General features: G+C 38.3%; 14 protein-coding genes across 32 annotated transcripts in view; 7 read left to right on the forward strand and 7 right to left on the reverse strand.

Annotated features, from left to right (window-relative positions):
- DIPK1A (divergent protein kinase domain 1A) overlaps nucleotides 1-11901 on the reverse strand; it is a 12522-nt gene extending 621 nt beyond the window's left edge. The window contains exons 1-5 of one of the 2 annotated variants that reach the window (XM_083867727.1): nucleotides 11819-11901; nucleotides 5387-5521; nucleotides 4989-5096; nucleotides 4098-4274; nucleotides 1-3147 (exon numbers count right to left, since the gene is read on the reverse strand). The exon at nucleotides 1-3147 is cut by the window's left edge and continues 621 nt beyond it. In XM_083867727.1, coding sequence (XP_083723853.1) covers nucleotides 2335-3147; nucleotides 4098-4274; nucleotides 4989-5096; nucleotides 5387-5521; nucleotides 11819-11872 — 1287 coding nt within the window. In that variant the 5' untranslated portion in view covers nucleotides 11873-11901 and the 3' untranslated portion in view covers nucleotides 1-2334. Of the gene's footprint in view, nucleotides 3148-4097; nucleotides 4275-4988; nucleotides 5097-5386; nucleotides 5522-11048; nucleotides 11149-11818 lie in introns of those variants that run through there. The other variant, XM_083867728.1, reaches the window with a different exon arrangement.
- An 18191-nt stretch (nucleotides 11902-30092) lies between these two features.
- On the forward strand, nucleotides 30093-56367 carry MTF2 (metal response element binding transcription factor 2). The gene is made up of 15 exons (XM_083867131.1): nucleotides 30093-30195; nucleotides 39504-39702; nucleotides 39847-39928; nucleotides 41485-41580; nucleotides 41953-42053; nucleotides 42380-42528; nucleotides 43749-43844; nucleotides 44985-45053; nucleotides 45870-45993; nucleotides 49229-49296; nucleotides 49653-49823; nucleotides 50463-50571; nucleotides 50728-50786; nucleotides 50934-51038; nucleotides 51839-56367. Exons 1-15 carry the CDS (start codon nucleotides 30191-30193, stop codon nucleotides 52191-52193), a joined length of 1788 nt encoding a protein of 595 aa, XP_083723257.1. The 5' UTR covers nucleotides 30093-30190; the 3' UTR covers nucleotides 52194-56367.
- A 2241-nt stretch (nucleotides 56368-58608) lies between these two features.
- On the reverse strand, nucleotides 58609-67312 carry TMED5 (transmembrane p24 trafficking protein 5; the record flags this gene model as incomplete). The annotated part of the gene is made up of 4 exons (XM_083867241.1): nucleotides 58609-61528; nucleotides 63858-64041; nucleotides 64736-64833; nucleotides 67133-67312. 4 exons carry the CDS (start codon nucleotides 67310-67312, stop codon nucleotides 61310-61312), a joined length of 681 nt encoding a protein of 226 aa, XP_083723367.1. The 3' UTR covers nucleotides 58609-61309.
- A 613-nt stretch (nucleotides 67313-67925) lies between these two features.
- On the forward strand, nucleotides 67926-90021 carry CCDC18 (coiled-coil domain containing 18). The gene is made up of 24 exons (XM_083868055.1): nucleotides 67926-68251; nucleotides 68427-68571; nucleotides 69144-69311; nucleotides 70241-70350; nucleotides 71127-71255; nucleotides 72907-73003; nucleotides 73713-73834; nucleotides 74557-74866; nucleotides 75058-75161; nucleotides 75271-75431; nucleotides 75958-76178; nucleotides 76951-77061; nucleotides 77680-77811; nucleotides 78540-78674; nucleotides 79266-79343; nucleotides 80843-80959; nucleotides 82261-82428; nucleotides 82882-83024; nucleotides 83497-83660; nucleotides 84438-84651; nucleotides 85203-85302; nucleotides 86266-86382; nucleotides 86814-86959; nucleotides 89827-90021. The coding sequence occupies exons 1-23, from the start codon at nucleotides 68112-68114 to the stop codon at nucleotides 86943-86945; spliced, it is 3318 nt and encodes a 1105-aa protein (XP_083724181.1). The 5' UTR covers nucleotides 67926-68111; the 3' UTR covers nucleotides 86946-86959; nucleotides 89827-90021.
- Nucleotides 90022-92732: 2711 nt separating this feature from the next.
- LOC310912858 (retinol dehydrogenase 8-like) lies at nucleotides 92733-99807 on the forward strand (the record flags this gene model as incomplete). The annotated part of the gene is made up of 6 exons (XM_083867809.1): nucleotides 92733-92829; nucleotides 93986-94147; nucleotides 95386-95565; nucleotides 96636-96729; nucleotides 98440-98623; nucleotides 99549-99807. The coding sequence occupies 6 exons, from the start codon at nucleotides 92733-92735 to the stop codon at nucleotides 99780-99782; spliced, it is 951 nt and encodes a 316-aa protein (XP_083723935.1). The 3' UTR covers nucleotides 99783-99807.
- A 2081-nt stretch (nucleotides 99808-101888) lies between these two features.
- DR1 (down-regulator of transcription 1) lies at nucleotides 101889-111886 on the forward strand. The gene is made up of 3 exons (XM_083867810.1): nucleotides 101889-102345; nucleotides 107698-107861; nucleotides 111085-111886. Exons 1-3 carry the CDS (start codon nucleotides 102126-102128, stop codon nucleotides 111229-111231), a joined length of 531 nt encoding a protein of 176 aa, XP_083723936.1. The 5' UTR covers nucleotides 101889-102125; the 3' UTR covers nucleotides 111232-111886.
- A 12351-nt stretch (nucleotides 111887-124237) lies between these two features.
- Nucleotides 124238-181870, forward strand: FNBP1L (formin binding protein 1 like). 4 transcript variants are annotated; one of them, XM_083867795.1, is made up of 16 exons: nucleotides 124238-124355; nucleotides 153025-153140; nucleotides 159526-159579; nucleotides 161055-161202; nucleotides 161596-161658; nucleotides 162906-163010; nucleotides 164245-164373; nucleotides 166413-166559; nucleotides 167123-167326; nucleotides 169591-169749; nucleotides 173237-173251; nucleotides 175309-175418; nucleotides 176036-176168; nucleotides 176612-176706; nucleotides 177200-177348; nucleotides 177727-181870. In XM_083867795.1, the coding sequence occupies exons 1-16, from the start codon at nucleotides 124332-124334 to the stop codon at nucleotides 177903-177905; spliced, it is 1830 nt and encodes a 609-aa protein (XP_083723921.1). In that variant the 5' UTR covers nucleotides 124238-124331; the 3' UTR covers nucleotides 177906-181870. The 4 variants fall into 4 exon arrangements, with proteins under 4 accessions (XP_083723921.1, XP_083723920.1, XP_083723919.1 ...); XM_083867793.1 differs by lacking the exons at nucleotides 124238-124355; nucleotides 169591-169749; nucleotides 173237-173251 and adding an exon at nucleotides 132976-133071 and having other exon boundaries at nucleotides 177727-177885; nucleotides 178926-181870; XM_083867794.1 differs by lacking the exons at nucleotides 169591-169749; nucleotides 173237-173251.
- Nucleotides 181871-182000: 130 nt separating this feature from the next.
- On the reverse strand, nucleotides 182001-271266 carry BCAR3 (BCAR3 adaptor protein, NSP family member). Of its 6 annotated transcripts, XM_083867787.1 has the most exons (16): nucleotides 271151-271266; nucleotides 267149-267272; nucleotides 263605-263777; nucleotides 245951-246065; nucleotides 244266-244380; nucleotides 228157-228481; nucleotides 215653-215692; nucleotides 193091-193219; nucleotides 191559-192001; nucleotides 190890-190990; nucleotides 188485-189119; nucleotides 185690-185805; nucleotides 184733-184904; nucleotides 184421-184544; nucleotides 183316-183528; nucleotides 182001-182552 (listed from the first exon to the last, which is right to left on the reverse strand). In XM_083867787.1, exons 4-16 carry the CDS (start codon nucleotides 246035-246037, stop codon nucleotides 182365-182367), a joined length of 2688 nt encoding a protein of 895 aa, XP_083723913.1. In that variant the 5' UTR covers nucleotides 246038-246065; nucleotides 263605-263777; nucleotides 267149-267272; nucleotides 271151-271266; the 3' UTR covers nucleotides 182001-182364. The 6 variants fall into 6 exon arrangements, with proteins under 6 accessions (XP_083723913.1, XP_083723916.1, XP_083723912.1 ...); XM_083867790.1 differs by lacking the exons at nucleotides 263605-263777; nucleotides 267149-267272; nucleotides 271151-271266 and adding exons at nucleotides 255075-255169; nucleotides 257702-257806 and having other exon boundaries at nucleotides 191559-191734; XM_083867786.1 differs by lacking the exons at nucleotides 263605-263777; nucleotides 267149-267272; nucleotides 271151-271266 and adding exons at nucleotides 255075-255169; nucleotides 257702-257806.
- A 4636-nt stretch (nucleotides 271267-275902) lies between these two features.
- On the reverse strand, nucleotides 275903-283648 carry DNTTIP2 (deoxynucleotidyltransferase terminal interacting protein 2; the record flags this gene model as incomplete). The annotated part of the gene is made up of 7 exons (XM_083868017.1): nucleotides 275903-276055; nucleotides 277383-277492; nucleotides 278184-278348; nucleotides 278713-278808; nucleotides 279479-279614; nucleotides 281121-282856; nucleotides 283532-283648. 7 exons carry the CDS (start codon nucleotides 283646-283648, stop codon nucleotides 275962-275964), a joined length of 2454 nt encoding a protein of 817 aa, XP_083724143.1. The 3' UTR covers nucleotides 275903-275961.
- A 373-nt stretch (nucleotides 283649-284021) lies between these two features.
- On the reverse strand, nucleotides 284022-296541 carry GCLM (glutamate-cysteine ligase modifier subunit). Of its 2 annotated transcripts, none has more exons than XM_083868112.1 (7): nucleotides 296360-296541; nucleotides 293711-293776; nucleotides 291671-291755; nucleotides 290882-290938; nucleotides 289409-289611; nucleotides 287808-287922; nucleotides 284022-286092 (listed from the first exon to the last, which is right to left on the reverse strand). In XM_083868112.1, the coding sequence occupies exons 1-7, from the start codon at nucleotides 296477-296479 to the stop codon at nucleotides 285923-285925; spliced, it is 816 nt and encodes a 271-aa protein (XP_083724238.1). In that variant the 5' UTR covers nucleotides 296480-296541; the 3' UTR covers nucleotides 284022-285922. The 2 variants fall into 2 exon arrangements, with proteins under 2 accessions (XP_083724238.1, XP_083724239.1); XM_083868113.1 differs by lacking the exon at nucleotides 296360-296541 and adding an exon at nucleotides 295920-295964.
- Nucleotides 296542-298733: 2192 nt separating this feature from the next.
- On the forward strand, nucleotides 298734-321731 carry LOC310912621 (very-long-chain enoyl-CoA reductase-like). 4 transcript variants are annotated; one of them, XM_083867327.1, is made up of 13 exons: nucleotides 298734-298788; nucleotides 308128-308178; nucleotides 308669-308720; nucleotides 309052-309096; nucleotides 310401-310504; nucleotides 312577-312692; nucleotides 312769-312907; nucleotides 317188-317260; nucleotides 317352-317395; nucleotides 318768-318825; nucleotides 319338-319426; nucleotides 320428-320473; nucleotides 320573-321731. In XM_083867327.1, exons 1-13 carry the CDS (start codon nucleotides 298762-298764, stop codon nucleotides 320698-320700), a joined length of 972 nt encoding a protein of 323 aa, XP_083723453.1. In that variant the 5' UTR covers nucleotides 298734-298761; the 3' UTR covers nucleotides 320701-321731. The 4 variants fall into 4 exon arrangements, with proteins under 4 accessions (XP_083723453.1, XP_083723454.1, XP_083723455.1 ...); XM_083867328.1 differs by having other exon boundaries at nucleotides 312802-312907; XM_083867329.1 differs by having other exon boundaries at nucleotides 320348-320473; nucleotides 320573-320680.
- Nucleotides 321732-321865: 134 nt separating this feature from the next.
- Nucleotides 321866-386853, reverse strand: ABCA4 (ATP binding cassette subfamily A member 4). Its single transcript, XM_083868018.1, has 50 exons — nucleotides 386771-386853; nucleotides 385682-385774; nucleotides 383160-383253; nucleotides 382504-382645; nucleotides 380522-380661; nucleotides 377686-377813; nucleotides 374147-374344; nucleotides 371496-371585; nucleotides 370885-371125; nucleotides 369332-369471; nucleotides 368134-368250; nucleotides 367171-367368; nucleotides 363882-364087; nucleotides 362912-363088; nucleotides 360348-360570; nucleotides 357861-358082; nucleotides 356284-356488; nucleotides 353946-354044; nucleotides 351798-352022; nucleotides 349148-349325; nucleotides 347717-347848; nucleotides 346917-347056; nucleotides 345842-345979; nucleotides 345408-345595; nucleotides 344362-344452; nucleotides 343565-343770; nucleotides 343069-343117; nucleotides 342305-342546; nucleotides 341753-341877; nucleotides 341007-341105; nucleotides 339788-339977; nucleotides 337418-337512; nucleotides 336470-336502; nucleotides 335200-335305; nucleotides 335008-335082; nucleotides 334365-334534; nucleotides 333268-333445; nucleotides 331784-331899; nucleotides 330944-331091; nucleotides 330241-330364; nucleotides 329391-329520; nucleotides 328349-328469; nucleotides 328125-328187; nucleotides 327907-328013; nucleotides 326800-326941; nucleotides 326094-326228; nucleotides 324821-324924; nucleotides 324641-324733; nucleotides 324061-324310; nucleotides 321866-323202 (listed from the first exon to the last, which is right to left on the reverse strand). The coding sequence occupies exons 2-50, from the start codon at nucleotides 385745-385747 to the stop codon at nucleotides 323080-323082; spliced, it is 7002 nt and encodes a 2333-aa protein (XP_083724144.1). The 5' UTR covers nucleotides 385748-385774; nucleotides 386771-386853; the 3' UTR covers nucleotides 321866-323079.
- Nucleotides 386854-393151: 6298 nt separating this feature from the next.
- Nucleotides 393152-443246, reverse strand: ARHGAP29 (Rho GTPase activating protein 29). 4 transcript variants are annotated; one of them, XM_083867389.1, is made up of 23 exons: nucleotides 443191-443246; nucleotides 440092-440436; nucleotides 419390-419533; nucleotides 412082-412178; nucleotides 411649-411721; nucleotides 407794-407854; nucleotides 407152-407289; nucleotides 406800-406864; nucleotides 406236-406346; nucleotides 406044-406124; nucleotides 405559-405747; nucleotides 405182-405319; nucleotides 403870-404060; nucleotides 401907-402073; nucleotides 401228-401356; nucleotides 400961-401056; nucleotides 399294-399457; nucleotides 398875-399063; nucleotides 398597-398734; nucleotides 397373-397605; nucleotides 396311-396614; nucleotides 396038-396143; nucleotides 393152-395081 (listed from the first exon to the last, which is right to left on the reverse strand). In XM_083867389.1, the coding sequence occupies exons 2-23, from the start codon at nucleotides 440351-440353 to the stop codon at nucleotides 394183-394185; spliced, it is 3975 nt and encodes a 1324-aa protein (XP_083723515.1). In that variant the 5' UTR covers nucleotides 440354-440436; nucleotides 443191-443246; the 3' UTR covers nucleotides 393152-394182. The 4 variants fall into 4 exon arrangements, with proteins under 4 accessions (XP_083723515.1, XP_083723516.1, XP_083723514.1 ...); XM_083867390.1 differs by having other exon boundaries at nucleotides 399294-399418; nucleotides 400958-401056; XM_083867388.1 differs by having other exon boundaries at nucleotides 400958-401056.
- Nucleotides 443247-468525: 25279 nt separating this feature from the next.
- Nucleotides 468526-496963, forward strand: ABCD3 (ATP binding cassette subfamily D member 3). 3 transcript variants are annotated; one of them, XM_083867558.1, is made up of 23 exons: nucleotides 468526-468653; nucleotides 478478-478514; nucleotides 480547-480648; nucleotides 482145-482233; nucleotides 482993-483062; nucleotides 483861-483958; nucleotides 484537-484660; nucleotides 485605-485661; nucleotides 486798-486940; nucleotides 487274-487343; nucleotides 487778-487847; nucleotides 487972-488069; nucleotides 488148-488239; nucleotides 488691-488779; nucleotides 488856-488928; nucleotides 489950-490013; nucleotides 490372-490449; nucleotides 490542-490607; nucleotides 490710-490799; nucleotides 491017-491136; nucleotides 491618-491722; nucleotides 493095-493151; nucleotides 493890-496963. In XM_083867558.1, exons 1-23 carry the CDS (start codon nucleotides 468541-468543, stop codon nucleotides 493965-493967), a joined length of 1983 nt encoding a protein of 660 aa, XP_083723684.1. In that variant the 5' UTR covers nucleotides 468526-468540; the 3' UTR covers nucleotides 493968-496963. The 3 variants fall into 3 exon arrangements, with proteins under 3 accessions (XP_083723684.1, XP_083723686.1, XP_083723685.1); XM_083867560.1 differs by lacking the exon at nucleotides 468526-468653 and adding an exon at nucleotides 469072-469112; XM_083867559.1 differs by lacking the exon at nucleotides 468526-468653 and adding an exon at nucleotides 470637-470719.
- Nucleotides 496964-505420: the final 8457 nt, after the last annotated feature.

Raw genomic sequence — 505420 nt, forward strand, 5'->3', positions numbered from 1 at the left:
CCATCTCCTGAGTGTTCTCCTGCCTCCCCTCTCCGTGTCTATCCACCTCACCAAGCACCAGCTTTCATCTCCTTATCCTAAAGGGTGCCACCCAGAGCCCAGTCTTTGTTTCCCTCTGCAGCTTACAGGCTGAGGCACCTGGAAGAGAAGTATTCCTCACCAGCCTTGTCCTTCTCTGCTCCTTTTCCTTCTCCCTCTCAGTTTCACAGGCACTTTTGTGTGCCAGTTGGTTTCCCATTAGACTCAGAGAAACTTTGCACAGTTTAAACATGAGTCAAGTAGGCTACCTGGAGGAAGATTTTGCTCTAAGGTACTGGTAGTTGGTGTAAATACTACCATTAAAAAAAAAAAAGAGGCCTGTGATTTATTGTAAACAAAAGTGTATTTTTTTTTTCCAATGAAATCTTCAACTTGATGCCACAGTAATAAAAATGAAGAATTTATACAACAAACTGCACTATTAAACATATTTTCCAGTTGTTAAGATACCCAGTGACGTTGGGTATTTTAAGTAATCTCTGCCCAAATAGCAGTCACTGTCAGATTTTTTTCACCAAGAACATGACCACTTTACACTTTTAGTGCATTGCTGGTTACAAATACATAATTAGTTCATAGTTGGAACACAGTAGCAAGTTCAAGACAATAATTACCATGAGCATAGTATTTCTTAAATTAAAAGGCTGATGTTCACAAAACAATCTTAACCCAAGCTGCATATTATTACATCTGGTAATGAGGAATTACTGCATTGTGGTCCTGTGCTTTGGTGTTGTCATTCTAGGAATGCATTTAAGACAGGATACCTACAGTTAACCTTTCAAATACTTAAAGCTTGTTCTTACCTCTGCTGAAAATGAATTAACGGGCCAGGATTCAGAAATACACAGATAACTGCCATTAAAATCATAAATACAGAACAACTTTATACCTAAAGCATTTATAAATTAAACATTCAAGAGGTAAGTATGGAGCATGTATTCAGGTGTATTGTAGGCATCCAATTCTTCATAATTACAAACACAGATGTAAATCTGAAAGATGTAAGGGTGCAGATTGAAGGTGGGAGAGTGGTCCTGCTTTGTGGAGTGCCAGGATCAGGTGATGTTTATTAACTCATGACTTGAGTCTTAACAGTGATTCATAGATGCTATTAGAAAAAAAAAAAATAGTAACACACTGCAGCTCACTTAGTAACAGCTAGGAATGAGCTGGAAAATATCTCATAGGCTCCCATCTGAGCAATATTGCACAATTCTGAACAATCCAGCTTCTGTCTTAAAATTCAGGTCTAGCTCTTGCTTATGTATTTCCTGCAGTAGTTAAGAAGACTGAAGGACAGGTCTGTAGCTAAATGTGGAGGGACAGTAAAGAGGCAAGATTATCCACAACGATTAATTGTTTCTCATACAGCAGATTCCTACACTACACAAACTTCCTTTTTAACTGCTTGGACATGTCTGCTATTCAGTATTTTAAAAAATTAACTTCAGTTTTCATACTATAGCTTACTCTGCAAAGTCCTTGCTTTTCACTATTTGCTACAGCTTAATTTGGGTTAAAGGTTTCCACTGAAGCTTTTGAAACAGATGCTGGTATTGCTGCTAAACCATATAGATGACTTTAAGAAATAATAGTCTAAAATTCTTGGCTCCCACAGGGCTCACCATTCAATGACTTAATTAAAAATGTTGAACTACTTAAACATTCAAGATGTAAGCATGAGGTAACAATGTGTAAACAGAATCTGATTTGTCTCATATTACAACCTATTCATTCTAGAATAAAATTTAATTTTCCACAGTTAAAAATTATTTAATGTGCAAATTCTGCCATGCCAAGGTATTAGTAAACTTCAATCTCACAGTTCAGTTTATTCATAACAGCAGCTTGGACTTGGACACATTACTTGCAGTAGTGGTGATTCTTCATGAAACTACTTAGGAAAAAAATCCTCTGCAGGTATTTCACAAGTGAGCAATGTTTTTCACAGAAATGGAAGATGTTCCCTCAGCTGATGTAGCACAGTGAACACTTTCATCCTGTTCAAGGTCTGACAAAGTGCACAGAACAGTCAAGCATGCAGAGTTCTTGTTTCCATAACACATCACTGAACACCAGAGGGACCTGTGGCCTCTGCCTCATCATTCAGTGGCATGTTAATTTTCTGAGAAGCCCTGTCATGAGTTGCTGACTGAAGGGCAGGACTAAAGGAACCATTAATAAAATCTGAGTAAAGAAATATCTTTTTAAAAAGGTGCAGAGTGTTTTTATCAAATATCTTGGGCCACCTCTAGTGGCAGGCATCAATATTTTCTTCTGCTGGTGGAGAAGCTACGAATCATTTGTATGAGAAATTTTCTTCCACAGTAAAGTTTTTAAGTTATTCAGTATTAAAGAATGCTCCATTTCCATCTGATTTGCTGTGACTTTAAGGGCAATGCACAAGTACAGTTGTTTCTCTAGTTCTTCATGGATATCAGAAGGAGCACCACGAAGCAGATAGTCTTTAAGGAGCTGACAAGCTTTTGCTAAGTTTGGCTGAATTACTTCAGTGGTACATCTCATTTTGCTTTGGTCACATAATGTTCTACAGTCTGTACCATAAATGCAGTCCAAATCTGAATCACACTGACGATCTTTAATTATTTCCTTCAAATTAATTTCTGACACTATTTTTCTCATGTCCATCATTTTCAAATCATATTTATCATTATATCCCAAGTTTTTGGCACTTGTATCACACATAAGAAAGTTTCCATAAGGTCCGTGGAAAATATCTTCCACAAATTCTAAAAGCCCTATAGCTATTTTTGCCTTTCTTGGCCATGATGGAGTGAACCACTGGTCCATGCTTCTTCTGAAGCCAGAGGGAATGAGAAGTTCTATGATCCATGGAAGGCTGATTCCATAGAGAGAGGTATATTCAACTCTTTCAGTCACGTAGAGATCGCCACAAAAACCCATCAGCTTGGGAGTATGCTCTTTATCCTGTAAGATCACCATTAACAGAAACTCTTCCAGCTGCAGCAGTGCCCATGCAGATTTTGCCTCTGGCAAAGAGACTTTTCCGTCTTTGTTTCCATCAGCGAAAGACAGGATGAGATTAACCAGTTCTGAAAGATTTCCTTGTTCACCCAGTTTTGCCTAAAAACAATGAACGAAAAAGATTAACTATGACTTCATTAACTACTCCAAATCCATCTGGCACCCTACCTCCTGTTACTCTCCTTCTATGAATAATACAAATAACTATTATATTCTGGTTTTCATTGGTTATGGATGTAACAGGACCTGCCATCAGGTGCCTGCAGAGGGTCCTTTTTGTTCTGTTTTCATAGGCACCGAGCATACAATCTTCTGAAAGTACTACCTTTCTCTGCACTTCAAAATGCAAATATTAAAATTCAATCATTGTTCTTGTTCAGATCAGTCTTCAGGAAGATTGTATCAAGTAGCTTGTTCAATATTCTCTAAGAAAAAGTATTCAAAAGTTTAAAACAATTCAAAAGTTAAGATCAGGTTTAGTTTTCAGCTAATTAGACCTTAGAAACATAGAGGAATAATGTCACCAACTACATTCTGTCCAATTATTAAGGGTACCAAGACAAAACTGAGTACAAATTCCATAATTACACACTGAAATGCCTGATTTTGTTATTTGATGTAACCACCTCCATTGCAGGACTACAGAGAAATAAGTCATTGCTGGAATTAGAACTGTTCCATTTTCAACTAGGCAGATCAACTTTTTCCAAATTTTCCTAATAACCACCCTAACACACCTGCTGCTCACCATTGTTAGACAAAGCTGCTGTAATGCATGTCAACTGACATCAGTCTTATATCGTGTTTTGTATACCAATACTAGCAAAATCTATTGACATACAAGACGAATGCCAGCTTCCATCAGTTGAAGAGTAAGGGAAACCCCTAGTAATTAGTTACTTCAAGATAAGCACCTCTGGAAAAAATTATTTTTGTGCTGATTATTTTTCTAGCATACACTTGAACAAAGCACATACAACAAGGTATTCCCTCCAGCTTCAAGAAAACAAGCCTTTCTGTCAAAATAGAATAAATAAGAATATACTTACTTTAAAAAGACCATATACCATTTCTTTGAATTTCTCAACAGTGGTTCCTCTTGTTGGTTTATCAAATAGGATTATTTCCTTCCTTGGTTCTGGGTCAGTACCAAAATCATGTTGAGCAGCTTCTTCCATCTGGCATTTTATAACACTTTGTAGATTTCCCCAGATTCCTAAATAGATCTATGCAGAAAGAGAGGTGAAAAGGTATAAAACACTGTAGAAGTCCATCTGATGACCACCTGTCCTCCAACCACTGCTTCAAGAGTCAAATAGCAACACAGATCAGAAACTGAATCCTGTGTGCAGACAATGAATATGGATATTTGAACAATGGCAGCTTCAAAGACAACCCACTGCTGCAGGCACTTCAGAGACACTGCACTGCCAAAACACAGACAGCTTCCCAAACAACAGACTGGCATCACTGCCACCTTTGCATGGCTTGCAATGAGGCTGCTGCTTCTACTGGTGATGCAGGATAGCAGAGCAGCAGGATGCTGTACAAAATATGAACATTTTGGCAAACTGTGGAAGGATTAATTAAATATTATATATGTTTTCAAAATATATGTTGTATAAAATAACCACCATATACCCCTCTACATACAGGACTAATTGATATTATTGTATATAGGTGTATATTATATATATTAATTTGTATTAGAGTATATCTTCACTGTATAGGTATGTATATGTATATATATGTGGTATGTATGTGTGTGTATATATATATATATACACTCACACACATGCACTGCCTGTCACAGCAAATAAAGTTCGAAATAATCTGTATTTAACAGGCTCAACTTGCTGACACTAAGGTCTACCTGATGTTCCAGACAGTGACATTTCAGTGGGAAATAATAAAACTAGGTTGGATGAGTAAAGCCTTACCTGGTTATTGGGCTTTGTTGACAAACATTTTCCAAAATATAGTGTTTCTTTAGCACAAAGACTACTACATGCTGACCCATCAATAACACCAGTCTTGTATTTATCACACTGAAACAAACAGGGAGAGAAATATTTAACAAATTGCCTAAGAAAGGAGGCAACAACTCTATCTCTTCCAACACCTGAGTCTTGAAAGAAAAACCTAAGAAAAATTTTTAATAACCCTATGCCAAAATAATGTTAAGAGACACAACTGGTTTTATCTGTAACTGAAGTTGTAATCTGCCTTTAATGTAATCTTCCATCTTACATGATGGAATATGAGAATTTGATTAAATCCCATGTGGCACTGACTGAATTAGTCAAACACTTCAAAAAGCTCTACTAAATATACTTACTATTATTTTCCTACATTCATGTCCTCTGCACAGTTCTGTGTAGGTGGAGTACTGGACATACATAATCCAGCTGCCAATAAACACCACCAGCCAGGAGATGAAGAGATACTTGATCCGCACATACGACAGACGGACCTGGGGCACACAAACAGAAAATATGGTTTGTAATTCACTGAGCATCATTTCCTATTTCATCTTTAAGGAATTTGACTTCCACAGTGATAAAATAAGCAGACTACATTATATGAACATTTGCTTCTTTCAGTGAGCAAAACTGACAGGGGACATAAGTGGAAGGAAAACTGGGGTATAAATAAATAGAAGAAAAGGTGTCAGACCCTCCCAGGGCAAGCCAGACTGCAGGAACCAATTTGATTGAAATTATAAACTCCTGGAGCTCGTTAAGTGTATTTTTCTCTAAGACCAGTTACCTATGTTCCACTCAATCCAACAGACCAGGAATTTGATCAAAAAAATAATCTGTGTTAATGTGTAAATATGTAAGGTAGAGATACAATGAGAAGGATGGCTATCGGGGTCAAGTTCCATGTGTTAAACTCTCCCACTCCTTCCTTGAAATTATGCAAATAAATTTCTGCCATTGATAATGCAAATAAAATTCTTCTGTACTAGCCTCACCTTGCCTTCCCACAATTGCTGCGGACTTTCCACAACAGAAAGCTGCACAACTTTCCTGTTGTTTCTGTGGCCTCACATACAGAGTTTTCACAGGGGCAGAAGCAAAAACTATTTATAAATTAAGAACTGATGGAGAGCTACATGTCTTACAAAGTAGGAGGGATGTTTTGATCTTTTCCTTCCTTTCTTTTCTCCTCCTCAGAGTCTGGTGTGCTAACAGGTTGATTTTCATACTCACATCAGGATCAGAAACTAATTAGAAGATCAGGATCAGCTTTACAGCAGAATATAAGGGAAGTGCATGAGAGCAGCTGTATTTGGTCAGTATAAGATCCACTTCTATCAGTATCCTGATCTTCACCAACAGCTATAAAAGATACTATCATAGACTAATTACATACCTTATATATACCAAGTGTGCTCCCAGTTTCCTCCAGAAGAACTTGCTAAGCCAGATGTGATATTCTATATTTAGTAAATCTCCAACCATTTATCTTTCACTAATATACCCAAATTCCCTTAAAATCCACACAAGCTTTTAGCATCCACAATAAACTTTAGCAATTAATTCACAGGTCTACTATCCACCACCTGGATAGGGACAGGTAGTGGATAGTAGACCTGGGAGGTCAGGGACTGGACTTTATTTTACTGAAATCTGATAGCTTTGTTTGAGATCCCCTAGTTCATGTATTGGAAGAGAAGAGTAAACAATCTCTGTCCACTCTGTCCCCACCTGACATGATTTTGCAGGCCTCTATAACATACCTCCCTGTGATGTCATCTCTTTTCCAAATTAACTGGCCCTAACTTGACTGTTCATCACAGAGAAATTATTCCATGTGTTTGGGAAAGGTTCCAAGAAGGGTAGTAATGATGAGCAGTTTTGCCATCACATACATACACAGAACTGCAGCAGATGCAAAGAAGCATTTTTTTTTTTAACCAGAAAGACTGCAGTAATTTATTAGTATTTATTAAAATATAACAAACAACCAGTATGCACTCAACTCTTTCTCTTGGAAACAAAAAAATTCAGAAAAAGTCAGTTCCAAAAGACCCAAAGGTGATTCCAATCCATAAAGCTTTGGTCCTGCCACATGCCTCAGCATGCACACATCTCTATTCCTTCACGCCTTCATACACACTCACTTGACAATCTTAAAACTACCTGGTTAAAAAAAGAGAGAGCTACAATTAACTTTTTATTCCAGTGATTTTTTTTTTTTTTTTTAGAGACAGGTTTTATAATTTTGGGTTTTTTTAAAGCTATTTCTAATAACCCTGTTATGTAGCAGAACATGAAGCACAGAAAACTACTGGCAAAACCTAGGGAAGATCAACAGAAATAAAATTGACAATTTTAGGGAAAGCTGTTTCACGTGTAAAAACTGCTTGGGAACCAAAGCTTCTGGGACAACAAACCCACTTCTTTCCTCAATGTTTCTTGCTGAATCCTTCCATGAATCTTTATAATACACTTTAAAACCAAAGTGCTGTTTAATGAAATTTTGTATTATTGTATACATTTAGTACAACCTCAGAGAGCAGCAGTGACCTGCAGGCCTCAGGACCACTGCAGAACATTGACCATCCTCATGGTACAGATACTGTAAATATTGTCCTCCTCCTTAGGCAGAAAGAGAATGTATTTGAGACCAAAAATCCTCCCCAAATGCCATCTGACTACCTCATGTATTTGGCAGGAAGTCCCAGAGCAGCCAGATTTATTTTGAGCTCAGCACTGTGCCAATGGAGTCATGCAGCTTTTGACTTGCAAAAGCTGCCCAGCCAGTTCAGAGCCTGGACAACAGCAGCCCTGTGCTTACAGACAACCAAGGTTCCACTCTCTGCTTCAAAGGGAATTACTTTTCTAATAAGGACTTCTTCACCACGTTCAACAAAAGGCCTGATCATTGTTCCATTTCTTCCCATATATTCCCCCACCAAATTCTCATTTTCTCCCCAGAATGGGTCTGTGAGCACAGACACACTTAGCTCACTTCACCTGGCACATGCACAGGCTGTCCTAATGCGGGGACAGGACCTTACTGAGCTGGTCTGGCCACACAGGTGATGCACCCTGAAGACAAGGACTTACACCAACTGTGCAGATCACTGGAACACAGTTCTGAGCAAGAAGTCCCAGACGGCATTTAGGGAACACATGTAGATGGACTCCATTTGAAACTGTGACAAACTGCCAGAAAACTTGTCATAAGAACATTTTTAGGGCAACAGAATGACTGAGAGTTTCAAAATTATTAAAAAAAAAAAAAAAAAAAAAAAGGAAGGAAGTATTCAAAACAAGGAAACAGTTTCTTTTTTCAACTCTTCCATCAAGACTTAAATATGAGCCAGGGAATGCAAGAATGAGGGAAGCACTGGCAATGTTTGATGTTACAGATTCTACTTCTTCCATCACTTGTATATTCTGCTAAGTCATGTGCACTGAATAATAATTAGACATTCATCCCCTGAAATAGAACTGGAAAACCACTTTTGGCAAAACTCAAGCCTGGATGCACTCCAAAGCATATGGAGAGTAGTGAATCAACATGCAACATAACTTGACAGATTTTTGGTGAGTGTACTTTTTATTTAAAGCACTTTTATGGTTAAAGAGTATGAAAGTGTTTCTTTGTTTAATAGTACAGAGAGCCTAATTCTGGAAAGCATTACACATAACCATAGTGTAGTAATCTTCTCCAAATCAGAGTTGCTCACTCCATTTGTCTTACATGCTTGCAATAGAAAAGGACAGATGAAAAAAGTAGGCCAATCATGTTAGCAATTCTGTTTTGCTCTCTGTTGAGGCTGATTTGTCTATCACAGGAGGCATTTCAGGTAGGCTGGCACGATGTCTGAGAGCATTAGCCCACACTGTTTTGGATATCACGAACAGGACACATTCACATCTTTAAAAGCAGACAGTGCGTGCTTATGATTATGCCAGTGTCGAATTATTTTGTATCCTGAGTAACCAAAGTGAGGGAACAGAGCTGAGGTATCTTTTGAAATAAAATAATGACCAAGATGGAAAATGGAACATCTCTCCTTAAATGTTAAACAAAGCAGAAGGGATTAAAATCTTAGAGCAAAGAGATCATTTAGGAAATTTCTGCTATATGGGGCTTTAAACTTGCTTATTCTTTGGCCCTTCAAAGACAGTCTCTTGTACATTACTGAAGTCCATGAGGTACCTTTAAAGAGTCTGTAAAATTGGTCCAGAATCTATAAAGTCAAACTTCCACACATGCAAGTGCTCTTTACATGATTATTGTCATAAGCAATCCTGCTGGTTAGCCCTCAGCCTCACAATACAATTGGTAACTACAGCTACCAGAAAGAACTTCAGGGCAATGTCCCTTAAATTTGGGACACTACCTCTCCTTGTCAAACAAAATCCCAATGTTAATCACCCAACTGTAAAATCCTATAAATACAATCAAATTATTTTTGTGGCTTAAAAGTTTGTCAGGTTTTGGGGTATTTTTGTTGTTTTGTTTACTATTATTACATGATTTGCAGTCTAAGCAATGGCAAAGCTTTGTACTTCAGAGTTACTATTTGTCATGGTGGCAGGACTTAAACATTTACTCAGGGAGGCCCTAACACTAAGTTTTGGGCTGAGCTAAGATAGGTAAGAGTGTGCCCAGCCCCTTTTACATTAGTTGACACATGGCAGGACATCCTTTTTAGGCTCAACTGATTACCTATGGGTCTTGCATTCTGCACAAAATTTAAAGCACGTGTAAAGTAAGAACATTTGCCATACAATAGCTGTTGCAACCCAGCTCGTAACATCCTGCTCCCATTAGGGCAGAAAAGTTGGAACAAGTATTGAGTTCTGTCTCACAGAACCTGATGTTCTGGCAATTCATTTCACAACATAATGTTCACAAAGTCTGGAACACCAGCCAGCAAAAGCTGGAATCCACTCAGTGATAAGGTTCCACTGCACAAACATCTCCCTGGTGTGCTACTTGAAATGCTACACAGAAACACCACACAAGTCTTTCCACCTTGCTCATAGCCCTCAGTGAGTTAAGTCTACCACTTACCTAGAGAGCATTGGCTTCTTTGGAGACAAATCTCACTAAAGCACTCAGCAACTAGTGTAGTTAAATCATGACTACATTTGTCATGTACCAACAGTAACAGGCAGTGACAAGAGAAGTCAATATATTGATAGTTGATGCCATTCTATGGATGCATCAAACATCAACATACATTCACTAACAGAAAAATGTTTATGTTCACAAAGCCACTATTAAATCTCCTAAAACAAGTCCATAGAATATGCAAAATCAGCTCTCAGTATAAGAAAGCACAATCCATTTTTTTTTAATTTGCAATAGAAACAAACATTTAACTTCTCCAGCTTTTCTAATAAATAATTTTGCAGTCTTCTTGTTTCTTAGCAGATTTTAAAGTAACATATTTTGGTTGGAAGGCCTTAAATTAAGTTTTGAGAAGAAGAATAGAGAAGAATGTTATCAGATATCACTATATGATGATAAGAAGGAGACTATCAAGGCAGAGGAGGCAAACAGTTTGGAGACTCCTAATTTGGAAGGTAGCATTCAGATTACTAATTCATTTCTATTTGTATTGAAGGCTTTATGCCATGGGAATCCAAATATTGTAGAAGTGTCTACTTCAGTAAATAGATCTAGAGTGATCTTTTTTGGTTTAAAACCCAAGGGACTTGGACCCAGAGTTGCAGATACATACCGTGAAACAAATACTAAAGAGGGTAAAATTATATCTGTATGCTTTTCGTTAATCATTACACCCCACTCCAGATACTTCCAGAAAAAAAGAACAAGATTTCTTCTCATCTGGAAAGGTTCCAGATGAGGAGAAATTTAAACATTCAAGGTTTTAAAACACACCAATATGAAGTTTAAATTTTTTTAATCCAATGATCACTAAGCATATCAACAGATGACAAACACATAAGCAGCATACATAAGAAAAGTAAACATTATTTATTTCCTCCAACTCAACAAATGCTCACCTTAGTTACAATCTAGTTAAAATACAATCCAGTTGATAAGGGAAAGCCCTGTGGATAAACAAGGGTTTCCATCAAGCCACCACAACATGACTGACTGACATTTCACCGCAGAACTGGCTGTGACACTTCCAACCAAAAACATCTAACTGAAGCAACGCAAACATGTACCTGCACATAGAAACACAGGAGTGTGTCTGCTGCGAACATATAAGGAAATGCGTGGAGCAGCGAAGTGCCCGACATTAATTCTTTAGAAGACACGCAAGAAAGGGCAGGAGTTACAGTTACAGCTCCGCGGGCCGTGGATGGATTCCTGCAGCAGGGATGTCCATGCTGCGGAGCGGGCTGTGTGAGTGTGCGTGTGTGTCTGTGTGTGTGTGTGTGTGTCTGTCTGTCTGCGTGTGTGTGTGTGCCGGGCCCGGCCGTGCCGTGCCGCAGGTGTCGCTGCCCCGCCGGGAGCCGGGCCGGGCCCGCCCGCGGTAACAGGTCCTGCGGGTCCTGCGCCGGGAGAGGCCCGGGCACACCGAGAGGCCCCGAGGCCGCCCCACCTGCTCCCGCGCCCCGACACCGCCCGGCGCCTCCCGCCGAGCGAGCCCAGCGCTGCCAGCCCAGCCCAGCCCAGCCCAGCCCAGCCCGGGCGGCGGGAGGGAAGGGCGGCCGCGCCGCGCCGGGCCGGGCCGGGGAAGGGCGGGAGCCCTGCGGGGGGCGCCGCTCCGGAGGGAACTGGGCGCGGAGGGACGGGCACCGGCCCCGGCCCCGGCCGGCCTTACCTGCGCCGAGTGCGGCTTCCTGAGCCAGGCCCCCGGGAAGAGCCGCCTCGCCATGGCAATCACACATCCCCGCAGAGGGCGGCGGGCGGGGGCGGGGCGGGGGAGCGCTCCCCGCCTGTCGCTGCAGCCGCTCGGCTCAGCCCCGCTCGGCTCAGCCCCGCTCGGCTCAGCCCCGCTCGGCTCGGCGGGAAGGGCCGCCCCGGGCACCGGCGGGAGACGGGGCTGTCTGTCCGCGGGCACGGCACGGCAGGGCAGGACGGGCCGCCCCGCAGCCCCGCTCCAGAGGGCTCAGGCGGCAGCTCCGGGAGCCGAGGCGGGGCTGGGGCGGCGAGGAGAGCCCAGCCCAGCCCAGCCCAGCCCGCCCCCAGCCCTGGCGCTGCCCCGCTCCCGGGTCCCGTTTCGGGGCCGCCCGGAGCCCCTGGAGCCAACACCACCACGAGTTCCCCCAGTGTCTGTCAGAAAGTGCTCGGGGCACTGTCCGGGGACAATTGTGGAGAAGGCAGTTGACAAATAACTCGTGCCGCTGATTGCGAACAGGCTCCTGTCGTTTACTGGGCAGGGGATTAAAAACAGCTGCAGGCTCCTTACAGTCTTTAAAAAAACCCCAACAACCAAACCCCCCCCCCACAAAACGCCAAAAAGGAGTAATTCCTCCAAAATAAGGAAGGAGCATTTGCCTGGATCCATATCAACACAGACGAGCAAACCTTTCACCGCGAGGCTGCTGAGGACACCTGACAGGTTGCCCAGAGCAGCCGTGGATGCCCCAGGTGAAGGCCGGGCTGGACAAGGCTTCGGGCAACCCGGTCTGTTGGGAGTTGTCCCCGCCCACGGCAGGAGGGTCGGAACAAGATGATCTTTAAGGTTCCTTCTAACACCAGCTATTCTGTAGTTCCACATTAGTGCCATAAAGTGGGGAAAAGTTACCTCTATCAGCCCTTCATGCATTGTGGGAAGCCTCAGTCCAATTGAAACTTGTGGGAACACTATTAAGTTCAAGTCACATCATCCTTTCTTATGCAAGGTTTGTTTTTTGTCCAGCCTTCTTGTGTTTATGACTTGATCGTGACTTATTTTAATGCAGTGTGTTAGCAGAGTCAAAGGCAGAAGCTGGAAGTGTCCAGTCCTGATGCTTTTTGCCTATGAAACTTCAGGCAAAAAGATCATGCCAAGGTGTTGGGATAAAAATGAGACAAACATAGCATGTTATGCTTTGGGTGTTCAGTGCACTCACCAAAGAACACTGCTTTGATGAAAAGACAAGTCACAAAACACTAATGTAAGGATAAGCTGCTACTCTTTGGCAGGGCTTACTCTAAAGGAAAGATGTATGTGTGGAAACCAAATGTTAGCAGCTCACAAAAAATTTAGAGATCTGTGCTTGAAGATTCAAGAACAGTCTATGACTGTTTTTTGAATAATATAATCACTGCCAGAGTCACCCTGAAGTATAAATCTGAAAATTAATTAGTAAGATTTGGCACTCCTGTAAAGGCAATCCTGGCTTCAGTAACAGCCAGTGACTCTCGCAGGGTTTTCTTTTCTTCCTATTCAGCAAGCCCAGATGGCTGTGCTTTCTGCATCACGTCCCTCTACAGTTCAGTGGTTTGCACAGGTTTAGCTGGGTTATGGGCATGCAACAGAACAGCAGCACAAGAGATGGCCACAGAGCAAAACATTTTAACATTTTGCTGAATAATCTCAAGCCCTTACTTCATCCAGTACTCTATGCCAACCCTTGGAATGGCAGGCTGGGAGTAAATGTGAAATGCTGGTGTCCCATATGGCTGGCAAGGATCTAAATGTTTCATTCCTGTTACTTCTAGATCCAAACAGTTCCTGGCATATGTTCATTAGGGGACATATTTTTCACTTAGAACATGAGATCTTCATAATCTGTGAGAGCAGGTGCTTTATTCCAGCACTGAAATGTTTAGTTCTTCTTCAAGTACTGTTTGTGCCCAAGCTTTGCTAAATGCTAAAATAATAAGGCCATTTCAGCCTTTTTCAGTTAGTTACCTGTTAAATTCCCAGTTAAGTCTCAGTAGAGGCAACTCCCATGAAAAGCTAGGCCACATAAGCCAGAACAGTAACAGGAATCATGTAACACACGCTGACTTGGTATTCACAGGATGTAGAAACCCAAGGGAATATTCTAAAGACTGGGGAGCAGATACAGAAAAACCACAAAAATAGAACATAAGTCATATTGATGTATTATTTACTGTACAGCTTTTCCATTCACATATTTCCATTCTGCAGTTCACACATCAGCCATTTTTGTAGGCCCACACCAAAGCTTTGGTGCATCTTAATGTCCAAGCAGTAGAAGTTATGCTGATTTATTGCTACCTATTAATTCTCAAGTTTCCTATCCAGCTGTAACAACACTACATGTTGTTATTCTAGTGATGCAGGGATTTTGTATAAGATAGAAATTGACTGCTAGTTGTACAATGCAGTGTTTATCACTCACAGTATCAGAAGGTAAATATGGATATATAATACCTTCTTACATTCAACTGCAGTTCCATGACAATTTGGAGCTTATTACATATTAAGCATAACTCAGAAAAAACAAAAATGGTTGCAAAGACTGAAGCATCCAGGAATTCTGGACCTATAAGGAATGAATGTGTGAGACAAATGAAAATACTGAAAAGCTACAGAGAAGAATCTGAATTCTTCAAGATAATCAGTGTTAACACGCACCTTTAAAATATAATAAATAATTTTATCCAATTTCTTTTGAAGGCAAGTCTCTATAACTTGAACAAGTAATACAGGTTTTAATGTCACATGAAAGCTAAACATTAACTTATTGCAGTGGTGCTGGACTTGCTTCTTTCAGTTATTTGAAGCAGCTGCACCCACATACTGATTTAACTCAAATGCTGTCCTAAGAGACTCTGTGGGAAATCCTCAGGGTTCACCCACTCTCCCCACCATCATATTATATGCAGGGAGCCTCTGGCTAATGTTAATTATCACAAGACTTCTCTTTCTCACAGCAGCTTTACCAACTTCCAATCTGCCTAGGATGGCTTCCTAGAATGCTCTTTTTCTCTGGATATGCCTAAGAAGTATTCTATGATCCTGAGCAGCTACTGCAGTTTTAAAGTATTACAGCACCAGTAGAATGTAATGCCCTAGCATTTGCCATTGCCCAAGACTGTAGCTAAATTTAGTAAGTGTATTTACACAATATATAATATGGTAATGATTTAAAATAAAATTACCTGCATTTCCTAACATAAAGTCTAGAAAAATCTAGAGGTTTCTCTCTTTTTGTGCTACTCAGCTATCTACTTGTGCACATACCTGTCTAGGAGTCTATTTTAAACAGACTCTACTTTCTTAGGCATGTCTTTGTGGATGAAAACATCTGGGGACCCATCTAACCTTCATATCTAAACTTGCCTTCATATTCCCTTCAGAGAGAGATACCGTTTCCTTCCCCTTTGCAAATTACTGCGAACTCTGACTTAATCAGTATGTTAGCTTTACTTTTATCCTAATAGATTATTTCCTATTATTTCCTATTCAGAGTCCTATAAATGCTAGTGCTTCTATTGCATGAGTAGGTGGAGCCATCTCTAACCCAGAAAGCAGGCACAGCCTGTTAAGGATTCCCTTGTGGCTTAACTTGGTGTAAACAAATCATTAATCTATTTGAGGAAACGCATCCTTCCAGCCAACAGGTTTCATTTCCAAGGCTCTATTTACATGGTCACTTTAATCTCACATAAATCCACCCTGCTGCTGAAGCAGATGGTGTCACCTTCTCTTGCTGTTGGTGCCTACCTTCTCCTCTGGGTTGGCACAAACATTTCTGTTGTTGTATAAAGGACTAGATCAATGATCTGAACTAAAAACTAATCTTGAATCATTTTTCTTCTGAGGTAGGTTAGAGGCACTCCAATTCCTTTCATCAGTGGCTTGAACTTACATGGGAGCAAAAAGCTGTTCATAACCACCAAAACCTTTATCTTATTTAAACACAAATACTTGTAAAAGATCACGTTTTACAGTCAGATAAATTATATAAATGTATGTGACACATTTGCAGCTCCTGACTGATACAGGATTAGATACAACCACTATTATTAAACATTCAGAGATATTGAATAATTTGACATACAAGTCTTTGCTTTGAGAGACACAACGTTTACTCTTTTATTCTGGTATTTTTTCAAAATTCAAAATGTACTAAAAACCAATACAGTAAATATGTCTTAATAACATAACATATCTAGAGTAAATAGGTCTTCAAAAGTCCAGAAGAGAAAGTTTTATATGTTACAGTCCTGTATACATTAGAGCACTAAGAAAAATCCAGAAATTTTGTGCTGAGAAGAAAAGCTTCAAAGATAGTCAATTGTAAGCAAATGCTAAACAACAGTTTGCATTTATGTTTGCATTGTTTCAAAGTCTACAAAGACAACACAGTTGAGATTCAATCAACCAATAAAATTAGGTTTCCTTTGTACATATTTGTGCTTTCCCTCTATTAATTGCTGGAGTTATGAGGTTCAAGAATTTTACCCAAGACTAATTGAGGTTATATGTTAAAGCGTATGGTCAGAGTACAGTTGCTGGCATTAATCTATTTCTGGTTTGGAAGATTTTTATAATTTTCAGATAACTTATTTTCAACATGGCTATTTTACTTAATTATCCAGGCTGTTTCCTTCTTCGAATTAGAGGCAAATAGAGTTATAATCTACTCTGAACTTCTGTTTGCAGTACTTGAAGTAAAAGAATTCTTTGTTCTGTTATTTTATGCTTGTGGTAGTCATCTCTTAAAAACCACAAACCTTTATATAATAGAAATGTTAGTCTTAATTCCTATTTATGGACTTTCCAATAAGCAGCCTAGCTGGCATTTTCTTCATGCCCTCATCCCACTTCCCAAAATTTCTCCCTCTGAATTAACACTTGCACCTTCCTGCTCACTTTATAAGGTATCTCAGAGAGCTAGGAAATCCAAGTCCTAACTCACACTCTTTGAAAAATCCTCTTAGGTTCTAAATAGTAGATTCCAGTACTGAAGCTGGTACATACTGATACAAGAAGGTCAAGATGAGAAGGAGATGAGCAGAATTCAATTCAGAAAGAAGATGCTAATTTTTAACTCCTAAGGAAGTACAGTATTGGAAGAAATCGCCGAGCAGGATAGTACATTTTTCAACACGTGGTGCACTTAGGAGAGCTCTGACCTAAGCACAAGGCAGAAAGCAGCTGCAATGGCTGGATACATTGCCACCCCCAGCTGTCCTGCCAACCCTCCACCCGAGGACGATTCCACAACAGAACTCTTCCAGTTCACAATTGAGCACATTTGCTTTAATTGCCTGAGAAGTCAGTTCATGCTAAAATGCTAGACTGTGAACCTCAGCCAGTGAGGTACAGCTCTGCCCTGCCTTCTGCCAACTATGGTAGAGAAGAGAAAAATGGGCAGAACAACTACAGATAGCAGAGCTGCTGTGTGAAGCTCTTTCCTCACTCATCCTCTACTACTTATACCTACTCCCATGCTGTTCTCTCACTTCTGCCATGCAGCTCTTTGTGTAGCTGAATGGTGAACTGTCTGCTGAACTCAAATTAAAAATAACACAGCAAAAGAAAAAAGCCATATAAGTTCTCCATTTTGATTCTGCATGCCACTGCAGAGTGCCATATTCAGAAACACAGGAATAGCCTGACATTTGGAAGTGGCAGAAACAGGAACTACTTAAAATGGGATATGATGAGAAACACTTCAAGTCTGCCCTAAAACTGATCTCTCTCTATAATGCATACTCCAACCCAGTGATTTGTTGAACAGAATGAATGAAACATTGTGTTATGTAGGAATTTGAACTGCTATTCATTGTGTCAGGCCTTAAATCATACACAAGTAAATCTGCTTCAGTTCACAGCCTTTAGAAATCTGGTCCCATACGCAAGAATTTGTACAGAGTAGTGGCATGCCTTATCAAACAGTATTCATGATATTGATAAAAATTAATCAAAACATAACACTTTGTCTTACTTTTTTTGGCTACATTCAAAACCTCTATACATGAAATCCAGAAATTTTGAACTGAATTGTTAGAGGATTCTGGCAGCACCCTTGAAAAAGCAGTGATGATTAGAAGAAATCTCTAGGAAAGAAGTATTTCATTTCAGGAAACCTCTAAGTGTAAGTTCTATTACATTTTTAGGTTAAAAAAAAAGTATTTTAGTAGTAGCTAATTGAAGTTGTTAATTTTGAGGTAATTTTTAATAGATGAACTTTCTTTAAAAGCTTATCACCACTTATGAAGGCAGCATCTTTATCACTAAAATTCCAACCTCTTAATAAATATATGTACAGTTAATCTATTTAAGTATTTATCGTTGGGGTTTTTTTCTAGATAAAATAGTTTTTACTTCCCTTTAAACAACAATCAGACATTCAAACATATTCCTGGCACAGAATCAGATGCCTTTTTCAACCCTGGAGTAGGCAATATATTGATTGTATATTAATTAATTCCTGGAGCCTACTTTATGGAAAGCGCTGTGGGGAAGTGTGTTGATCAAAAATGTCAGTAGGCATTACACAGTAATTGAATTATTTTAAATTTGTCAACATCTAAATTTCTACACTACTTAGCAGGACTTCCCACTGTAAATATAATTGCTAGAATGAAGTAAAACTATTTTATTTCCTTAGAAGGAAAAATGCTGTTTTAAGCAAAGTAGGGAGCTGCTTTCACACACAAATTTTCTTACATCACTAAAAATACGCAGGCAGAATAAATTCAGTAGTCTCAAACATATTCTTTGGGTTCTTTTCTGTGTAATAGTATATATTTTTGAACAACAGATTTTTTTATCCATCTATACAACTAAGTAAAAGAATGACAACACAATAAATACCAGGTTACAGCATTTCTAAAGGTGTTTTCCCTAAATGAATGACAAAAGGCAATTTGGGGCAGTAACAGTTTTAAATACTATAAAATAAAATTAAAAAAAAATAACCAAGCTTAGGCTATTATAGTATGCAGTTTTATTTTTAGCTCTATGCTTCATTAAACTTCGAGGTAAGTATCTCTTCGGTCATAGATTGACCATATGTCTTGGTTTAGATAGACAGGCATCTGCCAGGGAAGATTGGAGTCTCCCTTGGAATGTAAGCCCCCTCCCCCTTTTCCAAATTATTATAAATTTGGAATTAAAAGGCTGTCAGGCAAAGATTTTGGGAATAGGTATAGTAGTTCTTTACTAGGGATATTAAAAAAAATACAAATGTTGTAGTACAAAAGAATAAGCAAAACAAACAAACAAGAAATCCTAAGAAAAGCCTGACAGAGTCAGAAATACGACCTGATGCCCTGTTGGAAACAGTCCAAAGTCAGCCCTCCTGGAGTGGCAGGTGTGGTCCTGTTGGAGGCAGAGATGGTTCTGTGGAGCTACAGGTCCAGAGGTGGGTCCAGTCTTCCTTTGGGAGTCCCGTGGGAACACTGGAGTGCCTGGTGACACCTGTGGCTCCTTTTTATCTGGGTGGAAATGGTTTGGCTCCTTCTCCCCGAGTGGAGCATCTCACAATAGGATGATGAAACATGTCATGCCATTATTGAGCTTTAATGGTCCATTAACAGTAAATATTCCCATGGGGATAGTGGAAGAGTGAACAGAGATAAGAAACACTTCCATCCAGTCTTAATAGCTGGCTTGGGAGGCAGTGGAAGACTGAGCAGAGATAAGAAACAATACACCACCCAGTTTTTAACAGCTGGATTGTTATCAGAGAAGGCAGTTACCTCCTCCCTTCTGAAGTTATAACAGATAAAGAAAAAACTTCCCTAACCGAGCTTTGGCCACCTCTTTATTTTGGTCAAGTACTCTTTAAGTATCCAACATTTAGTCTCCTTGGTAACTTATGGGGAAAAATTCTTTAAAGTAAAAAAGAAACAAACCTAACCCCCAACACCATACTATATCAATACACTAAAAAATACCAAGTTAGGCTTATGCCCAGTTCTTACAAGGCTCTACAAGTCTGGTGTTACAGTTCTCATTGATCAGTTCTGCTACATGCTTTTATAGCAATGCTGAAGATCACGATAGAAGTTATTTTTGTACTGCCCCCTCACAGCTCATTTTATATCTGTGTCACAGACACACCATTCCACCCCTCCACCCATCAATATTATTCAATAGTTTTTAATTATAGGTTATTTTTAATCCGGATTATATCTATTATGAAATTTGCAGCACAGCTGAACAAAGTTTTTGCCTGCACTAAGGGAGAGCACCCAATAAGCATATTGTGGTCAGAACTTATTAAAGCAGCCCAACTGCTAAAGAAAATGCATCATGGAACTGCAACTAAGGTAACTTTGTTATTTGACAATGTGGTATCTGTGAGAATATAGGCCTTAAAGATGTATTTTAAGATTGCCCTGTATGAAACTACATCAGAAATCATGCTGATCCCTTATCTTTTGTTTAAAAGAAACCAAAGCTGCATTTTATATACAATCAAATGTATTAAAAAATTGCTATAATGTCTTAATATATAAGAAAAAAATCTTTTGCAGTTAATTAAATCTTTTATTATCTCATAGGAAACACACTGAACACATATCTTTTATGCTAAACTGAATATATTCAGTGTCATTATGATGAACAGTGCAACTGTTGTGCCTGCCCTGAGTTCTCATTGTACGTAGGTCCAGCACCCTCTTTCCAAACACAGCTTTCAAATGACAGCTCCATCACTCTCAGACAGAAGCTGCAGCAGATAAGGCATTTTCTTTAGATCCAGCAGCAATCAGACCCTTTCTAGATCTTTCATATTACAAAAGGAAACAATTCACAAAGCCACATTTCTAACCCACGCCACCAATATTGGTTTGGGATTTGGGAGTACATCTGAAAAAAAGTAGTGGGTGAGGTAAACTGAATGTTTCTCTGAAGACACAGAGAGTCTTTGTCAGACCTTTACATGGCTAAGAAGGGTTAAGTGGTAGCTGGTCAATGCAGTCATTGTAGTTGACACAAACAGTGTGATTTCTATGAAAATATTTCAAATTACTACAGAAACTTATTTTCTGTTTTGTCTAGATATGTATTAAATAATTTGTTGTAGTTTAGGCTGACCTTGATGTGAGATTTGCAGTTTTCAATCAGCTTATTTTGTGACTTCCTCTCTATACACAACCAAACAGACTTACTATGTCTTGACATGCCAGCTTTTACCTGTTTTATCCCAGCTTCTTGTTCTCATTGTACAACTGTGCACATAAAAAACCCTTCTGCACAGTACTGTTTGAACCTGGACATATTTACACAACTGAGGATAAAGATTTCTATCTTGTTTTACTTCCAATCAAGCTCTAACCCCAAAAATAATTTCCCATCAGGAATCAGTGGTTAGAATTTGTTTTAATTTAAAACTAGAACAGAGTGGTAACTATATAATTTTCATTTATTTTTTTCCCCAATCCATCTTCCCAGCCTACATGCGAGATTCAAAGTGCATTCTAAACAGAAGAAAATTACATTTTCAATAGATTTGCTGATTAAAAAAAAAAGTTTTAAAATAAGACCTGGATTTACAGGTCTAGCAAGTAAGGGTGCCCTTTTCACCACAGGCTATCCGTTGGTAATTAAATCACACCAGTAATCTGATACAGCATTAGATCTTTAGTAGCATGATAGCACTGTCACAGACATTTTACATCCTAGAACCTGCAGTAAATTAAAAAGTCCTTTGAGACCATCACTACTTGACCTCTTGGTCTGCTGAATTCCAAGCAAGGCAGAAAAAAAATCAGTTCTACTTTTAGCAACCTCTTGCACATTAGTGCCATGTCTTATCAATGCTTGCCTACATTTCCTCCTATCTTTGGCAAGTACAGCTTGATTGATCCTACCTGAGAAATTTGAGACAGCTGGTGAAGTTCCTGGGAGAGGCAAGCTGACAACAGTCTGTTGTAATTTGAAGGAGAATTATTCTGTAGCAAACTGACTTCTGATTTAGATAATCCTCACACATGCTTATTAGACCTTCCCTTTTGTGCATTGTCTTCTTTAATTTGTCTCAGCTTCTTAGGGTGTTTTCACATTGACAAGCCCTTTGAATGTGATCTTTCTTATCCTGAAGTTGTCTTCACCTCTGCTTATGACAGGTCTGGGCGTTCTCTTTTGCATCTCTCATGGGCAGGCGGATGGACCTTGGCTGGGTGTAACGGGGCACAACAAAGCCATCAGTTCCCCTCTGTGGCCATCGGTGCTGCCCAGGGCAGGTGGCACTTGGCCTGACTCAGTCAGGCTGAGCCCATCACATCACACCTCTCAGCAGCAGTGAATTCACAGGGCCAGTGTGCCTGCCTGGCAGTCCTGCTTGGCAAACTTCTGCTTTCCTGACTCAAGAAGCAGCTCATTTGTCCCATAATCAGAAATACTTCAATTGTTCACTTTCTAAGTGGAACATGGCCACAGAACACGCATTTGAAAGAGATGGCAGCCCACGGGATCAAACTGAAGGTCAGCTTATGTTTTCCTTCTGGCTTGTTGTAGGTGTTTCATCCTGTAACTTCAACACAGGAGGAAATAAGCCTTTTCTCTCTGCATTTCCATTTCGACATGAATATTTGTATCACTTCTTCTGCTACCTCTGTTCTGTACTCCCTCTTCAATATGTAAATGTTCTCAGCTCCTGGGCCCCTGAAATCTGCAAGCTGACCTGTCTGCAAACAAACCTATTTTTACACATATATGTATGTGTTATATATACATTAATGTTTTAGAGCAGGAACAGTTCACTGAGCTGCCATCTCTGCGTGGCTCCTGGCACAGGGGAAAGCCAGCATGTCCCTGAGCAGAAGTGAGTGCAACTTTAGATGGCAGCAGCTGTTGGACAAGTGTGGCTGAGTCAGGTAACTGTACCCTCAGCTCCAACTGCAGAGAAGAGATGGATTTAAAGCCCCTTGCTGGTGTTCTGCTCCCCACCCCCTTCTTCAGCTCAGGCCTCTCCTGCCTCTGGGAGGAATAGGCTCAGGGGACTGAACCAGCAGAAAACATTTTAACCACAGTTGTGGGCTTAGTTTATACTTTTGAGGGTACGGAGCAGGTCAGAGGAGCACCCACATGAACTTGGGAGCCATGGCAGCATACTGGCAGGAAAGCAGCAGGACTGCCAGCTCTTGACCTGCTGCTTTGTAAAATTTACATTTCCACCTCACTACAAAAGCTGGCAGAGTGGACGACTGGATATTTAACTAATATTTACAGACTCATCACAAAAGAATATAGCACAAGTTTAAAAAAAAAGAGGAAAATCTGTCACAACAGCCCAAAATTTTAGGGATAGAGTCAGGACTGTAGATACGGATGTGCCTCAGTGCTGGTATGAAACAAGCTAAAATAGTAAGTGACTGATGTCATAAGAACTGATTTTGATCCTGTTTCTGTATATTTTTTTTAGCTGAATGTAGATGAGCAAATCTGTATTAGAACAAAATTAGAACATGTTCTCTGGCTGAGAGAACATGTCATCAGTGTGGAGTGATCAAAATATGTATGTGACAACAGCTACTACATTTGGATTAGCTAAAACAATGACACTTAGATTGCACCTTTTAAGCATATCAAAGTTAACAAGTGTAACACTGTCATTATTTCATAAGCTTTGCAAGAACGAAGCATACAACTAGTGATTTGGCTGATGTGTCAGTCTGGGACCACTTACAGTTCTTTCTGTGCAGCCCCCTGGGGCTGGCAGCAGAAGGGGCCACTGCCTTTTCTCCAGCCCCCATAGCTGAATTTTCTGGGCTGCAAACAGCTCTTCAGCCCCTGCTAAGTGTTAGCAGGGTCCTGTCACACTGCACTATCCAAAAGTATTTTGTCTCCATCTTCATAAATAAAGAGATGGTATCAGGTAGGGAAAAAAAAAAAAAAAAAAAAAAAAAAAAAAAAAAAAAAAAAAAAAAAAAAAAAAGACAAGTGAGGGATTTGCCATCTGAGTGGGACTTGGCAGACCTGCTGGAAGCTTGTTTGAAGGGCTATACCACATTCCAGGTGGTGGGAGAACAGAAGGAATGCTGTACTAATTCTCTCTCCAGCCAGACTGATGTCCAGAACAGATTTTTCACCGCAGATGAAATGGCAATATTCTGCCATGTAACTGTGTCCTGAGGGGCTGTTAAGCATTTTTTAACTTCAGTTTAGAGTTAAGAGGTAAGTCTGGTCTGTACTGCTACAAAATTTAACCACAGAAGAGCTGGAAATTCTGCTCTAGCAGACATTTTTACAGTCCACAAAGGAGCACAGATGCTGACAGACAAAACCTTACCATAAAACAGTATGATGCTCCAGTCCTCAAGAAGTTATGATACAGCCCATCACAATGTAAAATATTTGAGACTGTAATTACTTTTGCAAATCTGCAGAGGAGAGCCCAAGTGAAAGAATAAAATGCTTGCTTAGGCTTTAACTCTGAAATGCTGACTCTGCATTTTAACTTTAGTCACTAGCTAGAGCTTCAGAAACTGCTTTCAAATCTGTGTGTAGAGAGGAGGGGAAGGAATGCATCACACTGGTGCATGACTGAATTCTCAGAGAGTTTGAGAACCGGAATCTCTTTCTGGTCCAAGCAATTAACCAAAATTTCAAGCCTTGGCAGCTGTTTGTTTTCTGAAAGGAGGCAATTATACGACCACAGCAGCAGAATGACAGTGCAGGCAGAGAGCAGAGAGTAAACGTTTCTTTAATTCCACCTCTGAATAATGAGCTCAGATTTTTATGAACTGGTCTCACAAGAAAAAAGAGAAAAAGATTACTTAGGACCACACTTGCATACCCTCACAAAATTCCCTCTAGTTGGAATAGCAATAAGTTGCAATTCTCCCACAGCTATTTTGTGGAGCTAAAATACTGCTACATTTGCTCATAAATCTTCAACTTCAGAAAAAACAGTATTAGCAATAAAACCACAGTAACTCATACATGAGCACTCTCAGCAAGGCCAAACTTAGTTCAAACAATTATCTTTTTTCTCCTTCAGACTCACTCACTGTCTTCAGGTATAAAAAAGTGTTAGTATAACTAAGACGGATGTGAGACAAAATCTCTTACAATAAAAGCCTTTCCTGCTCTTAACTAGCATAGCCAAAGATGTTGTAAATAATGTAGAAACACTGTGTCTCAAGCTCTTACTATTTCTGTCCTTGAGTATCTCAGTCTACAACAAGTTGGGGTTTTTTTTCTGCACTGTTACACATATGAGAACTGAGGGATTGCTTCTTGTTCAGCCACTTCCAGCAAACAGAATTCAGCCACGGCAGGAGATGAACTACGAAATAGGAATAACTAAGGGCTTATAGCAGAATGATGTGAGAATTTAATAGCTTGTAAGTGCCTTGAATTATTAACTGTAGAGCACTTGAAGAACTATCTATCCACCTACCAAAGATTATTCAGTCATACAAAATCTTGGCTTATGTTTTACAACGAATTTCAGCAAGGTTACACACCTGGAATAAAATTTTAAGTGAACGAAGCATTAAGGACCTTTAAAGCGTCAGCTTGTTTGACATTTTTTCAAGCATCTGAAGTGTCTGCTATTAGAGGCAGACCTAATAGGCTGAGTTGGTTTGGATTTTTCTTAAAGTAGCTGTGGTGACAGAGTGAGATTTAAAGAATAATTATAACATTGCTAAATGTTAATTTTTCGAAGGTAAACTCCCCTCTAATGATTTTCAAGTCCAAATGTAGCTTAGTTCAAAGGCTAATATGGATTGTGATACTAGATCATATACTAGCCCACACAGTAATTGCTGTTTAATGTATGTATTGCAAAAGGGCTTTAGAGACTTAATAATAAAAAATAGGACTGCAATACTCATAATATCCTATCTTCAAAAGTTAGCAGAGTTTTAAATATTAGGACTAGAAAAATAATTGCTTAGGATTAGTGGGGCAAATGTGTTGTTTTTCTATACATTGAATTGAACAGATATTTCCTGATCCTTGAGAAGATAAAAAAGGAAGAAATGGCAAAGTGCTTGTACTAGGAAAAACATGGGTTTGTGTGAAGACCAATGTAAAGGTACCTTACCACCAGTAATATTAATTTACTTTCTACTAATGTTACGTGAGGATGAAAAATTATTAATATTCTTGTCTATCTAGAAAAACATTTAAAGATGTTTATTTTTAAATGTTTTCAGTGCTATTTTTAAATCTTTCGCATAAAGAGAGAATAATTACTACAATTGTTAGCTAGTTGTAACACAATTAATACAAAATTCTTCATATCTTACAAGCTGCCTATCTTTTAAATTTTGAAATTGAAGATTATTTTCTGAGTTGAGCTCAAATAAATGCAGCATATGTGCATTGTCTTACTAATTAGTACGTTTATGTAAAAGTGGATGTACCATATTTATCTTGATTTAAGATAGGAAGATCCCAGATGAGCTTCCTTGCTGTTTCTGTGCTTAAACAATGCAGAGAAAATGTCCTGGGATCTAATTTTCCCTCCTAGCTGAATTGTGGTCATGACAACCATCTGTACAAAGATAAGCTTCACAGTATTGTCTTGTTCAAGGGTATCATTTTGATGTTATGTTGTGGGATACAATAAGGTAATGGCAAATAATACTGTGCAGCAGTTGGTGCTCTCATCCACACACACTCCTGACTTACACTTTTGGGTTTTGTCTATTTTGGTGTGCTTGTTTAATATTTATGTGGACATGGGGGCAACAAAAGTATAAAGACCAACACCAACTTGCAGAAAATACATTAATGTTTGAGAGAAGGGCTAAGGGAAATGCCATTGTTCTGACTCTTCAAATTCATCCATCTCTACTGGGTACCAGGGAATTTACATGTTGAACATGAAATCTAGTTTTTCTCTGCTGTGCCAGCAAGACACAATTTTTAAAATCCAACACTTTGCTTCTGCATCTTTATGGTAAGAGATTGCCCAACAGTATATGGCCAAATATAAACAGAGGTAATGACAGTGCTAGGTTATTATTTAGCTTCTTTCTAAAACACAGCTATTTATAAGATGATGTGGAATAAAGCTGAACATACCTATTATTAAGCAGAATATGACAGATAATAAAAGTCTTTTTTCTCTCCAAAACTTCCACACAAGAAAGCCCTCACTGACATTGCAGGTGAAGTAATTTTATTTGGCTTTGGTCACTCTGTGCCTCAAAGTACAGACATAATACATGTGGAATTGAAAACACACAAGGAAAGATTACTTAACTTGTATTTTGAAATACTTTCAAGATATTAGCAGAAGACAAAAAAGAAAGTAAGTCAAGAAAGCTTCTTCTAAAGGCATGACATACAGTCTTGTCAAATAAGAGCAGAAGAAATAACTGGTTGTTTTACTTACTACTAGCATTGACTACAAAACAAAGATTCTAACTTGCTCCAAATCAGGCTAATCATGCACATCTCATAGTACAGTAACAGGAATGCTAGAAAAAGTTGTTTAAACATTCTAAATTGCTGAACCCAGCATTTTTTTATTATTGCTGTTGATTTTTTTTGCCCCACATATGTCAGTCATTAACAAAGATCCTCCTCCTGCAAATATAAGTTTGCCAGTTTGAGCATTTTAAATTGAAAATCATTTGGAAAGGAGCATTTCCAACCAACATTTGGAAAGTAAGATTTCCAACCCTGTAATAATCTGGTCAGGCTGTCCAAAGGAATAATCAATGTAACACTTTCTGAGCATATTTCTTGTCCTGGAATACAAGTTACTGAACTGAAGTCACCTGTGTCTGTACCCCTTAGCCATTTGATTTACCTGATCTAGCTGATGGGTAGGAGTCACACACCTTCTGCTCTGGAAAGGGGCTTCCTGTCAGATGGAAATTCGGTGACTTGCTAAAGTGATCAAAAAGGATGTTATAGTATGAGTTACTAAATTAGGTTGGTGGGGGATGAGGTGTCTATGTGGGAGGTATAGAGCTTGGAATCTTTCTAGCTATCAGTAATAGCTGAATTTAGAGGAAACAGAGTTTAGATTTTTTTTGTTTGCTTGCTTGTTTTTGTGTGTGTTCGGCTATGAGCTCATATTGCTCTTCTGGGATATTACAGGAGAATTACATGGAATCGAGTTTGTGGTAAAATACTCATAGTCTGCTCCTTTTAGTAATAAGGTTAAAGGTAACAAGCTTTGGGGGTACATTCTGGCCTAACTAATGCAATCCATGTAATAGCAAACAAATCAATTTATCAAATCCTAATTATTCTTATATAATGTAGGGATTCTTAGTTTGGTTTTGTGCTTCTTATATAATGTAGGGATTCTTAGTTTGTTTTTCTGCTGTCCTCACATAATGCTATTTCAGCAGCAACTCCTAGCTTTGTGTAAAGTGGTGCTTTATGGGTAGGACGGGGCCATGCAGCTCTGCAACTCTGCAATGAAGTTCTGCAAACTCCTGCTGGAAACAATATTTTAAAGACAAGGAGAATAGAGATGGTGCATGTCTTCCTTGTCACAAGATTTTGTGTTGAGTTTGTGGGGTTTTTGGAGCTGGTGGTGAAACAATTTACATTCTAGGTGAGTGAGTCTATTCTGACAAATTTTGAATAAATAAATCTTAAAGATACAGCAGGACAACAGGCATGATACTAAAAAAGGAAGCTGTGATGTAGCCAATTATTGATGTTTATTCTGTTGCTGACCAGAAAGTTTGCTTTCTAACGTTCAACACTGGTTCTCACACAACCATCGTGATTTAAAAACAATAATTTGTATGCAGATATACTTCAGGTTGAGTCTAATTTTTTTTTTCTCCTGCTAGTGACCCTTTGCCTTCAGCACCAGCAGTACCTGACTGCTATTCACCCTACATGAAAATCTGTGAAGAGCAAACAGGGCCCTTTGTGTTGTCCAATCTGTTTTCAGACCATCATGACTCCTGAACAGTGTCTAGTTAGTGCATCCATGGGAGAATTATCCCCTCAAGCTTGTATTTAAAACAACTCTGAACAAGGGATTTTGATTATAAATACTACTTTATTCTGATGTAACTGGGAACTGGCCAGACTAAGTGTACTCCAGTGCTCTGCCCAGGCGTCCCTTCCTCTACCCCTTTGCAGGGATGGCAAACTGCTGTGGTACCTCAGTTTCAATGGCGTATCTCAAGAGGGAAGATGCCTTTGAGAACTTGGGCAGTTTGAGCAGGAGACTAGAATCCTAAATTCCCCATCCAGTCTTCTGAGTTCAGCCGTTCCTGAGAGTGACACCAGTTGGTGAAATTGTCTGGTGTTGCCCAGGGCTGAGCTGCACACAGCAAAGGCCCTACATGGTCAGGACAAGCTCTGTAGTGTTTATTGGTGCGGTATTGGGCAATGGCCACGATTAACCACACGGACCATAGAGACTGGCCCACTACTGGAGTCTGAACAACGGCAAAACACCATGATGGAAGACAAAAAGGTATTTCCCGAATCAGAGAATTGTGAGTGTTGGAAGGGACCTCTGGAGATATCTGCTCCAAGCCTCGCCAAGGCAGGGTCACCTAGAGCAGGTAACACAGAAATGCCTCCAGGTGGGTTTGGAATTCAGCTAGAGCAAGACTCCGTGACCTCCCTGCTCAGCCAGTTCCCTCAGCTTAGCTAACACAGCTGCTGCTAGCAACTGGCACTGAGGTTCGGTTCATCTCCTAAAATGGCAGCACCCCGCTGTCGGGGCAGAGCAGCACATTGTTCGCCCGCTGCCCACGGGCTGCCCGCCGCAGCCTCCGGTACCACCGGAAGTACCACGGCCTCGCCAACCACCGGGCCAGAAGGGGCCCCGGGGTCACTGCACACGGCAGGGCCGAGCCCCCAGGCCGGGGAGTTTCCCCCGAGGCCGGGCGGGAGCCCCGCGGAGCGAGGAGGCCCGAGCGCTCCCCCATCCCCTCAGGTGCGGCGGGAACAATGAGCGGCACGGCCGAAACGAGCCCCGGCGGCGCGCACAGATCCGGCTGGGGCGCGCACGCCGAAAATAGTCCCTCTTTGTTCGGCAGCGGCCGAGGGCCGGCTGCGCCCGTGTCCCTCCGCCGCGGCCGCCCCGCGCCCGCCCCCGGCGCTGCCGGCGCAGGCGGGGCGGCCGAGGCGGGGCCGCGGCCCTTTGTGCTCCCAGAATGCACCAGCGCCTCCTCCGCGGGAAACAAAAATGGCGAGGGGCTGCGCTGGGGCCGGGCTGCCCGTGAGGCGGGTCTGACCGTCCCCCGCCGCCTTCCGCCGCGGGTCCGCGCCCTCAGGACCCGCCGCGCACCGAGCGCCCGGCCGCACCGCGCCGCGCCGCCGGGGGAGGCTGCCGAGCTCGCCGATTTCCCTGTATGAGGCGGTTGGCACCACCGGAGAGACCGAATGAGGTGAGGGGTGGGGGGAGGGAGGGGCGCCGGGCCCGCGCGGTGGGGCGGGGGGCGATCCCCCAGCCCGGGCCGCATCCCGGAGCCGCATCCCGGGGCCGCGGGGGAGCCGCCAGGGGCCCGCTCCGCGCGGGGGGCCCGAGGCCTCGGGGGGAGGGAGGGAAGGAGGGGGAGGGAGGGAGGGAGCTCCCTCCGAGCGGCCGCTGGCAGGCGGGTGTGAGGGGTCAGCGGTGCTCCTCGGTGACCAAAACAAAGGGAGGGAGGCAGCGGGCCGGTCGGCGGGGCCGGGGGCTGCAGCCGTGAGGTGCCATCAGCCCCGCGCCAGCTGTATTTTCATCTTCTCCTTTAAGGATATTGTCCGAGTAGGCTGCGTTTGCTCGAGTGCGAAGAGAGCAGCACAAAGAGGTAGTGGTGCTCGTTGGTAACTTTGGTTTTGGGGGTTTTTTGTTTCTTTTTTTTGTTGTTGTTTCTTTGCCTTTTTTTTTTTTGTTTGTTTGCCTTTTTTTTTTTTTTTGTGGCTTTGTTTTCTTTTTTTTGGTTGCTTTTTTTTTTTTTTGGTTTGTTTGCAATGCCTCACCTCTTAATTTGTCGGGCTTGACGATTTGAATGTTACCACTTAAATGTGGTAACTGTTGCTGGCCGAAAGAATTTGCAGTAATGCATTTTTATTTTTTTATTTTTTTAAAATATTGATTTCTGTGGAAAGAATGGGCTGATACCTCTTTTGGTGAAAGAGAACAATATGGTTCTGTGCTGGATGCTCTGGACACTGATATTAGTGTTGAAATACGAGGGGTTGTCGTTCATCCATGAAGGATCAGGGTGCTATTAGAAGTAGGGGGCCTGCATAATTAAGTGAAAGGCTCTGCCAGGAAAGCAGAGTAGCATTGTGGTTGTTTCTGGAATTTGTGATAGGCCCAGCTTATCATAACTTAAAAAGGTCAAACATAGTAATGGATAATGACATGGTTTTCTCCTGACTTAGTGTAAGGGAATGTGATCAATGACACCTCAAACTGCCTAAAGTGTGGGATAGTAAAAAAAAAAGTTTCTTGGTTTTTTTTTTTTTTTTTTTTTTTTGATCCTTAGTCAGCTTGGCAAAAGTTAACATGGTAATGTTTGTCCCTTTTTTTTGAGAGCTCAAATTACATTTAATTTGAAAGCATTTGAGATTAAAAGAGGGGATGAAAATGTTTCTTTTCTGTATTGTTAGAATACAGGTTAATGAGTCCATAGCTTTTAATTTAAAGGAGAATAGGGGAAAACAAAGATTGAACATATGAAAGGAAATGCATAATATAGTGAAAATGAGAAGGATCTTTGCAAGGAGCTACAAGCTGTGAAATGTGGATCTGTACTGAGAGCATAATGGAGTAATGTTTTCCACAGTTAACCCTTATTTTGTCAACTACAGGTGTGTGGTTTCTCAACAACTTGTCTTTTCTATTCTGGAAAAAATTTAAAATCAGATGTAGATGCTTCTCATATATTCTTAATATGGCTAGTCAGCAGGGTGTATATATATATATATATATTTAATGGGTGAAGGAGACATGTGAGGTATTGGTAGTTGGTATGAAGTTATGTTTGTCCTTCCCTGCACTAGGAGATCAGGTAAAATTTATGAGAAGAGCAGCTGCAACAAATAAGTTCCAGTTAATTTCCCAGTAGACAGTGGACTTCTGTATTCCCTGGAGATGGATGTGAATGTAGGGGCAGTGAAGTGTGTTTTGTGCTCCTCATGTGAGTTGTGAGGAGGAAGCTTGGAGATGAGACTGGAAGCTCATGTGACCAGAAGCAAATATGAATGTTTTAGTTTGTGAATTGCATTTTTTGCCTGAGCGGCCTCTGGCCTTGCTGCAGAGTTGGTTTCACCTCCTTCACACGCCTTCCTTGCCGGAAATGGAGGGGAAGTGTGTCTGTGAGCAAAACACAGCAGGAGAAGAATTATGAAACCACAGGTATTGCTGGAGAGAAAACCTCCATAGGGGAGTGAAATCAAGATGCTTAACTTTCTCTGGGGAGGAGAGCTAATGATGAGAGCATTCCTGTTGGGTCTGGACATACTTCATTCACTAAGTATCTTCAAGGATAATACTACTCTACTTATGTTTTAGATCTATTTATTTTTTTAAATTCTGTGGAATGCTTATGGAGGTTGCTGTTCTTGCAGAGTAACCTTAAAGAAGAAAACTTATCATTATGGGATTTTGGTCGTGTCTGAAATCCTTTTTCTTCCCCACTTCTCCCAGAGCAAGGTAGCGTGTTGTCTGTTGTTTCTTCCATTGCTGGAGTGCTGCTCACACTCCCTCAGAAGGGTCTGTTGGTGCATGTACTGGATTTGGATACTGTAGAAATCCAAAGGGCAGTTGCTGTATTCACAGAGGTGCTGAGGATACAATTAAGGGGAATTTTGATCTGAAAAGGTGTCTTGTGACCCAGTACCATTGTTTTCTCCCTGTACCTTCTGCCTCTTCGTGTGCAAACACATGATCAATCCCAAACAAATGTCTCTGGCAGTACATGGCTGCCCTGTCCTACTTCCCTACTACATACTAAATGTTATTCTGTAATGATCTTTTAAACTCTAATACTTTCATTATTTATATCAAATAGATTTAAACCACTTCTAATTAAGATGTCTTGAGGGAGAATGTGAGCAAAAATAAAATCACAAATTATTGTAGTATTATTAACGTGGGGTACGCTTATCCTGGTGACCACATCTTTTTAACAATATGCATCAATCTTATTAAGGACAGTCATATTTCACAAGGTCAGAGAGCAAACCCACAGTATTCCATCTAGATGGTGTCTAACAAGTTTTCTGTCACAAACAGTCACTTCCCCTCAGTCCTCTGGCTAAACTCCTTTCTGATATGCAACAGATTCACAGACCTAACTGCTAATCAGTTTAATAGGCTGCGGGGCCTTACACAGTTTTTATTACCAGATTTTATTTCTTAGAAGCAAAATTTATTACTTTTGTCAGGTAATGTGGTGTATGTACTTTTGAAAGCATGGATCTACTTAAAAACTCACTAATGAAAGGATATTCTGTGATAACTAGAGAGTTCCCTAAAGAGTCTAACCAGACAGAAGAATCCAGAGAAAACAATGATAGCCAAAATATAAAGCCCTTTGAAAGAACTAAAACCCTCACTATTGGGATAGTAATGTATTATGTGAAATCACATTTGATCACCATGGGTACTATTAGGGGGGACTGGGTAAAGCTGAGAATAAGCAAGTTACAATTTCTCATCATACTGACAAGGGGTGGCTTATACAGAATGGTTACCCTGAAATCATTGGTAGGACAAAGTTGTTCTGCCTTATATTATATCCATGGTGGATTTGTTAAGCTTGGCTGGAGTGGCCTATGAATTCTCTTGCTGCACTTTTGAACAAATACAGGAACTTGACTTGTGTAGGCCCATGGGACCAGACTGCTTTCAAGAGAACTGTAATGTTCTGGTGAGGCTCTTCCTCACTGTTACAGGTTGTGAGGGACAGGGCCAGTCAATTTATGATTAGAGATTTGAACGTGTTACACCCATGTTTGGAAAGGGCCAGGAGTTCAGCCCAGGGAACCACAGGCTGGTTAGTTTCACTTGGTCATTAGGGAAGTCATGAAGTCTTCCTGGAGGATGTTTCTGGATGCATGGAAAGGTGATGGCTGGTAACAGTCACCGAAGATTTAAATCATGGCCTAAACAACCTGACCACTTTCTGTGTTAAAAATGGCAGGTTTTTTAACACCAGGAGAACCTCGTCCAAGCTCAGTTTCAGCAAGGGTGAAGGAAGAGATTGAACATGAACTTCATTAAATTCAACAGATAAAAAAGCAAAGTCCTGCATCTGAACAAGAAACTCCAGGCTAAGATTGGCTGGGGGTCAGCTTTGCAAGATTGGCTGGGGATCTGGCAGATAGAAAGCAGAATGAGCCAGCACTGTGTCCTGTGAGCTAAGGCAAGTGGTATCCTGGGCTATATTAACAGAAGACTGAGGGGAATGATTATTTCCTTCTACACAAAACTCACTGGACAGCATCTCAGTAGAATGCTGTGTTTTGGGGCTACCACTGCAAGAGGCATTAAACTAGAGGAGTTTGGTGTAGGGCCACCAGGACAGTCAGGGACTGGAACATTGCCCTATGAGTGGCTTTAGAGAACCAGGTTCAATCAGCTTCAGGGAGACACAACTGCAGCCTTCCAGCTCCTGTGAGAAAATTAGTGAGATGCAATTGGTGTCTTCACAGCAGTGCATGGCAGGACTAGAGGTGACATGCCTACATTGGGATAAGAGATTCTGATGGGGAGGGAGCATCCCCCCTCCCCAGGGTGGCAGCTCAGCAGTGAAACAGGGGCCCAGGGTGCTTGTGTGCCCACCTGGTTTGGCCTCATGGCTCATGCTATGCTATGCAGGACTAGAGAAATCCTGAGAACCTTTCTACCCTGAATTATTGTATTATCCTGAACAACACTTAAAACTGAAAGTAATTTTGATAATGTATTTCTTATCCCCCAGTCATTACTCTATACTTCTCTAGACTGAGAGATCCCTAGATTAGAGTCCCCCTGCTGTTCTTTGGTACAGTTGGTTTTTGATTGTACTGGCATGCAAAATATTGTAAAGATAAGGAGCTTCAAGTGTGTTTTGTAGATGTTGTATGATACAGTACATTGGAAAAGCAATATTCATTTCAGTCTGTGAAGTAGTGTAGAGGATAGACTATAATCTGGATTTATACTTGATCCTTTGCTTAATAGGAGTTAATTACAATGTAGTAATATAATAACCTGTTTACGTGTCATTGAAAAGTGACTGTTGCAATAATGTTGGTATTATGAAAAGCAAAGTGATTTTTTTTTTTTCTTTTTTTTTTTTTTTTTTACCAGTTGAATCAATCTGAGCTGAAGTTTGGACCTGCGTTGGGGTGGAGGACGTTAGCTTAAGTTTGACTTGTTATCCTGTTAATTTTGACTGTCTTCTTGCCCCAGCAGAATCTTTTTATTTGGGGAAGGAAAGTATGTTTGCCAAAGTGAACAGAGATAATGGTTGGTATGAGATCTCAGAAGTAGTGGAGAAGCTGAAAGGAAGAAATGTGGCCAGGATCCAACATCTCTTCAGCTGTAGGTACCAGATCCAAGTTACAGGCAATGTTGGAAACATGGCTTTAGCTTGGTTATGTGAAGTTGGATAAACAAGCTATGATTATTACTCTCGGATGAAATTAATTTTCCTTTTCTACTGTCTTCTGGCTGTGAGCACTTGTTGCTTACCTGGCTCGTTTGGTCACCAGATCTCTCTGTGAGGTACTTTAATTTGTTTTAAATATCAGTCAATGAATCCCATATTAAGGAAAAGAAAACTGAATAGGAAGCTAATGGAGAAGCCAGCTTGTCATTCCAGAGCTATTGGGAAGGGAGCAGGCTGCTCTATTGGGTAAGCCATGTGTGAAACTGCCATGAGTTTTGTGTGTTCTGAGCCCCTAGACCTCCACTCCCCTCATTCCGTGTGTATGTTAACACACCTGTTTTAAGGAGAGAAGAAGAGACTGCTGGTATTTTACAACATCTTACAACTTCTTCATAGTTCAGTTTTCTCTAATAAAGGGTAATAAAGGGCTAGTTTTCAACTTCAGAGAAAAAAAAAAGTGATTAATCAGCAGTAACATCATACTTTCAGAATCTGAAGTGATTATCTCTAGTTTATAAGTTCTTTCACTACATTTTACTTTCCTGTGAGATACCACACTTCCAGTTTTGAGATACAACCTAAACCTCTGTGGGCTGTCTTAGTAGGATGCTCTGTGTGTGATTTCTATTTGAGTTCCCTTTTGATAAATCTTCACAGTAGTCATCCCTTCACTGTGGATTGTATTTACTAGGAATAAATGAGCTATTTGTCCCACTTTGAGTTTTCTCAGTGGATGAAACTTTCCTCTTCCTGTTCTTTGGGTACTTTGTTGTTAAAACTTAGTATCTTTAATGCTTCCAAAAACTATCTGTGCTCATAGGGTAGCTCTCATCTGTTACTGTTGCAGCATTTGTGAATCAGGCAGCTCTTCTGGGAAAAGTTTCCTGAAATTGTATGGATTGTCAGTGAACCTGACTAATTCAGTCCTGCAGTGCCAGCTGAGGGGGTTTGTGTCCCAAGTTGCTTGTTTGCATTTATTCAGTTGTGTTTACAAACCATCCTGTGAAACTGATCAGTGAACTGAGACGTGCTTAGCACTGAGTAATGGATGTAAGGCCATACAGGCTGTATGACACACAGTGTACCTTGTTAAATGACATAGTGGAGATCTTTATACTGTGTAAGATTTTTTGAAAAACAATGCATCTGATGGGTATTGTGGGATTATAAGTTCTTGGAGAGAAGTGTTTAAGATGGTGGGGAAATAGTTATTTCAAGGTTACTAATTTTGTTGGTAACCATATTATTATATGTTAGGAAGGTGCTGTGAAGCTAACTTTAAGGAAGACTGGAAAGCAAGTAGCTGAAAAATGTGGAGCCTTTACCTTCTTGCCTGCCAATTTGGAAATTCAGTTTGCATTTTAACTTCCAACAGAAGTTTTATTTTAATGGTAGGTGTGACTTTTTGGTATTCCACTACAGCAGTTAGAGCTGTCACTAGACAGATGTGCAGGTTAGTAACATTTTATGCATGTAGCTTTTTTTTTTTTTACACTGGTCTGTGCTGTATTTCTTGTGCAGTGGTTCCAGAAGATACTTCAGAGACACCTACTTTAAGTAACTTATGTCCTGTTCATTAAAGTCAACTCGTTAAAACAGTTGACTTCCTACTTAATTGCAGTCAAAAACATTGAGGGAATGTTTCCCTGGAGAGAAACTTCCTATCCATGTGGAAAGCAACTGTTAAGTCACTGTCAGCCTATTGTAATAACTAACCCTATTTTCAGTGTCTGAGATAAACCATAAACTGCCACAGCAGGAGCTGCTTCATGAGCTGTTTAGTTGTCACTTGAGCACTGCCATCACTCACAAAGAGAGCAGTGTGGACAATGGAGAAGTGTCTGGTTTATTGGCTCACATCTTTACTGTGTATCGAGGTTCTTCAGGGTCTGAAGCTGCTATTGTGTATTTACATTGTTGTATAAGTGAATGTATAGATCCATTTAAGTGTTTTGTGTCAGAAAACGATGCACACTTATTTTTGGTTGTGATTTAACGGTGTTGTGAGACAAACTTTTGTACTGCATTATTTTGAATACTTTTGGATACTTTTTTTTTTTACATAAAAGTCACAGTTGTTTTTTAAGTAACAATCTGTACTGTTTATGATAAATTAATTTGTATCTTTTTGTGTATTTGGTACGAGATCTTTCACACATTTTTTCAAGTACTGGAAAAGAAGAAAAAACATTCCTGCCTTGTAGCAGGAATAGCAATCTATTTCTAGGTTAGCCTAATCTAGCTTTTTCTAGGGTCTTAAACCCCAGAAAAAATGTGGAAAGAAAGTCTTTGAATCTCTCTGGGAGTAGTTCTGTGAAACTACTTGTAAACCATGATAGTGCAGAGAAAGCAAAAAATAAGTGTCCTGGGCTGCCACACTTTTACTCTGTTATTGTAAACCTATTTTGAATGCTGCATATGTCCTATCTCATTTACCCGAGGTTACAGTAGAGCTGAGGAAAAGTAGCAGTAACTTGGATCAGCTTTTGTGTAAGAAGCAGCAGAATTGGTAAGATTCTTTATCTGAGAAATCTGGCTGGGTGGTGGGTCTGAACATTGTTACTTGCACTGTGAAGAGAGAAGATGGAAAATGACAGTTTAATTTTCTGATGCAGTGATGAGGGATGAAGTGACAAGGTGTCAGCTGTAAAACAAGCCAAAGGATGTTTTTGTTCCTCTGGTCCCCTCTAGTCACCCATCTGAATGCTTTTGTGTTTGGGGATTGGTGACCCAGTTGTGCATGAGAATGCCAGAGGCCCATTGTAGCTGCTCTTACTGTCATGTCATTGTTAAATGTCACATTGATTATAAATGTGCTTAAAGCAGCTGATTTTCTTGGGCCTAACTTTCTTGGTTTGAACTGTTTAATATGATATTTTAAGCCATTACCTTTCCAGTTTTATTGTCATATTAAATATGAGTAGTAAATTCTTTAGAGAGAAAATTCCTTTCTCTTTGAAGCTAGAGCAGCTGCTCGAATATCTGTAGAGCAATTCTCAAACTATATGAGACCTGACTAGTTTACTGCTTTTGTTGGTTCTTTGAGATTAATTCTGGTGCTGATAATGTCTTAATGTTTCTGGTGCTAATAATGGACTTAAGATGTCTTGAGTGAGGTGAAACTGCTCTTCAGTTGACTGTATCCTATTTAATTCCCTGATCCCTAATTGTGTTTGCGTCCTAGTTACACATATATTTAGTATCTAGAGAAAATACATTTGGATATACAAATGGTAACTTTGTTACATAATCTCAAATTCTGAGTATTACTTATGACATTCTTCCATGTGTACTTGCTGGTCCTGTTTTATAATTTTCTGTATTTTACTGCTTTAATTGAAGTGTAGTGTTTGACAGTTAGCTTGACATAAAAGTATATCCACACTTACATATGGATAAACTATGTATTGTGGAATATATGAGGAAAAATGCTTATTGATACAAATCACTTACAATTTTTTGGGGCTTTCATGTAGGAAGAAAGGTTGCAAGACCTGTTTGTTTTCCTTCCTCATTATTTTCCAATCTTACTCTAACAGAGAGGAAAATTAATTTTACGTAAGAAATTTTACGTGTAGAAGTTCTTCCTGTGCTGGAAAGCTCTACAGCTGTGCTTAGTGGCAATGCATGATTTTGTGTTGGAGGTATCTCAGTATTTACTTTGAGCCAAGATAATGCTCAAGCTATACTCTCCCAAACAAGGTAATGCAGTTAGAATTGGCTTAAGACCTTTTTAGCTTCCTTGGAATTTTAGAAAACTGGCAGTGATTTGAGTTTTGCATAAGTAATCCTCAATTGAATGTTTTTGATGTGTTTTTCAGTGCTTCTGGTGATTTTATGAAGAGTCTCTAAGCTGGGAAGTTTGTGTGTCCCCATCCTCATTTACATGAGTTGATTTCTTATAACATTCCTCTTTTATTGACTTGTCCCTTTTGGATTTTGTACACTTGTATAGTAGCAGAGGCACTGCTACTAAAGGTGTGTAAAGTCAGAAAAGAAGAGCAGGTGTTTTGTTACCTGAAGTTCTGGAGTTGCTCATGTTGGTATTTCCAGTCCATGTTCCTTTAACCCAGCTGTGGTTTCCTGTTCTCCTGCTTGCCTCCCCCTAGAGACTCCGCAGCGGTGGGTAATTCACTGGTCCAGAAGCGCTCTCCTGTACGCCGCAGCCATAAGAGCTCTGCGTCTCTGGCCAAGCTGCAGATACGTGATGGACAGAAAGCCAAAAAGCCGCTTTGTAAATTTGAGGAAGGTCAGGATGTCCTAGCTAGATGGTCAGATGGCTTGTTTTATCTTGGAACTATCAAAAAGGTAATCACGTTTTTTGACTTCACTGGAGTCTTAAAGTGTCACATACTGTTGAAAATTGCAGCGTTGTCTCACTTCTGTAGTATTAAATTCATTCTTCTGTTTGGTGCTTTTACTCATGGCTTCCTCTGTATTTCTGTCTTTCAGATAAACAAACTGAAACAGAACTGCTTCATTATATTTGAAGACAGTTCCAAATCCTGGGTTCTCTGGAAGGACATACAAACAGGCAAGAACTTCCATGAAGTAGTCATTGTTTGGTATTTTATTTGTTTAGATTACTGTTGTCTGTTAAAAAATATGATTATATTATATTATTTTATTCTAAAGAGTAATATAATCCAGGATTAATATTATCCAGGAACAAAAATTACCCAAATAAGAAAAAAGTATTTTCAAACAACTCTGTCATTGAAGTTACTGTTTTGTTTTGGGCTTTTTTTTGTTTGTTTGTTTTTCACATGTGTGAGGTGGAGAAGACTTCTAAAAATAATCACATTTGAGTTAGTTTGGGTGGGGGTAGATTATGTTCTCTGCCTTAAAAGAAAATCCCAGGCCCCAATTTACACCAGGTTTATATTCTTTGTACTGTTTTCAGTTGAAACATCATAATATGGAAAGAAACTAAAGCTTGGTGAATCTTATGTTTGAACAGAGATGTTAAAAGATGTTTTGGCATTTAAAAAGGGTCACCATAACTGTTGCACATAAGAAACCATTACAGGTTTTGGAGTATTCATGTGATATAAAGAAATGTGTAGTTATCAAATGAGGCACCTATTGTATAACACCTTTTTGGTTTCCAGACATTTTGATAGTGGTTCATGTTTTTATAACCTAATGCTAATGAAGCATGGGTGATAATTTCTTCTGAAAATCAGCTACAATTTCCTCATTGTACAAAAGGAACAGAAATCCGCTCTGGCTCTTGTTGATTCTTGATGTTCAAGCTAGACACTGTCTACCTAAATGAGGAGCTTTGTATTTGTAATAGTAAAAAATCAACTGCTTTGTTTCTTGAAGCTTGTAAAAAATGCTGTTCTGCTTCTGTATAGTACTAGTTTATGGTCTTTATTTATCTTAACTACCAGAATTTAATAAATGAATATAAGAAAATTTCAAGTTAATGATCATTATGGGTCCCTTCCAATTCAGAATATTCTGTAATTAAGAAACTTGTATTTTACTCAGCCGTTACATTGGCATGTGATATAAATGGAGCAAGATGCAGTTTTGTTTCCAGTTTGCAAACTTTCTGTTTTTTCTCCTTCCTCTACCCTAACTGTGCTTTTGTGTGCTTGCAGATATGTATAAGTAGTAATAACTGTAGTAATGTTGGAGTTTAAGGCAGCTTTGGCAGATCTGTGAAAAAGATATGCAAAGTGTGTCTGTGTTTACATGGAAAGAAATGCAAAGTAATATAAATACAAAAGATCTATTAGTTGTCTATATAGTATTTATTTATAGGTATTTTTAGCCTAAACTTGTGTTCTTTATTCAGTCACTGAATTTTTATTGTTGATGTTGAGGAACCATGGACTGCATAGTCAGTGGGCAATACAAAGCCTATAAATATCTGATAGCTTATTGTAAGTGATATAAATATTTATAACACAGTCTGTACAAAATGTCTGAATATGTTCTTATTAAGAAGTTTGGCACTGTAACAATGTGTTTCTACAATGCATGCATCTGTAAGAGAAATGATGAAGAAGGCTATACATGTTGTAACTGTTCCAACTACAGATATAATCTGAAAAAAATCACAATCTCATCTTTGTCTAGGAGCCACTGAGAGTGGGGAAATGGTCTGTACAATATGTCAGGAAGAGTATTCAGAAGCACCAAATGAAATGGTTATATGTGATAAATGTGGGCAAGGTAACTCGATTTTTTTCTATTTACTGCATTTTAAAAGATGTTTTGATTTGTTTCACAAAGGAGGATATTTGCCCAGCTGTGACTGACTGCTCAACTGATCTTAAATTTTGTAGCCCTTAGTGGCTATTAACAGCTCAGTGAAAGATGATAATCCATGTTAAAGTGACTAACACCTGTTCTGTAAGTCAAGATTATTTTATTCTACTAAGAAAATTTAAAAGACCATTTTGAATATTTTACCAATCTTTTTGTTTAGGTTTTTGACACTTAATGATGGATAATGCCTTAGAGTTGCATTAAAGTTATGTGTAGTTAATTTTGTGTAAGCTTTTGTCCTTTTAATAACGGTTTGGCTGATCATTTTTCATACAGGTTACCATCAGCTGTGTCACACACCAAATATTGATTCCAGTGTCATTGATTCAGATGATAAATGGCTCTGTCGACAGTGTGTCTTTGCAACAACAACAAAGGTGTGTTTCTAGAAAAAAAAAAGTTAATACATTTCATATTACATGCATTTTTCTTTTTGAAATTGAAACAAGAAAAAGTGATTTTTAGTGATTTCTTTTTTTATCTTGTATCTGAATGCAAATTTTGTATGTTGAGAAGTAGTACTACTTTTAGAAATTGCTGATATTTCACTTTTAAACAAACATGCTAGTATTAAAACATAAATGCACCTGAAAATATTTGACTTGAAAGTTATGAAAACTTTTTTACAATCAAATGAAAAGCTTTGAAAGTTTCAGAAATACATTACTGTTTTTTGTAAGCTACTGTGTCTGTTTTGGCCCAGAGAGGTGGTGCGCTTAAGAAAGGACCAAATGCCAAAGCACTGCAAGTCATGAAACAAACGTTACCATATAATGCAACAGACCTTGAGTGGGATGCAGGTCATAAAACCAATGTCCAGCAGTGTTACTGCTATTGTGGAGGACCTGGAGAGTAAGTAAATGGATAATGTGTAAGAACTTTTCTCTACTGCAGCTACAAACTTGGACTCCTTTCTTGTAGACTTCCTTGTGAACTTGTTAGTTTCTGTTTCTGTGCGTACATATCAGAAACTGGATGCAAAGTGGGATTTTGAATTATCTATACATTTTTGAAGTGTCTCATGGTGGGAAATAAGTTATTAATTTCTCCCACAAAATATTTTGGTTTGTTTTAATTTTGTCATGTGACCATCACAGATCATCACAGTACATCCTGTAATGAGCAAGAAATTTGTTTTGTGTCGCCACTGTTGATGTGTTGAGTTTGGATGGAGTTATTTTTTGATGATCTTGAAGTTCTATGCAGAATTTTTCTGATGTTAACTCAGCTCTGTCATAAGTCAGGAAAATAAGGGTAGCTAGAGATTAATTTATTAAATTTTGTTGGAATGGACAGCTGTCTGATTCTACCACAACGTCATATCCTGGTTTTCAGTCACTGAGAGGGGAAAGATTTTTTTTCCTCTTACGGCATTACAGAGTCCTCTGCTGGTTGTGTTACAAGAAAGGCAAGAAGAGGACTTTTTAAGCAGGTAGAGAGATGAGTACTCTGGTGTCTGCATGAATGAGTGAATGAATAGGATAGCATTGAAGATGTAGGTCAAGGCCAGTAAAGAGTCCCACAAAAAGCAAAGTTTGAGTGTATGTACACAGGACAGAGCTCTGGTTTGAGACTTTTGAGACTTGTACAAACATGGCTGTCAGTTTTGCATGGTTCCTTTTCTCAAGGGAGAAGCTGAAAAAGGAAAAGGTGTAAACTATGAAGTTCCTTTTGAGGATTTAAATAGTTGGCTCCTCAGAACAAATTTTTGTGACTTAATGCAGTTGTGTTGTGCTTTACAAAATAACAAGGAAGATAATCAAGTATGTCAGAAGGAGCTTGTATGGAGTTCCTAAACTCATACTGAGAATTAAAAGGTGGATGTCAGAGTAAATTAAGTGTTCTTAGTTTAATAACTTAATTAATTATTTTACTAGGCTATCTTTTATTATTCATAGTCTGTCCTTTCTAGTAATTCATTATGGAACTAAATGTTACTGAAATATCTGTTGAGATGACTTTTATAAACTGTGAAAATTAGTTTGGATCTCTTCCTATTTAATTGAAACATAATGAAACAATTTTCAGTAACTTTTTTAACGCATCTTGTGTCTCTTTTTCTGTTATTGAAGGTGGTATCTAAAGATGTTGCAGTGCTGCAAATGTAAACAGTGGTTTCATGAGGCTTGTGTGCAGTGCCTCCAAAAGCCAATGCTTTTTGGTGACAGGTAAGAAAATTAAACTGTACTTTGTGGTTGTAGTTATTTAAAATGTGAGGCAAGTCTCACATATGAGCTTTTATTAGGGCATCCATAAGACAACTCACAGGAGTTGTGTTTTGAGTAGAAGTTCATACACAGGACAGCCTGTGTTTGGGTGCCAGGAAAATGCAGTTCTTCATCTCAGTTGAATGGGGGATGCAGCGCTGTGTCGCCCTGATTCTTCAGCCTTCTGATCTTGTTTATGTACTTCCTGCTGGAGTCTCTCACACATGTAACACAAACAAAAGTAGATTGTTTTCATTCCTCTCTGTGATGGACTGCTGGTTTGACCACTGGGGGTCAGAGGGGTGTTCCTCTCATCCCCCAATCCTTGTTCCCATTCCAAATCGTATTTAAACCCCAAATCATAATAAACTGCCCTTCTTTTCCTCACTTCAACTTGACGGTGAGTGTGGTTCTTTCGTGTCGTGAACAGTGACAGTGGCGGGTGGTGGAGAGGTGACCAATGGAGAGTTGGATTCCAGCTGTTACTGCCTTCACTTTGTGTGGAAATCCTTTATACAATAGGTGCAACTCTACATCCTCTGTTCATGTATGAAGAGTTAGGATGAAAAGAAATGAAAGAGTGCTGCTCTGTGCTTTCATTTTAAGAGGAACTTGGAGCACTTGCAGCAGATGAAAGAGGAAAACTGGAGAAGAGAATCAAAGACCATTTCACTAATTATTTATTATCATTTTATGTGGGAATTTTTCTGGAATATTTGTATGAAGGAACTGAGTTAGGACCCAGGAATACATGGGCCCTGCATATTTACACTGGTGCACAGGTTTTTCATTTGAGAGATTGTGCTGGGGACGTTACAGAGCATCTTCATTTGTATGTGCTGAGGGGCTTTCTCAGGCAGAATGAAACAGTGGTAGCAGGATGTAATCGAAGAAGTACCTTGTATCTGGCCTGTGGGTATCAGCACAGATATAGAAGTTGCTAAATTAAGATAAAGAATAAAGCTACTCACAAATACCATATAGCTGAGTTTCAGTTTGCTTAATTTTAGTTTTGTAATCGAGTTGTTAAAACACTCTGTGTGTGTGTATGGACACCCACCACCCAGACACGTGTACATTTACATATGTATGTGTTTTTAGGTTTTATACATTCATTTGCTCAGTTTGCAGTTCTGGACCAGAATACCTCAAACGTTTACCCTTGAGATGGTAAGTATGAATTTAAAAAAAAAGGGTGAGTTGAATACATGCTCTGCTTTTGTTTTTGGTGTTTTGGTTCTCCTTGCTAAAAAGGAAATCTGCTTGTTAGTTTGAGCTGTTTCCTGAGTCATTCTTGCTGTGTGTATGATCAGGGATAAATTTCTTTCAAAGTTTGTCTTTAAGGGATACATTGTGATTGCATGCTCTTGGGATTCAATCCTTGGGATCATTCAGTGGAGTAATAAGCAACTACTCACTTGTGGTGTGAAGATTGAGATATCTAAGTTAAGTGTATTTTGAAGGTTTGAGATCCTGGTGTATTATGTAAGGCAAAAGTAGTGAGTACCAGAGCACACATCCTGATACATTTTATAATAGTTTACTTGAATAGTCATAATGGAAGTAGTCTGTAATGGAAATTGTATCCAATTTAGTGGATTTATACCTAGTGCTAACAAATACATGGTGGAAATTACCTTGTTAAATGTTAATTCACCAAAATACTTGCATGAATTCAGAACTGATAAATTCAAGTATGAGTTCAGACTTGCTTACATATCCCATGGTCCGGACCAGTTTTGGAGTTTAAAAAAATATCATGACAATGAGATGAGGCAGAAATGAAAGTGAGATGCAAACGAGAAGGAATCAGTTGAAGAGAAATTGCAGGAGGCTTCATAGTGTTGTCTGGATTGAGTGTCTTAAGTTGGGCTTTGTGTTCCTCCACCTGTATAATGCTAATATCTTTTCTACTGAATTGTTTCAAAGGAAAGCAATTGGAAGAAAAATACTTGTTTTCTCTGTTTTTTAATTCAAATATTCTAGGGTAGATATAGCACATCTATGCCTTTACAACCTAAGTGTTATTCATAAAAAGAAATATTTTGATTCGGAGCTTGAACTTATGGCCTACATTAATGAAAACTGGGATAGATTGCATCCTGGTGAGGTAAGTAAGTAGAATACCCTTTCTTGTTTTTAAATCACAGTGCATACATATGTCCTGAAAGTTGGCAACCTGTGAACTGTTTTATTCTGGATGTTAAATCCTTTAGGACCTTAAAATCTAGTAATCCCAAATAATGAAATAATTTTTTGATTTCCTTGCAGAAATAGAATGCTTTTTAAGTGGTGCATATTTTTATAAACTGTAAAATTTCTTCAAGTTACCTATGCAACTAATTACTTGCATGGTGACTTTTCATTACTTAATTTAGTTTATTCGGTTGCACATCTACATTCCCTTTTAGTTTCATAATTCTTTTATTACTTTGATGTTTTCATGTGCCCTTGACCCAAAAATCTAAATGTAGAATTGAAGGCAGAGTGTGTTGCATGTGAAGGCCACATTCATTGTCTCTAGGGTGTAACACATTGTTTATTTGTTAAATATTGTACTCAAAAATTTCCTCTTCCCTTTCTAACTCTTATAGTGGGGATGGTCAGTTTGTGTCAGGTTTGGTTTTGATCCTTTTCCAATTGGATTCAGCTACTTGTCAAGACATTTTGATATTAGTTCATTATTAAACTAGTTATTTTCCCAGCTATTTGATAACTGAGCGTTTATCTTGGCATTAAGGGAAATCCATTTACTCAAGGAGATTGACTTTATATTTAACTAAGAGGACCAATGTTGATCTTTGTTTCTGCATCTGAGATTAGATGGAAAAATTTATGGTTTCAGTACAAAGTGGCATACTGCTAGTAGAGCAAGTACTCTTTTTTTTTTTTTTGTGCAGGAAAGTCGGTTAGGGTTTTGAAGGATTTTTAATGCATGACATATAATGAGTTGAATTTTTCTAACTCAGTATATCCTCTTTTTATACTTCTCTTCAGTAAATTCATACAACTGTAGTCCATTTTTACTAGCACACACAATTTGAGAACCAAGCATATGTTCTTGGTTTTAAATAAGTAACTATCTTTAATAAATAATGGAAAATAGTCTAAACATATGTATTTTAAACTATCAGTGTCAATAGTTTGTTAAAAAGTCAAGCAAATACTAAAGCACTACTAAAAATTAGTAATGAATACATATCAGGTTTACTTTGGTATGTATGGCATCTTTTACCTAAGTCATATAAAATCAATAAGTCTGTCATACCAAGTCCTGAGCTTTGATTAAAAAAAAAGGCTGCACAAAATGTAATTCTCACACCGTTTTCTCCACAGAATGAATCTTATAGCTACCTTACTGTATAGCTTAACAAGCACATAAGCTGTATTTAATTGAGTTTTGTTTTTCTTAGTCTTGAGGGAAATGTAGAAGAAATTTGTTTGTTCATTTAACATAATAGTCCTTATATTTAACATAATTTCATGACAGACTGGCTGGTCAGAGCAGTGGCTGAGGAGAGTGGAGCTTTCGTTGATTTGGAGCACATAAACCATTTTGAAGCAGTTGAATGCCTGCAGTTCTCTGTGCTCTTCCCCTTTCTGCTTCCAATCCATCCATGCTCAATCTGTAAAAAACACATCACTAAGGGGGAGGAAGGAAAGGGCAGATCCAAAATGAGTAAATTAACTTCTCAAATTATTTTTTTCAATTCTTTAATATTTCTGTACCTTCAAGGAAACTACTAATTTGAAGTCTGAATGCTACATTTTTAAAGGGCTGGATTTTTAATAAATTCATACAAGCTCTATTGAGAAAATTTCAATACTTTATTCTAAAAAGATTTTAAATGTCTTTCATGAAGTTGGCAAAAATTGGCTTGAAAAATCTGATTAACCTTGGGTAATTAGGGAAATGAGGGAAACAGAAATTAGTCACAGACATAATTGACACGTACAATGTAATGATTTTAGGGGTTTTGTAATCTCCTCAAATTGCCACTGTTAAAAATAGCACTTTAGTTTCCTTCTCTACCTATTTATACTTGAGGAAAAGGATTTTAGCTGTAGGTAAGACAGTAGTAAATGGTGGAGTTATCAGAACTCTTAAGCCAGTAATTTTTAATTAATTGCTTTCTAAACAATAACATGTGGCAATTTTCTGTAGTTTAGTGCTGTGGAGTTGCAAGACCTTTAGATAGCAATGGATTGTATAGAATGCATGTGGGTGAAGATGGAAAACAAGTTGTTACTTTCTTTGGCTAAAACCACTTGAACACCTCCCTTCGCTCTGCTAGTCAGGCAGACTGTCAATCTTGCCCAAAATTATATTAAAAGGTTGGGGGTTATGAGTATATGTATTCACTTATTTTTAGCTGTTAGCATATTAAATTCTTTGACCTTTTCCTCTCTGTTTTGTTTGGTGAGAATTGTATTCTTTAGAAATTATCTGATCCTGGGGTTTTTTGGGGTTTCTTTGAGCTGCAAATGTTGTATAGTCTAGTCTTTAGTATTCATATTAGTAGTTAAACTTACAAACTGCTGTCAGCTCTATAATTAAAGATAAATCTACAAGTTTTGGCATGGCAACTGGAAATAACAGTAGCTTTGCTGGAATTGAAAAGTAGATATATAAATATAAATGTAAACAATCTAATTTTGCATTCTGGTAGATAAATGTTGTGCCCACATGATAGTCATCACCATACTTGTTCTGCTTTTCTCTGTGATTATTTATGCAATTTTTCAGAGAGATTTCATGTTTTGAAAGCTTGATAGGGGCTAGTTACTTCAGGCTTTGCTGAAAGGAGGGAGGTTAGACTGGGCTTTAGCTAAAGGGACATGAAAATAGATCTACTGGTTTGGATTTTTTTTAATTCTAATAATTTCTCTGGGTGTTTTCTTTTTTTGTATCAAGTTGAGTAATATTTAAAAAATGTAAATTGTGTCTTATGGCAGGATTCTGCCATAATTATCATAAATAATTAAGGTTTTTTGTCTATATAGTTATCCTCTGTTTGCAATCTCAGTTTGGGAGTACATACAGAAGATTTTTTGTTAGGAGTCTCGGGAGAGCAATCTAGTGTTACGTTCTCTCTTTCTACTAAATGTTTTTGAGGTATTTTTCTTGTACTAAAAAGTGAAACTCATTCTATGTCTTGGGCTTGATCCTGGCATTAATTCTGTGGATGTGTATCACAAAATATATAGGGTTAATATGTTACCACAGCTAATATTGTGTTAATGTACTTCACATTCAAATCTGTAGTTACAATGACTCACAGTAACTGGAGTATTTCTATTACTAAAGAATTTGAGAGGTTAAATGATTTCTTAATACTTTACAGCTGGCAGACACACCAAAATCTGAAAGATATGAGCATGTCCTGGAGGCATTAAATGATTACAAGACTATGTAAGTTATTGGTACTTTTGTTTTAAATGTTATTTTCCTGTTTAACGTGACTTAGGTTACAGTCTTCAGTCTATGTGATAATCGCTCTGGCTGTATGTAACATTTTAAGTTTTAAATAATGTTTCTGTTTTAAATTGTAACATTACATAACTATTTTGATTGTAACCCAGACCAAGAGAGAGAATTGTTTTAACTTCCACCCTCCTTCACATTCTGTTTTTGAGAAGGAGGACTGTGACGGGGTAAAGAGGGGAATAAAGTAGCATTTGAATAATTTTGTTTTGCATGTACCCTGCTATTTTAGAAGTTGTTTTCCCTGGGATCAGATTTTTAACAATTAATTTAACATCATCTAGGTTTATGTCTGGAAAAGAAATAAAGAAAAAGAAGCATTTGTTTGGCTTGAGAATTCGAGTTCCTCCTGTGCCACCGAATGCTGCTTTAAAGGCTGATAAAGAACCAGAAGGAACTTCACATGAGTTCAAAATTAAAGGCAGAAAGTCATCTAAACCAATCCCTGATGTGAGGTAAAATAACCCAGTCATTCGAGCAGTGTTGTGGTTAATTTGGGCTACTTTGGGTATTTTTTGGTGCCAACAAAAAAGGCCTTTTCTTTAAGAATTTAAAAAAAAATTGTAAAGGAAGATTGTTTGTGAGAGCAAGGTCTTAGAATAAATGTAGTTAACTTTCTATTAGGATTCTTCTAAAAAAATCAATGTGAAATTTAGCAGTTGAAACAATAGAAAATATCCCAACTTTGCTGTCATTTGAGAAACAAAACCTTTTGCCTTACTGGGTCTCTTAGGCAATAATCTAACTAGAATTCTCAATGGGAAGTACGTTGTGAAACAGTAACTTGTATTGGTAAATGTGCCATCTTTTTCGCCAAGGATGATCCTATGAATAAATTATATTTTACACTTGTTCATTCCTCTTCAACATTTGGGAATCAGTAATGTCCCTAGAAATACATTGAATCTGTTATGTTATTATGAAGTCAAAACCATGTAGCTTTGTACCTGCAAATTTTGATTTGCCAGAATCACTTCATTTAATACAATGTTTTAGAAATAAACATCTAATTGTATATTCATTGCCAAAGGAAAACATGTATTCAATGAAAATTATCATCAGTAATATAGAATAAAATACAAATTTTCTTCTAGGGAATTAAGTAATGGTATAGAAAGAAAGGGGAAAAAAAAATCAGTAGGTCGTCCACCTGGTCCCTATACAAGAAAAATGATTCACAAAACTCCAGAGTCATCTCCTCTGGTAAGGATATTTCTTCCCCCTTCCTCCCTTCTAACTGCACCATAAATGTTGAAGAAAAACATAACAAGTTAATATGAATTTATATTCCCCATTTGCTCTCAAATAAAATCAATAAAAAATTTAAGTTGAAGTACCTTTTCTTTTTCCTCCCCTTAGGATAATGAACCAGTTCCAGTGATAGAGAACCCAGCCTTGGAATTACCCTGCACTGTTGGGTAAATTAAAAAAAAAAAAACACCCAACCCTCCCATAAAACATTATAACACCATATAATTTGCCTGTTTGCTTCTGAAATGTCAGCTCAATTTATAATATAAGATTTTTTTTTTTTTACATGGCAAACCTGTTACCTTGCAAAACAGGAAATCTGATGGAACTGCACATTCATCCAATACCTCAGATGTGGAATCCACAGGTGCTGCCAGTATGAAAGAAACTACCTCATCTAACATTTCCAGACATTATAGGTAACTACTCAGTTATTCTGTCTGCTGTAAAGGGCACCATTTGCAGTGTATTCATTTAAATAATTTTTTCTCAGAGTAGAGCTATAAATAGCGTGGGAGAATACAAAGAAATAGGACGAGTGAAAATTTGTCTTTAATAATTCTGCTTACAACTCCAAGGGTGAGGATTTTTTGGTGCTCACTAACCATTGTTTTTGATGTAAAATATGTGGCTAAGTGACATTTACTGAAGAGAATTAAATTGCATAAGCAGTTTAATGCTGAGCTTAGCTTTCTACTAGTGGTCACAAAAGAGTTGATGTACTCTGAATTAATTTTAGCAGCTTTTGTTTTAGTAGGTTTGTGTATTCATGTTATAAAATACTAAGTATTCTGTGATTTTCTACAGTCAATAGAGCATGAAAAGATTTTGGCACAGAGTTTATAAATAAATTATTAACTACAATCAACCTTCCCGCAAGCAAATTGTTACTTGAACTTCTCCCTCTCTCAAACTGAGCAAATAGAAATTTCTCTTTTATTGACGTACATGGATTCTACTATTTTGTCTCCCCTTTCTGGTTTATACTATTGAGTGCTTTCATGAGCCATTTTTGTTGCATTATTGATATAAATAGTCAATTTTCAAAAAGATCATGTTTAATTTAGAGTTCTGAAATTGTCGCCTATCTGTAGGCAATAAGTATTTTTTGAGTGAAAAAACAAAAATTATTACATGAGTGGTATGGAGATACTTGATGATACAGGATACATTTTGAATTCTCTTGGAGTTAATGCTGTGGGGTTTTATTTTTCAATAGTTTATCTGACTCGAGAAAAAGGACTCGTACAGGAAGAACTTGGCCTGCTGCAATACCACATTTGAGGAGGAGAGGCCGCTTTCCACGAAAAGCACTCCAGACTCAAAATTCAGAAATTGTGAAAGATGATGAGAGCAAGGAAGATTACCAGTATGATGAACTCAATACAGAGATACTTAACAACTTAGCAGATCAGGAGTTACAGCTCAATCATCTGAAGAACTCCATCACTAGTTATTTTGGTGCAGCAGGTAGAATAGCTTGTGGGGAAAAATACCGTGTGTTGGCTCGTCGGGTGACACTTGATGGAAAGGTGCAGTATCTTGTGGAGTGGGAAGGAGCAACTGCATCCTGACTGTAGGACTGAACATTATGTTCACTGCACTGTCATCTGTAAGTACAGTTCATAATGCAGAGCCACGAGAGAAATGGTCTTTAAATGTGTTTCTAAAAAAAACAAAACACAAAAAACAAAACAAAACCAGTTTAGCCTTAACATGTAATTGTTATCATTACAGCTCTTGTGCTAAAGACTTATCTTTTAAAATCTGATCTGAGACTTAAATTTTTTAATCTGAACATTGTTAGATTGTTTTAGGTTGGGATATTTTGGGTTACAATTGCTTAAAAATGTGCATGGTGTTTAAAAAAAGATGACATTTTCTAGAGAACATTCCATGGATACAGTTATTGTGATTTAGAGAAAATTATTATGTAGATAGCACAAATATTTGAAAAATCTTGGTTTGTTTTCTTACCCAAATGTTTGCAGAAATGTATTTCTATTTCAATACTTTCTAGATTTCATAAGTGCAGTGTATATAATGCCTACTGAAGACTGTAAAATACTGAAGTTTTCTTTCAAGCAAAGTGTAAAAAAAAAAAAAAAAAAAAGAAAAAAAAAAAGAAAAAATATATTGAGCCTGTAAATTGCTCTGTGACCAGACTTCATTGTCTTCTTAATATATTCTCTGTGTGTGTGCGTGTGCGCGTGTGTGCGTATACACAGAGCTGTGTATGCACACACTGACCTGGGCGTGTATATAGATGTGTGATTGTGACCTATGCAATACTAATTATGGGATTGGTCAGCTTCTGAGAGTACATCCCATAATTCTTCTTTCAGGAATAGTTGCCAGTATTTACACAGCAGCATTTCTTCTCAGGCTTCTTGGGTGCTGTTGCTTTTTATGTACTAAGGAAAAGTGTCCAACCAGTGCAGCGTGTTCTGGCAGTGGGTGCAGTCATTGATGGTCATGTGCTCTACATTCCATTATTTTCCATTTGAATTAACCATTAAAAAATAATGCAGGATCTGAAGATTTTGAAATTAATTCTACTGGAAGTAACAATTTGAAAGCTCTTGTGGCACTCTGATTGTAAATTTCATGTCCCAGATATAAAGTAAGTTGACAGGAGTTGTGCAGGATTTCTACATACCTGTAGAAACAGTCATATTTTGATAAATGTAGTATGAACGAAGTGTATTATTGCACAGGGTCAACAAATGTTGCCATTTGAAGTAACTTTACTGATTTTATTACAACTTTACCTCTTTTATGTTTATAAAATGTACCAAGTTTTAAATTGATAAGAATATTTCACTTTTTAAAAAGTAAAGTCAAAAAGTCTCTTGCCAGTATTAGATGTTTTTTCTTTGTCTGCTACTTTTGAGGGGGTTTTAGCCAAAGAGTAAACAGAAGAGTATTTTTACTTTGGTGGTTATTCACTGTACCGTATAAGGTTAGTTTACTTACATGCTTACAGTTTACCACCAAAATAAAATTATGTAACATTAACAAATGACATAGTGGTTTAAAGTGTACTGCCTGAGTTAGTACTTACTTATTCCATTACTTACTTATTTGACTTTTTCTGCTTATCTTGAACATCTTGAAAAGGTGATTTTTTTTCTGATTTTTTTGTTTTGGTCACCTTATAGCCAAAGGAAGCAGAGAAAGCTTTTTATCCTGGTCTTGGCTTATGGCTGGCTAGGTTATATTAGCTTTATAAAAATGCTAATTAAAAACTCCCACTTCTGTTTACCTTCACTAAAATGTGTGGGTTTTTTTCTCACACCCTCAGCTATTAATTTAATGTTGCCTTGCCTATAGCTGCAATATTTTGATAACACAGCAACTTCATGTTAATTTTTTGAATGTTTATATCTTGAGATAATGCAAAATGTAAAGCCTTTGTAACCTTACTCACACCATCTGTATTTGTCTTTATTGTTTCACTTTATCCAAGTCCTTTAATTCTAACTGAACACCAGCAGTATTTTTCATAAAGATTCATTTAACGATAAATATTGGAATGTACTTGGGGACTTTAGTGGGGGAGGTGTGGGGAGAAAATACTTGTCAAACTTCAGCTGTCCATAGACCTAACTATTGTGAATGTCGTTTCATTTTATTATGGTGGTTGACTTAACTCTGATGTTCAGTTTGTATTTTTGGAATTGCTTTTCTCTTAGAATTAAAAGACCAACATTAAATGTGTGTATTTTTTGAGAGAGAAGAATGAGTTTTGATTCTGTACACTTGTGAAGCACATACTTGGTGGCATCCTCCCATCCATCATCTCCTAATCTCTAGCTTTCCTGTTCCTGTCCTGGAGACACTTGCCCTGCACATAGACACTAACTGGTGTTCCAGCTATGGTTGAGGGATGCTTTGTTACAAGGTGTCATGTACTGGAAAATGCTGCAATAGTGCTGCTGAAGATAGAGCTAGAGTAGTAATTAAAGCACACCTACAAATGCCTTTCTCATTTTATGTGAATTTCATTGTATGTAGTAGTGGTGTGTCTAAAGGAAAAAGACAAATGTTGCTGTATGTAATGATTTCATTTTGGTATAACTCGATCATTGTATGTATGCATGTGTGTAAATATATGTAATTCAACTTTGTTGTGGTCACTGATTTAAAACCATTTCTATGTGTATATTTAATATTTTTCCATTATGTTTTATTTGTATTACAGTAGTATTTAGGTAGAAGAAGTCTCTCGTGACCGTTCTAAAAATATAGATATCGCATGAACAAGACAGCAAAGAAGTAACGGCACAATACTGGTCAGAATTGTAAAATATGCACCATAGCAAACTATTTGTCAAATCATTGTTCTCAACAAAAACTTCAACAGGAATTTTGAATAAAACTATGGTTTTTCTATGCATAACAGGCATTTTGAGTGAGATTGCAAAGAAATTTTGAAAAAATCTCTTAAGCACAATACATCTAATGAAGGTCAATGTTTTGATTTAATGTGAAGACAAATAAACTTTAAAAGGCCTTTAAGGTGAAGACAAGCACTTTGTCTGGGGGGAGGGGGGAAGATAATGTAATAAACAGTAAAATGGTTTGTCTTTGGAACATCCTACTAAAGTGATCTTTAGTGTTATATTTTAAAAGGAAATTGGTGAATTGAGATGGAACATACCAAGGCTGACGATGGAGCAATAGTCAGAACAGAGTGATAAGGATAAACTGGACAGAAGCATCAGTTTGGTGCACAGAGGGAAGAGGATGAATCTTGCAAATGCTACCCAGGTAATATGTTCAGGCATGTCTCCAGCTGACTCATCTGTCCAAATGAAAATTAACACTCCAGTTAAGGGCATGATGGGGAAAAAACTACCTTTTATAGAGAATGGAGAAAAGGGTTTAGGATGCTGAGTTTTGTTCAGTCAATGTTGAACTTAAACTGATGATGAAATACCCATACGGAGGTGTCAGATCTACTGATATCCTAGTTTAGTTAGAAAAACATATTAATGCATGAACTAAACTTTGAAGTTAATGTTTGTAGAAAAGTTTGCTTTTTTTTTTTTTTTTGTAAATTGGATCATCTATAGGTGAGATGTAATGAAGAGAAAGACATGGGAAAAGAGTCACCTTTAGAGCACTGAGGGAAGTTGGAGTGGGAAACAACTGTCTTTTAGCAAAGGTAGTGCAGGACAATAGAAAGAAAAGCAAAAGACAAGTACCAGTACAAGCTGTGCAGTCTGAGAATCAGCTTGAAATTTGATGCTTTTGCTGTCTTTCAGTTTTATCATTCAGCAACAATGAAACAAGATTTTTGTATTGTCTTGGTGTTTTAGTGTTTGGCATTTTTAAATCCCTTAATGGTCTCAGCTAGCTCATCTCTGCTATTTTTTTAAATCAGGTTTGTACATATTTCAGCATTGAGATCCACACACACAATATCAACAGTTGTTCTGGTTTTCATTAGTACCAAAGTATTTGCCTGCAGATATTAATTTTTCAAACACAGCTGTAGTTCATAGCATTCTTTTAACATAATCTTTCTTCTAATCTGTTTACTGATACTATTTCACCAGTGTGTGTTTTCTAATTTATGTTTCTAGCTTCTCAATTTGACAATATTCAGCTTGCTTCCCATTGTTAGCTACTTAGTGTTTGGCACTGATCGAGTTCCATGTGGTTTTGGTTTCCCAGTCTTCTGCTTATTTAATGTTCAATACAGTACCTTCCAATCCTGACATCTGCAGTCTTACTCTTAACAAGCTCATTTACTTCAAAACCTGCTTTAAAGCAGAAAGCTAATTAATAGTTCTATCTTGCTCTAAATAAAGTTTTTCTGTAAGCACCATTTCCAAGTCCTTCATTTGTACTTTGCCATTCTCTAATGAATACTCACAAAACTTGGCACTTGTGTCACCATCCAGTGGGATTGTTACTGCTTTGCCATATACCTTTTTTTCTCATTCATGAACATTACTAAGGTTGCCTGCTTTGTGTTACTTGCTTGCTCTAATTTGGTATTCACAACTTCACGAATCAGTTGCATGATAGTAGAGACCAGAAAGCACTAAGGGTAAAATTCTAAAGATCATCAACAATAGTTGGAAATAGTGGGAAAGGGAATTAATGAACAACTGGAAAGGTTTTAACTCTATTAAATCCTTAAGCATAAAAGAAAATGACTTTTATTAGATGTTTAATTTCAGGTCCCTTAACATAAGGTTGAAGTGTAAGATACATGCTTCTAGAACTTTTCTTTTGGCAACTCTGTGCCGTCCTTATGCACCTGTGTTCCAATTTAGCAGGTAAGAGAGGGAAAGTGAGGATGATTATCATTTCCAGAAACTTGGTATGCACCAAGGAAAGAAAGGAGTTTATGAACAGTGTGGGTTCCAAGTCTCATTAACTGTCAACAGCACTAGATAGCATGAGAGATGTAATTCAGATGATTCTGGTGAAAGTCCAGCAGTGTAGGTGGGCTCACTACTACAGCTAAGTTGTTTTTCATTATTTTTATTAATATTTTATTATCTTTGCCTTTGATAAAAATCAACAGTTATGTTACGTGAATTGTTGATTTTGAAAACAAAATTATACAATAAGTTATGCAAATTTTGATTGCATTTTTAATTTCTATAGAGATTTGTGTAAATTGTACTTACTCAGCTCTGTATCTCACTATTGTACTCACTATTCATACAGCATTCCTCCTGTATGAAGAGTGAATTTTTGTGAGAGTACTGCTGGAGCCAGGGAAAGCATGGAAAAGGAAGGGCAATTTCTCAGCAGTTAACTAAGAGTTGTATGTGCCCTGTCTACACCACAAGTTGCTAAGTTCTCAGACAAAAGTCTTGAGGAGATTTGTTCTTGGAAACGCAGGAAAGGACCTGTTAGTTTTTAAAGACATCAGATACAGTTCAGTCTTAGTTTCAGGTTGTCTTAATTAAGTTTTGCAGATAATGAGTCTTTAGAACAGACTGCCATATAAATATTAAAAAACACCAAAAACTTCAGAAAGGAAAAAAAGTAATTGCTGTGACTAATGGAGTGAAATCTTTAAAAATGTGGTCTTAACACTGTACCATGTGGTCATGGAATGAGGATGGTGCTGCAACCTGACTAACAAGTGGAGTTAAACAATGCTGTTCTGCTCTGCTGAGCACGAGGAACAAATGCCAGTCTGAGCCACAAGACTGTGTTGTGTTGTACAGGAGAAGTGAAGGCAGAAGGTGTCATTTCTCATGGTGCACACTTGGAGAGATCAAGAAAGGGAACTTAAGCAAGTATTTCTCATGTCTGTGTCCAAAACTAGCTCTTGAGGGTTTTTACTGCTCCTGTACTTTTTCAAGTCAAATCACTGTTTCTTCTACTAATTGCCCAATCTGACAACAAAACATTGTAACTTAGCATTTTATGATCTATTTCATTGATTCAAAACACAGCACAGAGGAAGTTCCTGTTTCATTACTTGAACAATGTGGTTTGCAGGCTTCCGGACAAGCCCAGCTGTCTCAGGAGCCTTATGAAATGGTAAACAAGCTTGGATTTGTTGTGAATTACTCAATTACCCCAAAAAATGCTCCAATATTTTCAGCTTTATTCTTGGGATTTTGGGTATTATTTTATGAATAATGCAAAAATACTACATATTAATAATTAGTAGTAATTTACATTCTTAATGTAGTAATAGGATCTGTAATTGTGAACTTGAGATTGTGAAACTATTTCCTGTTGATGTTTGCTGCTGAAATAGACAGTTAAATATGTTAAATACTTTCTCTTAGAAAGACCAGAGGTTGGTGTCTTTCTGATCTGACGCCTGTGTGAATCTTGAAGTTGATATTTACAGTGAATAAGAACAGAATTTGAACACTGCATGAGGAAGAAATGAAAAAGCTGCATTACTAAAACCAAATTTCCTGTTAAAGTAGCATCCTTGATCTTTTGCAGCATTCATAGGTATTCATAGCATTCTTCCTTCATTAAAAAACAACACAAACACAGGTTTAAACTTGATTTATTGAAAATCTCAGTTTTGCATAATTATTCAACATGTGCAAGTCTTAAAACATTTAATTCTGATAAAAAGTCCATTAAGAAAAAAAAGTAATTTATATTCTCCTTTGTAAATTTTACACAGTCAAAAGCTATCTACTCTTCAATATCCAAGTACTATGTTATTTAACTGCGAGTTTGAATGCCTAATCCTTCACCTATGATAAACATATTCCAGCTGCCAAAGTCAATGAACCTTTCTAGTTATTCCCTCTTTCATTTTCTCTAGTGGACCTTGAATGAAGAGCAAATACAGTCAGAGCTCTTAGTTCCAAAACAAGAATTATTCCCAGATGAACTCTGCTGATAATTGTTGGATTTTCCTTCTCCTTCTCTTGCTGTTTGTAATGGGAGACACTGAACTACAGCAGTCCTGGTCTTTGATCAGAGCAGGCTGCAGCCAGTAGCAGGTTAAACTGGGACACCAAACGGTTTTGCCACTGATGTGGAACTACACAGAGGCACAGCAGAGCAGCTGGGGAACCCAATCCCTTAAGGTGCCCTTGAAAAACTTGGCAGAGCTTATCTGTTGGAATTCTAAGCTGAAATCTTGACTCTAGTAGCTTGGAGAGCAGAGGTAGACGTCTTAGTCACAGCTTCCCAGAGCTGGTTCAGCATTTTGCAGATGGTTTGGAGTATCACACATGGTGATGCAAGCAAAGATAACAACATGGTATAGTGCTACTGGGAGGGACAGAGAAATGGCAGGAAAGCATTATTTGCCACTCTAGCTGAAAAAAAATTTTTTTTTTTAGACATTGTTCTTGTCACAGAAATAAGCTTTCTACTTCCAGGCAGTTTAGAATAGAAAACATCGTATGGAAGTAAGATACACAAAACCCTAAGGGGTAGCATCTTATTTTGGACACAGCTTTGCAGAAAGATGAAGTAGCTCAACAGCCTTTGGAGCCCTCTATAACAAGTTCTGTAATAACAATACTTTTGCATATAAAAACTATTTAGAAATATTATTGCTAGGTCCTCTTGTCTGAAGTTGAAGCTGAAGTGCTGTTTCTGTGTTCTGTAGCCCTTGCTAGCATCTGTTTCATTTGAAAAATGTATTTCTTCAATGCACCTATTAACCCTGTTTTCATTCCTAAAAGAGTATTTAATCACAGAAAGTCTCAAAGATGCAACTCTGCCATTCATACAGATGACCCCACAACAGACACAACACTACTACATATACTTTTTTAAAACACTTTTTTAAAAAGTGTTTTTAATAAAGTTTTTAAAAAACTCTTATGATGAAATGTAGTTAACACATTTATACAAGAAATTCCAATGCCTTGGCACATTGTAAAAATTACTAACTTGAAACTACTAAAAAAATGTTAATTCTCACGCACCAGGGGTTTTGCAAAAACTCTATACCCTCACTACACTGTTAAAAGCCACTTCATCCAGATGAACTATAAATTTCTGATTTGGCATTAGCTTTGCACTTAGATAGTGATACTATATATTCAGTTGATCATAAAACTTGAAGCCTGTACTTACTGCTTCTGTGATTTGTGCCTTATTCAGATGAACAGCTAGGTACAGAAACATGGGTTATATGAAGAATGTACTTACACAGCTGAAAGACTTCTGAGGGTGAGCAAAAAGGGAAAGATTAGGTGAACAGCTTTGGTTTTATATGCCTATGTAAGTCACCTGACTGTTACATTAGTCAGAGTTGAAATAAAGTGGAAAATAAGAGGGATTTTGAAACGACAATGTTTGTTTTGGCATACCATGACACCCCCTGCCTTTATTAAAAGGAAAAAACCAGAGAAATTACTTTTTAAAAAGTTATCTATTACATGAGGTTACAGTAACTAAGAATTTGCAAATCATACTTCAAGGTATGCCTGTATTTGTTTGTATACCATGTAGTCACTTGTCTCATGTAACAGCCAAAGAGGAAAATAGGATTGTGCAGCTACAGAACAGGATTTATGAACAGGAATTGTACCTATTTTCTCCAATTGTTTTTCAAGACCGCCTCAATTTCACACTAAGGATGCTTTTTTTAAAGTGCTGATATTAGTCATCTGTTATAAAAAGAGATCTCATGTTTTTACATAGTTAGCCCAGTGTATTTCCATGATGCCAAAGAAAAAAACCCGAGGCTTTATAAAAAAAACGTAAATTTGAAGAAAAATAACAGTAACTTCTAATCTTGTAAACTTAGGCACATGTAAATTCACTCAGTATTTAACAGCAACTAAACCAATGTCTAAGTTACTACCTAAACTTTTATGTGAAAGATTAAGAAAATGACAGTTATAGTAACATTACTTTGCATACGCACCAAGTGTGCTATGCATAAGGTAGGCATTAACAGTCATTAACAAATCCTACAAGTACAAAAAAAGTTAGTAGCATTTGGAAAAATGGGAGAACTTGGGAGGAGGCATTATGTTCATGTTTAAAAAAAACCAAAACCAACACAAACCACCACAAAAAACAACAGAAAACCCCCAAACACAAACAAGACCAGCACTATCACATCCAAAAAGCCCAACATGAACTGAAAACTGGATTTTTACTGTCTGTTCACAAGAATCTGAAAGATCTTTATTTTCTTTACTGTACTTTATTGCTCCCCTTCTCCCCCATACCTGTTATATTGTTATGATCATAATATCAACACTAATGATTATTAAGTTCTGCTTTTCCTCTTATCTTCAAAGAGACTTTTCAACATGTAAACCTGAACAGCTGAAACCACCACCATGACTCCCAAGTTGACCATGGACCAGAAGTTCACTCTGTCAAAGTTGCTTTCTTGTATGTTTCGGTCACGGGCCTCAAATGCTCTGAGCAGGGTCTGAATCTGGACACTTTTGCTTAATCTGGCTTTGACACTGTTGATGGATTCCTGGTAAGTAAAAAAAGAGTATTTTTAGAAAAAAAGCCACCTGAATTAAACTTATAGCTTGCAGCACATACAAAATTATTAACACTGTACTACCACCTGTAATTTAATTTCTTGACAAGCGAAGAATTAATTTCATTTTAAAATATACACATCATCACAGTTTTCATTAATTTGTCCAGCCTGTTTATTGTGTATCACCTAAAAAGACTTAATTAATGTAGCATTAGTGTTCTGTAGTAATTTTGGGTTTTCTCTTTTAGAGGTAGGGAGGTAAGAGAGAAATCAAACCTATTTGGACAAATAAAAATAGTGAATTCTGCAAAACTAGTCTCAAAAGAAATTATGTAGTGGGAAGCAAATGTAAGAGTTTTTCTGCTGCATAATAAAATTAAGGAGTTTTTAAATGGAAACCACCATCAGGGCTATATCTGTAGCAAAGGAAAAGTACAATAAAGTTACATTCCTGTCTGCTTCTGGTGTTTCCACTGTAGTGGCTTTAAACTGCTGCTTCACCCTTGATACAAAAGCAGAATTTTGACAATAAATCTTGAATAAGACAACTGGAGGTCTTAGAAAGGACATAGAGTGTGACCCTGGAACTAGAGGAAATATCTGAACACTCCAGCCATGACAACAGCAGCTCAAGATTCACACCTTACTATGTTTACTAAGTAAACATCTGGTGCTATGATCTGTTGAAGTTTCATCTACCACATAATAGATACTGACAACATAAAAGCTGATCTCATGAAGTGCTGAATTATGTTCTTGATATAATTATAGATCCTGAAGTAACTTATAGTAAGAAGAGTAACATTTCCAGTATAAGAAGGCTAATAATTAAAAACAAAACAAAACAACACAAAAAACAAACCCAAAACAATAAGGTTAAACCCAGCAGTAACATTTTCTCTGTTTCATATGTAACAAAAATATTTCAAAATAGTTATTCTGGGGAGCCAAATAATTTTATGATGATAAAGTTCATTGTTACACAATAAGGAAAAGGAACACCACACAAGAGCTTTAAACATAAGACATAATTCCCTATTACTGCCAGAAAATGTGTTCTCATTAAGGAATTAATCTACTAAGTGTTTGTTAGTCCTCACAGGGAAAGTAATACTTGGCTAAGTAAACAGTGTGATCAAATACTAATCTTAACTCTAAAAAAATTACCTACTTTATAAGATTTTCAAGGCCATCAAAGATAAGTTCTACATTTCTTTTGAAGAGATACCAGTATGGAAACAAGTATCTATCAAATCCATTCAAGTATTATTTGTAGTAAGTGTGGGTAGGATTTTCTTCACAACTTCGCATATAAATTCTGCTTTTTTCTTGATTGCCAATTTTAAAGATCTGGTCAGATTTTCAGATTCTGAATTTAGTTTTATTATTTAAAAGTGTATCATGCACCTATAAAATATTTTAAACATTGTTTGGTTATTTAAAAATTTGCATTGTTTATGGCAATAAAAAATGTTATTTTCTACATGATGTATTAAGTAAGTGTGTGCAGATGTTGTGGTGGTTTTTATATCTATTGTCTGTAGCTATGATCAAACAAACAATAGCTCACTGCATCCTACCAAGCATTATGAGCAGTGGTACTGGAGCATTAAGCAATCCTTTGCTTCTAAAGTCATCTCAATATTTAATGATCATAAAGAGAATAACAGCTTTGACTCAGCAGTAGTCTAAATCCTACACCAAACAGGCTGAGCATACAGTTTGAGCAAACATAACCACTCAAACAATGTCTGCAAAGATGAACCTGTACGTTATGCAAACTAACTCAATCTGTTTATTAATTTGAGAAGATGTAATAAAATGTGGGGGCAGAAAACTTAACACAGTAATATTTAATTTACTGAAGACAGAAACAGTAATCCATACTTTGCAAAGATGTGATGAAGAGGCTAACACAGTACTTTATCTTTAAACATTGATAAAAATTATGCAGTAATTCCAACTACACGATTAGGACTCAATAATACTTTAATGCTCAAAGTATTCATTTCTTTGCTGCTACGGAAGAATGTCCCATTTTAGCAGTAGGGAGAAAGGAAGCTGATTTGGAAACCAAGTGACTGAGAGCTAGGCAGTTGCTTCTTGCTGATGCAGGAATCATTCTGAAAAAGATCTTCAAGCTTCTGTGTGTAAACAAGAGATGCATGGTGCTTGACTTCCTGTATTAGTAAAAGCAATATATGGAACTGGAATACATTCCAGGATGATACAACAGACCAAGGCAGAATGGCTACATGACATTGAGGTTTTTTCCAAATGCTCTTATATTGAACAGAATGAAAGACCAAATACTAACCAGAATATCTTCCAATTTCATGTCTAGGAGATCTGTGCCTGTAACGTACTTCTTCCAGTCTTCCTCATCTTGACCGTCTTCTCCCATATTGTCCAGGATCAATTCAAAGAAAATCACCTTTTCAGAAATGGTACTGAATGTGTTGTCAAAGCAAAACATGTAATCCCCATCTTCTGTTTCCACTCTGTGTATATAAGCAAAACATGATTAACTACAATTTCTGTGCTGGTTCTCAAAAAGTCAGTTTTTGGAAGCATACCTTTCCCTTTAAGGCTGACAATTGTGCACTTAGAAATAATGAAATCTTCTTTTTGTATAAAAATAACTCTAAAGACGCTTTACAGATTACACAGTCACAGCAAAACAATCCCACTGACTCCAAAGGCTCAAAATTATGAAGATGGCAGCCTGCTTTTATCTCTTTTCAGGGATTTTAAATCATTGCCGATCATTGCAAAAAAAAAAAAATACACAATAAGTGGAATTCTTATGCTGTATAGTAAAATTACAGGAAATATTACATATTTTGACAAAAGGACTGGAAAAACGGGGGACTTTTTAGCTTCTTCTTTGTATGACTCATGTGATCTTTTGATATTAGATAAGGGGACCTTTTTCAACTCCATAATAATTATTTTTATCCACTGAACATTAATAGCTATCATTAAAACAAAAGTACCCTTCACTTCATGGTACAACTCATGTAAAAAGCATTCACTGTTTATTAAAAAAAAAAAAAGGCATTCTCAAACTGCCTTATTAGAAAGTCTTTTGTAATACTAAGGAACAAAAAATATTCAACCTTCTTTAGTTATATTTGCTAAAGAAACCAGAAAAGTTCTTCATGTAGCACTTCAGTTTGAAGATTTTAAACTTACGTGTGAACTCCATCCGATTTTCTTTCATCAAAAACTAGAGTTTCACCTTTTGGGGACAGCAGATGAAAATCAACATCTAATCCTGCTCCATCTAGAACCTGTGAAACAAACAAAAATAACCGACCTCTGAGCAGTGGAATTCCTGTTTGCATTGTTGACAGCAACATTTTTAGGGAAGGTAAATGTTTTTAGGTAAGGGAACAGACAAATGAGGAATCTGAAAGATTACTATGTCTGGATTGAGCTGACACCAAATTAACTGGAAACAGATAAAAAAAAAGGATGAACCTAAAAGCATTTTAGCAATTTCAGGATCTTAAACTAAATGTAATCTAAACCTGCCAGGCTGAGATTATATTGAACCATTCCCTAATTGCTTTTAAGAATGTATGTAGTTTTATCAACAGGCAGGGTTAGACAACTTGTAAAAATACCAATAACAGATGGCTAAATCTGGTATTTCTATGGCAGATGTCATTGATTGCTAAGTACCTCCACTACTCCCATTTCAGTGGTAGAAATGTTCTAGCAAGTCACTTTCCTGTATGTACTTGTTACATATTTGTACACTGTGTGCTGTCACCCCTAAGATCTCTTGGGGGAATTAACAGTATCGAACCAAAGACCAAACCTCTTATGCCAATTAAAGCTGTACCCCAAGACCTTCTCACCTTTTGATGCACATTTAAAGTCTGAATTCTGCCAGGGCATTCTCTTTTCCCAAAGGTAGGAGGCATTCAATTCTGAAGGCATTTCGCTTCCTAAGTTCTCAGGGAGTGTCCACAGCATGACAAGGCTGTGCTTTAACTGTGTAACACAGCTACAGATGTATCACCACACCTACTGTGTTGCAGAAATTCTTTACAGGGAAGCTAGTAACTGCATGAGGGGGTGGAGAAGGATCATTTTTATAACATTACTTAAGTCCATGCTAGGGAATTTTTTTGTTTGCTTGTTTTCCAGGGAGCTTTTTGAATATAGCAGTCTGCTCCTGCTGAAAAGGAGGGCAAAGTTTACACTGACTCAAATTGACACTGAAGACTTACCAAAAAAACCCCAAAACCCAACATAAATAGTGACATACCTTCAGGGCTATGCTCCAGTCTAAACACTCAGAAAAGAACCTTTGTATTAGCATAGTGTTTACCTTCTGTTTCTGGAGAATGCCCTGTATCCTATGTTAAATATTCCTATGCTTTAGCCACTAAAATTAGGTACAAAAGAAATCTGTTTGCAATGATAAACAGAGCTCCTTTTCCACACATTCAAATAGGCAGACAAATCGTTACTGTTAACAGTAGTGCTAAGAAATTTATGCCTGAGAAGAAATAAGTTACATATATATGTTAGTCCTTATTAAAATAATGTTTTTATTTCACTTATGATCAAATTAGAATCCTACTCTGTGCAAAATAAATTTCTGTTTGGCTTAGCCAGGGCTTTAAACAAAGCTTGAACACCTCTCTTTCATTCTTGTTCAGCTCTGCATGTAACAGTATTAGAAATTAGAAAAAACACTAATTTCAGCTTTGTCTTTCAGTTGAGAAATGGAAAAAACAGATGGAGGAGAAAAGAGACAGATCCTGGCCCACTTTGAGGCACAGTAATAGGGTGGGAGAATATTCAGTGCAGCTTCCCTCACTATACCTATTTTACTGAAAAAAAGTCTTTGTTTTAAGGAGGAAGAATAGTCTGAGATCGAGATCTATCGCAGACATCTCTGGGAAACTCGACTCTTCTCGAGAAGGACATTAAAATCTTAATGACAGTCTGTTAAATTGGGCTGTTTCTGTAAAACTTCCATCATTGAGATTAAAGGCGTTTAATATCAGCACAAAGATAGGCAAGTACGGGCTCTGTGCATCAGCACAACGTTCCTTGTGCTTTAGACCTACAACACAAGGTCACAACCGTGAACTTTCCACATCCTGCCCTTTTACAGGATGGCGACTTGAGCTCTTCTAAAGTAGAAACAAAAACCTCCCCCAAACCACCAAAAGAACATGTTAGAAAAACTGAAAAGGCCGCTAAGTTAAAAATTAACTCCCGAAGGCAGAAGTTCTAACAGCGTACAACTCCAGTGGCTTTGCGGGCGCCGCCGAGGCGGGCCGGGCTGGGGCAGGGCTAGGCTGGGCTGGGCTGCCCCGCGCGGGTCGGTCAGGCCGGCGGAGCCCCCGCGCCGCTCGGGGCAGGCCCCGCGTCCCCGGCAGGCGCTGCCCCCAGGGCCGGGCTGCGGCCTCGGCACGGCAGGACCGGACTGCGGGCAGCGGGCCGGGCGGAGCCGCCGTACGGGGCACGGGCAGACAGACGGCCCGGAGGCGGCAGCGCCGCCGCCAGGGCGGGAAGCGGGACCCCGGCTCCCCCCGGGACAGCCCGCGGGAAACGCCCCCTCCCGACCTGGTACTCGAGCTCCAGCGAGGCCTCCTTGCGCATGGGCTGGTAGAAGCACTCCTTGCGGCCGGCGGGCAGCGTGAACGTGAAGTCGCTGTCCAGGGAGGGGCTGAACTCGGCGGCGCGGGGCGGCGGCAGCAGCAGCGCGAGGCACCCGAGCGGCACCAGCAGCAGCCGCGGCCCCATCGCGGCACCGCCCGGAGCGCGGAGCCCCCGCGCGCGCGTACCCAGCGGCACAGGAGCGCCCCGGAGGGGCGGGGCCGGCATCGCCCCGCCCCCTCCGCCCGCCGCGCCAATCGCTGCCCCGGAGCGCCGCGCCCCGCCCGCCCACACTGCACCGCGCGCCGCTCCCGCCCACGGCGCGCCGGAGGCGGGGCCGCGCCTGCGCCGTGAGGGCCCCGCGCGGTTCGAGCGTGGCGGGAGCGGCCCGGGTTCTGCTGTGGCGGCGCTGGCACCGGCCCGCTCCGAGCCCAGGGACGGCCGCCGCCCGCGCCCCGTGCCGCTGCTCCCCGCCAGCCGAGCCCCCGGCTCTCCCCGCGGCGCTCCCCCCTGGCTCTGGCGCCGCCCGGGGCCGGTTCGCTGTGGTGGCTCGTTGCGCTGGTGACGGGCAGCGAGGCAAGTTTTGCGCATTCGTGTGCGCCGTTCGCTCCTCGGGCTCCCCGCCAGTGCACAGCACTGCCAGGCCTCGGGGACACGCTGCCTGACGGAGTTTTGGCAAATAATGTATAGCAGGTTTTTCCAGTTTGCGTGTAAGACGAGTCAGGAAGCTTTTTGTGCTTCGTGAATGCATTCAGAAGTCTTCACTAAAGAGACACTTGTTTTTGTCTAGTGCACATAGGAAGGAGTAGTGTGTGAAATGAACGTCTACATTTGGAAATTAATTTTTTTCTTTATTGTTTTTTTTCCTTTTCTTTTTAAGTTTTGCAAATAGTTTTCATGCCCTTTTAATAGTGTTTTAATATTAAATATTACGTTAGCTTTATGCATGTTACCAATGGAATGTGATATGTGGAGTCGCTCTAAAAGCGGTGCTGACGACGACCTGCTGGCAAATGTACAGTCATTACAGATTCAGCTGAGGAGAACTGAAAAAAACCTTCAAACTGTAGAGAAAGAGCTTTCCAGGTATGAGCGTGCCTGGGAATGGGAACCTCCTGTCTCATGTGGTGTGACTGTTGTATTCTGTGTGATGGATTACTGTAATTACCTCCTTTTGTGCTTTTCGTTTGAATAGTCTTTTTGAGCAACCTAATAAAGAAAAAAAGGAGTAGTAACTTTTTGCTCTCCCTCCAAACACTAGTACAAGTTACAGCCACTGCTTCGATGAGGTGATAGACGTGCCTCTGCAGGACTTTGTCCAGCCCCAGTACAACTGTCAAGGCTTTTGCAGCTGTAAGAAGGATTCCGGTGGAGCATCTCACCAGGATTTTCAAAGAAAATCCAAAGTAAATATTTCACTCCATTACTTCTCTTTATTACTTCATCTTTCTATTCTTTGCTATGTTTTGGAGCATTTTTGGCTTCTGGGCTTGGAGTAGCTATACTGTAGCATCGGGCAGTGATATCAAGTGAGTATCTTAAACCTTGTATCACTTGAGTGCATTTCCTCGGTGAAGTTTCCGCTCCTGCCTCTCAGTACTGGGGGCTTGTAAGAAAGATGGGGCCAAAGTTTTTAGCAGGTCCTGTGGGATAGGACAAGGGGTAACGATTTCAACTGATTTAGACTAGATGTACCAAGTGTTTTACTCCTGAGGGTGGGGCACACAGGAACAGGCTGCCTGGAGCCCGGGTAGATCCCCCATCCAAGGAAATATTACAGGTCAGGTTGGCCAGGGCTCTGAGCTGATCTGCTTCAGGTTGTCCTTGCTCTTTGCAAGGTGATTGGAGTAAACGACCTTTAAAGTTCCTTTTCAACCCCAACTGTTTTTGGTTCTATGATGTATTTTTATGTGTATATATGTATGTGCATATATGTGTGTATATATGTATGTATAAACAAATGTATTTTTATGTCTAGTCTTACTCAGTATCCACAACTTTGGATAAAACTGTGGAAGAAGATGAACATCTTCAGGAGAAGTTGGATGCCCTTCATGAGCAAAATGCATCTTTGACTTCTCAAAACCAGTACCTAAAGAACAGAGTGGAAACAATGAACTTTGAATTGATGCAGTCAAAAACAAAAGTATGTATCTTTAGTGTATTCATTCAAAGAGAAACACAAACCCCAAGACACCCAGTGACCATGATTTTTGAGTTTAGAATTCCAAGCAGAATGTGCTGGGTTTTGTCTTAATCTGTGTAAATTTAATATTTAGTATATACTTAATAATCAATATGAATCTTGGACAGAAAAGTTTGTAATCTATTTCTTCGTTGGCAAAACAACTATATAAATGATGAATAACATCTACTTATATTCCAAAGTTTAGTCTAAAGACAGTAAGTGATAGAATGAAGAATACACTATGAAAGAAAATAGTTCAGTAATGCATTTAGTACTGTACATTCCCATGTCTGAGACATTAATAGGAATAATAATGCCACAGTAGTCATTTGTCTAGGAAATGAAAATAGTTCATCTCTCAGGTTGGATTAATATTACTATTTTGAAAAAAGTGAAGATGAGTTAGAAGAGAATATTGTAACTAATAAATCATTACTGATTTAGTGTACACTTGTCTGTACAGGTTTGTTTCAGGACAACTGTGTTTTTTTTATTTCGTTTATATATAATATTAATAAAACCTAGCTATGCTTAGTGGTGGGTTTTTTTGAGAAATGTTATCTCCAAAACAGTGCAAATAAATAGATAAACAAAATGTTTGACTGCCTGGCACTGAAAGAAGAAATAGTTGGATGTAATCTGGGGAAAAGTGAAAGACAGTGTCAGCCTATAAAGAAATCATTTTGCTAGACTGAATATCACACTGGAACTAGAAGAATGTTAAATGGAGTTAAGGTGGAGTAGATGAACAAACATAATTTACAGTAGGGTTAAGAGCACTGTCATTCAGTAAGCAGATTGTTCTGTTGTTTCTCACCTGCAAATGTTAATGCATGTTAATATTATATGCAAATATTAATGAAATCTCAAATATGTTTGTATTTCAGATTTCATATCTTGAGGCTGCTTTAGCTACACATTTATTCAGCATTCCAAAGTTGAAAGAACAGATTGTAAATTTGGAAGCAGAAGTTTCAGTTCAAGATAAAATCCTGAAGTAATGTGTACTTTTAAATCAATATTTTATTGTTGTCTTCCTGCTAGTCCAATCTGTTTTTAGGGATGACATAATTTCTGGTACTGTGTGGGTTATGTAATCTGGGGTCTGAAAATTTCATTTTAGAGCTATTTATAGGAGAAGGGTGGTGGTTTAGTTTGTGCTGAATGTACTTCAAGAAACTGAGAAAAAATAATAAAGACTGGTAAAAGAAACCAGTTTGTAATGTGGGCTGAATAGGAATGTGCCCTTACAAATCTATAGGGTGATTGCTACATGACCACATATATTCTCTTGTAACAAGCACACATATTTCTGAACACAACTGTGTTCTTTGTAACTTAAAGGATTCTTTCTTCATAAATACATTAATCAAGGCAAATGGCAAAATAGAGCTGGTGTAAATGCTGTTCAGAGGTGTCAGGAAGACAAAAAAAAAAGTAAAAATACTTATGTTAAATTTATATTTTAGTGTTCTTTCCCAGTCACACCTCTTGGCAGAGAAAATATGATTTCTATGATAAGAGCTCATGATACAAAGTCAGCTCTCTGGTCCTTGGCAGTTGTGACACCTGGTGCCTATTGATAAGTCTTAGACACCACTCCAGACTGCAGACATGCTCCTGGGGAGTCTGGAGACTATGGGTGTTCCTAGCTTAGTTTTGAGAGTTATAGCATGTTTGTCTAGCACTTCTGGAACATTGTGTGTACTAAAGAACAACAGAAATCTATTTTCTTTACAAAAAGTTATTTTTTTATTATGCTTTATTTGCTAGAGATGCAGAAGATAGACTGGACCAAAATCAGAAAACAGCAATGGAAAGAGAACACATGTTGCAAAGATATCAAAAGAGCTATAAAGATCTGAAAATTGAGTTAATTGAACAAAGCAAGCAAGGAAAGAGGTAATTAACTAATTTTAATAAATAGCACATAGAATAATAAAGCATGTTTATTTCCATTGGCATTTGTTTGCTTTGTGAAATCAAATTACTTTTCTGTTTTAAGGATGTTATTTTTAAAAAAAGGGGAAATAACTGTGGGAAGGTACTGATTATTTAAATGGTTTAAATGGGCACTTTTAAAATCTTGAAATCAGCTGGTAGTTGCAGGCTGGAAGCACACACTAGTACCCAGTTTATCAGCTGTTGTGTTTTTTTTTTTTTTTTTTTTTTTTTTTTTTTTTTTTTTGTTTTTGTTTTTGTTTTTGTTTTTTTTTTTTTTTTTTTTTTCCTTCAGAATGGATGTACTGCAGTGGAAAGTCTCAGTGTCCAGAATGTATTTTTCCCTGAATTATTTTTGTCTTTGTCTTCCAAGAACCCTCAGTGTATGCTCAGTAGCTGGTATTCAGCAGTATTCCTTGGTGTGAGGAAAATGACAAAAGAACAACATAACCAAGAGAACATTTTAATGTTATCCTTAATCTTGCCTGTCTGTATGATACTGTTGAAAAGGGTGCTGCAATTCCATCTCAGTCCCCATTTCCCTTTCCTATTGCCTCCTTTAGCCTGGTGGCTCTGTCACTACTGGGAGGGTTAGGGAATTTGACTGTTGGAAGTTGCTCGGAACACACCTATCAACTCCAAAATGTAGTTTTAAAGAAGGGAGTAGAATAAATATAAAGATCCCTACATTCCCTATTAATTTAACTGCATTACCTGGGGCAAAAAATTACCTGAATTAATGGCTTGGGAAAGCATTTCTCGAACCTTTTAAATGCAAACTCTTGGTTTGGCTTGTGCCTTTACCCATGAAATTACCTCTAATCTTCTTATAGCAAGAAAACCTGAAATACTGTGAGACTTGCACTGCTGGTTGAAGAAATGTTTTGCTTTATGAGTGCTGTTCCTTGAGAGCATGTGGGGTTGGAATAGCTGTACTTAGTTACTAGCTGTAAATGTAAATATTTTTGTACTTCAGAAAAGCTGAGCTTCTGCCAGGTGTTAAGTATGATGTTATGGTTAGTATCAACAATTATTATGGTTTACTTTTAATCAGTAATTGCAACAACTTACTATTCTTTACCCAGGCAAACTGAATTGCTTTACACTAATGCTATTTCATTGTTCTGAAATGTTTTTATCCCCTTCTCTGAATACTTTTGCCATCTCCAAATGGGCACTGGTCCTCAGACTGAGAGACACAGATCTGAGGGTGGGCTGTGCTTAGGTGAGGCACTGCTCCATCCCCAGCCCCCTTGGTGGGAGAGAGGAATGGTATTGAGCAGCAGCAATTCTTGTGTGCCTGTGTTGGCTGTCCTGAACAAACTGCGCACCTGAGCTCTGCTGAGGTTACTCTGCCAACTCCTGCCCTAATGACTAATGACAGAGGCAGGGGCAGGGAGTGATAGAGGGAAGCAGTGGGGAGTCTGGGTTGTTTCTTGGAACAGAATGTCATATCTGGGGCTTGGAAAGTTGGAAGAAGAAAAGAAGTACCTGGAGCAATTATTGTAGTAGCTGCTTTTAGTAACTGGAGAAGATGGTTACATTAATGTAACTAATGCAACTATCTGCAGTTTGTGGGTTTTAAAATTGTTTTGCATCTTTTACTTGGCAGAGCACAACAGCAAAGAAATGAAGCTTTGTTGAATGTGGAGGAGCTGACAAGAGCTTTCTCAAAGTATAAAGCAGAAATAACTGAAAAATTAGAAAAGGTGAGAGTTTTTTCTTCAGTTGTATTTGTAATGACGTTAAGATGTTTCTCCCAATAGGCCAGGCAGCTAACAGCAACAGGTTCATCAATGAGTCAGTTGTTTCCACTTGTTGGTGGCAAAGTCCTAAAAGAGGTGGGACAGGGTAAGCAACAGTTTGTAGTGATAAATTCAGTTATACAATTTTACACTGTCTTAGCACAGTCTATATCTTTGGAGTCTGCATCTTTGGAGTATCCTAATACTGTTGCTGTTTCTTAGGTCTCCTGCTTGCCAGCTGGGAAGTTTACATTTTAAAAATACAAGATCCTTTTAAAAGCTTTTTCCTCCATATGTATAAGCTGTTCAATGAAACGTGCTGAAGAAGACCTAAGATGAAAATAAAGTCACCTCCCAAAGTTCCAACAATCAGAATTGTTAATTGTTTCTGCCTAGTGTGAGGAGAATACCCAGTTAGCTCTTACAGAGATTTTTTTTGTTAGACTTCTTTCCTTGTGGAACAAGGTTGCCAACCACAAATATGCCCTAAAACATTATATTCATTTTTTCCTATAAAAGAAAACTTCTTTGTCTCTCTCCTTCTCTTCACAATAGTGAGCAATAGTATTATCTACTGAGCATAGCGTTCATAATATTCTTTTAAAAACTGCCTCTTGACCTCTGGAAGCTTAGTTTATTGCTGTACAGTAATGAAAAAAAGTTGCTTTTTAAGGCTAAAGTTGAAGAAAAAGTCTTGGGAGAACGTTTAATTAATTGTGAAAAAGAAAAAGAGAAGTTGAATGAAAAGTGTATCAGCTACAGAAAGGATCTAGACATCCTAGAAGAGCAACTAAGGTAACACAAAGGCTTTTAAAAATTCTCTGCACAATTATTTTACAAGAAATTGCATGTTGCAATTGTCGCTGTGAACATTCTGCTCAGTTCATGTAGTTCAAACCAATACATTTCTACTTATCTTCTGTGACTAATTTTTAAACATTTTAACCCCTCATGCTGCCCCCCATTCCCAGGAAGAAGCTGCCCCCAAGGCTTCTGGGGCACTGGTTCCCTGGGTGGCTGGCTGCTCCTGAGGGCCCTGGGCTGCTCTGGTTTACTGTGTACCTGTGCTCTGCCCTGGGGGTCCCCTTGCACTGCCAGCTGTGGCTCCCTGCCTGCAGCTGGAATGAGGGATACTCTGGGCATCTGACGGGGAGGCTGCTCTCAGGCCTCAGTGGAGGTCGTGATGCTGACTGCAACTTATGGAACAGTCAAACCTGGTTTTTACTGCTCTCTGTCCCAACTCCAACTGTTACAAGTTTTTATGTTTCTTGTATGTTTCATTTCAAGCTGAAGCCCCTTTTTTTCAGAAGTTCTTTGGTAATTTCTTCATTGATTTTATGAGGCACAGACATTTTGGGGTTATTCAATTCCCATGCTTTGTCCATACTCGCATTCCTGTTGTTCTTTAAGCCATTTTGACGAGAGTGGGCAGTGTATGAAAACCCTTACATTAGCTTGAGTCTCCTTAGTAAGTCTCTGCTTCTAGTAATGAGAATACCTCTTAAATGTCTTTTTAGACAATTAAATGAAGAGAATCACAACACAAAAGAAGAAATTAAAGCTCTAGAGGCAAAGAACACTGAAATTATATCAATGCTGTGTCAGTCTGATCAGAAGATCATCAAGCTTGAGAGTGAACTTTCTGAAAAAGAAATAGTGCTTGAAGAGAAAAATGATCTAATAAGTGAAAATGAAGACCTGAGAGCACTTACTGCACAGCAACATAACCACTTGAAACTATGTCGTCAAGAAATACAGGATTCAAGGGAAGAGCTCAACATACTAGAAACCATTATTTCTCAGTTGTCTTTAAATACTTCTGAAGAGGTGGAGTAACTGATGTAGTTTTAACAGTGTATTATGCTTTAAATAATTTTAGGGATTGAGTTATCCAAACTTTTAATATCCTGATATATGTGTCTTAAAATGTATATGCCAGTATAACACATGAATTAAGGATGCTGTGAAGCAATAAAAAATTGGTTTTTCATTGACCTTTGTTTTCTGTTAACTTTTAGTTTGACTGGCACCATTTCAAACACCAGCTATTGAAATCCTCAACAAAAGAAACTACCTCTGAATCTTGTGGTGAATCAAGTAAACCTTTGATTGCAGACCTAAGGTATAACTTTCTGGTTACTGAACTACGGCAAGAATAGGCAGATAATAAGGTGCTATTAGAACTAGCATGTAGAAAAAATGTTAAATAGCTGTTTCTTCCTTTATAATAGCATTAAACTGGCAATGAAAGAGGCAGAAATTAAAAAACCTGGTGCAAACGTTACTATCTGTACTGGAGCTGAGCATCTTTCTAGTGGTAATGAAGGACAAGAAAACAACAGATTATGTGATCTGGAAACAGAGCCTGTCAAACTGATCAGAAATCCAGGAGGTAAGTTTGCTGAAATAGCTGTGAAGTTCTGTCTAATTAATCCACAGAACAGAAATGTTCTGCATGGGTTCAAGCTGGTTTTCCAGCAGGTGTGCTTTGGTTGAACAGGGAACATTTTGCCACCTTGGAAACTGTCATGTTCTCCAGACACAATATATTTCTTTCTTTTGCTGCTTAGGTCACTCCTTCAGCAATAGCTGAGCTAGGAGTTAGGAGTTGTGTTGAAATGGAAACATTTTTTTTTCTTTATGCAGGTTGTGCTAAAGTCTCTGTATTTTTGTTGACTTTTTTTTCTCTATCCTGCTGTTACAGTGTTTGTCTGATTGCTTCTGTCATTACTCTTAGGACTGCTCCATGAAATTACGTCAGCAACCTATATGGTTATGCTGTTTTTATAATGTTTGTTTGTTTCTTGGTGATCTGCTGGGGTATTTGTTTGTTTTCATGAGTCACTGCTTTCAGTTACTTTATGGGTCTGCATGTTCTTTTATAAATTAATCTTAAATTTATTTTTTTCTACTTTGAGAGAGGAGAAAATGTCAACAGTTGGAACTTATAAGCAAACAATTTGAAAAAGTGAGGCAAAAATTCCAGAAAGAGATAGAGGAGCTACGCACTAAGCTGATAAAAGCAGATGATGAGAATTCTGCCTTGAGGACCAGCATGGCTCAAAGAACCAGTCAATTTCAAATCATACAGGAAGACCTATTGAAGAAGGCTTCAAAAACTAGTAGCTTAGAGAGAGAAGTAAGTTTTTAATAGCACTGAAAAGAATATGCCACTTTTTCTTCGGTTCAGTAATCAAAGATAGTGAAGACAATAGTTATGAAAGAAATGTAATTGCCGTAAAAATTTTAAAATCTGATTAACTTGAGAAATATTCAAACTAAACTTTTCAGCAAGCAGAAAGACTCAGCAGCCTTGATTTGTTAGTTGTCAGAAATACTGTTTTAAAGCTAGTGTAGTTAGTAGACTTTTCTGCTACAATTTGATTTGTTATGTGGAAAATACGCACAGTCTTGTTGCTTTGGTGTGGTTGAATTAATAGGCAATCCTAGGAAACAGCCTGAAGGAACAGTTGCATTTTTCCTCATTAAATGTTACTGTAGCTGCCAGAGATGAACATCATTATCAGGGAGTCACAAAAGAAAAAAATTAAGCTTCAGCTTTTGTCAGGGTGAATAAATTAGCAATTTAATTTATTATGTTTCCATTCTGGTGCTAATGTGTTTATAGAGTTCAGCATAATGGGCTTTGCAATTATTTCCTAATAATGAATGTAAATGTTATAAATATGTAAAGCTATTTCACTGATAATTAATTGAGTAATTTGTAGGTAAATTGTCCTGAATCTTTCTTTATAAGTAATAAAATATAATAGTTCAACAAAATCAACCAATTTATTAAAAATACTCTAGTAGTAGCTAAAATGGAGTTGATGATAAGAAAGTGCATACAAATATTTAAATAAAATGGAAACGGTTGTCTACATACTGTTTTGTGCCATATTTAATTTCAGATAAGAAAGAAATCATCTCAGCTTTCTGCACTTGAGAAACAGTTAGAAGAAAAGACTATTGCTTATTCCGCTGCTGCAGAAAGAAATGCTGAGTTGGAACACAAACTCATGGTAAAATATTCTCTGTGAAAAACCACACTTTTTTAAAAAGACATAAGTTTAACTTGACAGTAGTATTCCCTGTATTCAAAATGTGTGGACTTTCAGATTTGCTAAATAATGGGTGCCCATTTGAGGAACACAGGTTTTAAAAATAGAATCCTGTTTGAAATAAAACATCCTTTTTTCCCTGCCCTTGAATGTGGTAAGTTATTAATGAACATGTTACGTTTTCCTTCTGGTCACAGGTGCAATGAAGGTCTGGCCCTGTTGAATTGCCATTTGTTTCAGTGAAATACATGTAGCTTTGTAAATAAAAAAGTCTTCAAAATGATATTTTAAAGATTCCATCTATTCATATGAACACAGAATTTCTTTTTGTCTTTGTCAGGAGTTATCTGTGCCATAATCCATCTTGGCAGACACCTTGTCTCTGTAGTGGCTCTATTTACTGACATTCTGTACTTGTGGTATAAGTGTGACATCCTTTGAGATGACACATGCTCTGTGTAACTTCAGAATTTTGTTTGCTCTTCCTTTATGAAATCTGGAAACCAGATAATCAAGTAAAACTGTTTAATATCACAGCTAAACATTTTTATTAACACTTTTATTGTTGCAACTTCCCAGGGAAAAGACAGATGCATTCATGAGCTGGAAACAACTATCAGTGAAGAACATGAGAAAATAACTTCTGCTTTTGAAAATGAAAAGTTGTTTCACCTTGAACAGCATAAAGAAATGGAGAAACAGATTGACCTAGTAAGACCTTTATTGTGTGGTAGTATGTATGAGTGTTATACTCAGTAACTTTTTCCTGTATTAATTTGTCTTGTAATTTCAAGACAAATCCATTTAAAAACTTAAGTTAAAAAGCTCTTTCTTCCCCCTACATTCCCTGATTTTAGTACATTTTCCATCTAACCAGCTCTACAACTTTCCCTCTGAAATATTCACATCCTGTTCATCTGAAGAGAAATAAGGACTTTGGCGGAGTACTTTGGCGGAGTCCAAACATACAGAAAAAAGAAGTATAGCTTTAGTGCCTATTGGGCTTAAAGCATGACAACTTCTAAAAATGTTCTCGTTGGCTGAGCCTCTGCCAATCTGAGCCTTATGAGCATCTGTGTTCTGTGAGAACTGTTGGAGGTTTTTCAGTCTCTGGAGAAGAAGTCTGTTTCTCCATGTAATTAGAAATATAACTGTGATTATTTCTAACTGTTTAAAAGCTTCTCATCTTTCAGTAAAGAATGTATGCATGTCTTACTGTCTTGGCTGGTGATAGACAATTACACTCTGCCTCATTCTTCTCTGGATTTAAGATATTAAGTGCTTGGGATCTCTTGATCATTTTAAGACTGTGCAATACTGCTGATGGCAATAAGGTATTTAATTTTCATTATAAAAATGATGGGTGAATAAAACTGAATCACATATTTAGATTAACAAATTATTATTAAAATAATAAATTACTATTTATTTATGGACAGCTTCAGGCACAGCTGGAGAAGAAACATCAACAATTCAATGAACAAGAGAAAATAATATCTATTTTACAACAAGAGGTTATACATAAACAGCATCACATTGAATCATTGGATGGGCTGCTAAAAGGAAACAGACAGGTAAGGTTGGCTTGACTTCAAATGCAAATCAAACAAGTGACTAAAAATAACAAAAAGCATATCCATAAATACATGGAAAAATTGGGGGAAATGAAAAATGTTTATGTTTTTGCTTCTTAATTCTTGTTTGAGTAATTAACTGAATCTGTTGTAGTCACCAACTACTGCTATTATGTGTTGTACAAATTCTAATTACCTTTCAGTATTTTCTTTCTTGGCATTCTCTTTATGCCTCTGGATTGCCCCTTGGGCTTCTTTCTTTAATGAAAGGAAAGAGATCTGGATAAAGAATGATTGCATCAATCCTGCACTGGGTGGAAAACCAATTATGTTCTACTATGATAGTGTTTTATTTCTTTTAATAATGCCTGCTGCTGCAGAATATGAAGAGACATCTCTCAGCAACCAAATTCACTTCAGAGTATCATGTGCACAAATACATTATACAAGTAATTGTGTTTTAGATACACTGATCTGCATTTTTTTTCCTGATTCTGATTATGAGCTTTTATTAAAATACTTACAACATTAGATTAATGTTATGTGATATTTATATTTGATTCTCTTGAATAAATATATCTGTAAAAACAGGAAATGGAAAATCAAAATGTCAAGAAAGATCAAGGATTGAAGATGCTGGAAAGTCAGTTAACAGAAGAAAAAATCAAAGTTAGTAAGCTCTCTGTAATGTTCAAGTAATAGATTTAAAGTTTGTAGTAACAGTGTATTTCCTTTTATCTTCTATAGAAAAACTGTTTTATATAAATTTGTATTAAGTAAATATTCCTGAAATTGTCTATCTGAAGTATTTATTTTTTATCTGTTGTTTCATTTTGTTTTGTTTTCTTTTTTTTAATTAAAAGACGTATGATGAAACCTACAGTAAGAGATTATGCAATGCATAATTGCTTAATGCAGTTACTGTAGTTACAAATAGGGCAAACTTGTGCTTATTGTACTCTTAAAGTCCAACACTGTCTTATAGATCAAATGTTACAGATGTTTTTGGTCTATATATGGCATGTATTCTAGATACATGTGATACTATAATGTTGATCATGTTTTTAACCATCTCTAGCTCTTCCTAGTGCTTGCCTGATAAATATTTTCCAGGCAGCATTTGTAACAGGATATTAATAAACCAGTGCCCTGTGTGGATTTACCCCAGTCAGATTTCAAAGTATTAAATCTTCAGGATATCAGTGGGAGAAGATATTGGAGGCTTTGCTGTTTTCATGCTCTTTCTGAGCTTGTGTTGGACTAATTTTCTATCCAAGTGGCTTTGTAGTATTTGGGATGTTGTCTAGAGACTTAATTTTAAGATGCATAGTAATTTCTCTTCAAAAAGCTCTTAAATCAGCTGAGGACAGAGATAGAAAGTCCAGTATGGTTTAGAAAACTGGCAGTCTGATTGCAAAATTGAAAGAATTAGACATTCTGCAGCTAAATTCAGCACAATTCTCATGGATGAGAAATCCTAGCATTGAAACCAAATGGTTAAGAAAAGATTAATTACCATGTCTTAAGAGCTCTGGGGGTTTGTTTGTTATAATTTTTATCAGTTGAAGGTTATAAGGTATTTGTTAGAGATTACTCAATCCCAAATGAACATCAAAAGTGTAAAATAGCTTGACAATGTTGACAGTGCTCAAAGCTCTTCCTGTCCCTTCAGGTGAAACTCAGGCACTGTCTCCCAGTGCAGAAAGGGAAATCATGCTGCTTGCTAATTTTTGAAAAGAATTGTATTAAGATCTGAGTGGGTTTTTTTAAAAATGTGTGTCGACTCACCTATGATGATAATTCCAAATTTATTTATACAGTTCTATGTATAATAAAATGTGATGGATTAATGATTTAGTATTGAGCCTATGTTTGTTTTTAAATTCTAGCTACCAATAAATGCTGGTGCATCTTCTCATAACTGATAGTCTCATCTGATATAAACACAGTCTAAAGTATTATAATTTTGAATTTCACAAATAATTTTAATTTTGAAGACTATTTCAGTTTTAAAGTTTACTATAATCTTCTATGACTGTTTTAATACTCTTATGATAAAAGTGTAGCTTTTCTGATGTTTTACACAAAACTGTCTTTTAATACAATTTTTACACCAGTTAATACAAACCGTGCCATGCGATTTTCAATAATCTATTGCATTCACCTAGGTACGACAACTCGAGTCAGCACTAAATGTATGTAAGGAAGAAGTTGCACTGTATTTGACTCAGTCACAAGATAACAAGGAGATGTTTGAAAATCAGCTGAAAGAAAGATCTGAAGAGGTAACAGGTTGTTTTATAACTCTTCTGTATTGCAGAGAACACTTGTTATGATTGATTTAATCTAAAAGTTTGTGAAATGACAGCCAAAATTTTGCAACAGGACCTGTGAATGGGAAGTAAGCTGGGAAAAATGATACATTTTGTGAGGGTAAATTAAGGGAAAAGAAGCATTAAGATAAATGAATTATTGAAAGAACTAACAAAATCAGAATAATGTGAAACAAAGCATTGTCTTGGAAAAAATGGAGAGAGCACTATTGCAATATAAATTTAAATGCACAAAATTGATGTTTTTCAACTGTCTTAATGGGGAAGAAGTCCTGGGCATAAAAAAATGTTTACTTCTAGACCCTGAGTTTTGTCACACTTTCCACTACTACTTGAAAGCAAGGAAGAGTTAACTTTAAATATTAGAATGAATTTTTACTTGTGGGTGAACTAATTATACAGCAGGCTGATCATGTCAGTGCTGGCCTACCTGCTGAGAGAGGCTTTAGTCAAGTGGAGATTGCTGGACCCTGTCCAGGGTTGCTTGATGGAAGCTGTGTGGTCTGTGTCATACATAAACCTGTGATTTAGTGCTGCTTCCTAAACCCTCTTGTTCTTATCCTGCATATGAAAGGATGGGTGCTGTGTGAAACATCAGGTGTAGCAAGTGAGGCTTTATAATTGTGACGATTGTTTTCATAAATAAGTTCTAGTCACTATTTCTCCTTGGCGTGAGCAGTTAGTGATTTCTTGTTGATTTCTTTGTTTCAAGAACACTCTCCTCTTCTCTCTTTTTTTTTTTTTTTTTCATTCCCCAGAGCAGTTCCCTCTGGCATTCACCACTGAGAAATCAAATTATTCAACATAAAGCAAGTTAGGCACTCAATTTTTTTTTTTTTTAATTGGAATGACTATTGTCATATAGGCAAAAAGAAAAAAGGGGAGGACTGAGAAGAGAATCTCAAGGGGAAAACAAGGACTTTCTGAGCTATAAAGAAGACTGGCAGAAAGAAAAGTAGTTCTAACTAAAAATCTCATATGTGTGTTTTTAAAATACTGACAAGTTATATTTAGAAAGCAAGAATCAAAGCCTGGGACTGACTGAGAAGTTACTACTTTCCTCACTCTATAGAGCCTAACTCAATGATGAATTATGAGGTCTGTTACATACTATTGAAACTGTAATTAAACAAAATTCAGATCCAAAAGTTTTATTGAATCATAAGTGTGATTCTGTGTTCATTAAGTGAGAATAGCTGACACAATTGCAAATAAAAATGTTTTATTGTAATGGAAAATAAATGTCTTTTCAGCTTCATTATTTACGGAAAGAAATAAAAATAAAAGGTCAGAATATTCAGGACATGAGTGAACAAAATATTCTCCTGCAACAAACTTTACATCATCAGCAGCAAATGTTACAGCAAGAAACTATTAGAAATGGGGAGCTGGAGGATAATCAAATTAAACTTGAAAAACAGGTACAGTATGGTGAGACGTGTCTACATATATAAAGAAAATTAAATGCCTTATATGTTTTCATAATACCTATAAAATCTGAATATTTCTTTGATAATTGAGTTGATAATTATTATTTAGATATATCTAAAATAAAGAGTTCAGTGGCTTGTTTTAGCTTAATCCAGGTTCTGAGCTATCAAAAATTCTATTTAGCATTAGAGTGGCTGGGTACTTGGAAAATCAAGCCCTAGACTGCAGTTAAGAGGGGGTGCTTTTAAATTCAGAAAGTGCATCTTGTTATATTTACTAGAAACTATTTGTCTTTCAAATGTGCAGAGTTTTAGTTTTAAATTACACACAGACTATAAAGAAATCTGTTGTGTAAAAACTCTCCCTATGTGAGTCACAAGACAAGGATGTGTAATTCTTTGGTATGCAATTTGAAAGTACTCTTTAAATGATGTTTTAAATAGGTATCCAATTTGGAAAAAGAGCTTCAGAAGCAGAAAGCATGTGCAGAAGATGAATTGAGAAAGGTGGAGGAGAAACTGTGCCTAGCTGCTCGGGAAGCAGATTTAAACAGACAGAAGGTGGATGAACTTAATTGTACAATCAGGTAGGTTTAGTACAAGTCGAGGTATATTCTGCACATTGGCATATGGATCAGAACCCTTGCTGTCTGAAATGCTGCTCAGCTGTGGGCTTACACTTCAGTCTCTCTGTGACCATAGACGGGAAATCAGAAGGGAAATTTCTCACTAGCAGAGGTGTGACTTTCTGGAACAGTTTTCCAATGGAATTAATGCATGTCCTGGCAACCTATTTAGCCTTAAATAGCATTTCATTTAAGAAATGCTATTATGAAGATAGCACTTCATAAAGCAGTTCAAATCATAACCCTATCAGCTTACTTGTAATTGTAGACAGTACATTCTACAGGAGCTTGCTAGTCTTAAAGGATATAGTTTTGATTACAAGAAAAGCCTACTTAATATGACTTTTATTTCTATTTTATTCACAAACACTTGTCTTGGAGCATGTTGCTCTTGTTATTCCATGGTTCATTTTGGTCTGGTTGCTTCTATTAGACAGATTAAATTGGAGATGGATCAGTGCAAGAATGAACTTACTGGCATGGAAAAAGAAGTAGTGCAATTAAAACAAGATGGTGCAAACAAAGCACTGCAGATAAATCAGTTGGATATCGTTCTGGAAGAAGCAAGATCAGAGCTCAATAAAAAGGCAAATGAGGGTAATTTGGCTGTATTGTTTCTGAGCCTTCCTTTCATTAAACTATTCCTCTGTATGTATTAGACATTTTTCCTTCCCCCTTTTCATAATCATGACATGAGAGTCAAAAGATGATAATCTTTTTTTAAACCCAGACAAAACTAAATCCAAATGAGCAACACCCTCACAACCCAAAAAAATCACAAACATTTTTCACATACTTTTGCAAATTCTCACTTTTGTGGTATGTACCTTCAGCCCAGGTAAAATGTATAAGTAGTTTCCCTGTAAATTGGTAATGCAGATTCTTAATGTAATAGTCAAATGAGACATTTAGCTTTAATAAAGGCATATGCTATTCAAAAAATGCAGCTCTTTGAAAGAAACAGAAAACCCCACAAGTCTGTGGAAATAACTTTCCCATCCATCTTCTTCCATTTAGTTTAATTGCACCATTGTTTTAAGCCAGAGAAATACCAGCAATTCTGTTTGCATTTTTGCTAGCACTACATGTTCAGTCACTATACTGTGTCTGTACTGTCTCATTGGCCAGATGTTTCTAGATATATCCTTATGTTTCAGGTCAATTGTTGATTATGAACTGAATAAAACTAGCAAATACTTAGGTACCATAAATTTTTTTTGTGTGTAAGTAGTCACTGTTTTTCTAGATTGTCCTAAAAAATAGCGATACTGAAAATTTATTAAGACCACAAGTGCTACTGGGTAGTGGTGTTGCGTGAAGACCCTGATGTACTGATGATTAAACATTCTCTTTTGTGGTGTGTGTGTAAAATAGCAAATGATTTCAAAGATAAGCTGCTTCAAACTGAGACTTGCCACAGGAAAGCCTTACAGAAAATAGCAGAACTGGAATCTGCATTACAGAAGGCCTGTGGAGAATTAAAGGTCACTTTAACACAGCTTCAGGAGTTGCAAGATGCGTTGCAGAAGGCGCAGTCCTCTCTGGAGGAGAAGAACATTGCTATCAGGGATCTAACTACTGAGCTCAGGTGAGCTGGTATCTTTTCCATCATGAAAACTTAGTTATGTTGATTATTCCTTAAGAATAGCAAGTAGTTTGGATGGGGTTTTTTAATGTTCTTAGCAGCTCTCTATAATTTTTAGGTCATTTGTGGCCATCAGATAACTTGATACTTGAGATCCTTGGCTCATTTTTAATTTCCAGAAGTGGTGCTGAATTCTTTTTGGGGAATTCTGTTTTAAAATCTATTGAAATTATTTTCTGAGTCCTAAAGCTGTGAAGTAATCATTAGAATAGTCAAATTTTCTAGTTTCTTTTCTGACCACAAATTAATGATACTTTCTTTTTTAAAGAGTCCTGATATAGTAAAATAAGTAACTTGAATAATGAATTTATTAGGAATTCCTCATCTGGGATATAATTAAAAGAATTATTCTATTTGGGTTTGTTTCCTTGCAATCAATTCACCTTTAGGGTAATATGCTTTAAGTAAGTAATAGATCTCATGATTTCCAAGCTGGATATTTGAAACTAAGGAACTGAATGTGGATTAAGCAATTAAAAGTATGAGAATTTCAGGTATTGCAAGGATGAAATTGAAGACAAAAAGCAGGAAGTCCTTGACATGGACCAAGCACTGAAAGAAAGGAATTGGGAACTGAAACAAAGAGTAGCTCAGGTCAGATAATTTTTAATATTCCTGTTATAATAGTAGATAACTTATAAAAAGCCTGCTAGGTTTGGTTGCTTTGATATTGTCTCAAACTGTACTGGTTACTACAGCCACAGTGCCAGCCTCAAACCAGCTCTATGTTGCTGAAGCCTTATGTACCAGGAAAATCAGAAGCCTATGCCATAACCTGTCCCAAGAGTCTTCATTAGTGATAAAGTTATGGGACAACTGTTCTCATCTTGATGTTTGCTAAGAGGAAGGAAAATCTGTGCTGAAGGATGCTGGAAGATGATAGATTCCTTTCCTTGTTTGCACTGGAGCATATTTGATTCACATTAAAGCACCCTCTAAATATGAAATGCTATCTTAGTTTTGAATAATTTTCTGTAGCTCAATTGAAATATTTTCAGTCTTTTGGTCTGGCTTCAGGATTTGATGCCCATAATGGGAAAATTCTGCTTCTGTCACTTTATCAGCCTTTTCCTGAAGGAGCTACCAGTCTTTGTATTCAAGAATATTTGAGGTTCAGAGAGAAGGAGTGGGGATTTGAACAAATCTGTTTGAAGAATTGACACTGTAAGGAGGCCAGATCTTGCAATGTATTTTTGCCACAGTACCCTGTGAACTGCCTCAGGAAGTCATCAAAGCATTTGACAAATTGAATTTTTTGGTTTGGCAAAATTTGGCACTTCCTAACAAGGTAGATTTGTATAATAAACTACATAAATTTCTTTTAAAGGAGAACTAGGTTTGCATTACGTGTATATGAGGACCTAACAAATTCAGTCATGGACTTTTTCCCAATTTTCCCCTTTTCTTTTTACATTTGGCCACTATTTAAATGAAATAGCTAGGGCATAGCTTTATATTGACTATTCAGGAGAATACTCTTGAAGTTACAAAGGCTTCTTAAAATCTGCATATTAGTTCAAAATAAAATATTTCCTTTTCTTCCTTTTTTACCTCTAGATTACACAATTGGATATGACTGTTCGTGAGCATAAGGGAGAAATGGATCAACAAATAATTCAATTACAGTGCAATTTAGAGAAGTCAGAGTTGGAAATTATGGAATGCAATAAACAGGTAATTCTTCTTATCAAAAACACAGTTTCTCTAACAAAGGGCAACTAATTCTATGAGAAAATCTGGTCCTGGGACACAACAGCTAGCCAGATTTAATCTAGAAGATAAGAACTTTTTTATTGTAGCAAGAGGAAAGGAATGTATCAGTAAAAATAGATGTTTGTCAATTAATACTATAAATCTTGCAAGGCTATAACAGTGCAAAAATGAAAACCTATTTTTTACTTGATATGATACTTCTCCCAAGCTGCTCTTTTAGTAAAGGAAAATGTAGACAAAATAAAAATTTGACAGAGGAATCTAAAGTCAAGGTTACTGCTGACAATATTTGTGAGTTTTGTTTGGTTTGTGTGTGTTTTTGTTTGTGTTTAATAAAATTGTTCTGACTTTGGTAAAATATTGTTTCTGATTTAATTGTATTTTCTGTTCAGATTGAAAGCTTAGAGAAGAAACTCCAGCATTCTAAAGATGAGCTTCGTGAAAAAGAGTTTGAATTGCTCCAGAGAGATCAGGAAATAAACCAACTGAAGAAAAAAATAATGAAAGAAAAGAACATAGCCTAGAAGCTCTTGGAAAGGTAAAACATACCTGGATAGAAAACAAATTATCAATTTTTAATGCCATTACTGTACTGCCTAGAAGAAATCATATATGGTGTCTCTTTAGTGCAAGTGTCAATTCTTCTCCCAGAATCATTGTATTTTATGTCCTGGTGTTTGCTGAATCTTAATCCCCTAAAGTGAAACCAGTTTAATTATTTTAAAATTACAAATTTAATGGCACACCCTTAATTGTCTGCTTTCTGTGGAGAAATCTGATTACTGATTATCTTTAGGGACCTGATTTTTCTGGCTATGGATGATATGGTCCTCCTTGAAATGAAACAAAGCAATATGCTGTATGATGGGAGCTTCTTACCACTTAGGTACCTATCTGGTGAAAATTATTGCGTCAAAGACCACTGAGTGAGCTCTAGCATGCTTGGAGAACAGAAGTGAGGATTTTTTGGCAAGGTGAATGGGAGTGGAGGGACTCGAGAAGACAGCTCACTGTGAATGATACAAGTCTTGGGTTTGGTTCATGAATCTCTACAAATACAAATGGGATTGGAGATAGGCAGCTTTCTTGCAGAAATAAGCTCAGTCAAGGACCATTCCAAGCTCGAGCTAAACACCACAGCCAAGATGGCTTCTGCCACTTTGGTTATGGTACATTTCTGGGTTTGTTTTCCTCAGGGTGAGATATCAGAGAAGCCTCATTTCTGTGTGAACACCAAAGGCCTTTGGTCTGTATTTCAGATCATGAGGGCTTGGCTCTGTCACAGCTGAATATGAAGGTTGTTTCACTGCAAATTAAAGCAATGTCAGCTGTTTCATCTTGAATTCTGTTAGGTTATTCATCAGTAACCTCAAGAAGAGGACAGTGACTGCTGCTACCTTTCACACATATAATTAACAATTTCCAACTTTTCCTGAGGAATGATTCTGAAAGAAAGAATTTTCTAGCTAGCCCCTGTACAATTGCTGACATTTCTTTCCAGACAAACTGTCTTGTTTTTGCAGAGGAATACCAGGTAGGAAGAGGCCTAAGAGTGATATAAGAAAGGCTTTGAAAATAGACCTACTCCGGTCATGTTCCTTCCAAGACTTGGGATAAGGAAATGAAATTTTATTTTCATTGTAGTGAAGTAGATAAAAAAACACTGGATTTTGGAAGCATTTTCTGTAAAACATGAAATATGTTGCAGAGGGCTTCTGGCTCCACTTAGAATATTGTATGGTTCCCTCTCTGTTTAAAAACCGAGTATATTAACATAATGGAAGAAAATACTTTCTCCATTAGTAACACATTGCAGACTGATTGACCAGTCTTCCACAGAAATTTTCTGTCCTAGTTCTGAAAAATAAATTGCCTAATCTATCTAGGGCAAAGGGGTGGACAGGCAGTGTTTGTATCTTGCCCAGGGGTACAGTCTGTCTGATTCTTTTTCTTCTTAATACATTGCCTTCCTTGCTTACTACAAAAAATATATTAGTTCAGGGAAGGAATTGCTAGGAGGGTTGATTTGTGTTCTGGTCCATTCTGTCCCTTTGGGACTCATAAAATAACCAGCTCACAGAGTTTTCAGTTGAATCATTCTTTGTTCTTATTCTGCTTCAATCTGCAGTGAAGATTTTGTGACAATACGACTCTCAGCTACCCTTAGAAGTTGTAAATAGTCCAAATAAAGAAACTGAAAATATCTTGCTGAACATTAAGAATGGCTTTTTCATTTTTCTGAGAAAATTTTCTTTATTTAAAAAAAACCCGTCAGATTGGACTTACAGCAAACTAATTTTTTGTGACCCCATAGTTCCTTCTGAAATGAGAAGTAAAATAGTATTAAAATGGTAAATAAATTAAGAAAATATTAGTGTTTACAATGATTGACTTTTTTTAAAAGTGACTTTACAACATTTTTGAAAAATTGTGCAGAGCATAAAAGCAATTAGGAATGACTGTAATAGTCTTTCAGTCATTAGCTGTAAGCTGCTTATATGCTACTTCCAAGTGTTTCTGTACAGTATGTATAGCATTCCTCATAAAGAATAAGCACCTAGCTAAGCATGGATAGAAAAGAGAACCAACATAACCTCTCTTTAAGTTTATGATTAACAGGAACCTTAGTATAACATGATGTGAAATAGTACTGGCTGATTGAGTCTCTTGTGCTCCAGCACTAGCTAATGTAAACATGGCTGCTGTGTATCATAGAGTAAAGACATCTAAAACTCTGGTTTTTTCTGTAAATGAACTGTTGAATAATTAGATCCAGAATATATGCTTTTGTTTAAAAGGGAGGGTAGGAGTAGTAAAGCTCTAGAAACTAACAAAAACCTCCCTAACCTCAAACCTGCTGTGTTTGGCTGCATTTACTTCTATATACAGCTTACAGTCGTGTTGCTATTTTTCTTGCTCGATGTCAGTGGACATCATAGGCTTTTTTCCCCTTGATCCTTGATACTGTTTATGGGGTTTTTACAGACACTTCCTGAACTGTTAGCAACTTAAGAATAACAATGTAATCCAACGTGAAACCTTTAGCCTCATGCAGAGCAGTTATTTCAAAAGACAGTGCTCATTTAAACTACAGAATTTTACAGGGATTTGCATATGAAAATTTCTTCTCAAAAATATTCTGCATAATGTTTTCTTTCTTGTCTGCTGGAGCTTAATATGGTATGGAAAATTTGTAAGTTGCGCTGTTTGAGAAAGCAAATGCACTTCAGTTACAAGAACAGTGAACAAAAATGCATTAATAACATAAATCAGAATTTGAGATGGCAGCCAGGGACTTGAGATCTGCTGTTAGTTTTCTTGAATTTGTAAGGTAAAATTTAATAATGAAAAGTAGCATCTTGGTCCAAATTGATCTAGATGTGGTGATCAGATTTTTTGTTTCAGGGGCAGGAACTGTGAAGAAATGAAATGACTGCTGCTGCCCATTGGACAAGCAGCAACCCAGGAATGCTGTTGCCAGCATCGTAACTGTGAATTCAAAGAGGACACTTTGAAGTTGTATTTCTAAATAAGGAATGTAATTATTGGTACTAAAGCAGATGACAACCTTCTTGTTTTTCCAACTGAGATTATTGCCTTCATATAATAACATATTAATTTATCTTTTATACTTCAGAATAAAATTTATTTTAAGCTGTCATCTTTTTCTAAGGTTTTTAAATTGTGTACTTGTTTAATACCTCACTTCTAATTAAAAGCACAGTGGTACTATCTTATTAGCAATTTTTGTTTGGGAATATTTTATCTTTTTTTGTACATATGCAGTGTTGCAGACACAACATCTTATTAAAATTGACCTGTTTGTAAGATGTTTTGGGACACTGATTTGATCACAGACGCTGGTAAAACCTGCTTGCCTTACTCCAAGCAGTATCTTTAAGTGCACAGAGTTCTGGGACAGAGCCATAAAGCTCAAGCGTGTTTCTTTTGATGTTTTTAATCAAACAAAAATCCATACAAAAATTCCCATTGATTAAATTCACATCATAACTATGCATTCTAAAACATATTCATTTCCAGGTTTCCAAAAGTACTACACAATTTAGCTGGTATGGATGGCTAGTGGCCCCAGCTTTATATTTACATAAGCATCAGAAACTGCAAATACGCTTTTGAGGCCTCAATCTAAGTCTGATTAATGCACACATGATTTGTGTGCATTAAGACATGTGATTCATACCTCAGAAATCAAGTTACTAAAGTTATTTAATGTAAAGAAGAGGAAAAGAACAGAATATATTCCAGTTTAAATACCAGGCCTCAGTTAAGTGTTTTGCATATTAAAAGTGTATCTGAGGCACCAAACCTATCCAAGGTATTCCAGAAATTGCAAGTGGCAGTTTGCTAAACTCCTTGGGCAGTACTGGCTCTTTCACTTTATGTAAACGCGTTCCACGAATGCCACGTGTTCTACATTAAATGGTTCTACAAAACCAGCCACACATTCTGCTACCATTGACAAGTCAAGATACACTCATCTGAAGTATTTCTGCAGTTTTAGATAGTTTATTCTGCCATCATGAAAATTATGATGTGACAAAAACCACTGCTACTTATAGAAATAAATATATTGTGTGTTTTGAATCAAGCTATTTCTTTCTCTACATAACTGTAAAGGGAAAACCTTAGAATTAGGCTGACTAGTGCAATAATTGCAAATTAAACTACTTTTATTTTTTAACTCTTTATGCACATTACTTTGCCTTCAGCCTAGAAGTGTATGCATCAAATTTCAGACAGATATTTTTAAAGCAGTGGAATATATAAGCCCTTCAAACCAGGATTTCAAGTGGAAAAAAACCCCAATCTTTAATTACAGCTGCATCACAACACTAGTGGAATTCCACTAACTAGCATTATATAAAGCCTCATTTGCTCCTCCTACATGCACTAAATATAAATGTGCATGAGCAGCAAAAGCAATTTGCTAATCTCTGAATCAGCTAAATAGCATTTGCACTAAAATTTTGTCTGTATACTAACTTACCTGGTTAAACTGTGGGTCAAACCGGATAAATAAGTAGAATCATAATTATATTTTATCTTTAGATATTTTGCTATTTTGTTGCTTACCTGAGAAGTTCCTATTCCACCTATACTGTTCGAGCCAACTTATTTCTTCTGGAAAGGATGGACTTTTTAAAAAAATAATTTCAGTTAAATATTTTTGTAGTGTCCTACTTTTCTTGAGTTACTAACCAATTTACACCTACGCAAATACTGGAACACTAAGTTCATTCTTCTGAAGTGTGCTGCATTTACATGGGGTTGTTGAGTCTTGGAAAACATATTACTGTGTATAATGGTGTTGCAATTAGCTGAATGCTGCTCATAAGGCTAATTGCTTATTAATGTATTTCTTTTTCCTGTCACTCAGGACAGAAACAAGGGACTGATTTTCTTCCTGATTGTAGTATGCTTACAGTTACTGTATGTTAAACATGAATTGCACTGAAGTGCCAGCCCAAAAGACCCTCTCTTTAATCCACAGTTTATATGCAAAGTATTTTCTCCAAAACCTAGATATCAGGCTAGTTCTTATTTTTTAAAATTTCTGACGTGTCAATTTGCAGAATCAAAAGTGTTGAAAGAGATTTCAGTCTTAGCAGGAATGTAGTGAAGCTGGTCTGTTCAACATTGCCTGTCAGTTCTTCACTGCAGCATACTTGCTTACTTTCTCTGTTCTTGGTTGGGAGCACTGCCAAAAGGAAGTTGTCCAACAACTGGTCTCAGAATCTACATCCCATTTTGCAATTTAGGTGTTTTTCTTCTGTAATGCCTATTAGGAGTCTTACAACAGTAAGGCATTAGGGAAGATGCCATTCCTCACTCTGTTGCAAAAGAACCAGGAGGGTGCTGTAAGTGTAGGAATTCTGAATGCCTTTAGCAGAGGGATCCCAATCGAGGTGCAGTTTATTTTCCACAGATGTGAGTGGAGGACTTACCACTACAGACCAATTGTAATTGTGGCAAGGCTTTTCCTGCCAGTACTGTGCAAGCTGGTTATTCTATTTTTTAAAAGAATCCATGTAGTTTACAAGTGCCTCAGTTTATAGATTAATCAAATTTTGTATTAATCGGTTTTGATGATGCAGATTATAGGCACATGTAGGAGCATCTGCTTCTATTTTGTTTAGTTGGAGATTATCCCTTAATAATGCAAGGTCCAGGTGTGCATTTTTGGATTTGTTGACTCAGGGAAAGTGGAGATAATATTAAAGGCCAGTCCCATTATGCTGTAGTTACATTTATGTTGCTCCTCTGAAGAACTGAACCACTCAGTGAAGAGAATGGCAAGAAGAAATGTCCTCATTACAGGTTGCTCCTCAGGAATTGGACTGGCATTAGCTGTAAAAATGGCAAAAGATGAACAGAAAAGATTTAAAGGTAACAATCTATCTGTTCTTTATTTTTATAAAAACACCCTATTCAAGATGGTGCTGTTTTTTCTCTGTGATTTAACAGGTGGTTGTATTCAGTTTGGTGATTTTTTTCTGGTTCATTTTTCTCTTCTACTGTTAAGAAAATGCAGTGAAAATATACTGTTTTCTGTAAGCAGTTGATATTTCTGTACCTTTATTGAAATGGAACAACTATTGGGACTGAATAGTGTACACACACACAAAATGAAAAATGGCAGTAGTATAAAACAAATACCTGAAAATATCTGTAGTATTATGCTGCTCTGGGTATATCACAGCTGTGGTTAGCTTTACCTCTTGACTACTAAAATCTGTACATACACAGGCCCATGCCCATTTGAAGACCAAAGCAATGAATTTAAGTAAACAGTTTCTAAATTTGCAATTTTTTCCTGAAAGCACATTTCATTATTTCAAGCCTGTGTAGGCAGATGAGAAAGGGGCTGGGATTTGTCTTATTGCTGCAAAGCAGGATATTTGCTATGATTGAAAATGGATGGCAAGGTGAATGCAGCAATCTGTGGCAATTCAATCTCTTCAATCTCTCATACTTACAGTATTTTACTGCTGACTGACTAGCTGCAGATCTAGAGCTTTCTGAGCAATTAGGCTACAATAATAATTAATTTTCAATTTTGAGAAGTAGCTTACAAAACAAGATTTTTTTTCATCCTAAGGACTTGTGTCTTCCACTATTTAATAAAATGATGGTTGTCCTGATAAATATTGTAGTGGTGATTAAATAAATTTTAAAAAATAAAATAAATAAATAAATTAATTAAAGGGAAATCTGGAATCCAGAATTAGGTTTTGGGTACCTAAAAACAATCTAGTGGCATAATTTGATACCTGGTTTTTAATATTTTGGGGATAGTATTATCTTTATACACTGCATGTTCTTCATTATGCATAGATGTTTAATTCTTTTTTTGAATTTCTTGAAGGTTTCAGAACCCGGCCAGGAAATTACCAACAATATATGTTGAAAAAAGAATCTTTTAACTTTTAGTTTTTATCTGGTTTCTATCACTGCTATTTAAGACTTGGATGTAAAAGCACTGTTCTTTATCACTTCTCAGTCAGGCTGCCACAGTAAAGGTTTGATTCCTGGTGTGTTGCAGTGTACGCCACAATGCGGAACCTGGCCAAGAAACAGCCACTGGAGGAAGCTGCAGGTCACAGGCTGGGCAAAACCCTTGAGATTAAACAACTGGATGTCTGTGATGAACAGTCCATCAAAACCTGTGTGAACAGTATCCCTGACAGAAGGATTGATGTCCTAGGCAAGTACAGGATGTGTGTGCTATGAGCAGATACCAGGTTTCTATAAAACATTGTCTCAAATACCCTGGAGAAGTTTCATTAGTGAATGTTTTAAATTATCAGAGTAATAATAATTACATTGCTTATTTGGTTCAAGATTCTTAAGACTTTATGCAGACATAAGTGGATTAAATCTCACCCTGCTTCCATGAAGTAGGGAAGCTTGTGTTCTCTGTTTACAAAAGAGAAACTTGATCACATGAGGTCTTGGATAAAGCAATACTTTTTTTTTAGTAAATGTGAGAAATTTTGCCTAAACCTGCACCTTCATGAGCAGGACTGTCCACCCTGTTGATGAAGCACAGCCCTTTTTACAATGAACACCTTTCTGTACTGAGAAAGTAACAGCATTGGGAGTCAGCAAGTAAAAGAACAAATGCAAAAAGAAAAAAGAATATTTCCATTTTGTATTGAGAATTGAAATTGTTCTTTGCAAATCATTCAGCAAGAAGTGTTTTCATATTGTTTTGCTAAAAATAAATATTAGTATCTTAGTGGAAATGCTTACACCATCAGCTATTAAATCTTACCTAGTAGAAAATTATGTACTTGCCTTTTTACTGATTAATTATTAAAGCAGTGCTTAACAACTATTTCTGCAAAATTTATTATACTCTAATTTGATGTACTACTTCTAGAGCAGAATGCCAGTCCTATCATCATTCCGCACTTAGAAGTATCCAGGAGGCAAATAAAAATCAATGGAATTGTGTTTTGGTTGGTTTTTTTATTTTGTTGGGGGAGTTACTTCCTCTTGAAGATATATGAATGTTAATAAAACAAAAAACAGACCAAAATATGGCTTGGTCCATAACTTTTTGAAGATTTCTATTCATTCTTATGGGGATTGACTGTAGCTTCCAATTTTTAATACTGAATTATAAAAAACACAAGTAATTCTTGACTAATTTTCCTATAATCCCTTTATACTTTTTTAAAAAGGACTAATCAGAAATAAATTAGTTACAATGCAAAAAAGCACATAATTTAAATTTGATAAAAGCACAATTAAAAATAAGACATATGGAAATGTCAAATGAATTTGGAAAGCTCTAGTGACTAACATATTCTTTCTTTAAGGATAATTTAGGATTATTTAACCCTAAATCCTCACATTCCTTTCAAATGCTTTCCAGTAAAGATTACAAGTTTATGTTTATGGAGGTTTTTGCTTGCTTTTGTTTCCCATTTGGTGCAGTGAGCAATGCTGGAATGGGGCTCATTGGCCCTATTGAATGTCAGACCATCGAGGAAATGAAAACTGTGATGGACACCAACTTCTTTGGCCTGGTGCGACTCCTGAAGGAGATCCTGCCTGACATGAAGAGGAGAAAGAGTGGGCACATAGTTATTATAAGCAGTGTTATGGGAATACAAGGTAAAGTTGGTTTTTCTGTTTGCTTGAACTAAGAGTTCAGTGTTCAAAATCCAAAGTTCCTCTTTTTAGGGAAAAAAAAAAAGTGGGAGCTGGCATATCTGACTCTTGTGCTTTGTAATGCTGAAGCTCCAACTATAAAAAACACCTGCTGGGTTTTATGCTTTGTGTAGTAACAAACTCCAAGTAGTTTGTTACTACACAGCTACTTTCACAGCATTTTATCAACAAAACCCGAAGGGTAAATTTTTTAGAGTTTTAACTTCAACTCTATAATTTTTAAAAAATCTATTGTTGTATTTTTATTATCTAGAAAACAGGGCTTAGCATAACTTTCTCTTTCCATTTGGAAAAAATTATGGGAACATACAAACATGCTTACTATGGTCTGCACGATAATAATAGAATAAAATCCAAATCTGGACAACTGTACCACCTTTTTGTAAAGTTTCTCATCTCACAACATTCGAAGCCAAGTTTTAGTGACAGACCATGATATTCCTACTCTCACGTCCCCTCCTATCTAGCTGGGGTTTTTTCATTTATTACAATTGTGACATTGATCTTACCTGGATTATTCTGGTGAGCAAGGATCCTCCATCAAACTCCAAGAATTGTTTTTTAAATGCAACACTTACCCTCCACCTCAATGGCTTGATGTAGGGCTTTTTCTAAATCACTCAGATGCAAGCTGGATCTCTTCCATAATTGTACCTCCTGCATTATACTCAGCCTCTGTGTTCATCTAGAGCCTATTAAAGTCTTGCTGATAAATAATGCAGATGGTATTAAATGTACAGACTCTTTCACATCTTAGACTACAAAATAATATCATCCAAGGAGAGCACAGCATCAGCTAGGGGGAGGAAAAGCATTAGTCAAGCATCTTTGCTAGACTAAACAATTTTGAGAAGACAGGCAAACATTAGTATTTAGATTCACTGTGCACAAGGATTTTTCTTATGTTTTTGCAGCGAGACTGTAGAAATTTTGGTAAAACATGACTTTTTAAAATCAAACTATTAGTATGTTGGATAAAATTGCATTCTCAGGATGTTTTGTTTTACCATCAGGCATCTTATTTAATGATGTTTATGCTGCATCCAAGTTTGCTGTGGAAGGATTCTGCGAGAGTTTAGCTATACAAGCACTCAAGTTCAAACTGCAGTAAGTATTGATCCACTGGTGTAAATGGCATTGATCCACGGGTGTCAATTGTATTTTAGATAGCTTAAAATATATTCAGAAGTAGGAAAAAAATCTTTAAAGCTTGCTGCTAAACAGACTGAGAAGCCCTTGAAAACTACAAGAGGTATAGGAATGCCCACACTCTTCACAATATATAAGCAAGTTAAAAGGTCTCAATGTTCAAATAAACACATTCTCTTGAACAGTTGGAGGCTATTTACCTTTGGATAAAATACAGTTCATGTAACACTACTGGAAAAAAGATTCTTACATACAATACCACAGGAATAAAATTATAACATTAACCTGTGACCTTTCCCCTTAGAAAGGATGATGGCCTTTTTAGGCAATCCACAGATAAAAAAGTTCAAGGGCTCATCAGAGAGACTGAGCAAGTGCAAATCCATCAGAATGTTACACAGGTGAGATACCTGTAATGAAGGGAGGTAGGAGGAAAGTCAGGAGTGTGATGTACTATTCCTAACATTTAGACAGTATTTAAGAGACTGGTCCTGTTCATCATCTGTGGGACGTCAGGTTTGATTTGTCACACATATATTCACACCCATGTAATTATGCTACTATTCTTTGTGCAAACTCCAATAACTAGTAAATGTTCATTGCATCTCTGTTTGTCTAAGTATTTTAGGCCTTGTGTAAAAAAAAGACAGCTGCTGTTGTGAAATTTCAGAGATGGAACTGTGATTCTGCATATTGCTCTGCAAAGTTTGGAGGGATTTAAAATAAATGTAGTGATACACAGGATATAACAGAATTCATAATGAGATTTCAAGAGTATAAGACATAGCAAAGAGGAGGTTATAAAAGGAAGTATAATAGGAAAAATTCAAGGTCTAATGGGAAGAGTGATGCAAGAGAAAATGTTTTAATTCCAGCAGTAGCTGGAATTCAGCTGTGAATGTCAATAGCTTGATTTAGTTCTAAAGAAGAGCCTTTAGAACATTCCCTGAAGAACTCAAGTCTAATAAGAGGCCAAATCCCAAAGACTGTTTTGATAAACACAGCAGCTGGGAGTTATTACTGCCTGAGAAAAGAATCAGGAAAAATCTGACCAGTAACTGTATTTCACTGATTTCCTATAATATGCTACTGGGCAAAATAAAAAATTTCAGATCTGGCAGCAGCCAGAATCTGTCCACCCACAGTAAAAATCTCTATATTATATTTTATTGTTATATAGTGGTGGGATCTTAAATTATGTAACAGGTTGACAAAGAAAATCCATTTTTGGGCAATTCCCCCATCTTTTTCAGCTATTTCTAGTATTATCATGAGAAACAAAGAAACCTCCACAGGATGTGATCCAGAAAGTAATGAAACTTTTTACCATCCAATAATTATTTTTCTTAATATCTGGTAAGTCCTTGTGAATAAATCAACCTTTGATTCCACAGCTGCAAGATAACAAGTAACAATTGAACTTACCTATGTCACAAATTAAGTTACAGCACTTGTCTGACAATTAAACTATGCAAATTTCTGCTGCTGTATGTGGATGGGTAGGAGGAGCAGGACAGCAGTAATGCAGTATGGATTCCTTTACAGAAGGTACTGTTATACACTGTTTGCTAGTGCAACTCTTCAATGTTCCCTTTGGAGAAGGATTGAGGAGTGTATTTTCCATGGAGCATAGTCAACAATCAGTTAACCTTTTTTTTTTTTTAACAGGTTAAGTTTGATTGAACCAGGCCCAGTGGTTACAGAGTTTGAAAGGAAAGTGTTTGAAGATGGAATGAAAATGGATCTTTCAGCTGCAGATGAAGAAACAGCTGAGATGTTTACTAATATTTACCTTAAAAATTACAAACAAATATTCCAGAGCCTGGGACAAAGTGCTGAAGATGTTGCAGAGGTAACTCATGAAAAATTCACCTTTTTTTTTTTTTTTTTTTTTTTTTTTTTTTTTTTTTTTTTTAATGTATGAATGCAGTTGTTGATTGGTGGGTTTTTCTGGTAGAAGCATTTGATTTAATTAAATATAATAGACACAATTAAAAAGGTTTTTTTTTAATTTTAAAAGAATTTTTAGAGTTTTAAACAAACAAAAGGTCTGCAAAATACTAAAAGAATGTTCATTTTGAAGTATTGAAGACAACTATGAATTGTAACTTAAATACCACTGAGATATTAGATGCCCTTTACATCCTCTGGTGAAGTCTGAATATTCAGCATTGTTACCATACACCCACTAATACTGGTAAAGCTCTGTCCTTTCCATCTCACTCATAATCCCTCCACTAAGGGAAGTTCACTCAGCCACCCCAGGCCACCAAGGCACAATAAAAGAAACATGGATGTTTCTGGTGTTTGGAGCTTCCTGCAGGAAGACAATTCAGGCAAACTGTGGAGGGGGATGATGATTTCAGGTGTTTGCTGGTAAGGAACAGCTTCATTGTCAACTGAAGATTCCCAGATCTTGCTGCAAAAGGCACTGTCCTGATCCTTTCCCAGTGAACTGCAAAACAGAGGATCTACCTACTGTGGGCATATAAGCCCATGATAATTTGGAAGACTACTCAGGATTCTAAGGTGTCAAGTGCTATCACCATGGCATAGAGAAACCAAGATAGAACCAAGAATAAATGAGAAATACTTCTTATGGCCTTTAAATATTTCAAGAATAATTACTAATGATGTTCTAATAAAATTATGTACAGGGTTTTACATAATTCCAGCACTTTATTCTTCTACTTTTCCACAGTTTAACTGAAAATTGGGTTTTTACTTCACTATCTTGGTAAAGGTTCTTTAAAAATTCTATTTCTCCTTCTCTACAGCATACAGTAAAGATAATTCTTGCAGAAAATCCACCTTTTCGCCATCAGACCAACACCTTGTATACTCCAATGACAACTCTGAAGTATGCAGATCCAAATGGAGATCTACCCATTGACATATTCTACAAAATGGTTTTTCAGCATGACAAAATCTTCAGTGCAAGCCTCAACTTCATCAAATTGCTACGGTGGAGAAGCAGAAAGAGCTTTGACCTGGGAAAACCCTCACAATAAGTATGAGATTATACAGTGCAAATTGGAATTACTTCTTGTAGCTACTGATGACACAGTATGTTGCTATTCAAATGCCTTTGCTCTGTAATTAAGAAAAGGCATACAAGATGTTTGTTTGAGCTTATATTCATTTCGATGTGTATCTCTTGAATGTTACAGTTTGCAGAACCTTGCAATTAAAATCTTCTAACTATAGTTTTATTCTCTTTAGTGTTTGCTTTCTCCAGAGATGTTTTCTTGGGAACATGAACACTGACTGCTATTTGTGTATTCAATATTAACCTGACCTCCTTCACCTGAATATAATACACACTGAGAGGTGTACAGTATGCAAACTATTTAGATTCTTAATATCATAAAAATATGTTTTTACTTATATTAGGATAGAATCAGTATAGTAATTCCTCAATCACACTGGCATTCTCATTTCCAGAAGTCAGATCTATCTAGGAGCAACATAAGAGAAAGTCTCATCCATCTTAAAATGTAACAAGTAGAATATTTATTATTCATATGTATTTATAATAATAATTCTGAATGCTTCCTTTATATGCAATGGTTACTAATATATTGCACTTAGTGAACAATAAAAATTTTTAAAGCATCTTAAAAATCTTCTTACTGTCTGGGTACTACTTTTTGGAAACAAAGCATCGTCAGTAAAAAGAACTCTCAATCCACTAAATGCTGTCAGTACCTGCAGTATCTGACACAGAACCCTCTTGTTCCAAGCTATCCTAATAAGTATGCGTTAAACCAAAACTGTAGCAAGTAGAGCAGGTCTTTCCCCTTGCTTTTTCTCAGCCCAGTCCCTCAAGTGCTCTGAGGCCGAGCAGGGCTGCAGGGCTGTTCCCCCGGCACTGCTGCTCCCTGACCTCGGCCCCGCCGGCTGCTGCTGCCCCGGGCTGAGGCAAAGGCCGAGTGTCCCTGCGGCCTCGGGAACGAGCCCAGCACATTCCAGCGGCTGTCCTTGTTTCACCCGGAGCCCAGCTGGAGCGAGCTCGCCGTGCAGGAACTGTCTCTCCCTCCCTCAATACTGTCCCAGTAGCCAAAAATCTGATTCCGTGCTGGGACTTGCAGCAGCCCTGCCCTGCCCTGCCCTGCCCTGCCCCTCCCCAAAGGAGCCCAAAGCTCCTGCGGGTACCAAACACTGCAGCCCATGCAGGGCTTGCTCTGCAGTCCTGACCCTTTGGTGGGGCCCAAGGTGCAGGGGCACGCAGGGACTCCCTGGGACAGCAGGCCGCGGGCTGAGGGGACACGAGGGGACATCTGCAGCAGCCCCCGTGCACAGCTGGAGGCCCCAGGTACACTCCTAACTCACACCGCCTGCAAACACCGGTGGGGCTGAAGGGAGCCTGGCACATCGCCCCTCCGCAGCCCCAGAGCTCACGGCCACCTGCTGAGGGTCAGAACAGGGAACTGGACAGGGACAGACACACAAGGGCTGGGCCTGTCAGGAGCCCCGCAGTGTCCGCAGCTGTGCCTGTCTGTGGCCTGCATTCCCGGGCAGGTTTACCCTTTGCAGCACACAGTGAGGCAACAAGACTGGGTTTAACGGACCTTACACAAACACTAGCGTGGTCTGGCTAACTCTGTCTCATACAACCCTCACACTACTGGTTACGGAGTGAGCGAAAGCAGAAAACACAGTATACAGTAAAATACACAGATGGCTGCCGAGGAAAACTAGCCCTGCCTGCAAGTCGTGGATAAACAGCGCATGAAGCGCCGAGCCCGTCCTGCTGCGGGGGGGGCTGTCAGACCCCCCGCTACCGCCGGACCGAGGGGAGGGGAGGGGAGGGGACGGGAGGGGAGGGGGTGTCCGAGCGCGGCTCCCGGCGGCGGGGGGCGGCCAGAGAAGAACCCGCCGCCCGCACGTGGCGCCGCGGCCTTTCCGGCGCTCCCGGCGGCGGAAGCAGTTCCGGCTTCCGGCGGAAGCGCCGTCCCTCGCAGGCTGAGCCGGAGTCGGAGCGTTTCCGCCTCGCGGCCGCCGCACGGCCGGGGCCAGCCCAGCCCAGCCCAGCCCAGCCCGGCCCAGCCCAGCCCAGCCCGGCAGAGCTCAGCGAGCCGCTCGCCTCCCCTCGGGCTGGTCATAAGGCAGCGGCGCCGGCGGCCGAAGGATGTGGCGGAGGCGGCAGTGGCAGGCGCCGCGGCCGAAGGAGCCCTGAGCCCGAGCGGCGCTTTCCCGGCCCCGCGACCCCCGGCCCGGCAGCGACCCCCAGCCCGGCCCCGCCGCCCCCCGCCCCTCCTCGGCGTCGCCCCCGCGGCCCCGCCCGCCCCCGCCGGGTCCCCGCGCCCTGGAGCCCCGCGCTGAGCGCGGCCCGTGAGCCCGGCGCAGCCAGGATGGCCTCGTCGTCCGGCAACGACGACGACCTCACCATCCCCAGGGCTGCCATCAACAAGATGATCAAAGAGACGCTGCCCAACGTCCGCGTGGCCAACGACGCCCGGGAGCTGGTGGTCAACTGCTGCACTGAATTCATCCACCTCATCTCCTCCGAGGCCAACGAGATCTGCAACAAATCGGAGAAGAAAACTATCTCCCCGGAGCATGTCATACAAGGTGAGCTGCCGCCGGGCCGGGCACCTGTGAGCCGCTCCTGTCCCGCGTGTTCCCCTCCGCCTGTCGTGGCTACGTGGAGCACAAAAGGCAGGGGCCGGTGAGGGTGGAGGAGAAGCGTGTGCTGCCCGGCTTGCCAGTCGCACTGCCAGAGAGGCTGTCTTTGTGTGCCTGCAGCGGCTGCTGCCTGTGCTCGGGACCAGCGCTGCTTCTGTGCTTCAGAGAAGCTTGTGATGCTCTGAGGGAAGTCACCGAATCTCTTCCTTGTACCTGTGAAATGAGGTCTGCTTTTTCAGCGTGTTTGAAGATTCTGAATGTAGTAAATGTCTTTCTTGTTGGAGATTGATTATGTGGGGCCCAGGCTTTATTCCATGGTAGTCTTGTCTGAAATCTCTAAAGGGTATATTTCCTTTGGGCTGTCTTTACAGTCTCATTGTTTAAGGTTGGATCTTGGTATCTGTTGCAGAAAGCATTTAAACGTGACCTATGCCCTTGTGTCTTTCTGTGCTGTTGACTTGCACTTCTGCTTGCTTGAATAAAAGGCGAGTTCTCTGTCTCGTTTGTTTTTCTTTAAATTCTGTCGCAAATAAGGGGTTTTCTTGCCTCATCCTGAAGTCTGCATTAGGCGTCTTTTGTCAGAACTCATTTGCTTTGCTTGTTAGGCCAGGGTTGTTGAAACCAGTGTCTGCTGCAAAGAAATTTATAGCAGCAGTAGTGAAAGAGTACTTTACCCGGCTGCCTAGTGAAGATATTAACAGCAGCATTTATAGTAGAGCTTTTTGCAGGGCTGTGATGGTATCAAGTTAGTTTAAAAGAGGTTGTTGTTGTTGTATGATTTTTTCAAAGCAATGTTTGCATTTGAAACAACAAAAAAATGGTTCTCTTGAAATTTATTAGCTTGCTTACCAGAAGAGGTTCAAGTACTTGACTGGGTCATGAACGGCAAAAGAAAATATGTAGCGTGTATGAGCTTTAATGTTAAATTAAATATATGTAAGCTTGAAAGTTTAGCAAAGTAGCTCCATCACAGAAGCCTAGGTTGTAAAACAAAACCTGTGCTTGCACATGGAATCATCCTTTAGGTGTGGTGCTCTTTAATGCATGGATAGTTTCTTCAAGTCACCACAAAAAACGTTTGAGGTTAGTTCTTAACATTGAATAGACATGATCTTTAAGGCTGAGGGCAATAAAGGGTTTATGTATGAAACTATTTTGTGCCCAGTAGTGATGGTCCATAGAAAAGATTTCACCTATCGCTGCCCTGGGCTTAGTCTGGGTTTTTTGGAAAAGAAATTGAAACTAAAGTGAGTGTGCATTACATCAGCAGATGGTCCAATGCCAAGTGTTTTCCTGGGTTCTGTGTCCTTGTGTTATCATATCTTAGAGTTAGGAAAAGTTACTTTCGAATTAAATCTATACTTTCTAGTAAAATATTGCAATGTATCCATTTTGGTACTGTTTTAGAGAGGGAATGGATTTTCTGCAGTGCTTGTGTTTAAGGAAGCTGTAATTGCTATAAGCTGCTTTCAGATGCTGGTCAGTTGGCAGATGACCCCTCTGTGAGGTTTGAGAGTTTGGGTTGCCAGTTTTGGAAGTAGTGATTGTGTGTGTGTGTGTAGATAGAGTATTTCAGCGTTTTCATCCAACTTAATACATTCTAGATACTTGCTATTTTGAATGCCTCTTACTGCAGCTTCCTGAAAATGACGCTAATAAATGAGGCAATTGAAATCCGTGTGTTGTGGCCATCCATGTGTCTTTTTCCTTCTGAATGCTTGGAAGTCAAATGAGGCTGATGGCCATCACATCGCACCTGGTCCAGCCTAAGCGCAAGGTGCTGCCAAGAGGAGTGTTCTTGTGCCCTCTGAGAGCTGGATCTGGCAATTGCAGATACAACTGACCCTGTGGCTTTTGAGAATTTGGGGCAGAGCAGGGTTTCCTCTCAGGTGAGTTTGCTGCCTGGGTGGGGCTGTAAACAGGAAGTTGCCAGCTTGGGAACAAGAAGCAGGAAGGGTATTTTGCTGGTCCAGGAGGAGGGGAAGAGGCACTCTGCAGAGGTGAGGTGAAGCTGTGCTTTGTCACTGTGCTGGGGTGTTTGGCACAGTGGTGCTTGAGCCTCCCCTTCCTCTGCTGCACTGTTGAAGTGCTTGTGTGGTTGTGTGCTGAGTGAGAACTCTCTCTCTGCCCTTGGGTTATGCTTCAGATGGATGAGGTCCTTGCTGTGTCTCATTGTGTGGTAGCACTGGCACAGTGCTGTCAACAGCATAGGGAAGGGAAAACAGAGGCTCCTTGCATCTCATTAGAGATCTGATTGGATAAATGTTCTCAGGCTATGCCAACACTCACTACTGGTAACAAAATGCAAGACAGCTTTCTTGGAGAGTACCCAAAAGCATCAAGGCCATGTAATAGTTGTAAGTGGAGATCTCTATGTTAATTGTTGAATTCCACCATCAGGAACCCATCTGTGAATCTGCAGCTCTAGGAAGCAAATGAATGTTCTTCCATCCTGGAACAGAAAATAGAATCATTTGAGTGTTATAGGACTTGTGACAAAGCAGGCTTTTAATGAGAAATTAATTTTTTTGTTGAATTCTGAAAATGATGGCTTGTAAAATCACCTTTTTTGTGGTGTTAGTTACTTTGATGACTTGGTCTGCATGGCACTGTCGTGCAGTAAGGTAGGCTCTGGGTTGATGTCAAATCTTGTTGCTTCTCTTTGTGGACTGTTAGGAAACTGACTGTGTGTATATTATCACTTAATTTAAAAAAAAATCCCACACAACTGTTCATGTTTGGGATTGTATTTTGGGAATTCTTGTTTTCTTTGAAAGGAGCATAACAGTTTAAAAGTCTGATATTGATGACTTGATTTTTTTAAATAAAAGTAGTACTAACTATGTGTCACTGATTACTCAGAGACCTGCACCTTCATGCAGCCATTAAGAGTAGGAGGAAACTGGAGAAAGGATAATTGTGATCTGGTGTTTGTAAATATAAGTTGTGTTATCCCCCCCAAATGCTACATTTTGGAATTCAGCTGTTTAAATTTGGTGGGATAATTCTAGCCTCAGGAAGATACTGAATTTTCACCAGTCTGGGTAGGATGGTATGTTTAAGACTGAAAAAATAGAAAGCCTTTGAGTTTTGATGAAATAGCAGCTCTGATAGAGTAGTAATCACTTGTCCCACATTTTAGCACCATGCTGGTGTAAAGGGGTTCATATTCCTTCCATTCATGTGTTCTGTAAGCCTTGATGTGATTCAAGAAGGTGGTAAACTTTGTAAATTGTTTCCCAGGCAGTAGAATTTTGATGCAGTAGATTCGTCATGCATATATGGTTCTTCATAGCTTTGTTATATTGAATAATTGTAAAAATCTGTCTTGATTGTATCACATGGGGGTTTTGAAATTTATTTTTTTGTGTGTCTCTGCTATATCCAATACACAATTGTAAGTTCTTTCCATTAATTTATTTTATTTTAAGGACTATGTAAAATTTCTGTAAAATTTTTTTTTACAGAAAAAATGTAACTTCAGACTCAGCAGTTGTTCATACTCTGATGCAGCAGATTGACGGCCCTGGTCTTTTGACAAACACCTCTGGTTTTGCCATGGTGGTTTTTGTCTTAGTGGTGTTAGACTTGAAGATTTCTTCAGTTTGGTTAAAAAGGAATGCCTAAAAATGTACTGTTTACATTTTAAAATTGAATGCGTTCTGAGATATCTGTGGAGTATTAAGATAACCAGTTCTGGACTATGAGATGTGGATTTACCTCCTCTCTGCTGAGGCTGGATGAAACAACTTTCTGAAGTTTCTTGGTAATTCTCTTAGAAACTGTGGGCTAATTGGAAGAAGTGTTTCCAGTGCCTGTGTGTGGGCTGAGGCTGAACTAGCATACTGTCTCTGAAGTAATTTGATTATCTCTAAATCAGTTTGTCTTTTAACTTCTTTTTTTTAAAAGAAATAAGTATTATGTAAATTCCTTTGCCAGGTGTTCTCTGTTAAAGGGAAAGTAGTAGTGACTGGGGAGCAGCACTCACAGCCCTGTTGAAGAAGACAGTGTGTGAGTTGTCTCCCTTAGTACAAGTTGGAAGCTGAAAACCTATGAGAGAAGAGGGAATGCCTTTGGGTTATTGTTTACATTAGGATACAATGACAAGCTGCTGTAATTATGGCTGGGGAAATGTTGCTTACAGAACTAGTGTTAGAATATTGTCCGAGTTACTGTAAGATCTTGTTTATAACAAGTTGTTGAATGCTGTTGTGCAGTTTAGTGCTATTTCTTAAATAGCTTGTCACAAAAGTTTGAAATTAAGATAAAGGTTAAAACAACTCTTGTACTGTAAACTCTGAATTGTGTAAGTGCTGGAAATTGACCATGATTTTTATTAAACTGATACTTGTTTCTAGTGTAATTGCTATTCATGTAATGTTTCCAGTATATTCTGTAATAGGTTCACTTTGGGTGTGTGTGGAGGCATGTCATGGTAAAGGGTGCATGAGGAAACTGTGCCTTTTGTCACATCTGCTACCTGGGCTTTTATAATCCTTTCTGCCACCTTTGCCTTCTTTAAGAAAACTGTTGTTGCAGGATGCAGCTGCTTTGCCGATTTCTTTGGGCAGGTAAAGGTGCAAGATTTTAGCTTCTGAATACATTTTAATGTGGAGATAAATAAAAGGGGTTCTGTTGAGAAATAAAACAATGAAGAGCTTATATGTAATTTTATATAGCTTTATATGTGTGAACTATGCATTTTATATATAGAAATTTAGATACTAAAAGACAAAAGTTAAAGTTCAGCAACACAACTTAATATTATTTATTTATGCCTTTTTGAAGGATCTGTGATCATTTTACATGCATCACTTCTGCTCTGTTTTAGGTTGCTAATTTACCTTCTACTGAAGACTTGCAAAAACTGGAAAGGTAGAATCTCTGAGAGAAAATTCAGATAAAAATCCAGATAGGAGGGACTTCTTAGCTGTATAAATTACGCCGATTCCGATATAGAAAAGAAGGGCAAAAGAGATCTTGTGGAGAATAATGCCTATCTAGCAGAGTGTATCTGAAAGCCCTGAATCCTCTGCAAATTCAAACTTCTCTGGTTGTACCTGATGAACCTTAATTCTTTTTAGGCCAAAAACGTGTATTCCTAAAGGGCATAGCAGAAGAGAGAGGGAAAATAAATGTCAGATCTTTTTAAGAATAGAGATTTTTGTCACCAGATGATAGGAAAGTTACCAAATGTTTTACTTTTCTATTTTCTTTTAGGGAAACAAATCAATATCTATTATCAGAAGCATTGTAAGAGGTAAACAATGTCTTTTCTCGTTTTTTGTTTCTTTCTAGCACTAGAAAGTTTGGGGTTTGGCTCCTATATCAGTGAAGTAAAAGAAGTCTTACAAGAATGCAAAACAGTAGCACTAAAGAGAAGAAAGGCCAGTTCACGCTTGGAGAACCTCGGCATTCCGGAAGAAGAGCTACTAAGGCAGCAACAGGAATTATTTGCACAAGTAAGTGAAGCAATACTTGTCCTGATGAGGTTGGAATAATTAATGCTGCAGGTCTAGGGCCACACAAACATGCACACCTCAAGAAATATCCCCTTCCTTGTGAGTTGATGTGGCATCTACAATGCTATTGACCTTGGCCTGTTTGAATTGGGGAATGTGAAGTCAACAGGTAAAAGGCTGCTACTTGATACTTCTGTGATTTGACCTATAGGACTCTGTATGTGAACATATTTCATATTCTAGCTTTTAAAAAGCATGGGGTTTTGCTGCTAGTTGGGTATTTCCAGTCTATCATGGATAATACATTAAGAATTAGTTGAGGAAGTAAAAGAATAACAGCTGGTTTCTAGGAAATTACCCATTTTGAAGGATTAAAGAATGAAAATAGCTTTTCTGTTTCTGACCATCAGTGCACAAATGTTATTTCTTATACTTGGAAAGAAACTTTATTCTTGGCAAGACTATAATTGAGTGAATTCATGCATAAATTTTTAAAGAGGCCATTGAGGCATAGAAAAAGCGTTTGCCTGCAAACAGTGTATTAATACACACACACATTCTCCTCCATCCAGCCTTATCCCCTTCCAGCTTTCCCAGATAGTTCATCATCTCCCAGTTTGACTAAAACCCGATTTTATTTATTTATTTATCTTTCCTACGCCATCTTTTTCTCCTCTACTCTCTTAGTTTGGCAAGACCATTCTCTAAACTAAGAGATGGGAAAGTTATCTGGTATTTCTCTTTTCTCTTAACCAAGGCCAGAATCTTACTTTGTCACTGTGCTTACTTTGATTTGCTCTGATGAGAACGCTTATTCAGTAAAGTCTGATTACTGTGACCTTCTCTCCCCTTTGTATCTTGCTGAAACTGTTGTTTTTAATCTTATAACTGCCAACTACTTTAATCTTTATTGCCTGATGAATTTTAAGGCATTTAAAGTTTCAGTATACCATGTAGTTATTGCAGTGAACTAGTTATGACCAAGTCACATGTACCTAACTCTTGTTTGACTGTACTAAATTAGAAAGACCAATATGACTGCTTCTGGATTTTGGGTAGGATTTACAAATGGGCAGTTTGATACCTGTCTTGCTTTCTATTTTGTGCAAGTAACTCAGTGTGATACACAAAATAAAAAATCACCGAAACCTAGGTGTATTAAGAGAGTACTAGCTCTAGAGTATCACTGAAAAAAGGAAATAAAAAAAAAATTGCTGAAACCTCTTTATGCAAGCCACACTTTACCTAAGGAATGACAACCTGAAGAATATTCTTCTAAAATTATGTTACTGTGCCTTAACTTCTAATTTAAGACAACTCATGCCAGTTTGACAAGACTATATGAATGCTTTTTAAAAATAGTGTTTGGTAATATGGAAAATGTTTGCTTAGATTCAAGGATGACAGTCTCATTTTTCAAAAATAGTAGCTGTGATGTGCTGTTGGAGGTACTGTAATTAGTCTTAAAAATAGTTACTCAAGTGCATGCTTATTTATTTGTGTTAATCTTTTTAACATTCTAGAGCATGACATTAATGCTGACTTCTTGCTCTATTTTTAAAATGCCTGCCTGTTAATGTTATGACTATTTGACACCTCTGACTTGGATGATTGGAAGTATTCGAAGTCAGGGGAATGTCCTATCCCAATATTCATGTCGCAGTTTTTATGCAAGACCAGAGTCTTCATAGATTTGGGGTTTTTTTTGAGGCTTCCTCACTGGAGTGGTGCAGTAAATGAGTTAAGTTTACCAGATGCTTATAGAGCTTCTTGATCAATCCAGCTCAATGGAGTCTTTCAGTGCGTGGAGTTTTTTCTCTTCCCATTTCTGCGATGGTGAAGTGTTATCATTGCAAATGTGGCAGCGAGGGTGGGCACTGACACAGTGATGCATCCTGTGTGAGGTGCTGAGCCCCTGTTTCCTGGAGCCCTCTATGTGCAGTAAACTTCACTGGCCAGGGTCAGTAGGGAGCCCTGCTGTTAACTCCTGTCTGATAAATATTTGTGCCTTCCTATATGGGCAGATGATGCTGCCTTTCTTTTAGAACTCTACAACATCTTAAATTGTTTTCCAGCCCTGGTAATTGTGCTACCACTTGAAGTTTGAAATACTGAAAAATTTTCATTGAGAAGAGATTTCTACTTCTGAAAAGTATTTTTTTTTACTGCTAGAACAGGGGAAAATGTGACACTTTGTAATAATAAGGGAACACTCCCCTTTTTTTTCACATTGCTAAGTTGAAAAACAGGGTTTGATTATTCTCCAAACATTATTTTTTGACATCTTATAGTTTGCAAAACTGAAAAAAAAATTTATGCTTTGGAAAAAAAGAGGAAAATTCAATGAGTACAAGGAAAATTCAATGGGTACAATAGGATTAGAAAGGAAATTTTAATAGTCTTAGTGATGACTTGTAAAAGTAGAAGAGTAAAAAAGACTGAAAATTTTTAATTTTGAGAATTTTTTCTTAATGTTCACTCAAAATAGAAATTGAAGTTGTAACTTTAACACAATCAATTAGTATATTGCTGAAATCAACAGGAGTTGCCAAAAAGAAAAAGTGAAAACTCTGGACAGAAAAATGAAGATTCATCAGCTGAACTATTTGAAATATTGTGGTAGAATCTCTTTTTCTGTAGAAGTTCTTTCTGTAGCAAAGCCATCCTCGGTTGCCGTACCTGAATTTGAGAAGACCTTGCCTTGCTCTGTTTTGCAAAGATTGCTTAGCAAAGTAAGATAATGGCTTGCTTTGTTTTTGTGAGAATGTGTGCCTCTGTGGTTCAGTTGGATGATTTCATAATTGGAAGTTTTGTTATTTGTAATCAACAAAGCAATGCTGTTCTCATTTCTGAACTGTGATTAAACGTTAAGATCCCTTGAAACTGATGTCTAAAGTTTCCTTTGCTTTGCCTCAGTTAAATTTTTCATTAGTTAGTGGTTCAGCACAGTCCTTACAGTGGAAATTAAGTATACTAGTTTCTGTGTGTTGTTTTTGTAAATGTAAGGCCTCCAAACGGTGGTGTCTTCAGAAGAAGAGAGAATATAGCTAAACTTCCTGGTACAAAACATTAAGGTACTTCTCAATGTGGTTTTGCATATGCAATTAATAAAAATGTGCAAAAGGAATCTACAGGTACAGATAAAAATGTGTTTAAAGAGAATGTGTTCTAGAGATTCTTCACAAGCTATGTATGGCCTTAACAATTAAATTCATGTCTCTAGGCTAGACAACAGCAAGCAGAACTGGCACAGCAGGAATGGCTACAGATGCAACAAGCAGCTCAACAGGCACAGCTCGCTGCTGCCTCAGCCAGTGCATCCAATCAGGCAGGATCTTCTCAGGATGAAGATGATGAAGATGATATCTGAAAATCACCAGCTGAGATGTCTTACTAAGAAATACTTTTCCTGCACAATGAAAACAGTGAAATGAATGCTTACCTGTAAGTTTGTATGCATCGTGGACTGGCAGTTGGTATTCTAGGGGTGTCTGCTGTTGTGTGCTGTACATGTATAAACTGTCTTTTTTGAACTCTTGAAGATTTAAGGTTCAGTATCATATCAACTTTGGATTTTTAATGGTGTATATGGAAATTTTAGATAGCAGTGCGTCATTTATTTGATCAATAAACAGTGTTACAATAAACAACATGTTTATAAAATATAGTGAGATTTATACAAAAAGCTCTAAATCCACATTTGCATTTCTTCCCTTTTAACTAAACTATAAAATCTTACTTAGAATTTTTAATTGTTTTTTTGGGGGAGTGGTACAGTAGACATAATCTGTTAACAGGAAAAAAAGTAGAGTTCAGCATAGAAGAGTCTGAATTCTTAGTTCTTTTTAAAGTGAGGATGTATATGGCAATAAATATTATATATGCTCGAATATCACACTTGTTAAAATTTGAAAATGAAACATTTTCACCAAGCTAGGAAAAGGTATGTTTAATAGGAGTTGTACAAATTCAGTCTTTTTTTGTATAGGGGTGAAAAAAAATAAACCCATGATTTTATTATGACATCCTTTTGACAGTCCTAACTGAATATTTAACTTCAAAGACTGCCTGGTTTGAAGAACTAGCTCTTCTATTACTTCACTCCAGTTCAATGTTAACTGTTGTTGATGGTATTTTGTAGTCCAGATTTATTCATATTGTTGAAATATAAAGCTGGAACTTAAAGAAACAAAATTGCTTGTTCTGCTGATGTGACAGGGAGTGATTAAGTATTCAAGCCCAAGAAGGCAAAAGCTGACCCTAACAGCATGTTTGTCATAAAAGAGAATTTATTTAACCTTGATTAGTCATTGTCAGCATAATGCTAACATTCTCCAGACTAGATTGCCACTGGATTACTAAGATACCTTGTTGAAAGACAACATTTTCTTCACTCAAATTGGTTTGTATGTTTCTGATAAACTGTTCCCCAAGAGTGATCAGCAGCAATACATGAAACAGAAATGATGTACTTGTCCTTTGGATAGTTCTGTTGATTTAACGGATGAGCAGCTGTCCTTTGTGTTGAAATAAAGCACAGTAGTGTCCATTGCTGAGTTTTAATGTGTTACTTGAAGTAATACTGGCATATCTTCTGGTACACTAATCTGAGCAGACTAGAAAAGCCACTTGAATGCTGCCGTAGATGACCCCATAGCTCTCTAACAACGTGGATGGTTTTATCAACTTATGTCCTCAGTGGGTTGCTCTAGTTGGAATTCTTGAGGAGGGCTGCAGCAGTCTGTTTACTTAAGGATGGAAACAGCAAATGGTGGGCCCATTTCTACATAAATATCTGAAAAAGATACAATTGGCATATATTCAGATCTCAGTCACATACTGACTTTTGATTTAAATTTGACATGTGTTAAGTTGCATATTGAATAAATGTGAACATGTCTTTAAAAGCAGTAATGCAGTGAAAACTCAGAAGAGTATTTGTTTGAATTTTAAGTTTAAAAAAAGAAAAAAAAAACCTAAACAACTTTCCTGGATACTACATAAAATATGTTAGGCAAGGTTTGACTGAGGAAGTGGTTTTCTGTAAAGGTTTAAGTACCAAAGGTAGAAAATCTAGTCTAGTGATACAATGTTAATGTGCAGTGTTGGCTTTTCTAATTTGTACTGTAACACCTTCACACTTTCTATTTTAAATGAGTCTTTTCCTTCTAAATAATACTAGGTATATTTTCACACCTTTCTTTTCTGATGCAGAAATCAGGTTAACATTTTACTGCATCTGGTATGTATGATGTAATGTTTGAATTTTTGTGACCTTTCTTTTTGGACATTCTTGTGCTTTTTCATATGCTGTATTCTTCAAGCAATAAAATTCTGATGTGTTTTTATAAAATTGCTTTTATATTTAATGAACAGTCTGTCTTCTTCATTTCCTTTATAAACAAAAAGGCTACTTAAACCCAGGTTTTATTTTGGCTTGCTGAACACTTCTTGTGACCTGAAGTCTTTACAGTCTGAGTGCTGTTGGCATTGCTGTGCACTGTGGTTGTTACTGCTTGCAAACAATATTTCTGGGCTTGACCTGCTGCTCTCTTTCCTCTTGGGAATTGCATTTAGTATGTATATATTCTTATAACCTGACATTCTGCACCCGGGGAGTTGCACAAAAGCCCTGTAGATAGTGTACCAGCTGCTGAAATACTTTCATAAAGTAAAAGGCCACAGGCAGAGGCTGTGATAGTAAGACTTTAATTTCATGTAGATAGTCGTGATTAGAGATTACTTTTCCAGCCATTCTTCACCAAGAATGAAAATAAACTCTGGCACTTTCAGGGAGAATCTTCACTGATCTTTCAACAAACAAATTTTGTTCTACTTTGCTGTTGTGCTTCCATGCAGGAGCTGCCCAGTGAAGACAGATTTCTGAATTTATGGTACCCATCATGGTTTTGGTATACCAGGTACATAGAGCATAAAGTTTGGTTAGTGAACTGTATGGTTGCTTTGTCTCACAAGAAACATGTAAGGATGTGTCTGTTTCTCAAATATTAAGTTGATGAGATTATCTGTGGGTTTTCCATAATTACTCTGACAGTCTGTTTCAGAGTGCTCAAGTAACTTCCTTATGAAATCTTTCTATTATATTACTTTAATAAGATTCACATCTGCATGACATTGTGGATAATGAATATAGTTGTACTTACTACACTGAGGTACTTTTAAAGGAGTGTATTAAGGATTCTAAACATCAAATACCTAAAATGGTGTTTCAATTTCAGTATTTGTGTGTGGCTAATTGAGCTATGTTTTGAAAGACTGGACTTTCTGCCACAATGGAAAATGTCCCTGAAAGCCACAAATATAAATTATGTTCCTTAAATTTTTTAAAGTACCTCCACAAAGGAAGGGTGTGTGTAATAATACTTGGTTGATCATTTTGTATGGGAAGATTGTTTTCATTTGAAACAAAGCCAAGTAAAGGTGACTTGGCATTTGAAACAATGCCAAATAAAGTGACCTAATGATCATTGTGGAACAAGCCAAACCCTTACTCTGAAATGTTTACCTCATTTTAGTTTCCTAGGGCTGGATTGTGAGTTTGTGTAAGCCATGCACACAACAATGTGGAAGGAAGAGGAGGGGAAGTGTAGTATGAAAGATAAAGTATGCCATGGTTAAATTTACTTTTGACATTACACTATTTACATGTCTGACATGGAAAAGTTTTACTCTGGATCTTTACAGTGAGAGCACATCAGTGGGATGCTGGCCAGTGTTCAGATGGATTTCACTTACAGTCAGTACTAGGTCTTTGAGCCCTCAGATTTGTTAAAAGGACACTGGATAAATGTGCCATCTGGGACTAAAGGATGCTGTATGGGTGCCACTCAGTGATGAAAAGGAGTGTCTGTGAGCCTTGCTGTTGGCCCATTAAGGTTTGCTGGCAATCAGGACCAATGGATGAGTTCCTTTTCAAAATATGTTTGTGCTTAGTTTGAAATTTTTTTCCTGATTTAAATGAGTGCTTTTTGTTTGGATTCCATACCACCATTGCTACAGAAATCAGTAACTCTGAGAATTTAATAATGGCTTTGGAAGTACTCACTCCAGTTCTTGGGTATATGGGGCAACAAATGTGCTTGAGCTGTGCATTTCTGGAAAGAAACAGATTGAGTGAAAATGTTCTGTTCTGTGGTACTATGCTGTAATAGAACTGAAGCCAGCACCTGGGGAGTGGAGGTTTTGCAACAAAATAATTAGTCAGTGAATCCAGCTGGATACACCTAATCCCATACATCAGTCATGGATAAATCCAATAAACGTAGGTTTTGCTCTGGGATGAGCCTAGCAGAAATTTCAGTAATCTGGAAATCTGTAATAGATGATGCTCCTGCATATGTTGGGGAAATACATGAAGGAATACACGAAGACTTCTATCTCACAGCTTGAACCCAAAGTTCAGGTAAGGATGGACCATACTTGGTATAACCAGTTAGGGTTTTTTTCCTGCATTTTAAATGGGAACAGCTACTATGCTTTACATACCTGGGTTTATAAGAGGCATATTAAACTATGTAAAGATTGCACTTAATTTTAAGGCTGAATGTTCATGTGGTTTATGTTTGTAATACTTCAGAGATTGTTTTTGTCTTGTTTCAAGGGAAATGATTTCTCCCTCAGCCCCCACCCAGAGTGACTAACATTGGAGTAGTAATCTTACATGGTGTAACTTTGATTTCCACACTCATTTCAGTAGTATTAATCCACTTTTGGTATTAGTTCAAAAGTTACTAGTCAGTAAGCATAAACTTCTACATCTTCAAAGCATGACACAAGTATTAATTAGGTGTGTGCAATGTTACACTGTGCTTTGAAGTTAACACTTTCACATACTACAGAACTAAAAGGTGGTGCACTATGCAGACAAAAAAGATGTTATCTTCATGGTAGGGTGAATCATCTAGAGAGCAAACAATTGGGCAAACAGACTTGTAAAAGTCATTGTCAGAGATAAAAGCATTTATTTGTAATAGCATAGTGCTTGGGTTTGCTGGTTATGGACTAGGACTTGATCTCATTAATGTGTTCAAGTTTCATTCTATCAGCTCAGAGTGAAAAACCACAGCTGAATTGGAAATCAAATTCAGTGTTGTTTTAGTTTCAGGTAGTTTGTTTTCTCAGGCAGCAGTGTAATCCATTGAACAGAAGTGAATTTGTCAGGGCAGTGGCAGTATTAGTAAAGCAAAATCCGACAGTCTTCACCATCTCAGGCTGCAATAAAGGAAACATCAGTTTGTAAAAGTGTTAGAAAATATGTATGGAGTAATGTGGCCAATAAATATTTTTTTATTATTCTACTGTAATGTAAACACCTAACTGGTGCCATTTTCACACACAGATAATTAATATTTAAGCAGGTAAAAATCAGAATTTAAATACAGTTGCTTCTTAAGTATGTACTTAGATATATCTTTCATATTATCTGATGGATTAGCTATTTTATTCATTACCTTTAAATCATTAATAACTTGGTTTTGTTTTCAATATGTTCTAGTGTTGGAAAAACAATATTTTCATTTTACAGTTTTTTAAGATGCCTTTGTTTAAAAAATATAGTTCTAAAAATGTAAACAAAACATTATGGACAAAAATACTAGTTTATCTTGATACATTATATCATTAAAATGAAGGGATAGTTTTTGAGTGAATAGGAAAAGGTATTTTTCGTGTCTGCAGGATGTGAAAATGGGTCTAAACTCAATATCACTTCTGTTAGCGGCTTATCTTTTCCAAAATGTGTAAAAAAATACTAAGTATTATTTTACCTTTCCTTCAGACTTTGCTGTCAGGAAGATGATGGGCTGGCAGGCATCCCTTCCAGAGGTGAAGGATCTGGGGCATAAATCACCCAGTCCTGTGGGAAGAACTATAGGAGCAGGCAAGCCTGGAGGGAGGACATTTCACTGATTGCTTGAACTGTGGTTTTGATTTACTCATGTGCAAAAGGGATTGAGAATTGCCTGTTTCCCTAAAATGAAATCTCTAGTATTGACTGTGTTACAATAGCATAATTAAAATTTTCTCCTTTATGGACACAGGATAAAGCTTCTGAATGCTGACAGTTTTCAAACATATCTGTGTTGGGATGTTTTTTTATAACCTGCCTCAGTGGTCTCTATATTCCAAGCCAGAGGGGCAATTTATTCCTCAAATTGAGTCAATTTTTTTATTTGGTGCTGAAAATAGTGCATTTTTTAATGTGAAAAAAGGGCATAGGGAATAGTGACATGATAATTTCTTTTTGTGGGTTAGGTATTAAGGACACAAAGTAGCAACACAACTCAGTCCTTATTTTCTGTGTATTTAATTTTTGGAAATTTATCAGCTGATGAGATCTGAACATAAGGAGAGTTCTCAAGATAGTGGTAAATCCAAAGGGAAACACCTTGGCTACTAGAAGATGAGTGTGTTAGGGAGGGAAAAGAACAGTCTTAGTAAGTTGTGTATATTCTTCTCTTTGCACATAACCTCATCTCAAAGGGAAAAACGTACAAAGACAAAGGGATGTGGAGGAAAAGTCTCTTACTAGAATGCAACTGGTTACCTGTTGGTTTTGATCTGCCTTTGAGATCTAAAGAGCAAGCATTGCACTTTGAATTTAGTTAAATAGAGCTTCAAAAGTGTAATGTCACAAAACCAAAATTCTTTCATAATTAAGTGATTTATTTTTGGTTTTGTTTCTCTTGGATTATTTGAAAATTTCTGCAGTTAGTCTCTGATCAGAATCTCACCTGGAAGAAATAAAAATGATAAACTGAGTTGTAGCTGTCTGTATTAATGTGAGATGGAGACATAAAAAGGTAAATTATTTGCTTAGTGGGATATCTATTCTATGCACAGCACACTGTTCTCATTCACATTGTTGATTTATTTCCCGATTCCTATTCTTTTAATGGGATTAATAGTGGGAAGGAAAGAGTTTTCTTTGACATATGAATAACTTTTGACTTTCCCTACTGATTGTGATCCTTTGGATTTTTTTCCATGCATCAATTAAATGTGGTATTATGCAATGGCCACCAACTTTCTCGTGAAAGAAGGAAGAACCACCCCCAGACATAAAATAAGGGAAGGACACGTGAAATTAAATCCCTGGTCACTGAAATGAAGTCCTTTAAGGGAGAGAAGTGACGACCTGCAGTTACATGGAAGGCAGGACAACCAAGGGATCGTTTGCCTTCTCGGTTTCCCATTTATGTAGCTTGCACGGCGTTCAGTGGGACGGGACCGGCTGGTGCAGCAGCAGCAGAGCAGCACAGCAGAGCTCAGCAGTGCAGCAGCAGCAGAGCACAGCACACATAGCAGCGCAGCAGCGCAGCAGTAGCAGCAGAGCACAGCAGCACAGGGGCACAGCACAGCTCAGCACAGCGCAGCAGCAGCAGGCGGTGCCGTGTCCGTGCCCTGCCGGGGCTGGCCCTGCCGGCAGGCGGCTGTCGAGCCCAGGAAATGGCTTTGGGCTGCGTGTGCCCAAACTAAGAGTGACCTGAGCCGCTCTGTGCTGCTAATGTGTGAACCAGTTCTCCATTAAACTCGCTGGGGAGATTAAACAGTAACCTAGGATACCGAGCGTGTTCAAATGTAAGGCAGATTTTGCACAACTGCACATACATTTGTTTCTGATTGTAATTCAAAGTCAGATGATAGTAAAATATTGCTTAGCAAGTCTTAAAATGGGTGGTGCTAATCCTGTGCTACACATTCATTCACTACTCATTTTTGTACAGCTTGAATTAGTACCATGACAGAGTCTCCATCTTTCATTATTGATACATATGTCAATCCATACGCTCTGCTTGTATGTGCCAAAGATGTCATTGATGCCAAGAGCAGTGACTATTCAAGTTTTTGGTTATTATCTAACAGCTAATAACCTTTATACCTGTGGATAATATGGTAATAAAAAATATCGAATATCAGAATTCACCATGGCCATACTTAACTCTGCATGTTAGATACAGCTTGATGTTCTTTTAATTTAAAGTGACATGCATGGAAGGGGTTGATTGGAGAATGGGTTAGGTGAACTGGAGGTAACAGAAATTAAAGTAGCAAAGCCACTTATGGTTATGTTTTGATATAATTCTGAAGTGATGTACAGTGGAAGCAAATGAATTTATTGTATTCAAGCAGGCAATGCAAGTATTAGAGATTTGAAAATTGTATTTTAAAGTAACAATTTTCGTGTGTTCCCTGACATTTTGTAATTGTCTGGCCTCCAGGTTGGGATACAGTTTATATTATCAAAAGGAAATGCTGAATTATCGTATGATAGTCTTGTTTCACTGGGAAAAAAGTAATTCCTGTGAAATAAGGCTGTTTGTACTTATAATATTGCTAGTTGATGCTGATTGACAACACATTCTCTCTGCTACATATGGCATGGAAAGATGTGCTCTTGGCTATAGTGCGGGCAAAAAAAGTGAGCACAGGATATTTTGTAAAAGCAGATGGAAGTTCTCATTTTCTTTCTATTTATAGCTGGTGTTTGTAGTGTCCTTTCAGTTCTGTTATCCAATCACTGTTAATGTATTTCTGTTTGCTGCAATGAGAGGGAGGAGAAAATGAAACAAGCCTTTCTTTTGCTATGTAAAATTCATTTCAGTACAAGAACTGGACTGGAACTAGAAAAGATAGTAAAAGTACAGTTCTTCCCACAAAAACTCAGAGATAGGAGAAAAAATAGAATTAGGTCATTCCAACCAGTGGCTGAGTTTGCACTAATAAATGAAGTTTTCCTTCTGCCTTGAAGCAGGAGTGGTGTGGTCTAACTAATACAGTTTGCTGGTAATTTTCTGCTTTAAATCAAAATGAATCAGTACTCAGAGTAAAACCATAAGTTTGTTTTGCCTGAGAGTTGAAATAGGAACCAAGTGGAAGTAAGTCTTTAGGCAGACACAGAGCTCCCAACGCTTTGCACGCTGCTGGTTATGGTTAACCAGCCTTGGCGAGACACAGGAAGGCTGTGGGCAGCTCGGCACAAGCTGAAGTGTCAGGACACTATTCTTTTGTCTCAAAGTATTTCCTGAGCTGTGAAGTAATGATTACCCACTCACCACATGGAAGTGTTATGAACACCAATATTTTTTAAAATTAGAGCACTTAGAGTGCTCTAATGGAGGAAATACATGTGTAAAGGAAGGAGGGAGCTAAATTCTTCCGGTTTTGAAGATGAGCTGAAATAAATAATAGGGTTTTTGCAACCTTTTTTTTTTTTTTAATAAAAAATCCAATATTAATATGACAAAGAGACTGCTGGCTAGCAGAGAAAAGGATTAGTGGCATCTCACACTGAGACAGAGATATTTGGAAGTAATTTGTTTGGTCCTGCTGAGTTTTGTGGCAATGGAAAGCTAAGCTGCTTCTGTCTTCAGAAAGTGTGCCCACAGGGAGTGCCAGACAGCTTTTCCGCCACTCCAAATTAATGATTCAGATTGTTTTTCTGCCAAGATAATATCCTTAGGTACACTTGGAAACTCAAGTAGATTCTGTTGAAAAGTGAACAGAATTAACAAAATACACAACTACTGTAATAATTAGAATTGTGTGGGTTCAATCCAAAAGCAGAATTGGGCAGTTTTCTTTTAAAGTCTGCATTAAAGAATCAATGATGGGGAAACAGCTAAATATAAAAGTAAATTTTCTATGCTAAAAATAATTTGTCATTATCTGCCAGAAGAAGCTAGTGGTTTACAAGGATACTAGAACAATGCAATCTATCATGAAGCCTTTGCTGCATGTAAAATTACTTGAATATGTCTTTAATATGTCCTTGAGTCCCTTTAGTTGCATTCCCTCCTCCAACTGATGATTTCAAGGATGTGACTAGAAGAATAAAAATCTTACGGTAATATTTGTTTAATTATTTCTAGGCTAGGGCCAGTTGCATTCCCTGATAATGGAAACAATGTCAAAATTGTAAGTGATTAATTTTAACATATCCGGCAATATCCTGCAGAGATGTGGTAGACTCTTCCTCTTGTCCTACAGTTTGGTCATTTCACATCCTCAGCTGCTAAACTGGAGGAGAGCACAGCTCAGGATTTATATGGAATCTCCTAAAGCAAGAGTGTGTTTAAGTAGGAAAAGGGGGTGACAGTGACTGATGTCAGATTTCTCACTAAGCTGAAGTGGTAAGTATAATGCTGCCAAGACTTCTGCTTTATTTTTAATGAATTATAATTTGTTTCAGTCACATGGTCTTAATATACAGTTCATTAATTCCAAATTTTGCAATAATTTGTCTAAATGTTTTTTGTCTCTTGACTTTAAATCAATTACCTGTGTGGCTTATTGTGATCTATGATCTTTATTGATTGGCTTTTAGTTGAGTAAAGGTGTACATAGAGATCTCTATGTATGCACATCTCTATGTATGTACCTGATACATATTTTTGCTTCTGTTTTTGGAAGAACTATGGGTTAAAAGCAAACTAAAAATCAGAAAGCAATCTTGAAAATAGTTGTGCCCATATTTCAATTCAAGCACTAATAAAACTACTGAAATATGTTGAAAGAAATAGGCTTTGCACTTGACTTTTTGGAATCTTCTTCATCCTTTGAGGCAGATTTTGTGCTAATTCTCTACAAAATGAGAATCACAATGCCTGCAGGAACACTAGGTTGGGTCCCAGAAACAGTATGTTAGTGTGTACAATTTCTAATCAGCCTGACTTCCCAAGTCTAACTGTTAACTTCCAAAGATGAATAATTAGACAGACTGCAGCAGTGCTCTGGTGCAATGATGGTGTCCTATTCTGTTATTCTGTGCTAGCTCGTTCAGAGGCTGCTCAGTAATATCTTTTCTTTGCTCCTCTTGATCGTGTATGTGTGCTCTTAAAAGGCAGGTATAGCCCAGAGCTGCTGTGCTAACACCTGTCCTATTTTACACAGTATTTCAGAGCAGCCTCTCAATCTGTTCTGGAGGCTGTGAAGTTACTCAGAATCTCTGGAACATCCTCCAGCCCCTGATGCTTGCTTTACCTTAGGGTTTCTAAAGGTGTTTTTTGGAAGAGTTACCTGGAAAGAAGGAATCCTGTTTGTCCTGGGAAAACCTCTCACTGATAGAATTAGGCTTTTTAAACATTACTGAGTAGCTAAATATTGTGTTAATGTATCCATGATACAGGCTGCAGTTTCCTTCTCCTAAAATGTCCACAAATCACCAGAAGACATTTGATTTTGTTACATTGCTCTAAAAGGAAAACAAATCTGATGTGTTGAGAATGTTGGCATTGCACATTTTGCAGAAATAGAAGTAATTAGTTAATTCTTAAATTAGAGTTAAGTAAAGGAAGGTTCATGTATCAATCAACCAACCACAAATATAAATATAAATAAACACATATTTATTTATTTATTTAATGCAATGAAAGGCCAGTATTTGAACGCAAATTAAGTGCCTGATTTCAAAGCTTCTGACTCCATAGATTTAGAACTTAGGATCAAATTTCAAGTAGATTAATTTTCAATACTTTATTGGGGGTTCTAAAGTTGAAAATTTTAGCTCTAAAGTTGTTTTTCTAGGGTTCATTTTTAGATGTCTAAACTGAAATAATTGCAAATCTGAATTTTCCTGAAATAATCAGGAAGTGAAAAATCCTGGTAACAAATTTTAAATTCATATCAGGACTCTTACCTCTAGTGTCTATTAAAGGTTCAGTGTTCATTTGTTTCTCAAAGTGACCCTTTTTTAAAAAAATGAAGTCGCATACCAGGCATGGAAGACCAAAGCTACCCAAATTGTTGCAAGCATTTATAAACCTTGGTTGGGACATAGTGCAGTTGGATTACTGTGTGATTAAAAATGTAAAAATGCCTCTTTCTAAAATTATTACATGTACAGTAAGTTATAGGTATTAATTTACAAGAGATACGTTAAAACCATAAAAAACAAACAAAATCTTTTCTTCCTTATTTGTGTTTTGAACATGTTATTTCATTATATCATCTGATTATACATTTTTAAGAATCGTGTAAAGATATGTGACAAGCTGGTAAGTAAGCAAAAGGCTGATTGATCTTTACAGCATTTAATGGACATTGTTTTATCAATGTTCATTTTCTCCCAATCCTGAAAACCATGTAAGTTGAGTGAATTCAGACATTTAAGTAAACTATGAAAATTATTAATAAATATTTCTGCTTCATTACCTGAAGCCTCAATATACGTTCTGGTTGCTGAATATTTTCAGTAATTAATACAATCTACCAGCTGAGCTAATGTACCACACTTTAACTGAACTGTGCCCACATGTGGAATTTCATCTTCAGAATCTAAAATGTGGATGTTCATGACCATTCCTTGCTAAAAGCACACAGAGGTCACCCCAGCGTGTGGCACATTGACTCATTCTGTGCATGGCCCCAAATGCATTTCTGGTGTAATGCGAGTACCTTTAACATTTTGCTCCAGAAGTTACATTCACTTGTGAGATCCACTACTTATTTTGATATTCTGATATTAATATTATTGTAGTACAATAATTTAACATCAATCTGAAAAAAATTTGCATGTTCTTTTCCTAAAGAAAATAGAACTAAACCTAAACTGTGATGCAAAGGAACATTACCTGAAAGGTGACTTGGCAATAATAAAACGATTGGATTTCAGTAATTTTTGTTTCATGATATAGAGACTTACCAGTATTTATTATTTTATTATTATATTGAGTTTTTATCCCACCCTATAAAATTATTTCTAAGCAAAAAAAAAAAAAAAAAAAAAAAAAAAAAAGGAAAATAAAAAAAAAAAAACATACCCTCAGAAGGGAATTTAATTCAGGTGGCTTTCAAAACATTTGCTTTCTATTAGTTGCTTTGTAACACTTTGGCGGAAAAATAATCTTTGACAGGGATTTAACACCGGTCCTTTTCTAGTTGCTGAGGAAACTCCCTGTTAGTCAATGATATGGCTCATCCAGGTACGCCATCAAAACCGGGATTTTTCCCCTCATGTTGTCTACCCCACCGTCCCTCAGCCCTCAGTCTGTGGTGTACACACAGGGCCGCGGTGTGAACGGCACACGGCCCGCTGTTCACGGCTGTGCCGGTGAGGGGGGCCGGGCCGTGACTCAGCGCCCTGGGGAGGCCTCGCAGCGCCGGGACAGGAGCCCCGGGGCCCCGCCGTGGCTCGTTAATCAGTAACACGGCGGCGGCCGCGGGGCGCTCCGGGCGCGGCACCTTCGCCCCGCGGCCGCTCCCGGCCCGTCCCGGCCCCGCCGCCCCCGCCGGGCCCGCCCCTCTCCTCCCCGCTCCTCTCCCAGTCTCCTCCGCGGCTCCCCCTCCCGAGCCAGGCGGGGCCGGAGCCGGAGCGACGTCGTTCCTCGCCGCCGCCGCCTCTCCCCAGTGACCGAGGGCACCGGCGCTGCCTGGGGGGCCCCGTTCTCCCGCCGCCGCCGCCCGCCGCCTCATCCCCGCCTCTGCCGGAGCCCGACCGCCCGCGGAGCAGCCATGAGCTGGGGCACGGAGCTGTGGGTGAGTCCCGGCTCGCCTCTCATTGTGTCTGGGATTCGCCGCCTTCCCTTGTCTGCTCGGGCGGCCGCCCGGGGAGGCGCGGAGCGGCCGGGGCCGAGGGGCCGCGCTTTGTTCGGCCTGTGGCGGCGGGCAGGGGCAGGCCCCGGGCGGGGCGGGGGTCCGGCGGGGGGCGGCGGGCCGGGCCGGGGGCCATGGGGGGCGGGAGTGCCCGGGGTGCGGTGAGCGGGCCATGGCGCTCCCGGGGCGGCCCCTCGCCCCCCGCCCGCCCGGCGGGACCGGCGCTTTGTGCGCGGCCGGGGAGGGGAGTGCCCGCCGGGGCCCTCAGCGTGCTCCCGGCACGGCCCGGGCGGGGTCCGGCGGGGCTCGGGCGGCCTCGGGGCGGCGGCAGAGCTGCCGCTCCCTCGAAAACCGCCGGGCCGCTCCGCCGAGCAAAGCGTTTTCAGCTGCCGGCTCTAATTAGAAGCAGCTACTATATAGCTTTGTCTCTAGAAGTACCGCAGAACATTGGCTAACGCTGCGTTGCATTTGTTTTAAATACGAAGCATTGGCAGCAGCGAGACGGGCAGTGTCTGTGTGGCGTTGGGTCTCTCATTCAAGCTCCCCGCTCCCTCCGAGGGCTCTCGGCTGTGCCCAGCACGGCGGGGAAGGAGCACGGCCGTGTCCGCTCGCAGGGCTCGGTGCTGGGGCTGCTCTGGCGGGGCTCCTGCTGCTGCCGCTCCTGCTGGAGCCAGCCCTGATCGGGGGAACGCTTAGCCATGAAAAAGAGTAGTACCAAGGAAGGTTTAACGTCCTCGCTTTAAATGCCGCCCGCCTTCCATTAATCTGCTTTTAAAGACTGTGAAACAGAGACTTTTATGCTAAGAAAAAAACAAAACAAAACAAAATGCTAAACGTCGCAGCTTGAAGTGTGGTCCAGGAACTCTTAATGCGGCTAGACCTAGCACTGTAGGTAGTTTAATCAGTGTTTCGTGGCGCGGGGCTGTCAGTCCCTGGAGGAGCAGAGCTCTGCTCCCCGCCGGGACCAGGGGCTGCCCCAGGGGCCGGGCCGGGCTCCTGCAGCGCCTCAATTACCTCGTGTCTGCTCATGCAAAATGAAGGTGTAATGGCATCACGTGTGCTACGTGGAGAAGCCTGATGTAAAGGTGCTTAGGGGCTACTGTAGTGTTTTGCATAGTACTTGTTACTTTACTAGGATTTGTAGGCGTGGTGAGAATTCAGGCAAAATGTGCTTTTTAAGTACTGATAGCACTGCCGTAGCAGGCCTGAAATCTGAAACTGTTGTATGTTGGCAGTAAGGAGTAAGTAAAAGCTGTGATTTATATTGGCCACACAAGAGAGTGAGTGCATAGCTCATGCCTGTGTGTAGCTCAGGTGAGACGTGAGTGTCCCTTGAGGAGGGTGGGGGCTGGCATTTGGGAGAGCACTGGCTGTAAGCACTCAGATATGTATTGCTTTAGAAAACAGAGTTTTAGCTTACTTATATCTGCTCATTTCTGTAGCCTCTTAATTGTATATTTTTTGTTCAGCTTGTAAATGGCAGTTGAAGGTTCTATACTCAGTCTTGTGTTCGATTTTGTATGAAAGTCCTTGTCTTTGTTGTGTATTTAAGAAGCATCTTCAAAAAGATGGGTTTTACCTCAGACTTCCTTTTAATGATAGACATTTGATTCACAGTGTTGTGAAACTAGCTGGAATTTATTTTGACCTATTATATTTCTTTCCTCATAAGTCCCTAATTCTTAGGCATTAGTTGGAAGAAATAATGCCAGAATTTTAAGCTAAAAATTTCACTGCAATACTTTTATTTTAGTAAATTTAATGTATTTTTTACTTGATATCTGGAGATGACCTGTAACTCTACACTGAGGTAACTTCATGTGTAAAATGGCCTGTTTGTAACTATATATCTAGACTTTGACAAGGCAAGTTTTTACATTACAAGGTGCCTTTTAAATTCTTTTTTTAATTGAATCAAATCATACTTTAAAAAAATCTACTGTGTTTATAAATCGAGCTGCTTTCTTAGTTGGAAGAATATTCAGTGCTTCACTACTGTGAAAAGTATTAAACTTTAATTGTTTTAGCAACTGTGCTGGGCAAGTAAAGATTCCTTTTTGAAGATCTGGCACAAAATCAAATTCATAAAGAATTATCTTGAATCTAGGTTAAAAACACAAGGAAAAAGTACTGTGAGTCTTCAAAGACACGGCTCTGAACAAGATAAAAATAAACTCTTAGACATGTTTGTGTTCTGGTGTAGCAGTTCCTCCATCATTGCCAGTTGTTGGCATTAGTGGAGCTTCAGGAGGCAGCCCGAGCTGCTCTGGGTGTGCTGGTGGCAGCAGGGGCGAGAGAACTCGCCCTGTTCAGTCCCCAACTGCAGAGAACTCTTCTGCTCAGGTTTTCTGGACACCCACTGGGCCTAAGGCTCTCCTTCAGCAGTGCTTTCACCTCATAAAGTGGATTTTTTCAGGGTTGATACTGGTGTCTAGATCATAGGTTTTCAAAACATCTGCACTTAGGTATGTATACTTTGCTAATTCGTTGAAGCAAATTTGATGGTTCTGTGTCAGGCTTTTTTAGTATCTCAACTCTGCCTTCTGGAGTTCTATCTCCTCATGGTGTTTTTTGATATTTTATGCCGATTCACAGTTTTGAGGTATTTTTTAAATTGTTCTGGAGTTTTATACTGTATGCTCTTTTGGATGAAGTGAAAAACTGAGCTTAGATGACTATAGAAACAAATAAGGAGCCAAAAGAAAAACTAGGGGATAAGTAAAGCAACTCGTGTTTGGTATTTATGTGGTAATTATTAAATTATTAATTATAGCAGTTCTGTTATTTACAATATACATATGCTAATTAAATGTCTACATCAGGGACTGGACAAAGGAAATATTTTCTTTGGTTGGCCAGTATTTTCTAATTATTTAAATTTGGTAGCTGTTTGTTTTTCAAGCAAGTTTTTTTTAATAAGTACACCACCATTCCCTGAAGTGAGTGTGTGTTGTACAAGATGTGTATGTATTCATTAGACTGAAACACTTGGTGTTTTTCAGTGTGTCTTGACCAAAAAGTGTACTCCTTGTCGTGCTTCTTTTGATAGCATTATATGAAATAATATAAATTAATAATAAAAAAATGTCAAGTCATATAGGCCATCCTGTGATTAGAACTGTTTCATTCCACAGTATTTTCTGTGCTGTGGGAAATATGCTCCCCTTTTCTGCTTTCTTATTACAATAGAAAATTTTGATTATGCTTCAAAATTAGTATTTAACAGTTTTATTCTCATTTTGCTGTGTGTATCTTTGTGGTCACTCTGCAGCATGTTCCTTATGGTATGGCCACACAGGACCTAAGATGCTTTGGTGAACTGCTTTGCATAATGTTCTCTTAAGGGTTAGAATAGAGTAGTGAGAACTGGCAAGTCTTGTCTAATTCAGTTGAAATACATTTTCTGAGAATTTGGTTGTTGGGTGCAAATTTTCCTATCTTTAATATATAATTTCTTTGTAGGTAACATTTGTAAAGCAGTAATCATCTGAAGAAAGGCGGCACATAATTGCAAAGTAGCACTTAATTAGTAATAGAAAATTGCTGCTGTTTATTTAGATACAGATACTTTTCAGAATTAACTTTTTGGAGATTGTCATGCTTTTTTCAAATATTGCACACTTATGTTCACCTCATGAGCAGTAGGAGGGTTTATGCATTGAAGTTGTGGTTAGACTTGCATTTTTGCTTTATAAAGTGCCCCTGACTTTTATCAAACTGTGCTGCAATATCCAAGGCAAGAATAGATAGATGGGACTAAAATTGGGGTGGGGTTTAGTAACTTTAAATATTTGGAAATAAAAATGATAGATGTTTAAGAATCTTCTGAGCATGAGCATCTGTTCAGTGTGTATATTTCTGTACATCTGGAGTTCTTTTTGTGGTGGGCGTAAAGTGTACAAATAGCATTAACATTGAATGTTTAAAAAATACGTCTGGTTATTGTCATTTTGGGTTATTGTGCTGTTAAATTGAATATGTAATGTATTTGCTTTGATGCTAAAGGCTTACCAAGCTTTGGAGACTGCAGTGTAGCTGATAATGAAGTTGTTGGTGTAATGAGAGGAGACAGTGTGATTGGCACTCTGAAGTGGCTTCTTTGGAAATTAATTAAAGAGTTTGTGCTGTCTCTTTAAAAAAAAAACAAACCACCAAACAACCAGGAAGGATGTTTTTTGACTTTGGATGCATGTTCTGTTGTTCCAACCCCTGTGAACCCCTTAATAGCAGTTGGCAGAAAAAGAGTTTGAATACCATGTCAGAACATTTTCAGTCTGTAGAACCAGTCTAGCCATCTGTTTCTCACCTCTTGATAAATATTTAAAACAGAAATTTTGCTGAGGGCTTTTTGTGCTGAGATTTCTTGATTAAAAAGAAACGGCTATAGAAGATTTAATGATACTATTGTTGCGAGCTCCTTAGGGCCAGAAGCACACCATCTTTTGTAATTAAGAAACCACTGGCACTGTAGAGTAGTATTTTAGAAATTAGTTATGTTGGACCAAAGAAAGATCAAAGAATATTTGGTGATGTGCTCTTTTTAATCTTTCCTTAAACAAAATTCATTCTGTGCCTAAACCCAAGTTCTATTTTTAAAAATATTAAATAACTTGCATCAGTAGTTTTTCAAAAGCTGTTAAAAATTTTCTTATGCTTTCAGTCCCACTTTCAGACATTATTTCTGTCTTGCTTTACAATCTTAGTCTTTTTTGTAGAAGAATCATGTGGTGATGTTATCTAATCTTAAAAGTTGTCAAGTGTAATTATATGTTGAAAACATCCACAGAATGTAAATATGACAGAGTTAGATTAAGAAAGTGGTTAACTATTATATAGCATACTTCTATTGTAGCAATTTATTGTATTTTTGTTCACTAGATCTGAAAATTTATTTTTTAGCTAAATAAAAGGGCTTTTTTCCAAGCAAAAAGAAGTTTTTTTCTCTTGAAAGTGAGAAACCTTTCTTGACTGTTAATGTGAATGTGGTTATGTAGTTACTAGCATTGTTAATACAGATAAAAAAACCATTGTAAATAATTATAAATATCAAGTCATATCCCATATGGAAGTTCTATGCTTTTGAATCTTAGCATTTTGTAAACTTATTTTCCACTGCTAACATATACTCTGTTAAAGACAATACTCTGTTTCACAGGGGGATGTTTGAGAGACGGAACATGAATATTCTTTTTTTCATCCTCAGATTTCTTTGTCACCCCAAAGATTGCAAACAGTACCCTGTATAGATTCACTCTTCAATCAGTACTCTGGCTGTTGTGTGCAAATGTACTCTGCAAATGTGTGCAAGGAATGTGTCTTGTGGCTAAAGTATAAGATTACAGTGTTTTCCAGATGCATGGGATGGTTACACATTCCCCTTGTCTTGGGTGACATGCTGCATAAAATGCCTAATCACTGTGAGGTTCCAGTCTTTCGCAAACAGCTTTGTGTGGCTTACCTCATCCTTGTGAAGACCTTTGAGGTTTCCAACGAGAAAGTTATGTAAGGATCAAGTACTTGGTTACTGAAAGTGTAGTTACTTTAGGCTTTGGTGTGAAAACAATTCTACGGCGTTTCAGTGGGAAATGTTTGTCCGTATTTTTCCAGCAATTGTCTGGTTCATAAACATCTGACCTTTTTACTGGTTTTTCCGGGAAGGGGTGTGTCACTGTCATGAGACTTTATCAGTTTGGGTTTGATGTTAAACATGATTTAATTTAAGAATGTGTACGTGTGTCTTTGACTATTTATTTAGAAAGTGTCTTTTTTTTTTTTTGAGGTTTGAAAACTTTATCATCTGATAGCTATTAAAAAGGCATCTGTTTTTATTTATGGCCCCACTTGTTTATGTGCTTGGAAGTGTGTATGCTTTTCAATGAAGTTTGTACAAACATACACATGACTTTACTCTGGAAATTCTGAACACTGGAAGAGTATTGCTGTCTTATAAAAATTGTATGCAGTCTCCTTGTTCATAGTACTAAATCTGAGAGTTGTCTGTATCGAGATTCTAAATGCTGCAGCTGTCAATTGATTTCCTGAGTGAGAATACTAAAAAGGCTGTTGGAGACTGCAGGATCTTTTATCTCAGGCAAGCTGAGGATTTCTTTAAAGTGTGTATCTGTCAAAATAATGATCCTCTGAAATGGCAAATCCCTCCGAATCTGGGATGAAGAAAAGCAAGGGAAAAGTCTATTGGCAATGTGCTCATGAGCTGAGGCTTGCCCAAGTTGGTATGATTTGTGCTTTCAGATGTTTGCAGGTAATACTGGAAGACAGAAGGTTTGTTGTTACTGCTTGTGTAGAATAGTCACGGATGCTGTAGACCTACTGAAATAAGTCTAATATCTAGAACTTAATTAGTATTGTATTTAAATTAGTTCTTATACTGGATTGATCTGGATGAACCCCTCATTTGTTAATATAGTATCTTTAAATACTTCAGTCCTTACATTTGCAGAGCACTTTTTAGTGTTCTTAAAGCCAGTAATTGAGTAACAGAAGGTATTTTATTTTTTTGTGGAGGGGAAGTTATTTAACACAACGCAGATTAAGTTTTCATTGTTCGTGCAACACGTGTGCATACTTTTTGAAGAACTTGAATTCTTTTTGGTAGAGAAGAATTCCCTGAAGTCCAGATATGTTCAGCTTTTTCCTTGTAGTGGTGAACAAACTGTTCAGTGAAAGCTGAAATTCCAGTCAGATTGTTTCATTTTGCCCCTAGTGAGTTTACGTACCCCAGTCCCAATGCTCTTTTGGCAGAAGGTTTAGAGGTTTGTCTTCAGATGTATGTCAGTGCTTCAGCTGGATGGGAAAAGAAGGAAAAAGAAGTATTATACTAATAAAAGCCTTCTGGTTTTCATTAAAATGCAGACCCTCTACACTGACTTTGTTTATGGAATTATCTGCAATAAATTTTTGCGTTGCTGGGTTTTTTTTCAGCTACAAGTTCTAGTCTAAGAGGAGAGTGGCAGGAGTATTACATTTCCTGCTAGGTGACTAGAAGAGGAAAGGACTTAATTTTAGGTGTACTAAATTTTATGAAAATTTCTACTGTATGGAAATTTGAAATAGAGTATTTATGATTCTTGCATATAACTTTCTTTGATTTTTTTTTTAAAGTCAGAACTCTGCTTCTGCTATGTCATTTACAATGAACAGAGCATTAGACCAATGAAACTGCTTTCTGGCATTGTGCTTTGTACATTTTCCTGTAGTTTGATTACCGTTTACATCTTTTGAAGGAGAAGTGCAGTCTTAACTGTGAGCTAAAAAGCTAATATTGCAGGACCTGAATTTTTCTTCGCCTTTAATGTAGAACTCTTGTGTCATCTTGGGCAAGTAAACTCACTTTTTGTCCCTGTTAGTTGGGTTGTAAAATTGGAATACACTTTGTTCTAATCAAATTAATATTGTAGGAATAGTTGTAGAATACTTTAATATTTTTTCATGTGTAAGGGAACAGTAATACGGTCTTTAAAATGTTGAAACACTTTGAAACTCTTGCATTTTTTTGTCTTGGTTTTGGATGGGATAGAGTTAATTTACTACTTAGTAGCTGGTACAGTTGTTGTGATTTGGGTACTCAGAAATGTTCCAGAGGCAAGTACCCTTTGCATGGCTTCTCCTTGGCTGGTACGCAGGAAATAGTACAACATGCTTTTTTGTAGTTCCATATTAAGTAAAATATACTTTTTCAGCATTGTGCAATGAAATGACATCCACTAGATTAGCATTTGGGGTGATTTAAATACTAAAGAACTTCTGAAATATGACAGCAATTGCACTGGAGAGTTGAGAGGCAGCCTTAACTTTTGGCATACTTGAAGTAACCAGATGTGAGTGCAGGTGATGAAGATGGGTGTGCCTTTTGGATCTCCATCTGCATTGTAAATCCTTTATAAAGAGAGCATTTGCTTGCTGAATTCTTTCTCATGATGGATGCCCAATTTGAGTGGGTGTGAAAACATCACTTTGTGTGTTCTGGTTGGTAGAGTAATTGGAGGGCGTTTTCTTTGATTATGGGTATGCTTGTATACTTTGTGTTTACCCCAGATGCCTCATTTCCTTCAGAGGTCAGTCTACTTACTTTACTTTTCTAATATATTCAAATGAGCATTTGGTCTAGGTGGCATGGGGTTTTCTTGTGGCAGTGAATGGGAACATAATTGATATGTGTGAACCTCAGAGAACTCCTGTGCTTCAATGTTGGAGCTGTCTCTACAGCTGGGGAGTACTCTGGAAGAGGAAATTGTAATATTTATAATATCTAACACTTTTTAATCCTTACAATAAATGGATAAATTGTTCCTCTTTCAACTATCTGTTATAGCATCTAAGTGTCCTGCAATTTTTTTCCCATATTTATATGATATCAGTCACAATTAGGGGAATATTTAGGGTATTTGACATTTGTAATCAATTGTGGGCATGTACTTTGTTTGTAATCATGTAGGACCTAGTTCCATTAGTCACATATTGTCCTTGTGTTGTGTTGCATTCTACACAAACTCAGTATAAAGAGCATCCTCAATCCAGTTAACTTTGTGTTCCAGCAGGGCCGGGTGGTGTAGTGGGGATGCCAAATGAGTTGTGCAGACCCCAGTATTGTTCAGCACAGTGGTCAGGATCTGAACTGCAGCCTCCTGACTTCCTTTTGGTAAGCCTTGCAAGCAGAGGGTAGCAGTGGGTGGACCTTTGTCGTGTTTGCAGGGATGAGCACCCAAACAACCTAAGAGAACACAGGAAATACTTGCTGAAAAGTACGAGGGAGTGTTGGTGTCTCCAGCGAAGCAAACAGTAATCCTTTGGTATGATGAAGTAATAAGCTGAAATCAGCCAGCAATGCCCTTGAAAGTGAGCTTAAGAAGCTAATGTTTGATGTGATAGAGAAGGAAGAGATAATGCTGGGTGGAAAACATGTGGGTGAAAGGATAATCTCTCAATACCAGAGAACAGGATGTGGTGCGGTTGAGAAATGGGATGGTTAGAGAATGCCTGATGATTGCAGATATTGGAATGGTTAAAAAGAGACTAATTTAAAAAAGTGGAGAAATTGTTAACAAGTTTTAGGGTGGACATAGATTTGAGACTCAGGAAAGAAGTTAATCAGGTGAAACAAGTTAAAGTTTGGGACTTTAGTGTAAAAGGCATAAAACCAGTAAAGTAGCTGCAAAGATATGATGCACATTATATGCTTTAAAATGAAATGATTTATCTTAGTTTTTCTCTGATTAGTAAATGGAAAATTGTTTGAAGGTCCACTAAGGACTACTGATAAAACAATTTTGTTCTGTAGAGTCAAAGATGGGTTCCCTCATGCCCCTAATATCTACTTTATTTAGATCCTAATAGTGCAGGTACTCATTTACATATTTAATTTTACCAATACTTGTTCATTTTATGAGCAAAGATCTCACAGGATGAGTGAGACTCATTAATGTGCTTGAGACTAAATACTGTATTGCTAGGAAATTTTCAAAGCCATTTTTTTGAGAAAGGGAATATTTGCAAACTAGCTCTGCCTGTAGCTTGTGGTTGATGCACAGCATTAATTAAATCAGCAACAATTACTGATGTTACTTTCTTTAATTTAATGGATCTCTTTTCAGCCTTATAAGTTTTGACTATGGACTGTGAGTTAGAAGAACAAGAATATTTACTTGGATTTATGATTGGTGAAAATTTTATTTTCAGAGTTTTTATAATTTGATTAATTAAAAGCTTTATCTCAGTAACTATGGTTATTATCTGGGAAACTGGCTAAACAACAGATGATGACCCTCCAGGTCTGTGCAATATGGTCAAGGTGTTACAAATTAGTTTGGAAGAGGGCAAGAAAAGGATGAACTTGTCTTGGAAGGTTCTCCAGCATGTTGTAATAAAATGGTAAAAACCAGACTGGAATATCTGGTTAGGTTTCATATCTAAGAAGATGGCATGTTTAAAGAGAAAAAAATAATTTCTTGAAAATAATAGTAACTTAACAGGAAAATCCAAATGTTTGGGATTTTTCTACATTGTAGTAATGTGAGGAGAATGTAGACTGTACAGTTCTATGAAACTTAAATAGAAATGTCACCATGTGAGGCAAGCTGAGCAGTTTTGTCAAGTATCCTGGCTCTGCATGATACTCAAATATTTACTCCTGCAGTAAGAGGTGTGGTGGTCTGATTAAGTGTTTAGGTTGAGTCTGAGGAAACAGGGGTTGTGGGTTATTTGTTTTGGTTTATCTTGATTGCTTCTTTGTTTTGTAAAAGTTGTGAGGTCTTTTGTGTTATTCTGCTGAAGTTTTGCAATCACATAAACTAGATCTTTTAACTTACCTCCCCAAGTCTGAGACCCTGTTAATATTAAGACCTCTCTCTAATAACAGGGATAACTTCTTTCCAAAGTAGCTTTTTAAGAAACCTGTTCACTTTGGTATTGATGCTAGGGAGAATAATAATCTTTCCAGGAGCAGCGTGTCAGTTCCTCCTGCGCTAGCCTAGCGCTTGGGAGATTGGAGTGGACTCCCCCAAGTTCCAGCTTTATGTTCTGCATTCCTGAGAGAGAAGCAGTGAGGTAGGAGTAGTTGAGTGCAACAGGAGGTTTTTAGTGGAAGAAACATCCTCTTAGTGGATTGGAATTGGAGTTTTACAAAAGTCCAGGGATTGGCTCTGTATATTAAAACTGTAGTAAGTGCAAACAACCCCCGTGTTAGACAGAGTGTGGTCCCTCCTCTGCTTGGATGTCTTAGCACCCAGTGACTTCCAATTATTTTGGTTCTGCAGGGTTGTTGTTCAGTTTCACTGAAATTTCAATAGTTAAACTGAAATAATTTTCTTAAAAGAGTTAAAATAGTCTTAAAGATGAGATGCCAGTAGTTATTTAAGGTTAGTGATTCTTAGATAAAATGTTTTTCCATGTTCTGTCTGCTTTATACTTCAAGGCTGTAATTGTGGGCTGTGTAATGAATACATCTTGACATCATTTATATAAAATCTCTTGCAGTTTTTGAGAAAGCATGTAATTGTCTTAAGGTGGTTGTGCTGAATGACCAGGATTCATACTTTTTACAATAACGAGGTACTGTGGAATATGAGTGTTCCAAACTCAAGTTTCAACCTTGAGTTTCAATTCTGAAAGGAGAGCTTCTACAGACCTTTATGCACACATTAGGTGGGAATAGTGCTGTTAGTTTATATGTACTGGATGCTGGGTAACGTGAATTTTAAGACCTTATATGTAAATGTTTCTTATGATCTTGATAGACTATTTGTAATACTTTGTACTTAACATTTCAACTTCTAATCATGTAAGCATAATCAGACTGTAAGTCAAACCTGAAACTTGTGGCTTTCCTGACTGCTTTTCTTCATTATGTCATTGGAAAAGAGGTTTGATTTTTTGCTGACTTGTGTTCATTTGTGGGAAGAGGATCATGCTCCCATATCTCCCTAGTTAATCTAATGGTTGTTTGGCTGTTGCTGGTTATCCTTTCAGGACTGTTACCAGTTACTCTGTTATGAAGACAGCATAACTTTCCATAATTATGGTTCTTCCCATCCTTTCTTAGTCAAGTAAAACAATGTTACATGCGGTGTAAAGGGATTTTTATTTTTTAAGGAAGGTGGTGAATTTTAAACCATTTCTCAAGAGCACTTTGCAGATTTTTCATTTATTTTCAAATGATTTACATTATCTCAAAGTAGCACAGTATGTGGTTTAACCTCATTGCAAGAAATATTTTTTTAAAATGTCTCTGTATTTTGCAAAAAGCTGATAACAGCACTCGAAAAATATAACTAAAATCTATGTATTCCTGCTGTAGTAAAGGGGTTTGAGGCTTTGCTTGTAGTTAGTTGGGTCCTTTATCTTTCAATAGTCTCTGCCACTAAAGGTAATCCAATAGTAAGTTTATAGCAGGAAATGGCATCCTAACATCTTAAACAGCTTTTTTTTTTACCATCAGATTCTGCTTGTCTTTGTTCTGAAAACAGTTTCTTCTGATCCTAATTTGCTAGAAGTTCCTAACTATTTACTTGTTCCATTTTTAGTTTGTTTAGACTATCTTATGTTATTTTTATTAATATTTTTTTTCCTTTGGTGTTACAGTACATTCGGTTACTTCAGCAGGATTAGTTTCTGTATTCTACTTAGTATTCTATTTTCTGAGGAAAAGAGATGGATAAAGAGGATGGCAAGTTTACAGTGAGGAAGTACAAGTTACACAAAGTTATTTGTAGAGTCGTCTTCTGGGATACAGCATGCTTTCTGATGTGTGCAGTTTTCTTCTGGACTTTGTATGATCTGTGTTTGTCATGTCTATAACATGGTATAAAACATCTGCAACACCTGTAGAGGTGTCGCTGAAGGCTTTCATGTTAGTATTTCAGAAGCCTTTCATAATCAGTATTTGAAGAACCCTTATGAAGAACCCTTTTCAGTAGCTGTCATTGCTTTAACTTTTTTGAGTGGAAACACAATGGTAAATATGTTTTAGATAATCTCATAAACTGCACATTTAAGTACTGTCTTTTGACTATAAGGACAGTATATTAAAAGACATTAGCTTTTAAGTATAGACAAAGCTGTATTTAATACCAGGTGACACAAAAGGTAGTATTTCTTATCCAGTTACATTCATCTGGCTGTTTCCTGTTTCAGCCGCAAGTAGTTTATTTGAATTACATTTGGTGTGCTGTTGCCCTACATTAATATTAGGAATCCTGTGTTACATCTTAGAGAAACACCTTTATTCAGTATTTTTTCCACAATTTCATGTGTCTGATTTCATGTCAGTATTTCCTACTAGCTGTGTATTTACTGATGTTGTGACCTGGTTTAATTAGTACTCAGTTTTCTGCTGTATTTTCTGGGAATCTACTTGTTTCTGTAAGAGTTCTTTACCTCTTACACCTATTTATTGCAAAAAGCTATCACTAGTTTATATATTAGAGCTGTAAAAATTAAAAGAAGTGTTTCCAAGATACACAGATTCAGAAATCAAAGATGACGGTGCAGATGTTGTGATAAGTGTATTGTGTAGTCTTTCCAGTTCTTTGTTGAAGTGGGGGAAACTATTTTGTGGCATGGGTGAAAAACATTTTAATTTGCGTTTTAGTTGATTGTTGAGTTTGGAATCCTTTATGTGAAATGTTTGCAATAACCTTGAGCAACAAAATTCTGTGTCAGTCAGATACATGGCTTAGTTAAAAGTAACGTTGTTAAGATATTAGTACACGTTATCTCAGCATGATTTTAGCATGGAGATAACAAGTGACATTGATGTTGGTGACAACCATTTAAGGTGGGTGCTGAGAACCACAACAGTTTAGAGAGCATTATATTATTTCCGAATTGCTCTCATGTTACTGTTGATTGTTTCTGTGAAATAACTAATTGATACATTTGTTTGTACGAATGAGCTGGTTTGTTGAGTACTAGAAATTCAAGTATTTATTTTGTGCTACTATGTATTCTTGAGGGGCATAAAAGTTTTTTATTGTTTGTATGTAACCAGAAAAAAAAGAAACTTCAATTTTATTATCAGGAGTGTGCTCTAATTGCAGCAGGTTGATAGCAAATGAGTATTTCCAGCCTAATGGACTAATGCCAAATGTGTGCTAGCCTGATGGCCTAATGCCACTAGTGCAGGGCACATCTCATGTGGGTCAATTAATGCTTATGTGTATAAAATCTAATTTGAAAACTGAATTTTTAACAACTGCAGCAAAACCACATCCAACAGAACTTTGGGAACTGAAAAGAAAATATATTAGTATAGGCTTTCTTTTTTGCAATTTAAGAAATACCAAGAATTAACCCATCTTCCGTGATATTAACATCAGGGTCACATTCATTTAAGCAATTTGGGCTCAAGTCTAGTTCTCCAGATGATTCAGAAGGGAATGTCAAATTGTAAGCAGTAATCATTCTCTTCTGTATTTTTCTCCTTACAGAAGCCCTTCTAGACTGTACAAGGTTATTTTCAATTCATAGAAGAGTGAGGTTGCTTCAGAGTTAAGAAACAGAAGAAATTTAGCATTCTGAAAAACTGCATTGAGAATGTATTTGCTAAAGTGCTGTTTCAGGATACTGCTGACAAGTTAATATATTCTCAGCTTTTACTTTATCCAGTTTTACTGCCTTAGTATCAGTTTACTAATTTGCTTTGTAACTGGGTAGTGGATATACTTAATCTTGGTGCAAAACACTTAATGTATTTCAGTTTATCAGTTAAGTATTTTGTTTATGCTTTTTTATGATACAGAACCAAATATTGTTTTCACAATTAACCTTGTGATTTTCTTAATGCAAATTGTGCATTCTGGTCCCATAAAAGTGTAATAATTTTGCATATTCTTAGAAAGCATTTTAAAGCATCTGGGAAGTGAATCCTTCTTGTGACTGTTTCGTGATATGGCATGTGATACCATAAGAAGAACACTCAAAATTTAGTCAAATATATTTTGATAAATGATCTTTTGAATGTTTTAAATATTTAGTATTTCTCTGAGGCTGATGGGGCAACAGTATCAAATAGTTTCCTTTCCAAATCATTCTCTTCAGAAAAAAAAGCAGTTGACTGGTGAGTGTCTTTAATTTTCCATTATACGCTAAAGATGCACTGAATTCAGAATAATGGAACAGGTTAATTAAATTAATTACATTTAATTTTAATTCTGTTAATTTTCTTTCTAAAAGATATGCATGGTTATACACGATATGTATTGACAGAAAAATGAAAAAAAGAGATACTTGGGGAAATGGCACTTGCTTTAATTTTTTCTACCACAAAATCATGGTGTGTTTTTGCTTACAAGTTGGCATGCTTTCGTCACTGATTTTGAAATGTTTTTGCTAAGATATAAAGTGCTAAGGCTCCCCAGATATGAAACATCAATTTTCAATATTTTTTTAATCAAGCTAGTATTGTTAAAAACAAAGTTGAAACTCCCATGTGCAATTAGACGGTTTCAGCTTTATAGTCAGTGTAATAAAAGATATAACAGTTTTATTCAGTATGAAAGAAAGGGGTTTTGGTTTTTTCATTATGTCATGTTTTATTCAGTATTTGAGACTGTCAGAATTTCTTTAGTGTTTCTTTGACTGTTCCTAGACCATTGATTATTTACAGAAATTTATCCCTTATTGGTTAATATTTTGCTATTTTAATTCCATGCAGACTTAGTGAAATGAGTGCTTAGTAAAGACTTGAGTAGCACTTCATGTTGAAGAATGAAATCACAAATAATTAGGTTTTCCATAAAGGACATAATGTGGTATGGCAATGAAAAAAAATACAGGAAAGGTTATATCTTTAGGTGACAGAAGGGTTGCCACTTCCCTCTACTTCCAGGTCAATGTGTAACAAGGAGTGTTAGGTTTCACCGGGTTCTTTGGCTAGAACTGTTTTTTTAAAGGAAAGTACAAGTCCAAAGGTCTGGAGGTGTTCAAGGCCAGGCTGGGTGAGGCTCTGAGTGACCTGGTCTAGTGGGAGGTATCCCTGCCTATGGCAGGGGGTCTGGAACAAGGTGGCCTTTAAGGTCTTCTCCAACCCAAGCCATTCTGTGATTCTACATAGTGAATTTGTAGCAAATTACTGTTCTGATCTACAGTACTTGCTGCGGTTGCATTTTGAACTACACCTGCAGTATATCATTGAGAACTTTTTTACTGTTTTGCTCTTTACTGTTTCTGATCTGGTAATACTAAAAAGTAATTAGGAAAGAAACCTAGTAATTATTAACTACAGTAGTAGTACTTCTGTGTCTGTGATCAGTGGAACAAGATGCCTCACACAGAATAGAATTAACACAGTGTTTAAAATGCTGCTGTTGAATTGGATTCCCACATAATTTCTTTATTAAGGCAGGAAGGATGTTCTCAGTAACTGCTTTTGGAGTAAACAGTGAAGTTATATCAGAAGGGTAGGCAATGCAAAAGAGGCTTAAAGGAGGAATTAGAAGGAAAGTAGTGGATGAACAAGAGTTGAAAAAAATTAGATTAGAATAAAAAATCCTGAGAAATTGTGAGAGGGAGAAGCTGGCAAAGATGGTTCTGTTTCAGTCACAGAATCACAGAATGGATAAGGTTGGAAGGGACCACAGTGGGTCACTTGGCGCAACCTCCCTGCTCAGGCAGGTCATCCCAGAGCACACTGCACAGGATTGCATCCAGAGCCTCTGGAATATCTCCAGTGAGAGAGACTCCACAGCCTCTGGGCAATCTGTTGCAGTGCACAGTCACCCTCACAGTAAAGAAGTTCTTCCGCGTGTTCAGGTGGAGCTTCCTGTGCATCAGTTTCTATCTGTTGCCTCTTGTCCTGTTGCTTGGCACCACCCAGCAGAGCCTGGATCCACCCTCGGACACCTCCCTTCAACACTTACAGACCCTGATGAGGGGCCCTCTCAGTCATCCCTGGGCTGAGCAGCTCCAGCTCCCTCAGTCTTCCTTCATGGGATGCTCCATCATCTCTATTGCCCTCTGCCAGACCAGCTGCAAGAGCTTCCTGTCTGTCTTGTATTGAGAAGCCCAGAACAGGGCACAGCACTCCAGATGTGCCTCCCTGGGGCTGAGTAGAGGGGCAGGGTCACCTTCCTGGACCCACCCACAATGTTCCTCCTAACATTGTCCTTCTCAGCACTGCTGGCTCGAGGACAGCTTGTTGTCTGCCAGGAGCCCAGGTCCTTCTCTGCAGAGCTGCTCCAGCAGGTCAGCCCCAGCCTGTGCTGCTGCCTGGGGTTGTTCCTCCCCAGGAGCAGGGCCCTGCATTTGCCTGTGTGAAATTCAGGTGGATCTTCCCTGCTCCTCTCTCCAGCCCCTGGAGGTCCTTCTGAAGGGCTGCACAGCCCTGGGGTGTTCCCTCTCCTCCCAGCTCTGTGTCCTCAGCAAACCTGCTGAGGAGGCACCTGCCCCTTCATCAAAGTCCTTGATAATAAACTGAAAATACTGGGCCCAGTGTTGAACCTTGAGGTCCAGTCACAGATAAGTACTGAGATTTGGTGCTTGTTCATCTATGCTCTTCAGGTCTCCACTGGATTTTAGTGTGAATACCCTTCTATTTTTATCAGTTTAGTCAGGAAGGAAATAACTGAAGAAGGTAGGCTTCTGCTGAAGTACTTTTATTTCTACATTGGCTGTTCATTTGACTTTCAAAAAGAAATTGTCTCTCAAAAAAGAAATTGATGTGGTCTGGTGTCACTATTGCCAGTGTGACCCTGTCATTCGTGTTTATTTCTGTCCTGAATGCAAGTACTATTTCTCTTGCTTCAGACAAGTATTAGCACTGATTGTGCTATAAATTTGCTTGGTTTCAGTATGGAGCTCCTGAAGTGGTGCAGAATGTATTTATGGACCCTACTGTCCTTTCAAGATGCTAGATTACAGAAACAGTATGAAAAATGAGCTGTTATGAGTTTGGACTTTGTACATGTTTTGGAAAGAATGGGGAACCAAGCTATGGCAGTTCAGAAGTGTGGGTTTTCAGAACACTGAGGTTTGTGCTCATCTTTTGTGTATGCAACTTCAGTGTCCAAATATGCTGTAATAGGGTTGTTTTACCTTTTTGAAATTGTAGCTTTTTAAATGGAAGTGTATATGCTTATGGTTAAATTACATCATTCTTGTTTTCTTTGTAATTTAAGGAAAAATACCTTGTTAACCAAGGGCTACAGTATGTGGCTTTGTACGATTTGATTTATCATAGAAAGTACATTACTACTAGAAATAAAGGGTATATGAATAATGTTATTCTTACAATACAGGTTATGATTCTGAAGTCTGTGGTGAAATATAGGAGGACCTTACTGTATCTTTCTAGGCTCATATCTTAAAAACTCTGTGAGAAACTGATACATGGCACAATTGCGTTACATTTTAATTTTATATGAATCAAAAAACCTTGAAAAATTCCACTGTTTTGAAGGTGCCAGTAATAACATCTGGTTTTAGTTTAAATTCTTTATTCAGTTATGTTAATGTTACTAAGAATTTTGCTTCAAAAACGATGAATACGGTAGATTCCATTGCAAATAAAGCATGTGGGGGGTGGTGTTGGTTTTCATTTTGTTTTGAGTTTTTGGATTTGGGTGTTGTTTTGTTGTTTCTGGGGTTTGTGTGTGTGTTTGGTTTGTTTTCTGTCTGGGTATTTATCTGTGTCTGAAATAATGTTCCCAAGAATAGAGGAAGTCTCTAACTTACTGCCGTGTTAATTTTGTATTAAGTGTATGGATCTGCTTTTATAATCAAGTTTGGAAAGTGTTTACTATTGTTAGCAAGATATCTGTGAAGGGAAAAAGATGTGGCTACTGTAGTCTTTCTGTTGAACACTGAAGTGTAGTCACAGGTGATACTGAAAAGGGAAGTTCACTTTATGGTAGGACTTGTTACAGAAAACTCCTCTTGTTCATTGGGTTCACAAAACAAACAGCATATGGCAAATCAGTTAACAGCCTTCCAGTTCTGTAACTATTTATGTAACTGGTCCCGTGAACTCTGGTTTTCTGCAGTACTGAACAGTGCCTGCTCCCTTTCAGTGGGGAGTGTGCTCAGAACAGTCCATGGTGATTAACTCTGTTAGGATTTGCAGCCTTTTCTACACCATAAGAGGCTAAAGATTTAATTCAATAAAATTAAAGGGCTGATCAAAACACCTATGTATAGGTATCTTACTCTGAGTGGTTTAGAAGAGCAAATATTTATTTACAAGCTATGTAGGTATAGTTGTGTCTTTTGAATATCAATAGCAACAAATGTAAGGTTTATGCCTTTGTCTTAAATCTGTCTGATAGGAGCTGATAATAACACTAGGAAATACCTTCTCGTATTCCAGCTGCATTCACTATAGCTTCCTTCATATAGGAGGAGAGAGTAGTTGAAACAATTTATCAGAACTATGCTGAATGAGGAGGTTTTGTCTGGGTCTCTGTGCTGAGAGCTGAAAGATTAATGTTACAAGAAGAATCACTATATTTTATTCTTGTACCAGGTTCTTGTAGGTTTACTGGGTATTGTAATTACACCTATTGTGAGACATTAACTAAAGAGCAGGATGTGTTTGTTATGTTCTTGTGCCGTAAGTTTTATGAGTTCATTGTTCACTCCAGTTGCTGTGTAGAAATAGTGCCACAAAATGTGTGTTTTTATAGAACTGGTGATGGGAGTTTAAGATTCTAAATAATGTGCACCTTAATTAAATTCATATGAGGAAAGTTATAAGGAATATACCACGCATATACTTGCTATGAAGTTCTACTGATGATACTCAAAGCCTGGATTCTGTATAGATGTTTTTATGTTATATTTATCCTAATTCTCAGAATCATAAACAATATGATTCAACCCATACCAGATAGATTCTTTTCTTTCTGACTATTCTATTGAGACAAAGCCTAAAGCTGCATCTTTTAAGTGTGAAACACACTAAATTGCCTTGTCTGCCTGGGATTTCTCCGTCATACTTGTTAAACAGTTTATAATTCTTAAGTCAGTTGAAAATGGTATCCTACAGTCTACTTAATAGCTGAGCAGATAAATACAAGGAAGTGATATTTGGATGAGAGGGAAGTTGCCACTCTCCCTTCTTTTTCACCTCCCCCATCTGGCAGAAAGTACTTCCTTGTTTTAAATTTGTATCAGGCATCTTGGCTTTTTGATGAGTTCAGAGCTGTGACCCTGTTATAGTTCTAAACTGTAGCAAAGTCTATAGAATAGCCTCTAAGTCATATGCAAGCTAAGTTATTTTAAATGTCATATTTCAGTTCAGTAAAACTCAGTAAATAGTGTGGTGTAAGCTGGGTCTCATGGTATTGCAGCTGGACATGTTGTAATACAATTTCAGAGTTGTGTGTGCACATGCAAAGCTGGTGGATCTTGTTTTCTGAATTTGTGATGTAGTGCAGATGTTCTATAATATTCCATGTGCAAACCTTTTTCCCTATTGCCTTGCTTTGTAAAATTGAGACAAATGCTGTCTTGAGCACGCTGTTCACTCCCTTAGTGTACGGAGAGGGGAAAAACTCAGTGCATACTCTGCTTGTTAGATGTTATGCCAGACTGGCCAGAGCAGGAATTTAACCCTTCACTGAAGAAGTCAGTAGGTAACATCTCTTTCTTGTGTCTACAAGTTTTGAAAAGACAGATCCTCCCGAATGCAAAAATAGATTAAGTCACATGTGCAAGAACTGGGGAGTATTAGAGTTGCTTGCTCAGTCAGTCTCCTGTGCATGCATTTTTAATAATACTGTGGAATATCTGTAGTTGTTGGAGAGGCATTTAAAAGTTTTGAAAGGTTTCAGTAGTTTCAGCAAGGCTTCTTTAGTCATACACTAAAACATTCACCACCATGTACATTACATGTCAAGTCATGTAGTAATATTTTGTAACTGAAGAACTAAATGATTGTTTACAAATTTCTTCAAAAATAAAAGTCTTGCATCAGTGCTTTCCAAGCCAGATAATTTGTTCTTGCAGATTTTCTGTAGGCTACCATTAATCATGCAGTAAATGTGCTGGTTTTGCAGAGAACTTCTGCTCCACGTGGGGCCTCACGTGGCTGTTGGTCATACAGAAAATTCAGTATTTTGCTGCTTTGTTGATATATCACCTCTCTGCTTTATAATCGGTTATTCTAGTGTTACTGGAAAGATAGGATTTCCTCCAGATATTTCTTAAAATGAGCAACAGCATCTCTATGCATTGTACAAACAGTAGTAGCATTTTTTTACTGTGATGCATGATATCGCACTTACTTCATTTAGGGTTAAATATAGTCTTCCTGTCTCCTGTTTCAAGTGACATAACTAGGACTAAAATGTACTTATGCTTCGCCCTGTTTATTAGCAACCTTCAGCCATTCCCAGAAGACTCAGGAAGTGCCTGTTTTCTGGCTTGGCTATGGTGAAAATAAGATTTCTTGGTGTTTAGGGGAATGGACATAATTATATCCTTTGTATATACAAGGCAAGTGTAATACTGCCCCTGTCTTAAGATGGCAACTATTTTGATGAAATAATGCTCAAAAATACGTGGTTTGTGATCTGCTATTGTCTTGGATATAGATGTTTGAAAATGGTCTGGTTTAAGTTATTGTGGGAATTAAGCTTAAAATAGAACATGTTTCAGAATTAAGCTTTGGTTCAAATGCAGATAAGACTCAAGTATTCTAGCAATCTCTATTAAGAACATGTGGAAAAAAAAGCCTGGCTAAGTTTCTATAAAAAAATTCTTCCCAATTAAAAGTTGAATGAAATTAGTTGAAAGCTAAGTGAGTGGGTTCTGATCCAGTTTACAAAGTAGGGTTTCCTGATCTAAGTTTTACATATGCTTGTATTCTAGTGATACTTACTCCATATGAGTGTGTCTATGTGTGTGTTAGTATTTTTCTCAAGTGGTGGTCGTAAGGGAGTCCATTCTGACTGCTAGGGACACAATACTCACCTCTTTCCTGGCTTGTAGGTAAAGGTGTTAAAGCTGGTGCACACCACAGTGGAGAAGGTGTTCATTGACAAGCGCAATGTGAAGTGGCTGTGATGGGCAGCAGAGAGGAAGGAGACCTGGAACTGTGTGCTGGCTACTGCACACTGTGTTGGTAGAACTTCCTGAGGAGGAAGTAATGGTGACTTTAGGGAATAGCCCTCCCTAGAGTGCATGGCAGGCTGTGAGCCTGCTGTGGGACTACATAGCAGGGTCACCTGAGAGAAGGAGAGAGACCTGTAGGTACCGAAAGTGAGGTTTTCCTTACTTAAGTTTGCATCCTGATGCAGTGAGGTAAATATACTGTTCTTATAAATGTGATCATCTGTTAACCGAAGAATTCTGGAGATTATAAATTAACAGGGCAAGTAGGAGTGGTTGTTGAGATACCTTCTGTGGCAGTGTGTTCCTTTCCTCTCTTGTCTTAACATTGGTGTTCAGTGTCCCAGTTGTGGTTGTGAACCTTTTCAATCAGTTTGCTCTGCTGGTGGGAAACTATTGCTGGTAAAGTCTAGTGATTAGTCCAGCTGATCCACTCAGTGGCACGGGTGAACTGGAGTGCACAGCTGTAGTCTCTAATGTTTTTCAGCTGATCTGCTAATCTCTAGAAACAGAACTTGATTCTTTTGTAATTATGGCTGCTCATTTCAAAAGCAGTCACAAATGTTTCCACACATATTCTGTCTGTGGCAGATTCCTGCTCTTTCCTGGAGACTCAATGTGTCACACCTGTGAAGTTGTTCAGGCCCAAACGTTTAAGACACCCCTCCTGCCAGACCTGGCTTTGATCTAGTTTCCAAAGCAGTTCCTTTGCTGCTGGTCTGGGGCATCTTTATGGAGAAAAACAGTCTTAGTGTTTCTCTTCCTCAATTGCATCTCTCCATTTTTAGCTTTGCTTTAGAAAGCTGGCTTGCTGTGTACATTATCTTACAGCGTGGCTGGATCTCCAGTGGTTCAGTATTTTTTTGAACTTCTTGCTCACTTTATCATGCAAATGTTTCTCTAATCATAGAAATTGATGTTTTAAAATTAAAGTTGACAGTGATACTTTTTAAAAATATATGCTAAAGCTTAACAGGCAAATAGATTTTTCATACTGTGTTGATACTATGAATTTATTAATTCTTCCTCAGAGCAAAGTAGTCTTTTGTCCAGCTGAAGGTGATTTTTTTTTTAATTCCTGTTGTTTTCCTTTTGCATATTAAACACTGTGCACTTCTAGCAGAGTTTCTTACTTAAATATTTTCAAGCTACAATATAGTGTGCTGTTAATACCAGTGTCTTAATTTTGGCAAACAAAGTAGCTCCGTGTCCTCAAGGTCAACCTACCAACTGTTTTCAGAAATTCTTTTTGGGAATTATTCTTCTTTTCATTTCTCAAGAAGACTAGTAGATTTTCTTCATAGTATGCCTGAATAATCCATAGTGAACTTTTAATATGAAATTAAAATGTGAAGTACTGTTTAATTTATGTATATGAACATGTTACTTTTTCTCATCTTAATCTAAGTGCCTCTGCTTTATTTCCAGTGTCACTGTGGCTTTTGATGTTGCTGCCCTGAACCTTCTAATTGGTATTAGTCTTTTAGTCTATAAAATACCTAGCCTTTAAGTTTGCTCACAGCACATTTTTTCCTCTCTCTTGACTGTAATACCCAGATTATTTTCAGAGAGGAATGAGGTATAATTTGCAGATTAGTCTGGAGCTACAGTCCAGAACTCGTAGAAAGCAGAAAGGCAAAACACTTTCTTTTTTGTTCGTGATATAGAAACAGCTCTTTGTTAGTTTTTAGATGTGAAGCTAACAGGGTGTTTTGAAAAGATAAAGTACTGTTTAGCTGGAAGCAGCTTTTGTCTGCCTGTTAGGAAGAAGCACATTGCAATTGCAAGGAAAAAAGAAAGACCCAACCAAATTGATAATTATGAAAACAAACAGGCAGGAATACAGAGAAATGATAATCAGTTCAGACAGTAAAATAAAGGAGCTATTATCCTAAGATAGAAAAGGAAGCAGGAATGCATAAAGATAGAGACAAAAGTAGAAACCAGACAGTGAAGAGGTATCCACAAAGACAAACTGAAATGTATTGTCAGAAGTAGATTAGTGTAACATGCTCTAATTAAAATACAATTTTATCATTAACTTGTCCTGAAGACAAATAGAGAAAGGTACAGTATATTATACTGCAAACTTCTCATTAATATATTAATGGATGGTTATGGTTCCCATAACTTTTGATGTAGTGCATCAGGTAGTTTTTTGTACAAACACTGCACGATTTTTTTGGGTTTGTTTCCTTTTTTGAAATAAAGAAATTTACTTGGAGATACCTCCAAGTAAAACAGTGAATCATTTGAAGGCCTTGATCATTATCTAAATATAAAAAAAATAAAACCCAAGCTGCATGTTTCATAATTCAGCTTCAGCTTTTTATTTCATAAGAGTTTTATGAAATCTTAATATGTTAAATAGCACTTTATAATGTTTTAAACTTTAAATATTTAACTTCTTGAATAGAGTTAGGTGTTATGAAGCAGTCTTTTTTTCTTCTGCAATGCTGCTCATGCAGGAAAGAAAAGACATTATGCAGAATTTAACCTATCATTTAAATTTATCCATAACTCAGGTTCATGTGATAAATCCTCATGGGCATTAATTGAGTAAACAAGAAGTGCCAAGATTGGTATTAAGTATCTAATCACCCACATTTTCTCACTTGGCTTTTTGTGTATTTGTGTGGTTAAGTCATGGCTTTTCATAAGGTGATAATAAAATACAGCATTTATATCCACAAATGCACTGGGGCTTTTTTGATGCAAAATGTCTTGATTTTTTTTTTTTTTTTCCTCCAACCAAGACCTGATTCTGCTTTTCCATGCTCTGAACACTGGCATAGTACATAGTTCATTATACCAGCCTGCATAAGGGTTAAGAATTTAGCGAGCAAAAGACAGGGTTGAGTTTTTAATCTCCCAGTCACTGACTTGGAAGTTTAGACTGGCTGTGCAGCCTGGAGAACAAAGAACTGGGAAAAATCCTCATCTTGAGCCAGTGCTTCAAAAGTGCAAATAAGATCACTTGGATAACTGCAGACTAAAATTGTGATCAGATAAAAGTGTGGAAGTAATGATGTACAGTTGAGTCAATAGAGAATGAAATGATGGTAGAATAATTAATGCAAATTATCCTCATTTCAAATAAAATGTTTTATTAAGTAGATATTTCAGGTGTAATTAATTGCGATAGGTTTCTGAAACTTGTAAGTCAATGTATTTCAATGTTTAATGTGATTCTTAAAACTTTCAGCTGTATTGTCTGGAGGTCAGTGAAATGGGAGACTAATTTGAAAGCAATTCAATGTTAATGCAGTTAGCTAGTTTGCATATTGTAAAGGAATAAATTAGTGAAACAGAAGGATTTTTTTACAGAACGATACCACAATCCTGGCTTTAAATGCAAGTAGAATTGTTTTCTGAAGTTGATGAAAGCTGGGAACATTAACCCTTAAAAAAATCTCAATCTTGTTTACTGCCTTTTATTTGAAACTCCCACACTAGTCCAGTGTCTGGACTGGTAGCTTTGGGAAGACTAAACGTCCAGTATTTATGCTGTAGCATGTGCTCTCTGAAGAGTACTCCCGTGTTTTTCTTTTTATTGGTTCTCGAGGCTTGTTTGGAGAAAAAACAAGTGTCAGTAAGAGGAGGAGAGCAAATCTTGAGTTTAACCAGGAGAGTCTGTTTTGTCTTGGGCGCGGGTTTGAGTCAGGTTCACTCTTGGCTTTGATGCTTCAGCTGCTGTGTTTGTAAAGCTTCTTGATATCTACAAACACATTGATAAGTTTAGAACTACAAACCCAGAGTGTTTATAACACTGATCTGTGTTTCCAGTAAATAATCTGGAAGTAGAATTTAGGTGGGTGACATTTGTTTTGGAATAGTCTGTTTTGACCTACTGCAAACTTCTTGTCAAGTGTCAGATTTGTTTGTTTGTAATGGGAGATGCTTTGGACTACATTCCATTTTTGAGTGGGCAGTTTCTACTACGGCCACCATCTATTAGGTGGCCTTAATCACTTTAATAATAGTCAGCTGCAGTTTTAATCAAGTTTTTTACAAAAATTGTCTGCTCAGCTGCCAAGGGGTGTGGGCAGTTACTACACAAATAGCAATATATATTTGCTTGGAAACACTGTTGAGAACATACTTCATTATCAAGGTGCAGATAGCCAGATATTGTAGGATGTGTTGTTTTGTTTTTTTTTTTAATAACCCACTGATTGCTAGTTAGTGCAGTTTTCATATTTCTTATAAAGGACCTAGCCAAATTAATACATTGATATATTTATTTTGAAATTACAGACCTAAATTTCATTGGATCTATTTGATCTGTTTTCTTGTCTGTACAGCATTGCCTGATTTTTAACCAGTTTTTTTTTCCATTGAAGACATCACTCCTATCTCAGTGCATTAATTTGATTTCCTTTATAGTAGTCTGGAAGATTTGTTGTTTGTGTTCTGGTACAAAAAGGAAGGTTTTTGCTTAATTGAGGCCCAGAGCTCAAACGTGAGTTTCTGGAGAGAGATTGAAAGTGAATGAGTAAATTTGTGACTCCCTCTGGAAGCCTTTCTGAAAAGTCCAGTCCTTTTTGCCTATTCGTTGATGTTGCCTTTATCTTTTGCTCATTTATCTCAGTGGCTTTACGGAACAGTGTAAGGTGATTCTTGTGACTGCAGACTTTCATTCACTGGTTTAGTGTTCACAGAGAATTTGAAAACTTGTGAAGCTTGTGGGATAATCCAGCAAAGCTGTCTTTGCACAGAACATACTGTTTCTAGAATCAGATTAAGAACAGGAATTAAGGGGGGAAAAAGAGGTTTTGTTATGTGATAAGTGATGAAATCCTTATAGTAAAGTGTGATAGCTTGTCAAATGTAATTTTCATATTAATAGCAGATCTTGAAGGAAGTCTGAGCAGTGGAGTCCTTTTTTTTGTTTCAACAAAATATTTGGAAAGCCACTGTCTCTGGTTGCATGTTTGGAAACATGAGTAATGTGGTGTTCCCTAATGCTAATGAAACCTTAGCAACAAATGAGAGCTTTGTGGTCTAAAGAGCCTAAGTAGGACAGCAAAGGCTTTGTTCTGCTGTGTGCTGAAGGAAGTCAGTTCCTTTTAATGGTATTAGGTATTGACTTCATGCCAAAAGCATCTTTTACAAACTACTTTTGGATGCTAGGTTAATTTTGTAAGAGTAATTACACAAATGAGTGGAGTATAAAAAAGAAAGGCTTCTTGAGATTGATATATATTTATGCATATTTGCAAGTGTGGTTTGATGCCACAGCCTGGTAACTGTCCCCCTATTCCCACACTCAAGCAATGCATGTGCAGCTTCTCTAAAAGCAGTAGCAGAATGTAATTTTATTTGACATAAGATATTTTGAGTGGAAATGTCCAGTTGGTGTAAAATGCACATATCAGAATAGTGCGAGATACAGCCCATGGCTTCCCAAATATGTTGAAATCTGGTCTTCAGTCCTTTCCCATCTATTGGCTGTTCCCTCTGGTTCTGTGGTGAAACATCAGGGAAAGTAGTTGTGATTTTGGTGAGAGTGGTGCAGAGGCTGGTGGTAGAACAGGATGGATGCTTTTGGTTGGCAGTACTTGCATGCCTTTGGACTGAAGTGTTCAAGGCACTAATGGCCGTGATTGTTAGTCTGTGCTGTAGGGTACTGGGGTCTGCAAGGCAACGTTTGAGAGCAACCCTGATCTTGTTAGGTTATTTTTATTTTCGTTGGTTATATAGCTGTGTTCACCTGGTATCTCTTTAAGTGAATGTGTGTTCCTTGAGTCTTAGGCCTTGCAGGATTTTATAGCATTTTTTGATTCAGCTGTAGATCATCCTACTGCAAGTTGAAATTGAACTTAAATTGCTAATGCTAGAAGTCTACATCATTCATTAGGTTCAGGCCAGCTACTGAGCCTGCCAGAGCTAGCCTCTGATAAACAGCCTTCAGAGCTTTTTTTTTGTAAGTTAATTAACCTTCGAACTTAATTGATTCCTTAGCTTTTTTTCTTTTTCTGCTTTTTTAAAGTTTACTGTGAAGTGTATTTGGATTCAGCCTCTACAGGACACAAGCTTTGATGTTTCAGTTACTTGTCTTTTTGGATTTCTAAATAACTGCTAATTTTAAATGTTACTGTAATCCTTGATTTTTTTACTGTGGTAGATACTTGTGGCATAAAATGCAAGTATGTGTTAGACTAAAAATGTTTGCGAGGTGGTATTTTGTACCTTCATTTTCTCCTGCCTAATTCTGAACTCCCACCCGTATTTCCACTTGGTTTTTGACTTTTCAAATTGTCCTAATTAGTGTGTCCTCCACCTGTTGATCAGCACTGAGTGCAGTGAAGTTTGGTTTCGAAGGTGGTTTAATGTATTAAAAATTCTTTAACTCTTTTTTTGAAATGTAGTTTATTTTTGACTGTTTCTCTTTTTTGTGTTGTGCTTTACTTTGCTGTATTTTTCTTAATTACTAAGGACAGGTTTGCTTTCTTTGGAATCTCCTGTTAGAGCTGGTCATGAGCTGTGTATATAGTTTTGATTTAATAAATTTTTGATATGCAGACTACACCCAACTTAGTCATGCTGCTAAAATTTATATTCTTTTTCTTTCAGTGGGTAATCCTAAGAGTGAAAGTAATTTTTTGTGTCCAGTGAAATTATAACTTCTTGTTTTTCAAATCTGCCAGACATCTCTTCTGTGAGCTGTCTCTTATTTATCTAATAGTGATCTTTGGTTATGTCTGTTATCTTGGTGGAAAAGATTTGCTTTTGAAATAAAGGGGGTTGAGAGGAAAGAAAGACAGATTTGCATTGTGAAAGTGAAGAAAGACTGCCTACAGCTTAACACGCAAGTATTTAGAGGTGTTTTTATAAAGAGAGGTAGATCTGTTCCTGCACATGAAACCTACTGTTCTGCTGTGTGGCTGATACGTATACGCACACTTCACTGATTTATAACTTGAATGACTTCTACCCAAATAGCAAGTATTCCCTCAGAGCACAGCTTATTTATAAATGATGTGCAAATCTGATGCTGCTGTGATTTTTAACTAATTCTGAGTAATTTTGTTTCCTTTTGTTTTTAAAGGATCAGTTTGATAACTTGGACAAGCATACACAGTGGGGCATTGACTTCTTGGAGAAATACGCCAAATTTGTAAAAGAGAGGATAGAAATTGAGCAAAACTATGCAAAACAACTAAGGTAAGGTTTTTTTCTTTGCAAGAGGATCTTAAAAGTTACTTAAAATCACTGTATCACTTGGTGGGGAAGTATGAAATGTTGTGATTAATGACTGTTTTTCATTTACAGAGTGAATTAGATCACTAGCTGTTTTCACGACAGACCGGTCCAAAGCAGAAAATTATCTTTGGGTGTGCACTTGCTTACTTGTTTTTGCCTTTTTTCCCACTCTTCTCTCCCACCCACCCTTCAGATCTTTGAACTAAAAAGATTTAAGGCTTAAAAATTAAAGATTCAGAACAAGGAAAACCATAGTGATTTTTTGCACTGACTGTTAGCATGTTGTTTGCCGTTAAGTGCATTATCTGTATCTACACTTGAATGTATGCGTGCTTCTGCGACTAATTAATTTCTCATGTTTAATTGGCAAGGGCTACGCTACATTGTGTTAAGAAATCTGATTAAAATAATTGAGTAGAACTTGAGAAAACAGCAAGACCTTCCTGTGCTTAAAGCACTCCCTTTCCATAGCAGGTCTTGTCCTTTTGGGTGAGACTGTAACCCAGCCACCCTTTGTCTTACTCTGTTCTGTAGCTGCCAAGTGAAACATCTTTTAGGTCCAATAGGAATTTCCCTTCAGGGATCATACAAGGAGACTAGCAACCATGAAATGGCTGCTTCAAAGTAAGTTATTTCTTTAGAATAAAGTAGGTTGATTTTTACCACCAGTGCACTCAGTGCTTGAAGAATAAAATTTTTAAGTAAGACACTCCTGTGAACTTCACTGCCATCTTTGCCTTCACCGTCATCTTTACTGTCTTGAGTTCCTTTGGGGATTTGACTGAAGCTGCTGCCTACCCTTGGCAGACTGAAACTGATAGCAACTTCTCTCCTGTGGTTTCTTCCATCATCTCATCATTTGCAAACCAGATTGTCACTAGATAGAGAGCTGAGAAATCCTTCCTCATTAATGCAGTAATGAGGTTCATAGCTGAGGATATGGATGTTCTCTATCTGGGCTGCTCATTTCCTTTTTGATTTCTTTATCAGTTTCTTTTCACCCAGTTGTATGTATTCACCTAACATAATAACCCATTGTTTTACTGAAGGAATTTTTTTCTTAGAAGGAAGAAAAGAAGCACCACTTTTCCAAAACTGGTATATGAGAACTTGAGGGAGTAAAGGAAAGTTGGAAGCATGCACAGCACAGTCTGCAGCTCTGTTTTGATTTGTTTTCAGTTGTCTGTTAAAAAATAGAAATATGTTTTATTACCACAGATCTCTATCAAGATCTTTTCCATAAATAGTATTAACAAATGCCATTTTCCTTAATTGTATTTAAGGATTCATTCCACAGCTAGCAAGATGAGACAACATATTACTTCAGGATTTGACTAAAAATAGGAAATTTTCTCTGTTCAGCATTTTACTCTGGGTAAAACTATTGGTTTTTTTTGAAGTGTCTTTCAAAAATGAAAGAGTTTTGTCGAGTATCCCTTCTGTCAGATGACTGGAGTGACTGTCCCTGTGCAGTAAGTATGACAGTTCTGGGAAGCACAGGTCTTGCTGCACACACGTTATACAGTGCATGAATGCACTTCCTGCCTGCTTCCCACAAGGGTCTGGACAGCACACACATCAGAGGGTGACTGATTTTCTGCCAGTAGACCAGTTCATGAAGCTACTCTTTGATACTCCTGCATATGTGTTCTTTGGAGGAGACTTGATTGTTTAGTAGTGAGCTGTCTTGTGATAACAACTTGATTTCAGCCATCATTCCCCCTGAGGACACTCACTGGTTTTAATTATGTAAAATAGTTACAAGGCACAGGGGAACTGAGATCAAGCAAAATTGTCACCTTCAGAAGAGTTAGCCATCCTGCATCTTGCTCCTGGAAGTTCTGAGAGAGAAGATCTTGTGGGATCAAGTGTGATTCTGGTGAATTTTAATATTGGCAGCATGTGGCCTGTGAGATAGATATTAATATCCCTACTGGAAATTTCTAGTATATCAATGTTTCTTCCTTTTGTAATGGAAAACAATCAGAAAAAGAGTGTTGAGACTCTTTTCATAATGAACTTTGTAACTGAGGTTAATACTGCTCTTGGTTAATAGAGTATGAGCAGTACAGCACGTAGACACCTCCATGGCCCTCTTAGTGCTTGGATGGGAGACCAGGGAAAGGTGATAAAGCTAGTGATGTATGGTGGTGGTTTTTTTCAGTCTTGGTTTCAGTGTGGACCATGAACGTCCTATTGAGATCATTGATGGATATTTTTCTCATAGACTTTATAACCCAAGGATGAAAACCTGAGTGAACTTTTCATAACAGTTTTCACAAATCAGAGTCCGTCTCCTGGCAGAAATTCACATTCCCTTTGTGTATACCTTTGCATTTTGAAAACTTTATTTTTCTTTATGCTGTTACAACTTAGTGATGAGCCTTTCCCAGGTGCAACAGCCCTTCCAGGTCTTCTAGGAGAGGGCAAGTGATGCATGTGCAGCATATGTGGAGCTGTTTGAGCAAACTCACTATATGCTTACTGTATGCAGGTGTTGCAGCTAATGTTTGCCAAGTAATTCCAGAAGTGATAACTTTTCCAAATGCTGGTTTTAGGTTACAAGTCATTCCTTGCTATTCTTCTTTGATACTGAAAAAATTACAAGAAAAATTGGGGAATCCTGAATTGTCTGTGGGGGAAAAAAACACCTTAGACAGCTTGTCTTATCTTTGTCTACAACATAATATGTTCTGAAACCAAAAAAGGAAGTGTAATTTGATTTTGTTTGAGCTAACTTAAAGGAAAATCTACAGTTTTATATGGTGTACGTCTCAACTTGGGGTATTGTATTACCCCAAGGTTTACAAAGGTTGTTAGAGGCTGTTACTGAGTTACAGGGATATGAAGCAGGACAAAGATATTGCAGAGTACATTGTACATTAACACATTCTATTTTAATGATATAACTTTGTTTTTATTTTGTAATTTGAAAAAAAATAGATTTAGTATGAGCCAAACTACTGGGCTCTTGACGGAATTTTTAAATTGAATTCTCAGATACCGTGTTTGATCAGCATTGTTTCTTAAAAGGAGCAAGATGAGGGTCTGTTGTTCCACATCATTACACACAAAATGTAATGATGTTCACTCCCTTTTTGTCCTGTCTAAAGCATTATGATACTCGAGCAGACAGAGGAGTTCCACTTTCTGTGATGTTAAGCACTAATGCAACTTACACCTGGAGATGAAACTGCCATGGAATAAAATTTTTGAATATGGTCAGCTTCTCTATTGTTGGTTTAAAGGAAGTAGCTGTGATTGTTCTTGAGCTGTTTGTTGCCCATTAAAATTGTGCGTTATGATCTCTGGAGATATCTAGTTACTCTGATCAAATCTATTTTTCATGTTCCTTCTGCATACTGTTGTGTTTAAGTGATATTTTTATAAATGCAATAATAATATATGCATATGGGTAGTCAAACTGAGACTGTTTCCACATTTTTATCCGCATAATCTTGGAAACATTTTTGAAAATGGGTGTAAGTTCAAATGTAAAGCTGGGAACACAGATTATCACCACCTGTAATCGTTTCTCAAAACTCTCTTCCTTTGATTTGAGCTGAGATTTTACACTGCTCATTACTATTCAAATATAATTGTGGCAGGTTTTTTTATAGTCCTGTTGCCATAAACTTAAACATGTGTTTTCTTAATGGTTCCAAGGATATTCAGCTTTGTAAACTAGAAGTCCAGTTAATTGTTATTGTTTTCACCCAGTCCATAATAGTGATGTGCAGTCACTGAAGGCATCAGAATTGTATTGAAACTAGTACTTTACATATAAATAGGAAATGCTTTTAAGTACTTACTGCAATTTTAGCTGCTTGTGAAAGCAAAAAAGTTTGTGACCAGGTTCATTTGTAATATGATCTAGAGGCTGTAGTGGCTTAGTATAAGCAGATACCACAGGATCTGTGCTACTACTGTAATAGAAATTGTACCATGCTTCTGTTCTTTATGTTCTTTACACATCTGTAAGATTTTGTATAGATGTTCTATGTACCTGGCTGTAAGTAATTTTTATTGACTGAAGTGCTTTTTGAAACTTCTGCTTAGGTGACTAAGGTAGTACTTTTAAAAATCAGGTTCCTGTCTCATTGGTGTTGACCTGAGACCAATTTATACCAGGAAGTGAGGTTAATAAAATTACAGGAGAAGCACAATTGGATGTGGTTAATCCTGTATAAAATCTGCTTCCAAATGCCTGGCTGTAAGACAGTGTGATAGAAGCCATCAGAATTTTATTTCCAAAGAGGATTCAAGTGTCATCAGCTGCAACTTTCTTAGGAAGCAAATACATTAATCTTGTAGATATATTTCTGTTCTGATGATCAGCAATTGCTTGTACAATTTTCTTGTAAACTAGTCCAGATCCATATCTGAATTCTGAGAATTAGGCATGGATTTAGAATGAAATATCAGAGAATGTTATGCCCCCTTAGAAGTGTCAGCTGGCTCCTCTTTGAAAGAATGCTTCACTTCAAATCCATGCTCACACTGGCTCCTTGTCAACCTGTGCTTTTTCAAAGATTTAAATTTAAGATCTGTTTTGATTAGGTATTGGTATTCACTTACTGGAAAAGCCATCTATGCATAATTATTTGCATGAACACTGGATTTTTCTTTGATCTTTAAAACCTGCATTTCCTTGTCATTTCATATTTATTGCCTTTGATTACTGTACCTTGTGCAGTTAAATCCTGATCATAGTGTCTCAAACCTGTGTGTTCCTTTGATCCAAAGTTAGATGGGATTGACTAATGAAACTGGCTGTTCTTAGGAGAAGTGATTATATCATATTTTTGTCTTTCTAGAAATAGTAAACAATTTCATTAAAGAGTGAAACCAGAACAGAAATCAGCATGCTAGTAAATAATCTCCATTTATGACCCTTGTCTCCTGCCATTTTAAACTGTATGGCTTTAGTAAGTCATTTCGTTTCTCATTTTTAACAACTCTGAAAATATTCCCTTGAAAAGACTAGTGCATGGTTGCTTAGCTACAGCATTGTATGTGTGTTATGCATTTCACCTTCTGAATAAAAATAAGATGAATTTTAGGAATTTCCTATTCATTAATAAGCACTGAGGATCAAAGCAGAAATGTAAGGAAAAATGGAACACAAGAAAGTTACTTAGTGATTTTTTTTTTTCTATTGTATTTATGCATTTTCCTATTGAAATGTCTGCATTTAATCCCTACCAACAGGCAGTGGGTTCTGGCGATAGCAAGAAGAGATTCTTACTTGAACTTCAGTAAGGAGGTTACTTTAAGATGCGTAGATAATTTTTTGAAAAGTCAGTGTTTATTCTGTTTCTTTGTGCATCTTGATATAAAAAGGACCTGACTTTCTTATCATAGCTGGGTGTTTTGGTTGTAGTCTCAGAGGGTGTAGAAACAGGAAAAAGATCCAAGCTTACTGCTTCCACACCAACTCCCTGCTCATATTCTGGTGTATACTTTGTGACTGGACATAATCTCACTATGTGGGCTATTGTACCATAGAGATGACTTCCAGATAAATGGATTTGAGAAATTGTACAGGGTTGTTTTAGATGAAAGCAGAATTAGCACCTGTGTTTTAATGGTAAGGTAGTTCGTAACTGTAACAACTGAAGTTACAGAGAGACGCTGGGGTGAAATATACAACATGCAAACCAGATTTGTTTCTCCTAGGATCTCCTCTTAACTGCTCCATTCCTTTTTTCCCTGCATTCTGTGATAAGCAGATTATTTCATATCAATGCTCTCAAAAATTGGACCGTGGTACTGTGTTAAGTGCTGCTCTTGTGGATTGTCTTCTATAGATATGTTTGATTTCTAAAATTTGGGTGTTTGCAATGCTGATGGTGGGACAAACTGTAAACTCTTTTTTCTGTTCTGGGCATGTCCTTATTGAAGATTTGGAAATACTGTGGTTAAAATCTTTGCCCTGAATCTATACTCAAAGCTTACTTCAGGCATGGAGTTCTGTGCTCATGGCACAGCACACAGTGTGCACTGTCTGTGTTACACGGTGGTCAGGGATTGGCCTTGTCCTTGTCTGCTGCTGCCTTCTGCATGCAGGGAAAGGATGTTAAATAACAAGTTCTTAATTTCATGTCTAGTCACTGCAGTAGAAGTTTTAAAGTATTTGCAAATTGTTCTAGGTCAGAGTGGTGTAAAACTTGGATAATACCATAGATTTCAGCCTTGTGTTATCTAAAGGACCCTTATAAGCTGACAGAGGGAATAGATTTGTTCATAGAACATTAAACAGAAACAATCTGTGCATGCAGTTTTCTGTGTGTGTCTTCTCAGAAGAGACTCTAAAATATGATCCTTTTTTGTTCTTCTTTAATAGAAATCTGGTTAAGAAGTACTGTCCTAAACGCTCACCAAAAGATGAGGAACCCAGGTAAAAATGTCCATTTCAAGTTCTACGTGTAAAAAGTGAGAATTAACAGTATATGCTGTCCTTTTATGGATTTATTTTTAAGATGAAATATTTAATTGGTGATGACAACAAAATAATTGTGCTTGGCTTCTTACAGTTCTGCTGTAATTCTTAAGCATGAAACCTTTGTTTACTCCTGTTGGTATTTTAATGCAGTAAACATGGCAGGTTGTACTCGTTTCCTTCCAAATTAATCTTTAGGTAACTGAAATTTTGAAAGCAGAAGTTTAGCTTGCTATGTACAGTCTAGTATTATTTTTTAAAGAAAAGCATGTGTGTGCCCTTAGGCTTTGGTTTTCTGCTTAGTAATAGAGATTTTTCAGTGCATTTTTATGGCAATACAAACGTAGCTATGCATCTCTATACTCAGACCTGAGTGTACACAGATTGTCATGTTATGGGCAAGAGGAGCTCTTAAAATGCTGACTTGCTTTGACTCCGGAGACAAAATAAGTGGATGTCTAATGGTGGAGGAACAATTTGTGCTAAACAACTTTATTTATGAGAAATGTGCTTGTTTTGCTGTCCATTCCATAGCCATTTTAAAAATTTATCTGAAAAAGCACAATGCTTTTTTTTCTTTAGGGGTAAGTCTTAAGAAATAAAAAAAGTTTCAGGTTGCAGCCAGAGCACATGCTGTGTGAAGTGCCTGAGAATTCACAGTAGGATTTCCTCTAGCTCTTCCATGTAAAGATCCTGGACATGAGGGAATAGGCTTTCCAGTGCTAGAGTGGCATTTGAAATTCCCAAAAGCCAAGCCTATGGAGATGGCAGTATTCCACAGTTAAAAGAGAGAGAAAGATGTATATTTTAATGTGGTGCCTGTTTTTTTTCCCCTTCCTTCCCTTCCACACACACTTTCTACCCTTTGCCCCTCCTCTTCCCCCTTTTTTAGTGCCAGCCATAGTGGCACCTTACTTCCAGCCAAGAGGTGGGCAGGCAAACAGGCAGCTGTCTCCAGAGCTGATAGCAAACTTGTTCTGTAGAATCCATCGGGATGCATAGGAGTGGTATGATTGGCATGTTCCACCCTCAAGACTACCAAGCACATCATCTCTGCAGCAAGCTCAGCCTGCGAGCCTAGGGACGTATGTATCCGTCCCCAAGCTCAGGCCTCTCCCTGGGCAGCTTAGGAGATACCACTATACTACAGGGCTTGCCAGGTAGTATTCTTCTTCTTTCTTTTCCATCCACAAACCCCATGTTCTTGTAAAATGTGTTTGAAGAGACATTGCAACATGTAGTACCTGCGAGGCTTAACATAGGCTTTCCCAGCTTGTGTTTCTATTCTAATTCAATTAGCATTAAGATAAGGTTTATTGTAAAATGTCTGTGATTTTTAAAATTTAATCAGGAGTACAGACTATACTAAAATAAGTGTATTTTAAAAAGCTGTCTAACTTCTTGTGTATGTTTGTGTGTGTGCTTTCTGCCAGGTTTACTTCGTGTATTGCTTTTTTTAACATCCTCAATGAGTTGAATGACTATGCAGGACAACGAGAAGTAGTTGCAGAAGAAATGGGACACAGAGTGTATGGAGAATTGATGAGATACTCTCATGATCTAAAAACTGAGAGAAAAATGGTAATTTCTGTGATTTTGAGTTTGAAAATAGGATATCAAGATGCATGTCTTAATGAACTAATTTTGTTTACCCATTTTGATGAACATGGCATTACATAGGTTTTATAATACATTTATAAAACACATTTAAGGTTTTTCTATAATACATAATGTTATATACTATAGTACAGTTATTAAACCTAAAAATTATTATCTGGGGAAGACAGTGCTTACTAGTAACCTTTTTTGCCAGTGTACCACAGTATCTGTGATTCTATTCTTGCATGTTAAGTGATGTCTTCTAAAGAGTACAGGTAGCTGGTGGAACATACTGCAGATCATAGGCTGTCAGCTAGAGCAGGGACTGATTAATGGTAATAATACTAAAATTTAATTTATTTATGGTGTTTTTAGCATCTTCAGGAAGGGCGAAAGGCTCAGCAGTATCTGGACATGTGCTGGAAACAGATGGATAATGTGAGTTTGTGTTTGGATTTTATTCCTGTTGAACTTATATAAGATATACAGGCTGTAAGTGGAGTTGTTTTCATCTGTCTTGCTTAGATTTAATATTTATGTATATTACTGAATGTCCAAGTAACCTAGAAACATAATGCAGTTCAATGTATTTATAGTTCCCTGGTTAAAAAAATCTCCTGTAAACAGCTTCTGTGTTTGTTTGAGAGAAGCCTTGGCTTTTATCCAGCATAAAGGAAGTAGATTTTACCATGGGTACAGACTTCAGTTGCTTCTCCTTGGGCTACTAAAAATGACAATTTATTTATATGAAGATGAAATCTGAAGTCACTGAATTTGACTTGAGGGCTTGTTCCAAGGTATATTCAAGAACACCACTATAGACTATTCTACCTTTCAGGAGGTAGAATTACTGTTTAATGGAGAAATGCAAGGAGTGAATGTCTCTAGGACAGACTAAGCTTCTTTTTCTTGAAACAAATGCTTTTAAAGATAAGAAAATATGAGATTCAGCCAAGTCTGTTCAAGATGTATTCTGATGTTCTGGTTTTCTGTCTTAAAAATTTATTATATCTTTGATCCAGATTATTGTGAAGCAGTACTGGAGAAGTGAACGTGTATTTTGTTGTTGTGGTCCCAGATGAGCAGGGTCTTGCTTCACTGTCATGTCAAAGAGTTTAATTCATCATCAGAGGATCAGAATAGAAGCAGATGTGGTATTTTTAGATATTATTACTCTTCACCAAGATAGTTTCCACAGTTCAGCTCAAACAATACAGTGCCTTGTATTTACCTGAGTGCAAAGTCAGTCTTTTAAATACATTTAAATGCCTTTAAGGGACACACTAATCTCACTTGCTGACTTTACTGTGAAGCAAGAGCTTAGAATCTCAGTTGCAGTTTCTCTCTAGAGATGTGAACTTCTGCAACAATTTTCCTACAGCAGTTGTCTTGACAACAGCTGCATATATGGAACATCAAGTATATTGAATACTATTGTCTGTGCTACCTACAGCTGTGCCACTTGACATGAATACTGATGATGATTGTAGTATGGATACATCTTTCAGATTGCCTTCAAAATAATTCAGTTGACCCAGTTGCTGTGCTAACAATGTGCTCCTTTAAAGGGACTTTCTGAATTTAAGATACTTAAATGGAAGCTTTGATATGTAGAATTCAGAATTAATGTACGAAACCAAATGGGAATAGTGGCTGTTGGAGCAGTAAATTTGTGCCTTTTGTAGAGCAAAAAGAAATTTGAGAGAGAATGCAGAGAGGCAGAGAAGGCACAGCAAAGCTATGAACGACTGGACAATGATACTAATGCGACAAAGGCTGATGTTGAGAAGGTAAGGGTAGTGACTTATCTTTACTTTATTATAAATGATATTTCATTTACACGTTAATTGTCAGTATTGAAACAATATTCATCAAATGTATAAAACTGTGTATAAAATATGTGTAAAATAAAATATGCTTGTTATGTGCAAAATCAAAGTTCCAGTGACGTGTAAGACAGCACAGGAAAGGAGTGTGCTTCGGAATCAGAATGGGTTGGGTTGGAAGGGACCTTGAAGACTCCGCTGGACAGCTTCCACTAGACCAGGTTGCTCAAAGCCCCATCCAGCCTGGCCTTGAACACTGCCAGGGTTTGGGCATCCACAGCTTCTCTGGGCAACCTGTTCCAGTGCCTCACCACCCTCATAGTGAAGAATTTTTTCCTAATATCTAATCTAAACCTGCCCTCTGTGAGTTTAAAATAATTCCCCCTTGCCCTCTCACTACCTGCCCTTGTGAAAAGTCCCTCTTCAGCTCTCTTGTAGACCCTTCTTAGGAACTGGAAGCAGCTCTAAGGTGTCCCCAAAGCCTTTGCTTCTCCAGGCTGAAAATCTCCAAATCTCTCAGCCTGTCCTTATAGGAGGGATGCTCCAGTCCTCTGGTGATCTTTATGTTCTCCTTTGGACTCTTCCTAGCAGGTCCATTTCCTTCCTGTGTCGAGGGCACTCCAGCTGGGGTCTCAGGAGGGCTGAGAGAGGGGCAGAGGCAGCTCCTGTGACTCCTGGCCCCGCTGTTTTTGGTGGAGCCCAGGATAGGGTTGGCTTTTTTGGCTGTGAGTGGACATTGCAAGGACCCCCAGGTTCTTCTCCTCAGGGCTGCTCCCAGCCCATCCTCTCCCAGCCTGTGTTAGTGCTTAGGATCATTCCCATGCAGGGCCTTGCACTAGGCCTTGTTATAGTTCACCAGAGTCCCTCTGGATGGCTGTGCTGTGTTCCCTAAGCTGACAGCTGTCTGCTATTTGGTACCTCCTGGTTTATCTGTTCAGTCACTTCTGTGGGTTTTAGGATGTGCATTTAAATGGTCTGGCTTATTGAGCTACAGTAATCATTGCTTTTTCTGTATGTAACAAAGGAGGTTCAGGAGTGTCAGTACATGTGAAGTCTCACATTCTTCATATTTCAGTTATAAGGATGTTGGTTTTGATGACTTGTGAGTATTGTTCTTGCATAGTTGATAAAATAAAATAGTGCTGTGTGTCACTGAAAAGTGCAAGACATGTTTAACCTGAAAACACTTTCCTACTAGGCTAAGCAACAGTTAAACCTGCGCACACATATGGCTGATGAAAACAAAAATGAATATGCTGCACAACTACAGAATTTTAATGGAGAACAGCACAAACACTACTACATTGTCATTCCTCAGATTTACAAGGTAAAATAATTCACAGATAAAGTATTTCTGATCCTTTTGTAAAGAAGTAGACTTTAAAATTAAAAACTCTCTTTTTTTGGTGGATCATTTTATCAAGAAATTACCATAATCTTGAGACAACTTGTGTTTTTTCATGAGACTGCTTATCATACTAATTTAGATTTCCAATAAAAATGCTTGGTTGCATTTTCTGTAAGATTTTATATTTTATAGACTCTTTGTTTAAATATTTCTGAAAGGGTCTGGCAGAATAAACATTTGAGATGTCTGGGTGACAGCAGACATTTAAAACAATCCTTCTAATAAGGGTTGAGCAGTAGTTCTCAGGATCATTGTGTGTGTGTGAATGCTCTGCTGAGGTGAAGGAGAGCAGGTATCTGGCAGTGGCTGTGCTTTAATGGATCTCATGCATGGGGGAAAAATGGCTGCATTGGAAGCAGAAGTTCCAGCTCCTCCTCAGTCCCCAGTCTGTCCTTTCTCCATCAGTGTTAGTTACTAACAATCCACAGATGTATCTCTAAACCAAGTAAAATGTTAAAGTTCAATACTTTGCATCTAAAGCATCTTGAAATGCTTTTGTAACTATTAAGATTTTTTTAAACATTCTTTCAAAAACATGGACGTGGCAAAACTGGAAAGCCAGTCTGAAGTAGCTGGGAGTGTCAGGTGAGGAGAGTTCAGAAGTGTGTTGGTATGTACCTTCAGCCATTTGGGAAATATGGTGGGAACTGATACTGAGACAGAGAGTGAGGAAATGGGAGTTGAAACACTGGGTTTATTTGAAGATATTCAACTTCAATATGCTCGATATTTTCCTGAAGCACAAGTCAGTTAATATTTAAAAAAAAAAAAAATCCTTTCTAGGAGGTCTGGGATTCACAGGAGAAAATTGCCTTGGCTTATTAAAGAATTTTCTAATATTTTAACTGTTAAGCAGCACGATAGTAGGTCTGACTCTACACACTGATCCAAGAGCTGCAGTCAACTCCCAGGAGAAACAGGTTGATCATCTTTGTGGCTTGCACCAGATTTTTGCTTTACAACCTTTATTTCTCCAGGGTTAAAATCCATTGCCATTGTAAGATATTACTCACATTTTTAGAACTCTGCAGTAAGAGCAGAAAGGCCTAGTCCTGCTTTCTCTTGGGACTACACTTTTATTACTGCATTGCAAGTATTTGGTAACATTCTATGGGAAAACCTTGGAGAGGGGTTTAGCACATCTAGGTGGTGGTTTTGTCTTGGAGAGGTGAAGTTGAATATTGTGTGAGACATCTGCCTCAGTGTATATATAGGAAACCGAGACAGTTTTTGACAACCTATTGGTTTATGTTTTACTGATTTTTGATTATGTTTGGGATGTTTTCCACATTCGGGTGAAAAGTCTAGGGCTATTATCTTAATAGTATTTCTCTTTAATTTACTCTTTTTTGTTCTGTTCGAGTAAACTTTTATTGCAAATCTTACGTAATGGTATTCTTCTCTTTATTTTCTTGCACACTGCTAAAGGAAATGGTTTGTATTTCAAATCAGAGTGTCTAAACTGCAGATAATTTTAATTTTTCTTATTTTTCCTATGCTTTAAATAATTGTATTGCTTGGAAGGTATAATAATAAAAGTAAGATGGAGATATTTATCATCAGAGGGGAATTACTTGGAACTAGAAGGAGAGAGTGAGGAGATGTAAACATCAGTAAAATTTCTTCACTGTGATTTTCATTTTTGTATGAAATAAATACTTTAAACAGTTGCTTGTAAACACTGTACATGCGCTTTATAGAAGAAAAAGGTAAATAAAATCTTTACATGATTTTTAGTAATCAAAGGGCATAAAATCTTCATACCAATTGTACTGGGCATCCTAAGTCTATGTCTGAAAGGACTTTTAAGTTCTATTTTGTTAAACAAATAAAAATACTGGGAAAACATAGAAATTCTGTCCCACACTGTGGTAACCACAGTAACTGCAAATGTCAGGATTGAGGATGAAAAAAATCAGCAAATGACAGCTTTATTTTTTCTTTCTTTGCCCTTGCAGCAACTTCAAGAAATGGATGAAAGGAGGACTATCAAACTTAGTGAATGTTACAAAGGCTTTGCTGACTCTGAGCGCAAGGTTATCCCAATTATCTCAAAATGCTTAGAAGGGATGATTCTTGCAGCAAAATCAGTTGATGAACATAGAGTAAGTAGAACTCAGTAACTTTAAATGTGTGTGGGCAATTTAACTGCTCCAGAAGTTGTGGAAAGGGGAAAGACTGACTTACCCTGGACAGTTTTCTTTCTGTGATCAAATATTTGCTTCAAAAGTGTTGTGACTTTGATTTCAGCAGATGGAACCACTTCTGCTTTTCTTGTCTGCTCTCTTCCTGGTTTATTAATTTGTGTAATCTGAATATCTTTGACATGTTCTCACTGGGTGTGACTTCGGATATTCTGGAATACTGTAGCCAGTATTTTCCCCTGTATGTGACATTAAAACATATAAAGCATCTTTAGTTAACATAACTTCATTCAATTAAGTATTTGCTGGAATATTCTGAATAGCAGAGTATGCTTTGCTATATACTCATGAACACTTCTGAGATAAAAGCATGTCTGCCCAAAAGTGTGTGTTCTGAGCTCACTCTTACTTTCTGTAAGATGCACTTTCTGTGCATCTCTACTATTAAATGAAAATTTTGTCTCGGTTTTTTCTCTGCTTCTTGATTGGTTTGCTTTTTCAACTCCTTAATGTCCTATGTTTAGGACTCTCAACTAGTGATAGACTGCTTCAAATCTGGTTTTGAACCTCCTGGAGATTTTCCATTTGAAGACTACAGTCAGAATATTTACAGAACTATCTCTGATGGGACCATAAGTACACCAAAGCAAGAGGGAATGAGAATTGATACAAAAACTACAGTTGGCAAGGCTAAAGGAAAGCTGTGGCTATTTGGAAAGAAACCAAAGGTAACAATTAAGAAATTACTATTATATTTGGAAAATTAAAATTTGAACATTTAGAGTGCATGGAAGCAGCAATTCATGTATTTTTAAAAAATCTTCCCCTTGCCTTCCAATTTACTTTTAAAGTATGTGTAAGGAGATCAGAAGGTTTGAGTACTTACCATGTTAAAAATGAGGTTGTCACTGGGGAAGCTTTTCAGTTTTTCTTCTAGTAATTTGTGTCTGGGAGCATTTTTAATAGTTACTTGATAAAAGTATCTTCCCAATGCCATAATGTTTCTGAGATTCTGTAAAGACTTTCTGTAGTTGCATAGGAAAGGTGTTAATTGTGTAAAAATAAGGGGAGGGGAGAGTATGCTTTGGAATTGGGCAGACTTCAGATCTGTCTGTTACGGCACAAAAAGCAACCCCCTTCTAAATGTCACATTTATATATAAAAGTGTTAATACAGATTTTTATTACACCTGCTGCAAGTTTTGAAAATTCTTGAGGTTTCTCTGAAAACCTTAAAGTTTATAATATGTCACTGGTAAAACATACTGTAGAAGCTCCATGAAGGGAAATGTCCTCGCTCTATGCTCAAGAAAAAATTGAAAACATAGAAGTTACTACTTTGTTTTGTTATGAGTTACAATTAACACTTTCTGTGTGAGATGCCTTCATGGATCAACAAAAGATTGTCAATACGTGCATTAGCTATATAAATGAATACCTAAATTTTATGCTTTATTTAATATTGGAGCATATCAGTGAGCCATTTTCATGATTCCTGCAAATTTCTATGAGGTTATTTTAATGCTCCAAGCCAGTTTCTGTCACTTATTACAGGAAACTGTTCTTAGGGCTTCTTAATGGTAGAATTTATTTTCCACTTTATGGTATTCTGAGAAAGTAAGTCTTTGCAGAAAGGAAGGGTAGAGATGATTCTTTATTCCGTCCTCAGTATATTATATAACTCTAGCTGAGTGTTAAAATTGATTGTTTACTTCTCATGCAATATAATTAATGATTCATAGCAGTTCACATGCATTAATACATGGGCATATATATTGCATTTGTCTCCAGAGGTGGGTGAGATTTCGCCTGCTCTGTAATTAGATCACAGTTGCCAGTTTCACCACAGGACATCTTTCTGATAGTTTGGAGAGTATGTAAATGTACACTGGTTTCAGTCTGGACCTTGGCATTTACTGTAGTTATAAGAAATCCCGTAGTGTGATAACAGCTGAAATAAGCTGACAAGACTTGCCCTACTCTTTCTTCTCCCCAGTTCACTGTGTGTAGCATTCAGGGAGTCAGCCTTACTGTTTTCTCTGTGGAGCCACAGGTGTGACATGTGTGTACATACTACATGCATCTCTTCCCTAAGGACCTACATGAAATAAAAGATGTTGTCCCTGTTTTTCACCTGTTTTTGGGGAGGATGGAGGAGAGCTCTACAAAACAGCAGCTGGAAGCAAAATATTTACTGGAAGATACATATTTAATTCCAAATACTATTCGCGGGTTTTAAAATATGTTCTTAAATTATCTATTATAAAATTAGCTGATTTGCTACAGCTGGGGTATTCATGGGGAGCTTTGGACCTTCATTTAGCTGAAACTATGGCTGGTCTTGACTTCAGGTATTCATTTACCTATTTTTAAAGTTGTCAAAGACATAAGAGCCTTTACAAAGGGAATGAGTTGTACAGCAGTGGAAATAGTAGAGGAAAATTGAACTGAGAAAGAATAGCTGATGTATGAGAGACAAAAAATGAGAGAAGCAATTTGAAAAAAACGGAGGAGGTTCTTGGGGTTATATTAATAATGCCATGCAGCCTTTGTGTCCAGCTTGACTACAGAGTTTGAGAATACTTTTTTGAGAATTCTCCATAGATGTACCATTGGCTAACCTGGTAGGGTACCTCAGTGTCTAGGAGGGAAGTAGTGAGCAGGAATGCTTGAGCTTCCAGGATGATTGTAACTAAATTGGCAATAGCAGAGCTGTTTTAAGAAAAGAGACAGGGAGCTTTGGGATCTTGTTAGGGTCTTGTGGTACTGTTGAGTCTAAAGCTTCCTTCCTTCTCTGCAGCAACCTGTAACTCTGAACAGTAATTCATGATAGAAACCTTTTAAACCTAATACAGTTACAGTATAAATGTGTCTGGAACATTACAGCCTGTTTCTGTGTTGGATGGAAATTTTATTTTTGTAAGACAGAATTTTCATTTTAAAATCACTTTGAACATTTGGCTTATTTATTGCTTTCTTTATTTCCACATTAGCCACAATCCCCACCCCTAACCCCTACTAGTCTATACACATCCAGTACTCCTAATGGGTCCCAGTATCCCATATTCTCCATTGAACCAGTGCATTATTGCATGAGTGACATAAAAACAGGGAAGCCCAGAATTCCTTCTTTCAGAAGCCTCAAAAGAGGGGTAAGTTTGATAACAAGTTGAAATGCATGATGGGCTATGAGCAGTGTGTTTGTGATGTGGCTTTTCCAATGCTCTTCACCCTCATTATAAGGCTTACTTAGTTAAAAATAACACTTCAGCTATAAGGTCACTCCTAGGATACTTTATGCTATACAGAAGTTAGCAACAGTTTAAAAATAAAATAAAATAGAAAAGTCCTTTATCACATTTGAAATGCTCGTGCCTAAAAAAAAGGTGTTATAAAGAGGGTGCTCAGCATGTGTTTGATACCTTTCTTCATTGTTCTTCACATTCACAAATGTTTTCCTACCATCATGTAACATATTTTTGCAGTAATTTATCATTGGATACACAGTCACCACAAAAATCATCTGACAGAGCAGATGTCTTATGTGCTGACTTTGAAAATAGTAAAAGTTGATTATGAGACACAGAACTAAGAAGTGAGAATTTAATTTCTTTTGTACATAAAATGCTGTAGCTTATGGTGATGGCAGATTTTTGAAATACTGATTTTTTTAAAACATTACAGTTTTAATGTGCTTTCTGATTAATTAGTCGCTCTTGTTTGTCCTAGTTTCTTTTGGGTAAAATTATTGAAAAAATTACTACCAAATGCCACTAAGACTTATCAATTTATTTACTAATATAGTGGCATGTTCTGCAGATTTGTCTGGAAGCCCATAGAAGGGAAATACGAAGTGGTTTCCTAGCAACATTTATGGTGCTAGTGATAAATGTACTGGCACTTCCCTGTTATGTCAGAAAAGGATAGGCTGCCCAGTTTATGTATGTTTAGTGATACTTATTGATCAAAATAAAAAGGTAATTGGATGCATTTGGCTATATATAATTAATAATTTTTTGGTGTTTCAAGACAATATTGACTTGCTATCTCATGTGCATCAAGAATGGTTGACACCTATTGACATAATGTGGAGATCAAGGTACAGCAATGTTTTATTGCAGTAAAGTTACAATTTAGAGGCTCCCTTGTCATTCTGAAGCAGAATGAGTTACAGTTAAAACTTATTTTAAGTTATGTTGTGGCATCTGATTTCAGGCCCCCAGATACCTTGGAAAGAGCCTTTCTAGCACTGCCATTTTTTAGAAATACTTGTGTTCCTCTAAGTCTGTATGGAGGGCAGCGTCTCCTTTCCCTTCTGGGTCATGACATCTTAATTAAGTGAAGGTGATGCCTCTTCTTCAGCACTCAGTGAGGAGCTGGACTAGGATTAGGTGGTTGTTGGAATGGCACAGGCCTTGATTACACCTTGATTTTGCTGATCACTAAATGTATTGACTCTTGCCTTACAAATCATCACCCTGTTCTACCAGTAGTTCTAGAACCTCTTTTGAAGGGAAAGATCATCTCCTAACAACTAGAGAATGCTAATGGAAAATGAAACCATATTTTTATTTGATTTTTAAATACATTCTTCATGTTCTAAAATTGCATTAATTTAATACATTTAAAAAATATTTTAAATATAATAATTCTTTAACATTAGGAAGCTAGTATCCTACAGATACTACATCACTAGTATCCTACACATCTCAACTCAGTCAAATGTGCCATAATATTAAAGACTTCATCTCTGTAAAATCTTCAAGAAGAAGCATTTAATTTATATATATTCTGAATTTCTTTCCAAGCATTTTAACGGACACCACATTATTGCATATTTTTAAAGTCTTTTCCACTTAAATGTATACTGGACTAGTAATAGGGGTTTTTTTTAATCTCATTGATGAGTCTTATCTTTATAATATACCTTGATTAAATGCTTAATAGTTGCTAGTATGTGATGCTGTTTCCCATATGTTTTGTTCCTGGAAAATTATTTCCAAGTGGTACTAACATGCAGAACTACTGAACCATGGAATCACAGGTTTGGTCTGGAAGGGACCTCAAAGATCATCTCATTCCACCCCCTGCCACGGGCAGGACCCCCTTCCACTAGACCGGGCTGCTCAGAGCCCCATCCAACCTGGCCTTGAATCTCCAGGGATGTGGCATCCACAGCTGCTCTGGACAACCTGTCCCAGTGCCTCACCACCCTCTGAGGACAGAATTTCTTCCTAACATCTAATCTAAATCTATCTTCTTTCAGTTAAAAGATGTTCCTCTTTATCCTGCCACCATCTGCCTATGTAAAATGGTCCTCAGTTTGCTTCTGCTGAGCTTTATCTGTGAGTTGGCATCTCTCAGCCAGTGAAGCACACTGGTCGTTTTGTTTAACATGCCCTGTACAAGATTTCACTCAGGGCACTGGAGATCACAAACCCAATCTCCCTCCACTCTGTGCTTCATGCAGTACATTTTCCTGTCATGATGTGGAACAAGAGCAGCAAATAGTAGCTGTAGAACAGGTTATTGAAAGAAGGTGTAAGCAAGTGTAGCTTACTGTGTTAGCTGCTGTTACCTGCTGCTGCTTCTCCTTTGGAATCTTAACAACTCCAGACAGTGTTAGTGCTTATGAGAGGTCTGTGCTTGTTGCCCCATGGTACATAAAATATCTGCATTATCAGCAGTCATCTGTAAGCCGTAACAGAGTTTTCTTGGAAGACTCTTTCTGAAGGGTACAGGAAGTTTGTTTATGTCATTTTGCATCTCCAGACTTTGAGATTCCTACCAAAGTATCTTTTGTGAAGGTGTTTTACTTCCCTCATTGCTAGAAATTCTAATGTTGTGTGTGTGCCCCAAGCAACAGCCTTAAAAATTGCTTGGAGTCAAAAGTGATGTTGAGATATCTGTCTTCATGTTTCTCAGGAAAGGGTTGTCCAAATCATTAAAAGCATGGTAGATCTTCAGAATGCTGTGAATGTTAAAGCCAAGATTCAGCTCCTGGCACCCATGTTTTATTTGCTTCTTCTAAGGATAAAGTCTTTACTCTTTATAAGATTTTATTTTTATCTGGACTAAAAAAATTTTTGATAACAACAATGACCCAAATGCTCTTTTCAGAAAGTAAACTTAATTACTTCTAGACTTGAAAAATAGCTCTGTTTATTCTAGATCTACTGTGATAATAAAACAAATACGTAGCAAAAACTACATTTGTAAGAGTGATTGTAGTGGATTTTGAGCTGTGATTAACAATTTTTTTGTATATGGCTGCTCAGTCCATCATCATCAAATTCTGCTATTTTGTGTAATGTTGGCTGTGTGTGTGTGTTTCTTTTCCTACAACAGAAGGCTCATCCCTTTATTGAAAACACTAAAATTCAAAAGTAGTTTAATGAAAGTTGTGTGTTAAAATTTTATAAGTTAAAAGTACCCATTTTCACCTAGTATTTTTTAAATCAGTAATTCTTAAAGCAATTATTCTCTTGTGCTTATAGTAAAATGTATTTTTTATAAATAAAAATGTCAGTCCTTAAGTGGTATTTTAAAAATACATTTTTAGGCATTAGTCACTTTTGTAACTGGTCATTGCATGTAAATAATTTCCCGTTTCTTTCTGTTTTCAAATGAACTGTGCAGTGGTCGGTGAAGATGGTAAGCCCGTGTGCTGATCTGTCTGCTGTACTTCTGCTAAGATAGCATGAAAATAATCTTCTGAAAGTGTTTCCATACCATAACTGCTTTAAGTCAGGTGCTGAAATACATCTTCAGATTTTCCACTCATATGCACAGTCTTCTTAATCATCCATGCTTAATGTAAGGCAATTAGACTTGTGATCTGGCTGCAACTAAATCTGCAATTTTGGAATTTTAGAGTTGACCAGTATTCACAAGTTGGTCATGATGGAAATACTTGGTGATTTTTCTTTGTCAGGAAAATTGTTTAAGCAGCATAAAATATGTATATGAAAAGATTGTAAAATTTGTGTAGAGAAGAAATACTGAATACTGCACTCCTTTGAATTTGGAAGAAAAAATTGCAGCAGAGAACCTTTATGAGTAGAAATACAGGAAGCATTAAATAAAACCACACCTTAATCCAATATTATATTGCAGAGTAAACCAGTGAAAATTCACAAAAATATCTCTGTTCTTCTGATTCATCTTTTAGGATACTCTGGTTTAAACTGACCTGTAAGGAAGAATGATAGAGAGGGACATGATTGTATTTTTGTTTCTTTGTAGTGTATTTTTGTAGTTTCTTTGTAGTGTAGAGTTTTCTTGGAAGACTTTCTGAAGGGAACAGGAATTTTGTTTGTCATTTTGCATCTCTGGACTTTGAGACTATACACAGTGTGTGTTCTTCTTCCTCCAGAAAGAAACACTTGTTTTATTTTGGAAACATCATATCTTGATTTCCCTTCTTTTTTCTTGTATTCCCTTCTTAAAAAGCAATGCGATTGATTTTACAAGTGCAGAAGAGTTGAGGGGGTGAGAAGATTTTAAGGGGGGAGTGTTGGAAACTTGGCACCTGAGCCCAAGACTTGTGTCAAAATCTCAAAGTCAAGTTTCTGTGAACTTTGTTCTTGACAAAAGAAATGCTGGCCAGTTTGGTTTGCCTCCATGGAGGGTTACTGGAATGGCAAGTGGGTTTCTTGGGTTAAAACCAACTTCCTTAAGCAAATGGGATCACAAAAAACCCCCAAAACAAAACCCAAAAAAACCCCACAAACCCAAACCTTTGGTGATTAAGACATGTACCGTATTTCCTTTTTAACACTCAGTATCTGTCACCCTGAGGAGAAGAGTTTTCACAGCAAACTTGCAAGATACATAAAAATCTCTTTCCATGTATTTCATACCAAGGCCCTTCTTCTGTCCTGCTTATTATTATAAACTTGGCCAAGTTTGCAATCAAGTTTGCAGGTTTGGGTTCATAACAATAGGTGGTCTTAAATTGGCTAGTTTATGATTTATTTTAAAGTTTGGGAAGTAAGAGGGCTTCTTCCCTCCCTGAAGTTTTTTAGTTGTTGGTTTTTTGGGGTTGTTCTTTTGTAAAAAAAAGGTGACTTGGAGTATTTGAGCAAGTTTTGAGTCAAATAAATTTAAGTAAGAATTTTGATATTACAAAGGGTTTTTCTGTGCTGCATGAACTAGTTTTACTTGAGGTAAAATCCATGAGAACTTTGTAAGTTTCAATGTGTTTTCTAGGATTGCTAAAGTTCTGGAGGAGAACTATAATAGGGATTTGGAGTGAAGATCCAAAATACAGTATTTTTCTTTTGATACCATCTAAATGACCACAGAACACACTCCAGAGAAAGAAACAATTTATGTATATAGGTATATAATTATTATATACACATCTTAGATTTTTGTTCTGACTCAGATTATTCTATACTTTCTAAATCTTTAAGTGCAGTGGATGTAAGAGAAGGTACATGACTTCAGAAAAATAAAATCTAGAAATTTGGAGTTATCCCTGTGAGCCAACTGCTAGAGAAGGCAGAAAGCCCCTTGACTGAGTGCCTCCCCTCTGGCAGCAGGAACATGCATTTATTCTGTGCGGTCTTTTGTAGAGCTGTCTGTCAAATAGAATTTTTAAGAAGGTCCATCTGCTTCCAGTGAGCACTGTCCATGTGTGGGTATGTCAGTTCAGCTGCCCAGACCTGTGCATGCAGCAGCTTGTTTCACAGTATTTCTGCTTGCAGGGCCCTGCACAGGAAGATTTCAGCCATCTCCCTCCAGAACAAAGGCGCAAGAAACTGCAGCAGAGAATTGATGAACTTAACAGAGAGCTACAGAAGGAAACAGACCAAAAGTGCGTGTTTCCTTTTCAGGGGTTCTCTCATGGTTCTCTCTGGTTTTTTTGACATCCTCTACCTAAGCCAACAGTGTTCAAAAGCTAGGAGACAAGATGCTAGGCCAGGCTATTAAAAAAACTTTTTAAGTTCACAGTTTGTTGTATGTAGGTTCTCTTAATATTGCTTCCTTCTGCTTTACTGTAATACTCATTTTGATTGTAATACTGCATAGAGGGAGCATTGGCACTAAAACTGTGCATTAAAAAATGCGTGGGTCTGTTGAGCAAGACACCTTCAATTTTGTGTTTTAAGGACAGAACATGACTAATATTTAGGAAATTGTATATAACAAACAGTATGGGAAACAGTACTGAGACTGGAGATAGGTAAGAGTCAACAGTTGGAGTCCTTGTGTGCCTGTGCACAACACAAGAAAGGAAGGCAGAGGGCTAAGATGGCAGAATGGGAGAAGGATTTACGCGTGGTGTGAAGACCAGTAGTTCCTTGTTGCTGTGCTTGGTATCTAATCACAGTTCAGGATCTCATACACATTTTATGTGTATTATTATATTATTTTAGCTTTAATGAATGAATACTGGTATATTCATTATTGTCATGTTTTGTATGTTTTTAGAGATGCCCTCATCAAGATGAAGGATGTTTATGAAAAGAATCCCCAGATGGGTGATCCAAGCAGTTTGCAACCAAAATTAACTGAGACTATGAGCAATATGGACCGCCTTCGGATGGAAATACACAAGAATGAGGTTAGATTCTAAAAGTTTCTTGGAAAATGTAAATGATTGGTACAATTGTACTTTGCATTACAGATTTTAAATATGGCACCCAGAAAAACTACTTAAGAGTAGAGCTCCTGATACAATTTTTTTGGGGTGCCGTATTTTCAAGTATGTTCGTCTAGCTAGAATAAGGATGTACATTATTAAAGATGTAAACTGTTCAGAAGAATATATTATTCACTTCTTCTGAAATTCACATGTAATTAAAGATTTTCCTTACACTAGTATGGGGTGTAGGCTAAGTAAGCATAAAGGATAGGTTCATGCTTTGTGTGAAGTAATTATGGGACTTGACATTTGCAGCAGTCTCTGTGTGCCTGTGAACTGTCTGCAGTTCAATGCATTTGTTAAATGTGTTGGTTTAGAATGAATTTTTCTTTGACACCAATATTTGCTTTTTTCCTTCCAAGGCCTGGCTCTCTGAAGTTGAAGGTAAAGTAGCAGCCAGAAGTGACAGGCGGCACAGCAGCGACATCAACCACCTTGTCACCCAGGGCCGAGAGAGGTCACTATTCTGTCTCCTCTGCTTTAGATCCTGTGCTAGAGTCTGTACAGCTCTCTGGTGATTTCAGGGGTGATGGGTGTTATTTATCTTCCCAAAGTGTATGTCCTTCTAAAGGAAAATATTAACAGGCCCTGACTTCTAGAGGTCACTTCATGCCATTCTGGTAACATATAAAAATAGTCTAATTGAAACACCTGCTCATTAAATAGCAGTGCCTTTTAAATGTCTTATTCCATTGCACAAGGCTCACTAGTTTTCCATGTTCTGTGGAGACAGGTATGTCAAATTTATGTTTCTTTTTCTAGCAGAATTCAGTCTAAGCTTTTGCTAGATGAGTTTTTTTCAGTAAATCACCTCTGACAGTAATATAAAAACTGCTAACGGGAATTACAAAACAATATCCATGACCTGTCCTTTCTGTGATGCATGGATGTTGTGAGTTTTAGAGCCAAGAGCTCCTCCGAGTCCTCATGCTCCAATCACTGCATTACAGCCCTGAAGGGAGTTACACGGATGATGCCAACCAGGAAGTTCGTGGCCCTCCACAGCAACACGCTCATCCCAATGAGTTTGATGATGAGTTTGAAGATGATGATCCATTGCCAGCTATAGGACATTGCAAGGCAATATATCCCTTTGATGGTAAGGTTAACAACATACACTGAGATTCTCTGACTGTAAGGCATGGATGATTGGTTATAAGGAAGACAGGTAAAATGATTTAAAGTAAATTACCTGTAAGAGTAACTAATTGCTTAAAAGATTGGTGAAGATACTTTATAAATTGCTTTAATTCATGAGCAGTACTTGTGCTGTTTTAAGATAAATATTAGCACAGCTATTGGAAAATATTCAGCTTTACAAATTGGGACTGTTTTTTGTCTGTTTTGGCCATATGTTGTCTTGCACAGATTTTTCATTCTTCCTGTTTGTATATAGTTTGGGAACTATGCCTTGGGAAAAAGACGACTTGAAATTCTGTCTGAACAGTGACACTTCTTTGCCTCTTGTTTTTCCCAGGTCATAATGAAGGCACTCTAGCAATGAAAGAAGGGGAAATTTTGTACATTATTGAGGAAGACAAAGGAGATGGGTGGACAAGAGCTCGAAGACATAATGGAGAGGAAGGCTATGTGCCAACATCATATATAGATGTAACGCTAGAGAAAAACAGCAAAGGTGCAGTAACCTATATCTAACAGTAAAACTGGCAGCTCTCAGTTGTACCTTCCCCAGGGAAAATAGTGGAAAAATTGTAAGTGACACAGGCTCATGGAAAGAATTACAGAATCAGAAGTCAGCAATGATCTGTTGTTTGCATGAGGAGTTAGCTGTAATTCTTTTCAGAGATGACCACATTAAATTATGCATCTTACACTGGTCTGTAATTTTGACCAACGTCTTCTGCTTTCCTGCTTTACAAAGCACTAAACCTAATTCAGCTATTGAACTGAAAAAGACCAAGATTCCTGCTTGTTCTGTGGAATACTTAGTTTTTATAGAGAACTGAAAAAATACTTACGTTTTAAAGATCTCTAAGATTTACTGTTCCCACTTTTATGACTTAAACTATATTCTTAAAACAGTGATCTTTTTCCTCTAATAACTAACTGAACTCCGTTACTGAAAATTATTAATTTCCTTCCTTAGCAAATACTTGGCAGCTTTCACTTCTTAAACAGGAAAATGTTTTCTGATTCTGAAAGTTCAACAAAAATACTCAGGAAAAAACATTATGATTAAGGACAGAAAGTCCACTGACCTCTATCTCCTTCCTTTTCAGTACTTGTAATGTAGAATGTTCTGTATTGGACATGACATCATTGTTTTAACTCTAGATACCTTGAACAAACAAAAAAGATCACGTGTAATCCTTGATGTCTTGCTGAAAACTCTCAGTTCCTGATAAGGGAATGATTTTATCTTCCTAATCTGTGCCTGTAAATGAAGTCTTTGAATGGTATTGTGTTTAGTCTGAAGAGTGTCTTAAATGTGCAGTAGTTCTCCTCATTGTTAAATCACTGAGGATTGGAAACTGCATTGCACAACTTGATGACTGGGGGAAAAAAAGCTGATTTTGTATTTCTAATGAGAGTTTGTGGAATTATACAAGGCTAATGTATAGCCACTGAGAATGGCCTGTTAGAACTGAGCACGCTTCTCTGTCTTCTAAAGGCCTTCAGTAACTTTGTTCTTTTCTTTTTCCTCTTGGACTGCAGGTTCCTGAAGCGGGTTTCTGAGAAAATGGGCGAGATCTTGAAGGAGGTTACATGCAGCTGCTGGGGGGGTGGGGGTGGGGAGGGGAGGGGTACTAGACTGGGAGGCCCAAGGGAAAAGCTAGTTGCATGAATGCATGCAGACATACATTTAGTAGTCACTAACATCTTAGCATCTCCATATATAGGTAAGGATGTATTACAAAATCTTCAATTTGTGCAGGAAAATAGAGTTCCATTACCAGAGTAAAAAGGCTACTGCTCCTAAAATTGCTTTATTTTCATTGTCCTAGGTTGTCCCAGGTGCACAAACTATATTTTAGTTTGTGCTATATTTTGATTTTCTCAATTATGCTCTTTTCCAACTCACTTTTATTGGCAGTCATTTAGAGCCCTGTGTCAGTTATCAGTCTGCCTGTGCCACCTCCATGCTCGCCGTTAACCTCCTCCTGCATGCCTAGGACAGTCAGGCATGTTCTGTGTAATACTTTGGCATCATTGCTCCTCTTACTTTATAACAAATCATTTTCTTTAAATATCTTCAGCACTAGAGTTTCATCCCAGTATCCATGTATGCTGCTATAACAATACCACTGCAACCATCATTACATTCCAGATGTCTGGCATAACTGATAAGCAACTGTAAGGTATTTTGTTGATTTGGGGAAATAATGCATCTCAGCTCTAGCCTACACTGCAATCAAGAGAAACTCCTAGAACTGTGGTCCATCTTCAGCCCTTCAGTAACCTGTTGTGAGCACTGACAGCCTGGAGCACAAACAGAGGATTCACCACTGCAAGCTAATGACTGTTTTCAGAAGTCAACCACTTGCCATTCAACTGCTGCCTTAAACTAGAGTGCCTAAATCTGTTGTTTGCCAACACTACCACTTACAGTATCCCACAAAGGGCTTTGTGTCTCAGCTCTTTTCTCAGTGCTGCAGCTGCTGAGGTAGCCACGGTAGGTGTTTTCTAGAGCTCTACTTTACTGGATACATGGTGCATCCATGAATTTTATACATTGAAACGTGTATCTCTTCATTTGACTTTAATATTTTTTTAAAAGATTTTTATGGAAACTGTCTTTTAGTTTTTCACTATGATGTTCCAATTTCAATTACTGCAGTGCTAGTCCATTCCCAGGTGATGCTTCATTGTATGGACCAGGTGACATTTGAGTGATACTTCGTAATGATCTTTGTGCACTTTTAATTGTAAACAATTGAAATTTGGATATGTTTATACGTGTAAATATAGTTGTCTGCAGTGCCCCTATTGCTTATGTTGTCTTGCCTCCCATTTGTGGTTCTATTAATAAATACATCATATCTGATTGATTAGGGTGATAAGAATTAGACTAGAGATGTTGGGGGGAGGGATACTTACATCAACACAAGCTTGTCAACCCAGCCACCTGCTGTTTGGCAGTGTATTATGGAATAATAATTAAAACATCCTGTTTTTTGGGGGGTCTGAAGCAATACATGGATGCAGCAGTGCTGGATTCTTTTTCATTTCAGTGTTATTAGGAACTGTACTACCAGTAAAACTGAATTTGAGTGACTTGTGTAGAGGTTTATTCCTTTCGTTATGTATACCACTATTACATGGCTTGACCTAGTGTACTTTGGGGCCTATTAAACTCTAAAGTTTAGATTTTTGGAGCTTGTATACAGGGTTATTTATATAATAATGTGACATTACTCAATACTGACAAAACTACTTAGGTAGTTTTCTGGGTTTGGGGGTTTTAGGGGGGTTTGTTGGGATTGGGTTTTTGGGTTTTTTTTCATTTTTTAAAATCTAGTGCTTTTTTATTTTGGAGAAAACTCAGTGATCCTTGTGGGTCCCTTCCAACCCAGAATATTCTGTGATTCTATAATTCTGTGAAGAGGAAGAAATGTGATCTGTGTATTTTCTGGTTAAGGGCCTGTGGTCTGCCTGGCTAACAGCCTCAGAGGTCAGTAACAAAACTTCCTGGTAAAAGACTAAATGTTCTTTTCACACTACTGTTTGTTTTTCTGAATCCAGGATTTGCTTCCTTTGGAGGCAGGTTGCTTTCAAGAGGGATAGTGCAACTTGTATGAGGGTTATTAAACATAGGAAAAAACATTTGTACTTGCACAGCTTACAAATCACTTATTCTAAAATTCTGAACGTGAGTTGTCTTAAAGAATCAGACATTTTCCAGTAATTTTTTAATCCTTTTTTGTGCACATGTTGATTTCCTAAATGTTAAAAATGCTTTGTTTAAAAATAATGTTCTCTGTTGAGAATATTTTCATGGAATAAAAAAATCTTTCATGGTCTAAGTAATAACTTCCCCCTTTGTCTTCTGTTAAGATCGACAGATAGACTCTCAGTATGAGGTCTGTAAACTCTTGTTCTGGTGGTAAAAACCTCTGCTGTGATTATAGAGAGGAGGAACAGAGTCTGCTGTTGGTTTTGTTACCCTACTCCAATACATTCAGTAGTCTAAGTAAAATCTCACTCCAGATACAGGCTTCTGACAACAAGCACATGCAGCTCTGACTGTAGTTCTTAAATATTTGTACAAAGTCTGAGGACAACCCTTATTCACCAATTCTGTATATGACAAAGTGGGATTTGCTGCTAAGACTCTGTATAATAAACTCTGTGCATGCTGATTTCCTATAAAAAGTGGTAACACCTTATGCTTTGCCTTCATCCAAGGAAAAAAATACTTACCAAAGTGATTCACCTCAGTAAATGAAGCAAGTTTAATACATACATACACCCACGTTTACTCATGTCTGAAAGCATTTTAATTATCTGGATTGTTTGTTCTTGCCATTTCATCATTCATTCCTGGCAGAGTAGCTGTTGTCCAGTCTCCAGCAAAAGCTGAAGTACTACAGCTGCTGTCTTAAAAAAAAAAAACGGGGGAAGTAGTCCCAACACATACACAGACTAATTTTCTAGTTTCATGGGCACAGTGATGTTTGAGCCTTCAGGTTACAGATAAAAGATCATCTCTGCAATTTGTAGTGGTTTTGTGATTTGTAAATATGCAAATTATTTTGCAAAAGATACACTTCACAATTCTATCTACAGTGGTTTTTTATATTCGTTAAAGGAATACTATACAACAAATTTTCTGCCATGTCAGATAATTAATCTATCATTTTATTTACACTATTTGCTTCATCTTAATATTTAAGATGCCAGTGCCCTTATTCCTTGGCATCATTAAAACATTGCAACTTTGGGGAATTAAAGGGATAACCTAAATCAGTAAATGACTTGGTGACACAGTAAATAAATAATTTGTTTAGAAATCAGTAGTTTTGAAACAAGTGTGCATTGTGCAGTTAAAAGTTCTAAACATCTTCTGAAATACAAGATGTTTGTGCAGTATCAAATTGCCAGAAGAATGCTAAGGTTATTTCAAGTATATCACTTAAATAGTGTTTCCAGGGTCTTATATACTTAATTGTTCCACCAGCTTCACTGGAGGAGGTTCCAGTTTTCGGGATAGTGCAGTTAAGATCCGGCTGAATTTCTCGTATCTTTCACTTTGATTAACTTGTGCTCCTTTGCTGCCCCAGAGCAATCTCATTTGAAATTCTGTCTTGAAGATTTCGCTCAGCTCTTCATCTGGCTGGAAACCTAGTAAGTAAAAAGAATCCCACAGTATCAGCACCAGGCAAATTTTTTTATTCTGTAGAAAAGTCTTTTAAACTGTCTTCTCTCCAAATAAGCTGTAGTGCACTGGGTTCTGTTTGCACAATGATTTTAACAAGCTCATAAAACAATGAAAATCCTTTCCAGCTTTGACATTCTAGTAACACTGAAGACTTTAGGGACACTGGGAGAGGCTAGCCTTGCTCAGTTCAAATCTCTGGAACTGTCATTGTAGTTAGGCTCTAAAGAGATTTATTGTTGTATACATGCTGCCTGCAGAAATTACTGTATTTCTCTCCACTCTCTTTAATTTTAAACTTGCAGTGGAAAAGTTAAGTCACATTGTTAACATGTTGCTGCTTTCTGGCAGTAAGTGGTCACAATCTCGGTGCTGCAACTTGCACTGTTGTGAAGAATCTTAGGGTGGTATTTTAGTTGTAATAATCAGAGTATGAATTTTATATTGTACAGAAGACAGGAAGTTATCCTCAGTCTGTACTGTACTTCTGTTCAGTTGCCAGAAGGGTCAGCATGTTGAGTCATGACGACTTAGAGTATGTTTAGCAAAAATGCTTGCTGGAGAGCTGTAGTTATGAGTCATTTACTGTCTGCTTTTAAACAATATTAACGTTGTCCTCAGACTGAGTTTCCTGCAGGACATTTGCTACTCTGTCAGCTCCTGCCAAAGAGGAGAAGGATTTCTCTCTGCCAGGCAGGGGCACTGGGGCAGGCACAGGGCCTCTCCTACCTTGCAGCAGCCGCTCTGCCGTCAGGCCAAAGGTCTCGGCGTGCTGGGCGATCAGGCGAGCTGTGCCCAGGTGCCTGAGCATGATTTCACCACTTTGGTCACTGCTTTCCCACAGTTCCAAGCTTTCAAAAACAACAGCTTGGCGCTCCATCAAGGTAACAAGAGGCATCAGCAGTGGCACTGTTATGTTGTTCTGTGGAGCATTGATAGTTTCTGGAATAGAGTAATGATCATATATCTCATCATCAGACATTATTGTTAATTGAAGAAGGTATTATAACTGCAGTGTTCTATTTTAAGGTTGGAAACTATTTGTCTTCCATCTTTCAAATGGAGGACAAATAGCCTTCAAAAATCTTACCTTAAATATACCTGTCCTACCAGTTTCCAGTGAACTGGCTGGGGAAGAAGACCAACACAAATCAGTGTTGGAAAGCTGCATTTGCTACAGAGGAAAGCTCTGCTGCATTGCTACACAGTGGAACACAGATTTTAAACACTTTTTTTTTTCTTTTAAACACAGAGATTTTAAACATTTTCAAAATTGGTCATTCCAGTAAAAATATCCATGAAGCTAAAAATTTTTCACTGTTTACCTGTTCTCTTGGAGAGATGTTCTGAGAAATTATTTTCTCTGCCTTGCATCCCTTTTGAAACTAGAGCTGCAGTGAATCTGGCACAGAGGCACCTAATGTGACCAGAATTACCTAACCCATTCTTTTTGAGGATTCATCCTCTGATCTAATAGACAAAGCAAATAAGCAAAATCTGCCAAAATTCATTCTCCAGTCAGGAGAGGGATTTTTTTTTTTTCCCTGTATTTGTGGCAAGATGATGCAATGTGTCAGTTTCTGCTCAACACACAGGAAGTAGGGATGTGGGAAGAATGTTATATTCTGCAGGGATACAGACACACAAACACATACTGATGTTTGGTTGGCAGACTGCTTCCATTCATAATCATATGGCATTATACAAGTTTATGTAATAATTTTAACATACAATGCACAGCTATGGAAAGAGCAGCTGCCTCATCTCCCCACACAGGAAATCAGTAGGGGGAGGGTTAAAATGCCAAATAGGAATCAGTGTCACTCATACTCACTAGTCCACTCATCTTGTCCTTCATGCAAAGCTTTGCAAGATGGTTTCAGCTGTTTTTCATACATAATGGCAGTCTGGGTATAACAGTGTCTTAGAGCCGTCCAGGTTTGTTCTAATCTACTGATCTGTTCACGCAAAAGAGAGAATAGCCATTATTGACTCCACAGCAGGAACAGTACACTGCTAGTCACACAGTCATAGAATAGTCATGAGGACTATTCTGACGTTCTCTCTAGTCTTGAAGAAATTGCTCAAATTAAATTAAGTAAGCCATCAAACAACTTCACATTTTGGAACATAAACAGATTTTTACCTGTGGCATTTCCAATGCTTTCATAATAGCAGAAAATCCATATAAATCCCCTAGTGACTCCTTCAACTCCACAGCAACTTGGATGATCCTGTTTAATGTTGCTGCTCGATCTTCTACATTTCCTGTGCAACCCAAGATATCAACAGCTATTCCTATTGCCATGGTATTGTGCCTGTAAGTGAAAAAATTCATGCAACAAATCACAAATTATTAAATCTACATGTGTTCAAAGATCAGTTCAAAGGTGTATTTTTATCTTTGCATGCCCAGCAAAGTTAGTCTTACCAACATCTTTGCACCAAAACAAGTAATGACATATGGAATAAATACAGGCTTAAAATTAATGTTTTAATAAAATTTCCTGAGATACTACTAACTATACAATATTCTGCTCAAGCAATGAATGAATGAACACTTTGGGGAAAATTGGCCGAATTCCCTTTGTCTTCCACATTCAAATCCTGTGACCTGCCCCAAATATCTCAACAATCAAACGACTGAAATATGAAGCAGAAAATGTTAATCAGAACATCCTGTTTCCCCTCAACTTGTGCAGAGGTTTTTGAAAGCTTTGCTGATAATTTTTTTACTTTATTAGATTCTCTTGCCACATGCAGAAGGGTACTACCTTTCAGTCTCCTCCACACACTTACATGCTCAGATAGATTATAGCTCTCCTGAATTTTACTTTACTTGAGCTTGTAAAGGAGAGCTGATGGCATTCAGCTGTTCCAAGGAACAGCTTTCAACACCTTTCCCTGTAATGCATGTGAAAGTTGCCTTCAACCTTACGGAATCTTCTATTCAAAAGGAATTTACATACCATGTCAGTAAATAATCTGTATGTGTGAATTCAGGGAACATGCAAGAGAGCATTCTTGAAGGAAATGAGGACAGTGCAGCCATGCTTTGAGCTTCTGGCCATCTGGCCTGGCAATGAGGAACAGGAATATTTACCTTTCAATCAGGTCAAGGCGCAGCTGATGTCCATAAGGCAAAGTGATCAATTCAAGACCAGAGTTCCCTCCCATATTCCTCCTCATCTCTTCAGAAACTTCTACTATCCTTGCCACCTGTGAAGTGCAAAAAACGCTGCGTGAATTTTGAAACTAACATTTTTCAAAAAAAACCAACCAAACAAACCTCCAGCTACAGAGAAGTCCTCCAGGTAAGTGCATGGCATACAGAGCTAAGTGCACAGTATGCAACGCTGTAATAAAGGCATCAAAGAAAACTTTAAGCTATGCATGTTCAGTAACTTACACAGAAAAGCCAAGGAAATATTTTTTAAATGATGCAGCCACCAGGAAACATAATAGGTGTGCCCAAAATGCTTTATCAAACTCCATCCTCAGCTTCCAGAAAGGGATTACTATGCAGGTTCCAGGAAATGTAGTGCACTCTCAGCCTGATCCTTGTCAGAGAGGCTCTGCTCTTTGCCTGAAGGACATACACACTTGCTTTTTTTCATTTCCAAAAAACTATTGCTCAGAATGTTTTTGGTTACACCACAAGGTCCTAAAGATGAATTAGGTTCATAAAAGTTCATAAAGATGAACTAAAAAAAGGACCAAGGAGGACACAATATTGAGTACATAATGAAATCAGTATGTGAAAGCTGACACCCATACCAATTTGTCTTTGCTTTTTAAACACTGTATTAGCTACTGGTTATCTCAATAACAATTATCATTGTTAATAATAAGCAAAACCACATTAATATGATGGTGTAAGATTATCTGCTGGTTTAAGGCCTGTATGTTGACATATTCACAAACCAATCTGCCTGCAGTTTTCTGATATACCCATCAGCAGGCTTTTTTGGCTATGAAACAATGAAAGCAATCTGAGCTGCACAAGCCTCACCAGTACAAAACAGCACTGTAGAAAAACCTGTTTCACTCCTAGAGAAGCAGGAGTGATATGAAGCCCCATGAGACACTGATTGCTATTCCATCACAGGTATGCAAGTGGCAAACACTCACCTCATCACTTACCATAAGGGTGATTCTTTATTTGAAATGACATTATTTAAAAGGCAAACTGAACTACTGGTGACACACAGGACATATGAACTTTAGTCTGGGATTTCAGTACAAAGCATTCACTGGCCCAATTCACAGGCCAATCTCATTGCATCATGCAGTTCTTATCAGTGCAGTCTATGCAACAAGTTGCCAGCAAATGACAGGAATTGGCTCAGCACTTAGAGATGAACATCAAACAGACTTCTCTACCTGTCCCAGCTAGTTCCTGTTCCTGCTCCAAAATGCAAAAATCTGTTTCTGCAAAGCCCTCCGACAACTCTTAACTAATTCCACCAGGCTAGCTGGTGCCTTAGCTCCCTTGCAAAGTTTACAGTATTTAAAGAGTCTAATAATGAGCGAATTGAATATTATATACATACATACATATATAAAAACTCACTAGTTCTCTAAGGCATGCATACCCCATGCCTTCAAGCAACATACTCTTTAACCATATATTAAAGATAATGTAGTGATTAAGTTGAAGGAAGGAAGGAAAAAGTGAATTTTGGAACTAATGTTAGAGAATGCTGTTAACACTCTTGGAATCATAGTAAAGAAACCTCAATCTAACACTTCTGAGAAGAGTGAGCAGTTGTGGAGCTGAGTTTTTCTGAGTCACCCTGTCTGCATGAAGCCTCACTTAGCAGCAGCCAACAGTGCTACTGAGGACAGAAAAAGCTGTATTTGCTGTTGGCAGCCCCCAGCAGCTGGCAGGACTCATACACTGACCCCTCCTCAGACCTTCACTGTCCATCAGCACAGCAGTGCCAGCAGAGTGCTACTGATGTGCTGCTTCTGGAGCATCACTCCCACTTCCCTTCCTGTCTGCAGTAGAGTTGCTCAGTAAGTAGCCATGTGTTTCACTTCTCAAACTCTTCTTAAAAAGACTAAAACCACCAAAGCCCAACAAAGTCTTGGGGGGTCAGATACCCACCATAACATTTGGTTCGTGTAGCTGCTCTGCAGCAGGTACAACACTCAGTCACGCCAGCAAAGTCATGCAGATTTAACTGCAGTTACATTTCTTTCATTACAAGTCATCATCTCATTATGAGATGATTCTCCAGTCTTTCTGATCCATTAGCTGATCTCCAAGCCTTGGCAGCTGACCAAAATCTACAATGTGAAAAATAGTTCTTTGTGGTTTTTACATCTTTCTAAGCAATTCCACTAGCATGGTTCTCTCACAGGAGAGAAGAGCACAAGTCCTGGTAGCTATTTTCCCACAGCACCAGCTGTAAGAGAGGAACTCAGACAAAGATTAGAAGAGCAGCTGGTTTTAGGAGTTTAAATATATCTCGTTCCATTGAACATTTTACATATTGGCCATGTGGCAGCCAGGTAATGTCTGCCTGCTCTTTGCCCTAAGGAGCTATTTCCTGTCGTGAGCAGTTCTCCCCACAGTACTTTACAGCTGACAGCTCTTCCTGCAATACAGGAGAAAGGCTGAATCACAGTAATGCAGCAACTGATAGGAGATTTAAAAGACATATGGAACTTTGAGAATTCGAATCTAAAGTCAAGCATTATGAGAGACCTTTAGTACAAAGAGTTTGTGAACACTCTTATTCTTCAAATGGAAAACAAACACCCTAAAAATTCCTGCAGGCAATACAAAGCATTACATTAGCTGCAAATCTACCAATTATTCTTTTCAAATCAGTTATTTAAAAAGTCTAAACTGGCATAATATAAAATAAAAGGCATTATTTTTTTTTTTACCTTGCAGTCCATTCTAAGAATATGCTGTGCAATAATCTTTGGGTCATTGTTGGTGAAAAGCTCCTTAACTCTTCTTAACATGGATGTTTCCAATGGCTTGTTTTCAGAAGGAAGTAGTTTGGATTCAAAATCATTCGGTTTAAAACTAGACTCTGTCTCATAAACGGGTGCAGAAAAGATGCTGTCTTCTTCAGCCACCTGAGTTGAAGCTTCTAAAGGATCTGCAGGGTTCACTGTAGGATCATCATCAAGGATCAAATAGCTTGTTTCAGAGTTCCTGAATGTTGCCTTCTCCTTTTGTGTCAGACGTTCCACATAGCTGTTTTTCTGAGACAAAGGTTGTTTTGCTGCTATAGGATGTCTGGCAGGATTTAGTTCACAATAGTGTCCTTCAGAGCTGTGGGGAGCCAAAGGAGAATCTGGGAGCTTCATCGGGGGTGCTTTGCTGGGTTTAGGTGGAGGCTTTGGACAGAGCTGACTGTCTGATCCTCTAAGAGCTTCCCCTAGCTGTGACTCTGAGGTAACTTTCTGAACAACTGTGGGGCTTAGAGATGGTTCACTGCCTGTTCTAAAGGCAGGTGAGCTTGGACAGGAGTTTGCATCTCCTTCAGGTAATCGGGATGGATGTCTTGAACCTGCAGGGGAAAACAGTGTTTTAGAAGGCCAAAATACATACAGTTCCTGTGCCAGGGTTCATCTCCTAATGCTATTTCCTAAAGTTAATATTGTCAGATCATGTAAATTATTTGCTGGCAAAATTGTGTATTTTCAGGAATGACCTAGCCAGAAAATTCCATTCACTTGCTGATCCTCCCAAAACCCCAAATACATGGAACAGCTGCACCATAGTATTATTCTGTGGTAATGCTGACAATACTTCCAGTCCCTGCTGCATACATAGGCTATCCTGTCAGAGCTGGATGGCCTCCATGGCTTGGAATAGGAGGTTTCTTTGTAACCTGATCTAGGCTATAAAAACAGCGACTTCCAGCTGCATCACATAAAAGATTAGTCATTTCTGAGAAGGACAAGTTTGAGATGAAAGCAAAACTTCCCAAAGTCATGCCTGAACCTGCACTAAGGTATGGAAGGAATGAACTTCAAAAATGCTAATCTTTCTGTGAAACAGCTCCATACAGGATCCATATACTTCTGTGTATTTATGCCTCATCCTGTACCCACTGCATATGCAAACTTTGACATCCAATATGGGATTGAGTCCTGTGTCTGACATTCCCAATCTGCAACTCTTGGTGCATTTGCTGGTATCTACAGCAAAGTGGCCAGTTGCATTGTGTGGGTGTTACTGCTTGATTACAGATAGAAAACAAAAACTCCAAATCACAGGCTGTCACCATCCTTAAGCAGTATGATAACAAGACCTGCTCAAAGGATCTTATGACAAAATGCACAGCAGAACTCTTCAGGCTGTTGTAGTACCAAAATAAAAGTATCTGCAGCCATGGATTGGAATAATCAATTCAACTACAGAGGGACAGAAACATGCTTTTCAAATGTCTATCCATCCCACTGTTAAAACACAGGAGCACACTCTTTCTATCCAAATACAGTCTCACTGTACAAATAATTAATATTCTCTTTGTCATGAGACCTCTTCCTACAATAGGCATGAAGAATTTTAATAGTACTGTATTCAAAATGAGCAGCCTTGGATGTCAATACTTGTTTGTCCACATGGGAAGAGATGCATTATTGCAAGTTTCTATACACAAGTGTGTTGGTATGGAAACAATTACTTAAACCTTTGAAGAATATGAGAAATAAAATGCTCCAATCAACAATTGATCCAAGTGTTGTCACACCCTGAATCCCTTGCTTAGGATGATGGTGGCCATGGAACCAGACAGCAGCAAAAGGAATGAAAAGCAAAAGGGGTGGAGGGTAGAGAGATTGATGGAGATGGAAGAACAGAACTGAGTACAAAAGCCATGGTAGCGTTTTTCTCCTAGTGAGGAACATTACCTCATCTGCATAGTTTTCCCTGAGAAAATGCAATTACCAGAATTTCCATGAAACACCACTTCTACTTAATAAAGTTTTGTCAGAAAGACAGGAGTGAAACAAGTCAGTTCTTGTCAAGCACAAGTGAGGAAAAGTAACACCATCAAAAAAGGTATTAATACCAACCACAGCTGTCATTTTTTTGGTGTGGAAGCTTCCTGAGTTGTGTGCTAAGGTTCTCAACTAGCTGGTGCATTGTTAATAAAAATCCTGTTCCAGTGACTTGAAGAGAAGCAGTGTGTTAAAACAGCTTACAGTGGCCATTAAATATAATGTATTTACAGTACTCAGAACATTCAGTAGTCTCACTTTAGTCTGAAGAGTAACAGATCACCTGGACACACACCGATTCTAATAATGAAACTTCTAATTACAAAACATACCTATTAGCAGATAGCTCTCTGACTGGTGAGCCTTTAAAGGGAATCTTTTCTCCAGAACATGATCCAAACTAGCTGGCTGGCTACCACTTTTTTCTTTGTTTCTAGGGTAAACAAAAATGCAAACAAAAACATATCAGTATATGCAGCACTTAAAATACATATCTAATTGCCATAATATATAATAACCATTGCAAAGATCTTTAGCTTTCCACTTGGGCAGCTTATGATAATAAAAGGTACTTCATTCATTCATAAATTGCTGTCATAGTGGCAGTGAAATAGGCTATACTGTGTGTCAGCCTGCAGCATTTAGGAAGATATTTCCTTTCTAATGGAACATTTGATTTGGACACTGAAATTAGGATCCATTATCCCACACTTGGAGTTTTTATTTCAGGAGTCAGCTATGGAAAAACAGACTTCTCTGGAGCAGCAGCAAGATGTTATTTTAATCCTTTGTTTTACATGGTGAAGATTTGCCAAGTCACTGCATTGCTGTTGTGCTTCCAGAGTCTGCATTTGCTCTCACTTTGTGGATTTACTGATCCTTTGCTAAAACCCTCATGCCTAGTCTTCCACCTCAAATCAGAGTGAAAACTCACATCACCTCCACCAGGAGCTGATACGTTTACTTCATTTCCTTCCATAAGGACAGCAAAATTAAGGTACCTCAAAAGATTTCCTCTGGGTATGCTCTGCTCCAGGGATTGCATGCTGGGTGTACCAAGACTCAGCCTTTTTGCAGTTTCTGTTTTTCCTTCAGGGGTGCTTGGCTCTTTTTGTTGGACTGGAGTCATACCGTATTTTTCTTCTAGACACCTGAGAGGCACAGTCCTGTTGATAGGCTGAAAAATAATTGCTCCGCTCTGCTTTGATATTGGTGTGCGATTCCCAACGTAGTATCTAACTAAGCCAGGAATAGTGTCAAAACTTTCCAGTTCAAACTGATACTGAACACGACAGTAGGCTTCATTGAGTCTTAGAACTGTTTTGTTGATTTTAAAATGCTGAGGGGTATTTTTCCACTGACAGGTAAGAACAAAGTTCCCAGGACTGGAGAGAGAATCCCTAATCAGAAAATCTCCATCTCTCTGAACTAGGCCTTCTGCCACCTTTAAGGAAAAAGAATTATACAAAAAAATATTTTCAGAATCAGAAAACAATACATTACAACAAAATATTCTTAAACACAGGAATTAATTTGGCTACTCTGGATGGATACACAAAGCCACAAATACAAAGCAGAGCATGAAGTGTAGTAGAAGAATGATGTCCCCAATTCTTAATTAAAAGGTCATTCCACAACAGAGATTTGAAAGGGCTTCTTGGAAGGAGCCAGCAGCCAGAAGCTGAGCCACTTTTGCATGTGTATTTCTTCTAGTTTGCTAATAGAAAATAAGACATGAAGGGAAAGCAGTGACCCAGGATTTTAAGTTTAAAGCATCTGAATAGTCACACTAAAGTTTAGAAGCAATTAATACAAGATCCTGGATTCTGCCTTTTCATTGTTACATGACAGAAGCTTTCATTTTCTTTATTCTTTATGAATGCTGCATGTAAAAATACGACTGACTAGGAAGAGTCAGAGACACCTTGTTTTTCTGTTTTGAGTTGGTCCTTTCACGTGAAAAAAAGGACGCCAAGAGCCAAGTGCCGAGTGTGTGGCAGCTGAGGCAGCCCTGCCCCAGGGCGGAGGGAGGCCCGCAGGGGGAGCTCCAGCGGCTCTGGAAGCTCCGATCCAACCTCAGCCTCACCATGGCTGTAACTGCGTTTGTACGGATCAAAATCTAAGTGAAATTATTTTGTTGCTTTTTTTTTTTTTTTTTTTAAATTTCCTCTTCTCCAAGATTCAAGTGCAAGAAAGAAAATAAACAACATTTTAACTTTCATTAAGAATACTGAACCAAATTAATGTCAGTGTTCTCTAAACAATATGTAATCCTAGTATTCTTACACAAAGCTTAAATTCCAATTCCAGATTTGTTCAGTGCACAAAAATCTACCTATGAAATGTATCTGTTTTCCACCAGGGTCTCTCCTGAATCCTTCCTTGGCCTCGCTTTATGCCTCAGCTTTCATACAAATAGGCATTATGTTCCTACTAAATTAATTCAGGTATCAGAGATGTGTAGAGAACATCAGTGAAATTTTGCCTGTCTGTAAAAGCTCAAAGCACACTTGGCAATGCAAAGACCACGTACCTGCCGAGGAATACGTCCGTGGTACCAGGCATGGCTACGCAAGTCTTCACTACTCAGCTGCAGTTCTTCCTCTAACTCCTTCTTCAGTTTTTCCGGGCTGTTGTCCATAACTTGCCTCTCCCTAGAAAACTGCAATAAAAGATTAAAAGCTTCAACTGTGCCAAGTTTAGTGATTAACATTTTACCTGGGTTATAACTTCCATCATATGACTGCACTGGAATGCAGGTGCTGCTTGCAGCAGGCTGGCTTGGCTGTGCCCTCTGGATTGTATTTGCAAACCCCGGCATTGTGTGAGATAACATGTGATTGTTCTACACCGCACGGAACGGAGCAAAGTGTTCTGCCTGTGCACCAAACTAATAATGACACACCTACAAAGACACTTCTCCTACTTCCTCTTTCCAATAAGAATTCTAACTATATATATATATATATATAAAAAAAATGAGCTGGACCCAAATGCCCTGCTCCACTACTCTTCCTCTTAAACTTTCATTTTAAATTTAGATTCTTTCCCAGCAGCCTCCTTTGAACCCATCTAGTTAAGAACATTCCAAATGCATTAAGACAGGCTAAGCTGGACACACTTAGATGTTCAATATTTCTGTTGCCAAAGTATCAATTTGCCAAAGTAAAATTTCAACCTTAAAGGGCTTACTCTTAATGGTCATTAAATGTGCACATCCAAGACGTTTCATTCCTAAAGGACAAAAGCTCTGGTTGCCCCTTAGCACAAAATCATGAGCTTTGCTTGAAGATACCTCCATCACCACTATACAACTACTATATGGTTTTCTGGAAGATCTGTGTCTTCCCTTTTTGGAGCACAGCTTTCATGCTGGTCCACTCTGGCTCACTAGTCCTTATGGATGCAGTGTTGCTAACACTGTGGTGCAGGATCTTGTCTGGAGTAGACACGTTCTCTTTCATAAACACTCAGAGGAGGGGAGTACTTTGGACTTCCTTTCATTCTCCAACGGCTGGGACTCCAGCCCATCTTTGTTGTGCTGCAAAGTTTCAAAAGCCTGAGAACATGTTCTACACTGATCAAAGAATCAGAGTATACCCTCTCTCTTCAGAGAAAGACCAAAAAAAAACCCCAAAACCAGAGACAGCTAAGGAGTGAGAGGGGGGCCTCCAGCAAAATGCAACATTTTGCTCCCATGCATTATGGATTTTTTTCTTAAGTCTGGATGTGAGCCAAAGCTCACGGGTTCCTTTAACTGACACACTGATGCAAATAAGGAACACATGCATTATTTTAAAAAGAACTAGGAAGGCCTGCCCACCAGTTCCAACAGTGTTTCCATGAACACTGCTCTCTATAGCTTTTTCTTCTTCACAGTGAATACTCACAGCACCTAACCGTGGGAGCAGGTGGCACACATTTAACACTTCTTTCAACAATCCTCCCTGCAATTTCAGGCAGACTGAATTACAACAGATTACCAGACAGCAGATTTTTGGTGGAATAATGCCAGAGGAGGCATCCTGCTGCCAAGATAATTTAAACACGCTGGGAGCCCAGAGAAATTCTGAGATAAATTCTCCCCTCTGCTTTTCTCAGAGAAAACTAAGGCTTCTCTTAGACAGACACTAGTAGCTCACATAGAAAGGCAGAAGATAAAAACAACCTGGTAAAGAATTGCTTTTCACCCTAGTTTCCCTTCTGTGAACCAAAATAGGGTGTTATTTAGCCATACAAATCTGGTTCAAAACGGACAAGCATTTTCATCAAACTAGCAAATTCTTTGTGCTTTTGTACATTAAGGTTTTGCATCAACTCCTTCCAAGCTTTATGAGAAGACTGTGCAGAAAGAAATCATCCCACAAAAAAAAGATGACCTTCACTGAAAGGGCTCATTCATAAACCCAGGTACAACATGAAGAGGTGAAGCTACTGGATGTACAAGGAGTCACAGAAGAGGCTTGGTGATGACTGAAGTCCAAAAGCATATTGAAGTGCATATTGAATATACTCAGGGAAGGCCAAAAATGCCACCTCCACTCCAGATCTTCTTGGCCTACCAGACCTGCACGGGTGAAGGACCTCAGGCACACACCTACCACTTGTATTTCCCAACTCAAATGGCTGGGAACGCACTTAAAGCTGGCTGGCAAGGATTCTAAAATTAACAGCCCTTTCACTGCCACATCTTAGAGAATGATAGCAAGTATTATAGCATCTACACAAGCTGAAGGCAGTGAAGAGCACACGAACTGAGTTGAGGTTTTTCAAAAGCACCTTTTCTCCTGACTGCACAAGGAAGTGTCTGGAAAACTTTTAAAATATTCCCTCCAGGGTAAACAAAAACATCCAGCTGCAATGGTATAACAAGATCTTAAAGTCATAGCTGTGTGTTTTGCTGATCTTCTGAGAGGAACTACTACTCTCAAGTGAATTGAATTTAAGGTTTCAAAAGATGCTTTTGACAATAGAAATTGCCACCATCTTTCCAAAATCTTCTCACTGTATCTCAGTGCAGGCAGCTATTGAAAATCGACTATAGGATACCATGGCAATAACTGAATTTGCTTAGCAGAGTTATATTTTTAGACAACAAAAAGAACTATAGGTCTCCACCAAAGACCTGTATAGGTTGAAATGGAGTAGTTACATCCATGGTACTGACATGAATTATCTTAAAAATACCAGGATGATCCACTTAGAGATACACATTAATTACAAATACAGCATAGAAACCTAGAATTTCTTCTGGTGGTTGAATGGATTTTTCATTACTCAAATGAAGTTAATGAGACACATACTGAACTTGAACTACATCTAACAACACAACAAGAAAAACATTTAAGGAATCTGAATCAACTAAATTGCTAACATTAGTAATTTTTGTTTTTTAAAAAATCCTCTCAACCATGGTCTACCACATGGAATACACTCTGACTGCCAGAGAGGTTGGACATCTCCTGAGATGAAGCAAACATGTTTAAATAACCTTTATACAACTCAGAACTCCAGTGGCTAGTACAAACCCCAGGATACACAACGGGAAAGCTGTCTAGGTGAGCAAGTTTAGTAATAGCATGTCTTCCTGGACAGTTTTTTGTTCACTGAAACTGACTTCTTATAGAACCTACTAAAGACGAATCGTGACGGATGAACTGTCTGTGATCTCACCAGCCAGTACCTTTCCCTGCTAAACACTACACCCAAGGTCTCTGCTCTGCAAGAATCTTTGCATGCACTGAACTTCACATCACGCAAGGCTCAAAAATCACTCCAGGCACAGCCTGTGCAAGCATGTAAGCCTGTAAATAAAGAAGAGGGTAGGCTTACAACAATTATTAGCTATGCCAGTGGGCTTTCTTTCAAAAGAAAGGTGACTTATTTCACACAGCATGATGCTTTAGCCTCATTTCCCAATAGCACCCAAAAGTTAAAGGGCAGCAGTGGCAGGTTGTAAATTTGCACTAACTTCATAGCGACAAACCTTCATTTAGTAGTATCTCCTTGGTTTATTTTTTTGTCTAAGACTTTTCTGGCTCCTACTCAATGACAGAAAGAAAGCTGAATTTACATTTGTAGATAGTGGAATGGATGGTAAAAATTATTTATTATTAAAATAATCTAGGGAAAAAATGAAAGACTTCCATGTATTTTGCAACAAAACATGGTTGAAGCAACACAGGGAAGCTTCCAGTTTAAATATTTGGAGATCTTCAATAGTAATAACCCTGTCAGATATCCCTGGAATAAAAAAAGCAAATCAAGTCAGCAGAACTGTTTTCAAATACAGATGCTTTTCCTGGCCTACAAAGAACTCCCTGTAAGTGTGTGCTTTCCAGAACTGTTTGTTCACATCATAGTTGCATTGTTTCCAGTCTTGGTGCTATTTTAAGATATTTCTGCCATGCTGAGTTTTTGTGAACAGGTCCTTAAAATAAAAATACATAACTACCTAGCAATACAATATTATCACCCAGCAGCAAAAGCCCTCAATCCTACTTACAAACACTGTGGAAAACCTGGAGAGTCAAGACTTTAGAAGGAAGGAAAAAACTTCAGTCAATAGTTATAAACTAAGAAACTCCTTGGCAGTTCATATAATTCACAAAGGATTTCTACTTCAGGGCCATTAATCTAATAGCAAACTGTGCTTACAGATATAACAAACTATCCTTAATGTTACATATTATTCTACTCTTTTTTCCCAGGCAAATGTTAATCTAGGATACCAAAACCTGGAAAATATCAAAGTTTAAGGAAATAAAACATCAACGTATGATCTCATTAAGGGCAAATTTGAAGAGGACTTGACTTACTTACAAGAATATGCTGTGTCTCTGAAATTTGTGAATGTATTTTAAGAGGAATTTCTCACAATAATCTGCTGCTTTATGCATCCAAGGGATTACTTACATGTGAGTGTTTGGCACTCTCCAAAGGAAACTTGCTATATCAAGCTCTTGTGTCAACCATCCTAAAGGAATTTATCACATTAGATCGTGCTGAATAATTTACTGTATGGAGTTGGTAATAAACAAAAGAGAACTCCCACAGTTATTTCTGTATTGTTATTAATTAACTCCTCTCTAAGGTGATGATGTGTTTGGTTTATTGTTTTGGGTTTTTGTTTGGTTGCCTTTTTTTATTTTTCTTATATTTTTTTTATTTTTCCCAAAACAATTTCAATTATGAGGGAAAGGCTTTTAATTTTAGACACTGTTTGGAAGTGGTCCAAAATCTGTCATGCTAGATCCCCTCATTTGATTCAGACAAAGCCAAAATTCACATCATCTCTCTTTGTAACCTTCTGGCAAAGTATTATTTATGCAAAGCACAGCCAAGGACTGTTATGGGTACCAGACTAAAGTGGGCCACATTTCCATCCAATCTCAATTACTTCCTGGTGCTTTGCACAGCTCTGCCAGGTGACAGTTAAATGAGCCCAACAGGCAGCCTTGGAACCACCTGATTTCCTGTGGCCTTGAAGGTTTCAGGAAAAAAGGAAAAATAGAAGAGATAGTTATTAGGGAAAAATGAGAACAGCTTTGTGAAAACTGAAGTGTGATCTAACTGAGGAAGAAAGTCAAGTCCATACCTTTCCTAAAATTTTAGAACTTTGTTTAAAGTTTTATTAAATGTCCTGAATACATCTAAACCAAACCTATTTCAGATCTCTCACAAATCCATCTTTTATCCAGCACTGGAGGCCTGCTATTCTTGCTTAAGTACACCATGAATGCTGAACTGTGACTTTCTGACTGGGTAACAGAAAGACCAATCGACAGAAAATATGGAGGGGACACTGGGGAAAGCACAGGAAATGCCAAGAGGGAAGACAAAGATACAAAACAAGAAAGAAGGGAGAGGACACACAGACACCAGACATCAAAAACATCTGGAAAAGTGAAAAATAATGAAATTCCTCTGATTCCAAGCCACTAGAGAGCAATCAGCTTGTTCATACAGAAAATGAATATTTTATTGTCAAAGTTCCAATTCTGGATCAATAGATAATTCACTGGCTGCAGAGATCCTTTCAGTCTTTAATCCTGTGCCCTTGTGATCCTAATCAGAGTTTCTATCTGCTACTATGAATACAAGCATTTAAAAATACACAGTTATGTGAATTTATAAGGTTTTTATGAGTACAGTGTATATAATTTCACTTATAACTCTAGTAACTGGCCACCACACACAACACACTTGCATTGAGCATCTACATGTAGAACCAAATGCTCCAATATTGCTCAAAAACATTCCTGTCAGTCTTGTTTTCTCCCTTACAGAAAAGCAGCATCACTGGCCAAGGCCTTACAAAACAAAAACATGGACAGTGATCTCCGAATAGGTTTTCTGGTTTTTTTTTTTTTTTTTTTTTTTTTTTTGTTTTTTTTTTTTTTGTTTTTTTTTTTTTTTTTGAGAAAGAACTAACTGGAAAAAGGGAGTTTCCAAACACAGGAATCCATTTTCTGATTAAGTTGGAAATTGAACCATGGCTGGTGCAACATTCTTCACAGAGGCAGCTTTCTCTAACCTTCCAGAGGGCACAAAATTCACACAGGACTATAGCAAATGCTGTGTTAAGTAAGAGGAGGTACAGAATGGGTGATTACAGAATGGGTGATTTACTCAGAGAGATGAATTTATACAGGAAAATGGCAATTTGGAAGCCACAAGATTTCTGCATGCTTCTTTAGGTAACTGGTGACAACTTTTGAGGTTACTGATGAAAAGATAGGAAGTGATAATGAAAACTTTCCCTATGACTGCAATGGCTCTTTAAAAATCAAATAAACTCCATCATGTGCATGTTCTCACTCTGCTACTATGATCAACAGAAGTTCCCTGGCATTCACAGAAAAGTGACCATTTTTTTCTGGTTTTGGCTGTCTTCCAGTTAAATTTCTTCTCAGTAGCTGGTACAGTGCAGTGTTTTGGATTCAATGTTGATAACACACTGATGTTTTGATTGTTGCTAAGTCATGTTTATCCTAAGTCAAGGACTTTCTTTGTGTCTCGTGTTTTTGTGTCTCAGTGAGGAGGTGCACAAAAAGCTGGGAGGGAGCACAGCCATGACAGGTGACCTGAATTGGGCAGAGGAATATTCCACACCACAGAACATCATGCCCAGTACGTAAAATGGGGAATTGCCTTGAAGCAGGGCTGATAAGAGTTCAGGGACAGGCTCTGACATCAGTCAGTGGATGGTGAACAACTGTATTGGGCATCGCTTTGGTTTTTTTCCTCTTTGTTGCCATTATTATTATTATTTACTAGTATTATTATATTTTACTTCATTTCAATTAGTAAACTGTTCTTTTGTCAACCTAGAAGTTTTAATTTTGATTCTCCTCTATATTCCCCCAGGGTGTGGGATGGGTTGGGGTGCATGATTGGCTGTGTGGTGTGTAGCTGCCAGCTGGGCTCAAACCATGACAACTAATAAGCAAGATACTTGTTTAGAATGGGGGAGCCAAAAAAAAAGGCTTCTAGTACAAAGATCAGTTTAATGTTAAGTGAAGGTAATGGGAAAACTTAATTCTAGGGGATTCAACAACCATTTTCCACTACACCACCACACTTACAACAAATCCTTGCATTTCTACATAACCACATTCAGAGCTAGGAGAGCTTCATTTCTGAAATACAGATCCTGAGAAATCCTGAGTTGAGTGTTAGTTAAATCACAATCTCCCACTCAGTGACCCTAGAGATCTGCATTTCCAAATGTAAATGATGTTAGCCGTTATGAAGAGGGTTTTTTTTGTTTGTTTGTTTTAATCTGAGACATATCTAAATAATAGGTACTACTGAGAAGTTAAATGCTTTAAATACCTATTGAAGAATATTCCCATTCCCATCAAGGAGAAGTCACTTACAGAACACCAGTGGACCCTGTACTATCTACATATTTATGACAGAAGATAATCAAACTTTTACTGCAGTGTAACTATAAAATTACCATGGGAAATTCAAAAGAATTTTTAAGACTCATCAAAACTCAAACTCAGCAACAAGACAATGGGAAATCAAAGTTTGGGGAGCTATGCAAAATTTCACATTATTTTGAGCAGCCAGTCTTTTCACATCTGCCCCTCTGCAACAATAACAAATCTAACATTGAAAAGGCAGGCCCATAATGCTGAGTGGTGATTACATGTAACTCGTGTATTATCAAATCCAACTGCCTCCACGTATGTGCTGAAACTGGATATATGAAGCCTGAGGATGCCAGAGAACAGATTTAGATCATCGCACACTGAAGAAATATTAAGATCTACTATCTATAAAAAGTGTTAGCAATTCACCCAAGATAAGAGATGGCACTTGCAGCAAGTAGCTGCTTATAAAAGGCTTCTTATGCACGTCACATTCACAGCATTAGTACATTACTCACTAATGTGCTACATCAACGTGCTGGGAAGTTATAAAACTTGGCAGTCCTGATAATTGGAGTGGCTTTCCCCTTTTGCACAGCTTCAGCTGAGGGTGAATCATAGCAGAGAATTAAGAATGAAAATATTTGAACTTCAAAGCCCTTTCCTCTCTCATCATGACAACTATACCGACTAGTACTAAAAAATCCCTGTCTTGTGGCAAAGTTGTTTCATTAATTTAGACCTCTACATTTTTAAGTCACTCTTTATCACTGATTTAGTCTTAACTTTTCTCTTCCAAAAAATGCAAATTTAAAGAAAAATATTTTGGCTTGGAAGTGGCACAAGTCACAATTTAGTATTCTCTTCACTTTCTTCCTTTTTAAACACAACAGGAGCCCCCTTGCCTGGGAGTTTCTCTATTTCCCTCAATGTAAAGCTGACCTTGACAGTAAACAGCTACAAAAACCTGATGGGATCATCATGACACATCATGACTGAAGAATGAGTTGATCCAAGTTCAGATGTTCTGCACTGATCATTACCTTTTCTATTAATGCATGGGAAATAAACCAAATATCTGCTGTTGAGACCTCAGTTTCACATGCTAAAGTTAAATGCTGCAAAAGGTGAGTGCTCAACTGCTGTACTGCTTCCTGTCCTTTGGTGGGACAAAATAAGGCATCTCAGAGCTTGCCCTCATATTGCTTTCAATTAAACTGGATAACATAATGAATTTATCAGAATGTAGAAAACAATCTGAACCTCTCAGGGGTAGCTGAGAACTTCAGCATGATTATTTATGGATCAATCTGGTATTTAATTACATGTATAATTACTATTAAAACCAAGAATTAACTTCATCTAATTACACAAACTGATTTTGCTTGATTTAAAAAAAAAAATTAGTAATAATAATAATAATACCTAATGACCTCATTTCATACCATCTTATTGTTCATACCATCCTAGCACTTCACAGAATCCATACCATTGGCCCCCAAGCTTCAGACCTAACTTGATTTGACCACCAGCTGTTTCTATACCTACAGCCACTTTCTCTTCAGCAAATGCATCCCAGTTCCCTACCATCCAAACTTCTCCAAATAGCAGTTCATCAGATTTAACTATTGCTAAATCTGCATACTGGAACACATTGCATTCAAATCTATTTTAAATGCTGCAAATCTCTTTAAATAGAACATTATTTTTGAAAGATCCCAACTGTAATTCGTTTCTGCATAAAAGGTTTTATTTTTTACCCTCCATAGAGCAAACACTATTAATGTTTCAGTTTAGAGAGAGACTATATGGATTAGACTAAATGGAAAGTTGCCATGACAACACCACCGTTATTTTAGGTATTGGAAATTCATGCCAAGTTAAACAAAGGGCAAATGCATGGTCAAGAACAAGTCTTCTAACTGTTCTGACAGCCAACAATAAACCCCAATGTAATTTAAAAAGTTCTAGAAGTGGAGAATTAAGCCTTAAAACAAGAATGAAAATAAATTACAACACAATAGAGCATCTTTAGCACTCTATTGTGATGGTAATTGCTGACATGTGTCCCAGTCAGAAGAAGTCAATCTGATCAGAATCACTTTTTCAGAGTGCCCAAAAGACTGAGCCCCACACCCCACCTTCAGAAATGGACAGTTACAAGGCTAAATCACTGAAGGTGAGAGAAGGGGATGGCTGTTCCCAACTTTTAAATGCCTCCATCTAAGTTAGAAAGCCATGGCCAGAAGATAGCAACCTTCTCATCCTTCTTCATTGCAAGTGGTCCATGGTCTTAAAGAACAATTCTCATGTTAATCTTGAATAAAAAGATTTAAAAGTTTTAAGTATGACTTACAGATTGTCAAAAATAGTTAGATGCCCCACATAACTACAATTCCCAAGTCACCTAGACACTTCTGTAAGTGTGACTCAAAATTATTATGAAGGCTGTTTCTATACTTACAGTGCATATGAAGCATTTTTGCATAAAGTAAATTATGTCCGTGCCCATGGCAGGAGGTTTGGACTAGATGACCTTTAAAGAATCCTTCTGACCCAAACCTTCCTAGGAGTATATGATTTTGTGCATCTTGCAATTAAAACATATCTAAAATATAAGGACAAATCTAAAATTGTCTGAAGCATTTAAAAAACACCTGTGCTCCTGAGCATAATTGCCTGTGTTTTCCTTAAATAGGTGAAAAAAATTAGGGAATCAAATGGTCTGATCAGTTAAATTCTGAAAACTTGAAAATTTGCTAAAATTCTCCTCAGCAAGCCCTAAGCCAGGGCATTTTTACCTGTCCCTAAACATAAAGACAGCCAGCTTCAGGCTCATAAAACTGCAAGTTGTTTAAGCTTCTTTCTGAGACAATAGTGAATTGAAAGGTGTTCTTCAAAAGAGAAACACTCTGTACCCAACCATGGTATAAAAACAAACGCTTCTAAACAAAAACTGAAAGCATTACTGACTAGCACACTGTAGCTGAAAAAGAGCACCTACCTTGACTCTGATAATAGACTTACGATGATAAAAGCAGCAAAGTGCTGCAATCAGCATTTGAAAAACATTATAATCCTTCGGCATTTTCAGTTCTGCTGTCTGTGGCTCCTCAAGACTGCAGACAAACTGCCACTACCAGCAGTGCTCTGAGGTTCAGCAAACTCTTCAGTGTCACTGCTGCCCACCAGTGCTGCTACACCCCCCTACTCACGTATCAGTCTGGGACACTTTCCACAGCTGAAGCTGATACCATCAATTCAGTGACCGCTGGCACGCTGGCCCCAGCACGCCATACAGAGAGTGCCAGAATCCTCATGTGATCTGTTTCACTCACCAGTGAAATCCTAGCTCCTCTATCTTGGTATCCCCCTGGCTCAGAGATGCGTTTAAGGCATCAGCACAAGCCAAACTTCTCTTCCTGATGAGTTACAATACCTGACTGTCTCCCAGCGCTGATAAAGGCTTAATCAGTTGCTCCAGCTCAACCATGCAACATCTCTGCCTGCATCCTCAATTATACACACATAAAAGAAAAAAAAAAGGAAAAGCAGTTGATTACTGTTTGACAACTGTAAGAACTGAGCTTAAGTAACTAAGGAAAATGATAAATCTGTTTATTTTTAATTAGGAAGCTTCTGGCAGACGGTCCTTGGAAAAAATAGCAAGAAACCAACCCTGTAAACATTGTCAGTGTCACTGCCAGGTAACCAAGGTACCTTCAGCATTTAAAACTCTCAGTGGACAGCTTTATCTTGGTGATAGTCCTATGGGATTGTGCAAATCACTTGAGAAAGAAAGAACTGAATTAATGAACATGTCTGATTCAGCAGAGTAAAACTAAGCACTACAACAAAATAAAAAGCAGCAGTTTTATTTATGCCTGTGATTCCATTCCCTTGGACAGCACAGTCCATAGCTTACTGACCTGTCAGCAAACTGCTCATCAGCAAAGAATCTGCCTGACATTTCTGAAAGCTCTCTCAAGAACCAGGGCAAAAAAGAGGCAAACAACTTGGGTAATTACAGTAACTGTAAGAGACACGAGATCACCTCCATAGCAGCCTAACAGATTTGGTCTAAGGAGAGCAAATGGACTGGATTGTGGGGTACAAGACAACCTGTAACACTTAAGAACAAGAAACTCTGAAGAGATCAATCAACTATTATTTGGGTGGTACCAAAAAATACAGAAGTCACAGGTATTTCAGATCTTGGATTAGGAATAAATTAAACCCAAAGGGTGGTTGAAATGAATAGTTATTTGTCTTTTTCATCAGCAGCAATTATATTACATAATTAGGAGGACACATATTAAATACTTATTTATATCCTCAGGTATTACTTACAAGGTGCCTCTCACCTAATAACAGAGTACTTCTTTCCCACACTGACTGAACAACGGGAAGTGCCCTCAGAGCCTGCATCCAGCAATAGGAATTATTAATAGCAGCAGCACTGAGAAAAGACATAAAATGTGCACTGCCTTTCAGGGAAAACGGGATGGACTGCCTATCTGAAAAGAAGAAGAAAGCTCAGTGTTGATAACAAGGAAGTGGAAGAGTGATGTGTAAGGTTCTCTTACCTATCTGGCCACAGAATGTTTGCAGGTATCTACCACCAGGTTAAGCACCAAACCCAGAATGCTCATAAAGGCAGCCAGACTACTTGGCCCTGTGGAGGAGATGTTATGCCAGAGATTCTTCTGAGAAAAGGAAAACAATGTAGGAATAAAAGAACAGAACATTAAATGGACTGTAAAGTAATAAACCTGGCAAGAAAAAAGACATAAGACTGGCCAGAAAAGAAGCTGAAAATACTGACTTTGAAAATGAAGTCCTGCTGAAGAGTACTTTATGACAAACTCAAACAATGAATGAGTAGATAATATGATAGGAATGTGAAAGTACCCTCCTTTTCTCTTTGCACTGTGCTGCAGCACATTTTAATTTACTTTGAGTTATTTTTCCACTTTGAGAACTCCACAGGATTGCTTTAGCAGGTAGCAAGAGAAGAGAAGGTTAAAAGATACCCTGCAAAACTTCAAACAAAGAGCCTCAACTGTGATGCTTGTTTCTTGACCATCTCACTAAGGACTGCATTTTTAAAGAATATTAATCAAAAGTTCTCATAATATCATCCTAATCCAATTTTAAAACTGAAGGGCAGGAGGGACGGATGATAAAAAGGAAAATGAAATTGAAGACTGCATTAGTCAAGGTGTTTTTGCTTTACAGTGCTGGCAAGACTTCATATTAATATGCTGGCAAGTATTAATATCACACACTAAGGATTCCCTTGTAATACCATAAACAGAAACTATCAAGACAAGCAACACAAACTACAGTAGGTGACAAGAAGAGCTATTAGGATGACTTAGCTATTTTGGCAGCAGAAACAACTGATTTAGCAGTGTGGTGGACCACTTCCGCCCTGAAAAGAATTAGAAGTTCCAAATAGGAGTTCTTTATGGGGTTGGAAAAAAAAAGGACAAGAATACTATGACCTATCAATGTGTAAACCTACACTGAAATTTAAACAAAGGTTCCCATCCATCATCAAGAATAAAACTCCCTTTTTCTTTAAAGAAAAGAAAAGGAGAATTGGAGTGGCAGGTCTAATATAAATGGTAACTGCCAGATCCTTATTTCCTGTCTGTAATGAAGTAAAGAATCAAAAATTACGTATGTTGAGAGAATGCCAGAAATAATGAATCTTAAAAACTAATACTATACAATTTCATACAGCAGCTGCCAATGGTTTTTATCAACAGTATAACTGATAGGAAAAAGGATATTTTATTTAAATAATAAATTTTAAATGTTTTAAAAATTAAACTAATGGGATTTTCCTTTTTATTAAGTTAGTATAATTTCAGCCTAGATAGCTCAATTAATAGATGACAACCTTTGCAAGACACTGTGATACAGTAGTTTGAAAATTAATATTACTGGAAGGAATCCCAAAGAGTATGTGAGAAACCTCTGGGTGACAGGAAGGTATGTCCTGCACTGATGGCTATCATGATTGAGGACAGCCTTCAAGATGCTCCAGTTATGCTTCATACATAGGTAAGATTTACATTTTAAAATATTGACTCAGAGAAACAAAAGATGGCTTAGTCATATTTTCACACTCATGGTCTTCAATTTTTTGCTGGTATTTTGGGTTCTTGGACTCTGCACATGAGAAACAAACCTGTTTAATATACCTTAGAAACATCAAATATAATCCTTTTTCTAAGTCATCTATTGCTGTATTTTAAATTAAAAATACATCAATAGATGTATTGATTCCAGCACCAAAATATCAACCATCAATTTAATTCCTTTGTTTTCAAAGATTCTGCCTAGAACCTTAAATTACCTGATAATCCCTTCATCTGTTTCTGTGGATGGCTGGTTAGATTATTTTTGATAACTTTGATAACTAAGCTTAATAAGAAAGGATTTTTAAGTTCATAGAATCCATGGCCACACGAGTTCACACTTGAACATATATCCTGTGTTGAGCTCCTAATAGCCCATTAGGAAGAGAAATTAAGCAGTCTCTGCTAACCCCATCTGTTATTACAAAGCCTTTAGAGTTATTTAGGATATTTTCATGGTCTAATTTAAATTACCCACTGTTTCCTTGACACACCTAAACTCTGTCCAGCTCACTTACAGCACATTGCATATGCAGGAGTTTGAGGTGTTCACACAGGATAGTGTGAACCTGCTCACGGGGAATCTTCTTAGGCTGCTTTAATTGTACAGGTCAACAAGAAAAAAACGTGGGGATAATTTATTTAGTAGAGGTCGGTTTCTTTTTCTTTCGTCACAAAAAAACCCAACAAAACAAAACCCAAACAAAAAAAGTGGCTTCAAGATTTTAAGTGGCTTAAGTAAAGCAACCACACTCCTTGAAAGTATAAATGCTTGAAAACTCACAAGCAATCTGAAGTTATCAAAACAGTATCCAGAGCTACAAGAGGGTATTTTGAGAAGAAGTACTTAGAATTCACACACAGAATTATTATGATTTACGATTTCAGATTAGAAAAAGAGAGGTAATTTCTGACTAAATTAGATGAGGGAATTGTTGGCTTGCCACTTTGCTTTGCACTATTCTACTCATTTAAGCAGACAAATCAGCCTAAAAATATTCAGTAAAACACATGTAATGCTTTACATTTCACTGCACTAAATGGAAGTAAACAATGCAGGCAGGAAGCCAGCTGTAAATGAAAGAAGGCACGGTGCACTGTACAAGGGTCAAGAGCACAAATCTGATTAGATCCAGCCCTGAGCACGGCTGCTGAGCGAGTGGCGTCACACAGACACATCCCCATTACACGGGGCATGACCCAACTATGGTCTGAGTGCCTATGGCTACAAAATGGCAACTCTGGGGTTCTAGTAAAGTACAATAGGAATAACATTTGACAGAAAAAACCCCAAAGAAAATCAAATAACTTAAGTCTTCAGTTGAAACATATTTCTTTTAATACATAAGAGTTTTTGCCATAACTAGTTATTTGTTCTTTTTAATATAAGAAAAAGCCAGGAAACAGGGGACAACTGATAAATAATTTATCCGTGCAAACAACACCTTCACAATGCCCACTTGTAGTTAGTTTTAGTAGTAAGTCCTGCAGGTAGGGCATATCACCTCTAACAAAGCTCTGGGGGCAGATGCCTCCAAATACAGGCAGTGCCCAACTTCACAGCTGAACACTTGTTAAAGTGCAGAATAAGTGGAAGAAAAGGGATGACAACACTGTCAGAAGGCTTACTTTTATCTGTTCCTAACTCAAATGTCTACAGGCATATAAAATCCCATCTCCCAGCTCATGTCCTGCCATTCCTGTCTCAATTTTTTAAAGAACTGACTCTTTCATGTTCTTTCAGATAACCTGACTTCCTGCATGCTGTTGTTGGTGCAGTTTCTGATCATAAACCAACAGACAGAGCTGCAGCTGTAATTACCCTTGTTTGCATTGCAAGGTGTGGTGTGGGAGAGGTCAGCATAATTCCTTTCTGTCGTGGTGCTGTGAGGCAGTCTGAGAAACATGCTTCAGTTGTACAAGAATAATGAGAAAACAGAATTTGCATCTATTTAGTTTACATTGCTGCTTGAATAAATCTCTTTGAAATTCTGCCTCATATAAAAACCCATGTTGGCAGGCACAAGAAATAAATGCCAAACCTGCTTATCAGCTTCCTACTAGGTCCTAATTTGCACTTTAAGACATCCAAATACCTTTGAGATTTATATGTTTTAGTTATAAAAGATCAAATTTTTTCAAAGTCATCCAGCAGTAGGTCTGACTTTTTACCAGACACCTTATTGTGAAGCCACCAGCAGGTTTAATAGATCCTACCAAAAACTAGCATAAGTATTCTTGAGCTCCACCTACTGTCTACCAACCCATGTACAAACATGAAATAATTTTGTAATGTCCCATCTATTTTTCCTTCAATTCATTCCTTGGATTGGGAAAAAAAAAAAAAGAAAAAAAAGAAAAAAAAAAGAAAAAAGAAAAAAAAAAAAAAAGTGTGAATTTCCTTTTTTCAGAATTAGTTCACAGTTCATGGGTAATGTCTTCGTCTCTTTCCTGCTGACTTAGCTCTCATTAGTCTAACTAATGGTCAGCATACCAGAGTTGTCTTGCATAGAGAAATAAGGCATTAAGACAATTGTTAACTTCAGACTTCTGTTTTTGAAAATCTCCTCAGCCATGTCAGAGTAAAGTGCTTGTTTGTGTGAGATTTAAACCAATTCTAAAAATAATGGAAAGATGAAAAAAAAAAAAAGTGTTACTTCTCCAGGGTAGTTGGACACCTTTAAAATATCAGCTAATTACCTAAAACTCCTGAATACCCTAAAATATTTCCCTTTTATAGAAAGGATGTAAATTTTGGACGTGCAGAACTCCAAAAGAAAACTTAGGAGTGACTTAGGCTCTGCCAGAGCTTGGCTCTTCAAAAGTCTTTCAATGTTTTACCAACAAAAGGATTAGAGGGCATGGAAGCAAATGACCTGTAGGTATTCTAGACAGCCAACATAGCACTATGCTCCATTATTTGTGTAGATGCTTATTTCTATAAATATCCAACATACAAAAATGTCAGGCCAAGCTGCTCCTTTGACAGCACCTATCAGTAGATGACATCCCAACTGAAACATCCCAATGCTCCTTCTGCTGCCCTCTCTGCAGGCTAAACTGTATCTCAGTGTGTCTCCAAAAAGAGGCAAGACAGACACACACGATGTACCAGCCTTATTCTAATTATTATCTGTAAACACAGCTCTGAGAGATTGGGAGCTTTACCTCCCTAGACTTTATCAGTAAGAGGACCCAAAATGCTTTAAAAAAACCATCATCTGCTCTCCACACATTATATACTCACTCCCCCTTGTGGCTCATGAGCTTACAGACAGTGAAAATCAACAGTAAGGTGTTCCATGGAGTTAAATATAAACATTTACATGTCCCTGACAGCTTTTGCTATTAGTCCATTGCCAAAACCATGAAAACCAAAAAACAGACCCGCCCCCGCCCCCCCCCCCCCTTTCTTTTTTCCTTGAAATATAAATGCACATTACCATGCACCCATATTTGATTTCACTGACACAGGTATTTTGACTTGGGTATATGATCAAAAGGCCAGGTTGCATGGGCCCCTGAGGAACTTGGTCTAATCAAAGGTGCCCCTGCACAAGGCAGAGGATTCTAACTAGATATTTTTTGAGGTCCCTGCCAACCCAAACCATTTTGTGATAACTGTCAGCACTTGAGAACCACTGGGATTAATATTTTGGAGAAAACAGGTCATTAGTTTAAATCCAAGTTTCGCAATATCACTAGAGATAAAATAAAACCTGTTTTTTGTACCCCAGGACTTCTACCCCCTGTTACAGATTCAGATCTTTCCAGCTTATGTTTCTCATTGGTAAATAAGACCTGATAGTAGTTACTGATCCTCTAACAAATCTATTGGAAAGGTCAACTAAGAAGCTACTGCTACTAGTGTTACTATGGGTGCCAAGGAAATTGGACCAAAGTAATTTTATAGTTTTCAACCCAAAAATCACTGCATGTAGTGGTTTTTGAGGACTCTAGACCAGACCATCACTAGAGAGTTAATGAGTAATAACAGGAGAAATAGAATACAGACATTAACTGGGTCAAATCCATGGTAGGATACCATGTAAGATTAACCATTAACATGCAAAGAGAGGATGCTTGCTGCTCTAAGAATTATCAGCATTTTATATTTACTAAAGCACCCTCAGCATTACAGAAGATGCTTCCATAAGCAAAGTACCCTGAACTCCATTTCAGCATTAGGCGAGGGGAATGCACTCCAAGAATGCATCAGGAGATGGGAATGCACTGCTAAAAGACTTCACAATGAAGGCCAGAATAATTAGAAAGCCACTATCCACTTGACTTAATTAATATAAGGATTATCATTCACAAAGAATAAATATTTCTCCTCACAGTACACTAACTGCCCTTACCCCTGACCCACAAAACCCCAACCAAACACAAGATCTCACAAACGCCAGCAACCACAGAAAAACCAAGAGCTAACCAAGCCATTCAGGAATTGGGGGCTGGGAAAGAGCAAATAGCTCCTAACAGGAACAGGCTAACTTGGTGTTCACTAGAGAAACATAAACTAGGACAGTAGACTGAAAGTGCATTGTCTTGCAGAGCTGTAAAATCATACTTCCTGCATAATTTACTGCAAACAACAGCTCACATTTTATTCATCACTTTGCAGCCAACACATTACAGAACTGCTGACTCAACCTTATTTCCAGACATCAGCCTGTTGGCCAAACAAAATTCAACATAAGAAAATACTGAAACTTGGGTGTTATATTCCACCACTAATTATGAATAACTGCATTGTATCAAATATGATAAAATTTCTTTAACTCCAAATGAACAGGGCAAGATTCTCACCATGATTTCAGAGGAATTAAATACTTGAGAGCTGCTGAATTTTAATAATATATGTAACTCCTTAAGCCTTTTTTTTAATTTTTTCCTGGGCTGATGAAAGCTTTTAGGAACAATTATCATACATAAAGGAATAGTTGCCCCTTTTAAGTAGGGAAAGGGCAGACATTGTAAGAAACAAGCCTAGTATAAGGCTGAAAAAAAATAATATTCTACTACCAGAAATTTTACTATCACCAGAACAGGACTAAAAGACAAGATGCTTTGTCCAACTTATTGTAACAGAGCAAACTTATCCCACTAGAAAATTAAATATAGGTTATGAATAGAAGACAGAGGGACAAAACCAACCAAATAAACTCACAAACCAACCAACAAAAAAAATCCCAACAAACCCTCTCTAACCAACAAAACCCCAAAAACTTCCAAACCCAAACTTCTACATAAAAAATATCACAATTTGGGAAAATTTTCTCACAGTAACAACTAAAAGACAATTAGACTAATCTATCTGGGGAAGTAGAGCAGATTATTTTGGGGTCATAAGGAGTCTCTTTTGTTGGAAGTTTTGGACAAATCAGAACATCTATTCTAACAATCTCAGGGACATCCTGACAAAAAAAAATTCTCAAGTTCCCCCTAGGAACTACTTCTATAACCTAATGACAGGGAGGAGGGGAAAAATCCCCCCCATTCTGTGTCTCTTGATAAAAAGCAACCAAGTTTCAACAGTCAGGCTCCTACCAGAGTTACAAAGAAATCATTATGAAACGTGATTCGAATAACCATGACTCGATTAAAAATATCCAGTCAAGTGTTTCTTTTCCAGCAGAGGGCAGTGCACAACCAGCAACTATCCATCGAGAGTCAAACCTAAGGTTTCATTGAGACCGAAAATTACATTCATTTAACATTAGACTGGATCTCACAGGATCTTACATGTCTGTTTTACACAGTTTACATGCAAGAGGCAACTGCTGTGGAATAATGTTTGTGAAGATTCTGTTCCTGCTAAGCAGAGAAACATAAAAAAAGAGGAAATGTCTCTGTCTGAAGCCTTACTGACATCACTGATGATCTTTGAGTTGGATGACAAATCCCTAGTGACAGAGATGTGTAAAGTCCAGGTTGGCCACATGGGCATCCTGCTTCTCTCCTCAAAAAACACATTCCATCTGATAATTCCACCTTCTCTGATACTGTTGTCCTTGCAGCAGTTGCAAAATGTGTGGAAAAGAAGTCCCTAAACCACCCCAGAGAAATCAGAAAGAACCTCCTGATCATGTGGTGACTTAGTGTCAGGCATTCCTCCCAGCTCTGCTACTTAATGCTGTCAGACAAGGCAGAAACCCAACAAACGTTCTGCTCACAAGTCCCAGCTCGCGTCTGAACAGGCAAGTCTCTGCAGGAGTGTGATACACAGCATGAGCAGGAATACACTGGACTTGGCGAGTTTTCCAGTGAGGTGGGGATTTCTCTAATATATTTCCATGTCTAAAAAAGGCTGCTTGTAAGGAAATTTCACTGTCATCAGGAAAAACTGTTTCCCAAACTGTGGCTACTTGTCATTCTGACACTGATTCTTTTCTAAATTTTCCTAAACTTACATAGACACATATAAACTTTACTTTTGATCACCCTTCTATTGATAGTATCTTCAGCCAGTGGGATGGTGAGAGTCAAACACTCATGCCTATAATTGGATTGGCATCCACAATTTTATGATTTTGTGCATTTAACTACATAAACTGCATCAATAAATCTCATAGCCTGATCTAAGTTCCCTGAAGTTGAACTAAACCCACAAAATATTGTCTTACATTGCAAAGCTATAGATAATCAACACACTGGAATGTCATCAGGATTTTATTTTCAGCTGCACTAACCAAATCCATGATGAATAACTGTAATTTTTATGACAGTTTGCTTTCAAACAAAATCAAGGAAGAGTAAAAATAGGGAGAAAAATTAACACTGTGGGGCTGAGATGAACAAGAATCCTTCAGCAGAACTTCACAAGAAACTCTTTTCTGCAGCTGTAACTTCCTTAAACCAGCAACAGTTTTTTCAAATCTGAATCTAAATATAAACTTCCCTCATGACCATGCTGAGTAGACAGTCATAAATTTTGCAATTTTTCCACTAATGGAATAAAACTCCAAAACTTCAGGCCATAGTAATATTTATCAACTCACTGCTGATATATATTTCTGTAATTATTAAGCACTATTTCCATAGGAAATGCTTGAAAGGTTTCCATGAAAAGAGGACAGAAATCTTTTTTTTTCTCTTTTCACCCTGATATAGCTTCAATGATTACAGCACAGATTTCAATAAAAAGATCCTGAAGTATTTATAGTGAATAGGAATGGGACTGAAAGCTATCTTTAGTTCACATGAATTTGATCAAAATGACTCACAAAAAGTTCTCTGATACACTCTAATCTTCAGCACTTGATTCTTTCTCCCTTGCTGCAGGAATCTGTTGTGTGGATGTGCAGACTTAGGGTGTGGGAAGAACCTGCAGAGGCTACCAATGGATCTATTATTTGGTTCATAAAACTTGTAAAAATCTCACAGAATGTACAACGTGCTATTGTGTCCCTGAATCTCTTTCATGACTTGGGTAGCAGCCTGACTCAAAGCAGTCTGGCCTGTTTTCACTTCTACCATAAAAGGTTTTTTTCTGAAAGAGCCATTTAACTGTGACCATGGTTTCAGCAGCACTGTGAATACAAAAGAAGAGCTGAAGCCATATGGACACTTCAGTATACTCAGACTTCAGCAAATCAGTACATTTTTTCCTCCCCTTAGAACTTGCTTTTGCATAATTAGCTCTCTTTATATACTGAATTAATTAATACATCAATATTCAAGATGTAGTAAACTGCAACTTGTGAGCAATGTAATTTAAAGAATTAGAAACCACAGTTCATCTACAGAGAAGAATTCTCTTAAAAAACCCCACTATAATCAGTATTTTGTGTCTTGCATCTTGAGTGGAATAAAACAGCAGAAAAAATCAACTTATTTTGCCTTTCCTCTGTTCAGAGTATTTCTGAATACAAGAATTTATTTATATTAGTTTCAGTCACCAGATTTCAGCAGGGAAAGGTTTGTTAACAAAAGTGAAATTTACCAAGAATGGTACCCTACATCTTTACAGACAAAAATGCTTTGGGGAGTTATATTTATTAGAAAGCAATTTCTGCATATTTTTCAACTTGTAGTTTGAGATTTCTTGTCTAGAATTCCTGTTATAACACCATTGAAATAGAATCCAAACTGGCATTTCACTAAAGGTAGGGATATAAACAGGAAAAACTGAAAAGGAAGGGGAAGAGAAGGGATTGGTAACCCTTGTATTCTTCCTCATAAGTCTCCTTTCCCCAGGCTTTCCTCCTCAACATCAAAGTTTTAATAACTAAGCTGAGCACCACTGCTATTGACAAGAGTCCAAGACAAGCTTCTACTAGAAAAGTTGAAAGGACCAGAAACCACATTTATAATACAGAACTTGCTGTAACAAGACAAGACACACATATTGATGAACTGGCACATGATACCTCTGCCTTCTACTTAGTCACATTATTAAAGCTGTAACAGCACACTCGGTACAGCACAGTGCGAGACTCACAGTAAATTCAATTAAATGCAGCAATTAACTGTCCACCACTTTGTTGCCTCTGGCATCTCCTCTTCCACAGTGCTCTTGAGAAGGCTTTCGACCTTCTCTTCCCTACCATATCCCAACTTCAGGCTGGGATTGAGGGCAGGCACCTTGCAACACTGAACCACCTGTTTGGAGCAGAAATGCAGCAGCAATTCTGAGAGTCTTCTGTGGCAGCCACTTTCACAGCCACTTTTTGGACCAGAAGTGAATTTTTATCTGCAATTTTAGTAAGTACAGTGCTAGAACTGCAAACCTAAATTTGACATTTTTATGGTATTTTCAGATGTGTTTCTTTACTTCTCCAGAAATCCATAAGCAAAAAAATACATCTTTTAATCTGCTAACCAAAGCAAGAATTTAGGCAGTCACCATGTAACTGTACAGAAGCCCCACATAAAAATGAAACCTACACCCAAAGTACAAGTATTGCACTGAAGCTTTAAGACAACAGTCTGACATGTATATTTAGTTTCTCTGTACCAAAAGACAGAGCTGCACCATTTGCCTACAAATGACTGGAAATGCTGTCAGTGCTGGGTATAGACCAAAGAAAGTATTTTGAGGGTAAGAAACAGTACCTTACCTTAACATATTCCAGTGTAGGATCCAGAATATTCTGATCTCTGTAAGAAAATGGAGAGAAGGACAGACAGACAGAAAAACAAACAAAAAAAAAAGGTAAGTTCTAATATAACTTCATACTGAAGAGATGCATTCATATGAGCAATATGCTACTAGGTCACATTAAAATCCTTGTTAAAAGTTGTATGTCAAAGCTTGATAGCCTATGCTATCTAATTTTTAACAAATATATAAATCACAGATTTCTTCTAGAAGGACAGGTAGTGGAGCCAATAGTACTTAATTTGAGAAATAAAGTTAATTATACCATTTTAAACAAAAAACCAAATAAACTTGAAATTTCAACAGATAGCTGAAATACTTGCCATCTAAAATACTCAAGATAAATGTAAAAGAGAGCTCTCTCAATGGCTTTTGAATTTAGTTCTTCCCTTTTATGTTTTCCCATTTAAGCTACTGCCTCTGATAGCACCATGAGGTCACTGCTTACAGGAAATAGAACATGCTACATAAATTTTCTATAAATACAAAGCAAAAATTCTCAAAATAATCCTAATTTCAGCATCACAATTATTTGAACACCAGATAATCAAGTTATCGTCCTAATCTAAAAATAAAAATCTCATAATAGGTTTTCTATACAGACAGATGGCAAAGGGCACAGAAGCCTAACTGAAGAGCCTTGCACTGTTTCAACTCTTTCCATAAAATATATGTTTATTTTTATTTATATTTCAAAGCATTTTCTACATTTGTTTTTATTTGAGAACTAGCAGGTTAACAGAATTTGAGTACATGATTGGATGTTTTCTACAGAACCTACAGAACAAGGATGACACACATGGTACTGCCCTTAACTACAAATGTGTATCAGGCACAATGAAAACTGTGCAAACTTAAGAGAGGGATTGGGCACTTGTTACAGCAATCAAGTTTGCCACATGGACAACAGATCTCTATAAATTTAGAAACAAGATCATTTTTGGTGGAAGCTGTTGCAACGATGTAACACTAGAAACCTAATAAGCAGCCTCAGAAATACAGAATTCGGGTTACACTGGAATTAATCATTCCAGAAAACAGTCTGAATCTCTGAATTCCCTGTGTTGTTTTGAATGTAACTGCATACCATCTGAAACTATTTTATTATTTTATACTCAATTTTCAGTCTGGTTCCCTAACGGCTTTTAATCCAGAATATCAGAACACTGAGCCTTCCCCATAAAATGATGGTGCTCAACTGTTCAGGCTGTATAACGTGTTGCTGTTTCACCTTATCTCAGTATTTATCAAAGGTCAAATTACATTCCCAACTGATATTTAAAAGAATAAAAAGCTGGAAAACTCAATGGAAATAGAATTTGGACCATTTGAAACTTTTTCCTATGCAATATACCAAGAAGGGTTAGCTTGATACTGTATGAGCATAAAGCATGTACAAGCATCACAGAGAACACAGGGGTGAAGCACAGAGGAAAAAGAAAAGAAAGCTTCTAAACAGAAGGCATGTTTTCCTTCTCAACACTTTGCAATTTGACTGGGAAAAAAAAAAACAAAACATTTCTAATCAGTTCAGCAAAGTCATTAAGCATGCCTGAATTCTTTTCACATTCAAATTATCTGTGGGAAGTTGTTCCAGTACCAATGTTCCCGAAAAACTTTGCAGTTTAGTTCTTCAGTTGCCTGTGGAATCTTCCAGGACAAAGAGTCTGCCAGCAATGCATGTGCATCATGCTCTGAAAGAATGAACCTGCTTACTTGGGCAGTGAGCGAGTCTTGTTATGGTCTGCACTGACAACCTGCACTCCTGCAGAGCAGCCTTCCTACAGACTCCACTCTTCCCACCTTCTGCTACAAGGCAAATGATCTTTAGGACAGATCAAGCCAAAGCAAAATGAAAGAGGTAGAAAAGCTTTAAGATAAAACAGTTTATTTACTGGTATATAAAGCAGGACATCCAGAAGAGAGCAGAGGAAGAAGTGACCTGCATTCCTTTCAGGATCCAAAGTGGTTTGAAAATGTTTGGCTTTGGGAAATGGATGGTGTAACAAATATCTTCACAAGTACTGTATGTGGTAAGCTGACCCACAACAAAATGTACAAAACCCTGCAATTCGCCTTGAGTCATACAGAAAGATGTTGATGTTGGAGCACTATTCATCTCAGATACCTGTCTCCAAGCTGATCTACTCCTCTCTCTGAACATCTTCCCTTGTTTTTTACTCATAGGAACAAAAAAGAAGAAAAACAGCACCTGACTTGCTACATGTAATTAAGGATTCTCCTGAGCAGTGTAAATCCTCAGTTGCCTCCTCCACATGCACAAAGTCTGTGTAAGCGTAGACACTCCTCCAGTAATATCTGACCACTAAAAGAAAACATCGTGCTCTTAGCCCTCATGAGGCTTTTCCTAGCCAGAAAGACATACTCTCTAGAGACTGACATCTGACAACCCCTTTTTTTCAATGCTGGCTGATCTTGCAGACATACAACCCCTTAATCTCTCCCTCGTAGCCCTTGGAAATTATCTCAATTTCTTTTCACTCCAGTTTCAAGATTCTTATCAAGATTCTTATGTGCTTTTTTTTCATGTATGGGTTTCTTGCTGATACAGCCAAGAAATACACAGAGCTTGCATACAAGTGTGGAGCTTCAGCAACTCCAGAAAAAGATGAAGGCAAGGAAACAAAAAAAGTGAAGTTGCTCTTTTGCTTCCCTGTTCTTCTCCCCATAGCAACATTTGTTGCAACAATCAAGAGTTAGGTGTCACACTGGTTGGCATTGACTATCTATGAGCAAGTAATGATACATTTGACCACTATGAGAAACAACATAACTTCTCAGAAAATAGGAATTATCATTGTATGAGGTCTTCTTCAAAATGTAACTAGAGCTGACTGAGATGAGAAAAGGGGATGGAATTCAGCTGTTACTGGATGGTATTTCCATACTTCCCAACACCTCTAAACAACAGTCAAATGTGTGGGGAGAATTAAAAGATTTAAAAAAAAAAACAAAAACAAAAACAAAAAAAACCCCACGCCCTTTTGAAGTTGTCACTGTGAACAGTGACTTCCTGAAATGAAGGAAAAAAAAAATCACTATAAGCAACTTGAATCATACTTCTGGTATGACAAACTAAATACTGTCATACTGCCAATTTAAAATCCTGCATGAGTTTGAAAACAATGAGCAACCAAACATGAAAATTGGGTAAAGAATACTTTAACATCCTGGTAATTACTCACTCTCCTAAAACATTTGATAAAATTCTTACATACTCACAATCAGTGATGGAATTGAAAAGCTGAATCCTGGCAATCAATGCCAACATCCATTGTTTTGTTCAGTGGGTGCTGGAGAATAGCCAGAATCTCAGTAAACTCACACATCATCTGTTTTTCAGACTCTGAGGTTTGCCTAATAATTCTCTATAGGACTGCTTCAATAAAAAAGTCTTTAAGCAGATATGCTGTAATCTTTAGCTTTTTGATTCCATGAAAACTTCCACCTTTCTAACATTGCACATTACCTCCTCTCATCATTGGTGCTATAAAAAATCCTGCAGACCTGCACACACTAAGCCATGTGAAGTACCTGCATTTTCCAGGCCCTTGGCATTCTCACAGAACAATCAGTTACAATTACAAATTAGCTGTGATAACTTTAACAAAATTTAAATGTAGACAGAACAGTATCATCAAGTTGCCCAAATCCTCCCTATCATTCAACTCCCATATAAATATTCTTACAGTGGTGGAAACTGCCGAGTGGCCCTGAGTCAGCTTTGTGCTACTTCACACTTTTATAACTGTGCCTGTGGGAAAAACACTGGGACACATTGCCAGTATTTGATGTATGAAAATATAGTTGTCTGTTTATTTTAAAGTGACTTTTCCTGGGGACGTTTTCAAAAACATCTCCTTTCTACCCCATCGACAGAGAAATCATGAGAACTATCTCCTGAATAGTTCCAACACCAATGGTGCCAATGCCAAATCTGAGTAAAGACAATTGAGGCTCAAAGTGAGCTGGAGACCCTGAAAATGTCCAAGCTGTTGCATGGCTGCTAACACAGACAGAACTGCTGTAAAACTACCAGATGGGATCACATGCCTTCCTCAGTTTGTGTCTTTGAAATCTCTCCATCTTTGTAGATTTTTGAAATACACACTACTTAAGTATGAAGGTGCAAGTTGCAGCATGCTGGACATGGTATGTCTCAGTATACGTAGACTGATTTTATTTGTACTGCAAACTAGAGTAAAAGATCCACTGATTTTGTTCCCCATCAGCTTCTGCTTCACACACATACTTCTGCTACATTCCTAAGGGCATTCCACCCTTCTGCCTACAGCAGCACAAGCACCATGGACATGACTCATTCAAACACCAGTGGAAAGAAGTGCCAACTGCTATGACTAACTGTGCGATGACCTACAGTGCACACAAGAACAGCAGGGACAATAATTAAAATTCAAAAAATGCAATGTACTTTTCCTTGAATTAAATGAAATCTCAACTTACTCCTATTTGTTTAGAATGCCCCAGCAGAGATAATGTTTCAGCAATTTACTTTTGCCACTTCAACCTGCATCCCTCCAATTTGCTCCAGTTTACCTATTGCAGCAGAAAAATCTACACCATTTTTTCTACCTTTTCCAGAAAAATTTTTGTTTCTGTACCACACACAATACCAGTCTCTAGAACCTGTTCAAAAGCTCAGACTACACACCTCCATTTTTTTTCCTCTATTTTTCTTAACATTTAGACCTACCAAAGCCAAAACTCTATCCTTCAAAGCCCTTCTTCAATCTTTTATCCCAAGACCTATTTTATGAAAGTAGTGGCTGGGCAGCAAGACTATTGCTTATCCAAAACAGACACTGTTACTACAAACTTGTTTATATACGGGCTGTTGCCTGTTGACTTATATCTTCAGCTGACAACTCTTTACAGTGAGTGTTTTAGTTGCTGTGCAGTTTTCCTGAATCCAGTGCTACAAAATTTTAAGTGTTCAAAATCAAAACAACCTTATGAAATGAATATGCATATTCCAAAAGGACACTGACAAATGTTCAGTAAAATCACAATCTCCATTAACTAATCTGAGATGCATCTAATTCTAGGTACACTTTATTCACAAAGTATGGTTTTTCACCTGGCTAATATGTCTTTCAGGAATGTGTATTTGGACTGAGGCACAGGAATGCTAATACTTGGCTTTAGTACTGAAGAAGATCATAGTGGGAGGAAGATTTGTCCTCCCTGTCTATTCTCTTAGCCTACTTTAAAAAGCTTGTCACATCAGATCCCTCTCTGCATTGGATACGGCAGGTAAGCATTAGGAATATACTCACCTAACATTTAACTACTATTTAGAGCATAAAAGGGACAGAAAGGAAAACAAATGCTCACATATGAATAGGAGGCAGGATAAGGAAGCAATATAGCACTTGGTACAACTGAAAAGGGCACTTCATAACACTTTCAAAAGAGACCAGAAAACAACAGAGCAATGAAGGAACTTTGGGTGTGATGGGAGGAGTAATTCAAGAAACTTTCCACTACATACAGTGTCCTCTGATCAAAGAAGAAACAGCCAGAAAAAACAGAATTTTTCAGGAAGTTTTTGAAAAATAACAGTGGCTAATTTTGATACAGGCTTTGAGGGATTTGGGCTCAAGTTTACCTGACAAGTTGTTCATTAACAATAAGGTCATGATCCCACAATTAATTTCAAGCAATGATATAACTGTGTCATCCCATAACGAACTTCATTTCCTCTGCTCAGAAACTAAAAGACTGTAGTTTAATTCATCTCTCTTTTTGAAACATGTCATCCTGTTTTCCTCATTTCCCTCTCTGAAGATCCCACATGGGCAGATTTCCAAAATTCCCATAAAAATCAAGAAGTGGAGCATTGTTTCTGCTGGTCAGAAGAATCTCAGCCGAACAATGGACAGAGGTGCTAAAAAGAAAAGGTAGACAAGCCAAAACAGAAAGAACTCCTAGAGTAAAAGGATAAGAGGATTTGATATTGGATGTAAGCAGATAACATTAGCTTATCCAACACAGCATTCCTTCTACCACAAATCTACCAGCTTTAGTGAGTAGCTCTGCTCCAGCTCCGAGACAGCAGAGATCTGCTGGTGCACATGTGAACAGGACACATCAAGAGAAAGAATGTGAAAATCTGTGGCAAAAAGCATGAAGTATTGGCAACATCCAAGGGCGGTTTCCATTTGAAAAACCTGTGTGTGGAAGAAGTCAGAGAGATATTCAGTAGCCCCAAATTCAACACACTTGTGTTACTCTCATTAAGGAAACACAACCATGTACAAACAGTTTGGTTCAGTTTTTTTAAAAAACAAAACTCACATTAAGGTAGTTTCAGGCATTACACCAAAACCATGACAATTCTTACTTTCAAAATTTTGTGCATTTATAAAAATTTCTCCCCACCTTATCCTAAAATTTAAAAGAGAACCAAGGTATTGGTCTTCCTGGTAATCTTGCAAATATTTTCATCCTTGAAAAACTACGCTGCATTTTACAAACCAAAAAAACCCCAGTATTACACACTTTACTCCCCACTAGAAACATATAAAATATTTATTTTACTTGATATATTAAAATCTTGATAAAAATTATTTTTAGTTTTCAAAGTACACCTCATCATACAAGTGTACACACAGTGTACTGTAATGTAAAATGGTAGCACAAATTCAAATTTAAATTATCCAATAATCATGTTTTCAAAATCACTAGTTAGAAAAAAATAAATGCTGTCTAAATACCTGATCCACTCCATTCTCCAAATCCAAAGAAAAGCAGAATTTGCAGCATGTGGAGAAGCAAAACAGGCTGCAAATTCTGACATGGATATAGCAAATCCCTGAATAGTGTTCTCCTCACAAAGTACAGCCTTGACAGCTCTTTTCCTTCATAATTCAACTGTCAATTCAAGGACTTCGGCAGATCTGATCTATCGTGGTAATAGCACTAAGAGAAAAGGAAAAGTTTTGGGAACCCAGAATTCAGTCATTAATAGCTTTATACTTCAAGACTAACACCTGGTCAGCTTCCAAATGTTCTGCCCTCCAGGGACAAGGACAAGCACTGTAGAGAACAGCGAGCCTGCTTAGCTTTATGCTGATGAAGTTCCCCTGTTAATGTCAGAGGTATTAGTCAAGGTTAAAATTGAACATATTTTTATTTTTTCCTGGACAGTTATATGAGACAAGTATGTGAGGATCATCCAGCCAAACATGCAGAGCCTTGAAGATCAGAAATTCAGAAGAGAACAGAACATCCCAAACAACCAGATAAACTAATCTACTCTACTCTCTGCTGCAGCAGTACAAAGTCCAGTGCTGGATGAGAGCACTTCATGTGAAACAGCTGACGTAGAAAAACAAGAGGGAAAAAGTCTGCTGACCAGTACTCAAAATAAGAGACTGAAGTCTACCTCAACATGCAGTCACACACTTTCAGAACTACAGAAAATAAGTGTATTCCTTCCACCTGTGTGTAGAGAATTAGGGCCTGTCTATAAAATGCACTTTAGTTTACAGGCTATTTATCACATTTTGATCTTTTGTAATAAGGTTCAATGAGCACTGGAAGACGTTGAGAGCTACTGGACTGCCCATTTCCTTAGTGAAAAAATTAAGCTAATAAAAATCTTTTCTTCCATAGCCCCCACACCTATCAGATTCAATTTTTCTTTTTTAACATGCTTGAAACCATGTAAAAAAAACCACCGGACATGTACAGTTCATGCTTGAGATCTTGGCAGTTAAAAAAAACAAACAACAACTGCTATGTTTTGTTTACCTACAAAAATGTATTGTTTGTAGCCACATCAATAAAAGCAGTAGTGTTGTAAGTATAATCACAATCAGGACTTACAGCACAGCAAGGAATTTAGAGAATTGGGCTTGAGAATAGAAAATTAAAACAGAAGAAAAGAAGAAAATATTAAAATTATAGTTCTGTAGTTACAACCCTACACTTCAAATTCATACACAGTTGAAACCAAAGCTTCAAAAACAGAGGGAAAAAAATCGAATTCTGACCAGCTGGTAGGTCAGAACCTCTCATGAATAGTGATAAAACAAAGCACCCAGGGCATTATACATTATTTAGAGCAATGCTCAAAGTATTTTGATTCCAAGCCAGTTTGAACAATACAACCCTACTGTTTATCAGTGACTCCATTTTTAAAATGTCTGTATAGACAAAGAATGGAATTTGAACAAAAAATTGTCTCTACAAGTCCAAGCAAATGAATTGGCTACTGCAAAGAGAGCTAGTAAACAGAAATTAATCCAGCACATACTCACAAATGTCCTGCATAATGTGAAACAGCCAGTGTAAATTAACGTCAACTTTGTTTTAAGGCTTTAATTAGCATGAAAAGTTAGAGTGATCATTTCTGGCAGATGGTGTGCTTCAACACTTCCTAGGGATAGGTTCAGCAGAGGGAAGACAGTGATTAAATGCAAATGTGTGACTGCACTGTTTCTCCCAAAATATCCAAAGCTCTATTCTACAGAGTCCTATACTACATATACAGGACAAAACCAAAATTAACTCCTTTTTCTTTCTTTCAAATACTGAATTTCTCATACATGTACAATTCAGTATCTTTTCGAAAAAGTCTGAAGTGAACACCAAGGCTTTTGAAACACTAAGGGCTTAAAAAAAGGCATGTAACACTACAAACTGCACAAAAATTTAATAAACTTACTTCTAAGAAATTGTGTCTAGCTTCGATTGTATTTCTGTGCTAGACTGTCCATCCTAAAATTGCCATTAATTTCTTTCAAAACATCATGCCCACCAACATCAACTTTGTGAAAATTCAGATCCTATTTTTGATCTCTTAACCATTTACAATTTCACTTAATTTTGTTACAAATCCTGTTTATTTCCATAGGAATACAGGCTATTTGCAGGCAACAGAGGAATTACCAGTACTGAGAAAGGAGTATCTTTTCTCCCATTCACTGTTTTTTAACTGACTGTGAAGATCACATCTTTATTAGCCTGACTCACTGACAACACAATGTTGAAACCGTCATACCACTTGCATTACTTCTCTTCCCACAAAACAACCGTGGAACCTGTTTGACAGTGGGGTATCAAAAATACATTTCTTTCTCACAGTATTCTGTGATTCTTGTATCTTCCAGCAGTACTAACTTCAACTCAAACCTCAGCTGAAGAAAAAAACTTCAGAATATGCCTTATGCTCCTCTCTCTTTTTCTTTCCCTGGTGTGTGGTTTGGCTTACCAATAAAGGAACAATGTCAGCATGAGAGGATAAGAGGAGATGGTCTCAAGTTGCACCAAGGGAGCTTTAGATGATTAGGAACACATTTATTAGGAGGGTTTTTTTTTTTTTTTTTTTGGTTTGTGGTTTTTTTTGTTGGTTTGTTTTTTTTTTTTTTGCCACCAAAAGGGTCGTAAAGCATTGTAAGAGATTGCCCAGAGAAGGGTGGAGTTACCATCCCTGAAAGTGATCAAAAAACATTTGCATATGGCACTTGAGGACATCATTTAGTGGTGAATGTGGCGGTGATAAGTTTAGGAACAGAAAATACTACAGCTGACAGACAGTCCAAGAAGCAATGATTGCTCTCTCTTGCAATCACACTGCCCCATGAAACGGAGAGTACAGTATCAATACTGGAATCTAGTTTTGCTTTGGGACATTTGCAAATGTCTCTGTTCTATCCCATGTTCTTAACAACGTCTCAGAAGAAATTCCTTGCATCTCTACAATGAGATAACATTCAAGTACATTTATATCAGAGCCAGTACCAGACCCACAGAGATAACTACTGGGTTAACCTGAAACTACCTGAGTACTGTTGACATCCAGCTGAAATGGTATAGATTGTCAAAACAGGCCTTTGACTGTCTTTATCACCACACAAACTTACTGTGATAGTGACAATTCTGCATTGCTTTTAGGTCCTGTTTATTTGAGGGACATTTGGCTGCATTAATGAAAAAGCATGAAAATGCTGCAAGTCTGCTCCACTGTAATGTCACTCATTAAGGACCAAATGCACCCAACTGCAGTGGAAATTCTGGGTTTACTGATGGCATCCACTAGACACAGGCCAAAAAGAAAAAGCTACAGGTTCTAGCAATGGATGGGAATTTGAACAATATTCCTTTAAAAGAGGTATCATAATACAAGGCAGAGCTATATAAATAAAGATAAACCATGGACTATATCAAAGGAAAATTACAATTAAGTTTTATTTGGGTTTAATTATCAACGTCAGATAATAACGAGTATAATAAATAATTCTACTCACATGTTGTGTATTTATATATTAAAGAGAGTATTAGTCACTTTGAATTATTAAAATGTTATCATAGGTATGTTTTTTAAGTTAGAATTAATAAACAATGACATGACTGAGCCACAATTCAAAATACTCATATCCATGTTGCACATGAACATTGCAATTCTAATGACTTAGTTCTGGCCCACTGGCATCAAACACAGCACTTGGTTTAAATAGTGCAGCATGAAAATGTTTCATTAAAATGTGCATGCACATGTTCAGTTTTTGTAAACAGCATTATAGCAATGAAAGACGAATACACTCCTGAGTGAAGAATATTCCTGTAATGGTACACTATCTCACAAATTCCTACACTGAAGTAAAAGGGCCTTTTAAAAAACCCACTAATAAGTAAACATGGACTCCCCTTCACCATTAGGTTCAGATAATTTCAATGTGAGTGTAAGCATTAGAACACATACCTTAGCACACATGGCAAACTGCTCACCACAGGAAAATCAGACTCTCTCTGTCAATTTTCCTTTAAAGTAAACTAATGAAAAGTGCAGTGTCATTGCAAGAAGATTCAAGAAGTGATATATTTGCTGACTGCCAAGTTGGTATTGTCTTCTGCTCTAACACAACTGTGCAGTCAGGTCATAGAGCAGAACATATAATGATTTGTTGTAAAAATTAAAGAAACTAATTGTTAGAAGTTGTTACCATAGCATTCAGAGTGTGCTTTAGCAAAGTAATTGAAAGATCAAACAGGAACAGCATTTGGTGCTATGACTCAATAGACAAATTCTATTCACAGACTGCACTAACAACATCCTTTGAATCTCTTTATTATTCAAAAGAATTATGTTTTAATTCCAACCAGGCAGACCTTCCTGACATTTTCTTCTCAAGCATTCTGTTCGTACCCTTATTGGTTGTGCACCAAAGTGTTCTTTATAAGACAAAGTTATATTCATAAGACATGTTATCAATAGGATTTAGTCTCTCAAGAAAATAATGTTTAGTAACTGCTCTTGAAAAAGAAGAAATAAAACAGAACTTCAGTGTGTATCACCACATTCTTTTCATGGCAACACCCCAGGCTGCCAGCATTCTCTAAAAGTATGTAAATAAAAGAAGGAAATTATGTTTAAAAGCCAGTTCATGTAAGCAGGTACATATCACAGATCAGTGGCAGAGGAGTACTAAATTTACTTAGGTACTTTCTTCCTTTAAAATGAATGGGGTATAGAGAAGAAAGTCTTCTTTTTAGGTGAGAAGAAAGCTTGATCTCATAAAGCAAAAGAAAACCACTCTACATGCACAACCTTACCTAATTAGAACTCTTCTTCACTATCAAGACTTGAAAATCAAAAAATTGTAGTGATGGACACAGCCAGGCTGTAACTCCTAATTCAGAACTTATAATTTGGATATCTTTTCTCAGCCTTTAACTCCATCAGCCAAACAACCAAACATTCTCTCATTTCTATGTCTTTAATGGATCTACTGCATTACACTGAATTTTCCTTTTGTTAGCTGGTAATTTTTTTCCAATTTTATAGAACTCAATACCAAAACAAAACAAAGACATTTACAAAATTATTTTTTGTAAGCAATGAAATATCAGTGATGATAACAGGTCCCCAAAAGAAAGGCTAGCTTTAAGAATATAAATCTTTCTCAAGAGTTATGCTTATGTTAACCATAAAGTCAGGCAGGAAAAATAAATACAGATAATTTGTCATTAGCTCAGTATACATTGGGTTCCACTAAGTTTTCATGAAGAAGGCTTACACATAGTATGAGATTTGAGGCAGCTGGAACACCACTCCCCTTTTTCTCAGCCCTCCATCCATATTGCATTGAATACAAATCAAAACCAAATTTGAACAGTTATGACTTCTTCTTTAAAATTGCTCTGTTACAACAGTGCAAAGCAATTTAGTAATGTAAAAAAAAATCCTCCATGGAAATAGTACACACAATGTTATATCTTTTAAACATCCAGAGGAAAGACACAGTCATTAAAAATTATTTAGGTCTTCCATCAAGACCTAAATAGAATATTAGGGAGAAAATCTAACTTAGTTACAGTAATCAGCTGTACCTATGACTGGGCCTTTAGAGGCCTAGAGGAATATGTAATAATCCCTATGCAACTACCATAAGTAAACTACGGTTTTACAACGTACCTGGCATGGAGTTGGCTGCTCTTTCCATTTTCTGGAGGGTACTCTTCTATAACATCCTGTACAAAAGGCAGCTGCTGCCGTCCTCTGGTGTAAGGCAACGTTCCCATGTGGCTAAACATATCACAAGACCTAGGGGGAACTGTCCCCCTCTTCTTCCTGGGGAGAGTGCCATGGATAGAGATGCCTTGGAAGGAGTTTGAGTGATGCTCAACTGGTGAAGGTTTTGTGGTCAAAAGGTCCATGGAAGAAGCTAAGGAGAACTGGTGGTTCACTGGGCTGTTTCTAGGAAGACTTGAAAATTTTCCTGCAGCTATCATTTTTGGTTCTGAAAAGACAAAATCAAGATTTGTTACTGTATATCAATCATCAAAGCTCTTACTTAAAGGAAGCTAAGTAGCATGACTAACAAAGGTATCTGAAACTGAACTTTTGCTTTGCTTTGAGGCAGGCAGATACCTCAAGACCACACGCTGCTCCCAATGCACATCAAGCACATGTATATAACTTTAAGTGTGTTAAAAGTCACAACCAAAAACAACCAGTCTGGACAAACATACAAGAGCAGGCCCTGAACAATTTTCCATTTTTATCCATAAAGTTCCTCTTTTTTTCTTTTTCACATCCTTTGTAGTCTCAGACATCAACTTTCAATCACTGACAACAAGTAAAGTTTTAAAAACATTTTGTCAAAAAATAAAGGACACTACACCTTGGTTTGGAAGAATGATGTTTTTAAACCCAATAGTTGGCACAATGTGAGGAAAAACCTGTTGCTGAGGAGTCATGCTCAAGTAATAAATCTAACAGATAACTGGTCACATATTTCTAACAGGCTGTAAACTAAACGGCTCTACTCAAGAGATAAGGGCAGGAGCAGATTACTGGAATTCTCTTCTTCAGCATGCCCAGCCTGCTGGCTCAAATCGCTGTTGACACAGACATTTGCATGGCTGTCAGTCTCTGGTACAATCAACTGCAGTCTGCCATACAGTACAGGTTTTTCTGTTAGTGTGAGCAGAAGTGAGACAAACACTTCAGGCTCATTAACAAATTACAGTTCTGCTCCTTAAAAAATGCTGCCCTGTGCTCAGTTTATAGAGTTGTACTGCAGAAGACAGGCTGCCTTATCCTATGCAGTTGTATTAGCCTGCAAAAGCCACTGTATGGAACATACCACCAGACCTAAAGGGCAACCAGTCCTGTATTATATAACCCAGGTGTCAGCAAGGTGCTTCCCATAGAAACTGGAACAGCCACAGATGCTGCAGAGATTGATATGAACTCAGAAAGCAGAAGTGTTTTTAGAAATAACAGTTATGGACAGGGGGAATCTGTTCTGACCCCGGTCAAGTTCCATGATGAAAAATAAGATGAGCACCCTGAAGGCCCATAGCAGCCAAAAGTCAGCTGCTTACAGCTGCACCAGAATTCTTCCTGTTTTGAGGAATGCACAGGTGTTGCAAGGAAAGCAGAGGTGCCTCTATAGTCCTCCTGCTCCCTTCTCCAACCTTAGCATCACAGCTACCATCAAAATGTTTCTGCACTGAAGCTACTGTTGATTCTACTCAGAGGTTATGATAACAGGCTTACTTTTACAGTAATGCTAAAGTTGATCTCAAAAGTATGTAAGAATTCTGCTTTTTCCTGTCAGCTGCACTGCAGAGATTCACGAGTTGGATAAGGTTTTCAGACTTCAACAAAAAAATCCCTTCCCAATTCTCCTGTATTGGAAGTCCTACAATAAATACTCAGTAATTTATTTTTTTTTTTACTCTTAAATTTGCCAAGCCTCTGCCAGAGCACAGGTACTATGCACTACAGTAGAAAAGTCTCTGGAAATAGCACTTCTGCCTAGGGAGAATCTGTTTGATTCTGGTCACATCTCTTGATGAAAAGAGTAGAAAAGATCTGGGGTGTTAGCAAAGAACTGACATTTTTTTTGTCATGTGGGTCCAAATAAAATACAAAATCCTAAAGAAACTCAAACCCATTCTCACAAAAATTCTGCCTTCAATTATCCCATTGATGTGATCTGTAATACTAAATCATCTCTCCACTTATGATGTGGTTGAAGGACACAGTTTCTGCTAGTCTTGGAAAGTGTTAAAAATATCACACACAATTATTTTCACAATAATTGCTGTAAAGTCAGTTTTGCATTACAACTGTTCCAAGCAAAAGAACTGGTCCACAGATAGGAAGATCTAGAATGCAAATGCTTACTACAAACCTGCAACCTCCTCTGGCTAAAGCAAACTGACTAAGCTTGTTTCTTGTAAATTCAGCTTTGTTATTAGAACAAAATATATAAATTACCTCCAACAATTTGGGGAACAAAAGGCTTCTTATAATTCATGCCATCATTTGAAACTCAACTTTGTGTATTCCCTGTAGAAAAGCAAGAAGCACTGTTTATGGAGTCTGAAAAACTGGAAGCTAGCTGGTTCATACTGTACAAATCCTGTTGTTCTCCTTTCAGGGCCTGCTGAGAGTCTGTACTTAATTATTGTACTTTCTTATTGCTTTATATAAAAACCACCCCCAAACCTCTGAATTCCAGCTGTTTTAGTTCAGGTTATCCAGTGAGAGAGTTTTCCTCAGCCTTTCCTGCAAGGCTCCCCCTGCTATGCTGAAATGGAACACAGACATTACCTCCAAGCAGGTATCAACCCCAAGCAGTTACAAATGTAACATAGAAAGCTTTGGTTTAATAGCTGATGAGTCCTCAATAGGCTTACTGTGATGTGAAATTGTCAATCACTTCATGTTTGAGGATCCACAAAGAAAGCTGAGAATTCACTCTCCTAACCCAATCACAAGGTAATTCTTACAGCAACCCAGCAGGTTTTCAATCCAACAGTCTGAGAGTTTGCAACAAATTAACTCCCTGATGTACAGCATTTTCCATTTCACCTCTACTTCTAAGAAGCCCTTAAGAATCAAAACCAAACTCCCAGAGTTGACCTAATCATCACTTCTTTTAAGTAGTACTCACATGACTTACAAATTCAATACCTAATCTCATACCTGAGAACTGTTTTTAAGAACCAAGGTAGAGCTCCACACTTAGTATAAAAACACCTACCTTCAAGAACTTGCAATACACTTAGCCACAATGTGTGCGCAGCTTTGATATTTCTAACAATCCTCCCTGTGAAACCTCTTTAAAAAACCCTCAAAAAATCCTAAACAAACAAAAAACCCCACAAAACAAAACCCAAACAAATAAAAAGCCCAACCCAAACAAAACTGAGAACAATAGATCTGTTAGCTTCCACCACACAATTACCTGCTTGCCTTGTGCTGCTGTACTATGTACTCTTCATAAATGTTAACAGAGAACTACAACAGTCAGCTCAGTAAGGAAAGTCCTGCCAAACTATCCATTCAATTTTCTTGCATTGAATGTAAACACTGGAAAGTGGGAGCCTCTTCAGTTAAAGATACTGGAATGTCTCAAATACCTCAGTATATGATTCAAAGAATGTTTGATTTTCTACATGTAAAAACCCTGAAAATTTTACTCCCTAAGAGATAGTGTGCTTTGAGCATTGGCCATCATGCAATCAACAACAGAAACGATAGAAATTGTAACAGAACAATGGCTCAAAAGGAACTGAAATTTAATTGTACATGTTCCTATTTGTCAAAATGCAGCAACTAACAAAACAGAACACTTTGGTAGTCTTGCAAATTTCTCCTGACTAGGTGCAAACAAGATTCTTCTGGCTCAGCTTGTCCTTGTGAAACCTTTCTGATAGTCACACAGTCTGAGGAAGTGTTCTGATGGTTCATTCAAAACGAAACAGGTATAGGATTAAGTGCCCCTTCCATACCACAGCATAACACAACCAATGGCAGTGGCTTCTACTTTCTTGTTTCAATATATTGGAGGAAGAGAAGCGAGAGAAAGGGAAGTCTTCAGTTCAGCCTCAGAGATGCATGAATGGCACAGCAAAGAGTCCAAGGTTGCATATGCTCATGGAAACTTCATAAAAGGAAACAGAAAAAAAAAATTCAAGAATTCCAACTCAAACTCTCAAGATATTTCAAAACTCAGAATTCTACCTAAATCTGTTTTGGACATTAAAAGACAGACACATTTCTCTCACAGCCTTATTGACCTGGCATTTGGGTGATTCTCAGCTCAGAATCCCTGGAGTTTATACCTGGTGTTACAGTACCACCAATCTTTACCATTACATATGCTGTGAAGCTAAGAGGGCTTGAACATGCTTTAAGATATTCAGCTGAGGGTTCTCAGGTATTTAAAAGACAGAGTCATCTTTTGTGAAAACTCTACTTACTTCTGCCACATCAAATCTCTCCACAAATTTCTCCCACCAATCTCCCCTCCCTCCCTTGCAATCAGCAACAATAAATTTCAACAAGTGGAAGATCCATTACTCTCCTCTCCCTGCGAAGTTACTTGGCATATTTGCATGCACTATGCAGATGTGCACAGAAAAAAAAAAAAAAAAAGAAAGTGAACATCCTTAATGGTAAAGAAAGTCAAGGTCAGAACATAAAGGCAGATGAATTTCCCCAGATTTTTTCGTGTGTAATAAGACAATAAGGGAAAAAGAAAAAGCATGACTTAAAAGCCTCTAAAGTTATCATAGAAATAAATACAATCTAAACTGTAGTCATTATAAATTCAATGTAGGTTTCAGGTTGTGTCCCTAGAAGCAGTGTAGTATTCTTCCTTATTGTAATAAAAAAGAAAGGATTTCTACTCCCCCAAATGGCTTAGAAGCAGCTTTCTGCAACCTCTATTTCTGCTTTTGTTATGAAAAACTGATGCAGCAGCTTCTATAGCAAACACGTCACAGGACTTTGAGAATATTAAGGTTCAATAACCTATGTCTCTGCTATGATACAGAGACATAGATTGAGAAAGCATATGCACTAGTTCAAAGGCTTTAAGCTACTATCAGAAAAAAACATGAGTCTGTCAAACATCAAACATCCCCACAAGATTAGTCAGGTCAGTGCTTCCAAAGGGTCTTGAAGTGCTGTCACAATGTTCATTCTCTCCTTCTCTCTCTTTATATAAGCCACACAATTTCCACCCTTCCCCCACACATCCTTGTGGTGTAATTGGTCAGCCTATTTAAAATTTTATTTTTAACTATTATTCTCACACAACAGAAAACACATGGGCCAGGATAAATTATCTTTAAATGTTCTTTGGTTTTTTTTCAAGAGAAACAGATAAGCCTCATACTTCTCTTTGTGAATTTGCACATGTAGAATGCCTTCATATCTATAAAAAATGCCAAGAAAAAGTGATCATTGAAGATGATTCAATAATAAGTACAGCTTTCTTCATTTGGCCATGACATTATCTCTGAAATGTAAGTGCCCAGTCAGTTAGCTCAGTAATCCTGAACAATTTAAAGCCTTGACTTGAAATAAACCTCCTCTCCCCATTTTGCTGGCAGAAACAGAAAACTTTACCAAGGTTACAGTCAAATCTAAGTGTTTTTAAGCCAGTGCTTCAAAAACACAACCTTTTGTTCCTACTCTGGTAAAGGAAGCAATTTATTTTCACTGGTCCTCTGTTCCCAAAAAAAAAAAAAAAAAAAAAAAAAAAAAAAAAAAAGAACAACCCACTTTAACTGAAAAACCTTTTCAGCACTATTATTTTGAACTAACACCGCCTTTCAGAAATCTCAAATTCGGACAGAATGAAGTGCTTTTGCGTTCTCTCCTCTTCAAAAGACAAAGATTTAAAAAAGGACAGAGGGTCTTTTCTCTCCGGTCGGAGAAGTATCTCGCTATCTCGAGTACACACCAGTGTTTTATACTTAAACAGATTTCCGTGGGATCAATTCCCACAATCCGTAAGCACTGGGATACAAGGTCTCGGTCCGTCACTGCCACAGCCAAGGCACTTTTAGCAGCCCTGGGGCCAGCCCGGGCAGGGGCAGAGCTCGCCCTGCTCCCGCCCCTGCCCCGACAGCGCTGCGGGGACACAGGACACCCGCACACCCCCCACAAACCCAACTCAGCCTTCTGTGCCCGAGAGCCCGACGCCGTCCCCGCAGTTACCGGCTCTGATCGCTGCCGCCTCTCCCCAGGCTCTGTGCCGAGCGTGTCCCGGCGCGGCGAGCTCCCGGCGGCGAGGCCCGCCCGGCCCCTCCCTCGGGCCGCCGGGAGGGGTGGCCGGAGGCCGGACCCAACAACAGCGGTGCGGAGCGCTGCCAGAAAGCGAGCCGGGACGTTCCCGGGGAGCCCGAGGTCCGGCCGTGCCGCGGTAGCACCGGCGGGTAGCCAGCGCCAGCCCGCCCAAAGGAGCGCAGCTGGCGATCGCCGAAGGGTGACTCAACCAGAGCCTCCTACGGGCGCCTTATGGCCCGGCCCCGGCTCCGCGGCTCTCCCGCCACACCGGCCCCTCGGGGCCGCCCTCACCTGGGCCGGGAGGCAGCTCCGGCAGCCCCGGGCCCGCGTTACGGCTCCGGCACCACCCCCGGGCTGCTCGGGGTGAGTCCCACCGAGCCCCGCAGGCCCTGACCTCCCCACGCCCTTTCCCAGAGATTTGGCAACTTGGCCTCTGTAATGTCGCGTCTCGAATTAGCGCTACAGGAAAAATGAAGTTTGCTAAACCCACCCTGCTCACGGGCCATTCAGAGCCTGTAACGCACTTTACACACACAATTGACTTGTGCTGGTAGACGCCCCTCGCGTCCCGCCAAGTCCTGTGAAGTTATTTGTGCAACACGTTGGTGGGATAAAAGGCATTTTCTTCAACAAAGGGTCAAATAGCTGTACAGAATCAGGAGCTACTAACAGAACAGATGGTCACTTATCCTCCCTTTGTAAAGGATACCTTCAAAACAATGAGATAATTATTGTCAGAAACTTCATTTTCAACTGATTACCTCAAGCACCTTCAGCTGTACCATTGACTCAGACACAGGGCTGTTGCTTTAATAGAAATCACGGCACACTCCGTTGACTTTTAAAGCACTATCTCGATCAGTTTAACTCGGTATTTGTCTCTTTCCCATTGGCTCAGTCTTTCAGGCTACCTGGCCAACATTTCTCTGGTTTTACCACAGTTATTCCAGTTTTTTCAATTTCAATTGCATCAGAATTAATAAGATTTCATTTTCCAAGCCTATTCACTGTTATCCTAGTTGCATTAGCTTCCCAGAGGCAAATGCTTTTCTGCCTAACCAAATATTTAATTGATTTTGACATTAAATATTTGATCCCTGCTAGTCGCATGGTGATTCTCTTTTGGGAGATCCTCTTCATGCACTATTTTCATTTCACTCTAATGTTCAGTCCTTGCACTCCCTTTCTCCATTTTTACCAGGACTAGCTTTAATAGATTGCTTCTGATGTATCTACTTCAGAGCCTGACTACGTAATGTTGCTGAGTTGTGGTCCTAAGATATCTAAATTATAAATGCAATTAAGGATCAGATTTTTTATGTGCCAGGACCTCTGCATATTATCAAGCCAATAAAAAAAGGATTTTTGGTGTTCTTATACTAAGCAAGTTAAGCATCCAGTAGTGACAAGCATCAGGATTAAAATTCCACATAATGTCTTACCACAGTGACATCGCAGGGTACTGGGTAGAATTAAGACATTTACCTCTCTATAGTTTGGCATTTTATGCATTGTCCATAAATCTGAATTTTGCAATCTCAGCTATCTGAAATATCTCACAGCAACTGATTTTTTTTTTTTTTTAATGAAGCAATTCAAACCAGAAAAAACACTGGACCTTCATTTGAAGTGTAGCTAGAGTTTAAGAAACATTTAGCTGATCAAGACAAGATTCTTTAACCATCACATAAATTGCTGAAGTAGGTATGTGGAGATGAAAATTCTTGGGAAAGTTTAGGAATTTTCATAGATATGAGTAGAAGCTTTGCATAAGGAAGCTCAAAAAAGATGAAGTTTATTGTAAAATAAGAGAAAGGAAAATAAAGGCAGAGAGTAGTGCTCCAATATTCAGTCAAGGATGGAGACAGAAGATTAGAAAATTCAGTTTATCAAGTACACTAAGGTAAAGGAAGCTCAGAGTAGCATTTCTAACTGGTGTTCCCCTTCCCATAGCAACATCAGTTCCTTAAGGCAGGCATGAGCAGGAGGGAAGCATTATCAGTGTTGGTGTTACCACACACCTTTTACAACAACTTCCAAAACAGAAAAGTTGAGGTGAATATGAAAGAAAACAGCCTTCAAAACGATCTATTCACTGGTGCTGAAATATAAGTCACTACTTGTGGCATGCTGACAGACTTCTAAATTTTTCTCTCCACAAATTACAAAAAATTATAGCATCTTACTGACACTGAGCAAAGCCTTTAAGTTAAGATCTAAATTCAAACCAATTTCACATAAAACAAAGCTTAAATGCACACCAAAACCTCACTCTGTTCTTTTGTCAATTGTTTTTCCCCAAATGCTTTGTCATTTGAGTTACTTGACTGGTTGATGGCACCCTGCATTTGTCTTGCTGGTTGTGAAAAGTATTGAGGATGGAGAGGTACCAGAAACATTTCAGGCACAGTGACAGATTCCAGAACTTCACCACATGAGTAACAATCTGTAGAGATTTCCCATAGAATATTCCACTCATAATCTTTCTTCAAAATATACTTGAGAGAGAGAGGGAGGGAAGGAGCAGAGGGAGAGGGAAGGAACCAAAGAACACCAGTCTGTGATCTCACGTTGGACACCAAAATGCCTCACCAATAGGTCCAGTGGAAGAAAAATGGCATTAGGGTGCGAATACAGAAAGAGGAGTTGAGATACCTGGTTTCCACATTCCGTTCTAGTATTCTGAGCCACCTACTTCCTGTATGACATACACTAACATTTTTGTAACATACATCACAGCAGCAGTTATTTTTCACAAGGAGGACCATTGTACTCTATCAGCTTATCAAGTGGAAGATGTTGCAGAAGTGCAAACTATTGTTTTCCTCATTGCATAAAGGAAAATGTCTCGCTTCTCTTCCTCTATCTAAATCACAGTTCAAGTAAAAGACATTTCAAACCATGCCAAAACCTCTGATCTGTTAGCACATAAGATGGTCTCTACTGGCTGATTCTAATCACTCAGGAAATTTTTAGGCACTGTAGTTACATAGGAAGTAGTGTCATACTTGTCATTTTTTAATGACTAAGAACCAGAAAAGGGGCTGTAACTTACTTAGTAGTATGACTACGTGCTAAGTAATGGAATTGTAGCTGGGCAGCCCTGCCTAAACTGTGATTATTCTTACTTGCATGAGTCATTACATTATTTTCCTAAAGTTTTATTTTGTCTTCAGGTGAAATTGAAAATTGGTCTTTGTCTTCATGTTTGACAGTTTACACAACCCATCCTTGCCCATAATTGATGCAAAGCTGTCAAAGAGAATTTGCCTACAGGATGCAAGAAGGAAAAATTCACATGACTGCCAACAGTAGCTCCACTGGTTGTGAGTTACTCCAGATTACACTAGAATAGATTCCTCATTGCTAAGCTTTTGTTGGTTTCATACTTTCTATCTACTTTGGAAATGAGTTCACTGAGCTGTGGGGATGAAGTCTGGAAACATCAATGTCCTGAAGTGCTTTCTAATGTCCCCCCTGGCTGCCAATGGAAACAGGCAAGTCTAGTCAGCACCTATCCAGACCTCTATAATAAAACTACCAACATCATCTCTTGCTATTTGATCTGTCTTAGGTCTGGAGACATAAGGTCCTTCAGAAACTCCCGAAGAATTACCTATTATGACTTGGTGTTCAGAAACCTTGCAATCCCCAGCCTCAAAAAAGCTTGCAAGCAGACACGTCCTATAGCTATCATTCTGCAAATAGTGTTGTAATACAGCAAGAGAGTTTGAAGTCCGTCATTGTCAGATATAAGAAAACTTGTCATCTTGAACAAAAAATAATTAGTAATTTTAAAAATTATTTAAAATAAATCACAGTGGCAATAATATGTTGTGTCTCTTTCCCCCTCTTTCAATTTGGTATTGAAAATCATGTGAATCAATGTGCTGGCATTGATTAGACAGACCTATTTCAAAAGTTCAAAATAAAATGGCACTAAATCCAGTTTTCTTTTATTGACTAGTTTTGGTAAATGATACCTTAAACTGGAAAGAAGCTGGACAAGGTTTTATGGGTCCCCTTTTACCAGAGGGTCTGTTTTCCTCTCTTTGCTTTTAGTAGTGGTAGAATTGTTAACTGGGGATCTAAGACTTCTTGCAAGTTTCTGTTTCTCCATGTTTCTGTAAAAAGTCTCAAATACAGGGGGAATTACCAGCCTCTCTTTCCCTGTGACAGATGTTTTTCATTTCAAACATAACTGATGTAGAGGCAAGGATAAACAGAGGGCCAGAAAGCACCAGTAAGCAAATTTGTAACTTTCAGTAGATGAAATGGTACTGTCAGAGGTGTTTGTTAACAACTCAGTAACAGCATTTACATTGTTGACTTTCTCAGACAAAGAAAGCAAAAACTTCCAAATCCTTGTGTCTCAGTGAGAGCAAAACAGACCACACAGGTAGCAATGCCACCTCTATCATGCAGATTAAAGTGTTCAAAGCAGTTTCCCTCTGTTGGCAAAGCTATGAGCATACTTTAGCATGAGGTTGGAATCTGACAGGTTGACACTACATACCACTGCCCCAAAGCACTCTGGCTACATTTGTAATGTTTCAAAGAGCAAAAGCACCAGAATCTGTGGAAGGACTTTATCTGAGAGTGACAAAGGCAAGATATTTGTGGTTGACAATGCCCAACCAGTCATGGCTCTATGCTAACTATATCAGTAATCTAATAAAATCACAGAAGAGAGTGCCTCAGTTATTTTACGCCTTTTTTGAAGATGGAATTCTCTATTTATATTATCCCAAGAACAATTCAGGCTCTGTAGTGCTTGCCCAGGTTACTTCTTAATACCACACAAGTTAGGTCTTCCATATAATGACAAGAAATCCCTTTACAGCAGCATAACAAGAAATACAACATAGGTAGAAACAGTTATCTAAGGATTTAAATGAAAAAATCTAAAAGCAGAATGTTATAGAATATTAATTGCATTCAATCTAATTCAGGTTTTGTGTATTATTTTATGTTTACCAACAATTAATTATGTCAATGCATGTATTTCATTTAAATGCAGTAAGGCTGGCCTTCTTTGTATGATAAGAGAAAATCAAAATTGATCTAAACCTATGTCCTATTAAAAGTCTCTGTATAAGAAAACCTGTACAAGACAAAAAGGAAATTTCCTTTGTACTTTTTGCCTCTCAGAGAAAAGCACTTCAAGATGTTAATGAAATCATATGAGGCCATAAAATGCTAGTATTTGGAATTCATCTTATTAAAAGAAGTTACTGTAAAAACAAAGTTCTAGGTTTGAGAACACCTCCTTAAAAATACTTAGCTCTTAGCTTTCTTTATTTCTTTCCATTCATAACTCAACTAATGAAATATAGAAACATACATCATGAATACCTGCAAATGTATACAAATATTTTAACACTCAAATGATTCTAAATTTTCAAATATAGTGCTGTATTTAAATTCATGTCTCTAAAGAGAAAAAAGAAATATCCTCCATGTCTGGCAATACCCAAGGCCTTTTTTTCATTGTATCAAAATAGACATTTTCATTTATGTGTTTCCATTTCCCTCTCAATAGGTACCATTTCTACTGGACTGAAAGAATTGGTCACATCATGGTGGGTTTCCTCAACACATTTGAAGCATGATTTACTTGTTTACAATAGATCATAAGAAATCAATAGAATCACACACTCCTACAGACTGTAGCACACTATGGTAAATGAGATTAAATACAACAAACATAAAACAATATGATTAAATAACACTCTAGTCCAATCCCACATAGCATAGATCCTGCTTTAGTTGTATTAGAGGATCCTGAGAAAACCACAGTTCCTTCCAGAGCACTACAAGTACCCTACCCTACCACTACCCTACTACAAGTACTGGGCTGTGGCTTTCAGGATGTGTCTTGAACTGCTGATTGTTGCAATGCCTCATGCTCAGGGAAGGAAGACCTTTTGAGTAATGCAGGAGTCAGATTACACCTGATTGGTCACCAGTTTTTGTCATACCACAAGAAACTTTTTACAGAAGAGGATATGTAATTTCCTGTTTTTTCTAAGATGCCACACAAGTATTTCCAAAAGGTGCTAGATAGCCACTGAGAACACTCCTGGAAGCATAGCCCATATTTTTTGCTTTTCTTAGAAGTGCTAGTACCCAATTTTTGGATGCATCTTGATTCCACATTGTGACAAGCCCAGGCATTTTGCAGGCCTCACCCCTAGAATTTCCCTGGAACAGGAAACAAAAAGTACATCCCAAGGGAGTCATAGCACACGATGAGTACATGAATGGAAACTGGTGTAGATGGCAGGATATCAAGATCTGGAATATGCTACAGTGCACATCAAAAGGTAAGTCAAGATATAGGCAAAAAAACTGTGGAATGAATATTTATGTCTCTTCCCATTCCTACCTTCTTGAAACATTTTGTTTTGTTAAATGCTTAGAGGCTGAGAAAGTATTCTAGGAAAGTATCACTATGGACTGCTGTGTTCTTTCATGTTTTCACTCAACATCTACTTCGCCTCCAGATAATCCTGGAAGAACTATTAGTTAGACTCTACATGGCCACAAGGTCCTCTGTGCATGGGATATGGAAGGAAGTATGTTTAGAACTACTAACCATTTTGCCCTTAGGAAGAAAATCTTCAGAAATTGGAAACACTTTTCCACTTGTATATTTTGATTTGCAAAGAAATGAAAGGTAGTGATAAATCCTAAGCAATCATTGGAGATCATCAATATTTGGAGAAAAAACCAACTGCTTTCTTGAAATTTATAAGGCTGTACACAAAAGAAGAGATTAGATATTCCAGAACAACCACAGTTTTAGCTTTTAGGTCTAAATTAATTCCACTAGCTGTCAGTGTTTGCTAAGAGATCTGTCAGGAAGTCAGCCATCCTGGTATATCTCTACAATCCACAAAAAATATAAACACCTAAAAAGGTAGCGAACTGAATTATCTGCTGAATTCATCTATCTCTCCAATAGTAGAGGGAGCTGAGAGTGACTTGCCTCCCACTTAACACCTTCAGCTTTGGTTTCAGTTTGACAGCAGGGCTGTTTCAGCCACCAGGACTCAGCTCTGCTGTGTCTTCCACAGCTATTCAGGCTCTTGGAAGCGTTTGTGCAGCTGAACAGTGAATTGGCTTGGGGACTTGATGTGGATAGAGAGGGGAGGAAAGAAAGGTTGTTTTTCAGCTGGACATATTTCCCAATGGGTTCACCATGCAGCTGCAGGACAGCTTTACAGATAACTAAAGGAATGATAGAGAGATGGGGAAAAGCAGCTAAGGGAAGAAGAAAAGGACCCAGAGTGCTTAGGGTGACATTTTGGAAACTCAGCTTCGATTAAGGTCAAGAGTCAACAGTACAGCAGCCTTTAAGTTTTCTGATACAGATCAAAAATATCAGAGCCCCATTATTCAAATCACTGATCCACTATTAAATTTCTTCTGCTGGGCTGAAGTGGAGTAACAATTTTGAATATTTATTTTCCTACTGATTAGCTAATGTCATTCAAAAATCGGTTGTCCTACTCACTTCCCTATCACTGGCTGCCATAAAGATGGTTAAAAGCATCAAGCCAGTGAACTTCGTATTGTGTACTCTGCCTAATTCAACAGATATGTGACCATTTGCACATGTTTCATTCAGCTCTAATGTGTTGCTGGGCATTATGTCAAAGCACAGATCTTGGTTATAATGACTGTGCAAACACAGCCCAAGTAGCTAGTGCTAGACAGGATGAATCCAAATCTAATCCAAATGTACAGAGACATGTCCTGTTCAAAGTAGTTTCAGAATCAAGGTAATATTTTAGAAAACAGAAAATGTTTTCACAAATACTCCCAAAACTTAATGTCACTTTTAACCCTGTGCAAATGCTTACTTATTAATGTGACTTATCACTTAAAGCACTCTCTCAAAACTGTTGAACCAGCACCAAATACAATGCCATTGTTTAAAGCTCTTAATAACAGCAGAGTAAGATAGCCTATGCTCTGATACAGTAAGTACATTAGTAGGACATTAGCATTTATTTAACATAATAGAAAATTTTAGAAGCTTTCTCTAATGTCTGACTACAGTGAAGTTCACTGCTGGAAAACAAGCATTTCAGTGTAACTGATTAGGCACTTTGCTCCTAGACACAGCATTCTGTCAAAGACAGACACAAAACAAAACCGTGTCATAATAGGCTGGAGACCAGATAACAGCCATTAGTCCCTACTGTGAAAACAAACCAGTCTGCACCCATGTATGACTGACTGAACTGATCTGTTTTCAACCTTCCCAGAAATCCTTAACACCACAGGCAAAGCTATTGAGGATATAAATATCCTAGTGTAAACAGAACTTGGAGATCAATGTGTCTGTATTGTTTTCAAGCACGTAATTCAATTATACATTTAATTATCATTAGCCAAAATCCAACAGTGAGTGGAAACACTGCTCAAGATAAATGCCCATAAAAATATGAACCAGCACTATTTTTACCAGAATTTAGCTTAAATAATCTCAGCAATTAACTGTCAAAAAGGAAAATCAAAACCCAAATGGCATCATGCTGTCACTTTGCAAAATTTGTGTCTGGAGGACAAAAAAACCCCCCAAGAAACAAAAAAAAAAAACCCAACAAAAAACCCACACACACCATTTTAGAAAGAAAATTTTTGACTCAAATTTGTATTCACAGAAGTCATCAGCAATACATCAAGATTTTATGTAGGCTCAACATATCTGAAGCTGAGTTGGAACATTCTGGTGAGTTAAATGAAATGTTGCATAACTATCTACAAATCAATTTACCATGCAATGACATGGTTGAAAAGTGTCGTTTTCCTCTGATAAACAGTGCCACATTCACAACTGTAATACACTCCACACTTCAGTAGCTGAAAAGATTACAAAGCACAGTCCCAATGCACATGAAAACAGATACCAATTGAAACACATCCAGTTTCATTGCAATCATCAACTGAATTTCCTAATCTGTTCACAGTAGCAGTTACAAAAACGTCATAGTTACATCCATATTTTAAGAAAGTAAAATCTATGAGCCATGGAAGTTATGTAATTGTTAAATTAATACCGAACTTGTCAGAAAACATTGAGGAGATACAGTGACCTACTTGTCCAAAATCAGTTCAGTACCCTAAACACATTTTATGAATGATCAATTTCTACACCTGGTGCAAAAGTCTTACCTTGTCCAAGAGAATGTAGAAGCAGGACTGACAGCCAAGTAACTAACTGCTACACATTAAATTTGTAAAAGCCTTTGGCAGGGATCTGAAGAATTACTGGACAGACTACATAATACTTGTACCTCAGTATCTTTTGAACAATTCTCAAAATACCCACTACAGTCATAGTTGAATAACTTCTCACTATATCCTTCCATTCAGACTAGAATGACTTACAGAGCTTGTCCCAACTCATGAATTTGAGTTGAATTTTGGTACTAAGCTGACAAAAGCAACAAGTGATGCAGTGATCAAGTCTTAACTCACGGCAAAGTCCCTAATGGAAAAGAATGGTCAGAACTGGGCAAACACTCATCCTCTCCTCAGCAGAGATGGGGTGGGATGTACACAAATTAGCTTGGTTTAGACCTTCTGATACCATCTTTCCAAATGAGGAAGATATTTGTGACACAGACTTCCGTCAATTATGGTATGTTAACATTAAAGTGTTCTGTTAAGATAAAGACTGTGAGAGCAATAGAAACTGATATAAAAGTGAAGCCTTTTCTAAATGACAACTTTTATAAAAAATACAGAGTGTATTACTTTGTAAATCTGTTCCAAAATATGAATGTTTGATTATTGTTAAACTGATGTTTCACAATTCCTCTTATTGACTGTGTAAAGTCCCCCAGTGATCTGCATTCAGAGCAGTATGTCAGGCTGAATCAGAGTATTTGTTTATTATCCTTTGTGACAGACAAGCTCAGGTTGCCTTAGCTCATTCCTTAAGTCTTTAGGAGACAACATGGAAATCTTACCTCTCTTTTGTTTTACCTCCTGAAGCAGCAGGATATTGGAAATGAGGTGTGTTCGGTGGCCTTGATTTTTAATTCCCAGTTTTCTAAGATCAACTTCTGTAAGATGGAATAAGTCCTGTAGCAAATGCCAGAATAGGGAAAATATTATACTTTTAGTATAATTAGTACAGGAGAATGAAGGTGTCTTTCAGATATGTTTGGTGTTTCTGGTACCATAAGTTCCATAAAAGCAAATGTAAGTATATTTTATTTTATATGAAGCCCCTTTGTCATGATAAGGTATGCCATTGAAGGAATGAGGTATTTTTCTTTTAAAACATTAATTCCTTGTCTCTCATTTTTTTTCTCAAAACAAATCTGGTCAGCTTAGCTGGAGAGTTCCTAAAAACTATCACTCCTTTGAGTTTAAATAAATAAATAAATAAATAAATCCCCAAAATTGCTAGTATGCCAATTGCAGTTAATGAAGGAAGATAAATATCAGCATGAACCGAGAGGAATAATGGTTTTAGAAAGGAAGGTTTTGTATGATGAAGAGGATATTCACTATAAAACTAGATAACATGAGTTATGACGCTGTTTCAAAGAACAAGAATTTCCATCTAATGCATTTGAGTAATCAAATCTGAACTGTTGTCTTTTAATCCACCTTCTCTCTGAAAACTCATTACTATTTTACTCTCAAAATAAGCTGCTGAATAACTCCAGACATTATTTATAAGGCAGTACAGAATTTCAATTCAATGTTGATTTATAAGTAGGTACAAAACTTCATTTGATGATGAAGACTTTCAGAGCAAATAGAAAATATATCAAAATATATTTCTGTATATTTTTACTATTCTATATTTTCACTGTAAATAAGATAAAGAGAGGTACATAGAATGTACAGTATTTTGTTACTAGCAAGTCATGTTCCTGAAAGTGGCTTTTTCTAATGGAGATTTGCAATTCAGACCCCAAAACACAAAATGAGATTGATTCAATGGGTAAATAGTAAGACAATTTCTAGTGTGAACCACTATTTCTGAAACTGTAATTTTAAAATCCTTCTTTCAAACAAAAACCACTTCGAAAGCCTGACATTATTTGCTTTAGAGTATACAGTGTTCAAATTACTGAAAGCCTCAATTCCTTAAGTCACTAGCTAACACTGTTTTAAAATAATTTAAAGTTCTCACTGTTGGAGAACTTCAGCCATGCCTGAGAATGTAATATTCTTTCTCAAATGGTAACTTCATATGTAACTAATGACATGAAAGTAGAGAGTTGCATAATTCTTACTTCTAATTTATTCCTTTCTAGGTTTGCCCAAATGCAAAAGTTGGTACTAATGTTGAATTCACATTTCAGTAGAAAGGATTTTTCAGCTTTGGCAACAGTGACAGAGGGTCCCATTGCTTTTCTCAGAGACCCAAAATACTTTTTCTCCCAAGTTCCAAAATCATCCTAATAAAAACCACAAAGGAGTACAAATACAATATGCTTGCTCTTCAAACTTCAGCAAAACTTTTGTGAAAAGGAATACAACTAAGATCGTTGTTAACTCCAGTACTGAACAGCAGATGCTCAGAGTAACACAATGGAAACTTTTATAGACATATTTTGATCGGGTTTTTTTAGTTGCTTTAAAGATGTTACTTGACATTTTCTCAAGAATTTTATTGCAAAAGGACAATTCTCACCTCTATACCATCATATTGTTCAAAGAGTGTGCAATATTCTGCAAGACCAAGCTGGGTCAGCCAGTTAGAAATGGGTAGATACTTCATTATCTATTCCTTCCCAATGCCTAGGACTCTGAAAAACAAAACCAAATTACAAATAACATTGCTTAGGAATGTTAAACTGAACTCAGAAAGCACTTCATAAATGCAAGTTTCACTGTTATGGCCAAAGAGATTAATGCTTTTTTGGCTGCATGGTAAGAGGTAGCTATCTGTGCATTAAGATTTTTACCTTTAATTCACTGTTTCATTATAATCCTCATACAAGCAGGGAATGTTGAATACTATAATTTGTTTAGCTATTGCAGCTGAATGAATCTTTTAGAAGATGAATCAACAGAGTCACTTGACACTGCAGTATATGAAGGGTGTGAATGAAACTGCATCCTGTAAGACAGTCAAAATGACTAAGATTCTGTAGTGGGTGTTTGTCCAAGGTGGGAACATAGCTGAAGTCAACCTGTAACAGAATTATTTCTATGGAAAAAAGCAACTGAAAGATTTTTACAGTTTGTTCTCATCAAGTCATCTGATGTTTGAATTACCTGTAAATTAAAATATTTTTCATTACTTTTTTCCCCAGTTGCTAAGATGAAATAAAAGATAGACATTAAGATGAACATATGATGGACATCAGAAGATAAAAATAAAATACTCTCCCACTATCACTGTTCCATGTAAGCAGTTGTGCAAGATCTGCACAAATACTTAAGCTTCCAAGAATTGCTGCATTTCTGAAGACACATCTATGTGCAAGTTTGAGCACAGCCTAAATCAATTCAAGGATGCCCAGTTCTGAATCTGTAACTTGTAGTCTGAATATTTTTTGTCAGAACACTGATGCCAGAAGCAGGAAATGCTCATGTTCAGATACCTAGTGCATTTAATTGTATTTTTTTTTATTTTTAGTTGAAGATCTTTCTCTCATCTATACTTCAGAAGTAGTTGCTCATTAGCTCAGCATAAACCAACTGTAATTATGACTTTTCTGCTACAAACCACATGTTCTAATACATCTGCCTACTCTGAACACACAAGAAACTGTCCCAAAGGCTGACATGTTATGGTCAGCAAAGAGTCAGTGTTGCTTTCTGTGAGATGGGGAAAGTCATTTAGCATTTTCATAATTCTTGGAACACTAGAAAAGCTTTGATTTTTATTTATTTAATAAAAATTGCAGGCCAAAAAATACTGTTCTGCAGAAAGGTAGGCCATGGTAGGAGTATTATTTTTGTCAGGGGACAATACATTCCTAGAAATGGAAGCCTCTGTGAATTTTGCCTCAGTGCTTAACGTTGGAAAAGAATCAAAATGGTTGCACTTCAGAGACACATACACAGTTACACTGTGGAAGTTGTAATTCTGAAATTTGTCACTTCATCGTCTGTTAAAGAACAAACCTGCTAATTTGAAGGTCACATTGTGAAATCCCTCTGTTGTCCATTAGAATACTCTGCTACATACCTTATTGCAGATTTCTCCATTATTGTGAAAATATTGCAGGCTATGGATGATGAGTATACATCTAAAGAACTGTGGCATTCCACTAACTGAGAGTATCTTGTGGAGTAACATTGACCAGAAAATCTCCACATCTAATTGACACACCACAAAAGAATTTCCTTGAGGAATGTTAAAGCAACAGAGAACATTCTTATGGGAGGTGAGGACAAGCACTGACATCCCTCATTTATGGCTTGCTTTAAACAGGTACTTTCAGATTGCAAGATGGTCAGCGCGAAGGGCATGTGATTCTCAGAGAGATAAAAGGAAAAACACAGCTAGTTGGCTAAAACATAAATAAACCCATCAACAAATACCTCTTTACTGGGTCATACATTTTAAAGTAAGAGGCCTCCAATTTGTTGTCATAAAGGAGCTTGTTTGCAAAACTGTTTAACAACTTCACTAGGAATATATTTTTAAGACTACAAATTTTATATTTAATTGTGAATACTTAGGTTTACATATTGTTACGTGACAAGTAAAAAAAAATCTACAGCAATCGCTAGAAAGTCATCACACTTATCATCCCAGAACAAAGAGAAATTCTGCACTAAGCATGAAAGGAATCCCAGAATTTCCACAGATCAACATTCTCTTTAACAATACAGTGATAAACAGTGATAATCTTGCTTGGCCAGCTGCATTTGCTCTGTTATTAATTTATACCAAAAAACCCCAAGCCAACAAATAAATGCAAACCAAAAGACCAATACCCCCTCTTGTCCAAACCCCCATACAAAACAAAATTCAAGCACAAAATGTTGTTATCCTTGTATGACAACAAGAAATACAAGATGCATTGCTTTCAAATATACTGCAAATACACGTTTGAATGGGATTATTTATGGCACACTTTTACATTAAGTCTTTGGTAGCACGTTGGTAGACTTATCCTTTTGTTTTAATGAAAAATTTGTTGCTATAGCTGAAGGAGAAAAAAAATGCCCTTTTTCCTCACAAGGTAACTAATTGCCTTTCTGATCTTTCTGCTAATGGTAGTTTTGGTGAATAAACTCACACAACTCTTATTTAACCAATATTACACTGTTCATTGGATGCAGGGTACAGCCTAGTGGTCAGGACTCAAGATATATTCATAGCCTGATCAAGGTTAAGAATAAAATGGAATTGCAAAGCAAATTGTAAAACCCACTAAACATATGAGATGTGGTTGTAGGCAGAGGGAGTTTCCTATAATTCTACTTTCACACTAATTTTTCTCTCTGAAAACAGGATTAACTTTTCCTTAAGGCAGGCAGTGCCAACATTTTTTAAGATGCAAAATACGATTATGAACACACTGGCAAAGTGTATGGCAGATTTTGGGCACATATTTTTTCCCTACTAAGAAATTTAATATCCTTCCTTTCCAGGGAAAGGAAAGGAAGAAAAATAAAAATGACAGCATATATTGCAGAGAAATACGAGATCTCTGTTTTATCTATTCTAAACACTGTCAGTTCCTGTACATCTAAGGATCTGCAAAAAAAGATCATAAAGGTTTAGTCAGGTCACCGGATTTTTGGAACAGAACCACTAAGGCTACATGACTTGCTTGTATTTATTCAGTTAGACTTCTGTTATTACCTAACAAGCTCAAGAGTGAAGTTATTCTGGACTCCTTACATGGGAGGTTTCGCAGAACCATCCACACAATTTATACCATTTCAGGGGTTTTCATATAAAAAACCAACAATTTAAATCCCACCTAGATTTGTATCAATCTGTTTCTGAACACCATCTGTTCAGAGGCTTTTATGAAATCAAGTTACTGCAAAAAAGTCATGAAATGAGTAATAATGGGAGATTCCTAGCTCGGCTCTCTGATCTACTGAGCTGAACTTTTACTTTCAGAGTGCTTTCCTGCATTCTCTTTCACAGTTGCAGTCACACATATTGGGGCACACATGATGCAAACACAAAGACAAAGGTGTTTTATATGCAGCTTTTAAATCCAATTGTTCACACTACAGTGCTTTACTAGACTGATAAGTTATTGCTTCTTTCCTCTATCACAGTATCCCGGAACCATTAAAAGATGCTGCTGCTGCTGTTGGCTTGTTATACTGCAAACACAAGGTAAGTAATATGTAATGTTGGATTCTTACTTCAGTTATGGCTTTATCAAATTAGCATCACTGTAATTTTTAAAAAGTGTGTATGTGTGTATGACAGAGGCACCACGATTGAGTAACTCCAAATCACTGTGTGATTATAGTCAGTATTTCAGGCACAGTAATTCATGCTCCTTTTTCAGTCTCCCTTTGGGATTGAGGCAGTAATATGACAAGGATCAAGCCACATATCATGGTATAATCCTGTTCCCAGCAAAATTACTCATGTGAGTCAGCAGAGCCAGCAATTTCATCTCATCTGGAAAGTAATTTCCCTTATTGTGCCTTTTCTATTTCAGCAAAATTGACTTGGATTGTACTTCCAAATTAAAACTAGCCTCCTGCTGTGACAAAATAATTTATTAGTATAAATTGATTTACTGGACACTTGCCCAACTGAGTTTTCTTAAGGTTTTTAATCACTTGAACTTGGCATGCTTTCCTAACTTGAAGGAAAGGCCCATCAGTTTTGTTTTCACACAGATTCAGATAGACTTCCACTTCAGATGTACCTTTATCTTTTTCTGTCATAATGAAATCAACAAATCTTCTAAATTACAGCCTCAGTAAATCTGACCTTTCCATGCAACATCATGTACACCTCAGGTCCTGTGTTGTGGCAGTGAGTAATAACACTGACCAAAGGTCTGCCCCCTTTGCTGATCACAACTATTTGTGCTTAACAAAGCAACTCATTCAGGAATGTTGTATTATAATGCATGTTCAAGTGGCAGAAAGTTTCTGTCATTTGAGTGCTAACTTCTGAATGCTGTAGAATGAAAAACTAAAAAATTTGGAAGTGGTCATGAAGCTTGTGATACCAAATCTCAGAGATCTTACCACCATAATAAGAAAAAAACCCCCTACCACTCTCTTCTTTGAACAATTTGCCAAGTGTAAGACATGTTGTAAGTAGTACAGTTAATTTTTGAAAATACACAGATTTATGATTTAAAACAGCAAATCTGTGTATTTTGGAAAAATCTCAAAAGATAACTGTTTTGTAAAAGGAATACTAAAGGCAGAGTGGGAAAGCCAGAAGGTATCAGTCAATGACCCCAATGCTTGCTTCATCTCCAGAGAAGTGTTAATATTTTAGTGAGAAAAGTAACCTTCACTGAGATTTGCTTCTATGGTAATGGTAGTTCCCCATAATTTCCATGACACTTGTTCTAGCCTACTGCCTTAAATAAATTTTGCAGTTAAGAATTCGACAAGGTTCTCCTAACCTAATAAAGCTGTAGGCCAGTAATGCACTTACTAAAGTCTATTATAAAGCCAAGTCCATCTTTCCTGCTAGCAAAAAGGGAAGGGCACCTGCAAGATCGGGCAAGAGACAGAAGCAGCAGAAATACCTGAAAAGCAATCCACCAGCAGAGTCAGTGTCAGACACTGATCGAACAAATGCTGGTACTGTGCACTAGTCACTTATTGGGCCAAGGACTGTGGCTAAAAGAAGTTAGAAACTAGAACCAAAAATCCCTTCCTCTCTGTATTCACAGGAACAGAGCTTGGTACATTGCACATAAACTGGATGACATGACAAGTAAATGATCTCCATTCTTTTTTTTCAGACAGACACAATATTCAAAATCTTGATGTTTTGGTTAACTCTGCATGAAAAGCAATAAAAGTGACAATTACTTGTGTAATAATTAGTACAATCAGATTCCAATTCTAGACTTATATGAAAAAACATCTTAAAACTACTTAAGTAAGAAAGTTTCACAGATGGGAATGTGACCTATGTAGAAACCTCGTGCACAGGGCATCAAGGGTGAAGAGGGAAAAAGCACAAAAACATAATGTAAAGAAAAGAGTTATGTTATTACAAGGATGATGGTTTAACCAAAGGAAACAAAGAAAATTATCAAAGTAGTACCTCTGAGAAACCCTTGTTATAACATCTAGAAAATACACAAGGAAGTAATGAAAAAAGATGTGAGAGACACTTGACCTGGTAGAGAAAATTACCCAGAAAAAGGGACTGTTATTTCAAGTCAACTCAGGTGTCTTCTTTCCTTCACTGTACACCCACAAAAAAGCTTGTGCTGCCACAAAGCAAGCAATGACAAGGAGCTGCTTATACAGCAAAAGTGAAAATTTGAGACATTGAGCATCCAGTCAAATCCTGCTACAGGTTATGGACTCCTCTGCCATCCAGAAAAGGGTCTGCAGGCAAACATAAACCCTTTAATGTATCATGGACTGCAAAATAAAGCAAGTGAGGCACAGACTTCCTTACTTTGGCCAACTGTGTTCTGGGAACAACTACAGTAAAAAGACTGCTAACTCTCTAGGGAGTGGCAGCACTCTAAGTCACTGCAGCTTTTTGATTCAGTGCAAAAATCAGGGCCCTTGAACAGGAGAAATGATAAAGCTGCATGGAAAATTTTCAGTTCTTAATACCTAAGTTATTCAGTTTTTAATACCTAAGAGGTTTAAAATCTGGGGTTTTTTTGCTCTAGAACAATCTGAAAATCTTTAAAGCATACCAAGTTGATGTATTCTTAAACAGTCCCTTTCTCTCTTAATGAAAGGACAGGCTTGATTAAGGTATCTATCTCTTAATCCCATGGGAGTCTATGCAGAAATATAATTGAAAAGTGACACACACATTTTACTAGAATCATATTTCACAATTTGTTGAAAAGAGATGAGTACAGGAAAACAGTAGCAAAACCAAGGCAAAACTGTGGACCACCAAATATACCACTATATTGCAACACTTCATTTGCAAACAGGCCAAAACAAGCCCTCAAATTCAAGCAGTGACTCTATAACATTGAGTTTAAAATACAAATTAAAGAATGTCCCACAAAAACTTCTAAACCACCATATTGTAAAGTCATAATCAGTATTTGGAATGTAAGTGCTAAACAAAAAAGATATTTAAGAAATCCTGACTATGTAGATATGAGATCTAATTTCTACTCTTCTTTCCTCATTTTTTGAATTTCTAGGCATTTAATTTCAAGCTTTTCCCCTAACTGTGACTATTAAAAATTAACTTAAAACTTTGAAATTCTCAAAATTCTATGGAAAACTTGAAATTGAAAATTAATTGTAATCTCTAAGAAATACATTTAATTTTTGCCATAATGCAAGTTAAATTTGCCTGTAGGATACCATAAGATGCAAGCTTCTTTTCATATTTATATTGCTACCAATTAGCAGTTTGTGTACTACAAGCTAGGTAGACATAGGTGAAATTTATAGATTGCTTATAGTTACATTGTGAACTATCACATTTTCATCAAATGAATTAAATTAAAGCACAAGTCTGATAATTTTATAGGGTAAGAATATGATGACAACTTCTCCTAGTGGAAGCACGTCTGACATGACAAAATTCAGAAAAATACATATTTCCTAGGTATCATGCTAGGTTTTTGCTGGTACTAGCTAGCTCTGCACTTTTTCTACCCTTTACTGAATTAAACTAGTCTCATCCAACTTTTCAGTATTATAGAAAAACTTCTATAGGTTTTTAAGGAAGGTGAAAATCATTTTACTTTAAAGCTTGCTGTTAACACTGGTATAACGTGGTTTCTACACATAGCTGAGAATCAAGTTTCAAATTAATCCAAAGCAATCTTTTACTGTAGGACTGTGTGTCACCAGCATTTCTTAAAACTGTGGGTGAGACTGATGTGATGTAAAGTAACTTACATTTATCGTGAACAATGAAGCTCTGCTGATTTACTGGTGCTGGGAGTGCAGCTCGCTGTGGCTCCTTTTTGTTTCCTCTTTCACTCATACTTTGTTTCAACTGTGCCAGGAATGATTTCCATGTGAATGAATCCCCTACACTTATGTGAATAGACTACTCTGTTCACCCAATTCCATCTCCGAGGCTCAGACTGTCACAGACATTACACATGCTGTTCAGCCTGAGCCTAGAGGAGTGGCTTGACCAGAATAGCTCAGAGCAGACAGAGCTATTAGGAATATGCAGTATCACGTAATATGCCGAACAGGCTATCAATACTCTAATTCATTTATTTTAGTCCCTGATTTGCTTCATGTTTCCTTCTTGAAACTGTTTTAAGTCCAAAATATTTTTGGTAAAATTTCGAGAAATTGTTGTGAAGGATATAAAGATATTGGAATGTTTGAAAAGAAACTATTAGCATAAATATTTTTGGCAGTCTAGGCACTGAAGGGATACTTCTAACATGGATTTTTATGTCAATCCAACCTTTAACAAATCTGTTGCAGACAACAGAGTAACAAATACAAAACATTGCTCAACTTGTATATGCTGTTCTGGCCAATGTTTGTGTAAAGATAAATAGTCTCCAAAGTACCAATCAGGAGTTAAATACATTCTGACTCAGTAACTCAGCAACCACACAGCAGATTTTCATGCCAGACATCTCACAAAACATGCCACAGACATCAAGCTACTTTATGTCAGACTTCAAATCAAGTATTTTCAGTTGGTGGGATGTCAATACTTGTCATCAGTAGCTTACAAGAAACAACTAAGACAGTGGTTCGTCATTCTTTATGTACTGCTTATGGAAGGCATAGACTAACCACCCTTCATTAATTTTCCTTACATACAGGAGTATCACTTTCTCCATTCCATAAGATCAACATATTTTTAATTATTGAGCCAAAGTTCTGAAACAGAAGCAGCAGTTTTTCACACAATCTTATTCAATGGGGAACATAATGCCTCTCATGTCCTGGGTAGCAAAAGGATAAATGAATTTAAAAGATGTCTATGCAGATAAAACAACGACAAATAAAAAACGCTTTAACACAAAGACAGACACAACCAAGATCTCTGAAAATTCTTACGGGATGAATTATTAACACCTGTGGTGAAAAGCTGGGGTAGTAAATATGCCTGTATATCTTACAACACCTGTATAAGCAAAAGTTTGTCCTAGGAAGAGACTTTTGGTCCAATTCATGCAAATGTTCTTGCATTGCACATGGAATGCAGATGTGGCACAAAGATGCTCCACTCGCACATATTAGTTCAAAGAATTTTGAAAGTGTCACTGCTCTTGCAGATTTTAACAGTACTTGACCCAGTGTATGGGCAATTCCCTAACTCTATCTCTACAGCCAGATTAGTCATTGTACATTCTCCTGCCACTGGTCTAAAGTTAAAATGAATGTGCTGTGTATGTTTATGATTCCCAGAAATGGCAAATGTTTGTGCTTAATGCAGGTGATATGACAGCAATCACATGATGAAGTATTAATGAACCTAGCACACCACCGGAAAATACTAGTACAAATCTCCAAATACATTTAGTACAAGCAACTTAGCAGATCTTTTGAAGGTGAGAGCTAATTGTAACAGTATTTATGTGACCAGACTCAAACAGAACTGAGATAATCAAACACTTAAACAGAAAGTGTTGGTCACTACAGTCTAGTAAATCTTTCCTCTTTCTGTATGTCTGTGTGGTCTTTTGTAGCTAGATGGGAGTTCATCCTACCTGCACAAGCAGTGTGTTAGTTCAGTGCTGAAATGGAGCCAGCATTCACTGTTGAAAAGACTCCACAGCTGCTTCTCAGCTTGAACAGTCAGAGCCTATAATGCACCCAACAGTAACAGACTGTAAATACATATGCCATATAATCAGAAATCTGATTAATGCTAGCATGCTAAGCTCTCTGTGGGGAGAGGGGATGAAGAAAAAAGGAGTTTACATCTGTGATTCTATGCTAAAATTTTACTGTGCACTGATCCAACTTCAACATTCTAATCTTGCCCCTTTCAATTCCTCAGCCATATCAGCCCAGAAGTTCCTCACCTCCATTGCACCGAGTCTACCATTTGTGTGGCCAGATGCTAAACTGGATACATGAAATGGTCCTATTTTACTGAAAACACAAAAATGTGTCCCTGCACGGAGTGTGTGTTTTTTTTAAAAATATACAGAGCTAGGACCACGGCTTGTCTCAAGTTCTATAACTACAGTTACTGCAATGGGTTTCTGAAATGTTTTATCATTTAATACATTCCTCTTCAGTTCTTCTGCCCTCCAGAATAGAAAGGAAATAGTAGGACTGCCATGTTTTTTTTAATAAGGCTGCTCAGAGACACAGAACTTCTGAAAAAGCTCCACTTTTTTTTTTCTTTTATTTTATTTTATTTTTTTATTTGCCTTCTGTTGTTTGAAACTTTATGGCTAACTTTAGCCTTTCTTTCAAGAAATTCTACAAATTTGTGTTTTACAAATAACACAAGGTTTTTTTTAAGGCTGAGATACTGACATAACTAACTAACTCCAGGATCTGAGTGCTGCCTAATCTACCAAAATTGACTTGTGATAAGAATCAAACTGGCCGCAGAAATAACAACAAAATACATCACTGGTGCATTTGCTAAGTCACGACCAACAGACAAATGTGCTCTCAAGTTGTGCTTCATTCTGCACCCACATGGCAGGTTTTGCAGTGTTACAAAAGGAAGGACTATGATGGCACTTCTCACACACCTCAGTGTTAAATCAATCTTCTTAGCTTAATAAACTGATAAATGTGGTTTGAGCAAACCAAATTGATTTTGCTTTGAAATGGATTAGAACAAAAAGTTTAGTTTATCTGAGCTTAGTTTCTCCCTTTCAACAAGAGCTTAGTAGTCCTGAGCCTTTTTACTCTGCAACCTACCTTTGCTCTTGTGTATATATATTCTTACTGCTCAGCTGCTCTAAGCTCCTGAACTGTGTAGTTAACAACAGGATTTGTCCTCTCCTTCCTACTCTTTGCCTCTAACTCTTCCTCATTAGTCTGGTACTCCAAGCCCCAAAGTCATGCCTGGTACATCTTCCTATCTATGAACTCATTTTTGTTGACTTTTATTTTACAACAAAGGGATAAGAACTGCTTAGTGGTTAGGAGCAGAAAATAACATGCGAGTTGCTACCTCTGGATTCAAAAAGCTGCATGATAAGCAATAAAAAAAACCACCACAAAGCCCCCAAAAAACCCCACCAACCTTGAAATTAAAAATAATTTACTTGTAAATTCAACACCCTCAGAAAGTAAAATCACTTGCTGATTTGTTTCTTTTTAATCAACCCACAATTTAAAAGGAAAAGAAAAATAGCACATTTCTTGAAGATGATCAACAACCATAGAATCATTTGGTTGAAAAAGACCTTTAAGAAGGTCAAGATCAAATAAACAGGTTTATTAAAATAAACTATTTTATTCAATGGGAATGATTTTGTAAGGCACTGGGCACAAAGCTAGAACAAATGAAGTTTTAATATAAATTCTATTTTCATTTCAGATTGATGTTTTCTCTGTTTTCTAAATGGAATGTCCGTATAGATGGCTGTCAGGGCTGGAACTCATGGTACTACGTAACTTGCACTGAGACAGCCAGCAATAAAAAAATGGCTGAGTATCACTAAAAGTTGGGCTAAAAATTGTAACACATAAGAAGCTGCTTTATGGAGAGCTCAGCCATAAAGGGTAAGATGGGTCATAACCTCAACTTTCTTAGCAAGTCAATCTGTCTCTAAGAGTCAGACAGATCCTTTACATGTGATTGTATATGCAAAAAGCAATAACTTGGTATGTAGTACACCTTTGGACCCAAACAGCTAACAAGTTTAAATGTTAAAACACTTGGATCCAGTTGGAGAAAACATTAGTAGTAAGTTAGGAATTTGTTTGAATCATCTGAGCTTATATGCAAAAATACTACCAGTCATATTTCTTTAAATGCAGTGAAAGTCTCATAAACAAAGAACTACTTCCTTTCCCTTTGAAGACATGGTAAAGGCAGTGCCAGGAGTACCAGAGACAGATAAAAGGCACCACAGGTAGATGAAACAAAATGCTGAGCCAGTCTAAACTTGCCATGCCAATCCAAATTTGTTCAGAGTATTTTTGATTAATTTTGTGGTAGCAAGCTTAATTCTTTAGCAAATCTCTCCACATCCCATTTTTATTAATATTTCTGCAGATAGCACAAAGGATTTCTTTCCACACCCTTCCTGTTTCCCTCCTACTCTGTGATGCAGAGGTACAGCATTCAAGCCATCAACCATCCTTAAATGGAGGCTGGATTCTATTGATTTCTCAGTCATGATCACTGAGCTTTCCTTACCTGCTGACTTCTGTTCTGCAGCATTCCTACTGACACTGTGCTGTGCACTGACCCTCTTCCTCAAGCTCTCCAGCCTTGCCTCACCATATTTTGTAGCAGTCTGGCCTATAACAGCATGAACACAGAGGCAGGATGATCCATACTGCTGCAGTGTAGGACACCTTCCAGTAGAATTTTGGTACTCAAGTGTAACTTAGAGGATCTCAGCTGAGGTTCAGAGCAAAGCTGATTGCTTCAGCCAAGCCCTTACTTTGCAGTAATATCTGAACACCTGTTCAGTGACACAGGTGAATCTTAGTTTGGGTTAAAATCCTAATGCATTGCAGCTGAAGCACTGGGCTTCTACCTGTAGTATTACTTTGGCTTTGGTTGTGTTGGCTGTAATCTTGCAATTACCAGATAAACTCATGAAAATTTTTATAGGGTATCATGTGCAAACTGAAAGGAGAGCTTCAGTGCTTTTAAGCATTGGAGTTTAAATTATTAAACATTTCCTCTGCCATCTGTCTGAAGCTTTATGTATTATATTAGAATAGCAAAAGACAAAGAGTTACAATTCTCTGCAGTGGTAACAGCAGCTCTGCCTTGATATATTTTCCTTCATTTAATACCTCATCTATTTCAAAGATATACAAGACAAAAGTATATCTGCATGCAAAGTGACCCAGACTTGCACATCAGCAGCAGTGTTCCACACAATGGAACTAAAACCAGAAGCAGCTCATCTCCTGCCCTGGAGGGCACAGCTCAATAGAAGGCTTTCCAAGCGTTAGGCCTGCTGCAGGAAGAGGATCTGATCTCTGCTGGAACAGGAGGGAGAGTTTCAAAACTGACAGCATTGCACTGTAAAACCTGCAGTGTATTAGCCCAAGTACCTATGTTAGTTTTAAAAGTCACACTGATAAATCTAGAAATTTGATGAAGGAAATGTACCAATCTGTAACACAGTAGTCATTGTGCTAAAGTGTATAGTTGAGAGAACTGTATTAAAGTCTCTCAAGTACTGTAAGCTATAATATAAAGCAATATTTCCATATGATACTTAACATTATATGGAAATGTTCTGCTCTCAGTTCTAATGACATGGCTGGGCATGAGTGTACAGAACTTGTACATGGAAAACAGTGGAACACCTGTCAAGATGGTCCCCAAACTTCATGAGCAAAGTAATATGATTAGTTTCCTAGACCATTTTTGCTAATTCTGATGTTTTAAAATTTTATTGCAGTTTTTTTGAAGTTGTTCTCTCTCTTGGTATAACTAAACAACTTTACTTTGTCCTGCTCCTCAAGCTATCTTGTACTTTAACTTTTCACTATTCCTCTTCCAGTTTCATGGACTCCACTTCTAGAGAATCCTTCTAATAGTATTTTCAAAAATTAAGAAATAAACCAGGTATTAATAAGAAAGACACAGATAAATGTGAGATGCAGTAAAGAGAAAGAAAAGCAGTAGCTAAAACCAGTCAGATGAAAAGACATCAAGAAAAGTTTAAGCTCAAGTAAGGAGAGTAGAGAATAAAGAACAGGAGTCTAACACAGACCAAAATAAATAGCTGAAAGCCTGCAGTAAAACACGATTAGAGAAAAGGCTGACACATGAGAATGACTAAAATTTTCCTTGTTTGTTTTTTTTCCCCCTGCTGTTACATGAGCAATAGTGCAGTTTCACTAGTGGAAGAATCTGTAAACATGTTAATAGCTCTAGAAGTAGATCAAGAGTTGCCTAGATAATAGGTTTCTATTTTCTAAATACATAATTTTCCCCCATTAATTAAAAAAAATTCCATAGTTGAATTGCATCAGTTGGTATGTTGTCTTCTGACTGAATTCCTGTAAAGTAATGCAGTCCTCAAGGCATTTTTTTAAAATAGCTTTATTTTGGCAAGTTTTAAGGGAAAGTTAACAGCAGAAGTATGCAATTTGGAAAAAAAAAGTTAATATTCTGAGAAGTTGTGATGTAGAGCAAGAAAAAACCACTAATGTTGGGGAATTGTAATGAAAAAATCCCAAATTACCTTATAGTAAGTAATAATTTCCTTAACGTGAATATCAAGACAGATATATGTAATAATAGTAATTTTCTTCTTAAATGGTATCTGCCTGAATAGAAAGTGAGGGGTTTTGTTTTGGTTTTTTTTTTTTGTAAAAACAAAACTAAACAACAAACTCCCCACCCCCAATAAACCCAACCAAAACAATCTACAGTGCTTTTCAGTCTACTACAGCTTTTATGTCAGTGTTATGACAAGGTTTCAGCTGGCCGTAATTTCAACTGTTTGAGACAAGGACAATACAAAAAGAGACAAACCAAACTGAAAAAAGAAGGTGTATGGAGGAAATGAAATAAAATTACTCAAAATAGAGGTATTTTTTGTCATTCTAAGATATAACATGTTTATGATGGAGAGCTGCAATAGCACAAACATACAATATCCTGTAAATGTCAGCTACTCCTCAAAACCATCACTGGGCTCTATAGCTGAGAAAATAGTTATGCAACAAGGAACTGCTACAGCAAGCTTAATGATGGGGGATTAGAGTTGAAAGTGAGAGCACTAGACATTCTTTTTTAGCAAAATAGTTCAAATCCCAAGTGAGACAGTAGGATAAATGAGCCAGAGGGCCCCCATTCATTCTCCAGCAAACAACACACCACAAAAGATCCATACATTATGCCAGGGAAATACTCAGCAAGAATGAGAAGCCTTGGAAATAGCAATTCTTGACTGAGAGTCTGGTTGAAGGTCACTGCTCTAACACTGCACAGTTCATGTATTTGCATTTGATATATTGATATGTAAAGGAATTTCTGAGTTGTTTATGCTCTTTTAGTTCTTGCAAATGATCCAATGATGGAGACAAATATTAATCTTTTCAACTTCAGAGGTTAATGAAAGAGGACTAAAAGAAATGCTTCACACTATTGAAGGATCTACTAAAACTATATCGACAAACTGTTTTGTAATTTCTGTATAAAGGAAAACAGAGTCAGATTTAAACTTTTCAGTTTCCACACCAGAACTTCACTATAAATTAATAAGCCTACATCCAATTTGTTTGTTAAGATCCTGTTTAATGGTTTCAGAAAATTCCTGTTAGCTAATTAAACATGATGAACTGATGTTTACTGATTTGCTAACCCCCTTGATTTCAAAACAAATCTATGCTACATTGATTTTTTTTTCATTATTCCATGATGCTTAAATCAAATGAGATTAGACACAGTTAAGAAAGCAGCACTAATCTGAAGACACTACTTCATCAAATAAAATGACAGGCCTTTCATTAAAAATATACAGAAAAGACTCCAACAGTGACTAGATTATTTTCCTTTTTTTTTTTTTTTTTTTTCCTCCAGAAACCCTTTTATATGACAAAAAGAGTACTTAGCCTGGCATCTGATTATAATTCAAATGATATAATCCACTGCAAAGGATTACGCAATCCTTGCACAATTTGAGTGCTATTTACTGCAGGAACCAGTAATGCACTGAGATGTGGAACTTCAATGCAACAAATCAGATACATGGGTGTCCAAACACTGGCATTGATGATTGCAACCAGCTGCTGGGACCATAGAGAAAGTTATAGACATTAAATTAATGGCTGTTTTCAAGACGTTTAGACTTAGCAGTTTGCTGTTTGAACTCAGTTTATTACTGCATGTGACCAAAGAGGAAAACAGAAAGAACACATTTGCTCTTTTACAAACACTTGACTGACTGCACATGCACATATCAGACACTCACTAATGTGATCCACCATTACAATGATTTGAAACTGCTGAGTGATTTTCCTGGACTCCAATCTGACAAATACTGTCTGAGAGTATTCTTTAGCCAGATAGAGGGCTCTTTCTCTAGCTGGTTGATGAACTACCCCCAACTCTAGAAATATAGTGTGGTGACTCAGCAGTAGGGACAGTAAGGTAGGGCATGCTTTATCTTTTGAAAGCAAAACCCACCTAAAAATATGTAATTCAGAGTATCTTATAATTTTGCCATCCAAGCATCAGAGACATGCCATCTCATTTCTTGAAATCAAATTTCTAAGCTCATAAAGTGCAAATGTCTTTATCAATAGTACTTGCACTTGGGCTCTTCTTGTGTTGCAGCACACTGGCTGGCAAGACTTTGAGGAAATGAGCTTGAAGAGCAGGCCACACGTGGATCCTTCAAGCTGCAGCCCAGAAAATAAGGGAATGGTTAAATGAATTGCACCATGAGGGTCCATGGGCAAGAGAATGATTAATGCATTTCAAAGTTTTTACTATCTTCCTCCTTTGTTGACAGCATGGCATATAGAAATAGAAACCAGTCTCTGACCCCTGCACAGAGAACTAAAGCCAGCACAAGCAAGACAAGAACATGACATGAATTACATAAATTCCTGTTGTAGCTAAGTTTATTTGCATACTGAAAAATCTTTCTTTGATGGTGCCAGCTGCTGGTGAGATGAATGTGTTTGGTGTCATTATAAGAACACCTAGAAAGAGGCGTATTCTGATATTACAGTATCACAGAGGTGAATGTGCAAACAAGAAAAGGCAGGGAGAGATCAAACCAACCATATTTAGAAAAAGTATATTATGTATATAACACTATTTTACCAGCATTTCGGCACCCTCTTGTGTTGACTGGTGCTCAGAGTTAAAATTCTGAGAAAAAATCCACTCTACCTTACTAACTGTGAAGACACTACTCATGTACATAAACAAAGAATCTTACTATTCTAAAGCACAAAACTGTAAAGCACAAAATCTTTTATAACCAAGAAATATGCTGGAGTACTAGAACCCAATCCATCTAATTCAAGAGCAAGAAACTTCTGTCTGAATATCTACAAAACCCTTGTGGTTTTGATAGTTTGGTGAAAGAGTTACTTCTTAAATATCTCTTTGAATAATTTATCCTTAAAAGGTTCTTTGTTTTCAGTTATGTATTATCCTAAAATTGTTTTTTTACAAATGTAATATTAAAATGAAACTCTCTTCTTATTATGTATCATCCCTCACAAAGAAGTTGGTGCTTGTGCCATGACTGCAACATTTTTCCAAGAGCTGAAACAAGTACAGTCATGTGCACTGAGCTCTGAGCAGCGCTGCTGTGAGGGAGGAGAGCAGACATTACACTGCTGGGTGTTACAGCTGCTGTTTTCCTAAGCCTTTTCTGCCATCCTCCAACAGTGTTAGATCACAGACATGCAAACTTGTCTATGTAGCACGTTTCAAATCTTTTCAATCCCTGTGATTGCATCTTTTTATTTGATAGTAAAACTGACAACCTAACAATTACAAGGCAAAAATATTTCTAATATGTCCCTGTATTTTTCCTCAGGATTCTCCCTTATATTTTCAAGTCAGCTGAAAAGATATGTGAAAATCAGATTAATTTTATTTTCCAAATAATTTAGATTGATAAATTCACAAAAAAAAAAAAAAAAAAAAAAAGCAAATTAATAACTCTGGAAAAATGAAATTGCCCTGAACATAATGCAACATGAGAAGAAAGTTTCCTTGCATTACTTAACTTGTAAATAGTTGACACATACAATTTTTATAAAAAATATAGACCATCTAAAATCTTATAAACATTTCTCTCTCAAAGTATTACAACATTACAAGAAATATTTTAATCTAATTCTCTTTGGATTTGACAGTATCCCTCGCTATTATATATTCACAGTTATTTTAATTCAGAATTTTAAAAATCACTACTAGCATACTGAGCAAGAGCTGTCACAGTTAAGATCCAAAATTAAAATCTTCCCAGATTTTAAACCCACAAAAAGTTCATTTGGAAACATCTGCTAATACACATAATTATTTGTTACTAACCCCCAAGCACTGTTTCTAACAGTCAGACTGTACAGGTTAATAAACAGACATGCAACAGTTCTTACCATAGCAGGAGGCAAACATGGTCTACTGTGAGCTCTTAAAATGCAAAAGCTCCTTGACAAAAGACACACCTTGAGAAGTTCTGTGCCCAATCAGCAGTCAGACCTGCCCAGGAGACAGCAGCTGATGAATCACAGTGAAGATAACTGAGCAGTAAGGTTGGATTTTTCTTCCCCTAAATCAAGGAGAAGTTGAATACTGTGTTGAGTAAACTTTTTCACACTTTAATTATTATTTTTACTTTTCTACTAGGTGAAAAATGTGCCATCATTTGCCAGTGAGCCATTATGAAATACAGAAGTTCCTACTTTCAGCTGAGAGTTTCGCAGGCTACTTCTTAAAAAAAATATTTCTTATTAAAAATTATTTTTAAAAAGTTTACTTATAAATTGGAAGAAAGAAGAAAATCCAAACATCATCACCCCCCTGCCCCCAACAAAATGAATTAATTAATGCCAATGTAAAACTATGCACAACTCAAAACACCCTCCATCAGTCCAGAGTTCAACAGACTAACAGGGAGAGGTAAACTTGCCTATTCTGGGTATCACATTGTACTACTACAACTATTACTACTACTACTACTACTACTGCTATTATTATTATTATTACTATTACTATTGACAATGATGATAATGATATGGCAGTTACTTAAAAGTTCCAGTTAGGCTCCCTCCTCACCCACCCAGGCTGTGTATCTGTCCTGAAAACACTGGTGCTCTCAAAACCTGGCTGTGTAACTGCATCAGTCTGCAGCTCTTTATCCCAGGATTGTTTCCCCCAGGGGTACTGATGGTGGGCAGATCCCAGTGCTGAGGGATGGCCGTGAGAGCCCCAGGCCGGCGCTGTTGCAGAGCCTGGTGGTCAGGCCCATGCTGTGTGACACATCTGTGGCTGCAGGACAGGAGCCCACAGGCAGCTCTCACTCAGTACTGCCCATTGCACTGCCTGTGTGTCCTTGTCTTCATCTAAAAGTGCAACAAACACTGAAGTGAATTGAATTTCTGTTTGACACTAGACATGAGAAATAGAATTGTTTTTAGAAAATCCAGCAAGAGCTCGAAGAACCAAAATGTCAGATGCCCTTTCCTGGACAGGATCTGCCCAGTGTGCTGAGCTCTGATTTGAGACCTGTTCAATACCACACAACTCGGCATCTGGAAGGAAATAAAACCACCTACACTATCCTTTTCCTTTACAGTGTTAGCCACAACAAAAGGTATTTTAAGCAATACTTTATAGTCTGTCTTCCTTACTGGGACCATAACAAACCCATATCTCATTATGCAAATCAACAGATCACTAATTTGCTTTTAGATACAACCCAAAGGAAGAGAGGTATCACATCAGAAGTGTTAAAATTCATGAAAATGAATGATTCTGCTATTTATGTAAGTATATTACAGTTAGACTGTATATGGCTTGCAGGTGAAAATTTCCATGTCAGATGTATGTCATACAAGCTTTGCCAGCACAGAGAGAGTGAAACGATTTCTGATTTCTGAATTTCTGATTCTATGAAGAAAGAAATTAATACAGCCTGAGGAACTGATTTAATCGCGTTCTGCCATGCTTTAGCTGCACACTCACTCTAAACCCATTCTGCACTGCAGAAATAAAGAAGTGAAGACCCTGAAAAAACAATCTCAACCCAAAGCTAACCCCTTCACAAAGTTTTGTTAGCATCATCAACACTACTCTCATTCTCCATAATCCATAAGGTTGTGGCAAAAAATAAGGGGTTTTGTCAGCAGTGATTCCTATGATTTCCAGGTATCACTGACTGTGGAAGCTGCTTGTTTCACTTCACTTGACTGCAGGAATGACTGGTACCTATTACTAATTTGACTAAACCAAGATACACCTCTATAAAAGTATATCACAATTCTGAACACAGGAAATTACCTATTTGTGTTGTTAGGTCAATGCTTACTGCCTGCCAGCAGTTTGGAAATGAAAGTAAACCCCCTACAAGAACAAAGGACATTCTTTTACTTCAATGCTAGAATTGAAGAAAATTCACTGCTGACTTAGAGTGGCAGAGCTAACTCTGCACATTCATCACAAAGAAGCCTTTTGTCTGCTCTGTCTGCACAGAAGACTCTTTGATGTGCAGCTTTTTGTTTCTTCATACTGTAACTTCTGCTGGGTGATAAGTTGCATTAACTTCAATGACTGGTTTTATGAGACAAAAATTAGGAGAATATGGAGCAAAGAGTACCTAGGATTAGCTATAAAAATCACTTGCTAGTTCAATGTGCTTGCACTATGGCTGTTAAAAGAGAGAAAAGGTTGCACTGATAGATTACAAAGGTGCAGAGTCCAAGCTCAGTGTTCTGCTTTTGGGTTTAGTGCAAGATTGCAACATGGCATTCACTTACACAATCTCTAAATGACTTCCAAAATAAATTTACTGTGCTTACAGATACAAAGCTTTTTTTTTTTTTTTTTTTTTTTTTTACATTTGTCAGTCTTGAAGCACTGATCAAATGAATATTCTATATTAGAGCATACCAATATAAGAGACAGCTGTGTATTTAGGTAGTCATTTTAACAAAGATTCTCAAAAACAAATTTTAATGTGCTTGGTGTATGAACTAATTTTGCTATTTTCACTTTCCTGTCATACATCTATTATCTTCAACACATGGAAAATTATGTCTTCCAGCTGTAATATGAATTAGTCAAACTTTAACTTGGCCAGAACAGGATGGTAAATCTGGGTCAAATAATGACCATAGTCTATTGCAACTAGCAATAAATTTGGCACATCTACAGTTCTGAAAGTAGTAGTCTAACTGCCTTACTCATTATACAATTTATGGATGGAAAAATAAGAAAAAGAAGATTGAGGTAGAACTCCAGATAGGTAAGTTAGAGCTGAGCTGGCTCTGCTAGGGCTGTCAGACATTTGACCAAGTCACTAAACCATGAGTCAGCCTACCTTCAACTGGAAATCTGCAATCAATCTTCTTTTATAAAACCATTTGATACCATCAATTTGAATTTTAAAAGTAAGAAAGTAATAACTAAAGTATACATTTCAGGTAACTGTTATTCTGTTTCTAATGACACCTTAGTTTTTCAACTGGGCCCAAATTTCAATTTCTTTCTGCTTTTCTCCATACTGTAAGCATTTATGTACTGACACTTAGGAAAGGCCCCCAGCTCTGCTGCTTTCACAGAGGAAGAGTGAGATCCTCCCCTACCTTAAGGACACCTCTTCACTGACCCTGCATCATCACTTCTCTTTAGATTACAATAACCCTTCAGGATGTCTTCTTTCCTATCCCAGCCCCTTCTGTCCACTGAAGACCTGGCCCCTTGTAACCTTCACTCTCAGCCCCACAGCTTCACTGTCCCTCCTGATACATCCTTGGTGCCCACACAGACTCAGCAAGGAGCAAAAGTCTAAGGACCAGAAGAGCCTTAACAGTCTCTCTGCACTATCCTGGATCTTGGCACCCAGCAAACATCCCAAAACATCACACCAGTGTAGCAGATGAATGTTTCCATTCCCTACAGATGGGAATCTCTAGTACTTACCAGCTGTTTCTCACTCTTCTTATTGATGTTTGGCTGAGGTTCAGCTGGCTCTGATCCCTCCCCAATGGTCCTTGCTCATCCTCATCTTTTCCCACGGCACCACATTTGTTCTGTGATTTCACTTCTGCAGGCAGAGAAGGAACTTTCTTTTCTTTTGCCAAAAGTAACAATGCTCTCTATCTGGTTTCTGTTATCTCTCCTTTTTTCCTAATGGTATAAAGCCTGCTGACCTCCTGTCACAGCTCCTTTTCCTCAGTTAGCTCCTTAGCTCCTGTGCACCCCTGATCTACACTTTGGTAGCAACTATATCAGAAAAAAGCTATGAGATCTTATCTTACTATAAAAATAATTTCAGATTTCTACCTCTGTACAAGAGAATGCTTATTTTCACAAGAAGTCATTCTGATCTTTCTGTAACTTGTGGAATTAGAAGAGATTTGTTTCCCTTTTGGAAGATAGCATGCAGGGATACAAGAGGCCTAGTGATGTCCTTTTTGTGACATCTTTTTGTTCAAAGGAGACAGAGAATCCACAGGTAACTCCTTCATAGTAGAGGTGCTTGATGACCTTCCTTGTCTGAAGTGTGTGTGGACCAAGAGCTGCTGAGCATCTTCTGAGCACAACTGTGCCTCTGCAGGGTCTGCTGCTCAGCCACACTTCCTTCACACTTGGAGTAAGAGAATAGGAATGAGAAAGGTAAGAATGTGCTCAAACAGTTGAAAGGCTATGGAACTGATTGGAGAGTTGTCAATTCCATAGAAATATGATGGAGCTAAACCCCTGCAGTTCAATATTACCCCACAAGAAAATGTGAATGTCTTGCCTGGCCATGCTTCAGGGCCAAGACAAACCCAGGGACAGAATCTGGGAATTCTGCCATCCAGTCCATTACTTCATATTGCACAATGACCTTAGCTACAAAAATCAAATTTATAAATTCTGATCCAGTTACAGTAAGTGAATATTCAAGTAGGCAAAGCAAATTTACAATTAAACCTTTAAAATACAATCCACATTTACTGGTTTGAAAATCCACAGAGGGATAATTCTGCTGAAAATTTCCAGTATGGTAAAATCAACATACATTTGAACAGATTTAATAAAAACTTGTTGGGGTCAGGAGAACAGTGTATTTATCATTCAGGGGTAGATTTTCAGCCTGTGCAATATTTATAATTACAATAGTGACTAAAGGACGATTTTAAAAATAGAGTAGAATTGTTTCTGTGATTACATCAGTCAGTATTAGATGGAATACTGAGTCAGTCACTCTTATTCATAACTGGGTGAAAAGTTAAATGTAATTAAGAAGCTTTTCATCCCGTTAGAACATGCTTGGCAAGATCCTTCCAGAAATGGCACTGACTACACCCATCCAAGCTTAGGGGCACATCTAGCACCCAGCGATGATCCAAACAGTGACAGGACATTGTGACCCCACAATAACTTTTAGCTGTCAAGAAAAATAGTCCACACAGCACTAATGCCACAGTCTGGGAAATTTAAAGAGCACAAATCTCATGATCCTAACATCCCTCCTCAAAGAGACAAGAGTCTGTAGCCATTTCTCTTTCTATCCCTAATTAGAAAATGTATCATTCAATACAGAGTAAAAGCTTTTTTTTCTTCTGAAAGAAAGATAATGACAACACTTAAGGCCTGGATTTATCAACCAGGTTCTGTTACTTTTTGCCATTCACTTTTGAGAGATGTAAAGCACAATACATAAGAATAAAGAATTTCTGGAGGAAGTTTAATCTCAATTTTTTAAAGTTACCTTGCAGATGACTGGCTTGCACAGCACCCCATGGAATAAGAAAGCATCTGCTGTCCATATTTTACAGAAAGGAAAAAGCATCAGGCTGCCCACTGTCACCCAGCACAGTAGTTTCACAGCTGGAACAAGAGTCCAGGTGTTTAGGGTTAAATCACTAGGCCACAGATACACTTTTTCTCCTGAACTGCATAAGAGGAGCTGAGTTACAGTGTCACCTGTAAAGCTGCAGAAAAACAACTTGACTGTAAATATTCAGTGGCTTAGTGTTAATAATAATAATAATAAAAAAGCCCCAATAGTTACACCTAGATTTCAAAATGTAAGACAAACAAAATTTTGCACTGTCAGCTTTGTCTTTGATAGTTATTAACTCAAGGGTGTAGTCTTCAAGACTGCTTTGGCTCTTAAGTAAACTGACAAACATTATTTTTAAGAAAAACAAAAAAGGGGGCTTTTTAAGAATAGAATTTTAAAATATAGTGAAAGACATCACTTCAGATATTTTTGAAGGGTGTTTGACACAAATCTTATGCATTTTTGAAAGAAAAAGATGAAAAAACCAGATCAAATTAACATGAGAAAACATTGAAATCATCTTGAAACAGACTGCCATCTCTGTAAATCAGATCTACTCCACTTTTGGCAAGAGGCACTAGCTGGGACTTCTCTAAACGTCCTGTTGCAGTGCTCTGAGGGATGCCACAAGACTGCTCAGGTTTGGCATTACTAATGTAAATGGCTTTGCAGCACCTGATCTGTTAATAGAACTACACAAAATTAACATTATAATCCCCTGTAGAGATGATTTGGTACAACACATCTTGATCATGGGTCCCCAGCTCCTCAAAGGCACTGCTCTTGGGAACTTCTCCTGTCCACCCAAACATATTCAAGAGGACAGAACATGTATTAGTACAACAACAACCCAACTAAGAGAATTGGAAGAGGCTTTTAACAGCTTCCTGCTGGCAGCCTGACAAAAACAAGTTCTCCACTACCCCAACAGTCACATGGCAATTACAGCCTTCACTGAGGAAAAGGCAGAAATGCAGAAGCATCTACAATGCAGAGCATTTATCTTCACGTTAAGAAAATAAATTTTAAAAAATGAATCAATTTGTAAATTTCCAAAAGAAACCCTCCCTGAAAGAGTTCTTTCCAGTATCTCAGACTTTGTGCATCCCAGCATCTTTTCCTGGCAGTTTGAAGAGTGCTTTCTCTTGCTGCACTACACAGGTGAATCATTAGAGCAGTAGGGTTGTAATAATCCTCCCTGAAATGTACATATAGTGTAAGGGTCCCACTTAGGCAATCTATACATGAGAGCCTTCTCTGCCCTCTTTAAACAAGTGCATTAATTACACTTGTTCTTAGGGAAAGGTGGTGGTACTCCCAACAAACATCTGTGGAAACCCTGCAAATTTGGAAATTGCCATTTTAAGGCTCAAATCTTACCAAAAGTAATTGGATATACAGTACATAGCACTACGGTATGTTAACAGAAGTTAATGTTGAAACCCTGGTAGTAAAAAGCCTCTCAAAAATCACTTCAATTTCATAAATAACGTCTAGATTCATTTTAATCAATAGAAAGCTGTTATATGATGATAATTTTTTTTCCTGCCATTTGATGCACCTCCTGATGTGTGTATTCAAGGTATTCCCACCTCAGTTTCTCCTCCCTTAAAAATTAGCAACATGGCACGTTGTTGAGCTCAGTAAAATGTCTCTGAGTGCCAGTAAATAAACCCAGCACAAATCTATTCCAAGTAACTTCTGCTCCTTGAAAAAGAACATAAAGTTGAAGAGGAGCTGAAATGAAAGCCAGCTCGCAACAGAACTGGACTTCAGACAGGCCCAGAGGAGGGAAAGTCCAAAGGACTGATCTGTGTCCAGGCGCCAGCAAAGGTTAATCAGATCGGTCGTTTTTGCCTGTGGCCACATTTCCCAAGTTCATGACCCGTGAGCTGCCCTGTTTCTCATGCAGTAGCTCCATCTGCTGTGCAAACGCAAAGGTGGACTTTGCACCGGGACTACATTTACAGAATAAAAAAGCAAAACGACTTAAATATTTTTAAACATTTCTGGAAAATGTCCAAACGTTTCCCTAGTCAGTCCTCCTGCATGAATAGAACCAGCCATTATCTACCTTGATAAACCAACTATCCACAACAAAAATAAGAGAGGAAGTAACAATCATGTGAGTGTCACAATTCTTCACTTACAGTCTCCGAACCAGTCTTGTGACAGAACAGGATGGCTCTTCTCTGGTTGCTCACCGCCTGCAGTCACTCAGTGCCATGCTGTCCAAAGGTGCAGTCACTGTCCAAAGGTGCCACGCTGCCAGGTCACACTGGTGAGGCATCAACACTCACTGCACCCCACAATGAATGTGCCCAGGTGTCCACAAACTACAAGATGTTTACAATGATTCTTAGTTACTTACAGGAGGCTTATTTAAATTGCACAAATATAAATTTAAGATTATTATGCTGAAGATCTACTCAGTTCTTAAAAACAAAACAAGACTTCTGTTTCTTTTCTGCACTATAGGGCTCTGAGGAGCCAAATTTTCCAGACTTTGCATTCCTTTACCAGGAGCACTATGAAGAGTTCTGTCCATAACAGAACAATTGTGGCAAGACCCAGAGCTTGCAAATCCGACCAGACCTGCTCTGAATGTTGTACAGCTTAGTGATTCTTGGTTTGTTTACAAATGTTCAGACTCAACAACAGCTTGGGGGTTGTACCTCCAGTTTGGTACTTGCTGTAACTGCTGAGCCCTTCCAGCAACCTCCTTTTCTGGGCAGCCTTGCAGGAGCTATTCAGTCATCAGGCAGCCCAAGAGCTGTGGCTCACTGCTGGCCACAGGCACAGTGACAGGGAGTCACAGGGCACAGGGCCGGAGTGCCCGAGGCACCGCGTTATCCATCGCACTCGGTGTCTCAGCCCTGCAAGCAACACCTCGGGCAGTTTATTTTACATCCATGTGATCAGCTTCCTTGTTCCTCAGATTTTAGGGTGTGCTTACTTACAGGCTTTTCTCCACTCTTATGGATGGATACCTGTAGTTTTAAATGCTGATAAAGTGCAGCCCGGGATTCTCACAGTGTTCCCGCACAGGCCCCGCGCAGGCCGCAGGCTCCGCTCGCAATGTGCTGGAGGGCAAGGTCACAGAAAGAATAACCCCTGCCTCTTGTCTCTTGGGCTTTCTGTTATGCCTATTCTTGATTAAAAAAAAAAAAAAAATAGTATCGCGGGCTTGTTTCAGACTAGAATTACAGATTTTGTGAAAAAATCTTTCTGAATCCCCGGGGGAGGGAGGTGCTACTGAGCATTTACAGACATCTGTAATGGATGAGCTCCTCAATACAAGGCAATTGTGGATTATAATTATATTCCTGGAGCATGAACATCAATACTGGAAACGCCAGAGTGGAATGAGAACAAATCTTTTATACTGGTGGCTGATGCAGTCGGTGTTCCGCAAGCAATGAGGAGGCCGCGCTGTGGCTGCGCAGGAAGCCGGGGGCCCCACCCGGGCCGTGGGCAGCGCTCGGGCAGCGCGCAGGGGCTGCCGCGGGGCTCCTTTGCGCTGCACCGTGTACGACTAACCCTGTTCGTGCCGGTTAAGAAAACTAAAACTGAAGAAAAAAGAAAAATAGAAAAAAAAGCCGAAGCGTTGGGGGCTAACGCGTGACGGCGCGCGCAGGCTCTATGGACGATGTGCGGAAACTCCAACAGGTGGCTCCGTGGCGCAATGGATAGCGCATTGGACTTCTAGAGGGTTGAAGGGATTCAAAGGTTCCGGGTTCGAGTCCCGGCGGAGTCGTGTCTTCTCTTTTCTTCTTTATTTTTTTAATAAATTTCCCCTGCCCCCTACGCCTTTTGAGCAGGAATCTCTCCCCCGAGCTCTCCCGTCTCTCACCTCACGGCCGCAGGTACCCGGCCCGCCGGCCCGGCCCTTCTCCCGCCAGCGCGGCTCTGCGGGCCCGCCCCCGCCGTGCCCGGCGCTCTGGGGAACGCGGGAAGCGGGCGGCGCCAGCGGGCCCCGACCGGGCCTGCCCCGACCGGGCCTGCCCCGTCCGCTCGGCCCGGCGACACTGACCTGCCTCACCGCCAGCGAGCAGGGGGAGCAGGACAAGGGCTCTGCTCTCCCCCTCCCGGCCCTGCCGCCCTCGGGCAGCGGGACAAGGGCTCTGCTCCCCCTTTCCCGGCCCTGCCGCTCTCAGGCAGCGGGAGAAGGGCTCTGCTCTCCCTTTCCCGGCCCTGCCGCCCTCGGGCAGCGGGACAAGGGCTCTGCTCTCCCTTTCCCGGCCCGAGCTCCCCCAGAACGCTCAGAACCGACACCAGCCCCGCGGGGCCGCTACGCTTCCAGCACAGTCTGGGGAAAGTAATTTTACTTGAAAAACCAAGACTTTGTCTTTCCTGGAGGCACTTCAGTTACAATGGGTCACCATGATCTATTTCTGGTTACTTTGAAGTAATGAAGCAAGCCCACAAACTGCAGCCGACAAAACACCAGAATTAACATCTTTTCTAACTTACCAACGCATAGAAGATGAAGAACCATTTTAATTACAGCAATCAAAATAGGTGGTAAACCAAAACAGTAGCAGCAATAAACAAACCACCTTGATTTTGCTAGGAATGGAACAAATTAATCAGATTCATTATTCCTGAATTATTAAAATTGTGGAGTTTCCTTGATAAATTATTTTTAATCCTGCAGGTGTAACTTTTCAACTGTAATAATGCTTATTTAAAAGCAATAAAGGAAAATCTGAAAATCAGGCACATTAACCATCACAGTCAGTAAAGGCTGAAGTACAAATTAGCACAAATATTTCTGCCATTAAAAGAAAATACTACTGGTAATTGATAGGCAAAGCTTCAAGAACGTATTTATGTGTTTTGAGAGAAATCTAATAACCACAGGTGCATTAGGGTTTTAATCTCTCCAGCACCTTAAACTTTATGCCAGTTTCAAAGCCCATGTGTCTGTGCTGTAAACAGGTGGGTAAGGAAAGGTGCTCTGTGCAGTGCCTCATCTAACACAGGCTGAGGCACGAGCAAAGGGGACGGGCATAGGCAGCCAACACAGCCTGCAAGTGCCACCCTGCAGCCCTGGGTGTTCCCAGCACCTCTCACTCCGCCTGTACACAACACTGCTCACAGCATGGGACAAAACAGAAGGGATTAGAAGAACCAAAGGAAGGGAAAAGACATGGAACACAAACCAAGTCCCTTTCTAGCTATGCTGCACATGAAGTAACTTTGGAGCTATTGAGCAGCCTGAGCAACAGGCTGCTTGCTGTGTAACACCACAGCTTGCATTTCTCTTTTTAAGTTTTTCAGACTCACATGCTGCTTCTCCAGAGTTGCACTAGAACACCCCAGGATCCAACAGAATGACTACTGTGGTGCCTTGTTTTTTTCTCAGTGTTCAGTATTAATTTTTTTGTGCTTCCATGTCTCAGCCAGAGAACAAGACACCACAGTTGGTTTTACTGGCTTTTTAATAATTTACTAGGAATTGAGATATTGGCATAAATATCATTGCATTAAAATAGCCTGTGCATATTAACTGAGACCTGGGGACAGTGGTTCTACTTGTACTTGTTTAGTATTTCCCAATGAATTAACTTCACTTTGACACCATTCATCTCCAGGCAGTGAAGAGTTTTTAAGCACTCTAGATTCCTGTCTGTTTCTGGTAGTAAAACATTATGGCCAACTTTGGAATGATAAACACCCCCAAGGATCTGAGAAAAACTTCCTCCAAGCTTCAGTTAGTGGTTAACATATACCACAATGCTAATTTCAGCACAACTAACTAATCCTTTAAAAAACTACTCAGTAGAAAACTTGATGGTTAAACATTTGTCAAGAACATAGTTAAGCACTTCTTGCTTAAGATTTGCAACCTTTAAAACTCATTGTTCTTGTGGCAAAGAAACAATCAACCACTCTGATAGTGACTTTGACCAAATCACCCAATCCACCTAAGACAATGTAGTGCCAATTTAATTTCTTCTATTATCCATCTTTTCTGCAACCTCACAGCAGTAACTAAGTTACACTACTTTCAACAGCAATAAAATGACCTGGTCAGTAAAAACCAACCAAACACCAGAGCAGTTCTGACAACCACAAAAGGTGGTGAACCGTCACTGCCAGGGGACTGAGCTGATGACATCTCTGGCTCTACAGTGGCAGCAGAGGCCTTCCAGACTCACTCTATTTGTTCACCTTGAGCTATTCCAGGTCAGCTAACAGACACAATCTGCACACCACACCCTAGATGATGGATGCCAATGTTAAGTTATTCTGAAAAATATCATTGCGCAATAATCAAATTGTAGAAATTAATACAAGCAAAATAGGATAATTAAAATTTTATATATAAGTATTACTTATTTATTAAATAATACGTAGTTTTTATCTTCTAAACACTATATATATATAATAATATATACACATATAAATATAAAAATCTATGTGCAGGCACTGAATTCTAGAACGTTCTCTATACTATTATGGTCAGTGTTGAAATAAACCCTTCACAACCAAACCATTTTTCAATACCTTCCATTACAATTTTGGCCAACAGCACCTCTGACAAGTCATGGAAAATATTCTGGCACACAATATGTGCCAGGATGAATTACACATATAACTTTAAACTGAATTTTCTAATTAATTGATGTGAAGTCTGAAGCCTGAGAAAACGATGATCTCTGAAGCTGAATTTTGTACTCAGATTTAATGTTATGCTTTCATATCATTATCTCTTTACACAAATATTAATTAAAAGTAATTTAAAATCTAAATTAATTTAAATTGAGACACCTGATAATTTGCTAAAGCTTCTTAACAAATACTCATGGCAAAGATTTCCCTAAATGTCAATTTGCACATGACCTGCAATCTTAAAAAAAAAAAAAACAACCAAACAAAACACCACAACCAAAGCATTCTGTAAGAAAGTTTTATAACAAATAAGTTGTTCCAGCTTGGTATTTTTCTTCAATTCTTAATTGCGAAATTTCTTCTTCTTCCGATTCCTCTTCCCTGCTGCAAAAGCTGCTTTTTCACTCATGATCTCCTGATACTTCTTTTTATTATATCTGAACAAAATAGATAATTTACTTTTAAGCATGGCAAACCAAAGTTCAAGAAAAGATAACATGGACAGTACTCTATGCACATTATTTGCCAAACTCAGTTTTCTCATGTTTTCTGAATCAGATTCTTTGATTTATACACTTATGCATAGGTAAAGGGGAATCAACAGCTGGATCAATGATAAATGCAGGTAAATTTGATTTGGAAGTAAATTCTATTGAATTTTGTAATTAATTTTGGTGGAGGGGTCTTCATTGCATATGCAGTCACATATTGGACAGTTTGCTGAAACACTGCTACTGCTCATAAGGGGAAGACTCAACAATTTTGACAATACCATGAAGAAATTACACCCATTTTATAGTGCCTTCTCACCACACTCAAGATAATGAACCTTACTGTACTCCAGACAGAAAACTGAGATGAGGTGAACACTAGACAACGAGCAGGGTAACTGCTGAATGTGAGTTGCCAGCTCCTCTAACACAGACTTATGTACCTTCACCAATGAGTATGAGACACACACTGAGCAGTGCTGAGTCTTTAAATGCAACACCAAAACCTCTCTAATGCTGAAGCATATGATTAAACCCCTTAATTAGCCATAATATAAAGTAACTGATCAAATTTCAAATACATTCTTTTTTAAAACTTTCTAATAAATACCTAATAAATCAGGTCAAACCAGAAAGCTACTTAAAAATAGATACAGGAACTTGCCTTCCCAACATTACAGTTAATTTAGAAGTCTGACAAAATTAACTCCATAATACCAAATCATGCACTACTTCATGTTAATATGTGAAAAGGGAAGTGCAGATTAAGATCATGTAATAACCAATACCAAAATGAACCAACTAAATTATCTACTCCAACAACTGTAGGCTATGCAGACATTAATTAATCCAATCATAATGTTCAAGTAAATCTTCTAGCACAATTTTGATTCTCATGACAGGTAGCAGACTGATGTATTTATAAAATGAAATAATATCAACATTCACAGAATTACAGGCTGCTCTTTTCTATCAATTATGGCATGAAAAAATAATCAGTCTTTAAGAGAGGCTGCCAAGAGTGATGACTAGAGCTGGATAAAACCCTTTCATGAAGATGAAATATACATTATCCCAGTCTAATTATCCCCTTAAATAAAGGTTCCTTAGACCTTCTAAATGGCAGTACTATGGAAGTGCTAAAATACTAAAATTTTTTCTTTAACATATAAAAAACTACCCTACAAGCTGAATAAAACCAAAAAAGGCTACAGAGTTAAAAATATTCCTCTTTTATGTGAGATATTAGAATTACAAAACTACTTTTAAATACCTTCTGAACTCTGAATCTGCAAGCAACTCTTCCACAATTGTTCTCTTCCTCTGTTTCTTAGGGATTCGACTGTGGTAGAAGTCTATGGGAGAATCAACTACAGTTCCAACCTAGGAAACAAAAATGAAAACATTCTTACTGTACATGAACAGCAAGATGTTGATCATTTTGCCTTTTTTTTTTTTTTTTAAATCGCCAGCAACAAGTATGAAGACACCTACAGAGCAGATGAGAATGACAGCTGCTTAATAAAGTGCAAAATACCCAAATAAATAAGTCTGTACGTAGAGTCCCTTTTGGTCTCCTCCCATAGTGCAGAGAGGAAGGCCTGAGCTTTAAGACTGAACAGTTTTCCATAGTAATTTCTTTATTGATGCAAACCATTTCAAAGCTGAGAGCTACAAGTAGCAAAAAATTCAGCATATCACAAAGGTAGCTGTGTCTGTTTAAACTGTAGTAGCTAGTAAGAACAAAAGCCAATTATTTTCTACACACTTGTTTAGGAAAGCCAGTACTGCAAAAAAGCAGTGAATATCTAGTCCTCCAAGGGTTCAAAATATGGATTCAGCAAGATATCTGTTCACTTCTGTGAGCTCGGCCAAAGCTAAAAACATCAACAGCATATATGTGACACAAAGTTAAATAGTTGCAAACTCCAGCCAAGTAATCAAAAGACTTTAATAATTAAGATAGGAAAATAAATGAACATAGAAACTACCTACAAAATAGGCATTATTAGGTATCCTTAAACAGCTGTTCAAAACTTCAGCAGTACAATGCCACCCTCTGCTGCTTCCTTACCTGGAAGTACTTGGGGAGACCATCTCTATCATTCTTCTTGTAGAAATGCTTAGGGTCCAACGAAGCTCTCATTTTCAAAACTTTAAGATCATTTTTCAGTTCACTTGTGATTTCTGGGGCTTTCATACCAAACCAGCCATCACCTGTTGTTTTCTCTCGCTCTGCCTAGGATGCAATACCAAGAACAATGAATTTGAATGCAGTAACTAGGACAGGATAGAAAAGAGAACTCCTCCCTACAAAAGACAGATAAAGCCTTTATAATGTAAATATGTACCCTTAAAACACATATTCTACGACCACTATTATAAAAGAGCACTGCATCAATGACAGATTTGTACTGAGCATATAACCATTCACTTCACTGTGCTGGTGACTTGAAAGGATGGCTTTTCACAGGACAACTCAAAGAAGACACTAAATGGCAGTTCCTCACTCAGTTTCCCATGAGGCCTGGATATGCAAAGAGTCCCAGCATGCAGCTTTCTACCACAGCTTGTTTCATTATTTGAGGCAGCTCTTCACTTACCCTGCGTTGTTTCTTTTGCTGGTGAAGTGATTCCCTGTAGGGTGGGACACATTCCTTCCTTTCAAAGTCTGGAGTTATTACACTCTTCTGCAAGAGCTGTAACGATTTTTTTGAACATTAGAGACCCACCTCACTGATACAAGTTTTAGTGTTTAACTTTATTTACCGAACCTACTGAAGGAATGATGCAGAATCTAAGCAAGCATTCTAATGCAATACATGAGCAGTAAGTAAGGATCTTCAAAACAGAGCACTGGACAACAGAAAGCAGCTCATTTGCTCTGGAGGATGTGAGACAGCAAATCCTCCAGAGTAAAGAGGAGTATCAGGGAAAAGCCAAAGAAAACACTCTCAGCAAAAAAAACCACATTCCCTTTACTTCAAAGGGTGCTTTTGAAAAAAACTGCTAAGTTCATACTAGGGTATAGACTTTTATTTATTAGAATTCATTCTGGCTATGGACTAAATATCTTGTCAGTAGATCTTAAGCTTGTTTGTTAGGCAAAACTCCAGGTATAATCAACTTTGGTTTATTTTACAAGGTAATGCTAGAATTTGCACTGTTTTTCAGTTTCTGAAAAGTCAGGTATATTTAAACTTTCACCATTAAAACCAAATGTAAAACCACACTTTGGTCAAAAAGAATGTACATTCTCAGTGAGCCATGAAAAAGATACTTCTTTAAAATCAAACAAACCAACCTTCTTAGATTAACATCTTTGTGTTACTGTAGTCACAGATAACTGAATAATTGTAAACACATTACCTGGTCCTTCTTCTTCTCCTTCAGTGGTTCAATTGCACTTGATCTAGGTTTCTGGTTTTTTGCATCAAAACTGATATATAAACCACCAAGCTTCTTGATATTCAAACCAGGGTCTATGCTGCTGGAAAGACGTAAACTAAAGGAGAAAGAGTTCATTATTAGAACATTGTAACATGCATGCAGCTAAACCTTCCACTGTCCTCTGAGGAAGATGAACAGAAAATATATTTTTCTTATTCTTCCCAATTAGGTTCAGTTCTGCAATGATTTTAAGTCTTGTTATCTAGATTATGTAATTCTGAAATGACAGGTGTGGGGTGATTCATGCCACTATATGAAATAAGACTTATTCTTAAAAAATACCTGTGCAATCACTTCCACAAATCTTTCATATTATCTCTAATGCCGGACTCTCATCTTAGATATTATTATCTTATGTATGACTGAATTCTTAAATTTGTTTAACCTTGCCAAAAGAACTCATGACCAACATCCTTCTATACACTGACAAGCCTGCTAGCTAAAGAGAAAAAACCCAACCATATTGGTGGTAAAAATACTGTAACTCTTAATAAGAAGTATGAAGAAACTAGAATTCACTGTAGGAATGTTTAAGTCCTTGTCTGTATAACCATACTAGGAACAAAGTCATTAAACTTGGATAAGAAAGTGGTTGGATCCAGAGGGTTGTGGTCAATGGTTCAGAGCCCTGATGTTTCTATGAAATTTCAAAGTCAGTATGTTCACATTTGTTTCATTGGTTCATTCAGGCAGCCAAAGGAATGTATCCACAAAAGTACAATGGATGTTTTTCATGACAAGAATATTTAAAAGCTCTAAACTACAATGGTGAAAAGTTGGTAGTACCTAAAGAAATACAACAGGTATTTACTGTAGCTTGAATGCTTATTAATACAAGCCCTTTAACAACTTTCTATCAAACTGTCACTGATCTTGTATAATGAGGCCTTCACACTGAATGCTTGGCTGTTTTCTCAGCTATGACTTCTGGCCTACCTGAAGGTTTTTACTAGATTAAGACTTATTTATCCAACCTAAAAGAGCATTATGCTTCAAACATAAGACAGGATTTTTGCAGTAGCTGGACTACAAGAGTTCAAGAAGTATCACTCCACCTAAATTATTCTGATTCTATGCTAGTTTTCACCTGAAGTGTCACCATCCACAGCACAGCAAGAACTGACACGTAAAATTATACGCAACTGTTTAAAAAGCATGATCTAATCAGGCAAAGTGTAAGGAATTTACTGGACCTTTTGTTATCTACATTCCAACTGGAAAAAAAAATTAACAAAACTGTGACCTAAATAACCAACTCAGTCAGCCTGACCAGTTTAATATAGTTTCACATTGTTTTTTAAGCTGAACATGTACAAGGTCTCCAAATGCCACAAAAAATTTCACAGTTCTGTTGCTACTATATTCAAAACTGAAAAACATCTCAAAACCTAAATTTATGGACCATATTCATGTTTTATAATACGTGCAAAACCATTTTCTGCAGCAACATGACGTGATGAGACTAGTCCCTTATTTATTCTGCACTTAATGTGCATATTCTAATATGCATATGCTTAAATGAAATGCAGATTTTTTTAGCTATTCCTAGCAAGATACTTACACGTCAACCTTGTTTTTCAACAGATCATCATCTTCATCTTTTTCATCTTCATCTATCAATTCCTCTTCATCCTCTTCCAAGTCTGATTCTTTATCTTTTTCACCTTCTTCATGATTACTTTCAGCATCACTGTCTTGGTCTACATCATCCAGATAATACTTTTGGCTGGAACTCATGCCAGGCTCAGTATCAATTGCAAAAAGACCATCAACATGCAGTGAACCGCTTTTTAAAGATTTTTTGAGGGAAGGAGTTCTCTCATCTGATTTTTTATAACACAGATTGTCATCAGCTGTATCTATGTCTGCCACATCACTATTTTCAGAGTCCTCATTGTCACTACTGCTCAGAAACAATGCAACAGAGTAATTATCACTGCTTGGTTTTCCACTGCTGTTGGATACCTTGTATTCTTTTGTTTGCTTGTCACCACTGTTTGCACTAATTCTGAGCGTCCTGCTTTTACCAATGCTTTCAGTTGTCTGTGCAACAGCCATGTCCTCTGATGGGCTGCTCACTGCACTAGTTTGCTCACTCTTCTTTAATTCATCATCACACGAGGAAGACTGCTGTGCATCTGCCTCAGCATCTGCTTTTTCACATTCTGGAATGTTTTTACTTTCATCTGGTGTTACTTGTCCCAGGGATTCTAGAAATTGTTTGGGACTCATGCAGTCAGTCAAAGAAACAGCCACACACTCTAACTTTCCCTCCCTGGCAAGTATTTTACTGTCATTTTGTATTTGGCCGCATATTGCTTCTGAATGGTCTATCTCAACAGACTGTGTATTTTTTTTTGTTTTTTTCACAGGTGATTTAGTATCTCTTTGTTTTGTTTTTGTAAGACTGGATGTCACATCATTTAAAATCTCTTCATTTGTGTCTTCACTCTGAGTTGCATTAGCACATTTGGAAGCACATCTGCTTTTAGGTGAACTGAGTTCTTTATTACTGTCAATGAGGGTGGAAGCATCTTCTGTGTCACTGATAAGTTCTACAGTAGGTCTAGAATCAGAAATTATTATGGGCTCAGATTCAATAACACCCTCAATTAAATTCTCATCTTCTGAAACATATCTATTTTTTTTCTCAGTCTGCATAGTATTTTCTGCTTGTGATTTCATTTGCATGCTCCTAGTAATTCGTTTGGTAGTGACAGTTGGCTCCACATGAGAAATCAGGCAACATGATTCTGCATCAGAAGTATCTTCACTCTGGGCTTCACAAACTCTGTGTGGCTGCAATTTCTTTTTACTTTGTCTGCTCCTTGTACTTGTGGGGACATTAAGCATCTGGACACCAGAAACAGCAGAGGAACAAGACTCAGCTTCAGAGACATCATCTTCATCCAGAATCCTACTTAACTTATTGACAAAAGCTGTATTGTCATGTCTTTTTTTGTCAGCAGAATCTGGTGGATAAGGAATTACAATCTGTCGCCTTCGTGTTACTCTCACAAACAAAGGTGTCTGCAGACCAGACACAGAAGAGCAGTTTGATTCTGCTTCTGACACATCACCATCAGCTTGTGGTTCAGCAACTGATTGTGCTGACTGAACAGCTGTGTTCTCATTCCTAGTGATCTGCATCTCTGAGCTACCACTGACATCTGATTTAATTTCTGCATGCTCCAACTCTTCAAGTGGACATTCCTGAATCACCTCTGGCTTACGAACTGATTTAACTCTTCTAGTCATCCTCCTAGTCACAGGAGTACTCATTTCGGCAGATTCCACCTAGGAAAGGAGTAAAATAAAGGTCTGGTATTGACAGATGAAATAACCACATAAAAAGAATGCTATAAAAACAACTAAGAATCTTTAAAAATAAATCTACTTAAATTGACAGCATATTACATGTCTCTGTGTAGCCCTATCTATGTGGGAGAAGCCTTGACAAACCATCCCTTGCTTATCTCTCTACTGTATTTTGGTCAGGGCAGGAGAAGAAAAACACACATCCTTTATGAAATATAAACAAATATCTCCTGATTCTAAGAAATTCTGTCAAGTTGTCAGGGGAAGCAAATTCAGAAAAAATGTTCAGAAAGATTCAAAGACTTCCTCAACTGTAAGTCTCTAAATACTATAAACTATAAAATGTCGAAATATGTCCCAAAACGGTGTCCAAAATCAATTGTAGGTTTACGAACACACTGGCCTCTCAGCAATAGCAAAACTAGGTATGATCTGCTAAGTATTATTTTAGGTGACAGAGAAATGCCAAAACATCTGTCATGCAAAGCAAAACAAGCCCACCTTTAACTCCCACCGCTAAATGGAGCTAAATGACCCCCGGCGGCCGCTGCCGCCCCGCAGGGCCGGCTGAGCAGGGGCGGGCCACAGTCACCGCCGCCCCGGGCCCGCTCCGTGCGGAGCCTGCACCGCCCGCCCGCTCCCGGCCCCGCTCACCTCCGCCGCACCGCCGGGATCGGGATCGGCTCCGGCATCGCCGGGGCTGCTGCCGCCGCCTGCCCGCGCCCCCTGCTCCCGGCGCCGCGCCGCCGCCGCCCGCCGGGTGTTCACCATGCTGCCGCCGCGCCGCGCCCGCCCCTTCCTGCCTGCCTGCCCTTCTTCCTGCCTGTCCTTCTTCCTGCCTGCCCGCCCTCCTTCCTGCCTGTCCTCCTTCCGGCCTCCCTGCCCTCCCTCCCGCCTGCCGCCCGCCCTTTCCGGGAGAGAAGGTTCCGCGGCGGCGCCCCGGCCCCGCCCCGCGAGGCGTGCCAGGGCGTGGTGGAATCGCGGGGTGCAGGCACTTGGAAAAGTACAAAATGTGCGACAGTATAAAATGCTGCACTGAAAAGACTACGGCATTTTCAAATTTTAGTTAAACTTTCAGGTTTTTCATGGAAGGAAATCCCTTCTCACCCACCCTGATGCAAACCCAACGGATGAGATAAAGTGGTAACTTGATTATTATGCTATTATTATTATTATGCTATTGGTCACTCTAGAAATGCCACGTCTTAAAAGGTACTTTTCTACAGTAAGCAAACGATTAACAGTTTACAGAAAGGAAATAAATCATCATCCCATTAGAGCAGCCTTTACATTGGTTTAGCACAGTTCCTGTTTTGTAGCATTTCAATATAAAAACCTGAGTGCATACACAAGTTTAATATGATACAGAATCAGCCAAATACAGACAAGAGCTTATAGGTAGTGGTTAAATCATAAGCACACAACACAGAGCTAGCAGGGAAGTTTAAAATTAAACTCACACAATTTTGAACTCTGATACAAACCGACCCAACATTAAAAAGAAACCACTACATTTTTATTAAGAGAAAAAAAAAAATCCAAACTTTTATTGATGCATTACTAGTTTCAATTCCCAGATTCTGTCATTTATCAAAAGAACTGAAGAAGCCAAGAAAATTTCCTGCTACTTGCCACTGCAAATATGATATTTGAGGCCTAAGGTACCTTGAAAAACCTTCATCATTAAACTTAGTGGAATGGATTATAGGAAGTTGACACTCCAGACACTACATACAGGCATTCAAATTCCACTTGCTGCCTATATGAAGAATTTAAAATATGTTGATGAAAAATCATTCCCTTACAGTCCAAATCTCAAAATATGTACAACAAAGTTAATGACTACTACCAGTATGAGGCCACGCCTCTGTCTGAAGTTGAGATGTAATTTACTATTTTACACACTCGGTATCAAAGTTCCTGCTAAACTACAAGTTGAACTTTAGCTATCTACCCTGATTTAAAGGCCAAGGAAAGGGAAAGGCCTTTTTGATAGAAAGATACATTAAACCAAAAGCTTTGCCTTAGCTACAGCAATCTCTCTGGGATTAAAAAGCCAGCATGCTAAGCTGTTGCCAATCAGAAAGTTATCCAAATTCAAGCTAAGCCTTGCTTCATCTTTCCTTAGTGGCACTCAAGCAACACGTTTCCCAGGCAAGTGCAAAATAAGTAATTAATTTTAGTGAACAGCATCACCATTCTACTTGGCTAATTGCTTCTGTAGTTCACAAGTAGCAAAAAACAAGCCATGGTTGAGAAGGAGACAGGCAAAATTCAGTTTTTGATTAACAGATTTCTTCATCGCATGTTTTCAAATCTTATTTCAAACATTCACTATTAATACATTTTCTATTCCAAACAGTAAAAATGCCATCACACTTGTGCGAACACTACATGAGGCATATCAAAGCACAAAGAAGCCAAAAGGAATTCAAGTAACAGTCAGAAAATAATTTGGAAGATGGATTGTCTTCTAAATCATAGGGGTCTTTTCCACTCTATTAAAAATAAACCAATTGTCCCATCCCTGCAAATTAAACAGCTGACCTGCCATATATATATATCAAGTAATGAGATACCAACTTAATTTTTGGGGGATATTGTATCATAAAAGATGACAATTTTCTATAAAAGCTAGTCTTTGAATGCTTGAAATGTATGCCCACCATGTAAGTATGATTTACAGAAATTTGTTTTTTAAAAACCAAAAAATATATGTTTCTCCATACTATCTAATGGCAGCTAAAATATAATGATAATTTTTACAGTGAACTGGTCATAAAAAGAAAATTGTTTTAAACTGTTACTCTATAGATAACTTCAATAAAAAAGCCCCAAAATATTTCATATTATGAATGATAATAGTTAAGAAAGAAAAATAGTGTTAGACCACCACAGACACTCCTACTGACATCATACTGAATAATTACAACTTTTGATAGTACATTATAAATGCTGTAAAAATCTTTCTATGAAAAATGCAATGTTCCCCCATCCCAAAGAAATTTAAACAGCCTTTACAAAAAAAAAAAAAAAAAAAGTGTTTTAAGATGCATTTCTTTTAGCTTGTATGATATAGCCTTTGGACTTGATAATTCCTCTGCTTTTAACAATGACTGAATACCGCAGAAGCCATAAAGGAATCCACTCGTTTGCCTTCACGTTCTGGATGCCTTCCTGGAGAACTTCTTGGAAACTTGCTTCACAAAGTAATTCTGAAGTTAAAAAGGGATATTTGTGCTTAAAATAATGTCATACAAACAGCTGCAAAAAGCAATATTTAGTAAGAGAAGCCTTTTCCTACAGTCAAGATCTTAAGTGGTACTACATACCCCTCAGATCCACTCCTCCAGAATGCATTAGGGTAGAAGCAGCTGAATATTACAAAATAAATCTTCAGGACAATTCTTTTGCAACACTGAGTATTTTCCATAAGACTAACTGAGACTTTGGGATATCAAATGGAGTTGATCAGCAGAGTCATTAGTGGGAGAAACTGAAAATTAAATTTGAGAAGCTAGCTAGACAAACCAGAGGTGAATAAAGCACAGGGCTGAAATCAGCAAAGTACTGAGCATTCAGAGTTACCTCTACAGTCACTGGAAACTCAACATTTACAGTATCTCCCATTACTGGGCTCATAATAACCATAAGCCCAGAAAGCTTTAAGAAAAATGGGGTTAAATGTCACAAAGCAGGAAAAGAAGCCAAGTACAAATCCTAGTTTCCTCTGGAATGTTCATCAAGAGAACAATGTCTTTGGGTAGGAGTGCTCACAAGAAACAGTCTCGATACTCTCCAGCTGACCATTACAGAAAAGTTAGGCTGAACAAACGTCACATAAAGGAATCGCAACTTATGCTGTTTTCTACCAAATCCTCCTTCATTTCATGACTTTCAGTGGAGACTATTTATTAAACTACAAGTTGCATCTGAACGTCACAAGACATGGAGATTGTCAGATTGAATGGAAATTCATCTTGCATGCTGCCAGAGCAGTGATAAATCCTGCTCAGGCACTGATGAAGTTCATTAGTTGGAACAGTGGTACTATGAAGTGAATGCTTCATAAGAAATCTGTCATATACTTTTTTCTTTGGGGTCATGTGGAATGAAAGGAGAAGGAAGGAAAAGTATCATCATGAATAATTAGTCATAACCAAGAATGCAGGGAAGGAATTAACTAAATATTAAGATTTTTTTATAATTCCAATAAGGTGTTAAGGTGTCCAACACTGTTAAGGTATTCTTAAGAGTGAAGAAGATAGATGATGTATGAGAGAAATAAATGTTATATCCCAAAATATTGTAGAGAGCTGGTAACTCAGTTCTACAGCTCAAAGGAAAGCCTCACATTTCTTCAGTCATTTAGCAAATGAATCACTGCATTAAAAAGTGAAGTATTAACAATTCTTTTTGCAATAATGTTATTTGAAGAAGGCAAGACTTTGAAAGAATCCTACTTAAAGATTAGTAAATTTACAGCTCTAATATTACCAAACTACTCAAAAATCAACTGACCATCAACATTTCTATGTAATCTATTTCACAAGTTCCAGGCAAGTACACTTTCATTTGTCATTTACCGGTCTTCAGCCATATATTTAATACATTTCATTCCACGTTTTGTGGAAATAAACATAGCACAGATTTCTCAGTAGGCTGTTCTTCTATTTACTTTGTTTTCTCTGATTAGAAGTATTTAAAGAAATTATCCAAGGCTGCAAGATTGTTTCAAGAAGGGGCAGGGGGGAGGGGAGGGAGCAACAGCAATAACTTAACAGAAATGTTTGATACAGGAGAGACTTTAGAATCCTTGGTTCAGGCTTCAAATATAACAAACTTTGAAGTTCAGGAAAGATTATTCCTGATTTTGTGTTGAATAAATGCATTTAGAAGTCTTCTGTTAATTTAATTGGCAAAGTCTTACCTTTGGGGTCATTGTGAGTTAACAGCTGTATGTCACATTCTTTTGCAAATGCTGTGAGATCAGGTGGCATCACACAACAGGAAGCTAGGTTCACCTGATTACTACTTGGTTTCACCTGAGAGTAACAAAATACTTTTATAAGAAAAAAATACTCATGTACTTAAATTAGCTGTTTTCCCCATCCCTTCTATTACAACAGAAATTTTGCTCTGAACAATTTGCCTTTGACCATTGCTTTGAAGTCTGAGCAAGGCTAATTAATTCTGCATAACTAATTAATGTAGGCAGCTGCAACACCTGCAATTCCCTGCAGCACACAGCCCAAACCAGGAGTGGGATCTAACTTCAGGTGCTGCCATAGCAAGGTGAGTGCTAACCCACTGCACTCTGGCTTCCTGTCCACTGTGCTCTCAAAACAGCAGCAGCTTTTTCTCCTCCCTCTATAGTAAAAGCATTACAGGGATGTTAGTCTGAAAAAGACTTCAAATTTAAAAAATTCAAATACATTTTTGTTAAAGACATATTAATTTGCAATCTTGCATGCCTTCAGGCAAATGCTTGAATCAGATGAAGGGATGCTCTTCCACTGACTTTCTCTCTTCTCACAAACTGTATTCATGATCACCATGCAGGTGGTCATTAAATCCTGCAATTGCCCTCTCTCAGTGTACATAAAACACTGAGGGTCACAAAGATGATCAGGTGACTGGAGCACCTCTCCAATGGGAACAGGCTGAGAGAGCTGAGATTGTTCAGCCTGGAGAAAAGGTGACTCCAGGAGAGACCTTAGAGTCCTTTCCAGTACCTTAAAGGGGCTACAAGAGCTGGAGAGGGATTTTTTGCAAGGGCATATGGTGATAAGACAAGGGGAATCACTTTAGATTGATGAGGCAGGTTTAGCTAAGGTATTGGGAAGAAATTCTTCACTGTGAGGGTGCTGAGGCACAGAGAAGTGCTGGATGGCTGTCCCATCCCTGGATGCATTCAGGTTCAGGTTGGATGCGGTTTTCAGCAACACGGTCTAGTGGAAATGTCCCTGCCCATGACAGGAGGCTTGGAACTAAATGACCTTTCATCCCATTTTATGGTGCCATGAATTAATTGTTCTGAACAACAAAGTATTGTGCAATTTCATTCAGAGCCTGTCTTCCTCTTTATATTTAAGCTTACCATTAAAACCTAATTTTTCCAAGGGGAAATCCCTCTCTTTGTAACACAGCCTAAAGTGAAAAAAAAAAGCTGCATTTTCAGAGTCACTGGAATAAATCTGAAGGTTTAAGAGTAATGTTTGTAGTCCTTCCTATATATAAAAGAATCCAAAACTCAAGCCTTCAGTACTTCAAAGAACCTGCTACTGAACAGACCTGTGCTTTCCAGCTGTTGCTGGTCAGTACGTAAAAACACTGAATAAACAACAGTCACATTTGAGTCTCCCCCACCTTGAGCATTATGACCATCCACAAAATGTTGAAAATAACAGGGCTAATTAATATTTTGTATATAGAACCATTTATAATAGAAGTTTGTAACAATGTGTCAGCCAGCAAAGCAAGCAGTTACTCTGTCCTCAGAAATGCTATGAATAGGAAGTTGGTTCTCACCTGTGCCCACAGATACAGCTGCTCTAACAGCGTTTTATCTAGGTCGGAGGTACCTATGGCAACAATCTTTTTGTTTTGAACTAGATTTTCAAGTTCTTTCCAGTAAGGTTGCAAATATTCCAAGGACAGGTTAGTTCCATCTTCGACAGGAGGTGGGGCAATAATGACTGAGTCTAACTGAGCAACTCCGAGGGCAGAACACGCTGAGGAAGAAGAACAGACACTGCAAAATCTTTTATCAAATATGAACATAAACAGCATGACTCTTCAAATTTAGCAAAAACCACGCCTCCTGCTTCACTCTGCTAGCTCTCCATTCACCACTTGAAACTCTGAGAGTATCTGCAGTCAAGAATAGTAACACAGCCTTTTTAGCAAAGATTCAAGCATACAGCTAAGGATTCTAGGTCTTTGGAAAGAAAGAAAATAGCAAAAAACCCAAAACCAATAGAAAATGAACAAAAGCATGAAACGTTTTTTTCCTCCTTTTTAATGTTAGAACTGTATTTTTCTCTGAAGACACTGATGAAATTCTCTATTCATTCACTCTCAATTTATTTTAAAATTTGTAGCTTTCATTCTGAACTATAACTCAAGTACAGTACGTGGGTTAGGAAAAGTACTTGATATGTGTGAGGAGTTTGACTAAAAGTACACCAAATACAGAGACTTAATTTGCCAGGGAAAAGTGGAAGTCTTGGAGTTTCACTAAACTTGAGGAAAGATGCAAGTCATGAAGCCTCTTCAGCACAGCAAACAGAATAGAACTACCTAGCTAAATTAATTATTTTCTTCAAGAGGAAGAGTCCATTATTGTATGTTTGACAAATGGTAGTAAAATTTACAATAAATAGGCTATTAATTGGGGTATCAGTAGAGAATAATGATATCTGACCCTTTCTTCTTTGGTCACCCCTTAAGCCCAACAATCTTGCAAAACAGTGAAGTTCAGTGCTGCTCACAATTACTGCTGCATAAGGCCAACACAACTTTATGTAAACACAACACATTGTATGGCATTTTCAGTAAAAATGAGCTATTTCATCAGCTACTTGCAGCATTATTTTATTTCCTAAATAATCTCTGAAAGACTACACAGTTAGTAGCAAAGTTCATGATGTTAAATGCAACTAACAAGAACTGGCAAGAACAGCTGAATCACTGCTATTAAAATATCACATGCTATTTACTTTTTAACAAGTTTTGTGTGAAAGAATAAAAACTTGCCCCTGCTTGTAGCAAGGAATCAGATTTGAGTTTGTGGATCCAAGGTCACAGTGATCCATTTAATAAGTTTACTGGCTGAACTACTGTGCACTTAGACTTGATTAACTAAGTCTCTCTTAATAGGAAAACAGGATACACTTGTGATAGTGACTAAATACACCTCTTAGAAATAACATTAAAACTTTTTCCATCTAAGCTCTAGAGTAAAAGAAGAAATCCTAACTTGAGTTTGAGTTCCACACTTACCCAGGTCAACTGCATCTCTGATTGATGAAGAGTTTGATCCAACGATGAAAAGCTTTGCTATTTTCAAACAAATTGGAATCAATAACTAAACAAGACAGGTATTACTAATATACAGTCATTTACTTTTGCTATTAATAAGTTTTTGCGTAAAACAGTTTTAGAATATACACCAGTTACTTAAAAAATTGGAAAAACCCCAACTTTTTGAAAGGTGACTGCCCAATAAAGACCCCATTCTCTTAAATTTCAATGCTGTTGTGCAGTCTCAGAACAAGAAATCATCCAGTTAGATGATGTAATAAGCTGTAAAGCATCAAGACACGAAGCAATAACCGTAACAACCTGTATAAAAACCCCAAATGTAATAGTACAAACAGACTTCTTCACAACTTACTGAGACTCAAAATGTACTAGTGTTAGTTTGGACTGCCTCCTTCAAGTTCATCATATTCAACCTGGAAAAATTATGCAAACAAATGTGCTTCCAATGCTATTTCTTAATTCCAGTATTATCTGTAATATTTTGCTTCAAAAATGTCAAAGACTCACATAATACATTTAAAATATCTTGAGGTGATGTAAGTTAAATTAGAAAAATGGTGAGCTGCTTTAAAATCTGAAACACTAATTCAAGACTTTCTTAGCCAACGTTTAAGAACAACAGTGTGCAATAGTGTAATCAGATTCTGCCATTATAAAAGAGAGCAAAAAAACCCCACATATAAATTTCCTATTAATGACTGCTTATGAAACTTTTCCGTGCCACTGGATTTTTGACTATGTTCTTACCTGATACTTTCAACTCATCCCTTTCTTCAGGATTTATTTTTTCTAGAGCTTGAGCTACAGTACATTCCAGAACCTCCAGTGTTTCCTGTAGTAAGTACATGAGACTTAGGAGCAACTCGTCAAGAGGAGACAGTAAGCTCCTGAAGAATGCTTTCAAGTAATTAAAAAAAAAAAAGAAAAGAAAAGAAAATAAGAAAAAAAAAGAAAAAATGAGGAAAAAAAAAAAGAAAAAAAGAAAAAAAAAAGAAAAAAGAAAAACAAAAAACAAAAACAACAAAAAAAAAAGAAACAAAAAACAAAAAACAAAAAACAAAACAAAACAAAAAAAAACAAAACAAAAAAAAAAAAACAACAAAACAAAACAAAAAACAAAACAAAACAAAAAAAACCCCAAAAAAACCACTAGTGCCTTACAGCAGTTAGAAACAAAAATAGTAGAAAAATGCAAAGACAGAAAGAAAGTAACCCAAGGCTTCTTGATCACTGAGGAGATGTCAAAATAATGAAGATATATGGAAGGCCCTATACGACCCTAATATAGAAAATACAAATTACTGATTAAAATTATTGGAAAAAGATTCAGCAGTCCTAGTAGTTCTGATTTTATGATGTGAAAAGACTGCTGTGCCAATTCAAAGGACTTTGCTTTAAAAAAGCCTCATGACCAGCTGAAAAGATCCCCATCAGAATTAGGAGGTTTGAGAGTTGGATGGGAACATCTTTGCATAAAAGTATTTTGTAATTTCACTGAAGCTTATGAAAAACCTACACTGAAAATGCTGTAAAATAGTGATTTAAGACAGTAATTATTTGACCCCCTGACCTCATTTAGGATTAGGCTGACATCTCATGTCAGCTGGCACAAGGTGACTTCCTTAAATCTTTACCTACATCAGACTTTGTATATTATAGGCACACTCAACGCTGCCCCAAACAAAAATGCTTTGCTAATTTTTGCTGTGCTACCAAAAGACTCTCAAGTGAGCCTTTGAGTTACTCCATACAGTCGGCATTATAAACAAAACTTAACTTAAAAAAAAATAAATTACTGGATATCAATATAATTAATAAGAGAATTTGAAATTACACAAGGTAATGTGTTCTTACAGTAAAACCCACTAAAATAATCTATTTTAAATGGATGATTACATTGGACAGAGACAAGCATTTGTTTTTGTTGTCTTCTGAGTAATCTTGAGCACGTTCTTCCACAAATCATGCAGCAATAACTGCCCCACACACTTCTGTCTGGAATGTAGCACTGTGCAGCTGATGTCCCCATTATACAAAAACTGGTAACAAAACCGAAAGAAACAAATCCGGAAAGATTTTTAAGGTTTTTTTCTTGTGTTATTGTTTTGTTCTTTGGGTACCTTTTTTTTTTTTTTCCTGAAACATGCTAATATTTCACAGAGCAAATAATAAATTTAGTGGGGACCTATTACTGTTTTGTTGAACACTGTTTTGTTGAAAAGTGAAAGAGGAGCAGGCAAATACACCAACATCTTCATGTCAGATGTTCACATCTGTGGCTTTAAGACTTATGTGAAAGTCTTTAGCTCTTAAGGGAAAGATTGCCATTTCTGTATCTTCAGAAATATTTCTGAGACAACAGATGCTTCAGAGCTCCCCTCCAAATGGCATGGTCTTCAGCCATCTGTGATCTCCATAGTTCAGACAATTCTCCACTGAGTTTTAACGAGCTTGCTAGCAAACTTCTAAGGTACACAGATTTTATTTATTTTTACTTGCCTCCATAATTAATTTAAAATCTTACAGACCACTGCTTTTATTTTGCCAAGAACTGTTCTCATCTGCCATCAACAGGATTCTCTCTTTACATCAATATTTCTTAACCTCTCCAAATTTATTAAGTATTAAGGAAAGAAGAGGAGTCAAGAAATATTCCTTCAAGGTATCTGGAGCTGCAGATACTTTTGCAGCAATTTAATAGTTACTGTAAGTTTTAGAAGCATAACCAACTCCTTATCTCTCTGGTTTCACGTGTAACATGGCTAAGATGTGTAACACCTCTCCCACCTGCTTTTGGTCTTGGCCGATCTTTGAGCTCCACTCAGTCAGGGTTTTCTGGATGCAGTCCCGCACCTACAAAACATGTTTTCACACAGAAGTGTGGGTATGCTCCAGCCACAAACAAACAACAGTACAGAGATGTGCAGGACAGACTGCACAGCTGAACTAACAACACCATCCCACAGAAGATTCTTCCTCCACAGCTTGTATATGAAACTTGCTCGAACTAGTTTACTTACATATTTTTATCTCCTCTTTCACAGAGTTTTAGCATTAATACAAGTACTGCACTTCAGTTATTTCTCAGACCAACGCCATCTTTAAAGGAAAGTACAATGCTAAGCAAGCAAGAACTGGGACATGGGGTGGTTTGGGGTTTTTTGAGTTTGGGGGTTTTTTTGCGCAGAAATTCTTAAGTTACAAAGTAATCAGATAAGAGCGTAAGTGCTCTGACAGTGTAGAAATGAGACTTTACAATCAACCAGTAAATACTCACTGCATTAATTACTTCTCTTTTCAAGATGCATACAACCCTTCCCATTTACTGCCTATCTACTCCACTATGCCAAACCACTAATGCTTTTAAGTCCTTCCTTACTGTAGGGGGAACCTACAGATCCTACCCCACACTTGCATTTTTCCTTCATCCACAGATGCAAAAGAAATTAAACTAAGACTCTCATCATGGATTTTCTTGAACATAGTAAGGCATAACTATTAAATCAGCTAACTAATTTTATACAGTACCAGTGCTGCAGCTGTATCAATGCTGTAGCTTCTGTCTGATCCACCCCAGGAGTTAAGTACAGGTACTGTCTGGCTGCCACCTGCCACAGGTAGGAGCACTTCCATAACTGCTGCTTTACTTCACTTTCCACAGTGTATTTTATAACTGTGTGCAAACCTACTTTGTGCACCATTAAACAGCCATCTCCTATGATACCTAACTCTGAGAGCTCTAATACCATGCACAAACTAGAAGTCAACATCCCTGCCTGATAGCAGACACAAGACAGGAACAATACTTTGTGACCACAAACACTGTACATTCCTTCCGTCCTTTAAAATAGCATAAAACCCCTCAGACTCAAAGGGCAAGAATTGACCCCCCCAGTAAACAGCTAAGCACAATAACCCTTTATAAAATAACTCTTTATCCTATTTTGATACAATTTATATAATTATCTTTTCCTTTCTGAGGGCAAGTGAGACAGTACTAAATTTTTACACGTTGCTGCTTTGCAACTGTCTCACAGGACACATTTCTATTGCAGTTGCTATGCACAGGCCTCTGACTCCAAAGCACACCACTCCCGTGCCCTCAGGCCATGTGGAAACTGCAGTGTATTCCACTGCCTTCATCAGCTTTTCCAAACACAGCTGCATCCCCTAACACTGGGCTTCACAGTTTGCAAAAATTTAGCTTACATTCTGAGAACTGACTACATCAAACAGAGGAGTTAAAAGCTGATGGCAAATAATACCAATTATTTGCTTTTGGAAGTACAGCAACTCTGGAAAGCCAGCAGATTCTTCTGTAAACAAGTGAATTTCAATACCTTAACTATTAGTTATGCACATTGGCCACTCTTTACTTAACAGCCCTCCAGAAACTACCCACACAAGGGTGCCCACCATGACACAGCTTTGTTACAGAATCCAGCCCTATTCCACACAGATCACAGAATGTTTAATAAGCAACCAGGCCAAATAAAACGTTATGACCGCATGACAGCTAAACAAGAGTATGATGAATTCTTCCTTCTTGTTACATCATCCTCCCTGACACCTTTCTCCCACTTGTGCATGATTAATGTGCAACCAGCCAACTTCCAGGTTATCACCAGTGTCACTGCATAGCGATAACCAGCCAAACCCACAGTTCCACTAATTATTAAATTACTGTTCTGAGATTACTGTGTCACGATGAAACGGCAAATACAGTGGTTCTGAAGTTCATGGCCACAGGATCTCCATTTTATGAGAACTGTTTTAAGTATTGACACATACCGCTAAAGGTAATACTTTTAAAGTGATGATTAAAAAGCTCTTTTCAACTTCTTAACAAAGAATGACAGCTCTACACTTCAAAGAAGACAACAGCTACTTTTCCCAAGACGTGTCACGACCAAGAAATTAAATTAACTTCGGGTTAGAAAAGAGAATTTTCATCATCTGTAATGCAGTATCATATCTACGCATGTTTTTATCTTACTAGAGAAGTATAAGGGATCCCCTCTGCCATTACAGACAGCGCTTAGATTTTTAAGTGTTTTAATCCCTCATTCCCGAGATCAGAGGGCTGTGCTCGCTCTTTCCCAGGGAGTGCTTCCGGGGGCAGGGGGGCCCAGCCTCCCAACCGGGCACAACACAGCCAACGGACGAAAACAAACGAGCAAAACTCTGTTTTGTCATTCCCATCTCGCGCCTCCCGAGGGCACAGGCAGCGGATCGCTGGGGAGCCAACCCTCCCCCGCCGTGAGGGGCTCCGGGCCCCGCCGTGCCCGCCGGAACGAGCCCGCTCCGGACCGCCCGGCCCGCCCGGGCAGCGGCACCCGGCGCGCCTCAGCCCCCGCCCCGCCCGGCCCGGGCCCCCGAGCCCCAGGGCGAGCCCCCGCCGAGGCGCCCCGGAGGAAAGCCCGGCCCGCCCCTCACCTCCTCGCTGGGGGTGGCCGGGCACTTCTTGCGCAGGCAGCCCCAGTTGAGCAGGTTGCCGGTCTGCAGGGTGAGCCTGCCGGCGCGCTCCAGCAAGGCGCGGGCGCCCTCCGTCCCCATGGCGCTGCTCAGGCGGTGGCTGGAGGGCTCTCCGCGACAGCTGCGGCCCCGGGCAGCGCGGAGCTTGTCGTGACTCAGCACCGGCCGCGGGGCGGGGGCGGCGCGGGGACAATGGGCGGCGGGGCGGGAGCGGCGCGGGGGGAGCGCGCCCCGCCTCGCGCCGCCTCAGGCCGGGGGATACAGCGGCCAAGCGCCCCCTGGCGGCGGCCGGGCCGCACCACGCCGGACGGGACCCCCGGGGGCGGGGCCTGGGTGAGGGGCGGGGCCTGAGCCAGCAGCGAGGCCGGACTGAGGCGCGGGATCTGAGCGAGGGGCGGGGCCTGAGCGAGGGGCGGGGCCGGGCAGAGGGGCGGGGCCTGATGGAAGGGCGGTGCCGATCTGGGGGCGGGGCCTGGCTGAGGGCCGGGCCCGGGCTGAGGGGCAGGGCCTGGCTGAGGGACGGGCCGAGGGGCGGGGCCAGCCTGAGGGGCAGGGCCGGGCTCCCGGCGCCGCCGGTCTCGGGCGCGTCCCCTGCGGCGGGGCTGTGTCCGTGTGTCGCTCCGGCCCCGGGCCGGACCCGCACCCGGCGTCGCGCCCACAGGAGTACCCGAGGCACACGTGGCGCTGCCCGGGGTAGCGGCCCGGCTCGGTAACACCCCCCGAGCCGCCGCCGCGCCGGGCCGGGGCTGCTGTGCAGGCTCAGTAAATGAATGGGCTCGGGACGCGTCCCGGTAACAGGTAGTCGTTGGCAGACACCGAGCTAAAAGGTCCAGAAAAAACATCCAAATGTTTACCCCTATGGCTGTATTAGCATTTGGGTGAAACAATGTCAGGGCAGCGCTCCAGTTTTACGCCAGCTGGTTCCAGTGACACACGCCGGGGTAAATCCTGAAGGAGTGTGGTTTGGGGGCATTTTTTTTTTTAAGATGAGGGGGCTTCTGGAACACCAACTGACCAAAATCTTTCTGTGCTGGAGAGTTGAGGGGGTGGCTTTTTTTTTTTTTTTTTTCCCTGTAACTCCAGTTAAAGGGAACAGTGAGCCACAAATTCTAATTTTGCTGTCAGCTTGGGAGATTGAATTGTGTTTCTAACAGATTTTTCTTCCTCGAGCTGCATGTTGTGCTAATAGAGGGAACCAATTTGCATAACTTCTGTCAGTCTGAAGCACTGCCTGATCGCTTTCTGCTACAGAAGGTTAGTTTAAATGTTCTTTATATTTGTGATCCGGTTAATTTTTCATGTTGGGAAATGTTTTCATGACTCTATATGGTTACAGAGCATGTGAAAGTGAAATTTACTGAAAGAAATGCGAGCCTCTTTGGAAAAGCAATAATTTTGTTTCCTTTTTCTTTAGCATAAAAATCCAGAGTGTCTAACCTGGCACAAATGTTGATTCTCCAGTCTCGGAGTAGCTTGGGAAGCAGTGAATGCCTCCGGATTTGCCCATATTTACACTAATAACGCAGAATGTCCTGTTGGAGCTTTCTGATCAGCTTTCTGGCTTTCCACAGAGGCCTTTTCTTCTGGTGAAATTTATTATTTGACATTCCATTTCAGTAGCTGTGATGGTTATAGATCTGTGCAAGAAGGTTAAACTTGGAGATGGCAGAAGGGTTTCAAACAGTACGTGCCATAAATCCCTCTGTCTAATGGGAATTTATGGCATGAAGATGCAATGTCCCTTCGTAGCCTGGTAGATTTTGCTGATATTTAATTACCTTAGCTCTTAAAAAAAAAAGATACCACGTAATGAAGACTGTGTGGAGGAAAAGCAGTGTCAGCTCGGTCCTGCTCTATGCCATGCATGTAATCATCAGCTGTGGCAGGAGCGCATCCAGGAGAGGAAGGGATCTCAGCTGAGTTCTGGTGTCAGTCCCATCACCCCTGAAACATCAGTAAAACTATCAGAGAAAGAAAGGAGGATGTTTTCTAGCTCATGATCAGTTGCATTTTTGCAAGTTACCTCATTAAGACACTTCAGCTTTTAAAAAAGAATGTATTTCCTGCGGTAATTGTCAAAGAAGAATAAATCACCCTTGTGAATGAACGTCGCTCCCGGCGGCCGGTGCGTCTTGCTCTTCTCCGGCAGTTTGGCATCCCGGGAGCCGCAGAACCCGGCGGTCCCGCACCGCTGCGGCTGCCGGGGCTCGGCGGGCTCGGGGGCAGTGCTCGCCGCCAGCAGCGCCCCCGGCACGGCCCGGCCCGGGCGGGGCGGGGGGTCCGGGCGCCGCCTGATTGGCCGCAGCGCGGGGCCCCGCGGAAGGCGCCGCGGGCGGCGGGGGCGGCGCGGCGGTGCCCGCAGGATGGGCGGCAGGGCCGGCTTCTTCCAGGTGGGTGCGGGCGGCGCCGGGGGCGGGGGGCGGCCGGGGCGGGGGCGAGCCGAGCCCGGGCCGGGTCCCGCAGCATCCTGCCGCCGGCGGACGGGGCTGCCCGGGATCCCGCGGGCTCTTCTCTCTTCCCCCTCCATCTGCATTGAAGCACCGGAGAGCCGAGCCATCCGCTCCGGGCAGTGCCCGCCGCCGGCGCCGGGCAGAGGGGCCGGGGGGAGACGCTGCTCCCCGGGGCTTTCCTTGGGGCGAGGGGAGCAGAAGAGGCTGCCGCCGCCCCGTCCTCTCCTTCCCCGGGCACGTTCCCCTGGCCGTTCCCGATCCCCGCGTCCCCGGTGCCCCCCGGAGGTGTTCCCGGCGAGCGGGGCGGGGGAATCCCCGGGCTTCCCGCGGAGGCGCCGATCGATGGCTCCGGGCTTCTGGCGGGTCCTGCCTCGGGCAGCGCCGCGGGCAGCCTGAGCTTGGTCTGGCAGCGCGTCCAGCCCCACGGAGAGAGCGAGGGCGAGGAATGTTCTCGGCACCTTCTGTCCCTAACTTCTCACCGGCGGCCGTCCCGCGCAGCCCTCCGGCCGGTACAGGCGTGTCCGCGGGCGGCAGCGCCCTGGGCCGGCTGGGCTGGGCTCGGCTGGGCTGGGCTGGGCGGCAGGGAGCCCGCGGGGGACGGACCGGGGGCCTCGGCTAGCACGGTGCGCTCGATCTCGAGTGGGGAACGAAAACCAGCCGGGCGGAGTTCAGTACAGTCAGCTCCTTGTGCTTACAGAAAGCGCAGAGTAACGGGCACCTGGGGAGCTTCAAGGGTAACGTCTCATCCACTTACATAAACAGCCACACCGATTCTTTGCTAGAATTAGTTAGGCTGGCTAATACAAAAAATCTTAAGAGCGACTTGTATTACAAAAACAGGTCTGTACAAGCTAAATGACAGCAATCCTGAATGTGTTTCTGCAGGCTTATACTTGGGTTTCTCAATCACGACTTACCTAAAAAAAAAAATGCACAGCGGGAGGAATGTTCCTCCCCCCGTGCAAATTACAAAGCAGTTGTTGTTATAACACAAATAGAATCCAAAGCCATCTGAAAATCGTCTACTCCTTTAGTAACTTACCATGACCTGAAAGTTCAGATTTTACTTTTCAACGCTATAAAAACGATCCAGACATCACAATTCAGCAAAATAAACTGCCTGTAGCTCTTTTGGGTATGAGGTAGGCACCTGCACCGTGCTTTTTCCTCAGCAGTGTTGACTTTCCAGGATTTTTTAAGGAAAAACAACCAAGCTTTTACTGCCTCGTGGATTTCTAGCAGTGAGGTAGAACTCAAACTGTTGTGAGATCCAAATACAGGAGCAAGCACATGTATAATACCCTCCTGATTGCCTCCAGTCACTTCAGGTTTGCTCTTCTGCCTCAGACTTATCTGAGCTCCTGAAGAGCACCAGTCACTACAAGACCTTAAAAGCACAGACATCTTTATTGTTACCTGATGTTACAGATGGAAAAACACACGAAAGTTGAATGACCCGCTCAGTCACACTAGGCAGGACAATAGCAAGAGATCCAGGTCTTTTAAGTCCTAAATCAAGATCTTGTATTCAAGCAACACTAATTGCAAACTCAGCATGATTCATGAATTTACATGACAGCCTTGTATGTCTTAGTCCCTTTCTTTTTATAGCAGATAATGGGTGGAAGCAGATTTGCCCAGCTCATCCAGTGTGTGAGCTGGCTCAGGGGTACAATGTGGACAAACACTGCTGAAGTAGCACTAGCAGTGCAGTTGCCTATTGCTTTCTGCACTGGTCTCCCTGATTTGCTTTCTGTTACAAATTCATTGGCTTTGAATCCTGAATTGTATTTCCCCACATTCAAAGCTGAGCTATATAAAGAGAGAAGGTGAGTGTCCCACCTCTCTCAGTAGTTCCTGGGGGGGGGGGGGCAGAATCTCTACTGTTGTTATAAACTTCAGCATTCCCTCTTCGAGGAACTGTATAGATTTGTACTTTTCCCTATAAATTTATAATATAATTATTATATAAAAAAATAATATACAATTTACTCTTTACTGTTCCTCTGTGGTGCTTCCTGGTAAAAATCACAAATCACTTCACAATCACCAAACTGTCATGTTTACTTCAGGTGTTGGTATGTTTTTACTTTCACCTAATTTTTTTATCAGTAATAGCTCAGAAGAAGCTTCTCAAGGACAACTATAAATAAATATGCATATACTTGAAAATACTGCACCTGATAATTTGAAGAGATTCAACTCCAGAGACTGAGAGATATATGATAGAGACTTGTATCTGGATTAATGTGCTTTAGGAATACTCATTTCTCTAAGTTGCATAGAGAACAACTATTCTGACCTGTTTGAGATTTGTTTCAGAGCTTATGATACCATTTATCTTAACAGTGCCTGTTTTCCTCCTTTCCATGTGAGGGATGCCTATGTGATATGCCTAGATGTAAATGTCTCCAGTAGAGTTCTGAGGTTAGGCTAATGAATTGTACCATTTCTTTTTACTTGACAGGTTTGGGTCTTCAAAAGCATTTCATATAAAGGAAATAGTATGGTGTTCTGACTTCCTAGAGAAAAGACGCTTGAACAAAAATATTCATACTGTAGAAAATTAGTGTCACAAGAGCCACACTTGTACTTTTGCTTCCTTAACTGGTTTGGATGATAAGTGCCTTTTGTGAGCAGTGGTACCCAAAAATGTTTTGGAATCTTCACTCCCTGATGATAGATTGAATTGACATGTGCAGTACAGTCTAAAAGCAACAATGTACTGGCCCCCCTTGTTGGCATTTAAAGTTCCCTCCCTCTTCTGTCTGTGATGAAAACGCTGTGAATGTAAGGGGGGTGGTGACTGCTGTCTGGCTGGCATGGCTGAGATGTCACAGCTCCTGTTACAAAGGCTTCTCCCTCTCAGAGCTATGCTCTCTAAAGCCTCATCAAGTTAGAGCACTGAGAGCAAGTGCTAAAAGCAGGACTGCAGAACATTTCAAGATGCTGTATTCTCCAAGAATTGCCAGAAAGACAGGGCCACATATGAGATATTTGAACAGTTATTTAAAGGGACAACTGAAAATTGCCCTGTTGTTTGAAGATATCTGCTCTGTTTTCACAAGTAACACTGAAGATTATTATCACAGAAAGAGATGACATGATAGGGCAAACATTATCCTTTACTCTTCTCTCACCACTTTTCCACACACCAACACTTCAACACTCAGTTATACTGCTTTACTTACAAGACAGCAATTTGTCTTTTTTCTCTGTGAAGCTTGAGAGAGAAACTTAATTTTGTATAGGAGAAGATAATAGTAAAACATAATTGGCAGGAAGTACCTGGAACTACTCAGAATTTGAAGGCTTCATTTGAAATTAAAAGTCTTATATTAGGAAAAAAATGGGCTTCTTTCAAGTACATTAAAAAAACCCCAACAGTTTTGTAAGTTCACCTGTCTGTATAAGGTCTCTAAAATTCTCAGGGTTTCCAGTCTTCCTTCAATTCCTTCCAGTCTTCCAGCCCTACCAAAAGACAGCAGACCCATCCTTGATGCTGCTACATAAAAAATAAAGAAAAAACCCAAAATCCCTCTTCAATTTCTTCAATTCCATTTCAAAAGCATACATTTTATATACATTTTGTCATTCCTACACCAAATTATGCATGAAGAGTAGTAGTGAAACCAGAAGTACTGAAGTTTGATAATGCAAATCACAGTGCTGACATAAAGATATGATTGTGATTTCACAAAGAACTTGTATAACTCCTCAACCTGGATATTGCTATTGTAGAAAATAACCACCATAAACTAAAGCCCCAAGGCAGTGAATATTCTCTTGCACAAGGAAAGGGCTATGCAGTGGTGTTGGAAAACCTGGATGTCTACTTAGTGTTGAGTCAAAGCTGGCTCAGGTTCTCAGATGGAGGCACTCCAATGTGCTTCATAGTGACAGTGATACTCAGTGAATGATGGGACTTTTCAGTATGCCTGGGAAATTGGCAACATGCAGCTCTGTCTTAGCCAGCATCAATAAATACACACCAAGTCAGTATTAACTGGTGGAGGTTCCTTTGCATCTTGTGTATCTTCCTGAAAGATCACATAGTAGTAAAAGCTGGAAAGTTTTAATAGATTTTTAAGAGCCAGAATTCACTGTGAAAGCTTTAACAACTTTTCCTTTCTTGAAAAATAAATCAGCCTTCCACCCCAAGTGAACAGACCTTCCTTTTCCTTCCTGACTGTTTTTATGCTGACTCATTTTATCTCTGTCAATTATATAAATGGATTTGTCTTTCTGAAGGATGAGCATTTGTTACTCTACCTGTTATCACCCTTAGGCCCGGGCCAACAAAGCAACTTGGGTTTTGCAGCGTGTTTGGGTTAGGCACTCAGCTCCAAGATCAGATAGGACAGTTTGGTCAGGATATCCAAGTTTACTTCAACTCTTATCTCTTTGCTGTGTGGTATCCCAAAAGGCATCTGCTGTAGAGAAATACTGAACAAAATTATAATGGAAGGGAGCAGTGATAAAAGGAACCCAGAGAGACAAATTCAGGTTTTCTCTTTGGTAGGAGACTGCCCTTTTCACCGAAGTCCTCTCCTGCCTGTACTTTTTGGTCTGCCTGTAGGAGAAATGGGGAATGGCAAAAGACATTCCAAAGCAATTTTCCCACTTCCTAGCAGTGTGTCTTAACTATTACATGTAAAGCATGAAGAACTAACTCATCTCCTTTGCTGACAGTTTAGTTTCATTCAGAAAGAATCTAAATGCTGTGCATTGTGCTGACCTTGGGATAACAATGCTTACTGGATCAATATCCTGGGGGATTTAGATGAGAGCATGTCTAACTAGCAAATCAGAAACAGGTGGAAGAAATAAAAATGCAGTATTGAATGTCAGCACAGGTCAAACACTGGGGCTCACTGGCTTGCAGAAGAGCAGAACTTAGGAATCTGAGGAGTAAATATCTAGTCTATCTCTTGTGAACCTGTAAATGTTAGACATCTAAATTCTACAAAAGTGAAAATTCATTTTAGAAAACCCTTTGGGTATGGGCATCACTGTATCACTTAATATACAGTGAAATAATGCAATAAGATTCTAGTCTCATGAAATATGAGCCATTGCTTCAGAGGTAAGGATTTGTTTAGCTGGGCTACTTAGAGAATAAGGTTCAGTACTCCACAGGTAAGATGATGAAATTTTGCCTTGTGGTTGAACATTTGCCTTGGTTCTGGTTTGTGAATTTCTCTCATAGGATGTGGCCAAGCTGTGAGGCTCCCTGCCTCAGGACTGTTTACACAGGTTTAAAAGGCAAATTGATAAACTAGTTGAGGAAAGAAAGCCACAAAATGTTATTAAATACAGAGGCAGCACTTCTGGTGCAGGAGAATCAAAATCACTGTGTCTGTCTTTTCCCTTTTGCTCAGTCACTACATTCTTACCCTGTTTTATTACTTTTTCTGAGTCACCTGCTGCTGGCTGTTTCAGAAAGAGCCAATTCTAGTTGGATCCTTAGACCCATCCTCTGCAACAGTTTGTACCTTTTGGTGCAAGAGAAGTTTCAGACTGAGAGTCAATTGTAAAGCAGCAGCATAAACAGAATTTTCAGTGTAAGTACACTTACAGCAATCTCCCTTTGGCTTAACTCTTGACTTAATTCTTGTATGCCCTAATGTGAGACCACACTAAGGCATGCTTACTCCCTTCAGAAACAACACAGTCTACCAGAAAAGTCGAAAGAGTAATTCTATAGGAAAAATGTTTAGAAAGATTCAGTTAGGACTGTGGCAACCACTGGATTGTTTTTTAGAGTTAAATTCAAAGAAACTGATTTATGTAAGCATTCTAACAGTTCAGGGAGAATTCATTCTGCATTGCATTTTCTCAGACTGGTTGATTCCTATACTATGAAATAAACATTTTTTGAGCAATTTTAAAAGAAATCAATACAATATATGCTTATGTCAGTGCTTATAAAGTCTCCCTGAAGTTTACTCAATCTGCCGATTACAAATGGTTTCAAATTAAACTTCTGAGATGCACAGACATGATAAATGTGTCAGTATTTCCATAATAGTTATCACATAATTTTTGAAGATCTGTTGATCCTTTAGCACTTTAGCTACAGCTTTAAAGTGCAAGAATTCAAGTGACTATATTTTTTTAATCCTATTACAGAGACACTGAATCTTAAAAACTCTTTTAAAACACTTTGCTCAGCTGTTTTTCCCATATGAATACTTTCCTCTCTTTTATTTTACCTTTTTATTTTCTGAATAAAAATTTAACAGCTCAGAATTTACTTTTCTCTGCTTATATTGTATATTGATTATTCTTTGTCCTCAACCTGTTTGTGTTCTAAGCATCAATAATCAAGATTTTTCTTTTACTAATTACGCTATTGATCTTTAATCCTTATGCAGTAGACAAATTTGTCTTCTAAGCATCAAAAATATATATTTGTAGTCACTTATAAAAGAGTTTTTAATGTCTTGCACAAATCTGCCTATTGATTAAGTTCTACTCTAGTCTCAGAGAAGCTGTTTAAAATTAAAACATTTAAAAATGTTTTTAAAAATTCACCAAATAAGTCGACTGTAAGTCTTACTGCACTAATGCAGGCCAGCAGTTGGTGTCCTATTGTGCTAAATGCTTTGAAAACACAATGAAATTAAAATTCTCTGAGCCAAACAATTTATGTTTAAAAGAGATGATACCCATCATTAAGTGTTCCAAGAACAGATTTCCCGGGTATCTAAAAACTGTTGCCAACCAATACATTAACTGCCTTGGTGCTGTGCCTCAAGGCTGGAAACACTGTGTTCAGTGCTATGGTGCTTCATGGGATTGGCAAGATGTTCAGGAACGACCATTTCTTGCTTTGGATCAGGCTTTTCTGTTCCTTGTGCAGAGAACATCCACACTGGGGGATGTTCTGATAAATCCAAGAGGTGTGATAGAGGAAACAGTCACCTTGCTTTCACTCTGTTGTTGCACAATTTGCTATGGACTGGAGTGGAATCTAAAGCTGTGTTCTGGCATCCATCTGAAAAGGGAAAGAACGTTTGATATTTGCTTAGATCTTGAAAGTAATTGAAAGTAAATTAAATGTTTGAAGTGGGAAAAAAAAAAGAAAAAGAAAAAGAAACATTGAGCAATTTAGGTTGCAGGAGCCTTATGGAAATCATGCAGTCCAACTCCTGCTCAAAGCAGATACAGCCAGATCATCAGATGGCAATGCGCCTTGTCCAGTCCAGTTTTAAATGTCTCCAAGAATGGAGAGTCCACATCCTCTCTAAGCAATTTCTAATATTTGGCCTAGCTCATGGTGAAAAAAAATTCTTTGTGTCTGGATTTTCTCCTATTGCATCCAGACACAGTCCCTCTCACCATTATCTCTGTGCACCTCCAAGAAGAGTCTGGATCCATCATGTTTATAGGCTTCCTTTAGGTATTTGCATGGACCAGTATAGGCAAGTATGACAGTTTGGCATTTGAAAGAATCGTGCTGGAACAGAACCAAATAACAGTAAATAACATCTTGGATGATTTATTTGCTTGTTTTCCACACTGATTCTTAAGGTTCACAGAGGTTTCAGTACAGCCACTCCCATGAAAACCACAGAGCAAAAGAAAACCTCTGTAATTTTCAGTCTGGTCTTGTGCATAACAAGAATAACTCAACTAAAATACCAGAGGTGGCAGGAGGATATTTAAACTACTGTAATTGACCTGGAGAATATCTCTCTAATACAACCACTGAGGGCCATAGATTAAAACTGCCCCTGGGGGATTCTGATTAAAAATGTGAATATTTGGGTTGGGTATGGAATGGGAAGGACATTACTAAAAGTGTAGGCACTGCTGCAGTCTGCAGGGCAGCCCAATGGTATTCATTGACCAAAGAGCTTTGAGATACACCAAAGGTTTCAATAGTCCTTGTAGCAATTTGGCATCAGAAGGGACAAAAAGTGGTCTAGAGCCCCCTCTCTGCCCTATACTTGTTCTGTGGACTTCAAGCATCCAAACTTCTTTCTGGGAAAGGAATCCACTTCATTTGCTTTCTCATGGAGATTTCACACAGACAGACATTAAAACTGGAAATATGTTATTTCAAATATAAAAAAATCAAGGAAAAACATATCCTAACAATCCATCACGTACTTGTTACATATCACAAAGGAGGAACAGCGCTTATGTCCCTCAATTTCCCAGTAAGAGCTTAAAATGCACAGGCAGAAAATATCATGCCATTAGTGTTCCTTGTGGAGACCAGATTTGATAGGTGTGACTGGAGCTGAAGTGCTCCATTGCTGCACCAGAAGAAAAAGAGCCCTTTGGGACAAGTGAAACAAGGAAATAAGATACTCCAACCAAGTGATCTCTTCAAAGCAACCCTCTGAGAAAGATACTGGACTGTGACTCCTATTTTTAGTGAGGAATCATATTTAAAGTCTGATGTTAATCTATTCTCTTGGCCAGTTAATACCAAACATAATTAATGCTAGATGTTTATATAAAAACCCCAACAACTGCAGTGAGCTTTGGGGAGCTGCTGCACTGGGCTTTGAAATGTCTGGGGAGTTTTCTGCTTGGCTGTTGATCAAAATCATAACATTTTGCCAAACTGCCATTTGATCATGGAAATAAACTGTTATTTCCTTTTCAGAGCTGTAGCTAAACCACTGCTTGGAATATAAAATGCTAATATGTAGTTAATAAAACAGGTGATTTTAGAGGCAAGAGTAATACTATTTCTATAAAAAATGCATAAGTGTTTGTGAAGCCCAGATATTTAGCTGCATTTGTTCATTATGTCCACCAATATTTTCCACTCTCATTGCAATTAAAATGTTCTGGGAACAATATGCAATAATCTTCAATGTACTCAGAATATTTGCTTCAATGCATAGATATATACATTTAATTTTTTTCTCAAACTTTTTCTGATTTTATGAATCATAAAATTACCATTCCTTAGTGATTCTTGTGAAACTTCCCTATCCCTTACTTGTTCCTCTTGCTCTAGCATAAGAAAATACCAAGATCACTCTTTGGATCAAAAGCTTAGCTATTTCTGCTACTGAATATATCCAATTAGACAATTCCTTTGGCTTTTTTTTTTCCCAAGTTGAATGCTTTTTGAACCTGGTGATTGAAGCTGCCTCTTAAGAACATCAAGAAGGTTTTTAACTCACAGATCAGAGATCAGAGAAAAATGATTTCTCACTCTAAGAGTCACAATGATTATGAGTTTGGGAATCAACTAAGAGTTTACACATTATTTAGCCAACAACGATTAATTAACATTTTGTGTCCTCTCAGGTGGAAATCCTTGATTGGGAGACAAAGAAACAGCTATGCTTCTTAGATAAGGTAAAAGAAAAATCTGCTTAAAAGGATAGGTGACTTTTTTAGAAATTACTAATTTTTCTTAAGTAAATTTGGTGTTTATGAAGGGTATTTCATCTCCTGGTAGCCTTTCCATGGCCACTTGCAATGATTATGCAAACTTCATACTGGCTACAGGGTATTTCAACCCTTTTCCAAAAGAAGCTTTGGGCAAAAAGGACAACTTCTGTTGTTTTACTAAGAGAGTGCCAGTTGTGTGGTACTGAGGAGCCATCAAATTGTCACTGCTGTAGCAGTAACTCTTGATCACTGCTAGAGAAGCTGCCTCTGAAACAGGTCAAAAATTGTCCTGCCTTTTTCCTGACAGTTCCTTGAATCCTTCATGCCAAGGCTAGACATCTGTAAGAAACAGTTACATTGTCTAAGTCATGTTTCTATTTGGCTTAATAGTCTTACACCTAGTAGTTGTCTTTCAAAATATGTGTCTTATATTTACAATATTTTTGTTGCCTAGGTGGAACCAAATGCTACAATTAGAGAGATCAGATTGATGTTCCATAAATTATGTGAGTATAACTTCTGTAGCAGCTCACATCACATCAGAATATCCAGTACATAAATAGGAAAAAGTTACATCATTTGAAATGTGATATACACAGACATAATGCTGATATGCACGTGAATGTGATCACAGTGAGATTTCAGTAAAATTATTTTCTCCTATCCTCCTATCCTTTGGATTTTTTTTCTGCTGCATAAATTATCACCTATATTAGTGTTGAATAAATATTTATAAAAACCTTTAAACGAAGCTCATCTTGTTGTATTGCATTCATTATAGTAGTGGATGATCCAAACTGAATATTGTATATCACACAATTCTGTATGGTCTTACAGATCCTCGGTGGTACCCAGCAAGGCAGTCAATAAAACTCGATCCAAGTAAGTAATTTTAGTTACTGGAGTACCTGAACTCTGAGCAGGGCCCTGGTATGAAAGGTGTACCAGCACTGTTCCCAGCTATGTTAATTAGCACTGTGAAGGCTGAAGAGAATCCACAACAAATACAATTCTTTCGAAGTAAACACAGTCCCACTCTGGTGCTTGGTAATTAACTCAGGAGTTTGCACTTTGTTCCAATGCACTTTCCAACTACTGAGCACTGTTGCTTTCCAGAGAGGTAGCACAGGATCTAGATATTCGCTGCCCTTAGCTGCAGTGAAATGATCTCCATGATGATGCTCAGCTGGGAGTACCAAAAAGGGCTGTGAATTTGAGCTATCAATTCACATGTTCCTCTGCTTTCAGGCAGGAATTACAGTTCTTTTGAGGGAAGCTGATGCAGAACACAATGCCATGGATGTAGCAATTGCTGACAAAGCTGATGACAGCTGGCTGACTTTGTTAATACACTTGTAGGTATTGCTACTAGAAGCCTCTTACATGGCCTGAGTCCACAAAAGGAAGTCTAATTGCCAAACTGTGTTAATTCATCCAAATTCAGCTAAAATATAACACTTTCTTCCTTTGTTTTCATTAAGGATAATTTTATTTTAACAGTCCCTTAAAAGTGTGCTAGCGAAGATTTGCTCATTGTGTAAAATCTATCCATGGGAAACAGATGTATGATTATCTTGTTTCCTTCTTTGAAGGTCTCCCTTGTCAGATTCCTCTATGAATTTAAGTATTGAGACTTGCCATGAGAAAATGCTGGCCTTCTGGAGATTCCTCCAAAATGCCTCCTAGGCATTAAAAGCTCAAGTGCTGTGGAATCAGCTTCTAGCTGGTTGTGTGGGAAAAGAAAGGCAATGAGAATTTCTGTAGGAGAGTTTTCCAAACACAGCTTATCCTATCTCCTGTTTGTCTGATGATGAGCAATGAGAAGAGCGGGAGAGAGGAGAGAGAGAGAGGTGCAGCTGACTAGGAGGTCAGTGAACTGTGATAAAGGGCATCGCCCCATCAACAAATTCTGCTGTTAGCAGTGATGAAACAAGACTACTAGACTAGGCAGGCACATAGGATTGAGAATTCTTTTAACTGTTTTGGTGTGAATAGAGGATCCAGACTTATATGTGATTACAGGGATAAATAAAAATTAGGTGTAAATATTCTTGGTCTGTTTAATGAGATTCCAATAAACATACATTACATCAAGGAGTCTCGTAGATAAAACATCATATAAAGCTAGTGTGCTACCAAAGTGGGCTTGAATGTCACTAAGATGTAATTACTTCTTTCCTTCTCAGAAGGAAAGTCCCTGAGGGATGAAGAAATCCTGCAGCACCTCCCAGTTGGCACAACTGCTACCTTATACTTTAAAGATTTAGGGCCACAGATAGGATGGACTACGGTGAGCTCTGCTTCAAGTCTGAGCCATTTTAATGGCTAGTTTTCCATAGTTAATCCTTACATCACTTTTTGTTTCTCTTCAATATTTCTGCATGATGTCTGCTCTGATAGTGGATGCAGGCAATGAATCCTCATTGCTTCAGTTCATTTAATCAGGGAAAGCAATAACAGATTGAATGTCTATTTAGTTTCCTGGGACAGAAGCAGTGGAAAACCTGCTGCAGGGTAGGTTGGCTCTACAAAACTAAAATGCAGGTTGTCAAATGGATGTCTACTGCAAAATCATTAGGAACTAGGTATGTAAATGCCTTTGGTGATGTGGTCCACAGGACTTGTGTAACTCCTATGAGTTTGTCCTGCAAAGAGGCATGGGAGCAACTTCATATATCAGTACTTGAAGTGACTTCAGCAAGAAAATGCTTAAAAGTATGTCTTTAAAAGAGTTCAAAAGCTGTCTGCATGTGACTCTGTCCCAGGATGCCAGTGACAGGCTAATGACAGCAGATAATTGCTGCAATATTAGCAGCCATCCCCAAAGACCTTGTATATTTACTGTCTTAGCTCAAATGCAAATTTTATCACAACCCACTTGGCAGGCAAACCAGCACTGCTGCTTATGCAGTGAGGTGACCAATGACCCTTCTAGCTCTCTAGAAGGTCCTTGCTACACAGCATTACACTAGGTCCAATAAACAGCATGATGTCAAGAGAAAAGTAGCTTGTAATTTAAAGGCATATTAACCATTTATTAGCTATGAGGCATTAATAAAACCTTGTGTTGATTACAAATAGCAAAAACAATCTTAGTAGAAGGTTAAAAAAAAAAAAGTCAAATATGTTCTGCAAGACTGAGTCTTCATGTCTTTTCTTTGGATGCAATGCTGATAAATCAAGCAGCTATTACCCAATCCAAAAAACCAGGAAGACAGACAAAAAACTTCTGATGGCAGGGTAGACTTTGAAACACACATACATTAATATACACCAAAATATCATAGTGCAGAGTAAGGCTTCTACCATTTCATAATCTTTGCATTCTGTTCTCCCTACCCTTCAAGCTACTTCATTCAAATATAAGCTAACAAATACTTCAGTATTATCAAATCAAAAAGATGACCTTCTCATTTACAAGCAAACCTGATCTTCGCCAGAGAAAATGCTGATCATAACAGAGTCAATAACCCAGCTTTTCTGAGTATTAAAATAACTCTAAACACATTAGAGAACTGGGATTGTTTGGGTTTCTTTTTTTGTTTGCTTTCTTTTGTTGTTGGGTTTTTGTTTGTTTGTTTGTGACAGAAGTACAATCAATTTTCCTTCTTTCTCTGTAAATGAGGTATAGACCTACCTTCCTCACTTATAGATGGGTGGAAAATACAGCTGTTAATATTTGGTCCAAAGTTAACTTCAATTTAAAGCGAGGTTCCTACGAAATGCACACCTATCTGAAATGAAATCAAGTTAGAAAATAGCTTCTCTGGTTTCCTCTCTTTTTTTTCCCCTTCCTTTTTATTTTCCTTCTAGTATTCCAATTAAAGCTTGTTTGAACATAGAATGAAATTATTGCTTCCCAGGACAACTGCTGTGCTAACTGTTCACACAGATGGGGTCACTGTGAATACTTACGAGCTGTGTTTCCAGTTTAAACAAAATTCATTCAGTAGAAGCAGAACTCCTATTTCTCAAGACAAATGCTTCACCAAATTTCATTTTAAACCAAAATAAAGCAACAGCTTTTGAGTGCAAGAGAAGGGTGAGAGCTGCATAAGTGTAACATGCATGCATATTTGTCATGATCTCTGGGCTGCCGTTATTATCTTTTCATACCCATGCTGTGTCTGCTGCACTGGCAATGGCTGTTTGAATGCAACTGAGGCAAATCATTGCAAAATATTTATGTGCATGGCTGCCAGTTTCATAGCCCAAGCCCAAACCTTCCACTCCCTCCCTGCCTCCCCTAATGCCATCCTTGATGCGTGAAGGTGTTTATCCCACTGCATTAGTTATCACAAAGAAACCAAAGCAAGACTGTTATCTAATTCAGCTGTCTAATTATTTTCTCTCTTTTTGCAGGTATTTTTGATAGAATATACAGGTCCATTGTTCATCTATTTTCTGTTTTATTTCCGCATGACTTTTGTCTATGGACTGGATGAGAGGTTTACATCAAGTCCGCACCCAGTAGTTAAGTAAGTTTTTTGCAGGCTTTGAGCAGTATTTCTTCTAGTCTTATTCCAAATGTCTTGCCACACTTGGTTTTTTAAGTACTCTTAAATGCTTTTGTCTTGCTGTTTCTAGCTTGGCATGTATCTGCCATTCTTTCCACTACATCAAAAGGTTGATTGAAACAGTATTTGTTCATCGGTTCTCCCGTGGGACTATGCCACTGAGGAATATTGTGAAGGTAAACTGTCAGAATCTATCCACAGCTGCCCTTACAAATCCAGCCCAGCCAGCCTATACTCTGCCTCTGCACCACAGATTTTTTTGTGTGGCTTTTGTAGCAGCGCACAGCAAATCTCACCCATAAAGCTGCAGTTCTTTCAGAAGATTTCTTAATGTCACTATTGTAAAACCCACATGCTGTCATACTGTCACTAATACTATTTCTTAGAATTTTAAACCTTCAGCATACTCTTCCTTTTCACTCAGCTAGGTCCTTGGGTGTGAATATTTTAGTAACAAGTTAACTTTAAAGTTAGTACAGGCAGGCACAATGGTGGGAGAGCTGCTTAAAAAAAAAGAAAAAAAAATCTATTTTTGTAACAGTCATTTTGTATCTGCTTTGCCCCTAACATTCTTTTAGTTTTTAATGAAGTGTTAATTTACCTTTGATCGAGTGCCAAGCAGCTTAGGTTTTTTTTACATTTTCTTCTCCACAGGAGCATTCTCTAATGTCACCAGTGCTGGCACAGGGCAGCTCTTGGGGTGCAGACTCTGTTTCCTGGTGTCTGAGAAGTAGTACAGTGACTGCATGGTTATGCATAAGCTGTACATATTTTACAAATGTTTGCAACATAGAACACACTAATAGTCAAAAGTACACCTTTCTCTAAGGAAGACAAGAGATTATCAACTGGAAAAGCATTTGGGAGTTTTAACATTTGGGATTTAGTTCAAATTTGCACTATTACAGTGATACTTGTAGCAGCTGAAGCTCTACCTTGTGGCTAACTCCTTACAGCTGTCTCTACAGTGGCTCTAGTCCTTCAGGTGATGGCTCTGTGCTTTCAGGAAAGGAGGGTCTGTAGTGGCCCTCCGAAAGAATTCTCCCTAGAAATTTATTGTGCTTCCTGCGGCAAGAGTTGTTAAAAGGTTCATAGATCTTATTCTTGCACAACAGATCTTGCAGATCTCTTGGTTTTGACACAATAGTAGCTAATGCATACTAAACAGCAGATAAATGAGCAACTTTACCTTGAAAAAACAAACAGCGGGATAATTATTTTTCTCATTGCCATCTCTGACAACTACTTGCTCCTTTCAGACCATACAAACTGTTGTAGCTAAAATTGACATTTGTACCAGTCATTCTGATCACCTCCTCTTTTCCATCTTCTCAGGTTGGTGGCTCTTGCTTGCATCTGTAAAGTTGCTCACAGTTCTTATTCTACCTGCTTAGCAATGCTTGAGTTTGATTTGCTTTTATAATTTCATTGGCCTTGGTGGTGTTACTCCAAAATCGTGCCAGTGTGAAAAACATCACAACCTTTTTCCATTTTTCCATTACATACAAGTGATAGACAAAGCTTCTTACTTTCAGGGTTTGACCACATACACAGCAGATATAGATAGCTCATTTCCTAAGTGCAGTGGAATGCTATGTGTGCAGGACACACTTCAGTCTCAATAAGCAGAAATCTGAGATGGGAATTGATGAGAGATGAGATTTTTATCCTTTTTTTCCCAAATGGAACTAGGAATAAATTATGCCCTACAGTGTAGCAGTTTCACCAAAAGCAGAGCATACTAATATAGTATATTTTTTTTCTAAGATATGTGATTTTTCTAGGCATTGGAAAGGTAGAATACCTGAGTTATCTGGACCTAGTAAACAACTCCTTAGGGTGAATAAGGTAGGGGTTAATTCAAAAATTGTGTAGTGATAAAGGAACTAATTGAAAGAAGGAAAATTATGGTTGTGTCAAAAAAAGGATCAGTCAGACCTGTAATAGCAGGGAAATACTAGTAGAATTCCTCAAAGATTAGTCTCATGATTGATCTTCCATGGTGTTTCTTTGCCCATGAACATTTTTGGGAGTAAAAGAAGGGATATCATCACTTTGTAGAAAAACATCTGGAGGAAAGAGAACATTAGATCTAAATAAATACTGTTTGAACCAGAAGACAGTACTAGAAGACAAACAGAAGGGTACATGCTTGTCATGAATAAACACAGGCAGGATATGCAGAGCTATGGGTTGTCAGTTGCAGTAGAGAAGACAAAACTCCTAACCATAAGTTTGGAAATTTAGGAATAGTTTAGGAATAGTCCCTGCAATATCTGAACTTGACCCACAGCATTACAAGAGATTGTTGTAAAGCTTTATTATTCAAGATTCACAGAAACTCTTTTTTCTTTCTAAGTGAGTTTATGAAGTCTGTATGTTTCTATCTGAACCTCACTGGAAGTGGCAGCTGGACATTTACAAGTGTTACTGTTAAGGTCCTTAGCAGTGGTAGACCCCACTCATCTTAGAGCTCCTTTTCTTATACCTGAGGAATAGTCTTGCAGTAAATTGTGTTCTTGGGCTGAATAGCATTTGTTCAGTTTAATTACAACATGTATTGTTGGGGACTGAGCCATGATAATAATTTAATGTTACTTCACTGAAATCCATTGCCATATGTTCCATCCTCTGCCAAGCCTTGAACCTAAGAGAAGGTTTTTCTAAAGATGCCTTTCCAAGATTATAAGAAACTGTTTCCACCTAAGTTTGTACAGCAGTGAGTAAATTGTAAGTGCCTGTTGAAGAAGGTAGTGTTAGGGAGGAAGCAGTAGTTTATGAGTAGTTTATGGATAGGACACTACCTATATTGTCTCTTGCTGGAATCATTCTTTGGGTTTCTGCTGCATTTCCTGGGGGAAAATGAAGTAATCAGAGGGAAGTTATTTTTTTTTTTTTTGCTCATTCATCACACCTGATTTGTAATTACTGGTTAATAATTGGCTCTTTCTCATCAGTTATCTCTTATACAATCTCAGAGCAAGGACATACTAAATACTTGTATTACAGCATACCCCAAAGGGTGTCCATTTTGTCTGAGGTCTCTGCGAACTGCAGTGGTTCAATTAACCCTAAGAAGAAAGTGGAAATGCAACTGAATGTTTGATAAAACTGTTTGCAGCAGATGAGGGGGCACCAGCATTTTCAGAAAAATGCACCATCAGACACTGCAGTCAGCTAGTGCAGGTTGGAGTCGCTGAGGTAATCACTTTTCCAGGGTATTATTGCTAGAAATGCAGTTCTGGTATATATGGGGGGAAAAGACTGCAAAATTCAAAGCAAAAAAAAAAAAAAAAGTTGTACCAGTCAGGACAGTAAAAAAATGCAGCCTTGGATGGGATTTTTGCCTGCATGAGCAGGAAAGGAAGAGGTGAAGGAGAAAGCAGAAACACCTAGAAATGTCTAAGGTATAGGAACCTATTTAGAAGGCCAAGAAAGGAGGACCAGAAAGAGTAAGGGGACCTTTACCAGAAAGGGTACTTCTGGTAGGAAGAAGAGGATCCGCGTTTTACTCAAAATTGCAAAGAGGATGCAAAGAAAGATAAGGCAAAGAAAAGAACAGAGGAAGTTGTGAAAGAAAGATCAAGAGCTCAGTTGTGATCTTGCTGAAATCCAGCTGATAAACAAACATACCCTAATACATCAAAAACTGTGACACTAGCTTGGGTAAAAGCGGACTCAACTGATGAGAGGCAAATGTATGAATTATTGATGAGTATCAGAAAATGAATGTCAGAAAAAAACCCACAGGAGGCAGGACCAAGGAGGCCAAATAAGAGATAAAGATTGTAATTGTAAGTAGTTTTTTCGTGGATGAAGCCTATGAACAAGCACTGAGATTGGTCAGGGATGAGTCAGTACAGCCATTAGTGACAACTGTGTTTTCAGAGTTTAGAGAGTGGAAACTGCATTGTAGAAACACAAGGACAGCAGCAGAGGGGAAAATGAGAGAAATCACAGCGAAAGTGCAGAGGAAAGCATCAGGCACAAAAAGTTAAAGCATGGGAAAGAAAGAAACTGATGAGGTGAAAGAGAGGAGGACAGGAGATTGGGAGTGCAAAATAATAAGCAGAGAAGAGAGGACAGTGCCCAAATCTGGTCTCAGGGGTCAGCAAAACAAGTTTCTTTTTTAACATACAGTCTGTATGCACTTCAACTTTGCCCAGTGGCTTGCCAGACAAGATAATTTTGTTTTCAGTTGTATGATCATACTTCTTAAAACGGTTTATAAACTTAACAGCTCCAAGATATTGTAGAGGAAATCTTAACTATTAGCACTACTTCCTTTCTTATTTCCTGTTACTTGCTCCCACCTACCACCCTTAGTACTGCCATTTTTTTATTGTATTATCAGCAAGTTGAAGGATTGTCCCAATTCATTGTTATCAACAGTCCTTGCAGTGAATATTGGCCTAAGAGACTATACTAAAACAAAGAAAAACTGCTTATTTTTCAGAACTGCTTATATTACTGGGGATTTGCAGCTTGGCTTGCATATTACATCAATCATCCTCTTTACACTCCTCCTTGTAAGTAGCAAAACAACCCTCAATGATTTAAGTATTTATGTATGTGCTTTGTGTACTAGTACTAATGACATGCAAACTTTTTTTTTAATAGCTTATGGGAAAAAACAGATAAATTTTGCTGTGATCATGTTTCTGGTAGGTTTCTTGCTTTTTCTATAAAATGCTAAAATATTTTGATTTATTCTTCTGTCATATAAGTGGAGGAGTGAGTAGGATAAGCAGATATTTAGAACATGGACATTGGACATTTGGAATGTACTACTAAAGCTGACCACTTGAATGCAAAACAGATAAATCCATCAGCTTTTAATGTGATTTTGTACACAAAGGAATATTTTGGTTCAGTGTCCATTCCAAGACTAGGATATTTATTGGCTGGGATGATCTCTCATAATCTTTAAATGTTTGTGACCCTGAATTTAAAAGCCAGTGAGTTTGTTTTGTGAACTGTTTATTGAGTGTTAAGAATCACAGCAGGTCATAAATCTGAGAGAACTAGCCAACTAAGAGTATATTGCTGATAACTTCCAGTGATAAAGTTTCATTTTGCCGAGCTTCAAAACCTGTTTACAGCTTTATGATTCAAAATTCTTCAGTCACTGTTCATTCTCACAATTCCTAGGAACATTTTATACATGCAGAAGCAAAGTCAGTGTAGCCAATAAAGATGTACCTCCATACAAAGACTTTCCCTGTGCATGTGTAACTTGTTTAGAACATCAGCTGTTCACTTGCTTTGACAAGCTAATCATCAGTGACTGCAGAATCCCAAAGCAGCTTACCAGGGTGAAAATTCTGTGAGGTCATAATCTATTCACATTTTATAGAGAAACTCCATATCCAAAAGCAGAGAGCTGGGAATAAAACTCAGGAGCTCTGACCACTAGTCATTTGCTGTAATAGTTATGCATTGCAGACATTGGAGACTGTCCTTAATCATATGAATGGGTCATTTCAATACACTCTCTTCATAATTGATTGGAGAAGCAGTCTTTAAATCCAGTGAAGGTAGCTGGGTCAATTATATTCTATGATTCATATCAATTATACTCTAGAGAAGAAAACTTACTTAGAGACCAAACTGTATCCTCCTTGGGATTTTAATAACTTTTGAGAAACCAAGACTATGCAAATAATTTTGTGGATGTTTTTAAAAGCATAAGAATGATCAAAAGCTAAAGCAAGTATCTCCCGAGTTCACTTTATCCCCTGTGGTTTATTTAGCCTTCAAGAGGATTATATAAGTAATAAATTTGATCTTTTGGACATGGGGTCCATGTTTTCTGAAAAATATAATAAATATATAACAATATAATATAGACAAGATAATATTTGAATGGAGACATTTCATCTTTCTGTCAGCAATCTTAGTTAAGGATATTTATTATGTTTATAATAGGTTATTTTCCTTTTCTTAAATATTTTAAAGCCCCAGGAAATAACAAAAGGAAGAAAAAACAAATGAAAAGGAAGAACATTTTTAACTCTGTCATACTTTTTCTTGCAGCTGTGTGAAGCTGGAAATTTTTCCATTCATGTTGCACTCAGTGACCTCCGGAGAAATGGTAAAAACTGCATCATCATTTTTCAGTTTTGCTCAGCCATTCAGCTCACTCCTTCAGTTACTCTGCTTCAGGAAAGACCTGATCCTGGGGGGTGTTTATACCTGTCAGCCGACTGCTATGGGAGCACAGGTTGCTCAGCACTGTAAAGATTGGAGTCTAAGGGAAATCAGACAGTGCAAGGCCTCTGACATCAGACTGTTGAACAGCACTTCTTATCTTACTGTAATCCTTATTGTTTTGGGCCGGGTTGTGTTGGGGGAGCAGCTACATTGGTTATACTGTCAGTGCAAAAGGAAACAGTGCTGCTACAAGCTATGTTTTGGTGAGCAAGGGAAGGTTCCCTCACAGGTATCCTATTCCTCTTGTGATTCCAGAGGACATCCTGTCTTCCCACATCCTGTTTGTCCCTCTGACACTCATGAGACACAAAAGTAGGCAGAGCTGGGTTGTCTTTACAGGAAACAATGTATTTAGGAATGTGAATATTTTGTGATTTGTTTTCCAATCTATAGGATCCAAAACCTGTAAGATCCCATATCCAACAAAGAATCCTTTCACATGGCTGTTTTTCTTTGTATCTTGCCCTAACTATACATATGAGGTATGTATTTTCAACCAAGATGTTCAGATTTTAGTTTTGTTGAATATATTTTTTGTTTCTTTTAGAATGTTTTACATGGAAGAAACCTCTGAAACCATTCAGCTCAATGCATTTCCTCTCCTTCCCTAAATTCCATGAAATCAGGTTGTGGACAAGAATTTGTCTGCTCTTCCTCCCCTCCCTTAGGTCAGTACTGATGTAACTGACCTTACACAGACAGCCCTGACCCTGGGCCAGTGCTTCCATGTGGCTGCTAGACAAGACATACACTGTAAAGCAGGGCAAATTCTGCAGCCAGGAGCAGGGAGATTGCCACTGAACATGTGTTGCAATGAGGGGATGGAGGTGTCTGGTGGATTTATAACATAAGAGCCTAGAAATATCACTGCAGGCAGGAAGATAGTGGTCAGACAAATAAAAAATATTGTGATAGAGAAAATAAGCCAAAGTCTTCTTCCCCATTTTCTTAAGTTACACAATCACTTGTGTTAGTGGTGACTGCTTTAGAAACTTTAATCAGTTTATCATTTCATAGTCCTTAATCAGGAACTGCACTCCTGACTGAGTTCAAATGCAGATAAAGTCAGTGCAACTCAGTGTAACATTCATTCTTGCACAGAAGGACAGTGTCAGGTTTGAAATTCAGTGGAGATCAACAAATGTTAATGAGAACAGCATTGAGCCTTGGGCTATAGGAAGTTACCATTCCTAACAATGATGGAGGTCTGAGGAATACAAATTAGGCAGAAAAACTGGAAGCACATTGTTTTAGTGCTTAAAATTTTGTCATTGTAGTAGCTGGGGAAGCAAATATGAAGGTTTTGTTTGTGATAATAAGGCACTGTTCACCTTTTTGGCTAAAGGTTATTAACAGTAGAAATGGATCTGGCTGACCTTGATTTTTTTATTTACCTATACTAGGACAAGGTTATTTTGATCAATAGAGAGATAAATGCAAATGCTGTCACCAGAAATATTTTAAATTTCCTTGGCCAAAACAGGTGGGGACCTGGATCAGTTTCACTATCATGACTCAGTGTGTTCCAGGTGAGTAATGTTTTGGTACTTCAACCTGAAGTGATGTCAGCAGTAAGAGCATGTTTTTAATCTGATGATGAAATGTATCTTTTTTCCCCTTCCTTCCAGTGGGACTGTTCACCTTGCTTTGCTTCATTCAGATGACAATCTGGGCAAAGGATAAACACTGCACCTACTTACGAGAATTCAAGGATTATCCAAGTCATAGAATGCCAATTATTCCCTTTTTGTTGTAAGAAAAGAAGGCTCAATTTGAATATTACACAGAACTTCAAGAAGAAAAACCTCATATAAAAACCTCCTGCCAAATAAATGAATTAATTAAAAGGATTTTGGTGCATGTTGAATCTCCACTGCTAAGGGAAATTGTATGCACTTGAAAGCTACACTTCCTTACATTCAAGAATTCTCAACTCAGAAGCACCTTAAAAAAGAAGGTTTTGTTGCACAGCTGCAAAAAAAAAAAAAAAAAAAAAAAAAAGCCCCTACAGTTCACTGTAAGGTGGCTTAAATTTTTCTGTACTACTCTGTTTAGATTGATGGATCAGAGACCTGAGAAGTCTGTGCTGAAAAGCAGCTCCAAATTTAGCAGTGGCATTCTGCAAGACAGAAGTACACTGGAACGAGGCAACACCAGCTAACTACCAGAGCTCAGTCCAGCCAGCACGGCCAGCTGGCCTCGGGACAGTTGCATGGTCTGCCTTTGACTTGAAGAGAGTGTGCTGCCTGGAGGCAGGTGCTTTGTAACAGATAACATTACCAAAGAATATGAATGGTTCCTGGAATAAAGAAATAGGCAATATCTCAAAAACCTGATTTGGGTCTAACCCCTAATTTGCCAAAAGAATCTGAAGTAAGAAGTATTTGTAGTCTTTGTGAATGTAATATCCTGTGCTGGGTTTTTTTGTCTGTTTTTGGTCTTCTTCATTAGTTGCATAGTAAATAAGATTCAGAAGCAATCTAACCTATGCCATATCTTTGATATCTGGTCTGTTTTGATATAACATCTCCTTATGGTACTAATTGACCTTTTACCCAGCATTTTACATCAGGCTTCTCTAAGTAGTTTTTAATACACTTTGTAAATACATGAAGTGACTGCTAGTCCTTGGAATGCTCTTCCTATTTTTGGAGCCAGGGAGAAAAATCAGCTTCATTTTGGGCTTCCTGTGTTTTCTTTGTCACAGGCTGTTCTGTGGGACTTAGTTGGGTTTTGTGTTAATCTAGTAAAAAAAGGCTATGGAAAGCTATCTGAATGACATTTTTACAAAGCTGTTTTAGAATATGAAGAGAATGCATAGATACTGTTTTGTTTAATAATTAATTTATTTATCTATAATAGATGTATAGAAAGATTTTTGCAACTATTTGTAAGGGTGAAATATGCAATAAATTCTATTTTAAAACCAGTTGAAATAATTATGGCAAAAAGAGAAGGCTACAGCTGGTAGCTGAAGTTTCATAATATTTTGTACAGTATAAAGCAACAGTGTCCTTATAAAAAAAAAGCTACATCAATTGAAGAAAAATATCTTTCAAAGCAAAATATATGACCCAGATTTTAATTCTTTATAACATGTCTTGGAGAAGATTTCTTAGAAATTATTAGATCTGATAGATAACTGAAACAATACATCATTATGAATTTGTTTTCAGTATTGTTTTTCTGCTAATTAAGCTGTGAACCAGAAAAAAGAGCTAAATGTCAAATGATTTCCTACTGAGTGCAGTGTGGAGTACAAGCAGGTTGAAATTTTCCTTCTGAGGAGGTAGAAAACACAATACCCTACTCACACTTTACACCCACTTAATGTCCAGTCACAGGAAAGAAGAAAAATTTGGTCTTGTTTAGTAACAAAGAAATCTTTCCACATCTCTGCAAGAAAACAAAACTTTTGGCAGATTTGGACATACTCTCTTTCTTGTTAATCTCCATTTTGACATTTGGCCTCTATTTGAGGCAACTTCAAGACAAGTATGAGATCATTTTAATTAATTTTTTTTTAAAAGCAAGTTTCTTGTCTGGGTCTGAGCTCTGAATTAATTCTTTTCATTCTTTCTGAGACAACCGTCTGTTTTCACTGGCAGCCTGGTGAGACAGAGAAGCAATCTCCCAGGAGATTGCTAGCCCCATCACCCAGCACTGTTCTGACCTTGATAGTCCTGTGCACTCAGCATGGCAGGAATCTGATTCTAAGCTGGGCAATGCTCTCAGTTTCGGGACCTGTCTGCTGACTGGTAGCAGTTGACAGAAGGGTTAAACAAGAAAAACCCGCCAGCCTGAAAGTACCAGATAGAGAATTCATCTTTGATGTTATTTATATGCCAACAAGGAGGAATAAGATTACTTGTATCTTATAATGGAATAAAAGGAAGATTTTACTCTAGAGCAAGGACCTGCCTTTCCTTTGACACTGTCAGCATGTAATGTTACTGGTAGAGCAGTAAAAGTTGGCTGTTGATAGGGCCGTTGTTGTTGAGAGCACAGTGCTCAGAAAGGTGCAAAAAATCAGTGTAATACTGAGTGTGCAAACCTTTGTTTTACCCTTGCTCTGCTCTGGTATGGCACATGTTTGCACTGTGCAAACACTAAGCCTGGAGGCTGCAGGAGCACTCTATGCAACTGCCTGCTGATGCAGAGCTGGGGACACCCTTGCTTCTCGGCTGGCTCCAGCTGCACGCGGATGCAAAGGGATTTCCTCATCCTCCATCTGCTGTTTAGCAAAGTTCACAAAAACCTGTGTGAGGAAAGCAGAAAATGTCACCATGTCTTCAGCTGAGATGAGTTAGTGGAATCATTTCTCTGCAGGAAACAGAAGGGGGAATCCACAGACATCAACTGAACCGAGACACTGCATTATCAGCCGAGATCATGACTTCCTCCTTTATTTTGATAAACTTCCTTGCAACTTCCTTCCTTTAGATGTACTTGCTTGCAAGTAAAATCCTCTTTTTTTTTTTTTTTAAGGAGGAGATGGCTTCATACAGGTTTGCATGGTTTGCACAGCATGAATTTGGTTGTGACAGGAAAGAGGAGACAGAATATTTTAGTAGGAAGTCGAAAGGCAGCCAGGAATGCCTCTCTAGCAATCCTACCAAAACCAGCTTTGCATACATGGACCCTTTGTTACTTAGGAAAGCAGACAGATGGGGCCAATACTCTCTAGCAAGTGGGTGTGTTCAAAACTCCCAGTGGACTTGCCAGGTTTTGTGTGTGTAATCGCTTCTCACAGTATCTTTGACAGAACACAGTCCAAACCTCTTATTTAAAACAAAATGCTACCCTCAGCTCAGTTTCCTTACAAATTGCTGACCTTGCTCAGACTGCTGCTCCTGAAGGAATGGGTTGTGTGAATTCTGTCATCTGGGAAATGCTGCCTTACCAGCTTTCACATGGCACCTATTTACACTGGGAATAAGTTACTGATTCATACTGATACATTCTCCTTGATGAGAGACCTGGGAATCTTGCCTGAGAAAGAGTTGTGAGATAATTCTCTAAAGAATTTGGTCCTTCAGTTGTTTGGATACATTCCCTTATGTTGCCTATTTCTCACCAGACAGGCTTTCTCATGGATGTTTTACTTTTTACTCACCTGATCTAATGTTGTCTGAGACACAGAATATTCTTCAATATGTAAATTTTCCTTATTGGAGATTATTAATCGAAAAATCTTAGCCAGAGAGGAAGAGCAAATCTGATACTGCAGCATGTTGTAGTGTTTCTCTCTCTGTAAACTCCCTGGGAAGTTGATGCGTATGAATTTCTCAGCAGGAGCAGGATCTGGAGGCAGCCCAGACTTTGGAGCTTTGATTTTCAGAGTGACAATGTAGCCATCTCCAAACCTGGGAAGGACATGTGGATTTAAGAACTGGGTGAAGAGGTTGTTTCATTATTCAGGAAGGAAATTAGTTTTCTGCAACTGTGAAAACAGTAACAGTATCTGAAAGATATTGCATTAGATCCAGCTTTTTAGGAACCTCTGCATTTGCCCTGCAGAGCTGGTATGTAGCATAGCAGAGTTGAAAGGAGACCTGGTCAGATTGTCTAATATACAACAGAGCTGCAACCAGAAATAGGTCTGGTTAAACACTGAATTGCTTGTATTAGGAACAGAACATGTCACATATACTAAATTTTCCCATTAAAAACTATGATAAAAATATTCTACTTACTTGTATTTTAGCTCCTGAATTGTGCCTAGGCATTTGAAGGTACCTTGTACCATAATGGCTAAACGAGTACAGAGGGCTTCACATTCTTCCATACTTTCAAAACAGAGAACAGATATTTGAGATAAAAGCCAACAGATGTACTTCAGCTGCTTTCATATTCTGAATCCTAACTCTTTTTACCTGTGTGAGGTTAGAACCACGGCTCGCCCGTCCCTGAGCACACCAACAATGGAGTCCCACAGGAGGCGCCGGGACTGAGGGTCCATCCCGGTAGTCGGTTCATCCTGTAATAGAAATGTTAAGGCAATCAGAGTCAGATAAAACAGGGAAAACCTATTTAGAATCAGGTCATTTTTTGGACCATAGCATATAATTGCTTCTCTACAGTTATCTGTGCCTTAAGAAAGCACACAGACCTTGAGAAGTGTAGGAATGGGTACCAATGGACTTCTTGGCACAAAGCCATAAAGAAACAAGTACATACAAGGACTGTGGGTTAGAGTACAGTGCTGTCTGTAGGGCACAGCTACAGGGAAGGGACTGGGCAATAATGAACTCTTACCATGTTGTCTTACTTGCATAAACATATAGGACATTGTTCAGTCCAAGAAACTAGTGAAGTCACTCTGATTTACACCACCTGAGGATTTGATCCTACATAAATCAGCTGACCCACTAAATAACAAAATATGTAAACAAAATTAGGATAGAAAAAATTTCATTGAACATCTTGTCTTAAGAAATTATGAGAAAACGTTTTATCTGACTGGTTACTACAGGCAGAATACATGTAAAGGCACATTAAATGGTACAAAGAACTACTAAAATGTTTTAAAACATTTCGTAGACTCAACAAAGTAGAAGTGACTGTGTCTAAAAGTCATAGACATACAAATTAAGGTGGTAGAATACAGTCTAAATAAAGAATTTCTGTCGTAATTTTATATAGAATTTCCCTTTAGATATGCAATTATCCAATCACTTTTTTATTTGGCAAGAACTACATTTCAGCATTTGTATAGTTTAGTATAGATTTGTATATTTTATTCCAAAGATAATAAAGGCTGGAATAGGGTAGTATCTTCCTCTATTCTGCTGGATAAAGCAGCCAAGTGTATATATTGGAAGATCATTTTTTACATCAGTACATCATTATACTCTGACAAGAAAAGGCAGACTGAAATTAAACAACAGTTTAAATTCATATTTTTCTGGATTATAGATTTTATCTCAACACATAATTCTTTAAGGATCTTTTTTTTGTAATCACTTGGGATCCATTGGAAACATAGTTATGCATCCTAGACTATGCCTGAAATTAACTCAAAATTACACAGAAACAGCTGTAAATTGAGGGCAGAAAGGAGCTTGCAAGGACTTTGTAGCTCTTTAGCATGTAGTGCTATGAGATGTTATATTGAACTACCCAGGGCTGTGTTTCCATGACACTTACTAGCAGGACAAGTGGTGGGCAGCCTATCAGGGCAATGGCAGTGGAGAGCTTGCGCTTGTTGCCACCACTGTAGGTCCCTGCCAGGTGGTCTGCGTACATGGGAAGTCCCAGCTTCTGGATGCCCCATTCAGCAACCTGTGAGAAAGACCATCTGTTTCACACAGCAGCTAATGCAGAACAGACAGGATTGCTGAGACATCCCTCTTCTGGTAGAAACATGACAGTCCCCTGCGTTTTAGCACATTCATTTTAGAACTGGGATGGGAAGTACAAAACATTTATGATGATGATGAGAGGCATTCTAACTACATGAGGGAAAGCCATAAAGCAGCCTCAGCTGTAGACTTCTATCTGAGCAAGAATTTAAATTATTTTCTTGTGGAATCTTCTTCATGTTTCCTTCCCTATGCATACCCAACGCTAAAGGCAAGAGCAAAACAGCAACCAGTGCCATTCTGAGCCACAGGAATCGCATCTTTAACCTTCCATCGTTGGTGCCACAGATTTGCAACTAGCACTAATGCCTGGGAACCTGCATTTGATAGTGTGGTCTTGCTACTTTACTGTCCAAATGACAGGAACCACTCCCAAGATTTCAACATACAGAATAACAAGTCCACTTTGGAGATTCTGGCCCTTGGCATGTTAAGAGCACTGTTAATCATAACAAATATCACTGTAACTATCAAAATCAAGACCACTTTACCCTCTTGATTTCTTCTGCTGGAACCCCCCGCAAGCGTGCATATAAATAGAGGTGTTCTCGTCCTGTGAGCAGGTCATCAATGGCATCAAACTGAGGGCAGTATCCCATGTTTTGATGGACATTAGAAATGTGGGTCAATATACTGGAGAAACAAAGAAAAGAGTTGTAGTTCTGTAATACTAGCTCTAAGACAGAAAAGAACAGTTTGAAAAAAACCCTTATTTTCTGGGGCAACATCTCTTGTAAGAGGAGAATTAATTCTTCCTGATAAAACACCCTATGAAAATATCTGTTTATACATAAGAGCAAGGAGTATATTCTTGTGTTTAGTCAGCTCAGTCCTAGTTAAGAGTGTAAGCCTATTTCCCCTCACCCATTTTCTTGTTAAAGTATAGAGTAACTTAATGAGAAGTTCTTTAAACAGCCACTCAGGTTTACTACTTTTTGAAAACAGTGTTTATAGCTATAAGAAAAGAAGCAGTTATTTCAGCTCAGAATACGGTCACTAGCAACAGATAGACAGGACACAAGGCTAACACTTCAATGGTAGTAGGAAAAGCACAAAATCATGGAACGGGTGTGGTTGGAAGGGGGCTCTGGAGGTTATCTTGTCCACTGACCCTGCTTGGGCAGTCACCTAGAACAGGGTGCCCAGGACCATGTCCTGGCAACAAAAGAGTTATTGTTCAAATCACATCAATGGACAAAGAATCAAATCCCAACTGCACCTAACAAGCCAAGACACACAACCTTAAACCAACATAAGTGCATACCAGATCACACTGTAATAACTTATGACATTATGCCAACACTGTGTAAACAAAGATGCTAGAAACAGCCAGAGAAAAGTCCCAAAGCTCAGGTCAAAGTACCCTGTTGGATGGCTTATCTTATGTTTGGGAGCTCTTGCCACTAGATATGATTGCCTTGTCCCACTGTTAGCATTACTACAGCTCACCCACAGATTTTACAGGTGTTAAAGGTATCAAATGCAATTGTGTGTTAGCTGAGATCTCAGTGCCATAGAACTGCTGGATCATTGGGAGTGTGATCTGGACAGCTCTGTGCTGGTAAATGGATGTCACAGGGTTTTTTTAAGATACTTACCTATTGCCAGCCACTACAGCATCTCCAGATGTCACATCAGTATCTCCAGTCAGCATTTTGAATGTTGTTGTTTTACCAGCGCCATTCACTCCCAAAAGGCCAAAGCACTAAATTGCAAAATTTATCATATTCTTTAATATTTCCAACTTGCAAATCAGCAGGGGCATAAAATCTGAACTGATCCACGGAATGTAATTCAGTGTTATTGAACAACCTACCTCTCCAGGACGGATGCCAACACAGAGTCTGTCCACTGCAGGCTTGCATCGACCTGCATAAATCTATATTGATGGGGGAGGAGAAAAAAAAGGAAAGTTCCTATTTCAGGACATCTACAGAAATGAAAATCATCTGAAATTTTAGTTTAGTTTAATGCTATTTAGAGGCAACTTTAGAACTGAGACAGGAGTAAACATTTTTTTCATTCTTCTCAAAATATTACCTTGGTCAGTTCTTGTAATTGTAAGATATCAGTTTTGTTGCCTCCATTCATAATTCTTTTTCTTTCTTCTGCAACATCCTCATCTTCATTAATAATAGGTGGCATGGCAGTCTCAGCAAACCTGGAAAAACCGAAGATACTGAGCTGCCCTGGGTTCAGTTAGAATAACAGTGTGAAACAATGGCTAATCTGCTGCCAAAAATGTGACTGGTGGAAGCAGTGGGGTTGAAATTCACAATGTGACATTGGCTGGAGTATTCCTGTTGTTGCGAGAAGCCCTGACCTTTAAAGCTAATCTCTAGTTACTGAAAAAGGAGGAAATGACTTGCTCAAAAGTCATTGAGACATGCCTTGTCAGTCACTGATATGACAATGACCTGCCTCTTAGCCACAGCTTTCACTATTTGGCTACTCTTAGTGCTAGTGATGGTCCTTAGAAGTTTTGAGCAGATTTCTCTGCAAGACAGTATTTTTATAATTGCACAAATTCATCCTCTTGTTGGCAATCTTGAACAGGAGTGCATGACCCACTCACAGCTGGTAGGTAGCTGTTTTCATCAATGGAGAGGCACATTTGTCAAGCAGAGAGGGGAAGTTCACATAGTGTCCAGGATACAGCTGTCCTGTGCCACAGACTAGAACTGCTGTCTCAGGATATCAGACTAGTACCTCATAGTACTAGCTAGTACCTAGCCTGACTGGTACTGAGGACACTACAGACTTTCCAGGTAATTTTATAATCTCGCTATCACAGTGTCTTAAATGAAAAAAAAAAATTAAAATCTTAATTCAAGAAAACTAATTTCTTTAATAAAATATTCTTATATCCTCTTAAGATAATGCAGATTTGTAAACACTTTCTTGAATCAGGATATCAATAAATATCTTGATTCCAGATAAGATAAGATCAGGTAAGTAGAAAACAAAAAGAGTACAAATTTAGAGAACAATTAAGAACAAAAAGAAGAAAAGAGGGACATAGAGGATAACAAAGATAGTCATCCTTTTAATAAAGGAACATTAATAGAACTTTTAGACATACCATCTTGTGGAGAAAAAATGGTGCTGCATAAAGAGATTCAGAAAGAAGAACACAACTCCTTGAAGAGCCATGGCAACCAGGTTCTTTCCAACAAAGTCCCACTGAAAGGGATCAGAAACATGCTCCTCACCTTTGGAGAAAGAGCACCAGAAAGGAAGAGGAAATACTGCTGAAAAACCCCACTACTCCTCAGAACAAAAAGCATAATCATAATGAATTACTGTACTCTATTTGCTCATGATTAGGCAATGGTTTTAATTTTCCAGTCTTATCAAAATTCTTAACAAAATGCCTTTCAAGTTCAGCTGCTGCTGGAGTAAAAAATAATCTCTCTGAATACACACTAATTTGGATATCACTACATGAAACTTGCATGGATTATGTGAAAAGACACACGTTTTCTGAATAAAAATGGATGAGTTCTGCTGTATTACTATTGTTTTAATAAGTTGTCAGATATCAAAGACAATCATATCCCAAGAGAATGCATCTGAAGAACAGTCACTTTAAACATTAACTGAGGTATTCAAATGAAATTAAAAAATAAATCCTCCTGTAATGACTTAAGGCCTTCCAAACAAAGGACGAAAAAACACCAGAGTCTAACACTGAACAAATGGGTTCATTTCCAATGCAGACTACTGGCTGGGCTGTAGAGTTCTGGAAGCACTACCATCACCTCTCTGATTCCTTCAGAGAGGGTGAACTTTCATACTCCTCATCCATCTGATGATGGAAGAGGTGAGAATTTCAGAAACTACTACTTTCCTGAGTTAATCCTTCCAAACATCTCATCCAAGGTCAGGACATGTGACACTGTCATAACTTGTTTCTTCCTGGCTTTACCTACCAAACCTTGCATATACTTCAGTCACAGCTTGGTTCATGGCCAAGTCAATGAGTCCACGGCCCAAGCAAAAATGTGGCAGGACAAGCAGCACATTTTTCAATGTTTTATTAAACTTCAGCAAAGACTGTAAGAAACAGAAACAACATAATCTGTTTTAACCAGACCTGTTCAAGAAAACGTAACAAAGTAAATGAAAAGTTCTTTGTGAAGTCAGAGAAACTGAATGTTCTGTGTTCATAAAACAGAATGTTTATCAAGTTGCACTCAGAGCAACATAAAACACAAATCCTGGCATACACTGCATCAGACAAGGTGCTTGTGAAAAACTGATAATGGGGAGAAAAACTAGATTTTGTAATGAAGTATTTCCCTATGTAGCAGAGGTAATGTAATTCTGGTGATAATATGTAAAACTGCTATGAGGGTGTTTTGGATTTGCACTGAAAACAGGGTTGATAACACAACAGGGATGTTTTAGCTATTTCTGAGCAGTACTTGCAGAGACAAGGCCTTTTGTGTGCCTTACCATACCGCCCCCAGCAAGGAGCTGGGAGTGCACAAGGAGTTGGGAGGAGACACAGCTGGGACAGCTGGCCCCAAGTGACTCAAGGGACATCCCAGACCACATGCAGCCATGCTCAGCACATAGAGAGAGGCTTTGGAGGGCGCCTGGCATCCCGCAAAATTACAAAACATTACTTACCGGATTATTTTCAAATAATTCCAGGATGAATGTAATAGCACTGCTGTTGATTCCCACAAAGAGATTAATACAAGACAATGCAACATAAGCAGTGCTGGGGATACTGAAGAAAGAAGAAGCAGGGTACATCATGGGAATTACTGCCCATCTGCATGCAAGAAATAGAAAAAACTATGATAACTTTTCAATATTCTCATGTCAGTTGGCCTAAAGAAAACTCAAATTAAACTTTCTTCCCATACCAAGTATAACGAAATGGTGTAACCAACCAGTGACTGACCACAGTATTTTCTCCCTGGTTACTACATAAGACTTTTTTTTGCTTAGTCTTTTTTTTTTTTTTTTTTTTTTTTCCGCTATTAAAATGCAGGTCAATAGACACTGCTAAAATTGAAAAAACTTAATGCTAGCAAGGTTGCTATCACCCCAGGTATCTTTGCACATTTCAGTGAATTGTACACCAAGAAGAAGAAACAAAGAAATGTTGAATGCTGAAAGATACTTTAGTATTGACTGTGAATGTGGCAAATGAACGACCTCTAAATTCCTATACAATGTACAAGGAAGAAATCAGCAAACTGAACAAATATATTTTCCTGTACGGGTCACTTTTAATGCTTTAAAAAAATGCAAGGCAGGCAGTGACAAAATAATCTCTTTGTAGCATGTAACCAGATAGAGTATGTAAATATCCCATAGAAGAATCTAGTTTTAACCTGTTTTGGATCCACCCAGTTCTATTTTTCAAAGCTGAGTTCCACTAAGTACCAAGCTCAGTAACATGAAATCATTTCCATTGAAATACAGGGCCCACCTGCAGCAATAACCTTGAACACTCACCCATACAGGAGCAGCAAGGCAACAAACACAGGGAGGTTGGTGGGGGAGGCGTATGCTTTCTTGTTGAATCCAGCGAATATAGCCACAACCATCCCAGCACTCAGTGCATAATTCACCTGCCACAGCACAGGGGGAAATCAGTGCATAAGACCTGAGAAGGGCTGCAAACATATCCAGATCCTACACATCATCCCAAAAGGAATGTATATTGAGGAACATCAGAATTTGGGTTAGACTAGTCACACTGAATTTTTTGGATCAACAGGTAATGCTCAATGTTTTCCTAAGACATCTTTTATCAGACTGTTCATCAAAAATACAACATATATTGTTTCTTAGACTATGGTTTATGAATCTATTGTTTCATAGTACAGCTGCCAGGCTGCCCACAAAAAGCAGCCATGGGTCTGCAAGAGAAGTGGAGTTTCTGGTGATGCAAACAAAGGCTTTGTAGGATGGAAGAGCCAGCCAAATTCCTGGGAAGAGGCTAAAGTGAGTATGCTTGGCTACTGCTCTGTTTCTCTGTTCAGTATTAGTAGCACTACTGTACTGCAATGCATGGAATTCCTCACACAGAATGGAAGGTAGCATTCCACAGAACTGCTAACACCACTTGATGCCTTTGCATCGTGCTGTCAAGGGCAATGGCCAAGCAAAATTCCTGTCAAGAAAGCTGCTGTGAACAGCAGAGAACAAGAACTCTGAGACCTGCTTCTTTTCCCTTATTTAATAAAATAATGTTTTACTTTTTCTTCTGAGAGAACACCTTCCAAATCCTAAAGTGTTTTAGGCTTTTCAAATATTGATTTTCTTTTCCTTTTAATTTTTTTTAATTTCATCTTCACGCATTTCTTATTGCATAATCCCTTGGCCGCTTTCTTGGTCGCGAAGGCACAGCCAGAGAACCACTCCTTGCTGTGCCTCAGCCAGCCAAAGAATTTTCTCTTTTATGACAAAGTGGCTGGAGGGAAGCTGAGCCCTGTCTAAGCAAGTCTGCACCTGTGGTGTAAATCTTTTTGGAATAACACAGTGACCAAAATGAATATGTCATTTCAGACACCCTAGAGTATTTTGTCGGGCCTATAGATACTGTTCCAGCAGGCTGTGAAACTTCCCCACGTAGGTTTCTTGAATATCTTGAAATATGTTTTGGGTCTTCTAGAGGATAGGAATGACGAGCACCAGGCAATGAGGCCCTTCCCTGCTGTAGTTAGTTGTACTTCATTATTCAGTTGTAAGGGCTAGAAATCCTAAGACTATAAAAAATACAGCTTCATTACTTGACTGAGTTGTGCACCTGAATTGATTTCTACATCTGTAATTAGTTCAGAGGCCAGATTCTTAGCACAATCTCTGAGAAACACTTAAGAGAAATTAATGCTTTGTAATGCTTAGAATCACCTTCACTTGATTCACTGATTTGCCCCCAGTTCATGCACACCCAGGATAATCAGAGGCTGTCAATCACACCAGCAGTTACTTACTAAGTCCCACATGAAGTTAGTTAGCCAATAGGTAACAGGGTTCACACCACTGACAAACTGGAGATGTTTGGCTTTTGTTACACGTTCTTGGATCAGGTATAAAACAAAACTGGCTGGTATAAAGGACATAGCAAAAATCACACAGATGGCAACAACAGCATCCACTGAAGTGGTCAGTCTACAATAGAGCACAAGAAGGGACTGTGAGCAAGGGAATGGATGCAATGCAACACTATTAGTATTTGGGGACTCTGGAGGGTGCTTTAAGATCTAGAAGAAGCAAGGCTGGTTTTTAAGCAGAAGACTTCCCCAGTTTCAAAGTGTGCTAGTGTATTTTTCCAAGTTGCTTTGAGGACTGTAGCTAACAAATATGGCACCATTCCCTGATCTTTTACTTGCTTTATAAATCTCAGTTTGACCAGCCTTTCCTGTGTGTGACATCTCAAACTAGACATTTAGGCACAATAGCCAAAGTGCTCTGGAAGCAGGGAAAGGAGAAGCTTAAAAAGGCAGGTTGGAGACAGTGAGATGAAGCACAGATTTTGCCATTATACTATAATGCAAAGTTTTCGATTTCATTGAATTAGGAATTTAATAGGAGAGTGGAAAATCTCGTCTTTTTAGGGATGTCTTTTTCAAGAAATTATGACTTTCAGATTCGGGAATACACCAATCCTACATGCCATTGAAAACCTACCTGTGTGCTGTCCTTGGCACCAAGAGAGAGTGTTGTCAACTACTTGACCTGTAGTCAATCAAGGACAAGTTCTCATTCCATTTTTTATTACACGTTTTATTTCAGAAGTGCATGTACTGGATTTGGAGCATTAACAAAAATTGCAGATCTTTGTGCTTAGGAACCAACAGAAACATGCAATAATGTATATCCTATGGTCATAGTTCCTATGTGGATGGGTATGAACTCTTATGGGAATATGACGAGACATGAATAGATTCTTGTTTAGAATAAAACTTCAGGGAAGGGCCTCCACCTTCTGTCAATTGAACTCTCTCCTCAGAGTGTAGGCATGCTGGAAGCTGCAAGCTGCCAGGAGAGAGAGGGGTAAAAGCCAGAAGTAGAGCACAAGCAGACTTACACAGTGACTTCAGAGAGTTGCTCTTTGGTGAGATTCAGAGGATGGTTTATAGCAGTGATCCCATGCTCCTCAGGGTCTTGGCCAGTCCTCAGATTAGCTCTAAGGATTGCATTATTGGCTACGTTGAGGAAACTAACCATAGCATGCCAGCCTTTATTGTTAAACCACACCTAAAAGAGTCAGAAATCACAGATTAATTTAAGAAGCCTTCACTGAGCTCTCTTCACAGGAGAAAATTTGGCTTTTATTTACTTTGCTGGGCATTGTCAGCAGGAATGAATCCAGCACCAGGAATTCATAGTTCCTAGGCACAGTCCTGCAGGAGGGGCTCACATACTATGCTTTTAAAAGCACTGGACAACTACTGTCAGGGGATTTTATAGAAGGACATTTTAAGATTTAGTGTATTACTCAAAGTATTTAGGACAGCAAGTAGTACTAAGAACATGATTTTTAAAAAAAAATCTCACATTTGAAATACTATGAATAAGGATTACTGTGAATTAGAATAGTATTAATATGAAGTTATTTCTAAAGTATAGCATTTCAGCTCTTGTATCTGGGAATACCATCAGCAGTATTCTCATAATTTGAAGTCTATGTCCAGAAACACTGTGAGTTAGCAGACTTATTCCAGCAATACCTTTATATTATCTTCAGTTTCCATGTATTTAAGGAAATTAGGGATTTCTTTAGCAGCAGCCAGTGAAGTTTGTCCCTAAAGCAAAAAAGAAAAAGCTAAAGATCAGCATGCTAGATGAAATCTAATGCTGCAGTAACCATGTTTTAATAAGGGGTCAAAAAGCAAACAAACAAAATTAAAAATCTTGCTTACTCCTGTCACATTCATCATTCGGCCAAGATCACTTAAAAAATTGACAATTTGATCTCCAGAAACATGAAGGACTGGAAGCCTTCCTCCTATAGAAATTCCTCCATATCTAGTAAAGAGAAAAATATCATCAATAACTCAAGCCAGACACCCATAACTGTACATTAATAGAAATACTAAAAACCCACTTAATGCAAGTTTAATTTCTACATATCAAGTATTTCATGTATAGCAGTTTTGACTCTTTTTCTAACATTAGGTCTTTCTAGTATTAGGTCTTTCTAGGGCTTACAAATAATAGAAGCTCTGTCAGTTTCTGAGAGGTTTATGCCAAGATCCTGAGAAAATTATTTGGAGAGAAGATTTGGAGAAAACAGTGATTTCTACAGAACAAAATCTTTAAATCAAGATAATTACCATATAATGGTTTAGACAGCATGGAAGACTAAGGACAGCATAGACCTCAGTAAAAATTTCAGATGTTCTGAGAGGAAGAGGCATTCACTAATGTCAGTACCAGCCAGCGCTCCATAATGGTAAACACTATTGCACAAGATGAACTGAAGCCTAATCCCATAGGAAGCAATGCTTGCACATGAACAAGCAGATATTCCCTGAAGAAAGGCAGTCATTCAGCTGCAATCTTTGAAGTGAACTCCTACTGCTGGTGAGAAATTAAATGAGTATGTGCTCCAGGCTAACCAGTCATCTTTCTAAGCTTTTAGTAACTGCAGTGTAGACATCACACACTAGGCTAGCTGTTGTCTCTACCTAAAGGACAGAACTAGTGCAATCTGGTTAATAACTACTGCACATGTACAGAGCAGCCATGAGGAATTGTGGTTGTTACTTCTGTATTTGATAGGCTGGTGTCTAGGTTTCATCCCAGTCAGATGTTTTGGAGGGTTTATATTTTTTCTGTGGCACTGAAAGATCTGTATCACAGCAGTATTAAAATATACTGTACTATTGCATCAAACCTTTTTACCACACAGTTCCCACTGGTTTGTTCCAGCAGGTAATAAAACTCTGATAGTTTCATTGTGAGCCTCTTGCTTTCATCTCCTGCAGGGAGTTCAAATGAATATAACCCCCTGTCTTTATAAGACCCTTCCTGATCCCCAGCCTATTTCCCAATAAAGTAATCTCTTTGTTCTACACTGTCTGACGTAATTTCCCTTGTCCATTTGCAGACACATTGTGAGGCTCACTGGTTCAACAGAAATACATTGTTCCTTTATTTACTACCTTAATCTGTGAATTGGTTTCTTACCTCTGCTCATTGACCCAGTATTTACTCTTCAAGCTGAAACAGACAAAGAGGATCTCCTCTCAATGCACAGAACCAAACTCAATGATACATCAGGCTTAAATAAAAATTAAAGTTGAATTCCTATACTTTGCAGACCTCCAGTCTGCTGGCTATTACTTTTGAGTTGTGGGTTTGGCAGGACTTCTGGCATTCCTTGCAGTGTGGTTTTGGCTTTTTGTTTTCTGACGTGATTCATCTTTGATTCATATAGAGATAAGCAAGATTCCCAAAGTGACACATACTGGGCTATTCTAATCCATAATTAATTGATTTTTAAAGATGCATCTAAAGCAATTATGACACATGCTAAGGGGAATCAAAGGCAGTCAGAACATAGCTAATATAAAGGGAATTTCAAGAACTCTGCTGAGAACTGAAAAAATAGTAGATAGAACTGGATCAGAGATAATAGGCTGTGGACACTGCACAGCTGATTACCATACTCAACACACAGGCCAGCTGAAGAGCTATCAGCAGGATGGATGTATCTGGGTGACATTGTCCTTTGGCTGCTCTTTAGCACTTCTGGGAAGCAGGCGATAATTAACCCAGGCAGATGGTCACTTTAGTGTGGTTATAGTTCTTCAGGGAGACAAAGTAGCATCTCTGCAAGGCAGTTCACTAATGCTGTGCAGAGGCACCATTTTTGTCACCATTAACATGAAATTCCATCAGTACTGACACTTAACTCTGCCTATAAAAGAGTACCTGATTATACAAATAGTTATAATTGAAAATATTTAATTCCCCTAAAATCAGCCTCTTCTAGTCTTATATCAGAAATATGGACATGGTGCTCAAATCTACAAAATACTGTGGCAAATCAGGTGTTATGCCATTATTAAATGAAAATTTCATCACCAGGTACAAAATGCCACATGTGAAAAAGAAATAGAGATTCATCCCTACCTTCCCTTTATCAAAGTAGGATATGTTTTCACCAGAAAATCTGAAATATTTCTGCGGGTCAGATCTTGAAGAATTTCTGTGCTGCGTTGCACTCTCTGGCAAGAAACAAAAACCTAATCAATCACAATGAAGTTTAGAGTGTCTCAAGCTATTAAGTGCTTGCCAGGAAAAGAGAAAAAATAGTTTTGGATTAGAGAAAATTCTCAGGTTCATAGTATCACTGAAAGAGAGTGGGTCAATCCCTCAAGCATAATTTCTAGCCTGAACATCCTTACTTTACTAAGACTTTATAAGAAATCAATATGTTTGCGATGCATGACACAAAACAGTTGCATGTCACTTTGAAACAGGCATTTACAACAAAGGTCAAGGTTGTCCAAGGCTTTTTCTTCAATCTAAAAGTAGGAAAATTTTCAAATTCACTGAAGCTCAAGAAAGAAAGAAAGAAAGAAAGAAAGAAAGAAAGAAAGAAAGAAAGAAAGAAAGAAAGAAAGAAAGAAAGAAAGAAGTTTTCTATGATTTAGCAACTTTAGGTAAAAAATAATTCAAAAAAATTCACCTTCACCAGCACATTAGATAGGTCAAAGGAAATTTACTTTTTTTAAAATATTAAAATGATGCCACACGACAACTTTATTGAGTCTTTTATAAATTAGATTGCTGTGAAATGCAAGACCTCACACTCCTGAGTTTATCCCAAGGTAGAATACACTTTAAGAGGCTCCTGGGCAGCTTCAGATGGCAAAGCTTGCAACCTGAAATCATCTGATAATGACCTAGAATGTAAGTCTAATGAACTTTCCCGAAGTTCCTGCACTTGTCCACAGAGAGTACTAGATGACACAGAAGACACATTAGAGATGTCCAGCTGATTCTAGACAGGAAGACTAGTAACATCCCCATAGTGCCTTTGTCAACTGAGTTGTCTTTGCTTAAACATAATTCTATTGACAATTATTTACACTCTGTGGCTTTCCTGGACACTCAAGTGAACTGCTTCTTTCTGACAAGTTATAAAAAACGATAATATCCTGCAAAATTATCAGGATAATATTATAATAAATACATTTTATTTAGAGGACTAGAATCCCCACAAACAACAACAAAAAAATTGCATCTTACTTGGAATTGAAGTTTTAGACTAAAGGTCTCCGAAATACATTAGCATGCAATCAGCAAAATTCAACTGTGTCTGTTGGACAGGGATTACTAAGAAATCAGAAATAACTTGAGATGCTGTAAGTTATATAACCTCTATCAATTTATTTTTTTTCTTCATAAACAGGAATTCTAGAGATATTTAAAACAATTTTGTTGTGTGAACAGTGATAGAGAAATCAAAGCAAGCTGAATCAGTGTTTTCAAGAGATTGTGTCATGGAAAATGGTATAGTCACCACCCCTGGAGTGTTCAAAAATGTCAAGATGTGGCACATGGGGTTGGAGTGGTGAAGATGGCAGTGCTGGGTTAACAGCTGGACTCGATCTTAGAGGTGTTTTTTAAACTGAATGATTCTGTGATTCTATGAAAATGAGAAATGTTTTAGTCATTTTGCTAGTGTGTTCAGCCCCGCAAACAGGAATATTAAAGATGAACAGTGTGCAAGGTGAGACATTAAATTAGTGAGCTACTACTCTGAGAGTGGCTGCAATTCTGTTTAACTTCTTAGAAAAACATTTATTAAATGCAAACACTGACAGGCTGTAATTTTCCTTTGCTCTTCAAAAGAGCAGGCACATTTAATAAAGGGCACTGCTAAGATCATCCATTGACAGGAGAGGAGGGAATGTAGCTCTGTTTTCCTCCATACAGCATCAGTGGTTATTAAATTACTCATCTTCATGCGCATGCATAAAAATATTCATTTTGCTAGCTTAGAACATTTCTGATAGAAACTGAAAGACATGTAAAAATTAATAATTTGGGCTTCACTGAATATTAATTTTTCCATTTTAATGAGATGACCACATTCCATGTTTTTAAAATTGTGACTTCTTTTCTTTTTTTCTTTCCTCTTTCTCCTTCCTGCCCTTCCCTCCTTTAAAGAAAGGCAACCTTCTAAACAGAACTGTTCTTTGAGGAAAAAACCCCTTAAATTATGTAACAAATTGTTGATTTTTTTGTGATTTTCTTCTACTCAAAAAGTTTGCAATCTGGATGAAAACAATAATGAAAATTTATTTCAATGTGCAAGCTTTTCAAATACCACTGAAACTCAATTTCAGATTCCAGCAAGTCTTGCTCTCTTGAAAAATAATATACTCAATTCCTTCCATGTATATTAGCATGGCAAGGTACTTAGACACTGATCCCTTTTCCAGCACTTGCCATGAAACTTTTCTACAAAGACATATGGCACAAGGATGCAACCTGTGGTGGTGGGAGGCCTCCTGCACCAGCAGGGCATTCTGGCAGCATAGTGAGTTTCTTGTGAGTGCTGCACTTGCAGGAAGGTGATGGATTCTCGGGGCTCCACTCTTGGCTCAGCAGGAGGCTGCTGAGGTTAGAATGAACAGCAGGTGTGTTCCAGGCAGTTGGCATATTATTGCATGGGTAGTTCCTGTGGAGAGGAACAGAGCTTTAAGCTGTGCAGTGACAATGGTCCATGAGAACTCACATATCCACAAAAGCACAGTGCTCTAAGCACATATTCCCTCCTCAGCCCTCATCCTGTGAGTTTTGAATAAGAAAATCATTTTAGACTATTTGGTACACACGAATAAATATAGTCTCTCCCCACATCTCTGCCAAGTTTACTGCCTTCAGCTTGCAGATAGGACACTGAAGGAACAAGGGGAATGTGTATGATCCATTAGTACTAGAAATCTGCACTGGATATATCTTTGTGAAGAAACTATCATTTTCCTTTCTCATGCAGTATCTTTTTCTCTTCTAAAATTTCCTCTTTGATTCTGCCATACCAGGTAGAGGAGAGGAATGGCAGAAAAGAGGACAACCAGAAGGATCAAATTGCTGGATATCATGGCTGGGAAAGAGTCAGGGGAAAGGGAACAAATGTTGAAGCATAGCAAGCCAGTGACAAATGGCTCCAAAGCAGGACTCACAGGCAGAGTAAGCAGGTAGGACAACAAAAACTGGAGCTCTTCTAATGTTGCCCTCACTTCAGAATGAGAATAATTTCAAATAATGGACACAGTCCTATTGTTACTTCATGATCTGAGTGATTGCTGAAGTTATTGCTTCCTAACACACCAACGGGAACTGGAGGAACCTGAAGGGACACAGACCTGGAAAGTGCCAGGGAAGCTGAGAAGATCTCAGCCAGGGTAGCTGAGAAGGCCTGAGGTCACTGACATAAATTTCAAGGTTGCTTAAGTCTCAATGTCAAGCTACATGAGCTGGTTTCCAGTCATTCATATTGAACACCGTGAATCATTCTCAATCCAGTGGCAGTGTTATCTTGCTATTTGTTTGTTACTTTTGACCCAGTATTAGATATAGCAAACAACACATCTGAAGCATTGGGTCTTGTGAAGAGTCAAGCCAATTGATTCTTGTTTTACTACTCATGTTCCACTAGAAGTACCCTGCTAGGATCTCATTCAAGAGAAATTAGCTAGCAACTTACAAAAGAGGCTGATTCTTCATGCAGCGAATTCCAAATCCTGGTTTATTCAAGAAAGCATGAGTAAGGGAGACCATTTGCTCATTGCCAGGGCGTTCATTGCTAAGGGAATAAGACAGAAGTTTCTCTATAAAATATTTTTTCAAACTATTGTACTGTACTGTAATACACATGGCAACTAGAGGACAGCAATATGGCAGTACCAACTACCCCCCTCCAAATGCTGATAATTCAATTGTTTAATTTATTCATGTAAAAACCCAGAATGTTCTGAGATGGTTGACAGGCAATGGTTCTTATATCCTAATACTAAAGTTGACTTCTGACAAAGTCCAATAGCAGCATTCTCCAAAAAAGGCTTGAATCCTCATTGCTATTCTCCCAGCACTGTCACAGTCAGTAATCAGAAGATGAAAAACATATTCTGCATTTTGATTTGCAGAGGCCTGGATCTCCTGTTAGACAGGATATGTAACTTGGTAAGTGTTGAGGTCTTGAATTTAGGTAGGAAGAGGAGAACACTGAAGTTAGAAAGACATTTGAAAGACTATTTGTTAGATGTACTAGCAGCTGTATTCTCCATGTGCACCAATTTCAAGCTATTTTAAATCTGCTGATTCCAGTGAAGTCAATCTTTACTTACATCACACAGAGTGAGAAAAAAGCAGTGAGACAAGGCCCCATAATGTTAAACTCTAGGGAGAAAAAGGTGAATGTGTGACAAATGTACTGTAAGTGATTCCTCTTACCTGAAGAAAGTAAACTGTTGTCCATAGATCCAAGGATGTAATGTTAAGGCAGGGTATTCTCCAAATGGAGGAATAATGACTGTAAGTACTAGAGCCAGCAACACAAAACTAGCAGGGAGAACAACCTGGAACAGGGGAACACAAAAACTTCACATTAGATTATTATATAAATGTTGTAGAGTGACACTGCACACACTCCATAATTTATGTAAATAAAAGAAAGCAGAAGCACACAGACCAAGTCTAGTTTAACTCCGGAAAATCAACAATTTAATTTCTAGTGCTTTTGCTTAAAATTCTGGTTGTCTGTCAATGAACTGTATTACGTTAAAAATAAAACACTGGGCTGGTAATGATGGAATCATGAACTTGGTGCAGTTGGTAGATTCCAGGCAGAAAGAAATAAAAGAAGAGGCAGAAGAGTTGGAATCATAATTGCACGGTTCCTCATTTGCAGCACCTCTATTGATTTCCACAGGGCCATCATTGCTGGAAAGACAGTGCTGAGAATGTTGTGGGAAAGACTCAAGAACAGCACAAGTCAGTCAATACCTGTGCTAGGAAGTCCTTGGAGCTGCGGGAGGCATGGTGGAAGCGTTTGATGAGCAGTGCTTTGATCTGCTGATGTATAAGCTCAAAGCCTTTGTACTGTCGGGACCCTTTGCCTTCATTTTGATCTCCTGCTCTGCCTGCTGGCATTCGAGAGGTGTCTGTAGTTTTCAGGGCGGTTTGTTCAGCTGGTTTGTTCTCAGTAGGAGTTTTGCCAAGAGCAGAACCATTTTCTTGAGTATCTCCTAGGTTAAGATGAGAAGCATCAGAGAAGACACTTTATCTTCCATACATGAAGCAGCAGAGACATTTTAACGAGGTCCAGATTTTACCAACTGTATATATCATATCTCTAGATTGTTTTAATTACAACTGTTGCACTGTGGTTGTATTTAGTGACATCATATAAGTCAACTCTCCTCTTACTCAGGAGGATGAAATATTTAATCATCTATGTAGATTATGGACAAATAGTCAGCAATGTACTTTTTATACAACTACTAAAGCTGTTGACATTTGTGTGGTCAACACTCCACTTTTATTTGCATAGTTAAGAATCTCATCCAAGATAAATACAAGCCTTTCTGCTGACTTAATCTCTTTTTTTAAGGTATCATGTCGGACCCTAAAAACAGATATTTGCTGACCAAATTTATTTTGTCAAGAACATACAGAAGATTGAAAGTTCTGAAACTCCTCTTTACAGTGTTCAGAATAAAAAGCAGTCCCAAGAACAGTAAATCAAAAACGGATTTGTGGATCCATACCTGGTTTTTGCATTTCAGGGTCAGCTTCTGCTGTCACCTTTAGGAAAACCTGCCATAGAGAAATACATTTTCTGGTTAGGAAAACAATAGTTACAATAACCTGACTTTTAGAACGCCATACATCATCATTTAGTATAAAAGAAGAAAATTTTGATAACTTTCCAGTACTTCATATTATTACACAATCAGAGGTCTTTTATGAAATAACTCAGAAAATTAATGAATGAACAAAGATAAAAAAAAAAGAAAAAAAAAAAAAAGAAGAAGAAGAAAAAAAGGATGCATTTCAGGCTATTCAGGATCCACAAAGCTACAATGAATTAAGGGTTGGATCCTTTCTCTAGCCCTTCTCAAAGATTTTTGGAGCGTGCCACAGCTTATGTGACTAGATTTTGAAGGACGTATTAGGAATTAAATGTTCAAGAACAGGAATAGTCTCAGTAAACATTTTGGTTGCTTATGGTGAGGTCAGCAGGTATTTTAATCTGTCTGTTACCTCTTCAAGTGGTGTGTCTGAAACTCCAAAACTGCTGAGTCCCAGGTCATCCAATGTTTCCTCCAGTTCTCTGAAGAGACTGGCGTAAGATCGTTGTTTAAAGTTTTTATTGGGCAAAAGATAAATGAGTTCCTGACCAATGCTTTCAATTAATTTTGCTTCTGGGATATGATGGTGGATTACTTCTGCTAGCTCATTTAGATCTCCTGTGAAAAGTCAGAACAGTGTCCATAGAATGAATATTTAACCATATGAAGCATGATTTCAAAAGCCGTTGTTTGCACTAAAAGGGTACTGCTCTATTACATAACTCAAGAGACATCTCAGTTAATTCTGCACTAGCCTGGGCTATGTTGCTAATTATGCTTTGGACCTATGTAGCAGGAAACTATTTCAGGTTTGTTAATAAAGCACAATAAAATCTTCAGGAATATCTACTTAAATTCTTCTTTTATGCAGAAAAACCAAAATTACTTTTTCTCTGAGCAAGTCTATTTCCTTGCTCTTAGATATGCTTCAGTTTTCATTAACAAATGACACAAAACTCTATGCCACACTTGTAAAGCACACAAACTTCCAGTTCATTATCTATACCTGAGACCACATGTACACAAAAATGGGTCAATGGTAAGCAAAATCACAAAGAACACTTACTAAATTCACAATACAATACAATACAAACGTTAGACACAAGGACCAAATAAATGGGTCTTGTCAGCACTGATCTGTAAGACAAGATTGCAGCACAACAGCAGACATAGCCATGTGCTGGAATGCTGAACCATCCTGCTTCTTACCATCCAGTTCCAGCTCCGGAGCTCCTTCTTCACCCCTGTGCACACAGCTGGAGCAGGAGCAGGAGCACTGAGAGCCACAGCTACAAAATGACTACCATGGACAAGCAAGAGATAAAAAGATTAAAGTGCTTCAGACATATTCAAAACAGGATATAAAGATTGTCAATATTTGAACAGCTTGAGTCAATGAAAAACATGTCATATCCAGAGCATCTTGAATATAGTCTACTGAAAATCATCTGAAGACAGGATTAAGCAATGCAGAAAACATAAATCCATCTGCACAAATCAGTTGTAAACTGCATACAAATACCTGAGGGAACGCAATCAGCAGAGGCTGTGATTGTACAGATTGTGTTGCTACTAGGACACACTATTTTGACAGAAAGAACCCAGAACCTTACTTTTCAAAGGCTGGCTTAGCCATGCATAAATGTAAACTTTTCTAGTGTCTCATCTACTTACCAGACTATCTAAGGTTTAAAATCAGTGTACTGCAGAAGCAAGAATCAGAAAGGACAAAGGCAACTTGAGAGTTGGGGTTTTCAGCCTGGAGAAGGGAAGGCTCCAGGGAGACCTTAGAGACCCTCCAGCACCTAAAAAGGGCTACAAATGAACTGGATAGGGACGCTTTACAAGCATGTAGCACTAGGACAAGGGGGAATGGCTTTAAACTGAAAAGGGGTAGATTTAGATTGGATATTAGGAAGAAATCCTTTACTGTGAGGGTGGTGAGGCACTGGAACAGGTTGCCCAGAAACGCTGTGGAAGCCCCACATCTGGAAGTGTTCAAGACCAAGCCAGATGGGGTTTGAGCAACCTTGTCTAATGGAAAGTGTCTCTGCCCACAGCATGGGGGTTGGAACTGGATGATCCTTCAGGTCCCTTCCAACCCGAACCATGCTAATATGATATTCATAATTACATAATCATATGATTAACTGCAGTTTTGTATGAACTGTTAAGCAGTACTTAATTGTTATTTACCTTGGTGCAGTGAAAGCATTATTCAGAGCACATGTGCAGTGGAGGGGATTCATACTTACTGCAGCTCTTCCCATTTTTGTGGTTCTCATTTTGCGAACAAGGGTGAGATAAAAGCCAGAGCCAAAACAGTTCTTTAGGAATACAGGAGAGCCTGAGCAGAACAGTTTCCCTTGGGATATGATGGCTACTCTGTCTCCAAGGATGTCTGCCTCATCCATATGATGGGTTGATAGGATAATAGTTCTGCCTAGAAGGAACAAGGAGGAATGTTCAAGGCATGAACTCTCTCTGGAACTCAAAACTGTGTTTAGCTTTTTTTTGGCAATTATTTCTCTCCAGCAAAGCCAGTCCTAGGTTTGCCACAAAAGAGTCTTGTTAGCTTATGTTAATATCCCACTACTCATGACAGTTTACACAGCAGGCCCATATTGCATCTATGACAAGTTTAAAAAATCCCACCAAAAAAATCTGGTTCTACTCTCAAATCTCTTACCTGGGCGATATTTCAGCAGAAGATCCCAGATAGATCTCCTGGAATACGGATCAACTCCAGAAGTGGGTTCATCCAAGACTACAACTTTTGCTTCACCCACAAAAGCAATGGCAACAGACAGTTTCCTTTGCATTCCACCTACCAGAGGACAAACAAATCCAGGCATGTAAGACGTGTTATGTAAGTGGCAGGGATGTAATTAACATTGTTTTTTTGGTGTGACGAAAACCAGCTACAAATGAAACAAAACCTGTCCTCAGACACATATCTGCAAAGATAAATTAATAGTAATTTTTCTTCTGAAATTCAAAAGAGGTTGTTCAATTTTTTTTTTTTAATATATATTTTCCATCTACACATTGCATTTTCTGCTTCTTGCCAGAATCAAAAGCAGAAAGATATGAGGTTTTCATGTTCTTTCACGAAAACTGACCAACTTTTATAGTTGCAATCAGGACAAAGTAGTAAAAGAACAGCTGGCTGTTTATTCAAATCAGCCTTCAAATCTGAAAGTGAGAGTAGTTCAAATGTACTATGTGCATTTGTACCTTTGGATCGGAAGGAACTACTACCAAATAATACAGTATTATAGAGCACTGATCCAGTGGGGCAGCATGATAGTATAGTATTTAATTTGCCTTGAAATAATAGAAGGTTGTATTTTGGTTTGTTTCTTATATTAACCAGTTTTTTGTATATATTTATTTAAAACTAATGGCTTCAAGTATATTTGAATTTGTTGTATATTTATAAGACAGAGAAGCTTTAAGGACAGGTTGTGCCAGCTTTACTACTTGTACAGTCCCATTTACTCCTTGAAATGAAAGCATCTCCCCAGTGCACATTGGCACGTCAGAATACAGCTTCAAATATATAACTTGACCAATAATTGCCCAAAGGCCAGGTAAGATGGGGCTGTGAGCAGCCTAGTCTAGTGGAAGGTGTTCCTGGCCATGACAAGGGGTTGGAACTAGATAATCTTTAACATCCCTTCCAACCCAAACCATTCCACGATTCTATAAGGGACAAAGAAAAGGCAGCAGGACAAAATATCTTAGAAAATTCTTGTAAGCACCTGACAAATTCTGAGCTTCTTCATTTCTTTTATGGATGAGGCCCATGTCTTCTAGCATTGTTTCCATCTCTTGCTCAGCTTCTTCTCTGGATCTTCCTTTCAGTTGAGAATAAAACAAGATGTGCTCTGCTACAGTAAGACTGTGACATCAGACAGAAAGGCAAGAAGGCACATTAAATGAATAAGCCAGTTTTTATCCCAAGTAGCAATAAATTCTCTCTAGCTTTATTTTGCTAAAGGAAGAGAGGTTGCATTACCCTAAAGGATCTTCTTTGGGATCAACACACTTCACTTGGAGGTCATAGTCTCTTTCTTTGGCTTTTCAAAGCAGAACCTGCTACTAAAGGAACAGGTATAGCAGGCATCACACCATTCATTTATGGGAATAAAATGGAAAAGAGTCTGCTGTTGAGATGAACATAAACTAATGAAGTGAAGCTGGAAATCACCAGAGAAGGCAGTAAGGGGTTGAGTGGTAGTAGGAAATGGGCATAAAAATATCCTACTTTTGCACTGTCAACTCGAATTTTTTTCCTTTAGTAGTCCTAAATTACAGTGCACGAACCTCCAAGATAACTCTTTCTAAGCTACAGTACAACAGAAAACACCAGGAGCATTGTTATTTGTTCCCAGTGAAATGATGCAGGAGATTTCTCTTGCAGGATGTTATGTTAAGAGATGAAGTTCGTCTGAAATACATCTGCTGCTAGCACAATAAGAGAAACAACACAGGCTTTGAGGATTCTCATGCATGGAGACTGGGATGCTTCCTCTTGAAGCCAGTTTGGAGTGATACTCACTGATTGAATAAGATGTTGTGCTGAGGGCACATCCCCAGTCTGTGCCGAATGGAGTCCATGTGAGTCTGGATGTCCAGGCCGCCAACCAACACAGTTCCAGACGTGGGTGGGAAGAGGCCTGTCAGTATCGACCTGGGAAAACAAAAGGAGGAAATTCTCCCTCTCCTCTCTCTCTGTGCTAGATAAAGAAGCTACATGACACAATTCCACTAGATGGAGCATGATGACTTCTCACTATAGGCCTTGATGAAACAACTCCAGAGAAAAGCATGTATGTAAGTACTCTTGATCTGCTACAGAGAATCCGACGGATCTGTTAACATAATTTTTGATACAACTATCTATATGGTTTTGGCTTCCATTAAGAAACAGTTATAGTTCAGCACGTTATATATAAATGTGCCTAAAATGAACCTCAGTAGGATGAGAAAAGAATAATGGTGTGAGGTCTCTGGCCATGCTGACTCATGCCCTAAATCTTTATTTTCTGTAAACTAGAAGACCAAATGTTATGTTGCAAATGGGTAGCATCTGTTAATAGATTTGGGTGATTAGTGGATTTTTCAGTTAAAAAAAGTTCAAAACAATAAAAAATTTTGTTTTTATCAAAAGAATAAACCCCCTCAAATTTACAAAACATTTCAGCAGATTAGGATGCTTTTATTTTGGGTTGAACATATTCCTCGTGAAACAATTTTAAAAAGTAAAAGGCAATTTTAAGTGCCTTTGAAATAACACTGTTTTAATTGAAAAACCCTTAAGTATTCTGCTGAGAAAAGTCATAATGAAACACATTCAATTCTTTCAACATTTAGTGAACTTGTCACATATTTATAAAACGTTTTGTTCACCAATGAATCCTATTTTGCTAAATAAGGTTCTGTATAAAGAAAATTAAACACCTTTAAAGTCCAGCTTCCTAGGATGCTAGGTTTCTAGAACTAGAGGAATATTTCAATCTGGATATAGATCTTGCATGTGTGTAGCCATTTTATTTAAAGAGTGCCTGTATTTCATACTCCTTTGCACACAGACCAATAGATGTGACCAACCTAGAGCCAGTTAGAGAAACCAAGAACATGTGGAATGTAGTGGCTTGCAAATTTTCAGCTCTTTCAGCCAGAAGATCCTTCTCTTTCTTCACCTATGGTAGTTTAGCCATGGGAAACGAATTCTAGGGGAGAGAATTGCTTCCTTCTCTCTGGACTTTCACTTGTTTGTGCCATGCATTACTTCCCTCCCAGGGCTTTAGCTAATCCAGAATGTTTTCTTTATGCCTAGGGGCAGCATTTCCCTGTCTGGAAAAGGCCTAATACTGTGCATCAAGCCAGCTTCAGGAGTGGTAGAGAGACAAGGAAAGAGTGAAAAGAAAGGACTGCTCCAGCAAAGAGCACTGCCCTGGATGTGCTTCTTGTGAAAGAAGAGACTTACATGGTAGTTGTCTTTCCTGCTCCATTGTGACCAAGGAAGGCTGTGATCTGACCCTCATAAAAAGTAATATTTATCCCATCTACTGCTGGTTTGGGCCTGTTCGCAAAAATCTTCACCAGGTCCTGAATGCACACTCCTGGAATCAATCCTGTTGGCTCAGGCTCAAAGAAGGTATTCACTTGAAAGGCAAGAAATCAAAAATAAAAAAAGAATAAAAGCACCTGTTTTAATCCTAATTCTGATGATGACAACACATCAGTAAATGCAGAAGCAAAAGCACATACCCGGCATAATTCAGCATCATGTTCCAGGGCCAGATTCCCCAACTCCCACTGGTACAAAACTAAGGCCAGGTTTCTAACTGCAGTGCAATTCATTTAAATTCACCCTCATATCTATGACAGGAGAAGCTGAGCTGAAAATTGTGGTGGTCTGTGGAGAGGTAACTCATTGGACCAGGGGAAGCTGAACATCTTTTCTGTTCTCATTGTGTAGCAGGAAGATTATTTGGAATCGTTTTCTGGAAATACTTAGATAGGCTGAAAGATTACATTAAACAAGCAGCAGGTTGCCTTTCTAGCTGGGCTGAAATCTGCCATTCAAATAATCTCCCCAGCTGTGCATTCTTTGACCATGATGCTTTAAAAACCTCCCCCAAGCACAACACAAACAAAACACAACAACAACAAAAAATCTCCTTTAATCCTGGTAGGTGAAATTTACCCCATTGCTGAGACCAGGTCAAGATTTAGATAGGACCTAACATGAGCCCTACATGAGATGGATCTACATCCTTTCTCTCAGGATTAAAAATGCATTATTGCAAATAGCACCATCAGGACATTTTATTGCACCAGCTTCTAGACAAAACAAACTTCCTTTGAAGTAAATTAAGCCCTTGGGCAATGTGAATTATGGAAGTTGAGAAACTGAAACTAAAGACCCTGTCCACTTTTGTTTACACAGAATGCTTTAGGCTTTGTAGGAAAGCTTATTTTGCAATTGTAGTTTACTTAATTTGTTCAGTACCCAGCAGGCCTGTGTGGAGAGCAGCCAATGAGATCTGGGTGAAACCAGCCCCACATCCATCAGTGGCTTGTGTGACTAGCATTATTGTCACCAACAGTACTCAGGAAAAAGTTCCAAATTTGTTGTGTATGAGAGAGCTGTGTATATTACAGAACACCTTCAATAATCAATACAGAATAGGTAGCATTACTCTAGATAAAATTATGTTCATTAATAACTTTTTTTTTGGACTTGTGAAAAGAACCTATGTTTCCATTTATCTTGCTGGGACAAATACAAACATCTCTGTATTCACAAAAGTTCACATGGAGTGTGGCTAGATAGTTATGCGTATAATGGCAATTGAAGCATCTTCCTTGGTTTTATATGTATCATAAGCTTAGATCATATTTGTCTGCAAGACTCACTAACAAGTTGTCAGGCAAATTCTCTGATGATCTCCCCCAGTATCTGCTTTGCATCACCCGAAGGACACTGGTGGAGGGTTGAGCTCCCTTTTTTGTGATTCATATTTCTCCATTTTGATTCTATATCCTCACTTTCATTGAACTGTACTAGGTCTCCTCTTGGCTTCTCCTCACACCTCCCAATTCCTGGGTGGCTGAAAGGGAAGACAGGCTTTTTTGTGCAGTGACAGGCAGAAAGCTCTTCCTTTGTGGCCATGGAGCAGCTGGAACCTGGGAACTAAGGAGTAAAGCACCAAAAAGATAAGGCAGTACTAGGAGAAGATTGGCTGAAATAACCTTTAACCTCTGCCTGTCTTTTTCCTTTGAAGTCCTGCCCTGTTTCTATTCACCCTGAATGCATGTTTTCAGTGCCTAGTGAGGAGCTCTGATGGCCCCACTTTTATCTCTTGCCTTTCAAGAGTCAGAAAGGCCTCAGAGCTGCCTGTAGCAGTTACTTGCACTACAGAATCCACACGCATTCCTCTGAGCATCTCATACAGAAAACTCCTCTGGCTCACCACAAAAGAAGACATTGGGGCTTGAAAACAAGACAGGTCATTCAGGAATTCTTAGGTGGTGGCTAATGTCAGCATCAGAAAAGGCTGCAGACAGACACACAGAGCACTTCAGATAAATCCCTTTGCAACCAGCCTTTTCCTACTGATGTAAAACACACTAAAGATAGGGAAAGAAAAGGAAAAAAAAAAAAAAAAAAAAAAAAAAAAAAAAAAAAAAAAAAAGATGGATGGGACTAAGAGGGAAGAACATTCCCCTCAACGTATTTTAGCATATTTTTATTGAAGTCATGGCTCTGTTTAATTTTATAAAGTCAATGCATGCATCTCTGTGCCTCAGCATGAAAACTAACTTGCCAAAGAAGCAGCCTGCATTTGCATGATAAAAAAAAAAAGTTAAGGAACTCTTCTGGAAGGCAGCTGTCTTATGTGTAGTGGCTAAAATATTCTAAGGGATGATGAATGTAGAGGAATAAATAAGAGTTGATGTCTCTCTTGTGCTTAGCTATGGGAGTTACATGCTATCACCTTCTGGGCTCCTACTGGCTCTTGTAGCTTGGCTCCAATCACTCCTGTGTCCTGTGTCACTCCTGTCTAGTTTGTTATGAAGTACAATGAGTAGAGTGTCTCAGAAGTACTCAGGTTGCTCTCTTTCCTTACTATTAATTTCATCTTTGTCCTGGACATCTGTCTTAGGCTTCCCCTGCTCGCCGGGTTCTTTTTCTCGTTTGTGTTTACATTGTTTGTTTTTACCATCCTTCTTCCCCTGGCTGTCACTCTTTTCTTCTGTTTTTTCAGGTTCTTCAGATTTATTTGTGTTGCTTTCATTTTTTTCCCTTTCCATGGTCTTCTGATCCACACAGCCTTCTGCCTCTGGACTTTTTTCTGTATAAACCAAAAGTAATCAAGACTTAATTAACAAAAAATTAATATCCTCTTATCTCTAGGGTATTTTGAGGAAAAGAAAATAGCCCTAAGCATTGAGCTTTTCAAGGTCATTAACCCTCAGTGTTTTACTCAGGTTAGGAATACAGCATTCAAAACCATCTAGCTTAAAATTTGCTTCATGGTGTCAAGATCAGATATTTAAGGAAAATGACTGACAATTTTGAAATTGTAGACTCACAATAAGATCCTGACTAGTATTAGGTACATGTTTTACATTTTATCCATGCAACTCTAGATGAAGTTCTCATCACATGAGGAGAAAGACCATACAAGCATTTCCTAGATGTATAGGGAGTGAGAGGAATTGGAAGAAAATTAAAAGGTTAAATGAAAAACAAATTGCTAAATTGCTACTTAGATTAAGAGCACCCAGCCAAAATGATTGAGTTGGTATTGATTTCTAAACAAGAATTTCTGACTCTCCAGTTTGTCTTAGACATTGCTACCATAAAGGAAAACAATTGCATTGGGTCAGGCTTAAAGCAGGAAGAAGCAGGAGCCCCTGAACAGACTGTTTACATAACACAAATTCAAGCCTGCAGTCTAGAGTGAAACTAGCACAACTGTAATTTATCAGATGGCCTAGGACTTTTTTTTTTTGTTCTGAAACTTCACCATTACTTTCTGCTGTAAGTAATTTTAGCCCACAAAACTGTATAAAATTACCTGGTGCACCAATAGCAAAAATGTCAAAATGGGGGGAATACAAGAGTGCACTGAGAGAAATAAACTTTAGAAGTACCAAGATCATTTACCAGTTTAGCTTCATTTTCAGACATGAATTTATATGCTCTGACATTTCTTATCCAGTTCTCCTCTCAAAACATGAACCAGTTAGGATTAATTACCAAAATGCTCAGTATTATCCTTGAAGAAAAGATTTGTGAAAAGTTCCACAGCTGTTCAAGTAAGCTGAGTCACTGAAGAGTCTTAGTTCTTCAAACAGGTAAGAATCACAGTCTCCTACTAAAGAGTTAATCAGAGATGACCTTTCTGACTGTCCCTGCTTGAGATAACCCAGGACAATGCTTGTAGAAAAGAGGATGAAATAATGATCAGCACAATCAGGCTACTTGAGATAATAGAATAAATTAGATCAGAAATTATTTCCAAAGAAATCCAGTTCAATCCACAAAAAATAGGGCCAATTCAGATCATGGCAACTATCTCTGAAGATGGAGATTTCACAACTTTTATGAACAACTTGTTCCAGTGTTCTATCTACCTTCAAATAAATACTTTTTTCTTTAAATCGAATCTGAAATCCCGTTTTCCAGCTTACATCCATTGCCTCTCATGCTTCCACTAGACTCATCTGAGAAGTGTAGCTCTTTTGAGCTCTTTCTCTTCAGGCTGAGCAGACCCAGCTCTCTCAGCATCTCCTATGTTACACTCTCCAGCTCCTAATCGACTTGCTGGCTCTTTACTGAGTTTATTCACATTGGTACAAGGGTGGCATAGATTATGATCTTGCTTAGAAACAGAAAATAAACAGACTTAAATTAGTGTCAAACTAGACAGAAAAGAGTCAGGTTTAGAAAAGTAGGGAATCTCAATGTAAGATTAACATTTCATGGATGTTGTGCTGAGCAGTAAGAGCTCCTTGAATGTCTCAAAAGGTGTTGGTTACAGAGCGGGAATTGGATGCTGCTTGTTAAGCCAGGCTTTAAAGGCTCTCAGAAGGAACAGTGACTCATCTCTATTGACTCCTAAACCATTCCAAGTTCAAAGGCACTTGCCAAGACTCTCAGTGTATGGCAGTCTCTCACCTTTGCAGCAGCCTAGATAATGGAAATATTATGCAGTTACTTTTAAGCAGATCAATGAAGTCTAAAAACCCAAAGTTTTAAAAGAACTCACCATCAGCAGTTGCTGTTTTCTCAGCTTCTTGGCTTCTGGAGCCAAGCCAATAGGATTGCAGCACAGGGAAATACCAAGGCTGTGGTAATCCATAGTCCCCTAAAACAAAAATAAGTAGGTAAAGTGCACTTCATAACCTCATTCTGCAATAGGCACAGATTCATATTAGAAAAGTCTAATTATGAACACTTGCAGTCCTAATGTTGCATATCAGAAGATCAAACCATGTACCAAGTACCTGACAGAACAGATTTTGTTCACAGATTTTTACTTTTTTTTTTTTTTTTTTTTTTTTTTTTTTTTTTTTTTTTTTCTTTTGGACAGCAGCAAAATATTCAGAAAATGTGATGTGACTTACCTTACCTTGTCTTAAGTAGAAAGTGGTTTAATTGCAGAATGAAGCTATTCTCTGAATCCTTACCAACCAGGCAGCAGCTCACTGCTTAAGATGGGATCCTAGTCTCACTTAGAGACTTTACTTTCTTTCAATACCCACTTAACACCTGAGGGTTGACATGACTGAAAAGCTTTTTAAATTTACTCTTATTACCCTGGGGTGGAATTTACAACTGGTAATGAGAAAAGACACTCTGACTGTTATTTCATCACACAGGGTTTCAGTAAAAGTGACAACAGTGTAATCCTCTTCTTAAACAAAAATGGGCTTTTTTAGTTACAGGTTAATTCAGTTTGGATAAGAGACAGCACAATAACATTACCAGATCTTGGCAGGTCAGGTCAGAGTTACTGGAAGTCAACACTGCTGTCCTGGATCATATTGATTTATAGATTGCAGGAATTTGAGCTTCTATGTTTAAAACTGACATCTTTGTGAACCCAGACATTATTGGCCTTCTGCTACTTATTCAAAATAGGCAAGGAGGATCTGTGATACTCATTGAAAGATGGTCAGTTTTATTAATTGAAAACCACTGCTTATGAAAGTGTCTGCTTACTTCTGAATAAACAGAAACTACCTGTGTTTCAGCCAACCACTTGTACTCCTATTCATGCACAGAAATGCCCTGTCTGCATTCACAAACAGTTTGCCTTGTTATGGACTGGATTATTCCCCTCTGAAACTGGTGGCTAAAACAACAGCTTCTCATTCAGGATGAATGCAAAACCTCAGTGAAATTTGTTATGAAGCAAAAAGCCAAAGGGCCATCTTGCCAATGGGTAGTTTGCTTCAGAGCAGATGAGCAGGACTAGAGCCAATAGGGTTCAAAGAATTATCCAGGGAATTCCTGTAGTAACCTCAAAAAGTATAGCATTGATTTGGCAGGGCTGCATATGTGTGACAGAGAAATGCTGTGAGAAATTCTACAGAAACAGAGCAGCAGAAAGACAAGACAGAGAAAATATTGGGAGGAAGTGAAGCTACTAAGTATAAGCCCTGAAAGATATTACTTTTTTGTAAAGTGCTGACAGAAGAAAGATAAATTCCATCTATGAATGAAGAAATTTCTGTTGTTTAATTTCTGATACGTTCATGCAAATAGTCATTGTCCACTCTTCTTAAAACAGAGTTGCGGAAAAGGAAATAAGGAAAAGGAAAAAAAAAAAATAAAAAAGCTATCTTCCGAGAATATCTTCTGGAACTGCAGTTCACATACAGGAGTAATAAATAAATGAAAAGAAAGCTCCCTTGCTTGTACAACATAAGAGTTGGCAGTTATTATATTGTAACAATATTCAATATGAAGCAAGATAACCATGTAAGCTAGGAGGACAAATAATTTTTTCACACAGAAGGTTCCAGAATTTTGTAATTGATAACAAAGAAAATCCTTTTGTGACTTCATACTAGAATAATTATTTCCATTATGAAATAGAATAAATCCACACAGGAACTTTCACAACTGCCAATGACACAGCATGTATCTTAGGAGACAGTACCATCCTTTTAAGAAACAGTTTGCACAATGTGGCAAAGTATATATGTGAACTAGAACTGTCAAATCTATATTTTTAAAAATTTAAAGAAATCTCACTAGAAATGGTTGAAACTTTTCTAAAGAAAAGCATGCACACAAATTGGATTTTGACAGATAATTTTTTGTAGATTAATTTTCTATTTAAATTATGAAAAGGACTAGAAATCATATCCTCCTTTTTTACTATTTCTTCCTTCTTCATTCTTTTCAGAAATAAAACAGGAGAGAGAAAAAAGAAAGAGAGAAAAATCCTTAATAAATCAGTGGTGCTACACTGGACAAGATTCATAATTTACAAGGTCAAACACCCTGTTTCTGCCAGTGAAATACACAGAGCCTGGTTAGACTAACACAGTTTACAGCAACAACCACTACTTTGTATGAATAAGAAACTGACGTACCTGGAAAAACATTATCAAGATACCAAGAAAGTATTCCATAGAGAAAAGCATCAAAAAGCATCATGGTAATGGAAAGAAGGAAACTATATTCATCTCCTTCCAAAGGACTGGTTCTGATGTTACCCCACTGTAGGCCAAGACCTTGTTCTTCATAGCGTGACAAGTATTCCGTACCAAACCCAAAGGCTACTTGAGAAAGCAAACTCTGGAATAAAGGAAAAATGACACTTAGCACTATAGGGGGACACTTTGTAAAAAAGTACAAAAACAAATAAGCAAACAAAAAAAGTACCACCACAACAACAAAACAAAACAAAAAACCTAAAACAAACCAAAAAAACCCCCTGACTTTCAGGGACTAGACTTTAAAATTGCCTCACAAAGGACATTAGAAAAGTTGTTTCACTTTTTTGCTGGCCTGTAATGTTTAATTTTCTTCAATTCTAATCAGTATTTAGCTATAATTGACTGAATTCAACCTTGCCTGTACTTTCTTTAACTACTAGGCAATCCTCACATATTGTTTTTTTTCTTATTAATGTCTGTTTGGAAAATACTATAGGTGCATCTAGAAATTTGCAGTGTACACGTTTGACTACCTAGGTGAAACAAAGTATTTTCTGAGTGTATGAGGCAGGGCCACTCTGAGTAACATGACAGAAAGTACACCAGATGGTCAGGATATGGAAAACCACAATGCTTCCCCTGTCATGTTTGCTCACTGATTCTAACACAACAAACTAATAAACCAGTAGTTTATACTTAGTTTATAACTTTAGACACTTAGATACAGCTTTGGCAGTGTTTTGTTTTCTTTTTCCTTTTTCCTTGTATTTCCTAGCACAAGAAGAGAAGTTCCTTTACCTGTGCTGTTAGAATGCTTGGTAAAAATGGGGAGACTGGATTCAAACACCTGCTCCCTTTCCTGACTCATTGGGCAACATAAAATCAACCTGAATCATTGTGTAAGATCATGGTTCCATCTCAAAAAACAGCAAGAGGTTTCCAGCTCCCCTGACTTGTTCAGTACCTTACCTAAAATGGAAGAGAACCAACATGGATGCCCTGCATGGAGAATGTCTACAACTTGTTAGATGAAAGGTATTTCTCAGAGCTTTGGCACTGGTGTTCAATTCCTAAGTCTATGGTTCATGTAAAGAAGGAATGGGAACCTGAGGTCTTTTCATCTTTAGACATAAGGTGTTAACTAGGTTATAGCACATGAGAAAGATAACTGTCCCCATTTTGTGAACTGCCTTTATTAAACATACCAGAAGTTAGATTTGCTTTGATTTATAAGGAAATATTCAAAATATTTTAAACATTTCAGTATGCTAATTTCCCAGAGTTCAAAACATAAAATAAATTTTATTGAATTTTCTAAAAGCTATGAAGATATCTCTTGCACTAGGCCTGCTAAAGGCCACATTTGCAATCCTTTATTATTTAAGAGAGATTTGGAGGTCTCCCTCTCTGAGTCAAAAAAGCCAAGAGGAAGGGGTGTGCAATACTTTGTGATTCACATATAGGCTGTGAGAAGGGGAGCAGAGTTGCCATAGAACCAGTGAAAGGCTTACTGCTAGGATCTTCAGATTAACAGTCAGACGGTCTTGCCAGACAAAGCAGATGATGTGGGGAAGGTACAAGGTGAAGTAGATGACTCCACTGCAGGCAGCTGCCAGATTTGCTTTGGAGAAGAAGGTGCTGAACAAGAAACACTGCATTATGGTAGCTGTGGTGAAGGTCAGTAGGAAGAGAAAGAAGAGAAGTGGATTGCTATAACGTAGCACTTGTCCACGCTGTAAGCAAAAGGAAAACAGAAACATTTACAAATATTGCTGCTTTCTGCTAGCAGGAAAGGTCAGAATTGCTATTAACATGTAACAGGTAAAGAGTAATAAGCCAGTCTTTCTCACCTAATATGACTTCTAACTCTCCCGGGTATTAGTTTCAACAACTGAGGTCATTACAATAACAAATCCTTCATCTAACCTTATCCCTGCTCTTGGATTGTGACTTCAGGTTACTACAACTGAATGAACAAAAATCATAACTGATGGAAAACAGACATTCTGTCCCTGTCTTAATAAGTAAATGATTCCAAGCAAGATCTACCTCCTCAGAAACTCATGCATTTTAAATAAAACTATTTGAAATATTACAATAAACTTTCATTTATCTCTTCACACCATCCTCAATTCACTTGCTTAATGTGAAGAAAAAACAATGTAAAAGTGGTACAAAACTTATCTTTAAAAAACCCACAATAAAACCACAGGAAAATGATGAAGTTCTGCACCTGGACGTTATTCAAATAGAAGCATATCACATCTGAGGAACTCAAGTGCAGTTTCTCAGAGATTATTCTTGTGTATTAACTGATACACTAGGTGAATTTTTATTGACCTTTCTTCATTAGAGCTTTTGTGGATTAAATGCTCCCTCTCGAGAAGAGCAGGGACTGCTTCCAATCATCTATGTAGTCCTTAAAACCAACGTTGAGACCTATTTATTAGCTCAATTTACATAATGCTCAAACAGGTCTTTAAAGCTGCAAATAGGTCTCAGCATTGTTGCAACATCCCACTGTGTGGTGGTGTGTGTTTGAGTTTTCTGAAGTTCTGTATGGTTTTTGTTATGTTTTATATTTGTTTAAAAATGGTTTATTCCTGACACCCCTTTCCCACACCCCCTGATGGTCTTCTCCCTGAGAGATACTCTGTCAATCACCCTGTTAGATCTGGAAGATTCGGGGCAAAAAGCCATGGGATTCGTTCTGGGGAGAGGGCAACACCTTTTTCCTTTGTTCTGTTACGTTCCCCTGTTCTGGGTCACACTCCCCCTTCCTTGCTATTGGTTCTGGGTTCTCCTTTCCGGGAGAACGCCCTCCGAGTTCAAAAGGGGAAACCCGAAGCCCAGACCCCGCCATTTGCACGGATAAGGATAAAGCCTGGTAAAACCTAAGCAAGAGCCCACTCTTTTTCTTCCACGCCGTTGATCCTGCTCCAGCCTGGATTCCAGACCTGCCAAAACCTCCATCTTATCACACACAGGGCAGAGCTAGCTGGTGGGCAGCCCTGAAGCCGTGATACCACTGGGCATTAGAGGCTGATTTATCATCAGGGATGCCATGTCTCACAAGTATGTATTTACAAAGGTGCCACACACTGGCATAGTGAAATATAGGGAAAAAAGTGAATTACAGGTACAAGAACATTTCTCTCTGATATTAATTACTTCCTGATTTCTAATTAAAGCAGTGTGACAAATAAAGCAATCTTTATCTATCCACCCAAGCTGCAATGGAAACACCAGGAACTACAACTCATCAGGACATGCTGGTAAGACCGAGCAGCTTGAACCCTGACTATGTATTGATTTACCAATATCAGTTCCACACATCAGAAAAGATGCAAGGGCATTCTTCCTTATCGAAATGCTACACATTTATATATGATAAAGTATAGCAGCAAGCTCTCAATATAGAGCTGGGTTCTCAGGTAGTGGAGACAATAGGTAGTCTTCAGAGACAATATCCAAATGGTCCTGAAAAGTTATAAAAATTACAGGAATTCTAAATCACTAGAGCAAAAGGTGGAATTTTTTTTTAGGTTTTCCTGAAAGTTCTGTTCTTGCAGTCTCTTTTCCAATTGAAATAGTTGCACCGTTTCTAAGCAGACAAGCACTGGATATTAAAATTTAATCACGGGTAGTGAATTACAAGACTAAAATTCTGCAAATTATTATCTCTTTGCTTTAAAGCAACAATTATTATTCATTGAGAGATCTGCATCTGCCTTCAGAAAATGTAATATACAGAGTAACCAGCTCGATGTATTTTCTGTGAGGGATCTCACAATAAATCTTTACTAGTGAATTTATTGTTCTGTCTCTGCCAAGTGCTGACGCTGTTATGAGGTCTGCCTGGAAGAATGTGCCTGCTACGTGCTGTGATCAGAACAGGCCTCCACAATTCACATCTCCCTAGCAATTGCTACTATTCTTTCTCAACAGCAAACTGATACCAGGAGTGCAAACACAAGAGTGAGAGCAGCAATCCTTACCATAATCAGAGCTGTGAGGAGGAGTGTGCTCACAGCCATCATGGAAAAGCTGTCTAGGAACCAAGTGCACCAAATCACACCATTGGTTACGCCCCTGTTCTTCATAGCTTCTTTCAGACGCATTTCCTTCTCCAGCACTATGCTCTTCACAGTCATGGAGACTGAATAGATCCAAGCTAGCACCATGAAGATGGGAAAGGCGCGGTTTAAGGTGATCATGAAGCTACCAAAGCAAGGAGGAATAAATTCAATTTAGATAAAACAGAGAAATATTAGATGAAAAGAAGAATGAAAAGGAGTGGGGAAGAGTGCATTAATTAAATATGGAACTGTAAATTCTCTGTCCAAACATCAATAGCATGTCACTAGTAAACCTCACAAGCATTCTAAATATTAATAAAGTAATGGTTTCTGCATTCTCACGAGACAGACAAATATTTCTTCTGTTTTACAAAGAGGTTCTAAGTGTTATTGAAGGCTACAAAATATTTGGTGCCTCATGAAAAACATCTCTCTTCACATTGAATTTCCATGTTTTTACTATATCTACAAAGAATATTTTAAGATATATGTTAATGTTAACATTTTGGGAGTGTCACTGTCTTTATGCTCCCAAGATTCATTGACAAGAGAATTAAACAAAATAATCATTAAAAGCATCATATGCTGGCAGCAAGGCTGCTGAAATTCATACAAAATATGAATCAGGATATTGGATCTAGCTGAGACAGAGTTAATTTTCCCCATAGCAGCTCTCACAGTGCTGGGCTCTGCATGGATGGCTAGAAAGGTGTTGATAATACACCAGTGTTTTGCCTACTGCTGAGCAGTGCTGGCACAGCATCAGAGCTGTCTCTCCAAAATTCCCACTTCACCACTAGGCAGGGGGTGGGCACAATATCAGGAGGGGACACAACCAGTACAGCTGTCCCAAACAGACCAAAGGCATATTCCATATTATGTCTGCTCAGATATAAAAATCTAAGAAAAAGGAGCAGAAAGTGGGGAGTATTTGATATTTACAACATTTGTCTTCCAAAGCCACTGCTATGCATGCTGAATCCCTGTTTCTCAGAAGCAGCTGGACATTGCTGGATGAGAAATAGTGAATAAATCTTTGGGTTATTTTTTGTTTTAGCTTTAGGAAAGAACCATTGTGACCTACAAGTTCTTTTCCATCTTAATTTCTTCTCCCTTGTTGCTGAGAAAGAGGCTGATAGAGAGGCTTGGTGGGCACCTGTCATCTAGTCAAGGTCAACTCACCACAGCCCTTGGCACCCAATGCGGGCCAAGCCAGAGGCAGGTTTCTATTAAGCACATTACAGTTACAGGAGTTATTAAGCAAGGTCCTGTGCAGGACACAGTTTGTCAGCTGCATTGTTTATCTCTTTATTTTGCTGACTGTGGGAACACGTTAACATAAAAAATGTCTCCCTGGCACTGATGGCCTTGCTGTGCCGGGGGAGTTACCTTGTGAAGAAGATGAGGGGATACATCTCCCTCTCCCTAGTTAGGATTGATGTGGATGTTTTTATTATTCAGACTCCCAGGGTATTTGCTCATCCTTATGTGAGCTGTTTAACATTACTAATTAACACTGCTACGTATTATGGGGTTGGTGGAAGCCAAAATCTCATAGTTGCTAAAAACAAGGAGCAAAAGGTCTTCAGCTACCTAAGTCTGAGCCCTGTAGAACTGATTTTTGCTATATGCTATCAGAGCTGCATCAGTGTCAAAACAAAGGCAAAATCTTCACTTTTTCACCAAGAACTCCTGAAAAGCAATCCAGTCTGGAGAAACAAACCCATGCTTTTGTGATATGGCCTGGGGCACACTGAATTTTGCCTGTTGGTGGACATATATAACTAGTGCTAGGCCATGCACAACACAGCCTACAGGTTACCATGAGGGTGCACTCAGAGGCCATCACTGATTTTGGACATGAGCCCTGAACTGTATGTGGCTACTGCAGGCTTCAGAGAACTTTTGCATAGATGGGGTTTCTGCCTCTGCAGTATTCTCAGTGGGGAAGAAATCGACAGCAGGCTTGCCAGGGTGATGTTTTGGCAGACCAACACATAATGACGGATGGGAATGGCAGGTCATTCTATTTGTCTGAAATTTGCTTTTATCAGAAGTAGTAGCATTTGCCTGCACAGAGCACACTGACGGAACTATGAAGAGATTTCTCTAATGCCTTTTTTTTTTTAGTGAAAAATATACCAGGACAGTATCACAGACTGCAGCATTGAAGCTGGAACACTGTGAACAGGGAAGAAAATTGGAAGAAAACAGATGCTTTTAAGGGGCTAGTGTATTGAGTTCATTTTAGGCCTGGACATTGGACGTGACAAAGGCCAGGATTGGAATTAGGGGTAGAATATTGGCACAGGTGGCTTGTGGAGTCTGGGTTATGACAGGATAAGGAAGAAACCAAATTAATTCAGTTGTGTCTCAGTTATCACTCTTGCATTAATGGGTAAGGTATGTATGGTTTAAGATTCTCAAGCACCATTCAGTAATCAAAGTATTCCATAGAATTAAGACAAACTGCTTTTACTCACACATCATCCACAAAACAAGGATATGGCATTTGCTGCAGATAAATTCCCAATGGCACTTCAGTGCTGGTCTGGGTCTTTATAATCCCATGCTCAATCATGTCCTGGAGATAGGCAAAGCCTCCCCAGATATAACGTAAATCATCCACAGGATCAGCTCTTGGACCAGGATCCCAGTACCTAAAAAGAAAATTCACATGGAAACCATTTGGGTAAGCAAGGAATTTAGGGAAGGGTTGTGGGGCAGATAAATAATTAATTAATGAATAAATTAAATTATCTTTGCAAGTGAAATTGTAAGGGCACTGCCTGGAGTTGTCTTTTCTAGACATAGGTCTATCTGCTCATATTGCTTAAGAAAGTGGAAGGCTCTTTTTTTCCTTTCATTTTCTCTGCACTGACCTGGAATAGCAATTTTGGCCAAAAATGTACATAAATTAGTCATGTAGCAGAGTAACTGTTTTAGAATAGAAATAACTGTATTTGGAATATGGTATCCTTGGAGATTAAACAGGAACAACTGGATTGCAACTACCAGATACGATTATATTTTTCTAGAGACAATCCTGAGAAATTCTATTTATGAGTCTATTTGGCCAGGATTTGAGGAGGAACAGCAGAGAAGTTCTACTGGTGGGGTAGAGCTGAGTCTCAATCCATGTAGGACTTCCTTGTCTGTCTTTCCCAATGGTGAGGCCATCTCAAAACTGAAGCAGTTACTGAACAGATTCTGAACAGAGTCATGCCTTTGCCTTGTATTCCTGCACCCACCTACTGCCTGGCTTTCCACAAGAGTGATACCATCCATGTTAGTACCTAGCAACTGGAGATGGATTTTATGCTGCACTACAGAGTAACTTAACAAATACAGTTTGATTTCACTTATGTATCCAACGCAGGTTCTAACACCCTTAAGTCTCTCATATTTATGTTATGGCAGGCAAGAACTGAGAAGTAACTATCAGGTAAGTACCTGTCTTTGATTTTGTTTGTTTTCTCCACTGCATCTATGTCCATTCGGATCTTGTATGTCACATGTGGTGGGAGATTACTGGTTGTAGATTCTAAGCCTGGAAAAACCACAGCAGCCCATAATTTGTTTTCCTCCAGCAGGTGAAGGGCTTGACGAGTCAGTTGAGTTTCATCAAGATAACCTTCAAATTTATCCAAGGTCAAACACTACAAATAATTACAAAGAGAAAAATTGCATGGGAATAAAATAGTAAGAATTATACATTAAAGCAAACGTCAGTGGCTGAAAACAGCTTTATGATGAACCTATTAAAAGTTGGCTCTTTCCTCCCTTCTTTAGCCTAGAAAGTGCCTGAGTGAATACTAGAGAGCTAAAGGATGACTGATCTGTAAGAAAAGAACATTGGCTGTGGATTTCAGATGAAAAGCAATTTGTCAAGTGAAGCACTTGGAAAAGTCAGAGCATACATTTGAATTTTAATGTCTCTTAGGTATTTCAACATTTATTCCTATATAACACCAGACAAGTCACTGATTTATCTAACTGGCCATATATCCCTGCTGAATTCTGACATGTGATTTACCTGCTGACTTAAGTTTAACATATCATTTTTATTGGCTATCTCAATTTAAAAAAAGTCTTCTTTCTTAGTCTCTGTCATTACTACAAACTGTATTTTTATCAATGCCTATACAAGACAAAAATTCATCCAAACCTAAGTTCTTTATGTTCCGCCATTTGAGTCCTACTTAGCAGGCATTGTAAAACAAAGATTGTGAATGCTATAAACTCTACCATTAGAGTTTTCTGTAAAATTACAGATTTATCTTTGTATATTTAGCCTCTGCCCTTCAGAATTGGCAAAATATTAACAGAGAGTAGAAGTATGTAACCCCTGATGGACTGGAAAGATACTTATTGAATTCCTTTGCTTCATAAAATTCCAACAGGCTAACTTGTTTGATCTTATCTTCTCGATCATTTCTTGCAAGCCAATAACTAAAAATTAGTCCACATCAAAGGGCTCATACTGGTAACTTTTTATTTAATCTTAAAGAATCCTTTACTTAACCTTTCCCTGTGAGAATCATGCTCTGTTTCCTTTAGAACTTGTACTATCACAGCTTAATGGGTTCTATATGGAAAAATATTTTTAACTCACAACAGAACAGTGCTTAAATTGATAACATTATTTTGTGGCTTTATTCTTCATGGTGTTTGTAGGTGTTCTTTTTCCTTTTTGCTTCAGAAAACTAAAATATGTAGAATTTCATATCAGAATGCAAAAAAAGGCAGAAATTTTTGCATGCCAGAAGAGAAATAAAATCAGACTAATGGCTCATGTTGCATTAATTTTTTTGGGATTCATTTATCCCACAAGGTGTTCGCTGAGTTTAGGAATTCAGTTTAGTTCTTGAAAAAGTGGCAGTATGTGCACAACAAACCCCTCCTGTGGAGCTGTGTCTTTGCAGGATCTGGAGGATTATTTGCTGTTTCTTTATCAGGAGGAATTAGTTTCAAGATACTTATTTCAGCTGCAGAAGAACTCAGCCAGTTCTTCAGGGGAATCTGTGAGAATGATCCTCAAAGTACTGACAGCAATTGAACTTGTCTAGATTTTCACTGCAGAACAGACAGTGCCTGGAGTGGGCTGAGGAGCAGCATAGGTCATATCCAGGTGTAAAGGAAGCTGCAAGTGTTCGGAACAGAAAGCACAAACACTTATAGATCTTCTCCATGAGTAGAGTGAAACCAAAGCTTGTATAAGAACACAGGCCAAGTCAGGAGTGTTGCAACAGTTCACACAGTTTGAAAGTGAAAAGACATTTTTTACAGTAAACTATGACCCAAAAGCTAGAATTTATTTTTCTTAACATGAATTGCATTCAAAACAAAGGCTGTATGCTCTACCTAGGCCTCTTTTTTTCTCCCAGTGAATTTGAACTCAGTTTGTGTCTTCAGAAACCTCACTATATACAAATTAATTTATCAATTACTTGGGGAAATTTATTTCAAATCTCCTCCCAGTAATTATTTAACAATTTTAAATGGTCCAATGAAAATGAGAAAATCAAAACCAAAATAAATAAGAACAGGTTTGGAAGATAGAACCAGAGAATAATAAACATAAAGAGGTGACTGTGTAGCTCTCACTAACAGTTTAGGTGTTCTGTGGCCTAAGGTAATCAAAGGGCAGAACAGGAAATTCTTGGGGTGGTGAGGAGGAGCAGTCATCCCATTATTTGTGGGATTCTCAGCTGCAGCACAGTTTGCAGCAGAGACTTGGAGTTGCCAAAGGTAGGTGCTGGCAACACACGTGTCCCTATTGCATACTATGGTGGTAAGGAGCAGGCTATTCCCCAAAGGGAGCTAATTGCTGCCATTGTGTCTGGCACGGTGGGAAAATATTCTCAAGTGCTTACAACTCCGTGTAAACAGCAGACTTTATAGAAAAAGCTCATTACAAAGAGCATTAGGACACAAACATCTATTACCAGGTACAGTAACTGTTCTGATATTATTGATGTTCGAGCACTGACCTGCTGCATGCAATATATTTCACCTAGTTTGACAAGAAATAATTTTGCTAACATGATACAAAAAGATTATTAAATAAATAGGAAGAGCTTTGTGCAAGGCCTTTATTGTTCCTTCTTATACTAGCTGTAGGAAGGCAGATAAATTTTCAGTTCCTGACTTCTTGCAGGGGACAAATGGTCCGCTGGACTGGACTGAAGTTAGGCTTACTCTTGTTGCCTATAACTAGTACCAATTTTCTCTCAAAAATCCTCAGATGGCATCACTGAAAACAATTTGCTAGAGAAGAAGGGTACAGACTGCAGGAAAGAGACAGACATCTTGTCAGAGGTGACCACAGAACAGGTATAAACTCCCTCACTGGTTTCATTGGAATTTGGTGCTTAGAAACCTGCAAAGAACTGTTAGTTTCTCTGTTCCTGACCTTGCTGAAATTAGTGACCTGTTGGTTATTAATACTTACAAAAAACCATTTCTTTGAGGTTTCTGCCTCTCAGCATTGAAATGTGTTCAGACATTCAACCAACATTTTGAATAAAGCATTTGAAGATCATCAAATTTAATTTTTTTAATAATAAATATTCATGCTCTTGTGCCACTGTATTATTCTAAACACATGCTTTTAATAATGAGATTCAACTTAAGACAAACAAAGATTTTAACTTTCTTGTCTGCTACCAGAGATCCCAGTACTAACTGGTTTTAAGATACCCTCTGCAGCTATTTCCTGAAGGGGCAGGGCTAAATTTACCTCCAAATACTGACTGAGCAAACGCAGAACTTGGTCTACAGCACTGAAGATGTTTCTCCAGTCAAAGTCCACCATTCCCTTCTCCCGGCTCCTTGAAGATCCATTGTGGAGAAAGTTGATGATATGTTCTGCAGTGAAGCCTTCTGCACCCATCTGGCTGTTCAGGAAGTCCCTCACTGTAGGGTGCTTCAGAGAGTCCTGAAGAAACATACTATGACAGTTTTGCCGCAATGATTGTCTTTCCATGCCCTGTTTAGCTAGAAAGGTTTCCACTTCCATAACTCTTTCAACACATGAACAAAGACAAAAGGGTATGCTAAGGAATCAGTTTTACAAATGGGTAACTGCATAACTAGATGTGTGAACTGAAGAATGGATGAAAAGAATTTTTTCCTTGACTATTTGTTGCATTCTTTCCTTATAAGGAAGAGGATAAATGTTATAAATGTTTAATACAATATAGAAAAATGAGGAAACCAAATATTTTTTCTAGTATGAACTGCTTTATAAACTTTAACTACAGATAGTAATTGCAGCTGATCAAAGCCAAATCTAAATGATGCAGAATGAAGCCATTTCCCAGAATAAATTTCTGTCTGGCCCAGAAAAAGTATGGTCTTACTGCTTTCTTTGCCTATACAGAATTCAAGAAAATCAAGTTGTCTGTTCTTGAAAGACTTTTTGAGGAGGCAGGGAAACAGCACTTACTGCCTTTATTAAGAAGTCATTAGCCAGATTCTTGACTGCCCAGATCTCAGGTTTTGCCACAAGGATTCTGTAACGCATCTATGCCTTCCCTTCAAACCAAGCCCAGCAGCCAACAGCCTTAAAGGCCACAGCTTCCTTGCTGCAAAGGCTGTGCCTCTGGCCAAACCTTTTAAATTAATTGTCTTCTCCATTAATAAAAATAATAGACGGTAAAAGGCTGCTCTTACTGAGGTTCTTTGATAAGTTATAACATACACGGATCATATTCATTTGCAGGCTGTTTTGAAAGAAGTTCCACAGCTGAGGTCCTACTTCCTCCCAAGCTTTGGTCAACAGCTGGAGGCGTTCAAGTTCCTCAAAAGTGGAATTTGCCTGATGAAAAAAACAGCAGAAAAGAGTGTTAGAAATCTAAGGAGATAGACAGAATTTATGATCCATCCAGGATTTGGTGACAAGGGAACTCCTAACTTAGACAGTTGTAGTTTTTAACTTCAAAACTTAAACAACTTCTTCAAATAGGAGAAATTCTAATAACCATCAGAAAAAAGAATCTATAAAATCCAGCAGGAATCAAAGTCACTTAGGATAAAATTCTGGTGTATATGTAATGTAAAAAACAATTGCACATTAAGCCTAGTTAACTTCAATTCCTTTAAATACTCAGACTTTTGGTAAAACTATTTTTTAGTATTTTTCCCCCTGACTATTTCTCTCCATAAAGAACTCAAAAGAAAGATGATGATGTGAGTAGATGAATGAATGGAAGGCAGCTGGAAAAGACAGATATTCCAATAGTTATGATATTAAGACCTGAAAGGCTGAGTTGCTGTAAATTTGATGTTTTTCTGTGCAGCAGTTCTGTGCCTTGTACAGATCTCTAGAGCAGTGAACTGCTGGTTATGAGGTGATCAAAATATCATATGCAATCTTGATTTAACTGCTCAGATTTATTTCACCCAACTTCAAGCATTTTGCTGAAGAGTCCAGGCTCCATCCTATTTTAATGAAGTGAAAATTCTTTATGATCTCAACAGATAAAATAATAAACCATGATGTTGCTATTGGTTTGCAATATCTCAGTTCTCAATAAGCTTATCCAAGCCTCACAGTTACACCATTTAAATATTTACTGGCACAGAGCTGCTCATGTTCCTACCTCTGTAAAATAAATACTTCTATGCTTACTAGTGTAAATGTGGAATCATGCCAACAAAAAGCTGCTTGGGCGAGCTGGAAAAACCATGCAGCATGGACCAAGACTGAATGAATCAGTGAAGACCTGTCTTCTGTTTTTTAAAGAGTACCTGTCCTTCCTCTGAGGACCATGAGAACAAATGGACTTCGAGAAGAAAATCTGATTAGGCTGAGGTAATTGGGTAACTGTTTTCCAAAAGATATTTCTTGGGATGCAATTTTTTAGAAATATACATTTTTGCATTTCAGAACTTCTTACATTTTTTACGATTTCCCGTACAGAAGGTGAATCAGGAACAAAGAGAATTTTTCCCATCAGCAGAGGCTTCACAGCACTCCAGGCTATTTTGGTTAAAGGGTTTGATTCCAAGTTCTGGATCAACGCATTACAAAACGGTGCTAAAGACAGAAAGAAAGACAGTCTTTATGTAACCATACTAAAATCCTATCACACATAACATCCTGCACAGCTTTTTGCTGAGACTACAGACAGTTTGAATCTCAATGAGTTAAAGCACATTCTGCAATGCAGAAGTACAATGACTGAATGGATAGAAAATATAGATAAAGTAGGTATTTGTGTTGTAAAATATGCTATAGAAATTGGAAAAGCAAACATAAATAACCATTTGAAAGTTGCTGTTATTTACATGGTATTTCAAATGAGAGCTCAGAGCTCACTGAGCAGTTTGAGCTTTATTTGCTTTACTCCTAATGACTTAACTCCTTTGTATTGTAGTTGACACTGATACAAAGCTGATCCTGCGGGCTTAGATGTTGAACTACAGAACAGATCAGAACTGGATCCTACAATAATTTTAAATTAAACATTTTAATGTATATATTGTTATCTTACCCCTGCACTATGAAGTAATTAATTTACTTGGATAAGATTCAGTTAATTTCTTTCCTGGCTGAAGAGATGGGAGTACTGAGGCTTTTACAGGTCTTTGGAAGTCTCCCTCATAAGTAGAGCCAAGTATCAACACAAGCAGTGAAAGGTAGGAGTCTCTATAAGCAAACTGCTCATCTGTACTCTGTAACCATGCAATCATATCTATCACAGCAGAAGTGACACAGAACTACCAGCTATAACATCAGTGGTAAACAGAAAACACTGCTGGTGAGCTCAGTGTAGAGGAAAACTAAATAGCAAACAGAAGGGAACATAATAAAAAGACAAAAAAACAAATGGTAAAAAATGGCTTCTTTGTGTTATATCCTATTACAATAGGAGGGAATAAATAGCGAGGAAACAAAAGCAACAGAAATTGGTAAACTGAAATATTTTCTATGTAAAATGTAATCATGCTGTAGACCATTACTGCTACAAAGTAGATGTACTTTTACCCAGGAAGGTAACAGCCAGCATATATCAAATTGACAATTATTTGAAAGGAGAGATTTTTAAATTCCTGTGCCCCAGGACATCAAACAAGTTAAAGGAAAAAATAAAGTTTAGAAAAATATCTTGGAGAAAACTAATTCCAGAATGCCACACTGTCTTTTCCTGAACCTTCTTCAGGTGCATCCTGTCCTTCCTTATATCAGTAGCATATAATGGAAGATAAAACAGAGAGACTGTCTTAATTATGATCATGCCTATATTAAAAGAAAATGCCTATTTCTGTCAATTCCTGGGCTTCTCTGCTTCCAGCTATGAAGTAAGTATGAAGTAAATTCATTTCACCTGACTCTAATTTCCTGAATCAACTGGTTTAAAATGTTATTTATAAAAGCAACATTCTATGCTAGTACTTGAACATAAGGTGCACCTGTAGAGTCTTTTAATGGTTTGGTGGAAAAACTTACTGGTTGTATTATCATAAAGATAACCAGATTTCTTCCTTGTTGAGTCAATCCCCAGGAAAGCTTTGTAGTTGTTATCTTCATACCAGTTGAAGGAAAGCACTCTGGATCCACCTCCTTCTGGGTAGCCACAGAAAAGATCCGACAGGGAACTCACCAAGTGGCCTAAGGATTCTGGCCTTCCATCTTGTACAAATGGTTGCACAACCCTCAAGAGGTCCTGAACACTTGGCTTCCTGGCCAGCTGCAGTAAGACAAGACTTGGTTAATTGCAGCCCTCAAGTATCTGGTGAGGTCACAGTTATGCCTGGATGGTAAAGTGTGAATGCAGTCAGAACCTCATCCTTTCATCTCCTCTGCCCTGGGCACGGGCACCACTTTCAGTTCTTGTTTTTCATATTTTCCTGAAGAAAAGAATACAGTTCAGAATTGCCATGCTTATGTTCACATTTATTTTGTAATGAGAGAAGAATGAATTTTTAAGAAATCAGCTCTTCCCCAACAAGTCTATTTTCTTTCTGGTAAAGCAGGTAACTGGAACATAAAAATAACAAAGGAAAACAAAAACTATGAGCTATGCAGAAAAGTGATGTAATCTGTTATTAGACCCTTACCTTTTGCACTGCTTGGGAAACATTAGACAGCACTCTCCCCCAGGCCTTCAGGTCAGCACCTGGTGAGTTTCTGTCTAGCACAGTGGGAAGCTGTGGATACATAAAAAATAGAGATAAGCTTCTACATGACAACAGTTGTAACAATGAGAAGAAAATCCAAATGGCATTTCTGTAGCTCAAATTCTTTGAGTTATTTGGAACAATATCTCATAAGCCTGTCTTACGGAGCCACAAATCCAGTACCCATATGCAGACACACAGTAGTTTGTGCAAATGTTCTCTCTAATACAAGGCTGAAAAAACCACAGGCCATTTAAAATATGTCTTGGGATTTGTTCTGTTCATCTAAGCCCACCATTACAAAAGGTGCAAAAATGCAGGAAGTGAGACATCTGAGAAGCTGCTTCTCAGAGAGGCTATTCTTCCAATGAGATATACAGATTCTTGGTAACTTCCAAATTTAGCTAAGGTTTGATACAGAAGCCCCCATTTGCCATAGAGGTAAATAATCTGTAGAACTTTATACTTCAGAGATTTCCTGATTTTGGACAGTCTGGTCCTCACTGTCTGTCAAACCTAAGAGTAACCATTACTTTCCCAGGCTCCTGCAGACTGACCAAACTGCCTTTTTAAAAAAAGTTAATATTTTATTTATCAACGACGTAAGAGAAACAGGTGACACCATGGTGTGCAGTCACACACCACTTTGTTTGCATCACTTCATCCTTCTTTGTCAACTGTCTAAAGAATCACATATGCACTTGGAGCTGGCACTCTTGGGGCTTTCTCAGGCATTTCTTCTGCTATTACAACAAAATGTAAAACTAGACTTGCAGCTAGCTAGACTGTGATATTTATGAGACAAGCCCCTAAAAAGCCTTCTTCAAAAATGCATATACACCTGCTGATTGCCTGCCATTCTATTCAGTCAGCAGGTGGTTAAGAAAGCAGAAAGCTGCACTGTGCAGGTACCTGGCAGGGAGTCACAAAAACAAGAGTTTTTATGGAAAGCTCATGTTAGTGTGTTCTGATCTGTCACTTGATGATCTGGCAAGAAGAATACATGTAGGGCTTCAAAATGCACTTTTCCATGCCTCCTAAGGGGAAATCTGTGCAAAGATTATACAGGGTTCTTAGAGCACCTGCCTTAACCTGGTCTTTTTGAAACTCTGAAGAACAGGAATTGTAAACCTGTAAAAAAGCTGGGCAGTACATCGTGAATATTCACATGAAGTCCTCAAATACTGAAAACCTATCTTAGAAATACTATACTATTAATTCTCTGTTACTTCTAGCAAGCATAAGATACATGACAACTAAAGACAATACATTTTTAGGAATGGAAAACAAAGCTCTCAGAAGCTGACCATCAATCCTTATCAGGGTTGATAAAATCAACACAGTGACTAACTATCAATGCTACAGTAATCAAACTGTGTTTTGCTGGTGTGCCAGTGACAGCTCCTGGCATCCTCTGTTTCCAGTTCTGGGAAACTCAGAGCTGAACAAAATCCATGTTAAATTAATCCTAATGCTACACTGCTGTGGCAGTAGAGTCCAATCAATATTTTCTATGCAACTTAAGGAGTTTTTCATATATCCTGCCTGCTCCTGTAAAGCAAGCTGACAATGTGATGGTTTAATGACATTACATTACAAGGTGAAAACCAGCAAATTAAATTCAGTGTTGAAAAATGCAAAGCATGATCATAGGGAAAACAAACATGAAAGATGTATACATATTGATGGATACTTAAGTTTGCTATCATGAGGAAAGAGACCTTAGAGCCTTTAATAAAAGTTCTCTGAAAGCACCACCTCAGTGTGCAGAATACAAATTAAATACTAGAAAAATATGCCATTTAATATTTATTTATTTGCTATAACTTGAATTTTATTATACATTAAGAAGTAATAATATTAATCTATGTTTATACATATATATAAAGTGACATAATATCTCCATATAAACCAAGGCTGCAGAAGTGGTTAATTTATAGCAAGGTCACAGTAAAAAAAAGAACACAAAGAACAGCAAAGAAAATGAACAGAGGTAAGGAAAAGCTTCTATAGAAAGAGTGATGAATGTCAGCACAACCTCCTAGTTTGGTTGGTTTGGGTTTTATAAAAACGGCTCACATGGCTATGCCAACTCAAGCTGCATCATGACTTTGACTGCAGCATAGAATTCTGTCATGCTGGACTGAGCAAAGACAGAATAGGCTGTATTGGGTATTTTCAGAATCTCCAGGAAGGTGCCTGTAGAGTTTCCCACACACTGTTTTGCTACACGGACTGGAAAGACCAGATAATATTTCAACACAAACTTTAAATTAAAAACTGCATTAGAATCTCTTAGTTCTGCTGTACTGTGAATTTAATCTGTTTCATTCCAAAACACACTCAGAACTACCTGGTGTCCTGCTGGTGGTAGGTTAAGAATCACACATCCATAACCTTACATTTGCAGGGGTAAATAAACTAAGACCACTTGGAAAATCGGTGATGCATTACAAAAAAAAATCCCCAAAAAACCAAACCAAAAAAACCCCAAAACAAAACAAACAAACAAACAAATTGAAGGGCAATGAAATATAAGGGGGAAAAAAAAGGCACATACAGCAGGATTAATTGATTGTGTTAATACTCACCAGCCGAAATAGCTTAAAGAAATCAACATTTGCATACAAGGCATCTTCTACTCTTTGTAGACTGTCCTGGGACAGGGCACACATGGCCTTGTGTACAGAAGGGAGACCTCTTCGGCTGCTGAAGATAATGAAGCGGTCCAGGAGCATCTCACTGCAAGCAATGTCCTTCAGAGTCAAGCTAGGGACACCATAGGCAAACTGCAACCAAAACCAATGTTTCACTTACTATTATGAAACTTGCATACTGCTCAGGAACAATTAAAAATTTATCAAAAGTGGGAAGTTCGATATCAGCCCCTGCTAATATTTTAATGAATGGGCAAAATAATCTGTTGAGCATCCCAGTCTTTAAAACATATGGATTGAAAAGACACACACCACCGATACCAGGTCAGACATAGGTGCATAATCATTTCTTATCTAAGCAAATTAAGAAATTCATTATTATCAGAATTTTATATGTATAAATTTCTTATTGTTAGAAGCTAAGACTTGTTTAGTAGTGCCTGTAAAGAGAATATTTAAAAACACAGAGGAATGAGAAAAAAATTAATTTAGTTGCTTTGGAGAGTGGATTCAAAGTAGACTGAGGAGTAATTCATTAAGTGCTTCATCTGTCAGAAACTATCAACCAAAGTGCAAGTATGGCTCTGGAAAGTTAGCATTCAGAATATGAAAGGCAGAGGCATGGAGGCCTAGAATAACATTATATTTTGTCTGCCATGACTGCCCTGAGTTTCAGCTTATGGAGCTGCAGTTGACAAAAAGAAAGGCCTCTGATTATGATGCAAAAAAGAGATATGAATTTCTAGGAGGCACTATCATCATTACAGCTGATATAAAGATATTGTTAACACAAGTTAGACAGTGTGGAGAGAGGCAGAATGCAAAAGAAGGAATTCAACTGACAGATCTAGTCTGTCTTGCAAAAACCCTCCAAACCCACACACCCCTGCCCTCCCTCAAACTGGAACATTTGAATTGGAATTAAGTTAGTTTATGTAAGTGAAATAATTTTCATATTGGCTTGGTCACTTGGTCCTGGGTATGTGTGTGGTAAGAACAGCATTTTTTAACCATACACGCCTCATTTGGCATGGTCCTCATCAGGCAGCATCAGCTGCAATGAAATGGGGCTGCGCAGGGAGGCAGCCTGGGAACCTTGATTTGACTTGTGAAATGAAGAAACAGTGACATTCACATCACTGAGAAGGATAAACACAGAAAAAAAAAAAGAGTTTTTATTTACAAACTGTAACTGCATTTCAAGAATGTTCATGAACAGATGGGATTAGAAAAACATCAAACCTCCACCCTTCCAATTTTTCCGGTAGGCTGTGCTGCAGCCAATCTTTCTTGAACATCTTATTGTGTTTTAACATCAGTTTCTTATCTTTATGTTAGAATGACTCAAAAAAGCAGGCCCTCAGAGGGAAACTTCAATACTTTTTTTTTTTTTTTTTAATCAATGTGTCACTGTTTAGCCAAAGCTGGCAAGATGAAGTTCAAATTATTTTTTCAGCTAGTTGGCTGTTTGATCAGGTTTAGCTTTCAGCTCTGTGTGTCATTTCCTGACTCCCAGGCGGCTCAGACCTAGATCTCCAGCCAGCTGTTGGCAACAGTCAGGCTTTTGTAAACAAGTTGCTTTCAGGTTGATCAGCCCTGTGCCATCAGCAGCAGGGGGAACGGGTGTACAGAAATATGCAGGCTAACAGAGGGCAGAGCAGCATGAAGAACTGGAGATGAACTATCACAGCTCAGGATTAAGACAACCATAAATATAGGGTCTAATCATGCCTCTGAAACTTTCACCTCAACCACACAGAAGTCCAGCCCAAGAAACTTCTTTATCAAGAAGGGCTATTAGAATGAAGCAAATTATCTCCCACAGAAAATGCACTGTTCAATTCCTGCTGAAAATAATTCTCTTCTTGCGTCTTTAAAATTATGAGATTGGTTTTTCTGCATCATTTTCACTTGAAAGAAATATTCACAGCACTTTCTTTCCTCATAGCTATAAATCAGCTCTGGTAAGATGATCTTGTATGCCTGTAATTACTGCTAATAAGGAAACTGTATAGAGGGCAGCAAAAGTGGTCTTTAACACCAGATCTCCTCCAGCTTCCTCTAACCAATGCTCAATTTCTTTATTTTCCAGCATAAAGAGAACTACATGTCTTTCTACATCAGCACAGAAAATACAGCAGAAACACACTACATTCCAGCAGGTTTCAATCTTACTTTTTTTTTTGGTTATGGTGTTGAAAACTTCAGTTCTGCATACACTGGCAAGCAGAACTTTTAGCAGTAGATGAATGAATGCCACTGGGGAGCTAATAGAGTCCAACACAGCAGCACTCAGTTCTCCTGACACAGCACACCTCTGGTGCAGAAGAGGTTAAGGATGAATAGGGAAAGAGAAACCCGGCAGGATATTTGTGTATATTCTCTTTGTCACAAGCAGCAAGGAAGCAAATTTTCCACATCTCAGCTGACACAGAAGTGTGAAAATCTGTGAGATGTATCAATTGACACTGGACTTCATATGATCTTGTGGTAACATTTCATGATAAAGTGAGGAGATGGGAGGGCTTCCCCAGGTACAGTCAGTAATACAGCTGATAAGTAATTTGGCTACTGGTCACAGTAGCCAAATCTGTGATGCACAAAAGGAGCTGCATGAAAGGTGATGAATGCCCTCTCTCTTTCTGCCCACACACAGTTTCAGTATTTGCATTTGATGTGGCAGTGAAACAGGAGAATTGTGTCTTTCAGCCTCAATTATTCACTTGCTTCCACCCACACTAATCAAGTGTAGAAATTGTTCCAGAATTCCAATTCAGCAATATTCATTCATTAATATAGCATTCCTCACAGAGCTCCTAGCCATGCAGAAGCATATACGGCATGTACATGAAGAAGCAGAGACAGCCTGGACTTGGTCAAACATAGCTCCCTGCTTAGCTGCTTCAGGAGGGAGTTGACCTGCACTTTTCACTATGAATTTTCTGAGCAGAGCTATTATTTAACCAGAATTTAAGAAAGTGGCTCTGCTTCTCCACTTCCACCTATTCATTTGAGACAGTACTAAAAAGCCACCATGCTGATATTAGGGCAGAGAATTTAAATTATAAACTAAGAACCTCCAAGAGTTCTTCTCTCATCAGGACTATTATCTCAAAAGGTTGCACAACTATGCTTTTGAGTTAAGTCTGCTTTTGAGTTGAGTTAAGTATGGGGATGGATGCAGTACTTGCCAGTACTGTTTCTTAATGCTCATTATTTAAGTGCCACAACAGGATTTTATTTTATTTAATAATTTATTAATATTTAATGCATAATCAAAATGTTTTTAAAAGAAAAACCAAACATCTCTTCCTCTAGATTCACAAAAAACCCCAAAGGGAGAACCTGTACAAACGACCCACAAGGCATCAGTTATTCTGGGCCCAAGGCCTTCACTGAGGCTGCTTTGCACATACAGCTGGGAGATTCTTTCCTCACAGATAACGACCTGGTAACTGTTAAACTCTACCCACCTGTTCAGGGCGCACTTGAGCATTAATAAGCTGGTAAACAACAAAATCTGTGAGGCCAACATTTTCTAGCAAGAAGGAAGTGAGGGTCTCCCCATCTTTCAAAATGTCTAGAATTCGTATTCCTCTTCCTGGATGAAAAAGGAATGCACAGATCAGTGAGATACCAGACAAAGGAAGCTAAAGAACAACTCATATCCTGGCTTAAACCTGCAAAAAAGAATGTGCTTTGGCTTTTATACCTAGTCGTGACTAACTGGGCTAAAATTATTTTTGCAATTCAAAATCTTTTTAATCCTTTGTTGGGAAATGATAATTAGAAAATGCTGAGTGTTCTGGCTCTGCATATCGGATCTCTCAAAGATGTTTCAGACTAGGGCTACAGCAATGGACACATTGAAACCAGCCCTGACTGTATTTGAAAGTGCCTGATTCTTTCTGATGTAATGCTTTATTTTAAATGTTCAGATTCAAGTATGCTACTGTTTTTAGTGTTCTTTCTTCTGAGTCTTGTATAAATAACTTTAGTCAACCCTTTACATTTACACTAATTTACAACTTGCTGTCAACCAATTTTAGTTAACCTTGTTCTCTAGCAGTGTGAAAGTGACCCTTGAAAATCTTCCATGAGAAAAAACTCAGTTTCTTTGGAGAAGCAGAAAATGTAGCTTATACTTCATATTAAACTAGATTAACAACTACTCTTCAGGCAAACAGTGAGACCACCCACAGTTAAATCAGAGACATGCAAGAGGCCACCAAATTTCTCTGATACTGTCTGTAACAATACTTAAAATACTGCTGCTTCTAAAGTCAAACAGTTCCAATATATTAAAACTTGTCTCTGTTACAAATCTTATCAGTGAGAACTCTGCCTCAACAGCATGCAAGAAAAAAGTTTGGAAACTTAAGTTATTTGATGAACATAAGCTAACTTAACTTAGCTCATGTTCATCAAATATTTATTATAACTTTATTAAAGTTACCTCACACAGCATCCACAGACTTTGGTAAAGAATTCTTGAAAGCTCTAATTCTTTTAGTCTTTTGAACAGGCAATTGACACTGACAGGAGCAGTGTGTATCCTACTGACATAGGGAATGTAACTATAGACATTTCTAATAAACACACACTCCATTCTGTGAGCTGAGTCTTATCAGAGTTTGCCAACTAACTTCCACAATTCCATCTGCACTAAGCATATTCTGCCCTGAGGCTACAGGGCCTGAGAACCTCTTCAATTGTTTCCCCACATATTTATTCAAGCAGTAAACACTGAAAACAATAGTAGGGGTCTGTCCCTCATATTCTTACTGATGCTTTTCCTGGAATCCAGGCAGTGTGGAGGAAAAAGCACACCACACATCTCATCAAAAGTGTCAGTGCAAAGGGAGACTGGGACAAGGAAGCAGGACTCAAGAGGTAGGTCTGATTTCAGGAATCAGTAGAAGGGGCAGTCAAAACTCTGACATGTGCAAATCTTTCCTTGCTCAACTTTGCAGCTACTCTATGAAGATTGTTACTTAAAAGCACTAGTAGTAACCTGTAAACTTAAATAGCCAATTTTTCAGTAACTTTTTCTGTATGAAGAAAGATGGAAATTCATATTTTATTAGTTATGCTTCAGAACTGACTTTACTATGTTTTATATAATAGGAAATTCCAAACTTTAATTTTTTTAAAAAAGTAAAACATTTTAAACCCCCAGAGATTCTGAAGGAGCATTAACATTATATATCACAGGACTGATGGGAATGTACTTTGTATTTCATGAGTAAATTTTATATGGGATGCAAAGACAACTTCCTAAACCATGGGGTGTGGTCCCTTAGCAATACATAGCAAACCCATGACATGACGTGCTTTTCCTTGCCTCTAAATAGTCAGGTTTGATTTCTATGGCTGGGTACAAACAACAGCTCAGATTATACTTCAATTCATGTTTACATTCTGGGATATTTGGTTGTCTCACAGTTATTTACAAGGAGATAATCATGTTTTTACTTCTAGTTATAAACCTCTGATAAGATAGTGGACCACGTGTATCAGGTGGTTTATACACATCCTATCAAAAAATAAATGGAGAGTGACTAATTTTAATAAGAATGCTATTCCTGTGACAAAGGATTTGAGAATGGGACAGATCAAGTCACAAAGCTAGATCATTTTTATACTTTCAGTTTTAGGAGTACCTTTTTGAATTCTTTACTTCAAGTCCAAAAAATTTAACAACTATACCATTCTGTATTTCCCCCAGGACTGTGTTTTGAGTTTGGGAAGTTGCTTTAAATAAAAGTTAATGCAATGAATTTGTGATTTGCAATTCTGTTTGTAAGTGTTCAATGCTTTCTCTTCCTAAACACCTTCTGAGGAGTTTCCTTCTTCACTGTTTCAAACCTGTTTTAGCTAAGACTGTGACAAAACACCTCTAAGCACTATTCTGGGTCACGATCCTGGCATATATTCAGACATGTTCCTAATTTTCCATTCTTCTGCATCTTCCAGTGAAACTTTGTCACTGCTTCTGCTTTTTCTGTAATAATAATTATTGACATTTCTTCAGCCATGTTTTACTTTGTGTGGTGAGATATCCATGCTTTTCAAGTTTTGTCTACTGTTATTTAAGGAAGATAGTTGTAGAATGGAGCTGACTGCCTCTCTCCTTTCCCTTAAATGACAGGTGTTTGTCACTGAACAGATTATAACTTACCCTAACAGTAAGCAGAGTAACAGCTATATGTGAAATATATTATAATGTTGCCAGCCTCCAAAGTAACTACTATCCAGCTCTCAGAAGGAAAAATTAAATAGTCTAAAGGATACAGACACAACAATTACCTGCAATTCTTTCAGGATTAGTTCTCATTGTTTCCATAAACTGAGTCATAATGATCAGTTCTTCCCAGATTCTTCCAAGGTCATGGATTTCAGGGGCTTCCAGTAAAAGCTCCTGAGCATCTTTATAAAACCGTGCAAGGCTGAAAGGAGAAACAATGAATAAATAATAATTTAAGAGCAATGACTCTAATGAACCTTTCAAGTCAAAAAACCTCAAAAAACTATTAAAAAAAACACCAAAAAATACACTTCCCAAAAAAAAAAAAAAAAAAGTAAAATTGACTCTCTCTGTCAAGGAAAAAAAAAAAGTTCTTTTGTCCTCAGTTTCAGGTAGTCTGGGGTTCAGTTAGATTTGAAAGTCCACAGAAGTCTTAAGAGAGCTACTGGTGTTGGAGAAGGTTAGCCATTCATACATTTTTCCATTGCCTTGCTGATCTTTCTGGGGACACAGGACCTTCCTCAGACAACTTGTATCTCACAGTTACAGTGCCAATCTGCCCTGGTTCTAGCTCAGTTGAATGGGGCACTCTGGACACATGCTCAGCCTAGCAATGACATGGAATCATTCACAAACAGAAACATCCTTCCCCTCCCATTTGTTAGGTCTCTTCAGAGTATTTCTTCTAGGAGGAGCAGGAAAACACAAGTAACAAACAGTTACAGGCCACTGTTCTACCACTGGTTCTGGGTTAGAACATGCAGATCAAGCAAGGATGTAACCAGATCCTGTGTTTATGAAAAAGCATAAAAAATTCTTACTATCAAGTACACTTCATTACACTTCTTTAACAGTATTATGTTTTTCCATGCATGCAATAGTATATCTCAGTCCACATGACTCATTTTAGCTTACAGGAAACAATAAACAGGAAGGACCAAATTCTTTCAGAAAACACAATGAATTTACTTCTGCTGTAGTGCACTGAATTTACTGGGACTGACAAAATGGCAGTTTGCACTGTAACAAGCAACCTGGAAAAGCTAGAATGTACAGAAAACAGAACCCTCTAGCTTCACTGTGTGTTTGACTGTACCCCACCAAAAATGTTCAGCTATTTTAAACCCTTTTCACTAGGAACAAAAGGTGAAATGGTAAGTTAAGTCCATGTTATAGACTTTCACATGACAGAGGCTTCAATGGCCTTCACATTATTAGCTCATGAATTTTAAACATTGGATGCTCCAAAGTGGACTTTGCAACAGGGAGATTTGGGGCATTTTTTATATTTAGGCTAGTGGGTTTTTTGCTCTAAGGATCCTTGTCTGCTACACTTTCTTTCATGACTCAGCTGTAACAAACAATGCAATAAAACACTCCCACAGCCCTTTCTCAGTAATAGTCTGGAAATCTCCCATCCTCCTATTCTGCAAACAAGCTTAGTATCTGAAGGTTATGTGCTGATTAAAATTTCACAAGTATATAGCCAAAACCAGTGCTACATAAGAAATAGCAGTGCAGGTTCTTATTTGCTGCTACTTCATCAGAGATCTCATTCAGAAGGGACAGCTCTAGTGATGAGAAAAGAAGACTTAGGGATTCCACACTCTTTTATCAAAAAGGTTTGTCCCAAGCCATTCAGTAAGCAGGTTCTTACAGATTTTATTAAGTGAATGTGTTCCCTAGAGACTTGCACTGAAGTCTCTCTCTAAAAGGCCCAAACCTACCACGGTGAGCTCTGTGTCAACTTTGCTGACCATTAATAGGATGAAACAAAAATGCTAGAACTGAAAATTTTTGTCTGCCACTGTTTGCACACTGGTGTGTTATTATCTTCCCTTTTCATTCACACCACAGAACAATTCTTTAAAATATTCCTTGGTGTGGTGAGAGACCTTTCTAAGCAAGGTGAGGATACTCCAGCCTTTCTCCTTGCATCATTCATGCCCATGAACGCCCAACAGGTGCCCAGAGCAAGCTATGAGCAGTTCCCTAGCAGGCCCATATTGGTGCAACCCAGTCCCACACATACAGATCAGCTTACATGGAATTTTTGTAGTTGGACACTACACCTGGACTCTCTCCGTGGGTTGGGCTGCGGAAACAGGGATTGTTCATGTTACAGAAGATGCCGTGTAACCATGGCAGTGTTCCTGCTGATGGCATTGCCTTGTTTGGGAAGTGACCTAGAGTATTGAAACACAAAATATAAATTGTTAGGTGTCTTTTCTAATGCAGCCTCTGTGAATATAAATAGTATGATGAGTTGGCTCTCTACAGAAGGAATGTGATAGGAATCATATAGATTTATGCTTTACTGAGAAAAAAAGTCACCAATATAACAATATGGCCATTTTCAACAGAAATTATTTCTGAGTAATGTGAAGGGCTTTTTTTAAGTAGGTAGTGAGGTACTACTTTCTCAGTACTAGAATTAGAGAAATCCAAAACTAGACAGCATCTTGAGACCCCAAGTAAGTCTGATCAGAAAGCACCTCACAGGAAAACTAGATACTTTTTTAATGTCCTCACTGGTAAGTCTTACAGTACATGGCTACAAATAACTAAGCCACTCAAACTGAAGTATGTTCTTCTACCACTGGACAGTAACAGTCTGCAAACAGCTCCCAATACGTTTGTCTGAGAACACCTGGCCACTACATACAAGTCACATCCTGATAACATCTTAAACATTCTTACATTCATGTTGGCGGTACAGTGGATTAGCTTTCCTCAGCCAGACAAGTACAAGAAACAATAACAGAGGCCATACAAGCTCCACTAGAAAACGAAGCTGTAAAAAAGGGAAGAAAGTAAATTAAAAATAAATTTTACATATAGACCACCACAGAGTCACTAGGTGGCTAAAGAGATGAGACCTTCTCTCACAGCAGAAAAGCCCAGTGCAGCATGTGTCTATGGCTATCCTTTGCCTGTTTCACCATTTGAAAAGGACACCCAGAAGAGGATTTCATCAGAATGCCATGAAGCATAACCATTCACTCAGTACTCAGTGGCTTCTCCACCTCCTCTAAAGAAATATCAAAGCATCCTGACTGAGGTAGAAAGAAGCAGTAGGTATTCCATGAATCTACAACAAAGATTAGATATAAGAGACAAAAGGATTTTTTTAATCCACACTTTGACACTGCTGGGTTCATTAGCAGCCTGTCAGTACACTGTGCTTACCCAAAGACTTCAGCATAAGCTTTGCATACTTTGACCTTTACTTTTTGTCATCATCCATTTCAATGTTATTAATTTTATAATACCTGTAGAAATGTATGCACTAAGATCAAACACCTTATTCAATGACACAGAAGACCCCACCAAAGGCCACTCTATTGCCCAGACCTTTCACTTAGAACAGTCACCGGCTCTGGTGTCATGTCAGAAAATCAGGGGCACTGCTTTACCACAGAGCAACATCCTGCCTGGTTTTCAGTCTGTTTCCTCCACTCCTGTATTTCAGTTTGTTTTTCTGCCTCTGTGTGTTTTGGCAGAGGTTTGAAACTACAATCCTTTGATCCTCTAACACAGGCCTTGGACTCTGAGGAACAGCGATGGGATTTTTGTGTCCAGACACATGGCATTTTTTTGCTCCTCCCTGTAACAACCAAGACAAAGTATCTTCAGAACCAGGATTGTAGCACATGCACAGGAAAGCCCTCCTTGTTTCTTTACCTTTGCTCTCTCCTTCCTAGCCAGGCACCAAATATGTAATAATAATGTACACAGCAGTAGAGCCAAAGACAAGATGGGTTACACGTGAATGTTGTCTTGGGCAAAAGGCACTCCACAACACAATTAAAAACAGGGTCTTTTGGAGCTGCCCTGTTTTTCTACTATAATTTTGTCTAACAGCTTTAGTTAGGCACAACATATGCTTACAGCAAAAGGGTAGAAAGCTTAACACCAGGCAACAATTTGCTATTTCATGTTTTTCCTCTTAAGGGTTTCCTTTTTAAAACAGAACAAAAACAGAAAACCTACCCACCACCACCACAGAAGTTACGCATGCTTGATCGTTTTAAAAGCAGACAAATCTTACCAGCAGCAAAGGGCAAATTACACAATTATTAGAGAGGAAAATCTGACATCTGTTGTGCACAGCTCAGAATAGTGTTACAGACCCTTCCCAGGAGGGTCCATAAAGTCTAATCAACATCCATTGCCATCCATTTGGGTAAACCATTTGGGACAAGCACTAAACACTCATAAACTCAGAGGGGCAAGAACTGGAGAAACTCCTTGGCCCACCTTTGCTGCAGTTACTGTGTTAATGCTCATATGTTGATTCTTTCTTCGTCCCCAGGAAATACAAAAGCCTCAGACTTGAATTTGGTACCTCCTTTCTGTCTGAGTTAGCTAGTTTGGAAAAGATTGAAGTCTGAAGCCCAGGGAAAGCTTGTTTTCAAGCTGGTACACAATGTGCTGTGTGGTAAGGACAGACCAGTGCTGCCAGAACTCTGATTCTTTCCTGTGGATCTTATCCAGAGGACACAAAGGTGTCTCAGAATTCACTAGAAGTATCAGAAAGCAGCCCATAAGCCTGCAGAATCACATGATAAATAGCTAGAAATTCCAGCAACGTGCACAGAGAAATGTAGTATCGAGAGAGAGCTGTAATGGAGCAAGCACAGTGATAAGACCATATAAATGGGAGAAGTTTAAATTGGCTGTGGATCAACTGTTGACTTTGCAATAAAGTCTTGCTGTAAGATGAAATATCATAAGATCTAAGAGCATCTGAAACTACTTAAAATACTTCTGATTTTTGCTTTACTTATGTCATTCAGCCATACTAAAAAAGACACAATCTGTGTGAACTGTAAGCTCCTAAGTAGAATCACACCTAAGAGCAGCTGAGTGTGAAGAACAAATCTAAAATTAGGAATCAAACTTTCTTGATCTGAATGGTGCTCATGATGTTTTCTAATAACAAATCTTTATATGTGAAAATACATAAATATTACTACCCACAACTCTTCCGGTACACAATATTATTTGTCAAAGAAAATCCCAACACAGCTATTCTATGTTTGGTCTGTAAGAGCAGCTTTGCAAACTGTACCAGATGAGATGCCAGACAACAGGCCCTGACAAAGATCACATGTGATTCTTTGAGGGATCTGAGAATTTTATATACTGATAAATGTACCAGCCTCTTAATCCAGTGGAGTGCATGGTTCAAATCTGAAATCCAAAGATTGATACTTTACCTTTTGTCTTTTCCGAAGGATCCAGTTCTTCCAGAGCAGAAGTCTGACTTGTCTAAAGAAGCTCATTCTTCCGCATCAATACTTCTGATTAACCTGTGGCAAAAGATAGATTGCCATTTCTCAGCTGACAGCAGAAACAGACCTTAGAGCAAAATAACAGCTTTCTGTTCTTATTTTAAGATTATGTTATCACAGGGATCGGTTCCTTTCATTGTCTGCACCATTTAATTTTGCACTTGATATACTATCATGCATGAAAAATCCTGAGTTTCCTTTGTTTGGAGGCTACTTCCTGTGACACATTTATCAGCACCAAAAAGCAGTAGAGAGGAAAAAGATCTCTTTCGAGTAAAAAAAAGTTATGAACATTGAATCTGACTATTAACTTGGACTTGCAAAAAATGAACGCAGTTAATTGTTGCATCGTTTACCACAATCAATCTGTGGTTTTAAACTAATTTTTTTTCCAAGAAAAGATGGATTTACTACTAGACATTAGTTTATATAAAACTGTTTAGCTATTATGATACAATTAGGTTTACCATTCAGACATGATAAATGTATCTTGATTAACAGAGTCTGAAATGGATTTTATAAAAGAAAGTCCATTCTGTTGCCATTTCCTTAAAAAACTACAGGATCTCCTATTTTTATGTTTTTAAATTCAGCCACTCCCATTACATTTTAGTAGATATACCACAGAATTTAAATCATTGCATGCTCTGTTTTTCAGGTTCATGACTCATTATAATCACCAGGAATTTTTACCTTCCAAAGGAAAAAGGAAATTTGACATATAAATCCAAATATAAGAAAAATGGGCCTGCTAAAAACCAAACAAATCATTTAAATTTGCTACCTGCATCAACTTCCTACTTTATTACTGCTTTATGGGATTTAAATGATTGAAGAGTAGTTTCTTTATGAATGCACAGAATAAATAAAGAATAATTAATTTTCAGTCCTGAAATATCTTTTCCTATCTGGGCATTACTCAGAAAAATTGGTTAAGATTCAAGTTTTACTACTTTAAGTAGAGCAAAACACTGTAATAAAAAAGCACAGTAGAACCATGATAAAGAATAGTACCTAGTAATGATGTGTGGAGAACTCCACTTGGACTGAGCAGGTACACGAACTTCTGAAGTGATTAGTCATGGTGGAGATCTATCTTCGCTCTTTACAGGCAGCACTCTGCTCATAAAATCAGTGGTGAAAAGAGGCACTGAAAGAAATTCAATTTCCAAAAAAGTTCATTTACATAGACAACACTCTCCTAAAATCAGAAAAAGACCACTACACTTACGAACTGAGTGAACACTGAATTCCCTACAGATTTTCATCTGTAAAGGGTGTCTGAAACAGCAATGCAGCAAAACCTCCCACCAGTACTCATGCTGGGTGATGACTGTATAAGCCCTACAACAGCGTCCCTGGGATTGTTCTTCCAAGTAGAAGCTGAACAACAATCCAGCCTTCATTATTAAAAAAAAAAAAATGTAAAAAGCATGTGGCAGTGCTTGCCTTTTTATTTCCCCTTCATCAGGCTTTGGGGACACCTTTGAAAAACCTCCACAAAACTGCTTCACCAAATTTAACGGTCTCGAGATTTCCTCCAGAGACCACTGTAGCTCCAACAGCAGAGCACTGCACTCTGCTCCGTTCTCAGCTCCCTTAACAGTGCCTTCGAGCCCCTGCACACAGGTGCCACCTAAACTACCCTCTTTAACCTGGGTTTTGGCACAAAGGATAACAAAGCACAGGATCAGGCCATCCCTGTGTGCTGAAAGGTGAACCAGCAGGGAAGAAGACCAACCTTGGCTGAACAGGGCACTTTCACTAGAATCAAGGGAAAAAGAAAGAGTTAATGACCTTTGGAAGAAGGGGTAGCCAACTCAGGAAGAGTGCAAGGACATTGTCAGGTCATGTAGAGAGAAAATTAGAATGGCAAAAGCTCAGCTAGAACTCAAACTGACAACCACTGTGAAAAATAATAAAAAGTGTTTTTATAAATGCATTACCAACAGAAGGAGGGCCAAAGGAAATCTTCATCTTTTATTGCATACAGAGGGAAACACTGTAACCAAGGATGAGGAAAAGACCTTGGTATTTAATGCCTTCCTTGCCTCAGTCTTCAACATAAAGATTGGTTATCCTCAGGGCAGCCAGTCCCCTGAGCGGGTAGACAGGGATGGGGAGCAGAAAAAGATTTTCCGCTTATACTCAGCACTGGTGAGGCCACACGGAGTGCTGTATCCAGCTCAGGGAAGACACTGAGGGGCTGAGTGAGCCCAGAGAAGGGCAGTGGAGCTGGGGAAGGGTCTGGAGGGTGAGTCCTGTGAGGAGCAGCTGAGGTTTAGTCTGGAGAGGTGGAGGCTCAGGGGAGAATTTACCATTCTCCACAACTGCCTGCTAGGAGGGTGTAGCAAGATGGGGGTTGGCCTCTTCTCCCAGGCAAACAGTACTGGACAAAAGGGCATGGCCTCAAGCAAGGGAAGGTGCAGTTCAGGTTAGATATCAGGAGGAATTTTTTCACTGAAAGGGTTGCTCAGGGAGGTGGTGGAGTCAATGTCCCTGGAAGTGGTCAAGAAATTACTGGATATGACACTTACTGCTATGGTTTAATTGGTGTGGTGTTTTTGGTCAAAGGTTGCGCTCAATCTTGGAGGTGGTTTCTAACCTTAATGATTCTATTCTATGATTCCATGGCAAACTCCTCTTTTACAAGTGGCTTTGATCTAATTTCTATTGAGCATATGTTCACACCACAGGTAAGACCCAGTCTGCTTCAATCCAGACAGAGAAACAAAGTTTCATCAGCCACAGATAGAAGCTAACTCTGACTAATGGCAGCGCAAAGCAAAGAAACCAGTGCTGCTTCTCAGCTGCAAACTGTGTTCAAGCCCCACCACAGTGTGTGAGGCAAACAGATAATTTAATTGTTTTATCCTGCAAACAAGCATTTTATTTCTAAAACCCTAAGGCAAGTTATTTTAAGAAAATGGATCTATTTTTGCTGTCCACATGTTTGCAGAGACAGCTCTAACAGATTAAACTAATCTCTCCTAATTAGATTTTTTTACATCACAATTGGATAATGGGTATATTTTGTTTTCTATGGTCAACTACATCAGCTGCTCCTGTGACCCATTTCTGCTTTTTAGCTTTACAAAGGGATCTTCAGAAGTAAACAGAGAAAGTTTATGCGGGGCCTATCACTTTAAATGGGAGGGTAAAATACAGTTCAGCTTACAGAGCACACTGTACAATTTCACTGTAGCTCTACCCACAGTCATCACTATGACTTAGCTATTTCCTAAAGATCTGTAGCTTGTTGCCAGCAACAACAAAACATGAAACATTCCACTTACATAACATAAAGAAAGCAATAAGTGGAAATAGATGTTTGCTGACAGTTCTTGGACTATGCCTACAGTAAATATCTCACAGTATAAAAGTTCCCCATGACGTGCTCCATGAGCACTTACATGCAATACATGGGGTCCCATGGCATGTGTGTTGTGATATCCCCTTACCTCACACACATATGCCAGAGTTTTAACAGCTGTTTTAAATATCAGAATTTTGTTTTCTTATTTCCAGGCTTCCTGACTTCTGACTAAAAAAAATCAAGTCTGATTAAATATTATTTGTCCAGCAAATTATAAAAACATCCCCAGTAATCTCTCTAGTACCACAAGTAAATATTTCTGTAAAATAAGGAGAATTCAAAAATTACTTGAAAAGATAGCTTTGAAAATATGCACAATGAGGTGTATTGGGTGTGCTGATGGGCCAAGCAGCATTTCTAATGTTCAACAATGCTTTCCAGCACTCAAACCATTTCCTAACCTGTGAGACATTCTTAAGCATGTAGAAGAGCATGTCCCTCAACACAGGCTCACTAGAAAACTAACACAACTAATGCTAACACAATTTGCTTAGACTAACTGTAGGAGTGGGGGTGTGTGAATGTATCCTGTATCAATAAGCAGATACATCTATGTGTGTGGAAAGAAAACTACACAGAGGTTGGGGCTTTCTGAGTTAAGGTAAGTTTTGCACCCAACTATCCCAAACTACTGGGGAAAACCCAAGCTGAAGCTTTTCAGGTGTTTCCTGTGTATTTCAGAGGTCCCCCTCTGAAATAAGTAAGGAGTAACCTGAAAGACAAGAATGGGAAGTTCTGTCAAACCAGGATCATATGATAAAAAATCAGAGAGGCTAAGAAAAGGCCTCATGGAGCTTCTGCTTTGAAAGGTGTATTTCTATGAATCAAAGACAATCACAATGAGACTCTCCAGAGAGAAATGTGGAATCTTAAACAGATCCTACCCTTATGCAAACCCAGCAGTGGGCTAATCACCCCGATCTGTGGATAAACAAGCACAAAGCAGGGGAAACACACACAGCATGTTTTTACTTCTGGCGTAATTCAGCTTACTTCATAGAGACCCTTTTCTGTCATCCGGCTGCATAAGGCCGGAGGAGAGAGGATTTTCCTAGCATTCACCTTCCTCAAACATTTAACATTTTGGAAGGTTTAGGATAGCTTTTTTTTCTTCTACCTGTGAGCGAAACACTTTGTAAGGGTCTCTTGGATCTCTAAAAGAATTCCCCTTTTTCTATGAATATGGGCATGCAGATAGGCTTGTCTCCAAAGAATCCTCCTGTAAGACTTATTTCCATGAATATTCTAAATAACACCATTTGTAAATATCAGACATTCCCTGTCCCTCTCCCCCTGCTTTACTAATGGAAAGTTGAACCATTGTTTGTTCTATTTTCCCAACATATTACCTGTACACTGACAGGTGGGATGGCCCAACAAGAGCAGCTCTATAGTGAGACAGTGGGTGCTGAGGACCCAGGACCCATGTACTATTTGTCTATGGGTTACTTCAGAGGAGCTCTAGGCACAGACTGAAGGTGCTTTAGCAGCTGCAGCACATCAGGTATGGTGCTGAAGCACACGTTCCAGTTTAGTTTCACCCAAACAGAACTAGGTTGATGTACTCTGAGATCACTCTGTATGGTGAGCACAGTGGTATGTAGCAAAGTCACTCAAAAAACACAAACACATTCTGAGCTGAGTTACCAACGTTACCATACCTGTGCTGCCTTCACAGAGTGTTTCCTGTCAGCTTCCAGATTAGCTCCGTTAGGCCTCTGCTACATGGAAGCTAAAGAGTTCACGGATTTGCAAGCAAAACACAGACTTCCTACACAGAAACAACAAAAACCTTGAAAACTAACCACAAAAGCTTACCTCATGTGTGAGCACTGCTGAAAGAGAAAGGTTTCTGAAGGAATGTTCAGCTTGGCAGCAAAGAAACACATATCTTAGATGCAGTTAGCACTCACAGAATAACACTGCTCAGTCGTAAGGAGATTGTTTTAATCCCCTGCTTGATACAGAACAGCTCAATCTGCGAAGTTAAGGACTCAAGAATAAAAATCCTCCCAACTATCCAATATGACCTACCTAGGCACAATCAAGCCTGTACCAGGATGTTGATAATTTTGTATTTCTTCAGATCTGAACAAAACCCATATTTGAAGCCCGGTTTCAGAAGGGTAGTTCTGGTAGCACCAGGGGCCCTACTAAACAAACAGCTGTCATGACTAATTAGGTCAGCGACTTACAGAAGTCGGTTCTCTGCCAAAGCTTTAAGAGGGATGAGGCAGGCCATTACGACTTCAGAAAATGCAATTACTAAACAAATCTGCCAGCAAAAGGTTTCCTCCCCAGAGCTGAAGCTGCAGGATCCTGGCACTGCCTGACGCACAGCCCATCACCTGGGGCAGGCGGGCAGGACTGCTGCACTTCCATTGCACTGAAGCCATTTCAGAGCAAGACCGAGGAAAATCTGCACCTGAACCAAAAGAAACAACAGGGGCTAGCCGAAACACTTCCAGTTCCAAAGGAAACCGAAGTACTTTCCACTGGGCTCCACCGCCGCGGCCGCCTCCTCACGCTCCCTCACAGGGCAGCGCGCCCTCAGCGTCCGGGCCCGAGCACAACGCGGCCGCGACGCCGCCGTGCAGATGTTTACGAGAATTTTCAAATTAAGAAAATTTAGGCCAATTTATAAGTAAGGGCCACAGAGTGGCCGTGAAGCCGCCGCCCCCCACCTCCCCCGCAGGCCCCATCACCCCCCGGCTGTCGGGCAGGCTCGGGAAGGAGCCCCGGGCCCGCCGGGCCGGGCAGCAGGCCTGACTCTGACAGGGGCTCCAAAGGTCTCCATTCCAAACTCCTGCCCTTGCTACTTCGCTTGTATTACATAAAAACAGCTGAAGGCATTACAAAGCTGTAAATCATCTTTTTACAAGTAAATCATCTTTTGAAATGGATGTTTTCCTTGAAATAACATGGGTTATTTATTAATAACATGCCCACGCACAGGCACCGGGCCCGCTCCGCCCGCTCCCGGCCCAGCCCGCCGGCCCTTGCGGCGCTGAGAAACCCCTCAGAAAGAGCTGAAACCTTCCGGACTAGCAAAATATGGAAACAGATGTTACATAAAAAGAAGTAGGGCAAGGGCAGTAATAACTGTTCTTATGACTTGATTAAGAAACGTTTGTCTGTTTCTCACGTGTCAGTATTCACTTGTTGGAATTCTCTATCTTGGGAGCACTGGAGACCCTCCATCACACCAGCCAAACAGCTTTATTAAATTAAGAAATTATTAAATCAAGAAGTTTAATTAATTTCTTAAGTCATTAACCATATTCAATGCTAGACATGCTGAAACATTTAAATATAGTGAGACAATACATTTAACGATAATTCACAAATGATTTTGCTATCTTGTGGTCTTAATATTAATCCTTTCACAACTGTACTATGAAGTTATGCTACACTGTCTTGAATGATTCATTAACCAATTGTAAGTATATAAATCCACTCTCCTCTATTGTCAAAATAAAACAAGTTTCCATCCGTGTCAAGAAGGTTTTCTACATATTTTGTTCTGCAACTCCCAACACCAGACAGCAGCATCTGGGACTTGCAGCTTTTTTGTAATAAGAGGCAGCTCCCCAAAGAAATGACCCCGAGCATGGCCAGAACTGAACATCCAGTGACAGGGTGGCCTTTGCCAAGAATGCAGGTCCTGCTTCTGTGGAAACGCAACAAGGAATCAAAGTCCAACTTTGTGAGTTCTGGAAGTAAAAATCAGATTATGTCCACCAAACAGTGTGGGGTTTTATCTGTGGTGTTTTGGGAAGATTGGCAAAGGTAATGGTGTAATAAAGTCCAGTGTATTTCCTGTTGCAAAAACAGAAAAGTGATTCTTTGTATTTGCTGTCCTTTAAGAGTCATCTTGCTGCTTACATCACTAGAAAGTACCATGTTAAAACAACTGTACTCTACAGTATGCAAGAAAGGGTTATGCTAATTGTAATCCTATAAAGAAAAGCGTGCCACCCCTTACCCCCAGGAGACAGATGCAGGAGAGTACTACACTATTGCAAAGGCCAAACATCTGTATTTTAATAAGTTAGAAGAAATCCAGATATAGAAGCCATAGAGTCACTGAAATGTTAACACATTAATATATTTTAAAGCAAATATAACACAGTGTACACATAAAAATCATTTAATACAAAGTGAAAACCATTAGATGCACCTACTAATGCTGATTTTTGGTTATTTTTAGCCGTTTCACAGAAATTTGGAAACAAAGCTCTTCATTTCAGTTACACCAGGTTAAGTGGTGAAACTGATCTATAGCAAGCAAGTCACTGCCTTTTCATTCACGTGGGAAAGACAGCACCACGGCAAGTGTGTCCAGAAGGGCACCCAAGTGAAACAGGCTGTGCACATCTGCCCCACTCACTAAGCTATACAAGAAACCAGATGTGAATTGATTGCTGTTTCTGAATAGTAAAGCTCAGTAAGTGCATCCCTGCTGTACAAAAAAAAAAGAAAAAATAAAAAAATTAAAGTGACAACATAGAAAACTGGCAACAGATAACCATGTCTGCCTAAAATATACACATATGATACATCATTATGGCCATGCTGGCCAGTATGTAAGCCTGTTCAAGAGCAAAGCTTTAATTGCACAGATTAGAAAAATGAACAAATGCTTTTACAGAGCAAAGCACAAGCTTTGGTTTATGCTTAGACAGTGAATATTAAACCTTCCATTTTTATTATAACATCTATTAAGAAAAAATAGCTGTTTCTCTATGAATAAGCACTCCATTCCACACAATGAAATGAAGTTCAGTGTCTTATTCAATGATCCATTAACTGTTTCTAGACTGGGAATGTATTACATCTTTATTGAAAGCTACTGAACTACAAAAAGTCTGACTTATTTAATTCACAGTTCCCCAGGTCTCCCCCCATTTTTAAAATGCTGCATATATAAAAATAACTCCAATATGGCACAAAAGTGGAATTCTCAAGGGAAGGCAAAGGTAAGGGGGCAAAGGGAAGCCTCCACTGGCAACATTAACAAATTGCATGTAGTCCAAGAGGAATTTGCACCCTATACAAAATGAGCTTCCCTGTGTTCCAGTTCTTGGATCCTTTTTGGTCTCAGTCTGTGATAAGTGGGCTTCAGATCTGTGGGGTGAATATCCTCTGAGCTAGATTTCTGTTCGTTTGTGTTTTGTTCAGCATCACCTGATGGAAGTGCAGAGCTCTTAGCCAGTTTCACAGTATTATCCTGGGGGAGCACAGAGCTAGCACTGGTTGGTGCACAAGCTTTAGCAGAAGAACCTTCTTCATTTTCTTTTGATTTGTTAGAGGGTGGTTTATAAAATGTCCCTGGGGGTGGTTGCAATGTTCTTGGTGCCCTAAAGGCAGCAAGAGGATTAACATCAGAAGCATTCTCTTCTGCTGCTGTCCTTCCTGACCCGACAACAGAATATGGCTTATTAGGAAGAATGGCATTAGCTGAATTGTTACCTAGGCTGCATGAGGATGATAAAGCACCTGCAGTTCCACTCTCAAGTGCTCGGATCTCCTGGGGCACATTAGTCATGATCATTGCTGTCCTTGCTGTGATATCATACTGTTTGTACTGCTTGTCCCAAGCTTTTCGCAGCATCTGGGTGTCGTAACAAGGAAGTCTGTAGCAGGTATCAACAGCAGGGAGTGCCTTCACCTCTGAGACTTCTTCAATGGTAGGGCTTCTGCCCAGCTTCTCTGAACTTACTGCCCCTGCATTTCGTGAATTTCTTTCATTCAAAATACATGGAGGAAGTATTCGGTCCACAGGCAGGCTGACAGGGCGAGATGTTGGTTTTGTCCTTGGAGCCCGCAAGGGAACTTTGGCAATCTGACGGTTGGGTTTTACAGGAACTAAGTTCATTCTACAGGGGTCTTCACCTAGAGAAATGAATGGATCATTGTCTTTCTCTGCAGCTGGACTCACAGCATTACCTAGAAACACACAAATAGATGTGACTGGATTTTTGCACCAAGTATAAAGAGAAGTCAGCAAGGCTTCAATGACCTCTTGGCAATATTTTAAAGGGATAAGTTTTTAGGGATACCTGGTATACATACTAGCAATAACCTACTTTAACCAAATATTAGCATTTCACTAGCAGTAAAACACATATTGTACAGATGTAACCAAAGAGAAAACAGACAAAGAGACATTTCACTTTTTAGCTGGTGCTTTGCCATCTCTAAATATTTCAGTTTTAGTATGTTTCAGGATGTTGCACTGTTGATGTATGGGATATGACTGAACTGGTAACATCAGATGAAAATCAGTACAATTAAAGGGGATTATGTACAATTACTCCTAAATGAAGTATGTGAAATCATACCTACATTAAAACAAACCCCTGTAGTAGCATAGACAGATAAACAGAAAAAAAAATGAGTTAGAATTAGGTTAGAAAACCTGGTGTTTTTAAAGCAGAAATACTGATATCCAAAATGCTTTGATGATTCTGTCAGACAAATAATCTTTCCGAAGCCTTCTGGTTCAGTTCTAGTGAGTGGCAATGATACACATTTTGGGGGAAGAGTGGTCAAAATACATAAAGGGCTGGCTATCAGTTTACAGCGTTGTAGTGGATTTCAGAAATGCAGTCACAGCATAATTATGGTTTTGTTTTGTTTGCTTTTTTTTAAAAAAAAGAGAAAAACCAAACCACTGTTATATTCTCTTACCAAATACTTTAAGCTCTGACTCATAAACACAGATTGCTTAAAAGTCTTTAGAAAGATTCAATTATCTGTTCTTCTTACAAAAATAGTATATCAAGCAGTGATAAACAGGTTTTATCACTTGCTTCTGTGTATAGTGCAGAGCTCCGTGCACTATAATCTAATGCATTCAGGGCTCCTGATTCACTCACACACAGAGTTAACAGAATACTAACCAGTTACAGATGTATCTGCCTCTTCTTTTGTATTGTGGCTATTCTTTGATTCCAAAAAGAGTACAGCTGTTTCTGAAGCTCTTTCACTTGGAACTAGCTGAACACCCTGTTAACAAAAGTCAGAGCAGAAGACAATGAGAACTCAACAGACAAGGCAGTCTTTATCAAAAAAACCCACAAAGATTTATTGGCAATGTGCTCTGGAATGCTCCAGAATTAACGCAGAAGTTAATATGGCACAGGTAATATTATGGCAGCAAGAGAGTCACTCACTTCTTTTACAGCAACAAATTTCCTCTGCTGCTGTGGCTCCATCTCATCTGCAGATAAAGGAACTCTGACCATAACAGCTGTTTCTTCAGAATGAGATGCGCTCAGAAGTGGTTTCAATGAGACATCAAATATCTTTTCATAGTAAGTTACGAGCAGCTCCACTACCCGGGCCTGGTAAGGGTAGTCCACAAGTGATGACAAAGAAACCGTAGCATCGGTTTGACGTGGTCTGATCAGAGTTGGGCCAAATATTATACCAAGATTGCTGGCTGACATTTTATTTTCCTCACACTGCTCTGCAACTCTGCACAAAGAGGGGGAGAAAAAAACAAGCCAAAAAAAACCCCCTTAGAGTTAGAGGGTTTTACTACTTCAGAAATACTTTTGATACTAAAATATTATATCTAAAGAGTGTAAGAGACAATAAAAAACTGAAAGTGGGTTTGGTAGGCAGGCAGAATCTTCAGTACAGACTACATTTAACAGTGGCTTCAACTTCCCATATAGGGTGTTTTTATGTCCTATTTGTTAAAGTTATTTGTGGCTATTTGGCATTTCTGGGGCTGGGGAAAAGAATGTCTCTCATTCTAAGTAATAACACAGCTATAGCCCAATATTACCCATTTTTATAGGTAATCATCAGTTTAGTACATCATCATACAAACCACCATTTGGAGGACAAGGAAGTGAAATGTGACTGAAGAATGGTTATTAAGAGACATGATATAAGTTTCAATTTTCTTTAATAGCCACCAAATCACTGCCCTTTGTTATATCACAATTTAAACCATATTTAGATCCCTGCGTGTGACATTAATTACTTCTGACCCCAATGCTAGAGAATCAAAAATAATGGAGGCAAATGCTTTCCCTGCTTTATTTCCCTTTCATATTCTTCTTTCACTTGGGAATTCATTACATGAAAAAAACTCCAGCAATAGAACAGTGTCTTCAAAGGTATATATGACTTCTTCCTCAACAGTCATCAAAAAAGTACAAAAGATTCACAGCATGTAGCAGTTAAGTTTTCAACATCAGTTTGCATTTCAAGTATTTCCTTACCTGTGAAGGTGTCCAATAAGGTACTGGAGAGTGTTATAGTTTGGTACAGGCAGTTGTTTCAGAAGATCTTTCATTTTAATGATGATCCTATTCAGCTCAATACAGAGTGACTGTCTTGTCTTTGCTTTGGGGCTAGCTTGTTTAGCATCCAGCTCCTCATTAGCATTCTGGCTTTCTTTTGCAAGTCCAATGAATTCATTGTAAAGCCGAAACAAAATCAAGGGCTCTGGAAGCTGAAGAAATATGAACATTTCAGAAACATACTTAAACCTGAATTTTAACTGTTTCCTTCTTGTTTTTCTTCAACTTTTTCTGGTCTAGCATCTTTTCTTAGATGATGACATTGTTTAGTCCTTGTTCAATTGTTTTTTTCTTTGCTCAATCCCAAATTTTTTCAAACCCAATCCCAGCTAACAAAAAACTCCTTCCTATACCTTTTTCCAGAAATCATTTGCTAACCCTTCCTACAATAGCTCCAGGACTGATCATTTATCACAATTTACTAAAATAATATTTCAAGAAAAAAAAAGATTTTTTCAAATCACTTATTGGTGATTATCATAGGATTGGAAGGCTCATCTCTGACTGCCAATGTGAGGAAGAGGACAGAACCATGCAGTTTATTAAGGATTATTCCTTTCAGGGTTAACAAGTTTTCAGAGTGACTCAATTTCACTAGGCAACATCCCAGCTTCATTTTTTCACATACATATTGAAACTGTTTTAGAAAATTCAATAATGAAGCTTTAAAGCTCTGTTTTAGAAGAAAAAGATGGATAATCCCTCCATAATGAACACCTCATGATAACTATGAGTGTTTCATGACTTTTTTTTAGCAGGTATTAACAGCAATATATCAGCATCTGTCTGCATGAAGAGGCAAGAACATGGGAATCTTTTAAACTCCACATAACACAGGCAAATTCACTAATCAGAAAAGTTTTAGAAATTAAACTCTACTGTGAGTAGACTAACAAAAGATTGTTATGCATATGGTGCTAAAAAAAAGCCGTAATATCTATGTGGAATACATATTGTATTCCCAGCAGTTTTTCAAGCCCTTCTCACAGGCTCCATGTGTAAATAAAGAAGCCACTGCAGTTATACAAGGCACTTGTTTAATCTGCTGCTGTAGGACTGCTGGAAAGGGGTGGTTGTTTTGTACTGCACTGAAGAGATATACTACAGCACTTTGGTTTTCCATCTGACCTCTCAATTCCATACCTGGCGGAGATACAGCTTGAGAACATTGCTGATATCATGTGCATAGAGTTCCGAGAGCTCAACCAAATCCTTTCCATTTTCAAAAGCTTGACAAAGCTTTTCAACTCTTGATTTGGCTCCATTCACACGATAGATGCCCTAAAATTAAAAAGCCAGCACAATTCTATTTCAGTTTGAATGGAAGTTGTAAAACACAGATGATACTGACTACACTAAAATCTTAAGAGAATTTTTTTTAAGATAGTGTCAAACTTAAGCATGAACAAACTTGAGCATACCTTGACATTCAGTGCTCTGCTTTCAATTTCTGACGTACACTTTTTGATGATGAAAGGAATGCCATCAGGAACATTTTTAGCAGCTTGGGCAAATTCCACTCCAAATAAGTGAAGCCTTCCATGAAGTTTTTTGTGCCCACATTGAATAGCTAGAGTCTCTAAACACTTTTTATGACATGCAAGTGAACACTACAGGGGAAGAAACAAAAAAGCACATGGCTTGATACAATGTGACACCATAGGAAATATTTCTGCTGTTTGTCACCCCATATGTGAGCAAAACAAAAAATCTGCTTTAAGTTCATGGTAATTGTACGAGCCACGAACTCCAGTTTTTATACAGAAACATAATTCAAGTTTCCAAAACTCCCAACTTTACATAAATCCCAAGCAGCAATTAAAACTAATTTTCAACTTACCTCCTCACATTCAGCTCCGTGAAATACCACTAAGCTGTCACATTCTCTGCATTTAGATGGAGCTCGCAGCTTCCGTAGTTTGTGTGTTTGTGCTGCTTTGGACATATTAGCATTTCTAAAAGGTCCTGGAGAATTTGCAGTTTCAGATGTGAGATCATTTAAACCTGAAGAGAATTTCCCTGTTATAGTCATTTTAATATCTACTATTGGGGTGGTAGTTACTCTGAATTTTAAGAACTGTGCTGCAGAACACAAGTCTGTAAATAATAGCAACTATCAAGGTAATCATAAACATTTCAATCACAAGGAGGCAAAATTATGTTACAGTTGACACAACAGAGACATTAACTATCAAATGATCTTATGTAAAAGAAGAATCAAACAATCATTTTTGCCTTTTTAAGTATTCAATTTTCTCCTGTATTGTGGCAATGTGAAAATATTAGGACATTTAATTCCAACTGCCCTGCATCTCGGGCAAAAATTCATGGAAGTTTAATACTTTTTGAAATCCTGCACTAGAGTATGAAAGATTACTTGTTTTGGCCTGTAAGTGTTTCTGAAATACTTAAAAAAAATACTTTGCAGCAAGGAAGAATTAACACACACTCAGGGGCAGAAGGCACATAAAATAAAAATAAATTGAAAAAAAAATCACTGATTCTCAGTTTCCTCTAAAACATCAAAATATTTTCTAGAGGACTCTAAAACTAAAAAGAATAGCAACTGGTTCTTTTTGTGTCCAAATTTTTTCAGGCAATTTACTTAAAATGCTAGCAACAGCTCTGTGAACCAAACCCTTTTGTTTTATGGATAACAAAACTAGCCCATTCAGTTAACTGTCCAGAAAGCTTCTTATATGCTCAAGCACTGATTAAACAATATCACTCTAAGTGAAAGCCTGCATTCATTAATGCATTGCCATGCTTTAAGTCTAGATACTGTTTACCACAGGTTCATTCCTAGAAGGCAAAGTATACATTTAGGAAATAAGGACTAAGCAAAGAAATTCCTAAGGGCTTTACTGAGCAAGTGCCACAAATATTTTAAAATTAGTTTGTAAGCACTGTAGTTCTGGTAATCCAGTTATTCAGGTTTCAATGCCTGTGGCAACATAGTCATTATACAGTCAAAATTCATTTGAAAATTAGAAATGGCCTGGTCGAATCTGTGACAGACCTTATTGAACTCACTTATCTTAGCTGAAGAGGGTAAAATCCCTGTTATTACCCTAAACATTTGGATCCACTTTTTTCTCCTATTTGCCACTTATCAGTTCTATGTATTTGTGCATTTCATGTCAAAGTTTAGAAGTGATCTTATATAACTCAGTGCCATGCAGCTAAATTAAATACAAATGTCTGGAGGGAATGGTTTGTGGATCATTTGCTTTACCTCAAGAGGGTTAAGACACTAGAAACATTCAATGGTTGCCCATACAATAACCTAAACATATAAAGGCAATCCTGCACCAATTCATTAAAATGACTTGAACATTATTCTTCATCTCTCAACCTCAAGTGGATGCATATTGTACTGAAAAACAATGCTGTTTTGGCAATCACAGCTTGTTAAAGTACTTTTCTTAAGAGTTTTAAAAAGAAAAGGCACACACAGTGACAAAAAGCATCTTGGGGGGACTTCAGGTACAGAAACAACATTACCACAGTCTGAAGGAGATGGTGGCTCTCGTTCATCTAGATCATCTGCAGATGACATAGTCCCGGTGGAAGGTGTTCGAGGAAGTCGTCTTTTAAAATCCCCTAGCAGATGAGAAAAATTTTCAGGAAGCTCTAAGTATCAGCCCTACCCAACTGTTCATTTTTCATTACATGCTCTGCTCAATACTTGCTTATTTAACAATGATGTCTTCGTTAATGTGCAACGAGCAGGGAAAAGACTTCAGATTAGTCTAGCAGTGAGAGTAGCTGTACCTGGGCTGGCAGATGGAGAATCCATGGATCGGGACTCACTGCTTCCCCCTGCACTTTCAGAGTCACTGCACATTCCTCCACTCTGGTTGCCAACTGACCATGATCTGAACGGTGGTGGCCCTCGCACTGCTGTTGAAAAGAAAGTCCGCTAATTCCAAATGCCAAACACAAAATTTACTTTCTTTTTAGTTGAAAACCAACTATGAGTATATTCAAAATAGGAATATTTGCACAAGTTACAAGATCATGCAATATAGTGATAAAACCCCAGGACAGTCCTGTAAAAGCTTCAGGAGCTAAGAAAATTAATTTCAGAAAATTGACAATTGTGCTTTCGCAGAAGACCTGCAATCAGCATGAAATTTACAAAACTAATGGAGTTTCCATTGCTAGACCTAATTGAAAGAGTTTAGTCCACTGAGTTTGACAGTACTTGCTGCTGGAATTGTATCTCACCTTTTGTGAAAAAGAATCTAGGTATGCATACAGGCAGTTTTCTATTTGTCCTTATTATGCTCAAGTACATAATGTTTTACGGGCTTTGAACCTTATAATAAATTTTTAACCCTTCAGTGTTACATTTATGACTGAGGCACCAAGTATTTTTTTTTTTTAAATTATTTTTTTAAAAATTTATTTATTTAGAGACTGAGCTCCAAAAGAAACATAGAATAACTACCTTGAATATCTGTGTTGCTGGAAGATCTCTTCTCTCTAACCTTTTGTGAACGATGATAAACTGGGCTTCCCACATCATCTAATGTCTGAGCAGGAAAATCTCCTGAACACTGAGATAAGTTACCATGGGATGTATGGACGCTGTTGGTTGACTGCTTATTAAAAACCCTTCAGAAAGAAAAAGGTAATTTGAAGAATGAGTAAGACAGAAATTAATGAAAAGTAATGCATTTTTTAATTCCTGGGCACTAAAAATGCCAAATTTAATTATTATTCATGAACATATATTTTTGACATATCGTTCTCGTAATTAAATTTAATTCCAAAATTAAAAAATAAAATTAAAAGAAGAATGGCCATTCATTTTCAATTAAGTATGTGAGATTTCACAGTGTTTTCTCTCCATCCAGAGAGAATCAGCTTTTCCACATGTCTTCATGCATTATAAACATTATCTTGCAGACTTTGAAAAAAACAGCCTATCTGTTCATCTGAAGGTAAGAATAATCAGAAATCATTGTACTCTATGATTATGCTTTCCCCTCCAAAAGATTTTCTGACTAGCCATCAGGATCATCCACCTATAAACACACAGATGTTCATATATTGTGCTTTTTAAATGCACAGAAAATAGGTTGAAGCTGCCAGTGTCAACCCATTTTGAAAATCCACTCTCACTGTAAGAACAGAATAATGTTAACAGTAATTCATGTAAAATGCTGAAGCACCCTGGGGACAAAATGGCCTGCTGGCCAAGTTTAGAAGTCAGGAAGCTGTTCCTTAATCAGTTCTACCCTATCAAGCTTAAGGGAAACAGGGACTGAAAAACATTCAAATTTGCATTTGTTCAAGGAACAGTCCCTTAAATTAATGCAGACTCAAACAATAAAAATGATCAAGTATATGAAGAATCACAAGGCTGTGACAAAGAAAATAAAAGATGAGGAGAGAGGAGGAGGAAAAAACACTGTCCTATAAATGTCAAGCAGTAAATAGCTGAGAGAGCACGGTAAGTGTTGGAAATTTCATGCTCATCAGTTTCTCAGGGAGCTACATAGTTAAATCTCCCGAAAGTTTATGAGTGCAGCCTAAATCAGTCTTAAAAGGCAGGAAATTTACAGACAAGAATTAAGAATCTCAGCTTCAACTTTAAATTTCCTGCCTTTTGTTGGGAGAAGTCTGACTCAAGCGTTCAGTTTTTTGTATTTAGTTTCCTTTTGAAAAACGATGACGACGCTTTCCTGTAGAACTGTGAAACACACAGATTGAAATGGATATTCTGGTGCTTTAGTGCCAAGATGACTATTTTACAACAAATTAAAGGTGGAAAAGCATTTGGCATGCTAACACAAGGAGTTGCCTTTGTCTTGAAGTCTTTACTTCCATATTAGCTGGAACTTTCATAGTTTAACAATAAAAACCTTCTATTTCATACAGGTTGGAAAAAAATAATTAAGTTATAAGATGTCCCTACAAATGGACTCTGAGCTTTTTTTAGGCACATAGCATGAGATAGAAATCGAGAAACACTTCCTGCCAAAAAGTTGCCAAATGTAAACAGTATGAAAGAAGCTACTGTATATAGCAGCAAGGCCTGTAGAAGAGGAAAACTACCTCTTCAGACTTTATAAACCAATTATCCAGTACTACTGCCACTCAACACTACCAAGTCAACCAGTATCTACATTAAAATAGTAACAAGTCAAGTCTTGCACAACAATTGCCAATGTTTTAGCAATTATTATTGCATGAAATGACATTCTGCCTTAGAGTTCAGAGAGAAATTTTAATGTCAACAGCGTATATAATCTACTATCTGAAAGATGGAACAAAGAGAATACTAAAGCATGGTAGAACACCAGGATTCTTTTAGTTCCTCCAAAAATATAGTATCACTGTTAAACTCATGTGCCTAAGTGTTGCATTCTATACCAAGCAGCTGTCACCTGTACTTTGGCACTTACCCATCAACCTGGGAACTCTGGGTTTCAAAACAACCTGATTCAACAGGAACACCATCCTTTGGCAAACTTTTCACAAACTCTGAATACTGCTGACCAGGGTCATAGAGTTTGGCACTCTCACAGAGGGACTGGCAATTAACTGGCAGAGATACAACCTGAGCTTGCTGCAGCTGGAACAGGTTAACTGTTGCCTGTTGGGAGGAAAAGGTTTTTATTATTTCTGTAATTCACTAAATATTTCACTTACACTTTGCTCAACCCAAATTAATACCCTAGCAGAAGATTACCTGAGCAATAAGACTAGAAAACTTCTAGAAAACAGTAACATGTTACTTTTTACAGTTGACTTTCAAGAGACTTGCACAAGTTTTGTCTGTAACAGAGACACCAGTATTTCTCTCCTCTCCGGGTTATTGAATTCTCCTGCTAGCAAAGGCACTTCAAATTGCTCCTCACTTTGCATTGATCAAGATAAACAGCAAGGGCTTTTGCTATGAAAAAGGCTTTTTTCATATTCTGGAGTGAATATGAAAACTACTTCATCACTACAATGATGAAGTAGTTGGAATTCCAAATCCAGGTGAGCCCCATACTGTCTTGAGACATGAAATGGACAAAACTCTGTCCCAGCAGACAGATTAACTGAACACTTTCTTCATTAAATTACCTAACACTTCTATAAGATTTTATCACATGCCAGAGACGAGAAAAGGGGGATACTGCACAACTCTTTCATCAGCTTTCAGGTTGCAAAGTAGTCTGCAATTTAAATAGACTTGAACTGACAAGTCTGTCTATACTTTCTACTGTTCTTATGGGTTGGTTTTAGGGTTGCTTGTGGAACAGGATTAAGTTTGATGTTTTATTTTCCATCCCCGCCCATCAAATTTTCATTCTCTCATGTAAACAAACAAACAAAAAATCCCAAATATATCTTGGCATAACGAGTTCTTATATTTTTCAAGCTTTTTTTTTTTTTAACTGTGCATGCCATATGCAGTTTTGACCATCACTTCTGTATTACACCAATAAATTAGTACATTCCACTAGTCACAATGGATCCTGCAGGAACTGAGACTGCCATCAAGGCTCAAGTGTGCTAATATCCATTCTGGGCTTGATCCAAACATCTTTGCTAATGCACTAATCAAAGCAAAGAAAGCTGTACTCTTAAACAACAGAGGAACACTACTGCCATCAAAATTTTGGAAAGATATTTTATAAGGATTGTGTAGTCAGGGTGCTTTCAAGGCAACAGCTCATGTAACACCCAGAAATGTTCAATAAAATGTATTTCAAAAACCATGCTTACAGCTTTAAGAGTAAGATCACACTGGTAAATAAGCTCCCGAAGCTGTGTTAAAACATCACTTTTAAAGCTTTCCAAATAATTTCTTTTTTCTTCAACCTCTGCCATGCTTGCTTTATAGTGTTCATTGGCTTCTTCAGCCTAAAGAAAACACAAGTATAAAGAGTTGATGGACTACAGGCCTTGATACTAGAAACAAGAAAAAAATCCACTCAATATGCTCGTATTTGAGATTCACTCTTAAGACAAAAAATTCAAAGGAGCATAGCATGATTAAAATTAAAAATGTAAATTCAGCTTACTCAAATACCATCCTTGGGAATGCATGAATAGAACCAGTATAGACTTAATTTTAAAAGCAAGAAACAAAACTTCTTTACCTTTTGAAGAGCTTCCTCTTCTAGCCTCCGTTTTTTTTCCAGTTGCTTGCTGAAATCTTTCACAAAGCTTCCACTTGAGCTAAGATGTTCTTCCTCAGCACGAGCAGTACAGGATTTTGCCTTTTCATACTCATCTTGACGCTGCATATACAGCAACTTGGCTTTTCTGAGAGCAGCTTCCAGCTCTTGCTGCAGAATGCAGCAAAACAAAAAGCAGAAGAATAAACAACATTAATTTTTCAGTTATTTAATGTGATGTTCAAAGAGACTTATGCACAGGTCTGTATGCTGCAGTACCAAGTACACAGTCATTGAAGGGTAACCTCTTACAAATACCAGATTGCCATGAAATGGACAGTTACATCTACTTTCACTAAGCCCTAGAGACCACGTGTGAATGTAAGTGCATAACATGCTAGTGTGAAAAAGTTTCATCCTTTTGAAGAATTCTAGACTGAACCATTAGATATGAGAGAAATACCAACCATTTTTTTCTGTTCTCGCTGCCAAAGTTCCTTGATATCTTTCCTTTGTCTATCCAACTCATTTTTCCTTCCAAGAAGAGGCTAGATAGGAAATATTAATGCAGTACATTAAAGGCATATAGGCTGGAAGTTCGTTCTTTTAAATATTACATAAAATTATATATACTTTTGTCTTTTTTTTTGAAGCATTACCTGCACGAATTTGTTAGACTGGAGAGCAGCAGCTGTTTGTTGCCAGAGTTGACTGTTCTCGATATCATTTTGAAAAGCATTAATGAATATTGACTGGAATGGCATATAATCCTAAAATCACACAAAACATATCGATGTTCTAGGTAAGACAGAGCTGTAATGACATTCTAACTGTCTGTATAACTAAACTAGATTTTCAATTAAATTTAGTGAATTATTTACCAAAATAGGCATGAATGTCAGGTATGCATATAGAAAACTACTAATTTCTCATCAGTGATGCATTTTACTAGGAAAAAAGTGTACAAGTCCAAATCACAAAGCATATAAGATTAGTCAGAAAAAAGAATATTGTGGATCTGCATATTCAACAAAAATAGTATTATATATATACAAATTTGTGTAACAAATGGAACCAGATGCGGATCTTTTAACCGCTGCTTTATCATATAAATCAATTCTGTATCAGCTTAAAAATCCATTCCTCAACATCAGAGTTTTACTCCTAGGCAAGCCAGCCAATAAAGATTTAAGAGTAAGATAAAGCCCCTAAGGTATACTCACCTGGTGTCCAACAACAGCTTTAGCAGTTTCAGCCATTTTTGCCAAGTTTTTAGCACACTCCACTTCTGTTAAAAAAATTTCACGGTTACTGTTTACATTATAACACAACAACAGTTTTAACACATGCTAAATGCTTTTTACAGTCTTCCTTTAACAAACAGACTACAGAGGGGACCACCTTCACTTTGTTACAGGCCTTTAATTATAGGAAATGCACCATAGCTCTGTCAACTTCAGCGGAACAGCTACTAATTTAGAAATCACATTATTGACAGTCTACAGCACAGAGGCTTGACAACAGATTTAATTTCATCATGACAAAGCTGATTAAATGCCAGAAAGAGCCACTCACCCAAGCTAAGCTTTTTTTCTACCCATGCGACTACATCCTTGATATATTTTGACCACGCTTTAGCATAGGACAGAGCCGACTCAATTCCACTGTCATTTCTCAGGAGCATGCTATCAACCTCCTCTGCTCGAAGGTGTCCTGCAAATAAAGCATTCAACACAAAGAAGTGATTTTTAGACATGACCACACACTGAGAGCAAAGCCAGTATTAGCCAACTGTGAATGCTTAAGCAGCTCTGATCTTGAGTTGGTCTTTAATGCCAGTTGACTCTAAACAGGACTGACAGAGGTTTTAGAACAAATTAAAGGGTCATAGTATTTTATCTGGAGTAGTCATATGGTCAGCATAACTTTCTTCAAGAAAGTGACCCAACAAAACACCAATCAACCAATGACAACACACAGAAGGTGCTTCAGACCTTAGTTCTCCACACCACCCCCCCTCCGCCCCCAAAAAGCAACCTGGGTTGATTATTTACAAAAGAATGAAACCTTTGCAGTAACTTTTTTTTTCCACAAAAAAAAAAGGTAAAGGCAGCATAGGTGTAAAAAAGTGACCACGCAACTTACTTAGAACATTTTTTAGAAGGAAAAAACCCAGATTACAAAACGGCATTTATCAATGCCAAATGAATGACCTACCTTGAATATCATCCCTTTCATGCAGTGAACCCCCAGACTCCACAGAAAGATTCTCAAAAGACTGGTGTACAAGAAACAAAACATCAAGTTAGCAAAAAGAATCTCTCACTGGAACTGAAAGATAACATAAATGGCATTATCTGCCTCTATTTTTTTTTTTGCAGACTGCACCATCACTCCCTCTCATCTAAGGCACAATATCTTTTAAACTCCCATTGCTGTCAAATGATAAAGAATAAATAGCAAGGAATCATTATATACCTTCCCATCAATAATCCTGAAAGTCTGTGATGAAAGAGTTAAATATCAACCAGATTTCTTAAATAATTAAGTGAAATCCAGCTTTTCTTAAATCTCTACCTATCTTTTAAAAACCTTTTCACACAGACCTAATGCCAGATACATAAAACAGACACCATCCTACAAGCCATTACAGTCCTGTATTTCTTCCTCAAGGGAATAAAGTTAAGGTTTTTTGCAAATTACTTGCAGGTGGTGCACTGTAGGCACAACAGCTGACTAGTAACACTTGCTAATGAAGCCCTGACAATCAGTATAACCTGACAGAATGTAATCCAATAATAAAAGGAATTTAGCACATCATGTCATCCCTACCTTTGTCCTCACTGCATTTTGCTGCCCCTTTAATTGTGCAAGTTGAAGCACTTGTAAGACTGATGTAGACCTGACTGCTCAACAAATTTAAATGAATAAATAGTTTACTTTGTAACAACTACCCCCTTAAAAGCCAAACCAAACCAAAGACAGACATCAAACCCCACAAAGGTTTAAATGGATAAACTACTTTTGAAAACTTTGAAGCACAAAGCAGATAGAAAACAAAGGCTAAGAAATATCTCCAAAGTACTCTTAAGCTTTGCAAGAAGAGCTTATTCCCATTTAGATTTGGCACTGGTTTATTTTCAGACATTCACTAAAATGGAGCACAGTTATTGATGATAAAAGTAGTTTTGGTTTGCTGGGGTTTTTTAATGTAAATGAAAACTGATCATAAATCACACAAAAATCTCTCAAGAATCATTGTTTACTTCACAGCAAAAGCAGCTTTTCCACAGAATAAAATATGAAAGATATCAATCATCAGTGACATCAAGCAGAATTAAACTACAGGCTAAAGACCTGCTTCATTCCCAAGAAAGTGAAATACTATTACAGTGGTTGTCTAATACAAGAGAGTTTCAACAAAATGGAAGGGCTTCTCCAGAACTGGTGGGAAGTCTATCCAAAGCTGTCTCCAAATAAATGGGTAAAACCCCCTAAAATCTGAATTTAGCAATGAAAAAATATTTGGTTGCAGAGAAAGCTTGAACGTTCCCAGATTTAGTTCAGATTTTATATAAAATATTACTGTCTTCAAGTAGATTTAAAAGTTGCTAGGGGAGAAAAAATAAGAATTAGAAAGCCCCCATAGTTTATATTAACTTGATGAACTTTTAAGTTCTGGTTCTAAAAATTATTTCTCATTTCTATAAGACCTAAATCATTGCAGTCCTGAAAACTGTTCACTCCTTTCCAGTAAACCAGGCATGTAGTTAAGGCAGCTAATCAAAGGTCATTCATCCTTTCATATTCAGCCACTGCAAATATGTAATACCAAATTTTAGAAGCAAGCATGAACAAATGCTTTTATCTACGCCCTACAACTTCTTATCAGAATGTGATCCATACAGCTTGCCCTCCCTCAAGCAACCAGTGACTCATCCCAGCAGTCCTAGCAAAAATTAAAAGCCTGATTTTCGTTTCCAACTTCAACCAGTCTCTTCTGTCTTTTTTTCCCTCAATACCCAAGGCTCTCACCCTAACAGGCAAATCTTTTCACACACTTTGAATATTTTATCCTTCTTTATTATGCTCTCAGATCTGCACAGCATCAAACAACATTCAAATGGCTTGTTGAGTAATGAAAGGTCAGACATGTCTGTCTGGTCTCTTCCAGGATATTTTAAAGTGCTTTTGTTTTTAATTAAAAAACATCTTTGCTTCCACCTTGTACATCTGGTTGAACTACAAGAGCTAAAATGAGAACAATCACATTTACTAAGAGGGGGTATACATATCATTTAACTTAAGCTTCCAAGTGGAATGCCTTAAGTAAAGAATGTAGACTCCCCTGCAGTCAAGAGAAGCAAGATCAGCGCTGCCCACCCCCCTCCCTGGAGCCATCCTCATCAGCCTAATGAGGGAGGTCCCTAACTAAAGAGTCAATTAAAATACTTCTCCTTAATCAACCCTCAAAATATTTACGTGTTAAATCCTAACAAAATGTTATGCTCTGTTTAAAATACAGCTAGCTGCTATGATCAACCGCTGAACACACACAACTACAGAAAAAGTCAATAGAGTTATTAAATATTTTGCATTTAACTCCTCTGAATACTCAACTCCTACATGGCCTCCAAATTGCTCTCTGAATTGTAAATTAAAGTGAAATTATTAACCTGTTAAATGTGTATTTACTTGCCTAAATGAAAAAGCAGTCAAGACAGATTTCTAAGAAACTGAACTATGTTACCCTACCAGCTCCAAAGTTTATAATTGCTCACATTAGGAGAAGCATGAGATATTACAAAAGAGCTTTTAAATATAAGCTGGTGATTTCTGAAGCTTCTAGAATGGAATTCCTTCTTCATTTCACTATATTCAAATTTCGCCTTGATCTTTCCCCCACCTCCATGTTTAGAAGAGTGATCTTATAGACAATCAATCATTCACTTCACAACACAATACAAAAGACCATCTCTTTCCTCAAGCATGTGTTTTTGCAATACAAAACCATTTCAAGATTAAAATGCTGGCAAATTCAGAACCTTCCTTCTGCTGGTGAACCAACTGGATGAACTTCTTCAAATAATCTCATTTAATTTACATGAGATGCTGGGTTCTATGCTATTTTATTTCATACTTTTTATCAGTGGCCTAATTCAAAGTTTGCTGGAACCAGACAACCAGAACTCAGAAAACCAGAAGTTTTCTAAGTAGCCTACTTTTCCTCAATATTCTCTATGAAGATAACTTTTGTAGCAGTTTTGTAGTGATAACACACATGGGAGAAATATGGATTATCAACATAGTGGAAGTCTGAAAAGACAACTCAGCTGTAACTGCATGGCATGATGCACACAAGCATGTGTCAAGAAATGCAATTTTTAAGCATGTTTCAATGAAGCCTTTGAAAAGAATGCACAATCTAACATTTTTAACCTTGTTACAACTGAGCTTGTGATATACACTAATTATCAACTGTATCTTCCTTGCACGTAACTCTTAATTTTATTTGATTTACCTGAAAGTCTGCTTCTCAATACACAAAAATTCAAAACAGAATTTGCTATTAAGCATTTTTCAGTCATACCTTCAGTATTTAAAGGGACGTTCAAAATGTTACTTTTTTTTTTGACTACCTGTAAGTTGACAGCTCTTTTAGTGAATGGTTGCTGAAACAGAGTACAAAGTGGGTTTGGAAAGAAGAAAAGGTCATTTTCTCATGTATATGAGTCTATAAAACCAAAATGAAGTCATTAACCCTTTGGTTTCCAGGTTTAACCAATAATATATACAGTCCAACTACTTTTCCCATTTATCTTCACTTAACCAATTTAAAAATCTCAAAAGCAATGACAGCAGATAGCCCTGTCAAGTCACTGCTATCATTCGGAATTGAGAATACACTGACATAGTTGAAACCTTGAATATGCATTTTCCCTGGCTTGACTCTTGTTTTAAAACTCAGAAAACTCCAAGTGCCCCAGCCCCATGATGGAGAGAGTTCCAGTGGAAGTGAAGTCCCCTTTAACAGATATCATTTTACACTCCAAGAGAACGTGTTTAGCCTACCCGACTTCTCCTAGATACAGGAAGTCCCAATGACGAGCCATTGTCTACATCTCCCATAAGGAAGTCTGAAACACTGCCAGAAAAACAAAGAATTGTGTTACTTCATTACTTGACCTCACCAAGCAATTCTATATCACTGAATTCAAAAATTCAGATAGTGTTACTAAGTCCTTTAAAAGTTCTGCAAACCATTTTTAGTAGTCACCTTACATTCTCTGCAATTTCTCTACACCATCCTAGATTTTCTTATTAAATTAAAAACTCAAACTGACAAAAACCCAAAACAGTCTAATTGTTTTAGATGTAGCTAATTTAAATTGCGTTATCAGAAAATAGCTGTCCAAAAGAAAATTAAAGCTTTTATTACTGTTGTGTCTTAATTTAATTCAGCTCCATTGAGTTCTTTAAAAAGTCCTTCTGGATTCCAACTTACACGTTTCCAAAGGTGAATGCCAATGTTTCAATGGAAGAAAATATTTCACTGAAGAGTTCTCTCTTGTTTTCTTCATTAACTTCTTTGAAGTTCACCGCTTACAAAAAAAGACAGAAAACCAAAGGTGAGAGGTCGGGTCAATTAAGAAATAAGAAAGTTTACCAGGTCTAGAGAAATTTTATACACAAAGTCTCCTACAGAACATGCAACATTATGCTTTTCTGAATAATTGAAAAAACATAGTTTTAAAGAAGATTAGTAAGAAAGTAAACACTAAAGGAAAAAAATTAACACAATCCAGATGCTTCCCACAATGAAATCAGATTACTCTTGCACTTCCTGTATCTTCCTGCTTAAGGGGCAGCTTTGTGTGGAAATGTTGGTACCGCATGGACAACAAAAACAGTCATTTACCAACTAGAGTCAAATCACACAGCAGCAGCACCACCCCAAAGCAGCTCACAAATGCAGTCAGATATTGGAAAAGCTGTTTCTCTCCTCAGCAGAAATGTCAGAATTCCAAACCAGAGCGGTAGTTTGTGGGAGTGCCCCCTCAACTGAATGCAATCCAGAACACACATTTCTGGCTTGAGTACAGGCAAGCAGAAAGCTATCAAAAGGTGGTGTCCACTGCAAAACCCTTCAATTATTAGCTCCATAGTCTGGCAAAAGCCCCACTATTAAAAGTGGGAAAGAAACTCAGAATAACTACTAGTGGTCCTACATAGGAAGAGGAGCGTTGCTGGACAAACTAGATGGCTTAAAGTGGTGATCAAATACTTAACCACTCAACACAGGCTTTAGCACACTTCCAGGACGAGCTGGAATAATAAGACAAAAAGAATGATTCATCCAAAGTTTCTATTAACAACCACTAAACAAGGAGAGGGAGGGAGAAAGGACAAGACAAAAAGCACAACCATTTTTGTCTGTTTTCAGCTTAACTCCTTAATCAATGGTGACCAGGAGATTTTTTATAGAAAAGCTGCATACATTCCTTTCAGCTGAAGCTGTATCCTCTGGAGAGAAGTTTCTCCCAGAGTTACATTGTGAGAAATGACAACTTCATATTAGTATTTATTTTAAGTTTACTTTTATTTTGTTTACTTTTTAAGTTTAGTTTTTTAAGCAATGCAATATTCTTAACTCTCTAGATGTGTAAGTCACACATGCTCAAACCTACTTCGGAGCTACTACAATGACTTGCCTACAGGTACCCAACCCACATCACTTTTTGCAAAATCAAACATGGTTAATTTGTCTTCCTTACATTTCAAGTACAAACAGAATACAATGACTTGTACAAGTAGCAAAAATAAAATAATGTTAAAATGTTGCCCATTCTATACAAATTTTCTCAGCAAATTAACAGGCTTTAATCTTTAAAAGTATTCAAACTTCCTGCCAGGTGCCTAAATACTAATGGGTAACAAACAAAGAAAGTACAGTAATCTGCTCCCCCATTAGACTTCCTTTGTGAAAGGAAAAGTTTTTAACCAGTAAAGTAACACAGTTAAATCCATTCCTTTTTACACAGTATGTCAACAGACTCGATCAACATTTTATAACAACTATTTCTATACAAAGCCATTACAGAAAATACATATTCTTCTCATGGGCTATTTTTACAATTACTTGCAGATACAAAGTAAAGTTGTAATAAGCCTACAGCAAAAACAATTACCGCATGTTACAATAACATTACCAATCTCTGCTGTCACAGTTCACTACTGAATTACAGCTTCTCCTACCTCTTCATTCGGCCACGCTTTGTAATTACATAAAAAAATGCCCGTGGCATCTTTGTTTGAAATGAGATTCGATAAAGCTCCACGGATTTTTTTTTTTTTTCAAAAAACTTTGTAAATAGCAGTGGATTTATTTATTTTTTTTTTTAAATTCAGGTTAGTTGAAAACCTCAACTTTCCAGAGATAATGCTGTGTATAAGTCTAAACTTTACATTCTGAATCAGTAAGCAACAACAGTCACAATGAGCCCTTATTGACTACCAGCCCCTAATGACTGGAAAAATCATTTAAGAGTCAGCATGAAACACAAACTACTTCAAAATTAGAAAGAATTAGCAAAAATTGTCTGTGCACTCAAAGCACTTACCACAGAAACATTCGTATGTCCAGTGTCTTTGGAGAGAGAGCACTTCTTTCACTTAGTTAACAAGACATTAGTATAGAGAGTCTTTCCCTAAAGAAATGCCGTCTGTTTCACTCTGCCTTCCTGTTCCAGGAAGAGTTTTGTTAAGCTTTACACTTTATATGCCAAAGAAATCCTTTCTTTTCAGGATCCATCACAAAAGGAGTAACAAATCTCAATTTTTTCAGATTTACTTCTTTTCACTTCTCCCAAAACAGGTCGATCTAATCTCTTAGTAATTCAGTAAAATACCACCAGCTTTTTTCTAGCTTACCACCACTGGAATGCTGATGTACTTAACGTCAACTTTAAACCACGCACTCTCTTTCCCCAGGACATCCTGACTGCACACAATAGCTACTGACAACAATGAACTATAGCAATCTTGCCATGTCTGGAAATGACAGCTATCTATCTATAGTTCTACAGATTTCAAAGCGAGTATACAACTAGACAACTCTTTTAAGCAAGATTTCAGATGACACATAATGAACTTCAAAAAAATCATATGACAGTGATACATTCAAATCCAAATCCAGCACCAGAAATGCAAGCCTAGCTTGCAGTGGATCTCTGTTTCCAAAGGTGTCTTCAAACTGAGGTGGGTTTGGGAATCTCATCAAAATGCTGCCGTATGCTGCAGTTTCAGCTCTTGGGTCATGCCATCAAAACTTTTTTGAATCATGCACAGACCAGGCTGGGGAACCCAAAACAGCTACAAAGGTTTTGGAAGTGAGAATCCCAGAAGTTGAAGTATTGTCTGAGGACATTTAAGCAATGCTTCTAAAACGATGAAAGCTGACAGCTGTCAAGACTGAAGAGCACCCAGGGCCTTTAAAAGCCGATGGATAGTTGCCAGTGAACTCCCATGCACACAGCCCATGGGACACAGCCATGCAGGAGTCTGCTCAAGTTCACTTGGTGCCCCAACCCTGCTGCCCCTGCAGGACTGACAGCAGCAAAGCTGCCTTGCCAGCTGTCTGCAGAGCCTGGATGAGCTTGCAGAATTTGCAGGTCAGTTTTCTCATACATGATAGATATACATGGTAACATAACCATGTATTTTTTTAGACAGGAATATATCCTCAATCCACACTTTTCTAGCTGACGTATAAGTAAGCAACCAGCTGAGTTCTTGGAACTGAGTACCTTTGCAATCAATTTATCTTTAAACTCACAACAATGCTTTCAAAAACCATTCAGAACTATTTCAAAAACAAAACAACCACCCAAGCAAACAAAAAACCAACAAAGACCAAAAGACCACTCCCTCTTTGAAAACAAAGACTTGTAATACTTCTTGTTATTACCTCTCTTCTTCAAAAACATGTAAAATAAATGGGGAGAGGAACATTAAGTAAAGAGCAATAATATGGAGACTGGAAAGAAGCAGAAGAATATTCTTGTATTGTAGAGGATCAACAGGCTGTCCAAGCCCCACTATCTACTTTTAGTTCTTAGTGCCATATAATTTCACCAGCCTGAACTTACTACCAGGTTTGGCAGCCTCCTCAGCTTGAACTGGATGACAACAAGACAATTTCAAGGAACTGTTTCCTACTCCTTCCATAACAAATTTTGCTCTGAATGTATATCACAGATACACCAAACTGAAATTACTTAATCTTGTTCAAGGTATTTCTCTTTGATGCAGAACAACTATCAAAAAAACTATGCCTAAATAGGAAAACTTCTACAAGACAAGTGTAATTTTCAGCCTTACCAGGAATCAGTGTTCATTCTAGTGATTAAGTCAAAGTGTGTAATTAAGAGCAAAAGAGGAGGACAAACTTGAATTCAGCATGTGATCAGGAGAGCCATGTACTCTGGGGCCATCAACTATTTAAAGGCACTGAGTGGAAAAATTACAATTACGAATATGATGCTGTGCCAGAATGGGAAATGACTTACAGAAACAGGAGTCCAAGCAAGACACTTCAGTAAGTCTCAATTCTTCCAGGTCAAGTGAAGTGTCATTTAAGACACATTTTTCATGAAGCACTCAAGTAGACATGTATAAGTAATAGAGTCCAAAGAGGCCCAGTGAGGCATGGGTGTCCAGGCAGATATAACCAGAGAAACCATATGTGTCATGTCCCACTCTTCTCACTGCCATTTCCCCTCAACCTCAGTCCAAAATAAGTCTGACAGGCCTGTACTGCCAAGCCTGATTCTCTGTAGCAAGACTCAGATAACATGTTACAGCTAGTTTTTCCTTCAACCGGTCTAAAAGGAAAAACATTGAACATTCAAAGCACATTTGTATCATTCTTCCCACTGAAGGTCCTGAAAAATGGCTGAGAAGCTTGAAAGTGGGTCACAAGCACTCTAATTTTTGTTAGCCTTTGAAATATTCCCACTTGCAGTAATCTAAAGGGAGTAGTTTATAGGAGACATTATGTTTAAAGCACAGTGCAATTTGTCATAGTTATGAAAACACTTCACAAGACCCTAAGAGTTCACAAGTCACTAAGGTTCCAAAGTTATTGTAACTGATTTAATGAAGAGCAAAAGGCATGCTTTTTATTATAACAGCAGTATGTCCCTATATGAAGTTCCAAAGAAAAACTGGATTTTAAACTCTGACATTAAGCAAAGACTCAAAAACCAGGAGGTGGAATCACATGTAAATCCCCACTTGTTTCTATTTCATCCTCTCCTAAATAAACATCAGAATTTTTCCATGTCAGGTTAATTTTCTTCCTAGTCATAAATCCAACTACAGAGTGCTTCCATATCTTTTTATAGTTCTGTCCTCCAATGACAAGAAACAGATGAGTCACATGAACTTTTCATAATGTCACATTAACAAAGACAGGGAAGCAGAGGAAAAAGGATACTGGATATGTTCTACCAGCTCCTCACATTCTTGTAGTTTCCTGTTTATCCAAGGGCTGCATTACCTCTGGTGAAATAACCACAGCTGAGAACCTGTGAATGCATGTGTTACACACAGGTCAAAGTAAGCAAATCTGAGGTCTGATATGCTCACAATCACCACAATGTGCTGTATTTTTATTTCCTCTTTCTCAGTACCAGCTGTCATACACTTCAGTTTGAATATAAACTTGGAGCAGAATGATCCTCAGAAAAAGAACAGCTGTAAAAACCAAACAGGTGGTAAAGGCAAACCGCCTTCACATTCTCCACAGATTATGTTGGGGGGAGGTAGCCTGTTTTCATACAGCAAAGGCTTCACTATTCACAGAGAAGGAGGACTGAAGCACCAGTCAGAAAGAGTCCTGAAGTCTTAATCTCCCCATTTCCATCTCCAGAGGTGTGACAAATGCAGTATGTGTCTGAACAAACACTGACAGGCATTACCAAAGTCTTCATTTCAAAGAACTTGTTTGCATCAATGGCTACAAACATTGAGGCAGTACTGACTGAAACCATCCTCGATGTGATCTGTAGTTCTCCTTCCTTGCATTTGTGTGGCCAGGTCACACAACCTGGATCACAGGAAAGACTATTTGCCACAGAGCGAGTTTGTATTTACTTTAGCCAAAGCATCATAGAATGGTTTGTGTTGGAAGGGATCTTAAAGCTCATGTAATTCCACCCCCCTGCCATGGGCAGGGACAGCTTCCACTAGACCAGGTTGTTCAAAGCCCCATCCAACCTGACCTTGAACACTGCCAGGGATGAGGCATCCACAGCTTCTCTGGGCAATCTGTTCCAGTGCCTCACCACCTCACACTAAAGAATTTATTCTGTGTATCTAAGCTAAACTTGCCCTCTTGTCCTATCACTACATGCTTTTGTCAAAAGTCCCTCTCCAGCTCTCTTGTAGCCCCTTCACATACTGGCAGGGCCTCTAAGGTCTCCCCAGTCTTTCTTCTCTTTTTCAGGCTGAACAGCCCCAACTTTCAACCTCTCTTCACAGGAGAGCGCTCTGATTGTCTTTGTGACCCTCCTCCAAACTTGCTCCAACAGGTCCACATCCTTCTAATACTGGGGGCTCTGGAGCTGCCTGCAGGTAGGGGGGTCTCAACAGAGAAGAGAGAGGGGAATCACACTGCTGACCACACTGGTTTGGATGCAGCCCAAGACAGGGTTGCTTTCTGGGCTGCAAGAACACACTGTTGGGTCATGTTGAACTTCTCATCAACCCATAACCCAAGTTCTCCTCAGGGCTGCTCTTAATCTATTCTCTGCCCTCACCCAGGAGCAGGACTTTGCACCTGGCCTTGTTGAACTCCACAAGGTTCACACAGGCCCAACTATATATCAATAGGCAGAATCCATAAGAAGCTTGGAAGAATCCAATATATAGGAATCAGGAAGCTAAACATATTAACATTTTAACTGATATTCCCACTTCACTGAATAAACAATACATTTCAGACATACTAAAATAAATAGTAAACAAGAAGGAAGGCCTAGACAAAGAAGAAAAGCTAAACTATGTGTCTCTGAAGGAAGATATCCTGCATGATGTAACACAGGCAAGAGGTAGAGATTTAACCCTACTGAAAGCTGATTGCACAGTAATATACCAGACTCCAGAGAAGGAAGAGATGCAGTCAAAGGTTACACAGAGAAGAAACAGGTTTCTGGGGCTGGAGCAATTAGACAAATTTGCATTTGTCTAATATGCTGAGAACTGCAGTAGCAAAGATCAACAATAGAAGGTATTAACATGTCTGCAACATTTTTTCTTGTTGCTATTTACACCTTTATTGACACATGGCTATGATCCACTTGTGGAATTTATAACTGTTCAACTATTCAGATTTGGATTGCTCAGAGATTTCTCCACCTGATATAAATACCATACCTACAGATTCACAGAATTAGGCAAAGATTCTTGGCAAACCTCAAAGTGGAAACATGCCAGATTTATTACTCTGATATTGTTCTGTGATACTCAGGTAAAGAAAAGCTTAAAATCAAAGGCTTGTGCTTTTAAAATTCAATGTGGGTTTGCATTTAGCTTCCTATAAGCAGAATTTTATCACATCAATGAGAGAATAAGCTACTTAATATTACCCTTCACTTAGGGAAGGCATTTTTTTAAACAAGTATTAAAGCATTATATTTCTTCTATATGGTTTCTTCTGTATATGTAGAATTCTATCTATAACCCCAAGCCAGAGTCAATCAAGTCATTAATTACAATTTTCCATGAAAAAGGAAAGGTAGTAATTCCTTACCTTTTACTTTTGCAATAACTGTTCCTGCAGCACTAAGAATATCAACTGAATTTAGTGTCTGATGTTTATTTATCACTGCTTTTAAAACACGTAGCAACTCCCCCAGGCGTTCATGTACTACTTGATGCAGGCCATCATGATTTTCTGAAAAAAGTAAAGGAAAAACTACATTAAAACAGTGAAGTAACACCCAATCACATTATAAACCACTTCGATGGTATTCAGTTGCATGGAATTCTAGGCCACATTGAAGCTGAACCTGCTTAGAATAAAGAAATTGTTAAAAGATAGAGTTATAATAGCAATAGTAAACTTGCAACATTGTACATCATTTATACAAACTTATTTCTCACAAAAAGTGAAGCAAGTCTACTTTAAAAAAAGGGGGGAATGGGAATTCTACACCAATACCCTAAGATTTCTAAATGAAACCATCATCTTTTTCTCATGTCGTTTAATCAACCACCATTTTGGTTACATATATGAAAAAAGTAATAGCAAAAGCAGATTCTGATTGTTCATTAAGTAATTCTTCACCTGATACAAATTCAACACCATTTATGTACACTTGTAAATTAAAATTTCTGGCAAATGTTGGCTAGTTTTAAACTAAAGTATCAGCAAAATCTTAAGCATCTTAAGTATATAAGCCTAGATCTACAAAGGCCTGTCTTTAAGCATGTCAGCCCTGAGAAGTAACTTGAACACCTAAATTAGACCAAATAAGAAAAATTCTCAAACACACACTCCAAGATGGTAACGCCTTTTATAGCGCATGCCTCTTGCTATGTGCCTCTAAATCCAAACCCCGTCTTAGTTATTTAAAAAAATACTTCTTGTGGCATCCATAGCACAGGTTAAACCACTATTTGTTCTGCTACAGAAGAGGTGCTGGTGCATGGAATTAAAGTTTCTCATGCACTAGAGTGCTGTGTTGCAAGTTGTGGTAGAAAGCTTTCAAATTCAGGAAAGTCTAGCTTATGAAAAAGAAAAAGAGGATCTAATACAAGCTGACTCACTTCCCCACCGAGCAGGGCAATTCTGTGTTGTCTGTGGCCACAATAACAAACAGGTCAATACAGACAATTACAGTACAGTGCAAATTGATCCAGTGTTGTCAGAGAATAGTTTCAACTCAGAGCCATTTTTTTCTGGTGACAAGACATTATATTTAGGCTAGAGGCACCTACCTTTTTCTGAGGAATCCACATGGTACAACATGACACATCAGTACAGTATATCACTGCTGTCAGGTGTGCAGGTGGGGGGGGGCTACACACAAATTTTATAGAATTTTATACATTTGTATCAGGTACAATAGCAAGTCTCCTAAGGACCACTGTGCTTCAGGCTTTATTCCCCTACATGCCACACGTCAGGAGATTTTTTTCAATTCAGACTGGCTTATCACTGTCAAAGGAAAAAATGTTGACTCAGCAAGTACACTGAGGTAAAAACTATCTACCATTTACAGGCACTTTTCCTGCTGGAAGGGACAAGGAAGCTTTATCAGTAACACAAAATTCTAGGAAAATGTATCTTACACAGCAGTAAATTAGGAAAGTTCTAAGTAACTTGTTAAAAAAAAAATCCAACCAAAACAACCAGTTGTGGCTTTGTCTTCATTTACACCTACATATAATGGTTTTTAACTGACTCAAGCACAGCTAAGGCAAAAAAAAAAAAGTCAAAAGCCTGGTACTCAACATGGCCATGATTCAGTGCATCCACAGTAGCAGCAGAGGCTGTTTATGACAAACACACATTGATGTAAAGGCATGCTGTAGCTCAGAGTTGGGAACTTAATGGGGAAAGCAATCCAGGCTCGAAGCAGTTTCCATGAAAACAACAACAGTGGAAGCCATGACCTTGGATAGAAACAATTTATAGGGAACATGAAGAAGATTAGAAAATTTTAAAAGGCATGAAAATACCAAGTAGAATCAATTGTTTCTCCATGTCTTTCAATTGTAACACACCTCAGATGATTAAAGTGAGCAAGCAGGGGCTTAAAAACAGAAAAGGGTGATTCTTCATGTAAGAGACCTGTGGAATTTCTTGCCAAAACACAACATCAAAATGAGAAGATGACATGGAAACAAGGAGAGCTGGACAGGTAAGTTTCCCTGTGAGTTACTAACGAGTCAATAAATGCCCTGGTGGGTCTGGCTGTGAGTTCTGTCCTGTGTCTTGCACAGCAGTGGGTGCTGCTTAGAGCCCAGACCAGACTGGCTGCTTTCAGCAGTCCAGTTCCCCAGCATCCACGACTGCTGCACCACAGCTGTTTCTATACGTGAAATGTAACTGCTGCCTCTGAATTAATTTAATTCCTTTCGAACCTGCCTCCACAACTTTTCATTCAACTACTCCAGACTACCAAGCATTGTACTAAAGCAATGTAACTTGCAACAGCTAAAAAATTCTACAAGGCAAAAACAGTTCAGAGCATATGACCAACCTCTCATTTTTACTTTTCTCTAGCTATTCAATTTTGGCAATCATCAGAGCTCAGACAATGGCCTGGACACAGCTTTAGCCTAAGTCAGTATGGCCATTGCCACCTAGCACTCAAAAAAGTTTTATGTCAAAATGAAAATAAATAATTTTAATGGTCCCTTCAGCTTTAATCCATCATTTGTACTCCATCAATGCAAGAATAAATGCTGTTGGGAGTACCAAGCAGCTCCAGGCAAAGGCAGTGATGAAAATGAAAAACAGCAAAGATGTACTGATACCCACAAGCTCAAAGTGGATCAGACAACACAGAAAATATACCTGAAAATTATAGTAACATGTTATCTTCAGCAATTAGGATATTAATTGTTACAGGTAATTCAAATTAATTCATTAAGAAATACATCTAGCATGTAGACTTAAGTTTTGAAATTCTTAAGGAGGTAGTCCTTGGAGTTTGTATCTTATCTCTTCTGACAGACCTCCAGGGGTAGACAAATGTTCCACCATCTTTTATCAGAACTGATTATTTTTCTTGTCAGGGTTGGGATGGATGGGCTTTTATGAAGGTATTTGAAGGCATATGCCACAAACCATCCCCATCAGCTGCCTCTCGTGCATGCAGCCCTCATGTGAAGGGCATGGACACCGTGGTCAGTGGACTAGAGATGGGTCAGCACGAGGGCACCATTTGACCAGAACTGCATCTCCTGCCTAGTCAAGATGATGATGGTGGCCCTGCCTTCTGATACACAGATACTCACTTGTGCCTAGAGAAAAGAGCCCCCAATCATCTGATGAGAACACCCATGCCCTATAGCCAGATCCTTTTGGTACACTTCTTGACCCCGAGCAAATAAGGGAGGGAACACACGCATTCCATAAAGCAGCCCAACCAATCTACAGATTATTGTCACTGTGAGAGTACTTGTGAAGGAGTGTAACACAGACATACATCAAGCAGCAGGATTTATTCTTGGGACTTCAATGTGACTCACAACTACAGACTTGTCATTTAGGGTTCTTTATGTGTTAGGTGAAGAAAACAATGCCCCTCCAAAGACTAAATAAAACAAAGTTGATCCCAAAATGCAGTTTCTTACTATTACAATTTGATCATATGTCTTGCCAGAACAACAGAACTGGGGAGAAAGTTAAAATAAGTGAGAAGGGGAAAAATGAAAGAAAAATCTCAAAGCAGACACAACCCTTGAAGTCTGAAACAGAAGCAACAAACTTCAAAGGGAAATGCTAGTGGAAAACAACCACTGAGTTGAATTAAATGTTTATCATTCCATCCAGGAGAACACTATCACTAAAATAATGCACTCAAGCAGGAGATTACTTATTTGTACTATCAAAAGCAAAGGTCTGGCTACACCCAACTGAGATTTCTTTGTATTCCATCACTGTATCATTTGTTTACAAAATATCTGAAACATTGTTCCTCTGCCTCCAGAAGACAAAAGGTTTGTGACAAGTGGTACTTGGGGAGAGGTGGGGGCAGAAGTCATCAGGAACCACAACTACACTGCATTCACAATAACTGAGACCAAACAGACACTAAACCAGAGATTTCCTGTTCAGGACAGATTTAGAAACCTCAGGTAGCAAAACAGTCTAAATATGCCAGATCAACAGAAACACAGTTTTAACGGTAAGAAGTCTGAAAATGGCTGAGATCAAAACAACTGTCGAGCAAGTACAGTGAAAGGAATGCACAAGGAAATGTATCTCCAATGAGTTCCTGCAACAATGCAATCTGAAGTACTCATAAAAATATTTACGTTCAGTTTTTCTTCTGTCCCTTACATTGCTGTACCCATTCTTTGATGCACATGAAGTCAGCGCAGGAAATTCTCCACCAGTGAATGCCATATTATTTTAAAATCTCTCTCAAGCTTAATAGCATGAAACGCAAAATCCACAGAAGTCTAAAGCCATGCCTGTCAGTGATCCTGCAACACTTAGTGCCTCTCTGGGCACTTGAGTTCAGCTGTTCACTCAGGTGACTAGTCTCCTGTAATCTCCTGGAGGAATGAGTCAGCCCCCTATCTCTCAAAAGGAGAAAACCAGCTCTTAAAACTGAAAAGGGAAAAATAAAGGCTTGGATAGAGTTTAGTAGACTATCTGAAAATCTTCTTGCGCTAGGGGTTGAACTGTCATTTACAAGAGCTGAAAACAAACTTTTCCCAAATGAAAGCATACTGTGTAGGAGAAGTGGAGAGAGAACAGGGTAAAAAAGCATGTATTCAAAGCTGACAAGTCTAATACACAAGAATGACAGTACAAAGCAGCTGGAAAGTCTGTTTGCCAAGCCAGCTCAGTAGCACACTATTGTGACTGGCATCCCACTCCTCAATGGTTTTGGTCACCACATTCTATAACTGCTCATGCACCTTTAATGTAACAGTATAATCTACCTATTTTCTAATTTTACATATTTCCCAAAGGGAAGCCTTTGTTTAGTAAGTTACTCAGCAATAATGCCCTTACAGCTATGGATTCTACTCACGCAAAACAAAATCCAATCTGCTCATCAAGCCTGTCAGCACCAGTCACCCTCCCTGCCAAGTCAGGGCTGGTCACAATACACGCAGTTGGGAAAGGCACTGCTGTGTCAGTTGGCTGGCATTCTTTTGTCTGACCTGATTTTATTATTGGCCCAAACATTTCTGAAGTTTTTTATATCAACAAACATTTGCCAGGATAAGTTTAAACACAGACTACCAGTCTTTCCCCCACTACACTGCTCTTCAGACCCACACAGGAGATGTACATACAATTCCACTCACTGCTTCTCCACCTAGAATATTAAGGCCTTTTAACAGCAGCAGACTCTCTCTCTACTACCCAATTTCCACCAGTCCCAAAAGAAGGGAAACCACTCATACAACTATTGTTTTGCTGTGGCTAAAAGTTTGTATAGAACGGAAATTGGTCTCACAAATGAAAGACAGGGTAGCAGTCTAGATAAAAAAACTGAAAGGTAACACATCCCTGCAAAATTCTTTGAGTCAGAATGCATGTGAGAATGTCAAAGCACATATTCTAGTTCAGAACATTAATAAGGTCCAGCTTTCCATTAGGAGCTTTTTACAACTAGAAAGATGTGATTAGTTATGTCATGCAAATAGTTTTGAAGAATATTACACAGTGTGAACAATGGGTCATGCATACTCTCTACAGCCACAAGTTTATATACACAGACCAGTCTCTTTAGATTGAGGGAAAATCTACATCAACTCACCTCACTTGTCAAAATCTTGCTATAAACAAGGTAATTTGGATTTTTGCACAAATATTTTCCCCATCTACCTTCATAAAGCCACTATGCCTTCACTATGATCAGCATCTACAGAGAACTCACTCTGGACATTTCCAGTAGAATAAATGCAACTGATGAGAACCCCTAAAGGCCCATTATAGCCATCACCCTCACTCGGTCTAGTCCTCATTTTAAGAACTCCCTTTGTAAATCTGTTCTCTTGGGATCAGTTGAAGTATGTGTACTTCACCTCCCCTTTGACTGAAATATAATAATCTGAATTCCAATTTTAAGCCCCATTTCACATTTTCTCCATAAATCCTAACCTCTTTCAGGACAAACAGGCCAGACAAAATAGCCTTGCAGGATGGTGGTGAGAACAAGCACACAAACTGAGTAGCAATTTCCTCAATATCTGGATCCAGAACTTTTTATTAAAGTTCCACCTTATAGAATGCAAACAGCCAGCTTCTCATCACTTTCAATCTTGGAAGGATTCAGAAGAAAGAGGCTTGAGTAACCAACATTTCAATATGCAAGACCAATACCCTGGCTAAGATACCATTCACTTTATTTACTAAAAATCTCTTTTTGTCTTCTAGGTAAATTATATCCTCTTTCTATTACATTACATAGAAGGATTATGTGGTATCACTAGTTATGCCACCTAGGGTATGGGGGAAAAAAAAAATCAGCATTGGAAGCTGATCCAAAGTAAAATGGATTTAATCTAAAATCACATTATTATCATCTTCATCTATGTCCATATTGCATACTAGGAATACATATTGCACACTGTCAGCACTCAGGTCTGAACCTGATCCAGACTATGAGACTTCCCAGTGAGCATCACAGAGTAGGCAAAACAATCACACAACAATGAACTGTGTGGAAATCACCTAATTCCTACATCTGCAGTTTGGCAAACAGTCCCAGATTAAACCATCATTTTATTTTTGCCCTTCTCTCTCTGTCAGCCCCATTCTAACACGATTAACAGCCTGGCATATTTGTCTGATTGAACAGAGTTCACTACCACATTCAGAAGGCCTCAAGAATTAATCAAACACACAGTGAAAACATGTTTTATATTGACTGCAGTTTGACCATAGCAAAGTTATCTATGCCCCTGCTGTCCGGTCTACTGTCAAAGCAGCTTTTTTTTTTTTTTTTTTAGGAGTGAACACATCAGTTAGACATGATTTTCATTGATTGTACAGATATAAAATGAACAAGACTTTTTCCTTTAATGGTGGTAGAGATATTTATTGGTGGTCATAGTTCAGGAGTGATGAGAAAGCAACAGTCTTAGCTATCATATTTCTTCCTTTTTTTGGCTGTGTGTTGCAGATGTAAGGAAGAAAACATCTTAAATCACAGAAAAACTCAGAGAATTTCTGGAAGAATTTATTCCTGCAAAATCTCTAGCAAGGCTGGAAGCTACAAAAGGGTCTGGTGAAGTCATTGCCTCTCTACCCTCTGCACAATGCAGAATAAGAAGCCACCTATCCATCCTATCCATCCCTCTGTCGAGGAACATAGTACTTGAAACTTCCAAATTAGCAAGATAGCCAGTCCCAGCCTTTTTGTTCATCAGTATCATGGCAACCCCTGTTGTCATGGCATCATTAAAACACACCACACTAAATTCATAGTCTTTAGCAACCTGTACTCCGACCAATGTTCTAACTACATTATATTGCAGCAAAAAATTACAATTTGTGGAAAAAAAAATCAGTTAAGCTATTATTTTGATGACGAAAATCCAGGGACATGTAAACTTTGATTATGAATGAAGAAAATAAAGTAATAAAAATAGTAACCCAAAACTCTATATTTGAAATAAAAACAGAGTTTTGTAAGGGATTTTTTTGAGAAGAGCAATACACTGACCCAGTTCAGTGAGAATGCATTGAGACTTCCTGCAAACAGCTCACTGAATACAGTATTGAAAGTAGCACTGTTTGATTCCAGTTATTCACACAAATATGCTTTTGTAATACAAGAAAGCATTTAACATTTGGAAAGTCAATTGTCTATTTACTGTTAAACCACTAAATTTATTCAAGTCAGGTTGTACAAATTTAATTAAAATAAAAAAGCACCCGGTACTTTTTTTAAGGGTAAAAGTTCTGTCTTTACTTTCTGAAATAAGCATAAGTGAATATGCCAGCTTGCAATTTTTGCAGAAAAAAAAAAAAATCCCTGGATAGAACACAAAAGTATCCCAGATTAGTTAATCCTTCCAGGTTAAGTTTTCTAGCATGATGCCTTTTTGTTATGTATCACAAATGCCCAAACAACCCTTTCAGATTTGTCATTTGCTATCAGGAGTTGACCAAAATAGAGCATTTAGATTCAACCACTAACCATACTGATGAGTTTCCAATGTGATCTTGAGCTGTGGTGGCCTAACATTCCTATCCCATTTTAGATATGGACAAATCCTGTACTTGTGAGGACAAGACATTTCTAAGAAGTCCTTCTTTACTACATATATAGAGCAAACCCAGACTAAATTACTTTTCAGAAATTAAAGTTATAAAAATAAAGATGTCTTAAAACAATCTTTTCAAAAAATTAATAAAACAGGTGCATATGCAAAATACATCAGAATAATCAAAATCTTATGATTCTGCTTACACTGAAAGCAGTTATATATTTTCCTTTTGTTTGTTTGCCAACTGACATCAGCAGAAAAGAGGTTGTTACTTCACATTCATCTCACATTTAAATTCATAGATGAATTCCCCATTTGTTAAAGTGGAGAAGCCTTTCAGAAAAAAACCTACCACAATGCAGCTTTTAATCCATTTCAATATGCTGTACACTACATACCTTTTTTATTCTACTAGCTTTGAGATTCCAGTCAACTAACCCAGATGTGTTCAGCCATGCAGGCAGTTTTAACTTTAGAATACTTTAACCTTTCATTAAACCAAAATTTAGAGACCAGAAACCAGTAATGAAAATTACTATTGTTTCCTTATTTACCTCTTTCTGACAAATGAGAGTGAAAACACTACATGGCCATTTTAATCACTTTTCATTTCACTGAATCTTCCCAGAGATTAAGATTAAAGCTAGGTGAGGATAATGCTTCAACAGTTTCAGAACATATTTTAAGTTAGAATTGTAAATTGTCAAATGGACATAAGGCTATATTCTTTAGTATGAATGCATTAGCAATAAATCTGATCAGTCACAGTTCACAAAAAATCATATCCATTGGAAAAGGCAACCATACCACGAGTAGTGACTAGTTACTTATTCCTTATTCATGGACATTTCACTAAAACTTAGTCAAACAGTCACTAGACTGAACAGCTGCCAGTGGAAGATACTGTTAAAATAAAATGAGAACTCTTAAGATCTAAGCAACTATGATCCCTGCATACTGGTTCAAGTTCTGGGAGTCTACGAAGTAACATTCACTCAACATTTACAGCACTGATTTTCTGAAAAAAAGAACAAACCACAAAACGAAAAAATCTCCACTAAGTTGATCATACCATATCAAACTGACACACAGAAAGGGTAATATAAGACTTATGGTTTATTCATTCTACATAAATGAATTTAACTTTTAGTAACCAACATCAAGAGATTATCAAAGAATACTTAACCTTTAACTCATGTTAATTTTAGTCTTAAATGCTGTTTGTTCTACATGCCTGCTCCTTCTACTTTGAGCCTAAGCCACTGAGTGAAGAAGCTATTTTACTGCTGCTTGCCCACCTATTTTTCAAAAGACCACACAAAGCCAAGATTACAAGATAATATGGTGTTAAACAAGGGGTTTGTTACTTCATGCATTTATTTTAAAGGACCTCATAAACACAACTATGGACTGCTATAGGATGTCCATTTCTGGTTTCTTGACTGAAAGAAAAAAGTTACACTTTAAAATCAACTTAGATTTAAAGTTGTATTCAAATCCCTAAAGCAGCAGCTAGTAACATTAGTGTCTAGAAAACTGGTGAACATAAAGGATTAAGGGTTATTTGAAGTTCTTTCACTGATGTCCTGCTGAAACAACCACCCAAGAGGGTAAAGCCTGACTGCATAACTCACAGGTGACAGAGCCATTTGAATGGTCCAAAGGAAATATTTTTTAAATCTTCCCATTTACTAAACTCAGGAACAGTCAATCCCCACTGCAATATAATGTTTTGATACCAGTTAATTCACACTAAAACATTTTTTGAAGATTTTGTATAAAGAGAAAACATAGTAACAGTATCATTAAGGCAGCAACTGATGTCTCGGTGGCACTTGCACTTAAGACAACAGTAACTCACTGTACATCTCACCATGGATTTTTAACACAGCAGTATTTCTTCATAAATACATTGCAATAGAAAGATGAGAAACACTGCAGAATCCATTTACTTTGTGGTTCTGGATTTACCCAGCTGTTTCTCCCTAGTACCACTGAAGTTGTCATTCCAGGTCGCCAAAAATTTATATGCACCAGACCTATTGCTTTCTTTAGAAATTAAGTTCTCAGCTACTTTCTCTAAAATCTCATGTCTAGTCATCATCTGAAGCCCACTGTAGCTCTAAGGAGTTCTCCATTGCTTGCTGAATTTGTTTGCTTGTCCTTAACACAAGGGGTTAAATATGAATACCAGAAAGCATTTAATCTGACCACTCTGCAGTCTGAATCCTACTGTTAGTTTCCCCTTCTCCAGCACTGGCATAAGCTACTTATCACAGTCACTTTCTCAAAGCCCTTCAGAAACTGTCTTCACTCAACCATCACAATTCATGTGTACTGCTAGGCTTTCAGATAAACAATTTGCAGCTTACTCAACACAGAACAAAGCACACGGAACTACCCCTCAAAAAGCTGCCTCCTTCAACTGCTCTTCTGTCAGGAGTTGATAACCTACTTGTGAGCTGAGACCACTGCCCATTTTGACCACCAATCTTCACTGCTCAGCACCTCCACTTTAGTGATTCCAGTAAACACTTTTTTCCCCACTTGTTGTCAGCACTGGACAACTTCTGGACAAATCTTTTAGTTCCATAGTTGTGGTACAACAAAATAACTTACATACCCTGTACACGATCAATGAATGAAATAAAAAGTCCATAGGAGAAACAAACAAAAAAACCTCACAGAAAAGCATTCTACTAAAGAATCCATTCATAACACTATCAACACTAAAACAGCAAGATGAATTTGTGAACACTGAGCAGACTTTAGGCTAATGCTGCAGGAATACGATGTCCATGACTATTTCAGTGACATCTGATCTTAAAGGTAAGAGTTTAAGAATACAGCTGTAACCCAAAAGTACAACATTGACTGAGATGTTACCTTCCCTCACAACACAGAGCCCTAAAACAATCACACCTGAATAAACTGGAAAAAATTAAATACAATACTTAGAGAAGAACTTGGAAATGCAAAATATAATGCCAAGTCTAAAGATGTCAAAGCCTCTTTTTGAAAAGGCATAAAAGTGCTTTAATTCCACCATACAAATATACTCCCTGCAACGTACTGACCTACAATCCTGCAACTGACACTTTCAATTATTTATTCATTTTTTATCACATCTTTGCTGAAACTTCTCGCTAGGTTTTTCCCATCTTGCAGATTTCTAAAGCCAGGAAAGGATTGAGACATGACAAGAGTTAGAACAACACCTGATTCCTTCCAAAATAAGAACCTCCCCTTCCCTTTAGCATGTATGTGTAGCAAGAGCCACAATCCCATGGTCATTCTGTGTCTCATAAATAAATAGCACTGACACAACTTGTACCGACATCATGAACTGCTGCAACACCCACCTGCAGGCCCTGAATCCAAGCTATACACAGCAGAGAGAATCAACAAATCTGAAAAAGGGAACATGTTATATTACTAAAATATCTTAAATATCTGAAGCAGTTCAGTCATGACAAAGAAAACAAAACTGAAGAGGTAAGTTTTGTTAACTTAAGATTAAAACTGGTTTATCAACTAAAAATAACTGTAATTGGCAACTAAGAATTCCTACATACTTTTAAAAATTAGTCCAAGAAATTATTCAAACAATAAAGGAGAAAAAAACGGTGAAAAGGAAAAATCCTTTGTTCAGTTAAATCACAGCCTCTACAAAAGAAAATTCCTCAAGTCCTAGGTTTTGCAGTTAGACTGTTCTGTAACAAATTAAGATGAAAGTCATTAAGATGAAAGTTTAACTCAAAGGTATTTTCTCTTACATGAGTCACCTCCGTCTTCCATAAAAAGGGGCATTTTAGGCAGACAAAGGACAGAGTCCCCATAAAGTCCCTATTTTCCTGAGAAAAGGGAAACAGCTACGTATGGAAATCAAGCTCCAAGCCCTGTATCAAATCTCCTACCCTGCCATGCTGTTCTAACTCTAATCCATTACCAAGACATGAGCTCTAACAATCAAATCACTAAAACTGTCAGGTTAGATGAACATTTGCTCAGAATTAAGAAACAAGTCAGCTTCAGTTCTGTGACTTGCGACGTAAACAGGAAGAACAAACACTTCCAATAAAGCTGGTGGGAACATAATGGTTTAGTCTATGAAACCTTCATGAAGTCAAGATCATAAAGATGACAATTACAACTATTAACTCTATGCTGTCAGGCATACAAAAATTATTTGTATTGATGTTCTCCTTTTATCAACTTTGATAAGTTGATGAATGAGCAAAAGGAGAAAATTGAACACTTTCGTGGATCCACTATAATATATTTCACCAAGAGTGAGAAACTCATTTATGACGAGCGTTTTTTGTTTTGTTTTTAAACATAAGAACTCCTACACGTACATGGGAATTGCTCTTTAGAACACAGACTGGATATGGGTCAAATCTTATCTTTCAGATGTTATGACAGTTCTTTGAGAGATACAAGTTGGTTTTTGGTTCAAGTGCTGTGGTTACTTAAGCTGCAAACTGTATTAGAAGAATTCTTGTGGTTGAAAGGTCTAGCTTTACTTTCAAAAACGAAAATATGACTATTCATCCTTTTCCTCACTAGGAAGGAATATTGAAATATTGAAGTGTGCATGCAGCTTTTAATCTATTTCAATATGCTTCCTCAGTAGTGACCTTTCATCTTGCTGATCTTGTAATTTCAGTTCCATTAGTCTAGTTGCTGTGATGGGAAGGGAAGCTAATTCTAATTAACACTCCAGGCTCAAAGTGTTTCAAGCTCCTTTTGTACCTCAGAAATGTGAAAAGGAAGAATAATGAAGTTTTTCCTTGTATTACATTTTTTTGCACTTCAAAAGCAACATAAAAATGAAAAATGCCTGTGCTTTCTTATAAATAGCTCAGAGCTTTCCTAAAGAAAGATATGCTAATTATTTAAGTCAACAAAAATATCTGACTGCACTTAAGGGTTGATTTTACATTTTAAACATTCACAAGCTTTCAAGACACCCCCCTCCTGACTGCTGATCTTAGACACTATAGCAACAAGTGAACATTTGTTCTGAAGGAATGTGGAGTATGCAACTGGGGGAGGGGTAGTACTATCAGCCACAAACTTATCTCCTGGTCCGCTAAGTTATTATTTAACTTCAATCTTCCCTGAAACTGAAGAAACAACATTTACTATCCAACATTAGCAACCAGCATTTAACAGGCAGCTTGCACTTTGACTATGAAGAACACAGATTTCCTTGAACTCGACTTCAAGAGGAGGTTGGTTTTTTCCTCCCTTTCAGAACAGTGGAAACAGAAGAATTGTTCCATGACTGCAGATGAATTAAGCAGTGCACTATCATTGCAAACTTCCAAAACAAAATACCCAGCTCCTCTTGCTCTGGCCACAGCATCTGAAAGCCCAAGACTCCCTGACAAAGGCCTGCAGACAGCAGACTCAGGAAACAGGAGGCTTGGGCAAAACAGACTGTGGGATGATCTGGAATGAAATGAAAGGTGGGAAGTTCACTCTCCCAGATTAAGTGCAACATTCCTGGGGAAAACCTATGGCTCATAGCTATGCCTGCCTCCCATAAACTGACTGTAAAATACCTTTTGTTTGCACTGCTGTGGATCTGCCTTCATCCAGGCTGTACATCACCCTTTCTTTGTGTAACTTCTCAAGTCTGAGGAAACTGGACAGGAACTGAACATGACTCAGAGCCAGGGATCGATCTCAGTGCTTTCTGTCCAAGAGGGACCAGAAAAGGATGGTGGAAAGTGAAGGAAACATGGGAAAATGACCAGGAGGTCTCTGGCTTGCTGTGGTCCTATAGTTACACTAAAAGAAGCAGCATGTCTAATTTTTTTCCTTTGAGTTTTGCCATTAAAAAACCCACAAGAAGCTCTTAAAAAAAGTCACTATTATTGCCTTTCAGTTCTTAGCAATAATTTCATTTGTTAAAAACAATTAAGGAACTATTTACGTTGTTCTTATCCTTGTTTACATCCTTTACATCTTTTAACTTGAAAGACTATTTTAGATCTGTGAAAGGGCAATTTCAGTTTCAGATTGACAGAACTTCTACACAGCAGTGACTACTATTTGGAGATATGTGAAAGGGTACTAAGGAATTTCCAGGTCAGAAAGATTGGAAGCAGATATGACTTTGCATGTAAGAAGTAGGCTTCAGACAGGCAAGTTTAGAAGATGACTGACAAATCTGAGTGTGCCAAAAGCTCAGTGCTAAAGTGACTGGGTAATTTGCCATCTACAAAGGGCATTCTCTGCTTTCTGTCCTCCCCTCCACCACCCCACCTTTCATACACCCCTGTCAAGCTCAGCATTCAATTAAGGAGACAAAGGAATTGATACAGGTTTTAGCAGTGTATGCTGTGACCCCAGACTGGAGGGCCACATCAACCCTCACAGTCCTGTTCCATTTTAACCTCTGGCCGCTTGTTCCTTTGCCAGCCACCTTCTCCCTCTTTGCTGGTACTCAGTACAACCTGACAGCCAGATCACGGAATTGATCTGACTAAAAACTAGTTCCTTTCTTCCTAGGTCTAGTTTTCAGGTAGATCTGCCCCCAAAGCTTGGCTTGCTATGCAGTCACCAGAGAACTACCACCAGTGTCAGGAAGAAACAGTGAGATCACAGCAGCTCATGTAGAAGTTTCTTTGTAAACTGCTGTGAAAATAGACTATTAGCATGTTTAAAACAAAGCCCCAAACATAACAAGCTTTATAAAAAGAAAACAGCAGTTTTAGATGCATCTTGAGGATTTTAAACAGTTACAAAACTCTATCAACAATTAAGCTGCTGATGGAGAGGGGAAAATAAAGGCAATTCCAACAGGAGCACGTCAGAAGCTACTCCTTGCAGCTGTCCCAGCCTGGTTTAGTCCTGGCCACCGAGGCTCAAATGGACACTTCTGCTAACTCTGCCACGGGAACAATAACACCTCAAGCAGTAGACTCAAGTTGTCAGAATTCACCTTTTGACATCTAATTTGATTCAGCTACAGGATGAACAATCTTATTCAAATTAGACAAATGCCTTTAAAAATGCAGTTAGTTCCTTGTGGATCAAGCTTGAATAGAGCTACAAAGGACAAAAATCCTATATTTTAATAATAAATCACAGAATTATTCTTCAGATACTGCAAGCATATTGCCTTTTGATAGATTATGGAAGTGATAAACCTTAAAATTCCACTTTAGATTATTTGACAACATTCTCAAGTATTTTTATTTCTGTAATACTACTTATGAGTTACTAGACAGTTTGTTTTCCTTCTTTTTTTGTGCTACATGGAATAAGAGAAACAATGTGCTACACATTACATGGATTCCTCTGCTTTTTCCCTAGCAATTCTCAAAGGTCATTTAATAATTCACAACAGGTTGTTTACACATTTGATAATCACTATGTTTTCACAGTTCCCCAAAGTTAGCTGCCCTGACAGCATTTTACTTTCCCTTCTCTCATGAAAGTTTTTTATCACACAAAATAGCACCCAGCAGAAAACCAGCACTATCTCACACAAAAAGTCCAAAGAGATAAGTCCAGCTGCCCTCAAATCAAAACAAATATAAAAAATGCCCTCAACTGTTGCTTCCAGAAACTGTTGCAAAGAAAAGTAAATACTCTATCAGATCCTTGTTTAGAGCAGTTTGTCCACCTACCAAGTATTCATAGTATGAGGTGTCATTAGACAGGCAAATACATCCAGTTTAAGGTGTATCAAAGAGAGCACCTTTCACTGAGGAACATCAAAATGGGAATAAAGAACAAACAGCAAAATTACACCTAGTATTAAAAATTATCATAAATTCAATCTGTAATCTTCATGGCAATAACTAATGAACTACAGATTTTCCCTAGCAAAACAGGTCAAACCAACTTCCAAGAGCATTGCCTCAGAAAAAAAGGACATCAGTATTTTAAATGATAAGAAAATAAGGAAATAAAAAATGAAATGCTAAAAATAGTTCAGTGCCTTAATCATACTAAAAATAGGGACAATATACATTATCAAGGCAGATAGAGCTGAAGAGAAATCATTCACCTTTGACCTCAGGCACTGTATTCAGAAATGGCCTCCAGCTTTTAGTGTAGCACGCGATTAGTGCAGATCTCTGCTGTGCTAAAAGAAGGTTTTAAAGTCACTAAATACTACAAGGTCCTCATTTTGAGGAAACTATTTACCTTGAGACACCTTTAGAATTGTCCCACTGGGGTGAATATCTTATCCTTCAAAAAAAACCCCAACCTGATAGGTTTCAAGTTAGGTAGCATTCCTGATGCTTTTGAAAGTATTGGTGCTGCTATAAGGAGAATGCAAACATTCCTGACCGGGCCATCCAGCTTCAGCAGTACTTTTGCCTCTGCTTCAGTTTAAAACAAAAAAATCAAAAAACCACCAAACAGACACCAAAGCCAAAAAAACTCCAACAGAAACACGCTCTAAATCAAAAAAATCTATCAAACTCTAAAAAATCAAGATGCATTCTGATCCTCAGAGAAATCTGTGATGAAAGATAATAGTTTTATCTTGTTACTCTGGTTCTAAGATACCTGAAAAAAAGAATATACTAACATTTTAGAATGAATTATAATTTACATTTGTTGAAGATAGGATGAAAATGAAGAAAAAGTTTTTGCTCATTAAAAGGATGCAGAATTACCCACATGAAGTACACAATATCACGCTTTGAAGATTACTTCAAAGTTTGTGATAAAGTAAGCAAAAATTCCAAAATACATTCTAAAGAACAGTCAAGAAACCTACACATTAAAATGTAATTACTCCTGCACTTTTAAACCACATACAAATTTTCCCCTTTGAGCTATTCATAATGAAACACAGTATTTCCCACAGTCTCAAGGCCAGACCTTATAGTATATATTGTATTCCTTAAAAAAAAAAAAAAAAAAAAAAAAAAAAAAAGTAGTAGATGTCACAAAACTAGTAGCTAAGTACCTTCAGAGTAGAGAAACAGGAATGCTTTCCCCCTCTCTAATGCAATTCAAGCAAAAGCTACTATGCACTGTTTAAAGACTAAATACTTACTTGCAGTTCATAATTACAAGATATTTTACTGTGTCCTAAATATTCTTTTGAGTGGTCTTTTTAAACCTGAGAAAATGAATCTCATCTGTGCAAAGATCACACAGTAACATCATTTATGTAAAGCAACAGTAAGATTTATTACATGCAGTAAAAGCTTGGGCTGTAATCACCAACCTCATACATAAATACCTATTAAACAGATTCTCAACTTTGCCTATCAGTACAGTAAGCAATGTTTTTTTGAACTGGTAGATTCTCTAATACAAGTTTGTAAGAGTTAGGTCCTGCATGTTTGGGACAAGAACTAACCTCTTCAAGTTACAGGATTTACCTTAAATACACCTCACAGATTTCAAAATCTTTAATAGTTTCAATAATGTGCTCAGGTTTTTAAGCCCTCAGCAGATGTCCATGGGAAATAACTTGTAAGTTCCTAAAACTGCTTTTACCATGGGAAGTTACTTACAACCTTGAGTGACACTACTCTGAAAACCACAGATTTCAGAGGCTCCAGCCTTTAGATTGTACTTCCCTGTGTGTCCTACCTTTCCAAAGAGGGCTGTAAGCTGAAGGTAACAATAAGGTTCTCACAGTCTCAGCTGATAGCTGAAATGTTACTGTTGGAACTCGAAGCACAGAGAAAGCTCACCAGCTTTCAAGCCATCATGTCTTAAAAGTTTGTACTTGGGATGAACATTAAAAAGGAAAGAAGTAAACCTGGGGCACATCAGGAAAACAATGCCATCCATAAAACTGAACAGTCAAATGAACAGCACATATTATAGGAAATGATCTGAGTATGCTGGGTATTAATTCAACATACACTCTCAGGTCTGACCTTCCAGGCAGGGATTGCTAGGGAATTTTCATTATCTTCTTAACAGAAAAGAAAGAAGACTGACTTATTATGAGACTGCTCAATAAATTTAAATTATCTCTAACTTCATAAAGTACAAACGCTACAACCAAAGACAACCTTTCAGTCCAAACACAAAAACACAATGACAACAACTGTCCTTACTAGTCATAGCCACATGACAATCTTGCTCATCTGGAAATTTAGCTGAAGACTGGACCAAGAGACTGAAGCACTACCTGCATCAATGTTTCAACCTGTCATCAAGTAGAATTAAATATAAAATTTTTGAAACAGCACTGGATTCATTGACCTAGGTTCAAAAAATGCCCAGAGCCCTCTTTTAGTGAAGACAATGGTTAAGTATCTCGACCTCATGCCTAAGGTTGAATCACTAATAACAGAATGTTACATCCAATGAATGCAAGGCCTCAAGGACAGCAAGAACTGAAGGGTATGGAACATATGGTATTACACTCAACACAAGAGACAACTGCAGCTCTCTCATGTCCAAACAGCTGTCAAACATTTAAACTCTATCAGTTACATTCAGAGTGTTTTGTTTGCTGGTTTGGAGTGCTTTGGTTGGTTGGCTGTTGGTTTAGGTTTCCCTTTGTTGAAGAGTATCAAAAATTTATTCAGCATTACGACAATGAGCCTAGTGTAAGAAAATTAAATCATATTAGCAAAGGAATGCAAAGAGAAGTAGCCTTGAAATCTGTGGAGTATTTAATTTACCTAATACTCCCCTGAAGAGTTTTCAATTTACTCTTCATGCGACAAATCAACTTGCACCGGTACCATAAAAAAAACACATTCCAAATCTGTAATCCCAAGCCACTTATGTTCTAGTTTAGACACAAACACGTTACAACCAAAAAATCTCTTAGATTTGTCATCCAAGATTGGATCACTACATTGGAGGAATGTTAAAGTCAATCACAGTGAGTAACTTCTGTGCTCTTCCATGATAGCTCAGGTACCACAACCAGAGAATACAAGCATCAGTCAGTGTGACACTGAAGGGACACACCCTTGGCAATCAGCTGCCAACCACTGCAGGACCCCAGCAGCAGAACGGGGACAACTGGGAGCCACATGGTCAAGCCTGAAGCTACTGTGCATCACGAGTTTAGACAAACCTGCCAGAGAGGCAACACAACTAATAGTTGATGCAGAAGCTGAGGAAACACTGGTTAGAAGCTGAAAGACCTACAGCAGTCTCTAGGCATGCTTACCAAGCAAATATGAACACTCACTGATGCAACCCTTCCAAAAAGGAAGAAAAATAAGTTCCTATCCCTGCAACTGAGTCCATCTTCAAATAATTAATGTAACTAATTTCAGGATGGTGGTAAGCTGCAAGCATTACAAGCTAGAATGTTATGTGCAAGAAGTCTGTTCAACCACCTTAGTAAGGTTTTGTTAGTTTTCGGACAGACAATTGCGAACATTTGCCAAACATTAGAAAATGCAAACCAAACTATGCAGCCTCCAGAAAGTGATCTCCAGCAGTAAGCAAGGCCAGCATTACAGAGCTCACTATATTAAGGGGACAAAGGTCAAAAAGAACACGTCCAACTATGGAAGAGAAACATCTTTCCTTTATAAATTATAAATCCTTCAAATGGACAACACTCACAAATTAATTTTATACCATATTATAAAATAAGATGACAACTCTTTTCTCTGTTGGTTTTTTGGATGTTTTGAGCTCAAAATTTTAAACTGATAAGTAACTACTGCTGCGTGGCAATGGGAACAGTTCAGTGTTTTGATAGTCCTTTCCTACAGGATGCCTATTTCATTCTCAGCAGGCACCAGACACCCAACCTCACAAATAACTCTGCTCACCCTGTGTGCTCAGCAAAAACCACGAGGACAGAAAGTGATCACTAGTGTCAAATTATTGCTCTTTTAAGAATTGTTCACACACATTTTAGCAGCAGTATTTCAGCCATGTGAACACTCACTTAAACACAGAGGTGACTGCAAATGTTCAGCACTCAGAACATTTATACATAACTGCTCTGGCTGTCACTTCAGTTATTAATGCCACAAGATTTAGATAAAAGCTTTCCTGCTGATGACCAAAGCTGAACTAATGGTATTTCCCCGAAAGAAACAGGGACACAATAACGCACACCTCTCGCAAGGAAGAAAATTTGCAGTTTCCACCTGCTGGCAGAAGATGGTAAATACTTCTCTTGCAAAGGAAGACAATGTAGTTATAGTCTACCTTAAAACTCAAACTATTATTGTGAAAGATTTTAAAAAACCAAATCAGCCTAGAAAACTGAAACATAAAATACTATTAGACTTGTCTGGAATTACAGAAAACATTCAAGTGGTTAAAAAATTAATCAGTCGATGGTCTCACAAATTCAAGCATCAGCTTAGACAGCCTGCTAAGATCTTATTTTCCCTTGTTATGATTGTGAAACAGATTGCACTGCTCTGGTGAGGAAATGCAGAACCCAAACTAAAAACCATCACTTCCCGTAATCATCATGCTGGGGGTGGGGAGGGAAGAGGAAGGGAGGATAAATGGTGAAGGTAAAGGGCAGAGGTAAACAACCACAGCAAACACTAATTAAAACATATTGTTAAGAGTTTCAGAAAATCTAAGAATTAAGAACAACTGACACACCTTCTGAAAGAAAGGCTTCCTTCAAATAGAGTAGCACATCTGCAAATTTTCTGACATCATTCACCAGTTGCATGATATATTCTGGATCCACAACAGGATTATCATAGCAGTCCGAGTTGGAGCTGATGCTGCTCAGAGAGCTGCTCTTGGTGCTGCGCCCCATTCCCCAGTTTCCTGAAGTCGAGATGGTGAAGAAGTTGGAGGTAGAGAGTCGGGCTAATCCCAAACCACGCTTGTTACTCCCGCCGTTCTGCCGCAACATCCCAGCAGCCGCTGCGCCTGCGGAGCTCCCGAGTCAACACTCACTGCCGCCTGATGTCCATTGGACACGCCAAAGGTCAAACCCTGAAAAATTGGGGAGGGGGAAGGAGGAGAAGGAAAAATGCTGATTAATACAGAAATACACGTGAAGCAGTACTTTTGTACCGACAAGATCCAAAACTTCTTTCAAGATGATACTGCTTTACATAAATACGCTAAATGGAGTACTATAAAGGCTTTGGCTATTTGAAGTTATTTAAATTTGCACAGCAGATAGATTGTTGCTTTAAAAAAAAAAATCAATGGCATGCCAAAACTATTTCAAAGGCTAATCATGATGCATGCTTATTTAATGAGAAAAGTTTCTGCCATGACTATTTAGAAATTGCATTCTCTACATGAACCAAGACCTATTCTTTACCATGAAATGTTACTTCATTTGCAAAGACACCTGACATGATACAGATGATGATCAACATCCCTTCTTGCATGAACCACCAAGCTGTATTCAGCATCCTGTCTCTTAAGATAATACACACAGTCTTGATCTGATAGGATGAATTTTCTTTGTGCAGTGCACCAAGCAAGAAACCATGGCCTATCACAGTTTGTCTCAGAAAGGAAAACATGCTCAAATGAGTTATGTGGGCTTTTCAGCCTGCTATCTATCAATATGAAAGGCAATCAAAGCAAAAATGAAGAGAATGAAAAAATATTTCAGTATCAAAGTTTATCTGCAAGTCTCAGAGCAGTTATCTTGAATGATGTTGCTCTGCTCTGAAAGTTCCACCATAAAAATGCACAATTTTGGAGGAGTATAAAGTAGGAAACTACCTGCCTTCCATTCCTTTAGGAAAAAAAAAAACAAACCCAAACAAACCAGAAAGCTCCTGAAAAGTTTGCCATGTCGGGTTAAGCGATCCATTTCAAAGCAAACTGCAGGTGGCAGAGTCAGGTACGCTTCCAGCAGCTCCCACAACGCCTGCTGTTGTTCTCTCAACACCCGGAGAAATTCCCAGTGTTTACACCACAGCGTAAACACCACAGGGGAAAAAAAAAAACCCAAATTGGAACACAACAGCTAAAAAACTAATGTGGGTTGCAGACACATCTGCAGCAAACCTTCAAATTCAATTACTTTACCTAAAAATAGAAGTTATTTTGAAGTAAAAAAACACAGGTTGAAACGGCTTCTCCTGTGTATATTTGTATTTGGTTAGACCAACTGAAGTAATAGCACCTTTACCACTTTGAACACTCCCACTATGAATTTCAATAGGCATTACTCTAATGCACTTCAATTATTTTTCCATTATTTCTGCTTTATTTCTGTTTGCAGTTTAAAAATATCAGAGGAAACGTGGTCAAAGCAGTTGTTTTTGTAATTAACGAGCAGGCCTTCCAGGGAGTGTGTGCTGGGGGAAAGGAAAGAAAACTTCAGAATTTAACACAAATTAACTGCTCTAATTTCTGTTTACTGCTTAAAGTCAGTACATACAAGAACACTCATGACACTATACAAATAATGCAGATAATTAAGCAATTCCAAACACCTAAAGTAGATTGAAGTGAGGTTTACACTAAACATAGTGTTTAAGCAAGTTTCTTCTGTTCCCACATGTAATTCTCATGGCTACAAAGCTACTTTGCAATTCTATCTTGCAATTAAGGCAAAACAAGACACATAACCTTCTCTCCTCTTAACAAGTGTGATATCTCTTTATATCGAGAAAGATTTTCATATTATTTAAAAGACATGCCTCTTTTAAGTCTGGCCAGCTTCAGAGTCAACTTTTAAAGTAGCATGATGTGTTAAACCTGTTCCAGTGGCAAGTCCATGCTTTTAAAGCTGTGTTCTTTTAGAAATGCTGCCTTTTTGTACAAGCGGTACAATAATGCTACTACTTACAAAACTATAAAAGTGATGGCAAGTGTTTCTAAGCGGGAACAACCCACGAAAACCAGAACTGAGCACCTTAGCACACGAGGCACCTTCTCCTCGCAAACATTAGCCCTTACGTGTGTTCCTCCTGTGTTACAGGGCAGAGGGGGAACGTTTCCCTCCCAGAACACATGCCTTTCATTACTGAGAAGTGTTTCATATTTCTTCAGGAGACTCTGGCTTTGAAAACTTAAAGCATCCACCAGCTTTGCTATAAACGCCTCCAGACTCCTTTGGCTCACAGCGAGCCATTGCCCGTCCCGACGGAAAAAAGATAAAAAAACTAAAGCGCCAGATATTTCAAAAATTTGCTCTCCCAGCACAATCTCCCCAGTAGGGAGGGGAAGAAGAGGAAAAAAAAAAAAAAAAAAAAGGAAGAAAGAAAGAAAGAAAGGAAAGAAGGGGCCACGTCGCTGGCGGGCCGAGGGCAGGGCCGCTCCCGGTGCCCCGGGCGGGGGTCGGCGCTCCGCCCTGCCCCCGCCGCGCGTTCCCGGCGCCCCGCGGCCGGCCCGGCCCGCACCGCACGGCACAGCACGGCACGGCACAGCACGGCACGGCACAGCACGGCACGGCACAGCACGGCACAGCACAGCACAGCACGGCACGGCGGGCGCTCCCCGCGGCAGGGACCGGGCAGGGGCAGCCAGCGGTGCGGGGCAAGGCGGAGGTGGGCGCGCAGGGAAGCAGCCGGCGCCGCTCCGGGGAACCGCCGGGCGGGGCGGCGGGGTCACCGGGCCGAACTCGCACCGGGAGGGGGACGCCGGGCCCCTCCAGCCGCCCCCGTTCCCCCGGCGGCTCATCGGCGCCCTGCCCCACGCTCGCCCACGGCTCCTCCCGGCGGCGACGGGCGACGCCCCACCTCCTCCCACCGCGGCATTCCCGCGGCCGGCGCTTACCGGAGAGCGGCGGCCGAGCGCAGGCAGCAGCCGGGCCGCCGCGGGCCCCTCGCTCGGCCGCCCCGCTGCCCATGGAGCGCCCTCCCCTCAGCCAGCCCCGCGCACCGCCGCCACCGCCCCCGGGCCGGCCCCGCCCCCGGCCCTGCCGCGCCCCGCCATTGGCCGGGGGCTCCTCTGGGGGCGGGGTTCCCGCGGGCCACGCCCCCCTGGGCTCCGCGGGTCCGGGTGGCGGGTCCCGGTGGCGGGAACGGGAACGGGGCCGGGGCGCGGCAGGTGCGGCTCGGGCAGTGCCAACGCGGGCAGCGGGACCCGCCCGCCGCTCGACAGGCGTGCTGAGCGCTGGGAAGGGAGTCGCGCTGGGAAAGCAGCCACTGCTGTACACACAACAAGCTTCAAAAGGGAGGAGAAGCCCAAATTCGGGCTGCGTGGTGTTTAGCAAACAGGCTTCGCTTTCAAGTGATTTGGCCAGAAAGAAACACAAACACCGTGGCAAAGCACGGAATAAATTTCTCATGCCCAACCTCCCGTGTTTTGTATTCCTGGATCCAGTTTATCGTTAATTGTACAGCTTCCAGTACTGTCAGGAGTGAATAACGTGTCCGTGCACACACACACGCGTTCTGTACTCAGCCCACTTTCATTCCTGGATGAGCTCTATTGGATACTTAATGAAAATGAAAGCAGTAGAAAAATTGATACATGACGTCAGACTGTATCCCCAGCATGGGAGTGGATCCAGCTACCCAGACAGCGCGAATTTTGGCATTATTTGGCTTCTGAGTTTAACTGCATGTGCAGATATATGCACTTTTTCTGGTTAAGAGGAAAGAAGTCGGAAAAGCAGAAATTTGGATCATCATACAGAAACTCAGTTCCCAGCAACAGCACGACCTTTAGACCTGAGTGCAGACTTCTGTTACATCATCTCACAGTGGCTGAGGGCAGCAGTAGTTTTTCCATCCTCTAGAGGGAGGACTACAAATCCACACTTTATTTCTTGTTATTAAAAGGCCATTTAAATTCAGCAATCTTAGATCCAGTGCCCAAACTCTGGAATGGGGCTTACTTTCAATAATGTATCAAAGCCCTGAGCATCTAAGTCCTAACCCAGTTCCTCTAGCAGTTTTAGGCTTTGCATCTTCAATTTTCCCATCTTTGCTCCAGCCTCCTTCCCCAGTCACTCCCATGCAGGATGTTGTGTTTAGAGCACCAAGCTTCTCCTTGGTTCATCCTTCCTCTCCATATTTGCCATTATTTAGTCTACTGGAAGAATTTTATTCTATTTCTTTTGGAATTCATAAAGCCTGAAACTAAACAGCTAAACTAAAATAAGTTGTGTCATTTCTTATCTCTAGTGTCAATCACTGTTCAATAACTTTTCTTCATCTTGAAAAATTCTAAATAAAATGTGATGTAAATTTAGAAATCCATTGTTATAAATAAGTGTTAGATATTCTTCAAGTCTTCTAAGCATGGGGGAAAAAAGTAAAAAAGAAAACAATACTCTAACCTTCAAAAGGATTTTGATCATTCAGGTAATCGATACTCCAAGTGTCAAAATCAGGCCAGAGTAAACAATTGTAAACTAATTTAATGTGAAAGCAAGGAAGTAGGGTAGGGAATGTGGGTTAAATAGTACAATCAACAATCACATCATCAGAAAAAGAAAGGTTTATTGTGGGAAAAGTCATTGAAACCATTAGATAAGAGTTCAGTAGCAATAAAAAAGATAAACAAGAAATTCCGCCTATACTTATCAATAGATAGAATACAAAGCAATGGGTACTTTTTGGTGAGCCAAACCTTTGTTCAAAAGAAAAGCCTATAACTACAGCAGAGTGTCTCTTCCTTACATCCCCTCTTCTTGAAAATATAAGTGAGTTTCTCTTGCCATAATAACACAATTCCCAGGCACATTTTAGAAAATGCTAGGAGAAATAAATTCAGCTGTTCCAAGTATATCTATACACTACTGAAGTAGATATACACTTCATTATGCTCCAATCCTTCCGTAGTCTTGTCTCTCTCATGTCAGCTCCCGCATAAGGTAACCTGGGTCCATACAAGAGTTCAGCAAATTTATTGGTGAATTGTTTATTTGGGGGAAAAAAAATCCATTCTAGAGGTCAAATTGAAAGTGACAAAGAAATAGAAATACTAGGATTACATGTTTTTATGCTTTTGAAATATTTTTTTCAATTACTTTTGATTTAAAACATAAAAGTGTCCTACATTGTGGGAGGCCTAGCTTCAAACATCTTTTGAAAAAAGGATTTGAGCCCACATACTGCATTATGGAAATGTTAAGTTTTGGGTTTTCCTCAAAGTAAAACAACAAACAATTATCCTTTTTCATTTTCATTGTTCAGGGCTTTTTTTCCTCCCTGTTTTCAGTTTGGCTGCCAAATTGAATACAGATTGTCTGCACTCCCCCTGAATCAAATCTAGCATAAAACAGCTGCAACCATCTCTCAGACTATACAGGGCTGATTACTCCTAAACTGCCTTGGAAAATATTACATGAAAGAGAAATGGAAATAATAGATCTACCTTCAATATGTCTTGCATAAAAGGCCAGGTGTACATGACAGCTTTCAACTTTTGCTGCAGCAGATAAACTGGAAAGAGGATTAAGGGTCTGACAACTGCTGTATGTTGGTCACCCTTCACTAGTCCAAAGGGCAAATGCCCCCCTTTAGCCCAGTGTAGTCTGCAGCATCACTAATGCAGGCTTCAGGGCAGTAACAGAAGTTGAGCAGGTGAAAGGTTGCTTAAAGTAATTTTTTTCTGTACTTGATCTAACTATCATAGTTTACTGAAAATGAGCTATTAGGCAAATAATTAGGCAAAAGACTGGGGCAATAGGAAGCCGGTGTCTCAAAAACGTAACCACCAAGAAGAGACACAAAAATGGAATTTGTTTTCATTAAAAATGCTGAATTTTCATGAGAGCAGCCACTGATATGTCCAACTCTGTAAAAGCCACTTCTATGCTTCTTTTAGCATGTTTTGCTTCCCTGATAGAACATGTGTACATAGGGAAATAAAAGCTATAGCATATCTCTGTTACAATTAAAAAAGACAAACCAAAAATCCCCAAACTCCAAGTCCCTGTTTCTTCCTTCTTACTTTACTCACACAAAAGTCTCTTTGAAATCCAAAGAAATATCTGCCTGATAAAAGCTGCTCTACATTGCAGCCTCTAATCACTGTTTAGAGAAGAAACATTTCTAGATAGCAGCATTAATGTAACTAGAACTGGGAAAGTAACTTCTATTAAGAAATCAGTTTCAAAATACTGTTTCTCTTCTATGTGCAGAAGTGCCAGATAGTCTAAAATAGTTGAAAGACATAAATTATGAGCAGATAGCTTACTGCAAGCACCAAGCATTCAGTACAGAGCTGGATATTTGCTACTACTGTTACCTGCCACATCTGCAAGGGAAGCAACAGAGAAAAAACCCAACTGTGGCCCCATCATGAGCATCACTTTAAATAATTTTTAGCTAACTACTTAGAGAGGTAACTTGGTAGAAGTTTCTACCTCCTGCTTGCATTCCAACAAGCAGAATTCTGCTTTCAAGAAGTATTTCCATAAACAATTTATTTTCGAGAATTTATATACAGGCTCCTGCAAAACACAAACATAATCTGTATATCAGAAAACCATTCAAGTCTCAGCTTCTGTTAAAGGAAATAATGTGACATTTTTAGTAAAATAAAACCTGCCCACTGCTATATTTTAAATGAACTCAAAATATAGCTAGAACTCAAACCTGAAAATTATTTGTTTAAAGTCTCATAAAACTTGGAAAACTGTTCCCTTGGCCCTATTGCATCTACTGATGCTTTATAAAATAATTTCTTTTTTCTCTCACAAGATCGTTTTGGTTGTAATGAATACCACCCACCTGCCTGAGAACCCATCAAGATATAATATTCATGCACACTTCCTAGAACACCCTACATTTCAGTCAGTGCAGCAGATGCCCTTAGGGGAGCTATGTGGGTGAAACTACAGCAGCCACTGTGGACTGGTATGAACCTGCAGAGCCAACTGATAGAGAACTGGAGCACCCCATCTCCTGCAGACGTGCCACTCACACAGGGATCAGCCATCTCTCTCTTCTCAGTACCAGCCTTCAAGGCAGACCATAAAGATGAGCAAGGGAAATGAATTTAATAGCTTTACCATGTATTAAATAATGAAATTTTTATTTAATGGCTCATTATAGTTCACCTCCAAGATAAACCCTCCATGCTTTTTAATGTGATGAATGAGGTCTCTTTCTATGGGAGATATTAATTCAATCACCTCTCCCCTTGCTAATAGCCCTCTTCTCCACTAATCTCTCCTCTCTTTCACAATTATTATCTGGTTTTTCTCTCAGATGATCTAGCTGTTTTTTAGCTTAATGCAGAGCAGTTATTATCAGACCTGATGCCTCAAACTGTTGACTTATTCTTTCCAGTTATATTAACTGACCTAAATTAAAACTTGTTCCCTGGTCTTCCCTCTTTTATATGGCATCCTGCCCTGCTTAGGATGAGCTACATAACATCCTAAACTGTTCCTCAAAAATTATGCAAAGCCGGAAGCACAATGAGAGAAATGCAACTGGACACAGAACAACTCCATTTGCTAATCCTGCAGGGAAAAGGATTGCCACTGGCATATACAGCGCCCCATTTCCAAATTTTTAACGAGCAGTTTCTTAAGAAACTTCCACCTTAACTAGCAATTGCCAAGAAGAACAGTGGGTGGTGAGGAATGAGAGGAAAGACTGCACGAAGGGAACGACTTCCAGAAGGTTCGCAGCTTGCCAAACACACTATTAACCAACAGTAATTAAGGCACAGGGACCTGCTGCTGTGGGAGCCAGGAGGCCTGGAGCTACACCCCGCTCAGTTAGCCCCACCTGCCCTACCGGTACCAGCAGGATTTAAGGCAGAGAAAGCCCAACAATTAAGGGTTAGCAGAGAAACAGCCTGTTTCTACAGGAAACAGGAGGTTTGGCTGGGAACTCCTCGTAGGTGGTATCTTGCCTGGGGCTGGCAGCCAGGCTGCTCTCGGTCTGGTGTGCTCTGGGCACTGGGGCTGCTGGCTGAGAGAGGTGAGCAGGGCTGTCCCTGCTGGATTGGCCTTGCAGGGAAAGGGGCTTGTGGTGCAGCTTCTGTTGGCTTTGCGATTTGAATTAAGGGTTGGAAGTCATTATAGGATACAGAGACAGTGTTACCCAGTTTCTGGAAGCCCTCAGGACAGCAGGCCTGCAGGGGGCTGAAGGAACTCCTGCTGTCCCTGGGTTTCTGTCTCACAGCTCCAGAGCACACAAAGTCCTTCTGCAAGTGCTGGCTATTGCTGCTGTCAGCCTCAAAGCAAAGATTCATTTGTATGTTCTTGACAGTGTTTAGTACTTAAAGGATTTGATAAATCCGGTAAAAAAAAAAAGGTGTAGCTAGAAACTTTTCCTTCCCCCAAATTTGACTAATTATTAACACAACAGTCAGTCAATTCAAATGCAGCAAATAAGCACCTTAATCATCAGTAGTTTCGGAACTATTTTTAACATACCTTCCATTTTTCCTCTAACAGTAGTTCTCTGCCAGGGAGAACAGTGTATTTCAGGTTGGGAGAGCACGTAAGGTCCTCAAGTAGCAATCAAATGTACTACGTGTGATTAAGTGGTTTCTACTTCCAGATCTATGCTTTTGCCTCTTCCTTCCTTCTCCTGCCTCTGATGTTGTGTCATGATTGTTTAAATCCAGCCCTGACAAAATGATCTAGGTTAAAAGAACCCCTATGGTTAAAGGTCTTGCAGTTCACTCCGAACATTTTGCCAAAGGAGCGAGTACAGCCTGCCTGGAAGGTGGCAAACCCAAGTGTACTAGTTTGTGATGGGGTGGGGAGCTGTAACCTCACAACCTGCTTAAGGGGAAGCTGGAATGCTTTTTCTCATTGTGGCTCAGGGTTTTCTGTGCTAGTCTTAAAGACTCTACTTGGCTTCCATATGCAGTTTTGTTGCCAGAGATCATATTTTTATGTTGGAGCCTAGACAAATAAAAGAGATTCAGCTACAGATTAGCACTGCTGATACCTTGGCTGTTATGCAGTTTGTTCAGGAAGAAACTGTTTCAGATTTGGTTTTTATGACAATATATATGTTTGAGATACAATGAGGTATGTTTGCTGTGAACGAGTGACACTGTTTAATGAGTGTAGTTAAAGCATAAAGCTGACCAATATTGGCTGGTAAGGACAACTGAGCTAATCATGGTGAAATTGAACTGTTGTGCCTGTGTGTTGTTACAAGTTTATCTGAACTGCAGGTAGAGCAGAGTGCTTGGATACAGCGAGGGAAAGGTGATGAACTGCATTCTCCTGTGCATTACTAATGGACGCTATTTGGTACTTCAGGAGGCAAAAGGACTGGGAAATAAAAGTTATTCTCATTGCCACAGAACAAGGTATACTTTACCCTTTACTAAAGCTCATAATGAAGCTCTATGCTAAAGTAGAGCTATGCGATTACTCTTTTTAACTACAAAAGCAGCATCTGACCATAATATTAGCAAGGATAGGAAAACATAATCTAGCTATAATGGCTGGATCTCAAGCTTTACTGAATTTCCTATGCTGGTCACATTACCTGAGGAAGTATTTTTTGTACAAGGAGCTCATTCAGTAGTTTTCATCCTGGACTTTGTAACCTGAATATCTTGGTCAAATTCTTTCTAACATCTTCTTACCAAATTAAGTATTACAGTCTGCTTTGTGATACAGTAGTTTTAATCACCTGCATTAAGGCAGGTCTTTAAAATGACATTACACTTTGTTGAACACTGGTGTTTGTACAGATGTGAGAGGGTATAATATTCCTCAGTGAAGTTGCTAAAGTGATTATGATGTTCATAGGTTTTGTAAGTACAGTGCTATTGCCAGTGTCTTCTGTGTCAGTGAATGCAGATCAGTCTCCTGTGGCAATATTGTCATGAGAATTCTGTGGCATGTCTCTAGACTAGCATCAGGAGAGGGCTCTACTCCTAGTCCTGCATAACAATTTGCTTAATTTGTGGATGGTATTTCTCAGCTACAAAAATCTGGTCACCTCCATCAATGACAATTATGAGTGCTTCTTGATTATGAATATGAGTTTCAGACAGAGCTTCTGGCAGAAGATGTTCTACTCCAACTGACCTTTTCCACCCATCAGTATTTCCTTTCTTTCAAAATACTGGATTTTCACTCAAGTGATGTAATTACAAACAGAGGAAAGAAACATCTGCCATGCAGTCATGAGACTTGCCCATGTGAACAGATCTCATATAAGTAAATAGAAATATAGAAAAGATACAGGCATGGGCCCTTGAAAGACAAGATACTAAATGCCTCTGACATACCTCTGAGTTTGCTGATCCCTGAAATACTGTACAAAAGCTTCAGTAAAAATAATGAACTCTGTGCAGTTTCTGATGGAACAGTTGTAGATGCCTGGTCCCAAGGGGCAATTCCTGAGTGGCTCTCAGCCTTGGTGCAGCACCTGAATTCCTGAAGGGAATTTCCTACTGACCTTAACTGCTCTTTGCCCAGGGCTCAGGTTGTTCAGCTGTCCAATAATGAGGCTCCTAAATCTTCCTGTTCACAATACAGGGAGTGTAGGTGCCTAATGCAGAATTACCTGCAGGCCATGGGATGAGACACCAAGTGCTATAGTTCATCAGTCTCTCACTGGACTGGTCCCAAAAATTCCTAATCCAACACCAACACTGGTCTGTCTGTTTTGTTTTGTTTCCTGTTTTTGCTTTAAATAGTAGTGATGAATCTGATTAGCTGCATGACAGCAGATGCTATGGCAATATAATATTTGAATAACAGATGTGAGAACAGACTCTGGACTTGTTTTATACAACATCTTATTTAATATTATTTAACGTTTTCTTGTGCAATGGAAGCCATGCTTTCTGCTCTTTCAGAAACTCTCTACTGAATATGTACAAAATCAGGACCATTATTATTTCATATATATATGTATACCTGAGAAAATAACATTGTATCTTAAAAAGCAGCATATCTTTTGAAATATGATACTAATCACAGAAGGATTAAAATAATAGGACTGATCTATTTCTGTCATCTTGCCTAGGTAAAATAATCCAACATGATAGTTACAGATATAGGCTGAGAAAATGTATAAAGATGTTACCTTGGATTATGTATATGGCATAAAGATATTGAATACAATTCACTGCATTGAAAATCACAGTATTTTAACATTTTATTCTGAGAAAAGCCATAAAAGGCTTGCATTTACTGATAGCTATTCAAAAGGAGTTAATTTTAGCAAATATTATTTACAAATCTGTGGTTTTAATGAGAAATCCAAACTATGAATAACTAGAAGACTGCAGTATCAAATACAAATAGATAATCCTTCTTGTTTGTATCCAAGTTATGACTGGTTCATTAGCATGTTAGCAGCATGGTACTGTGTTTGATAACAACAAGAATGAGAAATCCAAGTTGGTAAGTTTGCAAACGTAGTGAACTGAAAGGCTGCTGATATTGCTGGAGCTGTGGCAGAATGCACTCTGACAGGAGACCCTCCTTAGCTTTCTCCTGAATAGATTGTCATGGTAGGAACACGAGGGGGTGCCCTGTGAGCTCCTCTGCTTGCCCCATGATTCACAAAGACGGGGTCCCACTTGGGATGCCTCTGTGAGGAGACTTAGCCTTGTGCCAGGGTGGGGTGACTGCAGGTGGAGTCCTTTTCCTAGGCAGACACTGCTGGCAGCTGCTCTTGGAAGACCAGTTGCAGTAGGTAAAAAGCCTACAGAGATGAAAATTCTGTTCTTCTTGAACCCGAGGACTTTACCAAAGGCAGGCCACAAACCTGGGCTGGTTCCTTCCTTGTCACCCTGGCCCTATTTTGTGGAAGAGCTTTGGAGACTACCTTCTTCAGACAGAGAGCCTGCAGTGCCAGATGCAGCCATGAAGCAGCATATAATCAACAAAACCACACTGGCAATCTTCTTTAGCGTAGGAATGTGACTCCAGTGCTGCTGGAGCATTTGCCATCTAATTTCAGTAACTTCTCCCAACCAACAGAAAAATCCCCGAGACAGGCTTGGCTGCCAAACATTACAGGCTTTGAAGTCTGATGGCAGGTAAAAGCTGCATGTCAGTGACCTACTAAAACATCAAAAGGTATGTCAGAGAATGGTCTTGCAGGGCTCAAGCTGGAAAGCTAAAAGAAAATCCTCAGAGATAATATTAAGGGACTTCAAAGGTAGGAGATATGCAGAAGTTTGACAAGACTGGCCAAAATCAGACAGAAACAAAAATTTTCTCTGATGAGTAGAAGTTGGAAAGGAAATAAAAGGGAGAAATATGTGCTGCTTTTTATGGTAACATGGTACATGTACTGTACAAGAAACAGCTATCTTGTCTTCAAAGTTATGTCTCTCTATGCTCAGATTATAGACATACACAGTTCATGCCTCAAAAGGAGACAAATAAGTTATCCATATTTTTCTTTTATACTCACCTATTGAAAGGTACTGTAGAATAGGAAGTCTGTTTTTAATACCATTGTTTATCACAGTGTAGCAAGTATGTAACAGTGAAAGACACTGTTGTATCTGAGATCAGGTCCTAATCCTAGAGACTCCAACGTTTGGGACCTAACATACCCAAAAGTAAAGGCATAAATGTAAGAAATTATTAAGCTATGGATTAATCTCAATACTATAAGGAATTTTTAATAATCTCTGGTACTTTATCTCTCAAGCAAGAATTTTTCAGGAGTAAAAACCTGAGAACATAGAATTTATGCAGGTAAGGCTTCAAAATAATAATGACCAGGCTGGGTAAGACCAAGAGTCCTGTAGTACAAGTGTCTTGCTTCTTACAATAGCCATGAATGGATGCTTAAGAAACATGTAAAACACTGGACAGGAATATTTTCCTGAGCTTCCAGCCATTTGCAGCTGAGAAATGTCCTGAGCCAAACATTACTTCTGTATCTAGTAATTCTCAGTGAATTCCTCTCCTGTGAACTTTTGTAATCTTCTCCTGAAACTTAATTTTTAGCACACACATTCTGTGGCAAGGGATGTTCCCAGCTTTACAAATAGATGCTACAAAGAACTACTATATTTTTTTCTTTGCTAGTTTTGATATCTGTGAGTCAAATCTACTGTACTGAGGTTCAGTCTGGTTTTCTGAATCTGGCTCCTGCCACACAACCTGTTCTGGGTAGACAGGCTCTATCAGAACAAACTGCAGGAACAGACTTTCCCTCAGTGCCACTGTGCAACAACTGAAATGAATTGGAAAAGAGGAGAAGGAAATAGCAGCACCATACGATCTTGAACATCAAAATGACCACAGGAAGACATGTTCAAAATGCATTAGAGCACACTTGTGTGTGCTTTTGTGGTTTACCATGGTGCCAGAGTGCACAGGGCTGTAGTTAAAATTCCACTGATGTTTTTTTCCCCTCTTCATGAAGTTCTGTTTTCAATTTTCAGTGTGCAGCAGCAGTGTTACCAAATATGGGAGAATCTCTGACCACTCTGGACCTATATCTCTGCACTGGGAATGCATAACATAAATGCATTTCTTTTAAAATTACTGTTTCCTTGATATTCCAGTGGTAAAGCACTGAATTCCTTTAGCGTCCAAAATGGACAGAGAAACTTATAGGGAAATGATAAGGTAGATCAGATTGTTCCTGCTTTTCATCCACACAATTAAAAAAAGAGAAGCTGTGAAAAGGGATGTTGTTATGTTGTTGAATGTATACAATACAGAAAGTGGGTTAAGTTGCTCAGATCACCTGCTTCACATGCAACTTTTTTTTTTTTCAAAACAAAACAAAACAAAACAAAAAACTTCAGGAGGAAAATAAACAGTTCCTTTATCCCTAGGGTGGTAGCAAGCCCTAACAAGGAAAAGCAGGACACATTCCTTTCTTCCTTCTTTTATAACCAATCACTGAATTGCTTCCAACACATTCCAGATCTGGTAGGATAGCTTAATTGTCTTCACCTGGAGGCCACTGCCTGAATTCCTGTCAGTTAATATAGCACCTATGGAGTGAGGCACTGTGATTTCTTTCTGATGAAAGTGGGTTAAGCACATAGCCCCATGGTCATAAGCAGTTTCATAGGTTCATTTGCATATAAAGATTTATGAGTTTCTTGGGTGTAACTGTGCCTACAGAAATTTGAGTCGATAAGTGTCATCAAACATAATTCCTCCCTAATGACTTAGAACAGATATGAGAAAGATGAGGAACTGTTTATTGTAGTAAGTGTGGTTATGAGTGAAATCTTTAATTGCTTCCTTACAGTGAAAGGTCTGTATGGAGAAGGGAATGTTGCTGGTTTGCTTTCACTGGTGGTGAAATAGGGAAATTTCCGTAACAATTAATGATCAGGTGTGCAGTGTTATTCCACAAGGCAGCTGACACTTTGCAAAGCTATTCAGACAATATTCTTGTCACAAAATGTTACCAGCCTGTACTCTGGGTCATAATCTCTCACTTCCATAGTTACCATTCACAGAGAATGTCAAGAGAAGTCTCATGTTTCAAATTAGTACTAAAACAAGGAGTTTTTCCAAATTATTAGTTAGACAATTAGACTAGAAAAAGAAAAATACTTAAGTGTATGGGCTCAAACCACAGTTTGCCATTGTTATGCACTTGTTCTATTTCTGCCATATGTTATGCAGTATTTTGTAATAACCTTTAAAACCTCACTTGTGTTTTCTGATTCTGTTCCAAGTGAAGTGAAATATTAACACTAATTCTGGAATAGAATTGAAAACAGTGCTTTAACTGATGACATTTTGACAGTTTGATGAAATATCAGGGATTTTGATAAGACAGCATCTTATCACAATATTGCCTAGATAGAATAAATTGCAACAGACTATAATAAAAGTCAGAATAAACCAGTGATAGCTCATCATTCATATGCCCACTGCAGAAATGAAAATAGAGTAAGCAAGACCAGAAGGCCTCTAAGGCTTGAAAATCATGATAAACAAAGTAAATAAAAATGTGCAATACCACAACCAGGACGGTAAGTAACACAGTTTTTAATAATTGTATTTTCACCTGAGTGACAGAGGTGTTTTAATCATATACAGGGCTCCTACTAGAGTGAAGGTGATGATATAATTTTATTCTTAAGATCAAAAGATAAATTTCTGTGATAAAAAACAAAAAGCACCTGTCAATGTTAATTCACTTTGATTTTATCTCACACATCACTCTCCAGACACATCAACTACTTAGTTATATAGGCATTCTTGGGAATTTCTTTTTTCTTCATTTAAAAAACTTTATCATACCCCAGGAAAGGAATGAAATATCTGTTTCTCAGGTGGCCTGTACAAATATGCTCTTCCACTCTCCCGTAACTACTGAAAAGTTACCCAAAGTAGACCAGCAGTGACTTAGACTGGTTTAACCACCATGATAACAGAAGGAATGTGCTCACTTAATACACATTTGGTAAATCAAATGGAAGGAGATCTGTCAATTAATAGCTCAACAGCTGGGCTACTAAAATTATTTCTGCACAGTGTGTTTTACAGATAATCCATACAATCGAAGTTGGGAAGCAAGGAGGGCTCTGCTGTTCCACCTGCAAAAAGCCTGTACTTAGTGCACAGTCTCCCCAAATATATACACGAGATTTGGGGATGAAGATCAGATGTGTACAGATGAAGAAAATACCCCACCTGTCGAATTTACATTATCTGTCCAGAGCGCAGCAAATGCAGACATCGCTGTCCATAAGGTGTGTATCCCAATTCCTTTAGCATTGGGGTTTTTCCAGCGCCGTAAGCGGCACCGAGTCCCGGGCAAAGCCGGCGCTGTGGCGCCATCCTGTGGCCGGCCCGGCCCTTGCACCGCTCCGGCGGCTCCTCCAGCGCCCGTCCCCTGCCCGGGACTGCCCATCAAAACGCTTTGAGGCTTCAGCTCCACATCGCTTTCTGTGTCTGTGTCACATTGCCTACTCCACCAAAGCGTCCCCTTGTTCTTGGGAAAATGGTTTGAAGGGAAGGGAGTTTTCCCTCCTATTCTAAAAATGATGCAAATACGCTCCTCGACCTATGGCTAGTGTGATATAAACAAATACAAGATGAATTTGGGAGAGAGGTATTTGAAGAAGAAATACTGGAGAGATACTGAAAATATTAATTCCAAAATTCTGAAGCAAACTAGAATAAGACTGTGAGATTGGTTTGATGGGAAATATTTCCAACAAAGTCAGGGTTGTATATAACTTGAGAACAGGCAATACAGTATCTCACTGTAAAAAAAAGAGGCAAAGGACAGAAATTACTCATGTCTGAAAAGCCCCTGAATTTGAATTGAGTTGTCTACAATAATTTAAAGCAAATATGGAAGTGTCAAATAATTGGAGTAGGCAAGATTATATTTGATTAGCTGGGCTTTCCCCAAAAATAACTTGATTTTCTAGGCAGACACAATATTGTCACACAATGTGACTGAAGTAATCATTAATAAAACACATTGTATGGTGCTATTCAGAAATTTATTAATTAAGTTGGGAAAGTTGGTATTTTTGTAAGGATTATAGTATGGAGAAAGAACTGGGTAAAAGTGGTCAGGTACTGAATGATTTTTAACGGTGAATCCAATGTGGTCATTAATGACGTGATGCAAATGTTACCACTGCTCTATTGAAAAAAAAAAAAAATTAGAAGATACCGTTAATATAATGCAGAAAAAACGGTTGGTTCCAAGAAATTGAGGCATGAAATGGAAAGAAATTCTATATGACGCACTGTAACATCATACTTCTGAAGAATAAAAATTATGTAGCTTTAAAGCAAGCCCCAGAGTACTTTAATCCTTATTCTCACACTTTCTCTGCTATTCTAATAGCTCATTTATGACTTGTTATTTTACTGAAATGCAGCAAATTCAAAGAGCACAAGTAAAAATGTCCTCAAAATATTGGCACTATGTGAAATTGCATTTTGTGTTCAAAAGGCAGATGACAAGTGTAGAATTTTTGGAGAACCTTTAGGTGAGTTTGGATTATTGTGCAAAAAGTTTGGAAGATGAGTTAAATTATTTTGAGCCAGTGAGGTACTGCTTATGTGACTACAATTGAATCAAATAAAATTGCAGTCTAAGACTTGCTACTGTGAGTGGGAGGTTCTAATACCCACCTCTAGAACTTCCAAGGAAAAACTAATATGACTTTAAATCACATTTGTAGACCTCCCTCCTTTTCTCTCTCCTCCTTCTCCAGACTTTTGTTGTTCATTTTAACCTTGTCTTCTGAGATTTCAATTACTACTTTGCCTCCCTCCTTTGCCCAGTGTAGGAGTCAGTGCTCTGCTTTCCCTAAGGTCCTACATAATTCAGGCATGTGATCTTTTCCTTACAGATATTCTCTTCTCTGGGCAGAGAGAGCAACAGCTATGGTTGTGCTACACAACTCATTTCCATGATGAAAAAAATATTTGGATTTTTTTTTTACTGAGAAGACCTTGGAAAAAACAGAGACATATGTTTCTTAAAATGTGAAGATCCCCCTGCAATTGGAACAATTTCTTTAAGTTGTGAGATGGCACAGAAGATGAGCTTGTTGCACAACCAGCTGAGAAACAGCAATTTCAGTGGTACATGAAGTAAAGTTTGCAAAATGTGCCTGTAAGAGCTACTCAGTACTTGCATGTCTTGGTCTCTTGCCTGCTTTTAGCAAAATTATTCAGCCTCCTTTCCTGCTAGACTGCAGGTTTCTTGGGCTGGAAGGTATTTCAACAATACAGTCCAGACAACACAATTGCTTTGGTTCTCATATATACCCCGGTAGTCATGTGAGTCAAGCCCTATGATTTACAAGTGCAGATTACAAAAGGAAATATATAGCAATCTTAAAAATTAGAGCACAGGTGTTTCTGAAGGTCAAATATTTTGGCCCAACTAAATTTATGAAAATAATTAGGAGGATTAAGTTTATATTTCTTTTTGCTTATACACAACTATTAGAGGTTTGGTCCATAGATTATTTGGCTACTTCTGCTGCCTGTTTATGCTATTCCCACCAAGTTAGTGTGAAATAAACTAGCATGTGAACATTCAGTACATTAACTAAGATGTGATAATAACAAGGAAACATGTCTTTACTTGTGGTAAAAAGTCACTCTCATTTCAGATAACAGAGCAATTGGCAGCTGAGTTTTGAAGTGGAATGATGTAATTTGGACGATTACTTACTTCATATTTAAACTGTGTATCTTCTATTTATGTGTTCTGCACTAAGATGGACTGTCTGGGTTCAGTCTTGTTGAGCTGAAGTGCAGAATCCTGCTCTACATTATCAGCTGTGCCTTAGCTGGCAGGCAGAGATGATGAGCTTTCAGCTGTGGCTTAGGGTGTAGCTCTCTGTAGGAAGGGACAGAGAATTTTCTCATGTTGTTTAAAGACATGCAACTTTATTCCTTAAGGCTGATGAGTAATTTTTTTTCTTCCTTCTGCTAGAATGAGATATAACTTCACTATTTACATTTTCCTATGAAAGTAAAAGAGAATTTTTTTGTCTGTACCAAAAAAGAAAAAAGTGTCTGTGAACCTCTGTATTTTATATATATATACACATGCACACATGTGTATATCCATATACCTACAGAAACTTCCACCATTTTTTTTAAAACTTGTAAAACTCTGGCCTGTATATCATTAAAGCAACTATCCTGATGGGTATCACATTTGTACAGTTATATTAATCAGATCCCCAAGAAATTCAGTTTAAAATTTTAAATTCCAATGGACATGATTTAGACTAAAAAGTCCTATTAGCAGTAAGATATAATATTAATACATCACTAGCAAAAATTATTAGTGTATCTTAATAGCCATATGTAATATTAGTCTATAGTAGTATTAGTAATATCTTGTAGTAGTAACATCCTTTCTTTAAAAAAAGAAAAGTAACATCCTTTCTTAAAAAAAAAGGTAGAACACTGACAACCTTTTTTATATATATTCATTAAGAAGAGCTTCATATTTCTTTAAAACTTTACTGTTTTCCTAAGATTCTTCAGAGTTCTGGTTTTTGCCTCTTCCTCTATTGTTATTGATCCTATTCTTATTTAACAAAAGCTCCCTTTTTTGTATTTGTGAATTTTACTCCTTAAATTACACATTTTGTTACCTATTCTACAGTATAATAGGAATGTATCTCCTCCTGCTTGTTCCATGCAATTAAGAGGTTTATTATGTTAATAACCTTTTTTCCCTGGCCTTCTTCACTCCTGTCATTCTATACCATCTTTGCTAAAGGCCATCTGGATGATCCCAAAAGTATCCTCCAGTCTTTTTTTTTTTTTTTTTTTTTTTTTTTTTTTTTTTTTTTTTTTTTTTTTTGTTATGATTACATGATCTGTAATCAACACTGTGATACTAAAGCATCACTTGATTTCCTCAATGAAATTTAAAGGTTCACCACTTCTGCACCTTCTGTACAGTTCCACTGCATTCTCTATTTCTCATCACTAGACAAGTATCAGCTGTTCACAATGCACAGTTTTTGTGTGTTGCTTCTTACTCTGTTAGCAGTGCATTCTGTGATGCTTTGAGAGAGGAAGAAGGCAACTAGATCCAATCTCTTGGAAGATTTTGCATTCAAAGATTATGAATCTAAACCAACATCTCGGTACATTTACTGGAAGCCAGTGCTTGCACTAGTAAAACACCCTTTAGCAGAAAATGTTGCTAAGTAAAGAAAATGGATTCTGCATATGTGGCTTCTGTAACAGTCCAGAATAAATTTGCCTGAAATTGCCCAAGAAACATGAATTAAGGCTATACCAAGATGCAACCTTTATTTATATGGCTTCATATGTTTTTTATCACTGTATTGCTGCTTCATTCAGTGAGTAGACAGCTATTTAATATTAATTTGTAATACTAAATTAATTTGTAATCAGTGACTAGCAACAGACCTAATAATACCATCAAAATACGATGCAAAATCTAAAAATATATTACTGTGCTAGTTCTTTTTAAAAACACTGTGTTTAAAGAAAGCTCCACTAAGCTGCAACCACTTAGCAGCACAGCACTTCTGCAAAAACTTCTAGTAGCACACACTTCTGCAGGTGCCTTTCTGTACACTTCATGATAAACATTCTGAAGATGGGGAAAAATGCAACTGTAGGCCAACTTCTAATGTGTTAGATAACTTACACTGGTGCAGCGTCCTACAATGATTCTGTGACAGAATTAAAGTAGTAGTTCAGATCATCTTATTAGTGTCTATTTGCATCAGCTGTAGAATTGTCATTCTTTCCATCAACTCCTGCCTCATATGTAACAAATGACAGAGCAGGCCTGTAGGCAGCAGCCTACATACCTATCCCATCAGAATCCAGCACAGGTTCCTGCAAGAAGGCAACTGGGGTTGTTTAGTCTAGAAAAAAGAAGGCTGGGAACAGACCTTATTACCCTCTGCAGTTGTCTGAGAGGAGGTTGTAGCAAGGTTCTCCCACATAACAAGTGGTAGGATGAGAGCAAATGGCCTCACGTTTCACCGGGTGATGTTTAGACTGGATATTATAAAATATTTCTTAACTGAAAGGGCTGTCAAACTTTGGAACATGCCGCCCAGAGAAGCGGTTAAGTTACCATTTCTGCAGGTATATAAAATATTATAAAATATATATGTATATATACACACACACAATGTATAAAAGATTATAAAATATAGATGTGGCACTTAGGGAAATGGCTTAGTGGTGAACTTAGCTGGGGTAATGCTGGATTTGATCTCAAAGGTCTTTTCCAACTTAAATGGTACTATGATTCTAAGAACTGAACTTGAACTTCCTGTCTAATAATTTTCCTACCATGTTTCCTTTACCAAAATTGGTAGCTGAGGTACCACAGGCTTCTGGTCCAGCCCACTCCATCTCACACCTCATTAAGTTGCCTTCTTTCAGCCTTTTTCTTCTCCAGGCAATTAGCTCTATCTGTTTTGCTCAGTAGCTCTAAATGTCACCCTCTTGTTTTGCAACATGTATCCACTCTGTTTTCCTTGTCTAATCATTTAATTTCCTCCCAGTGCCAGAACCATTGTCCAACCCATGTAATCCCCTTGTCCAACTGGTCTCTAGGTCCTCCTTCCAATGCCTTCTTAACCCAACATGACTCAGATTCCTTTCCTCAATATTATCTTGCTAAGCCACTCCAGTTTCTGTACCCCTTCTTCACTGATTTCTTGTCAAGCCATTGTCAAGTCTCTTCCACTCAGTCTTGCCTCATCCTAATTCATTCCTTTCTTTCCTAATGTGGTTTTATCTGCTTGCATTCACATCAGTAGGATAATTCTGAAAGTCCAAAACTGTTACCTATGCTCAGTCACAGTTTCAAGCTGCATTTTGGCACAAAACACCCATTGCAGGAAAAGCCTTGGGGCCTGCACAGTGCTTGATCAACAACAGACTGCTCAGTCTCCATGGAGAAAGGTTGCAGAGACTTGGATAACACGAGCTGTAAGGTTGGCCAATATGATCTGTGAGGAAACAGATGCTGCATGGTTGCTTTAGAGCATGGTGCAGGTTGCTTTGCTGTGGGAGCTGTGAGGGACATGAACATAACAAATGATGGAATTGCCAGCACTGTTGGTAGCCTGAAGCCAAGAACTGTTACAGAAGGCATACAAATCTGTTTCTGAAAAGCCAGTAGTTTGACCGTGTGAAGGAACAAATGAAGAACTTACTCAACAATGCTACATGAATATCATGTGTGATCTATTATTAGTTTATAAAACCAGACCATTAAGCTCCTAGAATGTTCAGTGTCTCTGACATGGTTAATCAGATGGGTTGCTATAATAATCGCCAACTTGTGAAATCATGGGTGGAGACAAGACTTCAGTTTTAGAAATCCATTTCAAGTTAGGACACTGCTCCTTCTTTGTCTACCTTTCTTCAGCTGGTGAATGTGTAGCAAAATGGTAATTGAGTCTGAGTGTTATCAAGTGCAAAGTATTGCATATGTAGGAGAAATTCTAATTTTACCTTAATTCTCAAAAAGAAATTTGAACTATACTGATACAAAACAATGATTAAGGACTATTGTGTTTGCCAAGCACAGAACTTTACTGGGGACCATGCACTTAATACTAAAGAGTTTGAAGGTTCCTGTAATGAGAGGAAGTGGGAGACAAGTTTCCAGGAGAATGCCAATAGAGAGAAGAGTTCTGTGGAGTGTAAAGCTGGACCCTCACTACTGCTACGAAGAAAATTTATCTGCACAAAGAATGTATTAAAATCTTTGTTCTATTAGCATTCTTTCTACATTACCAATGTTAAAAACAAATTACATTTGTTCAAAGAACATGTCATCATGATATGTATTTGTGGTGACAGCTCCTGGAAAACAGGAGGATGGGTCTGCTGAAGTTATTATGGTTTAAATCTAATGTCTGATACCTTATGACCAAATACAAGAGAGAGAGATGATTCCCTTTTTCACCAATTTTATCAATCTAAGCTCTATCACCTGAAATAAGAAGGAATCGTGGCATAAACAGTGATGATGACACAGCTTTCCAAAAGTTATGTCTTTCATATAAGTTAGTCTCTGCCAATTCAATTCTGTTGCAAACCATGGTGATAAAATACAATGATCTAAAAGCTTGTTATGTTCTCTTAATATCTTGAAAAAAAATATTTTCCCGTTGCTTAATTCTAGGAAATAATTGGACCACATTAGCATAACATTTTGCATTAAATAAATTGATATCTAAGCTGACACAAAATTTATGCAAACTTCCTGTTTGCATCATTATAAATCATCAAATACAATAATGAACAAAGACATAATCAGCTGATTGTTTGTAAGGGAATTATGCAGCAATCTCAATAAAAGAATTAGAGCTCTACCTATGAAACATGTATTAATTGTAAACATATTTTAAATGCCTTACTTTAAATTACTGAATTCAGATATCAAATTTGGCAGCTTGACTTTGCAAAGATCCATAATACTGCTCATGAATGCCTTTTCCATAAAATGTTCCCTAAGAATTTCTTTCAGTTTTCTTACTTTTGTATGAAAAATTGAACACTTTTTAAGCCAAGCATTATTCTAGGTATGATAACATTAATATGAAGTTAACATTAATGAATTATGGTCTTCTATTTATTATATATCTAATAAAACATAAAACAATATAATATTTGAGATAAGCTAGAGATAAATATTGAGCAGTGAAATACCTTGGCTTTCAGATTACCAAAAGCTATCAAGATCAAACTGAACTCTGATCCACTTCAGAACAAGCTGAACAGGAACATCTAGTTTCAGTCACCATTTTTCTACCCACTCACCCAGTCCTAACAAAGTAGGCCAGTGAAGCTCAAAATCATAACTGAAACTGACTGTTCATAAATGCAGAGTTCTGTATTTTGGAGGAAAATCTAATTCTGTACTTTACACAGATTGTCCAATTAAACTGACTCACAAAAGGAATATCAGCATTCTAAACATCAATGTGAACAGCTAAATTGAGACATCTTTCTGTAAATGTCGAAGTCAGAAGCCAATTAACAACAAAAACAAATAAAAACAGCAAGGAAAATAAAACTGATCTTAGTACAAAACAGATGTTTTTTCTCTCTGCATTATTGGTGTGTTTTCTGGACCAGCAGAATATGAGTGATTATACTTACTGACATGAAACATTAGAATGGGTGTCAAACACCATACTTCTGAATGAAATAATTGTGTAAGTGTAAGAAAGCAGATATGTGGAGTCTATACAGTCTCCAAGAGTATCTGGTACTATCCACATACAGAAAGAAGACCAGATAATTTCTGAGTCTGGTATAATAACAGTAATTCCTGTGTATTTTCACGTTTTCAACCAGACTTACAAATTTATGAGCCTCGTTTATAAAAAGCAATCTGCTGTCTTATATATTGGAAAGGCACGAGGTATTAAGTAGAGGCAAGAGTTGCTTGTACAGAGGCTAGATCACAGTCACATCAAAAAACCCAAGTATATAAAGCAAAACTACAGACAGAAATCAAGGAATTGCACAAAGTAGACTTGTGTGTAGAAATTAAGCACTTGTGGGTTACGATGTCAGTTAATAAAGATTAGGAAAAGTACCCCTACCAGTGGGAAAGTGTAGTAATGGCACAGAAGATCTGCAAGCATTTGAAAAGCAAATGCTCTGTATATCTAAGCATTTTTATAATCTTCTTCTGCCCATGCTACTCCCAGATTTTACTCACTGCTCAGAAAGACTACCTTCTCTCATCTAAAATTCCTGTAACACCCCAATCATCTAAGAGGCATGCAGGGGGTGGGTAAGAAAAGTGCAAGAACAAGAAGAGAAAATAGAAGGTACAAAGAAATAGAAGCTTGTCTTCTCTCTGTGTTCTGTAGATCAAAGAAAGTTTATGTCCATTTCAATTTCACCCTGTAGGCCCCACTCTGAAGATCAAACCTGCATTATAATCAGCATATGGAGGTGAAGGCTTATGGGTTTTGAGTGGTTGATACCAGACCTACACTACTTCATCTGCACTGGAGTTAGAAGTTCTACAAAGTGACTAAATATATGATACCAGTTGGCAGACAGAAGTTATACTAATAAGGCTTAATAAGATTATTGAGCATAATCTGTATCATTATTCATATGAACACATTTGCACATATATTAATTGATACATGACATAGTGGAGCTCAACTTCAGATGTAGAACCTCCTTCAGTGAAACATCCAGCAACAAACTTAATACCCTGTTGTGGCACTTCAGCAGAACAACAAAATCTTATCACTTAATGCTGATGACTGCATTAACAGAACAGTTCATTAATTTCCCTGCAAACCATGCCAGATTCTACTACTAAGAGACATATCTAGGAGATAACACAGATTTTGCAAAAGAGACCACATCAATCCATGGAACTTTCCTTCTTGCTCCACTAGTTATTAAGTTTTCAATACCACAGGACTGCACTAAAAATTTTAAAAGTGAATAATACTACTGAATTTATATAGACTTAAAAATTAAGCAAATGTAAGCCTTCAGAATGGAGTCCAACAATACACAAATCACCTTCAAACTAATGAACACACATGATACAGCGTGCATCTTACAGTTTACCTCAGTTTACATAAATTAATCTCAATTTTTTGCCACCTTTCACAACATTTGTAGAGTGCACTCCATGATATTTATATGTTACATTGGACCTACAATAAACAACTTGATTTTTTCATTTAATTATTAGACGACATGCTGTTCTCAGAATATAGCTGGGTGTTGTATGCCAAGTGCCAACAGCAAATAATACAGGTTCTTCCTGTTCTGGGAGAAACCAAATAGGAGTATCTTATTTGTTAACCCAGACTCCATTAAATAAAATGTATTCACATAACTATTAGTGGGACAAGTATTCACTCCATAATAATTTCTTATATTTCTCACTTTGACACCTCAAAACTCAAGCATCTAAAATCAAGAGTAGCTAAGGACATGAACTGAAAATCTGAACAGTTTAGCAATTTTATTATTGTTTATTATTATTATTAGACTTTGTTTTTAAATTAGGAAATGGAAGAACTGCTTAGGCAGATACCATTGCTTGACGCTTCAGACACAGGACCCCAGCCTAACACTTCATATTATGGGGTCTCCTGATGCCCATTATAGGGATTTAAGATTTCAATAGTAAATATACATTTTTCTTCCTACAGGCTTCAGTCTTCCAGAGTGCACTTTCTCATTTAAATACCTTGCTTGCTATGGATGTTCCTACTTACCTAGTAAGATGTTTGAACCATACCATGGGCTGTATTAAAAAGATGCTTGTTAATTTGACCCTCCTTTATCAGAGAAACTACACACAGTATTATTAATATGGGTAACGGAACTGCTACTCTGTTTCTTCTGAGCTACCTTTCCACCTCTAGCTTTTATATTTGAGATATATCTGAATTAACATTGCTTTTATTTGGAAAACCCTCACAGTTGACCTGTATCAAGAATAGCAAGAAAGCAATACAGTTGTGATGTATGAAATGCAGCAGATCTCAAACTGAAGGGAAAAAACCTGAGCTTTTGTCACAAAAACATTTGATCAGTGTGGGTGATTTTATCAAGGATATGCTTAGCCATGAGTGCTGTTGGAAACTGATGAAATAATGGATCAATACAAATCTCATGTTTTGAACCAAGTGCCTCTTTGTCAATCATGCACCAAATTATTCTGAAAAAAAAAGCAACTTTCAATAGTGAAGGCAGCAGAAGACAAAGTGGAGGTTTGGATGCATGAGACAAGTTTCTCATAAAATGATATGCATGAGTGAAATTATTTAAGGAAAAGTTAGAAGAGAAATAAAATATGTACTGGGTCGTGGTATTGGCTGGTGTCAGCAAGTGGGATAAGGAGCAGACAAACAGCAGAGCACAAGTCATGGGGCCATGCAAACAACAAAGGTCAGCACGGCCCAAACTGATGGACAGTTCATGGAAACACAGTTAGGCTGTACTAGATAGCAACTTCTGTGGAAGGGTACAGCCAACACAAGCTTAAAGAGGGAAGAGGACTTGAAAAGCAGTGTCATCATATTCTTGATCTCCCTGATGATACTGAGATGAAAAGTACCAGCAAAAAAGATCTGTAAACCTGAAAATTTGCAGAAATGTTCCTTTCTGCAATGATTTTAATATAAGAAGTTTATTTTGATACCACAAGTTTGTCTTTTTTAGATTCTCATACTCACCTACTCTCAAAGCATCTAAGATTTTAAAAACCAAGGTATTCTCACAAACATTCATCTGATAAAACATTAATTAATTAATGCTGTGATTCTGATGTATATTTTCCTGAGGATCTGAAACACTTCAAATAGTTTACAGTTTCTCCCACCCACTCCAAAACCACAAATATACAGCACATATTTTAAGTCAAGGAGATTATTGATGTGTCTAAGGTCTCAGAACAAGTGGCAGAAAACTAGGTTCAACAATTGTGACTCTAATGCCCTAAAAAATGCTAACAATTTGAGAGTTTGAGACTCCAGCTTTTACACCAAAACATAAACCTGTTTTAAAATGCCTGATGATACCAAGGATAGGGAAAGGGGGCAAAAAAGAAGAGTATATGAAGAATAGAGAACCAGGGATTACCTCTCAAACTGCAGCTTCAGACCTGCTATTCCAGGCAGAAATACATGGAAGAAATAGGAATACATGATAAACAGACTGACCTATGTGCACACTCTTGTGCTACAGTGCACAACATTCACAGCTATTCAAATGTTTTTAAAAGCCTGTATGAGAACAATTTTCAAGACTAAAAATAGATACATGGATTCCAACTGCATTTTGATCTGTTTTTAAGTTTATTTAGAGAAATTGTTTTATCATTTTAGTGTTAACCATGGCACCAATATAGGCTTTCAATATATGACTGACCAGTTCCCACAGAAAGTAGAGGCACTTCATAGACATTATCAGGCATCTTTCTGAGGGATATGAACACAGGGAAAGATCCAGTGTAAACACAGTTATGCTGGCATAGGTGTTTTTGCTGGAATAGCTTGACATGCAATCTGTTGTTAACTCTGCTGGAAAAAGCACCTGTGCCAGTAGAACAGGTTTTTGTGGGACAAGGCTGGCTGGTACCTCCTGCTGTACCTGGCGTGGCTCTGCCCTTTATAGGGATTATTTTCCTGTTCCTACACGGGTGACAACTCATTCCGCCCTCTGCCTGACAGCCGATCTTGGCAGCTACTCTCACGGCACTAAAAAAAAAAAAAGAGAGAGACAAGGTGTGGCAAAACCTACATCAAAGTTTCTCTGAAATTTTAAAAAGTTTTAAAATTTTTTATTTTCAAAAAATTTATTTGTATTCCGTCTTGTCACCACATTTAGGAGCCATTCCCGGCAGACAGTCAGGAATCACTGCACCCCGCACACAGAGCCCCGGAGGATGGGGTCCCGCGGGGCAGGAGGCGGTGCCCGGGAACACTGACCCGCGGGCCGCGGGGGAGGCCCGGCCTCGGCCCCTCAGCCCGGCCTGCGGGCGAGGGCGGCCGCGACAGGCCCGGCCCCGCCGGCGCGGGCGGAAACGCCCCTTCCTCCCGTCCCTCCCGTTCCCTCCGGCGCGGCGGCTCCTCCCGCTGGCAGGGGCTGCCGGGGAGCGGTGATTGCCGGCCCGGCCTTGCACAACCCGCCAGCGGCGCGGGGCCGGGCGGCGCCGCCCCCTCCCGGCATCCCTCGCTCGGCTGCTGCGCTCGGCTGCGCTCGCTCGGCGGCTCCGCGCTGCTCTCGCCATGGCCGCCTACAGCAAGTTCCTCACCGCGCGGCACTCCGCCATCGCCGGGGCCGCCGCCGCCTGCGCGCTGCTCTGCCTGCTCAACAAGCGGCGGGCGGCCGCGCAGCACGGGTGAGCGCGGGGCCGGGCCGCGGGGCGGGAGGGGCAGGGCGAGCCGCCGGGAGGCCGAGGAGCGGGAGCCGCGCTCGCCCTCACGGCCCCGGGCCCGGCGGAGGGGCGGCCGCGTCCCCTGCCCTGCACAGAGCGCTGCCGGCGCCGCCCTCCGCCCGGGGGGCAGTCCTGGGCACGGGGCTCACTCAGCCCGCTTCCCCCGCGCCTTCCCGGCGTGAGATCCGTGCCCCTCTAACGAGCATCCAGCCACGGCCGCCTTGTTACCCAAACTGTACTGGCTTTTTTATTTTCCGGACCAGGAACGAGTATTAGCGCTTGACTTCTAGGGATGACCGTGTGTGCATAGGCAGTTAATGGACTCGGCTGCTGTTTGAATGCTGCCGTGTGACAATGAGATACACGGGCAGCGACTTCAAAGGGGCCAGATGTGGTGATGTTCCCTGTGAAGTTGCCTTACAGGTACAGGGTGTGTATTCGTTAATGCCTTACAAAGCACTGGTGCCGCAGAGTGTGGCAGATAAAGAATATATCGCAGACTCAGTCCTTTCAGGTTTTTACTGTGTTTGTAATTGTAGGTTGTTGACCATATGTTTAAGGCCTGGTATGTTGTGATGTTACAGTCGGGTATCTTGTAGGCACTGCAAAATTATACTGAAATGGACTTACTCAACAGACTTAAGTAATAACATACCTGAGATTAAGCAACGATCCAGTTTTATTTTACCTAATTCCATACATGCATAATATCTGTAGGAGTTTCATGGAGTTAGGTAACTGTCACACACCGTGGCAGACATTGATATGCTGCTGACAAGTCATGCATTTGTCACCTTACATTGTTTTTTGCAGGAGAGTTAAAACAAAATCCCAAGCTATGGCTGTGAGTTACTCTTCTATTAAACTCATAGGGAGGGTTTTGTGGTTTTTTTCAAGTATCTCTGTCTAAGTTAGTTAAATACCACTTTAAAAAAGAAAAAAAGAACCGTGGAGGGGCACAAAAATGATGAGCTCAGACTTTCACACCTCATACAGTGGTATTTGTAAGAAATACTGGGCCATGCAGATGTTTTAGGAGCACTTATGTGTTAAGTCAGACCAAGAGTATTCTATTGAAGTGACTCTCAGTTGTCCACACTTACCTTGCTCTGCCTTCATTGAGGAGTGATCCTGGAGCACACAAACCAGATTACATTCACATCTTCAAACAGATGCAGGTCCAGTGTAGTTTTGAAGTGCATTTAATATATTCCCACTGTTAGTAGCATTCATTTGATAGAAACAGGCTAGATAGAACTTGTCCAGAGAAATCTCCCTATACCTGAAATAGGTATTATGTGGGTCCTGGGTTGTCCCCATTATACTATTTTGCTTCATGTCTTCTGATGTTGACTTGCAGGACTGGACAATGGCAATGCATGCCTTAGCTTGAGCGTCAGTGTATGGAAAGTGTTAGCCTGAATGGTAAAGAGTATTTGGGATGTGTTTTTCCTGTGTGGAGCTTCAGTTTTGCTAGGTATAGTGTTAAAAATCTGAGGTATTCATATATATTAGGTGGACCAAACATTATTATATGATTAGTGGGAATTTGGAAGGGGAGATAACTTATGAATTACATTCCAGCTAATTCAGCAGATGCATGGGCTTATGAGAGCCTGCTCTGGTCTGTCCCTTTTCCTCTCTCTGTACTGCAGTCTTTCTGATACCTTGTCCTTTACTTCTATAATCTCTTTAGTCATTTTGCATTCTTGAATTTATTAGAAATGCTGTTGCTAAAGTAAGTACCATGCTTGCAAACTTGATTTTTTGCTTGTCAGTGTGTGTTGTTTTATACTTTTGAGTCCCTCCACAGCTTAGGTCTTATTTACTGCTGGTACTGTATTGTGGCCATGGATTCCAAACTCTAACATCCAACATTCGGTTGTTTCAATAATAGCTGTGCTGCTGCTTGAATGCTATTGTGAGGATGGTTTTTGCCCACTGGTCTTCGTTCTTTTCTCCATGTTTCCCTGTGAGGCAAACCTTGCCAGGAGCCTTACAGAATGCTACCTATCAAGACTAGGCAGTAGGTAAGCTACATTGCCTATATCACCAGCCTAGACAAAAGCATCTGGTTATTACCATTGCCTCATCCTCCTTTAGTTTCATTAGTTCGTGTATCATTCATTTCTTCATGCTTTGTTGCTAATGTAAATGATAGCATACTTTTGAAAAGGATTGTCATCAGGCCAAATCTTCACATTTTCAGCATTCTTGTGCTGGTATATGATGCTGACATGCAGTAACAAGTGCACAACCTTTAAAATCTGCAGGGCCTGGTGTATACTTTAACATCTGTGTTGTATATCTCTGACTCTTTGGGAAGAGGAAGAAGTTGGGAGGGCATGGCTGTCCTAAACTTTTGTACTTATTCCTAGGGAGAAGAATTTCACTTGGCAATCTAGATAGTCTGGAAGAGGACTGGTAGCATATCTGCTGCTTGAGGTTAACTGGCTAAAATACGTGAGGTGATTTGGTTTTGTGTGTGTGAATTCCTTTGTTGACCTTGTGTATAATGCCTGAAAATGTTGTGTCATGTTAGTGCAAGGTGAATTTCAACTTCTTGGATTCTGGAAGGTAAAATTCTGGCTTTGAGCTGTGTAAGAGCAAAGGTAAATGTTGCAGTCCTGAATATAACCAGCAAAATGCTGGGCTTAACATATTCAGGTGAATCATTGAAGTGTTCTAGTGCAACTGTAAACTGTACCTGCAAAACTTCTTCCTTCCTCACATGGTTTCAGAATACACACTTACACATACTTTGTGTTCAAAATAACATTTCATGTCTTTCTGTTATTTCATGTGTTTCTGGAGTAACTGCCATTTTTCTGTTGGATTTTATGTGCTTTTTAAAGTTTTGCTGGAATGTCAGCAGTAGGTCTGCTGCTGGTTGAACTTGGGAAGTAAAATAACATATGAATTGAGGAAAAAGAAAATCTTCTTTTAGCAAATCAGATGTGTTTGAACGCAGAACAAGAAAATTTGTGACAGGGTCTTCATGTTGTATGTGTTCATTTTTATGTAGAATAACCAGTTACAGGCACGATAGCAGGAAGGATAGGTGGCAACTTTTACCTACTTTACTGCTGTCAAACAGTAGGGACAAGGTTCAGTACAACTCATATCTAGTAGTAGTGTATGAATAATTAAGCTGTGTGTGTTATGCCAGCCTGTCTTACTAGGTCAAAGATCACTTAATTAGCACTGCCTGGATTAGTCACAGATGTTGTTCTGTAAGAGGTATTACACTGCTCATTGATTTTACAGAACTGAGAGGTGGTGTCACTTGCAATCTGCAATGCATTATTACTACACTTTTCTGAAATCTTCCAAAGTAGACTGATGTAGAACTGTTTACTTATAGTAACTTGTTAGTTTTCCATATTACTTCCTTGGAGTAAAACATGGAGAAAAATACATTGGTTCTTTTTCCAAGTTCCTCTCAAAAAGTCTATTTCCTTACAAAAGCTTTGTGTTCTCTTGGAAGGGGGGAAGTTGTTATATCTAAATGCAATTATGACTTCAGTTGTAGTATTTGAGTTTTTTAGAGTCATGAGAAATTCTTTGAGAAACTACATTATCCTGGGTTTATATTGCAGAAAAAAAAATCTTTTTATTCTCTTTCCCTAATCCTGCCTCAAATAAGAAGCAACAGAATATTTGCTTAAGATTTGATTGCTTCAGAATTAAAACCTTAAGGGGTGTTTCATAAAGAAGCTGGATATTTTTCATAATCCTTTTAATAAGAATTTTCCCTGAGTATCCATGTAGTTTAAAATAAAGTACTTAAACATCAGAGAATGAGCTTGGCTTACTTTCAAAAAGAGGATATTTAACCCATCATAAACTTTCTGCTGGAAGGAGGGACTGAAAAGTAATAGAAGGTAGTTAGGTTAAAGAGTTTGAAACTGCAAGATTAGGGAAAGGGAATAAACAGTTTAGAGTAATAGGGAAGCATTTGGAAAGATGATAAAATATTTTAACATCTGCTCGTAGACACACTGGCTTTTCCTATCACCTAGCTGCATTCATTAGAATCCAAGAAGATGCCAGGACATGGACACAATTTAATATAAACTGAGCTTCTGAAACCCCTGTGATGGATCCCACCTGTGAGGAAATAAGTGGATAAAGCAATAATAGTGCACACTTGGCCCCGTAGAGGTTAGGCAAGCCTAAAGTGAGGGGGAAGGCTCATTGAGTGGGCAGAGGTCGAGTTGCAGACACTGTGTATCAAATAGGGTTTTGCACAGTTTGTCTCGGTGACACATAACCTTTGCTTCTGCCTGTCACTGTGCTCCTCAGCCACTGTCTGCTGACAGGGGCCAGCACATGTCACTCACTGAGTGTCACTGCTTCTGTCCTCGGCTGCACAGCCTGTGAACATGCAGTCTGACAGTGATAGAAGTGCAGTCAGAGGTGACAGACACATGTCCAAATGTTTGGAGGTGCGGTGAAACATAAAATAGGAGTTTAAATATAGCAAGTGGTAGTTGTAGCTTGAAACAGATGGTGCATTTTTGTTCCATTTGTGTATATTTAGGGTGTTTGCTCTTAGTTGGTGTAATTTCTCTAGATTCTGAATATGTTTGGGTGGGCTTTGCCAGTGTACTTCAAATGGAGGTTCTAGTTGAGTCATGGCTGTTAGACAGGAAAGGTGAAATTATATTGCTGCAGATTAATAGACTGCTTTTGAATATGTAAAAGCCTTAAAGGGAACCTGTGTTACTTGGAGGAAAGGTGGCAGATAACAAAAACAACTTTGTGCTAACTACGTTGAAGTAAATTTATCCAGGATGTGAATGTGACTGTCCAGTCTACTGCTTGCAGTAAGTGCACTAGCGTTGAGGGGAAAAGAAAAACACTAAATAAACAGACGCAATTACTAGAAAATACATCTAAAATGCAGCCTTGTAGAAAAACCTGCCTGGGGCTCAGGAAACCTGTCTTCAGCCGGAGGGTATGGAGACAGGAGAAACCAGATGACGCAGCCTAATCCTAACATTTAGACTGCCTTTGTTTGGGGCCTGGCTAGCTAATTAGTGGTTTCACTCTTAACTAAGTTGCATTAAATGCTTGCTGTCTAAGGCAAGACAGCAAGTGTAAGAGTGTGTAACACTAGTGTAAGTGTATGTAACAGTGTAAAACTTTTTAATTTTTTAGGAAACCAGCTAGAAATCTTTTTCCACTGTTAGCCATGAGGGAGATCTATAGCCACAGCTCAGGCCCAAGCACAGCTTAAGACAAAATTAATAGTCCTGAGTTTTTTCTTATATGTGAGGTATGTTATTGAGAGGCATTCTTCTACTGAAACAAAGAATTTCCTCTCCAACAGTTCTGCTTTGTTATCTTCTTCTCAAAGGTTTGTAGAAACTTTTTGAGCTTCAGCAGTGCAGAGCTCCTATTTGCAGTAACATAGCTCTCTGTGACCTTCTCAGACTCCCCTTCTTGCTTGCCTGAATACATTCCCCTCACATTATTTTTGGTTATGCTGCAACTAGCCACCACTCTAGAGCCAAGAAAGTTGTGTTCTTGGTTTCTGTGTGTGCTCAGAGTGTACTGTGTAAGTGGGCATGCTTTTGGACTGTGCCCAGGCTTCTGAGTAAGGTTGGTGCCCTTGACCTGAAATAACTGTACTGTTGTTCTCTACCCCTCTGTGTGAGATATACACTATGAAACTCCTGCCAGTGAGCTACATCAGCCTTTTCTCACTATAGCTGTAATTTCTTCACACTGTTGCATTGTGTCTTTACTAATTTGAATTTTATTCTCTCTCAGTAGTATCTTGACTCCAAAACTAACCTGAAAACTGCACAAATAATAATGAACTATTGCAAAATTGTTTATTTTGTGTGAGTTTTGGAAGCTGTGAAAATTACTCAGTGCCATTCCAACATGTTAAGTCTGCATGATACAAAGATGGACTAGAAGTAACAACTCTTTGAAATGCTACACTTAATCCTAAACCAGATATTCTTTCATTGCACTGTGTTGAGCACAAGCAATTCATCCTAACTCTACAGAAGGAAGGTTGCATGACCTGAAATTTGTAGGATTTTTTTTCAATTGAGGAAAATGTAATGTTTTAAGGCCCTTACTTCCTCATCATGTGTCATTAAACAGTAAGTTTTGCTTATCATCCTCTTCATCTGCAATTCCCTGTTATGCTTAACTCAGTGTAGATTGCTTCCTCTGAACTTTGTTCTGGATGGAGAGAGGTATTTCTAAAGACAGTAATCCTTTAACTTTTTCCTGTTTTTTATTAAATACCACAGAACTAGTTTGACTGAGACCTTTCAGTAAGAAGAACTCAGGTCTCTTGAAGGCTTTTCACAGTTTCTCGAATCACTTTCTTCTTCAGTACTGTTGAGAGTGATTCTCTTTGAGTCACCAGTATTGTTGCATGTTTCTTTAGAGAGAATAGCCTCACTGGTGTGTAAATAGTCAAAAGAGTGAGTGCTCTGACCAGTACTTATTTGGAGACTGGAATTGCATGATTTCTCCCTCCCCACTGTGCTACAGTACTGCCCATGAAATTGGATCAGCTGTCAAATGCCTGTACAGAATCCTGGAACTCTAATAGTTTCTTTAAAACATCTTGCTGATTTGAGCTGATCATGTTTCTCAATGTAGGAGAAAGGGGTTTTGTTATATTGCCTCCTGTTTACTGGGTAATTACTTGCCCATTTACTTCTTTTAGAGAGTTGCTATTCAGTTACCGTGCATGTATGTGTGACAAGTTTGGTGTACTTGTGTCATCCCAGGTACTGCTGACATCTTTCTCTGTTTTTTATGTCTATATTTGCTGTAAAAGCCCTGTGCAGTTAAATAATGGGTAGCAGACTACATCTGAAATGTTGCTTTTCCTGAAACTTCCTCAGGTGGTGTGTGTTCCATTATACCTCGAGACTCTTTATGTTCTTAAAAAATTTTACGCATTGAATTCGTACTAGTTTATTGAGGGCTTTGTGCAGTTAGATCGTGAAAATATACGGTGACAAGTTCCACTGGTTTTGATTCACTATTAGAAATGTTTTACTGTGGTATTTTTTCTTACTTTTTTTTCTATATGTTGTCTGGATAACACTTTTCAAAAACCTTTACATTGCCACCCCCTCTAGTCTGTGAGGGCATGAAGGAACAATGGCTCTGTACCAGGGGAGATATTTGCAGTGGAGAACTTGGCCAGCCTGTAGCACTTACCTGCCTCCACCACTGAGGCTTGTGATGCTCCAGCATTAAGTAAATGAAAGGTCTGGAATAATGGAGAGCTTGAATCTATTCCAAGTGTTAGAGCTCTCTGCTGTAACCAGATAGTCTTGCTGTGTTCTTGCTGACTAATTGAGGATGTTATTTAGTCTTTAAATTCATTGAGAATGCAACCACCATTCTCACAAAAAAGTTCTAGAGTAGTACAATGGAGTCTGGAGTAGTGCCAATAGGTATTGGACTGGAAAGTTTTTATTCCAGGCAGAGCTATGCCACAGTCTTTATCTGCAAATAAAATAAAAGCTATGTAGGCACATGTAATTTTTTTTTTTTTTTTCTTCTAGACTTCATATTTTAAGATTGGTTCCATTCTTTCTGAAGTGTTAGTCTTGTTTTGAGCTTGCACAGATTTTATTAGAATAAAAGAGAACAAAACACTTTTAAAGCTCTTCATTATATTTTTAATTTACAAATGCTTAATCTTTATCTTAAACTGTATAAATATAAACACTAATTAAGTGTGAGTTCATAATTAAAGTAAGATCTTGATTTCTGAACAATCCTTCTTTCTCTTTAATGGATAATCAGTTTCAGCTCAGTCAGTAATTTCACCTGCTCAATTTCTCTCAACAGCTACTGTAGGAAAAATATATCGATAAATACATTAAAGATATTCAACTAACTGCCAGAATAATTCTGGATCTTATCTTCCTGATAGAGTTCTCTATTAGTATAGTCACTTCTGATCCTTTTAAAGCTGAAATAGTTGTGTATTATGAGTGTTGTGACTTCAAACATTGGCAGAACTTGAAGCAGTAAAGCTTATAGGAATTATTACAAGATGTCTGGAAGAGCAGCATGCTTTCATCTTACATTTTGACAAGTCATGAATCATCTAGAGAAATAACCACATAGTTTGATAACTACTTATTCATGGTTAAGAATGCTACTTTCCTCCTACCGCCAAACCAAACATGATTGGACTGATCCATATTCAAATTTTAAAAATATAGGTCAACTTTTTCTACTTCGAAAAATTACAAGATGTATTGAGAAGTTTCTTGTACCAGAAATACATTGCTCTTGCATCACTAGGATGTAGTCTCCAACTAGATTTTCTTAGACTTTACACTCTGTTACCATTTCCACAGATGTGCTTCCATCACAGCCTGATTAAATGTTATATTTCTTCTGAACTTTTATTATTTCTCCCCCAATGTGGCTCCTGCTGCCCTTCATATTCTTTGTTTTGTTTTTTTTGTACAAGTAGTCTTACAAGATTTTTATCTTCTCTCAGACATCCGTCTCTGTTACCTTTAATTAAGTTCTTGCTAAACTGGCAGATCTCCCTTCTTGCTTTCATGGTCTCCTCCTTCCCTTCTTTTCTCATATTCCTCTGCTACCTTGCCTCTTCTTTTCATAAATTATGAATTAATTTTTTTTTTCATTGGTCAGTTACATTCATAGATCTTTCTAATCATCATCAATTAAAATAGTCACAGTTTCATTCTGGATATTTTCTTGGCAGAGCTTTAAAGCATAACTGTGAAATGCTGCTGTTGATGAAGTTGTGGGATAGCTGGTTGTGTGGCAGTCTGCTCCTGTTTCAGTGTTGTAGACCAAAGGAGCAGTGCTTTTCATAGTTTCTGCTTTCTTATAGTGTCCTGGGTTCTGCCTTGAAAGTATATGAATGTTGTAATTTTAAGGCAGCCTGCTCCCAGTGCTTTAATGTCATAGTTAAGAAAGTTGGAATTTACTATGGTTGGTGGCTACTTTTAAACTACATAAATTCTCCGACAGCTTCATGTGCTTGTCTGATGCTTGAGTGTTCCAAAAGGAAGAAAGACAAACTGTAACTATCTTACTTGTCAGCCTGCCTTTCTTAAAAGTAGAGGCAAAAGAATAGCATTGTGCTTTTGGATATTTGTTTAGCACCAGTTGGTAAATATTTTTCTACTAACTATCCTGTTAAATGCAGGGGAAGGAAAGTAGACTAACTCCCCTTTTAATGGACATCTTTGCAGGAATTTAATTTCACAGGAGTTGGCTTTTTTCCCCCTGCAGCACATGTTTATGAACAAATAACCTCTCTGTGTAGTAAACGTGCTATTTTGAAGTCAAATGCAATGCAAAACCAATCTGGTCGGCTTATGTAGATAGTGTGAAACATCAAAGTTGGGTTGCTTGGATTGCTGAATCTGCATTCTTGTACTTCTCATTTGTGGTCAGTGGAACCATGTAGCCATGCTTGTCAAGTATGTGTGAGAAACAGAAAAACCTGTGGAGTTCATGGTACAGAGCCAAGGTAAAGCAGAACTTGGAGATGAAAGGGTGAGACTTGGGTTTCCTATGTGAAAGTGGTTCCTGGAATGAGTAGGGTTTCACTGGAATTACATATGCTGTGTAAAAGCAGCACATAGGTTTGACATAGAAGGTGGCCCTGCTGAAGACACTGCATTGCTTTGAAAGAAATAGGTAGGCATATAATCCCAAGGTTTCCTCACTGTCTTTTGTGTGTAGAGATCAAGACAAAGAAAACTATGTTAATAACAAATGAACCTTTTTTCTTTTCTCTGCAGTAAAAGAAGTGGAAAACAAGCATTGCAGAATAATGAGGTAACTCTTTCTTCATGTCAAATATTCTTTAATAATTTTAAATAAATTAATTTTTTAAAAACTTTAAGTTCTATCACTATAGTTTAATCTTGGCTGTGGGGAAAATAGGGTTTGAATGATTCTTTCAAACTTGCGTTGGTGAAACAATTTGGAGAATCAGGTTAATCACAAGAAGCTGAAGTTTGACTCCATAATGATCGATGCTTGATGTGCACGATGTCCTTTTCTATCTGTTATTGCCCTATGAATTTGTAAGGACCAGTGTTGTAAGTTTTTTCTGTACAGATAGAAACAAACAGCTGCATGTAGATTTGGTATAACTTGTGGTTTTTTTATGTAAAGGAAAAATGTATAGAACAAGATGTTGAGTCTGACAGTTTCTAAATTAGAAACTACTTCAAACATCTCGTAGGAGGTTCGGCATTTCCCTGACCTTTTGTTTGTCTGTTAATTCATTTATTTAAAAAGGATATACTAAATCTCTTTAAGCTAAGATTTTTGTTTCCTGTTCAAATAAAATATGACAGACCAAAAGGCAGAGTCTGTGATTCTGGTGTTACAATGATATGAATAGATTCCATGTATTTTCATCTTTGCTGGAAACTTTAAAAAAAGGCTTGCACTGGATAAATAGAAAGGTGTATGCAAACATCATGTTAGCTTCTAACACACCTTGACTGTATTATCTACCATAAACACTTATCTTTTGGATAGCTATACCTATTTGTAATCCTCTTAACTGTCTTTCTCTTACTCCTACCCATCTTGGACACAGTTATGCTGAATGGGATTAACAGTCTAAGGGAATAAAAGTCCTAGGCATGAAGGTACTGGAATGAATATAAGTGCAACACAGAAGTATAGAAATGGAGAAGGGCTGAATAAAGGGGAGGAACAGGTTCAACTCTCAAATGCTTAGTCATTAGGAATGTAGCCATCAGATATTGTGTTAGTAATTTCTATTACAGGGAAGCAATAATGTGTGTAGGATCATGCTTCATTAGGACTTGACAGTAGTGTTAGTTTTTTGGATTGCTTGCATTTTTGTGTAAATAAATTTTAATTAAAGTGTTGTAATCATCTACTGCATAGCATCCTATTTGGCTAGAATTTTTATTTGTAGCTTTTGTTCACATAGGTTTTTGAAAAGGATGGGAGTATTGTTGACTTCATGCTACGGAAAACAGGTGTAGGCTTCTTCACAGAGCCTTCAGAGTGGATCTTTTCCAGGTTTCCTGTCTACCTTGTAATACTGATATAGGCATTGATAGCCTGGTTCGCCTGAGCCTTGGGTAGCAAAGGTAGCAGGATTGTATTGATTAGACAGGACTTGTTCAAAGTACACATGTGCCCTTTTGGTCTGTTTTCAGGACTGAATTCTTGAGTCATTTCCTAGGGAAATTAAAAAGAAATCTGGACTATTGCTTTTAAAAATTATTCAGGTTAGTCAGGACAGAAAATAGGGGGTTATATGGAGTCAACAAATGAAACTGATTTGAATAAAAGGTGTTTGGATATGAGAGGGTTTTTAAGTCTGGTAAATATACCTAAGAAGGAGTGTGTTGCACCATTTTGTAGAAGTAAAGCAATAAAAAATTCTGGTTTCACTTGAAGCAAGTTTGGGCTGTACAGTCAAAGAGTTTAAACCATTGATTGTCTAAACAAATAATGGAAGGCATCCTTAAAAATCCTGGCTAATGGTGTCTTATAGAGACAAGCAATGTTAAGAGATGTTTGCATTACAACTTGCACTTGGATGTACTTTAGTGCTGTGTTCTGCATTGTTTGTGTATCATCTTTAACACAGAATTGAAATAAAAAGTATTTTATATCATAGAAGCTACTTATTGTGTTTGTTTTGATAGCTCCCAATTCTTTATTTAACTTGTCTGAACAAGCCTTAAGTTGATAGGAAATACTACAAATTCTGCAGAAGAAAGGTAACTGTAAATGACTTGTGTAGGGAAAATATCACACCAACAGTTCAATAATACAAAAAATTCTCACTTTTCTTGTTTTGTTCTGTGTGCAGCAGAAAGAGGGAAAGAAGGAGCGAGCAATGGTGGACAGAGTGTTTATTGCACGAATATGTCGAATCCTGAAAATAATGGTCCCTAGAACACTTTGCAAAGAGGTAAGCACTGCCTGCAGTAATAAATAAAGAAATAAAATTGGAGTCAAGTCTCTTTCGAAATTACATCAAAATTTAAACAACTGCATATACATTACTTCAATAGGACCAAATTGTGCTATGTGTTTTAAAATAGCAATGTAATAATACAAAAGTCTACATTATGCACAGTTGTTATATCACTAAAGGTTCTGGTTTCAATTGCAAGATAAGCCATTTACTGTCAACTGATATGCTACTGTTGTAGCATAAGTTTTAAAAGGGCATCTGGGTTTGTCTTGTAGACTTGTTTGTCTTTTGTGTGCAAATGCTTCCTATATTTAAATATGATGCAGTTCATTCATTATTTTGATTTAGTAACATACCTAGGCCAACCTGTATTAGAAAATGAATTTGTCAAAAAGTCTCTCAGCATCATTTCAGGAAAGCTATGCAGTGTAGAAATTAGTGCCTCCATCTTTCTCATGCTTTCCAGGACAGTTAAAAAAAAAATCATTAGTCAAAACATTAGTTGAGCTCAGAAGTTAAGCAATGAACTGTAAGTACTTAAACATACATCAGGCACAAGAGCAGTGAATTGCAATGTCCAGAGTGTTGAGCAAGCATGACAGCCAGCTTAGCCTGCATGAACAGGGACCATCAGCAGCCCAGCTACCAAAGGGAGGTGCATAGAAGGTAGAAGCATGGATGGAAATGCCTGTGAGGGTGCTCACAAAGCTGGTCTTCATGAGCTTCAGAAGGTCATGGCCATTAGAAGACGTTACAGATAAGTCAAAAAAACCCTCAAACCTTGCTCCCATATTTGAAAACAAGTTTACTGGAAGCTACAGGCTGGTAAGCCTCACCAAATTCCTGGCAGGACTGTGAGCAAAACTTCTTCTAAGCTAACTCTGGCCACACAAGGGACAAAAAAGTCATTGCAAGCAGCCTGGATTTACCAATGGCAGATCATGTCTTACTAACCTGATTGCTTTCAGTGATGAGAGAACTGGCTGTGTGGATAATGGAAGAACAGAGGATGTAGAATGTTTTGATATCAGGTCTCCCTTAACACCCTGATAGCCAAACCGAATTGGCTGGATGTGTGGACAATGAAGTGGATGGAAAGCTGTTGGTCTGACTGGTTACTGGTGTCCCCGTTTTGAATAGAGAGTTGAAGTAGATAATGTTCAGAGATCTCTTGCCAACCTTAAGGGAGAAAGATGTCCCAGAATAGCAGTAACTTCTTTGTTCCTGTAATCCTCCATCTTATAATGTGTGTCTAGTATATGTATCAACCAAATATAGCTTTTTAAAAGGCAAACTTTCACCATAAAATTGTAGTCAGTAGTTCATTAAAAGTATTATATGCTAATGTGATTCCAGCAAAGTAAGAAAGTACTACATTAGCTGGGGCATCAGGGTAATACTTTTCTGTTAGATACAGTTGGATGGCTTACTGGAATAAAAAGGTGAATTTTAGCCATTATTTAACTGTTGCACTTCTGTGGTTGTACTAGACAGGTTATTTGCTGCTTATTGCTGTGATGCTGGTAGTCCGCACTTACTGTGATATTTGGATGATCCAAAATGGAACAGTCATTGAAAGGTACCTAACATTTATTATTTTTAAACATTCTCTGATGTGTTTAACAGGGAAAGTAATCAGAATACGTATTCAGACAATTTATAGCTTGTTTGTTTAAAACTGGTGTAGCTGCAATTTGGGGAGGCACCACAGTATTTTAGTGAATAAAAATAAAATTTCATTTGTTAAATTATTTGTGTTCATCAATAAAATGATTTTATTAAATTAATATTTTAATTCACTTCAGAATAGTGGTTTTATGTCTTAGACTTAGACATGTTGTGTGGGTATTAGGGCTTTTATTTCTTCCCACTGATCTGTTCACTCTTAAGATTGATAAAAACAATGCTTTCAGTATTAATATGTTAGAAAGTGGCTTTTAGACCTCCAATTATTCTTGCAAGTCAGAATTTGTCTCAAACTGCAAATTCAAAATGATACTGTGTTTGAGGAGAGACATTTGGTGCTTTATAGAATGGAAAGACTGCTTTGTTTCTCTTGTGAGAATCTGTGAAAGCAGAGAGGGGAAAGAACTGGTATTCTGTGACCATGAATTTCTGAGCCCTTAATGCGGGCAGTTACAGAGGAGCAGACAGGAGGTGACTGCTCAGTCTGCCACTTGCCACTTAGCTTACTCGAGGCTGTCAGACTGGATCCTACAGCTGATGCTACAGATTTCCACGATGGTTTTTTTTCTCTGTGAATTTATCTACTTAAAACATGCAAGTTTATATTTGTTGTTTCTCTTGTAACTGACTCTTAGCTGGTGGTCATTTACAGTGCTATCATTGGCCGCAGCAGAAAAGATTTCAAGAAATACTTGTTCAACTTCATTGCTGCAATGCCTGCTGTAAGTGCTCTTCTTGTGCTGACCTATTAGTAGAACATATTTTAAATATAAATTAAGATTTTGAGGAAAAGATCTCAAAGGAGTGTCTTAAAACCTATGGAAATTAGTTGTTTTACATACAAGTCTGTATGAAAACACATTTGATTTTCTGGCTCCAGTGTGTGGGAGACTTCATCAGCATATTTCCTTATTGGTAGCAACTATTTTTTTAACAGATGTGTTCAGGTTTTCAGGTTAGTTTTGTTGATGTCAATTTTGACTATAGATTTGGGATTCCTTGGCATCATTGAAGATGAAGATTTTTTATTAGACTTTAATTTTTATATTTCTTACATTTTTCGCAGATTTGTTATGCTTTCTTCCACACTTCAACTTTCTTTCAGTTTGTTACATCTCTGATCTGCACCACGTAGAAATAATTGTTGCTACCTGGTTTGCAATAAATTTTAAAACTAGTTGACAGATTTAAAGCAGTGGTTGTCAAATGGTGGCTCTTTTATAGAGTTTATCAGAAGAGCTGAAAGTATGTAATATCAATGAATGTATTTTATCTTAAAATAAATTAAGTTATTTTATCTTAAGTATTTATCTTCAGTGGTGAGATCCACTGGGACCTGGAGACAGAAACCTAAGCAGCGGTCTTGTGAACACTGTCTGATTTGGTCCTAGGTGTATTTATGGTATTACTGACTTTAAGGAGAGAACTGATCTGTTTTAAAGTATTTATACAATTTATGCAGCACATTGATCTAAGTATATTTGGTCTTGTTATTTAAATATTATTGTCTCTTATTTTAGATCTCTTTAGTGAATAACTTCCTGAAGTATGGTCTAAATGAACTGAAACTCTGCTTCCGAGTAAGACTGACCAGATACCTCTATGAAGAATATCTGAAGTAAGCAACACCTTGTCTACAGTTTTTAAAAGTTGATTCAAATAATTTTAAATACATAATAAGAAGGTTGCAGGGTTGCAATTAACTTGCAGTTGAGGGTGAGAGGCTTATCTAGCTTGTGTATGCCATAGATACAAAGACAGTAAAGTTGGCTCAACTGGGGGAAAAATGCACTGTACTGCTTCCATGATTGCGTCAGATTCTGAAGTACTGCAGGTGCCTTCATATGGTGAAGGCTGAATTGGATGCATGAGCTTAAGTAGCTCCTTCTGTCCTTCTGCACTGAATTTTGGTTGTCAGATGTGCTGTAGCAGAGTGTGTGAAGGTTTTCTAAGTTCAATAGCAGCATGGGCCTGAGCTTCAGCTCAGACATCCTGGAGCCTAAATGCCTAAACAGTTCTGCAGCATTTAAGGTGGATTTAGTGAGGTAGAAGCACAAGCTATGTTGATTCCATACAGTAATTTAATGTTTGCACTACTTAGCATCTCAGTTGTATGAAGCAAGGGCGTTGCAGTTATTTCAGATTCTAGGTAATGATTTTTTTTTTTTCTACCACTTAGCAATTGTTTTGTTTCAGAGCTTATACATACTACAAAATGGGAAATCTGGACAACAGAATAGCTAATCCAGATCAACTCCTTACACAGGATGTGGAAAAATTCTGTAATAGTGTAGTGGACCTGTACTCAAACCTTAGCAAGGTAAGTCTTTTAAGAGAGAACTTTGAGTAGCTGTAGTCCTTTAGGATGGGGTATAGCTCACAACAATTATTTGCATTTGGATGTGGCTTGCTTGGAGTATGTTACTAAAAAAATTGTTTATGATACTATATTGTTTAACACTCTCTGTGTCTTTCATGACCAAAAGCACTGTTGCTAGTTGTTAGAATTTGTATTAAATTTTCTTTTAAAGAACATATGGCATTCTTTTGCAGATGAACAGTGATGCCTTTGCTCTCTCAGGTGGATAGTTTTCAGAAGAAAAGCAATGGCTAGCTCTCAGTTACACACAAATATTATTTTGTGTAGGGAGGTGTGGTTGAATAAGCTTTTCTGTTTCTGGTGTGAATTTTACAGTGATTGGGTAGTGAATGAGAACACTGTTGACATTCTGAGACTAAACTTTTCTGATGCTATGTGTTTCATACAAGCTGAGTATGAGTAAACTACAAGTTACTTTGTTCAAAAACTTCTGATTAAAAACTTGCAATTCAGCTGTTTTAGCTTAGTGTGGAGGTTATAGAACTTTGGAATGTTCCTCCTATCAGGTATTAGCCACATATGTGGCGTTATCTTTTCATGGAATGTATTTCATAATTCCTTCAATTAAATTATTATGGGTTCTAGTCCACCTTTGATAAGTGAGTGGAGTGTCATTACAGAACAATAGCAAAGTACTCTTCCTATATGGTATGTATTTATCTGAAGATCATGATATTTTTGTGTTCAATTCTTGAGCCAGTGATTTCAGAAAGAGGTCATGTGGCTGAGATTCCTTTTGTTTTAGCTTTCAGTTGGTATAATAGGCTAGTCAGTATTGTAGTACAGAGCTGTAATGTTCTTGGGGCGGTACATAGCTTCTGGACCATTTTATATTAGTTCTGTGTTTGTGTTCTAAGGTTTTTCTCCCCATGCTTCTCTTACAGCCCTTCTTGGATATAGTTTTATACATCTTCAAGCTAACAAGTGCAATAGGAGCACAGGTAAATTGAGTGGGTTTTTTAGAACTGTAAGCACATTTTCCCTTCTTTGGTTATAGCCTTGTACCTGTTTGGAATCTGAGGAAAACTCTAGGTGGTAGTTGTGGATCCCTACATTATTTGAAGGGCTATACTGAAAATAGGCATTTACACTTAATGTTCTGTGTGCTTTAGCGCCCTCTATTTTGAGGCAAGCAAAATAAAACCCAGTATTTTCAGGCATTTGATCAACAATTTGAAGGACCATGAAAGTTCTTTATTTTCTTCTAGTACTTATTTGGAAATCCTATTTAGTACAGCACCCTTTTGACTGCTTATATCTTGTATGAATTCCATTTAAGAGTGAAAATAAGTTTGCTGTTTCTGTGCATCCTCTATGAAGTGGAACTATTTATTGCATTGAGCTGTAAGACTCGATAAGCTGAATAATTGCAGAATTAATTCTTTAAATTACTGAAATGATGCATTATCAGAAATGTTCAGGAGTTGAAAAGGAGTAGCTGTGGGTCATGTCTGCAAATTTTGTTGAGACAGACTTGCAGTAAGGCTTAACTAAACCTTGGTAACTTTACCAGTCTTGGATGCCTTCGTTCTACTCTCTGTAGTAGTTACTATGTGCAGTTTATGCCAAATTCAGTTCATGCCATTCCACACTTCAATGATATTTAATCATCTGTCCTTCATTTATGGAAACTTAGGATCCAGGACTGCTTGAAAGACTCAGGAAATATGTATAGATAAAAGCAGACAATGGGATTGAAATATTGTCTGCTGTGTGACAGTTCAGCAAATGTGAAGAAAAAGAAGTAGGCAGAAAGAGGGAGAGGAAATGAGAGGGTACCAGTAAATCATTAATGAAATAAGCTAGGACAGTAGGGGACAGGTCACACTGGGTGGTGATAACCTGAATAGAAGGCAGGGGTGGGAAGGACATCTGGGGACAGAGAATTAGTAAAATTAGTGAAGTAGTAAATACAACACCAAAGAAGGTGACATGATGGGAAGTGCAAATGTAATTGAATTGGCAACATAGGCACATAAGAGGTGAGAACTAAGGGATTCATGCTTTCTGGGCGTTTTGGGTACAGATACTGTCATTTGAGACCACCTAAGCTTTTATTCTTTTTTGATATTCACAGGGTCCAGCTAGCATGATGGCATACTTGATTATTTCAGGGTTTTTCCTTACACGTTTAAGGAGACCAATTGGCAAGATGACTATTATAGAACAAAAGTATGAAGGGGAGTACAGATATGTCAACTCACGGCTCATTACAAACAGGTATACACTTGCTTGGATGCCAAGATATAACTGACAGTACTGAGGGGTAAATGGAAGTTGTGTGTTAAAATATACTTGGGAAGCGTGGTGCTATCAAGTCTGAGCCAAGTGTTTGCATCTTTATGTACTGTAAAATAATTTGTATGTGCATTATATTCCATAGTCAAGACTAAGTGGGGTATAATAATTCTATATTCTACTGTTGTGAAAAAGTACAAACCCTTGTTTCATAGAGTAACTGAAAGTGCTATATTCCCATATTTTATGGGTGACTTTTTTCAAAGACTGACTTTAAGAAAATGAGGTTGCATTATTTTTGTTTGTCTCTTTTAGTGAGGAAATTGCTTTTTATAATGGAAACGCGAGAGAAAAACAGACTATTCACAGGACTTTCCGTAAGCTGGTAAGCCTCTTTTATCTCTTAAAACTTTTCAAGGGAAACCTAATTAATTCTATAATGATGATTCTTGACTTGTGTTCATATAAATTGACTTAGAGTAGCTTGGTCTTTTTGCTGCTACATTCATTAGATTAAAAAATTAGCTGGTGGGCTATAAGCAGAACAGAATTTCTGTTAGAATGCCTTTCTCTTGCCACTTAATTCCTTGTCACCCATCACAATTACTGTTCCCACCATTTAATTTTATGTGTAAGTTGTTTTGATCACAAATGCAAGTCTTTGCCAGCAGGGACTCTTGTGCAGTGCTTACCACACTTAGAGGCATGTTAATGTATCTGAGGTACTGAAAAATAACTGTTTGGAATCAAATGTCTAATAAAAGACAGTAAAACAACTACTTAGTAGAGTTTGAACTTCTTTCTTCTGTAACTTACCAGGTGGAACACTTGCATAATTTCATCCTGTTCCGGTTCTCTATGGGTTTCATTGATACTATCATTGCCAAATGTAAGTGTGTGTCAAATGCTAAAGGATTTCTATAAATAAAAAACCAAACTTTTTACATAAGAAATGTCTTTTCTCTTGCTGTTTCAATTAATGTGTAGCATAATATTTATTTTTTTATCTGCAGACCTTGCCACTGTGGTTGGCTACCTGGTTGTTAGTCGTCCATTTTTGAACCTGTCTGATCCTCGTCATCAGAATAGCACTCATGCAGAACTTTTGGAGGTAAATAGACCAGAATTAAAACAACCCCTAGATTTTAAATTTTGTTAGTCCACGTAAAGAAACTTTCTTCTACTCTAGGATTACTACCAAAGCGGAAGAATGCTGCTGAGAATGTCTCAAGCTTTGGGCAGAATAGTCCTAGCAGGCCGTGAAATGACAAGACTGGCTGGGTAAGCTTAATAATAAGAATCTTTCTCATCTCAATTTCAGAAAGTGATTGTAGAATTAAAATAAGCTTATGTGCTTTGTTCCATGCAGCATGCTAAAAATTCAGCAAACATTTTATGCTGAAAACACATCTGAAGATGTGCTAATTATGTCCACGAGAAATTTCACATCTAGATACTACTAGAATGCAGTTCGAATGTTTAGTTGAAACCTCGTCAAATGCTCTTAAAATCAATTATGTATTGGTTATTTAGCAATTTTTTTTTTTACATCACAAGAAGTAAAGTTTGGCTATTACAGGAAAAGGAGCTTGTAAATACTGCATGTTAGACAACCTGGTGCAGCTCCAAAATGTAAACGTTCTGCTTCTGTGCTGAGTTGAATAACGTAGTCATTTTAGCAGTTTGACAGAGTGCTCGTTAGAGTTTCTGTTGATTTTTTTCTTTTTTTAAGTTTCACAGCTCGAATCACGGAATTAATGCAGGTTCTGAAGGACTTGAACAGTGGCAAATATCAGCGGACTATGATATCACAAGAAAAAGGTAGATGTGATGTAAGATGCAATATGTGCCTCTCTGTGTAGCATTCCAGTACTAACACTTTTTTCCTTTATTTAAGATGGAGACAAAAAGCAACCTCTCTCCTTGATACCTGGATCTGGAGAAATTATCAACACTGACAACCTTATCAAGTATGTTTGCAAAATTTCAATAGGTTCAATAGGTTCAATAGTTCAATATTTTAATATAGACTTTTTTTAAGTCTCTCTCTACGACCATTAATTATAGGTCTGAATACTCATTATTACAATTTGTAGTTCGTGTTGTACTTTATTTACTGGTAACTCCACCTCACACCCACTCAGCATTTCTGTTCTGTAAGCCAGTCCTTATCCTCTCATATTAGCAGAAGACGTAATCTGCTTTCTGGACTTGGGCTTTTTGATAACATTCCTACTGTCCTTTAGAATATGATTTCTCAGACCATCTTGTTTCCTCTTAGAAATATGTTAGTTATGGATTTTATTCCATTATATATTCAGATGTAAAAATCAGGGGCAAGTCCGTATTCATTTTCAAAGTACTTGCTTGTAATTCTGCATGCTTAGAGATTTCGGTGATGTACTTGTGATCAATTCCTTCATTCTTTGCAGTCTGAGGAATGTAGCGTTTACATAGTATTACTACTTAAAGGCGTAAAATACAGCCAGTGTAGAGATCAAATAATCTCAGTCTGGACAGTGTGGAAAGCAGATAAGGAAGTAGAGGGGAAAGAGAGGAAGGAAGGGGGAAAAGAGATGATGTATTTTTCTTAATTAAAAAAAAAGGGGCAGGAGGGGGGAGGTGAGCAGGGAAGTCATTCATTTTGTGTTGTAGAACTAGTGAGATACTCTTCACTACTAGGTTTAAAATGCCATGCACCCTTAAATGTAGGTGTATGTCCAGAAGATGTTTTGGAGACCAAAGGCTTAGAAGGATTGAAAAAAAAAAAAACAGGGGATAAAATCAAACCTATAGATGTAGATATTTAAAAGCTAGGGTACCTTTTTGGTTCAAGGACTTCCTTATCTGTTAATTGTTGGAAACTGGGAGAGTGAACGAAGTACTGCTGAAGTGTTTCTCAGTGCCTTAAATCTCTTAAGTAAACACACAACATAAGCTTCTTTTAGGCAACTGTTGTTTTTTCTATTTTTAACTTTGTAATACATACAGGTTTGATCATGTTCCATTGGTGACACCTAATGGAGATATTTTGATTCAAGACCTTAACTTTGAGGTAAGTTTTTTAGTATCATAGGAAACAATATTAATATAAAATTTTCGAGGGACAATGATAGCTTCAGAGGTCATCCTGTTTAGAAGAAAAGTGCAAACAAATCATCATGTTTGCTTAAAAAAAAGGCAATAAGCTATTTTACCCAAAAAAGTTTTTATTGTTATAAGTGCATTTTCTTCCAGCTGCAGGTGGTGCTAAACCTGTTGGGGAAAAAACCTAATTTTTGCTGGAAATTGCTCGTTGTAATGTCAGAAAGTTGTGTACAAGCATACAATGATACCCGATTGTCCTATTGATTGCAGAAGCTTTTGGCAGTTCTTCCTCACTATCATATTACGTGTTGGTATTGTGATTTTAGGTCCGATCTGGTGCAAATGTGCTGATTTGTGGGCCAAATGGCTGTGGGAAGAGCTCCCTGTTCCGTGTTCTTGGTGAGGTAAGGGAACTTTGTAAAACAAACAGGGCAGAATGCAAAGCATGGTTGTAATTGAACTGTTTTGTCAAATTCCAATCTTTTTCCTTTTGCAGTTGTGGCCTTTGTTTGGTGGGCGTTTAACAAAACCCGTAAGAGGAAAGTTATTCTATGTTCCTCAGGTGAGACCAAGTACTTTACTTGACAACAATGTTCTCTTTCTTTGTACTTTGACTATGTTTAGAAGTATTTGACATATCTTTTTGGTTCTAATTGTATCTCAGAGACCATACATGACTCTTGGAACACTCAGAGATCAAGTTATATATCCGGATACTGTGGAAGATCAGAAAAAGAAAGGGATTTCTGACCAGGTAGTGATAATTAGTTAATTAACCCTTTGTCTTGCTCAGGATGAGTAATGCTTCCAATTCAGAAATACTGAAACTGCTATGAAAATCACTGCACTTAATAGGATTTTAATATTTACCAGAGTTGATAGTGTTATGATATAATCCTTTATTACTTTTTTCAACCACTTGTCTTTTGAGTTCATGTAAGCTTTATTTGTCATTCCTGTTTCCATAAAAGGTGCTGAAGGAGTACTTGGATAATGTCCAGCTGGGACAAATCTTGGAACGTGAAGGAGGCTGGGATAGTGTTCAGGACTGGATGGATGTACTCAGCGGAGGAGAAAAACAGAGAATGGCTGTATGTCTCAAAAGCATAAATACTTAACAAATGCAGAACATAAGTAAAAAATAAAACCTGAACTGTAACCTATTTTTATTTATTAAATATTAGTATTTGACTTAGAAGAAACCCCCAAAATGTGAAATATCTAAATACTGAGAAAACAACTGAAAGTAGTGGAGTTTGTACTCAAATTTTAAAAGGAAATACTGGCTTTTAAACATCCTTTCACCATGGCTTGTGATTTCATTGTATAAAAAGAATTTCTAAAATAATTGTCTTGAATAAAAAAGGCATTAAGATAATGTGCAACTTTTGGATTTTTGAGTTTCAGTCAGTACCAACGTAATTCCCTTTCCATAGTAGATTTTTGGACACTAATTCTTAGTTTAACTTCTAACACTGCACCATTGCTGGTTAGTTCTGCATCTACAGTATCTTTTTTTTTTTTTTTTTTTTTTTTTTTTTTTTTTTTTTTTTTTTTTGGCTTGCATTTCAGATGGCAAGGCTATTCTATCACAAGCCCCAGTTTGCAATTCTGGATGAGTGCACCAGTGCTGTTAGTGTGGATGTAGAGGGCTACATTTACAGCCACTGCCGAAAGGTGAGCTCTTTGTTTCTGGAATACTCTCTCTGTACATTAACAAGAAACCTAAAATGGTACAAGGTTCATTCTTCCTTATGCCTAGTGCATAAAAATTTAAAAAAAACAAAAAAACCCCACCAAAACCTGGAAAAAAGCTTAGAGGGGCATACGACTTTATGCACACTAAAATTCAGTAACAATTTTGTAGTCCTATGGTAATTTAGATGTACGTGTAGCCTCTTTGATATACAGAGAACTCTTACTAACTGCCAAGTAACCTTACTTTTCCAGATAGAGTCTTAGAATGTGCCGTTAGGACCAAATAATCTAAAATTGTAGAATGTTTTCTTGTTCAAAAGGCTTCTTTTGGCCAGAGCAACAGAAGTGGAAGGCTGGAAGTTAATATTTCCATCCATTTTGAGATACAAAAAGCCAAGCACTCTAGGAAAATATGATGATGGTCAGTATAGCTTTGTGTTTCCTTGTCCTCCTAAACTCACCATTTCAGATTCTCTGTAGTGTCATGTGAAGTCAATAAGTTTCAATTTCACACCCTAGTCTGTGAAAGAAAGGGGTTGAAATTACATTAGTTATGGAGTAGCAGTATTCCAGAATGATAATGGAACTAAGCTGTGCTTTCATTTCCACTGAAATATGTGCTTGAAACTAAAGGTAGTAGTGAATGGACATTAGGTGAGGACACTGCAGGAGAAGGAGCATTAGTTCATGAACTGATTTTACCACATCAATATCAATACTCTGACAATTTTAAAAGTCTATTTTCCATAGAGATGTTCCATTAACATGAATATTTGTTTGTGCTTGCCAAGTGGCTAAGGCATGTTACTGAAAAATAGAATTCCTGGTTAGGCTGTCCTTGCAGAAAGAAAAAATGTTACATTGCTTTATCGTCAGAGTCGTTTTTGTCCTTGCTGCTGCTGTTGGGGATGAATAGTTTACTTGAAATAGTTGAGTTGAAAGGAAACAAAAGAAGGTTATTCACTTTAAATTGTCACTCTAAATTTGTAATTCATTACAGCTTTTGTGGTTTTGGTGTGGTTTTTTTTTTGTTGTTGTTAAAATTCCTTTATTCACTAGCTTTATTGTTTTACCTGCCTCCTGCCTTGCTTTTTTACTCAGTTAATTCTATGTTTGACAAATCTTTAGGAGCAAAAGAATGGTGAAATCAATTAAAAATGATAAATTCCTCCTGACTGCTTTTTCCTCCCTACCAAATCTTGTAATAACAGCTATATCTGTACAGTGTTAATAATAGTCTGGAAGTTTGTGGTTATGAATTTAAGATCTTCATCTGATATAATAGTGAAAAATAGATAACACCTAACCCATGAGAATAATTAACCATTTTGTGGGTGTTTTTGTCATATAGGTTGGAATCACTCTCTTCACTGTTTCCCACAGGAAGTCACTCTGGAAACATCATGATGTATGTAATCTTTGCTTAATTATGAATATTTGTGGGTTTTGTTGACTTGGTGATTCGAGGTGTTATTATTTCACATCCTAATAGGTCATGTTCTGTTTGGGTTTTTATAAGGTTTTACTTTTCATAATCCCATTTTACTCGTTGAAATATTCTTATGCTTTTAGTTATGAAAGAATGCTATCCAAAAATTTTATATGCATCTGTAAAATATGACAGGCTTGCTAGATGCTTAAGTCTTCTTTCTTAGACGCAAAAAAAATCCTTGAACTAGAATTCAGTAAACAGCATGGATTTTTTTGCTTTTATTATATCTAATACATTTATGCTTTAAAAAAAAGTCTCTAAGATGTGGATTTTTTTTATTGCAAACTAAGATTTTGCTGTTCTTTTCATGCAGACAAAGTGAACATAGAGATAAAAATACTGAATTAATACATAGGGATGAATCTGTGCCCTAAGTATATTGTCACAAAATGCAAGAGAACATTTAAGTCTAGATGTGGCTTTTAGCAGACTAATGTATGATATACAAAAATAAAATTTAACATTTTTACAGAGGCAGATGAATTTAATGATGTGTGAGGTGAGAGCGGCTTACCCTCTGAGTTTCAAAAAGTTTTAGCAAAATCTTAATGTTTTTAAAAGATCTTTTAATGTACTTCAAAATATAATTTAAGTCTTTATAGAGCTGGTAATTTTTAGGTGGTTAATAACATATGTTGTGGTTTTTTTTTTCAGTTCTACTTGCATATGGATGGCCGAGGAAACTATGAGTTCAAGAAAATAACCGAAGACACAGTTGAATTTGGATCTTAAAATCATGAACTGAATTGCTAGAGACTGATGATTACAGAAAGTGTGTAGAATGTCAGACAATGTACCATAAAATTACTCAGCTCGTTAAGCATTTACTATTATGTAGGATATTGCTAATTGTGTATATGTTGGTTTAATTATTGATACGTACTAAGAATGTCCTTATTCTTGTGGTTTAAAAACCTGCCTAAATTAAATTGGGCTTAAATTAGTGTAACCTGATTCATCCTGGGATGCAAACCATTTGAAATCGGCTGATTTGACTTTTGTAGACCTTCTTTCCCTTCAATGAAAAGCCCTGTTAAAATTAGGGTTGCTACCTCTCTTGTTCCTGCAAAGTAGTCTTGGATTTTTGCTCTGTTCTATGCATGTTTCAGAGAGATCTCGCATGGTGCAGGACATTGTCCCATCTTCAGATCTGTGCCCTTTTAAATGAAAGAGCCTTTTCCTTGTCCAGGCCTTGTGATGTAGCCAATGTGCCCTTGCTGAAAAAGGATGAACTGAAACTAAAAGACAAAACTAACTCCTTCTGGTGTTTAAAAAAAAAAAAAAAGTTTGTTCTTTGCTGGGATTTGGATTATCTTTAACATCTCTCCATCCATGCAGTTTTCTCTGCAGCTCAGCTCCCATTCTCTCTCAGTTTAGAAAAAAGTTTAGAAAAAGCTCCAGCCCAACTGTCCTTTTTCTGTCATAGAAATATTGTGATAATGAAGAGTTGAGAGGAGTTTGAGGGAGGAAAGGACCAACCCGCAAGAATAAATGGGAGGGAAAGAAAAGTGAAGATCCATGTGTTAAACAAGCCTGTGAATGTTTTTAGCTCTGAAGAAATGAATTACTCCCACAAGAAGAAACAGAGAAAAGAATATGGGTCCAGTCATTCCTCAGATCAGTATAGGTTATAGTGGGCTCAAAATGTTGATCTGTAATACAAGAGTTACTTTTTCCAAGTTCCTCCTTTTCTCTGTCTTCAAAAAAATCTGATGGTCTTATAGTTTTAGCTGCCCTTCAGGTCTGAGTTTTTGAAAGCAAGTGATAATGGTACTCTCTGTTCGGTCTTCTAGGCTGTGAAGTCTGAAACAACACTTTCATTCTTCATGTTTATTCTGTTATTGTCATGATGTTTCTTGATTTCTGATACAAATTATTTGCCAGTGATTCTCTCTGTTTTGTAAGGATCCCTAGTCCTTGCTGGTTTTCTTTTTCCAGCTTCCAAATCCCCACAAAGGAACCAAACTCTTAGAATAGTTTACTGTAATTGTTTTTTTTTCTTACAAATGATTACTGTGGTTGTTGTTTGACTTTGACAAACATGAATTCAGCAAGGTGTTCTTTGTGATCAGGGAATAGGAAGGTATAATTCAAACTGAATTGCTGTTTAGGCTTTAAAACAAAAAATTACAATACCTGTTGTACAGTGAAGGTCTAGTAGTTTTTTAGTGTTCCATGTAAGATATAATATAGGAATGCACTACATGAAGGCATGCATCAAATATGCAATACATCTGTACTTTGTGCATCTTTTATCAAGGGTTTAGATTTAAAAAAGCCCCTACTTTTTATAAAATGAATATGTGTACTTGGATGCACTGCTGTTTGATAATTTTTACCCAGTTTAATTAGTAATTTTCTTTCATGTTGAAATTGCTACCTGTTAATATTTTTTTTCCTTTTATCATAGTTCTTGCCCCTACCTGTCAGTATTCTTTCAAAGTACTCAAATGCAAACAGCTATCCTGGTACAAGAATCTATTGACCACAGTAGAATCAGAGTAGAATGCATCAAAGAAGATCATAAAAGCTTCTCTCTGAAGTATAGCATATTCAGGAGAATAAGGTACCAGAATAATTTTTGTGCTTGTTCTACAGGAAGGCAGATAGGTGCCTGATTTCACTAATCTCTTGTTTCTGTTCATTCAGATTCTCACATCAGCCATAGCATAGCAGGTAGCAGCATGCTGTGTGTGAGGTTGTAGTCTTTTTCAAGGTGTAACCATGGAAATAGGGATGGCAGATAGGTTGTTGTGTGGGGAGGTTTTTTGGTTTGGGTTTTTTTTTTTTTTTTTGGTGAAAGTTAGCACAAATGCAACTTCTCTTAGAAGAGATGTTTTAGTAGCCTTTTAGAGAGACAAAGAAAAAAATTAATCTCTAAACTGAGAAATTTGCTATGATCTTTGTGATTAGGGCAGTCTTTTGCAGTGGAGTAGTGAACTTGGGATACTTTAATGTATTTTTAAAGCTAACAAGCAAAAGCAGCACACTTACGTTGCCCCCAGCAGCCAATCCAATTGTATTTTACAATTTTATTGGTTTTAACAGAATTTTGTGTAACCTTGTATTTATTTTTAACACTAACAACAAGCAAACAAAAAAAAATCCATCTCTAAAACCAAGGAGGAATCGGTTTGCCTTTAGGTGCCATGAAGTTTGTTGAAACTGAGGATGCTGGTATCTCCTTAGGGCCAGGACTTGTGTTTCTAAATATACTGGAAGGAAAGAAAAATAGAAAAGAAAAGAAAAATCTTCTGTGCTTGATTTGTAAGGGAGGCTTATAAGGAAAATATAAAAAAGAATGATATTTTAGAATTATATTCTTAAAAGGCCTTACATTAAAGTGTTTGAGATAGACTTGATCTAATGAGAGATTGTAAAAAAATCTAATGAAAATTATCTAAGTCTCGGTTCTGTTGCAGAATTGCACTGTGATAATGTATTTTAGTTATATTTCTTTAATAGCACAAGTTGGAAGTTCATGAAATGGAATTCTGAACTATCTTAGTAGACAACATATTGATGAATACTTTGTCTCAAATTGTTGGTGCTTTGAAGATGGTACTGGAAATAGTCAGATGGCTGCATTTCAACGGTGGGAAACATTCCTGTGTGTAAATACTGTAAAGTGTTTTGGAGGGAAAATGGCGCTATGTAAATGTAAAACATTAAGTGCCTCTGAAATAATAATAATAATAATAATAATAAAATCTAAAGATAAAATTTAACTAGGCTTTTCATGTTTCTTAATGATGTGGTCAGCAATTCTGTAATAATACAGTGAATGCATACGCAACAAATGCCGAGTTGCTTGGTGGGCCGATTGTCTTGTGTTCAGCTTTGAAAATCTGCAGTGCTGTCTGAAATTTGCCCTGGAGTCAGCCAGGTGATGCCATTTGGTTTAGGCTTAACCTAGTACATAAGCTCAGTTCTTGAAGACAGGTACTTAGAGCAATGGGATTATAGATGCATTCATCTGCTTTAAGTCTGCACTGAGATTGGCTTAGTTGACTATATTAACGTGGTGCTAATAACATGAGCCATTGACCTAAGAGCTGGACTTGATGATCCTTGTGGGTCCCTTCCAGCTCAGAATACTCTGTGATCCTGGCCTCTCTCTCCTTCATCTCCTGGCCACCTTTCCCTTTGATGATTTTAGAAGGGCCTGAATAAGATTAACACGGTGTCAGTATGTAATTCTTTCGAGTGCTCCTTAATCTTTGTGCTTTGAGGATAGTAAGTTAATCTTTTTCCGCCTTTATTGTATTCTTAATTTTAAATTGTTTTCCTTTCTTGTGGTACACATACCAGTTATCAGGATACTTGAAACACAGTAGTAAAAGTGAAGCCAAGATATTCTTAAATTAACTGATTTTTAAGTGATCAGCCTTTTCTAATGCTAAGTAGTAGAGATTTTTCCTTTTCTTAACTGAGATTAGTTGTGCAACAGGTGTATTGTAAAGCATTCTTAAAGGGTTAGAGCTCCCTTTGAAGGAAAATGTCTCAAGCAAGAATGCAGTCTTAAAAATCTAAGTGTTGTTCAATTAGGTTAATCAGTTAGAGAGAAGGAAAAAGAGGAATTTCGGTATTATGGAGGGAGGGGGTGTTACATTAAGTCAAGGTAGAAGTTGGAAATCCATTATTAAAATTTAAATTTAACTGTTGTTGATACCGTGACATGCCCATAGAAACATCCATGGTAATGATCATCTGAAATCCCACTGCAAAACATAGTGGGGTGAAAAGGTTGCGTAGGTTTTGTAAAAATAAATGACAACTTCTGTCTGTCAAGAAAATCAACAGTGTGCAAGTTCAAATTTCTGCTTACAAAGCTGCTATTCAAAGCAGTTATTTGTATGTATAATCTATTTACTTCTTTATTAGGTGTACATAGCCAGATGGTTTGTGCCAGTCCTTTTCTTGAGCATGGAAAGAGGTTTCTTGGTTTTACTTATCTGGGGTATTGCAGCTGTGTCAGGAAGAGGTGAGTTGGTTGGTTTTCCCTTCACATGTTGTGGTTCAAGGCTCTTGCCACTGGTCTGGACATAGTCAGACCACTCATCATTTTGTCAGGATGTCTGAAACTTCACTGGGAAGAGTGGCTGTGCACGTTACAGGTTCCTGTGTTTGTTTATATGTTCTGATGAAACCCATCCTGTCGTGTACACAAAGAGAGAATGAAACTGGTTTTATTCAACCAAAACCATTCTATTATTCATCTTGAAACAGAAATATAGCCAAGTTAGATTTGTATGAAAGCAGCTTGTCTTTCATGTTAAAAACCTTAGAAAAAAATGTTATCTTCAAAGCCTTCTTTGAACTTCTGCATTATTTTCTTGCCTTGTATTTAAAAGCAGTCAGGTGACAAGCAACCCAGAACTTCACAGACAGAAGCTGTTCTAAGGGAGTAATTTGGAAAATACAGTAAATTCAGGGATTAAATAGGAATAATATGCCTAAGGAAATTCCACGGGCATTGACTTGGGAAACTGAAGACATTTTGCCAGTAATCCTGCAATGAATGCTGCAATGCAAGAAGAATCATCCAGCTGGCATTTTAAAATGGGAGAGAAGGGAAATTTGGACACTCCACTTATGTGGAATTTATCTTTCACAAACCAGGCTTAATTACAATATCTCTTACACTGCTTAAAAACCTCTCTCTTAGTGACCTTTGGGAACCATAAAGATTGAACACAATTGCTTTTACTGGGGAAAGGAGCACATTTGTTGTAGTGGCCAGCCCTGTTCCCTGCTCTGCCTGTCTATAAACCAACATCCTTTTTTTCCCACCCATCCCTTATTTTGGGAAACAAGTAGCATCTACACATGATGCTGAACTAAAATAGAACTGGAACTGGAAAAAGAAGGTCAATTCTGTCTAGACAAAAAAAAAAAAAAAAAAAAAAAAAAAAAAAAAAAAAAAAAAGGGGGGGGGGGGCAAAAAGCTGAGTCTGGTTTATTTGGGTAGAAATAAGGAACTCCACCTATGTGACTAAGCACATTTTCTCCATTAAATGACTTAAGAGTTTGGCACAAATCAAAGCTAATTTTTTAAGCTTGATTATCAAAAGTTTGGAGGATGCTGCGCTGAAGGACACACTCCATGTGTGCAATTGAAGAGTCATTGTATGTAACCAAATACACCCTTAATCTCCTTATCCTGAGTGCTTTAGTTCAAGTAGGTCCCAAAAACAATTCACTACTTTTAATCACTGTGAATCATGACAAGTGTAAAGGTGCTCCCCCCAAAAAGCTAACCTTTATTTATTTACTTAATTGTAGTATTTTACTGTGGGAATGTGTTGGCACAAAAGGAACAGCTAAACACAGCTATGTCAGAAGCAACTGGTGACACAGATGTGGTAACACTGAAAAATGAAGTACCTATAGAGGGGTCAATGTGTTGGGAAAAAATAAAGGTTAAAAAGCAAAGCATGTGTGCTGGAGACTTCTTAAAACTTGGAAGCAATATTATATATTGCAACAAGACTTCTCTGAAAAGCCAGGAGCCATTTGCAAATACTTTTTGGAGCATAGTAGGGAATTAAAGGCTAAGGTCAAATCTACTCAGTCAACCAGTGCTAACTCGATTAAGAAAAAAAAAACCTAATTCTTTCAGTTATGAAGATAGTTGTATTTACAATAGTTTCATGCAGAGAGTTTTAGAAAGGCTCCTTGAGGTTAGATGTGCACATTCTCTTCATGCTTAGGGTGTTAGCTCTGTAAATTGCCCCTCAGGCCCTGGGGTGCATCATGCTGGTGGTTTGGAAGGTACTGGAGTGTCTGACAGACAGTAGTAGTTCCTGCATGCACCAGGTATTTTATTGTCTCTGAGTTTATTCTGTAGGGACCTGCCTGAGACACAGGTACAGAGCAGCCTCTCAGATGGGACCTGTTTTGACTTCTTGTGCCTATCACTGGCTGTGGAGTGGAAAGTCATTTTTTTCAAATGGTGTTTTTGGGGTTGCTTTTTCAAGACAGGCTCAGCAGAACTCAAAGCACTTATGGCCTAAAATAGCCCTGGTTTCAAACATGGCTGCCTTCCAGCTATTCCTACCCGTGCCTTTCTTTTCCTTGCTACTGGATAGCATGTTATCAGAGTTCCAAACATAGCTTGTACTTCAACATAATTCACAGGGCTTCTGCAGCTCAATTTACGACATGTGCAGCAGTAGTAAAACATTTTCCAGTACTTCTGGAAGACTTCAGTTCTTTCTCTGAGGCACTTGGAGCTAGAAGGGCAGAAAGAGGACTCTTTTTTCTGTTTGAAAGATACTGAGGAACAAAAGTGGGGTGAGAAGCTTAACAGTCAGCATGAACATCTAATTCTGAGCTATTCCTGAGTTTCTGAGACTAAAAAAGTTGGTCAGGAGAAGGGACTATGGTTTTACTCAGGCTTCAACACCAACATGCAAACAATAGGTAAGTACTGATGGATTGTTAACTATGGCCTTGTTTCCAGCAGTGTTTGAATATTGGCCAATAACAGGGTATGTTACAGCCCAAGATTCCTGGAGAAGCTGTCAGAGGGAAGCACTGAATAGGACATGGGAGGTGTTTGGGAGAAGAGAGCTGTTCCTACCCTTAATGTCATATCTTATTGGGCTGTTCAGACTCTGTTCCTTTTCATTGTTAGAAAAGAGAGGATCTAATAATTTTCTTGAGTCCTTTTCCTCCAAATTTTGGTGAAATCCGGATTCAAACTGGATCTTAGTGTGTTAATAATTTAGAAACATTTGGTTTGTCAATATGCGGCTTATGCCGGTTTTTACCACTTGGTGTCACCTTTTCTAGGCACACGAAGCATAGAAACCAGACCCAGCCCGCAGAATTCCTGTTGTGGAGATGGCTTACGGTAGAAGTTGTAGATCCCTGTGAGAGGAGGGAGGAATGGGTGGGGTGTCCACTGTCCCACCGGAGTGACTCTTGCAGCGTTGACATACGGGGTGTGGTGGCACCCTTGGTGCTTTCTGGAAGCAAGTGGTCATGTAAGAATCAAGTGGAAAGTCAGAAAAATCAGACTGAGTATTATTTCTGTGGAGATGTATATATTTAGGGTAAAGTATGAAGGCAACTGAGCGAAAACTTTTTGTGTTAATCAAGGATGCACTCTTTAAAATTAAAAAACTCAACTAACAAACCGTCATTTTTCCCTGGAATAATGAGTGCTTCCTATTGGAGTAAGTTTTAAAATCTCACTTGTCACTAGCTCTTCTAGTAGACTGGCTGTTAAATTGAGTTGTGTAATTACTGAATAACTAATTAAAAAATTACCCTGTGATCGCATTGGGAAAATATTTCTCTGTTGAAAGAAAGGTGAGTTTTAATTAAACCTCCTTTAATTAAATATTTTTTTGAATTTAACAATGTCAGTACTTTGCTAGTTTAATATTTCTTGAAGTAATAAGGTAGAAAACTTGAAAATAAAAGTAGAAGAAAATGCATCAGGGAGTATAAATGAGATCTGGAACTGTAAAGATTCTGTAAGTTCATGTTAATAACTTTATTGCTATTTTAAACAAGACACTAAAAAACAAAGGTAATTAGGTGCAGTAAGGAACTTGGAGAAGTGCTAGTGAATGTTCTGGAAGTAACTGTCTCAATAATAGTGACCAAGGGGAGCTGTAGAAGGTAAAAAATGCTTCCATGCTATTAATATGTTTTTGATTGTGATTAAAGGATATGGATTTATTCAGGCTCTATATTTTGATTAAAATGAGATCCTATTAGAAGAACTGAGGCAGTGGCATCATCTCTCATGAAGAATCAGTAATAGGAATGAATAGGGGATAGAGGAGAGGAAGGGAAACATCAACAAAGGAGCCAGGGGAAGTCAGGAACCAGAAGCATTTTGAGCTTCTTACAGGAGCCGGTCACTGAAATAGGTCACTAATAGGGTGCAGATTTTGACAAGAGGAGAAACAAGCACAACCTCTGCAACTGGACATCTGAGACAGTGCCTGGCTGTGAAACTCTGGAGACAGTCAACGTGGCTGCATGTTTATAACCAGGTACTGGCAGGTTTTACTGGAAGAAGCCACCCCTGAGGGAAATCTTGCTATGAAATTGGCTAATTCAGCTACAGTTAGAGGCTGAGGAATTACAGAAAAATATGTTCTTTCCAGGTCCTTTGGGGGGATGCTGCAAGAGGCTGCATAGGTTAAATGAGAGCCTGTGCCAGAAAACTCAGAAGGATCTCACTGGTGGGAAGGTTTCTCATTATATGTTGTCAGGAAGAGATCTGCAGCACATCTTTATGCCCTGAGCTTTGCTAAAAGTTCTGCTGTAGAGCACTGGAGGACATGCACCATCAAATAAGGGAAGGGCAGCTCTCTATGGCAGCTTGTCTTTGTAAGGGACTGACTGGGCGTAGTCTGTGAGGGAGCATATGCCATGCTGAGTAACACCACACCTAAGAGTTGTGGAAAGATTTTCAGCTGACCAGTTCCTGCTTCTGTCCTGTCCAGCAGGTTGTTCTTTTCCTGTCATTCTCAAACATGAACATGGACAAACATAGACTATAGAAAGCATGGTTAGCACTAGTTGTATGTGGATAAATTCTGTGCAATGAGAAGATCATTCAATTGAATGTTGGGTCTGATGACGTGTATTACAAGGTTCTGAAACTGTAGCAGAGGGTAATCTATCACAGCTGTTTATTCTCACTTCAGGCAGAAACTCTTTGTCCTGAGTTGCCACATAACTAGTGATCCAAGTTAAGCTCATAATCACGCTCTTATCATTACACATGCCTCTCAGCAGCAGCCTTCTCACACTGGAAAGCTGAGTCTGCTAGAAATAGCTAAGCTGTTTGCTGCCATATCCATCATACACTTATGAAGGCCTCTACAGTTGTTCATTTTAAGTCATGACAGTAATGTTATTGTCTATATTGCTATTAGAGCTGACAGAAAAGTAGCAGAACAGTATCGGCCTTTATTCACTGATGTGAAGGAGAGGTTTTAAAGCAGGCTTGTTACAGTGTGCAGTGTTACACATTCACTTGTACAAGGAGAGGACACAAACACTGTGTGAGGGAACTATGCAAATGTATTTATCCACTTGAAATAGTTGTATACTTTTTTCAGATGATGAGGGAACTATGCAAATGTATTTATCCACTTGAAATAGTTGGATACCTTTTTCAGATGACAGGGAGAAAAATGGAACAGGGAGCATCAGTAGGAACATGCTTGCTTACAGAAACCTGCTTAGAAGAGGAGCAAGGGAACTTAGGTGCATAGGAAAAGCCTTCCCTTTCTCATGTCCATTCCCTGTGTGTCTGTACGTCTTAAATTCATACGGTGCTGAAGTGGCCACAGGTGCAGGCCTAGTCTTTCTTCCTGGGGACAGCACCGTCATTGGTATAACAACTTCTGCCCAACCCAATACTCTGAGAAAGTCTCTGCATAAAACATCAGCCCAAGGGATAGAACTTTCAGAAGTTTGCAATTAAAAAGCTACTTTCTCAACTGTCTCCACAAGCAGAAAAAAACCTCTCCAAAATAGGATCTGTGAGCCCCGTGACTTTGGTTACTCAGCATTGTTGGATGATAACATACTGCAGCTAGGAAACAGAAGTGCTTCAGGCTGCCAGAACTCATGTAGTCAGGGGTCTCTCTTTTGCCGTTTAAGTCACTTGTTTGCATTTTTGTGGGTGTCTCCTCTCCCCCATATTCAGGACAGACCAAGAATCTCTTTAAGTAATAAAGTGTAATTTATAGCATCATTCTGTGTAGTTTATGACAAGCAACTGCATGGTCTAATTTAATGAATGCTATGCTGTAATTACTTTTCTTTTCCTATTATCTCTTCCCTTTTGTGAGTCTGGCACTGAATGAAGCTGAGGAAGCAGAGTGCCTCGGGGAAGGGAAGTAATGATGACAAGTTTGGAATGTTTTTAAATTGACTCCCACATGCTCTCATTGCTGTTGTAAGATTCCTTTTCCATACAAGGCTTATGCACCAGCAGAAAATCCATTAAGCCTTTATTTCTCAACATGAGGTAAACAGGGTTTTAGGGGGAAATTCTGGTGTTTTTCTTCCCTCTGTTAAAAGAGGAATTAAAAACCCAAGAAAACCCTCCATAAACCGCACTCACACATTCCCAGGAGTCTTAACCCACACACAGATGGTAGCTATAGCACAGCAGGATGAAAAATACAAAATACAATTCTGTACAAATTGTTAGATTGGGAATTAATTTTGTAAGGTCTTCCTTCTCATGAATGCAAATGAGTATCTTCTTTTAAGGCATATATAAGATGTTGAGATCCACAGCCAATTAGTCCCAACTACAAAATTTTTTTTCTGTTCTCTTGAGTTTTTGTGTTTTGTGTGTGTTGACAATCATCATTAGGAGTTCTCATCTCTGGGGCAGGCCCCATAATGCCTTGAATAGACATCAGTACCACAAGCACAAGTACAGGCAGCACTGTGGGAATGGAAGGAGAAGCTGTGAATGCAAACCTTGACTAATTGCTCATGTAAGTGGACAGCAGAAACATGAATCAGGACTCTTCAAAATCTCATTTGTCAACTGTGGCTTCTCCTAGTTTTATCCTTGCAGGTGCCCTGGTAGTCTGCTTTTACACACTTGTTAAATTGTGGCAGCTTGCCTACACTGCTGTCTTAAAATAAGTTTCCTAAATGTATATTTAATTTAGTTCTAGAATGAATATCATACACTTTTGAAAAGGAAAAGAAAGACTTTTGTTTCCAGTCACCTTTATTTCACTAGAAAAGTATAAATTACCATTATAAATACAGATAACACCAGTATAAAAATTAGATTCTCATTTATAAAATAAATACTAAAAGTCAAAGCAACAGGTCTCCAAATCCCATCACCAAGATGATTTGAATCTATACCACAGAAAACATTCATCAACTGTTTAATTAAAAATTATGTTCAAAATGCAGCAAATACTGCTACCTATTCAGTGCTTGCTGAAGTGAGTTACTACTGACTCAAAGCCTGCAAAGTATTTGTTCTAATACTTACTTGGAAAAATCAGACTCCCCTGTCTATATAACTCTAGGTGTAGTGTAATTGGATATACTTTCCAGATAAATAGCAAGTACCTGCTTCAATAGTGTTTCTTATAAGTTGCCAGTGGAGTAGTTTCAGTTTGTTTACCCTTGTCTATATCCAAAGATAAACAGACCAAGTTAATTTCATC

This window comes from Zosterops lateralis (genome assembly GCF_965231275.1).
Source record: "Zosterops lateralis genome assembly, chromosome: 9".
NCBI classification, from domain to species: domain Eukaryota; kingdom Metazoa; phylum Chordata; class Aves; order Passeriformes; family Zosteropidae; genus Zosterops; species Zosterops lateralis.

What these genes read in the sequence shown, in the direction of transcription:
- MTF2 (XM_083867131.1), top strand. An exon ending in CCAATGCTTTTTGGTGACAG is followed by an intron (nt 43,845 to 44,984) that starts GTAAGAAAATTA and finishes ATGTGTTTTTAG; the next exon opens with GTTTTATACATTCATTTGCT. An exon ending in AAACCAATCCCTGATGTGAG is followed by an intron (nt 49,824 to 50,462) that starts GTAAAATAACCC and finishes ATTTTCTTCTAG; the next exon opens with GGAATTAAGTAATGGTATAG.
- CCDC18 (XM_083868055.1), top strand. Translation starts at nt 68,112, where the DNA reads ATGTTACCAATGGAATGTGATATGTGGAGTCGCTCTAAAAGCGGTGCT. An exon ending in ATCCTAGAAGAGCAACTAAG is followed by an intron (nt 73,835 to 74,556) that starts GTAACACAAAGG and finishes ATGTCTTTTTAG; the next exon opens with ACAATTAAATGAAGAGAATC. An exon ending in GAACTTAATTGTACAATCAG is followed by an intron (nt 83,025 to 83,496) that starts GTAGGTTTAGTA and finishes TGCTTCTATTAG; the next exon opens with ACAGATTAAATTGGAGATGG.
- DR1 (XM_083867810.1), top strand. Translation starts at nt 102,126, where the DNA reads ATGGCCTCGTCGTCCGGCAACGACGACGACCTCACCATCCCCAGGGCT. An exon ending in CCCGGAGCATGTCATACAAG is followed by an intron (nt 102,346 to 107,697) that starts GTGAGCTGCCGC and finishes GTTTCTTTCTAG; the next exon opens with CACTAGAAAGTTTGGGGTTT. An exon ending in AACAGGAATTATTTGCACAA is followed by an intron (nt 107,862 to 111,084) that starts GTAAGTGAAGCA and finishes TCATGTCTCTAG; the next exon opens with GCTAGACAACAGCAAGCAGA.
- FNBP1L (XM_083867795.1), top strand. Translation starts at nt 124,332, where the DNA reads ATGAGCTGGGGCACGGAGCTGTGG. An exon ending in GCTGGGGCACGGAGCTGTGG is followed by an intron (nt 124,356 to 153,024) that starts GTGAGTCCCGGC and finishes TTGTTTTTAAAG; the next exon opens with GATCAGTTTGATAACTTGGA. An exon ending in GTCACCCAGGGCCGAGAGAG is followed by an intron (nt 176,707 to 177,199) that starts GTCACTATTCTG and finishes ACTGCATTACAG; the next exon opens with CCCTGAAGGGAGTTACACGG.
- BCAR3 (XM_083867787.1), bottom strand. Translation starts at nt 246,037, where the DNA reads ATGAAGTATCTACCCATTTCTAACTGGCTGACCCAGCTTGGTCTTGCA. An exon ending in CCCAGAGGAAATCTTTTGAG is followed by an intron (nt 190,991 to 191,558) that starts GTACCTTAATTT and finishes TGTTTACCCTAG; the next exon opens with AAACAAAGAAAAAAGTGGTA. An exon ending in GGCAGAGCGGCTGCTGCAAG is followed by an intron (nt 182,553 to 183,315) that starts GTAGGAGAGGCC and finishes TTTACTTACTAG; the next exon opens with GTTTCCAGCCAGATGAAGAG.
- GCLM (XM_083868112.1), bottom strand. Translation starts at nt 296,479, where the DNA reads ATGGGGACGGAGGGCGCCCGCGCCTTGCTGGAGCGCGCCGGCAGGCTC. An exon ending in AGCTGTATCTGTGGGCACAG is followed by an intron (nt 287,923 to 289,408) that starts GTGAGAACCAAC and finishes TGTTACTCTCAG; the next exon opens with GTGAAACCAAGTAGTAATCA. An exon ending in AACTCACAATGACCCCAAAG is followed by an intron (nt 286,093 to 287,807) that starts GTAAGACTTTGC and finishes TTTTAACTTCAG; the next exon opens with AATTACTTTGTGAAGCAAGT.
- LOC310912621 (XM_083867327.1), top strand. Translation starts at nt 298,762, where the DNA reads ATGGGCGGCAGGGCCGGCTTCTTCCAG. An exon ending in TCCTCTTTACACTCCTCCTT is followed by an intron (nt 317,261 to 317,351) that starts GTAAGTAGCAAA and finishes TTTTTTTAATAG; the next exon opens with CTTATGGGAAAAAACAGATA. An exon ending in TTGCTGTGATCATGTTTCTG is followed by an intron (nt 317,396 to 318,767) that starts GTAGGTTTCTTG and finishes TTTTTCTTGCAG; the next exon opens with CTGTGTGAAGCTGGAAATTT.
- ABCA4 (XM_083868018.1), bottom strand. Translation starts at nt 385,747, where the DNA reads ATGAGCTTCTTTAGACAAGTCAGACTTCTGCTCTGGAAGAACTGGATC. An exon ending in TTTCCCAAGCAGTGCAAAAG is followed by an intron (nt 371,126 to 371,495) that starts GTAAGGGTCTAA and finishes GTCTTACTGCAG; the next exon opens with CTGGCCAGGAAGCCAAGTGT. An exon ending in CCTACTTTGATAAAGGGAAG is followed by an intron (nt 336,503 to 337,417) that starts GTAGGGATGAAT and finishes TGTCTGTTTCAG; the next exon opens with CTTGAAGAGTAAATACTGGG.
- ARHGAP29 (XM_083867388.1), bottom strand. Translation starts at nt 440,353, where the DNA reads ATGTTGCGGCAGAACGGCGGGAGTAACAAGCGTGGTTTGGGATTAGCC. An exon ending in GTGATCTTACTCTTAAAGCT is followed by an intron (nt 404,061 to 405,181) that starts GTAAGCATGGTT and finishes TCCTCCCAACAG; the next exon opens with GCAACAGTTAACCTGTTCCA. An exon ending in CTTATTGGACACCTTCACAG is followed by an intron (nt 396,615 to 397,372) that starts GTAAGGAAATAC and finishes CTCTTTGTGCAG; the next exon opens with AGTTGCAGAGCAGTGTGAGG.
- ABCD3 (XM_083867558.1), top strand. Translation starts at nt 468,541, where the DNA reads ATGGCCGCCTACAGCAAGTTCCTCACCGCGCGGCACTCCGCCATCGCC. An exon ending in TCATTGCTGCAATGCCTGCT is followed by an intron (nt 483,063 to 483,860) that starts GTAAGTGCTCTT and finishes CTCTTATTTTAG; the next exon opens with ATCTCTTTAGTGAATAACTT. An exon ending in GAGAAAAACAGAGAATGGCT is followed by an intron (nt 491,137 to 491,617) that starts GTATGTCTCAAA and finishes CTTGCATTTCAG; the next exon opens with ATGGCAAGGCTATTCTATCA.